This window comes from Phyllobates terribilis, unplaced genomic scaffold, assembly GCF_046119375.1.
Source record: "Phyllobates terribilis strain yellow unplaced genomic scaffold, ASM4611937v1 Scaffold_453__1_contigs__length_1468511, whole genome shotgun sequence".
Taxonomy (NCBI): Eukaryota; Metazoa; Chordata; class Amphibia; order Anura; family Dendrobatidae; genus Phyllobates; species Phyllobates terribilis.
Window position 1 is genome coordinate 869,915 of NW_027363213.1, and position 576,716 is coordinate 1,446,630.

A 576,716-nucleotide genomic window follows, 5' to 3' on the forward strand; every position below is an offset into this window, starting at 1 on the left:
AGCACTGAAGGGGTGTGTGCACGTGTGTTTGGCACACATGTACATGTCTCCAGAAATGTAGCACTGAAGGGCTGTGTGTGTGGCCCCAGCACTGAAAGTGTGTGTCTGTGTCTATTTGTGTGACCTCAGCACCAAAGGGATGTCTGTCTGTGATCCCAGAAATGAAGGGGTGTCTCTGTGACCCCATCAATAACGGGGTGGCTGTGTAATGGTTTGCGTGTCCCTGCACTAATGGGGTGTGTGCTTGTTTCCTAAACACTGCAGCACTGAAGGGGTGTGTGCACGCGTGTTTGGCACACGTGTACATATCCTCTGAAATGCAGCACTGAAGGGCTGTGTGTGTGGCTCCAGCACTGAAGGTGTGTGTCTGTGTCTGTTTGTGTGACCTCAGCACAAAAGAGATGTGTGTCTGTGACCCCAGCAATAAAGATGTGTGTCTATATGGCCCCATCAATAACGGGGAAGCTGTGTGATGGTTTGCGTGTCCCTGCACTAATGGGGTGTGTGCTTGTTTCCTCATCACTGCAACACTGAAGGGGTGTGTGCACGTGTGTTTGGCACACGTGTACTTGTTCCCTGAAATGAGGCACTGAAGGGCTGTGTGTGTGGGTCCAGCACTGAAGGTGTGTGTCTGTGTCTGTTTGTGTGACCTCAGCACCAAAGGGATGTGTGTCTGTGACCCCAGCAATGAAGGGGTGTGTCTCTATGGCCCCATCAATAAAAGGGGTGGTTGTGTGATGGTTTGTGTGTCCCTGCACTAATGGGGTGTGTGTTTGTGTCCTCATCACTGCAACACTGAAGGGGTGTGTGCACGTGTGTTTGGCACACGTCTACATGTCCCCTGAAATGCATCACTGAAGGGCTGTGTGTGTGGCTCCAGCACTGAAGGTGTGTGTCTGTGTCTGTTTGTGTGACCTCAGCACCAAAGGGATGTGTGTCTGTGACCCCAGCAATGAAGGGGTGTGTCTCTATGGCCCCATCAATAAAAGGGATGGTTGTGTGATGGTTTGTGTGTCCCTGCACTAATGGGGTGGGTGTTTGTGTCCTCAACACTGCAGCACTGAAGGGGTGTGTGCACGTGTGTTTGGCACAAGTGTACATGTCCCATGAAATGCAGCACTGAAGGGCTGTGTGTGTGGCCCCAGCACTGAAGGTGTGTGTCTGTGTCTGTTTGTGTGACCTCAGCACCAAAGGGATGTGTGTCTGTGACCCCAGCAATGAAGGGGTGTGTCTCTATGGCCCCATTAATAAAAGGGATGGTTGTGTGATGGTTTGTGTGTCCCTGCACTAATGGGGTGGGTGTTTGTGTCCTCAACACTGCAGCACTGAAGGGGTGTGTGCACGTGTGTTTGGCACAAGTGTACATGTCTCATGAAATGCAGCGCTGAAGGGCTGTGTGTGTGGCCCCAGCACTGAAGGTGTGTGTCTGTGTCTGTTTGTGTGACCTCAGCACCAAAGGGATGTGTGTCTGTGACCCCAGCAATAAAGATGTGTGTCTCTATGGCCCCATCAATTACGGGGAGGCTGTGTGATGGTTTGAGTGTCCCTGCACTAATGGGGTGTGTGCTTGTTTCCTCATCACTGCAACACTGAAGGGGTGTGTGCAAGTGTGTTTGGCACACGTGTACATATCCCCTGAAATGCAGCACTGAAGGGCTGTGTGTGTGGCCCCAGCACTGAAGGTGTGTGTCTGTGTCTGTTTGTGTGACCTCAGCACCAAAGGGATGTGTGTCTGTGACCCCAGCAATGAAGGGGTGTGTCTCTATGGCCCCATCAATAAAAGGGATGGTTGTGTGATGGTTTGTGTGTCCCTGCACTAATGGGGTGGGTGTTTGTGTCCTCAACACTGCAGCACTGAAGGGGTGTGTGCACGTGTGTTTGGCACAAGTGTACATGTCTCATGAAATGCAGCGCTGATGGGCTGTGTGTGTGGCCCCAGCACTGAAGGTGTGTGTCTGTCTCTGTTTGTGTGACCTCAGCACCAAAGGGATGTGTGTCTGTGATCCCAGAAATGAAGGGGTGTCTCTGTGACCCCATCAATCAAGGGGTGGATGTGTGATGGTTTGCGTGTCCCTGCACTAATGGGGTGTGTGCTTGTTTCCTCAACACTGCACCACAGAAGGGGTGTGTGAACGTGTGTTTGGCACACGTGTACATGTCCCATGAAATGCAGCACTGAAGGGCTGTGTGTGTGGCCCCAGCACTGAAGGTGTGTGTCTGTGTCTGTTTGTGTGACCTCAGCACCAAAGGGATGTGTGTCTGTGACCCCAGCAATGAAGGGGTGTGTCTCTATGGCCCCATCAATAAAAGGTATGGTTGTGTGATGGTTTATGTGTCCCTGCACTAATGGGGTGGGTGTTTGTGTCCTCAACACTGCAGCACTGAAGGGGTGTGTGCACGTGTGTTTGGCACAAGTGTACATGTCTCATGAAATGCAGCGCTGAAGGGCTGTGTGTGTGGCCCCAGCACTGAAGGTGTGTGTCTGTGTCTGTTTGTGTGACCTCAGCACCAAAGGGATGTGTGTCTGTGACCCCAGCAATAAAGATGTGTGTCTCTATGGCCCCATCAATTACGGGGAGGCTGTGTGATGGTTTGCGTGTCCCTGCACTAATGGGGTGTGTGCTTGTTTCCTCATCACTGCAACACTGAAGGGGTGTGTGCAAGTGTGTTTGGCACACGTGTACATATCCCCTGAAATGCAGCACTGAAGGGCTGTGTGTGTGGCCCCAGCACTGAAGGTGTGTGTCTGTGTCTGTTTGTGTGACCTCAGCACCAAAGGGATGTGTGTCTGTGACCCCAGCAATGAAGGGGTGTGTCTCTATGGCCCCATCAATAAAAGGGATGGTTGTGTGATGGTTTGTGTGTCCCTGCACTAATGGGGTGGGTGTTTGTGTCCTCAACACTGCAGCACTGAAGGGGTGTGTGCACGTGTGTTTGGCACAAGTGTACATGTCTCATGAAATGCAGCGCTGACGGGCTGTGTGTGTGGCCCCAGCACTGAAGGTGTGTGTCTGTCTCTGTTTGTGTGACCTCAGCACCAAAGGGATGTGTGTCTGTGATCCCAGAAATGAAGGGGTGTCTCTGTGACCATACCAATCAAGGGGTGGATGTGTGATGGTTTGCGTGTCCCTGCACTAATGGGGTGTGTGCTTGTTTCCTCAACACTGCACCACAGAAGGGGTGTGTGAACGTGTGTTTGGCTCACGTGTACATGTCCCATGAAATGCAGCACTGAAGGGCTGTGTGTGTGGCCCCAGCACTGAAGGTGTGTGTCTGTGTCTGTTTGTGTGACCTCAGCACCAAAGGGATGTGTGTCTGTGACCCCAGCAATGAAGGGGTGTGTCTCTATGGCCCCATCAATAAAAGGGATGGTTGTGTGATGGTTTGTGTGTCCCTGCACTAATGGGGTGGGTGTTTGTGTCCTCAACACTGCAGCACTGAAGGGGTGTGTGCACGTGTGTTTGGCACAAGTGTACATGTCTCATGAAATGCAGCGCTGAAGGGCTGTGTGTGTGGCCCCAGCACTGAAGGTGTGTGTCTGTGTCTGTTTGTGTGACCTCAGCACCAAAGGGATGTGTGTCTGTGACCCCAGCAATAAAGATGTGTGTCTCTATGGCCCCATCAATTACGGGGAGGCTGTGTGATGGTTTGCGTGTCCCTGCACTAATGGGGTGTGTGCTTGTTTCCTCATCACTGCAACACTGAAGGGGTGTGTGCACGTGTGTTTGGCACACGTCTACATGTCCCCTGAAATGCAGCACTGAAGGGCTGTTTGTGTGGCTCCAGCACTGAAGGTGTGTGTCTGTGTCTGTTTGTGTGACCTCAGCACCAAAGGGATGTGTGTCTGTGACCCCAGCAATGAAGGGGTGTGTCTCTATGGCCCCATCAATAAAAGGGATGGTTGTGTGATGGTTTGTGTGTCCCTGCACTAATGGGGTGGGTGTTTGTGTCCTCAACACTGCAGCACTGAAGGGGTGTGTGCACGTGTGTTTGGCACAAGTGTACATGTCTCATGAAATGCAGCGCTGAAGGGCTGTGTGTGTGGCCCCAGCACTGAAGGTGTGTGTCTGTGTCTGTTTGTGTGACCTCAGCACCAAAGGGATGTGTGTCTGTGATCCCAGAAATGAAGGGGTGTCTCTGTGACCCCATCAATAAAGGGGTGGATGTGTGATGGTTTGCGTGTCCCTGCACTAATGGGGTGTGTGCTTGTTTCCTCAACACTGCAGCACAGAAGGGGTGTGTGAACGTGAGTTTGGCACACGTGTACATGTCCCATGAAATGCAGCACTGAAGGGCTGTGTGTGTGGCCCCAGCACTGAAGGTGTGTGTCTGTTTCTGTTTGTGTGACCTCAGCACCAAAGGGATGTGTGTCTGTGACCCCAGGAATGAAGGGGTGTGTCTCTATGGCCCCATCAATAAAAGGGATGGTTGTGTGATGGTTTGTGTGTCCCTGCACTAATGGGGTGGGTGTTTGTGTCCTCAACACTGCAGCACTGAAGGGGTGTGTGCACGTGTGTTTGGCACAAGTGTACATGTCTCATGAAATGCAGCGCTGAAGGGCTGTGTGTGTGGCCCCAGCACTGAAGGTGTGTGTCTGTGTCTGTTTGTGTGACCTCAGCACCAAAGGGATGTGTGTCTGTGACCCCAGCAATAAAGATGTGTGTCTCTATGGCCCCATCAATTACGGGGAGGCTGTGTGATGGTTTGCGTGTCCCTGCACTAATGGGGTGTGTGCTTGTTTCCTCATCACTGCAACACTGAAGGGGTGTGTGCACGTGTGTTTGGCACACGTCTACATGTCCCCTGAAATGCAGCACTGAAGGGCTGTTTGTGTGGCTCCAGCACTGAAGGTGTGTGTCTGTGTCTGTTTGTGTGACCTCAGCACCAAAGGGATGTGTGTCTGTGACCTCAGCAATGAAGGGGTGTGTCTCTATGGCCCCATCAATAAAAGGGATGGTTGTGTGATGGTTTGTGTGTCCCTGCACTAATGGGGTGGGTGTTTGTGTCCTCAACACTGCAGCACTGAAGGGGTGTGTGCACGTGTGTTTGGCACAAGTGTACATGTCTCATGAAATGCAGCGCTGAAGGGCTGTGTGTGTGGACCCAGCACTGAAGGTGTGTGTCTGTGTCTGTTTGTGTGACCTCAGCACCAAAGGGATGTGTGTCTGTGACCCCAGCAATAAAGATGTGTGTCTCTATGGCCCCATCAATTACGGGGAGGCTGTGTGATGGTTTGCGTGTCCCTGCACTAATGGGGTGTGTGCTTGTTTGCTCATCACTGCAACACTGAAGGGGTGTGTGCACGTGTGTTTGGCACACGTATACATGTCCCCTGAAATGCAGCACTGAAGGGCTGTTTGTGTGGCTCCAGCACTGAAGGTGTGTGTCTGTGTCTGTTTGTGTGACCTCAGCACCAAAGGGATGTGTGTCTGTGACCCCAGCAATGATGGGGTGTGTCTCTATGGCCCCATCAATAAAAGGGGTGGTTGTGTGATGGTTTGTGTGTCCCTGCACTAATGGGGTGTGTGTTTGTGTCCTCACCACTGCAGCACTGAAGGGCTGTGTGTGTGGCCCCAGCACTGAAGGTGTGTGTCTGTGTCTGTTCGTGTGACCTCAGCACCAAAGGGATGTGTGTCTGTGACCCCAACAGTAAAGATGTGTGTCTCTATAGCCCCATCAATATCGGGGAGGCTGTGTGATGGTTTGCGTGTCCCTGCACTAATGGGGTGTGTGTTTGTGTCCTCAACACTGCAGCACTGAAGGGGTTTGTGCTCTCGTGTTTGGCACACGTGTACATGTCCCCTGAAATGCAGCACTGAAGGGCTGTGTGTGTGGCTCCAGCACTGAAGGTGAGTGTCTGTGTCTGTTTGTGTGACCTCAGCACCAAAGGGATGTGTGTCTGTGACCCCAGCAATGAAGGGCTGTGTCTCTATGGCCCCATCAATAAAGGGGTGGTTGTGTGATGGTTTGTGTGTCCCTGCACTAATGGGGTGTGTGTTTGTGTCCTCAACACTGGAGCACTGAAGGGGTGTGTGCACGTGTGTTTGGCACACGTGTATAAGTCCCCTGAAATGCAGCACTGAAGGGCTGTGTGTGTGGCCCCAGCACTGAAAGTGTGTGTCTGTGTCAGTTTGTGTGACCTCAGCACCAAAGGGATGTGTGTCTGTGACCCCAGCAATAAAGATGTGTGTCTCTATGGCCCCATCAATAACGGGGAGGCTGTGTGATGGTTTGCGTGTCCCTGCACTAATGGGGTGTGTGCTTGTTTCCTCATCACTGCAACACTGAAGGGGTGTGTGCACGTGTGTTTGGCACACGTGTACTTGTTCCCTGAAATGCAGCAATGAAGGGCTGTGTGTGTGGCTCCAGCACTGAAGGTGTGTGTCTGTGTCTGTTTGTGTGACCTCAGCACCAAAGGGATGTGTGTCTGTGACCCCAGCAATAAAGATGTGTGTCTCTATGGCCCCATCAATAACGGGGAGGCTGTGTGATGGTTTGCGTGTCCCTGCACTAATGGGGTGTGTGCTTGTTTCCTCATCACTGCAACACTGAAGGGGTGTGTGCACGTGTGTTTGGCACACGTGTACATGTCCCCTGAAATGCAGCACTGAAGGGCTGTGTGTGTGGCCCCAGCACTGAAGGTGTGTGTCTGTGTCTGTTTGTGTGACCTCAGCACCAAAGGGATGTGTGTCTGTGACCCCAGCACTGAAGATGTGTGTGTCTGTGACCCCATCAATAACGGGGTGGCTGTGTGATGGTTTGTGTGTCCCTGGTCTGTGTGTTTGTCTAACGAGCACTGCAGCATTGAAGGGGTGTGTGCACGTGTGTTTATTGTATGTGTATAGAGGTGAGTGTGTATTTGTGTCTGTGTGTGTATGTATGTGTGTGTTGAGGTGAGTGTGTATGTGTGTGAATGTTCATGGATGTATTAAAGGTAACCCATCACTTCATTTCAGGCCCCTAAACCACCACCATTGTGAAATACCACTGTGTAATGAGTTTATAAAGATGCCCCTGTATAAATCATTCATTTCTGCATTGTGTAGACAATGAGCTTATAATGAACCAACAGTTTATACAAGGACATATTTATTATTCTGTTGGTGCCTTGGTGGTGATTTCATTTCTAGTCCCCTTAAAGGGTTATTTGGGACTTAAGAATTGATGACCTATCTGTAAGATAGCTGATCAGTATGAGATCGGAGGGTGTGACACCTGGCACCCCCACGATCAGCTGAAATCTGCTCCGGCAGGTGCCAGACACATGATAAGCATACTTGATAGGACGCTGCTTCTGGTCTATAGGACGCACACAATACTGAGCAAGATTTTTTGTTGTTAAAAAGTGCGTCATATAGTCTAGAAAATACAGTTAATGACGGTCACTCTTTAACTAAGAAATGCATCTTAACTTATGAAGGACTATATCCGCCATAATTCTGCTCCCCGCATTTCTTGCAGGCTCACACGCCGAGTCTGCATCTTTCTCGGCAGATGATGGCTGTGTTATTCAGCAATCATATGCCTCTAACAGTCGCAGGTTGAGCGCAGCTCTGCCCACGACAGTTAGCCTATTAAATCTTGCTATCAGTCTGTGACAGCGGCATTTAATGTGCGCCAGCAGGGGGTGCACCATTCCATCTCTTCATTGGCGCACCCGTGACTTGATCACTGAAAATCCCTGTGTCTGTCATCACTGGATTCCTGTGACAGCAGCCTGTTGCTAGTGTTCATAGGAGACCGTGATTTCTGCTATATATAGCAATGCTGTATATAGCACAAGCAATCAGATGATCGCAGGTTCAATCCCCCTAAAGAGACGAACAAATACAGTGAAAAGTAAAAAAAAATGAAAAAAGTATAAAAGTTCAAATCATCCCAGTTTTCCCCCCATTAAAAATTAAGAAATATAAAACATTTAAAAAATACACATATTTGGTATCGCTGCGTTTGTAAAAGTCAGATCCATCAAAATATAAAATAAATGAATCCATTTAGTAAACGGCGTAACTAGAACATTACATAAAATGCCAGAATTACAGATTTACATTTGTTGCAACAAGAAAAAATATTATAACAGACAATCAAAACATTGTATATACCCCAAAATGATATCAATATAACCATCAGTTTGTGGTGCAAAAAACTAGTCCTCACGCAGCCCCATTCCCGAAACATGAAAACGCCGCGGCTTTCAGATCTCGGAAAGTGGCGACACAAGCAAATTATTTTTCATCACTTAAATATAAATCCTATAAATCGTCACTTAAGTAGAACAGATGAAGCTTTACTACCTCCTGCTCCAGCACTTCACCGCTGCCGCTGATCTTTAGTCACTGGCTTCAAGGGTGACATCATGACTGCAGCTCTGCAGCCAATCACTTGGCTCAGTGGGCCATGCTGACAGAGCTTCTAAGCTCAGTGATTGGCTGCAGCAATGATGTGTGCTGAAGTTGAGCCATCACCCCTGCAGCCAGTCACAATAGGGCACAGGAAGCGCTGAAGATCCAGAGCTGGAGCAGCAGGAGAAAGTAAAGCTCTGTGTGTTTTCTCTACCACTGGGAACCTCCTATATATTACATAAAAACATTCCTGAAAACCCCTTTAATCTGACTTTATAGAAAAAGTCTATATCCGGCTACTGTCCTCCCCTCATGAATCACAAAATATGCCAAGTGTGAACAACTCCTGTCCCCAAATGAGGACTTGCAGGCGATCAGTTGATAGTCGGGGGTCTGGCAGTGAACACCCTCAGCAATCAGCTGTGTTTTGCTGGACGTAGTGGCCTCTCCAGGACACATGTGGTATTACATGGTGCTCTTTCAGAATAATATGTAATATGTAATACATGATATCTTGAAGTCTTCCAGAAGAAGATATTGGCAGACAGGTAATGACTTATTACCTACCAGCCATTGTCTCTTTATCACTCGCTAGTTCTTATACACATTTGGATGATTTCACATCTTCGTTGGAAGCCGTATTAGGAACCTCCATCGCAGATTTTATCATACAGGACGAGTTCTCAGCCAACAGCTATTTGGCCATTGTTCACATGACGTAAGCCTATGTTATACACAGCAATATGCAGCAGGATACACGAGATCCAGGGAAATATCCGATCGCCAGAAAAGGGGTCAGGAAGGAATTTTTTTCCCCCCTGAATCAGAATTCTTTTGGGGGGGTTTCTTTGCCTTCTTCTGGATCTTTGGGTCCCAATGACTCTCAGGTGGTCCCCAATGACCGCAGCTCGTTTTGTGGTCTCCACCGGGGCCAATCTGAGAGTGACTGTGACCATAGTTTAATTTCTTAAAGGACCAGTAATATTTTCATTACAATGTTGCTTATTGCTATTTCAATAAAAAAATTTATTTTATATATATATACATATATTGTTTTGTGTCTTTTTTTTCCTGGATTTCACCTTACACAGTGAGAATGATAAGAGTAATCACAAAATATGGGGGCTCCATACACAGAGAGAACTCTGGTACCAAATTCCATGACAATTGTTCTGGGGTTCAGTCTGTGATGGAGCAGTAACATTGTATCCAGGACGTCGTACACACCATGCTACAGAAAGAAGACTGAAGAACGGGACGCAGCCGCAGAATACAGGAGACACAGGGTCTTGTGTAACAGTAAAAAACAGGAAAGATGCTCAACAAGTGGCCGGGGGGCTCCAGGACCAAACCAGGAGGGAGGCCTCAGTCATCAGTGGCCAATATTCCCATGATGTGGCCACATTTACCAACCGTTCTGCAGAGACTCGTTACCTTTGTCCAACACCTCCGTCGCTCCTTGCAGTTATTAGGCCACCACTGAAATGCTTTTCTGACTACACACAGACTCGTACATAGAAACCGTGCATGCCGCCATCACCGGACACAACCAGAGTCCAGGTCCAGACCAGTGGCCTTTCCAATTCAAGTCTACTTGGGTTTAAACAAGGGTCCTGTCTCTAAGAGAACCATGTGCTTGCCACTTGGAACAGCAGTAATACAGTAACACCAGCTTAATATTCTTCGGGCACAGAGATGCACAGACAGTGAACCCTCTTAAAAAGAAGAATTGGACTGACATTCCCTAAGCAATAAGTACCCACACAATTGGAGGGACAGATTGCTAGCCCTTGCTGCACCATGGTGTATGCCCAGTGGTGGCCACTCTTAGTCTAAGTTGGCTCTTCAGATTGCATGGTGATAAAGAACCTGAGGGCCATATACCTTCAAGAAAAAGATCTCATAAGGACACGTCGCCTTGAATTGTGAAGAACACAATAATGTTTTCCATACAATTCTATTGTGTTCTATTCAGGATATATTAAAAAAAGTCTGGTCCTTAGAAGTTATAAAATGAGGTCAATACAACCTCAGTTGAACAACAACACAACACAAATTACACCAGGTCATCGAATACTTACCAAATAATAGACTTAAATGCAGAAACAGTGTGTGACAAATTAAAGGGGTTGTCCAATGAAAACAAGCTCCAATCTACAGGAACCTTCATCCCCTTTAGATTGGAACGGTGGTCCGCATGCTAAAATGCTGCTCCATTCATTCTATATGAGGCGGCCATGAAGTGCGCCCGACTTTTTTGGACCGATGAGACAGAGTGGCCTTACAGAGAAGGGTCCTTGGATTGGACGCCGAGTTACGGACCCCAAAGCAGCACTGAATATGATGTACTAGTGGGAGTCACGAGTGCAACGGTTCAAGGGCGCCAGTAATGGAAGACATAGTGCGCGAAACCGAAGAACAAGTAAGCAGACCTGCTGATCAGCACTGCAGTGCCGAGGCCGAGTTATGGCGAAATAGGGAGCGACAGTGCGCCTCACCAGTCCTGGAGTATATTACAGAGGAAGGATACTGTGTGGAAAATGCTTCATACTGTAAAGGAAACGTACAGAACACTTTGTGCCCCCCGATATCCCTTGTATGCCGGGACGTTGCTAGGGTCCTAAAAGATCAGGGGCCAAAGCCCCAAAGTAGGTGTTTCCCCATACAACCTCCCCGCCACTTAAAAGAGGACCTATACATATATAATTACAGTACACCATTGATGCTAACCTAAAATACACAACTGAAAGACCAATATTCCCAAAATTACTTCTATACAAGGCAATAATAATCCCGCTACACAATGCCCTCTACCATCAACACTATACAGTGAGTACATAGTATTATGATATGACCATTGCCTCTACATAAAAAAGCACCCTGTACAAAGACCATCTGACTTCTCACATTTCCAGCACCGTCCCCATCTATTCCCACCCCGCACAACCTCCCCATGCTGCCTGCTCTTCCGACGTGGAATAGGAACCTCAATACTTCAAAAATTATGTCATTACTATGATTACCCTCCACCAATTAATGCTACAAAGACTGTGTGCCAGATAGAGGGGACCTATCAAAATAATAGCGTCCCATAGAAAGTAGTAAAGACCCCACTGTGCTACCTAGCAAGTAATAATGCCAGATATGCTCTTATGAAAGTTTCAATATCTGAAGTGTTCCCTCCAAGCAACAAATACCGTTGAGTATCCCCTTTAAGTAATAATGCCCCCTTAAAGCCACAATCAAACTACACCCAACTACAAAGTTCTTCTTCAAGTCTATGGACGATGATTTCGGGGTGGTGAAAGAAGAAATTTCTGATGATGCACCCATTTAAGAGAAATAATGTCCTGAGTGCCCCCATAGCACCCTGTATATTGTATGATAGTCCCACAGCTCACTACACACTGTATGATGGTCCCCACAGCTCCGTATGCACTGTATGATGGTCCCCACAGATCCCTATACACTACATGATGGTCCCCACAGCTCCCTAGACACTGTATGATGGTCCCCACAGCTCCCTATGCACTGTATGATGGTCCCCACAGCTATCTATGCTCTGCATGATGGAACCCACAGCTCCCTATGCACTGTATGATGGTCCCCACAGCTATCTACGCTCTGTTTGATAGTCCCCACAGCTCACTATGAACTGTATGATGGTCCCCACAGCTCCTTAGATACTGTATGATGGTCCTCATACTTCCCTATACACTGTATGATGGTCCCCACAGCTCCCTACACACTGTATGATGGTCCTCACAGCTCCTTAGATACTGTATGAGGGTCCCCACAGCTCCCTAGACACTGTATGATGGTCCCCACAGCTCCCTATGCTCTGTATGATGGTCCCCACAGCTCCCTATGCTCTGTATGATGGTCCCCACAGCTCCCTACGCTCTGCATGATGGTCCCCACAGTGCCCTATGCACTGTATGATGGTCTTCACAGCTCCCTATGCATTGTATGATGGTCTCCACAGCTCCCTATGCATTGTATGATGGTCCTCATAGCTCTCTACGCACTGTATGATGGTCCCTGCAGCTCCTTATGCACTGAATGATGGTCCCCACGGCTCCTTATACACTGTATGATGGTCCCCATGACTCCTTATGCACTGTATGATGGTCCAAGCAGCTCCCTACACTCGGTATGATGGTCCCCACAGCTCCCTATGCACTGCATAATGGTCCCCACAGCTCACTATGCCCTGTATGATGGTCCCCACATCTCCCTATGCACTGTATGATGGTCCCCACAGCTCCTTAGGCACTGTATGATGGTCTCCACAGCTCCCTATGCATTGTCTGATGGTCCCTACAGCTCCCTATGTCCTGTATGATGGTCCCCACATCTCCCTATGCACTGTATGATGGTCCCCACAGCTCCTTAGGCACTGTATGATGGTCTCCACAGCTCCCTATGTATTGTCGGATGGTCCCCACAGCTCTCTACGCACTGTATGATGGTCCCTGCAGCAGCTTATGCACTGTATGATGGTCCCCACGGCTCCTTATACACTGTATGATGGTCCCCACGGCTCCTTTTACACTGTATGATGGTCCCCACAGCTCCTTATGTACTGTATGATAGTCCCCACAGCTCCCTACGCTCTGTATGATGGTCCCCACAGCTCCCTATGCACTGCATAATGGTCCCCACAGCTTCCTATGCACTGCATAATGGTCCCCACAGCTCCCTATGCACTGCATAATGGTCCCCACAGCTCCCTATGCACTGCATAATGGTCCCCACAGCTCCCTATGCACTGCATAATGGTCCCCACAGCTCCCTATGCATTGTCTGATGGTCTCCGCAGCTCCCTATGCACTGTATGATGGTCTCTACAACTCCTTATAACTGGCATGATGGTCCCTACAACTCCCTATATCCTGTATAATGGCCCTCACAGCACCATATATACAGTACTATATGATGGCCCCCGCAGCCCAATATATACTGTATGATGGCCCCCACACCCACTTGTACACTATATTATGGCCCCTACAGCTTCCTTTATACTGTATGATGGCCCCCACAGCCCCTTATAAACTGTATTCTGGCACCCACTCCCCATTTTATATAATATGATGGTCCCACTGCCCCTTATATATAGCATGATGACTCCCATAGCCCCTTATAGTATGATGCACCCACACCCCTTATATATACAGGTGCATCTCACTAAATTAGAATATCATCAAAAAGTTTATTTATTTTAGTTCTTCAATGCTGAAAATGAAACTCATATATTATATAAAGTCATTACAATCAAAGTGATCTATTTCAAGTGTTTATTTCTATTAATGTTGATGATGATGGCCAGGGGCGCACATAGAAATCATGAGACCCCATAGCAGAAGCTCTAATTGGACCCCCCCCCACCAAAAAAATAAAGAAATATTTGTCTGTGTCACAGAAGAGCCGATCTCACAACTTTCCAGCCTTTACTTCGCTTTTCTAATTTTCCTCCTACTGAAGTCCTAGATCCCTCTTTCATTGCCCCCATGAAGTATGATGGCAATAAAAGTGCCCCCCAAACACAGTATGATACCCCCATGGTGCATTCCTCCACATTAGCCTCTACATGAACAGTATAATGACCTTATTGTACCCCACTTCAACTCCCAAGGCAAAGTATGGTGACCCTAACACTGTATGATTTCCCCAACTGTGACTCCCACACAGCCCTCCATACAGTATAATGGGCCTACATACAGTATAATGGCCCACACTAGCCCTCCAAACAGTATGATGGACCCCACACAAACCTTCACACCGTATAATTGCTTTCATACAGTATAACGGCCCCCCACATAGCCCTCAAAGTATCATAATGGCCCCACATAGACTTCCATATAGTATAATATGCCACCCATAATCCTCCATATAGTATAATGCACCCTCCAAAATCCTCCATATAGTATAATGCACCCCCCATAATCCTCCACATAGTATAATGAACTTCCCATGGTCCTCGATAGAATATAATGCACTCCCCATAGTCCTCCATACAGTATATTTCACACCTCAAAGGGTAAAATGCAGCCCCCATATAGCATAATGCACCACACAGTCCTGCAGTATTATGGGCACCACGTACTCACTGATTTTAAAACACCGTATGTTTTAAATAAGACGACCCGAGTATAAGCCGAGGCCCCTAATTTTACCACAAAAAAACTGGGAAAATGTGTTGAGTTGAGTATAAGCCTAGGGTGGGAAATGCAGCAGCTACTGGAAAATTTCACCATCCTGGTATGTATGGCTCCCTCATCACCAATCCTGGTATGCATAGCCCCCCCCTCATCCTCCAATCCTGGTATGTATGGCACTCCTCATCCCCCAATCCTGGTACATATGGCACCCCTCATCCCCCAATCCTGGTATGTGTGGCCCCCTCACTCCCCAATCCTGGTATGTGTGGCCCCATCGCTGCACACACAAAAAATAAACACTTATACTCGCCTTCCTTCCTCACCTCTGCTCCAGAGCTGCTGTGTTCTGTCTGCCAGCAGCTCATGCTGGTATCTGAGCAGCGCGCGCTCTCAGTTGCCGAGGTGAGCTGCTGCTGCTGCCGGCATATTCACTCCTCTCCACACCGGGACTATGAGCGTTGACAAGCGTGAATATGCGTTCTCTTTAGTAGCGGGAACTGTAAGCAGGAGCCACAGCTCAGCGCTCCTCCGTGCCCGCTACTAAAGAGAATGAATATTCCCTCTTCTCCACGCCCATGGAAGTGGAGAAGAGGGAATATTCATGTCCCTTTAGCAGCGGGCACACGTGGTAGCTACAGCAGCCGCTACTGCGTGTGCCCGCTCCTCCGCCGCCGCAACCTCCCACCCCCCAATACTCACCTATCCTCCTCGCTCCCCCGAGGCTCACGGGCCCCATAGCAGTGGTGTGGCCTGCCACCATTGGTGGTACGCCACTGATTATGGCTTACAGCCAATAAAATCACAAAAGTCATTATCTCAGTAAATTAAAATACTTTATAACATCAGCTTGAAAAATGTTTTTAAAATCCGAAATGTTGTCCTACTGAAATGTATGTTCAGTAAATGCCCTCAATACTTGGTCAGGGCTCCTTTTGCATCAATTACTGCATCAATGCGGCAATGTGGCATGGAGGCGATCAGCCTGTGGCACTGCTGAGGTGTTATGGAAGCCCAGGATGCTTTGATAGCAGCCTTCAGCTCGTCTGCTTTGTTGGGTTTGGTGTCTCTCATCTTCCTCTTGACAATACCCCATAGATTCTCTATAATAGATGCTCTATGGGGTTAAGGTCAGGTAAGTTTGCTGACCAATTAAGCAGAGTGATACTGTTGTTTTTAAACCAGGTATTGGTACTTTTGGCAGTGTGGACAGGTGTCAGCAGAAGGAAGCATGAAGTGCTGTAAAATGTCCTGGTAGACGACTGCGCTGACTTTCGTGTTGATAAAACACAGTGGACCTACACCAGCAGATGACAATCACTGATTGTGGAAACTTCACACTAAACCTCCAACAGCTTGGATTGTGGCCTCTTCACTCTTCCTCCAGACTCTGGGACCTTGATTTCCAAAGGAAAATTGGAACTCTGGGACCTTGTGGATGCTGTCAATGACTGCCTTCTTGGCATTTGTCAAGTCAGCAGTCTTCCCCATGATTGTGGAGCCTACTGAAACAGACTATGGAACATTTTTAAACACTTAGGAAGCCGTTGCAGTTGTTTTTTGTTAATTATTCTAATTTACTGAGAAAATGACTTTTGTGTTTTCATTGGCTGTAAGCCATAATTGTCAACATTAACAGAAATAAACACTTGAAATAGATCTCTCTGTCTGTAATGACTCTATATAATATAGGAGTTTCACTTTTCGTATTGAAGAACTGAAATCAATTAACTTTTTGATGATATTCTAATTTAGTGAGATGCACCTGCATATGATTACTGTTGCCCCCAGTGGAATATATGCGGTGTCTATTTTGGGATATTTTAGTACACCCATGATGATCCTATAGACAGCCATTATACCTGGAATGGCCCCTTCCTTGCGTGCCTTGGTTTTTTTGCTTACATGTCTAACAATCACATATGTGTTGTGTCCCTTCCCCCATCATCCTATTTTTCTATTGCTGAATAAATATGATAGATTTTATACTCCCTGGACTCCTTTGATGGTCTTTTACCCTGCGGGGTTTTCTTTCATATATGGACTCGCTGTGTGGTGGTGATGGTAGAGGACATTGTGTAGCAGGATCATTTTGGCCTTGTATAGTAGTAATTTTGGGAATATTGGTCTTTGTATAGTGTATTTCAGATTAGTAGCAGTGGTATACTGTAATTATATATGTATAAATCCTCTTTTAAGTGGCAGGGAGGTTATATGGGGAAACATGTACTTTGGGGCTGGGGTCCCTGATCTCTTAGGACCCCAGCAACGCTCCTGCACTGGGGAAAAGCAGGGTCTGGAGGCCACTTTAATATGATCATTTTATGGATATGACGTCAAAGAAACTAATGAAGTGCTTTGCAAAGTGCCATAATTTTCACAATTCTGAAAATAAATTGTAAGTTTAGTTCCACTATAAGTGATGTTAATTCTGTTATGAGAGCTAACCTTCTGAGACAGTTTATCAATGCGCTGTGTGAATTGTCACATTAAGCTTTGCTACATCTATACATAGTGAAGTTCAGGATGAAAATGCTGCAGGTCCCATCTCTTCTACAGAACAATCCCATGGAAATAAAGCTGATCATTTTATCAGATGGGATCATTAGAACTTACCTGGTTGGATCCTTTGTTTCTGGTGGTTTCTTTCCCAGGTCGTCATTAAGGCCCTTTACCATAAGCTCCAAAAACTCATCGGACTTTCTGAATCTTTCAAGCGTTTTCTCCATCACAGAAAGGACAGAAAGGAGGCGCTTATCCTGGCAGAAGAGAATCACAGATATATTGTTCTACATGTTCCAGATGTTTGGATTTATTTACAGACTAATGATTAATCTCGCATGAAGAATGATAATATTATAACAGATCACAATTTTGGGGTAAAATTATTCAATTTTTTAAAAATATATATATAGCAATTACATTATTCTGACAAGAGCAATTTTTTGTTTTTTTCCTCCCCTTTTTCCCAAAAAAATATAACTTTGTTTTTTCATTAACATAGATGGAGGGCTTGTGTTTTGTGGGACTAGTTGTTCTTTGGAATGACAACATTCAATTTAGCACATAAAGTATTGAAAAATGGGGGAAAAATCAAAGTAAGGTTATTTTTTTTGTTTGTTTTTTTTTTTAAGAACATTTAAAAAAAAATGTGGTTTGTGAGACCATTTTCATCTTGCGAAGACCTAATTTTATAAAATGATCCCATTGATGACTTTGTCGGCTTTTTCTTGTGGAGAGATCAGTAGTTACAAGTTTCTGATTGCATTTTTGGGAGGGAAGTAGAGTGACCCCAAAAACCACAACCACAACCCTGGCACTTTAATGTCCTTTACAGCATTGACCCGACGTGTAATATAGTTATATATAATGAAAGATTGTACTTATGTCACTGCAGCAGCAACAAATATTGTTATACGCTTTTTCTTTTTTATAGTTGGCCAGAAAACAGCAGAACCTTAAGCAGAAAATGACATGAATGAGACCATCTGCCCGGCTTGTACCGGATCCGGGGGTGTTACGTACAAGGCGAAGGTCCCAGAATAAGGATTTGCTTCATTTTGGTGCAGAGTTTCTAGTAGTTTCTGGTTACTACTGTTACAGGCAGATGCCGTCTGCATAATACAGCCAGCACCGCCTCAAGCCCTCCATGCATGTGGACCCCGGCACAAACACTCAGGTACATCTGTAGCACCCTGAGGATTCGGCTGCTACAGGGGTATTGCACCTCAACCCAGAGGTGTGATATTCCACTCCCGGGCAAGGATGGAGAGTGGAACTGAGCTCGGTAGGCTGCATGCACTACATACATCCCATTTCCGAGGAGCAGACCGACGGTACTCCCACTTAGAAATGTGCAGGTACAACCGAGTCTGTTCCTGGCTGGAGTGGGAGGGGGGTGGTACATCCCAAGTAGTGTAGGGGCAGATAGGGGGAGCAGCCTGGGTAAAGATAGGAGCTCATTGGGTGCTGGTCACCTGAGCTCACACATAGAGGGTGTATATAAGGTGGGCACCAACTAAGAACAGGGTCAGATGCAGAGAACAAGTCAGTTGGAGACAGCAAGACAGCTGCAGAGGAGCAGACAGCAAGCAGAGAGGAAGTCAGCCTGCAGCAAGAGAGAGACCCTGAGTGAGAGAGGAGCAGAGAAGGAGTACCCAGAGGGGAAAACAGAGAGGACCCAAGAACCCAAATTAAAGCACCGGGTGAGGAGTCGGCACAGGGTACCGGATCCCAAGCTGGTGGGGGCAGAAAACACACCCTAGCCAGAGACCGGAGATCGTGGGCAGCGTTTGCCACGGTCACCCATCACATCCACCCCGAAGGCACACCACATGAAGGGTCAGGGAACCCAAGGCCAAGGGTGTCCCAACAGAAGGCCCGAGGGAGCTGGACCTAGGTGGATCACTGGTGGGGACGGCCAGAGAACGGGACAGAAGGAGAGCTCAGGGCCACGCTCCGGACTTGTTTGGGGGTTGGCTGGATCCAGGACCTGGTGGACGCAGCACGGCTCGGGTGGTCACTCGCAGCTGGAGTGACCAGTACAACATCTGCAGTAAGTAAACACCCTTAACTGCACAACCCGACTCTGTCTTCATTGCCGTCTGCACTGCACCACCACAACCCCCATCCTCTGCACCTGTCCCCCCTGAGGCTATACCCCTCCCGTTGGGGGTTATCTCACCAAGCTGCGCACCCACCATCAGCCTCAGCGGACCCTGCTGCAGCGGCGGCCACAGTGACCGCATCACAACGGGTGGCGTAGTCGACACAAAAGAACTCTTAATAACATCTGTAGGACTGCCACATAACACTGAGCTTGACGCCCTGGGCACGGGCCGGGTCACAGCCGCTCGGAGACTACAACCCCCCCCCATCTGATCCGGTGCCGGGTATTCCCCTCAAAAAGGAATATGTCCCAGGGGGCGCGTCACATCCTTATATGCTAAGACAGGGCTCGACAAACCCAGGCGCCTGGTCGCCAGTGGCGCCTAGAAAATGTTGTCTGGCGCCTAGAAAATGTTGCCTGGTGCTTGAGGAGTTGAGAAGAAAAAAAAAATTACTCTCAATCCAATCCCACCTCCTGCACGGAGTCATCCAATCGGATGAAGCAGGGACAGTATCGCTCAGGCCGCCTTCTCCACTTTTCTCCGCCCCCCTTATGCTCCGGGACTGGACAGGGAGAGTTGGGTTACGGGGGAAGGATCGCTGTGGCCGGGGGCCCGTTCTCATCTCCCGCTACCTGTGTAAGTACATACAAAGGCCGTGCTCCCCGGGGAGACGCCGTGTGTGAGGGGGTCTATATGTACATACAGTGTGTGCCCCACCATCCCCCCTCCCCGGCCGCGTACAATGAGGCCGCAGTCGTGCAGCCGCGGCGCTGCACATTCGCTGCCCGTGGTATTGTGTGAGGAAATTCTCGTCTGCTGTGAGTGCGGCGATTGGAACCTGATGGCCGGGAGGGGGTAGCGCTGCACGGCTGCACAACCGCCTGCGGCCGCCAGGTGGCGCTCCGCCGAGTGCTGCGCACAAAGCAGCGCGAGGGGCAGCAAGACAAACATCAGCCTCTGTCCATGGTGATCGCCCACCGCTGACCCCTCCTCTGTGGCCGCTGAAGCTCTGCCCGGTGTGTAATGCTGCAGTGTCCCCAAAATCACATGGCCACACACTACATACGTTACCCAGCAACCCCCTCCAATGTGTGTGTTATTAAAAGGTCTTCATTTTACTTGCAATCATCAGCTGCAGTATATACTGGTGTATATACAGCACTGTATATACTGCAGTATATATGTATGTACATTGGTGTACATATGTATATCCACCAGTATATATGTATATCGTGCTGTATATACAGCAGTGTCTCTATGTATATACATCATTGTATATATGTATATACACCTGTGTATATATGTATATACCCCAGTCGCTATATCTATATACTATAAAAAATTCTGGCTCCTAAATTTTTTGGCTGGCTCCTAGATTCTGAACAACTTTGTCGACCCCTGTGCTAAGACATTAAAAATTCTACAATTATCACACACAACTTATATACAGAAACCCCCCAACCGTCCCCGATCCAATGGGACTGTCCGGCTGTCGCTGGAGGTCGGGGCTGTGTCCTGACGAGCTGTGTTCTGTCAGGACAGTCTGTGTAGTACAAGAATGTCTCATGCCGTGCTGCTGTGATCGCTCCTGGAGAGGGGCAGCATCCGCTCCGCACGCCACGTACACGCCCGGCTCTGCTCCGTACACCTCGTACACACGCGGCTCCACTCCGTACACCTCGTACACACGCGGCTCCACTCCGTACACCTCGTACACGCCCGACTCTGCTCCGCACGCCTCGTACACGCCCGGCTCGGCTCCGCACGCCTCGCACGCGCGCGGCTCCGCTCCGTACACCTCGCACGCGCGCGGCTCCGCTCCGTACACCTCGCACGCGCGCAGCTCCGCTCCGTACACCTCGCACGCGCGCGGCTCCGCTCCGTACACCTCGCACGCGCGCGGCTCCGCTCCGTACACCTCGCACGCGCGCGGCTCCGCTCCGTACACCTCGTACGCGCGCGGCTCCGTACACCTCGTACACGCGCGGCTCCGCTCCGTACGCCTCGTACACGCGCGGCTCCGCTCCGTACGCCTCGTACACGCGCGGCTCCGCTCCGTACGCCTCGTACACGCGCGGCTCCGCTCCGTACGCCTCGTACACGCGCGGCTCCGCTCCGTACGCCTCGTACACGCCCGGCTCCGCTCCGTACGCCTCGTACACGCGCGGCTCCGCTCCGTACACCTCGTACACACGCGGCTCCGCTCCGTACACCTCGTACACACGCGGCTCCGCTCCGTACACCTCGTACACACGCGGCTCTGCTCCGTACACCTCGTACACACGCGGCTCCGCTCAGTACACCTCGTACACACGCGGCTCCGCTCCGTACACCTCGTACACGCGCGGCTCCACTCAGTACACCTCGTACACACGCGGCTCCGCTCCGTACACCTCGTACACACGCGGCTCTGCTCCGTACACCTCGTACACACACGGCTCTGCTCCGTACACCTCGTACACACACGGCTCCGCTCCGTACAACTCGTACACACGCGGCTCCGCTCCCTACACCTCGTACACACGCGGCTCCGCTCCGTACTCCTCGTACACACGCGGCTCTGCTCCGTACACTTCGTACACACGCGGCTCTGCTACATCCACACTGTAAACCCCTCCTGACCCCACACATAAACTTCAGCTCATCCAGCACCATGACAACCAGCACAGCAGAGTCCTGCATCCACTGAGGCCCCTGATCATGTGACCCCTGACTCCTCCCCTCCTGTGACCTCATCACAGCTCCTGTGCGCACAGAGCAGCCATATATGTGGTGGCGGCTCTGCAGGTGGAGGTATGTGGAGACCCCATTACTGGGCACAGGGGGCATTAACCCCTTCAGCACGGAGACTCTTTGGGGGTCTTGTGTTGCCCCTTTATAAGAATCATAAGGTTTCTGTTCTGTTTCCTGTAATAGATACATACGACCCAACTATGGAGACAGGAAGGGAGGAAACGTATTGTTCTCATAGTACAGGACCCCTTTACTGGCCCCACAGTGTAATGCCCCCATTATGCCCCTTATGCAGGATGTATGATGCCCCCACACAGTGTAATGCCCCCATTATGCCCCTTATGCAGGATGTATGATGCCCCCACACAGTGTAATGCCCCCATTATGCCCCTTATACAGGATGTATGATGCCCCCACACAGTGTAATGCCCCCATTATGCCCCTTATACAGTATATATGATGCCCCCCACAGTGTAATGCCCCCATTTTGCCCCTTATGCAGGATGTATGATGCCCCCACACAGTGTAATGCCCCCATTATGCCCCTTATGCAGGATGTATGATGCCCCCACACAGTATAATGCCCCCCATTTTGCCCCTTATGCAGGATGTATGATGCCCCCACACAGTGTAATGCCCCCATTATGCCCCTTATACAGTATGTATGATGCCCCTCACAGTGTAATGCCCCCATTATTCCCCTTATGCAGTATGTGTGATGCCCCCACACAGTGTAATGCCCCCATTATGCCCCTTATGCAGTATGTGTGATGCCCCCACACAGTGTAATGCCCCCATTATGCCCCTTATACAGTATGTATGATGCCCCACACAGTGTAATGCCCCCATTATGCCCCTTATGCAGGATGTATGATGCCCCCACACAGTTTAATGCCCCCATTATGCCCCTTATGCAGGATGTATGATGCCCCCACACAGTATAATGCCCCCATTATGCCCCTTATGCAGTGTGTATGATGCTCCACACAGTGTAATTCCCCCAATATGCCCCTTATGCATTGTGTATGATGCCTCCACACAGTGTAATGCCACCATTATGCCCCTTATGCAGGATGTATGGTGCCCCCACACAGTGTAATGCCCCTTATGCAGGATGTACGATGCCCTCACACAGTGTAATGTACCCACAGTACCGCCTGAGGTCATACAGTTAGAATAAGTCCTGAGGTTTTACAGTTGGAATAATCCCTCTAGAATTGGTTTTACCTTTGCCTGCTCCCCTATATGTATACCCTCGAGCATGTATATGACGCGCCCCCTGGGTCGTGGGGTACTCGGTGCCCGGCCGGTCGTTGCTAGGGGAGATGTCACAGTGGCGGTGACCCGGTCCATGACCCAGGGCGGTCAATAAAAAGGTGATAATTTACAGGGGATTTATAGTTTTTATATAAATGTTCATGACGCCACCTGTGGTATGCGGCTAAAGGGAGCCGCCGCTGCGGAGCAGGTCCTCTGGAGCTGTTGTTAATGCAGCAGAGTTGGTTTAGCTCTCCACAGGTAGACCTTAGCTCCAGGGCTGTGCTGAGATGTTATAGATGTTGCAATTGTGGTGCGGTGTAGTGCAGGGGGTGATGGCGCAGCAATTATTTCTCAGAGACAGCGGGGTGCAGTCTTCAGGGTTTACTCACAGTTGTTAAGTTCCTCAGGTTACACTTTCCGGATTACAACCACCCACGTCGTGCTGATTTCACCGGACAGGGGTTCAGCAATCCCTCAGGTATTTCAAGAGTGCCTGACAGGACCCCGTTCTATATGTCCTTCTCAGCCGTCTTCCTGCGCTGGTGTGTGACCCACTACTCGGTAGCGTCAGCCCTCCCTGGGAAAAGGTGTACTCGGACAGCGGGCCAGTGTTTGTAGGGGTGGATGCAGTCGCGGCCTTGGCCCTGTCCGTGCCCAGGGCGCACACATTAAAAATATGGGCTTTAGTGGAAGAGTGGTTATTTGTCGACTACGCCACCTGTGGTTTCTGGTGAGGACCACCAGCGCTGCAGCAGTCCTCTAAGGCCGGTGTTTTGGCTGCCAGGATGTTATAGCTCCCCGCAGGTGGAGCTAGGCCTCAGGGCAGGGTAGAAGAAGTGCAGTGCAGAGGAATGGTGGTCGCGGTGCCGCGCAGAAATGATAGAGAAGAGGCGGTGTATGAAGTCATCCAAGTTTTTACTCACGGTAGACTTGTTTTCAGCCACAAAGCTTCTCTTTGTTTCTCACGGCATACTGCGGCCACCAGGATGGGGTTCAGCACACTCCGGGTAGCTCGGCTGCACCAGACAAAACCCCTGCACCGGAATGTTCCTCTCTCCTACCGTACTAGAACCGCCTCGTGCCCCATTAAAGTCCCGTACAGGTACTGCAATGTCCGTTGAAGGTGACTTCTAGCACCCGGACCGCCTAAGTCCTTTATTGGTGACTGGAGTGTAAACATGGCTCAAGGCTGGGGTCCCTCTGGATAGACGCAGATTAAAGGAATACAGGTGGTGACTCCCCTCCGTCCGTATTCCCCCTGGGATCCACTTCAGCCTCCGGACTTTTCTGACAGAGACATGGAGTACAAAGTCAGATAATCGGGGACTGGTACCCCCTTTTGCGGCGGGAGTCTCTCTGACCCAGTCAGAACAAGGGTAGCCGGTGGCGACTCCGCTCCGTCAGCACCCGTTGAGATCCTTTCGCCTGTGGAGCTCTTCTCCTCTGCTCCCCTCCTAGGCCCTCTTACTTGGACAGAGCTTGCTGTGACTCAATTCTGCCCAAGTCCCCTATCTCAAGGCCTGAGACCGGGCATCGCAGCCTCCTGAGGCATCTGCAGCTTGTACTGTCTGGCTCCTCCAGGGAACTGCGACCAAAGACCCTGTATTAAAGATGGGCTCCATATTTATATGGATCCATTGGTGTAACCGTAAAGTGCTTCCTCCATCCTCACTCACTAAGATTCCCCCTACTTTTGGTTCCCCCCATACTCCTCCATTCAGGACCGGGGCAGCACATTGTGCTCTAAACCCCCTTCAGAATGGGAGTGTGTAGTGTGGATGTGTGGTGGGGTCCGGTGTGGTGCTCCATCCTTACCTCGGAGAGGAAGTACCACACCTCTTTCCATGAGGTGCAGTACACCTGTGGTGACTGAACCCTCAGGGGTGCCACACTGGCGCTCACCCTCCTTGCCCTGAGCCTCGCCAAACAATGTCCCAAGCCGGTATCCTCGGATCTTTCTGGGCAACCTGGAGTTCCCTGGATCCTATGTGGTTACCTTTTTGGCGACTTGAGTGCGGATGTGGCAACTGCACCCTGAAAGTACAGAAGCCTCCGGTTTCTAGTTGAACTTTGTAATTGTCACTAGTTAGGGGCCGGTCCCCTCTGCGGCTCGATCCCTCCACCGCCTGGCAGATTCGGGCGTACGGGTGGCCTCCAGCACTGCCCGTACCCCTGGGATCCCTTCCTCGTTCCTGGAGCCTACCTCCTGCTCCTCTCCTCCTCAGTCTGTCCTGGGCCTCTCTCTAGGCCCTCCTCCTGAGCCGAGCACCTGCAGAGCTCCTGCTCCCAACTCTTCCTCTCAGACTGCTCTGACTGACTGACCTGTCCTTTCAAGATGGCTTCACTCTATATACTGTCCTAACAAGTGCTCATCTGAACTTCTTCCTCCACCCACACCCACTACATGGTTCCCCCTATTTTGGTCCCCCCCACTCCAGCCAGGGACAGGGCTCAGCAGGAAGCGCGACGCATCTTGCCCCTCCTGCTGGTCTGGAGTAGTGTAGTGTTGGATGCAAGTGTTTGGGTCCTGGGCAGCACTCTATCCTTACCTGAGAGTGAGATACCACACCTCTGGGTGAGATGCAGTACCTCTGTGGCGACTGAACTCGCAGGGACGCCACATATACATGCATGTAGGGGAGCAGGGCTTTCTAGATATCGAGGCTTTGTACACTAATATACCGCATGAGGATGGTATCAGAGGAGTAAGACATTTATTGAAATCGAGATCAATGGAGTGTAGCAGACATAATGACTTCATGGAGAATCTTCTAAAATTCACTCTTACTCATTACTTATTGCTTTTTGACAGGAAGTACTTCCACCAGCTCAGGGGTACTGCTAACCTATTCCTGGGCTGGTGGGAGGAATCCACAATATTCAAGGATGATCATAAGTGATGACATCCATATATTGGGGTATGATACAAATATATTGACTACATTTTTATCATCTGGTCAGGGACGAGTGAACAATGTTTTGAATTTGTCAGGGAACTCAATATCCATAGAGTGGGCCTGAGATTTATATCAGAGTTTAATTATTACCAGTTGCCGTTCTTGGATGTACTAATCAAGAAAGATTGGGATGGGACCCTAAGAACACACATCTACCATAAACCTTCAAGCACTAATAAACTATTGAAGTGGGATAACCACCAACCCATCTCCATAAAAAGAGGAATACCCAAGGGCCAATTTTTATGGTTGAGAGGGTACTGCTCTAATGTCACAGATTTTAATATACAGGCAATAGACCTGAACATCAGATTCAGGGAAAAAGGGTACTCATGGAACATTTTGGATTTCACATCGTTTGCAGAAAAATGGGAGAGCCAAACGCTCCTCCATACCAATCCATGAGACTAAGAAAAATATTGGACTACACGAGTAAGAAAAACTTATGACAGAGTGACTGTATCTTTCATATCCTCAGAAAACACTTTGATATACTTGTGACTATCCCGGACCTGAGGGTGCTGTGGGATCTATTCCTACAATAACTTTCAGAAAGGGTCGGTCCATTAGGGACCATTTAGTGCATAATTTCTATAAAAAACCTGCACCCAAGGGGACTTGGCTAGATAGAGGAATCTGCGGTTTCTTTAGATTTGAAGGACATTGTACATGTAATTGGATGAGACCATGTAAATGTTTCTTGAGCTCCTCCATGGTTGAAATCTTTTTTCCAGTGGGATTATTCGAACTGTAAAACCTCAGGACTAGTATATATGGTCACATGCACCTGCCCCCTAGATTATGTAGGCAAGATCAAGAGGGAGTCTAGGAGGAGGGTGGGGGGCATTTGGGTGATATATGCCATGGCTGGGAAACCCCATTAGCGAGAGACATGAACAGTGTACATTGCGGTGAAACCGGAGACATCTCCTTTTGTATCATTGTGGTTGTTAAACCCAATGTGAGAGGAGGAGATCACAATAGATGTATCCTCAAAAAAGAAAGTGAGTGGATTGTTAGGAGCCAGTGAATCCAGTCTAAGGGACTCAATGAGCAAATTTCCTATGCCTGTTTTGTGTGAATACAGACCCATTCTGGATTATATTTTTGGATTGTATACTCTACCCATTGCTACTTGGTTCCCTGTGAATGGGGTTTACATATTGTTGTACTTCATCAAGATATCTGAGCTTCTATATCTGAATTATTACTTATCAATTATATTCCACTTATACTATTTCATAATTAACAAGTGTGGTGATCCTTGTGTATCTCTAATTGTGCAATAGAGGGGAAATTTGACCATTTAGGAGTATACTGTGGGCCATCATCCCATATTTTTTGTAGTGATAAAGTAGACCTACATGCTTATTGCATGATGGGAGAATGTGCAATACTTGTTTTTAGTCTCCCATGACGCTGATCTCAGAGATAGAAAAATCCTATGTTGGCGGAATGCAATCCAAGACCATTATGCGCTCTGGTGTGGAACGCATGCTTCCGGACATGCGCATTCGCAGATAGGAGACCATGATGCACTCCGGCATGGAACGCACATGTCCGGGCACCTTTGTGCTTTCTGCCCGCCCCTCTCCGTTGTTTTGTGCTGAATTGTGGGGAGTACTTGAGAATTTATTTTTGTTCCATCTGTCTTTAGTTGATCCCACTGATGCATCAGATAAGTCCTCAGAGAATTTTAATTAGAGGAACCCATGGACACATTAGGATTTGTGAAGCTGACCTCCGCTCTCCTCTATTTCCTTTGAATTTATTGTGTGACCTGTATTTCAGAACAGTAGCTCTTGGTTTGTTTCATTTCCATGTGTAAATTGAATTTGACTCTTAGTCTTTGATATCTCTTTCAAACTTAGTTTTTTTGATGTCTGAGATCCATCCTCCAGACTTTGTAAATTCTTTTGCATATTTTGAGTTTTGTATCCAATAAGGCTTCTACACTTGGCGGAATACTTTCAACTAGTTATTTTCAAGAAACAAATATCAAACGCAATGTGACTTGGTTATCCTATAAGTTTTTTTTTTAAATGTGGACATTCATCCTGTAAAGCGTGCAACTATGTTTATAAAACCGACACATTTGAAGAAAACCTAATGGGACAGCAATTTGCAATACACAGTTTCATCAATTGTAACACTATAGGGGTCATCTATTTAATAGAGTGTATAGAGAGTTAACTACAATATGTGGGATGCACGTCAGGTCCGCAAAAAACTATATTAGCAGACAATTATCCGACACCATCAATCCCACAACATTAAACGTGTCTGTGGTTTCAAGACACTTTTCACAAAAACATAACGCGGGTGCTCGGGTTCAACATATTGCGGATCGGATAGACAGATTGCTGGGTGGAGCTGGGGAAAACCCACCGTTCATGGTACACATTGGTACTAATGACAAAGTTAGAGGGAGGTAGAAGGTCCTTAAAAATGAGTACAGGGAAGCTGAAGACCAGGACCTCAAAGGTGGTGTTTTCACAAATACTGCCGGTGCCACCTGCGTCTTTCTCCACCTGCGTCACTAGAAAGACGTCGGGAGCTTAGGGAGATAAATCAGTGGCTTAGAAATTAGTGCAGGATGGAAGGGTTTGGGCTCATGGAGAACTGCCGATTTCGCGGTTGGCTACAGGCTCTACGGTAGGGATGGGTTGCATCTCAATAGGGGAAGGTGCAGCTTTGCTGAGGGAAAAAAGGGTCAGACGGATGGGGGAGCTTTTAAACTAAGATCTGGGGGGAGGGTAGTCATGCTTATAAGGGGTTAGATAGACTAGACAGAGTGGGAGAGTAGGGGGGGGCTGGGATAAGCAAGGAAAGTAAGGAGTTGAGTAGGAGTAGGAAATTTGCTAATTGTATTAAATGTCTGCTAGCAAATGCAAGAAGTCTTGCAAACAAAATGGCTGAACTGGAGACTCTTATGTTGGTCAGAGAATACGATGTGGTGGGTATTACAGAAACCTGGCTGGATGAAAGCCATGACTGGGTGACAAATATAGAGGGATACACTACAGTCATGGCCAAAAGTTTTGAGAATGACGCCAAAATTATATTTTCACATGATCTGCTGGCCTCTGGTTTTTATTAGTGTTTGTCTGATGTTTATATCACATACAGAAATATAATTGCAATCATATTATGAGTACCAATAGGTTATATTGACAGTTAGAATGAGTTAATGCAGCAAGTCAATATTTGCTGTGTTGCCCCTTCTTCTTCAAGACCTCTGTAATTCTCCCTGGCATGCTCTCAATCAACTTTTGGACCAAATCCTGACTGATAGCAGTCCATTCTTGCATAATTAATGCTTGCATTTTGCCAGAATTTGTTGGTTTTTGTTTGTCCACCCATCTCTTGATGATTGACCACAAGTTCTCAAAGGGATTAAGATCTGGGGAGTTTCCAGGCCATGGACCCAAAATCTCTATGTTTTGTTCCATGAGCCATTTAGTTATCACCTTTGCTTTATGGCAAGGTGCTCCATCATGCTGGAAAAGGCATTGTTGGGCGCCAAACTGCTCTTGGACGGTTGGGAGAAGTTGCTCTTGGAGGACATTCTGGTACCATTCTTTATTTATGGCTGTGTTTTTAGGCAAGACTGTGAGTGATCCGATTCCCTTGGCTGAGAAGCAACCCCACACATGAATGGTTTCAGGATGCTTTACAGTTGGCATGAGACAAGACTGGTGGTAGCGCTCACCTCTTCTTCTCCGAATAAGCTGTTTTCCAGATGTCCCAAACAATCGAAAAGGGGATTCATCAGAGAAAATGACTTTGCCCCAGTCCTCAGCAGTCCACTCCCTGTACCTTTTGCAGAATATCAGTCGGTCCCTGGTGTTTTTTCTGGAGAGAAGTGGCTTCTTTGCTGCCCTCCTTGAAACCAGCCCTTGCTCAAAGAGTCTCCGCCTCACAGTGCGTGCAGAAGCACTCACACCAGCCTGCTGCCATTCCTGAGCAAGCTCAGCACTGCTGGTAGTCCGATCCCGCAGCTGAAACAGTTTTAAGATACGGTCCTGGCGCTTGCTTGTCTTTCTTGGGTGCCCTGGAGCCTTTTTGACAACAATGGAAGCTCTCTCCTTGAAGTTCTTGATGATGCGATAGATTGATGACTGAGGTGCAATCTTTGTAGCTGCGATACTCTTCCCTGTTAGGCCATTTTTGTGCAGTGCAATGATGGCTGCACGTGTTTCTTTAGAGATAACCATGGTTGACTGAAGAAAAACAATGATACCAAGAAGCAGCCTCCTTTTAAAGTGTCCAGTGATGTCATTCTTACTTAATCATGACTGATTGATCGCCAGCCCTGTCCTCATCAACACCCACACCTGTGTTAATGGATCAATCACTAAAACGATGTTAGCTGCTCCTTTTAAGGCAGGACTGCAATGATGTTGAAATGTGTTTTGGGGGTTAAAGTTCATTTTCTGGGCAAATATTGACTTTGCAAGTACAGTAATTGCTGTTAAGCTGATCACTCTTTGACATTCAGGAGTATATGCAAATTGCTATTACAAAAAATGAAGCAGTAAACTTTGGAAAAATTACTATTTGTCTCATTCTCAATACTTTTGGCTATGACTGTACATTTAGAAAGGACAGGAAAGAGAAAAAAGGTGGAGGGATGTGTATTTTCGTAAGATCCAACTTAAAATCTGTGCTCAATGACAACATTGGTGGGAGCTGCGACAATGTAGAGTCAATTTGTGTAAATGTACATGGGGATGGCAATAATGGAAAGCTGCTAAGAGGAGTTTGCTACAAGCCTCCTAATATAGCTGAACTTCTAGAGGACGAAATGTTGGAACAAATTAAAAATGCAGCAAATAATAATAGGGTCCTTATTATGGGGGATTTTAACTATCCAGATTTTCATTGGGACATAGAATCTTTTGTGCTAAAAGCTGCAAATTCTTATCCACAGTTCAGAACAATTACCTCTCTCAGTTGGTAGATGAACCAACCAGGAGAGGTAATCTGCTGGATCTGGTGCTGTCAAATAGACCAGATACAATTTCAGATCTAGAGGTCCGGGAGCATTTGGGAAACAGCGACCATAATATGATAAGTTTCAATGTAATATTTAATAAAACATTTCAAAACGAAAATGCTAAAACCTGGAACTTTAGGAAAGCTGATTTCAACAAATTAAGGGAAGAGCTTAATTGTGTAGACTGGGACCATATCATGGTAACTGGGAATACCAAATGTAAATGGGTCATGTTTAAGGAAATACTACTAGATTCCTGTAGAAAATTTATACCCTGGAATAAAAAGGAACCAGGAATAAAAAGAAACCATTATGGATAAATAAGACAAAAACAAAGGGCATTCAAAATCTTGAAGGCCGAGAATACTGAAATAGCATTTCAGTAGTATAAAGACCTAAATAAGAAATGTAAAAAAGAAATCAACCTAGCAAAATTATCTACAGAGAAATAAATTGACAGAGACATTAAATTCCCCAAAATGTTATGCATAAATCAATGCTAAAAAGAGTAAATCAGATGGTATTGGCCCCTTAAAAGACAATAATAACAAGATAATTATAGAGGACAAAGAAAAGGCTGAGATATTAAGCAGACACTTTTCATACGTGTTCACCAACAAACAGTCTGTTTCAGGGTTCTTTCAAGAGGGCAAAAATCAAAGTTCACCTCCTAATATAACTAGTTTAACACAAAAAGAAGTACGCCTGCATCTGAGCAAATTAAACATTGTCAAATCCCCTGGACCAGATGGTATTCATCCACGGATACTGAGGGAATTGAGCTCAGTAATTGACAAACCGCTGCATCTCGTATTCTTAGACACTCTTGTAACAGGGGTAGTGCCACAGGATTGGAGGATAGCAAATGTACCGATATTTAAGAAAGGTAAGAAGGTGGATCCAGGTAACTACCGTCCGGTAAGTCTGACATCAGTAGTGTGCATAGTTTTTGAGGGCATCATAAGAGATGACCTGCAGAGATATATTGCAGAGAATAATATAATAAATGATAATCAGCACGGATTCATGAAAAATAGGTTGTGTCTAACCAACATGTTGGGGTTCTATGAGGGGATAAGTGCAAATCTAGGTGTTGGTAATGTGGCTGATGTGATTTACCTGGACTTTGCAAAGGCATTTGATACTGTACCACATAGCAGCCTTATACTGAAGCTACAGAAGCAATGACTTGGGGGAACTATATGTAGATGGGTAAGGAATTGCCTAAATGATAGGAAACAAAGAGTCGTCATAAATGGTACATTCTCTAAATAGGACATAGTCAGCAGTGGGGGTGCTACAGGGATCTGTGCTAGGACCAATTCTTTTTCACCTCTTTATTAATGACCTTGGGAATGGAATTGTAAGTAAAGTGACAGTTTTTGCTGACGATACCAAACTATGTAGGATATTAAAATCTGATCTTGACATTACGATATTGCAGAACGATCTGGATAAGATGACTGAATGGGCAAACACTTGGCAGATTAAGTTTAATGTAGATAAATGTAGAGTAATGCACATAAGATGGAGTAATCCTATTGCTGCATATACATTAAGTGGGAGTATACTCAGGACTACAGAACAGGAGAAGGATTTTGGTATTCTAGTTACAAGTAAGCTGAGCAGCAGTACTCAATGTCAAGCAGCAGCCGCAAAAGCAAACAAGATTTTAGGGTGTATAAAAAGAGAAATAAAATCCTACAATCCCAACGTATTGTTACCCCTTTATAAATCACTGGTGAGGCCACATCTGGAATATGGGATCCAGTTTTGGGCTCCACATTTTAAAAAGGATATTCAGAAGTTAGAGTCAGTTCAAAGGCGGGCAACTAGATTATTATATAGAATGGTAGACCTCTCATATGATGAGCGGTTGAAAAAGTTGAGCTTGTTTAGCTTAGAAAAACGACGCCTCAGAGGGGATCTCATCTACATGTATAGATATATGTGTGGTCAATACAAAGGTCTAGCACATGACTTATTCCTTCCAAAGACTATACTAAGGACCAGGGGGCAATCATTATGGGTGAAAGAAAGGTGATTCCGGCACCTAAACAGGAAATGGTTCTTTGCAGTAAGAGCAGTTGGGCTGTGGAATGCCCTACTACAGTAGGTAGTAATGGCAGACACTATACCAGCTTTCAAAAAAGGGCTGAATGATTTCCTTGACACAGGTAACATTGTGGGTTACAGTTAAATTATACAAAATGTTACACCTATAGTAGTACATTTGATCCAGGGTTCTTGTACTGATCGCTTTTTCTCGGGGTCAAGAAGGATGCAAATTGTCTGAATGTGTCCTGGGGTTTTTGCCTTCTTCTGGATCAACAGATTTAAGTACAGGGATTTTAGTAATACCATATGAGTAATACAAAAAATAAAACTAATTAAAAAATTATAAACTGGTTCATTTGTAACTGTAATAGTGCAGTAATAATAAAAATGGTAATACATTTGTGAGGCCTGGTTCCAGTAAGTTAGTTTAGTGTTAGCGTAGGGAGTACAATTGGGGGAGAAAGGTTGAACTTGATGGACCTAGGTCTTTATTCAACCTACGTTACTATGTTACTATGTATAAAGGGGATATCATATCCTTCAGATTTTAGGAATAGAAAAGGCTTATAAACCATTAAAAGGCAGAGATATGAAAAGAAAAATGTTAAATAGAGAGTCACATTGGATTTTTAAATTACAAACTAGAGCCCCACAGGGAATGAACATCAGACAGGATTTAATATTACAGTGCAATTAATTGTATTTGTTTTTGATTTTCAGTGATTTTATTGAATATCTCATGCATGAGTTGTATTTGTGTATTATTGTGACGCTGAGTCACTTTTCACAGCCAAGCTGTGAGACGGAATAGCCGAGGAGTCCGGAGTTAAAAGCCAGTAGGGTACGTCATAAACAGAAGGAAGAGGCAAAGGCTTAGTCAGGTAACGTTACGTTGGTCAGAATACCAGGAGGATAGCGGATCAGAGCAGAAGGGGTTAAACAGACGGATGGTCAGAACAAGGTCCAAGGTCAGGCAACAGAATATCAATACACAGAACACTTAGGCACAGAGAAACAAACCTCACACTAGCTGAATGTACGTCTGGCAGAGGTCAGGGAGAAACAGCTAGTTATGTAGCCTGGCAGTCACCTGGAATGATGAACACCTGGAGATAGCGAGTGCCACCCAGTCTCAGATTGGACAGCCGAGCAGGCAATCATCACACTGACAGCTTCAGCACGCCCCTATACCAGATTGGACCACCGAGTTGTCAAAGTACCGACAGCTCCAGCATGCCCCTGTACAAGATTGGATGGCTGAGTTGTCAGTAACTGTATCCCAGACACAGTGAGGGGTGGAACCTTGATAGTACCCCCTCTTCTAAGGGAGGCCGCTGGACCCCAAGGCTTCCCAGTAAACTTTAGATGGAAGGCCCTGACTAACTGATCGGCCTTCACATCTCAAGCAGGGACCTAGGATCTCTCCTCTGGTCCTTATCCCCTCCAGTGGATGAGGTATTGGAGGGAATTTCGGACCCTACGAGAATCCACCACCCTCTGAACCTCATGCTCTAAGCCATCGTCGACTGACACTGGAGGAGGCGGGGATGAGAGAGATAATACCAAAGGGATAAACGCCTTTAATAGGGATTTATGGAAGACATCAGGGATGCGAAGGGATGGAGGAAGCTTTAATCTGAATGCCACTGGATTGACAACCTCAACGTTCTCATTTGGACCAATAAACTTTGGACCCAATTTTGCAGACGGCACTTGAAGTTTAAAGTTCCTGGATGACAACCAAACCTTATCCCCGATCTTAAAAACAGGACCCACTGAACGTCTTCTATCGGCCTTCTGTTTTTGGTGAGTCTAAGTGGTCCAATATTCTTCTGAACCTCCTTCCAGACATCTCCAAGTATTTGTACGGCGACTTCCACCCCAGGACATTTAGAACTAATCCTAGAAAATTCACCAAAATGGGGATTCAATCCATAATTACAGAAAAACGGAGAGGTTCCAGTAGACTGTACTCGACTGTTAAATGCAAATTCAGCAAGAGGTAAAAACGAAGACCAGTCCTCCTGCTGAGCTGCCACAAAGCACCTTAAAATTTGTTCCAAAGATTGATTTGTCCTCTGTCTGACCGTTGGTCTCAGGGTGGTAAGCAGATGAAAAGGACAAGTTAATCCTGACTTTATTACAAAAAGCTCTCCAGAACTTGAAGACAAATTGTACTCCCCTATCAGACAAAATGTTAAGAGGGATACCACGTAACTTACAATATGAGAAATAAACAACTTGGAGAGTGTCTCTGCATTAGGTAATCCTGACAAAGGAACAAAATGAGCTTGTTTGCTGAATCGGTCAACTACCACCCAGATAGCAATTTTCCCACCAGACAGAGGCAAATCCATGATGAAATCCATGGACAAATGAGTCCATGGCCTTTCTAGAATTGGCAGTGGAGCCAATTCCCCGGACAGCCGGATGTGACTGACTTTAGCGCGTGCGCAGGCATCACAAGCAGATACAAAATCTTTGATATCATGATGCATGGACAGCCACCAAAAAAGTCTGGTAATGACTTTCCATGTAGCAGTAACCCCAGGATGACCACTTAAGACGGAATCATGAAATTCTTGTAACACACACAATCTTAGGTACACAGGCACAAATGATTTAGATCCTGGAGTGTCGGGAGAAGCCAATGACTGGGCATTATGGATCTCCTTTTCCAATTCTGAGGTTACCATAGAAACCACAATACCCTGAGGAATAATGGAGGATGGAGATTCTGGAGGAGAAACTGAATCGAGACTACGAGATAATGCGTCAGCTTTCACATTCTTAGACCCCGGTCTGAATGTAATGCCTCTGTGGGAGTTTATCTTTTAGCTGATTCAATGTAAGCTAGATTCTTCTGATCAGTGACCACAGTAACTGGATGAACCGCTCCTCCAAAAAATGCCTCCATTCCTCAAAGGCTAATTTTACAGAAAGTAACTCACGATTCCCAACATCATAACTTCTTTCTGCCGAAAATTATTTAGACAAAAAAGCCCATGGACGCAAGTTAGTCAGAGTTTTGGACCCCTGCGACAAAACCGCCCCCACTCCGACCTCCGAAGCATCCACCTCTACAATGGATGGCTCTTTGAGATCTGGTTAGATCAGAATGGGAAGAGGCATGAAACACTCTTTTCATTTTTCAAAAGCCCTGATAGCACTCTGTGACCACACCTTGAGATTTGCCCCCTTACGTGTAAGGTCAGTAAGAGGTTATACAATCTGAGAAAACCTCTTGATAAATTTCCTATAATAGTTGGCGAATCCCACAAAATGCTCCAAAGGCTTGAGATCACTAAACTGAACCCAGTCAATTATGGCCTGTACCTTCCAAGGGTCCATCTTAAACCCTTCTGCTGACAAGATGAACCCCAAGATTGAAATTTCCTGAACAGAACAAACACATTTCTCTAATTTAGCACACAAAGAGTTCTCACTTAATCTTTGTAACACAACACGGACATGTGCATTTAATAACCCAAATGGCATGACAAGTAGTGTTGAGCGAATTTGTTTGGCATTTAAAATTCGTGTTTGCGTGCAGGGTTCCGACTTTTTCGCGCCAAAAAATCAGCTCCGAAATGCTGAACAAATTCGCTCAACGCTAATGACAAGGTTTTCAAACAGACCCTCAGACCTTAAAAACGCTGTTTTCCACTAATCACCCTCCCGGATGCGTATCAAATTGTAAGCCCCTCTAAGATCAAGTTTAGAGAACACCATGGCCCCCAGAAGCTGATTATATAGGTTGTGGATGAGTGAAAGTGGGTACGTATTTTTAACCATGATTTTGTCGAGTTCTCGGAAATCGAGGCAAGGATGGAGACCCCCATCTTTCTTTTTTTACGAAGAAAAAAACGGCAGCTACCGGAGAGGAGGAAGGACGGATATGACCCTTCTGTAAACTTTTGTTAGCATATTCTTGCCCATTCAGGCCCAGACAAATTGTAAAGGAGAGCTTTATGCAATTTGGCACAAGGAATAAGATCAATAGCACAATCATAAGGATGATGGGGAGGTAGTATCTCCGCCTCTTTCTCTGCGAACACATCTCCAAAGTCCTTCAGGTAGCCCGGCAGACCCTTCAGACTAGCGGAGCATATTTGTACAGTTTTTAGACATTTCTTGCAACAGTTAGGGCCCCATTTAACAATCTCCCTCTGACACCAATCAATAACAGGATTGTGAATCGGCAACCATGGAAGCCCTAGTACCAACCCAACAGGTAAATTATCCAACACAAAACATGAGAAGGATTCAAGGTGGAGTGCTCCCACTTGAAGCGTGAAATCCACTGTTACCTTCTTGATTAAATTCCTAGATAATGGTGTCTTGTCAAGGGCGAAGATTTGCATGGGTCTTTCTAAACGAACTGTCCCTAACCCTAACTTCAGAACCAGTCCCGAATCAATAAAGTTAGCAGCAGACCCACAGTCCATGAAAGCCAATGTTGATAACACCTGGTTCTCAAAGCATAACACTGTATTTATCAGTACTTTAGCAGAAAAAGGTACGTGGGAGTCTGAGTGACCTCCTTGGCCATCACCCAGACTCGGACGTTCTCCTGATGGTGTGCTAGCCTGAGGGCAAGTAGGGCAATTCTTGAGAAAATGTCCAGCGAGACCACAATACAGGCAGAGTCCGAGATCTTGTCTACGTCTACAACACGAAGACTGGCAACTTTAATCTCCAATGGCTCCACCTCTGGTAAATGGACCTGCTCCGGGAAAATATAATGGGCAGCTTGTTGTTCCTCACGTCTCTCATGGATTGTACAGTCCATTCATATGGCCTGGGTCATTGCCTCCGCCAGGGAACAAGGAGCTTCATGGAGGACCAGGGCATCCTTAAGGGTTTTGGAAAGGCCTTTGTAGAACTGGCACCTGAGAGCTGCATCGTTCCACAGAACTGCAGTGGACCACTGCCGGAACTCAGTACAGTAGTCCTCAGCTGTGCGATCCCCTTGAGCCAGGATCTTAGCCTCAGCGACCTGGATCCTGTTGGGTTCGTCATATATCAGTCCTAAACTGTCAAAGAAGGCGTCAACAGAAAACCGTTCTGGGGCTTGTGGGGACAAGGAAAATGCCAAGGTCTGAGGGCACCCTTGCCGAAGGGACATGATTATTCCCACCGGCTAGAACTCCTCCCCTGACGATCGGGGGCGCAGGGTAAAAAATAACCTACAGCTCTCCCTGAAGACCCTAAACTGGTCTTTCTCTCCAGAAAATTTATCATGGAGGTCTAATACAGATTCGGGAGAGACCAATTGTACATCAGAGGGTACTAACGTCACAGCCACTGCCGGCAGTGGAGGGTTATCCGAGATTTTCATTAGATTAGTTATCTGACCCTGCAACTGACATTGTGATGACTCCAGACTCTGGCATTTCTTAGCCAGATCCTGAGTCATCAGCTTCAAATTCGCCATATGGTAACAGAGCGTGTGAACAGTCTCCATACAGATGAAAAAGAAAAACGTATTGGCCAGACGTAATGTGACGCTGAGTCACTTTTCACTGCCAAGCTGTGAGACAGAATAGTCGAGGGGTCCAGAGTAAAAACACAGGAGGGTACCTCATAAACAGAGGGAAGAGGCAACGGCATAGTCGGGTAACTTTACGTTGGTCAGAATACCAGGATAGCGGATCAGAGCAGAAGGGGTTAAACAGATGGATGGGCAGAGCAAGGTCCAAGGTCAGGCAACAGCAGATCAATACACAGTACACTTAGGCACAGAGAAACAAACCTCACACTAGCTGAATGTACGTCTGGCAGAGGTCAGGGAGAAACAGCTGTTATGTAGCCTGGCAGTCACCTGGAATGATGAACACCTGGAAATAGCCAGTGCCTCCCAGTCTCAGATTGGACCACCGAGCTGTCAATCAAAGTACCGACAGCTCCAGCATGCCCCTGTACAAGATTGGACGGTTGAGCTATCAGTAACTGTATCCCAGACACAGTGAGGGGTGGAACTGTGACAATTATCTTTTCCTTCCATACAATACAGGGTCAAATTGTCTGAGAAGTGCTCAGTAATCAACGGACACCCAGGTGTTTGAAAGGGAAGGATATAAAAGTATCAGAGACTCGCATGTTGCAAACCATGAATAAGCATTGGTTTGGTATGTGGGCACTTGGTGGTATGACATCTCAACAGTTTTTATGAATTTACAATAAATGTGAGGTTTTAACAATATAGACAATGCTGGAGAATTAATCCCTCCTCCTTTCTCTACTTGAACCTTGAAATGTCCCTGACCAGGGCGGCTCCAGTGATCTTTAGACAAAGTGCATTGAATAAACAGTGAGCTGACCTCCCTCTCCATTTTCCCATTACATGCATGTTTTCCCTATAGTGACAAATATTTATTTTTGCTAAAACTGTGATATTTTCACTTAAACTTTTTTTTAAACCTTTTTTATAAACTTTTTTAAACAACTTTCATTAGTGCAATCATACAACATACAAACCTTTGATTGCTCAGATAATGCACTGTACTACTGTAGTGCCGTGTATTATCACTGCCTGTCAGTGCAATAGTAACGACCCCATACACAGGAGATAAGTATTGGTTGAATGGTCATTTGGAAGATGGCTATCTCTCCCGACTCCCCCATACACACAAATATTCCAGCTTTCCTGTGGTCTGTATGACTGACTGCATCTGTAGGGAGGCCCCCAAATACATTATATAGTTGACCAAAACCCCCAAAATCAGTGCTTTCATGCAACTTTAGTCTAATATTTAAGGGTGGCGTTAAAAGGTAACTTATTGGACCCTGCCTCTGGCCCGGCCTAATAGACTTTTGTACATTGCAGGCCCAGACACCATTATTAGGCATTTAAGTATTGTAGGAACTATACCATTGAGCATTTGGGGAAGAAGGGGCATTGGGCCAAACTCTGTCACACCTTCTTAGATACCATGTTTGCTTTTTGCAGGAGCAAGTGGTTAAGCTGCCAGGGATATTGTTGCAGCCGCACCTGTGTCATCCTTGCTGTGTACATCTATGTTCTGGTGCCCAAAAGAGTTCATATAAAAACAAAAACAAATGTTTAACATGTTAAAAAATAATATGTGTCTTCTGCTTTTTGCATGTTTTTTCTTTTTACAAGAATTGTTGGTGACCATTTTCTTTTGAAACATTTTAATATCTGCTTTTTTTCTGGGGTTTTTCTTGTAATATAGGAAAGCCTAAGGCCAGAAATAAAACCCATAATACACTATCCATGTAGACTTTAGTATCAAATAATTGCTGTCCGCGATGTTTGTGCAATCAAAACAGCTTTTATAAAAGCCTCAAACTTCTGTGTGTGAATCAGACATGAGCTGTAACTTGATAGAAGATTACAGTCCGGGGAAGACGGGGAACATTCATACAGACAGCCGGTGTTGATGTGTTTAGTGACGGTTTGTGGCTAAATATGTTTTTAGAGCCGTAGTAGAAGATGTTGCCTCATCATGTAGTTATTTCTCATGTCACGTGAAATTAATATCTCCTGCAGTACTGCTAATGCCAGTGTCGGAAAATGAGACGAGAATTAGCGGTATGGAAGATGAGTCTATGAGAAACGTATTCAGCTGCAGACTCCAAGGAAGAAATTGCTTGTTGTCTGTGGCCTAAAATATAAAGGTTTTATTACTAGATGTAAAGAAAATACTAAATACTGTAAAATCATAAATCTTATGTTTCCCCTCATTATGTCCAATAGTTGTATTATACCAACAGGATTTTTATGATGTTCCATCGGCTCATCATCTCCTCATTCAGGTCTCTACAACACCGGATCCTCTCAGTGGAGATCTTCTATATAAGAAAATTTTCCTGATTTATCCATCAAAGATGAATATGGACAGGGACATGATGGCGGAGAGGATATTACACCTCACCCTAGAGATCCTCTTCCGGCTTACTGGAGAGGTGAGAGATTCTGATGACATCACATTTAATCATTCTTATCTATGGGAATAACAGATGAACAGAACTGGAGAGGTGAGGACTCTGGAAATGTCTGTTGTGAGATTTATTAATGTGTCTTTCCATAACCAGGATTACACAGTAGTGAAGAAGACCTCTAGTGAGTGCTGTCAGGACCCTGTGTCTGAGGGATGGGGAAAACCCCTGAGACTAATCACGGGGCCTCCACCTCACCCCTTGATACATGAGGACATCAATGACCAGAAGATCCTAGAACTCACCTACAAGATGATTGAGCTTCTGATTGGAGAGGTGACATTACTGGGAATGCTGGGACATTATACAGTAACGCTATGAAGGGATTGTGGAGATGACGGTATCAATGTATGTGTCAGGTTCCTATACGGTGTCAGGATGTCGCCGTCTATTTCTCCATGGAGGAGTGGGAGTATTTAGAAGGACACAAAGATCTGTACAGGGACGTCATGATGAAGATTCCCCAGCCCCTCACATCACCAGGTAATAGACAGGACTAAATACACGCAGCTTACAATTATCTGTATGAAAATAATTAATTCAGTCCCTATATGTGTTTCCTCCAGATCGATCCAGTAAGAGGACAACACCAGAGAGATGTCCCCGTCCTCTTCTTCCACATGCCTGTAAACAAGAAGATCCCAATGTTCCTCAGGATCATCAGGTAGATGGAGAGAAGGTGTCCTGAGATCTCCCCTACAATGTGTAGACGGCTGTAAAGGTCTTGTGTTCAGTCTTGTTTTATCCACAAATATTTATATTTGTGTAATGAGAACGGTGGAGATGACAGGATTAGAGCTGATCATAGATGTGACTTCTCCATCTTACTTCTATAATATTTGTTCCAGAGTGAAGATCTGACCCATATTAATACTACAGAGACATATGTGATGGGTGATGAGCGGTGTAAAGAGGAGATTCCTACATATGACTACCCAGGTGAGTCGTAACCACTAAATGCAGTGAACTCACAGATTCTTCTCAGTCACCGGCTGTGGCTGCTTTATCGGTGGTGTAGTCCGGCCGTATCACAATCGTGGATCACCATTTTGCCGCTCGACCACAACATTCTCCTCTGTCCGAAAATGTTCAAATTACTTTGTGAAATTGTGAAAGACCTTTTCTATAGAACTTACAACCTGGTGGATCCACCTACTCCCTAGGATTAGAAGACACTGTCCGTTACCTGCCCAGATCTGTAAACTACAAAGCCAAATGACAGTGTACATAGAATGTGCTGACAAGTTAGAAAATCAGTTGAAGAAAAATATTATGATGGGCCTGTAAGAGAAAGTGGAGGGTAATGATGCTGTTGGCTTCCTAGATCCCTGATATCTTATTGGAAGAATCCACCTTCTCGCCCTTCTGTGCTGGTGTTTGTGCTCATATGGTCCTTACAAGACACTGTACAACAACAGCAGAGTTTCCCTTTATCTTGACTTCAATTTCTTTTCAACCAACTAACTTCAAACAGGATTGCGATAAACTACACTAAAAACATTACACCTGTGCCATGATATATCTCTAAGCTGTGCATGGCTGATGGCTGTAATATACATTTATTCACGCCTGCAGGAGATGTGGTGGCTCCAGCCCTGGTTTCATGGATTCACTCCACGTCATAAATTCCATTATGTTTTCAATCCTAAGGAATTCAGATTACTGCACAATCTCTCCTGAAATGGGGGCACTAATACTTTCTATACTCTGCTGGTCAGAATTCATAGTAGCTCCAATGGTCCACCATAAATGAGTGCAACTCCGGTTTTGTGTTGGATTTCTCCCCTCATACATACGTTGTTGTTGGGGATGTTACAAGTTTTTATATTCTTTTTTTTTTTTTTTTTTTTTACCAGTTCATTCAGTATGATAGCTTCATTGTAGTTGGATCGGCCTTCCTCACTTATCTGAATCTGTAACTCCCTAGTAGCCTTTCAAAAAGATCTCCATTGCCTCTTCCAAATGCCCAAGCTCTAAATGTAAGACACCTCATCTCTGCACTATTATAAAAAGTTCTCTTTGAATGTCTAATATTTCTTCTTGAAACTAATCTGCCAGAAAATATTGTCCCTTAAGATAGTTTAGATTGTCAAGAGCCACCGAGCCCCATACTCTAATTACTCCCATTACCAGCGCCGCCTGCAGAATGAGTAAGGCATCTCCTGGTGACAGAAGCCGATTCACAGGATCAGATCCCAGAGGAGATGGGACACACCATTTGCAGAAGCCCTAATATGACAAAATGTCAGAAAACCAGGGCAGTAGAATTCCCCATAAAGTGACTTCATTTTGGAAATTACAACTCTCAGTGAATTAATCTATAGGAGTATTGATTATTTTGACTACACAGGCATTTTCCGAAAATTAGCCCTGGATGTTGGAGAGTAAAATTTGCATATTGGCCATTTTATTACCCAACACATAGTGCTCAGATTGTGCTCCAGGAGACACAAACACCTTAAATTAAGTGGGTTCTTCTCATTATAGTAATGCCAAATACATGGATGCTAAATGTGGTTTGGGCACACTGCAAGGCTCAGAAGTGAGGGGGAGATCTGACTTCGGGAAAGAAGATATTGCTGGATTGGCTTATGGAAGCCATGTTGATTCTCAAGAGCCTTTGAGCCACTAATAAAGTGGAAACCTCTGTTTTTCCACTGACAGATGATGGACCTGAGTGGGGACTTGTTTTTTGTGGGATGAGTAGAAGTTTTTATTGGTATAATTTTTGCCTACATAACATTTTTTGATGGCTTCTTATTCCATATTTTGGAGGCAGAATGAACAGTTGGACACCACGCTCTACTGGTTCATCCTATGAGGTTTTCTATTAGACTGTGAACTGTCATTCTGTCAATAACTTCCCATTTCTACAGACATTTTAAGCACAATTAACACAAGAATCCCATAGAAAAATAAATAAAGATTGCATACCACTTCTAAATCAATCACATCCCTGGGCTACATGCTAGTCCAGGAAAATGAAGAAATATATGCTCAAGTTTAAAAATCAATTTTATTAGACACAAATCTAAAAAATAGGAATATTTAAATATTTCTCTATTTTTTAGATTTGTGTCTAATAAAATTGATTTTTAAACTTGAGCATATATTTCTTCATTTTCCTGGACTAGCATGTAGCCCAGGGATGTGTTTGTTTAGACATTTTAAGTAGAAATGTTCAAAAACATAAATTCCAAGGACATTTTATTCAAAATTAATAATTGTTTTTTTTTCTTGGCAGATGACTGTACCAGAAGATCAGAGAGACAGGAGATTTTTAAATCTGACGATCTTGAGATCCCACAGGATACAATTGAAGTGAATGCCATTACTCCAGATATACCATCATCCCTTCACAGCAAACATCAATCATCTGATCCTATGAAACAGGTCCTATCTTCTGATTCATTACCAACTACTAAGGAAAATGAAAATAAAATGAGCATTAAAAAACGAACTGCTCCTAAAGCAAAGAAATCATTTTTATGTTCAGAAAATGGAAATCGTTTTACCCTCGAAAAGTCTATTCTTAAACCTCAAAAAATACAAACAGCGGACAATAGATTTTTTTGTTCCAAATGTGGAAAATATTTTAACCAGAAATCAGTTTTTGTTGATCACCAGAGAACCCACACAGAGGAGAAGCCTTTTTCATGTTCAGAATGTGGGAAATGTTTTAATCGTAAAAAGTTTCTTCATAGACACGAGAGAACTCACACAGGGGAGAAGCCCTTTTCCTGTTTAGAATGTGGGAAATATTTTAACCAGAAAGACCATCTTGATAACCACCAGAGAACCCACACAGGGGAGAAGCCCTTTTCCTGTTCAGAATGTGGGAAATGTTTTAACCGGAAAGAGCATCTTGATAACCACCAGAGAACCCACACAGGCGAGAAGCCCTTTTCCTGTTCAGAATGTGGGAAATGTTTTAATCGTAAAATGATTCTTGATAGACACAAGAGCACCCACATAGGGGAGAAGCCCTTTTCCTGTTCAGAATGTGGGAAATGTTTTAACAAGAAATCAGGTTTGATTAAGCACCAGAGAACCCACACAGGGGAGAAGCCTTTTTCTTGTTCAGAATGTGGGAAATATTTTAACCATAAATCAGTTTTGGTTACGCACCAGAGAACCCACACAGGGGAGAAGCCCTTTTCATGTTCAGAATGTGGGAAATGTTTTAACCAGAAATCAGCTTTGGGTAAGCACCAGAGAACTCACACAGGGGAGAAGCCCTTTTCATGTTCAGAATGTGGGAAATGTTTTACCCATAAATCGGATTTGGTTAATCACCAGAGAACTCACACAGGGGAGAAGCCTTTTTCATGTTCAGATTGTGAGAAATGTTTTAACCAGAAATCCAATTTGATTAGGTACCAGAGAACCCACACAGGGTAGAAGCCTTTTTTCTAATCTTTTTTTTTTTAATCCAATACATTTTTATTGAGATTTATTCATTAGTTGTTTTTTTTGTTTTTTTATAAAACAAGAAACTAGTACATACAATAATAAAATAACATACCATAGGGATGACATACATGCATCTCTCCTATATATCCTTTCAGCTTGCCCATTACCGTCTGATAACTTGCAATTACTATATCTTACAATTAACATTCCACATTCTTGAAATCTCTTATATAACCATAATATTGTAATAAACATTATAATCCTATACACATATAGGTGTGCTATATTACCCATACCACATGTTAAGGAATTCCAATACAAATTACAATGAAACATTAGACCTCACCAATACCCCCCTCCCCCATAAGTCATTGTCTCTCCAACAATAACCCCCTTGATGACATTCCAGGTGTATCCAACCATAAGCCCTATATTTTCTTAAATGTATTCATTCAGTTTTGTTTTTTATATACCCCTTTTTCTAATCTGATAATATTATTTATCCTATTTTTGAGTTCACTCATTTCTGGAGGTGAGGGGTTAATCCATTTGGATGCAATATGTTTCCTAGCTTGAAATAAAATACGTGAAATCCCTATTGAAATTGGGTTAAATTCCATATCATCCTCTAATATACCTAATAGGCATTTTTTGGGTCTGGTTGAATATCTATTTTATATACCCTCTTTATAATAGACAGAACTCCTTTCCAGTATTTACCTGACTCCCGGCATTCCCATAGCGTATGTAATAGGCCCGCAGCATCCATGTTACATCCTGGACATTCAGCAGCAGTCCGGTATCCTATGTTACATAGGAATCTAGGCGTCTTATATTTCCTGTGTATTAATATGATCTGGGGAAATCTCTGCGCCTCATGTAAAGATAATTGGGGTACCAGTTCTAATACCGCTCTCCATTGATCCTCAGAAATTGGACCTATATCTCCATCCATTTTTGTCTAGCTGGAGAAGGAAATATTTTTCAATAATTATCAAGAAGGACTCAGTAAATATCAGAAATACGACCCTTAGGATTTCCCTTCTCTAATACCAACTTAACAAAAGTATTATTTTCTACCCAGAAGGGAGTCCATCTTGATTGTGCATTAAATGAATGCCGAAACTATAGATATTTATAGAATTGTTTATTTGTCACCTAAACTCCCCCTTTAATTGATCAAATGACTTAAGTATCCCTTCAGACGATATGTTTTATATCGTATATATTCCTTTATCCACCCGACTCTGAAATCCCTCTAATTTATAGACCTCTGCATATTTATTATTAAACCATATAGGTGTAGATTCATTGCAGTCTCCTATTTCCATTATATCTTTACCCCTATCCCAGACCTTGTAGAGTAGAGCAAGTGTAGGGTATATTGATTTCTTGTGTGCGAGGTCTTTCAGTTCCACTATATGAATAGGAATATTCCACCGTGTTCCTGAGGTAATTAACCCCTTAATACTATTTGGGTTTGCAGCGCTATGCTTCCCACCCAAATGTTGCAATATAATATATTAGTGCATTAGGGATCGCCTATCCACCAGATTCCTTGTCACTTTGTAGATATTCACATTTTATCCTAGCCGATTTCTTTTTCCATATAAGAGAATGAAACTTGCTATGAATTTTCTGAAAATGGGAATTATGGATCCAAATAGGGGCATTATGCAGAATGTATAAGAGTTGGGGCATCAATATCATTTTTAATAAGTTCCCTCTTCCTACAGCTGATAATGGTAATCTCCACCACGCATCGATTTTCTTTTTAAACTTTTCCAGAAGAAGATATAGATTCAGTACAATGTAATCCAGAGATCTTATCATTATACTTATACTCGGTATTAGAATTTCTCAACCCTTTGTATTCGTGTATGTTCTAATATGCTGGAATTAGGGATATCATCAAATGGTAGAATAACCGACTTATCCCAATTAATGGACAGGCCTGACCATTCACCAAACTCTCCAATAATGTTCAGAATAGGATCAATAGACTTCTGGATATCACCTACAGTAGAAACCAGAACTTTACATACACTATATAAAAAGACACATCTGCATGTTTTTTTCAATATCTGACATGAAATCAGAATAAACCTTTCCCGTTTTAGGTCAATTAGGATTACCATCATTTATAATATTTGCCAAATGCCAGAATAATGAGAGAGAGAATATTTTAAGGAATTTTTATAACTTACTGCAAAGTCAAAAGTTTACATACATTTCAATAGTATTTGGTACCATTGCCCTTAAACTGAAAGACTTGGATCAAACGTTTGGGATATCCTTCCATAAGCTTCTCACAATAGTTGGTCGGAATTTGGGCCCATTCCTCCTGACAAAACTGGTGTGACTGATCCAGGTTTGTAGGTCGCCTTGCTCGTCTCTGCCTTTTCAGCTTTGCCCATAAATTTTCAATAAGATTGAGATCAGGGCTTTATGATGGTCACTCTAAAACATTGACTTTGTTATCCTTAAGCCACTTTGTTACCATTTTGGCAGTATACTTCATGTCATTGTCCATTTGGAAGACCCATTTCCGCCCAAGCTTTAACTTCCTGGCTGATGTCTTGAGATGTTGCTTTAGTATTGCCACATAATCTTCTTTTACCAGTACGTCCATCATAACGGCACGACAGGAGTTAAGTCCTCTGTTCCTCTAGGGACAGGAAACACATGAGAGGTTAAAAGCCCCACCCCCCCATCACACCCTCAGTGTTTTTCTTGTCCCTAGCAGGACAGGACGCTATGGGAGGTTTCCGAAGATAAAGCGTTACCTGAGAGCCAGGGGGATTGGGGGGTCTCAGAACTCTCCCCTTCCTTCAGTCCAGAGGCTCCATGCTGATACCCCTTTGCGGGGTCCCTCAGCCAGAAGACCGCCGCTTACCGCTGTATCCCCCGGGGGCTCTGAGCGTTGCGCTGTGCCGGCGTGCGCTCCACGGAGGAGCGCGGTGTATGGCTTCCGGCGGGAGGCGGAGTCATCCAGGAACATCCGCTTTGGGGCTGGCGTGCGCTCCAGGGTGGAACGCACGCTGTGCGAGACTTCCGGTGGGCGGAGTCAGAAGAGCGGACGTCCGCTTTGGCCTTCTTGCGTTCCAGGGTGGAACGCACGCCACTTCTTCTCCTATATGAGAGGGGCTTCAACGCAGGTGCCCGGAGGCAGTGATGAACCTCCAGGGCATTGAGAAAGCCACGCCCCAGCGATAAGCCATCACCTGGATCAGGTAAGACCCTATTAAAGGGTGCACCTCTGCCACACACACACTGACACCATGGAAGCTAATCCTTCACAGTCAGAAGCCCCCTCAGAGTCCCTGGGCAGTGTGAATACAAGCTTAAAACCCTTCTCTGGATAGATCAGAGTATTCTAGGACAGGGTTTTATAGTAAATCTCCGGTGTCCTTTTATATGTTTTTATGGATTAGGAGAGGGGAACCCAGAGGTCTGGATCTTCTTCCAAAAAGTCAAGACGATGTGTAGACTGCAACACAAAGCTTCAGGACTCGTATAAAAAGCGGCTGTGTAAAAAATGTATAGCCGAGGTCCTAAAGGAAGAAAAAACTTATTTTTTGACGGATATAAAATCTATGATAAGTGAGGAGGTCCAGAGTACAGTCTCAACCCTCATGTCTTCCCATACACAACCGTCACCCCAGATAGTACAGCCTTCTCCTCGTCAGAAAAGACCTAGGTGGGAGATGGAAGAGGTGTCTGAGGAAGGAGAATATTCAGACTCAGCATCAGAGCACAGTTTAGAAGAGGATGAGGATCGCTTCTCTCAGTTACCCTCACAAGAGAGAGAGAAATATATCTTCTCTACAGAACATACGGACGAACTATTAAAGTCCGTCAGGCATACTATGAACTTGGAGGACACTCAGGTCTCCCATTCCAGACAAGATGAAATGTTCGCAGGTCTGAGAACTCGGAGAAATAGAGTGTTCCCTGTAAATGAGCATTTAAAATCAATGATTATGGAGGAATGGGAAGAAGTGGAGAAAAGACTCATTGTGCCAAGAGACTTTAAATCCCGTCTTCCTTTCAATCCGGAGGATATCAAACTCTGGGAGGAGATCCCTAAAGTAGATGTTCCAATAGCGAAAGTGGCTAAAAAAACATCCATTCCCTTTGAAGACTCGTCTTGCCTCAAGGACTCAATGGATAGGAAGGCTGAGAGTATGCTCAAGAGGAGCTGGGAAGCTTCAGCAGCCATAATTAAATCAAATATCGCAGCCACTTCAGTAGCAAGATCCATGTGCCTTTGGTTGGACGAGCTGTCAGATCAAATTAGGTCAGACTCCCCTGTAGAGATGCCATCAGACTCTCTTCCCATGTTAAAGCTGGCAACGCAATTCATGGCTGATGCCTCGGCCGAATCGGTCAGATTCGCAGCTAGATGTAGCGTATTATCTAATACAGCTAGACGGGCATTATGGCTAAAGACGTGGTCGGGGGATAGCCACTCAAAGAATAAATTGTGCTCAATTCCCTTTTCGGGTGCTCGGGTCTTTGGTCCAGTGTTGGACGAGATCCTAGAAAGAGCATCCGACAAGAAAAAAGGATTTCCCGAAGATAGGGTTAAAAGATACCGGCCCTTTCGTGGACCCCGTCGATCCCCTAAACGTGATTACAAGGGTAAGGGTAAGATGGGGAGATGGTCTTACAGGAAAGGAGGAAAGGACAGAGCAGATCAGGAGTAGGGGGCAGGCTTCTTTTCTTTCAGGACAAGTGGGCATCCGTTACAAAAAATCAATGGATCCTACGTTCCTTAGGGGAAGGTTTCAAAATAGACTTCTCCCATACTCCCCCTCGTCGTTTCCAAATCACTCGTCCTCGCTCCCCCGTAGATCTCAAGAGTCTATGGCAGGATATATTAGTCCTTCAATCCCTACACGTGGTGAGACAGATTCCCCCTTCAGAGCAAGGTTTAGGCCATTACTCCTCCCTCTTCTCGGTGTTAAAACCCTCGGGCAAACGCCGTACGGTTATAAACCTCAAGCCCTTAAACCAGTGGGTGGAATACAAAAGATTCAAAATGGAAACTATAAAAACCAGCATTCCATTGATAGAGAAGGGATCGGTAATGTGCACCCTAGACCTCAAGGATACATATTACCATGTTCCAATTCACCCAAGTCACCAGCAATACCTAAGGTTCGCTCTAGAACAGGAGGGCACAGTACACCACTTTCAATTCACTTGCCTACCCTTCGGTCTATCCTCGGCCCCTCGAATATTCACAAAGGTTATGACAGAAGTAGCGGCCTTCTTAAGAACACAGGGGATTATAATCATCCCTTACCTGGACGATATATTGTTGGTGGCAGAGTCAGAGTCTCCTCTTCTTATTCAACAAGAGCATACGATCGAAACCCTGGAATACTTGGGATGGAAAATCAATTGGGAAAAATCAAACCTCCATCCAAGTACTACAAAAGTATTTCTAGGGGTACTCTTAGACTCCAGTCTTCAGAAGTCCTCCTTGCCCCAGGAGAAAAGACAAAAAATAAAACTGGAAATTTACAGCTTCAAGAAACGGAATACCACCTCAATCAGATACGCCATGTGGGTCTGAGAACTGATGACCTCATGCATTCCAAGCGTGAAATGGGCACAGGCCCGTTCAAGGCCATTACAGAAGTCGATCCTGTCAGTTTGGAACAGACGACCATCGGGGTTAGACAAGAAAATGAGGCTGTCAAGAGAGCTAAAAAACTCCCTTTCCTGGTGGACAGACCTTTCAAACTTGGAAAACGCGGTAGACTGGATCCTTCTTCCTTCAATCCAGATACATACGGATGCCAGCCAAAGAGGCTGGTGAGCAAGCATAGGAAACAGATATCTACAAGGGACGTGGCCCAAAGAGATGCAACACAGGTCGTCAAATTTCAGAGAGCTAAAGGCGGTCTGGGAGACTCTCTTCAAAGATGTCAGCATTTGCTCAGAGGAAATCATCTAAGAATTTTCTCAGACAACAGCACCACCATCGCTTTTCTTCGTCGACAAGGAGGTCCAACAGGAAAATGGTTACAATCCTTGGCGGCAAGAATTTTCTACTGGGCGGAGAGAAATGTCCTTTCAATATCGGCTATTCATCTAAGGGGGTCCGAAAATGTGGTACCAGACTTTCTCAGCAGGGCAAGAGTTGGTCCCTCAGATTGGGAGCTGAATCCGGAGGTGTTTCATCAAATCATTCAACGATGGGGCACGCCATTTATAGACCTGTTCGCAACAAGGAAAAACAGAAAGCTGCAGCGCTTTTTTTCCTTGGACCCAGCCGACAGTCCAGAAGGAATAGATGCCCTTTCTCAGTCGTGGGGGACAAAACTGGTGTACGCCTTTCCTCCAGTCCCTCTCATCTCAAGAGTACTAAGGAAAATCCAACAGGAGAGGGGAGCTCTTATTCTGATAGCGCCCTACTGGCCCAAAAAGAGCTGGTTCCCTCTGCTATACCGGATGGCGGTGGATCTCCCATTCAGACTCCCAGCCAGGAGAGATCTTCTATTGCAGGGTCCCTTGTTACATCCGAACATCCAATTCCTCCAATTGACGGCATGGAACCTGAGAGGCGGATCCTAGCCTCTAAGGGCCTTTCCCATCGGGTAATTACGACTCTACAGGCCTGTAGGAAACCAGTAACGTCAGCCATCTATGCTAGGATTTGGAAACCGTTCTGTAACTTTGCAGGTCAGTCTGTGGGAAATTCGACTCACCCCAATATCCCAGCGATATTGGATTTCCTCCAAGAGGGATTTGATAAGGGTCTGAGGCCAAATACGTTAAAAGTTCATATCTCGGCCCTGAGTGCTTTTTTGGACTACTCCTTAATAGACCACCCATGGATATCAAGGTTCATAAAAGCAACCTCTCGTTTAAAACCCACGATAAGGAGTCTAGTACCGCCGTGGGATCTGAACCTTGTGTTGAGGGCTTTATGTAAGTCTCCCTTTGAACCTCTAGAAGAAACATCAATAGACCTGCTTTTTATGAAATCAGCCTTTCTTGTTGCAGTTACTACAGTGAAACGGGTAGGCGAGATCCAGGCTCTCTCAGTTCTGGACCCATACCTTAAGATTCTGGAAGACAGATTGGTTCTTAAACTGGACCCCTCCTTTCTCCCTAAGGTGGTGTCCAGCTCAAACCTGAATCAGGAGAATACTGCCGTCTTTCTGCCAGTCCCCCAAAAATGAAAAGGAAAAATCCTTCCATACCTTGGACGTCAGGAGGGCAATTGTTCGTTATATAGAAGTCACAGCCCCCTGGAGGAGAGACTCAAACCTTTTTTTGCAATTTTCGGGTGTGAATAAGGGCAAGAAAGCTTCTAAGCCGACTCTAGCAAGGTGGTTGACAAAGACTATCGCCCTCACATATGAATCTGAGGGGAAGGATCCACCAATTTCTCTTAAAGCTCATTCTACTCGGGCAATCTCCGCTTCTTGGGCAGAGAGAGCTGGAACGTCAGTGGGCCAAATTTGCCAGGCAGCAACCTGGGCCAATATATCCACATTTAGTAAACATTATAAATTGGATGTGTTGTCCGGTCAACATTTAGCCTATGGCCGTAAAGTCCTTCAGGCAGTGGTCCCGCCCTAAATGTTCCATTTCTTTGATTTGGTATGCCTCCTGTCGTGCCGTTATGATGGACGTACTGGTAAAATAGGAATTATTCCTACCGTTAATTACGTTTCCAGGAGTCCATCATAACGGCACCATATTTCCCGCCCCGCTCTTGACACTAATGTGAATGTAACATTGGTATATGTATATAATAAAATAGAGTTGCATCCATCCTGGTTTGGTGATTAGTACTAACACTGAGGGTGTGATGGGGGGTGGGGCTTTTAACCTCTCATGTGTTTCCTGTCCCTAGAGGAACAGAGGACTTAACTCCTGTCGTGCCGTTATGATGGACTCCTGGAAACGTAATTAACGGTAGAAATAATTCCTATTTTCTCATGATGCAGCAAAACAACACCACAACATGATGCTCCCACCCCGTGTTTCACAGTTGGGATGGTGTTCTTAGGCTTTCAAGCTTCTTCCTTTTTCTTCCAAGCATAATGATGGTCATTGTCAGAGACGTCAGTGACGACACCAGGGAGATCACTGTCACTTTGTCAGGATTGAGCAGGGATTCGCTCACACATGATCCCGATTACTCACTATGTAGCTATCGGCAATCGAGCAGAAAGCGTATGGCGTACACACCTCTGGATTCCAACGCATGGAATATGTGTATACACCCCCGTACGGTTACTGACAGCTTCACAATAGCCCAATTATTATTATTCGCTGCCACGCCGACCCAATTTGAAATATAATACAGGCCGGGTCGGACGCCTGCATTCTGGTAGCGTATGGCTTCGGGGAGGGAACGATTGATTACAGGGCAAAAGAAACGGAACTATTAAATTTTATATTTTTAATCCAAAAGGGAGGCAGTGTTTATGAAAACTATACAAAGATTTTACAAATGGACATTTACAGTACAGAATATACAGTTACAATGAATAAACAGGATTAAAGAAGACTTGCGTACTAGACAGATCACAGAGACGATTCAGTATAGCTGGAGGGGGGATGCTCCACTTGATTTGACCGTTATAGAATCTATACCCCTGGCAATGAACACTGACCCCCCCTTCGGCTGTGTATTTTATGCGGAAGGGGGAGTCATGCCCACACACCCCCTGTGATGACCTCACGTGGGCTGGGCTCCAGCCTTCATTTTTTTTATTATCATCTCTATCTTCTGGGCTAGCTTATCGTTGGTTGATCACAGAAGCTTGTAAGCGACGCCATATTTTCCATTATGAATTTACTTTTCTGTAGAGGCCACACATGGTGTAGCTGCAGTCCTTTATTCTGGTACTTTTGCACTACAGCTCCCCGGAGGAGCATACAGCTATGGAAAAGATGTGTATTGGTCCTTGGCTGACCCTGCCACTAAAACTATGGGCCCCATTATTATCGGACATATGGAACTGCAGATATTCCATATTTCATGTCGGTGCTGAAAATCCTGGAGATTGCAGCTGGGAATTGTCCTGGTTATTGTGAGTAGTGTTTGAACTTAACAAGCTGTGTCTTCCTCTTCCAGGTGTGAATTTATCTCAGGTCTGTCTCACTGGAAAACACACTCTCATGTTAATTGGGTTTGCCACCTCTCTTTTTACTGTCATCTGCCTCTTAGCCACTTCTCATGTGTGTGCTAATTTGCATAGAAGCTACTGGCCAAAGTGTCATCTCTTCTCCTTTGACAAATACTATAGGGGAGGGGAGGATGAAGAGGGGTCTGGGAGTGCGAAATTATTAATATTTTCTTAATATTTTTATGACAGTCATTATGACCCAAAAGTTAAATTTTAGTTTTATCAGACTACAGGACATGTCTCCAAAAATAAAGGTCTTTGTTCCTGTGTGCATTTGCAAACATTAATCTTACTTTTTATGTTTCTTTTGGAGTAATAGCTTCTTCCTGGCAGAGTGGCCTTTCAGCCCATGTTGATACAGTACTCGTTTCACTGTGGATATTGACACAATCTTACCAGCTTCCGCCATCATCTTCACAAGGTCTTTTGCGTTTGTCCTTGGGTTGATATGCACATGTTGGACCAAAGCACGTTCATCTCTGGGACACAGAACCCGTCTCCTTCCTGAGATACCGCTGGACATTCCCATCTTGTTTGTACTTGTGTATAAGTGTTTGTACAGATGAACGAGGTACCTTCAGGTATCTTGTAATTGTACCCAAGGATAAGCCACACTTGTGCAAGTCCACAATTCTCTTCCTGATATCTTGGCTGATTTCTTTAGACTTTCCCATGATGCTACACAAAGAATCAGTGTGTTTCAGGTGTACATGAAAATACATTTATAGGTGTGTCTCTAATTAACTGAAATGTTGTCAGACAATCAGAAACTTCCAAACACATGACATCATATGGGCAGTCCAGAATTTTTTAAAGTCATAGTAATCGTAGTGTATGTAAACTTTTGACTTTGCAGTAAGTAATAAAAATGCCTTAAAACATTCTCTATCTCTCATTATTCTGGCATTTGGTAAATATTAAAAATTATGGTAATCCTAATTGACTTGAAGCGGGAAAAGTTTATTTTGATTTCATGTCAGATACTGATGAGCGAGCTAACAAACAGGCAATCCCTGCATGTGTCACAGCTGTGTAACAGCCACGACACATGCAGCCGTGGTGGCTGAAACGGAAACGCCGAGCACGCCAAAACTACTCAGCAAGTACCCAAGCGTGCTCATTTAAAGGGTTAAACGAGCCCCCTCGCTCATCATTAATGTCAGATATTGAGAAAAACATGCATATGTGTCTTTTTATATAGTGTACGTAAACTTCTTTTTTTAACTGTATATATATCAGTAAATCGTCAGCATAGAGTGAAACTCGTTCATCTAAGATACCATATTTAAAGCCTACACTATCCGGACTAGCACTCAACATACAGGCCAAAGGTTCAATGGCCATCGCGGAAAGGAGGGGAGACGGGGCATCCCTGCCGTTTGCCCCTCCCCAACGTGATTGAAGCAGATAAGAGACTGTTCTTATTTTAGCCTGAGGTCCCGAGTACAAAACCTGTATGTATAATAGGAATTTGGGACCCACCCCAAACCTTTTAAGAACCTCCCACAGGTATTTCCATTCTACGCCATCGAATGCTTTAGCCGCATAGAGAGAGAAAGAAAGAATAGCTTTATGTCCTATTATTACATCTGATTTCTGAATATTCAAAAAAAGCCTTATAATAAATTCATTGCTGTGGACAAGTTTGGAATAAAGCCTGATTGATCCTGATGAATAATCTCTGTAATAATGTGAAATAATCTATTTGCCAGGGCCTTTGCAATAATTTTAGTGTCTACCGATAGAAGAAAAATGGGACGATATGACAGCATAGATTTTGGTGTGTGACCTGATTCCAATGCTTCATTAAAAGTATCTAATAGTTTAGGGATTAGGAGATCCTTATATTTTTAAAAAACTTCACATAGCAGTCGATCAGAGCCGGTGCCTTTTCATTAGTAGTGGACTGTAATGCATCCTCAAGTTCAGACATTGTCAGTGGATTTCCTAGGAGCTACTTTCCTCTTTAAACTTTAGGTAATTTTATATCATCAAGAAACAATCCAAGTTCGTCCTCATTACCTCTAAATCTTAATTCATAAATATTAGAATAGTAAGTATGAAAGGCATTTAGCACATTATTGTTTTCCGTTATGGTGTCTCCATTTTCTGTAATCAGCTGAGTGACATCAGATGGACCCTCTTTTATTTATTTTTATTTATTATTTATTTCTTGTGATTTATCTACGGTAGAAAGAAGATGCCCCACATTTCCCCCTGTTCAAACTATTTTTGCTTTGTAAAGAACTGCTTGTTTTCCGCCTTAGAGATAAGATGATCATGAAATAATCTCTGAGCGGTCTCTAACTCCCGGCCATTACCAGCTGACGGGTTTAGGATGTATTGCACCTCAGCCTGTTGCACCCCATTTTGGAGATCTTGTGTGAATTCTTTAGTTTTAGCTTTGTATCTAATAATATCTCTTATAAGTGTTCCTCTTACATAGGCCTCCATGGCCTCCCATAGTTTTATTATTATTTTTTTTTTTGCTATTGTTTTATTGGTTTTATTGTAAAGATAATACAAAACACATCCAAACATAAACACAAGAAATAATCAATCCAGATGGGTCTTGCTGTTGATTCTTGAGCTTTCAGCCATACCTTGTGACATAGACCAATCCTTCCTTTCTAATTTGTTCTTATTCTCCTCCTCCTTCCTTTCCCTGATCTACATGCTATTGATTATTAATCTTTGTCTAACCATTTCACACCTTTATGCAAGTTGGTTTCTCATTATGTGTTCTAATTAGGGTTGAGCGAGTATGTTCTGTCCGAGTATGCTCGGGCCGAGCTCCGAGTATTTATAGCTGCTCGGTGATATGGTTGAATCGCTCTCGTGTGCATGATTTGCAACTGTTTGACAGTTTTATTACATGTGAGGAATGTGTAAGAAATAGACATTCCTCACATGTAATAAAACTGTCAAACAGTCACAAATCATGCACACGGGAGCGATTCAACCATATCACCAAGCAGCTATAAATACTCGGAGCTCGGCCCGAGCGTACTCGGCGAAAGGGTTAATAGAACATACTCACTCAACACTAGTTCTAATATCTATTACTTTTCCCAATAGATTCTTATGTATCAAACAATATTTGCAGAATCATCTGTTGGGTCTTGTAGGAGTTTTCTTAGGGACCCTCTCAATCTCTCAGCATGACACCAAACAGAGTTAACACACGACGTTACAATATGTGATTTCTCCTTGATTACAGTGTTTTCCATTTAACAAAGTATTTGCTCATGAGTTTATTTTTTTCTGCTTCTATTCTTTCTAGATATAATAGATTTTTTAATTGTAAGATGAAATCCTGTAAAGTCGGGATTGAAGTTTCCAACCAGCAGCCTAGTAACATACGCTTTGCCAATAGAACCAAAACATAGAATAATGGGGGGATCTTAAACGAGGAACTTCCTTCTTTCGTTTTATCTCTAGGCCAGTAGTGAAACAATATCATCATAAGAGGGAGTTGTGTTTTAAAGTTCCACATTTCTTTAATGCAATCTAGAATAGCCCCCAGAAGATGCGTAGTTTTGGACACAGCCAAAGTCCATATAATAAGTCCGTAGAAGGGGTTTTACATTTAGGACAATAACTAATTCTATCAGGTTTAAGGGGCATTTTGGGGAGATCAAAGGCGTATCTTGCTTTATGAATGATCTTAAATTGGGTTTCCCTCCACATCTCATTAGTTATTGCTTTACGGTTTTTCCCCAACCTTCTCTTATCTTAACTCCAATGTCTTGATCATTAAATTGTTTCTCCCAGTGTTTGAAAAAAAATTCAGTATTTACTCCCAACATCACATCCCTCATTGCAGAAAGATAGATGATGACGTCCTCGTGGCCCTCACTAAGCAATCAAAGTCATTAGTAGTAATTTCTAGGGAGGTGTCTTTCAGGTGACTCATTATATAGTGTCTAATTTGTTACAATTGTAATGTCTGATTAGGGCTTAGAGGAAATTTCTCAATCAACTCATCATCTTGATTTTTGATGTTGATCCCTCGTTTATTTAAAAAAGTTCTATGAGATCCTATTTTAAAGAATTACCCACCAACATTAGCCAGTATGGATTCAATCGTCACGGGTATTTCATTGCCCCTTCTATTCCCCCTGTTCTCAATTGCGCACATATCAGAGAATGGTCTGAGATTCCCCTGGGTAAATATTTCACTTCATGAAATAACGGATTCAGAGATTCTGTTCCAATTGCCAAGTCAGTCCTTGACAAGGAATGGTGTGACATTGAGTAGCATGGATATTGTCTAATTGATTTCTCTGTCTCCAAATATCCACATACCCACATACCCAATTTCTGAAAATAATCTAGCCATCCCCGTAGAGGAGGCCGGGTCAGGTATGTTACCCGTATGCAGCCTATCCCAATGTGGGTAGAAATAATTATTGAAATCTCCAACCAACAAAACTGGAGTCGTAGGAGATTCCAATGTAAAGTATAATACGTTTTTAATAATTTATCCTTATATGGAGGAGGTTTATATAAAGCTTCTAAAATGATTTTAATTCCGTATATATAGCCTATTGTACCAATATACCGTCCTTCAGTATCCATGACAGTTTTAAGGCATTTAAATGGGATTGATTTATGAATCAAAACAGATACCGCTCTGGCATGAGAAGAAAATACTGAATGAAAAGCATAGCCTATCCACGACCTATGAATTTGTTTTGTTTCATGGGTCAAGTGTGTTTCCAACAAACAGACAATAGCTGGTTGGTATTGATGTAACCAGTATATACAGCCACCTCTTGGTTGGGTCTCTCATGCCCCGCACCTTCCACACTATAATATTTACAAGCTTAGCCATATGTGCGCAGGGAAACAGAATAACCAGTAGACCGTTTTGAGTTATTCCTCCACCCTCCCTTCTTTTTTGCATGTACCCCTTTTTAACACATAACATAAATAACTTCTAACATTGCTATACAACCAATCAAATATTACTGACATTTCTTACCGGAGAGGAGATTGGGAGCCTTTATAAGTCCAAAACCTGACCTAAAAAGAAAAGCTCTTCTTCAAAACCTTTTCAGAGATTCCCGCGGTCCATATCAAATGGCATTAAGGCCAAAGCGAAAGTGTTGATGTTTATGGAGGTCCGGATTTTTCCACTTTCAATTTAGCTTCGTTGATGTCCAGCCATTGTGTAGTTTCCCGGGGAGATTCATGGATGAGCACCTTTCCTGAGACAACGATCCTCAGGTGTGCCGGATACATCACAGAATATGGGAGTAGTAAGTCTCGCAGTCTTTTCTTTACCGGTGTAAATTGTGCTCTGCGTTTCTGCACTTCAGCAGAGAAGTCAGGAAAGATGGCCACCTTGGTCTTTTCAATGGATAAGTTAGGACAGTCACGTGCTTTGCGAAGGATTGTGTCTCTATAGTGCAGTAACTTCAATACAAAGGGCCTTGGCGGAGCTCCTGGTGGAGGGGGTCTGAAAGGCGCCCTATGACCACGCTCTATTGCCAACATGGGAGACAGAACCTCTCTTCCAAACACATCCCTGAGCCAGGTCGCCATATATTCAACTGGGTTTTTGCCTTCAGCTCTTTCTGGGACTCCTTATAGGAGTAGATTTTTTCTACAGGGTCTCTTCTCCAATCATCTGTTTTATTAAGCAGGGTAATCAGATTTTGCTTGTATGTTTTCATATCCTTTGCATAGGAGACAATTGATTCTCAATATTACTAATTCTGCCCTCTGTTTCTTTAATTCTTTCAAACGCCCTTTGCAGGGACTTGTTGGACATATTGACCACAGTTAGCACATCTCTCATGGTGGGTTCCTGGTCTGTGGTATGCTCTATGTTTACTGCCGGCACCAAGTAAATTCCTTCACTTTATGCCCTGGACAGTTGCTGCTGAATATTTTTGCTGCATCATTTGCTCTTTATCAGGAGCACACGGTTCTCCCTGCTCCTCCTGTTCCTCCCCCGGCTGACCTTAGGCTATGTGTCCACGATGCAGAAATGAAGCAGAAAATTTCTGCAGCATTTCTGCATCTCCCTGGCAGAAAAAACGCATGCAGATTGTGCATGTGTTTTTCCTGCAGAATACATGCGGATTCACATGCGTACCCACATGCGTTAACGCATGTGTTTCCGCATGCGGACTGACAAGCACTTTCCAGGCGATAGCATCACTGGGAAAGTGCTTGACAACTAGGTCACACTGTATAAATCCATGCAAACGGCATGGATTTATACAGTGTGACCGTAAAAATAAAAAAAATAAAGCTATACTTACCTCCAATGCCCCGCCGCGTGAGCTGTCACGCTCCTTCCTGGTTCCTTCCTGGCTTGCCGGCATCTCGCGAGACAGCCTGCGGTCACATGACCGCGACGTCATCTCAGGTCCTGGAAGGAGAAGCGCTGCAGGGGCCGCCGGACAGGTGAATATAAACTTTATTTATTATTTTGTTCTTTTTTTTACAGGTACAATGGTACCCAGGTCTGGATGAGAGTCTTCTCTCCTCCAGAGCTGGGTACCATCCGCACATAGAAACGCATATTATCCGCTTGTACAAATGTACAGACACGGATTCTATGCGTCTCGATGCAAGTCAATGGCGGCGCTTCCGCAAAATTAATGAACATGCTGCGGATTTATGAGCGCTGCAGAAACGCTGCGGAAAAATCCGCAGCATGTGCATTGACATTGTGGAAACGCATGAAAAACGCATCGTGTGCACGCAGCCTAAAAGAGAATCCTCTACGGCTGCCTTTGTCACACGGGCAAAGCATCTCAGATGAGATGCGGCCTCCGACATCTTATCTCCCCTGTTGTGCTTCTTTGGCCGGCGCCATGTTGGACTGGCTGTCCTCCTTGCCAGTGCGGCTCTTTTGACGGGTCAGTCTCCTCGGGGACCCCCGATATCAACTCCTCACAGGTAGCGGAGTGTGTTAGGAGGTAGGATTAGCGGTATAAATCTTTTAGTCGGTACAGGCTGGGATTACAGGATTATGAGCGGGAGCTCACATAAAGCCTCAGGCCACAGCCAGTACCTTGGTTTTTTAGTATTTTTTTTACGATGCTCACTGAAGGACAGTTTTATAGGTCGGGTCGTTCTAGACACGACGATACCAAATGTGTGTACTTTTTCTATATTTTTTTCTCATAAAAAATATTTATTTATGGGTACAATATACAGTACAGACCAAAAGTTTGGACATACCTTCTCATTTTAAGATTTTTCTGTATTTTCATGACTATGAAAATAGTACATTCACACTGAAGGCATCAAAACTATGAATTAACACATGTGGAATTATATACTTAACAAAAAAGTGTGAAACAACTGAAAATATGTCTTATATTCTAGGTTATTCAAAGTAGCCACCTTTTGCTTTGATGACTGCTTTGCACACTCTTGGCATTCTCCGTGCTTTACTGTAGGAATGGTGTTCCTATTCATCATAGGCCTTGTTGACCTCTCTCCAAATGTAACGTTTATGGTTGTGGCCAAAAAGTTCAATTTTGGTCTCATCACTCCAAATTACCTTGTCCCAGAAGTTTTGAGGCTTGTTTCTGTGCAGTTTGGCGTATTGTAGACGAGATACTTTGTGGCATTTGTGCAGTAATGGCTTTCTTCTGGCGACTCGACCATGCAGCCCATTTTTCTTCAAGTGCTTCCTTATTGTGCATCTTGAAACAGCCACACTGCTAGTTTTCAGCGACTCCTGAATTTCAGCTGATGTTATTTGTTGGTTTTTCTTTGCATCCCGAACAGTTTTCCTGGCAATTGTGGCTGAAATTTTTGTTGGTCTACCTGACTGTGGTTTGGTTTTTACAGAGCCCCTGATTTTCCATTTGTTAATCACAGTTTGAACGCTGCTGACTGGCATTATTAATTCCTTGGATATTTTTTTTGTATCCCTTTCCTGTGTTATACAGTTCAACTACCTTTTCCCATAGGGCGTGATCGCACCCCCACAGCCTCTATTCGATCGTGATCGCCATGTCGTAATAATACGTAGTCACTCTGACTTCATGGCGCCTGCGCACAAGATCCCTGCAGTACAGTAAACATAGATGGCAGGAAGAAGTGCACCTTGGGTGAAAGAAGAAGTGCGCAGGCGCTGGATTTGGTCGCGGCAACTGCACGTCAGAGGGCACGGACGTGCAGGGGGGGACATTGTAATTCACGCAGGAGAAAGGATTTCCTGCGGGCCCCGGGACGGGAACGCATCAGAAACTTGCTGTGAAATGTTTTTTTATTACTACAACAAGACCTCTAATATGAGGCATACAGGTAGGTATAGATTTACATTTCTATCACCTTTACACCATTTTAGAGGTCAGATAAGTCCCAGCGGGTGACAGATTCCCTGTAACTTATCTACTACAGCCTTAACTGATGACTAACACAGACTCTCGTCATATGGTATGAACTGTGTACCCACTTACAATTTCGACCTTTTTTCCACAATTTGTGATGTCAACAAATTCATCAGGAATATCCCTGTTAGAAAGCATTCTGACAATGATCGAATTAATGTACATTGTGGTGAATTGAATCCAGAAAACGCCTTCAGGTCTTTACGCTTTACGGAGCAACTTTCACTGTTCTGCTTGGAAAAAAGAAAATACTCATAACAGTACTGCTGATAATCTCAACAAGATGTCATTAGTGTACCAAATCCAAATTTATATCCAGTACAAAAACGCAAACCAGCTGTGGATCAATTACAAAATAAGAGAATCAGAGCTGAAGACGCTTTCTGAAAAATTCCAAGATGGATGAATTTATACCAGCAATATCCAACCCAGTTTACAGTGCGCCTTACAACAACTCAGAACCAAGAACAACTTATCAAAACCTCAGAGAGGAGGATCAGTGGTTGTCACGGATAAAAGGATTATGTGAACTGGGTTGAAGATATGCTGTTTGACAATAATGTGTACAGGCGTTTATCAGGTAATCCAACTTAGTCTGTTAAAACTAAACTTTTTACTTTGTTGGAACAAGGTTTCAGTTTAGGGTTTTTTTTAAAGAAAGAAATGGAGTATCTCAAAATAGAAAATCCTGTCATGCCAATATTGTATGCTCTGCCCAAAACCCACAAAGAAATAAATCCTTCCCCCATGAGACCAATCGTGTCTGGCATTGGCTCTCTGGGGAAGTGGGTTGACCGGCTCTTCCAGCCCCTCGTCCAGAGGGCACCTGGTTTCCTTCAGGATAGTAATGACATGTTGCAGGCCATGAGTGGAATCACACGGCAAACAAATTTTTCTTGGATAGTCTCAGATGTGGTCTCACTGTATACATCGATCCCCCACAAAATAGCTCTTCATGCTCTAAATTTTCACTTTTCACATGAAAAAACACAGTAATTTCTCAGCAGATTTACAATTATTTGTTTTGGATGTTGTACATTTGCTCATAAAAAAAAATATTTTTTGTTTAATGAAACATATTTCATGTAAATCAATGGAGTTTCAATGGGGGCAAAATACTCCCCCTATTTAGCAAACTTAGTTATGAGCTGGTGGGAGGAGGCGTATGTGTACAGCGTGGACAATCCATATAGAGACTATATATGGTGGTGCGGCAGATACATCGATGATGTGATCATCATATGGAATTCTGATGTATCTGCTGTACAAAATTTGATTATTTCAATTGCAACCCATTTAACTTAAGGTTTACTTTCCATCAAGAATGGACACACACAGATTTTTTAGATTTAAATCTGGTTGGCATTAAGAAATCTCAAATCGTTTCATCTCACCCTATTTTCCAAGCAGCTTTGTTCGCCTGGGAAAAGCTTTCTAATCTTAAAAGAAATAAAAATAATTCTAACAACTCTATGAACTTCCCTCTTTCGCTTATCGCAGCAATATATAAACACCCGTTCCCCCCACATTGGTCATCCATCGGTATAAACAAAATTAAAGACATTTATGACGGTACTAACTTTATCCCCTTCATAGAACTTAAATCTAAATTTAAATTGGCATCAAGTGATTTCCTTTATTACTCAATGACAAAAGATCTGATTATGCTATTTCTCTCTAATAAAAGATCATTATCAGAAGCTTCAACGAATCTACTCTGCAACATAAACCACAACATTTTTTGGAGTTTGAAGTACATTTATAGTTACTTCAACAAGGATGACCTGTCAACTAAAACTACATTTATGAAAAGGTGGGAAGCAGACCTCAGCGTATCTTTTACACTAGAAATGTGGGAAAATGCCCTATGCTCATCATACGCCTCAAATATTTGCATGGCGCTGCATGAGAGATTTTATAAAATCTTATCACGTTGGTATTATACTCCCTCAAGACTCTCACATATTGACCCTAACAACTCTCCTCTATGCTGGAGGAACTGTGGACAGCATGGAGATCTGCTTCATATTTTCTGGGAATGCCCAAAAATCAGGAAAATCTGGGCACAAACGTCAAAATTAATTAACAGTCTACACCCCAAAAAGCCCTTCTATCTCTAGAATTGGAATCTTTGACTTCACAAACCAGATTTCTCATCATTCATATTTGTTTGGTAATTAAAAACTCCATTGCATTTAATAGGAAAAAAACAGAACCCCTCCGTTTCTTTGAAATATTAGGCAGGATTTCACTTCACAAATCATACGAGATAAGATACGCATCAAGCATTAATGGTTCAACAAGGAATTCAAAAAAACGGTCCTTATGGTCTAAAAAATTCCCTGACTAAGAGAAGTTCACAGAAATCATATATTTCTTCATACTTAAAACCTTCCTGCAGAGGTTTCTTCTGTCTTTTTCAGAGTTTATGCTTTGTTATTGTTATAGAAAACACAAATTGACTTACATTCCTCCATTGTGTCATTGTAAGTTGTATCTTTCCTTTAATTTGTTTTGTTTTGGATAAATTGTGCTAAATCACTTGTTCACCATCCTTCCTCATTCCCATTCCCTTCCCCCTTTCCTCATCCCCGCCCCTTTACGAACCTTGTTTGCGTTCGTGTTCGTATTATGATAAAATTCAATAAAAATCATTGGAAAGTAAATCTGGTTGGCATTGCCTCTAAAACTATGATCACCTCAACTTTCAGAAAAAGTATAGCAGGTAATACAATCCTGCATGCAAAGAGTCATCACCCAAAACATACAACTAGAGGTATACCTGTAGGGGAGATGATCCGGGCAAAACGTAATTGTAGCATGGAAAGTGGCTATATAAGAGAAGAAATATCAGAAATAGGCAATCCAAGAGAGGTTATAGCAATTGGAGGCTAAATAGAGCCAAAAAAATAGTTGAGGTCAAAACCCGGTTCAAACACAAATCTAATCAATTCGATCAAAAGGACGTCCCCCTACACTTGTCCTGCAATACACTGTGTGCAGAATTATTAGGCAAGTTGTATTTTAGAGGATTATTTTTATTATTGATCAAAAACTATGTTCTCAATCGACCCAAAAGACTCATAAATATCCAAGCTTAATATTTTTGGAAGTTGGAGTGTTTTTTTTTTAGATTTGGCTATCTTAGGAGGATATCTGTTTGTGCAGGTAACTATTACTGTGCAGAATTATTAGGCAACTTAATAAAAACCATATATAATCCCATCTCACTTTTTTATTTTCACCAGGTAAACCAATATCAGTGCACAAAATTTAGAAATAAACATTTCTGACATGCAAAAACAAAAACCCAAAAAATTAGTGATCAATATAGCCACCTTTCTTTATGATGACACTCAGCAGCCTTCCATCCATAGATTCTGTCAGTTGCTTGATCTGTTTTCGATCAACATTGCGTACAGTAGCGACCACAGCCTCCCAGACACTGTTCCCAGAGGTGTACTGTTTTCTCTCCCTGTAGATCTCACATTTTATGATGGACCACAGGTTCTCTATGCGGTTCAGATCAGGTGAACAAGGGGGCCATGTCATTATTTTTTCTTCTTTTAGACCTTTACTGGCCAGCCACACTGTGGAGTAGTTGGATGCATGTGATGGAGCATTGTCCTGCATGAAAATCATGTTTTTCTTGAACGATACGATTCTTCCTGTATCACTGCTTGAAGAAGTTGTCTTCCAGAAACTGTCAGTAGGTCTGGGAGTTGAGCTTCCCTCCATCCTCAACCCGAAAAGGTCCCACAAGTTCATCTTTGATGATACCAGCCCATACCAGTACCCCACCTCCACCTTGCTGGCGTCTGAGTCGGAGTGGAGCTCTCTGCCCTTTACTGATCCAGCCTCTGGCCCATCAAGAGTCACTCTCATTTCATCAGTCCATAAAACCTTTGAAAAATCAGTCTTAAGATATTTCTTGGCCAATTCTTGACGTTTTATCTTATGTTTCTTGTTCAAAGGTGGTCATTTTTCAGCCTTCCTTACCTTGGCCATGTCCCTGAATATCGCACACCTTGTGCTTTTTGATACTCCAGTAACGTTGCAGCTCTGAAATATGGCAAAACTGGTGGCGAATGGCATCTTGGCAGCCTCACGCTTGATTTTCCTCAATTCATGGGCAGTTATTTTGCTCCTTTTTTGACCAACACGCTTCTTGCGACCCTGTTGGCTATTTTCCATGAAACGCTTGACAGTTCGGTGATCACGCTTCAAAAATTTGGAAATTTCAAGACTGCTGCATCCCTCTGCAAGACATCTCACAATTTTGGACTTTTCAGAGCCCGTCAAATCTCTCTTCTGACCCATTTTGCCAAAGGAAAGGAAGTTGCCTAATAATTAGGCACACCTTATATAGGGTTTTGATGTCATTAGTCAACACCCCTCCTCATTACAGAGATGCACATCACCAGATTTACTTAATTGGTAGTTGGCTCTCAAGCCTATGCAGCTTGGAGTAGGACGACATGTATAAAAAGTATCAAGTGATCAAAATACGCATTTGCCTAATAATTCTGCACACAGTGTACAGCAGTCAGTTTTCACAATTAAAAGAATCGATTATAATAATTTATCCATTTTGAAGGAGGACCCAGATATAGCTAAAATAATCAAAGGTGGGTGTAGTAGTATCCAGAAAAGCACCATCTTTGAATCGAGCCTCTCCCCTAGATTTTTGACAACTACACAAGCTGCTTCCTCTAGCTTTCTACACTTTAAGGGTTTTTTCAAGTGTGGAACAACATCCGGCAAAACATGCAAATACTCCCACAAATGTCAGAATTTTACTGACTCAAGTAACAAAAACGCCGATCAGATCAAAACGTTTCTTAATTATAACACGAGCAGTGTAATATACATGATGGATGCACGGCTTGCAATCCACAATATGTCGGCAGCACAAAACGCCCGTTACAGGCTGGAATCAGAGAACGTATTAATGATATCGAGAACAAAGGTGCAAATAGAAACATATCACAAATCTCCAAACATTTTATACAGGAACATCAAAGTCATCTCGGCACATTAATCATTTATGCAATTGATAAAACACATAAACCCCTTAGAGGTGGTGATACGGAGAAGATACTGAGAACCAGAGAGGCATGGTGGTCTGTCAGCGAAACACCGGGGTACCGCATGGTGTAAATCTGAGAAGGGACATCATGCTTTTCTATTACATCTCCATCTCCACCCTACTCTTCCTCTCACACTTCTTATCGGCATTTGCCGTTTCTCCATCTCTTGATCACCAGGATTAGAGCCTCCATTAGTCTCTCCACCTGCCTTGAAGCACTGCGGCCTCGGGTCTTGACATACGGAAAAACTCAGTTCTTTATGGGGGGCTGTATACAAGTTTACTGAAAAGCCAGCCCATAAATCCACGCTGTGACAAGTCTGTCTCTTCCCGAATGATCTGTTCTCCTTCCGCAGCATATGGCTGACGCCAACTTGCCTCCACCTTAGATACCCAGCGATTGCGGCTTCCACACGTTGTTCTAATAGGAGGTTTTTCTTATCTCGCTGATTTTGAATCATTGTATAAATCCCTGTTCTGTATGCATTGCAGTGTATTGTTAGATTACCGGTCTTGTGTATTTTGATGCCATATAGTGAGTAAATGTCATCACTAAGAATTCTTATAAAACACAAAAAAACAGAAAATATATAAAAATATACTATATTATCATAATTGTGCTTCTCTTTATGCCTGTACACACAGTCACTGAGTATTTCACTCAAATTTATGTAGCATGTATTAGAAATAATAAATCAATACCAAATTTGGCATTTAATTTAGCTGAAATTGAAATTATTTAAGCTAACGTACAATAATATGGAGTCACATATTTTACATAAGGGCTTATCATCTCTCCATAGCTAATATGAGATCACATATACTCACAATAGATTGGCAGCAGGTTTATACGTCTGTATTTATATTATCATTAGTTCTATGTATGGCTGCCTCACTTAAAGCGCACCTGTCAGCAGGATTGTGCAAACTAAAGTACATACACAATCAGGTGGGCGAGATTACACTGATTGACATGATACCTTTGCTGATGAACTCCATCCAGTGGTTCTTGTGTAATCTTTATATTCATTTCTGAGGTAATGATATGCTCGTGCTCTGGGGCGGGCATTTGGGGAGGGGCTTTATCTTGCTGCTCTGCTTGTGTATTCATTTGTCTGCTTTCTGATAGGTCACTGTGTGTTCAGTGACCTGCCCCCTATTTTAAATAATGCATATGCAATTGGGTATATGAAAGTCTGACATTTATATGCATCAAAATGGCGCCTACGCCTGCGCAATAGCGTCTTTCATTTGCCGATAGATGCTACTGCGCATGCGCAGCCGGTGGTGCCATATTGCAGGTCGTGGACAAAATGGAGCTTGTTGCAGACAGAGTGGGCGTTCCAGAGTGATCCAGAGAGAGGGAGCATGGGGGTGGCCATCAGGGGCACGGGTTTTATGTAGGAGAAGTTGCGGTAGCTGGCAGTTGGTTGGAAGTGATATGAGGGGGAATTGGTGGGAGTTGCAAGTTATGGGGGTCCAGGATTGGGAGATATGTCACTAGCAGTGAGGAGAAGCAAAGAGAGGGAGAGCAGGTGGGAGAAGTAGAGTGTCCGGCTTGTTTTGTGTTTTGGTAGGATAGATCTGAGGTTGAGGAGGATGTCTACGGATGAGGTCATGTGGGGAGGTAAGGGGGAAGGAGAGATGATTATTTGGTTAGAGGATGCTGGGGTTTAGGGATAGCGAAGGAGAGTAAGGCTTAGTGGTGCAAAGACAGTAAGGTTATATGTAAGCATAATGAAGGTTTAAGTGTGAATGAGAAGAAGAAACTAAGCACATTTAATAAATAGTTACTTGTACCTTCTGGTCACTTCTGGCCTCATTTCCGGCATATTTCCATCAGCTACTTTGGAAACTGCTACTTAGGATAACTACTCAGAGACCATGCATGGTCAGAGACCAGGCCCTCAAATTTATACCTCTTAGCTAATTACACATGAAAGAAACCAGATGTGAATAGAAGGGAGGAGGCACAGGGAGACAGGTAAGAATTATTATTATTATCCTATTGTAGTACAGAAAAACGCTGTAATTAAAATCATGATTAAAAACATATTAAAAACCTTAAAAACAATATCATTAAGTTACACTGCCTCCACCCTTACAAAAATTAACCAAAACCAAAACTTTCGTTTAACCCAGATGGTGCCGAGGTCTCTAGTCAAAAAATCCACTTCATTTTTACTTGGCCGGTATCCTCTTAATATTGCCCCCTCTCGAACCCAGATGTACCTGATCAATGACTTTAACTTTTAGTAAACTGGAATCCCCGTTATGACACATGCGGAAGTGTTTGGGTAATGTCTTTAAATTCTCAATGTCTTCTTCCATATTTGATTTTTCTATATCTCTTATATGCGCTCTGATACATGTTCGAAGTTCTCTCGTAGTGAGGCCTATAAAAAAATTTCCGCCGGGACAGAGAGCATGGTAGATTACCCCTTTAGAACTACATGTGAGATGGTACCAAATATTATACCCTAGTGCCATCTGCATTTTGGAATGGTTTAGTTTTAACCATATTTGGACAGGCTTTGCATCTGTCACAACGAAAAAAGCGTTTGGTTGCCAACCACGTCTCACTCTTTTTCCTCTGATCACTTTGAGGGGCCTTTATGACAGAAAATACCCAAAAGTGACACCATTCTAAAAACTGCACCCCTCAAGGTGCTCAAAACCACATTCAAGAAGTTTATTAACCCTTCAGGTGTTTCACAGGAATTTTTGGAACGTGGAAGAAAACAATGAACATTTAACTTTTTTTCACAAAAATGTTACTTTAGACCCAATTTTTTTATTTTCACAAGGGTAACAGGAAAAAATGGAATACACAATTTGTAGTGCAATTTCTCATGAGCGTGGTGATACCCCATATGTGAGGGAAAACCACTGTTTGGGCGCACTGCAGGGTTCGGAAGGGAAGGAGCGCCATTAGACTTTTTGAATGTAAAATTTGTTTGAATAATTAGCAGACGCCATGTTGCGTTTAGGCACATCAGGGGCTCTCCAAACAGTGGAAACCCCCCACAAGTGACACCATTTTGGAAACTAGACCCATTAGGGAACTTATCTAGATGTGTGGTGAGCACCTTGAACCCCTGAGGTGCTTCGCAGAAGTTTATAATATTGAGCTGTAAAAATAAAATTTTCACATTTTTCCCACAAAAACGTTTTTCATCCCTTAATTTTGCATTATCATAAGGGTAATAGGATAAATTGCACCATGAAATTTGTAGTGCAATTTCTCCTGAATACGCCGATACCCCATATGTGGAGGCAAACCACTGTTTGGGTGCACAGCAGGGTTTGAAAGGGAAGGTGCCCCATTTGACTTTTTGAATGTAAAATTTGCTTGAATAATTAGCGGACTCCATGTTGCATTTGAGGAGCCCCTGATGTGCCTAAACAGTGGAAACCCCCCACAAGTGACACCATTTTGGAAACTAGACCCCTTAGGGAACTTATCTAGATGTGTGGTGAGCACCTTGAACCCCAAGGTGCTTCACAGAAGTTTATAATATTGAGCTGCAAAAATACAATTTTCACATTTTTCCCACAAAAACGTTTTTCATCCCTTAATTTTGCATTATCATAAGGGTAATAGGATAAATTGCACCATGAAATTTGTTGTGCAATTTCTCCTGAGTACGCCGATACCCCATATGTGGGGGAAAACCACTGCTTTGGTGTACGGCAGGGTTCAGAAAAGAAAGGAGCGCTATGTTGGCTGGGATAGGTTGCAGACACCATGTCACATTTGAAGAGTCGCTGACATGCCGAAACAGCAGAAACCCCCACAAGTGACCCCATTTTGTAAACTACACCTCTCAAGGAATTCATCTAGGGAAGTAGTGAGTATTTTTTAATTTTTAAATTTATACCATTGGGCAGTGAAGAAAACATAATTATATTTTTACCACAAAAAAATGTTTTACCCTCAGATTTTACATTTTCACACAGGGTAATGGGTAAAAATGGTGCCGAAATGTGTCACACAATTTCTTCTAAAAGTGTCAATACCCCATATGTCTCTGTATCATACTGCTCAGCCATACGGCGAGATCTGGGGGGGACGGAGCGCTATTTGACAATTGGAGAACAAATTATTGTAGAATAGGCATTTGGATTTGGGAGAACAAAATTTTTTGAATTTCTTTTGGGGGGCAAGGGCCATTTTGTTTTTCCAGAGCCTTTCTGCTACCAGTAACTTGGAAGTCCCTTATATTTTTAACAGATGACGGACCTGAGTGGGGACTAGCTTTTTTTGAGGACTGAGTTGAAGCTTTTATTGGGAACATTTTACGTAACATTTATCCGGCGCTCTAGGCTGAGCACTTACATCGGGGTTTCCATCTAAATTTCCAAGTGATGTAATTCAGATGAAACCCCTGCGGGATCCATTTACTGTAATGAGGCAGCAGAGTTACTCTGGACTCCGTCTGGCCTCTGTTTAGCGGTGTCCTTTTTTTCAGAAGTGCACAAAACTGTGGCCAACCGCACTTTTATCTACGCCTAAAACAAATGACACCGTGGGATCCCAGGCTAGACGGCATCCACAGTGGCCTATATCTGCCTCATTACAGGGAATCTTCCGTCATGGGTTCCGGCTGAATCACGTATTTCAGAGATTTACACGGAAACTCTGGTGTAAGTGCTCAGCGCAGAGCGCAGGATAAATGTGAGCTGAGCCTTACTGCGATCTTTGGGAGACATAATAAATAAATCAGTAGCAGGTGAAGAATTGGTTTTATTTATTTTTTACGCCATTCCTCGTGTGATATAACTGATTAGATTACTTTATTCTTCGGGTCAGTGCGATTACAGAGATACCAGATTTATATCGGGTTTTTATGACTGACAGCTGTCACACACTAAGAGACTCCTTTTTTTGAAAAATCTAGTTTTTGCATCGCCATATTTTGAGAGCTATAATTTTTCCATATTTCGGCCGACAGAGTCATGTGGCGGCTTGTTTTCTGCGGGACATGTTAACATTTTTATTGGTACCATTTTTGGGTACATGACATTTTTTGATCGCTTTCTATTCCGTTTTTTGGAAGGTAAAATTAACAAAAACCAACAATTCAGGAATTGTTTTTTGAGGTTTTTTTTATGCCGTTCTGCGTGTGGTAAAAGTGATCAGGCAGCGTTATTCTTCGGGTCAGTATGTTTACAGCGATACTACACTTACTGTATATTTTTTTTATGTTTTGGCGCTTTTTCACAATAAAACAATTTTATAGAAAAAATATTTTTTTTCCATTGCTTTATTCTGAGCGCTATAACTCTTTTATTTTTCGGCTGATGGAGCTGTATGGTGGCTTTTTTTTTGCGGAACAAGATGAAGTTTTCAGCGGTACCATTTTTATTTCCATTTTGCTTTTTGATCGCATTTTTTTCCACTTTTTGTTTGGCGATATGATGAAAAAGCATATTTTTTTGCTCAGTTTTTATTTATTTTTATTACGGTGTGCACAGAAGGAGTTAATTAGTGTGACAGTTTTATAGATCGGGTTGTTTCGGACGCGGTGATACCAAATATGTGTACTTTTTTTGGTTTTGCATAAATATACGGATTTATTGGTTTAATATTTTATTTATTTTGTGATTTTTTTTTAACAGTTTAAAAACATTTTTTTTTTACTTTTTTTTTTACATTTTTACTGTCCCTGTATGGGACATTAATTTTTATTTTTCTGATCACTGATCTCATGTAATGTAATAGACATGTATTACATTACATGAGATCTTCGCTGACTGTTTCACAGTCAAAGTCTCCTGCCAGGCTTCAGCTGCAGGCTGAGCCAGGCAGGACACCATATATGGCAGATCTGGAGGCGGTCATGTGACCTCAAGCTGCCATAGCAACGCCAGGTCCTGGAAGGTATCAGGGGTCGTCGGAGAGGTAAGTAAGACGACCCCCTCTCCTCTGTCTATCTTCTATATGCCGCGATCACTATAGATCGCGGCATATAGAACATAGCAAAGGGTTAACATCATTGGGACCTGATCCAATCAGGTCCCGATGATGTCCCCTGTCAGAGCTAACGCTCTGCACCGGAATCGCGGCGCTTGCAGGACCCTGGGGGTCCTGAGCGCTGCGAGACCACCCACCGTTTTTAAATGTCGGCGCTGCACAGAGCCCAGCAAGTGCCGACGTTTATCTACAGTGGGCGGTCGGAACCGGTTAAATTCTCAGTGGGGTTTTTCCTAAAATTGGTCAGCTGTTGGACTCCTTGCATACCCTATAACTGTATAGCAGACTCTCTCCTTTCTAATGGGAACATGTCGTACCTTGTTACTGTGGCCCTGCTCTATGTGTCTTTAAATTCTTAGTGGGGTTTTTCCTAAAATTTGTCAGCCGTTGGACTCACTGCATACCCTATAACTGTATAGCAGACCCTCTCCTTTCTAATGGGAACATGTCATACTTGTTACTGTGGCCCTGCTCTATGTGTCTTTAATTTCTTAGTGGGGTTTTTCCTAAATTTAGTCAGTCGTTGGACTCACTGCATACCCTATAACTGTATAGCAGACCCTCTCCTTTCTAATGGGAACATGTCGTACCTTGTTACTGTGGCCCTGCTCTATGTGTCTTTAAATTCTTAGTGGGGTTTTTCCTAAATTTGGTCAGCCGTTGGACTCACTGCATACCCTATAACTGTATAGCCGACTCTCTCCTTTCTAATGGGAATTTGTCGTTACTGTGACCCTGTTCTATGTGTCTTTAATTTCTTAGTGGGGTTTTTCCTAAATTTGGTCAGCCGTGGGACTCACTGCATACCCTATAACTGTATAGCCGACTCTCTCCTTTCTAATGGGAATTTGTCGTACCTTGTTACTGTGGCCCTGCTCTATGTGTCTTTAAATTCTTAGTGGGGTTTTTCCTAAAATTCGTCAGCCGTTGGACTCACTGCATACCCTATAACTGTATAGCAGACCCTCTCCTTTCTAATGGTAACATGTCGTACTTGTTACTGTGGCCCTGCTCTGTGTGTCTTTAAATTCTTAGTGGGGTTTTTCCTAAAATTGGTCAGCCGTTGGACTCACTGCATACCCTATAACTCTATAGCAAACCCTCTCCTTTCTAATGGGAACATGTCATACTTGTTACTGTGGCCCTGCTCTATGTGTCTTTAAATTCTTAGTGGGGTTTTTCCCAAATTTTGGCAGCCCTTGCAGTCACAGCATGGGCATTACCACTATAGGAGACCCGCTCTTTATAATGGGAACATTTTTTTGCTGAGACCCTCCTCTATGTCTCTTCAAAGAGGTATTGGGTTGCGTCCATGGATGGATACGTGGATGGTGATTGTTGCAAGTCTGCAACGACAGGTGCATGGCGGGAGGCATATTCACATGCGCCAAGGATCACTTATGATGGGCACACTTTTAGGCAGTGACCTGGGAGTCAGAAATGCTTCCAGAGGTCTTCCCCATGCTGTTCCCATGTCTTTTCAGCACTGTATGCATGTGTCTGATGATGTGTCACACACCACATGGCCAGATAAGGTTGTAAAATGTTAAAATGACATTTCCCAGTGAATGCATTTGTCTTTGTTGAAAGCAATGCAAAAGTGCAAAAATGCATCAAAAACGCTACGTGTGAACATAGCCCAAGGTGTGGAGGAGTATTTTTGGTTTTGGTTATTTATTTTGCCTTATATACAAGTCATTACCCTGGAAAGGATGTTCCTTAATATATTTCCCAGGAAAATCCATTTTGGTTTTGTTTTTGTATGTTTTATTGTGAGTCCGTAAAAGTGGCGTAATACTCTGACAACGTTGTTGACAGCAGTGACCTGGGAGTCAGAAATGCTTCCAGGGGTCTTCCCCATGCTGTTCCCATGTAATTTGAGCACTGTTCCCATCAATTTGGGCAATTTTTAGGCCCTCTGCAGACCGCCGGGGGGAGCCGCCTGAAAAATGCTCGGGTTTCCCATAGACTTACATTGGGCTTGTCGCTCATGTCGAGCACCCGAGTATTCCAATTTGCTCGACCTGAGCAACGAGTACCCGAGCATTTTAGTGCTCGCTCTTCACTAGCGCTTATCTCCCCTTGCTCCCAGAATGCTCTGATGGACTTCGATCACAGCATTTCTGGGGTTAATGTGCCGACAGCGGTGCTTGAACGCTCCTGGCGCATAGCACTGGGTGTCAGCTGTGACAATCAGCTGACACCCGGCGGTGATCCCCCTGCACCGCTTGTGTGCATAGCATTACGTACCTAGTCCAATAGGCCCGGGTCAGTGTGATGTACTATTACTGACCACACCAGAAAGGGGTTAATCAGATTGGCACTAACAACGATGGACAGTAGAGGGCGGCACCAAGTATTAACCTTAGTTCTAAATTGGGCTAATAAGGGGTCCAGGTTAAGAGACTGGTATTCCATTGGTCTCACTCTAATAGTTATCCCCATGTATTTGAATTTGTCTGCCACGGGAATCTGCAATTGTAGGGTTATGAACTCCAGTAGAAGAGGCTCAACTGGCATCAGAGCGGACTTTGACCAATTTATTAAAAGCCAAGACCATTTCCCATACTCCTCCATTATATTCATGGCCGGTATTAAACAGACCTGAAGTTTTCCTATATATAGAAGAACCGTAGGTTGTCTGCATATAGGGATACTCTCTGCTCTATGTGACCACATTAATAGCCAGAGATTTCCCCGGAAGATCTAAGTAAGGCCGCCAGTGGCTCTATTACCATTGCAAATAGTAACAGGGAGAGAGGACACTCCTGCTGAGTGCGTCTTCTCACATTGAAAGGTTCAGAAATGCATCCATTAACTCTAATTCTTGCCTTTGGGAGAGCATACAGGAGCTTAACCCAACCTATAAATCTAGCTCCAAGTCCCATTTTGGTCAGAACAGCCCACAGAAAGTGTCATTCCACGTCAAAGGCCTTAGCGGCATCCAGTGACAGGATTGCTCTCCCCCCAAATCCTTCAAGATACACTGAAGACCCAAAAACAGACGTCTAATATTTATAGAAATGGATTTATGCGGGATAAATCCCATTTGATCTTCATGCACTACAGATGTTATCACCCGAGAGAGCCTATTTGCCAATTCTTTGGCAAACAATTTGACATCAACTGGAAGGAGAGAAATACAATTTTGGCCTCTCTCATGGACACAGGTAGTAATCCTTGTCTCTCTGCATCTTCAATTACATTTAACAAATGGGGTATCAGAAGTGAGGCATACATTTTAAAAAACTCTCCTGGCAATCCATCCACTCCAGGGGCATTTTCATTTTGCATTTGACTTAACGCCTCCTCCAGTTCCTCTAATAATATATCACCATCTAAGATCTTTCAATCTTCATCATTCAGTCTAGTAAGGGGTATACTCACAAGAAACTCTGTTATCTCCTCTATCCTGTGGTTAGATTTCAGAGTGTATAGTTTAGTATAGTAATTACATAGAGACCCATTATTTTGCTTAACCATCTCCCCACTGTCCAAAATCAGACTGGCGATTTGTGAGGTGCCCCCCTGAGCCGTAATGATTGTAGCTAAAATGTGCCCCGCACTTTCCCCCTCCACAAAGAATCTCTGTATAATAAAGAACCGTTTATTAGAGGCTATGGACATCAGATACTCTTTTAGTACTGTCTGTGCCCCCTCGAGGTCGACCTTTGCTTCTTTAGTAAGATATCAACAATTTACTCTCTGTGTCCGCAAGACTCTGTACCAAAGTGTCAGGTGTCAGGAACCTCCCTGGTTTTCATTTTCCTAGTACAGATTTCTCTAATATATAATCCGCAAACAAACGCCTTCATGGCATCCCAGACAATATGGTTAGGAGATGTATCATCATTTATATTAAAATATTCAAGAATATTCGCATGCAGGGAGCCACATAACAGCTGGATCCAGAAGGGGTTCAGACGCCAGGAAGTTCTAGCAAGATGATCCAAACTGCCCAACGAAAGGAGAGGTGAATGGTCCGACACATTGCGTCATAAATAGCTAGTCGAATGTATATATTGTAACATTAATGAATTCCCAATAGCTAAATCAATCCTAGATAAGGACTGATGAAAGCTACAGTAACATGAAAATTGACTTACTCCGGGGTTTTTATACTCCACACCACTACATAACTCATCTCTTCCATCAGTCAAGCAAGGGATGTGGGTAGGGCATTCTCGGGACTTGCGCCGGAGTGAAATTTATCCCAATAGGGGTGTAAGCAATTATTAAAATCTCCTATTATGAAAGTTGGGACTTCAGGGACAGAGCTAATAAAAGAAAATATTTTCTTAAGCGATGCACCTGAGTAGGATGGTGGAATATATATTGCAACCATATGATATAAATATTTCAAAGTATGCAAACATATTTACCATCTGGATCTATAATGGACTTAATGCATGAAAAAGGGACCATTCTGTGGACCAGAACACTCCTCTAGAATGGGTTGAGTACACCAGTACACCAAATTATATTCATAAGCAATGTGCATTTATGTGCATTAAATGAATTCTGTCCCTTACCATGTGAGTTTCAGAAATACAAAGTATAGCTGGGGGAAACCTTTTTAAATATATAAAAACCGCACATCTCGTAGTGGCGTATCCCATCCCTCGAGCATTCCATGCCACCACATCTAGCATTTGTGCCGTATTAGTATACTTGCATATACGGTATAAGGTCGTATCCTCAGTACACAGATATGTGCAAATATATTTCCATCTCTGACTGTGAGTTTAGGCAGTGGAGTAGTCAGGAAAAAAGAAGAGAAGGAACAATCGAAAGAACATTTAACAACCAACATAGCAGTCTAGCTATGCTAATAGCTAGCTAATGGCCACAACCCACATGAGGCAGAGACCAACCTGTCTCATATTTTGTATAACAAAGGTGCTTAGAAATATATTCCGCTTCATGTCCACTTTTGGGACATCCAACCAGGATAATGCAGAGGTAGGAGAGTCAAATAGATGTACATTTCCGTTAGCAACCACTCGTAATTTAGCGGAAAACATCATATAGCATGGTATCTGTAGACTCCTCAGGCGTTTTTAAATATCTTGAAATTGTGCTCTTTTTTCTGTACTTTCATAGAGAAGTCTGGAAAGATGGAGATCCTATTACCATCTATAGTGATGTCCTTAAGGTCTCTAGCCCTTGCAGGATAAAGTCTCTATCTTTAAAATGCAGCAAACGGATAATCATAGGGAATGGGGGTGCTCCAGTTGGGGGGGGTCGAGTAGGGACCCTATGTGCCCTTTCAATTGTCAAGAACCAGGAGAGCACATCTTTTCCCAGGATCTTTGGCAGCCATGTTTCAAAATAAGTCACAGGATTTTTTCCCTCTGACTTCTCATGGATCCCCACCAAGCGAAGGTTGTTTCCATATGACCTATTTTCTAGGTCATCAACTTTATTTATCAGCAGAGAAATATTATGCACCGCCTTTCCAAGATCTCGAGTCAATGGCAGTTTATCCTCTGTATGGCTTACTCTTTCCTCCAGTTCCCCCACTCTCTCATTAACTTCATGCAGATCTTGCTTAATACAGGATATGCCCGTTTTCAAGTCCCCATTTGTGTGCTTAACATGGTCAGAGTGGAGTTACCTGCCTTTTACAGCAGTTAGTATGTTCCCAATTGTGGGCTTCACCATCAATGAGTTGACACCTGCAGCACTTGCCTCCACAATTCCCTCCGTAGTAACCGCAAGGAACATCCAGACTGCATGAGGTAAGCGGCAGCCATCTTACTTGTGGCGTCTTCGAGTCCTAGGCCCCGTCTCGCCCTCCAAGCCCAGACCAAAACATTCCCCATCTTCAGTATCCAGGGAGATGGGAATCGCAAGAAGGCAATTGGGAGCAGCCTCATAAATGAGACCTTAAATAAAGCCCCTATAGCCATCAACATGTCAAGGTCAAAGAGAAGTCTAATTTTTATCCAACCCACCATAAAGGGACACATCTAGAAACTTTTCAACAGATTATATTGAAAGATATCCATGTTTTTCCCCACGTAAAAAAGAAAGATAATATGATGGTTCCAGAAAGACAAGCAATTTATATTCTTAGGAACAATAAAGAAATTATTATTAAAGGAGCCGATAAAGGTGGAAACCGTGGGTGTTACATTAAGGAAGGTATCCATCTACTTAGTGATGTTGATTACTATGAAACAGGACAATTCTGTTAACATCTTCATAGAATATAAAAAATTTATAAAGGTAGAAATTGATGAAGGGATTTTGGATAAGAAGAAAAATAAGTTTTTGAATATCCATTACTATCGGACTCCATACTTCTATTTCCCATCCAAGATCCATAAATGCACTAAAAAAAAAACAGGTCGTCCTATTATATCGGGGATAATAACAGCGAACCTATTGCACTATGTAGATTTGTTCCTACAAATTAATGTGATCACTTTAGAATCCCATCTAAGGGACTCCACCTCCACCCATTTGATTTTTATCTTGAAAGAAATAGATCCCCAGAAGGAATTTATATTCTTTACTCTTTATGTTAGTTCCCTCTATTCAAATATAACACACAAGTTGGGAATGGAGGCAACTGAATATTACTTATCAAAGGATGAACTTGTACCAGAGAAACAAAAAAAGTTTACTCTAGATAGCATTTACTTCATACTGTGTAACAATGTATTCGCATTTGAGGGGACTACATACAGGCAGACGAGGGGTTGCGCAATGGGGACGAGATTCACCCCAAGTTATGCCAATCTTTTCATGGGTACATTTGAAGCAGCAATTTTTATTTCGGAATTAAATAACAATCCCTGGGGTTTAACATTCTCGTCCACCATTTCAAGCACTAACATTCAGTTCCTAGATGTAATAATATATAGGAATGCGGAGGGAAAAATAGTTACATCAGCGCATTTCAAGGCGGTCGATTTAAATAGCTACCTTGCATTTGACAGCAACCACCTTCCAGGTTGGTTACGCAACATCCCGTACGGCCAATACTGGAGAATTAGAAAGAACTGTAATGAGGACACAGAATTTATTAAAGAATCAAGAATCTTGAAAAAGAGATTCAAAGAGAAAGGTTATCCTGAAAAATTACTAAATGATGCGTTTAAAAAGGCTAAAATGTTATCACAGGATGGAATGAGCAAAAAAGCGGAGACCTGGCATAAAACTGTTGATAATGGTAATGGTGCTACTAATAAGAGAATAGATGGAGACTATAGCCTCATCACGACATATAGTCATTCACGAGGGGCTCTAAATAAAATGTTAAACAAATATTGGTTTATCCTGTCCAGTGACCCAGTCCTTGGTTAGTGTTTACCTGGTAAACCAAGAATTATATACAGGAGAAGCCAAAATTTGAAGAATTTAGTGGCACCAAGTTCTACAGCATTAGTAAAAAAATATCAAGAGAAAGGATCATATATTGGTTGGCTTTTACAGATGCGAGGCATCAAAATGCTTTTGCTGTAGCACCATAAAAAATGAAACTAAAACATTCATTTCTCATATCACAGGCGAGACCTTCCAGATAAAATGCAGATCCGACTGTCACTCTTCTTACGTTATATATCTGATAGGGAGCACATGCGGCCTACAACATGTAGGCCGTACTATACAAACCACGCATGCAAGATTAAACAAGCATCGCCAGAATATCAAAAATGGATTTTTATTGCATAGTTTGTCAAAGCACTTTCACGTAGAGCACCAAAGAGATCCGAAGCAGCTTCAGCTAACAATTATTGACTATATAGAGGATACGGTGCAGGATAGGTTAAAAAGTCTGATAAATAGAGAGAACTATTGGATTTTCAAATTGGGTACCTTATCGCCTGAAGGCCTCAATCTAAGTTTGGAGAATATTATAAACTAGCCGTATGACAAATAGATATCATGATAGGTAAATTAATATTGGCACATGTATTGAACTATTTAAATATTTAATTTATTTAATTATTTATTTATTTAGTGTTCCTTATAAGGGGTTAAAAAATCTAAAATTAAAAACTACATATTGTTAAGCTTTTAAGATTTTTAGAGTAATTTTAAGGTTGTATACTGAGTTTTTTATGTTATAGATACATCCAATTATTAATATGTAAATTATACCTCTTTTTAACCAAATTATACAAATGTTTAATTGTGCTATTGTCTCTGTTATCAGCCAAGTGGTATAGCGTCCATTGTAAGGAATGTATGTTCAGGCATTTTCTCATAGACAATTGATAGTTCATTTTTCACCTATTATTTAATGGTTACTAATTGTATCAATTGTTTTTTAATGGTATAAGCCTTATAAGAAATGTCTACACCATTGTGGCTATCACCTGAGGAAGGCGGTGACCCGCCGAAACATGTTGTGAGTGCCACATTTGTCAGATAAAGAAGCACCACTAAAAGGATAACTGTGCCTGGTTGCTGGATTCATGCGCCACACTTAGGAGCCACGTTCATCCATTGTATCCCTCTGGGAGCGGCGAGAGCTGCAGCTCACAGCGCCGGAGCACAGAGAGTGAAGGACCTGCGGAGCCGTCACCCCCACAGGACCCGTCAGGCCTGAACGCCGCAGCATCGTCTGGGGTTTGACTATACACTGAAGGCCCACACTGTGGTTGTGCAACCACGAAAGGTGTTTTCACTACCTCCCTCCCCCCTCCCCCCAAAAAAAATCCCCATTAGACCACTAGGTACACACAAGGGCGCCTCTCTGTATGTTTTTATTTTCAAATTATTATTTGCTGACACCTTGGGTATAAGGATATAAATTCCTGGTTTACTGCAGAGATATGTACAAATGGTCCAGTAGAGTATTTCTGAAGCAATACTTGGGGTAATTAACCATTGTTCCCACAGGTGTATGGATTTCTTGAGAGCGTTCAATTAATATAAGCTCCACTTTCCAAGCATAGAGTGTTATTCATCCTGGATCTTAGTTCTGTTATCGTTGGGGGAGAATTGTCTATCCAATGTAGTGCCAACAACTTTCTGGCTTGGAATAATATTCGTGAGCGACCTATTGCCATATGGGAGTCTGGGTCTACGTCCTCTCCCAGGAGTCCTAGGATACAGATTTTAGGTTCCAACTGAAGTTGTATCCCAAATACAGATAGTACAAGAGCGATCACCACGTTCCATTAGTCGCCAATATTTACACATTCCCACATCATATGCATCAGGTTGGCATCAATTTGACCACATCTAGGACATGTGTATTTCAATTTTAAATAAAATACTTGGGGATCTATATACCCTATGAATGAGAAGAATTTGGGACAATCTTTGTGACTCTGACAATGAACGTTTCGGTGTCAAATCCAGTATTTCCCCTATTGAGGGCCAGTAACTGCCTATAAATAAGGGATATTAGACCGTTTGTATCCAACGATGTAGTAATGGTATCTATTGGGTGATGTCTATCAATCAGTATGGCGTTTATTCTAGTTATGTACAATACGCATGTCGTATTTGCAGATATTGACTAAACACCCTATGCAGAAGGTTAAAACCTGCCTTTATTTGTTCAAAGCTCTTGAATAATCCATCCCTCAAGAGTTGTAATACCAAACATATACCCCTATCCTCCCACTCACTAACATTTTTTAGTTTATGTAGCTCTGGTAAGTTATAGTTGTGCCATAAATGGGTATAGTTTGTGTACATTCCAATCCCCAGAATATTTTACCCCTATCCCACACTTTATATATTAATTTTAGTGTACGACATTTTAAGTCATTTTCTCGAGGAGGCCCCATATCTAGTACCGAGAATGGAAGCTTCCACTTAGTTCCTTCCATAAGTAGGTGCCCTGAAATTACACAATATTTGCAAGTACCCTTCTAGCGTTAAGCAGGTCTCCGTATACCTGGAGGGAAGCAGATCGTTTATGCTGTTTGTCAAGGAGATCAATCCACTCAAGCAAATGGGAGACTTTAGCTGTTCTCTCCTTTTTTTTAGCATTTATCTATGTTTTATTATTATCCCTCTGAGGACGCATGTGAGTGCTTCCCATTTAAATGGTAAGGCAGTTTCATCATGCTCATATATTTGAAGGAGTCTATAGTCTCAAGAAGGTCTGAGACACAGAGTGAGTCTTTCAGCAGATTATCATTTAGGTTCCAACATCTGAATCCTTGGTGGAGTCAGGTATAGTCAGATTACAATATACAGGAGCATGATCTGACCATACAGCAGTTCCTACCTGACATGTAGGTTGCCATGTAGGCAACTGATGACTAATTGAGAAAAGGACTATATGGCTATGCATATTGTGTAAAGGAGAATAATAGGTATAATCCTTTACGTCTGAATGTAGTATCCTCCATACATCGACTGTTTGAGACCAAAGCACAATTAGCAAAGCTTTTGTTTGTGTTTTAGATTGGTGACTCCAGCCCCGGGACGAGTCTAAAGAAGGATCCAAGACAAGATTAAAGTCACCTCCAATGATGATAAGGTCCTCCGCAAAATATTTTAGTTTAAGTAATGACGGCATGTCTTAATTTGGTCACAATTTGGTCACAAAGTCAAAATTTTGGAGTAGATGGAGATCTTAACAAACACATCCCTCCTCTCCTGGGACGCCAAGATGAATAATATCTATTAGTAAACTGAGGTACAGTATATGATCGCCTCTAAAGTGTGACCCCTGAAGAAAGAGAAAATGTACGTGCTGTTTATGCCTACGATAAAACACTTGAGCTCCTTTCTCTGGAACATTAAGTCCTCTGACATTTAATGAGCAAGTTTTGAGTTGTGCCATATTATATGAAAAAAAGGGGGAATGGAAGAGAGAAAGGTTAAGGGAAAAGATGAAGTGTAGACGGTAGATAGTAACGTCTACCGCTCAGTGTCTAAGAAGTATAGATTATGAATATATCAAAACAGTAGGAAATTGCGAAACAAGCAGATCCCAATGCAAGTCCCTAACTGGGGGTTGTCTTTACAGGCGCAAGTCAAACTTTCAGTTCTAGGATTCCTATTAGGTGGAACCATGGAATATATAGCGAGTAAAGTAATACAGCCTGATATTACAGTAGTATCACGTGAACTCAACTTATATGCCAGTCTAAGATCTTATATGAACTTAGACATTCTATATAGTGGAAGAGTGGCACCTAATGCTCTATTTAGATATATCTAATTACATGCTTAAAGAAATAAGTAAGCATCTGCAAACTGTCTCTCATCAGGGAAGACCAGATTAATTTCAGGAGCTCATATGATTGGCAGGTTCCTTTCCCATCTGGCTGCATCACCATCAAGTTCCTGATCCATTGAACGCCTTCTGTGACGTGCTGGAACTCTCTGTGGCAATGGTGGAGCAGGTGGGCAGTCAGGTATATGGAATGTCCAGGGCATCACAAATAGTTCTCATGTTGCTTGGATCTTTGAAAATATACAGCTGGAATGGGTACCCCCAGGAGTACATCAGGCCATTTTCCCGGATGGCATCAAGTAGTGGTTTCAATACCCTTCTTTTAGCAAGTGTCATTCAGGATAGATATGTGAGCAATTATATGCGTTTCCATTTAAATCACCAGGACCCAACTCCTCTGCTTTCCTCACAATGGCCTCTTTTACATTGAAAAAATGTACAGTACAGACCAAACATTTGGACACACCTTCTCACTTAAAGATTTTTCTGTATTTTCATGACTATGAAAATTGTACATTCACACTGAAGGCATCAAAACTATGAATTAACACATGTGGAATTATATACTTAACAAAAAAGTGTGAAACAACTGAAATATGTCTTACATTCTAGGTTCTTCAAAGTAGCCAGCTTTTGCTTTGATGACTGCATTGCACAATCTTGGCATTCTCTTGATGAGCTTCAAGAGGTAGTAACGTAGTAACTCTTACACTCCTGAAAAGCAAGATGGCAGCCCCCAGTAGCTGCAAAACAAATTAATAAAAAATAAACTATAAATACTGGGCACTTGAAAATATGTTATAACATTAAGGAATTTAACATTTTAATTTATTTTACATAATGTAAAAATGCGGCACCTTCCCTTTAAGAGTTGATTTCCATGTAAACCATTTCCCACATTAAGAACATGAAAATGGCTTCTCGTCTGTGTGAATACTTTGGTGACTAAGAAGTGATGATTTCTTCACAAAACATTTCCCACATTCTGAACAGGAAAAAGGCTTCTCCCCTGTGTGAGTTCTCTTGTGCTTAACCATATCTGATTTCTGGATGAAACATTTCCCACATTCTGAACAGGAAAAAGGCTTCTCCCCTGTGTGAGTTTTCTGGTGATTAACCAAATTTGATTTCTGGTTAAAACATTTCCCACATTCTAAACAGCAAAAAGGCTTTTCCCCTGTGTGAGTTCTCTGGTGATTAACCAAATATGATTTCTGGTTAAAATATTTCCCACATTCTGAACAAGAAAAAGGCTTCTCCCCTGTGTGAATTCCCTTGTGCTTAAGCAAACCTGAGTTTCGGCTAAAATATTTCCCACATTCTGAACAGGAAAAAGGCTTCTCCCCTGTGTGAGTTCTCTGATGTCTGATTAAAATTGATTTCTCTGCAAAACATTTTCCACATTCTGAACAAGAAAAAGGCTTCTCCCCTGTGTGACTTCTCTGGTGATTAACAAGATCCGATTTCTGGTTAAAAAATTTCCCACACTTGAAACAAAAAAATCTATTCTCCGCTGTGTGAATGCTTTGATGTTTAAAAAAAGACTTTTCGAGGGAAAAACTATTTCCATATTCTGAACATGAAAATGGCTTCTTTGCTTTAGGAACAATTTGTTTTTTAATGCTTATTTTGTGACTTTGACTTTCCTTAGTAGTCTGTAATGAATCAGATGACAGATCTTTGCTGTGAATGGATGATGGTATATCTGGAGTAATGTCATTCACTTCAATTGTATCTTGTGTGATCTCAAGATCATCTGATTTAAAAATTGAAGGTGTCAGCTGTCCCTCTGATCTCGTGGTACAGTCATCTGCCAAGAATAAAACCAATTATTAGTTATGAATAACAAAATTTATATTGTTGAACATTTTTACTTAAACTCTCCGTAAAAATGCACTTTATGTAAAGTATCATTATTTACCAAGAAAACATCACAGAAAAATCAGCCTTACCAACACCAAATCAGATAACAAATGCATTAGCATTTTAGTGTTGGTTGGGTGTACAGGGGTGTCTGTCCATGTGGGGTGCACTTATATAGTGCTAGGCAGCCCTCCTGATCTAATAGTATGGGCATCATTAGGCTAAGCCAGACACTGGGCATCACACCTACCTGTGTGACTGGCGTCCTATGCAAGCTTCATCTGTGTGCATCTTTAATACTAGGCAACCACCCCCTCCATGAATTGGTACGATTATGAGTGGTTGCTCCATCAGTATTTTGCACCTGCGCTGCCCCCCCCTTTATCGTGGGGGTCTGCGGCATCCTGCTAGTGCATTTGTTATATGATTTGATGTTAGTAAGGCTGTATCTTTTTCTGTGATTTTTTTTAAAGTTTGCCCTATGTTAGCCGTCATTATTCACCAAGACAATAACAGTTCACAGTCTACTAGAAAACCTCATAGGATGAACCAGTGGATCGTAGTGTTCAACTGTTTATTCATTCTGCCTCCCAAATATGGAATAAAAAGCCACCAAACAATGTTATGTAGGCAAAAATAATATCAATAAAAACTTCTACTCATCTCACAAAAAACAAGTCCCCACTCAGGTCCATCATCTGTCAATGGAAAACCAGAGGTTTCCACATTATTAGTGGCTCAAAGGCTCTTGAGAATCAACATGGCTTCCATAAACCAATCCAGCAATATCCGCTCTCCCAAAGTCAGATCTCCCCCTCGCTTCTGCGCCCAAACCACATTTAGCCTCCATGTATTCGGCATTACTATAGTGAGAAGAACCCACTTAATTTATGGTGTGTGTCTCCTGGATCACAATCTGGGCACTATGTGTTGGGTAATGTGTGTGCTAATTTCCGGAAAGTGCCTGTGGAGTCAAAATAGTCACTACTCCTATAGATTATTTCACTGAGGGTTATAATTTCCAAAATGGTGTCACTTTATGGGGATTTCTACTGCTCTTGTTTTCTGCAATTTGGTCACATTAGGGTTTGTGCAAATGGTGTGTCCCATCTCCTCTGGGATCTGCTCCTGCAACGTCTGCTTCTGTCACCAGGAGCCGCCTTATTCATTCTGCAGGAGGAGCTGGTGATGGAGGAGACGTCAGAACCAGAAGCTCTGGGTGGCACAGGCTCTGTCCAGCCACTAAGATTAGGGTGCCTGGGACCAGTAGTATTATCCAGTCTGGCAGTATGGTGTGTGTGCTGTCCAGCTGGAGTAATCTGCTCCCTGCTTCAGCCAACTGGAAAGCACCGCACCCTACTAAAGCTGGAAGCATATTGCCGGAAGCTGCCAGATACAGCCTTGTTCTCCTCTGGGTCAGTCCTCTGTGCTCAGCCCCCGGCTTGTGTATTTGTTTCCTGTTATGACCCCGGCCCGTTTACTGACTACTCGTGTGATTTTGTATTTTCTCTGACCTCCATGTTCTGATCTGGCTACCCCACTATTCTTCTTGCCATCTCACATCACAGAATAGCAGATAACACTGTGGCCCAAGATAAGTCCAAATCCATGTAGAGGGGTTAAAGTGTGATGAGCAAGGCAAACCCTGGGATCTGGAAAATGGAGTAGATAGCGCCAAGCCTGTTCGTGTTGGCTATCTTTTGAGCTGCCAGGTGACCACGAACAGCGCCCCCAATACATTGTGTCTGCAATCTATTAGCTAAGTGTCGCTCCTCCCCTTCTTAACCTGCCATGTGCCCAGACAGTAGTGTACAACCATATATAGGGTATCGTCGGATTCAAGAGAAGTTGGAATATAATTTGTAAGGTCCATTTGTTTCCTATTATCCTTTGTGAAGAATTCCAAAGTTATCACCACATAAAGTGGCACATGTCAGATTTGAAAAATGGGCCCTGATAGGAACACAAAACTGGCTGCAGGAAGGGGTTAAATCAGAGTATTTTGGGAACCAACTACTGTAGTCAAAACTGTGAGTATAGACAATAACATCTACTGAAATGATCAAACTCAACAGTCTCCATCAGTAAGTAGTGAGTAACTAGTGGTGAAACCTCCCTGTGGTAATTGGAGTATGGGGCTCGGTGGCTCTTGGCATCTAAACTATCGTAAGGGACAATATTTTCTGTCAGATGAGTTTCAAGAAGAAATATTAGACATTCAAAGAGAACTTATTATAATAGTGCAGAGATGAGGGTCTTAAATTTAGCTTAGAGATATATCATGGCACAGGTGTAATGTTTTTTTTTTGTTTAGTTTATCACAATCCTGTTTGAAGTTAATCGGTTTTAAAAGAAATTGAAAAGTCAGGATAAAGGGAAACTCTGTTGTTATTGTACAGAAATTCACACTTGGCCTCACTGCACATTTAATGTTGTAGATCATAAAAGTAAAGTTTGGCCAGAAAGACTGGACCTGGTCTTGTAGGGACCATATGAGCACATTCAGCAGCATAGAAGGGAGAGAAGGTAGATTCATCTAATAAGATATCAGGGTTCTAGGAAGCCAATAGCATCATTACCCTCCGCTTTCTCTTACAGACCCATCATTATATTTTTCTTCAAGTGATTTTCTAACTTGTCAGCACTTTCTATGTACGCTGTCATTAGGCTTTGTAGTTTACAGACCTGGGCAGGTCACGGTCAGCGTCTCCCAATTCCAGGGGGCAGGTGGATCCTCCAGGTTGTAAGTTATGTAGAAAAGGGCTTTCAAGGCCCAAAATCATTTGAACAGTTTTGGATGGAGAATGTTTTGGTCTAGTTGCAAAATGGTGATCACACGATTGTGATACGGCTGGACTACACCACTGAAAGCAGCCACAGCCGGTGACTGAGAAGAATCTGTGACTTCTCTGCATTTAGTGGTCACTACTCACCTGGGTAGTCATATGTAGGAATCTCCTCTTTACACCGCTCATCACCCCTCACATATGTCTCTGTAGTATTAATATGGGTCAGATCTTCACCCTGAAACAAATATTGTAAAAGTCACAAACAGATGAGACGTTATATCAAAGATCAGATTTAATCCTGCCATCTCCACCGTTCTCATTACACAAGTATAAAACATATAATACTGGTGGATAAATCACCACCGAACACAAGACCATCACAGCAGTCTACACATCATAGGTGAGATCTTATGACATCTTCTCTCCATCTACCTGATGATCCTGAGGAACATTGGGATCTTCTTCTTTACAGTCATGTGGAAGAAGAGGATGGGGACATCTCTCTGGTGTTGTCCTCTTACTGGATATATCTGGAGGAAACACATACAGGAACTGAATTCATTCTTTACATACAGATAATTATGGGCCGTGTGTATTTAGTCCTGTCTATTACCTGGTGATGTGAGGGGTTGGGGAACCTCCAACATGACGTCCCTGTACAGATCTTTGTGTCCTTCTAAATACTCCCACTCCTCCATGGAGAAATAGACAGCGACATCCTGACACCTTATAGGAACCTGACACATACAATGATACAGTCATCCCCCCGATCCTTTCATAGTGTTACTGTATAATGTCCCAGTATTCCCAGCAGTGTCACCTCTCCAGTCAGCAGCTCGATCATCTTGTAGGTGAGTTCTAGAATCTTCTGGTCATTGATGTCCTCATGTATCAGGGGGTGAGATGGAGGCCCTGTGATTGGGCTCAGGGGTCTTTCCCATCCCTCAGACACAGGGTCCTGACAGCGCTCACTAGAGGTCTTCTTTACTAATGTGTAATCCTGGTTATGGAGAGACACATTAATAAATCTCACTCCAGACATTTCCAGAGTCCTCACCTCTCCAGTTCTGTCCATCTGTTATTCCCATAGATAAGAATGATGTAATGTGACGTCATCAGAATATCTCACCTCTCCAGTAAGCCGGAAGAGGATCTCTAGGGTGAGGTGTAATATCCTCTCCGCCATCTTGTCTCTGTCCATATCCATCTTTGATGGGTCCATAAGGAAAATTCTCTTAAATAGAAGATCTTCACTGAGAGGATCTGATATTGTAAAGACCTGAATGAGAAGATGATGAGCCGATGTAACATCATAAAAATCCTGTGTAATAATACAATTACTGGAGATAATACATATGAGGATATATTATTTTACAGTATTTAGTTTTCTTCTTTACATATACTAATAAAACCTATATATTTTAAGCCACAGACAACAAGCAGTTTCTTTCTTGGAGTCTGTAGCTGAACACATTTCTCAAAGACTCATCTTCCATAAAGCTAATTCTCGCCTCATTTACCAACATTGCAATCGGCATTAGCAATACTGCAGGAGATATTCATTACATGTGACATGAGAAATAACTACTTCATGATGAGGAGGACATATTCATCTTCTACTACAGCACTAGAAACATATTTAGCCAGAGTGCTTCACTGACTACATCTCCGCCTGTCGTCTATATGAATGTTTCCCGTCTTTCCCGGACTGTAATTTTCTATCACGTTAGATCTCATGTCTGATTCACACACAGAAGTTTGAGGCAGACACATGGTAAGGTTTTTATTATACATAGCAGGGCTATCCCAAATGGGTTCACCTTGCCATGGTAGCTTTCATGCTATTTTTGATCAAAAACAGTGTTGCTAAGGACCCTATTTTATTTAAATGCACTTTTGCTTTTAATTTATTTATTTACAGCATGGTTTATGACCATTTTTCTTCTTATAGGTTTTTTTTCTGATTAATGGCCCTAGTAAACATGCATTTATGTGCTGCATGGATACCAACTAAAACCAAGCTCAAATTCTGTGTTTTTTCATGGACACCATAGTGGCTGTGTGAGCTGCTACTATGAATGGTACGCCTCTATCTATCCAACTATCATGTGTTAAAAATCTCATAGGTCCTGGATTCATTAGTATCTGCACGAAGAATGGGGCTAAGTGAGTATTTATTAAAGGGAATCCACTCTACCGACTACCCCATGGCTGATTAAAGGGAACCTGTCACCCGCTGGGACTTATCTAACCTCTAATATGGGGATACAGGTGATAGAAATGTGAATCTATACTTACCAGTATGCCTCATATTAGAGGTCTGTTTGCTGTGAAATGGCTTTTTATTCAGTGAAGATTCCGATGTTTGCGGGCCGGTGGATGGGAAGAAGTGCCCTGTGACGTGCAGTTACCATGTCCAGGTCCCGCGCACTTCACTTTTTACGGAAGGTGCAGCTGTACTGTGTACTATGCAGTCATAGTACTGCAGGGATCTTGTGCGCAGGTGCCGGTGAGTCACGGTGAATTCCCGGCGCCTTGGCTCAAGATCTCTGCATAGTGCACAGTACAAGTGGGTCACTATCGCAAAAAGCGCGCAGGCGCGGGATCTGGACATGGCGACTGCACGTCACAGGGCACTGTGACATGCAGGAAAGGGGGGAAATATTTTAATCAACACAGTAGGCGGGGATTTCTTCCCATCCCCTGGCCAGCAAGCATTGGAATCTTCACTGAATAAAAAGCCATTTTACAACAAACAGACCTCTAATATGAGGCATAGATGTATAGATTCACATTTCTATCACCTGTATGTCCATATTAGAGGTCAGATAAGTCCCAGGGGGTGATAGATTCCCTTTTATCAGCCGTGGGGAAGTCATAAAACCAGATGTGTATCAAGGTATTGTAAAGTGGCTAATGGTCGCGTAGTCGATGGGAGGTATGTGTCACAGAGATGTCTGGTCTCTGTGATGTAATCCGGAGTGTTTCTCTAGGGCAGATAAGCACTAAGAGGATCGTTTGGTGCACCTGGGAGCCGGGTTAAGGGTAGCTAGGAGAGAATGGGCGAGTCCAGCTACCCACATAACCACACCCAGAGGTGAGGTAACAGCCTATAAAATGGAGGCTGTTTGGAACATGATCTGCGTGTTTAGAGGGAGAAGACCTCCGGTGTATGTTTGTCTTCAGACCAAGCCAGGACAATGGACGCTACCACAGCTTGTGTGCCACACAAGCCTGGCTGAGCAGAGACCTGCTAAGGACATTTACTTTGTTTGCCTGATCTAAAGGCTATTTTCTTTTCTGTTTGGCTTCTGGGTTTATGAAGCAATAAACTCACATGAACTTTTAAAGGAACATGCCTCACATTTTCCTCCTGTCACACCCAAGTGAGTAAAACCTCTACAATTGGTGTTAGACGTGCGGGCAGCATTCCCAGCAGAGATGTGTGATTGCTACAGGAAAGATTGCATGTCCTGGGTGAAGTCTGTTGCAAGCCAGCAAGCATCGCCAATGTAGCAACAGCAGGAGACCAACAGGCTGTTGTTACAGCAGATCCAGCAGCACCAGCGGGAACAACGGCAGCAGATGCAGCTTCTGGCAACCGCCATCCAGGGCAGGAAGAATGCCCCAACCCCAGGTCCGGCTGATGACTCCCACGTCCCGAAGGCAGTAAGACGGGCTTTGCAGAAAATGACCCCTGGGGATGACATTGAAGGTCGTTGAGAGGGAGAAACTTCCGCCAGAGCAGTGGGCAGAGGTACTGGCGTCATACTTGACGGGAGAGCCCCAGAAGGTGTACTATGATTTAGCTTTGCAGGACGCCAAAGAGTATGGCAAGCTAAAAACTGAGATTCTCTTGCACTTAGGGGTGACAATGACTATCAGGGCACAGCGGGTTCAGTGCTGGGCGTATCACCGGGACAAACCACCTCGCTCCCAAATATTTGAACTGTTGCACCTGGTCCAGAAGTGGCTGCAGTCGGAGTCCTCTACGCCTGCGCAGATGGTAGAGCGGGTGGTGATTGACCGGTTTGTGCACTCCCTGCCGAGGTCCATACAGACTTTGGTTGCCCAGGGTGATTCCCAGAATGCGGATGAACTGGTCAGACAGGTCGAGAGATACCAGGGAGTTGAAGATTTCTTGGGAAGACAGCCCACTCCATACTGTGGGTCCAAAGTCCCTACGGGTGACGTTGTTTGCTGGAGGTGCAGCGCCCAGGCCATATAGCCGCCCGTTGTCCCCTGATCCCTGAGCCGATGGATTGCAGCATAGGATGCCGTTGTTCATATTATGCTTATCTGGCCTGCAGTGTAAACTGTTCACCCAGCGAGGGGCCACAAGCATATCACGTGAAGGTGAACGAACGGGAGTTAATGGCACTGCTAGATTCCGGGATTCTGGTGACCCTTATGAGGACCACCCTTCCTCACTAAATGATCCCGGGGAAAAAAGTTGGCATTCAGTGCATTCATGGTGAGGCTAAGGACTACCCCATGGCCAGAGTGGACATTGAAACAGCCCACAGTACTGAGTCCCATGAGGTCGGCGTCGTTCAGAACTTATTGCACCCTATTATTCTAGGCTGGGACTTTTGTTTGTTTTGGGATCTGTGGGGAAGGGTTCCAGGCTTTCTGGCTCAGATAAGAAACCAGTTAACCTTGATGAGGTATCACCACATCCAGAGTCTGACAGGTTTCCTTTTTGTGTCCTTGTGGAGGATAAGGAGGTAGCGCCCGCAGAGTCTGCCATTCTGGAGTTAGGAGTGACCAGCGAGAATTATGGCTCTGCCCAGCATAGGGACCTAACTCTGAAGGAAGCCTTTAATAATGTCACTGTTATAAATGGGGTTGCACAGGAGCCGGGGGCTGACACAAGATTTCCCCATTTTATGATAAGTGGGGAGTTGTTGTACCGGGTTAAGGAAGTGAGGGAGGAGCGTGTAGAGCAATTAATAGTGCCGGGCCCCTTTAGACGGAAGCTGTTGGACATGGCCCATTCACATGTCTTGGGGGGGGGACATCTGGAAGTGAAAAAAACACAGGAACGGATCATGCAGAGGTTCTATTGTCCCAGATGTCCCCGTGAAATATTTAAGTATTGCAGGTCTTGCCCTATGTGCCAGTTAACCACCACCACCACCGCTCACTTCCGAAGTCACCTCGTGCCATTTGCCCATTATTGAAGTGCCATTCGAGAGAATTGATATAGACTTGGTCGGTCCCCTGGTTGAATCTGCTCGTGGGCATAAATATATATTGGTTATCCTGGATTATGCCACACGCTATCCTGAAAAGATTCCACTGAGAAACTCCTCCGCAAAGAGTATAGCCTGCAAGTTGGTCCACGTGTTTTCCCAAACAGGCTTACCAAAGGGAGATACTCAGCGACCAGGTAACTCCCTTTATGAGTAAGGTGATGAGGGAGTTATGCAAAGTCCTGCAAATCTCCCAACTGAGGAATCAGTATACCATCCTCAGACAGATGGCCTTGTCGAACAGTTTAACAAGACTCTGAAGAGTATGCTGAGGAAGGTCATAGAAAGGTATGGTAGAAACTGGGACTGTCTCCTACCATACCTGTTCTCCATCCGAGAGGTTCCACAGGACTCTACGGGGTTCTCGCCATTCGAACTCCTGCATGGCCGACATCCGCGGGGTCTCCTGGATGTCACTAAGGAAACCTGGGACGCAGAGGTCACGCCCCACAGGAGCGTTATCGAGCACGTCGCTCTGATGTAGGAGATGATTGCGAAGGTGATGCCCATCATAAAAAAACATCTCCTCCAGGCACAAGAAGTTCATGCCAGAGTCTACAACTGGTCAGCCAGAGTGAGGCAACTCAATCCGGGAGACTAAGTCCTCGTGCTAATTCCTACGGTGGAAAGTAAGTTCTTGGCTAAGTGGCAAGGGCCATAAGAGGTGTTGGAAAAAGTGGGTGAAGTGAACTACAAGGTTCATCAACAGGGATGATGTAAGCCAAACCAGATATACCACATCAACCTCATCAAGCCGTGGCAAGACAGAGAAGCTGTGGAAGCTCCATGCTTGCTGGGCAAGCCAGAAGGTGACGCTGGCGCAATAGTGGAAACGCTAATGAAGGCTGAGAAACAGCAGTGTCGGGAGTTGCTGCAGAAGAACCAGGATCTGTTCTCGGAATTGTCGGGCTGCACAAGGTTCATAGAACACGAGATTCTGACGGAGCCACATGTGCGGGTGAACTTGAAGCCCTATCGGATACCGGAGGCGCAACGAGAGTTGATCTCCAAAAGAGGTGGCTCGTATACTGAAGCTCGGTATCATTGAAGAATCCAAGAGCGGTTGGTCGAGCCCTATCGTCTTGGTCCCAAAGCCCGATGGTGAGTGGAGATTCTGCAACGACTATCGGAAGTTGAAAGAGGGCTCCAAATTTGACGCATATCCCATGCCACGCGTCAATGAGCTGATCGAGAGGCTTGGGCCAGCAAGGTAAATAACCACCTTGGATCTGACGAAGGGATATTGGCAGATCCCCATGGCAAAGGAAGCCAAAGAGAAGACTGCGTTTTCTACGCCGGACGGATGCTTCCAGTATATCCAGATGCCGTTAGGACTGCAGGGGGCCACTGCAACCTTCCAGAGACCCATGGATCGCATCCTTGCATCCCATAAGAAATATGCCGCAGCATACCTGGACGATATTATTATCTTTAGACCAGACTGGGAGAGTCATCTGGAAGAAGTCCAGGCTGTGTTTGATGCTCTGAGGAAGGCAGGGTTTTCAATAAACCTGAAGAAATGTGCCATGGGGAAATAAGAAGCCAAGTACCTCGGATATGTAGTGGGTAGAGGCAAGATAAAACCCCAAATTACTAAAGTGGACCGCTGTAGAAAAAGCAAGTCAGAGCCTTCCTGGGAATTGTGGGATACTACAGAAAATTCATCCCAAACTTCACCATGATGGCCGCACCCCTGACTGACCTCCTTTAAAGGGACAAAATCAGCCATGGCCAAGTGGACTGCAGAGGCGGAGACGGCCTTTCAAGAGATGAAACTGGCTCTGTGTAGTCAACCGGTCCTGGTTGCCCCAGACTTCTAGAAGGAGTTTATACTCCAACAGATGCCTCAGATGTCGGTTTAGGAGCAGTCCTTTCCCAGGAGATACACAGGGAGGAGCACCCTCTCCTCTACCTGAGTAGAAAGCTGTCCTCCTGCGAGAAAAATTATTCAGTCATAGAGTAGGAGTGCTTGGCCATAAAGTGGGCAGTGGACACCTTACGGTACTATCTGTTAGGTCGAAAATTTAAATTAGTATCCAACTATGCCCCACTCAGATGGATAAGGGAAACAAAGGGAAAAATGCCAGGGTCACCCGCTGGTTTATACCCCTACAGGACTTCCACTTCCATGTAGAACATAGAGCAGGGAAGCTACATGGTAAAGCCGATGCCCTCTCCAGAATCCCTTGTCTGGTAGTAGAAGGTCCCAAGCCCCACGGCTTAAGGCAGAGGGAGGATGTATGTAACGTGGCTAATGGTCGCCTAGTCGATGGGAATTATCACAGAGATAACTGGTGTCTGTGATGTAACCCGGAGTGTTTCTCTAGGGCACATAAGCACTAAGAGGATCGTTTGGTGCACCTGGGAGCCGGGTTACGGGTAGCTAAAAGAGAATGGGAGGGTCCAGCTACCCACTTACCTCACCTCTGGGTGTCATTAACAGCCTATAAAATGGAGGCTGTTGTTTGGCACATGGTCTGTGTGTTTGGAGGGAGAAGGCCTCCTGTGTATGTTTGTCTTCAGACCAAGCCAGGACACTGAATGCTACCCCAGCTTGTGTGCCACACAGGCCTGGCTGAGCAGAGACCTGCTAAGGACATTTACTTTGTTTGCCTGATCTAAAGGCTATTTTCTTTTCTGTTTGGCTTCTGGGTTTATTAAGCAATAAACCCACATGAACTTTTAAAGGAACATGCCTCATGTTTTCCTCCTGTCTCACCCAAGTGAGTAAAACCCCTACAATATGTATAAAGGAAAGGGTATGGGGTACTCAGAGAATGTTTCAATAATCCGCCTCAACGCGTTTCCCCAACAGGTTCATTAGGAGGCTTGATAGAGGGATGATAATTCATGATGTTCAGCATAGTGTGCCTAATAGCCAGGTGTCCATGTTTAAATAGCCCAATTCATCCAAAACCCCTCCCCAGACTAGGAGGCCCATTCCCATTCCTAGAGGTGAATTGTCACAGGAAATACAGAATGGAGTCTGTCTACAATAATGTACTGCACCTACGCTACTTCTCATGAACTAGAGTTCCGATAATGTCCATCACCTAGTGTGCATGTCCGGAAGTGACGTGCTTTACACTGAAACGCCAGATAAACAGATTGCAGCCGCGCCACTCATACCCGTGACTGCGCGTGCCCATAGTTATCATTCCACGACAGAGCACATCTAGGATCATTGTCCACAAATGCACATGCCCAGATGTCTGCCCTCCACACCAGAGAGCATATGATATTGGATTTCATTCCACCAACAGAAAAATCCTCTCTCTGAGATCAGTATCATGGAAGACTAAAAACAAGTATTGCACATCCTCCCATCATGTAATAGGCATGTAAATCTACTTTATCACTACAAAAAATATGGGATGGTGGCCCACAGTATATTCCTAAATGGTCATATTTGACCCCTATTGCATAATTAGAGATTAACAAGTGTAGTGATCCTTGTGTATTACTAAATAGTATGTGGGATATAACTGATAAGAAATAATTCTGATATAGAAGCTCAGATATCTTGATGAAGTAAAATATGTGAACCTCATTCACAGGGAACTGAGTAGCAATGGGTAGAGTATAAAACCCAAAAATGTAATCCAGAATGGGGCTGTATTCACACAAAACAGGCATAGGAAATTTGCTCATTCAGTCCCTTAGGGGTTCCTGAATCCAGTTTGGAAATCCACTCACTTTCCTTTTTGAGGATACATCTATTGAGATCACCTCCTTTCACATTGGGATTAACCACCTGAATGATACAAAAGGAGATGTCTCCGGCTTCACCTCGATGTACACTGTTCATGTGTCTCACTAATGGGGTGTCCCAACCATGGCATATATCACCCAAATGCTCCCCTACCCTCCTCCTAGACTCCCTCTTGGTCGTGCATATATAATCTAGGAGGCAGGTGCATGTGGCCATATATACAAGTCCTGAGGTTTTACAGTTGGAATAATCCCTCTGGAAAAAGGTTTTACCGGTGGAGGAACAAGATTTACATGGTGTCAACCAATTACATGTACAACTTTCTCCACATCTAAAGAAACCGCAGACTCTGCTATCCAGCCAAGTCCCCTTGGGTGCAGGTTTTTGTAGAAACTATGCACTAAACGGTCCCTAATTGATCAACCCTTTCTGAAAGTTATTGTGGGAGCAGATCCCACAGCACCCTCAGGTCCAGGTCGGCCACAAGTACATACTAGTGTTTTCTGAGGATATTAAAGATAAGGTCACTCTGATTGTCACAAGTTCCTATTACTTGTGTTATCCCATATTTTTCTTGGTCTCTTGGTTAGGTATGTAGGAGTGTCTGTCTCTCCTGTTTTTCTGCAAACAATCGTGTGGAATCCAAAATGTACTGTGGGTACCCTTTTCCTTGAATCTGGTGTTCATGTTTATTGCCTGTATATTAGTATCTGTGACATTAGAGCAGTTTCTTCTCAACTGTAAAAATTGGCCCTTGGATATTGCTTTTTTTTTTTAGGAAGATGGGGTGGTGACTATCCTACTTCAATAGTTTATTAGTGCTTGTAGGTTTATGGTAGATGAGTTTCCCTAGGGTCCCATCTCGATCTTTCTTGATTGGTACATCCAGGAAAGGCAACTGGTAATAATTAAAATCCGATGTAAATCTCAGGCCCCACTCTATTGATATTGAGTTCCCTGACAAATTCAAGAAATTCTTCACTCGTCTCTGACCTGATGATAAAAATAGTGTCAATATATCTATATCATACCCCAATATATGGATGCCACCACTTATGATCATCCCTGAATATTGTGGTTTCCTCCCACCAACCCAGGAATAGGTTAGCATACAAGGAGGTACAGGGGCTCCCCATCGCAGTACCCCTGAACTGGTGGAAGTACTTCCTGTCAAAAGAAACAAGTTATGAGTAAGAGTGAATTTTAGAAGACCCTCCATGAAGTCATTATGTCTGCTACACTCTATTGATCTCGATTTCAAGAAATGTCTTACTCCTCTGATACCATCCTCATGCGGTATATTACTGTACAAAGCCTCGATATCAAGTAAGGCCTGTTCCCCTACATGCATGTATACATGCTCGAGGGTCTACATGTAGGGGAGGAGGCAAAGGGAAAAGCAACTCCAGAGGGATTATTCCAACTGCAGGACCTCAGGCGGTACTATGGGAACATTATACTGTGTGGGGGCATCATACATACTGCATAAGGGGCATGATGGGGGCATTACACTGTGTGGGGGCATCATACATACTGCATAAGGGGCATAATGGGGGCATTACACTGTGTGGGGGCATCATACATACTGCATAAGGGGCATAATGGGGGCATTACACTGTGTGGGGGCATCATACATACTGCATAAGGGGCATAATGGGGGCATTACACTGTGTGGGGGCATCATACATACTGCATAAGGGGCATAATGGGGTGATTACACTGTGTGGGGGCATCATACATACTGCATAAGGGGCATAATAGGGATATTACACTGTGTGGGGGCATCATACATACTGCATAAGGGGCATAATGAGGGCATTACACTATGTGGGGGCATCATACATACTGGATAAGGGGCATAAGGGGGCATTACACTGTGGGGGCATCATACATCCTACATAAGGGGCATAATGGGGGCATGACACTGTGTGGGGGCATCATGCATACTGGATAAGGGGCATAATGGGGGCATTACACTGTAAGGGGGCATCATACATACTACATAAGGGGCATAATGGGGTCATTACACTGTGAGGGGGCATCATACATCCTGCATAAGGGGCATAATGGGGGCATTACACTGTGTGGGGGCATCATACATCCTGCATAAGGGGCATAATGGGGGCATTACACTGTGTGGGGGCATCATACATCCTGCATAAGGGGCATAATGGGGGCATTACACTGTGTGGGGGCATCATACATACTGCATAAGGGGCATTACACTGTGGGGGGCATCATACATCCTGCATAAGGGGCATAATGCGGGCATTACACTGTGTGGGGGCATCATACATCCTGCATAAGGGGCATAATGGGGGCATTACACTGTGTGGGGACATCATACATACTACATAAGGGGCATAATGGGGGCATTACACTGTGGGGGCATCATACATACTGCATAAGGGGCATAATGGGGGCATGACACTGTGTGGGGGCATCATGCATACTGGATAAGGGGCATTACACTGTAAGGGGGCATCATACATACTACATAAGGGGCATAATGGGGTCATTACACTGTGTGGGGGCATCATACATCCTGCATAAGGGGCATAATGGGGGCATTACACTGTGTGGGGGCATCATACATCCTGCATAAGGGGCATAATGGGGGCATTACACTGTGTGGGGGCATCATACATACTGCATAAGGGGCATTACATTGTGTGGGGGCATCATACATCCTGCATAAGGGGCATAATGGGGGCATTACACTGTGTGGGGGCATCATACATACTACATAAGGGGCATAATGGGGGCATTACACTGTGGGGGGCATCATACATACTGCATAAGGGGCATAATGGGGGCATTACACTGTGGGGGGCATCATACATCCTGCATAAGGGGCATAATGGGGGCATTACACTGTGTGGGGGCATCATACATCCTGCATTAGGGGCATAATGGGGGCATTACACTGTGTAGGGGCATCATACATCCTGCATAAGGGGCATAATGGGGGCATTACACTGTGTGGGGGCATCATACATACTACATAAGGGGCATAATGGGGGCATTACACTGTGTGGGGGCATCATACATCCTGCATAAGGTGAATAATGGGGGCATCATACATACTGCATAAGGGCATAATGGGGGCATTACATTGTGTGGGGGCATCATACATACTGCATAAGGGCATAATGGGGGCATTACATTGTGTGGGGGCATCATACATCTTGCATTAGGGGCATAATGGGGGCATTACACTGTGTGGGGGCATCATACATCCTGCATAAGGGGCATAATGGGGGCATTACACTGTGTGGGGGCATCACACATCCTGCATAAGGGGCATAATGGGGGCATTACACTGTGTGGGGGCATCACACATCCTGCATAAGGGGCATAATGGGGGCATCATACATACTGCATAAGGGGCATAATGGGGGAATTACACTGTGTGGGGGCATCATACATCCTGCATAAGGGGCATAATGAGGGCATTACACTGTGTGGGGGCATCATACATACTGGATAAGGGGCATAATGGGGGCATTACACTGTGGGGGCATCATACATCCTACATAAGGGGCATAATGGGGGCATGACACTGTGTGGGGGCATCATGCATACTGGATAAGGGGCATAATGGGGGCATTACACTGTAAGGGGGCATCATACATACTACATAAGGGGCATAATGGGGTCATTACACTGTGTGGGGGCATCATACATCCTGCATAAGGGGCATAATGGGGGCATTACACTGTGTGGGGGCATCATACATCCTGCATAAGGGGCATAATGGGGGCATTACACTGTGTGGGGGCATCATACATACTGCATAAGGGGCATTAGACTGTGGGGGGCATCATACATCCTGCATAAGGGGCATAATGCGGGCATTACACTGTGTGGGGGCATCATACATCCTGCATAAGGGGCATAATGGGGGCATTACACTGTGTGGGGGCATCATACATACTACATAAGGGGCATAATGGGGGCATTACACTGTGGGGGGCATCATACATACTGCATAAGGGGCATAATGGGGGCATTACACTGTGGGGGGCATCATACATACTGCATAAGGGGCATAATGGGGGCATCATACATCCTGCATAAGGGGCATAATGGGGGCATTACACTGTGTGGGGGCATCATACATCCTGCATTAGGGGCATAATGGGGGCATTACACTGTGTAGGGGCATCATACATCCTGCATAAGGGGCATAATGGGGGAATTACACTGTGTGGGGGCATCATACATACTACATAAGGGGCATAATGGGGGCATTACACTGTGTGGGGGCATCATACATCCTGCATAAGGGGCATAATGGGGGCATCATACATACTGCATAAGGGCATAATGGGGGCATTACATTGTGTGGGGGCATCATACATCTTGCATTAGGGGCATAATGGGGGCATTACACTGTGTGGGGGCATCATACATCCTGCATAAGGGGCATAATGGGGGCATTACACTGTGTGGGGGCATCACACATCCTGCATAAGGGGCATAATGGGGGCATTACACTGTGTGGGGGCATCACACATCCTGCATAAGGGGCATAATGGGGGCATTACACTGTGTGGGGGCATCATACATACTGCATAAGGGGCATAATGGGGGAATTACACTGTGTGGGGGCATCATACATCCTGCATAAGGGGCATAATGAGGGCATTACACTGTGTGGGGGCATCATACATACTGGATAAGGGGCATAATGGGGCCATTACACTGTGGGGGCATCATACATCCTACATAAGGGGCATAATGGGGGCATGACACTGTGTGGGGACATCATGCATACTGGATAAGGGGCATAATGGGGGCATTACACTGTAAGGGGGCATCATACATACTACATAAGGGGCATAATGGGGTCATTACACTGTGTGGGGGCATCATACATCCTGCATAAGGGGCATAATGGGGGCATTACACTGTGTGGGGGCATCATACATCCTGCATAAGGGGCATTACACTGTGTGGGGGCATCATACATACTGCATAAGGGGCATTACACTGTGGAGGGCATCATACATACTACATAAGGGGCATTACACTGTGGAGGGCATCATACATACTACATAAGGGGCATAATGGGGTCATTACACTGTGTGGGGGCATCATACATCCTGTATAAGGGGCATAATGGGGGCATTACACTGTGTGGGGGCATCATACATACTACATAAGGGGCATAATGGGGGCATTACACTGTGTGGGGGCATCATACATCCTGCATAAGGGGCATAATGGGGGCATTACACTGTGTGGGGGCATCATACATCCTGCATAAGGGGTATAATGGGGGCATTACACTGTGGGGGGCATCATACATACTGCATAAGGGGCATAATGGGGGCATTACACTGTGGGGGGCATCATACATCCTGCATAAGGGGCATAATGGGGGCATTACACTGTGTGGGGGCATCATACATCCTGCATAAGGGGCATAATGGGGGCATTACACTGTGTGGGGCATCATACACACTGCATAAGGGGCATAATGGGGACATTACACTGTGTGGGGACATCATACATCCTGCATAAGGGGTATAATGGGGGCATTACACTGTGGGGGGCATCATACATACTGCATAAGGGGCATAATGGGGGCATTACACTGTGTGCGGGCATCATACATCCTGCATAAGGGGCATAATGGGGCCATTACACTGTGGGGGGCATCATACATACTGCATAAGGGGCATAATGGGGGCATCATACATCCTGCATAAGGGGCATAATGGGGGCATTACACTGTGTGGGGGGCATCATACATCCTGCATAAGGGGCATAATGGGGGCATCATACATCCTGCATAAGGGGCATAATGGGGGCATTACACATCCTGCATAAGGGGTATAATGGGGGCATTACACTGTGGGGGGCATCATACATACTGCATTAGGGGCATAATGGGGGCATTACACTGTGTGGGGGCATCATACATCCTGTATAAGGGGCATAATGGGGGCATTACACTGTGTGGGGGCATCATACATACTGCATTAGGGCCATAATGGGGGCATTACACTGTGTAGGGGCATCATACATCCTGCATAAGGGGCATAATAGGGGCATTACACTGTGTGGGGGCATCATACATACTACATAAGGGGCATAATGGGGGCATTACACTGTGTGGGGGCATCATACATCCTGCATAAGGGGCATAATGGGGGCATCATACATACTGCATAAGGGGCATAATGGGGGCATTACACTGTGTGGGGGCATCATACATCTTGCATTAGGGGCATAATGGGGGCATTACACTGTGTGGGGGCATCATACATCCTGCATAAGGGGCATAATGGGGCATTACACTGTGTGGGGGCATCACACATCCTGCATAAGGGGCAAAATGGGGGCATTACACTGTGTGGGGGCATCATACTTACTGCATAAGGGGCATAATGGGGGAATTACACTGTGTGGGGGCATCATACATACTGCATAAGGGGCATAATGGGGGCATTACACTGTGGGGGGCATCATACATCCGGCATAAGGGGCATAATGGGGGCATTACACATCCTGCATAAGGGGCATAATGGGGGCATTACACTGTGGGGGGCAGTAAAGGGGTCCTGTACTATGAGAACAATACGTTTCCTCCTTCCTGTCTCCATAGTTGGGTCGTATGTATCTATTACAGGAAACAGAACAAAAACCTTATGATTCTTATAAAGGGGCAACACAAGACCCCAAAAGAGTCTCCGTGCTGAAGGGGTTAATGCCCCCTGCGCCCAGTAATGGGGGTCTCCACATACCTCCACCTGCAGAGCCGCCACCACATATATGGCTGCTCTGTGCGCACAGGAGCTGTGATGAGGTCACAGGAGGGGAGGAGTCAGGGGTCACATGATCAGGGGCCTCAGTGGATGCAGGACTCTGCTGTGCTGGTTGTCATGGTGCTGGATGAGCTGAAGTTTATGTGTGGGGTCAGGAGGGGTTTACAGTGTGGATGTAGCAGAGCCGCGTGTGTACGAGGTGTACGGAGCGGAGCCGCGTGTGTACGAGGTGTACGGAGCGGAGCCGCGGGTGTACGAGGTGTACGGAGCGGAGCCGCGAGTGTACGAGGCGTACGGAGCGGAGCCGCGCGTGTACGAGGCGTACGGAGCGGAGCCGCGCGTGTACGAGGCGTACGGAGCGGAGCCGCGCGTGTACGAGGCGTACGGAGCGGAGCCGCGCGTGTACGAGGCGTACGGAGCGGAGCCGCGCGTGTACGAGGCCTACGGAGCGGAGCCGCGCGTGTACGAGGCCTACGGAGCGGAGCCGCGCGTGTACGAGGCGTACGGAGCGGAGCCGCGTGTGTACGAGGTGTACGGAGCGGAGCCGCGTGTGTACGAGGTGTATGGAGCGGAGCCGTGTGTGTACGAGGTGTATGGAGCGGAGCCGCGTGTGTACGAGGTGTACGGAGCGGAGCCGCGTGTGTACGAGGTGTACGGAGCGGAGCCGCGTGTGTACGAGGTGTACGGAGCGGAGCCGCGTGTGTACGAGGTGTACGGAGCGGAGCCGCGGGTGTACGAGGTGTACGGAGCGGAGCCGCGGGTGTACGAGGTGTACGGAGCGGAGCCGCGAGTGTACGAGGCGTACGGAGCGGAGCCGCGCGTGTACGAGGCGTACGGAGCGGAGCCGCGCGTGTACGAGGCGTACGGAGCGGAGCCGCGCGTGTACGAGGCGTACGGAGCGGAGCCGCGCGTGTACGAGGCGTACGGAGCGGAGCCGCGCGTGTACGAGGCCTACGGAGCGGAGCCGCGCGTGTACGAGGCCTACGGAGCGGAGCCGCGCGTGTACGAGGCGTACGGAGCGGAGCCGCGCGTGTACGAGGCGTACGGAGCGGAGCCGCGCGTGTACGAGGCGTACGGAGCGGAGCCGCGCGTGTACGAGGCGTACGGAGCGGAGCCGCGCGTGTACGAGGCGTACGGAGCGGAGCCGCGTGTGTACGAGGTGTACGGAGCGGAGCCGCGCGTGTACGAGGTGTACAGAGCGGAGCCGCGCGTGTACGAGGCGAGCGGAGCCGCGCGTGTACGAGGCGTACGGAGCGGAGCCGCGCGTGTACGAGGCGTACGGAGCGGAGCCGCGCGTGTACGAGGCGTACGGAGCGGAGCCGCGCGTGTACGAGGCGTACGGAGCGGAGCCGCGCGTGTACGAGGCGTACGGAGCGGAGCCGCGCGTGTACGAGGCGTACGAGGCGAGCGGAGCCGCGCGTGTACGAGGCGTACGGAGCGGAGCCGCGCGTGTACGAGGCGTACGGAGCGGAGCCGCGCGTGTACGAGGCGTACGGAGCGGAGCCGCGCGTGTACGAGGCGTACGGAGCGGAGCCGCGCGTGTACGAGGCGTACGGAGCGGAGCCGCGCGTGTACGAGGCGTACGGAGCGGAGCCGCGCGTGTACGAGGAGTACGGAGCAGAGCCGCGCGTGTACGAGGTGTACGGAGCTGAGCCGCGTGTGTACGGAGCGGAGCCGTGTGTGTACAGTGCCATGTGTGTACGCTGTATACAGCTGTATACCCCCAGGTTCGGTCGCAGACACCGCGGCTCTTTATCAGACTGTAGAAGAACTGACACTGGACACTCGGTAAAACTGCGCTCGGACGTCTCTTGTTTCTCGCACAGATATTGATAACATAAGATGGAGTCAGACAAACCCTCCTACAAAACCTGATAACAAAGTCATTACTACAGGACTGGATGAGAAAGGGATTTATTCTACAAGAAACGCTGGGGCCACAAATGAGAGAATCCGGGCTCCGTGGCTGGATACTCCGGACCCCCAGCGTGTTAGGACCAGACGGGGTCTTTGTCCCTGGAGCTTCTCTGCTCGGTATAATGAGACTCTGATCTTGTTCTTATAAAGAGGGTTGGAGTAAAATAGAAGCTGCCTGAATATGAGGACCTTGTCTGATCTCTATGTCCTTGTGTACAGAGCTATGGAGATAGCGCTATTCTCTGTATAATAGATGTGATGTCGCTGGAGCCCTAATATTCCTGTACATGGGTCTCTGTAGAGATAATCTTACCCCAGCATTATGGATTGGGAGAAGGGAAAAGGGATTGGGGACATTTTATTGTAATTTCCCTGTAATAAAAACTGTAATAAAATATAACGGATTAATAAAAAGTGTTTCGTTTTCCCACCATTTCGTCTGTAGGAGGTAAAGAGCCGAGGCTGAAGATGCTTTGTCTACAAAAGGTCACGGCCCCACTATCAGTATTTGGTCAGTATTTGTTCTCAGGAGTGGGTGATAAATGTAGAATTGGTGACTTATTTCTATTATACCTTTTCTCTGATTGTTCCTCACCTGGTTTTGGCTCCCACTCCTGAGAAAAAATACTGACCGATTACTGACCAAACACTGATAGTGGGGCCGAGGCCAAAGAGGGAGGATTGGAAACTCTGAATGTCCTTGTCTATTTGGGGATTGGGAGTTAGGAAAAGGGGCAGGAGAACATTTTGGGTTTTGTTTTGGGGGTAAGAGATGCAATATTTGTCCATATAGTGTAAATATATGAATTCAGTTCGGTCCAGAAATATTTGGACAGTGAATCTTCGTGATTTCAGCTCTGCAGGCCGCTAATCTGCATTTAAAATGAAACAACTGAGATGTAATTGAAGTGGAGACTTTCAGGTTTAATTAAAAGGATTAAACAAAAATCTGTGAAACGTTTAGGAATTACAACCATTTTTCTACGAAGCCTCCTCATTTCAGGGGCTGAAAAGTAATTGGAGAAATTAACTTTACCATAAATAAAATGCTCATTAATACTTTGTAGAGAATCCGTTGCAGAAATGACGGCCTGAAGTCTGGAAGCCATTGACGTCACCAAACGCCGGGTTTCCTCCTTTGTGAGGCTTTGCCGCCTTTCCTGCAGTGACTTCAGTTGTTGGTTGTTTGTGGGTCTTTCTCCCTTATATTTTGTCTTCAGCCTGTGAAATGCAGCTCGATGGGGTTGAGATCTCGTGACTGACGCGGCCATTGCAGAATATTTCACTACTTTACAGTAAAAAACTCCAGGGTTGCTGTCGCACTATGTTTTGGATCATTGTCCATCTGTATTGTGAAAAACTGATCATGTGACTGCTGTCCATGTGATCTTCTCTGCTCAGCCACATGACCGTGACTATAATGATGTGATCGTACATCACTTCCCATTCTGCCACCACATTATTCATTATCATGTGATTTTTTTTATGTGCCGAATCCGTCAGCACCTCCAGTATTGGCGCGTCACCGGTGAGATGACTGCTTCCTCTCACGTGTTGGTCGCATCACATGAAAACAGCACCATCAATCATGCGCACAGGCACCTAGTTTTCAGTGGGCGGACCATCTGAAGATAGTGTCTGAAGTCACTACCGCTTCTTGGATGATGTTCCATTCATTTTGTATGTGCAGGAATCCACATGCGTTACAACTTTTTTGATTGGGTCCTACATGTAAATAGCCTGGCTGTTCAGTCCACCATCTCCCCATGACGAAGCCAGGTGCAAAACGTGCGTCGGGTGTGTTTTTCCCTTTTGACTGGTGAGGTTACTTTATGCCACTGTGCATTTCTTACACTTTAATATTAATATAATATAATGATGGTCTGTTTCACCTCCATTGCGAGCTCTTTTCCGCGTTATGGGTTCACAGCAACAGTTTCCAAATACAAATGCCACACCTGGAATCAGCTCCAGACCTTTTACCTGCTTAATTGATGATGGATTAATGAGGGAAGAGCCCATGCAGTCAATGAAAGAGCTTTTGAGATAATTGTCCTATTACTTTGGTCCCATGAAAAAGATACTGCTCCATATTAAAGAGCTGTAATTCCTAAACCCTTCAATTAGGATGCGAATACCCTCAAATTAAGGCTATGGCCCCACTATCAGTTTTTGGTCAGTATTTTTTCTCAGGAATGGGAGCGAAAACCAGGTCACATGACCGTGAATCGCCAATGGGTTGGCATGACAACCTGGGGTCTGCAGGAGACCCCTGCGGTTGTCATTGCCAGGATGCTATGAACGCCGCCTAGCGGTCGGCGCTCATAGCCAGTGAGCATTTCTGCTACACACAGGTGCACCACGCGCACACTGTATATGCCGTATGCACTACTCACACACTGTATATGCCGTATGTACCACACACACACACACACTGTATACGCCGTATGCACCACACACTGTATACACCGTACGCAACACAGACACACTGTATACGCCGTAAACACCACAGACACACTGTATATGCCGTATGCACTACACACACACTGTATACGCCGTATGCACCACACACACTGTATACGTTGTATGCACCACACACACACTGTATATGCCGTATGCACCACGCACACACGCTGTATACGCCGTACGCACCACACACACACTGTATACGCACCACACACACTCTATACGCACCACACTGCATACGTACCACACACACACACTGTATACTCCGTACGCACCACACACTGTATACGCACCACACTGTATACGTACCACACACACACTGTATATGCCGTATGCACCACGCACACACTCTATACGCCGTACGCACCACACACACTGTATACGCCGTACGCACCACACACACTGTATACGCACCACACTGTATACGTACCACACACACACACACTGTATATGCCGTATGCACCACGCAAACACACTGTATACGCCGTACGCACCACACACACACTGTTCACGCCGTACGCACCACACACACTGTATACGCCGTACGCACCACGCACACACGCTGTACGCACCAAACACACACTGTATACGCCGTACGCACCAAACACACACTCTATACGCACCACACTGTATACGTACCACACACACACACACACTGTATATGCCGTACGCACCACACACACACTGTATATGCCGTATGCACCACACACTGTATACGCTGTACACACCACGCACACACACTGTATATGCCGTATGCACTACACACACACTGTATACGCCGTATGCACTACACACACACTGTATACGCCATATGCACCACGTACACACTGTATACGTTGTACGCACCACGCACACACTGTATACGCCGTACGCACCACACACACACTGCATATGCCGTATGCACTACACACACACTGTATATGCCGTATGCACCACGCACACACTGTATACGTTGTACGCACCACGCACACTGTATACGCCGTACGCGCCACACACACACACTGTATATGCCGTATGCACCACACACACACTGTATATGCCGTATGCACCACACACACACTGTATACGCCGTACGCACCACACACACACTCTTTACGCACCACATATGCACCACGCACACACTGTATACGCCGTATGCACCACGCACACACTGTATATGCCGTACGCACCACGCACACACACTGTATACGCCGTACACACCACACACACACTGTATACGCCGTATGCACAACACACACTGTATACGTCGTACGCACCACGCACACACTGTATATGCCGTACGCACCACACACACACTGTATACGCCGTACGCACCACGCACACACTGTATATGCCGTACGCACCACGCACACACACTGTATACGCCGTACGCACCACACACACACTGTATACGCACCACACACACTCTATACGCACCACACTGTATACGTACCACACACACACACTGTATAGGCTGTACGCACCACACACACACACACACACTGTATACGCCGTACGCACCACACACACACTGTACACGCCATACGCACCACACACACTGTATACGCCGTACGCACCACACACACTGTATACGCACCACACTGTATACGTACCACACACACACTGTATATGCCGTATGCACCACGCACACTGTATACGTTGTATGCACCACACACACACTGTATATGCCGTATGCACCACGCACACACTCTATACGCCGTATGCACCACACACACACTGTATACGCCGTACGCACCACACACACTGTATACGCACCACACTGTATACGTACCACACACGCACACACACTGTATATGCCGTATGCACCACGCAAACACACTGTATACGCCGTACGCACCACACACACTGTATACGCCGTATGCACTACACACACACTGTATACGCCGTATGCACCACACACACTGTATACGTTGTATGCACCACACACACACGCTGTATACGCCGTATGCACCACGCACACACTGTATACGCCGTAGGCACCACGCACACACGCTGTATACGCCGTACGCACCACACACACACTGTATACGCACCACACACACTCTATACGCACCACACTGCATACGTACCACACACACACACTGTATACTCCGTACGCACCACACACACTGTATACGCACCACACTGTATACGTACCACACACACACTGTATATGCCGTATGCACCACGCACACAGTCTATAAGCCGTACGCACCACACACACACTGTATACGCCGTACGCACCACACACACTGTATACGCACCACACTGTATACGTACCACACACACACACAAACACACACTGTATATGCCGTATGCACCACGCAAACACACTGTATACGCCGTACGCACCACACACACACTGTTCACGCCGTACGCACCACACACACTGTATACGCCGTACGCACCACGCACACACGCTGTATACGCCGTACGCACCAAACACACACTGTATACGCCGTACGCACCAAACACACACTCTATACGCACCACACTGTATACGTACCACACACACACACACACTGTATATGCCGTACGCACCACACACACACTGTATATGCCGTATGCACCACACACAAACTGTATACGCCGTATGCACTACACACACACTGTATACGCAGTATGCACTACGCACACACTGTATACGTTGTACGCACCACGCACACACTGTATACGCCGTACGCACCACACACACACTGTATATGCCGTATGCACTACACACACACTGTATACGCCGTATGCACCACGCACACACTGTATACATTGTACGCACCACGCACACTGTATACGCCGTACGCACCACACACACACACTGTATATGCCGTATGCACCAAACACACACTGTATATGCCGTATGCACCACGCACACACTGTATACGCCGTACGCACCACGAACACACGCTGTAAACACCGTACGCACCACACACACTGTATACGCCATACGCACCACACACACACTCTTTACGCACCACACTGTGTACGTACCACACACACACACACACTGTATACGCCATACGCACCACACACACACACTGTATACGCCGCACGCACCACACACACTGTATACGCCGTACGCACCACACACACTCTTTACGCACCACACTGTATACGTACCACACACACACACACACACTGTATATGCAGTATGCACCACGCACACACTGTATACGCCGTAAGCACCACACACACACACTGTATACGCCGTACGCACCACACACGCTGTATATGCCGTACGCACCACACACACACTCTTTACGCACCACACTGTATACGTACCACACACACACACTGTATATGCCGTATGCACCACGCACACACTGTATACGCCGTACGCACCACACACACACTGTATACGCCGCACGCACCACACACACTGTATACGCCGTACGCACCACACACACACACACTGTACACGCCGTACACACCAGACACACTGTATACGCCGTACGCACCACACACACTGTATACGCCGTACGCACCACACACACACACACTGTACACGCCGTACACACCAGACACACTGTATACGCCGTACGCACCACACACACTGTATACGCCGTACGCACCACACACACTGTATACACCGTACGCACCACACACACACTGTATACACCGTACGCACCACACACACACACTGTATATGCCATATGCACCACACACACATACTGTATACACCGTACGCACCACACACACACTGTATACGCCATACGCACCACACACACACTGTATACGCCGTACGCACAACACACTCACTGTATACGCCGTATGCACCACGCACACACTGTATACGCCGTATGCACCACGCACACACTGTATATGCCGTACGCACCACGCACACACACTGTATACGCCGTACACACCACACACACACTGTATACGCCGTATGCACAACACACACTGTATACGTCGTACGCACCACGCACACACTGTATATGCCGTACGCACCACACACACACTGTATACGCCGTACGCACCACGCACACACTGTATACGCTGTACGCACCACACACACACTGTATACGCACCACACACACTCTATACGCACCACACTGTATACGTACCACATACACACACTGTATACGCTGTATGCACCACACACACACACACTGTATACGCCGTACGCACCACACACACACTGTACACGCCATACGCACCACACACGCTGTATACGCACCACACTGTATACGTACCACACACACACTGTATATGCCGTATGCACCACGCACACTGTATACGTTGTATCCACCACACACACACTGTATATGCCGTATGCACCACGCACACATTCTATACGCCGTACGCACCACACACACACTGTATACGCCGTACGCACCACACACACTGTATACGCCGTACGCACCACGCACACACGCTGTATACGCCGTACGCACCAAACACCCACTGTATACGCCGTACGCACCAAACACACACTCTATACGCACCACACTGTATACGTACCACACACACACACACACTGTATATGCCGTACGCACCACACACACACTGTATATGCCGTACGCACCACACACACACTGTATATGCCGTATGCACCACACACTGTATACGCCGTACACACCACGCACACACACTGTATATGCCGTATGCACTACACACACACTGTATACGCCGTATGCACCACGCACACACTGTATACGTTGTACGCACCACGCACACACTGTATACGCCGTACGCACCACACACACACACTGTATATGCCGTATGCACCACACACACACTGTATATGCCGTATGCACCACGCACACACTGTATACGCCGTACGCACCACGCACACACGCTGTATACGCTGTACGCACCACACACACTGTATACGCCGTACGCACCACACACACACTCTTTACGCACCATACTGCATACGTACCACACACACACACACACTGTATATGCCGTACGCACCACGCACACACTGTATACGCCGTACGCACCACACACACTGTATACGCCGTACGCACCACACACACTGTATACGCCGTACGCACCACACACACACTCTTTATGCACCACACTGTATACGTACCACACACACACACACACTGTATATGCCGTATGCACCACGCACACACTGTATATGCCGTACGCACCACACACACACACTGTAAACGCCGTACGCACCACACACGCTGTATACGCCGTACGCACCACACACACACTCTTTATGCACCACACTGTATACGTACCACACACACACACACTGTATATGCCGTATGCACCAGACACACACTCTTTATGCACCACACTGTATACGTACCACACACACACACACACACACACTGTATATGCCGTATGCACCAAGCACACACTGTATATGCCGTACGCACCACACACACACACTGTATACGCCGTACGCACCACACACGCTGTATATGCCGTACGCACCACACACTGTATACGCCGTACGCACCACACACACACTGTATACGCCGTACGCACCACACACACACTCTTTACGCACCACACTGTATACGTACCACACACACACACACTGTATATGCCGTATGCACCACGCACACACTGTATACGCCGTACGCACCACACACACACACTGTATACGCCGTACGCACCACACACGCTGTATATGCCGTACGCACCACACACACTGTATACGCCGTACGCACCACACACGCACTATTTACGCACCACACTGTATACGTACCACACACACACACACACACACTGTATATGCCGTGTGCACCAAGCACACACTGTATACGCCATACGCACCACACACACACACACTGTATACGCCGTACGCACCACACACACACACTGTATACGCCGCAAGCACCACACACACTGTATACGCCGTACGCACCACACACACACACACTGTACACGCCGTACACACCAGACACACTGTATATGCCGTACGCACCACGCACACACACTGTATACACCGTACGCACCACACACACACTGTATACTCCGTACGCACCACACACACACTGTATACGCCGTACGCACAACACACACACTGTATACGCCGTATGCACCACGCACACACTGTATACGCCGTACGCACCACGCACACACTGTATATGCCGTACGCACCACGCACACACACTGTATACGACGTACACACCACACACACACTGTATACGCCGTATGCACAACACACACTGTATACGTCGTACGCACCAGGCACACACTGTATATGCCGTACGCACCACACACACACTGTATACGCCGTACGCACCACGCACACACTGTATACGCCGTACGCACCACGCACACACTGTATATGCCGTACGCACCACGCACACACTGTATACGCACCACACACACTCTTTACGCACCACACTGTATACGTACCACACACACACACTGTATACGCCGTACGCACCACACACACTGTATAGGCCGTACACACCACACACACACACACACTGTATATGCCGTACGCACCACACACACACTGTACACGCCGTACGCACCACACACACTGTATACGCCGTACGCACCACACACACTGTATACTCCGTACGCACCACACACACTATACGCACCACACTGTATATGCACCACACACACTGTATACGCCGTACGCACCACATACACACACTATATGCCGCACGCACCACATACACACACTGTATACGCCGTACGCACCACACACACACTGTATACGCCGTACGCACCACACACACACTGTATACGCCGTACGCATCACCACACACACACTGTATACGCCGTACGCACAACACACACACTGTATACGCCGCATGCACCACACGCACACTGTATACATTGTACGCACCACACACACACTGTATATGCCGTACGCACCACACACACACTGTATACACCGTACACACCACACACACACTGTATACGCCGTACGCACCACACATACACTGTATACGCCGTACGCACCACACACACACACACTGTATACGCCGTACGCACCACACACACACTGTACACGCCGTACGCACCACACTGTATACGTACCACACACACACACTGTATATGCCGTACGCACCACACACACTGTATAGGCCGTACACACCACACACACACACACACTGTATACGCCGTACGCACCACACACACACTGTACACGCCGTACGCACCACACACACTGTATACGCCGTACGCACCACACACACTGTATACTCCGTACGCACCACACACACTATACGCACCACACTGTATATGCACCACACACACTGTATACGCCGTACGCACCACATACACACACTATATGCCGCACGCACCACATACACACACTGTATACGCCGTACGCACCACACACACACTGTATACGCCGTACGCACCACACACACACTGTATACGCCGTACGCACCACCACACACACACTGTATACGCCGTACGCACAACACACACACTGTATACGCCGCATGCACCACACACACTGTATACATCGTACGCACCACACACACACTGTATATGCCGTACGCACCACACACACACTGTATACACCGTACACACCACACACACACTGTATACGCCGTATGCACCACACACACTGTATACGCCGTACGCACCACACATACACTGTATACGCCGTACGCACCACACACACTGTATACGTCGTACGCACCACGCACACACTGTATGTGCCGTACGCACCACGCACACACACTGTATACGCCGTACGCATCACACACACACTGTATACGCCGTACGCACCACACACACACTGTATACGCCGTACGCACAACACACACACTGTATACGCCGTATGCACCACGCACACAGTGTATACACCGTACACACTACAAACACACTGTATATGCCGTACGCACCATGCACACACACTGTATACGCCGTACACACCACACACACACTGTATACGCCGTATGCACAACACACACTGTATACGTCGTACGCACCACGCACACACTGTATACACCGTACACACCACACACACTGTATACACCGTATACACAACACACACACACTGTATACGTCGTACGCACAACACACACACTGTATACACCGTACGCACCACACACACTGTATACGTCGTACGCACCACGCACACACTGTATATGCCGTACGCACCACACACACACTGTATACGCCGTACACACCACACACACATTGTATACGTCGTACGCACAACACACACACACTGTATACACCGTACGCACCACACACACTGTATACGTCGTACGCACCACGCACACACTGTATATGCCGTATCCACCACGCACACACACTGTATACACCGTACGCACCACACACACACTGTATACGCCGTATGCACCACGCACACACTGTATACGCCGTATGCACCACACACACTGTATACGTCGTACACACCACGCACACACTGTATATGCCGTACGCACCACACACACACTGTATACGCTGTATGTACCACACACACACACACTGTATACGTCGTACGCACCACGCACTCACTGTATATGCCGTACGCACCACGAACACATACTGTATACGTCGTACGCACCACGCACACACTGTATATGCCGTACGCACCACACACACTGTATACGCTGTATGCACCACACACACACACTGTATACGTTGTACGCACCACGCACACACTGTATATGCCGTACGCACCACGCACACACACTGTATACGCCGTACGCACCACACACACACTGTATACGCCATACGCACCACACACACACTCTATACGCACCACACACACTCTATACACACCACACTGTGTACGTACCACATGTGACGGGGTATGCGGCAGAGCAAGAAGAGACCACCAGACTAAGAACGATCCAACGGGATTTATTAAGGCAGGCAGCATACCAAATCAAAAATCAATGTTATTCCTAAGGTTCATAATAAGTCCACAATCACCGACGGGCGTGAGGTCTTGCCGCAGCTAAGAGCCCCCACACTTCTTCCTCCAGAGATCTCCCAACACAACACTGGTCCTGCATAAATCCATTGTCTTGGGCTACCGGGAACAGCCCAAGGGTAGGGGAGGAGAGGTTCCCCCCCTCCTAGTCGATGGTTTAGTCCATGGCATGGCTCCGATGTGTCTATAAAGATGTGTACTGTGAGTTCTCCCCCTGCTTAAGACAACAATGGGGAGTCCTCTAGTGGTGTTGACACAAGCCCAAGTTAAATTATGGTTGAGGAACAAAGATCTGGGAAAGAGCATGGGTATTTACATCACATCATTACATTTTATACAGAAATTCAGGACAGGGAAAACGATGTACCATGACAATTCCTTCCCCTCCAATTTTGTGTACATACGAGGGACCTCTACAGGTCGCTTGTTAAGTACACACAGGCAGGGCTGACCGGACTCAGGGCTCCTCCTGCCTGGACAGTCCATCGGCATTTTGGTGTTGGCTGCCTCTTCTATACTGTACTGTAAAGTTATAGGGCTGCAGAGCCAGGCTCCATCGTAGTAAGCGTCCATTGTCCCCAGAGGCTCTGTTCAGCCAAGTGAGGGGATTGTGATCAGTAACCACAGTGAATTCTCGTCCATACAGATACGGCTTTAGTTTCCGGAGGGCCCACACTATAGCCAGACATTCTTTTTCTACAGTTGCATAGGCCACTTCTCGGTCCAGCAGTTTCCTGCTGAGGTAGGCGACTGGGTGCTCGTCCCCCACTGCATTCACCTGGCTGAGTACAGCTCCCAATCCATAAGCAGAGGCGTCCATCTGCACAATGAATCGCCTCTTGTAGTCCGGAGCAGCCAGAACAGGGTCACAGACCAGGGCGTCCTTCAGCCGGTTAAAAGCCTCCTCACAGGCTGGAGTCCAGATTACCAGCCTGGGCATCGTTTTCTTGGTCAGGTCGCTAAGAGGCTTGGCCACAGTGCTAAAATGAGAAACAAATTTTCGGTAGTAGCTAGCAGTGCCCAAAAAAGCCATAACTTGTTTCTTAGTTTGGGGTACAGGCCAGTCTCTAATAGCCTGGATTTTTGCAGGTTCTGGACGGAGCTTCCCTCCCCCTACTCTATGCCCTAGGTACTGGACTTCACCCATCCCCAACTGACATTTATCGGGTCGAATGGTTAGGCCGGCTGCAAGAATGAGGTCAAGAATAACAGCTACTTGATTCAGATGTTCCTCCCACGTCTGGCTGAAGACGGCGATATCATCTAAGTAGGCACAAGCAAAGTCCCCACATCCCCGGAGGATCTGATCTACCATTCTCTGGAAGGTTGCCGGGGCATTTTTCATTCCAAAAGGCATGCTTAGAAATTCATACAGACCAAAGGGGGTTATAAAAGCGGACCGTCCTCTCCCTTCCTCCGTCAGAGGAATTTGCCAGTATCCCTTACTGAGATCTAAGGTAGTGACATATCGGGATCCAGCCATTCGTTCTAGAAGTTCGTCAATACGGGGCATTGGGTAAGGATCACTGACAGTATGGTCATTAAGTCGTCTGTAGTCCACACAAAATCGAGTACTCCCATCCTTCTTTGGTACTAACACCACAGGAGAGGCCCAAGGGCTATGAGAGGCCTGGATTAACCCCAGCTGTAACATCTCCTCTAGTTCGAGCTGCATGGTGTTTCAAACTGATTCAGGTACCCGGTAAGGAGCCTGTTGTATGGGACGGATACCCTGAGTGTCTACATGATGTTGGGTGACGGTGGTTCGACCTGGTTGAGATGAGAAAGCAGCCCGTCTCTGTTGAAGCACTCCCAGCATCTGGTCTTTCTGTAAGGGGTCCAGGTGATCTCCCAGAGGAACCTGTTCCACAGTGGACGGGGCTCTCGTGGCTTCCACGAGATCCGGTAGGGAGTCCTCTTCCTCGGGACCGTCTTCTGAAGCTAGCCGACAGCTTGCTATCATTGGAAGGTTCCGGTCGTGGTATTCCTTAATCATATTCGCATGGACAGTCTTTTGTCTTAGTACCTGTGTCATGGTTGTGTCGCCACGAAGATCGTCACGATTGCACAGCCTGACTTCTCGCAGCTGAGTTTTTGGTGTTTTGTGCTTTTCGGCAGTGAGGGAGTTAACTCTCTCTCTCTGTGCTAGACAAGGTCCAGCCTCGCCCAGCTGCAATAAATTCTGCAGTAGTGAGATTCCTTCATATGTCTGCTGATCTGTTAGGGAAGTTGTCGGTGAAAGCATTTCATGCAGACTAACAGAGCGGATCGTGGTATTTGGAGTTTCAGAGCTAAGTGTATTTGGAGTGGTTTTTCCCTTCCTCGCTTTATCATTTATCTCCTTTCCCGTTGGTGTTCCCTCTGTTGTTGTTGTGTAGTTTTTGTATGCAAGGTGGTTTTGGTTTTACCCTTGTACTGTCTTGTTCGTCTAAGTACTGAGTGTTGGCATATTATTACCTGTCCCCTTTTGTTGTGATCGGGGTCCTTCTCAGGACTAGATTACTTAGGTGCAGGGATCCTCAGGAGGTAGGGGTTACGCTGGCGGCCTGGACCTCTGTACCTTTAACAGTACCTCCAGGTAGAGGGATTAGTCAGGGCCCCAGCTTAGGGTCAGCTTAGGCCCTCTACCTCCAGTACACAGAGACAGCGTGACATTCTGATCATCTAGAGCAAGAAGGTAATTGATGTCATTTAGTTTCTTGAGAACCCGGAAGGGACCCTCCCACATGGTCTGCAGTTTATTTTGCGGATGGGGAATAATCATTAAGGCCGGTTGTCCTTCTACAAACTCCCGATAGCATGCTTTACGGTCATACCAGGTCTTCTGTCGGGTTTGAGCCATATGCACATGACTCTGGGAGAAACTAGCAAGTTGAGCCAGGGTTTCTCGCAGCTTTAGGACATAAGGGACAACAGGGGCTCCTGTATCTTCAACTTGCCCCGCCCAGTATTCATTGAGCAGAGTTAAGGGTCCTCGGACCTTTCTTCCATTGAGGAGTTCAAAGGGGGAAAACCCGGTGGACTCCTGAGGAACTTCCCGATAGGCAAACAAGAGATGGGGCAGGTACTTCTCCCAGTCTGAATCTCTGTCCGTGAAGGCCCTCAGCATATTCTTCAGAGTGCCGTTAAATCGTTCACAAAGTCCATTTGTTTGTGGATGATACGGTGTTGTTCGAATTGCTCGGACTCCACAGGTGCGCCGCAGACACTGGACTAGTTCTGACATGAACTGGGAGCCTTGGTCCGACAAGATCTCACTGGGAAATCCTACTCTGGTGAAAATGGTAACCAGGGCCTCGGCCACCTTGGCTGCAGAAATACTGGACAAGGCCACAGCTTCCGGATATCGGGTGGCGTAGTCCACAACAGTGAGAATGTACTGCTTTCCTGATCTACTTGGCTTAGCTAGAGGCCCAATGATATCGACAGCTACTCTTTGAAATGGCTCTTCTATGATAGGGAGTGGTTGAAGAGGGGCCTTTGGGTGATCTCCGGGTCGCCCTCTACGCTGACATATATTGCAAGTTCAGCAGAAATGCGCCACTGCCTGAGAAATCCCTGGCCAATAGAAGGTTTGAGTCAATCGTCTCTCGGTGCGGGTTTTGCCTTGATGGCCAGCAGTAGGGATATCATGAGCAAGGTGTAGTAGGGGAATCCTGTATTTCTGAGGAACAATCATCTGTTTGTTACAAGTCCAGGGCTTATCTGGGGAAGCAGCATTGGTAACCCTATACAAAAGTCCATTTTCTCGGATAATCCTTTCCCTGTTCTCCCCTAACTGCCCTGTCTCAGCTCGTGCTCTAAAACTAGCTAGGGTGGGGTCAGTATCGACCTCTTGTCGAAACTGAACTCTATCCCAGGTATCACTCACATTGTCCCCACAAGAAGAATCACTCACCGGCAGTGTCGGCGGTTCTGGTGGCCTCATTTCCATGGATGAGTTGTATGCGTCCCCATCTGCTGCTCTCTTGTCTTGACTTCTGGTTACCGCACCGACGAAGTGGCAATGCAGATGTCCCACGTCATTTCCTAAAAGAACGTCTGCGGGGAAGCCACTCATTACACCGAAAGCCACAATCCAGGGTCACCCTCGCTCTTGGAATATATCTCTGGGTGCCTCCAGCCAATTCAATGGCAATTCCTGGTCCCTTTTGAATTGCTTCTGGCTGAAGTACGCGGGGATCGGCTATGGTGAGAAAAGCCCCAGTGTCACGGAAGCCAACAACCTTTTGGCCATCCAGCACGACCTCCTGTAGATGTTTGTGCTGACGGTCAGAAGAACAGGTGGCTGGGGCTCGCACCCCATAGACTCCTGGTATGGGAGCCAAGGTATCGGAGTCACTTGGCAAGTCATCAGGGACTGAATCCAGCTCTTCTCCTGGTGAGGGTGTCTGTAGATAATGAACCGGCAAAGGCGGTCTGTAGCTGTCCTGCCTCCGAACACCTGGACATTGGAATTGCAGATGACCAGGCTGCCCACATCTATAACATCTGCGCTCTGGGACTCTTCCTCCACATCTCTTCCTCCAGAGATCTCCCAACACAACACTGGTCCTGCATAAGTCCATTGTCTTGGGCTACCGCGAACAGCCCAAGGGTAGGGGAGGAGAGGTTCCCCCCCTCCTAGTCGATGGTTTAGTCCATGGCATGGCTCCGATGTGTCTATAAAGATGTGTACTGTGAGTTCACCCCCTGCTTAAGAGAACAATGGGGAGTCCTCTAGTGGTGTTGACACAAGCCCAAGTTAAATTATGGTTGAGGAACAAAGATCTGGGAAAGAGCATGGGTATTTACATCACATCATGACATTTTATACAGAAATGCAGGACAGGGAAAACGATGTACCATGACACCACACACACACACTGTATACGCCGTACGCACCACACACACTGTATAGGCCGTACGCACCACACACACACACTGTATAGGCCGTACGCACCACACACACACACTGTACACACTGTACACGCCGTACGCACCACACACACTGTATACGCCGTACGCACCACACACACTGTATACACCGTACGCACCACACACACTGTATACACGCACCACACTGTATATGCACCACACACACTGTATACGCCGTACACACCACACACACACTGTATACGCCGTACGCACCACATACACACACTATATGCCGTACGCACCACATACACACTGTATATGCCGCACGCACCACACACACTGTATACGCCGTACGCACCACACACACACTGTATACGCCGTACGCACCACACACACACTGTATACGCCGTACGCACCACCACACACACACTGTATACGCCGTACGCACCACACACACTATATACGCCGTACGCACCACACACACACTGTATACGCCATAAGCACCACACACACACACACTGTATACGCCGTACGCACCACACACACACACACACACTGTATACGCCGTACGCACAACACACACACACTGTATACGCCGTAAGCACCACACACACTCTACACGCACCAAACTGTATACGCACCACACACACTGTATGCGCTGTACGCACCACACACACACTGTATACGCTGTACGCACCACACACACACAGTATACGCCATACGCACCACCACACACACACTGTAAACGCACCACACACACACTCTATACACACCACACTGTATACGCACCACACACACACACTGTATACGCCGTACGCATCACACACACACTGTATACACCGTACGCACCACACACACTGTATACGCCGTACGCACCACACACAGACACTGTATACGCCGTATGCACCACACACACTGTATATGCCGTATGCACCACACACACTGTAAACCCACCACACACACACTGTATACGCACCACACACTGTATACGCCGTACGCACCACACACACACTGTAAACGCCATACGCACCACACACACACTGTATACGCACCACACACACAAACTGTATACGCCGTATGCACCACACACACACTGTATACGCCGAACGCACCACACACACACTGTATACGCCGTACGCACCACACGCACACACTGTATACGCCGTATGCACCACACACACACTGTATACGCCGTACGCACCACACGCACACACTGTATACGCCGTACGCACCACACACACACTGTATATGCCGTACGCACCACACACACACACTCTGTATACGCCGTACGCACCACCACACACACTCTGTATACGCCGTACGCACCACCACACACACACTCTGTATACGCCGTACGCACCACCACACACACTGTATACGCCGTAAGCACCACACACACACACACTGTATACGCCGTACGCACCACACACACACTGTATACGCCGTACGCACCACATACACACTGTATACGCTGTACTTTTACCCCTTAAGGACCCTGGGATTTTCCGTTTTTCATTTTCGTTTTTTGCTCCCCTTGTTCCCAGAGCCATAGCGTTTTTATTTTTTGGTCAATATGGTCGTGTGAGGGCTTATTTTTTGCGGGATGAGTTGTACTTTTGAACAACATTACTGGTTTTACCATATCGTGTACGGAAAGCGGGGAAAAAAATCCAAGTACGGTGAAATTGCAAAAAAAGTGCAATACCACAGATGTTTGTTTTTTTATTTTTTTTACCATGTTCACTGAAAGCTAAAACTGACCTGCCATTATTATAATCCAGGTCATTACGAGGTTGTAGATACCAAACATGTACAGGTTCTTTTATATTTAAGTGGTGAAAAAAAAATTTAAAAGTTTGCTAAAAAAAATAAATAAAATGGCGCCATTTTACAAGACCCGTAGCGTCTCCATTTTTCGGGATCTGGGGCCGGGTTTATTTTTTGCACGCCGAGCTGAAGTTTTTATTGATACCATTTTGGGGTAGATCCGATGTTTTGATCACCCGTTATTGCATTTTATTTCAATGTTGCGGTGAACAAAAAACGTAATTCTGGCGCTTAGAATTTTTTTCTCGTTACGCCGTTTACCGATCGGATTAATTCTTTTTTTATATTGATAGATCGGGCGATTCGGAACACGGCAATACCAAATATGTGTATGTGGGTGGTATTTTTAGAATTTTATTTTGAATGGTGCGAAAGGGGGGTGATTTAAACTTTTATATATATTTTTTTATATTTTTAAAAACATTTTTTTTTTTTACACTTTTTGCTTGCTTCTTTAGTCTCATTAGGAGGCTAGAAGCAGCAACTGTCTAATCACCTCTGCTACATACAGGGGATGAGCAGATCAGCTCTATGTAGCAGAAATGATCCTGTGCTATGAGCGCCGACCACTAGGTGGCGCTCATAGCGTCAGTACATGACAATCACTGGGGTCTGCTGCAGTCCCAGGGTTGTCATGCCCACCCATCAGTGACCCGCGATTACGTAACGGGGTCACCGATGGGCGGGGTAAGTGACGCGCTTCCGGCGCGGCGCTGTTAAATGCCGCTGTCAGAGATTGACAGCGGCATTTAACATGTTAACAGCCGAGGGTGGATTGCGATTCCACCCGCGGCTGACGGGGGCACATGTCAGCTGTATAAATCAGCTGACATGTGCCCGGTTCAGTGCGGGCTCAGCGCCGGAGCCCTCACTGAACCGGGGGTGATAGCCTAGTGCGTACTATTACGCCCCATGCTTTGAAGGGGTTAAATGGAGTATAATATTTGACAGCTCTCAAAAATTTCAGGATTTTTACGGCAGTGATATGGGATCACGTCTGATGACCACGGTTATAGGCACTGGCCTTGTAGTGTGGTATTGGTCTGCGACCAAGTGTGAATAGGTTCAACAAAACACAGCTGGCAGACTTTAAATTGTAGGGTAATATTTGGCACGCTCCACAAAATGTCACGATTATTAGGTAAGGTGTGTATAGGAAAATGTTATTTAAGGAAATAAAATGTACATTTTATTGGGGATTCCACCGCAGTGAGTGATTTTACTCCAGTGTTTTCCTGTAACTCACATAGCAGTAGAAGACAAAGACAGAAACACAATACACAAATCCCCTGCAGTAAATAAACCGCAACGGTAAAGTTTTAAATATTAGAGTTAGGACTGTCCCATAAGGGTCGCCGTGACGAGGCGGGGTGGCTTTCACATTATTTCGATCAAAATGATGTTAACTAAGTACGCTTTATTATTTTCATGCACTATTGCGATTTATTTATTTACTGCAGGGTGTTTGTGTATTGTATTTCTGTCTTAGTTTTTTTTCTGGTTAGTGGCCATGTGTGAACATGCTCTTACATGCTGCATGCACGACAATTTAAATTCCAGTTCAGGTCTCGAGGATTTTTCATATAGCAGTAGGTTATATGAATTAAAATAAAGGTTCATTTATATAGCTGTCATGAATTATAACATGGGGCTGTGGGATATTTGCAGTCTGTGACTTTTTTGTTTAGTAATTTATTTCCTGAAGTGTAAACTTGATACATAAAACAGCAGTGTCCGTTATGATGACATCACAAAGCACATGACAGCACCGAGAACATGACATCATAGACCTCACATGACATCATAACTGCTACAGAATGTACAAAGCTCTATTCCTGAGCCATCTTGTGTCACAGCTTGAAGAGGACCAGTCCAGGTAAGTAGCTCATCACTGAACGCTGGGGATCGGCTCACATCGGAAAGGGAGGAGGACTGGCTGCACAGCATTGTGTCACAGCACAAACAGCAGAGTAGGATCAGGAAGAGATCTGCAGTGTGTGCTGTATGGACTGTGTCCTCATCCCCATGATATTTCCAGATGATTATTAACTGCATTGTTTTCTTTCTTCCTGACCTTCCTCAAGGCTGTTCTGAGATCTGTGGAGTAACTATCATACGTCCGGCAATTATCAAGTGAGAAGACTTTTTGGGATTCAGCAAGAAGGTAGGTGTGCGTGCATGTGACTGTGAGTGTAGGCACAGCATTGAAGGTTTGTGTGACCCCAGATCTAAAGGGAAGTGTGTCTGTGACCCCAGCACTACAAGGATGTGTGTCTGTGACCCCACCAATAAAGGGATGTGTGTCTGTGACCCCACCAATAACGGGATGTGTGTCTGTGACCCCACCAATAAAGGGATGTGTGTCTGTGACCCCACCAATAAAGGGATGTGTGCCTGTGACCCCACCAATAAAGGGGTGGCTGTGTGATGGTTTGTGTGTCCCTGCACTAATGGGGTGTGTGTTTGTGTCCTCAACACTGCAGCACTGAAGGGGTGTGTGCATGTGTGTTTGGCACACGTGTACATGTCCCCTGAAATGCAGCACTGAAGGGCTGTGTGGCTCCAGCACTGAAGGTGTGTGTCTGTGTTTGTTTGTGTGACCTCAGCACCAAATGGATGTGTGTCTGTGACCCCAGCATTGAAGGGGTTGTGTCTCTATGGCCCCATCAATAAAGGGGTGGCTGTGTGATGGTTTATGTGTCCCGGCACTAATGGGTGTGTGTTTGTGTCCTCAGCACTGAAGGGGTGTGTGCACGTGTGTTTGGCACACGTGTACATGTCCCCTGAAATGCAGCACTGAAGGGCTGTGTGTGTGGCCCCAGCACTGAAGGTGTGTGTCTGTGTCTGTTTGTGTGACCTCAGCACCAAAGGGATGTGCGTCTGTGACCCCAGCAATAAAGATGTGTGTCTCTATGGCCCCATCAATAACGGGGAGGCTCTGTGATGCTTTGCGTATCCCTGCACTAATGGGGTGTGGGCTTGTTTCCTCAACACTGCAGCACTGAAGGGGTGTGTGCACGTGTGTTTGGCACACGTGTACATGTCCCCTGAAGTGCAGCACTCAAGGGCTGTGTGTGTGCCCCCAGCACTGAAGGTGTGTGTCTGTGTCTGTTTGTGTGACCTCAGCACCAAAGGGATGTGTGTCTGTGAACCCAGCAATGAAGGGGTTGTGTCTCTGTGGGGGTGGCTGTGTGATGGTTTGTGTGTCCCTGGACTAACGGTCTGTGTGTTTGTGTACCGAGCACTGCAGCACTGAAGGGGTGTGTGCACGTGTGTTGATTATATGTGTATAGAGGTGAGTGTGTATTTGTGTCTGTGTGTGTATGTATGTGTGTGTTGAGGTGAGTGTGTATGTGTGTGAATGTTCATGAATGTATTAAAGGTAACCCATCACTTCATTTCAGGCCCCTAAACCACCATCATTGTGAAATACCACTGTGTAATGAGTTTATAAAGATGCCCCTGTATAAATCATTCATTTCAGCATTGTGTAGACAATGAGCTTATAATGAACCAACAGTTTATACAAGGACATATTTATTATTCTGTTGGTGCCTTGGTGGTGATTTCATTCCCAGTCCCCTTAAAGGGTTATTTGGGACTTAAGAATTGATGACCTATCTGTAAGATAGCTCATCAGTATGAGATCGGAGGGTCTGACACCTGGCGCCCCCACGATCAGCTGAAATCTGCTCCGGCAGGTGCCAGACACATGATAAGCATACTTGATAGGACGCTGCTTCTGGTCTATAGGACGCACACAATACTGAGCAAGATTTTTTGTTGTTAAAAAGTGCGTCATATAGTCTAGAAAATACAGTTAATGACGGTCACTCTTTAACTAAGAAATGCATCTTAACTTATGAAGGACTATATCCGTCATAATTCTGCTCCCCGCATTTCTTGCAGGCTCACACGCCGAGTCTGCATCTTTCTCGGCAGATGATGGCTGTGTTATTCAGCAATCATATGCCTCTAACAGTCGCAGGTTGAGCGGAGCTCTGCCCACGACAGTTAGCCTATTAAATCTTGCTATCAGTGTGTGACAGCGGCATTTAATGTGCGCCAGCAGGGGGTGCACCATTCCATCTCTTCATTGGCGCACCCGTGACTTGATCACTGAAGATCCCTGTGTCTGTCATCACTGGATTCCTGTGACAGCCAGCCTGTTGCTAGTGTTCATAGGAGACCGTGATCTCTGCTATATATAGCAATGCTGTATATAGCACAAGCAATCAGATGATTGCAGGTTCAAGCCCCCTAAAGAGACGAACAAATACAGTGAAAAGTAAAAAAAAATGAAAAAAGTATAAAAGTTCAAATCATCCCAGTTTTCCCCCCATTAAAAATTAAGAAATATAAAACATTTAAAAAATACACATATTTGGTATCGCTGCGTTTGTAAAAGTCAGATCCATCAAAATATAAAATAAATGAATCCATTTAGTAAACGGCGAAACAAGAAAATTACATAAAATGCCAGAATTACAGATTTTCAGTCGCTGCAACAAGAAAAAAATATATAATAACAGACAATCAAAACATTGTATATACCCCAAAATGATATCAATATAACCATCAGTTTGTGGTGCAAAAAACTAGCCCTCACGCAGCCCCATTCCCGAAACATGGAAACGCCGCGGCTTTCGGATCTCGGAAAGTGGCGACACAAGCAAATTATTTTTAGTATTTTTTTTTTTATAAATTTCTGAATTTTTTTTTCATCACTTGAATATAAATCCTATAAATCGTCACTTAAGTAGAACAGATGAAGCTTTACTACCTCCTGCTCCAGCACCAGCACTTCACCGCTGCCACTGATCTTTAGTCACTGGCTTCAAGGGTGACATCATGACTGCAGCTCTGCAGCCAATCACTTGGCTCAGTGGCCCATGATGACAGAGCTTCTAAGCTCAGTGATTGGCTGCAGCAATGATGTGTGCTGAAGTTGAGCCATCACCCCTGCAGCCTGTCACAATAGAGCACAGGCAGCGCTGAAGATCCAGAGCTGGAGCAGCAGGAGAAAGTAAAGCTCTGTGTGTTTCCTCTACCACTGGGAACCTCCTATATATTACATAAAAACATTCCTGAAAACCCCTTTAATCTGACTTTATAGAAAAAGTCTATATCCGGCTACTGTCCTCCCCTCATGAATCACAAAATATGCCAAGTGTGAACAACTCCTGTCCCCAAATGAGGACTTGCAGGCGATCAGTTGATAGTCGGGGGTCCGGCAGTGAACACCCTCAGCAATCAGCTGTGTTTTTTGCTGGACGTAGCGGCCTCTTCAGGACACATGTGGTATTACATGGTGCTCTTTCAGAATAATATGTAATATGTAATACATGATATCTTGAAGTCTTCCAGAAGAAGATATTGGCAGACAGGTAATGACTTATTACTAGTGTTGAGCGATACCTTCCGATATCAGGAAATATCGTATCGGATTGGATCGGGCCGATACCCAAAAAGTATCGGATATCGCCGATTCCGATACCGGAAACCAATGCAAGTCAATGGGACACAAATATCGGAATGAAAATAAACCCTTTCTTTCCTTGTAGGTTAATTCTACATGAAGTAAAACAACTAAGAATAATGTAGAATGACATGAAAAGCCGGCAATTCATCAGCGGCATTCACCGGTACCCGACAATTTACAACAGAAAGAATAGAGCTTCACACATAGATTAGATAGATAGAAACATGTCAGTCACATATATATGAAGTACAGTGACAGTGTTGCTTACTGTACTTGTCATTTAGTGTAAAGGATTTATTAAAAAAAATATTAGTGTTTTCGTGCACCGTCTCTTTAAAAAAGCCGGCCGGCAATTCAGCATCTGTACCCGACAATTTATAACAGACAGAATAGAGCTTCACACATAGATTAGATAGATAGAAACATGTCAGTCACATATATAAGAAGTACAGTGACAGTGTTGCTTACAGAACTTGTCATTTAGTGTAAAGGATTTATTTAAAAAAATAATAGTGTTTTCATGCACCGTCTCTTTAAGAAAGCCGGCCGGCAATTCAGCATCTGTACCCGACAATTTAGAATAGAAGGAATAGAGAATCACACATAGATTAGATAGATAGAAACATGTCAGTCACATATATATGAAGTACAGTGACAGTGTTGCTTACTGTACTTGTCATTTAGTGTAAAGGATTTATTAAAAAAAATATTAGTGTTTTCGTGCACCATCTCTTTAAAAAAGCCGGCCGGCAATTCAGCATCTGTACCCGACAATTTATAACAGACAGAATAGAGCTTCACACATAGATTAGATAGATAGAAACATGTCAGTCACATATATAAGAAGTACAGTGACAGTGTTGCTTACAGAACTTGTCATTTAGTGTAAAGGATTTATTTAAAAAAATAATAGTGTTTTCATGCACCGTCTCTTTAAGAAAGCCGGCCGGCAATTCAGCATCTGTACCCGACAATTTAGAATAGAAGGAATAGAGAATCACACATAGATTAGATAGATAGAAACATGTCAGTCACATATATATGAAGTACAGTGACAGTGTTGATTACTGTACTTGTCATTTAGTGTTAAAATAAAGGATTTATTTAAAAAAAAATTGGCGTGGGGTTCCCCTTAATTTTAGGCTCTAGCGGAGGTTAAGCAGACAGCTGGGGCAAATGTTTGAAGCCTGGGAAGGGGGTAATACCCACGGAGCTTCCCAGGCTACTAATATCAGCCCCCAGCTGAATACCTAGCCTTTACTAGCTATTAAAATGGGGGACCCCCCCAAAAAAATGACGTGGGGTCCCCCCTAATTTAATAGCTAGCACAGGCTAGGCAGACAGCTGGGGGCTGATATTAATAGCCCAGGAAGGGTGCCATGAATATTGGCCCCCTCCCAGGCTAGAAACACCAGCCGTCAGCCGCCCCAGAAATGGCGCATCCATAGGATGCGCCAATTCTGGCACTTAGCCTCGCTCTTCCACGCTGCCCTGGTGCGGTGGCAGGGGGTAATAGGGTTGGGGTTGATGTCAGCTTATAATGCCAGCTGACATCAAGCCCAGGTTAGTAATGGAGAGGCGTCTATAAGACACCCCCATTACTAACCCCATAGTCAAAGTTAAAAGAAAACACAAACACCCAGAGTAAAGTCCTTTAATTGAAATAAAGACACAATTCTTTATTGTTCTAAATTAAACCATACTTACCATCACGCCCATTCCAGCTGAAGCCAACGATCTCCTGCAATAAAAGAAAAATAATAAAGCAACCTCATCCTTACCTTTCGATGGTTCCCAGGACAGCTCCAGCTCTGCTACATCGAGATGACAGGCTGGACCGCAGCAGAAAGCTGCCATCCAGCCTGTCATCCCGCAGACACTGAGAAGCGCAGGCATGCTTGCGCTCCTCAGTGTCTCTCTGTGACGTCATCCAGATGAGCCGAGTTCATGTCCAATGAACTCAGCTCACCTCATGCACGTCACTGACAGCGTGGGAAAATTCTCCTGCACTCAGCGCTTCAGCGTGAGAATTCTCCCACGCTGTCAGTGACATACATGAGGTGAGGTCATGTCCAATGAACTCAGCTCACCTCATGCACGTCACTGACAGCGTGGGAAAATTCTCACGCTGAAGTGCTGAGTGCAGGAGAATTTTCCCACGCTGTCAGTGACGTACATGAAGTGAGCGGAGTTCATTGGACATGACCTCGGCTCATCTGGATGCCGTCACAGCCAGACACTGAGGAGTGGAAGTATGCCTGCGCTTCTCAGTGTCTGCGGGATGACAGGATGGATGGCAGCGTTCTGCTGCGGTCCAGCCTGTCATCTCGATGTAGCAGAGCTGAAGCTGTCGTGGGAGCCATGGAAAGGTAAGGATGAGGTTGCTTTATTATTTTACTTTTATTGCAGGAGATCGTTGGCTTCAGCTGGAATGGGCGTGGTGGTAAGTATGGTTTAATTTAGAACAATAAAGAATTGTGTGTTTATTTCAATTAAAGGACTTTTTTCTGGGTGTTGTGTTTTTTTAAATACTTTACTAGAAATTCATGGTGGTCATGTCTAATATTGGCGTGACCCCATGAATTTTGGGCTTAGGGCCAGCTGATAATGCCAAGCTGGCCTTAACCCCTTTATTACCCAGTGAGCCACCGCACCAGGGCCCTGGATGAGTTGGGTACAGCGCCAGAAGATGGCGCTTCTATGAACGCGCCATTTTCTGGGGCGGCTGCGGACTGCAATTTGCAGCGGGGGTGGCCCAGAAAGCTTGGGTCTCCCTGCGCTGCGGATTCCAGCCCCCAGCTGCCTAGTTGTATCTGGCTGGGCACAAAAATAGGGCGAAGCCCCACGCATTTTTTTTTAAAATTATTTCATGAAATTCATGGAATAATTAAGAAAAAAAGGGCTTCCCTATATTGTTGTGTCCAACCAGGTACAAATAGGCAGCTGGTGGTTGGGGGCAGCCCATTCCTGCCTGCTGTACCTGGCTGGACACAAATATAGTGCGAAGCCCCACGTCAATTTTTTTTTAATTATTTCATGAAATAATTTTTTTAAAAAAGGGCTTCCCTATATTGTTGTGTCCGGCCAGGTACAAATAGGCAGCTGGTGGTTGGGGGCAGCCTGTTCCTGCCTGCTGTACCTGGCTGGACACAAATATAGGGCGAAGCCCCACGTCAATTTTTTTTAAAATAAGTCCTTTATTTTAACACTAAATGACATTTGAGGAGTTAATAAAGATGCAGTCCCTAAATTATTATTTATTTTTTAATTAATTTTTCCCAAAACTTTTGACGTGGGCTTCGCCATATTTTTGTATGCCAGCCAGGTACAGCATCCAGCTTCTATGAACGCGCCATTTTCCGGGGTGGCTGCGCACTGCAATTTTCAGCGGGGGGAGGGGGGGGGGCAGAAAGCTTGGGCCTCCCTGCGCTGCAGATTCCATCCCCCAGCTGCCTAGTTGTACCTGGCTGGACACAAAAATAGGGAGAAGCTTCACGTATTTTTTTTTTTTTTAATTATTTCAGGAAATTCATGAAATAATTTAAAAAAATTGATGTGGGGCTTCGCCCTATATTTGTGTCCAGTCAGGTACAGCAGGCAGGAACGGGCTGCCCCCAACCACCAGCAGCCTATTTGTACCTAGCCGGACACAACAATATAGGGAAGCCCTTTTTTTCTGAATTATTCCATGAATTTAAAAAAAAAAAAACGTGGAGCTTCGCCCTATTTTTGTGTCCAGCCAGGTACAACTAGGCAGCTGGGGGCTGGAATCTGCAGCGCAGGGAGGCCCAAGCTTTCTGGGCCCCACCCGCTGCAAATTGCAGTCCGCAGCCGCCCCGGAAAATGGCGCGTTCATAGAAGCGCCATCTTCTGGCGCTGTACCCAACTCATCCAGGGCCCTGATGCGGTGGCTCACTGGGTAATAAAGGGGTTAAGGCCAGCTTGGCATTATCAGCTGGCCCTAAGCCCGAAATTCATGGGGTCACGCCAATATTAGACATGACCACCATGAATTTCTAGTAAAGTATTTAAAAAAAACACAAACACCCAGAAAAAAGTCCTTTAATTGAAATAAACACACAATTCTTTATTGTTCTAAATTAAACCATACTTACCGCCACACCCATTCCAGCTGAAGCCAACGATCTCCTGCAATAAAAGTAAAATAATAAAGCAACCTCATCCTTACCTTTCCATGGTTCCCAGGACAGCTTCAGCTCTGCTACATCGAGATGACAGGCTGGACCGCAGCAGAACGCTGCCATCCAGCCTGTCATCCCGCAGACACTGAGAAGCGCAGGCATACTTCCACTCCTCAGTGTCTGGCTGTGACGGCATCCAGATGAGCCGACAATGAACTCGGCTCACCTCATGTACGTCACTGACAGCGTGGGAGAATTCTCCTGCACTCAGCGCTTCAGCGTGAGAATTTTCCCACGCTGTCAGTGACGTGCATGAGGTGAGGTCATGTCCCATGAACTCGGCGCACCTCATGCACGTCACTGACAGCGTGGGAGAATTCTCACGCTGAAGCGCTGAGTGCAGGAGAATTTTCCCACGCTGTCAGTGACGTGCATGAGGTGAGCTGAGTTCATTGGACATGACCTCGGCTCATCTGGATGACGTCACAGAAAGACACTGAGGAGCGCAAGCATGCCTGCGCTTCTCAGTGTCCGCGGGATGACAGGCTGGATGGCAGCGTTCTGCTGCGGTCCAGCCTGTCATCTCGATGTAGCAGAGCTGAAGCTGTCCTGGGAACCATGGAAAGGTAAGGATGAGGTTGCTTTATTATTTTACTTTTATTGCAGGAGATCGTTGGCTTCAGCTGGAATGGGTGTGGCGGTAAGTATGGTTTAATTTAGAACAATAAAGAATTGTGTCTTTATTTCAATTAAAGGACTTTTTTCTGGGTGTTTGTGTTTTTTTTAAATACTTTACTAGAAATTCATGGCGGTCATGTCTAATATTGGCGTGACCCCATGAATTTCGGGCTTAGGGCCAGCTGATAATGCCAAGCTGGCCTTAACCCCTTTATTACCCAGTGAGCCACCGCACCAGGGCCCTGGATGAGTTGGGTACAGCGCCAGAAGATGGCGCTTCTATGAACGCGCCATTTTCCGGGGCGGCTGCGGACTGCAATTTGCAGCGGGTGGGACCCAGAAAGCTTGGGTCTCCCTGCGCTGCAGATTCCAGCCCCCAGCTGCCTAGTTGTACCTGGCTGGACACAAAAATAGGGCGAAGCGCCACACATTTTTTTTTTTAATTATTTCATGAAATTCATGGAATAATTAAGAAAAAAAGGGCTTCCCTATATTGTTGTGTCCGGCTAGGTACAAATAGGCAGCTGGTGGTTGGGGGCAGCCCGTTCCTGCCTGCTGTACCTGGCTGGACACAATTATAGGGCGAAGCCCCACATAATTTTTTTTTAATTATTTCATGAATTTCCTGAAATAATTAAAAAAAAATTGACGTGGGGCTTCACACTATATTTGTGTCCAGCCAGGTACAGCAGGCAGGAACGGGCTGCCCCCAACCACCAGCTGCCTATTTGTACCTAGCCGGACACAACAATATAGGGAAGCCCTTTTTTTCTTAATTATTCCATGAATTTCATGAAATAATTAAAAAAAAAAAAACGTGGAGCTTCTCCCTATTTTTGTGTCCAGCCAGGTACAACTAGGCAGCTGGGGGATGGAATCTGCAGCGCAGGGAGGCCCAAGCTTTTTGCCCTCCCCCCCCCCGCTGAAAATTGCAGTCCGCGGCCGCCCCGGAAAATGGCGCGTTCATAGAAGCTGGATGCTGTACCTGGCTGGCATACAAAAATATGGCGAAGCCCACGTCAAAAGTTTTGGGAAAAATTTATTAAAAAATAAATAATAATTTAGGGACTGCATCTTTATTAAGTCCTCAAATGTCATTTAGTGTTAAAATAAAGGATTTATTTAAAAAAAAAATGGCGTGGGATCCCCCATAATTTTAGTCTCTAGCGGAGGTTAAGCAGACGGCTGGGGCAGATGTTTGAAGCCTGGGAAGGGGGTAAAACCCACGGAGCTTCCCAGGCTACTAATATCAGCCCCCAGCTGAATACCTAGCCTTTACTAGCTATTAAAATGGGGGACCCCCCAAAAAAAAATGACGTGGGGTCCCCTCTATTTTAATAGCTAGCAAAGGCTAGGCAGACAGCTGGGGGCTGATATTAATAGCTCAGGAAGGGTGCCATGAATATTGGCCCCCTCCCAGGCTAGAAACACCAGCCGTCAGCCGCCCCAGAAATGGCGCATCCATAGGATGCGCCAATTCTGGCACTTAGCCTCGCTCTTCCACGCTGCCCTGGTGCGGTGGCAGGGGGTAATAGTGGTGGGGTTCATGTCAGCGCCAGCTGCCATGAAGCCCAGGTTAGTAATGATGGCCGTCTATATGACACCCCCATTACTAACCTACAAAGTGTTAAAAAGAAAAAACACACTACACCCAGAAAAAAATAATTTATTTGAAATAAAACACCATTTTATTTAATTCTTAGTTTACTAAAAAAAAAATAGTTACCTGTCCACGTTCCTGCGCTGATCTCCCATGCACAGCTGTCACATCTGGAGATGGTGACAGCTGTGCATGGCTGCTGTAAGCTCACGCTGCCGGGAACACGTCCGCTCCCGGCAGCGGGAGCCACTGACTGAGGTCACCGGAGTGCATTCAGGCAGCGCAGCTCCGGAGACCTCCTTTACGGCAGTGCTGTACCGTGGGAATTTCTCACGATACAGCAGTGCCGTAAAGGAGCTAACCGGAGCAGCGCTGCCTGAACTCCGGTGAACCCTTACGGCCCCGTCATTCTAGCGGCGGCAGCGGTTCAGAGCGGTCACATTCTATGTGGCTGCTCTGAACTGGAGATCTTCGTGGGACACTCGTGGACTACTACGGAGGGGTAAGGATAAGGTTGTGGTTTATTATTTTATATTTTATTACAGGAGATCGATGGCTTCGGGGAATTAGGTGTCTAGGTGAGTATAGGTGTAGTTTTTTATTTTTTACTTTATTTTAGGTGGCGATCGGCGGGGACAGGTAATGTATAAACTAATTTCTTTTAGGTAACCACTGGCCACCAATGACATGTATTTAACATTTATTGGGGACACAGTAGGGCAATTTAAATAGCAGGATCAGGCTGATGGGAACTACTGCTCCCATCGAGCTGATCCTGCTGGCAGGAGTGGACGGGGGACAGACATAGGCCGATGGGAGTAGTAGTGTCACATCGGCCTATGTCTGCCCGCACACACACCCGCACACACACCCGCACACACACCCGCACACACACACCCCGCACACACACACACCCCGCACACACACACACCCCGCACACACACCCGCACACACACCCCGCACACACACCCCGCACACACTAATCATGACGGGTCCGGGAGGTGAGGCTGACCTGTGCGGCCGTGGGAAAGTTGATGTGAGTTCATGCAGTCAAGCATGAACTCACATGAACCCTCTGAGGGCACCGCGGCTACTTCAAATGAACAGCTGATCGGCATCACCTGATACCTCAGCTGTTCATTTGAAATAACCGGCGGGAAAGCGCAGCACAGAACGGGAAAGCCGGCGGTGAAGTCTTTTCACTGCCGGCTTCCCCGCCCGGGTCCTTCGCTCCTTGGTGCTGCGCTCCCCGCCCGGTCCTAATTTACGATCGGGATGGGAGGTGGCGAGGGGAGCGGAGGATCGGGGTGGGAGGCTGCGGGGAAGCAGTATGGGGCTGCGTGATTGTTTAAAAGCCGGCGGCTTTTTACCGCGCGCCGGCTTTTAAACAATCAGGAGAATTCTCCCCCGCTGGGATGGCATTCTGATGACAAGCTGGATCGCAGCTGAGCGCTGCCATCCAGCTTGTCATCCTTCAGAGACACTGCAGAGCGCAGGCATTATGGGAACTTCCGATTCCGGTATTCGATATTATAAAAGTATCGGAATTAAGTATCGGAATTCCGATACAGTGAATATCGGCCGATACCCGATATTTCAGTATCGGAATGCTCAACACTACTTATTACCTACCAGCCATTGTCTCCTTTATCACTCGCTAGTTCTTATACACATTTGGATGATGTCACATCTTCGTTGGAAGCCGTATTAGGAACCTCCATCGCAGATTTTATCATACAGGACGAGTTCTCAGCCAACAGCTATTTGGCCATTGTTCACATGACGTAAGCCTATGTTATATACAGCGATATGCAGCAGGATACACGAGATCCAGGGAAATATCCAATCGCCAAAAATGGGGTCAGGAAGGAATTTTTTTCCCCCTTGAATCAGAATTCTTTTGGGGGGGTTTCTTTGCCTTCTTCTGGATCTTTGGGTTCCAATGACTCTCAGGTGGTCCCCAATGACCGCAGCTCGTTTTGTGGTCTCCACCGGGGCCAATCTGAGAGTGACTGTGACCATAGTTTAATTTCTTAAAGGACCAGCAATATTTTCATTACAATGTTGCTTATTGCTATTTCAATAAAAAAATTAATTATATATATATATTGTTTTGTGTGGTTTTTTTCCTGGATTTCACCTTACACAGTGAGAATGATAAGAGTAATCACAAAATATGGGGGCTCCATACACAGAGAGAACTCTGGTACCAAATTCCATGACAATTGTTCTGGGGTTCAGTCTGTGATGGAGCAGTAACATTGTATCCAGGACGTCGTACACACCATGCTACAGAAAGAAGACTGAAGAACGGGACGCAGCCGCAGAATACAGGAGACACAGGGTCTTGTGTAACAGTAAAAAACAGGAAAGATGTTCAACAAGTGGCCGGGGGGCTCCAGGACCAAACCAGGAGGGAGGCCTCAGTCATCAGTGGCCAATATTCCCATGAAGTGGCCACATTTACCAACCGTTCTGCAGCCACTCGTTTACCTTTGTCCAACACCTCCGTCGGTCCTTGCAGTTATTAGGCCACCACTGAAATGCTTTTCTGACTACACACAGACACGTACATAGAAACCGTGCATGCCGCCATTACCGTCCACAACTAGAGTCCTGGTCCAGACCAGTGGCCTTTCCAATTCAAGTCTACTTGGGTTTAAACAAGGGTCCTGTCTCTAAGAGAACCATGTGCTTGCCACTTGGAACAGCAGTAATACAGTAACACCAGGTTAATATTCTTCGGGCACAGAGATGCACAGACAGTGAACCCTCTTAAAAAGAAGAATTGGACTGACATTCCCTAAGCAATAAGTACCCACACAATTGGAGGGACAGATTGCTAGCCCTTGCTGCACCATGGTGTATGCCCAGTGGTGGCCACTCTTAGTCTAAGTTGGCTCTTCAGATTGCATGGTGATAAAGAACCTGAGGGCCATATACCTTCAAGAAAAAGATCTCATAAGGACACGTCGCCTTGAATTGTGAAGAACACAATAATGTTTTCCATACAATTCTATTGTGTTCTATTCAGGATATATTAAAAAAAAGTCTGGTCCTTAGAAGTTATAAAATGAGGTCAATACAACCTCAGGTGAACAACAACACATCACAAATTACACCAGGTCACCGAATATTTACCAAAAAATAGACTTAAATGCAGAAACAGGGTGTGAAAAATTAAAGGGGTTGTCCAATGAAAACAAGCTCCAATCTACAGGAACCTTCATCCCCTTTAGATTGGAACGGTGGTCCGCATGCTAAAATGCTGCTCCATTCATTCTATATGAGGCGGCCATGAAGTGCGCCCGACTTTTTTGGACCGATGAGACAGAGTGGCCTTACAGAGAAGGGTCCTTGGATTGGACGCCGAGTTACGGACCCCAAAGCAGCATTGAATATGATGTACTAGTGGGAGTCACGTGTGCAAGGGTTCAAGGGCGCCAGTAGTGGAAGACATAGTGCGCGAAACCGAAGAACAAGTAAGCAGACCTGCTGATCAGCACTGCAGTGCCGAGGCCGAGTTATGGTGAAATAGGGAGCGACAGTGCGCCTCACCAGTCCTGGAGTATATTACAGAGGAAGGATACTGTGTGGAAAATGCTTCATACTGTAAAGGAAACGGCCAGAACACTTTGTGCCCCCCGATATCCCTTGTATGCCGGGACGTTGCTAGGGTCCTCAAAGATCAGGGGCCAAAGCCCCAAAGTAGGTGTTTCCCCATACAACCTCCCCGCCACTTAAAAGAGGACCTATACATATATAATTACAGTACACCATTGTTGCTAACCTAAAATACACAACTGAAAGACCAATATTCCCAAAATTACTTCTATACAAGGCAATAATAATGCCCTCTACCATCAACACTACACAGTGAGTACATAGTATTATGATATGACCATTGCCTCTACATAAAAAAACACCCTCTACAAAGACCATCTGACTTCTCACATTTCCAGCACCGTCCCCATCTATTCCCACCCTGCACAACCTCCCCATGCTGCCTGCTCTTCCCACGTGGAATAGGAACCTCAATACTTCAAAAATTATGTCATTACTATGATTACACTCCACCAATTAATGCTACAAAGACTGTGTGCCAGATAGAGGGGACCTATAAAAATAATAGCGTCCCATAGAAAGTAGTAAAGAGCCCACTGTGCTACCTAGCAAGTAATAATGCCAGATATGCTCTTATGAAAGTTTCAATATCTGAAGTGTTCCCTCCAAGCAACAAATACCGTTGAGTATCCCCTTTAAGTAATAATGCCCCCTTAAAGCCACAATCAAACTACACCCAACAACAAAGTTCTTCTTCAAGTCTATGGAAGATGATTTCGGGGTAGTGAAAGAAGAAATTTCTGATGATGCACCCATTTAAAAGAAATAATGTCCTGAGTGCCCCCATAGCACCCTGTACATTGTATGATAGTCCCACAGCTCCCTATACACTGTATGATGGTCCCCACAGCTCCCTATGCACTGTATGATGGTCCCCACAGATCCCTATACACTGTATGATGTTCCCCACAGCTCCCTACACACTGTATGATGGTCCCCACAGCTCCCTATACACTGCATGATGGTCCCCACAGCTCCCTAGACACTGTATGATGGTCCCCACAGCTCCCTACGCACTGTATGATGATCCCCATAGCTCCCTATACCCTGTATGATGGTCCCCACAGCTCCGTATGCACTGCATAATGGTCCCCACATCTCCCTATGCCCTGTATGATGGTCCCCACAGCTCCCTACGCACTGTATGATGATCCCAATAGCTCCCTATACCCTGTATGATGGTCCCCACAGCTCCGTATGCACTGCATAATGGTCCCCACAGCTCCCTATGCCCTGTATGATGGTCCCCACAGCTCCCTACGCACTGTATGATGATCCCCATAGCTCCCTATACCCTGTATGATGGTCCCCACAGCTCCCTATGCACTGTATGATGGTCTCCACAGCTCCCTATGCACTGTATCATGGTCCCCACATCTCCCTACGCTCTGTGTGATGGTCCCCACAGCTCCCTATGCACTGTATGATGGTCCCCACAGCTCCCTATGCACTGTATGATGGTACCCACAGCTCCATATGCACTGGTAACATGGTCCCCACAGCTCCCTACGCTCTGTATGATGGTCCCCACAGCTCCCTATACACTGTATGATGGTCCCCACAGCTCCCTACACACTGTATGATGGTCCCCACAGCTCCTTAGATACTGTACGATGGTCCCCACAGCTCCCTAGACACTATATGATGGTCCCCACAGCTTCATACACACTGTATGATTGTCCCCACAGCTCCTTAGATACTGGATGAGGGTCCCCACAGCTCCCTAGACACTGTATGATGATCCCCACAGCTCCCCCATGCACTGTATGATGGTCCCCACAGCTCACTATGCATTGCATAATGGTCCCCACAGCTCTCTATGCTCTGTATGATGGTCCCCATAGCTCCCTATGCCATGTATGATGGAACCCACAGCTCCCTATGCACTGTATGATGGTCCCCACAGCTATCTACGCTCTGTATGATGGAACCCACAGGTCTCTACGCTCCGTATGATGGAACCCACAGCTCACTATGCACTGTATGATGGTCCCCACAGCTCCCTACACACTGTATGATGGTCCCCACAGCTCCTTAGATACTGTATGAGGGTCCCCACAGCTCCCTAGACACTGTATGATGGTCCCCACAGCTCCCTATGCTCTGTATGATGGTCCCCACAGCTCCCTATGCTCTGTATGATGGTCCCCACAGCTCCCTACGCTCTGTATGATGGTCTTCACAGCTCCCTATGCATTGTATGATGGTCTCCACAGCTCCCTATGCATTGTATGATGGTCCTCATAGCTCTCTACGCACTGTATGAAGGTCCCTGCAGCTCCTTATGCACTGAATGATGGTCCCCACGGCTCCTTATACACTGTATGACGGTCTCCACGGCTCCTTATGTACTGTATGATGGTCCCCGCAGCTCCCTACGCTCGGTATGATGGTCCCCACAGCTCTCTACGCTCTGTGTGATAGTCCCCACGGCTCCTTATACACTGTATGATGGTCCCCACAGCTCCTTATACACGGTATGATGGTCCCCACAGCTCCTTATGTACTGTATGATAGTCCCCACAACTCCCTATGCACTGTATGATGGTCCCAACAACTCCCTATGCACTGCATAATGGTCCACACAGCTCCCTACGCACTGCATAATGGTCCCCACAGCTCCCTACGCACTGCATAATGGTCCCCACAGCTCCCTATGCATTGTCTGATGGTCCCCACATATCCCTATGCACTGTATGATGGTCCCCACATCTCCCTATGCACTGCATAATGGTCCCCACAGCTCCCTATGAACTGTATGATGGTCTCCACAGCTCCCTATGCATTGTCTGATGGTCCCTACAGCTCCCTATAACTGGCATGATGGTCCCTACAACTCCCTATATCCCGTATAATGGTCCTCACAGCTCCATATATACAGTACTGTATGATGGCCCCCGCAGCCCAATATATATTGTATGATGGCCCCCACACCCACTTGTACACTGTATTATGGCCCCTACACCTCCCTTTATACTGTATGATGGCCCCACAGCCCCTTATAAACTGTATTTTGGCACCCACTCCCCATTTTATATAATATGATGGCCCCACTGCCCCTTATATATAGCATGATGACTCCCATAGCCCCTTAAAGTATGATGGCACCCACACCCCTTATATATACAGGTGCATCTCACTAAATTAGAATATCATCAAAAAGTTTATTTATTTTAGTTCTTCAATGCTGAAAATGAAACTCATATATTATATAAAGTCATTACAATCAAAGTGATCTATTTCAAGTGTTTATTTCTGTTAATGTTGATGATTATGGCCAGGGGCGCACATAGAAATCATGAGGCCCCATAGCAGAAGCTCTAATTGGACCCCCCCCACCAAAAAAATAAAGAAATATTTGTCTGTGTCACAGAAGAGCCGATCTCACAACTTTCCAGCCTTTACTTCGCTTTTCTAATGTTCCTCCTACTGAAGTCCTAGATCCCTCTTTCATTGCCCCCATGAAGTATGATGCCAATAAAAGTGCCCCCCAAACACAGTATGATACCCCCATGGTGCATTCCTCCACATTAGCCTCTACATGAACAGTATAATGACCTTATTGTACCCCACTTCAACTCCCAAGGCAAAGTATGGTGACCCTAACACAGTATGATCCCCCAACTGTGACTCCCACACAGCCCTCCATACAGTATAATGGGCCTACATACAGTATAATGGCCCACACTAGCCCTCCAAACAGTATAATGGCCCCCACAGCCCTCCATACAGTATAATGGGCCTACATACAGTATAATGGCCCACACTAGCCCTCCAAACAGTATAATGGCCCCACACAGCCCTCCAAACAGTATGATGGACCCACACAAACCTTCACACCGTATAATTGCTTTCATACAGTATAACGGCCCCCCACATAGCCCTCAAAATATCATAATGGCCCCACATAGACTTCCATATAGTATAATATGCCACCCATAATCCTCCATATAGTATAATGCACCCTCCAAAATCCTCCATATAGTATAATGCACACCCCATAATCCTCCATATAGTATAATGTATCCCCCATAATCCTCCATATAGTATAATGAACTTCCCATGGTCCTCGATAGAATATAATGCACTCACCATAGTCCTCCATACAGTATATTTCACACCCCAAAGGGCAAAATGCAGCCCCCATATAGTATAATGCACCACACAGTCCTGCAGTATTATGGGCACCACGTACTCACTGATTTTAAAATACCGTATGTTTTAAATAAGACGACCCGAGTATAAGCCGAGGCCCCTAATTTTACCACAAAAAAACTGGGAAAATGTATTGAGTTGAGTATAAGCCTAGGGTGGGAAATGCAGCAGCTACTGGAAAATTTCACCATTCTGGTATGTATGGCACCCCTCATCACCAATCCTGGTATGTATGGCACCCCTCATCCCCCAATCCTGGTACATATGGCACCCCTCATCCCCCAATCCTGGTATGCGTGGCCCCCTCATCCCCCAATCCTGGTATGTGTGGCCTCCTCATCCCCCAATCCTGGTATGTGTGGCCCCATCACTGCACACTGTCTGTCATCACAGTATTCCTGTGACAGCCAGCCTGTTGCTAGTGTTCATAGGAGACCGTGATTTCTGCTATATATAGCAATGCTGTATATAGCACAAGCAATCAGATGATTGCAGGTCCAAACCCCCTAAAGAGACGAACAAATACAGTGAAAAGTAAAACAAAAAATCAAAAAAGTATAAAAGTTCAAATCATCCCAGTTTTCCCCCCATTAAAAATTAAGAATTATAAAACATTTTAAAAAATACACATATTTGGTATCGCTGCGTTTGTAAAAGTCAGATCCATCAAAATATAAAATAAATTAATCCATTTAGTAAACGGCGTAACTAGAACATTACATAAAATGCCAGAATTACAGATTTACAGTCGTTGCAACAAGAAAAAAATAAATAATAACAGACAATCAAAACATTGTATATACCCCAAAATGATATCAATATAACCATCAGTTTGTGGTGCAAAAAAACAGCCCTCACGCAGCCCCATTCCCGAAACATGAAAACGCCGCGGCTTTCAGATCTCGGAAAGTGGCGACACAAGCAAATTATTTTTATTATTTTTTTTACAAATTTCAGAATTTTTTTTCATCACTTAAATATAAATCGTATAAAACGTCACTTAAGTAGAAGAGATGAAGCTTGTCACTTAAGTAGAAGAGATGAAGCTTTACTACCTCCTGCTCCAGCTCCAGCACTTCACCGCTGCCGCTGATCTTTAGTCACAGGCTTCAAGGGTGACATCATGACTGCAGCTCTGCAGCCAATCACTTGGCTCAGTGGGCCACGCTGACAGAGCTTCTAAGCTCAGTGATTGGCTGCAGCAATGATGTGTGCTGAAGTTGAGCCATCACCCCTGCAGCCTGTCACAATAGAGCACAGGAAGCGCTGAAGATCCAGAGCTGGAGCAGCAGGAGAAAGTAAAGCTCTGTGTGTTTTCTCTACCACTGGGAACCTCCTATATATTACATAAAAACATTCCTGAAAACCCCTTTAATCTGACTTTATAGAAAAAGTCTATATCCGGCTACTGTCCTCCCCTCATGGATCACAAAATATGCCAAGTATGAACAACTCCTGTCCCCAAATGAGGACTTGCAGGCGATCAGTTGATAGTGGGGGTCTGGCAGTGAACCCCCTCAGCAATCAGCTGTGTTTTGCTGGACGTAGTGGCCTCTCCAGGACACATGTGGTATTACATGGTGCTCTTTCAAAATAATATGTAATATGTAATACATGATATCTTGAAGTCTTCCAGAAGAAGATATTGGCAGACAGGTAATGACTTATTACCTCCCAGCCATTGTCTCCTTTATCACTCGCTAGTTCTTATACACATTTAGATGATTTCACATCTTCGTTGGAAGCCGTATTAGGAACCTCCATCGCAGATTTTATCATATAGGACGAGTTCTCAACCAACAGCTATTTGGCCATTGTTCACATAAAGTAAACCAATGCTATATACAGCAATATGCAGCAGGATACATGAGATCCAGGGAAATATCCAATCACCAGAAATGGGGTCAGGAATGGTATGTGTGGCCCCCTCATCCCCCCAATCCTGGTATGCATGGCCCCCTCATCCCCCAATCCTGGTATGCATAGCGCCCTCATCCCCCAATCTTGGTATGTATGGCCTCCTCACTCCCCAATCCTGGTATGTGTGGCCCCATCACTGCACACACAAAAAATAAACACTTATACTCGCCTTCCTTCCTCACCTCTGCTCCAGAGCTGCTGTGTTCTGTCTGCCAGCAGCTCATGTTGGTATCTGAGCAGCGCGCGCTCTCAGTTGCCGAGGTGAGCTGCTGCTGCTGCCGGCATATTCACTCCTCTCCGCGCCGGGACTATGAGCGTTGACAAGCGTGAATATGCATTCTCTTTGGTAGCGGGCACTGTAAGCAGGAGTCACGGCTCAGCGCTCCTCCGTGCCCGCTACTAAAGAGAATGAATATTCCCTCTTCTCCACGCCTATGGAAGTGGAGAAGAGGGAATATTCATGTCCCTTTAGCAGCGGGCACACGTGGTAGCTACAGCAGCCGCTACTGCGTGTGCCCGCTCCTCCGCCGCCGCAACCTCCCACCCCCCCAATACTCACCTATCCTCCTCGCTCCCCCGAGGCTCACGGGCCCCATAGCAGTGGTGTGGCCTGCCACCATTGGCGGTACGCCACTCATTATGGCTTACAGCCAATGAAATCACAAAAGTCATTATCTCAGTAAATTAAAATACTTTATAACATCAGCTTGAAAAATGTTTTTAAAATCCGAAATGTTGGCCTACTGAAATGTATGTTCAGTAAATGCACTCAATACTTGGTCGGGGCTCCTTTTGCATCAATTACTGCATAGTGCGCCGTGGCATGGAGGCGATCAGCCTGTGGCACTGCTGAGGTGTTATGGAAGCCCAGGTGGCTTTGATAGCAGCCTTCAGCTCGACAGCATTGTTGGGTCTGGTGTCTCATCTTCCTCTTGACAATACCCCATAGTTTCTCTATGGGGTTAAGTTCAGGTGAATTTGCTGGCCAATTAAGCAGAGTGATGCTGTTGTCTTTAAACCAGGTATTGGTACTTTTAGCAGTGTGGACAGGGGCCAAGCCCTGCTGGAGAATGAAATTTCCATCTCCAAAAAGCTTGCCGGCAGAGGGAAGCATGAAGTGCTGTAAAATTTCCTGGTAGACGGCTGCGCTGACTTTGGTCTTGATAAAACACAGTGGACCTACACTAGCAGATGACATGGCTCCCCAAACCATTACTGATAGTGGAAACTTCACACTAGACCTCAAGCAGCTTGGACTGTGGCCTCTCCACTCTTCCTCCAGACTCTGGGACCTTGATTTCCAAAGGAAAATTGGAACTCTGGGACCTTGTGGATGGTGTCAATGACTGCCTTCTTGGCATTTGTAAAGTCAGCAGTCTTCCCCATGATTGTGGAGCCTACTGAAACAGACTATGGGACATTTTTAAAAACTTAGGAAGCCGTTGCAGGTGCTTTTTGTTAATTATTCTAATTTACTGAGATATTGACTTTAGTGTTTTCATTGGCTGTAAGCCATAATCGTCAACATTAACAGAAATAAACACTTGAAATAGATCTCTCTGTCTGTAATGACTCTATATAATATATGAGTTTCACTTTTTGTATTGAAGAACTCAAATAAATTAACTTTTTGATGATATTCTAATTTAGTGAGATGCACCTGCATATGATGACTGTTGCCCCCAGTGGAATATATGCGGTGTCTATTTTGGGATATTTTAGTACACCCATGATGATACTATAGACAGCCATTATACCTGGAATGGCCCCTTCCTTGCGTGCCTTGCTTTTTTTGCTTACACGTCTAAAAATCACATATGTGTTGTGTCCCTTCCCTCATCATCTTATTGTTCTATTGCTGAATAAATATGATAGATTTTATACTCCCTTGACTCCTTTGATGGTCTTTTACCCTGCGGGGTCTTCTTTCATATATGGACTCACTGTGTGGTGGTGATGGTAGAGGACATTGTGTAGCAGGATCATTTTGGCCTTGTATAGTAGTAATTTTGGGAATATTGGTCTTTGTATAGTGTATTTTAGATTAGTAACAGTGGTATACTGTAATTATATATGTATAAATCCTCTTTTAAGTGGCAGGGAGGTTATATGGGGAAACATGCACTTTGGGGCTGGGGTCCCTGATCTCTTAGGACCCCAGCAACGCTCCTGCACTGGGGAAAAGCAGGGTCTGGAGGCCACTTTAATATCATCATTTTATGGATATGACGCCAAAGAAACTAATGAAGTTCTTTGCAAAGTTCCATAATTAAAAAATAAAATGGAACCATTTTACAAGACCCGTAGCGTCTCCATTTTTCGGGATCTGGGGCCGGGTTTATTTTTTGCACACCGAGCTGAAGTTTTTATTGATACCATTTTGGGGTAGATCCGATGTTTTGATCGCCAGTTATTGCATTTTATTGCAATGTTGCGGCGACCAAAAAACGTAATTCTGGCGTTTAGAATTTTTTTCTCGTTACGCCGTTTACCGATTGGATTAATTATTTTTTTATATTGATAGATCGGGCGATTCTGAGCACGGCAAGAGCAAATATGTGTATGTGGGTGGTATTTTTAGAATTTTATTCTGAATGGGGCGAAAGGGGGGTGATTTAAACTTTTATATATTTTTAATTTTTTTTTATATTTTTAAAAACATTTTTTTTTTTTACACTTTTTGCTTGCTTCTATAGTCTCATTAGGAGGCTAGAAGCAGCAACTGTCCAATCACCTCTGCTGCATACAGGGGATGAGCAGATCAGCTCTATGTAGCAGAAATGCTCCTGTGCTATGAGCGCCGACCACTAGATGGCGCTCATAGAGTCAGTACATGACAATCACTGGGGTCTGCTGCAGACCCAGGGTTGTCATGCCCACCCATCAGTGACCCGCGATTACGTGACGGGGTCACAGATGGGCGGGGTAAGTGACGCGCTTCCGGCGCGGCGCTGTTAAATGCCGCTGTCAGAGATTGACAGTGTAACGGGTCTGGGAGGTGGAACCTCAGAGCAACTATACAAAGGGGCAGTCCTTGTAAGGAAGCGGGTGGCTCCCAGGGAAGGCGGGCAGGTAGTCACGGCAAGTGACAGGGACAGTCTCTGGGTAGAAGGGCAGGAGGTCATGGCAAGTGACGGGGACAGTCTCTTGACAGGCGGATGGTCACGGCAAGTGGCAGCAGGGTAAGAGTCTCTAGACAGGCAGGTGGTCACGGCAAGTGACAGCAGGATAAGAGTCTCTAGATAGGCTAGCAGGCAGGTAGCAGGTGAGCGCTCCCAGGTGAGCGGGCAAGAGTCTCTGGACAGGCAGGTGGTCACGGCAAGTGACGGCAGAGCCTCCAGGTAGGCTAGCAGGCAGGTAGCAGGTGAGCGTTCCCAGGTGAGCGGGCAGGAGTCTCTGGACAGGCAGGTGGTTACGGCAAGTGACGGCAGAGCCTCCAGATAGGCTAGCAGGCAGGTAGCAGGTGAGCGCTCCCAGGTGAGCGGGCAGGAGTCTCTGGACAGGCAGGTGGTCACGGCAAGTGACGGCAGAGCCTCCAGATACGCTAGCAGGCAGGTAGCAGGTGAGCGCTCCCAGGTGAGCGGGCGAGAGTCTCTGGACAGGCAGGTGGTCACGGCAAGTGACGGCAGAGCCTCCAGGTAAGCTAGCAGGCAGGTAGCAGGTGAGCGTTCCCAGGTGAGCGGGCAGGAGTCTCTGGACAGGCAGGTGGTCACGGCAAGTGACGGCAGAGCCTCCAGGTAGGCTAGCAGGCAGGTAGCAGGTGAGCGCTCCCAGGTGAGCGGGAAGGAGTCTCTGGACAGGCAGGTGGTCACGGCAAGTGACGGCAGAGCCTCCAGGTAGGCTAGCAGGCAGGTAGCAGGTGAGCGCTCCCAGGTGAGCGGGCGGGCAGATCCATAGACAGACTGACAGGTGTTGGAAGGCAGACTGTCGGACCGCAGGAATGCAAGCAGATAGACAGGAATCAGGTAGGTATCAAGCAGAGATCTGGCAGGTAACTGGCAGGTATCTGGTAACGGGACCTGAGGGTTGAGTTGAAAGGCTTTGCAACAACATTGCTCGGGCACCTCCATTTTGGAGGAGGTGCCTTATATATGGTGAGGTTCTCCGGCCATTGGCCGGGGACTCCTTAGGACGGTGCGCGCGGCCCCTTTAAGAGAGGGAGAGAGGCCGGGAAGCAGCGCGCGCTGCCAGCAGAGCGGGAGGAAGCTGCCGGGCACGGAGCGGAGAGGTGAGGGGAACGGCGTCCCTGCCTAGCAGGAGGCAGGGACGCCGACGCTACAGACAGCAGCATTTAACATGTTAACAGCCGCAAGTGGATCGCGATTCCACCCGCGGCTGTTGGGGGCACATGTCAGCTGTATAAATCACGGTTTTAGGCATTGGTCTTGTAGTGTGGTATTGGTCTGCGACCAAGTGTGAATAGGTTCAACAAAACACAGCTGGCAGACTTTAAATGGAGGGTAATATTTGGCACGCTCCACAAAATGTCACGATTATTAGGTAAGGTGTGTATAGGAAAATGTTATTTAAGGAAATAAAATGTACATTTTATTGGGGAATCCACCGCAGTCAGTGATTTTAGTCCAGTGTTTTCCTGTAACTCACATAGCAGTAGAAGACAAAGACGGAAACACAATACACAAATAACGGTAAAGTTTTAAATATTAGAGTTAGGACTGTCCCATAAGGGTCACCGTTACGAGGCAGGATGGCTTTCGCATTATTTAGACAAAAATTATGTTAACTAAGTACGCTTTATTATTTTCATGCACTATCGCGATTAATTTATTTACTGCAGGGTGTTTGAGTATTGTATTTCTGTCTTAGTTTTTTTCTGGTTAGTGGCCATGTGTGAACATGCTCTTACATTCTGCATGCACGACAATTTAAATTCCAGTTCATGTCTCGAGGTTTTTTTCATATAGCAGAAGGTTATATGGATTAAAATAAAGGTTCATTTAAATAGCTGTCATGAATTATAACATGGGGCTGTGGGATATTTGCAGTCTGTGACTTTTTTGTTTAGTAATTTATTTCCTGAAGTGTAAACTTGATACATAAAACAGCAGTGTCCATTATAATGACATCACAAAGCACATGACAGCACCGAGAACATGACATCATAGACCTCACATGACATCATAACTGCTACAGAATGTACAAAGTTCTATTCCTGAGCCATCTTGTGTCACAGCTTGAAGAGGACCAGTCCAGGTAAGTAGCTCATCACTGAACGCTGGGGGTCGGGTCACATCGGAAAGGGAGGAGGACTGGCTGCACAGCATTGTGTCACAGCACAAACAGCAGAGCAAGATCAGGAAGAGATCTGCAGTGTGTGCTGTATGGACTGTGTCCTCATCCCCATGATATTTCCAGATGATTATTAGCTGCATTGTTTTCTTTCTTCCTGACCTTCCTCAAGGCTGTTCTGAGATCTGTGGAGTAACTATCATACGTCCGGCAATTATCAACTGAGAAGACTTTTTGGGATTCAGCAAGAAGGTAGGTGTGCGTGCATGTGAGTGTGTGTGTAGGCACAGCATTGAAGGTTTGTGTGACCCCAGATCTAAAGGGAAGTGTGTCTGTGACCCCAGCACTACAAGGATGTGTGTCTGTGACCCCACCAATAAAGGGATGTGTGTCTGTGACCCCACCAATAAAGGGATGTGTGTCTGTGACCGCACCAATAAAGGGATGTGTGCCTGTGACCCCACCAATAAAGGGGTGGCTGTGTGATGGTTTGTGTGTCCCTGCACTAATGGGGTGTGTGTTTGTGTCCTCAACACTGCAGCACTGAAGGGGTGTGTGCACGTGTGTTTGGCACACATGTACATGTCTCCAGAAATGTAGCACTGAAGGGCTGTGTGTGTGGCCCCAGCACTGAAAGTGTGTGTCTGTGTCTATTTGTGTGACCTCAGCACCAAAGGGATGTCTGTCTGTGATCCCAGAAATGAAGGGGTGTCTCTGTGACCCCATCAATAACGGGGTGGCTGTGTAATGGTTTGCGTGTCCCTGCACTAATGGGGTGTGTGCTTGTTTCCTAAACACTGCAGCACTGAAGGGGTGTGTGCACGTGTGTTTGGCACACGTGTACATATCCTCTGAAATGCAGCACTGAAGGGCTGTGTGTGTGGCTCCAGCACTGAAGGTGTGTGTCTGTGTCTGTTTGTGTGACCTCAGCACAAAAGGTATGTGTGTCTGTGACCCCAGCAATAAAGATGTGTGTCTATATGGCCCCATCAATAACGGGGAAGCTGTGTGATGGTTTGCGTGTCCCTGCACTATGGGGTGTGTGCTTGTTTCCTCATCACTGCAACACTGAAGGGGTGTGTGCACGTGTGTTTGGCACACGTGTACATGTCCCCTGAAATGCAGCACTGAAGGGCTGTGTGTGTGGGTCCAGCACTGAAGGTGTGTGTCTGTGTCTGTTTGTGTGACCTCAGCACCAAAGGGATGTGTGTCTGTGACCCCAGCAATGAAGGGGTGTGTCTCTATGGCCCCATCAATAAAAGGGGTGGTTGTGTGATGGTTTGTGTGTCCCTGCACTAATGGGGAGTGTGTTTGTGTCTTCATCACTGCAACACTGAAGGGGTGTGTGCACGTGTGTTTGGCACACGTCTACATGTCCCCTGAAATGCAGCACTGAAGGGCTGTGTGTGTGGCTCCAGCACTGAAGGTGTGTGTCTGAGTCTGTTTGTGTGACCTCAGCACCAAAGGGATGTGTGTCTGTGATCCCAGAAATGAAGGGGTGTCTCTGTGACCCCATCAATAAAGGGGTGGATGTGTGATGGTTTGCGTGTCCCTGCACTAATGGGGTGTGTGCTTGTTTCCTCAACACTGCAGCACAGAAGGGGTGTGTGAACGTGTGTTTGGCACACGTGTACATGTCCCATGAAATGCAGCACTGAAGGGCTGTGTGTGTGGCCCCAGCACTGAAGGTGTGTGTCTGTGTCTGTTTGTGTGACCTCAGCACCAAAGGGATGTGTGTCTGTGACCCCAGCAATGAAGGGGTGTGTCTCTATGGCCCCATCAATAAAAGGGATGGTTGTGTGATGGTTTGTGTGTCCCTGCACTAATGGGGTGGGTGTTTGTGTCCTCAACACTGCAGCACTGAAGGGGTGTGTGCACGTGTGTTTGGCACAAGTGTACATGTCTCATGAAATGCAGCGCTGAAGGGCTGTGTGTGTGGCCCCAGCACTGAAGGTGTGTGTCTGTCTCTGTTTGTGTGACCTCAGCACCAAAGGGATGTGTGTCTGTGATCCCAGAAATGAAGGGGTGTCTCTGTGACCCCATCAATCAAGGGGTGGATGTGTGATGGTTTGCGTGTCCCTGCACTAATGGGGTGTGTGCTTGTTTCCTCAACACTGCACCACAGAAGGGGTGTGTGAACGTGTGTTTGGCACACGTGTACATGTCCCATGAAATGCAGCACTGAAGGGCTGTGTGTGTGGCCCCAGCACTGAAGGTGTGTGTCTGTGTCTGTTTGTGTGACCTCAGCACCAAAGGGATGTGTGTCTGTGACCCCAGCAATGAAGGGGTGTGTCTCTATGGCCCCATCAATAAAAGGGATGGTTGTGTGATGGTTTGTGTGTCCCTGCACTAATGGGGTGGGTGTTTGTGTCCTCAACACTGCAGCACTGAAGGGGTGTGTGCACGTGTGTTTGGCACAAGTGTACATGTCTCATGAAATGCAGCGCTGAAGGGCTGTGTGTGTGGCCCCAGCACTGAAGGTGTGTGTCTGTGTCTGTTTGTGTGACCTCAGCACCAAAGGGATGTGTGTCTGTGACCCCAGCAATAAAGATGTGTGTCTCTATGGCCCCATCAATTACGGGGAGGCTGTGTGATGGTTTGCGTGTCCCTGCACTAATGGGGTGTGTGCTTGTTTCCTCATCACTGCAACACTGAAGGGGTGTGTGCACGTGTGTTTGGCACACGTCTACATGTCCCCTGAAATGCAGCACTGAAGGGCTGTTTGTGTGGCTCCAGCACTGAAGGTGTGTGTCTGTGTCTGTTTGTGTGACCTCAGCACCAAAGGGATGTGTGTCTGTGACCTCAGCAATGAAGGGGTGTGTCTCTATGGCCCCATCAATAAAAGGGATGGTTGTGTGATGGTTTGTGTGTCCCTGCACTAATGGGGTGGGTGTTTGTGTCCTCACCACTGCAGCACTGAAGGGGTGTCTGCACGTGTGTTTGGCACAAGTGTACATGTCTCATGAAATGCAGCGCTGAAGGGCTGTGTGTGTGGCCCCAGCACTGAAGGTGTGTGTCTGTTTGTGTGACCTCAGCACCAAAGGGATGTGTGTCTGTGACCCCAGCAATAAAGATGTGTGTCTCTATGGCCCCATCAATTACGGGGAGGCTGTGTGATGGTTTGCGTGTCCCTGCACTAATGGGGTGTGTGCTTGTTTCCTCATCACTGCAACACTGAAGGGGTGTGTGCAAGTGTGTTTGGCACACGTCTACATGTCCCCTGAAATGCAGCACTGAAGGGCTGTGTGTGTGGCCCCAGCACTGAAGGTGTGTGTCTGTTTGTGTGACCTCAGCACCAAAGGGATGTGTGTCTGTGACCCCAGCAATGAAGGGGTGTGTCTCTATGGCCCCATCAATAAAAGGGATTGTTGTGTGATGGTTTGTGTGTCCCTGCACTAATGGGGTGGGTGTTTGTGTCCTCAACACTGCAGCACTGAAGGGGTGTGTGCACGTGTGTTTGGCACAAGTGTACATGTCTCATGAAATGCAGCGCTGAAGGGCTGTGTGTGTGGCCCCAGCACTGCAGGTGTGTGTCTGTGTCTGTTTGTGTGACCTCAGCACCAAAGGGATGTGTGTCTGTGATCCCAGAAATGAAGGAGTGTCTCTGTGACCCCATCAATAAAGGGGTGGATGTGTGTTGGTTTGCGTGTCCCTGCACTAATGGGGTGTGTGCTTGTTTCCTCAACACTGCAGCACAGAAGGGGTGTGTGAACGTGTGTTTGGCACACGTGTACATGTCCCATGAAATGCAGCACTGAAGGGCTGTGTGTGTGGCCCCAGCACTGAAGGTGTGTGTCTGTGTCTGTTTGTGTGACCTCAGCACCAAAGGGATGTGTGTCTGTGACCCCAGCAATGAAGGGGTGTGTCTCTATGGCCCCATCAATAAAAGGGATGGTTGTGTGATGGTTTGTGTGTCCCTGCACTAATGGGGTGGGTGTTTTTGTCCTCAACACTGCAGCACTGAAGGGGTGTGTGCACGTGTGTTTGGCACAAGTGTACATGTCTCATGAAATGCAGCGCTGAAGGGCTGTGTGTGTGGACCCAGCACTGAAGGTGTGTGTCTGTGTCTGTTTGTGTGACCTCAGCACCAAAGGGATGTGTGTCTGTGACCCCAGCAATAAAGATGTGTGTCTCTATGGCCCCATCAATTACGGGGACGCTGTGTGATGGTTTGCGTGTCCCTGCACTAATGGGGTGTGTGCTTGTTTCCTCATCACTGCAACACTGAAGGGGTGTGTGCACGTGTGTTTGGCACACTTCTACATGTCCCCTGAAATGCAGCACTGAAGGGCTGTTTGTGTGGCTCCAGCACTGAAGGTGTGTGTCTGTGTCTGTTTGTGTGACCTCAGCACCAAAGGGATGTGTGTCTGTGACCCCAGCAATAAAGATGTGTGTCTCTATGGCCCCATCAATTACGGGGACGCTGTGTGATGGTTTGCGTGTCCCTGCACTAATGGGGTGTGTGCTTGTTTCCTCATCACTGCAACACTGAAGGGGTGTGTGCACGTGTGTTTGGCACACGTCTACATGTCCCCTGAAATGCAGCACTGAAGGGCTGTTTGTGTGGCTCCAGCACTGAAGGTGTGTGTCTGTGTCTGTTTGTGTGACCTCAGCACCAAAGGGATGTGTGTCTGTGACCCCAGCAATGAAGGGGTGTGTCTCTATGGCCCCATCAATAAAAGGGGTGGTTGTGTGATGGTTTGTGTGTCCCTGCACTAATGGGGTGTGTGTTTGTGTCCTCAACACTGCAGCACTGAAGGGGTGTGTGCACGTGTGTTTGGCACAAGTGTACATATCCCCTGAATTGCAGCACTGAAGGGCTGTGTGTGTGGCCCCAACACTGAAGGTGTGTGTCTGTGTCTGTTTGTGTGACCTCAGCACCAAAGGGATGTGTCTGTGATCCCAGAAATGAAGGGGTGTCTCTGTGACCCCATCAATAAAGGGGTGGATGTGTGATGGTTTGCGTGTCCCTGCACTAATGGGGTGTGTGCTTGTTTCCTCACCACTGCAGCACAGAAGGGGTGTGTGAACGTGTGTTTGGCACACGTGTACATGTCCCATGAAATGCAGCACTGAAGGGCTGTGTGTGTGGCCCCAGCACTGAAGGTGTGTGTCTGTGTCTGTTTGTGTGACCTCAGCACCAAAGGGATGTGTGTCTGTGACCCCAGCAATGAAGGGGTGTGTTTCTATGGCCCCATCAATAAAAGGGGTGGTTGTGTGATGGATTGTGTGTCCCTGCACTAATGGGGTGGGTGTTTGTGTCCTCAACACTGCAGCACTGAAGGGGTGTGTGCACGTGTGTTTGGCACAAGTGTACATGTCTCATGAAATGCAGCGCTGAAGGGCTGTGTGTGTGGCCCCAGCACTGAAGGTGTGTGTCTGTGTCTGTTTGTGTGACCTCAGCACCAAAGGGATGTGTGTCTGTGACCCCAGCAATAAAGATGTGTGTCTCTATGGCCCCATCAGTAACGGGGAGGCTGTCTGATGGTCTGCGTGTCCCTGCACTAATGGGGTGTGTGCTTGTTTCCTCATTACTGCAACACTGAAGGGGTGTGTGCACGTGTGTTTGGCACACATGTACATGTGCCCCGAAATGCAGCACTGAAGGGCTGTGTGTGTGGCTCCAGCACTGAAGGCGTGTGTCTGTGTCTGTTTGTGTGACCTCAGCACCAAAGGGATGTGTGTCTGTGACCCCAGAAATGAAGGGGTGTCTATGTGACCCCATCAATAAAGGGGTGGATGTGTGATGGTTTGCGTGTCCCTGCACTAATGGGGTGTGTGTTTGTGTCCTCAACACTGCAGCACTGAAGGGGTGTGTGCACGTGTGTTTGGCACACGTGTACATGTCCCCTGAAATGCAGCACTGAAGGGGTGTGTGTGTGGCCCCAGCACTGAAGGTGTGTGTCTGTTTGTGTGACCTCAGCACCAAAGGGATGTGTGTCTGTGACCCCAGCAATGAAGGGGTGTGTCTCTATGGCCCCATCAATAAAGGGGTGGTTGTGTGATGGTTTGCGTGTCCCTGCACTAATGGGGTGTGTGTTTGTGTTCTCAACACTGCAGCACTGAAGGGGTATGTGTACGTGTGTTTGGCACAAGTGTATATGTCTCATGAAATGCAGCGCTGAAGGGCTGTGTGTGTGGCCCCAGCACTGAAGGTGTGTGTCTGTGTCTGTTTGTGTGACCTCAGCAACAAAGGGATGTGTGTCTGTGACCCCAGCAGTAAAGATGTGTGTCTCTATGGCCCCATCAATATCGGGGAGGCTGTGTGATGGTTTGCGTGTCCCTGCACTAATGGGGTGTGTGTTTGTGTCCTCAACACTGCAACACTGAAGAGGTGTGTACACGTGTGTTTGGTACACGTGTACATGTCCCCTGAAATGCAGCACTGAAGGGCTGTGTGTGTGGCCTCAGCACTGAAGGTGTGTGTCTGTGTCTGTTTGTGTGACCTCAGCACCAAAGGGATGCGTGTCTGTGACCCCAGCAATGAAGGGCTGTGTCTCTATGGCCCCATCAATAAAGGGGTGGCTGTGTGATGGTTTGTGTGTCCCTGCACTAATGGGGTGTGTGCTTGTGTCCTCAACACTGCAGCTCTGAAGGGGTGTGTGCACGTGTGTTTGGCACACATGTACATGTCTCCAGAAATGCAGCACTGAAGGGCTGTGTGTGTGGCCCCAGCACTGAAAGTGTGTGTCTGTGTCTGTTTGTGTGACCTCAGCACCAAAGGGATGTGTGTCTGTGACCCCAGAAATGAAAGGGTGTCTCTGTGACCACATCAATAAAGGGGTGGTTGTGTGATGGTTTGTGTGTCCCTGCACTAATGGGGTGTGTGTTTGTGTCCTCAACACTGCAGCACTGAAGGGGTGTGTGCACGTGTGTTTGGCACACGTGTACATTTCCCCTGAAATGCAGCACTGAAGGGCTGTGTGTGTGGCCCCAGCACTGAAGGCGTGTGTCTGTGTCTGTTCTTGTGACCTCAGCACCAAAGGGATGTGTGTCTGTGACCCCAGCAGTAAAGATGTGTGTCTCTATGGCCCCATCAATATCGGGGAGGCTGTGTGATGGTTTGCGTGTCCCTGCACTAATGGGGTATGTGTTTGTGTCCTCAACACTGCAGCACTGAAGGGGTTTGTGCTCTCGTGTTTGGCACACGTGTACATGTCCCCTGAAATGCAGCACTGAAGGGCTGTGTGTGTGGCTCCAGCACTGAAGGTGAGTGTCTCTGTCTGTTTGTGTGACCTCAGCACCAAAGGGATGTGTGTCTGTGACCCCAGCAATGAAGGGCTGTGTCTCTATGGCCCCATCAATAAAGGGGTGGTTGTGTGATGGTTTGTGTGTCCCTGCACTAATGGGGTGTGTGTTTGTGTCCTCAACACTGCAGCACTGAAGGGGTGTGTGCACGTGTGTTTGGCACACGTGTACATGTCCCCTGAAATGCAGCACTGAAGGGCTGTGTGTGTGGCCCCAGCACTGAAAGTGTGTGTCTGTGTCAGTTTGTGTGACCTCAGCACCAAAGGGATGTGTGTCTGTGACCCCAGCAATAAAGATGTGTGTCTCTATGGCCCCATCAATAACGGGGAGGCTGTGTGATGGTTTGCGTGTCCCTGCACTAATGGGGTGAGTGTTTGTTTCCTCATCACTGCAACACTGAAGGGGTGTGTGCACGTGTGTTTGGCACACGTGTACATGTCCCCTGAAATGCAGCACTGAAGGTCTGTGTGTGTGGCCCCAGCACTGAAGGTGTGTGTCTGTGTCTGTTTGTGTGACCTCAGCACCAAAGGGATGTGTGTCTGTGACCCCAGCACTGAAGATGTGTGTGTCTGTGACCCCATCAATAACAGGGTGGCTGTGTGATGGTTTGTGTGTCCCTGGTCTGTGTGTTTGTCTACCGAGCACTGCAGCACTGAAGGGGTGTGTGCACGTGTTTTTATTGTATGTGTATAGAGGTGAGTGTATATTTGTGTCTGTGTGTGTATGTATGTGTGTGTGTGTATGTGTGTGTGTGTATGTATGTGTGTGTGTATGTGTGTGTGTATAGAGGTGAGTGTGTATGTGTGTGTGTATGTATGTGTGTGTTGAGGTGAGTGTGTATGTGTGTGAATGTTCATGGATGTATTAAAGGTAACCCATCACTTCATTTCAGGCCCCTAAACCACCATCATTGTGAAATACCACTGTGTAATGAGTTTATAAAGATGCCTCTGTATAAATCATTCATTTCTGCATTGTGTAGACAATGAGCTTATAATGAACCAACAGTTTATACAAGGACATATTTATTATTCTGTTGGTGCCTTGGTGGTGATTTCATTCCCAGTCCCCTTAAAGGGTTATTTGGGACTTAAGAATTGATGACCTATCTGTAAGATAGCTGATCAGTATGAGATCGGAGGGTCTGACACCTGGCACCCCCACGATCAGCTGAAATCTGCTCCGGCAGGTGCCAGACACATGATAAGCATACTTGATAGGACGCTGCTTCTGGTCTATAGGACACACACAATAATCAGCAAGATTTTTTGTTGTTAAAAAGTGCGTCATATAGTCTAGAAAATACAGTTAATGACGGTCACTCTTTAACTAAGAAATGCATCTTAACTTATGAAGGACTATATCCGTCATAATTCTGCTCCCAGCATTTCTTGCAGGCTCACACGCCGAGTCTGCATCTTTCTCGGCAGATGATGGCTGTGTTATTCAGCAATCATATGCCTCTAAGGCTGTGTGCCCACGTAGCATTTTTCAAGCGTATATGCTGCGGAATTTCCGCAGCGTAAACGCTTGAAAAACGCAAGTATATCCGCACCCCATGGTCCCCAATGGGATTCCGCAAGTTCTATGCACATGCTGCGGATTTTTCCGCAGCGTTTATGCTACGTACAAAAATCCGCAGCATGTCATTTAATTTTGCGGAAGCGCAGCGGAACTCCCGCCATTGACTTGCATTGAGACGCATAGAAACCGCGACTGTACATTTGTACAAGCGGCTTCTATGCGTCTCTATGTGCGGATGGTACCCAGTTCTGGAGGAGAGGAGACTCTCATCCAGACCTGGGTACCATTGTACCTGTAAAAAAAGAATAAAATAACAAATAAAGTTTATACTCACCTGTCCGGCGTCTTCTCTCTGAATGCCGGCAGCGCTGAAGGACCTTCGGTGACGTCACAGTCATGTGACCGCAGGCCCTTCACCGCTCTGTCTCGCGATATGCCGGCAGCCGGGAACCAGCCAGGAAGCAGCGCTGCAGCCACGCCGGGCATCGGGGGTGAGTATAGCTTTATTTGTTTTATTTTTACGGTTCACACTGTATAAATCCATGCTGTTTGCATGGATTTATACAGTGTGACCTAGTTGTCAAGCACTTTCCAAGTGATGCTATCGCCTGGAAAGCGCTTGTCAATCTGCATGCGGAAACGCATGTGAATCCGCATGTATTCTGCAGGAAAAACGCATGCACAATCTGCATGCGGTTTTTTCTGCCAGGGAGATGCAGAAATGCTGCAGAAATTTTCTGCTTCATTTCTGCATCGTGGGCACATAAGCAAAAAAGAAGCAAGACAAAAATAAGCAAGACCCGGTCCTATTTGTCTACCCTTTTATATGCATTACTTCAACTTTGATATACAGTAAGGTTTTTAATATAGGCAGTATAGGTACCGTCCCAATTTAGGGTCACCTTGCCGCTGGTGGGACGGCTTGTATACTTTTTTTGATCAAAAATAGTTCACTAAGTACCCTATATTTATTATGCAATTTTGCTTTACATTTATATATAATTATAGTAGGGTATGAGATATATTTTTGTCTTGCTTCTTTTTTGCTAGTGTGAACATGCCTCTGTTTCTTGTATGTCTGCCATCTTAGACCTCAGTTCACATTGTCTGGTTTTTTGACTTGTTTGCATTCTGTGCAATTTAAGGGTGTGGCATGCCCTTTGTTGAGCTGATTGGTATATATGTAGCTTACCACGGGCCTAGGTGGTCTGGAGTTGGGACCCGGTCCTATTTGTCTACCCTTTTATATGCATTACTTCAACTTTGATATACAGTAAGGTTTTTAATATAGGCAGTATAGGTACCGTCCCAATTTAGGGTCACCTTGCCGCTGGTGGGACGGCTTGTATACTTTTTTTGATCAAAAATAGTTCACTAAGTACCCTATATTTATTATGCAATTTTGCTTTACATTTATATATAATTATAGTAGGGTATGAGATATATTTTTGTCTTGCTTCTTTTTTGCTAGTGTGAACATGCCTCTGTTTCTTGTATGTCTGCCATCTTAGACCTCAGTTCACATTGTCTGGTATCGTGGGCACATAGCCTAACAGTCGCAGGTTGAGCGGAGCTCTGCCCACGACAGTTAGCCTATTAAATCTTGCTATCAGTGTGTGACAGCGGCATTTAATGTGCACCAGCAGGGGGTGCACCATTCCATCTCTTCATTGGCGCACCCGTGACTTGATCACTGAAGATCCCTGTGTCTGTCATCACTGGATTCCTGTGACAGCCAGCCTGTTGCTAGTGTTCATAGGAGACCGTGATCTCTGCTATATATAGCAATGCTGTATATAGCACAAGCAATCAGATGACTGCAGGTTCAAGCCCCCTAAATAGACGAACAAATACAGTGAAAAGTAAAAAAAAAATGAAAAAAGTATAAAAGTTCAAATCATCCCAGTTTTCCCCCCATTAAAAATTAAGAAATATAAAACATTTAAAAAATACACATATTTGGTATCGCGGCGTTTGTAAAAGTCAGATCCATCAAAATATAAAATAAATTAATCCATTTGGTAAACGGCGTAACTAGAACATTAAATAAAATGCCAGAATTACAGATTTACAGTCGTTGCAACAAGAAAAAAATATATAATAACAGACAATCAAAACATTGTATATACCCCAAAATGATATCAATATAACCATCAGTCTGTGGTGCAAAAAACTAGCCCTCACGCAGCCCCATTCCCGAAACATGAAAACGCCGCGGCTTTCAGATCTCGGAAAGTGGCGACACAAGCAAATTATTTTTCATCACTTAAATATAAATCCTATAAATCGTCACTTACGTAGAACAGATGAAGCTTTACTACCTCCTGCTCCAGCTCCAGCACTTCACCGCTGCCGCTGATCTTTAGTCACTGGCTTCAAGGGTGACATCTTGACTGCAGCTCTGCAGCCAATCACTTGGCTCAGTGGGCCACGCTGACAGAGCTTCTAAGCTCAGTGATTGGCTGCAGCAATGATGTGTGCTGAAGTTGAGCCATCACCCCTGCAGCCTGTCACAATAGAGCACAGGAAGCGCTGAAGATCCAGAGCTGGAGCAGCAGGAGAAAGTAAAGCTCTGTGTGTTTTCTCCACCACTGGGAACCTCCTATATATTACATAACAACATTCCTGAAAACCCCTTTAATCTGACTTTATAGAAAAAGTCTATATCCGGCTACTGTCCTCCACTCATGAATCACAAAATATGCCAAGTGTGAACAACTCCTGTCCCCAAATGAGGACTTGCAGGCGATCAGTTGATAGTCGGGGGTCCGGCAGTGAACACCCTCAGCAATCAGCTGTGTTTTGCTGGACGTAGTGGCCTCTCCAGGACACATGTGGTATTACATGGTGCTCTTTCAGAATAATATGTAATATGTAATACATGATATCTTGAAGTCTTCCAGAAGAAGATATTGGCAGACAGGTAATGACTTATCACCTACCAGCCATTGTCTCCTTTATCACTCGCTAGTTCTTATACACATTTGGATGATGTCACATCTTCGTTGGAAGCCGTATTAGGAACCTCCATCGCAGATTTTATCATACAGGACGAGTTCTCAGCCAACAGCTATTTGGCCATTGTTCACATGACGTAAGCCTATGCTATACACAGCAATATGCAGCAGGATACACGAGATCCAGGGAAATATCCAATCGCCAGAAATGGGGTCAGGAAGGAATTTTTTTCCCCCCTGAATCAGAATTCTTTTGGGGGGGTTTCTTTGCCTTCTTCTGGATCTTTGGGTCCCAATGCCTCTCAGGTGGTCCCCAATGACCGCAGCTCGTTTTGTGGTTTCCACCGGAGCCAATCTGAGAGTGACTGTGACCATAGTTTAATTTCTTAAAGGACCAGTAATATTTTCATTACAATGTTGCTTATTGCTATTTCAATAAAAAAATTAATTATATATATATATATTGTTTTGTGTGTTTTTCTCCTGGATTTCACCTTACACAGTGAGAATGATAAGAGTAATCACAATATATGGGGGCTCCATACACAGAGAGAACTCTGGTACCAAATTCCATGACAATTGTTCTGGGGTTCAGTCTGTGATGGAGCAGTAACATTGTATCCAGGACGTCGTACACACCATGCTACAGAAAGAAGACTGAAGAACGGGACGCAGCCGCAGAATACAGGAGACACATGGGCTTGTGTAACAGTAAAAAACAGGAAAGATGTTCAACAAGTGGCCGGGGGGCTCCAGGACCAAACCAGGAGGGAGGCCTCAGTCATCAGTGGCCAATATTCCCATGAAGTGGCCACATTTACCAACCGTTCTGCAGCCACTCGTTTACCTTTCTCCAACACCTCCGTCGCTCCTTGCAGTTATTAGGCCACCTCTGAAATTCTTTTCTGACTACACACAGACACGTACATAGAAACCGTGCATGCCGCCATCACCGTCCACAACTAGAGTCCTGGTCCAGACCAGTGGCCTTTCCAATTCAAGTCTACTTGGGTTTAAACAAGGGTCCTGTCTCTAAGAGAACCATGTGCTTGCCACTTGGAACAGCAGTAATACAGTAACACCAGGTTAATATTCTTCAGGCACAGAGATGCACAGACAGTGAACCCTCTTAAAAAGAAGAATTGGACTGACATTCCCTAAGCAATAAGTACCCACACAATTGGAGGGACAGATTGCTAGCCCTTGCTGCACCATGGTGTATGCCCAGTGGTGGCCACTCTTAGTCTAAGTTGGCTCGTCAGATTGCATGGTGATAAAGAACCTGAGGGCCATATACCTTCAAGAAAAAGATCTCATAAGGACACGTTGCCTTGAATTGTGAAGAACACAATAATGTTTTCCATACAATTCTATTGTGTTCTATTCAGGATATATTAAAAAAAAGTCTGGTCCTTAGAAGTTATAAAATGAGGTCAATACAACCTCAGGTGAACAACGACACATCACAAATTACACCAGGTCACCGAATATTTACCAAAAAATAGACTGAAATGCAGAAACAGGGTGTGAAAAATTAAAGGGGCTGTCCAATGAAAACAAGCTCCAATCTACAGAAACCTTCATCCCGTTTAGATTGGAACGGTGGTCCGCATGCTCCATTCATTCTATATGAGGCGGCCATGAAGTGAGCCCGACTTTTTTGGACCGATGAGACAGAGTGTCCTTACAGAGAAGGGTCCTTGGATTGGACGCCGAGTTAATGACCCCAAAGCAGCACTGAATATGATGTACTAGTGGGAGTCACGAGTGCAAGGGTTCAAGGGCGCCAGTAGTGGAAGACATAGTGCGCGAAACCGAAGAACAAGTAAGCAGACCTGCTGATCAGCACTGCAGTGCCGAGGCCGAGTTATGGTGAAATAGGGAGCGACAGTGCGCCTCACCAGTCCTGGAGTATATTACAGAGGAAGGATACTGTGTGGAAAATGCTTCATACTGTAAAGGAAACGGCCAGAACACTTTGTGCCCCCCGATATCCCTTGTATGCCGGGACGTTGCTAGGGTCCTCAAAGATCAGGGGCCAAAGCCCCAAAGTAGGTGTTTCCCCATACAACCTCCCCGCCACTTAAAAGAGGACCTATACATATATAATTACAGTACACCTTTGTTGCTAACCTAAAATACACAACTGAAAGACCAATGTTCCCAAAATTACTTCTATACAAGGCAATAATAATCCCGCTACACAATGCCCTCTACCATCAACACTACACAGTGAGTACATAGTATTATGATATGACCATTGCCTCTACATAAAAAAACACCCTCTACAAAGACCATCTGACTTCTCACATTTCCAGCACCGTCCCCATCTATTCCCACCCTGCACAACCTCCCCATGCTGCCTGCTCTTCCCACGTGGAATAGGAACCTCAATACTTCAAAAATTATGTCATTACTATGATTACCCTCCACCAATTAATGCTACAAAGACTGTGTGCCAGATAGAGGGGACCTATCAAAATAATAGCGTCCCATAGAAAGTAGTAAAGACCCCACTGTGCTACCTAGCAAGTAATAATGCCAGATATGCTCTTATGAAAGTTTCAATATCTGAAGTGTTCCCTCCAAGCAACAAATACCGTTGAGAATCCCCTTTAAGTAATAATGCCCCCTTAAAGCCACAATCAAACTACACCCAACAACAAAGTTCTTCTTCAAGTCTATGGAAGATGATTTCGGGGTAGTGAAAGAAGAAATTTCTGATGATGCACCCATTTAAAAGAAATAATGTCCTGAGTGCCCCCATAGCACCCTGTATATGGTATGATAGTCCCACAGCTCACTACACACTGTATGATGGTCCCCACAGCTCCCTATACACTGCATGATGGTCCCCACAGCTCCCTAGACACTGTATGATGGTCCCCACAGCTCCCTACGCACTGTATGATGATCCCCATAGCTCCCTATACCCTGTATGATGGTCCCCACAGCTCCGTATGCACTGCATAATGGTCCCCACAGCTCCCTATGCCCTGTATGATGGTCCCCACAGCTCCCTACGCACTGTATGATGGTCCCCACAGCTCCCTATACCCTGTATGATGGTCCCCACAGCTCCCTATGCACTGTATGATGGTCTCCACAGCTCCCTATGCACTGTATCATGGTCCCCACATCTCCCTACGCTCTGTGTGATGGTCCCCACAGCTCCCTATGCACTGTATGATGGTCCCCACAGCTCCCTATGCACTGTATGATGGTACCCACAGCTCCATATGCACTGGTAACATGGTCCCCACAGCTCCCTACGCTCTGTATGATGGTCCCCACAGCTCCCTATACACTGTATGATGGTCCCCACAGCTCCCTACACACTGTATGATGGTCCCCACAGCTCCTTAGATACTGTACGATGGTCCCCACAGCTCCCTAGACACTATATGATGGTCCCCACAGCTTCATACACACTGTATGATTGTCCCCACAGCTCCTTAGATACTGGATGAGGGTCCCCACAGCTCCCTAGACACTGTATGATGATCCCCACAGCTCCCCCATGCACTGTATGATGGTCCCCACAGCTCACTATGCATTGCATAATGGTCCCCACAGCTCTCTATGCTCTGTATGATGGTCCCCATAGCTCCCTATGCCATGTATGATGGAACCCACAGCTCCCTATGCACTGTATGATGGTCCCCACAGCTATCTACGCTCTGTATGATGGAACCCACAGGTCTCTACGCTCCGTATGATGGAACCCACAGCTCACTATGCACTGTATGATGGTCCCCACAGCTCCCTACACACTGTATGATGGTCCCCACAGCTCCTTAGATACTGTATGAGGGTCCCCACAGCTCCGTAGACACTGTATGATGGTCCCCACAGCTCCCTATGCTCTGTATGATGGTCCCCACAGCTCCCTATGCTCTGTATGATGGTCCCCACAGCTCCCTACGCTCTGTATGATGGTCTTCACAGCTCCCTATGCATTGTATGATGGTCTCCACAGCCCCCTATGCATTGTATGATGGTCCTCATAGCTCTCTACGCACTGTATGAAGGTCCCTGCAGCTCCTTATGCACTGAATGATGGTCCCCACGGCTCCTTATACACTGTATGACGGTCCCCACGGCTCCTTATGTACTGTATGATGGTCCCCGCAGCTCCCTACGCTCGGTATGATGGTCTCCACAGCTCCCTATACACTGCATAATGGTCCCCACAGCTCCGTATGCACTGCATAATGGTCCCCACAGCTCCCTATGCCCTGTATGATGGTCCCCACAGCTCCCTACGCACTGTATGATGATCCCCATAGCTCCCTATACCCTGTATGATGGTCCCCACAGCTCCCTATGCACTGTATGATGGTCTCCACAGCTCCCTATGCACTGTATCATGGTCCCCACATCTCCCTACGCTCTGTGTGATGGTCCCCACAGCTCCCTATGCACTGTATGATGGTCCCCACAGCTCCCTATGCACTGTATGATGGTACCCACAGCTCCATATGCACTGGTAACATGGTCCCCACAGCTCCCTACGCTCTGTATGATGGTCCCCACAGCTCCCTATACACTGTATGATGGTCCCCACAGCTCCCTACACACTGTATGATGGTCCCCACAGCTCCTTAGATACTGTACGATGGTCCCCACAGCTCCCTAGACACTATATGATGGTCCCCACAGCTTCATACACACTGTATGATTGTCCCCACAGCTCCTTAGATACTGGATGAGGGTCCCCACAGCTCCCTAGACACTGTATGATGATCCCCACAGCTCCCCCATGCACTGTATGATGGTCCCCACAGCTCACTATGCATTGCATAATGGTCCCCACAGCTCTCTATGCTCTGTATGATGGTCCCCATAGCTCCCTATGCCATGTATGATGGAACCCACAGCTCCCTATGCACTGTATGATGGTCCCCACAGCTATCTACGCTCTGTATGATGGAACCCACAGGTCTCTACGCTCCGTATGATGGAACCCACAGCTCACTATGCACTGTATGATGGTCCCCACAGCTCCCTACACACTGTATGATGGTCCCCACAGCTCCTTAGATACTGTATGAGGGTCCCCACAGCTCCCTAGACACTGTATGATGGTCCCCACAGCTCCCTATGCTCTGTATGATGGTCCCCACAGCTCCCTATGCTCTGTATGATGGTCCCCACAGCTCCCTACGCTCTGTATGATGGTCTTCACAGCTCCCTATGCATTGTATGATGGTCTCCACAGCTCCCTATGCATTGTATGATGGTCCTCATAGCTCTCTACGCACTGTATGAAGGTCCCTGCAGCTCCTTATGCACTGAATGATGGTCCCCACGGCTCCTTATACACTGTATGACGGTCCCCACGGCTCCTTATGTACTGTATGATGGTCCCCGCAACTCCCTACGCTCGGTATGATGGTCTCCACAGCTCCCTATACACTGCATAATGGTCCCCACAGCTCCCTATGCCCTGTATGATGGTCCCCACATCTCCCTATGCACTGTATGATGGTCCCCACAGCTCTCTACGCTCTGTGTGATAGTCCCCACGGCTCCTTATACACTGTATGATGGTCCCCACAGCTCCTTATACACGGTATGATGGTCCCCACAGCTCCTTATGTACTGTATGATAGTCCCCACAACTCCCTATGCACTGTATGATGGTCCCCACAACTCCCTATGCACTGCATAATGGTCCCCACAGCTCCCTACGCACTGCATAATGGTCCCCACAGCTCCCTACGCACTGCATAATGGTCCCCACAGCTCCCTATGCATTGTCTGATGGTCCCCACATATCCCTATGCACTGTATGATGGTCCCCACAACTACCTATGCACGGCATAATGGTGCCCACAGCTCCCTATGCACTGCATAATGGTCCCCACAGCTCCCTATGAACTGTATGATGGTCTCCACAGCTCGCTATGCATTGTCTGATGGTCCCTACAGCTCCTTATGCACTGTATGATGGTCTCTACAACTCCTTATAACTGGCATGATGGTCCCTACAACTCCCTATATCCCGTATAATGGCCCTCACAGCTCCATATATACAGTACTGTATGATGGCCCCCGCAGCCCAATATATATTGTATGATGGCCCCCATACCCACTTGTACACTGTATTATGGCCCCTACAGCTCCATTTATACTGTATGATGGCCCCACAGCCCCTTATAAACTGTATTCTGGCACCCACTCCCCATTTTATATAATATGATGGCCCCACTGCCCCTTATATATAGCATGATGACTCCCATAGCCCCTTAAAGTATGATGGCACCCACACCCCTTATATATACAGGTGCATCTCACTAAATTAGAATATCATCAAAAAGTTTATTTATTTTAGTTCTTCAATGCTGAAAATGAAACTCATATATTATATAAAGTCATTACAATCAAAGTGATCTATTTCAAGTGTTTATTTCTGTTAATGTTGATGATTATGGCCAGGGGAGCACATAGAAATCATGAGGCCCCATAGCAGAAGCTCTAATTGGACCCCCCCCACCAAAAAAATAAAGAAATATTTGTCTGTGTCACAGAAGAGCCGATCTCACAACTTTCCAGCCTTTACTTCGCTTTTCTAATTTTCCTCCTACTGAAGTCCTAGATCCCTCTTTCATTGCCCCCATGAAGTATGGTGCCAATAAAAGTGCCCCCCAAACACAGTATGATACCCCCATGGTGCATTCCTCCACATTAGCCTCTACATGAACAGTAAAATGACCTTATTGTACCCCACTTCAACTCCCAAGGCAAAGTATGGTGACCCTAACACAGTATGATCCCCCAACTGTGACTCCCACACAGCCCTCCATACAGTATAATGGGCCTACATACAGTATAATGGCCCACACTAGCCCTCCAAACAGTATAATGGCCCCCACAGCCCTCCATACAGTATAATGGGCCTACATACAGTATAATGGCCCACACTAGCCCTCCAAACAGTATAATGGCCCCACACAGCCCTCCAAACAGTATGATGGACCCACACAAACCTTCACACCGTATAATTGCTTTCATACAGTATAACGGCCCCCCGCATAGCCCTCAAAATATCATAATGGCCCCACATAGACTTCCATATAGTATAATATGCCACCCATAATCCTCCATATAGTATAATGCACCCTCCAAAATCCTCCATATAGTATAATGCACACCCCATAATCCTCCATATAGTATAATGCATCCCCCATAATCCGCCATATAGTATAATGAACTTCCCATGGTCCTCGATAGAATATAATGCACTCACCATAGTCCTCCATACAGTATATTTCACACCCAAAAGGGCAAAATGCAGCCCCCATATAGTATAATGCACCACACAGTCCTGCAGTATTATGGGCACCACGTACTCACTGATTTTAAAATACCGTATGTTTTAAATAAGACGACCCGAGTATAAGCCGAGGCCCCTAATTTTACCACAAAAAAACTGGGAAAACGTATTGAGTTGAGTATAAGCCTAGGGTGGGAAATGCAGCAGCTACTGGAAAATTTCACCATCCTGGTATGTATGGCACCCCTCATCACCAATCCTGGTATGTATGGCACCCCTCATCCCCCAATCCTGGTACATATGGCACCCCTCATCCCCCAATACTGGTATGCGTGGCCCCCTCATCCCCCAATCCTGGTATGTGTGGCCTCCTCATCCCCCAATCCTGGTATGTGTGGCCCCATCACTGCACACTGTCTGTCATCACAGTATTCCTGTGACAGCCAGCCTGTTGCTAGTGTTCATAGGAGACCGTGATATCTGCTATATATAGCAATGCTGTATATAGCACAAGCAATCAGATGACTGCAGATTCAAGTTCCCTAAAGAGACGAGCAAATACAGTGAAAAGTAAAAAAAAATTGAAAAAAGTATAAAAGTTCAAATCATCCCAGTTTTCCCCCATTTAAAATTAAGAAATATAAAACATTTAAAAAATACACGTATTTGGTATCGCTGCGTTAGTAAAAGTCAGATCCATCAAAATATAAAATAAATTAATCCAGTTAGTAAACGGCGTAACTAGAACATTAAATAAAATGCCAGAATTACAGATTTTCAGTCGTTGCAACAAGAAAAAAATATATAATAACAGACAAAACATTGTATATACCCCAAAATGATATCAATATAACCATCAGTTTGTGGTGCAAAAAACGAGCCCTCACGCAGCCCCATTCCCGAAACATGAAAACGCCGCGGCTTTCAGATCTCGGAAAGTGGCGACACAAGCAAATTATTTTTATTATTTTTACAAATTTCTGAATTTTTTTTCATCACTTAAATATAAATCCTATAAATCGTCACTTAAGTAAAAGAGATGAAGCTTTACTACCTCCTGCTCCAGCTCCAGCACTTCACCGCTGCCGCTGATCTTTAGTCACTGGCTTCAAGGGTGACATCATGACTGCACCTCTGTAGCCAATCACTTGGCTCAGTGGGCCATGCTGACAGAGCTTCTAAGCTCAGTGATTGGCTGCAGCAATGATGTGTGCTGAAGTTGAGCCATCACCCCTGCAGCCTGTCACAATAGAGCACAGGAAGCGCTGAAGATCCAGAGCTGGAGCAGCAGGAGAAAGTAAAGCTCTGTGTGTTTTCTCTACCACTGGGAACCTCCTATATATTACATAAAAACATTCCTGAAAACCCCTTTAATCTGACTTTATAGAAAAAGTCTATATCCGGCTACTGTCCTCCCCTCATGAATCACAAAATATGCCAAGTGTGAACAACTCCTGTCCCCAAATGAGGACTTGCAGGCGATCAGTTGATAGTCGGGGGTCCGGCAGTGAACCCCCTCAGCAATCAGCTGTGTTTTGCTGGACGTAGTGGCCTCTCCAGGACACATGTGGTATTACATGGTGCTCTTTCAAACTAATATGTAATATGTAATACATGATATCTTGAAGTCTTCCAGAAGAAGATATTGGCAGACAGGTAATGACTTATTACCTACCAGCCATTGTCTCCTTTATCACTCGCTAGTTCTTATACACATTTAGATGATTTCACATCTTCGTTGGAAGCCGTATTAGGAACCTCCATCGCAGATTTTTTCATACAGGACGAGTTCTCAGCCAACAGCTATTTGACCTTTGTTCACATGACGTAAGCCTATGTTATATACAGCAATATGCAGCAGGATACACAAGATCCAGGGAAATATCCAATCGCCAGAAATGGGGTCAGGAGTGGTATGTGTGGCCTTCTCATCCCCCAATCCTGGTATGTGTGGCCCCCTCATCCCCCAATCCTGGTATGCATGGCCCCCTCATTCCCCAATCCTGGTATGTATGGCCTCCTCACCCCCCAATCCTGGTATGTGTGGCCCCATCACTGCACACACAAAAAATAAACACTTATACTCACCTTCCTTCCTCACCTCTGCTCCAGAGCTGCTGTGTTCTGTCTGCCAGCAGCTCATGTTGGTATCTGAGCAGCGCGCGCTCTCAGTTGTCGAGGTGAGCTGCTGCTGCTGCCGGCATATTCACTCCTCTCCACGCCGGGACTATGAGCGTTGACAAGCGTGAATATGCATTCTCTTTAGTAGCGGGCACTGTAAGCAGGAGCCACGGCTCAGCGCTCCTCCGTGCCCGCTACTAAAGAGAATGAATATTCCCTCTTCTCCACGCCCATGGAAGTGGAGAAGAGGGAATATTCATGTCCCTTTAGCAGCGGGCACACGTGGTAGCTACAGCAGCCGCTACTGCGTGTGCCCGCTCCTCCGCCGCCGCAACCTCCCACCCCCCCAATACTCACCTATCCTCCTCGCTCCCCCGAGGCTCACGGGCCCCATAGCAGTGGTGTGGCCTGCCACCATTGGCGGTACGCCACTCATTATGGCTTACAGCCAATGAAATCACAAAAGTCATTATCTCAGTAAATTAAAATACTTTATAACATTAGCTTGAAAAATGTTTTTAAAATCCAAAATGTTGTCCTACTGAAATGTATGTTCAGTAAATGCACTCAATACTTGGTCAGGGCTCCTTTTGTATCAATACTGCATCAATGCGGCAATGTGGCATGGAGGCGATCAGCCTGTGGAACTGCTGAGGTGTTATGGAAGCCCAGGTGGCTTTGATAGCAGCCTTCAGCTCGTCTGCTTTGTTGGGTCTGGGGTCTCTCATCTTCCTCTTGACAATACCCCATAGATTCTCTATAATAGATTCTCTATGGGGTTAAGGTCATGTGAGTTTGCTGACCAATTAAGCAGAGTGATACTGTTGTTTTTAAACCAGGTATTGGTACTTTTGGCAGTGTGGACAGGTGCCAAGTCCTGCTGGAGAATGAAATTTCCATCTCCAAAAAGCTTGTCGGCAGAGGGAAGCATGAAGTGCTGTAAAATTTCCTGGTAGACGGCTGCGCTGACTTTGGTGTTGATAAAACACAGTGGACCTACACTAGCAGATGACATGGCTCCCCAAACCATCACTGATTGTGGAAACTTCACACTAGACCTCAAGCAGCTTGGATTGTGGCCTCTCCACTCTTCCTCCAGACTCTGGGACCTTGATTTCCAAAGGAAAATTGGAACTCTGGGACCTTGTGGAGTGTGTCAATGACTGCGTTCTTGGCATTTGTCAAGTCAGCAGTCTTCCCCATGATTGTGGAGCCTACTGAAACAGACTATGGGACATTTTTAAACACTTAGGAAGCCGTTGCAGGTGCTTTTTGTTAATTATTCTAATTTACTGAGATATTGACTTTAGTGTTTTCATTGGCTGTAAGCCATAATCGTCAACATTAACAGAAATAAACACTAGAAATAGATCTCTCTGTCTGTAATGACTCTATATAATATAGGAGTTTCACTTTTTGTATTGAAGAACTCAAATAAATTAACTTTTTGATGATATTGTAATTTAGTGAGATGCACCTGCATATGATGACTGTTGCCCCCAGTGGAATATATGCGGTGTGTATTTTGGGATATTTTAGTATACCCATGATGATCCTATAGACAGCCATTATACCTAGAATGGCCCCTTCCTTGCGTGCCTTGCTTTTTTTCGCTTACATGTCTAACAATCACATATGTGTTGTGTCCCTTCCCCCATCATCCTATTTTTCTATTGCTGAATAAATATGATAGATTTTATACTCCCTGGACTCCTTTGATGGTCTTTTACCCTGTGGGGTTTTCTCTCATATATGGACTCACTGTGTGGTGGTGATGGTAGAGGACATTGTGTAGCAGGATCATTTTGGCCTTGTATAGTAGTAATTTTGGGAATATTGGTCTTTGTATAGTGTATTTTAGATTAGTAACAGTGGTATACTGTAATTATAGATGTATAAATCCTCTTTTAAGTGGCAGGGAGGTTATAGGGGAAACATGTACTTTGGGGCTGGGGTCCCTGATCTCTTAGGACCCTAGCAACGCTCCTGCACTGGGGAAAAGCAGGGTCTGGAGGCCACTTTAATATCATCATTTTATGGATATGACGCCAAAGAAACTAATGAAGTGCTTTGCAAAGTGCCAGAATTTTCACAATTCTGAAAACAAATTGTAAGCTTAGTTCCACTATAAGTGATGTTAATTCTGTTATGAGAGCTAACCTTCTGAGACAATGTATCACTGCGCTGTGTGAATTGTGACATTAAGCTTTGCTACATCTATACATAGTGAAGTTCAGGATCAAAATGCTGCAGGTCCCATCTCTTCTACAGAACAATCCCATGGAAATAAAGCTGATCATTTTATCAGATGGGATCATTAGAACTTACCTGGTTGGATCCTTTGTTTCTGGTGGTTTCTTTCCCAGGTCGTCATTAAGGCCCTTTACAATAAGCTCCAAAAACTCATCGGACTTTCTGAATCTTTCAAGCGTTTTCTCCATCACAGAAAGGACAGAAAGGAGGCGCTTATCCTGGCAGAAGAGAATCAGAGATATATTGTTCTACATCTTCCAGATGTTTGGATTTATCTACAGACTAATGATTAATCTCGCATGAAGAATGATAATATTATAACAGATCACAATTTTTGGGTAAAATTATTCAATTTAAAAAAATATATATAGCAATTACATTATTCTGACAAGCGCAATGTTTTGTTTTTTTTCCTCCCCTTTTTCCCAAAAAATATAACTTTGTTTTTTCATTCACATAGACGGAGGGCTTGTGTTTTGTGGGACTAGTTGTTGTTAGGAATGACAACATTCAATTTACCACATAAAGTATTGAAAAATGGGGAAAAAAATCAAAGTAAGGTTATTATTTTTGTTTGTTTGGGTTTTTTTATGAACATTTAAAAAAAAATGTGGTTTGTGAGACCATTTTCATCTTGCGAAGACCTAATTTTATAAAATGATCCCATTGATGGAGTTGTCGGCTTTTTCTTGTGGAGAGATCAGTAGTTACAAGTTTCTGATTGTATTTTTGGGAGGGAAGTAGAGTGACCCCAAAAACCACAACCACAACCACAACCCTGGCACTTTACTGTCCTTTACAGCATTGACCCGACGTGTAATAGATTTATATGTTATGAAAGATTGGACTTATGTCAATGCAGCAGAAACAAATATTGTTTTACGCTTTTTCTTTTTTATAGTTGGCCAGAAAACCGCAGAACCTTAAGCAGAAAGTGATAGGAATGAGAACATCTGCCCAGCTTGTACCGGATCCGGGGGTGTTACGTACAAGGCGAAGGTCCCAGAATAAGGATTTGCTTCATTTTGGTGCAGAGTTTCTAGTAGTTTCTGGTTACTACTGTTATAGGCAGATGCCGTCTGCATAATACAGCCAGCACCGCCTCAACCCCCTCCATGCATGTGGACCGCGGCACAAACACGCAGGTACATCCTTTTATGCTGAGACATTAATAATTCTACAATTATCACACACAACTTATATACAGAAACCTCCCAACCGTCCCCGATCCAATGGGACTGTCCGGCTGTCGCTGGAGGTCGGGGCTATGTCCTGACGAGCTGTGTTCTGTCAGGAGAGTCTGTGTAGTACAAGAACGTCTCATGCCGAGCTGCTGTGATCGCTCCTGGAGAGGGGAAGCATCTGCTCCGTATGCCTCGTACATGCCCGGCTCCGCACGCCTCGCACACACCCGGCTCCGCTCCATACACCTCGTACACGCCCAGCTCCGCTCCGCACGCCTCGTACACGCCCGGCTCCGCTCCGCACGCCTCGTACACACCCGGCTTCGCTCCGTACACCTCGTACATGCCCGGCTCCGCTCCGCACGGCCCGTACACGCCCAGCTCCGCTCCGTACACCTCGTACATGCCCGGCTCCGCTCCGCACGCCTCGTACACACGCGGCTCTGCTCCATACACACGCGGCTCTGCTCCATACACCTCGTACACACACGGCTCCGCTCCGTACACCTCGTACACACGCGGCTCTGCTCCGTACACCTCGTACACACGCGGCTCTGCTCCGTACACCTCGTACACACGCGGCTCTGCTCCGTACACCTCGTACACACGCGGCTCTGCTCCGTACACCTCGTACACACGCGGCTCTGCTCCGTACACCTCGTACACACGCGGCTCCGCTCCGTACACCTCGTACACACGCGGCTCCGCTCCGTACACCTCGTACACACGCGGCTCCGCTCCGTACACCTCGTACACACGCGGCTCCGCTCCGTACACCTCGTACACACGCGGCTCTGCTCCGTACACCTCGTACACACGCGGCTCGGCTCCGTACACCTCGTACACACGCGGCCCGGCTCCGTACACCTCGTACACACGCGGCTCGGCTCCGTACACCTCGTACACACGCGGCTCGGCTCCGTACACCTCGTACACACGCGGCTCTGCTCCGTACACCTCGTACACACGCGGCTCCGCTCCGTACACCTCGTACACACGCGGCTCGGCTCCGTACACCTCGTACACACGCGGCTCTGCTCCGTACACCTCGTACACGCGCGGCTCTGCTCCGTACACCTCGTACACGCGCGGCTCCGCTCCGTACACCTCGTACACACCCGGCTCCGCTCCGTACACCTCGTACACACGGCTCTGCTCCGTACACCTCGTACATACGCGGCTCTGCTCCGTACACCTCGTACACACGCGGCTCTGCTCCGTACACCTCGTACACACGCGGCTCTGCTCCGTACACCTCGTACACACCCGGCTCCGCTCCGTACACCTCGTACACACGGCTCTGCTCCGTATGCCTCGTACACACGCGGCTCTGCTCCGTACACCTCGTACACACACGGCTCTGCTCCGTACGCCTCGTACACGCGCGGCTCTGCTCCGTACGCCTCGTACACACGCGGCTCCGCTCCGTACACCTCGTACACACGCGGCTCCGCTCCGTACACCTCGTACACGCGCGGCTCTGCTCCATACACCTCGTACACACGCGGCTCTGCTACATCCACACTGTAAACCCCTCCTGACCCCACACATAAACTTCAGCTCATCCAGCACCATGACAACCAGCACAGCAGAGTCCTGCATCCACTGAGGCCCCTGATCATGTGACCCCTGACTCCTCCCCTCCTGTGACATCATCACAGCTCCTGTGCGCACAGAGCAGCCATATATGTGGTGGCGGCTCTGCAGGTGGAGGTATGTGGAGACCCCCATTACTGGGCGCAGGGGGCATTAACCCCTTCAGCACGGAGACTCTTCTGGGGTCTTGTGTTGCCCCTTTATAAGAATCATAAGGTTTTTGTTCTGTTTCCTGTAATAGATACATACGACCCAACTATAGAGACAGGAAGGGAGGAAACGTATTGTTCTCATAGTACAGGACCCCTTTACTGGCCCCACAGTGTAATGCCCCCATTATGCCCCTTATGCAGGATGTATGATGCCCTCCACACAGTGTAATGCCCCCATTATGCCCCTTATGCAGGATGTATGATGCCCCCACACAGTGTAATGCCCCCATTATGCCCCTTATGCAGTATGTATGATGCCCCCACAGTGTAATGCCCCCATTATGCCCCTTATGCTGTATGTATGATGCCCCCACACAGTGTTATGCCCCCATTATGCCCCTTAGGCAGTATGTATGATGCCCCCCACACAGTGTAATGCCCCCATTATGCCCCTTATGCAGGATGTATGATGCCCCCCACACAGTGTAATGCCCCCATTATGCCCCTTATACAGGATGTATGATGCCCCCCACACAGTATAATGCCCCCATTATGCCCCTTATGCAGTATGTATGATGCCCCCACACAGTATAATGCCCCCATTATGCCCCTTATGCAGTATGTATGATGCCCCCACACAGTATAATGTTCCCATAGTAGCGTCTGAGGTCCTGCAGTTGGAATAATCCCTCTGGAGTTGGTTTTCCCTTTGCCTGCTCCCCTACATGTAGACCCTCGAGCATGTATACATGCATGTAGGGGAGCAGCCGGCCTTACTAGATATCGAGGCTTTGTACAGTAATATACCGCATGACGATGATATCAGAGGAGTAAGACATTTCTTGAAATCGAGATCAGTAGAGTGTAGCAGACATAATGACTTCATGAAGGATCTTCTAAAATTCGCTATTACTCTTTTTGACAGGAAGTACTTCCACCAGCTCAGGGGTACTGCGATGGGGAGCCGCTGTGCCCCCTCATATGCTAACTTATCCCTGGACTGGTGGGAGGAATCCACAATATTCGGGGATGATGATAAGTGATGACATCCATATATTGGGGTATGGTACAAATATATTGACTACATTTTTATCATCTGGTCAGGGACGAGTGAACAATCTTTTGAATTTGTCAGGGAACTCAACATCAATAGAGTGGGGTTGAGATTTATATCAGAGTTTAATTATTACCAGTTGCCTTTCCTGGATGTACTAATCAAGAAGGATTACAATGGGACCCTAGGGACACTCATCTACCATCAACCTTCAAGCACTAATAAACTATTGAAGTGGGATAGCCACCACCCCATCCCCATAAAAAGAGGAATACCCAAGGGCCAGTTTTTACGGTTGGGTACTGCTCTAATGTCACAGATTTTAATATACAGGCAATAGACCTGAACATCAGATTCAGGGAAAAAGGGTACACCTGTTACATTTTGGATTCTGCATCATCGTTTGCAGAAAAATGGGAGAGACAGACACTTCTCCTTACCTAACCAAGAGACCAAGAAAAAGATTGGACAACACGAGTAAGAAAAACTTACAACCATCAGAGTGACTGTATCTTTCATATCCTCAGAAAACACTGGGATATACTTGTGGCTGAACCGGACCTGAGGGGTGCTGTAGGATCTACTCCCATGATAACTTTCAGAAAGGGTCGGTCAGTTAGGGACCATTTAGTGTATAGTTTCTGTCAGGAAAATATTGAGAAAGTATTAACAATTTCTCTCTATCCCTGAAACCCCTCTTCATCCCTCCCTTATCCACCATTTGTCACCAGAGGAGAGCTGACACTCCACGCAGCTGTTGGTATGCAAATACAAGTACAAGAAGCTCAGTAGACTATTCTACTTAACATACGAATGCATCTCCTCTTGGCACAGACCTGGGATAGATTGACACCTTCCAGCATAGGAGCAGAGATGGAAGGAAAGAGGAAATGGCTCGTTTAGGCTCAAAAGGGGTTTAACAAAGACTGCAGGATCTTCAGAGTCAAAGCGAAATATGGAATAACTAAAGTTTCATAATTCTGATAATGATGGGACCCATATTTTTAGTGACAGAGTCAGCTAGGGAACGATATGGATATTTTCCTGTCTCTGTAAGCCCCTTGGGGGGCTGTGGCGCAAAAGTCCCAAAATAACAGATCGCAGCTATACCGTGTGAGGTCTCTGGAGAAAGGTAAAATCATAACGGAAAAAATTGTATCACTTTCAGGTCTCTATGATCAACCGACGATAAGTTATCACAAAAATCAGATATCTAATAAAGATATGAAGGCTGGAGACCAGCCCCCGTGATGTCATCCAAGGGGTGTGTGGGCAGGTCTTTCCCTTCAGCAGCATAAAATAATCTGCTGAGGTTAGAGTAGTATTCATTGCGGGAGTATATATTTATTATAGCAACAGATTTTGCTGAGTGTCTCCCCTCCACCTATATTGAATCATCTCAGTGATAGATATAGTAAGTCTTCTTTAATCCTGTTTATTTTGTGTAACTGCTTATGTATTGTATTGTCCCCTTTTGTAAAATCTTGTATATTTTTCATAACACTGCCTCCCTTTTGGTTTAAATATAAAATGTAATAGTGCTGTTTCTTTTGTGCTGTAATTGTTCCCTTCCATGAAGCCATACGCTACCAGAACGCAGGCTTCCCCCCAGGCCTGTATTATATTTCAAATCTGGAGGGTGGTGGCAGCGAATAATATTAATTGGGCTATTGTGAAGCTGACAGTGACCGTACAGGGGCATATACACATATTCCATGCGTTGGAATCCGGAGATGTGATGCCATACGCTCACTGGTCGCTTGACGATACCTATGTAGTCCCCACTCCCTGACGAAATCCGGACAGAGTGACTGCAACGGTGAGATATTGTGTGATCTCCCTGGTGTCGTCGCTGCTGAACCCTGACAAATTGGTGGCAAGCGGTGGGATATTACAGAACATCAGTGGTTGGATTGAGCAATCATTCCTGTCACTGAAAACTTACACGGTTCTTGCGAGAATACTGTGCAGATTTTTAAGAAATAAGAGTCAGTGTTTTAATATTTTTTTATTTGGGACATTACTGTACGTATAGCAGTTGCATCCCCTCCCCTTCTCTTGTTTTTCTGTCCTATCTTTTATTTGGCAATGATGGCTACACGTGAAGAGCCCTGGTATCACCAGCAGTCAAAGGAGACTCTCACTGCTCTCTGTGAGCTGAGACAGATTGACCCCACAGGCAAAACCAGGCACCAAATGATTGCTGAACTGTTGCAAGGTGCTGCAGAGCTCGGATGATGGGGTGGCCAGCCAAGACCCGGATAGTGCTGCTGCAGGGTTCCCACCTGTGATTGCCAGCCAGACCCGCAGTCAGGGTAGTGTGGACCCCCACCTGCAGATGGCCTTGGAGCTGCTCACCGCAGACAATCGTGATGGACAACTGCAGCTGGTCCTGAAATTCCAGGAGCGAGCAGAGCAACGAGCCGAAGCTGACCGAGAGGCTGCTGAGCTACAGGCTGAGGCTGAGAAAGGTGAGCGACAGGCCCAAGCTGATCGAGACGCTGCTGAGCAACAGGCTGAGGCTGAGAGAGCTGAGCAACAGGCCCAAGCTGACCGAGAGGCTGCTGAGCAACAGGCCCAAGCTGACCGAGAGGCTGCTGAGCGACAGGCCCAAGCTGATCGAGAAGCTGTTGAGCGAAAGTGGCAAGATGAGCAGCGCTACCAGCTGGAGTTAGCCCGAATCCAGCTGCCGAAATCCACCGCATCGGGCAATGAGACCGGCAACACCAACTGCTTTAAACCCCGTCCGGAGCATTTTCCTGTAATGGAAAAGGACGGGGACTTGAACACATTTCTCTGAGGATTTGAAAAAGCCTGCAGACAGTACCAGCTGCCTGAAGCCCAGTGGGCCAGGTATTTAACCCCAGGGCGCCAAGGAAAAGCTCTGGAGGTGTTTGCTTCTCTAATTTGAAAACAAGATGGAGACTATGAGGCCGTCAAGCAGGCTGGGATAAAAAAGTACCAGCTGACTCCGGAGGTTTACTGGAAAAAGTTCAGAGCCCTCCAGCGTGGACCACATGACAGCTACAGTGACGTGGTGGATGGGCTCAGGACCAACTTTGAGCAGTGGGTCCAAGGACTGTCAGTTACCACCTTCGAGGACCTGAAGGATCTGATGACGAACGACCAGTTTGTTCGTCTTTGCCCAGTGCAAATTCGACAGTTTGTGCTTGACCGGGAGCCAAAGGAGGCTGCCAAAGCCGCCCAGATTGCAGATGCCTATAAGGCCAACCGCACACCAGAGGTGCGGAAGTCAGCCGCCGCCAGCTGGAAAGGGGGTAAGCCCTCAGCGGGTTCTGCCCCATCTTCCAGCACCTGGCCTGCATTTAACTCCCATAAGTGTTATGTTTGTGACCAAACGGGTCACACAAGCCTTGTCTGCCTGGAGAGGCAGAAGATGAGCACCACACCTGAGGCCCCAGGACCTACTGCAGCCATTCTTTTTGTGGGTGGGGCGGTTGGCAGGGCCCGGGAAAACTTACAACCTGTTACTGTGGACAACACCGTTACTGTTGACCTTAAAAACACTGGCGCAGAATGTACCATCATCCACCCTTAGTTCGTGTTACCAGAGGAACTCATTACTGGGAAGACCCTGACTGTCACCGGGTTTGGGGGTGTTTGCCGATAGCCCGAGTTTTTCTGGATTTGGGTGCGGGGAGGGGGTTAAGGGAAGTGGGGGTGTTGGAGATTCTCCCCACTAATGTGCTATTGGGAACTGATCTGGGACGGTTGATTGCCCGATACATCCCTGACCACCCTCCCAGATCTGATATGTCATGTAATGCCACTGTCAATAATGTCAATTGACGGTAATGACAATAATGTCAATTTCATGCATAATAAAAATGTATGTTGTGTTAATGGGAATTCAGCCACCTCACCCTGCTTGGTGATGCTGCTGAGGATCCCCTAAAGCGAGCCAGCATAAGTGCTATGGGCAAGGGGAGCAGGCACGGACACACCAGGAAGCAGGTTGTCCCGTGCGGGTGACCAGTGTCCCTCCAGATAGTGACATGGTCAATGGTAGCTGTCCCATGACTAGCACAGCTCCCGAGGTGATGAGCAGGGATGGGGAGAAACATGAGGATCATAGGGAAAGTGGTTCCGTGCCGGTGACCAGTGTCACGATGGACTGTGACATGGCCGGTCGTAGCTGCCCCCTAGTGAGCATGGCTCCCAAGGTAAAAATGATGGCAGGAAGGGTAGGCCCCACAACTGGGCAAGGTAAAAGAAAGGTGTGTCCCCCTGTCTGTCAGGAGTATGGGAGGAAGGTACCCATAGCCTGTTAGAGGAGTGGGGAAAATGTACCCCGAACCGGTCAGGGTGATCGGAAAGCTGGATCTCCATTCGGTCAGAGTGGAGGGCAAGTTGGGTCAACGGCATTTGGGCAGTATACGCCTTGGTTGGGACACCCCATTAGCGAGACACATGTACAGTATACATTGAGATCAAACCGGAGACATCTCCTTTTGTATCATTGAGATGGTTAAACCCAATGTGAGAGGAGGTGATCACAACAGATGTACCCTCAAAAAAGAAAGTCAGTGGATTTCCAAACTGGATTCACTGGCCCCTAAGGGACACAATGAGCAAATTTCCTCTGCCTATTTTGAGTGAATACAGCCCCATTCTGGATTACATTTTTGGATTGTATACTCTACCCATTGCTACTCAGTGCCCTGTGAATGAGGTTCACATATTGTTGTACTTCATCGAGATATCTGAGCTTCTATATCAGAATTATTTCTTATCAATTATTCCACGTATACTATTTTGTAATTAACAAGTGTGGTGATTCTTGTGTATCTCTAATTGTGCAATAGAGGTCAAATTTGACCATTTAGGAATATACTGTGGGCCATCATCCCATATCTTATGTAGTGATAAAGTATATCTACATGCTTATTGCATGATGGGATGCACAATACTTGTTTTTAGTCTCCCATGACGCTGATCTCAGAGACAGAAAAATCCTATGTTGGTGGAATGCAATCCAAAACCATTATGCGCTCCGGCGTGGAACGCATGCTTCCGGACATGCGCATTCGCAGATAGGAGACCGTGATGCACTCCGGCATGGACCGCACATGTCCGGGCACGTTTGTGCTTTCAGCCCGCCCGTTGTTTTGTGCTGAATTGTGGGGAATACTTGAGAATTTATTTTTGTTCTGTCTTTAGTTGATCCCACTGATACATCAGATAAGTCCTCAGAGAATTATAATTAGAGGAACCCATGGACACATTAGGATTTGTGAAGCTGACCTCCGCTCTCCTCTATTTCCTTTGAATTTATTGTGTGATCTGTATTTCAGAACAGTAGCTCTTGGTTTGTTTCATTTCCATGTGTAAATTGAATTTGACTCGTTGTCTTTGATATCTCTTTCAAACTTAGTTTTTTCGATGTCTGAGATCCATCCTCCAGACTTTGTAAATTCTTTTACATATTTTGTTTGAGTTTTGTATTCAAAAAGGCTTCTACACTTGGCGGAAAACTTTCACCGAGTTTTTTTAAGAAACAAATACCAAACACAATGTGACTTGGTTATCCTTGGTTAGGGTTTTTTTTTTAATTTAGATTGTGAGCCCCAATGAGGACAGCGATGATAATGTATGTAAAGCGCTGCGGAAAATGTTGGCACTATATAAAAATAAAGAATATATCTATAATATAATCGTACAAGCGTCCCTCTGTCTGAATCCTCTATAGACTGCGCAAGCGCGACACGCCTGCACAGTCTGGCTCCAGACAGAAGAACGCATGGAGCCATTACAGGTAAGAGGAGTGTGTAGGCACTGAACGCATACCGCCATCTCCGGCGTCATACTTGCATACTTACCTGACCGGGAGGAGCGTTGCCACAGCGCCTCTCTTCTCGCCGGAGACCGGGGCAGGAGTGAAGGCGTCGGAATCGGCGCATGTGCATAGCGCTATCAGGTGCCATTTTACTGAAGACACATTCGCAGTGTGTCTTCAGCAAAATGGCGCCGGACAGCGCGGTATGGGCACGTTTTTTACTCCGGCGCCACACTCCTCACCCGGCCTCTGGCAGAACAGAGCACCACAGCTCTGGAGCATAGGGAAGAAAGGTGAGTTTGTGTTTTTTTTTTTTTTTGTATGTGTGCAGCGTGAAAGGGATGAGGGAGCCACACATACCAGGATTGGGGGGTGGAGAGGCCACGCATACCAGGATTGGGGGGGCGAGGGGGCCACGCATACCAGGATTGGGGGGTGAGGAGGCCACTCATACCAGGATTGGGGGGTGAGGGGGCCACGCATACCAGGATTGGCGGGTGAGGGGGCCACGCATACCAGGTTTGGGAGGTGAGGGGGCCACGCATACCAGGTTTGGGAGGTGAGGGGACCACGCATACCAGGATTGGGAGGTGAGGGGACCACGCATACCAGGATTGGGAGGTGAGGGGACCACGCATACCAGGATTGGGAGGTGAGGGGACCACGCATACCAGGATTGGGAGGTGAGGGGACCACGCATACCAGGATTGGGAGGTGAGGGGACCACGCATACCAGGATTGGAAGGTGAGGGGACCACGCATACCAGGATTGGAAGGTGAGGGGACCACGCATACCAGGATTGGGGATGAGGGGTGCCACGCATACCAGGATTGGGGATGAGGGGTGCCACGCATACCAGGATTGGGGATGAGGGGTGCCATGCATACCAGGATTGGGGATGAGGGGTGCCATGCATACCAGGATGAGGGATGGGGAAGCCATGCATACCAGGATGAGAGATTGGGTGCCATACATACCAGGATTGGGATGAGGGGTGCCATACATACCAGGATTGGGATGAGGGGTGCCATGTATACCAGATTTAGAATGAGGGGTGCTATGCATACCAGGATTGGGATGAGGGGTGCCATGCATACCAGGATTGGGGGTGAGGGGGTGCCATGCATACCAGGATTGGGGGTGAGGGGTGCCATGCATACCCGGATTGGGAGTGAGGGGTGCCATGCATAGCCAGATTGGGGGTGAGGGGTGCCATGCACCAGGATTGGGGGTGAGGAGTCCCATGCATACCCGGATTGGGAGTGAGGGGTGCCATGCATAGCCAGATTGGGGGTGAGGGGTGCCATGCACCAGGATTGGGGGTGAGGGGTGCCATGCATACCAGGATACGGATGAGGGTAGCACAAATACCAGGATGGGGGAAGCAGAAATACCAGGATGGGGGGCAGCACCATACCAGCATGGGAGACCATATACCAATAAAAATGCTCGCCACCCGGGCGTAGAACGGGCTCAATGGCTAGTGTATATATATATAAATGTGGACATACATCCTGTAAAGCATGCGATTATGTTAATAAAACCGACACATTTGAAGAAAACCTAACGGGACAACAATTTGCAATACACAATTTCATCAATTGTGACACTATAGGGGTCATCTATTTAATAGAGTGTATAGAGAGTTAACAGCAATATGTGGGATGGACGTCAGATCCGCTATAAACATGTATTAGAAGACATTTATCTGACGCAATCAATCCCACAACATTAAACCTGTCTGTGGTTTCAAGACACTTTTCACAAAAACATAAAGGGGATATCAGATCCTTCAGATATTAGGAATAGAAAAGTCTTATAAACCATTAAGAGGTGGAGATGTGAAAAGAAAAATCTTAAATAGAAAGTCATACTGGATATTTATATTACACACTAGAGCCCCACAGGGAATGAGCATCAGACAGGATTAATATTACAGTACAATTAATTGTATTTGTTTTGGATTTCCAGTGATTTTATTGAATGTCTCATGCATGAGTTGTATTTGTGTATTCTCTTTTTCTTCCATACAATACAGGGTTAAATTGTCTGAGAAGTGCTCAGTAATCAATGGACACCCAGGAAAGGGAAGGATATAAAAGTATCACAGAGACTCACATGTTGTAAATCAGGAATAAGCATTGGTTTGGTCGGCACTTGGTGGTATGCCATCACAACAGTTTTATGAATTCACAATAAATGTGAGGTTTTAACAATATAGACAATGCTGGAGAATCCATCTCTCCTCCTTTCACTACTTGAACCTTGAAATGTCCCTGACCAGGGCGGCTCCATGCGGTGATCTTCAGACAAAGTGCATTGAATAAACAGTGAGCTGACCTCCCTCTCCATTTTCCCATTATATCCATGTTTTCTCTATAGTGATGAAAATTTATTTTTGCTAAAACTGTGATATTTTCATTTTAAAACTTTTTTAAACCTTTTTTATAAACGTTTTTAAACCACTCTCCTTAGTGCGATCACACAACATACAAGCCTATGATTGCTCCGGTGATGCACTGTACTACTGTAGTGCCATCTATCATCACTGCCTGTCAGTGTAATACTAACGGCCCGTACACATGAGATAAGTGTTGACTGAACGGTCATTTGGCAGACGGCTATCTCTCTCGACTCCCCCATACACACAAATATTCCAGCTTTCCTGTGATCTGTATGAGGGTCGCCTCCAGACTCCTCTATCGGAGGATTATCTACAGGAAGAACAAACATTTTAGCCTCTGAAATTCAGGATCCCAGATCCTTCTCTGCCCTGACATCATCTGTCGGGAGGCCTCCAAATACATTGTATAGTTTACCAAACCCCTCGAAATCAGTGCTATCATGCAACTTTAGTCTAATGTTTATGGGGGCGTTAAAAGGTAACTTATTGAATGCTGCCTCTGGCCTGGCCTAATAGACTTTCGTACATTGCAGGACCAGGCACCATTATTAGACATTAGTATTGTAGGAACTAGTCAGCCCCATACTATTGAGCACTTGGGGGAGGAGGGGCAATCAGTCGAACTCTGTCAAACCTTCTTAGATGCCATGTTTGCCTTTTGCAGGAGCAAGTGGTTTTATTGCAGCTGCAGCTCTGCCAGCCTTGCAGTGTACATTTATGTTCTGGTGCCCAAAAGAATTTGTATGAGAACAAAAACAAATGTTTAAAAGTGACAATGTGTCTTCTGCTTTTTGCATGTTTTTTTGTTTTTTTTTTTACAAGAATTGTTGGTGCCAATTTTCTTTTGAAACATTTTAATGTCTGCTTTTTTTTCTGGGTTTTTTCTTGTAATATAGGAAAGCCTAAGGCCAGAAGTAAACCCCATAATACACTGCACATGTAGACTTTAGTATCAAATCATTTCTGTCCGCGGTGTTTGTGCAAACAAAACAGCTTTTATAAAAGCCTCAAACTTCTGTGTGTGAATCAGACATGAGATCTGACTTGCTAAAAGATTAAAGTCTGAGGAAGACGGGAAACATTCATATAGACGGCCGGTGGTGATGTAGTCAGTGACGGACTCTGGCCAAATATGGTTTTAGAGCCGTAGTAGAAGATGTTGCCTCATCATGAAGTAGTTATTTCTCATGTCACTTGTGATGAATATCTCCTGCAGTATTGCGAATGCCAATTCCAGTGTCGGAAAATGAGACGAGAATTAGCGTTATGGAAGGTGAGTGTCAGGAACTCGCAAAGAGACGACACCGGGAAGATCACACAATCTCTCACCATTGCCGTCACTCTGTCGGGATATGTATATACGCCCCCGTACGGTCACTGTCAGCTTCACGATAACCCAATTATTATTATTCGCTGCCACCACCGTCCAGATTTGAAATATAATACAGGCCTGGTTTGACACCTGCGCTCTGGTAGCGTTTATGGCTTCGGGGGAGGGAACGATTACAGAGCAAGAGAAACAGGACTATTACATTTTATATTTAATCCAAAATGAAGGCAATGTTATGAAAAATATACAAGGACTTTACAAAGGGGACAATACAGTACAGAATATACAGGTACACAATATAAACAGGATTAAAGAAGACTTGCTTAATAAACATATCGCAGAGACAATTCCATTTAACTGGAGGGGGGCGCCCCACTTATTGATTTGACTGTTATCGAACAACATCTGTTTATTATAGTCTCCATACCCCCCTGGCAATGAATACTCCTCCATCCTCCGTGGATTCTTTTATGCCTAAGGGGAGACATGCCCACACAGATCCTAGGATGACATTACATGGGCTGTTCTCCAGCCTCCATATTTTTATTAGGATATCTGGCTTTTGCGATAACTTATTGTTGGTTGATCGCAGAAGCCCGGAAGTAATACCATTTTTTCAGTTATGAATTTACCTTCCTTTAGAGACCACATATGACGTAGTTGCAGTCTGTTATTTTGTTACTTTTGCACCCCGGAGGGGCTCACAACTACGAAAAAAATAAGCCTATTGTTCCTTGGCTGACCCTGCCACTAAAAATATGTGTCCCATTATTAGCAGAGTTATGGAACTTCCAATATTTCTTATTTCGTATCAGCTCCGGATATCCTGGAGTTTGTGTTAAACCCCTTTGAAGCCTAAATGAGTTTTCCTTCAATCTCTGCCCCTGCTGGAAAGTGTCAATCTATCCCAGGTCTGTGCTAAGAGGAGATGCATTCGTATGTTAAGTGGGTCAGTAGCACCTTTTGTGCTTCATTTGTCTACAAGTGACTTCTGCTGTGTGTGTGTTAAATTGCATGGAAACAGTTGGTCCAAATGGTGGATAAGGGAGGGGTGAGAGGGAAGAGGGGTTTGGGAGAAATTGTTAATATTTTCTCAATATTTCCCTGACAGTGAGTCTATGAGAAACTTATTCAGCTGCAGACTCCAAGGAAGAAATTGCTTGTTATCTATGGCCTAAGATATAGGTTTTATTAGTAGATGTAAAGACAAAAACTAAATACTGTAAAATAATAAATCTCCTCATATGTTTCCCCTTATTATTTCCAGTAATTGTATTATTACACAGGATTTCATCTTCTTCTCATTCAGGTCCCTAAAATATCGGATCCTCACAGTGAAGATCTATATAAGAGAATTTTCCTGATTTACCCATCAAAGATAGTTATGGACACAGACAAGATGGCGGAGAGGATATTACACCTCACCCTAGAGATCCTCTTCCGCCTTACTGGAGAGGTGAGAGATTCTGATGACGTCACATTACATCATTATTATCTATGGGAATAACAGATGGACAGAACTGGAGAGGTGAGGACTCTGGAAATGTCTGGAGTGAGATTTATTAATATGTCTCTCCATAACCAGGATTACACAGTAGTGAAGAAGACCTCTAGTGAGCGCTGTCAGGCCCCTGTGTCTGAGGGATGGGGAAGAAGCCTGAGCCCAATCACAGGGCTTCCACCTCACCCCCTGATACATGAGGACATCAATGACCAGAAGATCCTAGAACTCACCTACAAGATGATTGAGCTGCTGACTGGAGAGGTGACACTGCTGGGAATGCTGGGACATTATACAGTAACGCTATGAAGGGATCGGGGAGATGACGGTATCATTGTATGTGTCAGGTTCCTATAAGGTGTCAGGATGTCGCTGTTTATTTCTCCATGGAGGAGTGGGAGTATTTAGAAGGACACAAAGATCTGTACAAGGACGTCATGATGGAGGTTCCCCAGCCCCTCACATCACCAGGTAATAGACAGGACTGAATACACACGGCCCATAATTATCTGTATGTAAAGAATGAAATCAGTACCTGTATGTGTTTCCTCCAGATCTATCCTGTAAGAGGACAACACCAGACAGATGTCCCCGTCCTCTTCCACAGGACTGTAAACAAGAAGACTCCAATGTTCCTCAGGATCATCAGGTAGATGGAGAGAAGGTGTCATGAGATCTCCCCTATGATGTGTAGACGTTTGTGAAGGTCTTGTGCTCAGTCTTGTTTTATCCACCAGTATTATGTGTTTTATACTTGTGTAATGAGAACGGTGGAGATGGCAGGATTAGAGCTGATCATAGATGTGACTTCTCATCTGTCTGTGACTTTTATAATATTTGTTTCAGGGTGAAGATCTGACCCATATAAATACTATAGAGGCATATGTAAGGGGTGATGAGCGGTGTAAAGAGGAGATTCCTACATATGACTACCCAGGTGAGTAGTAACCACTAAATGCAGAGAAGTCACAGATTCTTCTCAGACACCGGCTGTGGCTTCTTTATCGGTGGTGTAGTCCGGCCGTATGACAATCGTGTGATCACCATTTTGCCGCTGGAGCATAACATTCTCCTCCATCCGAAAATGTTCAAGTTACTTTGAGAAATTGTGAAAAGCCCTTTTTTTTTATACAACTTACAACCTGGAGGATCCACCTGCCCCCTGGGATTAGAAGACGCTGACCGTTACCTGTCCAGATCTGTAAACTACAAAGCTAAATGACAGCGTACGTAGAATGTGCTGACAAGTGAGAAAATCACTTGAAGAAAAATATTCTGATGGGCCTGTAAGAAAAAGCTGAGGGTAATGATGCTGTTGGCTTCCTAGAACCCTGATATATTATTGGATGAATCTACCTCCTCTCCCTTCTGTGCTGCTGAATGTGCTCATATGGTCCCTACAAGACCAGGTCCAGTCTTTCTGGCCAAACTTCGCTTTTATGATCGACATTAAATGTGCAGTGAGGCCAAGTGTGAATTTCTGTACAATAACAGCAGAGTTTCCCTTTATCCTGACTTTTCAATTTCTTTTAAAACCAACTAACTTCAAACAGGATTGTGATAAACTATACAGAAAACATTACACCTGTGCCATGATATATCTCTAAGCTGTACGTGGCTGATGGCTGTAATATACATTTATTCACACCTGCAAGAGATGTGTTGGCTCCAGCCCTGGTTTAGATTGCCAAGAGCCCCCGAGCCCCATACTCTAATTACCCCAGAGAGGTTTCACCACTAGTTACTCCTTTTTCTCTGATGGAGACTGTTGAGTTTGATCATTTCAGTAGATGTGTTATTGTCTTTAGTCACAGTTTTTGACTTCAGTAATCCTCTGATTTAACCCCTTCCTGCAGCCAGTTTTCTGTTCCTAATCAGGCCCCATTTTTCAAATCTGACGTGTGTCACTTTATCTGGTGATAACTTTGGAATTCTTCACAAAGGATAATAGGAAACAAATGAACCTTACAAATTATTTTCCAACTTCTTTTGAATCTGACAATACCTTATATACGGTTGTACCCTACTGTCTGGGCACATGGCAGGTTAAGAAGGGGAGGAGCGCCATTTAGCTATTTGAATGCAGATTTTGCTGGGATAGTGTGCAGACACAATGTATTGGGGGCACTGTTCATGGTCACCTGGAAGATCAAAAAAATGGCTACCACGAACAGGCTTGGCACATCTACCCTGTTTACAGATTTCACAAATTACTTAGCTCATCACCGTTTAACCCACTGTTTCCCAAACCCCATCCTCACGGCCCCCCACAGGTCATGTTTTCAGGATCTCCTTAGTATTACACAGGTGATTGAAGTATCATCAAGGCATCAGGATTTCTCTCACCTGTGCAATACTATGGAGATCCTGAAAACATGACCTGTGGGGGGCCGTGAGGATGGGGTTTGGGAAACACTTGTTTAACCCCTCTACATGGATCTGGACTTACACAGAGACCCCTAGGCTTGGGCCATGGTGTTATCTGCTGTTCTGTGGAGTGAGATGGGAAGAAGAATAGTCAGGTAGCCGGGTCAGAACCAAGAAGATAGAGAAAATCCAAAATTAGAAGACACGAGTAGTCAGTAAACGGGCCGGGGTCACAACAGGAAACAAATACACAAGCCGGGAGCTGAGCACAGAGGACTGAACCAGAGGAGAACAAGGCTGTATCTGGCAGCTTCCGGCAATATGCTTCCAGCTTTAGTAGGGTGCGGTGCTTTCCAATTGGCTGAAGCAGGGAGCAGATTAATCCAACTGGACAGCACACACACCCATACTGCCAGACTGGATGGTACTACTGGTCCCAGCAATCCTAATCTTAGTGGCTGGACAGAGCCTGCACCGCCCAGAGCTTTTGGTTCTGACGTCTCCTCCATCACCAGCGCCGCCTGCAGAATGAATAAGGCGGCGCCTGGTGACAAAAGCAGACGTCACACAAGTCGAAGCAGGAGGAGAAGTAGACGTCCCAGACGAGATGGTATACACCTTTTGCAGAAGCCCTAATATAACAAAATGTCAGAAAACCAGAGCAGTAGAAATCCACATAAGTGACTCCATTTTGGAAATTATAACCCTCGGTGAATTAATCTATAGGAGTAGTGACTATTTTGACTCCACAGGCTCTTTCCAGAAATTAGCACGCAGTGGATGTTGGAGAGTGAAAATTGCTAATATGCCAATTTATTATCGAACACATAGTACCCAGATTGTGCTCCAGGAGACACACACCGTAAATTAAGTGGGTTCTTCTCATTATAGTAATGCCAAATACATGGAGGCTATATGTGATTTAGGCACATAAACTACTGCAAAGCTCATAAGCGAGGGGGAGATCTGACTTTGGGGGAGCGGATATTGCTGGATTGGTTTATGGAAGCCATGTTGCTTTTCAAGAGCCTTTGAGCCACTAATAATGTGGAAACCTCTGGTTTTCCATTGACAGATGATGGACCTGAGTGGGGACTTGTTTTTTGTGAGATGATTAGAAGTTTTTATTGGTATTATTTTCTCCTACATAACATTGGCGGCTTTTTATTCCATATTTTGGAGACAGAATGAACAAACAGTTGAACACTACGATCCACTGGTTCATCCTATGAGGTTTTCTATTAGACTGTGAACTGTTATTGTCCTGGTGAATAATTCAATTTTTTTTTATATAACTTGCCTTTTTTACAGACAGTATAAGTACAAATGTTCAAAAATATAAAATTCAAGGATTTTTTCTTAAAAAATAATAATTGGTTTTCTTCTTGGCAGATGACTGTACCAGGAGATCAGAGGGACAGCTGACACCTTCAATTTTCAAATCAGATGATTTTGAGATCTCACAGGATACAATTGAACGGAATGCCATTACTCCAGATAAACCATCATTCCTTCACAGCAAAGATCTGTCATCTGATCATTTGAAACAGATCCTGTCTTCTGATTCATTACCGACTACTAAGGAAAATCAAAGTCACAAAATAAGCATTAAAAAACAAATTGCTCCTAAAGCAAAGAAGCCATTTTCACATCCAGAATATACAAATAGTTTTCCCCTCAAAAAGTCTTTTCTTAAACATCAAAAAATTCACACAGCAGAGAATAGATTTTCTTGTTCCAAGTGTGGGAGATGTTTTAATCAGAAATCAGATCTTGTTAGGCACCAGAGAACTCACACAGGGGAGAAGCCATTTTCATGTTCAGATTGTGGGAAATGTTTTGTTCAGAAATCACAACTTAATATACATCAGAGAACTCACACAGGGGAGAAGCCATTTTCCTGTTCAGAATGTAGGAAATCTTTTACAAACAAATCAGCTCTTATCGCACATCAGAGGACTCACACAGGCGAGAAGCCTTTTTCATGTTCAGAATGTGGGAAATGTTTTACAGAGAAATCAACTCTTATCACACATCAGAGAACTCACACAGGAGAGAAGCCTTTTTCATGTTCAAAATGTGGGAAATGTTTTAACCAGAAAGCGTATCTTGATAGCCACTGGAGAACCCACATAGGGGAGAATGCCGCAACTACACCCAACTAGTCTATGTACCGACTTAAAAGGCACTAGCTGTACAACTAAAAATGCCACCACGGACCTAACTCCCTAATAGGCCGTTGAGTTTCTCGTACCTCCTGAGGAACCAGAGGGGAGGCCGCAACACACTGTCACCAAGGGGAAAGGAAAGTATGAAGTAAAATATGAAAACCCTGAATGAGAAACAAAAACACATTCATATAGGGCAAAGAAGGCAAGCTAAGGAGAACCAAAAATAAAAGGAACAAGTATAATCTCCCAGAAACCTAACATTGTTAGAATGAAAAGATACTGGGAGGGAAAGCAAACTGACTGGGAGGATAGTTTCACCTTTGTGGTGAAACTTACAGCATTCATCCTCACCAACTGTAACTGTAAAACCTGTCCATTTATAATGACCATGGACAAGATAAAGATTCCCAACTCACATCAGGACCACAAGATCCCAGGTACTTTCAGCTACATCAAATCTAATGTAGTGTACTTAATTATATGTACCAAATGTCCAACTGGGGGTCTGTATGTAGGGGAGACAGGGCAAAAACTTAGAACAAGGATGAATTCTCATCGCCACACAATAAAAGAAAAAAGAATAGATCTACTTGTGGCCAAACATTCATGGACATGAAATTACTTGTATTAAAAGGTAACTTCAAATCTCAGAGAGACAAAGTTATGACAACCTTTGACACACTCAGAGCAGGAATGAATGTGTCTCATGGATTTATGTCTTTACATCAACTAAGGAATGTGCTCCTCAGACCATTTGAGGGCATCACAATCATGGGCCCGACCTCAATCACAGGACAATAAAACTTTCATACTCCTGATATTTGAATTTTTCCAATATTTACGGCCACAACTGCTTCTCCGTTTCCGATACTGATAGTTCTGCTTCATGTCACTTGTCTCATCTATTGCATTATTCCTGTGCCCACTTGTGTATAAATATGTGACTCTTCAGATTTTGTGTTATACTATGACTGATGAACCGACTTGAGTAGTCTCGAAAGCTTGAAATTTCTTACCTTTTAATGGCTAACTGAAAAGATGGTATCAACCACTGATGACTCTCAAATTGTAATATTTTTCTCCAAACAGCAATTTTAAGATCTCTCCACAGGTGTTCAATGGGATTTAGATCCTGGCTCATTGAGGGTCAGAACTCTCCAGCACTTTGTTTCCATCCATTTCTGGGTGCTTCTTGAAGTATGTTTGGGGTCATTGTCATGCTGTAAGACTGATGACCTAGCACACAAACACTGCTTTCTGACACTAGGCACTACATTGTGACCCAAAATCCTTTGCTAATCTTCAGATTTCATGATGCCCTGCACATAGTCAAGGCACCTAGTGCCAGAGGCAGCAAACCAATTCCTAAACATCTTTGAACCTCCACCATATTTGACTGTATAGGTTGTAAATGTATTAATTATGTTGCACACCATGGACAAAGGAACATCTGGATCTCTGAAGATGGACCTTGAAATTGTTGATATTTTTCAACAATTTTGGTTCTTAACTGCTCAGACAGTTCTCTTCTTCTTTTTCTGTTTTCTCCATGCTTAGTGTGGCACACATATGCACACAATGCAAAGATTGAATCAACTTCTCCCTTTTTTATCTGGTTTTAGGTGTCATCTTCATATTGCCCACACCTGTTACTTGCCACAATTGCATTTGAAGAAGCTTCACATGCTTGAAACTAAGTTATTTACCCACAAGTTTGGCAAGGTGCCAACAATTGTGTCCGGCCTATTTTATGTGGTTTTGTGTGAAATTATGTTCAATTTGCCTTTTTTCTCTATTTTCTTGTGTTGTTCCAATACACACAAAGGAAATAAACAAGTATAACAAAATGTGTAATTGCAATAATTTTCTGGGAGAATTACTTCATTTCTGGAACAATTTCAAGGGATCCAACACTTTTGACCATGACTTGTTTTTGTTGCCTTTTTAATTTGTTGCAGCATATCATCCTCTTCATGTTCAGCTATATTAGGAGGCTTGTGGCAAACTCCAATTAGCAGCTTTCCATTATTGCCATTTCCATGTACATTACCCAGACTGACTCTCTACATCAGGGATATAAAACTCAAAACATGCAGAGGGCCAAAATGAAAAACGTGGACAAAGTCGTCGGACAACCAGTTTACAGGATAATGGGCCCTACATAGTCCTCCATACAGAATAATGGGCCCCACATAGTCCTCCATACAGTATAATAGGCCCCACAAAGCTTTCCATACAGTATAATGGGCCCCACAAAGTCCTCCATGCAGAATAATTGCCCCTCATAGGTGTGGTGGTTCTGGTGTCGCGGATTTTCCCTCTCTGCTTTCGTTGGTAAAGCACGCAGTGGATTCTGGGCTGTGACGTGCGGTGAAATCCTGTCCACAGCTCATCAATCAAGGGGGAGTGCGTCACTTGCTCACGCCCGACTGCAGCCGGAACTTGACGTGACATCAGCGGATGTCGGAGCCGGCTGCAGCTGGGGTTACGTGATGCCTGGTGATAGCGCCGCCTACAGGCAATAAAGAGCAAGCAATGTATTTACAAAAAGGCTTGTTGCCACTATATAAATCCATAGGGGCAATGTTAATAGTAGTGGACAACCTTTTTAATTAATTGGGAACAAAATCTGTCCTATTCTGGCATGGAGGACTGTAATCCTGAAAAATTCCCAAACACTGGATGAAAACTACCGCAGCTAAAAAAAAAAAAAGGCAAAATCCCGATAAACTTAGAGGAATGTTTATTTAGAGCACACTCGGTAAGGGGCAGAAATTCCACCCGGTCTTCCTGATTAGAGGAGACAAAACATCCCTAATACTGCTCTATTTCCTGGTTCATTCCGTTTGACCATTAGACTCGGCATGATAGACTGAGAGAAAAGACAATGGATAGGGAAGGAGGGAAGGTGGAGGCTTACCATGTTGAGAGAAGGAATGACTTCAGCTGGAGAAATCCTGAGGGCGCCGCACCCATCGGTGATTACAGACCATGAATGGAGAAAAAAAAAGTAGAACCGGCACATCCAACCAGGACTTATAAAAGTGAAAAAAATGATTTGAAGAAAAAAGTTAAATCATGGAAATAAATTCAGAAACCTCAGGAAATCCTGATGCGTTTCAGGTGCAGAACGCACCCTTAGTCATAGGATGTCAGAGGTAAGACATAAATGCTGCTATATATCTTAAAGAGCAATGTCCATTGACTGAATAATGAATTAATTAATCAATAATGAGGTATCAGGTGTTTGTATACACATAATGTGAGTACATGGCGTTATAAGCTGACATGAATGACAGATATATTAAATAAAAACAAAAAGACTACCGCAGGGAAACACAGCACCACCTAACACCAGCCCAAAAACCACACAACTGGATACCAAAGAAAAGCAAACACCCTGCCACACTCAAAAATGGACTAAAGAAACCAGCGATCTTAGGAAAGAAAAAGGGCAGATTGTATTAACATCAGAAGTATGGATCCTAGCTGACTAACTCACAACTACCAAGAGAAGCAGTGCGGCTCAAAGAGGCACATAGCACCACACACGAAACCACCGATATCCCGCCGGAGACACCAAGGACCAACATGTCCCAGCAATCCCGGAAAGCCATCTACAAATACGAGCACAGCAGACACGGCCAACACTGCAACACAAGTGCCAAACGCCATGTTACACCAAAGAATGAACTAGAAGAACCAGCAATCTTAGAAGAAAAGACTGCATTGTATTGACATCAGCGGTATAGATCAGGGTAACTAACTGGAAGCCAACGAGGAATAAAGTGCGGTTTATATGGGCGCATGATACTACATCCAAATACACCGACTCTGCTAAAGAAACACTAAAGGACAACATGTCCCAGCAAAACGTCCACCAATGCGGACACGGCGAGCATGGCCAGCGATGCAACTCAGATGCCACAACGTCACCACCAGTAAGTAAAATGATTATAGCAATATATACGGGCGGCCTGGATGCACTGATCTGCCGGCACCATACTGGAACCTCTGAGGAACAACTGGTCCCAGGAGTCCTGACTGACGAACCATTGCTACCAATGCAGCAGACATGGCTGACAATGCACCTGAATGCTGCAACCTGGCCGCAGGTGAGTGGAATGAATGTGAACCATTGTAAAACAACAAAAGCCAACGATCCAATGGAGCGGCCGTCTACACTACTGCGATAGACACAGATGGAAATATATACAAAGTCCATAAGGGAGTTTTATCGTCTCTTACTAAACGCATTGCCAGATAATTATTAGGAGAAAATACAAGTGCGAATGGTGAATCAGATAGTGATTCACAGGAAGCAGATACATCATTTACAAAAGAAAACTGAACGTGTGCACAGGGTGCGACTGGGAGATACATATAGTGAATCACAGCTGATCATTAGACATTATATAGATTAAATGTCCACAATCCTCAATAAGGAAACACAATATTTTGATGTAAAATTGAAATTAAATATACATCGCCAAGCCGAAAAATGGGGAAAATGTTCGTAGATGAAAACAAATCATTTTTGAAGTTCACGCCATGGTGGTACTTTGTGTTTAAAGTCAAGATCCAATACGCTTCCCTCAGGGCCGGCTGCTTTTTCCAGCTGCCACCACAGGCCACAAAATTGACCTTTTCGAGTCTGAAAAATGATGAACACGAGGAGCCCCCTTTATGTATTATGGTAAAATGTTTGGCCGCACCAGAATACCCCGAGTTGTTGTTGGTGATATTGTTGATGTGTTCGGCGATCCTCTTCTTCAGTTTACGTGTGGTATAGCCAATATACTGAAGGTGACGGCTACTGCAGAATATACCGTATACCACGTGACTGGTCTCACAATTTATAAAGGATTTGATTGGATAGGATAAATGAGATGAAGTGCGCATAGAGGGAAATTCCTGTTCTCTATTGTCAGTAAAGCCACATACGCTGCATCTATTTAATGCACAACCGGAAGCCGAGAGCCATGTAGAAGGTGTTCTGGTATTACGCAGCATACTGGGGGACAACATATTCCCAAGTGTTCTTCCTCTCTTAGCAACTACTTGACACCCCCCTTCCAAAGTAGTTGGATGACATTTTTCCTGGTTAATAACCGGCAAGTATTTCAGAATAATATTCTTTATAGTGTTAAACTGTCTACTGTTCGGAGTGGAAAATACAATATTCTGAGGAGAGGACCGTTTCCAAATTATTATTGGTGCCATACAATAAATCCCTGCGTGGAGTGTTCCTCACCTGTATGACGGATGTTAGATTTATCATCGCCTCTATCTAATAACCTGTCAGTTATGATTTTTCCTTTATTGATAAAAGTGTCATCATTGGAGCAGATTCTCCTGGCCCTGGTATATTCTCCTCTGGGGATTGCATTGGTCGTGTGCCTGAGTTGAGAACTGGATGCCAACAGAATGGTGTTACCGGCAGTGTCTTTATGGTGTAAAGAAGTATCAACCCTACCGGTGACTGTGTTACCATGCAATTCAATATCCAAAAACGAGACATGGATGGACAGCTGGCTAGAAGGAAAAAGGATGTTACAATTGTTTGAATTGATGTAAGAAACAAACTCAGAATATGTGGATGTGTCTCCCTGCCAGACAAGGAGTACATCATCCACATATCTGGAAAACCAAACCAAATGAGTAGAGAATGGATTATTAATAGAAAAAAAATTTAAATTTCTTCCCACCAGGCCATAAAAAGTATTGCTAAAGATGGGGAGAACTTGAGACCCATCGGTGCCCCCAATGTCTGTAAATAAAATTTAGTACCAAACATGAAAAAATTATGTTTTAACAGATAATCCAATGATAATAAAATAAAATGTTTGAGGGCTGGCGAATAGGCACTATACTTCTCCAAATGGTATGCAATAGCCACCATAGCTGTATTGTGAGGTATGGATGAGTATCAGTTGACCATATCACATGTAGCAAAAGAATAGTTAGGATGGCATTTGAAATGATCGAAAACCTTAAGGATAGCAGAAGTGTCCTTCAAAAAAACTGGAGATCTAATGAGTAGTTGGAGATGACCATCCACCCACTCACTAAGGTTCTCGTTCAGGGATCCAATACCAGAAATTATTGGTCTGAGCGGAGGGAGGAAAACCCCTTTGTAAGCCTTAGGGAGCCCGTGGAAAATAGGAATAATGGGGTATTCAGGAATCAACCGTTTTCGTAATTTAGGGTTCAAAATACCAAGTCTGCTATATCCAGACTGTCAGGAAATATTAAAAATCTCTCAAATCTCTCCCTCCAAAGTCTTCAGCCGTCCCCCCTCCCCTATCCTATTTGGAGTAACAGGACCTAGCAATCTAAAAAGCTGCTTCTATGCAAAATAGTAGTGTACAAAAGAAGTGACAAACTTAATTATCCAGGCTAATTACCATACGAAATGGATCTCCTGGTAAAGGAGACATATGTGACAAATAGACACCTTTGAACATATGGGCCAGAGACTGAATGAGTTGTGCACTTGATCAGAAATAACAAGTATGACACCTGAAAGAGATAGTAAACATCTTGTTAAGGCTTCAAAGGGAATCTATCACACTCCTTACAATAGCCGGGACAGTCCCAGCTGCACATGAGTTCGATCTCCAGACTCTGAGGCACCAAAATTAAATATGGAATAGCGTCATTTCTATATTTCCGATTGTGATAAGACATATATTTTTAGTGGCGGGGCTAAATAAGGAAGAGTATGCATATTTTTCCGTATCTGTGAGCCCTGTCTGTGAGCTGTAATGCAACAATGCAGAGATAACCAACAGCATCATGTTTGATCTCTAAGGAAAGGTAAAATCGCAAAAAAAATATGGCATCATTTGCTAACTTCTGCAATCATCGAGCGAGGAGATATCACAGAAATTAGAGATTTAACAAAACCATGAAGGGCGGCGACCAGGTCATCACAGGGGAGTGTGTGGGCAGGGCCCACTTTAGCATAAAAGATCAATATTGATCTGAGAGATACAAATTTTCATGTAAGCAGGGGTCACGTTCACTGAAACGGCCAAATCAATCGAAGTGCTCTCCTTCGGCTAAACTGAATCGTCTCTGTGATTGGTATAGTAAGTTCTTCTATTAATCCCTTTTATTTTGTGTAACTGTATATGCTGTATGGTTTTGTCCCTCTTTGTAAAATCTTTTATAGATTTTTTTCATAAACATTGCTTCCCTTTGGATTAAAGGGGTTGTCCACTACTTTCACATTGATGCCCTATCCTTAGAATAGGGCATCAATGTATGATAAGTCGGGGTCCCGCGCTCGGCACCCCCGCCAATTTGCTGTTTTCTGCGGCGGCCGACGGCAGGAAGTGCTTACCTGCGGTGCTTGACCGTCAAGGTGTAGTGGCCGGCACTTGTTACTGCACATCCGCCTCCTATTCAATTCAATGGGAGGCGGATGTGCAGTACCCTGCGGCGGGCACTACAGATGGACGGCCAAGCACCACAGGCAAGCACTTCTGGCCGACCGATAACAGCTGATCGGTGGAGGTGCGGGACCCCGGCCGATCCTACATTGATGCCCTATCCTATAGATAGGGCATCAATGCGAAAGTAGTGGACAACTTCTTTAAATATAAAATTGAATAGGAAGTAGATGAGAAAAACTCCAGCACCTTCTCCGTATCCATCACAAGAAATGTAAAGTTAAAACGTCCAGTTTATTAGTTCCATTAAAAAAGCGCCATATGTAAGGCAGACCTTACGCGTTTCGAACCAAACAGGGGTTCTTAATCATAGGATACATTGCTATGGTTAAAAGACATATATATATGTTACTGTAAAAGTCAGAAGGCCGGTAAAACCTAGGATTTACCGGTCAATCTGGACATTTACCGAGGCCGTCGGTAAAAGCTCAAAATGAAAAGTAAAATTGGACTTTTACCGGTGAAGTCTTGGTAAATCTTAACATTTCTCAACAGCGTTGGTAAAAGTCAGATGTATTCCATATAAACGAACGATTTTGGACTTTTACCTGGGCGAATTGGTAAATCTTTACATTTACCAGCATGTGTTGGTAAAAGTAACTACCAGCATGTGTTGGTAAAAGTAACTTTGAGTCACAGAATTCTGACTTACCAGCAGATGATGGTGGTAAAAGTTAACTAAACGCAATTTCCGACTCTGATGAAGGCCTTAATCGTTAGAAATATTTTTATTCTTCAAAATGCAAATGCAAATGAACAAATACAAATAGGAAAATGCAAATAGAAAACATTTATGTGGGAAAATACTTCTCAAAAATGACAAATTACCGCAAATACAAGAATAACGCAACTTCAAAACTATGTAATTCTGAATGCAAATAGGAAAATGCAAATAGAAAACATTTATGTAGGAAAATACGTCTCAAAAATGACAAATTACCGCAAATACAAGAATAACGCAACTTCAAAACTATGTAATTCTGAATTCAAATAGGAAACATTTATGAAGGAAAATACTTCTCAAAAATGACAAATTACCGCCTGTGTTTCAAGTCCTTCTCTTGCAGCTTTTCGAACTCTTCTGACCGCACCAATTCTTCTATTGATTATATGCGAAATCAAAACGTCAGGTTGCTGATCATCATGAAGTTCTCCATCTTTCTTAGAAGGCTTTGACTCGGCACTTTTTTCTTTTAGGTCTTCATTATTCTTGGGTGGCAAAATTGGTGGAGTTTCATATGCTGTTAAGGTGTGCGGACAGTTGGATAAGTCCAAAGCTTCTCCTTCCGTTGTGAACAGCTGATGACAGTTGGATTCATCCGAAGCTTCTGCTGCTGTCGGTGCTGACGTGTGATGAAAGTTAGATTCATCTGACCCTTCGGCTTCTGTTGGTGATGTCGGATCACTAGGTTCCTCTTGCAAGCCAACAAACATTTTTTCAAGATCTTCTTCTGAAGAGAGATTTCTGATCTCATCACTAGGAATTTTGGAGGTAGCTAGACCCATCTGCATTGGTACTCCGAACATAGCTTCATAGGGCGAGCATTTTATTCCCTCATGGTATGCTCTATTTTTCATTGCTTGTACAAAGCGAAGGCCCTCAGACCACTTGGGTGTCATATTTGTTTCCATCCACCTTGACAACATGTTTTCAATGTCTTGATTTGCTCTTTCCACGGAGCCTTGGGACTGGCTGTGTCTTGGTTTACCATGCACTATTTTCATATCAGGCCACATCGCGCACAAACTCTGTATGACCTTGTTACGAAATTCCCTCCCATTATCAGAATGCAGAATACACGGGGCACCAAAAGTGGAAAAAATGTCAAGGAGGTGGTACGCAACCTCTTCTGCTCTTTTAGTGCATAAAGCACGTAGAAGAACAAATTTAGTGACGTGGTCTTGATAGACGAATATGAACTTGAAATCATTATCACAATTGGATTGCATGTCAATGAGATCGACTTGAGCACAAGAATTCATTTCACTGTGTAGGATGGGTTTCACAACAAGGCCTTTTTTGGTAATCTTCTGTTTTTTTCTGGCATGGCTCGCAGAGTCGCAGATAAATAACTATTGACTCCGTTGTGACATTTTTGAACTTACGGTTCACCTCCTTTAGGATCCTGGTCCGCCCTCTGTGGCCGGTACTGATGTGCGCATTATGAATGACACTAAAGAGTTCTGCACACCGAACGTAATGCAACACGTTGTCTTTTTCACACGATATTGGTGCAATTAACTTTTCATCACTTCCGACGGTCATGATGTCGTACCTCTTCAAACGCCTGTAGTGAATACTCTGTTTAGGTACCGCCACCTTAGCCTCCTTCACTTCTTTCAATATATTCTCGTATTTATCGTCCGTGAGATAAAAATTATTATCTCGCTTTTTCTCCACCACTTCATTCAAGAGCTCCAAAAAATGATCTTTCATTTCCTCACTCATGATCTGACAATCAGCTAGTGCCTGTGCAGCTTTGACAGGCAGTCAGCTATGCAGCTTTGAGCAGTATGTGCAACTTGCAAAACACTCAGGCAGTCGTCCAGCATGAGGACAAAAACAGGAAGTACGCCCATTTACCCACACTGCTTGGCAAGAATCCCATGTTCTTTTGTAATAGGGTTACTTAGCATTGTGTGAAAGACTGTACAACAGCACCATCTACTGGTCTAACACTGCCATTGATGAGTTAGTGATTTTCTTCAGGCAGTGATTGGGCAGCAATCTAAGAAGAGAACCCCAGGAAACTAGGACTTGAGGCAGGAGCTATTTTAGGGAGAGTGAGTGTACTGGTGCTGTGCTGACTAGACTGAGCCCAGACAGGGCTGTTGCGCTGTTTCCTTCCAGCCTTTTCTCGGAATGCGATGTCTTCCGATTCCCCTGATCAGAGACTACGGTGCTCGGGTGGAACAGACCGTTCATGGCACCCAGCAACTCCCGCTCAGAGCTTATCTGCATATCTTCTGGTTCTACCACATTGGCGCGGCAACGGTAAATCGTGTGAGCGGTGTTAGCGTCCACCTTGCAAGGGGCCCTTGGAAAGACTTTGGACTCTGCGCTCTACAGGAAGCTAAGTACAGGACAATTTATACACTACTACACCGGCAGCGTGTGTACTTCTTGTAACTTTTTGTGAGAGGGTGCTGCGGAACACTGATACCCTAAGATTCATAGGACGTTCTCTTTTGCATATTTTAGTGTGGGGTTAGTGGTTGTATGTTAGCGGGAAGTGGGCACTTTTTGTATGATCGGAACAATAATCATAGGATAGTCAGGATTGACATCTGTATATATAGAACGTACATACATTACAGGGTAGCAGATACCTTACAGGGTAGCAGATTTTGTTCATTGTTATTACCATATTTTCCCCATTTACTCTTATTACATTTATAAAAACTTTGAACACTGTGTCCTCCATTTCCTCGCCGTATCTGCCTAATCAGACACCTTTCCCACTGTGTCCTCCATTTCCTTGCCGTATCTGCCTAATCAGACACCTTTCCCACTGTGTCCTCCATTTCCTTGCCGTATCTGCCTAATCAGACACCTTTCCCGCGGTGGCTTACACTTTTTATTACACCCTTCTCAGCTACATTTTAATGTGCACATTTACCAACTGCGCTTGGTTAAAGTCAGATGTTCCATCTTCACACCTGATATTTCTGACTTTTACCACGCTCGACGGTGAATGTTAACATTTACCAAGACTTCACAGGTAAAAGTCAAATTTTACTTTTCATTTTGAGCTTTTACCGACGGCCTCGGTAAATGTCCAGATTGACCGGTAAATCCTAGGTTTTACCGGTCTTCTGACTTTTACAGTAACATATATATATGGACTGAAAACAAAAGAGAAAATAGGGTGGAGACAACAAAGAACAGGAAGTTCATTAGTGAGTGAAAAACCTCCTGAGGATAATTGCTCAGTAATATGCATAAATTAAACTTATGTGCATGGTATGCTGGCAAATTAAGTACACCATTAGAAAAAAGTATCAAAAAATGTACATTAGATCATTGCGAAAATTGAGACCATTGGGAATGCGAGAGTTAAGTTTAAGAATCCATGAGGCTTCTCTGGCTAAGAGCAGCTTGTCTCTATCTCCTCCACCTATTTGTCTTTGCACCTTGTCTATATCAATAATCTTAAGTGTGGAAAGATCACCACAGTGAAAATCAGCAAAATGATTTGTTTTTCATCTACTAATATTTCTTTGTTTTTCGGCTCGGCGATGTATATTTAATTTCAATTTTACATCAAATCAATGTGTTTCCTTATTCAGGAATGTGGACATACAATTTACATAATGTTTAATGATCATTTGTGATTCACTATATATATTCCCCAGTTGGACCCTGTGCACACGTTCAGTTTTCTTTTGTAAATGATGTATCTGCTTCCTGTGAATCACTATCTGATTCACCATTCACACTTGTTTTTTCTCCTAATAATTATCTGGCAATGCGATAAAACTCCTTTATGAAAGCTTTATATATTTCTATCTGTGATCTTTGCAATTGTATATATTGCCATCTGTATCTATCGCAGTAGTGTAGACGGCCGGTCCATTGGATCGTTGGCTTTTGTTTTACAATAATTCCCATTCATTCCACTCACCTGCCATGTCTGCTGCATTGGTAGCAATGGTTCCTCAGCCGGGACTCCTGGGACCAGTTGATCCGCAGCAGTTCCAGTATGGTGCCGGCAGATCCGTTCATCCAGGCCGCCCGCATAGTTTGCTTTTTAGACAGATATAATCATTTTACTTACTTTTGGTGACGTTGTGATACTTGAGTTACATTGCTGGCCATGTTTTCCGTGTCCTCATTGGTGTATGTTTTTTGGGACTGCTGGGACATGTTGTCCTTTAGCAGAGTCGGTGTATTTACAGCTGACATCAGAAGTTTACATACACTATATAAAAAGACATGTTTTTCTCAATATCTGACATGAAATCAGAATAAACCTTTCCCGTTTTAGGTCAATTAGGATTATCATAATTACTAGTGTTGAACAAGCACTAAAATGCTCGGGTGCTCGAAGCTCGGGCCGAGCTCGCCGTGATACTCGGGTGCTCGACCCGAGCAACGAGTCCAATGTTAGTCTATGGGAGACTCGAGCATTTTTGCGGTGGCACCTCCGGCAGTCTTTTAAAAGCCTAACAAGTGCCCAAAACGATAGTGACAGTGCTCAAATGACATGGGGACAGCATGGGGATCGCGCCAGGAAGCATTTCTGACCCCCAGGTCACTGCTGTCAACAACGTGGTCAGAGGTATTAAGCCACTTTTACGGGCTCACAATAAAACGTTCAAAAACTAAAGTGAAACTTTTTTACTGTGAAATATGTTAAGGAACATCCTTTCCAGGGAAAAGACTTGTGCATAAGTTAAAATAAATGACCAAAAACAAAAATACTCCTCCACACCTTCGGCTATGTTCACAAGTAGAATTTTTTATGCGTTTTTGCACTTTTGTATTGCTTTCAACTATGACAAATGCATTCACCGTGAAATGTCATTTTAACATTTTACAACCTTATCTGGCCATGTGCTGTGTGACACATGCATAAAGTGCTGAAAAGACAAGGGAACAGCATGGGGAAGACCCCTGGAAGCATCTCTGACTCCCAGGTCACTGTCTAAAAGTGTGCCCATCATAAGTGATCCTTACCGCATCAGAAGATGCAGACTTGCAACTATCCCCATGCAAGTTCTAGTCCCAGTGCAGTGTTCAATTGTACCTCCCCCATTCCTTGCAATACAAGCTCAAGTATGCAGCCTGCCACCCACCCACCCCCAGGCTGCAATACCATACTGCTTGCTTGCTTGAACTTGAAATTGGGCCTTTTAGGCATGTGGCGGCGGAATCTGGCCACCACGTCATGGCTGTGTTGGCGGCCTGGAATCCATACTCAGTCCCCAGCCGCCCAGCGGCCGGGTGTCCATACTCTGTCCCCAGCTGCCCCGCGGCCGGGTGTCCACACACGGTCCCCAGCCACCTGGGGGCAGCCGGGTGTCCATAAACGGTCCCCAGCCGCCCCTATTTCTCCTTGGAACACCCCCCCACACACTTTTCTTAGCCCGGCCTGCTTTAGGCAGCATTGGACGAGCCCACCAGAGAACCAGACTCCTCCGGTGGGCCCTGACTTCTCCATCGGTGGAGTTGAGAGTGCCAAGGTGAGGAGCATGATGATGATGACAGAAGTTAGCATCTGCTATGTTTTCTTTTAATGCAAGTCTAATTGTGCAGCCTGCCACCCACCCACCCCCAGACTGCAATTCCATACTGCTAGCTTGCACTTGAAATGGGGCCTTTTAGTTTGGAGGAGGCCGAAGCTGGCCACTACCTCATGGCTGCTTCGGCAGCGAGGTATCCATACTCAGTCCCCAGCCGCCCATATTTGTCCTGGTGTGCCTTATACATAAGATTAAGCGCGTATACCAAAACATTACCTGTGCCCTCCCCAGTGCATTTAGTGGGAAGGAGAGCCTATTCCGCTGTAGTGTGTGCATGCCAAACCCCTGTTCATGGTACATGCGAAGATGCCTCCCACCTTGCACCTGTCGTTGCAGACTTGCAACTATCCCCATTCAAGTCCTTGTTCCAGGGCAGTGTTCAATTGTACCTCTTCCATTCCTTACAATGCAAGCGCAAGTATGCAGCCTGCCACCCACCCACCCCCAGGCTGCAATACCATACTGCTTGCTTGCTTGCACTTTAAATTGGGCCTTTTAGGCATGTGGAGGCGGAATCTGGCCACCACGCCATGGCTGTGTCGGCGGCCTGGTATCCATACTCAGTCCCCAGCCGCCTGGTGTCCCCGCTTGCTCCCCAGCCACCAGGGGGTGGCCGGGTGTCCATACTCGGTCCCCAGCCACCCCTATTTGTCCCGGTAACCTTTCCCACACTTTTCTTAGCCTGGCCTGCTTTAGGGCAGCATTGGCCGAGCCCACCGGACTATCAGACTCCTCCGGTGGACCCTGGCTTCTCCATCAGGGGAGTTGAGAGTGCCAAGGTGAGGAGCATGATGAGGATGATAGAAGTTAGCATCTGCTTTGTTTTGTTGTAATGCAAGCGCATGTATGTAGTAGCGGCTAGGCCTGAGGTGGTCAGTGTTTTGGCGCATATCCTACCTCCTCCGAGGATTGCTGGATGTTTTCCTGCTACTATCCAAGTTCTATGACTCCCGTTAAAACAAAGCTTCAGGTGATAAATGATGGATGAGGTAGTGGCAAAGGAGAAAGAGCAGGAGGAACAGGGACCATTCACATCAATATCAGACCAGTCAACCAGATATGTCTTGTAGGATATGTTTCTGTAACAAAAGGAGCGGTTCGGCTACACAGTTATAGGGCATACAGTGAGTGCAATGCCTACCAAAAATTTTGAGCCACTCCAATGCCCCTTGGAAATGACATGGAGGTCAGAGGGCGTTAACTAAACCTTTTTTTCCATTTATAGCAACTGGGTCTCCCGTGCACTGTTGGCCTAAGCAGTGAATGGAAGGCTTTCCAAAAATTATGAGGAACTGCAATGCCCCTTACAAGAGCCATGTGTGGCACCCCAGGGGTCTAGTCACCACAGTAATAGAGATATTACGTCGGAGAGCAAGTGGGAGGTTTCCTGGTCAGGATCCCTTAAACATGCAACATCCTCCTGCTCCAGTCCTGGGAGGGGAGAATTCCGCCCTTATAAACTGGATCTGGGGCGGGGTTGAGTGAGTCAGAGAACAGTCAGAGTGAGAGCAAGGGAAAGTAACAGCAAGGAGCTCTGTAGGAGCTAGGAGCTAAAGACCAGGGGCTGGAAGCTGAGCAGAGCTCGCCCTGACAGAAGACAATAGGAACCAGACACAGGAGTCCGAAGCTGTGAGGACTTATATATCCAGCAGCAGAAACCAGCCGACAGGGGATTTCAGGTCCTCTGGCCATAGAAGCCCGGAGGCTCAGGCACAAGCAAGGGACCAGCACCGCCGTCGTGGAGCGGAGGCTAACAGAAGGCCCCAAGTCACCAGCCATACGGGTGAGCACTACACGGTACACTCAGGGACGTGGGCTACTTCTACCCGCTTACAGCAAGGTAGCCAGGAAGAGTGCAGACAGACGGGGAGGCCTACAACTCCACCTGGCCAGGGGAACTCCTGCTTGCTCACAGACTGACCAGGCCTCTTATGCTAGCCAGTACTCCCGGGAGGGTCTACCTTATAATCATCAGTAAAGACCCTGAACTGCACTGCAAAGACTCTGAGTCGTTCCTGCTGTGCTCGTGCACCATCACCCCGATCATCCACACTCACTGCCCTGAGGCTATACTCCTCCCGAGGGGAGTTATCCCATTCTATGCTGCGCACACAACACCAGCCTCAGCGGTGGTACTCCCTGACCGCAATCCATGGGTGGCGCAGTCGGACAATTAACCTCAAAACCTAAGAAAGACTGCCACTGGTTTGACCAGCCTGAGCCACGGGACCGGGTCACTGCCATGGAGACTACAGACCCCAGAGACCCGGCACCGGGTATCCCACACACGTGTACACACGGCCCAGGGGGAGCGTCACATGCAGTACAGCATATTACAAACATAAGTCCCATTATTGGGGAGTGGGTCTCCCATAGTATTTGCTTATGCCTTGCAAGCAAAAGCTGCCAAAAATTAGGAAGGAGCAACTTGCAATGCCCCTTAAAAGAGCCATGCAGTACAGCATATTACAAACATAAGTCCCATTATTGGGGAGTGGGTGTCCCATAGTATTTGCTTATGCTTTCCCAGCAAAAGCTGCCAAAAATTAGGACGGAGCAACTTGCAATGCCCCTTCCAAGAGCCATGCAGTACAGCATATTACAAACATAAGTCCCATTATTGGGGAGTGGGTGTCCCATAGTATTTGCTTATGCCTTGCAAGCAAAAGCTGCCAAAAATTAGGACGAAGCAACTTGCAATGCCCCTTACAAGAGCCATGCAGTACAGCATATTACAAACATAAGTCCCATTATTGGGGAGTGGGTGTCCCATGGTATTTGCTTATGCTTTCCAAGCAAAAGCTGCCAAAAATTAGGACGGAGCAACTTGCAATGCCCCTTACAAGAGCCATGCAGTACAGCATATTACAAACATAAGTCCCATTATTGAGGAGTGGGTGTCCCATAGTATTTGCTTATGCTTTCCCAGCAAAAGCTGCCAAAAATTAGGATGGAGCAACTTGCAATGCCCCTTACAAGAGCCATGCAGTACAGCATATTACAAACATAAGTCACATTATTGGGGAGTGGGTGTCCCATGGTATTTGCTTATGCTTTCCAAGCAAAAGCTGCCAAAAATTAGAACGGAGCAACTTGCAATGCCCCTTACAAGAGCCATGCAGTACAGCATATTACAAACATAAGTCCCATTATTGGGGAGTGGGTGTCCCATAGTATTTGCTTATGCTTTCCCAGCAAAAGCTGCCAAAAATTAGGACGGAGCAACTTGCAATGCCCCTTACAAAAGCCATGCAGTACAGCATATTACAAACATAAATCCCATTATTGGGGAGTGGGTGTCCCATAGTATTTGCTTATGCTTTCCCAGCAAAAGCTGCCAAAAATTAGGACGGAGCAACTTGCAATGCCCCTTACAAGAGCCATGCAGTACAGCATATTACAAACATAAGTCCCATTATTGGGGAGTGGGTGTCCCATAGTATTTGCTTATGCCTTGCAAGCAAAAGCTGCCAAAAATAAGGACGGAGGAACTTGCAATGCTGGCACCCTGGTGGTATAGTGGTGGCGGAGGCTGAGGATAAGGAGAAGAAGATAAAACAGCCGAAACGAGGAAGCATATACCCATGTGTGGGTGTGAAGCGGTGCATGTGAATACACCTCCCGAAATAACACAGTGGATTTGACTTTATGTTACTCTGCTGTCATTTGGTGGTGATGAGAAGTCTGGCCCAATCCAGCCCTTGTTCATTTTGATAAGGGTCAGCTTGTCAGCATTGTCAGTTGACAGGCGAGTGCGCTTATCAGTTATAATTCCCCCAGCGGCACTAAAAACACGCTCCGATAACACGCTAGCGGCAGGGCAGGCCAGGACCTCCAAGGCGTACAGAGCGAGTTCATTCCAAGTGTCCAGCTTGGATACCCAATAATTAAAAGGCACAGAGGAATCACGGAGGACGCTGGTACGATCGGCAAGGTACTCCCTCACCATCTTTTGAAACTTTCCACTCCTTGTGAGAGTACCCGCGCCTCAGGGCCTGTAAGCTGGGCGGGTGTCAGAAAACTGTCCCAGAACGTTGACAGTGTTCCCCTGCCTCTGCTGGATTGGAGTTGCATCTCTCTCGCCTCTACGCCTTGGTTGGACAACGAACTGTGACCTCTGCCGCTAGCGTGTTCAGATGGGAATTTTTTTAAGAGTTCTGCAGCAAGGGCCTTCTGGTACTGCCCCATTTTTGTAGACCTCTCCACCTCAGGAATAAGAGAGTGAAAGTTCTCCTTGTAGCGGGGGTCTACAAGTGTCACCAACCAGCAATTACTGTCACCCAACATTTTGACAATGCGAGGGTCACGGTTAAGGCAGCGTAACATAAAGTCAGCCATGCGTGCCAGACTGGTAACGGGCAAGATTTCCGTGTCCTCACCAAGATGACGACTGACCATGCTCTCCTCCTCCTCTTCCTCCTCCCCCCTGTCCTCAGGCCACCGACGCTGAACCGACGGTATGACACTTGTACAGGTACTACCGTCTACAACGCATGATAGCAGCTCCTGTTCTTCCTCCTCCTCCTCCTCTTCCTCATTGTCCCCCAATGCACGTTGGGATGAGATGAGGCTGGGCTGTGTGTAATCACCCGCTATGGCTTCTTGATCCATCTCATCATACTCTGGCTGCAATGCCTCCTCTTTAATTCTCTGCAGAGAGCGTTGCAAAAGACAGACAAGTGGGATGCTGACACTAATGATGGCGTCATCGCCACTCACCATCTTGGTGGCCTCCTCAAAGTTTGTCATGATGGTACATATGTCAGACATCCAGGTCCACTCCTGAGGTCTTATGTGTGGAGTCTGACCTGAATATCGACGGCCTTGTTGCAGCTGGTACTCCACAACTGCTCTCTTCTGCTCACAAATCCTTTGCAACATGTGGAGGGTAGAGTTCCAACGTGTGGGGACATCACACACCAGTCGGTGTACCGGAAGCTGCAAACGCTGCTGTAACACAGCAAGGGCGGCGGAAGCTGTAGCCGACTTGTGAAAATGAGCTGACAGGTGGCGTACTTTCACGAGCAGATCTGGCAACTCGGGGTACGATTTAAGAAACCGCTGAACCACGAGGTTAAGCACATGAGCCAGGCATGGTACGTGTGTGATCTCACCTCGCCTCAGAGCCGCCACCAGGTTACGGCCATTGTCACACACGACCATGCCGGGATGTAGGTTCAGCGGTCTCAGCCACAGATCTGCCTGCTCTTTCACAGCTGTCCAAAACTCACAAGCAGTGTGAGGTTTATCACCTAAGCTTATGAGTTTCAGCACAGCCTGTTGCCGCTTGGCGGAGGCAGTACTGCAATGCTTCCAGCTTGTAACTGATGTGGTATCTGAGATGGAGGCTGAACATGAGGAGGAGGAGGAGGATGTGCAGGAGCTGTACACTGTGGGGGCAACTCTGACTGACATAGGGCCCGCAATCCTCGGTGTGGGGAGGATGTGTTCCGTCCCAAGGTCCGACTGGGTCCCGGCTTCCACTATGTTTACCCAGTGTACCGTCAGAGAGATGTACCGTCCCTGGCCACAAGCACTTGTCCACGTGTCCGTTGTCAGGTGGACTCTCCCAGTAACTGCGTTGTTGAGGGCATGGCAGATGCTTTGGGACACGTGCTTGTGTAGTGCGGGGATGGCACACCGGGCAAAATAGTGTCGGCTGGGGACCGAGTACCGAGGGACGGCCACCGCCATAAGATTGCGGAAGGATTCCGTCTCCACCAGCCTAAAAGGCAGCATTTCCAATGCAAGCAGTCATGAAATGTGCGAATTTAGGACTGTGGCCTGTGGGGCGTTAGCTGCGAATTTCTGCTTTCGTTCAAAGGTCTGGGATATGGACAATTGAACGCTGCGGTGGGACGTGGACGTTGATGCTGTTTCTTGAGAAACTGCCATAACAAGTGAAGACTGAGAGGAGGGGGCATCTTTACATGCAGTATGGACAGGGGATTGCCTTGCACACACAACAGGGGGTTCTATTGCACGCACAACAGTGGAAGAAGCAGTGGTGACACCCGCTGACACTGGTCGTGGACCCTGGGTTTTGCCCCACAAAGTCGGGTGCTTTGCTGCCATGTGCCTGATCATGCTGGTGGTGGTCAGGCTGGTAGTTTTGTCACCCCTGCTGATGCTGCCATTGCAGGTGGAACATATGGCCTTTTTGGGGTTATCAGCAGAGTCTTTAAAAAAATTCCAGACTCTGGAAGACCTACCGCTTGTACTGGCAACGTCCCTCGTGTTGGTGTTACGGGGAACGGTTGCCTGCCTTCTGTCTGCGGCCACCACACTGCTTCTTCCTGCCTGTTGGGGTACTCTGCCTCCCTCCCCCTGTGTGCTGCTGGCCTCACTCTGCATGTTCTCCTTCCACGTTGGGTCAGTTACTAGATCATCCACCACCTCCTCCTCTTCCACTTGCGCACCACGATCCTCCTCCTCACTTCCTGGCAATTGTGTCTCGTCATCGTCCACCTCTTGTGACAGATTGCCAACGTCGACTTCCTGTGGCCGTGGCTGTTCAAATATTTGGGCATCGCAACATGGGATCTCCTCTTCCACCACTTCAAGCGTATCAGGCGAGGGGCCCAAATATGGAAATGGACCAGTGAACAGCTCTTCAGAGTGTCCAAGTGTGGGATCACTTGCTGTCTGACGACACTCGGCATGGTGGAAGGAAGGAGCATCAGGGTGAGGAGTATGCGGTCGAGACTCACGGCTACTAAGAGTTGACCGTGTGGAAGACAGACCGGAGGTGGTGGTGCCCAGGTAACTGGAAGTATTATCTGCTATCCAATTAATAACCTGTTCACACTGATCAGTTCTCAATACTGGTGTTGTTCTGTGCTTCCCTAGTAATTCGGTCAAGAAGTGGGAGCGAGAAGATGTGGCTGTTGGTTGTGGCACATTTTCACCTTGGCCACGGCCCCGTCCTCTGCACGAACCATCACCAGAACGTCCACTTCCCCGTCCCTTGCCACGCGCCTTGCCCATTGTAAATGAAGTAAAATAGCTTACACTTGCACTATCAATGGAAAAAGGGTAATAAAGAGTAGATTAGAACCGTGGAAGAGGAAAACCACAGTTATTGTTTACTGGGGTATACCACACTTTTTTAAATAGAGATATTTGCGGCTGAACAGTGAGCGACACACTCAAACTGCTTTTTTTTTTTAGATACCAAAGGCCCAAAACTGGATAGTACAGCGATTTGACCCGTGGAACTGCGAAACCACACTGGGATGTCGGGCCTACACAAGACTATTTTCAACAGATATATTTTTGTGTCACAACAGTCAGGAGACACTACTGTTTTTCTTTACGGAAAAAACTACCAAAAGCTGAATAATAGAGATTTTTTACCGTGGGATGGCAAAACCACAGTTATTGTTTACTGGGGTATACCACACTTTTTTAAATAGAGATATTTGCGGCTGAACAGTGAGCGACACACTCAAACTGCTTTTGTTTTAGATACCAAAGGCCCAAAACTGGATAGTACAGCGATTTGACCCGTGGAACTGCGAAACCACACTGGGATGTCGGGCCTACACAAGACTATTTTGAACAGATATATTTTTGTGTCACAACAGTCAGGAGACACTACTGTTTTTCTTTACGGAAAAAACTACCAAAAGCTGAATAATAGAGATTTTTTACCGTGGGATGGCAAAACCACAGTTATTGTTTACTGGGGTATACCACACTTTTTTAAATAGAGATATTTCCGGCTGAACAGTGAGCGACACACTCAAACTGCTTTTTTTTAGATACAAATGGCCCAAAATGGATAATACAGAGGTTTGAACCGTGGAAGTGCAAAACAACACTTCTGTTTCTCTAGCCTACACCAGACTATTTTCAACAGTTATATTTGTGTCTGAAAAATCAGAGACACGCTTTTTTTTGGGGGGGGGACACACCAAAAGGTTAATAAGACGGGTATTTGTACAGTGTGAAGGAGGAAAAAAAAGGAGGATTTAGATGAAAAAAAAAGGATTTTTCCTGGCCCCCGACACCTGGTGCTAAGTCCAGCAATTTCAGCAACAGGAGCACACAGGACTGTAATGCAGCGTTTGCTGGTATAACCACTGTGTCTCCTATACAGCCTGCCTGCCTGGTATCTGGGATGGATATTAGTCCTGAAAAGGACTGTTTGTTTGTTCTGCCAGCCTTTACAGACCCTACACTAACTATTTTGCAGTTTATATCTCTCCCTAAATCAGCAGCGCTGTCCCTGCACTGTCTAATGTGTCCAAGATGGCGGCGCCCTGTTTTAAATACTCGAGGTGACGCTGTGCGGCCAGCCAATCACTGTAATGCCCACAACCAACATGGCTGCAGCATTACAGTGACTGGCTGGCAATCCCTGCATGTTCATTGGCTCTGTAAAGAGCGCCAAACATGCAGGGCGGAGACCCGAGCTCCCGCCCGAGTAACCCGGAAATGCTCGGTGCTCGCCGAACATCCCGAGTAGCGTGATGCTCGGGCGAGTACCGAGCAGTGTCGAGCATGTTCGCTCAACACTAATAATTACCATAGTTTTTAATATTTGCCAAATGCCAGAATAATGAGAGCGAGAGAATGTTTTAAGGCATTTTTATTACTTACTGCAAAGTCAAAAGTTTACATACACTAAGATTACTATGCCTTTAAACAATTCTGGACTGCCTATATGATGATGTCATGTGTTTAGAAGCTTCTGAGACACACCTGTGGATGTATTTTATTGCACATCTGAAACACACTGCTTCTTTGTACAGCATCATGAGAAAGTCTAAAGAAATCAGCCAAGATATCAGAAAGAGAATTGTGGACTTGCACAAGTCTGGCTCATCCTTGGGTACAATTTCAAGATACCTGAAGGTGCCTCGTTCATCTGTACAAATAATTATACACAAGTACAAACAAGATGGGAATGTCCTGCCATCATACCACTCAGGAAGGAGACGGGTTCTGTGTCCCAGAGATGAACGTGCTTTGGTCCGACATGTGCATATCAACCCAAGAACAAAAGCAAAAGACCTTGTGAAGATGATGGCAGAAGCTGGTAAGATTGTGTCAATTATCACTGTGAAATGAGTACTATATCAACATGAGCTGAAAGGCCACTCTGCCAGGAAGAAGCCATTACTCCAAAAGAAACATAAAAAAGCCAGTTTACTGTTTGCAAATGCACACAGGAACAAAGACCTTAATTTTTGGAGACGTTCTGTGGTCTGATGAAACTAAAATTAAACTTTTTGGGCATAATGACTATTGTTACGTTGGGAGGAAAAAGGGAGAAGCTTGGAAGCCTAAGAACTAGTGTTGAGCGAGTATGTTCTGTCCGAGTATGCTCGGGCCGAGCTCCGAGTATTTATAGCTGCTCGGTGATATGGTTGAATCGCTCCCGTGTGCATGATTTGCAACTGTTTGACAGTTTTATTACATGTGAGGAATGTGTAAGAAATAGACATTCCTCACATGTAATAAAACTGTCAAACAGTTGCAAATCATGCACACGGGAGCGATTAAACCATATCACCGAGCAGCTATAAATACTCGGAGCTCGGCCCGAGCATACTCGGCGAAAGGGTTAATAGAACATACTCGCTCAACACTACTAAGAACACCATCCCAACTGTGAAACATAGGGGCGGCAGCATCATGTTGTGGGGTTGTTTTGCTGCAGGGGGGACTGGTGCACTTCACAAAATAGACGGCTTCATTAGCAAACAAGATTATGTGGCAATACTGAAGCAACATCTCAAGACATCAGCCAAGAAGTTAAAGCTTGGGTGGAAATGGGTCTTCCAAAAGGACAATGACCCGAAGCATACTGCCAAAATGGTAACAAAGTGGCTTAAGGATAACAAGTCAATGTTTTGGAGTGGCCATCACAAAGCCCTGATCTCAATCCTATTGAAAATTTATGGGCAATGCTGAAAAGGCAGGTGCGAGCAAGGCGACCTACAAACCTGGATCAGTTACATCAGTTTTGTCAGCAGGAATGGGCCCAAATTCCGACCAGCTATTGTGAGAATCTTGTGGAAGGATGTACCAAATGTTTGACCCAAGTCATTCAGTTTAAGGGCAGTGGTACCAAATACTAATGAAATGTATGTAAACTTTTGACTTTGCAGTAAGTAATAAAAATGCCTTAAAACATTATCTCATTATTCTGGCATTTGGCAAATATAAAAAATGATGGTAATTCTAATGTACCTAAAACGGGAAAGTTTTATTTTGATTTCATGTCAGATATTGAGAAAAACATGCAGATGTGTCTTTTTATATATAGTGTATGTAAACTTCTGGTTTCAACTGTATGTATTGTATCATCTGCCCCCAAAAATCTGCACTTTATTCCTCGTTGGTTTTGAGTTAGTTACTCAAATCTATACCCCTGATGTCAATACAATGCAGTTTTTTATTCTAAGGCCCCGGTCCCACTATCAGTATTCGGTCAGTATTTTTTTCTCAGGAATGGGGGATAAATGCAGAATTGGTGACTTGTTTCCATTATACCTTTTCTCTGATTGTTCCTCACCTGGTTTTGGCTCCAACTCCTGAGAAAAAATACTGACCGAATACTGATAGTTGGGCCGTGGCCTAAGATCGCTAGTGTTTCTAGTTAGGTAAGGATGAGGTTGCTTTATTATTTAACTTTCATTGCAGGGGACATTGGCTTCAGCTGGAATGGGCGTTATGGTAAGTAGGGTTTAATTTAGAACAATAAAAGGTCTCTGTGTTTATTTCAAATAAAATATTTTATTCATGGTGTTGTTGTAGTTATTTCACATTTCACTTTCACTATGGTGTTAGTAATGGGGGCGTCTTATAGACGCCTCTCCATTACTAACCTGGGCTTGTTGTCAGCTGGCCTTATAAGCTGACATCAACCCCAACCCTATAACCCCACTGCCACCGCTACAGGGCAGTGGGCAGAGCGGAGGCTAAGTGCCAGAATTGGTGCATCCTATGGATGCGCCACTTCTGGGGCGGCTGATTGCTGCTGTTTCTAGCCTCGGAGGGGGCCATTATTTATGGCCCCTTTCTAGGCTATTAATATCAGTCCCCAACTGTCTGTATAGCCTTTGCTAGCTGTTAAAATAGGGGACCCCAAGTCATTTTTTGGGGGTCCCCCATTTTAATAGCCTGTAAAGGCTAAGTATTCAGCTGGGGGGCTGATATTAGTAGCCTGGGAAGCTCTGTGGGTATTACCCCCTTCCCAGGCTTCAAAAATCTGCCCCAGCCGTCTGCTTAACCTCTGCTAGACAATAAAATTACGGGGGACCCCACACCAAATTTTTTAAATAAATCCTTTAATTTAACAATAAATGACAAGTACAGTAACCAGCACTGTCATTGTACTAATTATATACATGACTGACACCTTTCTATCTATTCTATGTGTATAGCTATTCTTTCTATTTTCATATTGTCGGGTACCGATGTATTGTAACTGTATGCGGCTGATGAATTGCCGGCTTTTAAAGAGACGGGGGCGTGAAAATCGGACGGCACTCGCATGGTCCGAGTGATGTGCGATTTTTTTCACACACCCATTGACTTGCATTGGCTAGTCTCGCCGCCCGAGATACGTGGCAAATCGCAGCATGCTGTGAATTTTTTCTCAGCCTGATTTCAGCTGAGAAAAAAAAAAAATCGCAGATGAGATGTCACTCATTCATTAACATTGGTCCGAGTGCAATTTGATTTTTCATTGCTCTTTCCCAACCAAAGCAGAGAGGGAAAGCGCGCGGTGGATGCTGGGCTGTGATGTGCGATGCAACCCCAACCACAGCCCATCAATCAAGGGGGAGTGCGTCACGTGCTCACGCCCGACTGCAGCCGGAACTTGACGTGACATCAGCAGATGTCGGAGTCGGCTGCAGCCGGGGTCACGTGATGCCTGGTGAGAGGCCAGCAATAACGCCGCTCACAGGCAATAAAGAACAAGCAAGGCATTTACAAAAAGACTTGTTGGCACAATTTAATTCCATGGGGACTGTAATATCCCAGGCAGCATGCTGGCATGGCTTACCATCTTCCACCATGCAAGACCGCCAACTTACCTATCAGTCCAGGCTGCACACTTTGCTTCAGTACTTGCTGTGTGCATGTCTCTTTTCTAATTGCTTAGGGAGGCGGCGCCGTTACTGCCTGATTCTTAAAGTTACAGTGTGCGCACTCCTAATGCGTCCCCAGCCTATTGCTGTGAGTCACTGGATACTTAAACCCCCTCCACCCAGTAGGAGGTGCCTGAGCAACACTTTCTTTCAGTGTGTTCTGTGCAACGGAGTTGCCAAGTCTTGTCCTGTATCTTGTCTGTTTCCGCCACCCTGGGGGCTGAGTTCCCAGGCTCGTTCCTGTATCTTGTTCCAGGTTCAGTTCATGTATGAACTGTGTCCTAGCCCATTATCTGTTTGTCTCTATGTCCGTACCTGCCCTTTTCCTGCAGTGTCTGAACCTGCACCTAACTCCAACTCATGGTCTCTGTACTTCTGTTTGTGAGTTTTGTGTCCACTCGCTACTTCATTGTAAGTACCTTAGGTGTATCTGGTTCTGTTTGTCCCATCTCCCTGCCTCCGTCTCTACCTCCTGTGTTCTAACTATCTTCCTGTGTTTCCCAGTCTGTTGCATGTGAACAGAGCCCTATCCTGTCTGCCTGCACCCTCTGCCATGCGGTTTCGCTCTGCTCTGCGTCTTGTCCACCGCACCTGCTGTTTTGCTCTGCTTGTCCACTGCACCTGCGGTTTTGCTCTGCTCTGCTTGTCCACCGCACCTGCGATTTCACTCTGCTCCACTTGTCCACCGCACCTGCGGTTCTGCTCCGCTTGTCCACCACACCTGCGGCTCTGTTCCTGTATCCCAGTCTGTACTGGTCCCTATCCAGCCTGCGTTCCTACCTGCCAGTACCCGCCTGTCTGCATACCAGCCATGCCTGCCAGTACCCGCCAGTCTGCATACCAGCCGCGCCTGCCAGTACCCGCCTGTCTGCATACCAGCCGCGCCTGCCAGTACCCGCCTGTCTGCATACCAGCTGTGCCTGCCAGTACCCGCCTGTCTGCATACCAGCTGTGCCTGCCCGTTTCTGCATTCCCCGGTGTGGGTCAACAGCTGTGTCCGGGGTGTGACCTGGAGTAGCACCTGGGCCACCTCCCACGTCCCTCCTCAGACCACAGAGTCGATTAAGCCGCAGTGTGTTCGTGGTCGGATATGGCGAGGCCCCTAGTCACGCCCCTCCAGGCACTCCTCGGTTCATGGCCCAGTGGGACCACTAACCACCCTCACACCAGTCAGTCCGGGCGTGAGCATAACAGGGCCATTGTTAATAGTAGTGGACAACCTCTTTAAGGTCTGGAAGGATGTCGATAGGTATCTTTTGGCAGATAGTGACTGGACCAAAAGAGTTGCTAACCGCAGACGTAGGAAGAAGGCTCCTGTCTTTAGGGTGGGGGATTTTGTGTGGTTGTCCTAAAAAAATCTGCGCTTAAAGATAATATCTAGAGAGTTTGCATCTAAATTTGTAGGTCCTTATAAAATTATTAAAATTTTAAATCCTGTGACAGTTAAGTTGCAGCTTCCTATTGCCTGGAAAATCAATAATTCTTTCCATTCTTCTCTTTTAAAAAAATTTGAGGGGACCTCAAGACATAATTGAGGTGGATTTGGAAGGGTATCGGGAGTATGAAGTAAGGTGAATTCTTGGTTCCAGGTGGGTCAGGTACTTTTTTGCATTATCTCGTCAAGTGGAAAGATTATGGTCCTTAAGATAATTCCTAAGTTAATTTGGGGTGTTATAGATAAATATACTGTATGTATGATTATGGAAGTTATATGAAAATGGAACTCCATACTTTTATGTATTAAGAATTACAGACAATCCAAAATGCCCTCCTCCTGCCCATACCACATTGTACCAATAACCTTATAATGATCAAAGATCCACATACTACGTAGAACATGGAATTATGGAAAATCCCTAATGATTATTGACTAACATATTAATCTGATAATAAGAGCTTGCTAATGATCTTTATTACTTTTAGGGAAATTACAGAATAATAAAAGATAAGTGATTGACCTTTGAACCTTACATGCAAGACGGACTTAATTGATTTAATTGAGTCAGCTTGACTTAATTGTTTACATATTAAAATAATGACCCATTAGCGACAGATGTCAGCCATAATTATGAGATAAGGCAATGAGGTAATGTGTGGAAAGGTTCCTGATTTTTCCTATAAAAAGCCTATTTGAGACACTACTCAGTGTTCATTTGTGATTTCTCCGACCGTATAGATCCTATATACAATTTGGCGACAGACAACTAAGACGAGAACACACACATTTTGTGTGCCCCTCATGCGATCAGATAGACAGATTATTGGGTGGGGCTGGGGAAAACCCAGCAGTCATGGTACACGTTGGTACCAATGACAAAGTTAGAGGGAGGTGAAAGGTCTTTAAAAATGATTACAAGGAATTAGGAGAGAAGCTGAAGTACAGGTGGTGTTTTCAGAAATACTGCTGATTCCACTACGTCACTAGAAAGTCAGCGGGAACTTAAGGAGATAATTGTCAGGAAGAAAGGGTTTGGGTTCATGGAGAACTGGGCTGACTTCTCTGTCGGCTACAGGCTGCACCTCAATGGGGAGAATGCAGATGTGCTGAGGAAAAAAATGGTCAGATGGATGGAGGAGCTTTCAAACTAGAATCTGGGGGAGGGAGGGTAGCCGTGCAAATAAGGGGATAGAGTAGACAGAGTGAGACATTCAAGAAAAGTAAGGAAGCGAGTAGAAGTAATAAATGTGCTAATAGTATTAAATGTCTGCAGGCAAATGCAAGAAGTCTTCAAAACAAAATGAATGAATCAGAGACTCTTAGGTCAGCCACAGATTACGATGTGGTGGGCATTACAGAAACCTGACTGGATGAAAGCCATGACTGGGTGACAAACATAGAGGGTTAAACTACATTCAAACGGATAGGAAAGAAAAATAGGTAGAGGGGTGGGTATTTTCGTTAAAACCAACTTAAGACCTCAAGCTCAATGATGACATGGGGGGGAGCTTCGACAATGTACAGCACACATGCCCAACTCTTGGTGATTACATTTGACCCACGACACCAGAACCACCACATCTATGTGGGGCCATTATTCCGCATGGAGGACTTTGTGGGGTCCATTATACTGAATGGAAAGTTATGCGGGGCCAATCATACTGTATGGAGGACTATGTGGGGCCCATTATTCTGTATGGAGGACTATGTGGGGCCCATTATACTGTATACTGGTTGGTCCACGACTTTGTCCAAGTTTTTCATTTTGGCCCTCTGCATGTAAAATCAGTATGGGTAATGTACATGGAAATGGCAATAATGGAAAGCTGCTAACTGGACTTTGCTACAAGTCTCCTAACATAGCGGAACATGAAGCGGATGATATGCTGCAACAAATTAAAAAGGCGACAAAAACAAGTCATGGTCAAAAGTGTTGGCTCCCTTGAAATTGTTACAGAAAATGTAAAAAGTAATTCTCCCAGAAAATTATTGCAGGTACATGTTTTGTTCTACACGTTTATTTCCTTTGCATGTATTGGAAAAACACAAGAAAACAGAGAAAAAAAGGCAAATTTAACATAATTTCACACAAAACCACATAAAATAGGTCGGGCAAAATGATTGACACCTTGCCAAAATTGTGGGTAAACAACTTTGTTTCAAGCATGTGAAGCTTGTTCAAACACAATTGTGGCAAGTAACAGGTGTGGGCAATATGAAAATCACAACTAAAACCAGATAAAAAAGGGAGAAGTTGATTCAATCTTTGCATTGTGTGCATATGTGTGGCACACTAAGAATGGAGAAAACATAAAAAGGAGAAGAGAACTGTCTGAGGACTTGAGAACCAAAATTGTTGAAAAATATCAATAATTTCAAGGTTATAAATCCATCTTTAGAGATCCGGATGTTCCTCTGTCCAAGCTGCGCAACATAATCAATAAATTTACAACACATACAGTCAAATATGATGGAGCTTCAAAGATGTTTTGGGGTTGTTTTGCTGCCTCTGGTCAGGTACCTTGACTGTGTGCAAGGCATCATGAAATCTGAAGATTAGCAAAGGATTTTGGGGCACAATGTAGTGCCTAGTGTCAGAAAGCTGGGTCTTGGGTCTTCCAGCATGACAATGACCCCAAACATACTTCAAGAAGCACCCAGAAAATGGATGGAAACAAAGTGCTGGACAGTTCTGACCAGCAATGAATCCGGATCTAAATCCCATTGAACACCTGTGGAGAGATCTTAAAATTGCTGTTTGGAGAAAAACATTAAAATTTGAAAGTCCTCAGTGGTTGATACCATCTTTTCAGTTAGCCATTAGTCAGTAAGCTTTCGAGACTACTCTGGTCTCTTCATCAGACATGGTATAACACAAAATGTGAAGAGTCACATATTTATACACAACAGGGCACAGGAATAATGCAATAGATAAGATAAGAGACTTGAAGCAGAACTATCAACATGGGAGAGGGAGAAGCAGTTGTGGCCGTAGAAATGTTTGGCCACAAGTGAATCTATTCTGTTTTTCTTTTATTGTGTGGCGATGAGAATTCATCCTTGTTTTAAGTTTTTGCCCTGTCTCCCCTACATACAGACCCCCAGTTGGACAATCGGTACATATAATTAAGTTCATTGTGATGCAGCTGAAAGTACCAGGGATCTTGTGGTCCTGATGTGAGTTGGGAATCTTTATCTTGTCCGTGGTCATTATAAATGTACAGGTTTACATTTCCAGTTGGTGAGGATGAATTTTATAAGTTTCACCACAAAGGTGAAACTATCCTCCCGGTCAGTTTGCTTTCCCTCCAAGTACCTTTTTATTCTAACAATGTTAGGTTTCTGGGAGATTATACTCGTTCCCTTTATTTGTGGTTCTCCTTAGCTTGCCTTCTTTGCCCTTTATGAATGCATTTTTGTTTCTCACTCAGAGTTTTTGTATTTTACTTCATACTTTCCTTTCTCCTTGTTGAGAGTGTGTTGCAGCCTCCCCTCTGGTTCCACAGGAGGTATGAGAAACTCCTCAATGGCTTATTAGTTAGTTAGGTGTGTGGTGGTCTTTTTAGTTGTGCAGCTAGGGCCTTTCTAGTCTCTACAGAGACTAGTTGGGTGTAGTTGCGACATTCTCCCCTGTGTGGGTTCTCTGGTGCTTATCAAGATCCGATTTCTGGTTAAAACATTTCCCACATTCTGAACATGAAAAAGGCTTCTCCCCTGTGTGAGTTCTGTGGTGAATAATAAGATTCCATTTATTTTTAAAATATTTCCCACATTCTGAACAGGAAAAAGGCTTCTTCCCTATGTGAGTTTTGTGATGTTTGGTAAGAGTTGATTTCTCTGTAAAACATTTCCCACATTCTGAACAGGAAAATGGCTTTTCTCCTGTGTGAGTTCTCTGATGGTTGATAAGAGTTGATTTCTCTGTAAAATATTTCCCACATTCTGAACATGAAAAAAGATTCTCCCCTGTGTGAGTTCTCTGATGTTTATTAAGATATGATTTGTGTCCAAAACATTTTCCACAATCTGAACATGAAAAAGGCTTTTCCCCTGTGTGAGTTCTCTGATGTTTGATAAGATTTGATTTTGTTGCAAAAGATTTCCCACATTCTGAACAGGAAAATGGCTTCTCTCCCGTGTGAGTTCTCTGATGTACAATAAGATTTGATTTCTCTGTAAAACATTTCCCACATTCTGAACAGGAAAATGGCTTCTCTCCTGTGTGAGTTCTCTGATGTGTGATAAGAGTTGATTTCTCTGTAAAACGTTTCCCACATTCTGAACAGGAAAATGGCTTCTCTCCTGTGTGAGTTCTCTGGTGCCTAAAAAGATCTGATTTCTGATTAAAACATCTTCCACACTTTGAACAAGAAAATCTATTCTCTGCTGTGTGAATTTTTTGAGGTTTAAGAAAAGACTTTTTGAGAGGAAAACTATTTCTATATTCTGAACGTGAAAATGGCTTCTTTGCTTTAGGAGCAGTTTGTTTTTTAATGCTTATTTTGTGACTTTGATTTTCCTTAGTAGTCGGTAATGAATCAGAAGACAGGACCTGTTTCAAAGGATCAGATGACAGATCTTTGCTGTGAAGGAATGATGGTATATCTGGAGTAATGTCATTCATTTCAATTGTATCCTGTTGGATCTGAAAATTATCTGATTTAAAAATTGAAGATATCAGCTGTCCCTCTAATCTCCTGGTACAGACATCTGCCAAGAATAAAACCAATTATTATTTTTAATAAAAAATCTTTGAATTTTATATTTTTTAACATTTCTACTTAAATTGTCCGTAAAAAGGCAAGTTATATAAAAAAAATTCACTTATTCACCAGAACAATGACTGTCTAATAGAAAACCTCATAGGCTGGATCAGTAAAGCGTGGTGTTCAACTGTTTTTTCATTCTGCCTCCCAAATATGGAATAAAAAGCCACCAAATGATGTTATGTAGGCAAAAAGAATACCAATAAAAACTTCTACTTATCTGACAAAAAACAAGTCTCCACTCAGATCCATCATCTGTCAGTGGAAAAACAGAGGTTTCCACATTATTAGTGGCTTAAAGGCTCTTGAAAAGCAACATGGCTTCCATAACCCAATCCAGCAATATCTGCTCTTCCAAAGTCAGATATCCTTCTCGCTTCTGAGCTTTGCAGTAGTTTATGTGCCTAAATCTCATTTATTATCCATGTATTTGACATTACTATAATGAGAAGAACCCACTTAATTGATGGTGTGTGTCTCCTGGAGCACAATCTGGGCACTATGTGTTGGGTAATGAAATTATATATTTGCAGTTTTCACTCTCCAACATCCACTGCGTGCTAATTTCCGGAAAGTGCCTGTGGAGTCAAAATAGTCACTTCTCCTATAGATTAATTCACTGAGGGTTATAATTTCCAAAATGGAGTCACTTTATGAGGATTTCTACTGCTCTGGTTTTCTGCCATTTTGTTATATTAGGGCTTCTGCAAAAGGTGTATCCCATCTCCTCTGGGACATCTACTTCTCCTCCTGCTTCGACTTGTGTGACGTCTGCTTTTGTCACCAGGCACCGTCTTATTCATTCTGCAGGCGGCGCTGGTGATGGAAGAGACGTCAGAACCAGAAGCTCTGGGCGGCGAAGGCTCTGTTAAGCCACTAAGATTAGGATTACTGGGACCAATAGTACCATCCAGTCTGGCAGTATGGGTGTATGTGCTGTCCAGCTGGAGTAATCTGCTCCCTGCTTCAGCCATTTGGAGAGAACCACACCCTACTAAAGCTGAAGGCATATTGCCGGAAGCTGCCAGATACAGCCTTGTTCTCCTCTGGTTCAGTCCTCTGTGCTCAGCTCCCGGCTTGTGTATTTGTTTCCTGTTGTGACCCCGGCCCATTTACTGACTACTCGTGTCTTCTGAGTTTGTATTTTCTCTATCCTTTTGGTTCTGACCCGGCTACCTGACTATTCTTCTTCCGATCTCACTCCACAGAACAGCAGGTAACACCGTGGCCCAAGCCTAGGGATCTCTGTGTTAGTCCAGATCCATGTAGAGGGGTTAAAGGATGATGAGCAAAGTAATTTGTGTTTATGACGTAAATTTATGAAGTAATTTATGTCCTCCCTCTGTCTAAAACTGAATCTGTCAAAAACTGAACTACTCGTCTTTCCTCCCTCCACTAACCTACCTATGCCCGATATTGCCATTTCCGCTTATGGCTCAACCATTACTCCCCAGCAACAAGCCCGCTATCTTGGGGTCATTTTTGACTCCGACCTTTCCTTCACTCCTCACATCAAATTACTCGCTCGTTCATGTCATCTACACCTCAAAAACATCTCAAGAATCAGGACTTTTCTAACCTTTGACTTGGCAAAAACTCTTACTGTAGCTCTTATACATTCTCGTCTGGACTACTGCAACTCCCTCTTATTAAACTCTCCCCTCTCCAATCCGTCCTTAACGCAGCAGCCAGGATCATATTCCTCGCCAACCGCTACACCGATGCCTCTTCCCTGTGCCAGTCATTGCATTGGTTACCCATCCAATATAGAGTTCAATTTAAAATTACCACGCTTACCCACAAAGCGCTCCATGCTTCAGTACCCCCCTACATCTCCTCCCTTGTCTCAGTCTACCACCCTACACGTGGCCTCCGTTCTGCCAGTGACTTAAAACTAAAATCCTCCATAATCCGAACTTCCCACTCGTGTCTCCAAGATTTCTCGCGTGCTGCGCCAATTCTTTGAAATGCACTACCCAGGACAGTTCGATTAATTCACAATACCCACAGTTTCAAGTGGACCCTAAAAACTCATTTGTTTAGACTGGCGTATCGCCTCCACACACTATCTGTCCATCCCAGTTGTCCGTCCCAGTTTTCCCCCAAATTAAAATCTTCCTCAAGTTCAGGTTCATACCAACCATGCACATAATAGCCTCGGTCAGGGCTGCACACATACTGGCAGGCGACCAGTCCATGTATTATTTATCCTATTTAGTATATCAAGGCTGCATTATACAATATATGTACATTCTACCTTTTGTGTCTCCCCCAGTTCCTCATAGACTATAAGCTTGCGAGCAGGGCCCTAACTCCTTTCAATATGAGATATGCTTATTCTGTATTGTTTGTATAATTTCCCCCTAAAATTTGTAAAGTGCTGCGGAATATGTTGGCGCTATAAAAATAAAAAAAATTATTATTATTATTATTAATTTGTGCAATCTGTAAACGGGTTAGATAAGGCAAGCCTATTCGTGGTGGCCATCTTTTGAGCTTCCAGGTGACCATGAACAGCGTCCCCAATACATTGTGTCTGCGAACTATTCCAGCAAGATCTGCATTCAAATAGCTAAATGGCGCTCCTGCCCTTCTTAACCTGCCATGTGCCCAGACAGTAGTGTACAACCGTATATAGGGGATTGTCAGATTCAAAAGAAGTTGGAAAATAATTTGTAAGGTCCATTTGTTTCTTATTATCCTTTATGAAGAATTCCAAAGTTATCACCACATAAAGTGATTTGAAAAATGGGGCCTGATTAGAAACACAAAACTGGCTGCAGGAAGGGGTTAAATCAGAGGATTACAAAGTCAAAAACTGTGACTATAGACAATAAAACATCTACTGAAATGATCAAACTCAACAGTCTTCATCAGAGAAAAATGAGTAACTAGTGGTGAAACCTCTCCGTGGTAATTGGAGTATGGGGCTCGGTGGCTCTTGGCAATCTAAACTATCGTAAGGGACAATATTTTCTGTCAGATGAGTTTCAAGAAGAAATATTAGACATTTAAAGTGAACTTTTTATAATAGTGCAGAGCTGAGGCGTCTTAAATTTAGATCTCGGGCATTTGGAAGAGGCAATGGAGACCTTTTTGAAAGACTACCAGGGAGTTACAGACTCACATAAGTGAGGCCGGCCGATCCCACCACAATGAACCTGTAAAAAAAGAAAGAATATAAAAACACTAAACCGGAGTCACACTCATTTATGGCGGACCATTGGAGCTACTATGAGTTCTGACCAGGAGAGTAGAGAATGTATTAGTGCCCCCATTTCAGGAGAGATTGTGCAGTAATCTGAATTTATTAGGATTGAAAACATAATGGAATTTATGACGTGGAGTGAATCCATGAAACCAGGGCTGGAGCCAACACATCTCCTGCAGGCGTGAATAAATGTATATTACAGCCATCAGCCACGCACAGCTTAGAGATATATCATGGCACAGGTGTAATGTTTTCTGTATAGTTTATCACAATCCTGTTTGAAGTTAGTTGGTTTTAAAAGAAATTGAACAGTCAGGATAAAGGGAAACTCTGTTGTTATTGTACAGAAATTCACACGTGTCCCTCACTGCACATTTAATGTTGTTGATCAAAAAAGTGAAGTTTGGCCAGAAAGACTGGACCAGGTCTTGTAGGGACCATATGAGCACATTCAGCAGCACAGAAGAGGGAGAAGGTAGATTCATCCAATAAGATATCAGGGATCTAGGAAGCCAACAGCATCATTACCCTCCGCTTTCTCTTAGAGGCCCATCATAATATTTTTCTTCAAGTGATTTTCTAATTTGTCAGCACATTCTACGTACGCTGTCATTTAGCTTTGTAGTTTACAGACCTGGGCAGGTAACGGTCAGCATCATCTAATCTCAGGGGGTAGGTGGATCTTCCAGGTTGTAAGTGCTATACAAAAGGGCTTTCACAATTTTCGCAAGTAATTTGAACATTTTCGGATGGAGGAGAATGCTGTCGTCTAGCGGCAAAATGGTGATCACACGATTGTGATACGGCCGGACTACACCACCGATAAAGCAGCCACAGACAGGGACTGAGAAGAATTTGTGACGACTTCTCTGTATTTAGTGGTTACTACTCACCTGGGCGGTCATATGTAGGAATCTCCTCTTTACACTGCTCATCACCCCTCACATATATCTCTGTAATATTAATATGGGTCAGATCTTCACACTGAAACAAATATTGTAAAAGTCACAAACAGACAGAGAAGCCACATCTATGATCAGCTCTAATCCTGCCATCTCCACCGTTCTCATTACACAAATATAAAACAAGACTGAACACAAGACCTTCACAGCCGTCTACACATCATAGGGGAGATCTCATGACACCTTCTCTTCAACTACCTGATGATCCTGAGGAACATTGGGATCTTCTTGTTTACAGTCATGTGGAAGAAGAGGACGGGGACATCTCTCTGGCGTTGTCAACTTACTGGATAGATCTGGAGAAAACACATGCAAGGACTGAATTCATTCTTTACATACAGATAATTATAGGCCGCGTGTATTTAGTCCTGTCTATTACCTGGTGATGTGAGGGGCTGGGGAACCTCCATCATGACGTCCTTGTACAGATCTTTGCGCCCTTCTAAATATTCCCACTCCTCCATGGAAAAATAGACGGCGACATCCTGACACCTTATAGGAACCTGACACATACAATGATACAGTCATCTCCCCGATCCCTTCATAGTGTTACTGTTTAATGTCCCAGCATTCCCAGCAGTGTCACCTCTCCAGTCAGCAGCTCAATCATCTTGTAGGTGAGTTCTAGGATCTTCTGGTCATTGATGTCCTCATGTATCAGGGGGTGAGGTGGAGGCCCCGTGATTAATCTCTGGTTATGGAGAGACACATTAATAAAACTCACTCCAGACATTTCCAGAGCCCTCGCCTCTCCAGTTCTGTCCATCTGTAATTCCCATATATAAGAATGATGTAATGTGACGTCATCAGAATCTCTCACCTCTCCAGTAAGCCGAAAGAGGATCTCTAGGGTGAGGTGTAATAACCTCTCCGCCATCTTGTCTCTGCCCATATCCATCTGTGATAGGTAAATCAGGAAAATTCTCTTATATAGAATATCTCCACTGAGAGGATCGGAAACTGCAGAGAGAAGATGATGAGCAGATGTAACATCATAAAAATCCTGTGTAATAATACAACTATTGGAGATAATGAGGGGAAACATATAAGGAGATTTATTATTTTACAGAATTTCGTTTTTTTTCCTTTACATCTAGTAATAAAACCTTTATATTTTAGGCCACAGACAACAAGCAGTTTCTTCCTCGGAGACTGCAGCTGAATACGTTTCTCATAGACTCATCTTCCATAACGCTAATTCTCGTCTAATTTTCTGACACTGGAATTGACATTGAGAATAACCTCGGCACTCAATGGTTCTTATAGAAAACATTTTTTTTAATGCAGTCCAAAAACAAAAGTAAACGTTTCGGTTGACCTGAGGACATTGCTGCATTGACGACAATGGAGACATGGGAATGTGCCCATTTTGGGATTCTGCAAGAACCATTGTTTAGGACCTTGGTGCGCTGTGCCCAAATCGGCACATACCAGAGAGTCTGTAATATTGATTGCTCTCTTAAAACACGGTAGGAAGGGTTGTTGGAACGCAGGGATCGTGGGATAGCCAGTTTGTAAGATGTTCCTGTGTTTCCTAATGGTTTTATGTAAGATGTAGGTGAAGGGGTGGAACGTGTGAACAAAGGGGATTCTGTCCTTAGTGTTTGGACGATCAGTTCTGGAATACAACGCCTGGGGATGCAAGAAGCTAGGTGGATAGCCTCGTTCAGTGAATTTGGTTATCATTTCTTGTAACCTCTGATTGCGGATAGTTTCACTGGACACTATCTGTTTGACCCTCTGAAATTGTGATGTAGGTATAGATTTATTCATCGACATTGGATGATTGCTAGAAAAGTGTAATAGGCCATAGCGATCGGTGGGCTTGGAATAGAGGTCAGTTGTTAGGTGGCCCTGTGTATCCTTGATCCTTGGAAACTAACACTGCTTGAATCATATGTCATGGTGAAGCTCAAATCTGGCCATGCGGAGTTCAGTGTGGAGAAAAACCTCTAAAGATTCTAAGGGACCCCCCCATATGCAAAAGATGTCGTCTATGAAACGTTTCCAGAGAATGGAATGTTCTTGAAAAAGTGGATTAGAGTAGACCACCTGACTCTCGAAAGCTGACAAGAAGCAATTTGCATATTGGGGGGGCCACATTGGTGCCCATCACTGTGCCCTTCACCGAAAAGCCTTAATAGGGAGTATGACCTACTGGCCTTTATATAAGGTTTTTTTATGCTTGGAGTTTGGTTCTCATTGAACAATTGGTATAAAGAAACTTGTCACCCAGGGATCTTATGTGACCCTATGTTAAAATGTATTTTACATTTGGAAATGTGGTCTTCAATTTGAATAGGTCAATAATATACATGTTTTGATCTCCATATCCTACTCAAATATTGTCTCCTTTATTGCAGATTATTCCTCTCTGACACATTCTTGTCCACTCTCCTGGATTCTTCTCCACTCCATCAAAGGCTCTGGCTCATGCCCATGGGGTCTTATGCTCTATACTGGTGGAATGCACGTTCTCTCACTGGCACTCAAACTTCCGGCTCACTGGAAAGCATTTACACCGGCTTGTGGAACGCACAGCTTCCTGGGAGAAGCGCGTCACTTCCCGTGACATCACACGTGCACTTCCGGAGTTCACACTATACAGCCCTGTAGGATTGGCAGCGATAGGTCAGCCGCCCTCACTAATCCCGCCCCCCACCTTTAGATATCATCCTGCCCCTAACAACGCACACAGCACCAGGAACTAGCGGTGGACACCGCATTCCTCTAAACCACTACGTGCAGCACCACTTTACAGTGGGTACGGAAAGTATTCAGACCCCTTTAAATTGTTCACTCTGTTTCATTGCAGCCATTTGGTAAATTCTAAAAAGTTCATTTTTTTCTCATTAATGTACACTTTGCACCCCATCTTGACTGAAAAAAAACAAATGTAGATTTTTTTTTAAATTTATTAAAAAAGAAAAACTGAAATATCACAAGGTCATAAGTATTCAGACCCTTTGCTCAGACACTCATATTTAAATCACATGCTGTCCATTTCCTTGTGATCCTTCTTGAAATGGTTCTACTCCTTCATAGGAGTCCAACTGTGTTTAATTAACCTGATAGGACTTCATTTGGAAAGGCACACACCTGTCTATATAAGACCTCACAGATCACATCAGACCAAATGAGAATCATGAGCTCAAAGGAACTGCCCAAGGAGCTCAGAGACAGAATTGTGGCAAGGCACAGATCTAGCCAAGGTTACAAAAGAATTTCTGCATTACTCAAGGTTCACAGTGGCCTCCATAATCCTTAAATGGAAGAGGTTTGGGACCATCAGAAGCCTTCCTAGACCTGGCCGTTCAGCCAAACTGACCAAACGTGGGAGAAGAGCCTCGGTGAGAGAGGTAAAGAATAACCCCAAAATCACTGTGGCTCAGCTCCAGAGATGCAGTAGGGAGATGGGAGAAATTTCCACAAAGTCTGGGGTGCAGAGTGTACTTTAATGAGAAACAAAATGAACTGTTTAGAATTTACCAAATGGCTGCAATGAAACAAAGAGTGAGAAAAATTTAAAGGGGTCTGAATACTTTCCGTACCCACTGTATATAGAATGGAGCCGGTCTACAATAATGTACTGCGTCTGCGCTACTTCTCATGAGCTAGAAGTCCGATAATGTCCATCCCCTAGTGTGCATGTGTTTACACTGAAACGCCAGATAAACTGATTCCCACCGTGCCAGTAGTACCCGGGACTGCGTATGCCCGTAGTTGTGTTACACGCTGAAGCACATCTAGAATCATTCTGAGACTGCGCATGTCCATAAGCATGAGTTCCACGCTGAAGCGCATAATGGATTTGGATTGCATTTCACCAATATAGAAAAGTCCTGTCTCTGAGGTCAGCGTCATGGGAGACTAAAAACAAGTACTGCACATCCTCCCATCATGCAATAGGCATGTAGATCTACTTTATCACTACATAAAATATGGGATGATGGCCAAAGTATATTCCTAAATGGTCAAATTTGACCCCTATTACACAATTAGAAATACACAAGGAACCCACACTTGTTAGTTACTTAATAGTATAAGTGGGATATAACTGATAAGAAATAATTCTGATATAGAAACTCAGATATCTCGATGAAGTACAACAATATGTGAACCCCATTCACAGGGAACAATGAATGAACAATGACAGTAGCAATGAATAGAGTATAAAATCCAAAAATGTAACCCAGAATGGGGCTGTATTCACACAAAACAGGCATAGGAAATTTGCTCATTCAGTCCCTTAGGGTCTAGTGAATCCAATCTGGAAATCCACTCACTTTCCTTTTTGAGGATACATCTATTGAGATCACCCCCTCTCACATTGGGTTTAAACTCAATGATACAAAAGGAGATGTCTCCGGTTTCAACTCGATGTACACTGTTCATGTGTCTCGCTAATGGGGTGTCCCGACCTTGGCATATATCGCCCAGATGCTACCCCACCTTACTCCTAGATTCCCTCTTGACCTTGCCTACATAATCTAGGGGCAGGTGCATGTGGCCATATATACAAGTCCCGAGGTTTTACAGTTGGAATAATCCCTCTGAACAATGGTTTTACCAGTAGAGGAACAAGATTTACATGGTCTCATCCAATTACACGTGCAACATTCTCCACATCTAAAGAAACCGCAGACTCTTCTATCTAGCCAAGTCCCTTTGGTTTTTTATAGACACTATGCACTAAATGGTCCCTAACTGACTGACCAATTCTGAAAGTTATTGTGGGAGTAGATCACACAGCACCCTCAGGTCCGCGTCGGCCACAAGTACATCCTAGTGTTTTCTGAGGATATTAAAGATACCGTTACTCAGTTCCTATTACCCTTGTTATCCCATCTTTTTCTTGCTCTCTTGGTTAGGTATGGAGGACTGTCTGTCTCTCCTGTTTTTCTGCAAACAATCGTGCGGAATCTAAACTGTACTGTGGGTACCTTTTTCCATGAATCTGGTGTTAATGTCTATTGTCTGTATATTAAAATCTGTGACATTAGAACAGTTCCTTCTCAACTGTAAAAATTGGCCCTTGGGTATTCTCTTTTTCAGTGGGATGGGGTGGTGGCTATCCCATTTCAATAGTTTATTAGTGCTTGTAGGTTTATGGTAGATGAGTGTCCCTAGGGTCCCATCCCGTTATTTCTAGATTAGTACATCCAGGAAAGGCAACTGGTAATAATTAAACTCAGATGTAAATCTAAGGCCATCGCTATTGATATTGAGTTCCCTGACAAATGCAAGAAACTGTTCACTCTTCCTTGACCAGATGATAAAAATGTGGTCAATATATCTATACTGTACCCCAATATATGGATGTCATCACTTATGATCATCCCTGAATATTGTGGTTTCCTCCCACCAGCCCAGGAAGAGGTTATCATACGAGGGGGCACAGGGGCTCCCCATCGCAGTACCGCTGAGCTCGGGGGAAGTACTTCCTGTCAAAAAGAAAGAAGTTAAGAGTAAGAGTGAATTTTAGAAGATCCTCCATGAAGTCATTATGTCTGCTACACTCTATTGATCTCGATTTCAAGAAATGTCTTACTCCTCTGATATCATCCTCGTGCGGTATATTACTGTACAAAGCCTCGATATCTAGTAAGGCCTGCTCCCCTACATGCATGTATACATGCTCGAGGGTCTACATGTAGGGGAGCAGGCAGAAGGAAACCCATTTTCCAGAAGAATCATTCCAAGTGCAGGACCTCAGGCGATACTGGGGGAACATTATACTGTGTGGGGGCATCATACATACTGCATAAGGGGCATAATGGGGGCATCATACATCCTGCATAAGGGGCATAATGGGGGCATTACACTGTGTGGGGGCATCATACATCCTGTATAAGGGGCATAATGGGGGCATTACACTGTGTGGGGGCATCATACATCCTGCATAAGGGGCATAATGGGGGCATTACACTGTGTGGGGGCATCATACATCCTGTATAAGGGGCATAATGGGGGAATTACACTGTGTGGGGGCATCATACAGCCTGTATAAGGGGCATTACACTGTGTGGGGGCATCATACATACTGCATAAGGGGCATAATGGGGGCATTACACTGTGTGGGGGCATCATACATACTGCATAAGGGGCATAATGGGGGCATTACACTGTGTGGCGGCATCATACATCCTGCATAAGGGGCATAATGGGGGCATTACACTGTGTGGGGGGCATCATACATCCTGCATAAGGGGCATAATGGGGCATTACACTGTGGGGGGATCATACATCCTGCATAAGGGGCATAATGGGGGCATTACACTGTGGGGGCATCATACATACTGTATAAGGGGCATAATGGGGGCATTACACTGTGTGGGGGCATCATACATCCTGTATAAGGGGCATAATGGGGGCATTACACTGTGTGGGGGGCATCATACATCCTGCATAAGGGGCATAATGGGGGCATTACACTGTGTGGGGGCATCATACATCCTGTATAAGGGGCATAATGGGGGCATTACACTGTGTGGGGGGCATCATACATCCTGCATAAGGGGCATAATGGGGGCATTACACTGTGTGGGGGGCATCATACATCCTGCATAAGGGGCATAATGGGGGCATTACACTGTGTGGGGCATCATACATACTGTATAAGGGGCATAATGGGGACATTACACTGTGGGGCCAGTAAAGGGGTCCTGTACTATGAGAACAATACGTTTCCTCCCTTCCTGTCTCCATAGTTGGGTCGTATGCATCTATTACAGGAAACAGAACAAAAACCTTATGATTCTTATAAAGGGGCAACACAAGACCCCAAAAGAGTCTCCGTGCTGAAGGGGTTAATGCCCCCTGCGCCCAGTAATGGGGTCTCCACATACCTCCACCTGCAGAGCCGCCACCACATATATGGCTGCTCTGTGCGCACAGGAGCTGTGATGAGGTCACAGGAGGGGAGGAGTCAGGGGTCACATGATCAGGGGCCTCAGTGGATGCAGGACTCTGCTGTGCTGGTTGTCATGGTGCTGGATGAGCTGCAGTTTATGTGTGGGGTCAGGAGGGGTTTACAGTGTGGATGTAGCAGAGCCGTGTGTGTACGAGGTGTACGGAGCAGAGCCGCGTGTGTACGAGGTGTACGGAGCGGAGCCGCGTGTGTACGAGGTGTACGGAGCGGAGCCGCGTGTGTACGAGGTGTACGGAGCAGAGCCGCGTGTGTACGAGGTGTACGGAGCAGAGCCGCGTGTGTACGAGGTGTACGGAGCAGAGCCGCGTGTGTACGAGGTGTACGGAGCAGAGCCGCGTGTGTACGAGGTGTACGGAGCGGAGCAGCGCGTGTACGAGGTGTAGGGAGCGGAGCCGCGCGTGTACGAGGTGTACGGAGCGGAGCCGCGCGTGTACGAGGTGTACGGAGCAGAGCCGCGTGTGTACGAGGTGTACGGAGCAGAGCCGCGTGTGTACGAGGAGTACGGAGCAGAGCCGCGTGTGTACGAGGTGTACGGAGCAGAGCCGCGTGTGTACGAGGTGTACGGAGCAGAGCCGCGTGTGTACGAGGTGTACGGAGCAGAGCCGCGTGTGTACGAGGTGTACGGAGCAGAGCCGCGTGTGTACGAGGTGTACGGAGCAGAGCCGTGTGTGTACGAGGAGTGCGGAGCCGCGTGTGTACGAGGTGTACGGAGCGGAGCCGCGCGTGTACGAGGCGTGCGGGGCGGAGCCGCGCGTGTACGAGGCGTGCGGGGCGGAGCCGCGCGTGTACGGGGCGGAGCCGTGCGTGTACGAGGTGTGCGGAGCCATGTGTTTGAGGTGTATGGAGCCGAGCCGTGTGTACGGAGCGGAGCCATGTGTGTACGAGGTGTACGGAGCGGAGCCGCGTGTGTACGAAGTGTATGGAGCGGAGCCGCGTGTGTACGAGGTGTACGGATCGGAGCCATGTGTGTATGAGGTGTACGGAGCGGAGGCGCGCATGTACGAGGTGTGCGGAGCCATGTATTTGAGGTGTATGGAGCAGAGCCGTGTGTACGGAGCAGAGCCGTGTGTACGAGGTGTGAGGAGCCATGTGTTTGAGGTGTACGGAGCGGAGCCGTGTGTGTACAAGGTGTACGGAGCAGAGCCGTGTGTGTACGAGGTGTACGGAGCGGAGGCACTCATGTACGAGGTGTGCGGAGCCATGTGTTTGAGGTGTATTGAGCAGAGCCGTGTGTACGGAGCAGAGCCGTGTGTACGAGGTGTGAGGAGCCATGTGTTTGAGGTGTACGGAGCGGAGCCGTGTGTGTACAAGGTGTACGGAGCAGAGCCGTGTGTGTACGAGGTGTACGGAGCGGAGGCACTCATGTACGAGGTGTGCGGAGCCATGTGTTTGAGGTGTATTGAGCAGAGCCGTGTGTACGGAGCGGAGCCGCGTGTGTACGAGGTGTACAGAGCGGAGGCGTATGTGTATGAGGTGTGCGGAGCCTTGTGTTTGAGGTGTATGGAGCGGAGCTTCGTGTGTGCGAGGTGTCCGGAGCGGAGCCGCGTGTGTACAAGGTGTATGGAGCGGAGCCGCGTGTGTACGAGGTGTGAGGAGTGGAGCCGCGTGTGTACGAGGTGTATGGAGCGGAGGCACGCATGTACGAGGTGTGCGGAGCCATGTGTTTGAGGTGTATTGAACAGAGCCGTGTGTACGGAGCGGAGCTGCGTGTGTACGACGTGTACGGGGAGGAGCTGCCCACTTACTAAAGACTATGATACTTTTCCATCACTGTTACAAATATAACGCTTACATTGGAGTAAGAGTACAGTGAGGATAGGAAGGAAAGCAATATTGAATTGTGTGGATAAAACAAAATCTTGTTTAAAGTTCATTCAAAAGTGGTTACAAAAATACGGAAAAAATAGTTCATAGCACAGAAAGAAGTATTAGGTTATAAGAGAGGAAACAACATTCATAAGTTCTTAAGTATACAGCATGAGATGGTCCGTGGTGGAGATTCTCAAGGTATGAGACATCTGCCCATTCATGTCTGCCTCTGCTTATATACCATCTCGCCTCATAGACATACATTGGAGATTATTTTTACAGTTTCATGACCCAATATCGCGACTTTCTGGTATATTAGTAACTTCTACCATGTTAGAACAAAACTAGTAACTCATGGAATATGCCTTTTGACTACGTGCACATTTACCTTGTGTTGGTATATTTTAAACATATGGCTAGTGACCTTTAAAGGATCATTAGTTATCTCCAAATAACCCATATAGACCAGAGTCCTATAGGTTTGACGTACAGAACAGGTGTCTCTGCCAAGGTTCCCAGAATAACTGCAATCTTTCTCTAGAATATTTGAAACTAAGCAAGGCTCGAACCAGAACTTTAAAGCTTATGTATATACTTTTATCATTAGAGAGTAATATTTTACAGTCCCCCCCTGATTATGATTTAAGAAATATCATAATCAATCCTAAACTCAGACTGTGGGGACCCCCAACCAAACCCAGACGCTCAGCCCCCCTACCGCCACCCCTTCCTTAACACTACAATAATGTAACTCTTACAACTGGATGGGTGAGGATCGGTAACAGCTTTATTAACACTTTAACTCGTTCCATTAGGAAGGCATTTTATTTCCAAAAATAATTCCGCTTGTTGCCGCATGCCCTGTGTCTCCACACCGGCAAGTTGGCCAACAAGAATAACTTTCCAACATGTCCTTTCTATTTCAGGCCACGGAGGATCCTGCATACTCGTAGGCAGGACTCCGACCCCCACCCATTTGTTCCACTCCGTCCTGGAGTCCTGACAGGAATATATCCAGTCCAATATCCATTAAATGAACACCATCGAGCCTTAGCAGGCCTGTTTTATCTCCTTCCAGCTCTCGGTGTCTTATCACTACACCACCTCTTTCATTTACAAATTTTGCCAATCCGAATATTTATTAGCCTCCTTGTCCGTTCGATGGCCATGATGTCTCTCGCACCTCTCCATACAGCTCTCGGCACAATCTCCGACCATACTATCGTTAGTTTACTAAAAAATGCTCTGAAGCGCTCAGTGTCTAGCTTCATTATTGCCATTAGTTATGCGCTCTTGTAATGACCGAGGTCGTTTCCCCCGGCGTGTATAACTAACATGACCGGACCTGTCGATTCTCTTCCTATGTCGATTATTAGTACCTGTGGCCTCTAATACCTCTCCAGTTGAAATATGTGTTATGAAACTCTATATTCCTCCCGCCCGGGCGGACTTTCGCCTTTTTTTCTGCCCAATATATATACGAGTGGCCTATCACCCACACTGTTGGCTTATCGTCACCTGTAAAAGAAACAAACTACGTTAGGATAACAAGTCCGGTCTTATGTATCTTGCAAAACACGAGGATCGCCATCTCCCTATCCTCTGAACTTCCGTCTGTGACAATCCTGCTTTAGCTGCTTCCGTGGCTGCGCCTATGCGGAATGAGTGTGTCCCGTAATCTTTGGGGTGGTACCCTGCTGATGTTAGGCATTTATTAAATATAGCTTGGAACTGGTATCTTGATAATGGAGTTCCGTCAATGTGTGATAGGAAGAAATTACTTTGCGGCCTGATGGCTGTATATGTTTTTACTATTGTTACCGGACACAGTATACCGTTAGTGGGTTGTAAAAGCATCCAAGTGCCCCTGCCCGCTGGGTCCATTTTGGATTTGCGTATGCGTAGGCGTATTGCATTATTGGCTATGACTACGTCCTGGTGTAATAAGCCTCCACTGGTGGTGATTTTGGATCGAGGGACTAATTCGCTTTTGCGTAGTGCCCCGAAGAAGGCGATTGCAAATGCAGTAGACACTAGTGTTGCTTCAAATTGTGAGTGGCATGTTAATGGTGTTAGGGATACAATTTTTGAGAGCAGATTTAGTGACACGGGACATCTGCACTCCTGACTTGGCTGACCCCTTTTCCACCCTTTTAAGGCTTGCCTGATTATGAATCTTTTTGTCACATCTTCCCAATTCAGTAATTGAAAGTAAAATGCCACTCCGGTTAGCCACCGCTGCGCTGACGCCCCTGATATGCCCCTCATCATTACTTGGTGAAGAAATTCTATGGTTACATCTAGTCTGGCTTGTTCACATAGGTCGACCCGTCTGCCTGCTACTAATCGTGTCCAGTCTTCCCATGCCTTACCGTATGCCTTCCACGTTGACGGGGCGACTGATGCTCTGATTAATGGCATCAGCTGTTCGCCACTATATCCCATAGGGAGGGTGGGCAACTGGTGCCCGACGGGTGGGCGTTGGGGAGGAGCTCTCTGAAAACCTGCCAATTGAATTGTGATAAAGCGTTAGCAGCAGCATTAGACTCTTCAATATTGTAGCTCGCGCGAACCCATATATTGTGTTTTAGGCACAGGAATGCTAGCCGGCGTAGTAGGCCTAGCACTGGGAGAGACGATGATGCCATCTTATTAATGCAGTGCACTAGGCTGGTGTTATTTGTTATGAAGCGTATATTTTTGTTAGCTAGGTACGTGCTCCATATTTCTATGGCTACCACTATTGGGAAGAGTTCCAGGAGTGTCTGGTTTTTTGTTAATCCTTGTTCAGACCAATATGGAGGCCATAAGCCTGTGCACCACTGGTTATCTAGTATCACTGCATATCCGCCCGCTTCTGCTGCCCCGGTGAATAATCTTAGTTCAATGTTGGATTGTTCTGCTGATATAAATAACGTGTGACCATTGAATGATTATAAGAAGGTTTTCCACACCTCTAAGTCCGCCCGAAGCTGCCTGGTGATTCTGATTCTATGACTCGGTTGTAATGCACGTTTTGTTGCAAGGGATAAACGATGAGAAAAAACCCTTCCGGCTGGCATCACCCGGCTCACAAACACGAGGAGGCCGAGTAACACTTGCATCTGCTGTAAAGTTACTTTCCGTACCGCGCAAAATCCCTTGATCTGGTGTAATGTTTTTTTATTTTTCCGTTGGGAGGCGGAACAACCCTGCTGTGGTGTCGATTTTGATGCCTAAAAACGATAGCTTTGTTGTGGGGCCTATGGTTTTTGTAGGGCATAATGGGACTCCGAACCGTCGAGCGATGTTTGTGAATTCGTTAAGTAATGATTGGCATTGATTTGAGTCTTTTGGTCCGACGAATAGGAAGTCATCTAGATAATGTGTGACGGACCTACTGCTGGTTTCATACCTCAACACCCATTCTAGGAAGGAACTGAATAGTTCAAAGTAATAACAAGAAATTGAACAACCCATTGGGAGGCAAGTGTCGTAGAAGTATTCATTGTCCACTTGGCATCCCAGCAGGTGGTAGCAATCTGGGTGCACCGGTAGTAGGCGAAAGGCGGATTCTATGTCGGATTTAGCGAGCATCGCCCCGGGCCCCGCATCGCGTACTAACATTACTGCTCTGTCGAACGACGCGTAGGAGACCGAGGCGTCTTCAGATGTAATACCGTCATTTACAGACTCTCCTTTTGGGTAAGATAAATGATGGATAAGCCGGAATGAACCCGGCTCTTTTTTTGGTATTATTCCTAGAGGGGAAACTCTTAGGTTACTGAATGGTGGTGTTGGGAAAGGACCCGCCACTCTGCCTAGAGATACTTCTTTTTGTATTTTTTGCCTAAGTATTTCTGGGTGTTCTTTTGCAGATTTAAGGTTATTTGCAAAGGTGGGTGATTTATTCAGTTTGAAAGGGATGAAAAAAACGTATGTGAAACCAAAACGTAACTGCCCCGCTGCGTCTTTCCTAGGATATTGGTCTAGCCAGGGGCCCATCGCGTTTACGCTCACCGGGGTCCTTGGATTCTGACTGTAGGAGTTTAATTGATAATTTGCTTGCAGAACAAGAACATCTCGCTGCAGGGTGGGCTCCTCCACAGGCTGAACATTCATGTTTGTATCTGCATAAGGCGTAGAAACGACAGTGTCCCTCATTGTACTGCCAGCAGGCCCCTGGTCTATGTACGACCACTGAATTTTGGCCTGCTGTTGCCGGTTGTCCAGTAGCCGTTGTTGAAAAGGGATGGTGTTTCTGTGACAGCATTAGTCTCAACCATACGTCTGTAGCTTTTACCCCCCAGCCTAGCTGTGGTTGCAGGGCCAACCGCCTCCGGAACTCTTCATCGTAGCGCCACCATGCTGAACCGCCGTGGGCTTTGTACGAGTTATACACTGTATCCTGGTATATGAATAGTTCCGAGCAGCGTTCCGGATGTTTTTGGCCCATGATGCAACCCAGCACAGAAAACGCCTGTAACCAGTTACTCATTGTCTTTGCGACCTTTTGTCTGTTTCTGTCGAATGGTCGGTCGGCTACACTTCTCTCTTTGTCTATAGTATGTTGGTCAGCGGTTACTAGTGACCAAATGTCGATATAGTCATTATTCCATATTTTTATTCTGGTTTCTTCGTCTATGTGTGAGCCTAATGGGCTAATCCCGCAAAAGAATGCGTCCTTGTGTACGCTGGCTAATGGTGGAGTTGTTTTGGTAGGATTATGTATTGCGCCTAGTGGCGCGGATAGTTTTTCGACTATGGCCTTAAGGGCCGCTATTAAGTTGCTGTTATTATTTCCCATTTCAGTGATACTTAGATTGCACTCACCCATTTCTGCGGCTGGAGGAGGGACTCCGATGTTTGGAGACACCAGTCTCGCTTGGGGTGAGCGGCGTGCCTCTGCTTGTAGACCTACGTGAACTCGCTTCATCGTGCAGGCTGTAAGCTCTGGAGGGTGCCCTTGTATCCTCTCTGCCCCCTGAAGGACGGGATCAGTGCTAGCGGCTGTGGTTTGACGATGCGCCCGACATCTCTGATGCGGAGGATGGTGAGCGCCACCTTGAGGACCGCGACCTATGACCCCTCCTGTGGGATGCCGATCTCTGCTTTGCTTGCGACGACCTCTTCCTTCGCCGGTGACTCGTGTGCGATGATGTAGATCTGTCGGCGGAGGAACTACAGCGAGTTCGTCTGGAGCGAGTACGCCTGGAGTCTCTGTGTCCCTGACGGTGTATGTGGGGTTCTGCGCAGTATACATGTGTGCTGTCGGGATGAGGCGGTGCAATTTGTGTCCAGCTAGAGGGCTATGCTATAGCGGTGTCAGGCGCGTGAGTCGCAGCGCTATCAAAGGGGTATATGGTATTGATCATTTGACTGGGCGCTGGCTGGGCTGTGGTGATTACAGGGGCAGCCATGTCCCCTGGATGTGTAGGGTCACGTGTGCTGTTTTGGGAACTTTTTCTTTTATTTTTAATAGGGGTTTTTCTGCGGGGGGTGTTTGGGGGGTTGGCAGAGCACAGTCCCCGGCAGAGGATTCCTGTCCCAGAGCTGTGCTCCGCCACAGCCCCTGCTATGTGTTGAGGGGGAGGTGATGGATAAATGTATGACCCGCAACTTTTTTTCTGTGGCAATGGGGTGCTGTGCCTAAAGCGCTCTGGAGGGCGGGAGTGCCTGCTGGACCTTCGCTCTCCAAGGATGCGGAACGGGAGTGTTTAGGGGTTTGGGGTTAGATGTGCTCGGTGCTGTCTCCAGCACCGGCGGCAGGCAGAAGACCTGAATCCCTGCTGTGCCCGCAGCTGACACAGAAGACAACCCACAATCGTAGACTAGTGCAGCAGAGCCCTGCGCCTGCTGTGAGTGCGGCGCAGGATCCTCTGCTGCACCAGCTGCCGCTTCCTGTTTCATCGCGCGGCATTCTGGACTGGGGGGCGCGGCCTGCGCTTCCTGAACATTAGCTCCGCCTCCCCCAGCATGCCTCTGCGGCCTAGTTACATCGCGTGCCCGCCTCCCTGCTCCAGTGCGCGACCGCCAAGAGGAAACCCCCCGAAACCCAACGCCGGCGCGAACACACCGCCCCGCTCCGGACCCCCGCTTCCTCGCTCCGGCAAGAACACGAAGAGGCTCCGCAGCCGATCGCCGTCCAATGCCGGGGGGCGCCTGCCAAACCGCCCCACATGATAGCTCTGCCGCGACGTCGCGTGGCCACCGAGGTGCGACAGCTACCCGAACCTCTGAGACAGAGGGTGAGCCACGATGAGTGGCCTGCAGCTGTGCATCTGCGGCGGCCGTGCGAGAATGGAGGACAGGGCCAGACAGCGGCAGAACTGCAGCCCCTCGTCCCAAAGGATTCGGCTGCAGCACGTTGAGTGGTGAGTGAGTGGGCCCAAGGGGTGAGGGGATTGGGGGATGTGATGTACCCTTAAGGGGTTGAGGGCCAGGGGAAGGGTTATCCGGAGAATTAGAGCTCGGGCCAGGGGGATGATCGCTGAGCCCCGACATGAGGGCCTGTAACCAGCGCTCGCCCCCCTGTGCAAACCCAGCCCGGAGGGCCTCAGCAATCTGACCTGATCCTGAATTCTCCATGACGTTCCACTCTGGGATCAGCAAAGAAAGGAAGTACCGTGGGATGTCCTGGTGTTTATGTATCCATGGGACGGCTTGTAGCGTCCCCTTTCGCTTCATTGGATCCTTCCGGGGGCTTCAGGATCACTGGTCAGTAAGGGGCAGCGAAGGGGGGTCACCAATCGCCACGGCCCGGGAAGGGGCCACCACAGTCAGTGACTCCTTCCTTATTTAGTATGGAGTCTTCCATTCTCTCACCATTCGTATCACATTCATTCTTTATTCTGAAAACCTTGTATCAACACCTGTATTGAATGTCATCTGAGTTCCCAAAAGCTTCTAAATTAAAAATAAAAATTCACTCAAAAGGTTATATATTTTTTTAATATTTCTTTTAAAATAAATATGATTATGATTGGATTTGTTAATACATTTCCTGCTGCCATTTTTGCTGAAGACTGTGACCAACTAGTGATGAGCGAGCACTAAAATGCTCGGGTACTCGTTGCTCGGGTCGAGCAAATTGGAATACTCGGGTGGTTGACCCGAGCAATGAGCCCAATGTAAGTCTATGGGAAACTCGAGCATTTTTCAGGCGGTTCCCCCCAGCTGTCTGCAGAGGGCCTAAAAATTGCCCAAATCGATGGGAACAGTGCTCAAATGACATGGGAACAGCATGGGGAACACCCCTGGAAGCATTTCTGACTCCCAGGTCACTGCTGTCAGCAACGTGGTCAGAGTATTACGCTACTTTTATGGACTCACAATAAAACATACAAAAACGAAACCAAAATGGATTTTCCTGGGAAATATGTTAAGGAACATCCTTTCCAGGGTAATCACTTGTATATAAGGCAAAATAAATAACCAAAAACAGAAATACTCCTCCACAACTTGGGCTATGTTCACACGAAGCGTTTTTGATTCGTTTTTGCACTTTTGCATTGCTTTCAACCAAGACAAATGCATTCACCAGGAAATGTAATTTTAACATTTTACAACCTTATCTGGCCATGTGGTGTGTGACACATCATCAGACACATGCATACAGTGCTGAAAAGACATGGGAACAGCATGGGGAAGACCTCTGGAAGCATCTCTGACTCCCAAGTCACTGCCTAAAAGTGTGCCCATCATAAGTGATCCTTGGCGCATGCGAAGATGCCTCCCGCCATGCACCTGTCATTGCAGACTTGCAACAATCACCGTCCACGTCTTTGTCCCAATGCAGTGTTCAGTTGTCCTTAACGCATTCCTTGGAATGCAAGCGCAAGTATGCAGCCAGACACCCACCCACAGGCTGCAATACTATACTGCCAAAATTTTGACAGCTGCTTGCACTTGAAATGTGGCCTTTTAGGCTCATGGAGATGGAAGCTGTCCACAATCTTATGGCGGCAGCGACCGGGTATCCATACTCAGTCCCCAGCCGCCACTATTTTTCCCGGTATCGTCTCTGCGTTCCACAAGCACGGGTCCCACAACATTACCCGTGCCCTCCCCAGTGCACTTACTGGGAAGGACCGCCTACCCACAAACACGTGGACAAGTGAATGTTGCCAGGGACGGTACGAAGCCAGTCCACAGCTTTTTTTGCTGAGATTTGTATTTAGCTCGGTGAAAGGACTAGCATAGAGGGAAACCGTATCTACTCTGGGTGTCATTTCTCCCAGGAAGTCCTCTAATGCAGCTTGTTGCAGAAGCAATGGCAGCCCGTCCAACATCAACTCGCACTTGTCGGTGGTGCTTTGACACACACACATCTTTCTTTGTGCATTTAATTTCATGACTACAGAGTGGGCCTGATCTGCAATGCGATTTGAGAGATAACATGCATAAGCACATCTGATCTGCATTAAAAAAAGCAGCCATAGAGTGTCCGGGAACCTTCCCCCACACTTTTCTTAGCCAGGACTGCTTCTCGGCAGGGTTTTACGGTCCCACCAGAGAATCCTCTGGTGTGCCTTGGCTTCTACCTCAGGAGAGTTCATGATAGCGCTAACTATGGGGCTCTTGAGCGGGGGAGAAAGGTGAGCCCTCAGAATCAAATCCTCTGGTGGGCACAATGTTTTTCAATCTGAAACAGCTTCTCAGTGGAAGTTGTATTTCACCACAGTCATATCCTTTAGCTCGGTGAAAGGACAGGCATAGAGGGAAACTGTATCTACTCCGGCTATCATTTCTCCGTCACCAGGTTCCACCCATTGTCACACACGACCATGCCTGGCTGTATGTTCAGCGGTGAGAGCCACAGATCAGGCTGCTGTGTTGCAGCTTTCAACAACTCTGCAGCGCTGGCCGGTTTGTCACGTAAGCATTAAGCATGTTATCTTCACCACAGCCTGTCAGCTTGTCACTGATGTGGTCATTTCGGAGATGGAGGAGGAGGTGCAGGAGCTGAACAATGTGATTACATTGAGGTTAAATTGGTGACGCTGTTTTTTATACTAAAGAAAGATCCTATTGTTTTGTTTTTTTTAAGTTATTTTTTTTAAGACAAATGCATTCACCGGGAAATGTAATTGTAACATTTTACAACATTATCTGGCAATGTGCTGTGTGACACATCATCAGACACATCCTGTTTTATTTATGATGGAGGGACTCTGAAAGTCATAAAGCCTATTTTTATAGGGCTATCAGACGGCCCTTACAATTCTTAAAAGGCCAGCAGTCGGCCCTCGCTATTGTTGGAGAGCCATCAGCCGGCTATGCTTTGTTGTTTCCATTATTAAGAAGTGGGTCTCCTATACTGTTATTGCGTATCCAGTGACTGCAAGGGCTGCCAAAAATTTGGACGCAACCCAATACCCCTTTGAAGAGACATAGAGGAGGGTCTCAGTAAAAAAAAATTTCCCATTATAAAGGAACGGGTCTCCTATAGTGGTAATGCCCATACTGTGACTGCAAGGGCTGCCAAAATTTGGGAAAAACCCCACTAAGAATTTAAAGACTCATAGAGCAGGGCCACAGTAATGACAAATTCCCATTAGAAAGGAGAGAGTCTGCTATACAGTTATAGGGTATGCAGTGAGTCCAACGGCTGACCAATTTTAGGAAAAACAGCACTAAAAATTTAAAGACACATAGAGCAGGGCCACAATAACAAGTACGACATGTTCCCATTAGAAAGGAGAGGGTCTGCTATACAGTTATAGGGTATGCAGTGAGCCCAACTGCTGACCAATTTTAGGAAAAAACCCACTATATAGGTACTATACACATGATCAGTTTTTAAATACATCAGTTAGAGACTGCTCTGATGTGGGTTACATTGACATTGGTAGAGCGGCTTAGTATACATTTTTTTTACAAAAAACGTGTCAACCAAATACCCTGTTTTTTATCACCAACAGAGTATTTCTATATGTTTGTTTTACTTTGTCCTTGTGTGTTACAGTTATAGGGTATGCAGTGAGTCCAATGGCTGACCAATTTTAGTAAAAACCCCACTAAGAATTTAAAGACACATAGAGCAGGGCCACAGTAACAAGTATGACATGTTCCCATTAGAAAGGAGAGGGTTTGCTATACAGTTATAGGGTATGTAGTGAGTCCAACAGCTGACCAATTTTAGGAAAAACCCCACTAAGAATTTAAAGACACATAGAGCAGGGCCACAGTAACAAGTATGACATGTTCCCATTAGAAAGGAGAGGGTTTGCTATACAGTTATAGGGTATGCAGTGAGTCCAACGGCTGGCCAATTTTAGGAAAAACCCCACTAAGAATTTAAAGACACATAGAGCAGGGCCACAGTAACGACAAATTCCCATTAGAAAGGAGAGAGCCTGCTATACAGTTATGGGGATTGCAGTGAGTCCAACGGCTGACCAATTGTAGGAAAAACCCCACTAAGAATTTAAAGACACATAGAGCAGGGCCACAGAAACAAGTACGACATGCTCCCATTAGAAAAGAGAGGGTCTGCTATACAGTTATAGGGTATGCAGTGAGTCCAATGGCTGACCAATTTTAGGAAAAACCCCACTAAGAATTTAAAGACACATAGAGCAGGGCCACAGTAACAAGGTACAACATGTTCCCATTAGAAAGGAGAAGGAGAGGGTCTGCTATACAGTTATAGGGTATGCAGTGAGTCCAATGGCTGACCAATTTTAGGAAAACCCCCACTAAGAATTTAAAGACACATAGAGCAGGGCCACAGTAACGACAAATTCCCATTAGAAAGGAGAGAGTCTGCTATACAGTTATATGGTATGCAGTGAGTCCAACGGCTGACCAATTATAGGTCACATAGAGCAGGGCCACAGTAACGACAAATTATCATTAGAAAGGAGAGGGTCTCCCATAGTGTTGGCCTATGCAGTGAATGCAAGGGCTGCCAAAAATTGGGAGGCACTCCAATGCCCTTGGAAGAGACTTAGAGGGCCTCATAAAAAAATGTTTCCATTAGAAAGGAGCGGGTCTCCTATACTTGGAATGCCCATGCACTAAATGTATGGGCTGACAAATATTTACACCTGGGGGGTATACATACTGTATAATTATTTTTTTTACGGGCATCATAAACACCCTTTAAAAAAATTATGTGGGTGTTGCATCACGGACCACGGTCACCATGGTGATATGGTAGTGGAGGATGAGGATGAGGAAGACAAGAGCAAATAGCCAAAATCAGGAAGCGTATACCCATGGGTGGGTGTGAAGAGGTGCATAGGAATACACCTCCCAAAAAAAGACACTGGATTTGAGTTTATGTTACGCTGCTAGAATTCGGTGGTGTTGAGAAGTCTGGCCCAATCCAGCCCTTGTTCATTATTATAAGAGTCAGCCTGACAGCATTTTCAGTTGACAGGCGGATGCACTTATCAGTTATAATTCCACCAGCGGCACTAAAAACCCGCTCTGATAAAATGCTAGCGGCAGGGCAGCCAGGACCTCCAAGGCGTAGAGAGCCTGTTCATTCCACTTATCCAGCTTGGATACCCAATAATTAAAAGGCACAGAGGAATCACGGAGGACGTTGGTATGGTTGGCAAGGTACTCTCTCAGCATCTTCCCAAACTTTGCACTCCTTGTGAGAATACCCCACGCCTCAGGGCCTGTGCGATGGGAGGGTCTGAGAAAACTGTCCCAAAACTTTGACAGTGTTCCCCTGCCTCTGCTGGATTGCATTTGTGTCTCTCTTGCCTGTACTCCTTGGTTGTCCAACGAACTGTGACCTCTGCCGCCAGCGTTTTCAGATGGGAATTTTTTAATAGTTCCGCAACAAGGGCCTTCTGGTACTGCCCCATTTTTGTACACCTGTCCGCCTAAGGAATAAAAGATATAAAGTTCTCCTTGTAGTGTGGGTCTAGAAGTGTCACCAACCAGTAATCACTGTCACCCAAAATGTTGAGAACGCGAGGGTCATGGGAAAGGCAGCGTAACATAAACTCAGCTATGTGTGCCAGACTGCTAACAGGCAAGACTTCCGTGTTCTCACCAAGAGGATGACTGACCATGCTCTCCATCTCCTCCTCCTCTCTGTCCTCTGGCCATCCACGCTGAACAAACGGTATGACAGTTGTGCAGGTAGTACCGTCTATAGCACATGAAACTAGTTCCTGTTCTTCCTCCTCCTCCTCCTCATTGTCACCCAATCCACATTGGGATGAGATGAGGCTGGGCTGTGTGTAATCACCCTGTATAGTTCCTTGCTCCATCTCATCGTGCTCCGCCTGCAATGCATCCTCTTTAATTGTGAGCAGAGAGCATTTCAGAAGACAGAGAAGCGGGATGGTGACGCTAATTATGGCCTTCATTTTTCAAAGTGGCATTAGTCTAGATACAATATTTCTTATATTTTCATGTATGGAGTGCCGAAGTTCTTTTTGCAATTGAGATTACTCTTTTCTTCAGAGCACCCGAATAGACCAGTGAGCGACCCCTCTCTTTTTTCTATTAATCATTTTTGGGATCCCGCTCCTGGAGCATTGCAGCAGGTACGTGTTCACACTATTAGAAGTTTGACAGCCTTTTTTCTGACCATGTGTCCCTCCCATTCAGTCACAGGTGGTTTTAACTAGCTCTACCAGCCCATACATTGTAGGTTAAAAGCCCAAGCAGAGACATATTGTCCATACAGTCTTACAGCCCAAGAGTGGCATATCCAGTGGTAGTGTAGTTTCCCATCATACGAAGGTGACCTTGTCGTGGTTGATGGGCAAACATAAATTGGCCAAATTATGCGCAAAAAACCTTCATTTTTCAAAGTGACATTAGTCTAGATACAATATTTCTTATATTTTCATGTATGGAGTGCCGAAGTTCTTTTTGCAATTGCTAATTATGGCGTCATCGCCGCTCACCATCTTAGTGGAGTCCTCAAAGTTTTGGAGGATGCTACATATGTCTGACATCCATGTCCACTCCTGAGGTCTTATGTGTGGCGTCTGAACTGAATACCGATGGCCTTGTTGATATTGGTACTCAACAACTGCCCTGTTCTGCTCACAAATCCTTCCCAACATCTGCTGTGTAGAGTTCCAACGCGTGGGGACATCACATACCAGTCTGTGAGCCGGAAGCTGCAAACGCTGCTGAAACATGGCAAGGGCGACGGAAGCTGGAGGTGAGTTTCTAAAATGGGCACACAGGCGGCGTACTTTAACAAGCAGATCCGTCAGCTCCGGGTTGGATTTGAGAAACCGCTAAATCACGAGGTTAAGCACATGGGCCAGGCATGGTACGTGTGTGAGCTCGCCTCGCCTCAGAGCCGCCAGCAGGTTTCGCCCATTGTCACACATGACCATGCCTGGCTGTAGGTTCAGCGGTGTGAGCCACAGATCTGCCTGCTCTTTCAGAACGGTCCACAACTCAGCATTGTGCGGTTTGTCACCTAAGCATATTATCTTCAGCACAGCCTGTTGCCGCTTGGCCGAGGCAGTGCTGCAGTGCTTCCAGCTTGTGACTGATGTGGTCATTTCGGAGATGGAGGCTGAAGAGGAGGAGGAGGCTGAAGAGGATGATATGCAGGAGCTGTAGACTGTGGGGGCAACCCTGATTGACCTAGGGCCCGCAATCCTCGGCGTCGAGAAGATGTGTTCCATCCCAAGGTTCGACTGGGTCCCGGCTTCCACTGTTAACCCAGTGTGCCATCAACGAGATGTACCATCCGTGCCCACAAGCACTTGTCCACGTGTCCGTGGTTAGGTGGACTTTCCCGGTAACTGTGTTGTTGAGGGCACGGCTAATGTTTTGGGACACGTGTTTGTGTAATGCAGGGACGGCACACTGGGAGAAATAGTGGCGGCTGGGGACCGAGTACCGAGGGACAGCCGCAGCCATCAGGTTGCGGAATGCTTCCATCTCCAAGAGCCTTAAAGGCAACATTTCGAGTGCAAGCAGTCGTGAAATGTGGGAATTTAGTACTGTGGCCTGTGGGGCGTTGGCTGAGTATTTGCGCTTGCGTTCCAAGGACTGGGGTATGGACAACTGAACGCTGCACTGGGACAGGGATGTGGACATGCTCAAGCTACTACTTGAGAGTATGCAACGACAGGTGCAGGGCAGGAGGCATCTTCGCATGCACCATGGACAGGGGATTGGCTTGCATGCACAACAGCAGAAGAAGCAATGGTGCCAGCCGCAGACACTGTTCCTGGGCCCTGGGGTTCGGCCCACAAAGTCAGGTTCTTTGCTGCCATGTGCCTGATCATGCTGGTGGGTGGTGGTCAGGCTGATCATTTTGCAACCCCCGCTGATGCTGGCCTGGCAGGTGGTGCAAATGGCCTTTTTGGGGTTATCGGCAGAGTCTTTAAAAAACAACCAGACTCGGGAAGACCTAACAGTTGTACTGGCAACTTCCTTCGTGTTGGTGTTACAGGGAACGGTTGCCTGCCTTCTTTCTGAGGCCACCACTCTGCTTCCTGCCTGTTGGGGTGCTCTGCCTCCTTCCCCCTGTGTGCTGCTGTCCTCGCTCTGCATGTCCTCCTGCCAGGTTGGGTCAGTTACTATATCATCCACCACCTCGTCTTCCACTTCTGCACTCTGGTCCTCCTCCTGACTTTCTGGCAATTGTGTCTCATCATCGTCCACCTCTTGGGACACTTTCCCACAGTCGCCTTGGTGTGACCGTGGCTGCTCAAATATTTGGGCATCGCTACATGCGATCTCCACTTGCCCCGCTTCTAGTGGACCGGGCGAGAGGCCCGCATCTATAAATGGGAAAGTAAACAGCTCTTTGGAGTGTCCAAGTATGGGATCAGTTGTCTCTGAGCACTCGGCGTAGTGGGAGGAAGGAGGTTCAGGGTGAGAAATATGCAGTCCAGACTCACAGCTACTGAGACTTGACCGTGTGGAAGACAAGGTGGTGGTGGTGGCTAAGTGACTGGAAGCATTATCTGCTATTCAACCAACAACCTTTTGACACTGCTCTGTGTTCAATAGTGTTGTTCTGCGGTCCCCTATTAATTGGGACAGGAAGGTCGAGCGAGAAGATGTGGGTGTTTGTTTTGGCAGAATTTCAGCTTGCCCACAGCCTCGGCATGCACCATCATCACCATCAGGTCCAGTTCCTCGTCCCTTGCCATGTGCCTTGCCCATTTTAAATGGAGGACAATATCTTCCACGCTCAAAACAAATGACTGAATTTGGAGCGAACTTATATGTGATCCGTGTGACGGACAAACCAGTTTTAAATACCTGGCCTGTAGGTAACTATTTTGAACATCAATCTGGTGTCAATTACTTCACTGACACACTGAAACAAATTTTTAATGAAGATCCTAAATGGCAGTATTTTCTGAAAACGTATATGTGATCCGTGTGACGGAGAAAACACAGTTTTAAATAGCTGGATTTTTAGCGCTGTAATATGGAAAGGACCTGGCTGTATTCTGCATTGCCTACAAGCAAATGGTGCAGAAAAACGGTGTTCTCTGTATTGCTTTTTAAGCAAATAATAAGGATTAAGATCCAAAAAAATATATTCCTGGCCCCTGAGACCTGGGCCTTTGTCTAGAAATATCTAACAGCAGCTGAAGGCAGAACTGGAATGGAGCCTCTTGTGCTATATGCACTGCAGTCTGCTATATACACTGTCTGCCTGATATCTCTGCAGATGGATTAGTCTTCAGAAGGACTGTTTGTTGAGGTGGACATGTGTCTCTAATATAGTCTGTACACCTACACTAACTAGACACAAGCGAATCTCTCCCTAACTCAGCAGCAGCTCTCCCTACACTGTCTGATTCCGGATTGACTGTGACGAGCATGGCGGCCAGATGGCGCTGTGCGGCCAGCCAATCACTGTAATGCCACAACCAACATGGCTACGGCATTACAGTGAGTGGCAGGCAATCCCTGCATGCTCATTGGCTCTCTAAAGAGCGCCAAACATGCAGGGAGGAGACCCGAGCTCCCGCCGAGCAACCCCGAGCATGTCGAGCAATGAGATGCTCGGGCGAGCACCGAGCAGTAGCAAACATGCTCACTCATCACTAATCCTAACCACTTATTTACCCACAAATCTGTATGATTTAGCTCAAAATTATATTCTGTAGGCAAATTTCTCATTATTCCTAAAGGTGTAATTCCACTTTGTAATGCCTGTGCATTTGTGCAATCATTTTCAGATTGGTGGAATATTCAATCTAAATTTCTAGACATGCTCTGGCCACTTGGGATTCCTGCTCACTTTCTATTAGAGCTAAAGTAGCATCTTGTAGATGTGACACTGAAGATCCCAGTATAGCAGCAGTGTTGAAAACAATCTTTTCAAGAAGTTGATTCAAACTTTTCTGAATTTTTACTCCTTTGCCTCTATACCCAATATTTTCCAAATCTGATTTAAGTGTATGAATGTCCATAGTATTAAACTTCCCACTGTTCCTAATCCCCCCAAAATATCTTCTAATATCCCCTCTTACTTCTAACCTGTGTTGAAGTTCTTTTCATTCTTTGTAATGTAACATCAATAATGGTAAAGACTTATGGACAAACCACCTGACAAAGGCGCTTGCCGAAACGCGCGTCGAGGTGGACGTAGCCCGGGATTGAGAGCCTTTAGATTGTAAGTCTTTACCATTATCTATGTTACATGCCAATGATGTGGTCTAGTTCCTAATGATTGCTTTACCATAATAATTATTTGACTAAATTTGCTGCTGCATTTGGCCTCTACAAAGCCTTTTCTACACATGCTGTATTTTTTGCATATCTTGGGAAGTGTATATGCACTAGCACTTTACATACTTCTCTATTGCATTTACCCTGCTTGAGACTCTATTGTGTCTGTATTATTAATATTGATATGCCTATAGATATATATTGATGGACTCATATCTATATAATATGTAATTGCAGCAGCATTTATCATTTATTATATATCATCTATTACACAATTTTAGTATTTATTTAGTTTTCTTGCTCCACTTGCATGGTTTTGGCATACAATACATATGTATACTGTATTTTATTATTTATTATTTTTTGCATATGTGACGTTTATATCTTGCTATTTATTGTTTGTGAGATTGGCTGTTCCCATCATGATTTCTATATACTTCCTGGACATGCGCCCCTGTTTTTAGTGTATTTATTTTATATTTTTTTGCGATTGTTTTGTTATCCATTGTTGTCACCTGTAATAAATAAACTTATTTTGATTTCCACTGCACATGACGCTTTGGGACTTTATGGTCGGACTGCTCTCATTTTTCCTTCCTTCATTTTTCCGACTGTTCTCTGGTTTACATTAGTCTGGATTTCTGATTAGAGAATATTATATACCACCAGGGTATGAACTTTCTTATAATAACCGTTCTCAGGAATCTAATCTTTCGTTCACCCTTGTTTTGCTGTTTTATTATCTATTAGATTTTGTATACTTGATCCTCTTGGTTTCCGTGAATGTAAAGTTCCTTTGATATGTCCATCCACTTCACTAGGATTTGTTCCATGATATAAAATGTCTTCTGCGTAGATCACAATTGAAATAGTACAAAGTAGCAGAAATGTAGTTCCATCAGATAGTAGCTTTTCCTGGGAAACTTTTTCTTTTCTTGAAGGATTGGTGTTGAATCCCTTCCATCAAGGACATGGTATTCCGTATTCCAGCTCTTATTGGAATCCATTTCTTCCTAAAAGAAATGCAGTATCATTATTTTGCAATATACAATTTGCATTGATTGACATGTACCCACAAATTTTGCTGTCTGCTGGTATTTTTAACCACATTGGATGCTTGTTGCACTGGGATCATAACTTGTCCCATGGTGTCGATTATTTCAAAGGGACCTTGCCAGTTACTTTCCCAAGGTCCACTCTTCCTGAAAGTTTTAATCATGACTAGAGCCCCTTTTTTGAATTTTGATTCATATGGTGGCTCCATCCTCTGCATTCTTGATGCAGCATGTGGAAGAATGGTTTTCAAGTTTTCCTGCAACAATTGCAACCATTTGGACCTTGGAACAGCATCTTTTTGAGATGTGGACAAAAATGGTTCATGTAGGAAAATCAATGGCATTTTCCTTCCTGTCATTAGTTCAAAAGGAGTAAACTGAGTTGTGGAGGAAGTTGTTCCTCTAACACTCAACAGTACAAAAGGTACTGCATCCACCCAAGTATTACCTTTGTCCAATAACATTTTGGCAAATCTGGATTTTATTGTTCTATTCATCCTTTCCACAATACCAGCAGACTGTGGATGGGAAGGTACATGAAACTGTTGTTGTACTCCTAGAATAGTACAAACTGCTCGCATGATTTTTCCTGTGAAGTGACTTCCTCGATCAGAGGTAATCATTCTTGGGATCCCCCAAGTACAAAAGACACGATTAACTAACGCTCTAGCTGTAGACAAAGCATCATCTTTCCTGACAGGTAAAATTTCAACCCATTTAGAAAAAACATCTACTACAACCAATGCATACCTGAGACCATTTTTACCTGATGGTAATGGACCAATGTACTCGATTTGTAACCATGGACCATCTGCTGGTGCGGTTCGCAGTAGTGGTGGTTTCTGTCCTTTTGGTCTTGGATTAATTTGGGCACAAATGAGGCATAATTGAACAATACTTTGTACAGTCTTTTCCATCTGTTCCCAGTAAAATCTCTCTTTGAGAATGCCTAACAATTCCTGTTGGCCCAAATGACCCAAGCTTTCATGATTATATCTCGTGAACTCATCCTGTAGATGTTTTGGTACAACAGGATGCAAGTCCCCATTTAAGTCATGACACAAAAGCCCGTTTTCACAAACAAAGGGAGGTTTTGGATCAACCCGGGAAGCAACAAGATATGTATCTTTTTCTTGTTCTTCCGCAAAAGAAGGGATATGCGTGTCTGTTCTTTGAACTGCTGAAACCTTCGAGAGGTTCAGGTTCAAACACTTCTTCTCCTGTCAGGGCAGCCTCTTTGGCTAACATATCTGCGGTTGCATTTCCAACAGATCAGACTTCATCAGACTTTTTATGGGCAGGAACTTTGACAATAGCAAAACCATTAGGGGTTTTTGAAGCTATCTCAAAAATTGTTTTCAGTGTGTCACTAGGTACAAGAGTCTTGTTAGAAGAATCTACATAGCCTCTTTTTTCCCAAACTGGCAGATAATCTGTCAGTGATCTCACAACATAGGAGCTAACACTGCAGATTACAATGGGACACTGATCGTCAGCCTCATTCAGCTGTAGCACCATTTTTACTGCTTCTAGTTCTGCCCTCTGGGCTGAAAAATGATTCGGTAACTTGTGTTTTACCACCTTTCCTCTTGTGGGATAAAAAATGTCATATCCTGTATAATAGTGCCCATCTGAATAGAATCTGGAACCATCTACAAAGACTGCTTCATCTGTTACCTCTGCCTTCCGTCTGAAAAGTGATGGAATCGGATCCTGAAAAGACTGGAGACAATCATGAGTTTTCCCTTCATATTGCATTAACTGAGGAAGAACTTTGGCCTTATGATCTACCTCAATTTGATTGGGAGACAATGACAGTAACCAATGGGCAAATCTCTGATGTGACACATCTGGGATATTTTTCTCAAAGAGAAGTTTTAGTGTAGAATGAGGAGTTTGCAGAATGATTTTGTTGAAACCAACAATGTGCTCAGTTGCTTTGACTGCAAAGTAGACGCCTACCAAATGTCTGGCACAAGTTTCAAAACCTCTTTCAACTGGTGAGAGAAGCTTAGAAAAATAGCCCAAAATTCTCCACTCTTCTCCCTGCAATTGTAACAGAACAGCAGACACCACTGTCTCTGATGGGTGAACTTGCAAAACAAATAGAGCTGAAGAATCTACTGTGGACAAAGCAGGTGCATTCTGTAAATTCATTTTCATTTGTTCAAATGAGGTTTGTTGTTCACCATCCCAAAGACCAAAATAATCATTATTTCACCTTTCAAAAGATCATACAAAAGGCCTGGCCTTATCAGCAAAACCCTCAATGAAATCCCTTGAATAGTTTACAAGACCTAAAAAATGTCGCAATGCCTTGTGTGTGGTTGGGATTGGGAGAGAAGCGATCGCCTCTATTCTTTCCTGCAATGGCGGTCTTTTTCCTGGACTCAACAACACTCCCAAAAATCTCACCTCGGTCTTCATCAATTTGACCTTTTTAATGTTCAATTTCAACCCTGCATCATACAACAGTTCAAATAATTCTGCCAAAAGAGAAACATGTGACTCCTTATCCTCAGCAGACAACAGAATATCATCCACATATTGCAGTATGCAATCAGGCCTAGAAAATCTGGATAATACCTTTACCAACGCCCGATGAAAAACACTAGGTGACAAATGTGCTCCTAGAGGTAACCTGCAAAACAGATATTGTTCATCCAAGAAAGTAAATGCAAACTTGTACTGACAGCTCTTTTCAATAGGTATACTGAAAAAAACATTACTGATGTCTAGTACAGAGCAATATTTTGCCTTTGCATTTAGCCTTGCCATCATGTCATGAGTATCGGCAACAATGGATGTAACATTGGGAGTATGTTTATTAAACATCCGCAAATCCAATATCATTCGATATGTACCATCAGATTTCAATACACACCATAAAGGATTGTTACTTACAGAGTTAGCCTTAGGTATGACACCTTGAGCTAGCAATTCCTGTACGATCTTAGACATAGAACCAATTGAATCTGGAGGCAATTTATACTGACGCTGTGGAGGAGGATCACATCCTTCTACATTCACAACACCATCCTTCATTGTACCCACCTCATTCCTGAACTGAGCCCAAAGAGAAGGGAAGCATTGTACAATTTCAGTCAGTACCTCATCACCGCCAGTTTCAGGCCATAAATTATCTGATGACACAACATCATTCAAGCTAATACTTCCAACATGGCTATATTCACTAGGGTCAATGACTACAGGTTTACGTCCATTAGAATCTTTCCAGATCACTTGATTCCCTAGATCAATTACCCATCCTAATCTCTGCATAAAATCTGTGCCAAGTATATTCTCAGAATCACGACAATACCAAATGTCAATTCCTGTTTTGAAAGAACCTGGTATTTCCAACATAACATTGGGAACGAGCTTTGCGTTTGTTTTTCCTTTTCTGCTGAATCCGATAATATTACAACTTGGAGATTCTGGTTTTACCATCAATTCAAAGTTAGTAACACTTAATTGTGCCCCTGAATCAATGAGAAGTACAGCACTTTGTTCTGCCAAAATCACATTGAGAAATGATCTTCCACAGTCATCCAATATAACTCGAGTCAAAAGTTCCAATGAAAGGGGTGTGGGAGCATTTTTTGCTAGTCAGAAAGATGGAGGAGATGGGAGCAGACCAGTGTCTCTGGAATCTGACTCTTTCACTGTCATCTCTCTGAACTGTCTGATTAATGGAGCATATGGTGACTGTGTTTGTGTACTGTCAGTGTATGTGAGAGAATTGAATGGAGGGGCGGAAGGTTTGATGGATGATTTTGGATAAGTCAGTTTTCCCTTCCAAGCTTACCTGTTCCTGGTGTACCTGCCTCTGATTCTGCTTTAAAAAAATTTCTGCATTGCCAATTTAAATGTCCAGGTATACCACAAAAATAACAATGGATATTGTTCCTTTGTGTGATATTTTTACCTCTATGTTCAGTGTAATCTCTGTTCCTAGATGTTAATGTGGGTTTAGGTTTTGGTTGAGTTTTCTCTGATGTCAGTTGTCTATCTTTTTCCTCATGAACTACAGCTATTTTTGCCTTCACCTGCTTCCGCTTCATGGATTTCCTAATTTTGTCGATAAAAGGTGTTGCCTCCTGCAATGATGTCAGAGCACTCGTCAATTGCACTGAAACAGGATCTAGGTACTTGAATTTTGTTACATACAATTTGATCATGGATGTTGGTTCCTCATTAGGCCCAACAGGCATCACCATTCTATAGGCCTGTTCAAATTTGACCAAAAGAGCAAACAGGTCATCATGGATACTCGCACTCAATTGATGCAAAATGTCAAGAGAGGGCGAGTCTCCTGTGGTACATAATAGCAATTGTCTAAAGGCCCCGTCACACATAACGAGATCGCTAGCGAGATCGTTGATGCGTCACGGCTTTCGTGACGCAATAGCGATCTCGCTAGTGATCTCGTTATGTCTGACAGGTAGCAACGATCAGGCCCCTGCTGCGAGATCGCTGATCGTTAGAAAGCTTCCTGGACCATTCCTGGGTCATTGCGTTCCCGCTGGGCAGTGTGCATCGCTGTATTTGACACCTTACTAACGATCTCGTTAGCGATTCAGAACTGAGACACGTAGGCGTGCATAAATTGGACTTTTCCGCGCCCCTCGTCCCCGATTACTGGTCGCTAATGCGTCCTTGTTTTCGGATCCCACCAGCGTTCTCCAGCTGTGACTCCACTTTGAAGAAATCAGACATCTTTAGCGAGGTAGATATTGTTTGGGGTCTCAAATGAGTTTCCATTTTTAATTCATTTATAGGACATCTACCAATTATCTGCTATCATTGCTCTTCAGGGAGGGAGGGCTTGGCTTCTATCTGTATATATATGCTTTTGCATGGGCAGATATTTTAGGGGTCTCGTGCACACACACCCACACAGCATGTTTTCTGACACGCTGTCCTGGACAACCGCTTCAGAGTTTTTCACACGCCAATTAACATGAAGCTTAAATCAATAGGCTCTGTTGTTTTGGCCTGTTGCACGCTTCACAACTTTCTTCGTCGACGTGATGCAATTACGTACTGTCCGCCTGGCTTCGTGGACTCTGTGGGCCTAGCCAATGGGGAAGTGGAGCTCGGTGAATGGCGTGCAAACGATCCTGCAATTGCAGACCTTCAACCAGTGGGACATGGCAGAAACACCCATGATGCGAAGACCTGCCGCGACAACTACTGCCAGTATTTTAACGGTCCTGGTGCTGTTCCTTGGCAGCATCAGAACCTATAGTGGGCAACTACTCATGTTTCTACAGTACTGACATTTCTGTACTGATGTGTCTAATAAACTGTGTGTTCTACTATGCAAAAGCTTTGTTTCTCATTCTTTCAGTAGTAGCAGTAGTCACCGCAGTAAGCAGTCCATATTATATATATATATATACATACACACACACACACACACACACACACACACACATATACATATACATACATATGTATACACATGCGTATACAGATACATACATACATACACACACGCATATACATTCGTATACTCGTATGTAAACAGATTCATCCATGTACTCATACATATTTTTAAGTACATAAATATATACACACACTCATATACACATACGTATACAGATAACTATATATACACATACATACTCTCAAACATACAGATATGCATACACATAAATGGCCATTTACATCTCTATATATATATATATTCATATAAATATATGGACATCCATACATCTGTACAGGAACAATGCACACACCAGTGTTCCCGTCTGACCGAAGACACAGTAGCGATGTTAAATCAAGGCCGCCCAATCAGAACGCAGTAGCGTCCACCAATCGAAGATGAGGGGGCGCGGAAAAGTGATTTTATGCACGCCTTTGTGACACAGTACAGTCCCTATCAAGGTGTGGACCGTTGAAATAGCTGCTGTGTGAAAGCGCCCCAACGACCAACGAGATCGTTAGTTAGATCGCTGGGGCGGCCGAAATCGTTGGTAAGTTCTGCATGTTTGACAGCTCCCCAGCGATCACGAAACAACTCTCCAGCGATCCCAAAACCGTGACATAATAACGATCTCGCTAGCGATCTCGTTATGTGTGACGGGGCCTTAAGTCTGTCTTCTTTTGTACTATGTGTCAGTTCATTATCATTATTTAGTCTGGGTGCGATCTGTAATCTTTTTACCATATGTGAGGGTAACCATACTCTGAATGTCTTGTTTTTTTGTTCGTTATTAAGATGGAATTCATCTGTATTGGATTAAAAAATATCTGCATTATAAAAAGCATCCATCTTATCATTGTACTTTGGAATGTCTTTTACAATTTTCATTAATTGATCGTGTATTTTAAGATTGATTCGTGCTGCTCTGTCATGTAATTTTTTCCTTTCTAATTCATTTCCCTGTAAAGCGTCTCCTGAAACATCTGGATCTTGTGTGTCAGGTACAAATGATGTGGAGGCACTATCTTCACTTTCACTATTGGATCTTGTATGAACAGAAACCTTTTTTATGTCTTGGTGTAATTTGGACAATAACTCTGTCCTGGTATCAATTTGATCCTCCAATTGTTCAATATGTTCTGCCAAAATCAAACAATTTGGACAATCAAAGTAATCCCCATCAGCGTCTTGTGTCTCAGTATGACTGGTCTCTTGTGTGACCACCTGTTTGTCAGTATGACTGATGTCTTGTGTGATAATCCATGCTTGGTGTGTGTCAGTTTCTTCAAAGACTAAATTATTGTACACACGGACCATATGCATCACATTTTGAAGGTTTCTCTGTAACTTTTTTACAGAGTAAAACATTTTATCAATACTAAGATTCTCTGCTTCACATTGGCTATACAAATAGACCATAATTGTACCTCTGTATGGCTATGAACAAACTTAAACTGTATGTTACTTTTCTTAGAATAGTCATGAATAAAATCCATTTCTCAGCTATGGAATGGCTTTTCCTCTCCGGGATTGATCCAATTGTCAATGGATGGTCCTTTGTGGCTTTTCTGTGTTCCGCAGACCTCCACGTGGTTGTATGCTTGGAGACAAACTCCTCACCGTCCTGTAGATTCCGTCTGATCCTTGTGAATATGTGGAATTCCTGAGACTTGGACAACAGGTTTGTTTTTTTTTGCCTGACCCTGCTCTGTCCACTTCTATGGAAGCAGTGGTGTAATGTCTGACCCCGCTCTGTCCACTTCTATGGAAGCAGTGGTGTAATGTCTGACCCCGCTCCGTCCACTTCTATAGAAGCAGTGGTGTAATGTTTGACCCCGCTCTGTTCACTTCTATGGAAGCAGTGGTGTAATGTCTGACCCCGCTCTGTCCACTTCTATGGGAGCAGTGGTATAATGTCTGACCCCACTTCGTCCACTTCTATGGGAGCAGTGGTGTAATGTCTGACCCTGCTGTGTCCACTTCTATGGGAGCAGTGGTGTAATGTGTGACCGCGCTCAGTCCACTTCTATGGGAGCAGTGGTGTAATGTGTGACCCCTCTCCGTCCACTTCTATAGGAGCAGTGGTGTAAGGTGTGACCCTGCTCCATACATTAGAAACTGTGTATGTAATTCCATCCTGTGTGATACACTCTGCTGAGCTCAATATTTAATCCCATAATGTCATACAGTACACTTAGTCCTGTATCTAATTGCAGCATTTGTTACTCTAAGCGTATCTAATCGCGCATGTGATACAGTCCACATATCTAACCCCAGTTTATGATACAGCGAGCAGCACCATCTATCAGGATCAGCTCTGCTGGCCATCCTCAGTGACACTGTGCTTGTCAGTATCGCTGGCGGTCACCAACAAAATGTGCGATACTCCCCAGACCAGTGTATCTAATCCCATCATCGTGTGCGATACGCCCTGGACTGGACAGATGTATCTAATCCCATCATCGTGTGCAATACGCCCCGGACTGGTGCATCTAATCCCATCATGTGATACACTACACTGAGCCCTGTGTCTAGATATGTGTAGTGTATCATGTGCTGTGAATAATCCCAGTGTGTGTAACACTCCGCATATTGTTATGGTAATTATTTATACTTTGCTTTGATTATTATGTTAGACAATTAAATCTACCTATATATTTTTTATAATTTTATATTTTAATATTAGCCTTATAAGTGTTACTCATAAAAGCGATAACACGGCATTGTATGAAATATAGAGCTGTCTTCGTGTTAAGCTTTCCTTAGTTTTTAAAAGTATAGTAAATTAGACGGAGCTGCTTTCAAGGACGACTGTTATTTCCAATTAAAATACTTTCTTTCTTAGGTAATGTTAGCCACCCCTGTCTTCTGGGGGTGTAATAAAGTACTTGTTGCTTGGGTTCTGAGGGCAGACAAGAATTGTACACACACACTGGCTGTCTGTTATTTTCTTTCTCAATCTCAATTATCTCAATCTAAATTCTTGGAAGGGCTACCAGGACAGTATCTAACCCCAGCTTATGATACAGAGAGCAGCACTAACAGAAGTGGCGCTGCCGGCCATCCTTGGTGACACTGTACTTGTCAGTATCACTGCCAGTCACCAACAAAATGGCTCCACACTGTGATCCTAAACTTCATCCTCTCTTATCCTGTTACAAACACCCAGAAGGGAGGAGAGGAGCGACATCACACACAGGAGAGCAGATCCAGCCCCAATTTACTGCAGTCGTAATGTGAGCCAGTTGTACACTAGGTTTTCATGGCAAATTTCAGCAGCTGCTCCCCCCAGTGTTTAAAAGTGGAAATACCAAACCTTGTTAAATTATTTTTCATATTTTACTTCATTAACCCTCCGTCACATACAATAGGCCTGACAGGCACATCTCTTTTATTTGGCGGGAGTTTTGAAATGTTTGTATTTCAGAGTTATTAGTTTTATGTTAAGTAAATGTTTTTTTTTTTTGCACCTGATTATGTGTAGTCTCTTTTATTACATCCCTATGAAGGTCACTGATCACTTTTAGAACACTGAAATTGCAAACATTAGATATTATAGCTATTTTTCTAGCCTGCGCCTGACAGTCACATTGTATGTGAACTCGTTAGAACCGATATTGTATGTGACGGAGGGTTAAAAACAAATGACATTTAAAAAAAAAATCAAAACATTAATACTTTACATTTTTTTAATTATTTACATTTTTTTATGGCACATTCCCTTTAATCATCTAGTTGCTGTAGTTACTATTGACAGCAGAATCTAAGGAGTTAAACGGTCATGGTCGGTTCCAACACTGATTGTGGCCAATGCAGCAAGTTGTCAGCTATAGTGTACAGCTGGATTGTCACCTGTTGGAGGACGCTAGTCTCTTATACCTCAGATCAGTAAAGACATATTGGTGGTCATTAAGGGGTTAATTATGTTATACGTTTTTGTACAATTTGTCAATAACATATATAGTTTCTCCCCATCGGAGTTATTTTTGATGGTCAACAAAATTTGATTTTCCAGTAATTAATTTTTCATTTTTCACACTCTTGGTATGAGAATGACTTCTCCCGCTGTGGGAATTTTGATGTTTAAAGGAGTTGTACAAGTAGTGGACAAACATTCCACATGTTTGACCCTAAAATAAAAATAATTATTGACAGGAATATTTCACTTTCTAGCAAGTGAGATAGGAGATCATCCTGAATTCCGCAGTAAAAATCTGTTTATTTTGTTTAACAAGGAGACAAGTGAGATACTCAGCAGGCTGTCTGACTCTAATTCATTCCGATCAAGCTTATACAGGCAATGCAAAATATACACAATCAGATATGACAGGCAGCTAACACTAATACTTGCTGCCGACTATAGATAATATTCTAAGCATACTGTGATTCAAAAGATACGGTTACGGCTTCTACACATACAGTGGTGTGAAAATGTTTGCCCCTTCCTGATTTCCTATTCTTTTGCATGTTTGTCAAACTTAAATGTTTCAGATCACCAAACAAATTGAAATGTTAGACAAAGATAACACAAGTAACCACAAAATGCAGTTTTTAAATTAAGGTCTTTATTATTTAGGGGCCCTGTGTGTAAAAGTGATTGCCCCCTAAACAAATATCTGGTTGGGCCACCCTTCGCAGCAACAACTGGAATCAAGCGTTTGCAGTTTGGCAATGAGTCTTTTACAACGCTCTGGGGGAATTTTGGCCACTCATTTTTGCTAAATTTTTGTAATTCAGCCACATTGGAGGGTTTCCGAGCATGAACCGCCTATTTAAGGTCATGCCACAGCATCTAAATCAGATTAAAGTCAGGACTTTGACTACGCCACTCCAAAGTCTTAATTTTGTTTTTCTTAAGCCATTCAGAGGTAGGTGGATTTGCTGGTGTGTTTCGGATCATTGTCCTGTTGAATAACCCAAATGTGCTTCAGCTTGAGGTCATGAACAGCTGGCCGGACATTCTCCATCAGGATTTTTTGGTAGACAGCATAATTCATGGTTCCATTTTAACACAGCGAGTCTTCCAGGTCCTGAAGCAGCAAAACAGCCCCAGATCATCACACTACCACTATCATATTTTACTGAGGGTATGATGTTCCTTTTCTGAAATGCTGTGTTACTTCCACGCCAGATGTAATGGCACATTCACCTTTCAAAAAGTTAAACTTTTGTCCCGTCAGTCCACAGTGTATTCTCCCAAAAGTCTTGGGGGATCATCAAGATGTTTTCTGACAAAACTGAGAAGAGCATTCATGTTCTTATTGCTTAGCAATGGTTTTAGTCTTGGAACTATGCCATGCAGGTTATTTTTGCCCAGTCTCTTTCTTATGGTGGAGTCTTGAACACTGACCTTAACTGAGGTAAGCGAGGCCTGCAGTTCTTTGGATGTTCTTGCGGAGTCTTTTGTGACCTCTTGGATGAGTCGCCGCTGCGTTCTTTGGGTAATTTAGGTCGGCCGGCCACAACTGGGAAGGTTGACCACTATTCCATGCTTTTGCCATTTGTGGATAATGGCTCTCACTGTGGAGTACTAAAGCTTTAGAAATGGCTTTATAACCTTTTCCAGATTGATCGATCTCAATTACTTTTTTTCTCATTTGTTCTTGAATTTATTTGGATTGCGGCATGATGTCTAGCTTTTGAGGATCTTTTGGTCTACCTCACTTCGTCAAGCAATTCCTATTAAAGTATTTTCTTGATTGAGAACAGGTATGGGAGCAATCAGGCCTGAGTGTGGCTAGGGAAATTTAACTCAGAATCCCAAAGATGTGATAAACCACAGTTAATTTATGTTTTAAGTGGGGTGTGTGTGTGTGTGTGTGGGGTGGGGGAGGAATAGGATTTTTTCACACAGGGCCCTGGAGCTTTGGATTTCTTTTTCCCTTAATAATAAAATACCTTAATTTAAAAACTGCATTTTGTGTTTACTTGTGTTATCTTTGTCTAATATTTACATCTGATGATCTGAAACATTTAGGTGTGACAAATATGCAAAAGAATAAGAAATCAGGACGGGGCAAACACTTTGTTTTACACCACTGTATCTCAGAATGTTAGATGCTTCTGACCGCAAAGAGCATGACTGAAAAGTAGACCTGTTATGATCTTTTGATAAACCTATATTTCTATAACGAAGGATTCACATCTCTATTAATGAACACACTGAATATATACATAATGGATAAATGATATACTTATTTCAAAACATGATTATAAGAATTATACAAACCTCCAATACTTGTGCCGTTCCATCGGTGTCAGCACTTGTGTTCCCGGGGCTCAGGTCAGGTTGTTACGCCATGTGAGCCCTGAGCCCCATCAGCGCTGGCGTCACATTTAACGAGGCCAAACATGAGGAATGACAAAGCATTGTCCAAGTAGAGGACAACCCCTTTAAGAATCGAGAGCAGAAAAAAATCCAGCTTCAATGATCCTCTAAAAACATTGCTTTATTAAGTAAATATAAAAAACCTGAGATAACAGCATGGATGTTACTACTCTAGAGGGGGAAATATTTTCTAGCAGACACGTTTCAGACAGTAAGGTCTTTAGTCATTGAAGCTGGATTTTTTTCTGCTCTCGATTCGTATTCCTGCTGCACTGCTGTTTTCCTGAGCTTTGGATTCCTCAATGGTTGAGCTGAATTATTATTATTTTTTTTTTTCTTAGTAACCCCTTTAAGAAGATACAATTTTCGGTTAAAACATTTCCAAAATTCTGAACATGAAAAGGCTTTTCCCCTCTGTGGCTTCTCTGATGTGGCTTCCGTGTAAAACATTTCCCACATTAAGAACATGAAAAAGGCTTCTCCTCTGTGTGACTTCTTTGGTGACTCAAAAGAGATAATTTCTTCACAAAACATTTCCCACATTCTGAACAGGAAAAAGGCTTCTCCCCTGTGTGGGCTCTCTGATGACTATAAAGCGCCGATTCCTGTTTAAAACATTTTCCACATTCTGAACAGGAAAACGGCTTCTCTCCTGTGTGGGTTCTTTGGTGGCTATCAAGATGCGCTTTCCGGTTAAAACATTTCCCACATTCTGAACAGGAAAAAGGCTTCTCCCCTGTGTGGGTTCTCTGATGTGTATAAAGCCCCGCTTTCTGGTTAAAACATTTTTCACATTCTGAACAGGAAAAAGGCTTCTCCCCTGTGTGAATTCTCTGATGTGTATAAAGCGCCGATTCCTGTTTAAAACATTTTCCACATTCTGAACAGGAAAAAGGCTTCTCCCCTGTGTGGGTTCTCTGGTGAATAACCAAACCTGATTTTAGGTTAAAACATTTTCCACATTCTGAACAAGAAAAAGGCTTCTCCCCTGTGTGGGTTCTCTGATGTTTAACAAGCTCTGATTTGTAGTTAAAACCTTTCCCACATTCTGAACAAGAAAAAGGATTCTCCCCTGTGTGGGTTCTCTGATGTATAACAAGCTCTGATTTGTAGTTAAAACCATTACCACATTCTGAACAGAAAAAAGGCTTCTCCCCTGTGTGGGTTCTCTGGTGCATAACTAAAGCTGATTTTTGGTTAAAACATTTCCCACATTCTGAACAGGAAAAAGGCTTCTCCCCTGTGTGAGTTCTCTGGTGACTAATCAATACTGATTTATGGTTAAAACATTTCCCACATTCCGAACATGAAAAAGGCTTCTCCCCTGTGTGGGTTCTCTGATGTATAACAAGCTCTGATTTGTAGCTAAAACCATTCCCACATTCTGAACAAGAAAAAGGCTTCTCCCCTGTGTGGGTTCTCTGGTGCATAACTAAAGCTGATTTTTGGTTAAAACATTTCCCACATTCTGAACAGGAAAAAGGCTTCTCCCCTGTGTGAGTTCTCTGGTGATTAATCAAAACTGATTTATAGTTAAAACATTTCCCACATTCCGAACATGAAAAAGGCTTCTCTCCTGTGTGGGTTCTCTGGTGCATAACTAAAGCTGATTTTTGGTTAAAACATTTCCCACATTCCAAACATGAAAAAGGCTTTTCCCCTGTGTGGGTTCTCTGATGTATAACAAGCTCTGATTTGTAGTTAAAACCATTCCCACATTCTGAACAGGAAAAAGGCTTCTCCCCTGTGTGAGTTCTCTGGTGCCTCACAAGATCTGATTTGTGAATTTTTTCTTGTTTAAGAAGAGTATTTCTATATTCTGAACGTGAAAATGTCTTCTTTGCTTTAGGAGCAATTTGTTTTTTAATGCTTATTTTGTAACTTTGATTTTCCTTAGTAGTCGCTAATGTATCAGAAGACGGAACCTGTTTCAAAGGATTAGATGACAGATCTTTGCTGTGAAAGGATGATGGTATATCTGGAGTAATGGCATTCACTTCATTTGTATCCTGTGGGATCTCAACCTCATGTGATTTAAAAATTGAAGATGTCAGTTGTCCTTCTGATCTCCTGGTACAGTCATCTGCAAAGAATAAAATTAAGTATTATTTTTGAATAAAATATTCTTACATTTTTTAACATTTTTACTTAGTGTCTGTAAAAATGGCAAGTTACGTAAAAAAAAAACAATTATTCACCAAGTGAATGACAGTTCACAGTCTAAAAGACTGTGCCCAAACCACATTTAGCATTACTATAGTGAGAAGAAACCACTTAATTAATCTGGGCACTGTGCGTTGGGTAATAAAAGGGCATGTTTGCAATTTTCACTCTCCAACATCCACTGCGTGCTAATTTCCGGAAAGTGCCTGTGGAGTCAAGATAGTCCCTACTCCTATAGATTAATTCCCTGAAGGTTATAATTTCCAAGATGGAGTAACTTTATGGGGATTTCTACAGCTATGGTTTTCTTTCATTTTGTCATATCAAGGTTTCTACAAATGGTGTGTCCCATTTTCTCTGAGATCTGATCCTGCAACGTCTAATTCTGTCACCACGAGCCTTATTCATTCTGAAGGTGCACTGGTGATGGAGGAGACATCGGAACCAGAAGCTCTTGCGGCGCAGGCTCTGTCCAGCCATTAAGATTAGGGTTGCTGGGACCAGTAGTATCATCCAGTCTGGCAGTATGGGTGTGTGTGCTGTCCAGCTGGAGTAATCAGCTCCCTCCTTCAGAGAACTGGAAAGCACCACACCCTACTAAAGCTGGAAGCATATTGCCGGAAGCTGCCAGTTACAGCCTTGTTCTCCTCTGGTTCAGACCTCTGTGCTCAGCTCCCGGTTTGTCTATTTGTTTCTTATTGTGACCCCGGCCCGTTTACGGACTACTCGTTTCTTCTGATTTTGTATTTTCTCTGCCCTCCTGGTTCTGACCCGAATACCTGACTATTCTTCCCATCTGACACAACAGAACAGCAGGTAACACAGTGGCCCAAGCTAGGGGTCTCTGTGTAAGTCCAGATCCATGTAGAGGGGTTAAAGAGAATCTACTACCCCCTGGGAGATTTCGGACCTATAATATGGGCATACAGGTTATAGAAAAGTAGATCTATACATGCCTGTATGGCCCATAGTAGAGGTCTGCTTGCAGTGAAATGGAGTTTTATAAAATCCGTTATCACATGCTTGGCGTCCCCCGGATATCAAGAAGTCCCCGCCTATCTGCTTATTTAGCATGTTCCCCACCTCCCCTGCACGTCACAGGGACCTGTGACGTGCACTGGTCTAACTCATTTCCCGCGCATGTGACGCGCCCCCTGGGCCATGTTCAGGGGAAACCCGGAGCCGGATCTGGGTAGGGGTAGTAGTCCTTGTGGCGGTGACCCGGTCCGTGCCCAGGGTGTCAAACTAAGTGGCAGTCTATGGCAGTAGATGTTAACTTGATCGACTACGCCACCCGTTGAGTGCGGCTTTGAAGCCGCCGCTGCAGAACAGTCCACTGAGGCCAGGTGTATAAGGATGTGCAGCGTGGTGGTATAACCCCCAACGGGAGGGGTATGGCCTCAGGGCAGCAGGTGAAGATGAGGGGGGTTGTGACGGTGCAGTAAGAAGAGTCAGAGTCAGGAGATGCAGTTTCAGGGGTTTTACTCACAAGTGTTCTCTCAGTCACTCTGGCCTTGAGTGACCACCCGAGCCGTGCTGCGTCCACCAGGTCCTGGACTCGGCTAACCCCCAGGCAGTTCTGGAGCGTGGTCCTGAGCTCCCTTCTCCCTCTCTGTCTCTGGCCATTCCCACCAGGGATCCACCTTTGGCCGGCTCCCTCGGGTCTCTTAGTGGTCAAACCTCCTCTGGGTTCCCTGACCCTATGCTTGGTGTGCCTTTCTGGTGGATTTGGTGAGGGTCGTGGCAAATCTTGACCACGACCTCCGGTTCCTGGCTGAGGATAAGTGGCCTCCACCAGTTCGGGTTCCGGTACCCGTGTCCGCCAACCCTTCACCCTTTTTGGTCTGATTCTGGGTTCTTAGGGTTCCCTCTGGTCTTCCACTCTGGGCCTTTCTTTCTCCTCTCTCCTCTGCAGGCTTGGCTCTGGAGCTGGGCCCAGCCGGAGCCACAGCTCCCTGTCAGCCCTCCTGGCTGAGCTCCTCTGCTCTGCTCCTCCTCAGACTGACTGACCCTGTCCTAAGATGGTGCCCACCTTATATACTCCCTCTATGTGTGAGCCCAGGTGACTAGCACCCAATGAGCTCCTAGCTTTACCCAGAGTACTCCCCCTATCTGCCCCTACACTACTGGGATGTTCCACCCCCCTCCCACTCCAGCCAGGGACAGACGCTGTTGTACCTGCACATATACTTGGTGGGAGTACCGTAATTCTGTCCCCCGGAAATGGGATGTATGTAGTGCATGCAGCCTACTGAGCTCAGTCCCACACTCCATCCTTACCCGGGAGTGGAATACCACACCTCTGGAGTGAGGTGCAATACCCCTGTAGCAGCCGAGTCCTCAGGGTGCTACATTCCCCCCTGGTAAATCACAGCACGTCCTCGGGCTGTAAAAGAATAAAATATCCAAAAACATACAATTTTTTTTTTTTTTCAAAACATCCATAACCATATAAAACATTAAACATTATCAGATTTAAACAAGATAAACTTTTTCTTTCATATAAAACTCTTTTATAATAATGTTCTTTGAGTTACTGGCCACTGTGCGCTTGTGACCAGGTAAAAGTGCAACAGTCAGTTTAAGAAAAAAAAACAGTTTTCCTATAAAACCAGTAGGGGGCGCCTTAGAAAGCGCAACTATATACAAGGGGAGGTGGCCGCTCTCAGTCCTCGGCCAGTGGGGATAAGGGATGGCTGCTCACAGTCCTCAGCCTGGTAAGGGATAGGGACACACGGGTAACAGTTCGCTGGTCCCAACGGGGACTATATTTTAACTAGCAGCAGTACTTATAACAGTTCTCATACCCCGACGGGTAACTATATACAGTTCTTTTTTTACCATACTCTAATAACGGCGTCCTCCTGATGCTTCCTCCCTGTATCCTTCAGACCCGTCCGGGTCCTCTTGAGTGAACCCGATGAGGTCTCCTCCAGTGGGGTCCCACGCAAACTGCGCTTCCTCCAGCGAGAGTGGGGTGATCTTGGCGGGCGCCGGAGCCGGGATCAGGGGCTCATCCAGGGGTCTTTCTTTCCGGAGTCGGGGATGGTAGTACTCCGGTGGCCACTCAAAGGGCTGCCCATCCGGGCAAGTATGTTGGGCGAACAAGTCTTCACCCAGGGGTAGGACTTTGTGGGTTGAGGGCGCGGTGGTGGTAGCGGCGCCCGGGTTCACCAGGCCTTGCGACCAGGCCTGGGGCACCCTGAAGGTGAAGGGCACCGTGAAGACGGCGGCGCCCGGGTGTACTTGACTTTGCGACCAGGCCGGTGGCGTCTCCTGCTTGGCCGCGCTCAGGGTTGAGGCGCGTGACGTCACAAGAGGCGTGGCCGCGGCTCCTGCTTGAGGCCTAGTCTGGAGCGGTAGCGGTGCGGCAACGGGCACGATCAGTGGGATTTCGGGCTCTGCGACGGGGAGCGGGGGTAGGCTTACGGTGGCTGGGCTTGGGGTAGTGACGTCCCCTTTACTTGCCTCCGTCTCTTCAGCTCCCTCTGCGGCGTCGTCTCCGGCCTCCGTCCCTTCTGCATCCTCTTCAGGGGCAGGCGTGCTCCTCGTTGCGGGTGGTGTGCTTCGCTGGCGGGTTCCAGCCTGCTGGGCCATCTCCCTGCTCCATTCCGTCAGCGTTTCTCGCTGCACCTGGGCCATCCTCCATGCGAGGCCCTCCAGCGCGGTCTGTGCACGCTCCCGGTCTCGGGGGAGCTGTGCCAGGATCTCCACCAGGTCTTGTGGAGTGGTGGCTTGCATCAGGCTCCTGACCACAGGGTCGGTGCTGCCTGCCTCTCCCTCCATCTCCGGGTACGGCTCCTCCAGACTCCTCCAGGCTGCACCCATCTTCTCTGTTTTGTTCTGTATCCGCCCCCATTGAGGGCGGTCCTGGGGCAACTTGGTGATTGTCAGTTCCAGGGGCAGACCCCCCACGCTGATGGACATCTCAATCATTGCAGTCTCTGCTGGTGGGGGCGGTCTTCGTTTTTGGCGCCATTCTTGGTCCTGGCCCACGATGGGAGGTGGCCTCTTGCCACCCTCTGGCACGCCCATAATGGCGTCCGCTCTGCCAGGGCGGGAAATCTTCCCAGATGGCGGGAATCATCTCCCAGTGGCGGGAAACTCTGTGGATGGCGGGAAAAAGCTGCAGATGACGGGCAACCGGCGGGAAACGACCCGTGATGGCGTCCGATGGCGGGGACCCTCCGGAATTGGCGGGAGACTTCTTTTTACGGTACAGATAAACTTTTCTTCAGGCACGCAGTACCCGGTGGTTGCGGGCACGTTATCCTGCCGACTACGCCAAAGTTGACGCGCCCCCTGGGCCATGTTCAGGGGAAACCCGGAGCCGGATCTGGGTAGGGGTAGTAGTCCTTGTGGCGGTGACCCGGTCCGTGCCCAGGGTGTCAAACTAAGTGGCAGTCTATGGCAGTAGATGTTAACTTGATCGACTACGCCACCCGTTGAGTGCGGCTTTGAAGCCGCCGCTGCAGAACAGTCCACTGAGGCCAGGTGTATAAGGATGTGCAGCGTGGTGGTATAACCCCCAACGGGAGGGGTATGGCCTCAGGGCAGCAGGTGAAGATGAGGGGGGTTGTGACGGTGCAGTAAGAAGAGTCAGAGTCAGGAGATGCAGTTTCAGGGGTTTTACTCACAAGTGTTCTCTCAGTCACTCTGGCCTTGAGTGACCACCCGAGCCGTGCTGCGTCCACCAGGTCCTGGACTCGGCTAACCCCCAGGCAGTTCTGGAGCGTGGTCCTGAGCTCCCTTCTCCCTCTCTGTCTCTGGCCATTCCCACCAGGGATCCACCTTTGGCCGGCTCCCTCGGGTCTCTTAGTGGTCAAACCTCCTCTGGGTTCCCTGACCCTATGCTTGGTGTGCCTTTCTGGTGGATTTGGTGAGGGTCGTGGCAAATCTTGACCACGACCTCCGGTTCCTGGCTGAGGATAAGTGGCCTCCACCAGTTCGGGTTCCGGTACCCGTGTCCGCCAACCCTTCACCCTTTTTGGTCTGATTCTGGGTTCTTAGGGTTCCCTCTGGTCTTCCACTCTGGGCCTTTCTTTCTCCTCTCTCCTCTGCAGGCTTGGCTCTGGAGCTGGGCCCAGCCGGAGCCACAGCTCCCTGTCAGCCCTCCTGGCTGAGCTCCTCTGCTCTGCTCCTCCTCAGACTGACTGACCCTGTCCTAAGATGGTGCCCACCTTATATACTCCCTCTATGTGTGAGCCCAGGTGACTAGCACCCAATGAGCTCCTAGCTTTACCCAGAGTACTCCCCCTATCTGCCCCTACACTACTGGGATGTTCCACCCCCCTCCCACTCCAGCCAGGGACAGACGCTGTCGTACCTGCACATATACTTGGTGGGAGTACCGTAATTCTGTCCCCCGGAAATGGGATGTATGTAGTGCATGCAGCCTACTGAGCTCAGTCCCACACTCCATCCTTACCCGGGAGTGGAATACCACACCTCTGGAGTGAGGTGCAATACCCCTGTAGCAGCCGAGTCCTCAGGGTGCTACACATGCGCAATGCGACGCTCACATCAGGAGAGCTTTGTTTCCTCCCGGCCCGTTTGTCTCTCCACTGCTCCGCAGTGTTCTGGTGCGCAGGCTCCCCAATGCAGCCTCCCCGGTGCACCAGAACACTGCGGAACAGTGCAGAGACAAACGGGCCGGGAGGAAACAAAGCGCTCCTGATGTGAGCGTCGCAACGCGCATGTGCAGGAAGTGAGTGACAAGAGCGCACGTCACAGGTCCCTGTGACGTGCAGGGGAGGGGGGGGGACATGCTAAATAAGCAGATAGGTGGGGATTTCTGGGCTAACTAAAGAGATAGGCGGGGATTTCTTGGTGTCCGGGGGACGCCAAGCATGTGAAGACAGATTTTATAAAACTCAATTTCACTGCAAGCAGACCTCTACTATGGACCATACAGGTATGTATAGATTTACTTTTCTATAACCTGTATGCCCATATTAGAGGTCTCAAATCGCCCAGGGGGTGACAGATTCCCTTTAAAGAAGTTAAAGGGGTGATGGGCAAAACTGTGACTATAGACCATAACACATCTACTGAAGAACTGAAGAAATCAAGCTGAACAGGCTTCTTTAGTAAAAAAATGAGTAAATAGTGGTGAAACCTCTCTGGAGTAATTAGAGTATGGGGCTCGGTGGTTCTTGGCAATCTAAACTATCATAAGGGACAATATTTTCAGATCAGATGAGTTTCAAGAAGAAATATTAGACATTTTAAATGAACTTTTTATAATAGTGCAGAGCTGAGGTGTCTTAAATTTAGACCTCGGGCATTGGGAAGACGTAATGGAGACCTTTTTTAAAGACTACCAGGGAGTTACAGATTCACATAAGTGAGGCCGGCCGATCCCACCACAATCAAACTATCATACAGAATGAACCTGGAAAAAAAAGACATAAAAAATGTTACATCCACAACAAGAACATATGTATGAGGGGAGAACTCCAACATTAACTTACACTTATTTATGGTGGACCATTGGAGCTACAATAACCTGACCAGAAGAGTGGAGAAAGTATTAGCGCCCCCCATTTCAGGAGAGATTGTGCAGTAATCTGAATTCCTTAGGATTGAAAACATAATGTAATTTATGACGTGAAGTGAATCCAACATACCAGGGCTCGAGTCATACCAACACATCTCCTGCAGGTGAAAATATTACAGTATATTACAGCTATCAGCCTCGCATAGCTTAGAGATATAAGTGCTTCTCAATAAATTAGAATATCATCAAAAAGTTAATTTATTTCAGTTCTTCAATACAAAAAGTGAAACTCATATATTATATAGAGTCATTACAAACAGAGTGATCTATTTCAAGTGTTTATTTCTGTTAATGTTGATGATTATGGCTTACAGCCAATGAAAACACAAACGTCATTATCTCAGTAAATTAGAATAATTAACAAAAAACACCTGCAAAGGCTTCCTATGCGTTTAAAAAGGTCCCTTAGTCTGTTTCAGTAGGCTCCACAATCATGGGGAAGACTGCTGACTTGACAGATGTCTAGAAGGCAGTCACTTACACACTCCACAAGGAGGGAAAGCCACAAAAGGTCATTGCTACAGAAGCTGGCTGTTCACAGAGTGCTGTATCCAAGCATATTAATGGAAAGTTGAGTGGAAGGAAAAAGTGTGGTAGAAAAAGGTGCACAAGCAACCGGGATAACTGCTGCCTTGAAAGGATTGTTAAGAAAAGGCCATTCAAAAATTTGGGGGAGATTCACAAGGAGTGGACTGCTGCTCGAGTCATTGCTTCAAGAGCCACCACACACAGACGTATCCAGGACATGTGTTACAAGTGTCGCATTCCTTGTGTCAAGCCACTCATGACCAACAGACAACGCCAGAAGCGTCTTACCTGGGCCAAGGAGAAAAAGACCTGGACTGTTGCTCAGTGGTCCAAGCTGTTGTTTTCAGGTGAAAGTAAATTTTGCATTTCATTTGGAAAGCAAGGTCCTAGAGTCTGGAGGAAGAGTGGAGAGGCCACAATCCAAGCTGCTGAAGATCTAGTGTGAAGTTTCCACAATCCGTGATGGTTTGGGGAGCCATGTCATCTGGTGGTGTAGGTCCACTATGTTTTATCAAGACCAAAGTCAGCGCAGCCGTCTACCATGAAATTTTAGAGCACTTCATGCTTCCTTCTGCCGACAAGTTTTTTGGAGATGGAAATTTCATTCTGCAGCAGGACTTGTCACCTGTCCACACTGCCAAAAGTACCAATACCTGGTTTAAAAACAACAGTATCAATGTCCAGCAACTCGCCTGACCTTAACCCCATAGAGAATCTATGGGGTATTGTCAAGAGGAAGATGAGAGACACCAGACCCAATAATGCAGACGAGCTGAAGGCTGTTATCAAAGCCACCTGGGCTTCCATAACACCTCAGCAGTGCCACAGGCTGATCCCCTCCATGCCACATTGCAGTAATTGATGCACAAGGAGCCCGACCAAGTATTGAGGGCATTTACTAAACATACATTTCGGTAGGCCAACATTTCGGATTTTAAAAACATTTTTCAAGCTGATGTTATAAAGTATTCTAATTTACTGAGATAATGACTTTCGTGTTTTCATTGGCTAGAAGCCATAATCATCAACATTAACAGAAATAAACACTTGAAATAGATCACTCTGTTTGTAATGACTAGATATACTATATGAGTTTCACTTTTTTGAAGAACTGAAATAAATTAACTTTTTGATGATATTCTAATTTATTGAGAAGCACCTGTATATCATGGCACAGGTGTAATGTTTTCTGTATAGTGTATCACAATCCTGTTTGAAGTTAGTCGGTTTTAAAAGAAATTGAAAAGTCAGGATAAAGGGAAACTCTGGTGTTATTGTACAGAAATTCACACTTGGCCCTCACTGCACATTTAATGTTGACGATCATAAAAGTGAAGTTTGGTCAGAAAGACTGGACCTGGTCTTGTAGGGACCATATGAGGACATTCAGCAGCACAGAAGGGAGAGAAGGTAGATTCATCCAATAAGATATCAGGGATCTAGGAAGCCAACACCATCATTACCCTCCACTTTCTCTTATAGGTTCATCATATTTTCTTCAAGTGATTTTCTAACTTGTCAGCACATTCTTCATACGCTGTCATTTGGCTTTGTAGTTTACAGATCTGAGGAGGTAAGGGTCAGCGTCTTCTGATTTCAGTTGGTAGGTAGATCCTCCAGGTTATAAGTTCTATAGAAAAGGGCTTTCAATGGCCAAAATCATTTGAACAGTTTTGGGTGGAGGAGAAAGTTGTAGTCTAGAGGCAAAATGGTGATCATACAATAGTGATACGGCTGGACTACACCACCGATAAAGCGGCCACAGCCAGTGACTGAGAAGAATCTGTGACTTCTCTGCATTTAGTGGTTACTACTAGTGTTGAGCGAGCATGCTCGACACTGCTCGGTACTCGCCCGAGCATCTCGCTACTCGGGATGTTCGGCGAGCACTGAGCATTTCCGGGTTACTCGGGCAGGAGCTCGGGTCTCCGCCCTACATGTTTGGCGCTCTTTACAGAGCCAATGAACATGCAGGGATTGCCAGCCAGTCACTGTAATGCCGCTGCCATGTTGGTTGTGGGCATTAAATTGATTGGCTGGCCGCACAGCGTCACCTCGAGTATTTAAAACCGGGTGCCGCCATCTTGGACACAGTCGCCCGGGATCAGACAGTGTAGGGAAAGTGCTGCTGAGCTAGGGAGAGAATTATAGTGCGAAATAGGTAGTGTAGGGTCTCTAAAGCCTGCCAAATCAAACAAACAGTCCTTCTCAGGACTAATATCCATCCCAGATATCAGGCAGGCAGGCTGTATAGGAGACGCAGTGGTTATACCAACAAACACTGCATTACAGTCCTGTGTGCTCCTGCTGCTCAAATTGCTAGACTTAGTCCCAGGTCTCGGGGGCCAGGAAAAATCCTTTTTTTTTCATCTAAATCCTCTTTTTTTTTTTCCCTCCGTCAGACTGTACAAATACCCGTCTTATTAACCTTTTGGTGTCCCCCCCCCAAAAAAAAGAGTGTGTCTGTGAGTGTTCAGACACAAATATATCTGTTTAAAAGATTCTGGTGTAGGCCAGATAACTATAACTGTGGTTTTGCAGTTTCACGGTTCAAATCTCTGTATTATCCTGCTTTTTGCCTTTTTTCCGTAAAAAAAACAGTAATAGTGTCTTGCTGACTGTTCAGACACAAATATATCTGTTTAAAACATTCTGGTGTAGGCCAGAGAAATAGAACTGTGGTTTTCCTCTTCCATGGTTCTATTCTCCTTTTTATTACCCTATTTCCATTGATAGTGCGAGTGTAAGCTATTTTACTTCATTTACAATGGGCAAGGCGCGTAGCAAGGGACGTGGAACTGGACGTTCTGGTGATGGTGCGTGTAGAGGACTGGGCCATGACCAAGATGAAAATGTGCCACAACCAACAGCCACATCTTCTCGCTCCCACTTCTTGACCGAATTACCAGGGAAGCACACAACACCAGTATTGTGAACTGATGAGTGTGAACAGGTTATTAATTGGATAGCAGATAATACTTCCAGTTACTTGGGCACCACCACCTCCGGTCTGTCTTCCATACGGTCAAGTTTTAGTGAGTCTTGACCGCATACTCCTCCTCACCCTGGTGCTCCTTCCTCCCACCATGCCGAGTGTCATCAGACAGCAACTGATCCCACAGTTGGACACTCTGAAGAGCTGTTCACTGGTCCATTTCCATATTTGTGCCCCTCGCCTGCTCCGCTTCAAGTGGTGGAAGAATCATAGAATCATAGAATCATAGAATGGTAGAGTTGGAAGGGACCTCCTGGGTCATCTGGTCCAACCCCCTGCTCAAAGCAGGATTCACTAGATCATCTCAGACAGATGTCTGTCCAGCCTCTGTTTGAAGACGTCCATTGAAGGGGAACTCACCACCTCTCGTGGCAGCCTGTTCCACTCATTAATCACCCTAACTGTCAAAAAGTTTTTTCTAATATCTAATCTGTGTCTCCTCCCATTTAGTTTCATCCCATTGCTTCTAGTCTTTCCTTGTGCAAATGAGAATAAAGATGATCCTTCTACAATGTGACAGCCCTTGACATATTTGTAGACAGCTATTAAGTCTCCTCTCAGTCTTCTTTTTTGCAAGCTAAACATTCCCAAATCCTGCAACCGTTCCTCATAGGACATGGTTTGCAGACCAGTCACCATTCTGGTCGCTCTTCTCTGAACTTGCTCCAGTTTGTCTATGTCTTTTTTAAAATGTGGTGCCCAAAACTGTACACAGTATTCCAGATGAGGTCTGACCAAAGAGGAGTAAAGACCGATAATGACTTCACGTGATCTAGACTGTATGCTTCTGTTAATACATCCCAGAATTGTATTTGCCTTTTTTGCTGCTGCATCACACTGTTGACTCATGTTCAGTCTATGATCTATTAGTATACCTAAGTCTTTTTCACATGTACTGTTGCTTAGCTCTATTCCTCCCATTCTGTATATGCTTTTTTCATTTTTATTGCCCAGATGTAGTACTTTGCATTTTTCCCTGTTAAAAACCATTCTGTTGGTTGCTGCCCACTGCTCCAGTTTATTTAGGTCTTTTTGAATCCTCTCTCTCTCTTCTCTAGTATTAGCTATCCCTCCTAGCTTTGTGTCATCAGCAAATTTAATCAGTTTACCCTCAATTCCTTCATCTAAATCATTGATAAAGATGTTGAACAATACAGGTCCCAGGACGGAGCCCTGTGGTACCCCACTTGAGACATTCATCCAGCTGGATGTGAAGCCATTTACAACCACCCTTTGAGTCCGATCACTAAGCCAGTTATGAATCCACCTAACAGTTGCCTGGTCCATTGCATACTTGGTCATTTTTTCAATAAGGATGATGTGAGATACTTTGTCAAATGCTTTGCTGAAGTCAAGATATACTATATCTACAGCATTTCCCTGATCCACCCAGTCAGTGATTCTGTCATAGAAGGAAATTAAGTTAGTCTGACATGACTTGTTAGTTACAAACCCATGCTGACTCTGGTTAATCACTTCATTCTTATCCATGTACTTACATACATGTTGTTTAATAATTTGTTCAAAGATCTTTCCTGGTATAGAAGTCAGACTCACCGGCCTATAGTTCCCTGGGTCCACCTTCTTCCCCTTTTTGAAGATAGGAACAACATTTGCTCTTCTCCAGTCTTCTGGGACTTCTCCTGTTCTCCAAGAACTTTCAAAGATTATGGAGAGTGGTTCTAAAATTTCTTCTACAATCTCCTTCAGTACTCTGGGGTGTAATTCATCTGGACCTGGAGACTTGAACTCATTTATGTTAGCTAAAAATTCCCTCACAATCTTTCTGTTTACTGATAACTTGGATTCCTCTATTCCTTTAAAAGGACAGTGAAGATCAGTTGATGTTACATTTTCTTTCTGAGAGAAAACAGATGCAAAATAGGAATTAAAAAGTTCGGCCTTCTCAACATCCTCTCTTACCATTTCTCCATTTTCATCCTGTAAAAATCCTATAGCATCTTTGACTTTTCTTTTGACATACCCCCAAAATCCTTTTTTATTGCTTTTGACATCTCTTGCAAGCCTTAATTCATTGTCAGCTTTAGCTAACCTGATACGTGCCCTGCAGGATCTGCAGACTGCATTATAATCTTCTTTAGATATGCCTCCCTCTTTCCATTTAATAAACATTTTTCTTTCTTTTTAGCATGTGTTTAAGTTCTGTGTTCATCCATCCTGGTTTCCTTAAATGCTTCCCATTCTTCCTACTTTTCGGGATTGTTAACGATTGTGCTTTGAGAATCTCATTTTTAAAAATTTCCCATCCTTCCTGGACATTTTTGTCCTTAAGGACATCCAGCCATTGGATCCCTCCTATTCTCTTTCTGAGTCTCTTAAAATCTGCCTTTCTAAAATCTAACCTTGAAGTTTGAGTCTTCACATGTCTTCCTCCTCTAGTTATCCAAAATTCTATAATAGCATGATCGCTGCCTCCTAGGGTCCCAGCCACCTTTACCTCCTCAACCATTTCCTCCCTGTTTATAAGGATTAGATCCAAAGTAGCAGATCCCCTTGTTTTCTCCCCTACCTTTTGGAAGATAAAGTTGTCAGCAAGAGAGGATAAGAATTTGCTTGACCTGTTAGTTTTACTTGAGAGAGATTCCCAACAAATGTCTGGATAGTTGAAATCTCCCATGACCACTACGTCATATTTTTTGGAGAACTTGGTCATTTGATACATAAAGAGCTCATCCATATCTTCAGCTTGCCCATGTGGCCTGTAGTAAATGCCTACAATGGTGTCCTTTCCGTTGTTCTCTCCTTGTATTCTTACCCAAACAGTTTCCACAGAACTCCCAGTCTCTGAAGCTTCAATCTCTGTGCAGATATACGCTTTTCTAATATACAATGCAACACCTCCTCCTCGTTTATCAAGTCTGTTTCTTGCAAATAAGTTGTATCCTTTTAGCCTTTTATTCCAATCATGTGTATCGTCCCACCAAGTTTCAGTGATTCCAATGACATCATATTCCTTTTCCTGCATTAGTAGTTCCAATTCTCCTTGTTTGTTGCCCATGCTTTGTGCATTTGTATAAAAACATTTTAGTTTGTGATTGGTTTCTCTTCCTCCCATATTTTTATTATTTAGATTTTTTTGTCTTTGTTCTTCTTTTCCACTTCCAGTAGCAGAGATCTCAATAGTATTTGTCAGCTGTATGGCTTTTTCTGGCCTTTTGCTTCCCTTCCCACATTGTTCTAGTTTAAAGCTCTTCTGATGAGTGTAGCAAGGCGACTTCCAAATACATGTTTTCCAGTCTTCGTAAGGTGCACCCCATCTCTAGCAAGTAGTCCATCGTATAGGTAATTCATTCCGTGATCCAGAAATCCAAATCCTTGTTGACGGCACCATCGAGGTAGCCAGTTGTTCACCTGTAGAATCTTATTCCACCTCATTGTTCCATGGCCATCCACTGGGAGGATGGATGAGAAGACCACCTGCGCTCCCAATTCTTTCACTTTCTTGCCTAAGTCTTCAAAGTCACTGCAGATGGTTTCCAGGTCCTTTCTTGCGGTGTCATTTGTCCCCACATGTATTAGCAGGAATGGGTAGTGATCTGTAGGTCTGAAGAGTCTTGATATCCTGTCAGACACATCTTTAATTTTTGCTCCTGGAAGACAGCACATTTCTCTTGAGGTTATGTCTGGTCTGCAGATAGCGGCCTCTGTTCCTCTTAGCAGGGAATCCCCCATGACCACCACTCTCCGTTTTTTCTTCACAACATTCTTCTTTCTCCATCCAGGAGGATTCTGAGGGCTTACAAGGTTATTCATTGCTGGCAAAGTCTTATCTTGCTGTATTTCTTCATGGTTCTCCTGTGTGAGAGCCTGGTACTGGTTCCTGAGCAGTATGGGTGCTGACTGCCTCTCGATCCTCCTGCTTCTGTGGGTCACATGCTTCCATTCCTCTGTTTCGTCAGGTGCAGTTCGAATTTCTTCTCTTTCTGAATCATGAAGAGATAATTCTGCTCTGTCTAAGAACTCTTCACCTTCCTTAATGATTTTCAAGGTAGTTAACCTCTCTTCTAGATTTCGCAACTTTTCCTCCAACAGGGACACAAGCTTGCATTTCTGGCATGTGAAGTCTGGCTTTTCCACTGGCAAGTCTGTGAACATGTAGCAGGATATGCAGCTCACCAAATGGCTCCTGGACTCTTCCATGTTCTTATTGTTAATGTTCTGAAAACAGTGAAAAAAGCTTAAAAAAAAAGCTTCAAAGCTTTACCGATGTCCACTTTTCAGCTCCAACAGCCAAAATCCAGTGTTCTTTGAGCTCGCGGAGACTCTTCACTTACCCCAAAATGCAGTGGGAATATGCAAATTATCTCCTCAGGACCCCTCCCCTGGTTTACCGATGTCCTCTTTTCAGCTCCAACAGCCAAAATCCAGTGTTCTGGAGATCTCATGTCTCATGTTATCTCCTCAGGACCCCTCCCCTGGTTTACCGATGTCCTCTTTTCAGCTCCAACAGCCAAAATCCAGTGTTCTGGAGATCTCATGTAGCGATGCCCAAATATTTGAACAGCCACGGCCACAGAAAGGCGACGCTGGCAATTTGTCACAAGAGGTGGACGATGACGAGACACAATTGCCACGAAGGGAGGAGGAGAATCGTGGTGCGCAAGTGGAAGAGGAGGAGGTGGTGGATGATGTAGTAACTGACCCAACGTGGCAGGAGGACACGCAGAGCGAGGCCAGCAGCACAAGGGGGAGGGAGGCAGAGTACCCCAATAGGCAGGAAGAAGCAGTGTGGTGGCCACACACAGAAGGCGGGCAACCGTTCCCCGTAACACCAACACGAGGGACGTTGCCAGTACAACCGGTAGGTCTTCCACAGTCTGGAAGTTTTTTAAAGACTCTGCTGATAACCCCAAAAAGGCCATTTGTACCACCTGCCATGCCAGCATCAGCAGGGGTAACAAAAGTACCAGCCTGACCACCACCAGCATGATCAGGCACATGTCAGCAAAGCACCCCCAGGGTCCACGACCAGTGTCAGCGGGTGTCACCACTGCTTTTTCCGCTGTTGTGCGTGTAAGAGAACCCCCTGTTGTGCGTGCAAGGCAATCCCCTGTCCACACTGCATGCAAAGATGCCCCCTCCTTTCAGTCTTCACTTGTTATGTTAGTTTCGCAAGAAACAGCATCAACGTCCACATCCCACCGCAGCGTTCAATTGTCCATATCCCAAACCTTTGAACGAAAGAACAAATTCGCAGCCAACGCCCCACAGGCCATGGTCCTAAATTCACACATTTCACGACTGCTTGCACTGTAAATGCTGCCTTTTAGGCTGGTAGAGACGGAATCCTTCCGCAACCTTATGGCGGTGGCCGTCCCTCGGTACTCGATCCCCAGCCGACACTATTTTGCCCGGTGTGCCATCCCCGCACTACACAAGCACATGTCCCAAAACATCTGCCGTGCCCTCAACAACGGAGTTACTGGGAGAGTCCACCTGACAACGGACACGTGGACAAGTGCTTGCGGCCAGGGATGGTACATCTCCCTGACGGCACACTGGGTAAACATAGTGGAAGCCGGGACCCAGTTGGACCTTGGGACGGAACACATCCTCCCCACACCGAGGATTGTGGGCCCAATGTCAGTCAGAGTTGCCACCACAGTGTACATCTCCTGCGTATCATCCTCCTCCTCATGTTCAGCCTCCATCTAAGATATAACCACATCAGTTACAAGCTGGAAGCACTGCAGTACTGCCTCTGCCAAGCGGCAACAGGCTGTGCTGAAACTCATAAGCTTAAGTGATAAACCTCACACTGCTTGTGAGTTCTGGACAGCTGTGAAAGAGCAGGCAGATCTGTGGCTGAGACCGCTGAACCTACATCCAGGCATGGTCGTGTGTGACAATGGCCGTAACCTGGTGGCGGCTCTGAGGAGAGGCGAGATCACACACGTACCATGCCTGGCTCATGTGCTTAACCTCGTGGTTCAGCGGTTTCTTAAATCGTACCCCTAGTTGCCAGATCTGCTCGTCAAAGTACGCCTCCTGTCAGCTCATTTTCGGAAGTTGGCTACAGCTTCCCTGTGTTGCAGCAGCGTTTGGTGTGTGATGTCCCCACACGTTGGAACTCCATCCTCCACATGTTGCAAAGGATTTGTGAGCACAACAGAGCAGTTGTGGAGTACCAGCCACAACAAGGCCTTCGATTTTCAGGTCAGACTCCACACATAAGACCTCAGGAGTGGACCTGGATGTCTGACATATGTACCATCCTGACAAACTTTGAGGAGTCCACCAAGATGGTAAGTGGGGATGACACCATCATTAGCGTCAGCATCCCACTTGTCTGTCTTTTGCAACGCTCTCTGCAGAGAATTAAAGAGGAGGCATTGCAGCCAGAGTATGATGAGATGGATCAAGAAGCCGTAGCCGTCGATTACACACAGCCCAGCCTCATCTCATCCCAACGTGCATTGGGGGACAATGAGGGAGAGGAGGAGGAGGAGGAAGAGGAGGAAGAACAGGAGCCAACTGTCATACCGTCGGTTCAGGGTGGGTGGCCTGAGGACAGGGGGGAGGAGGAGGAGAGCATGGTCAGTCGTCATCTTGGTGAGGACACGGGAGTCTTGCCTGTTAGCAGTCTGGCACGCATGGCTGACTTTATGTTACGCTGCCTTAACCGTGACCCTCGCGTTGTCAAAATGTTGGGTGACAGTCATTACAGGTTGGTGACACTTGTAGACCCCCACTACAAGGAGAACTTTCACTCTCTTATTCCTGAGGTGGAGAGGTCTACAAAAATGGGGCAGTACCAGAAGGCCCTTGCTGCAGAACTATTAAAAAAAATTCCCATCTGAACACGCTAGCGGCAGAGGTCACAGTTCGTTGCCCAACCAAGGTGTACAGGCGAGAGAGACGCAACTCCAATCCAGCAGAGGCAGGGGAACACTGTCAACGTTCTGGAACAGTTTTCTGAGACCTGTCCAGCTTACAGGCCCTGAGGCGCAGGGGGACTCTGACAAGGAGTGGAAAGTTTCAAAAGATGGTGAGGGAGTACCTTGCCGACCGCACCAGCATCCTCCGTGATTCCTCTGTGCCTTTTAATTATTGGGTATCCAAGCTGGACACTTGGAATGAACTCGCTCTGTATGCCTTGGAGGTCCTGGCCTGCCCTGCCGCTAGCGTGTTATAGGAGAGTGTTTTAAGTGCCGCTGGGGGAATTATAACTGATAAGTGCACTTGCCTGTCAACTAACAATGCTGAAAAGCTGACCCTTATCAAAATGAACAAGGGCTGGATTGGGCCAGACTTCTCATCACCACCAAATGACAGCAGAGTAACAAAGTCAAATCCACTGTGTTATTTCGGGAGGTGTATTCCCATGCACCGCTTCACACCCACACATGGGTATATGCTTCCTCATTTCGGCTGTTTTTTGATCTTCTCCTTATCCTCAGCCTCCACCACCACTGTACCACCAGAGTGACCGTGGTGCGTGTTGCCAGCATTGCAAGTTCATCCGTCCTAATTTTTGTCAGCTTTTGCTTGGAAGGCATAGGCAAAGACTATGGGAGACCCACTCCCCAATAATGGGAATAATCTTTTTCATATGCTGTACTGCATGGCTCTTGTTTGCCAGCATTGCAAGTTCCTCCGTCCTAATTTTTGGCAGCTTTTGCTTGGAAGGCATAGGCAAAGACTATGGGAGACCCACTCCCCAATAATGGGAATGTTTTTAATATGCTGTACTGCATGGCTCTTGTTTGCCAGCATTGAAAGTTCCTCCGTCCTAATTTTTGGCAGCTTTTGCTTGGAAGGCATAGGCAAAAACTATGGGAGACCCACTCCCCAATAATGGGAATAATGTTTTTAATATGCTGTACTGCATGGCTCTTGTAAGGGGGCATTGCAAGTTCCTCCGTCCTAATTTTTGGCAGCTTTTGCTTGGAAGGCATAGGCAAAGACTATGGGAGACCCACTACCCAATAATGGTAATATTTTTCATATGCTGTACTGCATGGCACTTGTAAGGGGCATTAAAACCGTCTTGTTAAGCTACTGTGACATCCACGTCTCTTCCAAGGGGCATTGATGTTGTCTTTTTATTCCACTGCGACGTCCACCACTCTTCCAAGGGGCATTAAAACCGTACTGTTAAGCTACTGCGACCTCCACCACTTTTCCAAGGGGCATTAAAACCGTCCTGTTAAGCTACTGCGACCTCCACGTCTCTTCCGAGGGGAATTAAAAGCATCTTGTTAAGCTACTGTGATCTCCACAGCTCTTCCAAGGGGCATTGATATTGTCTTTTTATTCCTCTGCGACCTCCACCACTCTCCCAAGGGGCATTAAAACCGTCTTGTTAAACCACTCTGAACTCCATAGCTCTTGAAAGGGCATTAAAACCGTCTTGTTAAACCACTCTGAACTCCACAGCTCTTCCAAGAGGCATTGAAATGTTGTTTTTAATTACCTCTAATCTCCACGACTCTTCCAACGGGCATTGCATTTCCTCCTAATTTTAGTCAGCTTTTGCTTTTCAATGCATAGGCGAAAACTAAGGGAGACCCACTCCCCAATAATGGGTAGAAGGTTTTTAGTACGCTGTAATCCACGTCTGTTTCAAGGGGCATTGAAGTTCCTCATAATTTTTGGAAATCCTTCCATTCACTGCTTAGGACAACAGTGTACAGGAGACCCAGTTGCTATAAATGGAAGAAACGGTTTAGTTAAAGCCCTCTAACCTCCATGTTACTTCCAAGGGGCATTGGAGTGTCTCAAAATATTTGGTAGGCATTGCACTCACTGTATGGGCTATAACTGTGTAGCCGAACCGCTCCTTTTTGTACAGAAACATATCCTATAAGACATGTGTGGTTGACTGGCCTGATATTGATGTGAATGGTCCCTGTTCCTCCTGCTCTTTCTCCTTTGCCACCACCTCATCCATCATTCATCACCTGAAGCTTTGTTTTAATGGGAGTCATAGAATTGGGATAGTAGCAGGAAAACATCCAGCAATCCTCGGAGGAGGTAGGATATGCACCAAAATGCTGACCACCTCAGGCCTAGCCGCTACTACATACATGCGCTTGCATTCCAAGGAACAGAAAGCTAAGGAGATGGATGGCCTCATGATCATGAATGATTTACTCGTGGCGTAGGAGGCCGACCACTGCTGCTGTCTACCTTCTGAACTTTGTGTTGAAGCCTGATTGACCCAGGACCCGCAATCCTCTATATCTGGAGGACGTGTTGCATCCCAGTGTCCAACTGTGTCCTGGCTTCCACAATATTAACCCAGTGTGAAGGCTTCAGTGAGTTGGACCATCCCTGGCCACATTCACTTGTCCACGTGTTTGGGGTTAGGCTGTCCTTCCCACTAAATGCACTTTGGAGGGCACAGGTAATGTTTTGGCATGCGCGCTTGTGTATAAGGAGCACCAGGACAAATAGGGGTGGCTGGGGACCGTTTATGGACACACGGCCGCCCCCAGGGGGTGGGGGACCGTGTGTGGGCACCCGGCCGCGGGGCGGCGGGGGACCGAGTATGGACACCCGGCTGCGGGGCGGCTGGGGACCGAGTATGGACACATACGGCTGCGGGGCGGCTGGGGACAGAGTATGGACGCCCGGCCACCCCCTGGCGGCTGGGGACCAAGCGTGGACACCCGGCCGCAGGGCGGCTGGGGACTGAGTATGGATACCAGGCCGCCGACGCAGCCGTGACGTGGTGGCCAGATTCCACCTCCACATGCCTAAAAGGCCCAATTTGAAGTGCAAGCAAGCAAGCAGTATGGTATTGCAGCCTGGGGCTGGGTGGGTGGCAGGCTGCATACTTGTGCTTGCATTGCAAGGAATGGGGGAGGTACAATGGAACACTACCCTGGGACAAGGACTTGCACGGGGATAGTTGCAAGTCTGCATCTTCTGATGCGGCAAGGATCACTTCTGATGGGCACACTTTTAGGCAGTGACCTGGGTGTCAGAGATGCCTCCAGGGGTCTTCCCCATGCTGTTCCCATGTCTTTTCAGCACTGTATGCATGTGTCACACAGCACATGGCCAGATAAGGTTGTAAAATGTTAAAATGACATTTCCCGGTGAATGCATTTGTCATGGTTGAAAGCAATACAAAAGTGCAAAAATGCATAAAAAATGCTACTTGTGAACATAGCCCAAGGTGTGGAGGAATATTTTTGGTTTTGGTTATTTATTTTACCTTATACACAAGTCTTTACCCTGGAAAGGAAGTTCCTTAACATATTTCACAGGAAAACCGTTTCAGTTTCGTTTTTGAACGTTTTATTGTGAGCCCGTAAAAGTGGCTTAATACCTCTGACCACGTTGTTGACACCACTGACCTGGGGGTCAGAAATGCTTCCTGGGGCGATCCCCATGCTGTCCCCATGTCATTTGAGCACTGTCACTATCGTTTTGGGCACTTTTTAGGTTTTCTACAGACTGCCGCGGGTGCCGCCGCAAAAATGCTCGGGTCTCCCATAGACTAACATTCGGCTCGTTGCTCAGGTTGAGCACCCGAGTATCACGGTGAGCTCTGCCTGAGCTTCGAGCACCCGAGCATTTTAGTGATCGCTCAACACTAGTTACTACTCACCTGGGAGGTTATCTGTAGAAATCATCTCTTTACACCACTCATCACCCCTCACATATGTCTCTGTAGTATTAATATGGGTCAGATCTTCACCCTGAAACAAATTTTGTAAAAGTCACAGACAGTTAGAGAAGTCACATCTATGATCAGCTCTAATCCTGTCATCTCTACCGTTCTCATTACACAAGTATAAAACATATAATACTGGTGGATAAAACAAGACTGAACACAAGACCTACACATCATAGGGGAGATCTCATGACACCTTCTCTCCATCTACCTGATGATCCTGAGGAACATTGGGATCTTCTTGTTTACAGTCCTGTGGAAGAAGAGGATGGGGACATCTCTCTGGTGTTGTCCTCTTACTGGATAGATCTGGAGGAAACACATACAGGGACTGAATTCATTCTTTACATCCAGATAATTATAGGCCGTGTGTATTTAGTCCTGTCTATTACCTGGTGATGTGAGGGGTTGGGGAACCTCCATCATGGCGTCCTTGTACAGATCTTTGTGTCCTTCTAAATATTCCCACTCCTCCATGGAGAAATAGACAGCGACATCCTGACACCTTATAGGAACCTGACACATACAATGATACAGTCATTCCCCCGATCCCTTCATAGTGTTACTGTATAATGTCCCAGCATTCCCAGCAGTGTCACCTCTCCAGTCAGCAGCTCAATCATCTTGTAGGTGAGTTCTAGGATCTTCTGGCGATTGATGTTCTCATGCATCATGGGGTGAGGTGGAGGCCCTGTGATTGAGCTCAGGGGTCTTCCCCATCCCTCAGACACAGGGTCCTGACAGCGCTCACTAGAGGTCTTCTTCACTACTGTGTAATCCTGGTTATGGAGAGACACATTAATAAATCTCCCTCCAGACATTTCCAGAGTCCTCACCTCTCCAGTTCTGTCCATCTGTTATTCCCATAGATAAGAATGATGTAATGTGACGTCATCAGAATCTCTCACCTCTCCAGTAAGCCGGAAGAGGATCTCTAGGGTGAGATTTAATATCCTCTCTGCCATCTTGTCTCTGTCCATTTTCATCTTTGATGGGTCAATAAGGAAAATTCTCTTATATAGAAGATCTTCACTGAGAGGATCCGATATTGTAGAGACCTGAACGAGAAGACAATGAACCTATGTAACATCATAAAAATCCTGTGTAATAATACAAGTACTGGAGATAATCAGGGAAAACATGAGGAGATTTATTATTTTACAGTATTTAGTTTTCTTCTTTACATCTAGTAATAAAACCTATATACACTGTTCAAAAAAAATAAAGGGAACACTCAAATAACACATCCTAGATCTGAATGAATGAAATATTTTTATTGAATACTTTGTTCTGTACAAAGTTGAATGTGCTGACAGCAAAATCACACAAAAATCATCAATGGAAATCAAATTTATTACACAATGGAGGCCTGGATTTGGAGTCACCACCAAAATTAAAGAGGAAAAACACACTACAGGCTGATCCAACTTTGATGTAATGTCCTTAAAACAAGTCAAAATGAGGCTCAGTATTGTGTGTGGCCTCCACGTGCCTGTATGAAATCCCTACAACGCCTGGGCATGCTCCTGATGAGGTTGTGGATGGTCTCCTGTGGGATCTCCTCTCAGACCTGGACTAAAGCATCCGCCAACTTCTGGACAGTCTGTGGTGCAACTTGACCTTGGTGGATGGAGCGAGACATGATGTCCCAGATGTGTTCAATCAGATTCAGGTCTGATATACAGTACAGACCAAACGTTTGGACACACCTTCTCATTTAATGATTTTTCTGTATTTTCATGACTTTGAAAATTGTACATTCACACTCAAGGCATCAAAACTATGAATTAACACATGTGGAATTATATACTTAACAAAAAAGTGTGAAACAACTGAAAATATGTCTTATATTCTTGCTTCTTCAAAGTAGCCACCTTTTGCTTTGATGATTGCTTTGCACACTCTTGGCATTCTTTTGATGAGCTTCAAGAGGTAGTCACCGGAAATGGTCTTCCAACAATCTTGAAGGAGTTCCCAGAGATGCTTAGCACTTGTTGGCCCCTTTGCTTTTACTCTGCGGTCCAGTTCACCCCAAACCATCTCGATTGGGTTCAGCTCTGTTGACTGTGGAGGCCAGGTCATCTGGTCATCTTACAACTCCGGTGTAAGCGTTTAGCGCAGAATAAACGTGAGCCGCTCCATACTGCGTTGTTTTGGGAAGCAGAATGAACAAATTAGCAGCAGATGAAGAATTGTTTTTATTTATTTTTTACGCCATTCCTCGTGCGGTATAAGTGATTAGACAACTTTATTCTTTGGGTCAGTGCGATTACAGTGATACCAGATTTATATAGTTTTTTTATGATTGACAGCAGTCATACACTAAAAGACGCTTTGTTTTGCAAAATCTAGTTTTTGCATCGCCACATTTTGAGAGCTATAATTTTTCCATATTGTGGCCGACAGAGTCATGTGACAGCTTGTTTTTTGCGGGACGAGTTGACGTTATTATTGGTACCAATTTTGGGTATGTGACATTTTTTGATCGCTTTCTATTCTGGTTTTTGGGAGGTAGAATGAACAAAAACTAGCAATTCAGGATTTGTTTTCTGAGTTTTTTTTTAATATCGTTCTGCAAGTGTTAAAATTGATAAGGCAGTTTTATTCTTCGGGTCAGTACGTTTACAGCGATACCACACATAGTTTTTTTATGTTTTGGCGCTTTTACACAATAAAAACTATTTTATAGATAAAAGAATTGTTTTTGCATCGCTTTGTTCTGAGAGCTATAACTGTTTTATATTTTGGCTGATGGAGCTGTATGGCGGCTTTTTTTTTTGCAGGACAAGATGACGTTTTTAGCGGTACCATTTTTATTTCCATTTAGCTTTTTGATCGAATTGTATTCCACTTTTTGTTTGACGGTATGATGAAAAAGCATAGCTTTTTGCTCAGTTTTTTTATTTTTTACGGTGTTTACAGAAGGGGTTAATTAGTGTGACAGTTTTATAGATCGGGTTGTTCCGGACACGGCGATACCAAATATATGTACTTTTTTTTATTTGTATAAATATATTGATTTATTGGTTTATTTATTTATTTTATTTTGTGATTTTTTTTAACAGTTTGAAAACATTTTTATACTTTTTTTTTTTTTTACATTTTTACTTAGTCCCTGTATGGAACTTCAATTTTTATTTTTCTGATCACTGGTCTCATGCAATGCAATAGACATGTATTGCATTGCATCAGAGCAGACAGTTTTACACAGTCAGATCTCCTGCTAGACTCAGCTGCTGGCTGATTCTAGCAGGATACCGTGCATGGCAGACCGGCAAGTCATAATATGACCTCCTGCTGCCAAGACAACACCAGGTCCTATCACGGGGGCCGTCGGAAAGGCGAGTGGACGACCCCCTCTCCTCTTACTATCTCCTAAATGCCGCGATCGCTATGGATCGTGGCATCTAGAACAGGGTTCCCCAACTCCAGTCCTCAAGGCCCACCAACAGGTCATGTTTTCAGGATTTCCTTAGTATTGCACAGGTGATGTAACTATTGCCTGTGCTGATGATGGAATTATCACCTGTGCAATACTAAGGAAATCCTGAAAACATGACCTGTTGGTGGGCCTTGAGGACTGGAGTTGGGGAACCCTGATCTAGAAGATAGCAAAGGGTTAACATCATTGGGACCTGATCCAATCAGGTCCTGATGATGTTACCTGTCAGAGCTGTTGCCCTGCACCGCAACCGCAGCACTTGCAGGACCCTGGGGTTCCTGAGCGCTGCGAGGCCGCCGACTGTTCATAAACGTCGGCGCTGCACAGAGACCAGCCAGCACCGACGTTTATGTACAGTGTGTGAGGTAGTGATGGGGATCGTATACAAGGGACGGCATATATATATGTGTATAGAGACCTATTAAAACTATTGAAGTGCATTGCAGTCACAGACACTCCTGCGGCTGCAATGCAGGAATGAAGGTGAGCATTGACCTGGTCAGGCTATCTGGCTAAGGCAGATTCATTTCTTGGAGGAGGCTACAGGAAGGCAGTGGGGTGGCCTCCTCACTCCAACCCGAGTTTTCCAGTGGCTCTTGCCATGGTTCCTTTAAAAACCCTGCATTAAGGATTAGTGTTGTTCAGTGTTGGGACCAGCTAGGAGGATAGCAGGAAATCTCGGCGGGCCTGTGTGTAGCTGAACCTACGCCTGGGAAGGTTCTGCACCCGTCAGGCTCTGAGCAGCCCGGAGCGGCCGTTGCCCATGGCAACCGTTATTTATGAATTTATGTTAGCCCGGCTGCGAACCGGAGGACTTTCTGTTTTACCCGTGAGTGCTGAATAAAAGCTGCCTATGTTGGACTTGCTTGGGTCACTGCCTCAGTTACTGCACGGTGTGAACAATGCCGCCTTACAAGTGGGAGGTCGGGAAGCAGTTAATGGAAGCAGAGATGTATGATTTACAAATGCTGTCAGATAATACAACATATAAAAAAGTCCTAAATAATCCCTTATCAAAGCTAGTTATAGATACCCATTCTATTATTCAAGCGGGTTTTGCTCTAGAGGTTATAACTGAATAAGAAAGAGATTATTTAATTGTGGAGCAACCAATGTTGCCAGGTTTATATGGTCTGCCAAAAATACATAAAAATATAATTCCTCCCCCGATGAGTCTCATAGTATCGGGTATAAACTCAGTTACTGAATTAATAGGGGATTGGAAGGATCATTTGTTGCAGCCATTAGTTCAAAGAACTGCAGGATTTTTAAAGGACTCCAGGGATGTCTTAAATCAGGTATCTAAAATGGAATGGCAGCCTAACTACACGTGGCTTAGCTGCGATGTAGTGTCATTGTATACTTGCATTCCCTATAATATTGTTATCCAAACGCTAAAGTATCATCTAATTAAATTCAGCGCTTATTCTTCTGATCTATGTGAATATATTGTCTTGTTGGTGCAATTTTTAATAACTAATAATTTTTTGATGTACAAGCAGGTTTTTTTCCTTCAGTGCAAGGGGGTCTCCATGGGAGCTAAATACTCCCCGTCGCTCATAAAACTTAATAATGTCCTTCGGGGAGCATAAATGTTTGTATACTTCTGCGAATCCTTATGTGAATTGTCTGTTCTGGTATGTCAGATACATCGATGATTTGATCTTCATATGGAGGGGCAATATATCTGCCATACTGGAATTTGTACAGTATCTTAATGATTTTAATTTGTCATTCACATACAATACTCACCCCACTGTAATTCCATTCTTGGACCTCAGACTGGAGGGGGGAAATGGAAGTATAGCTACTTCAACATTTTCTAAACCCCGCTCAGGAAATACGATACTGCATGCTGCAAGCCGTCAACCGTGTCACACCATTAAAGCCATCCCAGTGGGAGAGTATACCAGGATAAAGCGTAACTGCAGTAAAGCTGACAACTAGAAAGTGAAATCACTACTTGTGGGATAAACTAATTAGGAGAGGTTACCCACCCTGGACTCTGGACAGAGCTTCAAGGATCGTAGCTACAAGAGACAGAGAAAAACTAACTGATGTTTCTGAGTAAAACTGATGAAAAAAAGATAATGAAATCAGATTAAAAAAATAATAAATATTTGCCCATATTGCATGATGACAGTGTCATATCTGAGATTCTGAAGTCAGGGTGTTCAATTGTGGCAAAGAGAAATTTTATCCCCAAAGAGATCTAATACTGTGAGACAAAGACATGCATGGCTAAATTACAAAAGATTTTTTAAATGTGGACAGAATGGCTGTGGCATGAGTAATTTAGTTCAGGTCTCAAAAAATTTCTCCAATAAGGAGAATACGCATCAGTTTAACGTTCACAGCTGCATAAATATTGCAACAGTAATCATGTTGTATATATAACTGAATGCAAAGCGTGCAGTAAATTGTACGTGGGGTGTACTGTAAGAAAATTGAAAAAACGCAGAGCAGAACATATAGCTGATATATTCAATGTGAATGAATCTAATAGAAATGTTTCTTATGCTTCCAGACACTTTATTCAGATCCATAGCAAAGATATCTCTCAGCTTTATGTATGGTATTGAAAAACTCTTTCCCAATCCCAGAGGAGGTGATTTGAAGAACGCCTACTAGATAGTGCGGCATATTGGATGTTCCACCTAAATACATGCCATCCAAATGGACTAAACATGCGAAGAGAAAGAATGTTCCATTATTAAAGGATAATTTACTCTGTCCTAAAAACATTGTATTGAAAGAGTTTTTTAATATACGTTGTATGTTTTTTGTATAAATAATCATATATGTAAATTGCCTCGGATCATGTGACATTTTTTTTAATAATTCTGTATGTAAATTGTTCCGGGTCATGTGATATTTTTATGAAATGTTATTGGTGATTATCTGTATAAAAAGATGGTGAGCACATTTGTATGTAGCTTTAAAAAAAGAACCCAGATTGGAGAGTATAAATATCTCGGGATGTGGCTGGTCTATCACTGAGATCGTCGTGGGACCCTCGCTATATGGACTGTGGCAGACAGGGGAGATTGAGGTTGGTTTATTATTTTACCTTTATTGCAGGTGATGATGGGCTTCGAGAATTATCTGTAAAGAGAGTATATGGTGTTTTTTTATTTTTTACAGGGGACGAGAACATCGGGGTCAAGGTGCAGGTAAGTGATAGGTGAGTATATGTGTTTAGAATTTTTATTTAAATAATTTTAACTTTTTTTAATTTTACTTTCACTTTCACAGCGCAAGCGCGCTGATGAGATGTTACTTTTCCTATCAGCGGCGCTCGTCTACAATGACAGAAGGCGCCGGATGATGGGGGTAGTAGCTGATCGGGAGCAGGAACATTTTTTTAATGTTACGGGTTTATTCGCCGAACCCGAACATCAAAACAATCGCTCATCTCTAGTAATTAATAATCTATCAATCTTGTCATATCAATTTCATATCGAAATATAGCACAAGAGTACTTTATAGGTGGCATCTTTGTTGTATCGTTTATTTATTATTTTTAATGATATGCTCAATTGATATCTATTTGATGCACTAGTCACTTTAGAAATTTTCATAAATAATCTCCTTTATTATTTGATATAGTATAATTCTGATTATCAACTCTACCAAACTTGATGGCATAATAATGAACCTTTGATCATTTAGATAATCGTATATAATTTGTGGAATTGGGTGCAATTTCGTAGTCATCTCCAACCTGATGCAAAACAAACTTGTCTTGCACGATATGTATGTACAATTCTAATATGATCAATAAAAATATGTAAAAAAATATATATACATACACAGTACAGACCAAAAGTTTGGACACACCTTCTCATTTAAAGATTTTTCTGTATTTTCAGGACTATGAAAATTGTACATTCACACTGAAGGCAACAAAACTATGAAATAACACATGTGGAATTATATACTTAACAAAAAGGTGTGAAACAACTGAAAATATGTCTTATATTCTAGGTTCTTCAAAGTAGCCACCTTTTGCTTTGATGACAGCTTTGCACACTCTTGGCATTCTCTTGATGAGCTTCAAGAGGTAGTCATCGGAAATGGTTTTCGCTTCACAGGTGTGCCCTGTAAGGTTTAGAAAGTGGGATTTCCTGCCTTATAAATAGGGTTGGGAACATCAGTTGTGTTGTGCAGAAGTCTGGTGAATACACAGCTGATAGTCCTACTGAATAGACTGTTAGAATTTGTATTATAGCAAGAAGAAAGCAGCTAAGTAAAGAAAAACGAGTGGCCATCATTACTTTAAAAAATGAAGGTCAGTCGGTGCGAAAAATTGGGCAAACTTTGAAAGTGTCCCCAAGTGCAGTAAAAAAAACATCAAGCACTACAAAGAAACTGGCTCACATGAGGACCGCCCCAGGAAAGAAAGACCAAGAGTCACCTCTGCTTCTGAGGATAAGTTTATCAGAGTCACCAGCCTCAGAAATCGCATGTTAACAGCAGCTCAGATTAGAGACCAGGTCAATGTCACACAGAGTTCTAGCAGCAGACACATCTCTTCAACAACTGTTAAGAGGAGACTTTGTGCAGCAGGCCTTCATGGTAAAATAGCTGCTAGGAAACCACGGCTAAGGACAGGCAACAAGCAGAAGAGACTTGTTTGGGCTAAAGAACACAAGGAATGGACATTAGACCAGTGGAAATCTGTGCTTTGGTCTGATGAGTCCAAATTTGAGATCTTTGGTTTCAACCACCGTGTCTTTGTGCGACGCAGAAAAGGTGAACGGATGGACTCTACATGCCGGGTTCCCACCGTGAATCATGGAGGAGGAGGTGTGGGGGTGCTTTGCTTGTGACCGTGTTGGGGATTTATTCAAAATTGAAGGCATACTGAACCAGCATGGCTACCACAGCATCTTGCAGCAGCATGCTATTCCATCCGGTTTGCGTTTAGTTGGACTATCATTTATTTTTCAACAGGAAAATGACCCCAAACACACCTCCAGGCTGTGTAAGGGCTATTTGACCAAGAAGGAGAGTGATGGGGTGCTATGCCAGATGACCTGGCCTCCACAGTCACCAGACCTGAACCCGATCGAGATGGTTTGGGGTGAGCTGGACCGCAGAGTGAAGGCAAAAGGGCCAACAAGTGCCAAGCATCTCTGGGAACTCCTTCAAGATTGTTGGAAGACCATTTCCGGTGACTACCTCTTGAAGCTCATCAAGAGAATGCCAAGAGTGTGCAAAGCAGGTATCAAAGCAAAAGGTGGCTACATTGAAGAACCTAGAATATAAGACATATTTTCAGTTGTTTCACACTTTTTTGTTAAGTATATAATTCCAAATGTGTTAATTCATAGTTTTGATGCCTTCAGTGTGAATGTACAATTTTCATAGTCATGAAAATACAGAAAAATCTTTAATTGAGAAGGTGTGTCCAAACTTTTGGTCGGTACTGTACCAGCGCCTGGGAATCAGCGGTGAGCGGTGTCCTGTCACTCACTGAGCTCAGCGCTGGAGCGAGTCATTCTCCTCTGCTCCTCAACGTGTGTGGTCGCTTTAAGCCACCGCAGATGCACAATTGTCAGTCAGATGGATTACAGTGTGGGACAGTATAAGTATTTTTATGTTATTCTTATTTTTACACTTACAGAAGACGGCGAGGGTTGAATACAGCTGTTAACATTGTAACCTGCTGGCGCTTACCGTAGCATAAGCAGGGTATAATGGTGACAGATGCCTTCAGCACCCGACGCCTGGGAACTGTGAAAACAGTACCACTGATTCCCAGGTGCTGGTACGTGTCACACTGATGACACACGGATGTCACGTCAGCTTGTTTTGCCCACGGACACACGGTCCACGAAAACACACTGACCTGTGCAGACCCATTCATTTTAATGGGTCTACGTGTGCAAGTGTCTCCGGGAAGTGTAGAAACTGTCACCACACGTGCCGGAGACACTGAAGAGTGAAAGAGGCCAAACAGTGAGCCGACTATTAAGGAAAATGAATATTCACTGCTCTCCACTCTCATGGGTGTGGGGAGCAGTGAATATTAATTTTCTTTAACAGCAGGCACAGTGTTAGCGGAAGCTGGCGGCTCCTGCCTCCTGTGACCCCCTCCCCCGCCCATGGTGCTCTCCCCCATCCCACCATCCACACCCGGACTATAAAACACACCCTTTACTTTCCTCCAAAACATTGGAGAAAAAAAGTGCGTCTTATAGTCTGAAAAATACAGTATATCAAAAAATACACTGATATCCTATTTAATGTATGTCTCAAGGTATATATGTATATAAAGGAAAGGGTATGATACTCATCAGAGAATGTTTCAATAATCGGCCTTGATGCATTTCCCCAACAGCTTCATCAGGAGGCTTGATACAGGGATGATAATTGATGATGTTCAGCATAGTGTGCCTAATAGTCAGGTGTCCATGTATAAATATCCCACATCATCCAAAACCCCTCCCAGACTAGGAGACCCATTCCCTTTCCTAGAGGTGAATTGTCATAGGATATGTCATTGCATATTCACACTGCATTTTGGGGTAAGTGAAGAGTCTCCGCGAGCTCAAAGAACACTGGATTTTGGCTGTTGGAGCTGAAAAGAGGACATCGGTAAACCAGGGGAGGAGTCCTGAGGAGATAATTTGCATATTCACACTGCATTTTGGGGTAAGTGAAGAGTCTCCACGAGCTCAAAGAACACTGGATTTTGGCTGTTGGAGCTGAAAAGAGGACATCGGTAAACTTTTTTTAAAGCTTTTTTCACTGTTTTCAGAACATTAACAGTAAGAACATGGAAGAGTCCAGGAGCCATTTGGTGAGCTGCATATCCTGCTACATGTTCACAGACTTGCCAGTGGAAAAGCCAAACTTCACATGCCAGAAATGCAAGCTTGTGTCCCTGTTGGAGGAAAAGTTGCGAAATCTAGAAGAGAGGTTAACTACCTTGAAAATCATTAAGGAAGGTGAAGAGTTCTTAGACAGAGCAGAATTATCTCTTCATGATTCAGAAAGAGAAGAAATTCGAACTGCACCTGACGAAACAGAGGAATGGAAGCATGTGACCCAGAGAAGCAGGAGGATCGAGAGGCAGTCAGCACCCATACTGCTCAGGAACCAGTACCAGGCTCTCACGCAGGAGAACCATGAAGAAATACAGCAAAATAAGACTTTGCCAGCAATGAATAACCTTGTAAGCCCTCAGAATCCTCCTGGATGGAGAAAGAAGAATGTTGTGAAGAAAAAACGGAGAGTGGTGGTCATGGGGGATTCCCTGTTAAGAGGAACAGAGGCCGCTATCTGCAGACCAGACATAACCTCAAGAGAAATGTGCTGTCTTCCAGGAGCAAAAATTAAAGATGTGTCTGACAGGATATCAAGACTCTTCAGACCTACAGATCACTACCCATTCCTGCTAATACATGTGGGGACAAATGACACCGCAAGAAAGGACCTGGAAACCATCTGCAGTGACTTTGAAGACTTAGGCAAGAAAGTGAAAGAATTGGGAGCGCAGGTGGTCTTCTCATCCATCATCCCAGTGGATGGCCATGGAACAATGAGGTGGAATAAGATTCTACAGGTGAACAACTGGCTACGTCGATGGTGCCGTCAACAAGGATTTGGATTTCTGGATCACGGAATGAATTACCTATACGATGGACTACTTGCTAGAGATGGGGTGCACCTTACGAAGACTGGAAAACATGTATTTGGAAGTCGCCTTGCTACACTCATCAGGAGAGCTTTAAACTAGAACAATGTGGGAAGGGAAGCAAAAGGCCAGAAAAAGCCATACAGCTGACAAATACTACTGAGATCTCTGCTACTGGAAGTGGAAAGGAAGAACAAAGACAAAACAATTTAAATAATAAAAATATGGGAGGAAGAGAAACCAATCACAAACTAAAATGTTTTTATACAAATGCACAAAGCATGGGCAACAAACAAGGAGAATTGGAACTACTAACGCAGGAAAAGGAATATGATGTTATTGGAATCACTGAAACTTGGTGGGACGATACACATGATTGGAATAAAAGGCTAAAAGGATACAACTTATTTGCAAGAAACAGACTTGATAAACGAGGAGGAGGTGTCGCATTGTATGTTAGAAAAGCGTATATCTGCACAGAGATTGAAGCTTCAGAGACTGGGAGTTCTGTGGAAACTGTTTGGGTAAGAATACAAGGAGAGAACAACGGAAAGGACACCATTGTAGGCATTTACTACAGGCCACCTGGGCAAGCTGAAGATATGGATGAACTCTTTATGTATCAAATGACCAAGTTCTCCAAAAAATATGACGTAGTAGTCATGGGAGATTTCAACTATCCAGACATTTGTTGGGAATCTCTCTCAAGTAAAACTAGCAGGTCAAGCAAATTCTTATCCTCTCTTGCTGACAACTTTATCTTCCAAAAGGTAGGGGAGAAAACAAGGGGATCTGCTACTTTGGATCTAATCCTTATAAACAGGGAGGAAATGGTTGAGGAGGTAAAGGTGGCTGGGACGCTAGGAGGCAGCGATCATGCTATTATAGAATTTTGGATAACTAGAGGAGGAAGACATGTGAAGACTCAGACTTCAAGGTTAGATTTTAGAAAGGCAGATTTTAAGAGACTCAGAAAGAGAATAGGAGGGATCCAATGGCTGGATGTCCTTAAGGACAAAAATGTCCAGGAAGGATGGGAAATTTTTAAAAATGAGATTCTCAAAGCACAATCGTTAACAATCCCGAAAAGTAGGAAGAATGGGAAGCATTTAAGGAAACCAGGATGGATGAACACAGAACTTAAACACATGCTAAAAAGAAAGAAAGAAATGTTTATTAAATGGAAAGAGGGAGGCATATCTAAAGAAGATTATAATGCAGTCTGCAGATCCTGTAGGGCACGTATCAGGTTAGCTAAAGCTGACAATGAATTAAGGCTTGCAAGAGATGTCAAAAGCAATAAAAAAGGATTTTGGGGGTATGTCAAAAGTAAAAGAAAAGTCAAAGATGCTATAGGATTTTTACAGGATGAAAATGGAGAAATGGTAAGAGAGGATGTTGAGAAGGCCGAACTTTTTAATTCCTATTTTGCATCTGTTTTCTCTCAGAAAGAAAATGTAACATCAACTGATCTTCACTGTCCTTTTAGAGGAATAGAGGAATCCAAGTTATCTGTAAACAGAAAGATTGTGAGGGAATATTTAGCTAACATAAATGAGTTCAAGTCTCCAGGTCCAGATGAATTACACCCCAGAGTACTGAAGGAGATCATAGAAGAAATTTTAGAACCACTCTCCATAATCTTTGAAAATTCTTGGAGAACAGGAGAAGTCCCAGAAGACTGGAGAAGAGCAAATGTTGTTCCTATCTTCAAAAAGGGGAAGAAGGTGGACCCAGGGAACTATAGGCCGGTGAGTCTGACTTCTATACCAGGAAAGATCTTTGAACAAATTATTAAACAACATGTATGTAAGTACATGGATAAGAATGAAGTGATTAACCAGAGTCAGCATGGGTTTGTAACTAACAAGTCATGTCAGACTAACTTAATTTCCTTCTATGACAGAATCACTGACTGGGTGGATCAGGGAAATGCTGTAGATATAGTATATCTTGACTTCAGCAAAGCATTTGACAAAGTATCTCACACCATCCTTATTGAAAAAATGACCAAGTATGCAATGGACCAGGCAACTGTTAGGTGGATTCATAACTGGCTTAGTGATCGGACTCAAAGGGTGGTTGTAAATGGCTTCACATCCAGCTGGATGAATGTCTCAAGTGGGGTACCACAGGGCTCCGTCCTGGGACCTGTATTGTTCAACATCTTTATCAATGATTTAGATGAAGGAATTGAGGGTAAACTGATTAAATTTGCTGATGACACAAAGCTAGGAGGGATAGCTAATACTAGAGAAGAGAGAGAGAGGATTCAAAAAGACCTAAATAAACTGGAGCAGTGGGCAGCAACCAACAGAATGGTTTTTAACAGGGAAAAATGCAAAGTACTACATCTGGGCAATAAAAATGAAAAAAGCATATACAGAATGGGAGGAATAGAGCTAAGCAACAGTACATGTGAAAAAGACTTAGGTATACTAATAGATCATAGACTGAACATGAGCCAACAGTGTGATGCAGCAGCAAAAAAGGCAAATACAATTCTGGGATGTATTAACAGAAGCATACAGTCTAGATCACGTGAAGTCATTATCGGTCTTTACTCCTCTTTGGTCAGACCTCATCTGGAATACTGTGTACAGTTTTGGGCACCACATTTTAAAAAAGACATAGACAAACTGGAGCAAGTTCAGAGAAGAGCGACCAGAATGGTGACTGGTCTGCAAACCATGTCCTATGGGGAACGGTTGCAGGATTTGGGAATGTTTAGCTTGCAAAAAAGAAGACTGAGAGGAGACTTAATAGCTGTCTACAAATATGTCAAGGGCTGTCACATTGTAGAAGGATCATCTTTATTCTCATTTGCACAAGGAAAGACTAGAAGCAATGGGATGAAACTAAATGGGAGGAGACACAGATTAGATATTAGAAAAAACTTTTTGACAGTTAGGGTGATTAATGAGTGGAACAGGCTGCCACGAGAGGTGGTGAGTTCCCCTTCAATGGACGTCTTCAAACAGAGGCTGGACAGACATCTGTCTGAGATGATTTAGTGAATCCTGCTTTGAGCAGGGGGTTGGACCAGATGACCCAGGAGGTCCCTTCCAACTCTACCATTCTATGATTCTATGATTCTATGTCCATCCCCTAGTGTGCATGTCCGGAAGTGACATGCTTTAAACTGAAACGTCAGATAAACTGATGGCCTATGCGCCACTTGTACCCGTGACTGCGCATGCCCGTAGTTCAGAGATCGGAGTAGCAATGGGTAGAGTATATAATGTAATCCAGAACGGGGCTGTAGTATTTATACAAAACAGGCATAGGAAATTTGCTCACTGAGTCCCTCACTTTCCTTTTGGAGGATACATCTATTGTGATCACCTCCTCTCACATTGGGTTTAACCACCTCCGGTTTCACCTCGATGTACACTGTTCATGTGTCTCGCTAAAGTGGTGTCCGACCAAGGTGTATATCGCCCAAATGCTCCCCCCACCCTCCTCCTAGACTCCCTCTTGATCTTGCCTACATAATCTAGGATTCATATATTCCACCGTGCTTTTCCTCAGTGTTATCCAGTCTATTCATTAGTTTATTTAGACCTGGATACTAATCTTAAAATGAAATAATGCACTTTAATTAGCAGCATAATCATCTGCTGAATACTATTTTTAAACCACCTCATCTATTCTGATGTAGTCATATACTATTGCACTTTGCCCTGTATTGTTCCAATTCATAGGTTGCTTTGGCACATATCTATTAGGACTTTCATCTAAATCACTCACTCCTCACACAGATAGTGCAGGATCTCCTTCAACAAAGTATTGAGGTTAATAAAATTAGTATAATTCATTTAGAAGCAAGTAAAATATAATATTACCTGATTGAGATAAAAGGAATGGTTTGGTTCTAAGCAAATTGTTGATTAATTGTCCCCAATCTAAAAGGAAATGACAGATCAGCAGCCCTGGTGGCCAAGTGGGAGAAGGAGGCCACGGAAAGTTCTCTCAGATTCATTTCTCTATTACTGGAAGAGGAACAAAAAATCTTGGAACAGAGTGGCAAGAACCTGAAAGAAACCATTGAACAAACAAAAAGTTTCTGTGCGGTTGCGGAATTTGACAAAAAAGAGAGCCTTACAACTGAGTATAGAAAAATTCTCTTTCTTTATAAAAGAGAGAAAACATCATCAGTTTCTGAGGGATCTGGCAGATTTTAAAGAAAATAGGGCATACCATCCCCAAAATCTAGTAGGTGGAAGTGATATTGATCTCATCCTCAGTGTACGATACCTCTGCTAGTGAGAAAACTCAACCCAACATTGGTAGGGGAAATCGGTGATGGCGAAGGAATAAGGGAAGAAGAAATACTGAAATACTGGACCACCTCTGGAATCCAGTGTTCCTTTCAAGTAAAGGAAAGAAGTGGGAGGCCAATTGGGAACATCTGAAGGTGAAGTCAGGCAGTCTATTGAAACTAAAGGATTGGTTTTGGAAGATAAGATCAATAAAGCTAGTGGAGAAATCCCTAAAAGACGAATAATAAACAATACCTCTTTGTGTGATGATTCTGGACACTATACCCATAAACTAGATAGTTACTATGGCAGTGAATTTCATGTTGAAGATCAGATGAATATACTAAAAAGAACGAAAGGGAATGTAGAATCACTGAGACCTATTGGATCTGAAAATATAACTAAAGATCAGAGACGGGATGATCTTAAAATAATCAATCTTTCCAAGAAGGCCTTGTCAGCTCATGAATTGAGTTTATTTTCTAAGAGGCTATCATTTGTCCCTACAGCTAGGTATGATGATTTCGAGTGAACTAAAGATATAGCTTTGTTTACATGAAAACTAAGGTGGGCTAAGTTTATTAGGCAAAATGAACAAAGTAAATGTAGAGATATGGGAATCTTAGACTCTTAGAAGATCTTTGGCGAGACGGACAAGGAGGATTGGGAGATGGTCCCTTCACAACATTAAGAGCAAAAAGTACTAAAGCGCCTCCTTCAAAAATGACCAAACGATCATAGTGAAACCTTCGGATAAAGGAGGAAACACTGATTATGGATCGGTCCAACTATAGAAAGATGTGTCTTGATCTATTGTCAGATACAAAAGGCTATGAGGTTTTGAAGTGTGATCCAACTAAAAGGTACTTGGAAGAACTGGAGAGGATATTGTGTAGAGCAGTATTGGGGTTCTCAGTTAATGAATTGTACATAATCTGGGGGGCATCTGCATGTGGCCACATATAATAGTCCTGAGGTTTTACAGTTGGAATAATCCCTCTAGAAAAAGGTTTTAATTGTGAAGGAACTCGAGAAACATTTATGTGGTCTCATCCAATTACATGTCCAACCTTCTCCACATCTAAAGAAACCACAGATTCTTTTATCTAGCCAAGTCCCATTGGGTGCAGGTTTTTATATAAACTATGCACTAAATGGTCCCTAATTTACTGAACTTTCTGAAAGTTATTGTGGGAGTAGATCCCACAGCAGCACTCAGAAACAAGTATATCCCAGTGTTTTCTGAGGCTATTAAAGATACGGTCACTCTGATTGTCGTTAGTTTCTATTACTCGTGTTAGCACATCTTTTTCTATGTCCCTTGGTTTGGTATGGAATAGTGCCTGTCTCTGCTGTTTTTCTGCAAAAGATTGCGCGGAATCCAAAATGTACTGTGGGTACCCTTTTTCTCTGACTCTGGTGCTCATGTCTATTGCCTGTATATTAAAATTTGTTACATTACAACACTTCCTTCTCAACTGTAAATATTGGCTCGTGGGTTTTCCTTTTTTAAGGGGATGGGGTGGTGGCTATCCCACGGTCATGGGTGTGTCAATTGTGAAAAACAGTCCCTTGCAGTTGGTTGCAGTAGATCTCTTCGTTTGGCATTACAGACACCTTTTTAGATGTGTCTCACTCTAAGACGCAGTGGCTACCTCCCTCTTGCTGATTAACACCCTGGCCTGGGTGTTTAAATACTGTTATGCACACGCCCGGACTGACTGGCGTGTGCGTGATTAGTGATCCCACTGTACCATGAACCGGGGAGTGCCTGGAGGGGCATAACTAAGTATCAACCCGATCCGACCAAGGTCTCACAGCGGCTCAGTCGACTCCGTGCACCAGGGAGGAACCGAGCAGAGGGACCAGGTGCTACTCCTAGGTCAGACCCCGGACACGGCTGTTGACCCACACCGGGGAATGCAGGAAGAGGTAGGTTAGGCTGGCTTACAGACAGGTGGGTATTGGCAGGCACGACTGGTATGCAGACAGGTGGGTACTGGTAAGCACGGCTGGTATGCAGACAGGGGGTACTGGCAAGCACGGCTGGAGTGCAGACAGGGAGGTACTGGCAGGCACGGCTGGCGTGCAGACAGGGAGGTACCGGCAGGTTGGAGCGCAGGCTGGATAGGGTCCAGTACAGACTGGGATTCAGGAACAGAACCGCAGACGCGGTAGACAAGCAGAGCAGAGCGAAACCGCAGGTGCGGTGGCCAAGGCAGAGCAGAGCGAAACTGCTGGAGAGGCGGACAAGGCAGAGCAGAGAGGAACCGCTGGAGCGGTGGGCAAGGCAGAACCGCTGGTGCGGTTTCGCTCTGCTTGCTCACCGCAGGTGCGGTGAACAAGGCAGAGCAGAGAGGAACCGCCGGAGCGGTGGACAAGGCAGACCAGAGAGGAACCGCAGGAGCGGTGGACAAGGCAGACCAGAGAGGAACCGCAGGAGCGGTGGACAAGGCAGAGCAGAGAGGAACCGCAGGAGCGGTGGACAAGGCAGAGCAGAGAGGAACCGCAGTAGCAGTGGGCAAGGCAGAGCAGAGAGGTACCGCTGGAGTGGTGAGCAAGGCAGAGCAGGGTGAAACCGCAGGTGCGGTGAACAAGGCAGAGCAGAGCGAAACCGCCGGTGCGGTGGACAAAGCAGAGCAGAGAGGAACCGCCGGAGCGGTGAGCAAGGCAGAGAGGACAGGGCTCTGTTCACATGGAACAGACTGGAACATACAGGAAGATGGTTAGAACACAGGATGTACATATGGAGGAAGGGACAAACAGAACCAGATACACACAAGGTACTTACAATGAAGTAGCGAGTGGACTCTAAACTCTCAAACAGAAGTACAGAGACAATAAGTTGGAGTTAGGTGCAGGTTCAGATACTGCAGGAAAAGGGAAGGTACGGACAAAGAGACAACCAGGTAACAGGCTAGGAGACAGTTCAGACAGGAACTGACACTGCAACGAGATACAGGAACGAGCCTGGGTATACAGCCCCCAGAAAGGGTGGAAACAGACAAGAAGTCACAGATAACAGGTCTGGGTATACAGCCCCCAGAAATGGCAGAAACAAGAAGTCACAGATAACAGGTCTGGGTATACAGCCCCCAGAGATGGCAGAAACAGACAAGAAGTCACAGATAACAGATCTGGGTATACAGCCCCCAGAGATGGCGGAAACAAGCAAGAAGTCACAGATAACAGGTCTGGGTATACAGCCCCCAGAGATGGCGGAAACAAGCAAGAAGTCACAGATAACAGGTCTGGGTATACAGCTCCCAGAGATGGCGGAAACGGACAAGAAGCAGAACTGGACCTGGCAACTTCAGAGTCAAGGAGCACACTGAATGTTAGTGTTGCTCAGGCACCTCCTTCAGGGTGGAGTGGGTTTAAATATCCAGTGACTCACAGCAATAGGCTGGGGACGCATTAGGGGTGTGACCACAGCAGCTATAAGAATCAGGAAGTAACCGGGCCGCCGCCCTAAGCAGTCAGACCAGAGGCATGCACACAGCATGAACAGGAGCAAGGTTTGCAGACTGGACTGAAGGGTAAGATTGCGATCTTGCATAGTGGGAGGTGGTGCACTATGCAAGCATGCCGCCAGGGATGTTACAAATACTTTCAATTTGCAATAGGAAAGAGCCGGTGATATTCACATGACCCCTTGTGAAGGCTTGGAGCTGTTGCAGTCTGATTACTTCCTTCTGGTGCTGAGAGGATGTGCCGTAATCTCTCTGAAGTCAGCTCAAGCTAAGTTGATTTCCCCTGTTTTGTCCCCCTTGCTGTATTTATTTGCTAGTGGGGACTGACCAGTGCTCATTCCCCACCTTCCCTATTCAGGGCCTAGCTCTAGGGAAATACAGGGTATTAGGTTCCCGTTCGGCGATTGGTGAGGAACCAATATAAAAACGATAAGGAGACAGGGTGATATCAGATCAGCCTAGGTTTCCACTCCCCCTTCCCCTAGTATCTGGGCTTCCGTCCCCTCATCCATTCGTGTTGTACTCAGTCTTTCCTACACCTAGCATGACATTATCACCAGCCGTGCACATTTAGAAAAAAACAAAAACAAAAAAACTGAAAGTTGAGTTCAATAGTGTTTTTTTTTCCTTTCTCCTTGGTATGGGTTCAGTTGCAGAACTCGCAGAGTGGCTGCGTGGTCTGTCTCTGAAGGCGAATGACCTCTGCAGGGGGATTCAGTAACAGCATTAGCGTTTACAGGTTGTTAATCTGGGGGTCTCTGCAGGTAGGCCTGTCCAGCCTGAACCTAAGGTTGCCCTCCCGGACAGGTTTTCAGGAGGTAGGGACAAGTTTTTTTGTTTTCAAGGAGGTCTGCAAACTGTATTTTAAACTTTGTACTTACTCCTCTGGAAATGAGGAGCAAAGAGTGGGAATTGTTATTTTTCTGTTGCAGGGAGATCCACAATCCTGGGCTTTTTCTTTATTTCAGGATTTGGTTTGTATCCAGTCTGTAGAGGGGTGTTTTGGGGCCCTCGCCCTCATCTATGATGACCCTGACAGAGTCGCCTTGGCTGAGTCTAGGCTACGTCGCATTCAGAAGGGGAATCGGTCAGTGGAGAAACACAGTTCTGAATTCCCTAAATGGGCAACAAATTCTAAATGGAATGACTCAGCCCTTAGAGGCCAAGTTTGTGAGGGGCTTACTGAAAGGTTGAAAGATGCTTTGGCAGTATATGAAACCCCTCAGTCCTTGGAGGCTGCCATGTCGTTGGCCATACGTCTTGATAGACGCCTTGGGGATAGGCGAATGAGACCACCTTCTCCGGGGCCTTATTGTCAAGGTTGTGTATCTCTGCCAGGGGAGTGGTCTGGCAGTGAACCAGTGCTGGGGGAGGAGAAACCCATGCAGTTAAGGGGTGCTTTTACATCATAATTTTCAGGGGAGATTTGCAAGAAAAAAGGCATTTTTTTTTGTGGGAAAAAGAGACACTTTATTGGGACCTGTCCTTCAATTCCAAAGCAAAACGAGACTCGATTGAATCTTGGTAGTCTGGAGTTGGATAAGCAAGGGGTGCATTTGTCACCAACCTGCAGTTTCCGGTTTGTCCTGACAGCAGAGGTAGTGCTATAGAGCAAAATGTAGGTTTGTTGAAAGTGGAGCCGGAGTCAGCATGGCTGATGCTGAGTTTGTTAACACCCATGGTCTTGCTTGCTGTAGTTTAGCTAAGCTTATTCCCATCTTCACCATCAACTCAGTGCCACTTGCACAGAAAGCATTTACTCAGATTGAACATAATGTAAAACTGAAGGTGGGGTCGGGTCATTGTGAAATAATCCCTTGCTATGTCCTGGACAGTCTTCCCACTCCTTTGGGTATTCCCTGGCTGGTGAAACATAATCCGTTGGTGTATTGGCAAGCCGGGAAGATTATTGAATGAGGAGATTACTGCCATGAAAACTGTTTAGATATTTCCCTTGCTACTGTCTCTACGGAAATATTACCTTTTTTCCTGTCTGTTTTTGAGGATGTTTTTTCTGAGAGGGGGTGTCAGGATTCGCTTCCTCCTCATGCATAAGACTGTTCTATTAACCTCACCCCTCATAGCTAAACTACTGAAGTCCAGACTTATAATCTTTCTGGCCCTGAGAGACAAGTCATGAAGTATTTCATTGTGGAAAGTTGAGAAGGGACACATTAGGCCCTCATCTTCGCCTGTGGCAGCGGGGTTCTTCTTTGTGAAGAAAAAAGATGGCGGTATGCGTCCCTGTTTAGATTTACGGCAATTAAATCAAATTACCATCTGAGATCCATACCCTCTTCCTCGGATTCCAGATTTGTTTAGCCAGGTTGTAGGTGCTAAAAGATTCTCCAAGTTAGATTTAAGGCGAGAATAAAATCTGGTTAGAATCAGAGAAGGGGACGAATGGAAAACAACGTTCAATACCCCTGAAGGGCATTTTGAGAGTCAGGTTATGCCTTTCAGTTTGACCAATGTACCTGCGGTGTACCAGCATTTCAAAAATTATATTTTCCATCATTTGGTGGGGAAGTTTGTGGTGGTCTGGACAATATTTTGGTTTACTCACCTGATTTTGAGACACATCGGGGGCATGTTAAGCTGGTGCTCCAGATATTAAGGGATAACAAACTTTATGCCAAACTAGAAAAATGTGTTTTCGTCGTACAGGAGGTTTTTGGGATACTTGTTGTTATCTTCAGGCTTTCGGATGGATCCAGAGAAGATCCGTGCAGTCCTTGATTGGAACCGTTCCGAGAACCTGAAGGCTCTACAATAGTGATGGGCGAGCACTAAAATGCTTGGGTGCTCGTGGCTCGGGTCGAGCAAATTGGAATGCTCGGGTGCTCGACCCGAGCAACGAGCCCAATGTAAGTCAATGGGAAACTTGAGCATTTTTCTGGTGGCCCCCCCGGTGGTCTGCAGAAGCACTAGAAATTGCAGAAATCGTTGCGAACAGTGCTCAAATGACATGGGAACAGCATGGGGAAGACCCCTGGAAGCAATTCTGACTCCCAGGTCACTGCTGTAAACAATGTTGTCAGAGTCTTACGCCACTTTTACAGACTCACAACAAAACGTACAAAAACAAAACCAAAATGGATTTTCCTGGGAAATAGGTTAAGGAACATCCATTCCAGGGTAATAACTTGTATATAAGGCAAAATAAATAACCAAAAACAAAAATGCTCCTCCACACCTTGGGCTATGTTCACACTTAGCATTTTTGATGCGTTTTTGCACTTCTGCATTGCTTTCAACCAAGACAAATGCATTCACTGGGAAATGTCATTCATTATAACATTTTACTATCTTATCTGGCCATGTGGTGTGTGACACATCATCAGACACATCCTGTTTCATTTATGAAGGAGGGACTCAAAGTCACAAAGCCTATTTTTATAGGACCATCAGGCGGCCTTTACTATTCTTAAAGGGCCAGCAATCGGCCTTCACTATTCTTAGAGAGACATAATCTGGCTATGCTTTGTTGTTCCCATTATTAAACAGTGGGTCTCCTATACTGTTATTGCGTATGCAGTGAGTGGACGCACTGGACGCACCCCAATACCCCTTTGAAGAGATGTAGAGGAGGGCCTCCTGAAAACAATGTTCCCATTATTAGGAAGTGGGTCTCCCATTGTGTTGGCCTATGCAGTGAATGCAAAGGCTTCCAAAAATTGGGAGGCACTCCAATGCCCCTTGGAAGAGACGTAGAGGGCCTCATGAAAAAATGTTCCCATTATTAGGAAGTGGGTCTCCTATAGTGTTGGCCTATGCAGTGAATGCAAGGGCTGCCAAAAATTGGGAGGCACTCCAATGCCCCTTGGATTAGACGTGGAGGAGGGCCTCATAAAAAAATGTTCCTCTTAGAAAGGAGCGGGTCTCCTATACTTGTAATGCCATTGCACTAAGTGTATGGGCTGACAAACATTTACCCTTGGGGGGTATACATGAACATAATGTAGAACAATTTTTTTATGGGCATCATAAATACCCTTTAAAAAAAATTATGTGGGTGTTGCATCATGGACCACGGTCACCCTGGTGATATGGTGGCGGAGGATGAGGATGAAGAGAAGGAGGACAAGAGCAAATAGCCAAAATCAGGAAGCGTATACCCATGTGTGGGTGTGAAGAGATGCATGGGAATACACCTCCCAAACAAAGACACAAGATTTGAGTTTATGCTACGCTGCTATCATTCGGTGGTATTGAGAAGTCTGGCTCAATCCAGCCCTTGTTCATTTTTATAAGAGTCAGCCTGTCAGCATTCTCAGTTGACAGGCGGATGCGCTTATCAGTTATAGTTCCACCAGCAGCACTAAAAACCCGGTCTGACCAAACGCTAGCGGAAGGGCAGACCAGGACCTCCAAGGCGTAGAGAGCCAGTTCATGCCACGTGTCCAGCTTGGATACCCAATAATTATAAGGCACAGAAGAATCACGGAGGACGTTGGTACGGTCGGCAAGGTACTCCCTCAGTATCTTCCCAAACTTTGCACTCCTTGTGACAGTACCCCGTGCCTCAGGGCATGTGTGATGGGAGGGGCTGAGAAAATTCTCCCAGAACTTTGACAGTGTTCCCCTGCCTCTGCTGGATTTCAGTTGTGTCTCTCTCGCCTGTATTCCTTGGTTGTCCAACGAACTGTGACCTCTGCCGCCAGAGTTATCAGATGGGAATTTTTTTAATAGTTCCGCAACAAGTACCTTCTGGTACTGCCCCATTTTTGAAGACCTGTCCTCCTCAGGAATTAGGGATATAAAGTTCTCCTTGTAGCGTGGGTCTAGAAGTGTCACCAACCAGTAATGACTGTCACCCAAAATTTTGAGAACGCGAGGGTCATAGGAAAGGCAGCATAACATAAACTCAGCCATGCGTGCCAGACTGCTAACAGGCAAGACTTCCGTGTCCTCACCAAGAGGATGACTGGCCATGCTCTCCTCCTCCCCTCTGTCCTCAGGCCATCCAAGCTGAACAGACGGAATGACAGCTGTGCAGGTAGTACCCTCTATAGCGCATGAAACAAGCTCCTGTTCTTCCTCCTCATCCTCATTGTCACCCAATCCACATTGGGATGAGATGAGGCTGGGCTGTGTGTAATCACCCTGTATGGTTCCTTGCTCCATCTCATTGTGCTCTGCCTGCAATGCATCCTCTTTGATTGTGAGCAGAGAGCGTTTCAGAAGACAGATAAGCGGGATGGTGACTCTAGCTATGACGCCGTTGCCACTCACCATCTTGGTGGAGTCCTCAAAGTTTTGAAGGATGGTACAGATGAACCACGAGGTTAAGCACATGGGCCAGGCATGGTACGTGTGTGAGATCACCTCAGAGACGCCACGAGGTTCCGGCCATTTTCACACACGACCATGCCTGGCTATAGGTTCAGCGGTGTCAGCCACAGATCTGCCGGCTCTTTCAGAGCTGTCCACAACTCTTCAGCATTGTGCGGTTTGTCACCTAAGCATATTAGCTTCAATACAGCCTGTTGCCGCTTGGCCGAGGCAGTGCTTCCAGCTTGGGACTGATGTGGTCATTTTGTTGATGGAGGTTAAAGAGGAAGAGGAGGCTGAGGAGGATGAGGTACAGGAGCTGTAGAATGTGGGGGCAACCCTGATTGACCTAGGGCCCGCAATACTTGGCGTCCGGAGGACGTGTTCTGTCCCACGGTCCGACTGGGTCCCGGCTTCCACTATGTTAACCCAGTGTGCCGTCAGACAGATGTACCGTCCCTGCCCACAAGCACTTGTCCACGTGTCCGTGATTAGGTGGACTTTCCCGGTAACTGCATTGTTGAGGGCACGGCTAATGTTTTGGGACACAAGCTTGTGTAATGCAGGGACGGCACACCAGGAGAAATGGTGGCAGTTGGGGACCGAGTACCACGGGACGGCCGCCGCCATAAGGTTGCGGAAAGCATCCATTTCCATGAGCCTAAAAGGCAACATTTTGAGCGCAAACAGTCGCGAGATTTGGGAATTTAGTAGTGTGGCCTGTGGGCTGCGTATTTGCGCTTGCGTTCCAAGGACTGGGGTATGGACAACTGAATGCTGTGCTGGGACAAGGATGTGGAGGTGCTTCCTGATGCTGCCACTTGAGAGTGTGCAATGACAGGTGCAGGGCATGAGGCATGATCGCATGCACTATGGACAGGGAATTGGCTTGTACGCACAACAGCAGAAGAAGCAGTGGTGTCACCCGCAGACACTGTGCCTGATCGTGCTGGTGGTGGTAAGGCTGCTAGTTTTGCTACCCCTGCTGATGCTGGCCTGGCAGGTGGTGCAAATGGCCTTTTTGTGGTTATCGGCAGCGTCTTTAAAAAACAACCAGACTCGGGAAGACCTAACAGTTCTATTGGCAACTTCCTTCTGTCTGCTGCCACCACAATGCTTCTTCATGACTGTTGGGGTGCTACGCCTCCTTCCCCCTGTGTGCTGCTGTCCTCGCTCTGCAAGTCCTCCTGCCAGGTTGGATCAGTTACTATATCACCCACCACCTCGTCTTCCACTTCCGCATCCTGGTCCTCCTCCTGACTTTCTGGTAATTGTGTCTCATCAACGTCCACCTCTTTTGACACTTTCCCACCGTCGCCTTCGTGTGACCGTGGCTGCTCAAATATTTGGGCATCGCTACATACGATCTCCTCTTGCCCCGCTTCAAGTGGACTGGGCGAGAGGCCCGAATCTATAAATGGAAAAGTGAACAGCTCTTCGGAGTGTCCAAGTGTGGGATCAGTTGTCTCCAGGCACTCGGCGTGGTGGGAGGAAGGAGGATCAAAGTGAGGAACATGCGGTCCAGACTCATGGCTACTGAGACTTGACCATGTGGAAGACAGGGTGGTGGTGGTAAAGTGACTGGAAGCATTATCCGCTATCCAACCAACAACCTTTTGACACTGCTCTGGGTTCAATAGTGGTGTGCTGCGGTCACCTTAGAATTGGGACAGGAAGGTCACGCGAGAAGATGTGGGTGTTTGTTGTGGCACAATTTCTGCATGCACCATCACGTCCAATTCCCTGTCCCTTGCCAGGCGCCTTGCCCATTTTAAGTGGAGGACAATATTTTCCACGCTCACTACAAATGGCTGAATTTGGAACGAACTCATGTGATCCGTGTGACGGATAAACCACAGTGTTAAAATACCAGGCCTGTAGGTAACTATTTTGAACAGCAAACTGGTGTCAATAACTTTGCTGATACGCCGAAACAAATTTTTAATGGAGGCGAGAAATGCCAGAATTTTCAGCAAACTTATATGTGATCCATGTGACGGACAAAACACAGTTTTAAATAGCTGTATTTTTAGCGCTGTAATATGGAACGGACCTGGCTGTATTCTGCAGTGCCAACAAGCAAATGGCGCAGAAAAGCTGTGTTCTCTGGATTACTTTTTAAGCAAATAATCAGGATTAAGATCCAAAAAAAAGATTATTCCTGGCCCCTGATACCTGGGGCTATGTCTAGAAATGTCTAACAGCAGCAGCAGACAGAACTGGAGCTCTTTTATTATAAAAGTACAAAAACACATATACAAAACACAAAAACCAAACCACAGATACAATTATACAACAAACAAACAACTAACAACCAACAAAACCCCAGCAAGACATAACCTAAAATCTGAAATTATATAGAGTCCAACAAAGAAATATATGACGACACAAAGTTCAAGTCCTCCAGCAGACTCTCTAGGAGACCCCCCAGTAAGGGAAGACCCTACCATACCTCCAGGGTCCGCCCTAAAACGCACCCGACCCCCAGCATACACAACATCCATACCTGCACATTCATACCTAACCCCCTAACAAAAAAGGAAAACTAAATAACTGGCCCATCGCCAAAAATAAAGAAATAGGCCACCTGGCCGAAAATTTAATGCACAGCAACCCTATTTTTTTTTTTTTTTTTATATATATTTTTTTTTTTTTTCTCCCCACCACCATTTTTTAAAACACCCAAGGTCCCACGAAAGTTTGTGGCCTTATCACAGCAAGCGACGAAAGTTTGTGGCCATCAAAATCACAAATAACGGGTCCTTTTTCCAGCATCCCGTAGGACGTCCATTTTCCCAAAACCCCTCCCCCCTCCCCCCCTGAAACCCCCCACCCAACCTACACTAAACCCCCCGTGCGCAAATTACACATACATACAATACACAAAACTATACATGTATATACAGTACTCAACATAACCAAAGCAAACACAACATAACAATAGCACAATATAAACAAATGACCATAACCTTGAACCAAAAGTCAGACCCAAGTTCAGTGCTTGCAAGCCCTATATTCGGGTTTCCAATGCCGTAAAACAAAAAACTATAATGTGAGGGGAGCAGCCCACCACCAGGAAACCGGAGACTACCGAGGCTCTCACCCTAATCTAACACACAAACAGCCTGTCCCTCCCTATTAAAGAAAAAGAAAAACCTGTCCCTACCGCCCTACCAATCTTTCCCTACCTGTCCCTCTCTGACCCTCACTACCAACCTAATGCTAACTACCTATCCCTAAAGACTGTCCCTGTCTGTCCCTCCCTGACCCTACACATCCATCTGACCCTACAAATAAATATAAAATATAGAAAGGGACTAAACTAACCCCATCACAGACACACATACCCTAACTCTCCCTAGGGCACATTAAATGAGAACCCCCTCCATAGAAGGGAAGCCCTCCCTGCACCCAGCCTCTCATACTCCAGTGAGCGCACTTTTGCCAGGTCACCCAGGATGTTCCTAATCACTTCTTCCCGGGGGAGGACTTTCTGCTGGGTGGACACTAAACACCGTGCGTTCCACATGTAAAACCTAGTCACTAAGCTAACTAAGAAAACAGTGCCCCGATCTCGGCCACCAAGGGATCTGAATGCCCCATAGGCCCACTCCGCATAGGAAAGGCCTGCCAGCCTGGGCCAGCCAATGGAAGCACCCACCCTTTTGTAGACCTCTGTATTAAAAGGACACCGAAGCAGGAAGTGCTCCATGCTTTCAAGCATGTCGCCACACTCCTCGCGGGGACAATCCCGGTCATCAGAGTTCCTGTACTTCAGGTTGTCCCTCACATACAGTCTCCCATGGAAGCAGCGCCAAGCCAAGTCCCAAAACTTCAAGGGGATCCGCTTAGAGTTTAATAACCCGAGCCCCACCTCCAGATCCCGGCTTGGGCAATCCTTGAGGGCCAGGGGCTTCTGGAAGTGGGTCAACAGAACCCTATTGTCAAGTAACCTCCTTGACAAGGTCCTGATCTCCCACACTCCCAGACCCCACCGGCGGATCACCTTCACAACCAGGGTAGCATAAGCCGGAAGATGCCCATGAGGCGTGCGAAGGTCCTTCACCCGCCCTCCTGTCTCCCATTGCTGGAAGAAAGGCCGAAACCACCCCCTACAGGAGAATACCCACGGAGGAGCCCTCTCTAACCAGAGGTTGGCGATGTTTGCCTTAAGAAAGGTGTTTACTAGAAACACCACTGGGTTGACCATACCCAACCCTCCTAGTCTCCTCGTGCGATACGTGACCTCCCTCTTTATTAGGTTCAGCCTATTCCCCCATAATAGTTGGAAGAACAGGCTGTAGACCCGTGTCCAAAGAGGTTCTGGCAAGATGCAGACGCTGCCCAGGTATATTAATAAAGGGAGCAAATACCCCTTGGCCAGGTTAACCCTTTCCCTCAGGGTCAAGGACCAACCCTTCCACTGATCCACCTTCTGGGCGGCAATCTTTAGTCTGCCCTCCCAGTTTTGCTGGGGATAGTCCCCCGGGCCGAAACTGATGCCTAAAATTTTTGCTGTGGCCTGAGGCCCTGGAAGGGTGTCCGGGAGATCAAAACTAGGATCTCCCCCTCCCAGCCAGAGACTCTCACACTTATCCCGGTTGATCATGGACCCAGATGCCACAGAGTAGCGCTCAACCTCAGACATGACCCAGTCTGCCTCCTCTCTCGAGGATACAAAAAGGGAAACGTCGTCGGCGTACGCCACTACCCTCAATGTGGTCTCTGGCTCTGCCCGGTCCATCCCGACTCCCACCAACGGTCCGCGTTCCACTCTCCTTAAAAAGGGGTTGATTGCGAACACGTATAACAGTGGGCTCAGAGGACAGCCCTGGCGGACACCAGACCTCACCTCAAAAGGGGGTCCGACCCAACCGGAAAAGTCTCTGCCCCATTGTATAATACTCTCAACCAATCAACAAACCTCCCGGGCAAACCGTACCTCAGAAGGACGGACCAGAGGTACTCATGGTTAACCCGGTCAAAGGCCTTCGCCTGGTCTAAGGACAGCAAGTACCCCTTCCAGTGACCTGCCCTGCCCTGCTCCACTGCCTCCCGGACACCAAGCACAGCACTAAAAGTACTGCGGCCTGGAACAGAGCAGTGCTGGGCCCCTGAAAGGAGCCGGGGTGCAAACTTCACCAACCGATTGAAAAGCACCTTTGCCAGAACCTTTCGGTCCGTATTGAGAAGCGCTATGGGACGCCAATTCTCAATACGGGACGAGTCTTTACCCTTTGACAGGATAATCAGGGCGGACTTCCTCATTGAACCGGGAAGAATGTCCGAGGAGAGACATTCATTAAAAACCTCAGTCATGAGGGGGACCAAAGAGTCCCTAAGAGTCCTGTAAAACTCGGATGTTAAGCCATCCGGACCGGGCGATTTTTTGGGCCGGAGCCCATCAATGGCCCGTCTCACTTCCTCTTCCCTGATTGCTTCTGCCAAACCATGAAGAGAGGGGTCATCCCCTGGTTCAGGGATGGTTTCAGCCAGGAAAGCCGACATCTCATCCCGATCTGGATCCCTCCTTCCCAAGAGATGCGAGTAGAAGGATCTGACCACCTCCAGGATCCCTGATTTGGATCTGTTCAGGGAACCCGTACTGTCGATCAGTCCTGTTACCATCTTGCAACTCACTGACATCCTGCAGTTCCTGTAGGGGTCGGGCGAGCGGTACCTCCCGAAATCCCTCTCAAAAACTAAGGATGTGTGCCTATCATACTGGCACCCCTTGAGCAAGGCCTTCACCCTGGAGATTTCCTCACGGTCCCCTCCAGTCGAGACGAGCTGCTCGAGTTTCCTCCCCAGCTCCCGATACAGGCGGTACCTGTTCAGGCCTCTGAGGCTCGAAAGCTGACGGAAGAACCCCGCAACCCTTGTTTTGAAGATCTCCCACCACTCAGACTTACTGCTACAGAGACCCAAGAGAGGTACCTGGCTCTGAAGAAATTCCTCAAAGGATTGTCTCACATCCGCTTCTTCCAACAGGGACGAATTCAGCTTCCATAGGCCTCTCCCTATCCGGGGAGTCTCTGCAACATTCAAGGAAAAGGAAATGAAACAGTGATCGGAGAATTCCACCTCAACAGCGGACACTGCAGAAGAGACGGCTTCCTCCTTTAAAAAAAACCTATCTATCCTAGACCTACAACTACCCCTATGAAAGGTGAAACCCCCGTGACCTGGGGTGTGCCGGATGTGGACATCCACCAGGCGAGCTTCGCTTGCTATGCTGTTAAGGGTATTACTATCAAAAGCCAGCCTTCGGTCTCCGGGGCCTCCCCTATCACGGGATCTAGTTATAGTATTAAAGTCCCCACCGAAGACCACCTGCCGGCTGGTAAAAAGATAGGGCTTGATCTTCAGGAAGAGACATTTACGGTCCCACTTTGACTGTGGACCATAGATGTTAATGAGCCGGAGCTCCTGTCCCCCCATGAAGACGTCAAGGACCAAGCACCTCCCCATTTCTACCTCGATCACCCGTCTGCATTCCACCGAAGCGGCCTTAAAAAGGACCGCTACCCCGCTATACGGCTCGGCCGCAAGAGACCAGTATGAGGGCCCGCACCTCCACTCCCTCCTTGCTTTGTAAATGGCCCCCATGTCCGTTAGTCTGGTCTCCTGCAAAAATAAAATGTCAGCCTCAACTCGGTTGAAAAAATCAAAGGCCATAAATCTGGCCGCATCTGACTTTATACTGGCGACATTAATCGACGCCAGAGTCAACGGGGTAGGTTCCGCCATCATGGGTGATTGAGTTAGACGGCCTTCTTTTTCACCGCACCCCTCGATTTACCTTTTTCACCCTCAGAGGAGGAGCCAGACTCTCCCCTCCTCTTTAGTGACACCGAGGTGTCCATAGCACCCGTCACCACCTTCCCAGTCTTACCGGGTTCCTCACCCCTAGACCCCAGGGCAGTCCCCCCCCCAGAGGAAAGTGAGCCCTCCGGAGGACGGACCCCGCCGCTCCCTGAAGGCACCTCAGATGTTACCGCCGGTCCCTCACCCCCGACCTCCGACACAGCAGAGTCATCGAGGGCATGGAACCGGTTGGAGAGGGGGATCAGAGGGGAGCCGGTGAGCCCTTCCGTAGGCACCTTAGTGGCCAGGGGGGGGGCCTTAGATGTTTTTGCCCCTTTTCGGTTCCTCCTCCGACTCTTACTGGTCTTACTGTCACCTTTTGTTTTAGGCTGCTCCACCACCTCCTCGTCCAGACTTTCATACTGGGAGGAGTCATCAGAAGCAGCCACCTCCTCCCTCTCCATCCTCCTGATCTCCTCGCTCACCGCCTCCTCCCCCAGGGCCTCAGGGGCACCGGCTGCCGCTTCCGAGGAGGGTACAGACATCACCCCAGTCGCCTGGGGCTTATCCTGCCCCCTACCCCCACGGCGCCTCACCTGATGCCACTGGTGGGCAGATGTACTGGCCACGCCTTCCTTCACCGGCCCCTCAGCTCCTCTCCCGCCCCCACCTCCGGCTCCAGCAGAGGATGCACCGCTGGGGACCCCCCCATGGCTCTCCCCCGCCTGACCAGAGATGGTGTTAGAAAAGGAGCGGGGGCAGCGGCTGTACGGGTGACCTAGGTCACCACACAGGTGACACCTAATGTCACCACAGGCCGCGGCAAGATGACCTACCCCGCCACACAAGGCACATTTCTGCACCTTGCAGCCCGCGCTGAAGTGGCGGGGATCACCGCACCTGTGGCAGACCTTTGGTTGCCCCTGGTAGAAGATCAGGATCCTGTCCCTCCCCAGGAATGCTGAGGAGGGGATGTGGGTGACAGTACCGCCTGAGACCTTCAACCTCATCATGAAGGTCCAGCCCCCTGACCAGATGCCAAACTCGTCCCTGTTCTTTTTTGGGACGTCCGTGACCTCCCCATAGCGGGAAAGCCACGTCATAATATCGACCCCAGAGAGCGACTCGTTATTAGTTAGAACGGTCACTCTCTTTACTCCATTTTGGCGAGACACCGCCTGCACGGCAAAGTCTCGCCAGCCGGGCTCCCCCTTCACCAGTTCAAAATTCGACCAAAAAAGCTCTAGGCCCTCCGGCCGAACAAAACTGATGTCGAAGATGGGGGTACCAAAAGGATGGATCAGGGCAAAGATGTCAGTCGCCCTGAAGTTCATCTTCAGGAGGAGCTCCACGACCCTTGCTCTTGGCGGGCACGCTTCACTGCCCCTCCACCGAAGACGAACTACATTCCTCCTGGCCACCCCCTGCCCGGCTGTCGGGAGGGACCACGCTGTCTCCCCCTCCTTTTTATCTTGGAAGGCGGCCAGGCCATGTCTATCAAGCCAAAAGGCCAGGTCCACCTCTCTTCCCTCTACCTGGATCGTCCGTTCTCCCTTCTTGAGGGCCTCCAGGAAACGGCGTCGCAAGTCACCGTCCCTGAGGTCCAGAGGTGAGGAAGCCCCCCGAGAAGACCCCGAGGCCCCGGCTACTACCCCCGCAAAACTCCGGGGACCAGCAGCCGGGGGGGCAGATGGACCAGCCCCACCCCCACTCCCCCCACTAGCAACAGACACACCAGCACTTGCTTCCTCCACCACAGACACATCCATACCGACAGTCACCCCACTTGCCCCACTCCCACTCACATGCACACTGGGGTCACAGTTGTTTTTTTTCTCCACACACTTTCTGCCAGCAGGTTTTCCAACAGCATTACTACTGCTGCCACCTGCTGGCAGCACCTTCCCTGCCGGGGGGTTTTGGGAGCCTGGTGCTGCAGCTATTTTTGCCGGCGCCCCTGCCCCAGATAAGCCCGTGGGCACAGAGGACACTGGCAGGCAGGCACCACCTCCATTTTTAGCCACAGCTGTGGCACTACTGCTCCCAGCAGCTTCCGGCGCTAAGCCCCGCCCCTTTTCGGGTGAAGCCACGCCCACTTGTGCGGGATTTACCCGCGAGGACACACCCCCTGCACCAGGCAGCACAGTGGGGGCCCCAGAGGCCACTCCCACTGGTGCCGTGGGTGACAGGGAGGCCACGCCCCCCGCACCAGGCAGCACAGTGGGGGCCCCAGAGGCCACTCCCACCGGTGCCGTGGATGACAGGGAGGCCACGCCCCCCACACCAGGCAGCACGGTGGGGGCCCCGGAGGCCACTCCCACCGGTGCCGTGGGTGACAGGGAGGCCACGCCCCCCGCACCAGGCAGCACAGTGGGGGCCCCAGAGGCCACTCCCACCGGTGCCGTGGATGACAGGGAGGCCACGCCCCCCACACCAGGCAGCACGGCGGGGGCCCCAGAGGCCACTCCCACCGGTGCCTTTGGTGACAGGGAGGCCACGCCCCCCGCACCAGGTAGCACGGTGGGGGCCCCAGAGGCCACTCCCACTGGCGCCGTGGACGGCTGGGAGGCCACACCCCCCGAAGCTGGCCGCGCAGGGACCCCCAAAGCTGACCCGGAGCCGGGTCTACTCACAGGGGCCCCTGGACCAGCGGCATCAGCTCTCAGGGGCATAGCACCCCCTACCGTCACACCCGTTGCCACAAAAAGCCTGGCCACCCCAGCTCCGGCGGCCGGCCCCAGGCTAGGCCACTCCCCCTCGGCACCCAGCGGCGGTGGAGCCCCCCGCGCTGACCCATTACTGGGCCCCTGCGCAGGGGGCCCCGACCTCGCCATGGATTTTGCCAGGGGAGCAAGCCCCACCTTTCCTTTATGAGCCGGCTCTGCCGGAGCGGCAGGCCCCGCGCCCTTCACCTTACCAGGTCTCTGGGTCCCTGAATGTGATCCAGATTTAGTGGATCCGCGCGTGAGGGACCCAGAAACCCCAGCACACGCCGCCGGAGATGCGGCCCCGGCTGTCGGTGCGCCGCCAGCAGAGCAGGAGGCAGCGGCAGATGTACAAGCCGCCCCCTGCACGCCAGCAGGCGCACCAGGTGCCAGGCCAGACCTCCCTTTTACAGGGGATCCAGCCTGAGCACCACCATAGATCACACCCACCGTCGGGCCGCCCTCCGTGCCATGCTCCATATCAGACACCTCCGCCCCACTGCCTCCATTACCACAAACAGAGACAGCGCTCCGCATGCCATGGCCTATATTCTCCCCGCTCCCTCGCTGTGGACCCACAACAGAGTCCAAGCCGGGGTGGGTAGCGGGTGCCGCACAACGGGACAGGGGGGCCCCAGAGAGGGGGACATACACAAATTTGTGCGCAACAGTTGTTTTTCTCTTTTTTTTTGCTTTTCTCCTCATCCCCCTCACGGGTGCCTCATCCTCGCAGATCTCATCCCCGAACGTAAGCTGACCAAAACGTACCGGGGACTCGATCTGCTGGATCTGCTGCATGATAAGGCAGCCCCCCTCACTGCTACTGCTCCCATCCTCCTCATCCTCCCCCTCGCTCCCGCTGCCCTCTGAAGGGCTAGAATCCGACGGGAGAGCCATCTGCTCAGGGGCTATCCCGCTATGCGATGCCTGGAGATCACTTACCAGGCGGTGGGTAGGGTGCAGCCTCCTCCACGCATACCTCTTCCTCCTCCACCACCGCCTGGCTGGGGCCCTGCGACTCCTCCAGAGCCCCACCGGTCATGGCTCTGAACCGGCTATCATTCTGCAACTTTTCCTTAAAGGGTCCGCTGCCCGCCATGATGGTGCTCCTGCGGTCCTCCAGGTCTTGTATGGCCCGCTTGATCTTCCGGACCGCGGCGGATAGCTCAGGCTTCTTACTGCCAGAGGCCCTCTCGGACCTCTCCTGAGCCACCCTCAACTCCCCCCAGAGGGAACTTAGCTTTTTTGTAGCGTCCTCATATTCACAGAGGTGCGCATGTATACGGGAGGCATAGGTGACGGTTGCCTCCCTCGCCGCCTTGGTACCCCAATCAGGGGGCACCGCTGCAGCACCTCCGCTGGTACTCGACCTACCTCCGGAGGGAGGAGCCGCCGCGGTCGCAGCCTCGGGGGTCCTCCGGGTCCTCATGCTGGAACCCCTGCTGTCTTGGCCAGATCTTGTCGCCTTAGCCGGCTTGGCGTTCCTCCCACCCCCCGCCAGCTTGGACCGGGAGGTGGGAGCCGGGGGCCCAGCCCCGGAGGACAGTCCCACTATGAGCCTTTTTTCCTGGGAAGGGGGCAGACAAAAAGTCCCAGATGACAAGAAAAAAAACCTCCCTTCCCAGGAGCTCTCTCCACAGCAGCCAAACAGTCCAGGAAGCACACTCAGCACAGCTCGCTGCAGGCTCCACCTCCACCACTTCCTGAAAGAAGCTGCAGCAGGCTGAACTGGAGCTCTTTTATTATAAAAATATAAAACAAACCATAAAAACACACACTACACAAAGAACCAAGACACAAACCCCAACGAAACACAAACAAGTCCAAAATTATAATGTCCAGTATAAATTATAAAGCAAAGCAAAAATGTCCTACAATGTTCATAGAACATAAAGTCCATTTCCCAAAATCCCCCCAGCAAGGGAAGACCTTAACCCTTTTTTTCCAAAAATATCCCCTTCCAACATTCACTCCACATTCATACCTAAACCCCCAAAACAAAACAACAAACTGGCCCACTGCCAAAAACAAAGAAATAGGCCACCTGGCCGAAACAAAACTTAATACACAGCAAACCTTTTTTTTGTAGTTTTTTATATTTTTTTTTTTTTTTTTCTTTTCTCCCCACCACCATTTTTTAAAACACCCAAGGTCCCACGAAAGTTTGTGGCCTTAACACAGCAAGCCACGAAAGTTTGTGGCCATCAAAATCACAAATAACGGGTCCTTTTTCCCGCATCCCGTAGGACGTCCATTTTCCCAAAACCCCTCCCCCCTCCCCCCCTGAAACCCCCCACCCAACCTACACTAAACCCCCCACCCATACAATACACAAAACTATACACGTATATACATTACACAACATAACCAAAGCAAACACAACATAACAATAGCACAATATTAACAACTGACCATAAACATGAACCAAAAGTCAGTCCCAAGTTCAGTGCTTGCAAGCCCTATATTCGGGTTTCCAATGCCATAAAACAAAAAACTATAATGTGAGGGGAGCAGCCCACCACCAGGAAACTGGAGACTACAGAGGCTCTCACCCTAATCTAACACACAAACAGCCTGTCCCTCCCTATTAAAGAAAAAGAAAAACCTGTCCCTACCGCCCTACCAATCTTTCCCTACCTGTCCCTACCTGTCCCTCTCTGACCCTCACTACCAACCTAATGCTAACTACCTATCCCTAAAGACTGTCCCTACCTGTCCCTCCCTGACCCTACACATCCACCTGACCCTACAAATAAATATAAAATATAGAAAGGACTAAACTAACCCTATCACAGACACACATACCCTAACTCTCCCTAGGGCACATTAAATGAGAACCCCCTCCATAGAAGGGAAGCCCTCCCTGCACCCAGCCTCTCATACTCCAGCGAGCGCACTTTTGCCAGGTCACCCAGGATGTTCCTAATCACCTCTTCCCGGGGGAGGACTTTATGCTGGGTGGACACTAAACACCGTGCATTCCACGTGTAAAACCTAGTCACTAAACTAACTAAGAAGACAGTGCCCCGATCTCGGCCACCAAGGGACCTGAATGCCCCATAGGCCCACTCCGCATAGGAAAGGCCTGCCAGCCTAGGCCAGCCAATGGAAGCACCCACCCTACTGTAGACCTCTGTATTAAAGGGACATTGAAGCAGGAAGTGCTCCATGCTTTCAAGCATGCCGCCACACTCCTCGCGGGGACAATCCCGGTCATCAGAGTTCCTGTACTTCAGGTTGCCCCTCACATACAGTCTCCCATGGAAGCAGCGCCAAGTCAAGTCCCAAAACTTCAAGGGGATCCGCTTAGAGTTTAATAACCCGAGCCCCACCTCCAGATCCCGGCTTGGGCAATCCTTGAGGGCCAGGGGCTTCTGGAAGTGGGTCAACAGAACCCTATTGTCAAGTAACCTCCTTGACAAGGTCCTGATCTCCCACACTCCCAGACCCCACCGGCGGATCGCCTTCACAACCAGGGTAGCATAAGCCGGAAGATGCCCATGAGGCGTGCGAAGGTCCTTCACCCGCCCTCCTGTCTCCCATTCCTGGAAGAAAGGCCGAAACCACCCCCTACAGGAGAATACCCACGGAGGAGCCCTCTCTAACCAGAGGTTGGCGATGTTTGCCTTAAGAAAGGTGTTTACTAGAAACACCACCGGGTTGACCATACCCAACCCTCCTAGTCTCCTCGTGCGGTACGTGACCTCCCTCTTGATCAGGTTCAGCCTATTCCCCCATAATAGTTGGAAGAACAGGCTGTAGACCCGTGTCCAAAGAGGTTCTGGCAAGATGCAGACGCTGCCCAGGTATATTAATAAAGGGAGCAAATACCCCTTGGCCAGGTTAACCCTTTCCCTCAGGGTCAAGGACCAACCCTTCCACTGATCCACCTTCTGGGCGGCAATCTTAAGTCTGCCCTCCCAGTTTTGCTGGGGATAGTCCCCCGGGCCGAAACTGATGCCTAAAATTTTTGCTGTGGCCTGAGGCCCTGGAAGGGTGTCCGGGAGATCGAAACTTGGATCTCCCCCTCCCAGCCAGAGACTCTCACACTTATCCCGGTTGATCATGGACCCAGAAGCCACCGAGTAGCGCTCAACTTCAGACATGACCCAGTCCGCCTCCTCTCTCGAGGATACAAAGAGGGAAACGTCGTCGGCGTACGCCACTACCCTCAAGGTGGCCTCTGGCTCCGCCCGGTCCATCCCGACTCCCACCAACGGTCCGCGTTCCACTCTCCTTAAAAAGGGGTCGATCGCGAACACGTATAACAGTGGGCTCAGAGGACAGCCCTGGCGGACACCAGACCTCACCTCAAAAGGGGGTCCGACCCAACCGTTCACAAGCGGAAAAGTCTCTGCCCCATTGTATAATACTCTCAACCAATCAACAAACCTCCCGGGCAGACCGTACCTCAGGAGGACGGACCAGAGGTACTCATGGTTAACCCGGTCAAAGGCCTTCGCCTGGTCTAAGGACAGCAAGTACCCCTTCCAGAGACCTGCCCTGCCCTGCTCCACTGCCTCTCGGACACCGAGCACAGCACTAAAAGTACTGCGGCCTGGAACAGAGCAGTGCTGGGCCCCCGAAAGGAGCCGGGGTGCAAACTTCACCAATCGATTGAAAAGCACCTTTGCCAGAACCTTTCGGTCCGTATTGAGAAGCGCTATGGGACGCCAATTCTCAATACGGGACGAGTCTTTACCCTTTGACAGGATAATCAGGGCGGACTTCCTCATTGAACCGGGAAGAATGTCCGAGGAGAGACATTCATTAAAAACCTCAGTCATGAGGGGGACCAAAGAGTCCCTAAAAGTCCTGTAAAACTCGGATGTTAAGCCATCCGGACCGGGCGATTTTTTGGGCCGGAGCCCATCAATGGCCCGTCTCACTTCCTCTTCCCTGATTGCTTCTGCCAAACCATGAAGAGAGGGGTCATCCCCTGGTTCAGGGATGGTTTCAGCCAGGAAAGCCGACATCTCATCCCGATCTGGATCCCTCCTTCCCAAGAGATGCGAGTAGAAGGATCTGACCACCTCCAGGATCCCTGATTTGGATCTGTTCAGGGAACCTGTACTGTCGATCAGTCCTGTTACCATCTTGCAACTCACTGACATCCTGCAGTTCCTGTAGGGGTCGGGCGAGCGGTACCTCCCGAAATCCCTCTCAAAAACTAAGGATGTGTGCCTATCATACTGGCACCCCTTGAGCAAGGCCTTCACCCTGGAGATTTCCTCACGGTCCCCTCCAGTCGAGACGAGCTGCTCGAGTTTCCTCCCCAGCTCCCGATACAGGCGGTACCTGTTCAGGCCTCTGAGGCTCGAAAGCTGACGGAAGAACCCCGCAACCCTTGCTTTGAAGATCTCCCACCACTCAGACTTACTGCTACAGAGACCCAAGAGAGGTACCTGGCTCTGAAGAAATTCCTCAAAGGATTGTCTTACATCCGCTTCTTCCAACAGGGATGAATTCAGCTTCCATAGGCCTCTCCCTATCCGGGGAGTCTCTGCAACATTCAAAGAAAAGGAAATGAAACAGTGATCGGAGAATTCCACCTCAACAGCGGACACTGCAGAAGAGACGGCTTCCTCCTTTAAAAAAAACCTATCTATCCTAGACCTACAACTACCCCTATGAAAGGTGAAACCCCCGTGACCTGGGGTATGCCGGATGTGGACATCCACCAGGCGAGCTTCGCTTGCTATGCTGTTAAGGGTATTACTATCAAAAGCCAGCCTTCGGTCTCCGGGGCCTCCCCTATCACGGGGTCTAGTTATAGTATTAAAGTCCCCACCGAAGACCACCTGCCGGCTGGTAAAAAGATAGGGCTTGATCTTCAGGAAGAGACATTTACGGTCCCACTCTGACTGTGGACCATAGATGTTAATGAGCCGGAGCTCCTGTCCCCCCATGAAGACGTCAAGGACCAAGCACCTCCCCATTTCTACCTCGATCACCCGTCTGCATTCCACCGAAGCGGCCTTAAAAAGGACCGCTACCCCGCTATACGGCTCGGCCGCAAGAGACCAGTATGAGGGCCCGCACCTCCACTCCCTCCTTGCTTTGTAAATGGCCCCCATGTCCGTTAGTCTGGTCTCCTGCAAAAATAAAATGTCAGCCTCAACTCGGTTGAAAAAATCAAAGGCCATAAATCTGGCCGCATCTGACTTTATACTGGCGACATTAATCGACGCCAGAGTCAACGGGGTAGGTTCCGCCATCATGGGTGATTGAGTTAGACGGCCTTCTTTTTGACCGTACCCCCAGATTTTTTGTGCTCACCTTCAGAGGAGGAGCCAGACTCTCCCCTCCTCTTTAGTGACACCGAGGTGTCCATAGCACCCGTCACCACCTTCCCAGTACCGGGTTCCTCACCCCTGGACCCCAGAGCAGTCCCCCCCCCCAGAGGAAAGTGAGCCCTCCGGAGGACGGACCCCGCCGCTCCCTGAAGGCACCTCAGATGTTACCGCCGGTCCCTCACCCCCGACCTCCGACACAGCAGAGTCATCGAGGGCATGGAACCGGTTGGAGAGGGGGATCAGAGGGGAGCCGGTGAGCCCTTCCGTAGGCACCTTAGTGGACAGGGGGGGGGCCTTAGATGTTTTTGCCCCCTTTCGGTTCCTCCTCCGACTCTTACTGGTCTTACTGTCACCTTTTGTTTTAGGCTGCTCCACCACCTCCTCGTCCAGACTTTCATACTGGGAGGAGTCATCAGAAGCAGCCACCTCCTCCCTCTCCATCCTCCTGATCTCCTCGTTCACCGCCTCCTCCCCCAGGGCCTCAGGGGCACCGGCTGCCGCTTCCGAGGAGGGTACAGACATCACCCCAGTCGCCTGGGGCTTATCCTGCCCCCTACCCCCACGGCGCCTCACCTGATGCCACTGGCGGGCAGATGTATTGGCCACGCCTTCCTTCACTGGCCCCCCAGCCCCTCTCCCGCCCCCACCTCCAGCATCAGCAGAAGATGAACCGCCAGGGACTCCCCCATGGCTCACCCCTGCCTGACCAGAGATGGCGTTAGAAAAGGAGCGGGGGCAGCGGCTGTACGGGTGACCTAGGTCACCACACAGGTGACACCTAATGTCACCACAGGCCGCGGCAAGATGACCTACCCCGCCACACAAGGCACATTTCTGTACCTTGCAGCCCGCGCTGAAGTGGCGGGGATCACCGCACCTGTGGCAGACCTTCGGCTGCCCCTGGTAAAAGATCCTGTCCCTCCCCAGAAATGCTGAGGAGGGGATGTGGGTGACAGTACCGCCTGAGACCTTCAACCTCATCATGAAGGTCCAGCCCCCTGACCAAATGCCAAACTCGTCCCTGTTCTTTTTTGGGACGTCCGTGACCTCCCCATAGCGGGAAAGCCACGTCATAATATCGACCCCAGAGAGTGACTCGTTATTTGTCAAAACGGTCACCCTCTTTACGCCATTTTGGCGAGACACCGCCTGCACGGCAAAGTCTCGCCAGCCGGGCTCCCCCTTCACCAGTTCAAAATTCGACCAGAAAAGCTCTAGGCCCTCCGGTCGAACAAAACTGATGTCAAAGATGGGGGTACCAAAAGGATGGATCAGGGCAAAGATGTCAGTCGCCCTGAAGCTCATCTTCAGGAGGAGCTCCACGACCCTCGATCTTGGCGGGCACGCTTCACTGCCCCTCCACCGAAGACGGACCACATTCCTCCTGGCCACCCCCTGCCCGGCTGTCGGGAGGGACCACACTGTCTCCCCCTCCCTTTTATCTTGGAAGGCGGCCAGGCCATGTCTATCCAGCCAAAAGGCCAAGTCTACCGCTCTTCCCTCTACCTCGATCGTCCGTTCTCCCTTTTTGAGGGCCTCGAGGAAACGGCGCCGCAAGTCACCATCCCTGAGGTCCAGAGGTGAGGAAGCCCGCCATGAAGATCCCGAGCCCCCAGCTACTACCCCCGCAAAACTCCGGGGACCAGCAACCGGGGGGGCAGATGGACCAGCCCCACCCCCACTACCAACAGACACACCATTCTTACTCCCTTCCACAGACACCTCAACACTTGTATCTTCAATCACAGCCACATCCATACCCACGCTATCCCCATCCACGTCAGTAGTCACACCCCTCGCCCCACTCTCACTCACATGCACACTGGGGTCACAGTTTTTTTTTTTCTGCAAGCAGTTTTTCCCTGCAGCAGCACTGCCGCCACCTGCTGGCAGCACCTTCCCTGCCGGGGGGTTTTGGGAACCTGGTGCTGCTGCCATTTTTGCCGGCGCCCCTGCCCCAGATAAGCCCGTGGGCACAGAGGACACCGACAGGCAGGCACCTCCTCCGTTGTCTGCCGCAGCCGTGGCACCACTGCTCCCAGCAGTAGCAGCTGCCGGCGCTAAGCCCCGCCCCTTTTCGGGTGGAGCCACGCCCACTTGGGGTGGGGTTTCCCCGCGAGGCCACGCCCCCCGCGCCAGGCAGCACGGTGGGGGCCCCAGAGGCCACACCCACCGGTGCCGTGGGTGACAGGGAGACCAAGCCCCCCGCACCAGGCAGCACAGTGGGGGCCTCAGAGGCCACTCCCACCGGTGCCTTGGGTGACAGGGAGGCCACGCCCCCCGCACCAGGCAGCACAGTGGGGGCCCCAGAGGCCACTCCCACCGGTGCCGTGGATGACAGGGAGGCCACACCCCCCACACCAGGCAGCACGGTGGGGGCCCCGGAGGCCACTCCCACTGGTGCCGTGGACGGCTGGGAGGCCACGCCCCCCGAAGCCGGCCACGCCGGGACCCCCGAAGCCGACCCGGAACTGGGTCTACTCACAGGGGCCCCTCGACCAGCGGCACCAGCTCTCAGGGGCATAGCACCCCCTACCGTCACACCCTTTACGACAAACAGCCTGGCCACCCCAGCTCCGGTGGCCGGCCCCAGGCTAGGCCACTCCCCCTCGGCACCCAGCGGCGGTGGAGCCCCCCGCGCTGACCCATTACTGGGCCCCTGCGCAGGGGGCCCCGACCTCGCCACGGATTTTGCCAGGGGAGCAAGCCCCACCTTTCCTTTATGAGCCGGCTCTGCCGGAGCCGCAGGCCCCGCGCCCTTCACCTTACCAGGTCTCTGGGTCCCTGAAAGTGATCCAGATTTAGTGGATCCGTGCGTGAGGGACCCAGACACCCCAGCACACGCCGCCGGAGATGCGGCCCCGGCTGTCGGTGCGCCGCCAGCAGAGCAGGAGGCAGCGGCAGATGTACAAGCCGCCCCCTGCACGCCAGCAGGCGCACCAGGTGCCAGGCCAGACCTCCCTTTTACAGGGGATCCAGCCTGAGCACCACCACAGATCACACCCACCGTCGGGCCGCCCTCCGCGCCATGCTCCATATCAGACACCTTGGACCCACTGCCTCCATTACCACAAACAGAGGCAGCGCTCTGCGTGCCATGGCCTATGTTCTCCCCGCTCCCTCGCTGTGGACCCACAACAGAGTCCAAGCCGGGGTGGGTGGCGGGTGCCGCACAACGGGACAGGGGGGCCCCAGAGAGGGGGACATACACAAACTTGTGCGCAACAGTTGTTTTTCTCTTTTTTTTTGCTTTTCTCTTCGTCCCCCTCCCGGGTGCCTCATCCTCGCAGATCTCATCCCCGAACGTAAGCTGACCAAAACGTACCGGGGACTCGATCTGCTGGATCTGCTGCATGATAAGGCAGCCCCCCTCACTGCTGCTACTCCCATCCTCCTCATCCTCCCCCTCGCTCCCGCTGCCCTCTGAAGGGCTAGAATCAGACGGGAGAGCCATCTGCTCAGGGGCTATCCCGCTATGCGATGCCTGGAGATCACTTACCAGGCCACCAGGCGGTGGGTAGGGTGCGACCTCCTCCACGCATACCTCTTCTTCCTCCTCCTCCACCGCCTGGCTGGGGCCCTGCGACCCCTCCAGAGCCCCACCGGTCATGGCTCTGAACCGGTCATCATTAAGCAGCTTCTCCATGAAGGGTCCGCTCCCCGCCATGATGGTGCTCCTGCGGTCCTCCAGGTCTTGTATGGCCCGCTTGATCTTCCGGACCGCGGCGGATAGCTCAGGCTTCTTACTGCCAGAGGCCCTCACGGACCTCTCCTGAGCCACCCTCAACTCCCCCCAGAGGGAACTTAGCTTCTTTGTGGCGTCCTCATACTCGCAGAGGTGCGCATGTATACGGGAGGCATAGGTGACGGTTGCCTCCCTCGACGCCTTGGTACCCCAATCAGGGGGCACCGCTGCAGCACCTCCGCTCGTACTCGACCTACCTCCGGAGGGAGGAGCCGCCGCGGTCGCAGCCTCGGGGGTCCTCCGGGTCCTCATGCTGGAACCCCTGCTGTCTTGGCCAGATCTTGTCGCCTTAGCCGGCTTGGTGTTCCTCCCACCCCCCGCCAGCTTGGACCGCGAGGTGGGAGCCGGGGGCCCAGCCCCGGAGGACAGTCCCACTATGAGCCTTTTTTCCTGGGAAGGGGGCAGACAAAAAGTCCCAGATGACAAGAAAAAAAACCTCCCTTCCCAGGAGCTCTCTCCACAGCAGCCAAACAGTCCAGGAAGCACACTCAGCACAGCTCGCTGCAGGCTCCACCTCCACCACTTCCTGAAAGAAGCTGCAGCAGGCTGAACTGGAGCTCTTTTATTATAAAAATATAAAACAAACCATAAAAACACACACTACACAAAGAACCAAGACACAAACCCCAACGAAACACAAACAAGTCCAAAATTATAATGTCCAGTATAAATTATAAAGCAAAGCAAAAATGTCCTACAATGTTCATAGAACATAAAGTCCATTTCCCAAAATCCCCCCAGCAAGGGAAGACCTTAACCCTTTTTTTCCAAAAATATCCCCTTCCAACATTCACTCCACATTCATACCTAAACCCCCAAAACAAAACAACAAACTGGCCCACTGCCAAAAACAAAGAAATAGGCCACCTGGCCGAAACAAAACTTAATACACAGCAAACCTTTTTTTTGTAGTTTTTTATATATATTTTTTTTTTTTTTCCTTTTCTCCCCACCACCATTTTTTAAAACACCCAAGGTCCCACGAAAGTTTGTGGCCATCAAAATCACAAATAACGGGTCCCTTTTCCCGCATCCCGTAGGACGTCCATTTTCCCAAAACCCCTCCCCCCTCCCCCCCTGAAACCCCCCACCCAACCTACACTAAACCCCCCACCCATACAATACACAAAACTATACACGTATATACATTACACAACATAACCAAAGCAAACACAACATAACAATAGCACAATATTAACAACTGACCATAAACATGAACCAAAAGTCAGACCCAAGTTCAGTGCTTGCAAGCCCTATATTCGGGTTTCCAATGCCGTAAAACAAAAAACTATAATGTGAGGGGAGCAGCCCACCACCAGGAAACTGGAGACTACCGAGGCTCTCACCCTAATCTAACACACAAACAGCCTGTCCCTCCCTATTAAAGAAAAAGAAAAACCTGTCCCTACCGCCCTACCAATCTTTCCCTACCTGTCCCTACCTGTCCCTCTCTGACCCTCACTACCAACCTAATGCTAACTACCTATCCCTAAAGACTGTCCCTACCTGTCCCTCCCTGACCCTACAAATAAATATAAAATATAGAAAGGACTAAACTAACCCTATCACAGACACACATACCCTAACTCTCCCTAGGGCACATTAAATGAGAACCCCCTCCATAGAAGGGAAGCCCTCCCTGCACCCAGCCTCTCATACTCCAGCGAGCGCACTTTTGCCAGGTCACCCAGGATGTTCCTAATCACCTCTTCCCGGGGGAGGACTTTATGCTGGGTGGACACTAAACACCGTGCATTCCACGTGTAAAACCTAGTCACTAAACTAACTAAGAAGACAGTGCCCCGATCTCGGCCACCAAGGGACCTGAATGCCCCATAGGCCCACTCCGCATAGGAAAGGCCTGCCAGCCTAGGCCAGCCAATGGAAGCACCCACCCTACTGTAGACCTCTGTATTAAAGGGACATTGAAGCAGGAAGTGCTCCATGCTTTCAAGCATGCCGCCACACTCCTCGCGGGGACAATCCCGGTCATCAGAGTTCCTGTACTTCAGGTTGCCCCTCACATACAGTCTCCCATGGAAGCAGCGCCAAGTCAAGTCCCAAAACTTCAAGGGGATCCGCTTAGAGTTTAATAACCCGAGCCCCACCTCCAGATCCCGGCTTGGGCAATCCTTGAGGGCCAGGGGCTTCTGGAAGTGGGTCAACAGAACCCTATTGTCAAGTAACCTCCTTGACAAGGTCCTGATCTCCCACACTCCCAGACCCCACCGGCGGATCGCCTTCACAACCAGGGTAGCATAAGCCGGAAGATGCCCATGAGGCGTGCGAAGGTCCTTCACCCGCCCTCCTGTCTCCCATTCCTGGAAGAAAGGCCGAAACCACCCCCTACAGGAGAATACCCACGGAGGAGCCCTCTCTAACCAGAGGTTGGCGATGTTTGCCTTAAGAAAGGTGTTTACTAGAAACACCACCGGGTTGACCATACCCAACCCTCCTAGTCTCCTCGTGCGGTACGTGACCTCCCTCTTGATCAGGTTCAGCCTATTCCCCCATAATAGTTGGAAGAACAGGCTGTAGACCCGTGTCCAAAGAGGTTCTGGCAAGATGCAGACGCTGCCCAGGTATATTAATAAAGGGAGCAAATACCCCTTGGCCAGGTTAACCCTTTCCCTCAGGGTCAAGGACCAACCCTTCCACTGATCCACCTTCTGGGCGGCAATCTTAAGTCTGCCCTCCCAGTTTTGCTGGGGATAGTCCCCCGGGCCGAAACTGATGCCTAAAATTTTTGCTGTGGCCTGAGGCCCTGGAAGGGTGTCCGGGAGATCGAAACTTGGATCTCCCCCTCCCAGCCAGAGACTCTCACACTTATCCCGGTTGATCATGGACCCAGAAGCCACCGAGTAGCGCTCAACTTCAGACATGACCCAGTCCGCCTCCTCTCTCGAGGATACAAAGAGGGAAACGTCGTCGGCGTACGCCACTACCCTCAAGGTGGCCTCTGGCTCCGCCCGGTCCATCCCGACTCCCACCAACGGTCCGCGTTCCACTCTCCTTAAAAAGGGGTCGATCGCGAACACGTATAACAGTGGGCTCAGAGGACAGCCCTGGCGGACACCAGACCTCACCTCAAAAGGGGGTCCGACCCAACCGTTCACAAGCGGAAAAGTCTCTGCCCCATTGTATAATACTCTCAACCAATCAACAAACCTCCCAGGCAGACCGTACCTCAGAAGGACGGACCAGAGGTACTCATGGTTAACCCGGTCAAAGGCCTTCGCCTGGTCTAAGGACAGCAAGTACCCCTTCCAGAGACCTGCCCTGCCCTGCTCCACTGCCTCTCGGACACCGAGCACAGCACTAAAAGTACTGTGGCCTGGAACAGAGCAGTGCTGGGCCCCCGAAAGGAGCCGGGGTGCAAACTTCACCAACCGATTGAAAAGCACCTTTGCCAGAACCTTTCGGTCCGTATTGAGAAGCGCTATGGGACGCCAATTCTCAATACGGGACGAGTCTTTACCCTTTGACAGGATAATCAGGGCGGACTTCCTCATTGAACCGGGAAGAATGTCCGAGGAGAGACATTCATTAAAAACCTCAGTCATGAGGGGGACCAAAGAGTCCCTAAGAGTCCTGTAAAACTCGGATGTTAAGCCATCCGGACCGGGCGATTTTTTGGGCCGGAGCCCATCAATGGCCCGTCTCACTTCCTCTTCCCTGATTGCTTCTGCCAAACCATGAAGAGAGGGGTCATCCCCTGGTTCAGGGATGGTTTCAGCCAGGAAAGCCGACATCTCATCCCGATCTGGATCCCTCCTTCCCAAGAGATGCGAGTAGAAGGATCTGACCACCTCCAGGATCCCTGATTTGGATCTGTTCAGGGAACCTGTACTGTCGATCAGTCCTGTTACCATCTTGCAACTCACTGACATCCTGCAGTTCCTGTAGGGGTCGGGCGAGCGGTACCTCCCGAAATCCCTCTCAAAAACTAAGGATGTGTGCCTATCATACTGGCACCCCTTGAGCAAGGCCTTCACCCTGGAGATTTCCTCACGGTCCCCTCCAGTCGAGACGAGCTGCTCGAGTTTCCTCCCCAGCTCCCGATACAGGCGGTACCTGTTCAGGCCTCTGAGGCTCGAAAGCTGACGGAAGAACCCCGCAACCCTTGTTTTGAAGATCTCCCACCACTCAGACTTACTGCTACAGAGACCCAAGAGAGGTACCTGGCTCTGAAGAAATTCCTCAAAGGATTGTCTTACATCCGCTTCTTCCAACAGGGACGAATTCAGCTTCCATAGGCCTCTCCCTATCCGGGGAGTCTCTGCAACATTCAAAGAAAAGGAAATGAAACAGTGATCGGAGAATTCCACCTCAACAGCGGACACTGCAGAAGAGACGGCTTCCTCCTTTAAAAAAAACCTATCTATCCTAGACCTACAACTACCCCTATGAAAGGTGAAACCCCCGTGACCTGGGGTATGCCGGATGTGGACATCCACCAGGCGAGCTTCGCTTGCTATGCTGTTAAGGGTATTACTATCAAAAGCCAGCCTTCGGTCTCCGGGGCCTCCCCTATCACGGGGTCTAGTTATAGTATTAAAGTCCCCACCGAAGACCACCTGCCGGCTGGTAAAAAGATAGGGCTTGATCTTCAGGAAGAGACATTTACGGTCCCACTCTGACTGTGGACCATAGATGTTAATGAGCCGGAGCTCCTGTCCCCCCATGAAGACGTCAAGGACCAAGCACCTCCCCATTTCTACCTCGATCACCCGTCTGCATTCCACCGAAGCGGCCTTAAAAAGGACCGCTACCCCGCTATACGGCTCGGCCGCAAGAGACCAGTATGAGGGCCCGCACCTCCACTCCCTCCTTGCTTTGTAAATGGCCCCCATGTCCGTTAGTCTGGTCTCCTGCAAAAATAAAATGTCAGCCTCAACTCGGTTGAAAAAATCAAAGGCCATAAATCTGGCCGCATCTGACTTTATACTGGCGACATTAATCGACGCCAGAGTCAACGGGGTAGGTTCCGCCATCATGGGTGATTGAGTTAGACGGCCTTCTTTTTAACCGCACCCCTCAATTTATCTTTTTCACCCTCAGAGGAGGAGCCAGACTCTCCCCTCCTCTTTAGTGACACCGAGGTGTCCATAGCACCCGTCACCACCTTCCCAGTCTTACCGGGTTCCTCACCCCTGGACCCCAGGGCAGTCCCCCCCCCAGAGGAAAGTGAGCCCTCCGGAGGACGGACCCCGCCGCTCCCTGAAGGCACCTCAGATGTTACCGCCGGTCCCTCACCCCCGACCTCCGACACAGCAGAGTCATCGAGGGCATGGAACCGGTTGGAGAGGGGGATCAGAGGGGAGCCGGTGAGCCCTTCCGTAGGCACCTTAGTGGCCAGGGGGGGGGGCTTAGATGTTTTTGCCCCTTTTCGGTTCCTCCTCCGACTCTTACTGGTCTTATTGTCACCTTTTGTTTTAGGCTGCTCCACCACCTCCTCGTCCAGACTTTCATACTGGGAGGAGTCATCAGAAGCAGCCACCTCCTCCCTCTCCATCCTCCTGATCTCCTCGCTCACCGCCTCCTCCCCCAGGGCCTCAGGGGCACCGGCTGCCGCTTCCGAGGAGGGTACAGACATCACCCCGGTCGCCTGGGGCTTATCCTGCCCCCTACCCCCACGGCGCCTCACCTGATGCCACTGGTGGGCAGATGTACTGGCCACGCCTTCCTTCACCGGCCCCTCAGCTCCTCTCCCGCCCCCACCTCCGGCTCCAGCAGAGGATGCACCGCTGGGGACCCCCCCATGGCTCTCCCCCGCCTGACCAGAGATGGTGTTAGAAAAGGAGCGGGGGCAGCGGCTGTACGGGTGACCTAGGTCACCACACAGGTGACACCTAATGTCACCACAGGCCGCGGCAAGATGACCTACCCCGCCACACAAGGCACATTTCTGCACCTTGCAGCCCGCGCTGAAGTGGCGGGGATCACCGCACCTGTGGCAGACCTTTGGTTGCCCCTGGTAGAAGATCAGGATCCTGTCCCTCCCCAGGAATGCTGAGGAGGGGATGTGGGTGACAGTACCGCCTGAGACCTTCAACCTCATCATGAAGGTCCAGCCCCCTGACCAGATGCCAAACTCGTCCCTGTTCTTTTTTGGGACGTCCGTGACCTCCCCATAGCGGGAAAGCCACGTCATAATATCGACCCCAGAGAGCGACTCGTTATTAGTTAGAACGGTCACTCTCTTTACTCCATTTTGGCGAGACACCGCCTGCACGGCAAAGTCTCGCCAGCCGGGCTCCCCCTTCACCAGTTCAAAATTCGACCAAAAAAGCTCTAGGCCCTCCGGCCGAACAAAACTGATGTCGAAGATGGGGGTACCAAAAGGATGGATCAGGGCAAATATGTCAGTCGCCCTGAAGTTCATCTTCAGGAGGAGCTCCACGACCCTTGCTCTTGGCGGGCACGCTTCACTGCCCCTCCACCGAAGACGAACTACATTCCTCCTGGCCACCCCCTGCCCGGCTGTCGGGAGGGACCACGCTGTCTCCCCCTCCTTTTTATCTTGGAAGGCGGCCAGGCCATGTCTATCTAGCCAAAAGGCCAGGTCCACCTCTCTTCCCTCTACCTGGATCGTCCGTTCTCCCTTCTTGAGGGCCTCCAGGAAACGGCGTCGCAAGTCACCGTCCCTGAGGTCCAGAGGTGAGGAAGCCCCCCGAGAAGACCCCGAGGCCCCGGCTACTACCCCCGCAAAACTCCGGGGACCAGCAGCCGGGGGGGCAGATGGACCAGCCCCACCCCCACTCCCCCCACTAGCAACAGACACACCAGCACTCGCTTCCTCCACCACAGACACATCCATACCGACAGTCACCCCACTTGCCCCACTCCCACTCACATGCACACTGGGGTCACAGTTGTTTTTCTTCTCCACACACTTTCTGCCAGCAGGTTTTTCAACAGCATTACTACTGCTGCCACCTGCTGGCAGCACCTTCCCTGCCGGGGGGTTTTGGGAGCCTGGTGCTGCAGCTATTTTTGCCGGCGCCCCTGCCCCAGATAAGCCCGTGGGCACAGAGGACACCGGCAGGCAGGCACCACCTCCATTTTTAGCCACAGCTGTGGCACTACTGCTCCCAGCAGCTGCCGGCGCTAAGCCCCGCCCATTTTCGGGTGAAGCCACGCCCACTTGTGCGGGATTTACCCGTGAGGACACGCCCCCTGCACCAGGCAGCACAGTGGGGGCCCCAGAGGTCACTCCCACTGGTGCCGTGGGTGACAGGGAGGCCACGCCCCCCGCACCAGGCAGCACAGTGGGGGCCCCAGAGGCCACTCCCACCGGTGCCGTGGATGACAGGGAGGCCACGCCCCCCACACCAGGCAGCACAGTGGGGGCCCCGGAGGCCACTCCCACCGGTGCCGTGGGTGACAGGGAGGCCACGCCCCCCGCACCAGGCAGCACAGTGGGGGCCCCAGAGGCCACTCCCACCGGTGCCGTGGATGACAGGGAGGCCACGCCCCCCACACCAGGCAGCACGGTGGGGGCCCCAGAGGCCACTCCTACTGGCGCCGTGGACAGCTGGGAGGCCACACCCCCCGAAGCTGGCCGCGCAGGGACCCCCGAAGCCGACCCGGAACTGGGTCTACTCACAGGGGCCCCTGGACCAGCGGCACCAGCTCTCAGGGGCATAGCACCCCCTACCGTCACACCCTTTACGACAAACAGCCTGGCCACCCCAGCTCCGGCGGCCGGCCCCAGGCTAGGCCACTCCCCCTCGGCACCCAGCGGCGGTGGAGCCCCCCGCGCTGACCCATTACTAGGCCCCTGCGCAGGGGGCCCCGACCTCGCCACGGATTTTGCCAGGGGAGCAAGCCCCACCTTTCCTTTATGAGCCGGCTCTGCCGGAGCCGCAGGCCCCGCGCCCTTCACCTTACCAGGTCTCTGGGTCCCTGAAAGTGATCCAGATTTAGTGGATCCGTGCGTGAGGGACCCAGACACCCCAGCACACGCCGCCGGAGATGCGGCCCCGGCTGTCGGTGCGCCGCCAGCAGAGCAGGAGGCAGCGGCAGATGTACAAGCCGCCCCCTGCACGCCAGCAGGCGCACCAGGTGCCAGGCCAGACCTCCCTTTTACAGGGGATCCAGCCTGAGCACCACCACAGATCACACCCACCGTCGGGCCGCCCTCCGCGCCATGCTCCATATCAGACACCTTGGACCCACTGCCTCCATTACCACAAACAGAGGCAGCGCTCTGCGTGCCATGGCCTATGTTCTCCCCGCTCCCTCGCTGTGGACCCACAACAGAGTCCAAGCCGGGGTGGGTGGCGGGTGCCGCACAACGGGACAGGGGGGCCCCAGAGAGGGGGACATACACAAACTTGTGCGCAACAGTTGTTTTTCTCTTTTTTTTTGCTTTTCTCTTCGTCCCCCTCCCGGGTGCCTCATCCTCGCAGATCTCATCCCCGAACGTAAGCTGACCAAAACGTACCGGGGACTCGATCTGCTGGATCTGCTGCATGATAAGGCAGCCCCCCTCACTGCTGCTACTCCCATCCTCCTCATCCTCCCCCTCGCTCCCGCTGCCCTCTGAAGGGCTAGAATCAGACGGGAGAGCCATCTGCTCAGGGGCTATCCCGCTATGCGATGCCTGGAGATCACTTACCAGGCCACCAGGCGGTGGGTAGGGTGCGACCTCCTCCACGCATACCTCTTCTTCCTCCTCCTCCACCGCCTGGCTGGGGCCCTGCGACCCCTCCAGAGCCCCACCGGTCATGGCTCTGAACCGGTCATCATTAAGCAGCTTCTCCATGAAGGGTCCACTTCCTGCCAGTATGGTGCTCCTGCGGTCTTCCAGGTCTTGAATGGCCCGCTTGATCTTCCGGACCGCGGCGGATAGCTCAGGCTTCTTACTGCCAGAGGCCCTCACGGACCTCTCCTGAGCCACCCTCAACTCCCCCCAGAGGGAACTTAGCTTCTTTGTGGCGTCCTCATACTCGCAGAGGTGCGCATGTATACAGGAGGCATAGGTGACGGTTGCCTCCCTCGACGCCTTGGTACCCCAAACAGGGGGCACCGCTGCAGCACCTCCGCTCGTACTCGACCTACCTCCGGAGGGAGGAGCCGCCGCGGTCGTAGCCTCGGGGGTCCTCCGGGTCCTCATGCTGGAACCCCTGCTGTCTTGGCCAGATCTTGCAGCCTTAGCCGGCTTGGTGTTCCTCCCACCCCCCGCCAGCTTGGACCGGGAGGTGGGAGCCTGGGGCCCAGCCCCGGAGGCCAGTCCCACTCTGAGCCTTTTTTCCTGGGAAGGGGGCAGACAAAAAGTCCCAGATGGAAGAAAAAAAACCTCCCTTCCCAGGAGCTCTCTCCACAGCAGCCAAACAGTCCAGGAAGCACACTCAGCACAGCTCGCTGCAGGCTCCACCTCCACCACTTCCTGAAAGAAGCTGCAGCAGGCTGAACTGGAGCTCTTTTATTATAAAAGTACAAAAACACATATACAAAACACAAAAACCAAACCACAGATACAATTATACAACAAACAAACAACTAACAACCAACAAAACCCCAGCAAGACATAACCTAAAATCTGAAATTATATAGAGTCCAACAAAGAAATATAAGACGACACAAAGTTCAAGTCCTCCAGCAGACTCTGTAGGAGACCCCCCAGCAAGGGAAGACCCTACCATAACTCCAGGGTGCGCCCTAAAACGCACCCGACCCCCAGCATACACAACATCCATACCTGCACATTCATACCTAACCCCCTAACAAAAAAGGAAAACTAAATAACTGGCCCACTGCCAAAAACAAAGAAATAGGCCACCTGGCCGAAACAAAACTTAATGCACAGCAAACCTTTTTTTTGTAGTTTTTTATATATTTTTTTTTTTTTTTTTTTTTTTTTTTTTTTTTTTTTTTTCCCCCACCACCATTTTTTAACACCCAAGGTCCCACGAGAGTCTGTGGCCTTATCACAACAAGCCCCACTAAAGTTTGTGGCCATTTCACACACAAAAAGGTCCCTTTGCCTCTTCCGGCATCCCGCAGGACGTCCACATTTTTCACAAAACCACCGCAAACCCCTCCCCCCTCCCCCCTAAAGCCCCCCACCCAACCTAAACTAACCCCCCCACACACACAATACACATACATTATTTATATACAACACAACATAACGATGTAACAACAACTAACCAAATCATCATGACATAACAACTTAACCGTAAGACTACTAAACATGAACCAAAGGATCAGACCCAAGTTCAGTGCTTGCAAGCCCTATATTCAGATTCTGAACCGTAAAACAAAAAACTACAAATGTGAGGGGAGCAGCCCACCACCAGGAAACTGGAGACTACAGAGGCTCTCACCCTGCTCTAACACACAAACAGCCTGTCCCTCCCTATTAAAGAAAAAGAAAAACCTGTCCCTACCGCCCTACCAATCTTTCCCTACCTGTCCCTACCTGTCCCTCTCTGACCCTCACTACCAACCTAATGCTAACTACCTATCCCTAAAGACTGTCCCTACCTGTCCCTCCCTGACCCTACACATCCATCTGACCCTACAAATAAATATAAAATATAGAAAGGACTAAACTAACCCTATCACAGACACACATACCCTAACTCTCCCTAGGGCACATTAAATGAGAACCCCCTCCATAGAAGGGAAGCCCTCCCTGCACCCAGCCTCTCATACTCCAGCGAGCGCACTTTTGCCAGGTCACCCAGGATGTTCCTAATCACCTCTTCCCGGGGGAGGACTTTATGCTGGGTGGACACTAAACACCGTGCGTTCCACGTGTAAAACCTAGTCACTAAACTAACTAAGAAGACAGTGCCCCGATCTCGGCCACCAAGGGATCTGAATGCCCCATAGGCCCACTCCGCATAGGAAAGGCCTGCCAGCCTAGGCCAGCCAATGGAAGCACCCACCCTACTGTAGACCTCTGTATTAAAGGGACATTGAAGCAGGAAGTGCTCCATGCTTTCAAGCATGCCGCCACACTCCTCGCGGGGACAATCCCGGTCATCAGAGTTCCTGTACTTCAGGTTGCCCCTCACATACAGTCTCCCATGGAAGCAGCGCCAAGTCAAGTCCCAAAACTTCAAGGGGATCCGCTTAGAGTTTAATAACCCGAGCCCCACCTCCAGATCCCGGCTTGGGCAATCCTTGAGGGCCAGGGGCTTCTGGAAGTGGGTCAACAGAACCCTATTGTCAAGTAACCTCCTTGACAAGGTCCTGATCTCCCACACTCCCAGACCCCACCGGCGGATCGCCTTCACAACCAGGGTAGCATAAGCCGGAAGATGCCCATGAGGCGTGCGAAGGTCCTTCACCCGCCCTCCTGTCTCCCATTCCTGGAAGAAAGGCCGAAACCACCCCCTACAGGAGAATACCCACGGAGGAGCCCTCTCTAACCAGAGGCTGGCGATGTTTGCCTTAAGAAAGGTGTTTACTAGAAACACCACCGGGTTGACCATACCCAACCCTCCTAGTCTCCTCGTGCGGTACGTGACCTCCCTCTTGATCAGGTTCAGCCTATTCCCCCATAATAGTTGGAAGAACAGGCTGTAGACCCGTGTCCAAAGAGGTTCTGGCAAGATGCAGACGCTGCCCAGGTATATTAATAAAGGGAGCAAATACCCCTTGGCCAGGTTAACCCTTTCCCTCAGGGTCAAGGACCAACCCTTCCACTGATCCACCTTCTGGGCGGCAATCTTAAGTCTGCCCTCCCAGTTTTGCTGGGGATAGTCCCCCGGGCCGAAACTGATGCCTAAAATTTTTGCTGTGGCCTGAGGCCCTGGAAGGGTGTCCGGGAGATCGAAACTTGGATCTCCCCCTCCCAGCCAGAGACTCTCACACTTATCCCGGTTGATCATGGACCCAGAAGCCACCGAGTAGCGCTCAACTTCAGACATGACCCAGTCCGCCTCCTCTCTCGAGGATACAAAGAGGGAAACGTCGTCGGCGTACGCCACTACCCTCAAGGTGGCCTCTGGCTCCGCCCGGTCCATCCCGACTCCCACCAACGGTCCGCGTTCCACTCTCCTTAAAAAGGGGTCGATCGCGAACACGTATAACAGTGGGCTCAGAGGACAGCCCTGGCGGACACCAGACCTCACCTCAAAAGGGGGTCCGACCCAACCGTTCACAAGCGGAAAAGTCTCTGCCCCATTGTATAATACTCTCAACCAATCAACAAACCTCCCGGGCAGACCGTACCTCAGAAGGACGGACCAGAGGTACTCATGGTTAACCCGGTCAAAGGCCTTCGCTTGGTCTAAGGACAGCAAGTACCCCTTCCAGAGACCTGCCCTGCCCTGCTCCACTGCCTCCCGGACACCGAGCACAGCACTAAAAGTACTGCGGCCTGGAACAGAGCAGTGCTGGGCCCCCGAAAGGAGCCGGGGTGCAAACTTCACCAACCGATTGAAAAGCACCTTTGCCAGAACCTTTCGGTCCGTATTGAGAAGCGCTATGGGACGCCAATTCTCAATACGGGACGAGTCTTTACCCTTTGACAGGATAATCAGGGCGGACTTCCTCATTGAACCGGGAAGAATGTCCGAGGAAAGACATTCATTAAAAACCTCAGTCATGAGGGGGACCAAAGAGTCCCTAAAAGTCCTGTAAAACTCGGATGTTAAGCCATCCGGACCGGGCGATTTTTTGGGCCGGAGCCCATCAATGGCCCGTCTCACTTCCTCTTCCCTGATTGCTTCTGCCAAACCATGAAGAGAGGGGTCATCCCCTGGTTCAGGGATGGTTTCAGCCAGGAAAGCCGACATCTCATCCCGATCTGGATCCCTCCTTCCCAAGAGATGCGAGTAGAAGGATCTGACCACCTCCAGGATCCCTGATTTGGATCTGTTCAGGGAACCCGTACTGTCGATCAGTCCTGTTACCATCTTGCAACTCACTGACATCCTGCAGTTCCTGTAGGGGTCGGGCGAGCGGTACCTCCCGAAATCCCTCTCAAAAACTAAGGATGTGTGCCTATCATACTGGCACCCCTTGAGCAAGGCCTTCACCCTGGAGATTTCCTCACGGTCCCCTCCAGTCGAGACGAGCTGCTCGAGTTTCCTCCCCAGCTCCCGATACAGGCGGTACCTGTTCAGGCCTCTGAGGCTCGAAAGCTGACGGAAGAACCCCGCAACCCTTGTTTTGAAGATCTCCCACCACTCAGACTTACTGCTACAGAGACCCAAGAGAGGCACCTGGCTCTGAAAAAATTCCTCAAAGGATTGTCTCACATCCGCTTCTTCCAACAGGGACGAATTCAGCTTCCATAGGCCTCTCCCTATCCGGGGAGTCTCTGCAACATTCAAAGAAAAGGAAATGAAACAGTGATCGGAGAATTCCACCTCAACAGCGGACACTGCAGAAGAGACGGCTTCCTCCTTTAAAAAAAACCTATCTATCCTAGACCTACAATTACCCCTATGAAAGGTGAAACCCCCGTGACCTGGGGTGTGCCGGATGTGGACATCCACCAGGCGAGCTTCGCTTGCTATGCTGTTGAGGGTATTACTATCAAAAGCCAGCCTTCGGTCTCCGGGGCCTCCCCTATCACGGGGTCTAGTTATAGTATTAAAGTCCCCACCGAAGACCACCTGCCGGCTGGTAAAAAGATAGGGCTTGATCTTCAGGAAGAGACATTTACGGTCCCACTCTGACTGTGGACCATAGATGTTAATGAGCCGGAGCTCCTGTCCCCCCATGAAGACGTCAAGGACCAAGCACCTCCCCATTTCTACCTCGATCACCCGTCTGCATTCCACCGAAGCAGCCTTAAAAAGGACCGCTACCCCGCTATACGGCTCGGCCGCAAGAGACCAGTATGAGGGCCCGCACCTCCACTCCCTCCTTGCTTTGTAAATGGCCCCCATGTCTGTTAGTCTGGTCTCCTGCAAAAATAAAATGTCAGCCTCAACTCGGTTGAAAAAATCAAAGGCCATAAATCTGGCCGCATCTGACTTTATACTGGCGACATTAATCGACGCCAGAGTCAACGGGGTAGGTTCCGCCATCATGGGTGATTGAGTTAGACGGCCTTCTTTTTAACCGCACCCCTCAATTTACCTTTTTCACCCTCAGAGGAGGAGCCAGACTCTCCCCTCCTCTTTAGTGACACCGAGGTGTCCATAGCACCCGTCACCACCCTCCCAGTACCGGGTTCCTCACCCCTGGACCCCAGGGCAGTCCCCCCCCCAGAGGAAAGTGAGCCCTCCGGAGGACGGACCCCGCCGCTCCCTGAAGGCACCTCAGATGTTACTGCCGGTCCCTCACCCCCGACCTCCGACACAGCAGAGTCATCGAGGGCATGGAACCGGTTGGAGAGGGGGATCAGAGGGGAGCCGGTGAGCCCTTCCGTAGGCACCTTAGTGGCCAGGGGGGGGGCCTTAGATGTTTTTGCCCCTTTTCGTTTCCTCCTCCGACTCTTACTGGTCTTATTGTCACCTTTTGTTTTAGGCTGCTCCACCACCTCCTCGTCCAGACTTTCATACTGGGAGGAGTCATCAGAAGCAGCCACCTCCTCCCTCTCCATCCTCCTGATCTCCTCGCTCACCGCCTCCTCCCCCAGGGCCTCAGGGGCACCGGCTGCCGCTTCCAAGGAGGGTACAGACATCACCCCAGTCGCCTGGGGCTTATCCTGCCCCCTACCCCCACGGCGCCTCACCTGATGCCACTGGTGGGCAGATGTACTGGCCACGCCTTCCTTCACCGACCCCTCAGCTCCTCTCCCGCCCCCACCTCCGGCTCCAGCAGAGGATGCACCGCTGGGGACCCCCCCATGGCTCTCCCCCGCCTGACCAGAGATGGTGTTAGAAAAGGAGCGGGGGCAGCGGCTGTACGGGTGACCTAGGTCACCACACAGGTGACACCTAATGTCACCACAGGCCGCGGCAAGATGACCTACCCCGCCACACAAGGCACATTTCTGCACCTTGCAGCCCGCGCTGAAGTGGCGGGGATCACCGCACCTGTGGCAGACCTTTGGTTGCCCCTGGTAGAAGATCAGGATCCTGTCCCTCCCCAGGAATGCTGAGGAGGGGATGTGGGTGACAGTACCGCCTGAGACCTTCAACCTCATCATGAAGGTCCAGCCCCCTGACCAGATGCCAAACTCGTCCCTGTTCTTTTTTGGGACGTCCGTGACCTCCCCATAGCGGGAAAGCCACGTCATAATATCGACCCCAGAGAGTGACTCGTTATTAGTTAGAACGGTCACTCTCTTTACTCCATTTTGGCGAGACACCGCCTGCACGGCAAAGTCTCGCCAGCCGGGCTCCCCCTTCACCAGTTCAAAATTCGACCAAAAAAGCTCTAGGCCCTCCGGCCGAACAAAACTGATGTCGAAGATGGGGGTACCAAAAGGATGGATCAGGGCAAAGATGTCAGTCGCCCTGAAATTCATCTTCAGGAGGAGCTCCACGACCCTTGCTCTTGGCGGGCACGCTTCACTGCCCCTCCACCGAAGACGAACTACATTCCTCCTGGCCACCCCCTGCCCGGCTGTCGGGAGGGACCACGCTGTCTCCCCCTCCTTTTTATCTTGGAAGGCGGCCAGGCCATGCCTATCTAGCCAAAAGGCCAGGTCCACCTCTCTTCCCTCTACCTGGATCGTCCGTTCTCCCTTCTTGAGGGCCTCCAGGAAACGGCGTCGCAAGTCACCATCCCTGAGGTCCAGAGGTGAGGAAGCCCCCCGAGAAGACCCCGAGGCCCCGGCTACTACCCCCGCAAAACTCCGGGGACCAGCAGCCGGGGGGGCAGATGGACCAGCCCCACCCCCACTCCCCCCACTAGCAACAGACACACCAGCACTCGCTTCCTCCACCACAGACACATCCATACCGACAGTGACCCCACTTGCCCCACTCCCACTCACATGCACACTGGGGTCACAGTTATTTCTTTTCTCCACACACTTTCTGCCAGCAGGTTTTCCACCAGCATTACTACTGCTGCCACCTGCTGGCAGCACCTTCCCTGCCGGGGGGTTTTGGGAGCCTGGTGCTGCAGCTATTTTTGCCGGCGCCCCTGCCCCAGATAAGCCCGTGGGCACAGAGGACACCGGCAGGCAGGCACCACCTCCATTTTTAGCCACAACTGTGGCACCACTGCTCCCAGCAGCTGCCGGCGCTAAGCCCCGCCCCTTTTCGGGTGAAGCCACGCCCACTTGTGCGGGATTTACCCGCGAGGCCACGCCCCCCGCACCAGGCAGCACAGTGGGGGCCCCAGAGGCCACTCCCACCGGTGCCGTGGATGACAGGGAGGCCACGCCCCCCACACCAGGCAGCACGGTGGGGGCCCCGGAGGCCACTCCCACCGGTGCCGTGGATGACAGGGAGGCCACGCCCCCCACACCAGGCAGCACAGTGGGGGCCCCAGAGGCCACTCCCACCGGTGCCTTTGGTGACAGGGAGGCCACGCCCCCCGCACCAGGCAGCACGGTGGGGGCCCCAGAGGCCACTCCCACTGGCGCTGTGGACGGCTGGGAGGCCACACCCCCCGAAGCCGGCCGCGCAGGGACCCCCGAAGCTGACCCGGAGCCGGGTCTACTCACAGGGGCCCCTGGACCAGCGGCACCAGCTCTCAGGGGCATAGCACCCCCTACCGTCACACCCGTTGCCACAAAAAGCCTGGCCACCCCAGCTCCGGTGGCCGGCCCCAGGCTAGGCCACTCCCCCTCGGCACCCAGCGGCGGTGGAGCCCCCCGCGCTGACCCATTACTGGACCCCTGCGCAGGGGGCCCCGACCTCGCCACGGATTTTGCCAGGGGAGCAAGCCCCACCTTTCGTTTATGAGCCGGCTCTGCCGGAGCCGCAGGCCCCGCGCCCTTCACCTTACCAGGTCTCTGGGTCCCTGAAAGTGATCCAGATTTAGTGGATCCGTGCGTGAGGGACCCAGACACCCCAGCACACGCCGCCGGAGATGCGGCCCCGGCTGTCGGTGCACCGCCGGCAGCGCAGGAGGCAGCGGCGGATGTACACGCCGCCCCCCGCACGCCAGCAGGCGCACCAGGTGCCAGGCCAGACCCCCCTTTTACAGGGGATCCAGCCCGAGCACCTCCACTGATGACTCCCACCATCGGGCCGCCCTCCGCGCCATGCTCCATATCAGACACCTTGGACCCACTGCCTCCATTACCACAAACAGAGGCAGCGCTCTGCGTGCCATGGCCTATGTTCTCCCCGCTCCCTCGCTGTGGACCCACAACAGAGTCCAAGCCGGGGTGGGTAGCGGGTGCCGCACAACGGGACAGGGGGGCCCCAGAGAGGGGGACATACACAAATTTGTGTGCAACAGTTGTTTTTCTCTTTTTTTTTGCTTTTCTCTTCATCCCCCTCACGGGTGCCTCATCCTCGCAGATCTCATCCCCGAACGTAAGCTGACCAAAACGTATCGGGGACTCGATCTGCTGGATCTGCTGCATGATAAGGCAGCCCCCCTCACTGCTACTGCTCCCATCCTCCTCATCCTCCCCCTCGCTCCCGCTGCCCTCTGAAGGGCTAGAATCCGACGGGAGAGCCATCTGCTCAGGGGCTATCCCGCTATACGATGCCTGGAGATCACTTACCAGGCCACCAGGCGGTGGGTAGGGTGCGACCTCCTCCACGCATACCTCTTCTTCCTCCTCCTCCACCGCCTGGCCGGGGCCCTGCGACCCCTCCAGAGCCCCACCGGTCATGGCTCTGAACCGGCTATCATTCTGCAGCTTTTCCTTAAATGGTCCGCTGCCCGCCATGATGGTGTTCCTGCGGTCCTCCAGGTCCTGTATGGCCCGCTTGATCTTCCGGACCGCGGCGGATAGCTCAGGCTTCTTACTGCCAGAGGCCCTCACGGACCTCTCCTGAGCCACCCTCAACTCCCCCCAGAGGGAACTCAGCTTCTTTGTGGCGTCCTCATACTCGCAGAGGTGTGCATGTATACGGGAGGCATAGGTGACGGTTGCCTCCCTCGACGCCTTGGTACCCCAATCAGGGGGCACCGCTGCAGCACCTCCGCTCATACTCGACCCACCTCCGGAGGGAGGAGCCGCCGCGGTCATAGCCTCGGGGGTCCTCCGGGTCCTCATGCCGGACCCCTTGCTGTCTTGGCCAGATCTTGTTGCCTTAGCCGGCTTGGTGTTTCTCCCACCCCCCGCCAGCTTGGACCGGGAGGTGGGAGCCGGGGACCCGGCCCCGGAGGCCAGTCCCACCACAAGCTTTCCTTCCTGGGAAGGGGGCAGACAAAAAGTCCCAGATGGAAAAAAAAACCTCCCTTCCCAGGAGCTCTCTCCAAACGCAGCCACACAGTCCAGGAAGCACACTGCACACAGCTCACTGCAGGCTCCACCTCCACCACTTCCTGAAAGAAGCTGCAGCAGGCTGAACTGGAATGGAGCCTCTTGTTATATGCACTGCAGTCTGCTATATACACTGCCTCCTGCCTAACACTGATATCTCTGCAGCTGGATTAGTCCTCAGGACTGTTAATTGAGATTGGTATGTAGAGAATCTTGTGGAATACCTACACTAACTAAAAAACAACCAAATCTATCCCCAGCTCAGCAGCACCTCTCCCTACATTGTCTGATTGAGGAGTAGACTGTGATGAGCACAGCAGCGCCAGGTCTGATATAGACCTGATGACGCTGTGCGGCCAGCCAATCACTGTAATGCCACAACCAACATGGCTGCGGCATTACAGTGTGTGGCAGACAATCCCTGCATGTTGATTGGCTCTCTAAAGAGCGCCAAACATGCAGGGAGGGGACCCAAGAATCCACCAGAGCATCTCGGAAGTACTCGGCGAGCTCCGAGCATCTCGAGTACTGAGATGCTCGGGCGAGTACTTGCGAGTATGCTCGCTCATCAGTACTCTACAACGTTTTTGATTTTTCCAAATGGTCAGATGCCTCCCTCCAAGCTTTTTCTTCTTCTTTAAAGAATTATTTTGCTACTGCACGATTACTCAGTCAACCCGATGTTTCCCAACCCATTATTGATGAGTCGGATGTGGGTGTTGGGGCTGTGTTGTCTCAGGTTCCATCTCCTAGTAAATGGCGCCCATGCAATTTCTTTTCTAAAAACTTGTCTTCGGCTGAGAGAAATTATGACGTGGGTAATAGGGAACTTTTGGCCATCAAAATGGCATTCGAAGAATGGTGACATTGGTTGGAGGGCGCTGTCCATCCTATTACTGTTATTACTGACCATAAGAACCTGTCATATCTCCAGTCAGCTAAACGTCTCAATCCTAGGCAAGCCAGATGGTCGCTGTTTTTTACTAGGTTAAATTTTGTTGTCAGTTTTCGTCCAGGGGTCAAAAATGTCAAGGCTTATGCTTTGTCCCGGAGCTTCCTTGGTGGTGGTAACTATGAGAACCCAGCCTTTATATTACAGAAGGGGGTAGTCATTTCAGCATTATATCCTGAACTGGAGGGCGAGGTGTTGGAGGCTCAAGGGGGAAGTCCATGTCTCCAACAGTTCAGGAAAGTTATTTGTACCATCTAATCTGCGCCGCAAAGTAATTAAGGAACATCATAATTCTGTGCTTGCTGGTCATCCAGGTGGTAAGGCAACCGCGGACCTCCTCACTTGTCGTTTTTGGTAGCCGGGGTTGCATCGGGATGTGATTGAACACGTATCTGTTTGTAGTATTTGCGCACGTTCTAAGGTTTCGCATACCCGTCCGTCTGGTATAATTCTTCCACTACCTATCCTTAGCAGGCCATGTATACACATGTCCATGGATTTTATTACTGACCTACTGGTTTCTGCAGGCTAAGTGGTGGTTTTGGTGGTAGTAGATAGGTTCAGTAAAATGGTTCACTTCGTCGCATTACCTGCATTTCCAAATGCCAAGACACTTGCTCAGGTATTTATAAATGAAATTGTGAAGCTGCACGGGTTTCCCTCCGATGTGGTGTCAAATTGGGGGACCCAGTTTGTTTCCAAGTTCTGGAAAGCATTCTGTTCTTAAGAGGGGATGCAGCTGTCCTTTTCCTCTGCCTTCCACGCTCAGTCAAATGGACAGACTGAGTGCGTCAATCAGAATTTGCAGACCTATCTCAGGTGTTTAGTCTCCGAAAATCAGGAGGATTTGGCATCCTACTTACCGCTGGTAGAATTTGCCATCAATAATCATTGCCAAGAATCCACTGGCAGTTCACCGTTCTTTGGTGAATACGTTTACCATCCACAGTTTGGTACCATTAGTTGGGGAGGAGCTTCGGGAGTTCCTGAGGAGGAACGTGTTGCTTCGTCGCTCTCCTTGCTGTGGGGTTCTGAGTAATTTAAAGATCAAGGGAGACAGGTATAAACGCATGACCGACAGAGAACGCTTGCCAGGTCCAGACCTGAATGTGAATGACTTTGTGTGGTTGTCTACCAGAAATATTAGGTTGAAAGTCCCTTCTTTCAAGCTGGGGCCTAGGTTTATTGGTCCCTATAAAATAACCGCTGTCATTAACCCAGCAGCGTTTCGTCTTGAGCTTCCCAGGCCCTTAAGGTCCACAATGTTTTCCACAGGTCATTACTCAAGAAATATGTGGAACCTCTTGAGCCCTCACCCATACCACCACCCCTAATAATGGTTGATGGTAATCTGGAGTATCAGAATTCGAGGATTGTAGATTCTCGTCTCCAGTGTCGTTCCTTACAATACTTGGTGCACTGGAAGGGTTATGGTCCAGAAGAGAAGATGTGGGTTTCAGCATCAGAGGTGGGCGCTCCCAGGTAGGTTCATTCATTTCACACCTCTTATCCTGAGAAACCTGGTCCTCAGTGTCCGGAGGCCACTTGTAGAGGAGAGGGTACTGTCACGGGTGATATCAGATCAGCCTAGGAGGTCTCCACTCCCCCTTCCCCTCATCCCTTCTGTTGCACGCAGTCTTTCCTACACCTTGCGTGACACCCACTTCAATAGTTTATTAGCGCTTGTAGGTTTAGGATAGAGGAGTGTACCTTGGGTCCCATCTAGTTCTTTCTTGATTAGTACATGCAGGAAAGGCAACTAGTAATAATGAAACTCCCATGTAAATCTAAGGCCCACTCTATTGACGTTGAATTCCCTGAAATTCAAGAAAGTGTTCACTCGTCCCTGACCAGATGATAAAAATGTCGTCAATATATCTATACCATACTCTAATATATGGATACCACCACTTATGATCATCCCTGAATATTGTGGTTTTCTCCCACCAGCCCAGGAATAGGTTAGCATATGAGGGGGCACAGGGGCTCCCCATTGCAGTAACCTTGAGTTGGTGGAAGTACTTCCTGTCAAAAGAAAGAAGTTATGAGTAAGAGTGAGTTTTAGAAGATCCTCCATGAAGTCATTTTGTCTGCTACACTCTACTGATCTCGATGTCTTACCCCTCAGATACCATCCTCATGCATTATATTACTGTACAAAGCCTCGATATCTAGTGAGGCCTGCTCCCCTACATGCTTGTATACATGCTCGAAGGTATACATGTAGGGGAGCAGAAAAAGGTAAAACCATTTTCCAGAGGAATTATTTCAACTGTAAAGAGTCAAGACTTATTCCAACTGCAGGACCTCAGGCGGTACTGTGGGAACATTATGGCCTCCTGACGAAGCAATACGCGAAACGGGTGTTGAGGTACTAGGCAGTGTGGTTTCTGCTACTATGGCACTCGGTGTCTATTGAAACATATTATGGTTAAGGTTATGACTGCCTTATGTGCAACTAATTTCTGTGTACACAGCTGTGTGGTTCTGATACCAAAATTTATATTTCGGCATTATTATAACATGATGCTGGTATGACTGGAGAGCACGTCACTGGGTCACGCCTGGCTGCAGCCGGAACTTGACGTGGCATCAGCGGATGCCAGAGCCAGCTGCAGCCGAGGGTCACGTTATGCCTGGTGAGCGGTCAGCAATAGTGCCACTCACAGGCAAGATTGACAGTGCAAGATATTTACAAAAAGTCTTATTTCCTTCCACTGTTTACATCGATGGGGACATTCTCTATAGTAGTGAACAACCTCTTTAGATATGACACTATTGGGTTCCCCCATTATCTATAAGTAAATATGGAAAACTACAATGGGTCTATATGTCCAAATCTATATACTAACTGTGGAAACATTATACTGTGTGTGTGGGGGCATCATACATACTGCATAAGGGGCATAATGGGGGTATTACACTGTGGGGGGCATCATACATACTACTGTTATAGCAGAAGATGAGGCCCCTTAAGTTTAAGGACCCCATCTATGCTATATAAGTCTGAAAGTTACTTTAGGTCAAAAAACACCAGCTATGAATGTTCCTTCTTGAATCAATAATGCGTCCTTGCCTGTCATCAGAATGTATCTGATTTAATGTGTCTAATTTAATGTGTCCGAATGAATGTTTCAACACAAGCACGAGAATAGAAATCAGTCTTTGTGTGCTAAAATTGTATAATCAAACCATATATGGTAAATCCGTTTCCCGCCTTCAGGGTGAATATAAAACCCTATGCTTTGTAATAAAGTTTAGAGCTTGTTTGACACACATCCTGTCCTGTGTCTCACTCTCTCTCCGATATCGTAATCTAAAGGATAGAAGACTCAGAAAGCTGTGACCACACTACATAAGGGGCATAATGGGGGCATTACACTGTGTGGGGGCATCATACATACTGCATAAGGGGCATAATGGGGGCATTACACTGTGTGGGGGCATCATACATACTGCATAAGGGGCATAATGGGGGCCTTGCACTGTGTGGGGGCATCATACATACTGCATAAGGGGCATAATGGGGGGCATTACACTGTGTGGGGGCATCATACATTCTGCATAAGGGGCATAATGGGGGCATTACACTGTGGGACATCATACATACTGCATAAGGGGCATAATGGGGGCATTACACTATGTGGGGGCATCATACATCCTACATAAGGGGCATAATGGGGGCATTACACTGTGGCGCATCATACATCCTACATAAGGGGCATAATGGGGGCTTTACACTGTGGCGCATCATACATACTGCATAAGGGGCATAATGGGGGCATTACACTGTGTGAGTGCATCATACATACTGCATAAGAGGCATAATGGGGGCATTACACTGTGTGGGTGCATCATACATACTGCATAAGAGGCATAATGGGGGCATTACACTGTGTGGGGGGCATCATACATACTGCATAAGGGGCATAATGGGGGCATTACACTGTGTGGGGGCATCATACATCCTGCATAAGGGGCATAATGGGGGCATTACACTGTGTGGGGGCATCATACATACTGCATAAGGGGCATAATGGGGGCATTACACTGTGGGGGGGCATCATACATCCTGCATAAGGGGCATAATGGGGGCATTACACTGTGGGGCATCATACATACTGCATAAGGGGCATAATGGGGCATTACACTGTGTGGGGGCATCATACATCCTGCATAAGGGGCATAATGGGGCATTACACTGTGTGGGGGCAAGAAAGGGGCCCTGTACTATGAGAACAATACATTATTACAGGAAACAGAACAAAAACCTTATGATTCTTATAAAGGGGCAACACAAGACCCCAAAAGAGTCTCCGTGCTGAAGGGGTTAATGCCCCCTGCGCCCAGTAATGGGGGTCTCCACATACCTCCACCTGCAGAGCCGCCACCACATATATGGCTGCTCTGTGCGCACAGGAGCTGTGATGAGGTCACAGGAGGGGAGGAGTCAGGGGTCACATGATCAGGGGCCTCAGTGGATGCAGGACTCTGCTGTGCTGGTTGTCATGGTGCTGGATGAGCTGAAGTTTATGTGTGGGGTCAGGAGGGGTTTACAGTGTGGATGTAGCAGAGCCGCGTGTGTACGAGGTGTACGGAGCAGAGCCGCGTGTGTACGAGGTGTACGGAGCAGAGCCGCGTGTGTACGAGGTGTACGGAGCGGAGCCGCGTGTGTACGAGGTGTACGGAGCAGTGCCGCGCGTGTACGAGGTGTACGGAGCAGAGCCGCGTGTGTACGAGGTGTACGGAGCAGAGCCGCGCGTGTACGAGGTGTACGGAGCGGAGCCGCGTGTGTACGAGGTGTACGGAGCGGAGCCGCGTGTGTACGAGGTGTACGGAGCGGAGCCACGTGTGTACGAGGCGTACGGAGCGGAGCCGCGTGTGTACGAGGCGTACGGAGCGGAGCCGCACGTGTACGAGGTGTATGGAGCGGAGCCGCGTGTGTACGAGGCGTACGGAGCGGAGCCGCTCGTGTACAAGGTGTGCGGAGCGGAGCCGTGTGTACGAGGTGTATGGAGCAGAGCCGCGTGTGTACGAGGTGTATGGAGCAGAGCCGCGTGTGTACGAGGTGTACGGAGCGGAGCCGCGTGTGTACGAGGTGTACGGAGCAGTGCCGTGCGTGTACGAGGTGTACGGAGCAGAGCCGCGTGTGTACGAGGTGTACGGAGCAGAGCCGCGTGTGTACGAGGTGTACGGAGCAGAGCCGCGCGTGTACGAGGTGTACGGAGCGGAGCCGCGTGTGTACGAGGTGTACGGAGCGGAGCCGCGTGTGTACGAGGTGTACGGAGCGGAGCCACGTGTGTACGAGGCGTACGGAGCGGAGCCGTGTGTGTACGAGGTGTACGGAGCAGAGCCGCGTGTGTACGAGGTGTACGGAGCGGAGCCGTGTGTGTACGAGGTGTACGGAGCGGAGCCGCGTGTGTACGAGGCTTACGAAGCGGAGCCGCTCGTGTACGAGGCGTACAGAGTGGAGCCGCATATACGAGGTGTACGGAGCGGAGCCGTGTGTGTACGAGATGTGCGGAGCGGAGCCGCGTGTGTACGGAGCGGAGCCGCTCGTGTACAAGGTGTGCGGAGCGGAGCCGTGTGTACGAGGTGTACGGAGCGGAGCCGCTCGTGTACGAGGCGTACAGAGTGGAGCCGCATATACGAGGTGTATGGAGCGGAGCCGCGTGTGTACGAGATGTGTGGAGCGGAGCCGCATATACGAGGTGTACGGAGCGGAGCCGTGTGTGTACGAGATGTGCGGAGCGGAGCCGCGCGTGTACGAGGCGTACGGAGGCAACACAAGTTTTTTCTACAGACAGTTCTTCCTCTTCACAAGGGAGTTTGAATAGCTTCTTTGGTAATATCTACAGGACTTACAAGCAGCAGATAAGGACATGGTGGGAAATTGCGAGTTTTGAAACTTATTTTCAGAGGAGAATCGTATATGGGGGTCTGAGAATCCCAGTCCTTCCCGATGCACATAGAGATGATGAGGCGTTTATGAAAGGTTGGGAAGATGTCCTGACAGCTCCTTACGGATGATTAGTCACCTTCTCGAATATGAGAAGAACCTGTTACTGATGAATCAAAAATTAGAGAAAGAGATAAGAGAAATTCAACAGTTTGCTTCACAGCCTGATTTCTTGAATTTGGAGTTAAAATTACAAAAACATCTTGAAATATTTAAAAGGGACATCAAAGAAAGGAAGCATCGGGAGTTTATATGAGATCTGAAAGACTTCGAGACAGGAGAGGTATAGAAAAATAAATGTAGTGGGCAAAGAGCAACAAGACCCAGGTTTACTGACCTTTCGCGTACTGATCTATCGGAGTCTGATAGCTCTGTCAGTGGGCAGGGAGATTTTAGGTTAGGAATGAAGAGAAAGAGCGAATATAAAAGGAATCGGAGACAAAGGAAATTGTCCTTCTCTAAATCATTGGGGGGACAATTTGTGGAACAATTCAAAATTGTTTTCCAGAACCCCCCTCTCCTGCTTATTTTCATCTCCATTAACCACTATGAGAACAGAACCAGTAACTGAGGGAGTGGAAAGCTCAGCCCACTATACCTGCTGTGTTTAGAAATATGATGTCAATGGGAACACAAATTGTCCCCCAAATGTCAGTAGCGGCAGCTTTACCTGCAACCCCCATGACTATGACAACAGCAATGCCATCAATAGGCGCCACAGGACAGACTTTCCCTTTTTTAAGGAACAAATAATAGACATAGAAAGTAATAATAGGTCTCTCTGTAATGATGATAATTTACAGATTTTCACTTAGTGACATACAGATAGGACTTCTAAGGAAAGGGCTGTCATTTACTCCAACCCCAAGGTTTGATCTCTTTGTATGGACGAAGGATGTCAACTTATTCGCCCGTAAACTGGCCTTGCATAAATATCATGCAATTAACCCCTTGATGAACGGAGCAGTTTGCATTTTTGATTTTTGCTCCCCTTGTTCCCAGAGGCATAGCGTTTTTATTTTTCTGTCAATATGGTCGCGTGAGGGCTTATTTTTTGTGGGACAAGTTGTACTTTTGCACGCCATCACTGGTTTTATCATATCAAGTACTGGAAAACGGGGAAAAAATCCAATTACGGTGAAATTGCAAAAAAAAGTGCAATACCACAGTTGTTTGGTTTTTTTACCGTGTTCGCTGAATGCTAAAACTGACCTGCCATTATTATTCTCCAGGTCATTACGAGTTCGTAGACACCAAACATGTATAGGTTCTTTTTTATTTACGTGGTGAAAAAAAATCCAAAGTTTGCTAAAAAAAAAGTCTCCATTTTCTGAGACCCGTAACGTCTCCATTTTTCGTGATCTGGGACCGTATCTACCATTTTGGGGTAGATCCGATGTTTTGATCGCTTGTTATTGCATTTTATTGCAATGTTGCGGCAACCAAAAAAACTTAATTTTGGAGTTTAGAATTTTTTTCTCGTTACGCCATTTACCGATCAAATTAATTCTTATTTTAGATTGATAGATCGGGCTATTCTGAATGCGACTATACCAAATATGTGTATGTGTTTTTTTTTTATTGTTTTATATTTAATGGGGCGAAAGGGGGGTGATTTAAACTTTTATATTTTTTTTATTTTTTTAATATTTTTAAAAACATTTTTTTTTATTTTTTGCATGCTTCAATAGTCCATGGGAGACTAGAGGCAGCACTTGCCTGATCGACTCTGCTTCATACAGGCGATGAGCAGATCATCTGTATGTAGCAGAAATGCTCACTGGCTATGAGCGCTGACCACTGGGCGGCACTCATAGTAATCTTGACATGACAACCACAGGGGTCTGCTGCAGACCCCAGGTTGTCATGCCAACCCATTGGTGACCCGCGATCATGTGACGGCATCACTGATGGGCGGGGCTAATGCCGCACTTCCAGCGCGGCGATGTTAAATGCTGCTGTCAGAGATTGACAGCGGCATTTAACTGGTTAACAGCCGCAGGTGACATGTTGCGGGCACATTTCAGCTGTATAGATCAGCTGACATGTGCCCGGTTCAGGCGCTGAGCCCGCACTAAACCGGGGTTACTGACATGGTGCATATTAGTTCGTACCACGTCGGTAAGGGGTTAAATCATTAGAACCCATATTGATGAAGGAGAAGGAGGAAAAGGCAATACATTAGAAGACCTGGGAGCTTACTCAATGACTTCTGACTCACCCAGTCCTCCTTTTTCAAATTTAAGATCTAAGAGCAAAAATATCCCACCTGTTGCACAATATCACTACATAGATACAGTACAGACCAAAAGTTTGGACACACCTTCTGATTTAAAGATTTTTCTATATTTTCATGACTATGAAAATTGTACATTCACACTGAAGGAATCAAAACTATGAATTAACACATGTGAAATTATATACTTAACAAAAAAGTGTGAAACAACTGAAAATATGTCTTATATTCTATGTTCTTCAAAGTAGCCACCTTTTGCTTTGATGACTGCTTTGCACACTCTTGGCATTCTCTTGATGAGCTTCAAGAGGTAGTCATCGGAAATGGTTTTCACTTCACAGGTGTGCCCTGTCAGGTTTAATAAGTGGGATTTCTTGCCTTATAAATGGGGTTGGGACCATCAGTTGTGTTGTGCAGAAGTCTGGTGGATACACAGCTGATAGTCCTACTGAATAGACTGTTAGAATTTGTATTATGGCAAGAAAAAAGCAGCTAAGTAAAGAAAGACGAGTGGCCATCATTACTTTAAGAAATGAAGGTCAGTCAGTCTGAAAAATTGGGAGAACTTTGAAAGTGTCCCCAAGTGCAGTTGCAAAATCCATCAAGTGCTACAAAGAAACTGGCTCACATGAGGACCGCCCCAGGAAAGGAAGACCAAGAGTCGCCTCTGCTTCTGAGGATAAGTTTATCCGAGTCACCAGCCTCAGAAATCGCAGGTTAACAGCAGATCAGATTAGAGACCAGATCAATGCCACACAGAGTTCTAGCAGCAGACACATCTCTTCAACAACTGTTAAGAGGAGACTTTGTGTAGCAGGCCTTCATAGTAAAATAGCTGCTAGGAAACCACTGCTAAGGACAGGCAACAAGCAGAAGAGACTTATTTGGGCTAAAGAACACAAGGAATGGACATTAGACCAGTGGAAATCTGTGCTTTGGTCTGATGAGTCCAAATTTGAGATCTTTGGTTACAACCACCGTGTCTTTGTGCGACGCAGAAAAGGTGAACGGATGGACTCTACATGCCTGGTTCCCACCGTGAAGCATGGAGGAGGAGGTGTGATGGTGTGGGGGTGCTTTGCTGGTGACACTGTTGGGGATTTATTCAAAATTGAAGGCACACTGAACCACAGCATCTTGCATCGGCATGCTATTCCATCCGGTTTGTGTTTAGTTGGACCATCATTTATTTTTCAACAGGACAATGACCCCAAACGCACCTCCAGGCTGTGTAAGGGCTATTTGACCAAGAAGGAGAGTGATGGGGTGCTACGCCAGATGACCTGGCCTCCACAGTCACCAGACCTGAACTAAATCGAGATGGTTTGGGGTGAGCTGGACCACAGAGTGAAGGCAAAAGGGCCAACAAGTGCTAAGCATCTCTGGGAACTCCTTCAAGATTGTTGGAAGACCATTTCCGGTGACTACTTCTTGAAGCTCATCAAGAGAATGCAAAGAGTGTGCAAAGCAGTCATCAAAGCAAAAGGTGGCTACTTTGAAGAACCTAGAATATAAGACATATTTTCAGTTGTTTCACACTTTTTTGTTAAGTATATAATTCCACATGTGTTAATTCATAGTTTTGATGCCTTCAGTGTGAATGTACAATTTTCATAGTTATGAAAATACAGAAAAATCTTTAAATGAGAAGGTGTGTCCAAACTTTTGGTCTGTACTATACGTTTGTGAATATGGTCAAGAATGACCTTAAAAATTGAAACCCACCAATAAGAGTAATCGAAATAGAGATGAACAGCGAGTTTGGGGTGAGCTGGACCGCAGAGCGAAGGCAAAAGGGCCAACAAGTGCTAAGCATCTCCGGGAACTCCTTCAAGATTGTTGGAAGACCATTTCCGGTGACTACCTCTTGAAGCTCATCAAGAGAATGCCAAGAGTGTGCAAAGCAGTCATCAAAGTAAAAGGTGGCTACTTTGAAGAACCTAGAATATAAGACATATTTTCAGTTGTTTCACACTTTTTTGTTAAGTATATAATTCCACATGTGGTAATTCATAGTTTTGATGCCTTCAGTGTGAATGTACAATTTTCATAGTTATGAAAATACAGAAAAATCTTTAAATGAGAAGGTGTGTCCAAACTTTTGGTCTGTACTGTATATGATAGATAATAGATAGATAAATGATAAATAGATAACAGATAGATGATAGATAATAGATAGATATATGGTTAGATGATAGATAAATGGATAGATGATACGAGGGTCAGTCAATAAGTAATGCCTCCTATTTTTTTTCTCCTTAAATAAGGTAGTTATGTTAAATATTCGAATTTGGCACAATTCCTCAAACCTTCTTCTCCAATCCACAGCAATTGCAACTTCCTGCACCAACAGGTGGCAGGACTGTATCCGTTTGCAAAATGGCTGACATCGATGTTCGTATTAGACAACGTTCTGTGATTGAATTCTTGCATGCAGAAGGTGAAACACCCATTCGAATTCATGAGAGACTGAAAAATGTGTACAGTGATGCAACAGTGGATGTCAGTACTGTTAGACGATGGGTTCTTCGCTGTAACAGAGCAGAAGGGCCATCACCGTTGGCTGACAAAATGCGGAGTGGCAGGCCAGTAACCGCAGTGACTCCAAGCAACATTCAGCGAGTCGATGACATCATTCGTGGTGACCGCCGGGTGACTGCAGATGAATTGTGTGCCATTATCTGCCTCAGTAACGGCAGTGTGATGAAAATTATTGGACAACTGGGATACAGAAAAGTTTGTGCACGGTGGGTCCCAAGAATGCTTTTTACCATGCTGGAATACATGCCCTTGTTAAACCAAGACTGTGGAAGTGGATGCAGATTATATTGAAAAGTGACAAATTAATCGTTAATGTTGTGGTTTTCAACCTATGTAATTGCATTTGAAATTCTTGCCAATTAAAAGGAGAAAAAAAATAGGAGGCATTACTTATTGACTGACCCTCGTAGATAGATAATAGATAGACGATAGATAATAGATAGATAATAGATATATAATATATAGATAATAGATAATAAATATATGATAAATACATAGTTGATAGAGAGATAATAGATCGATGATAGGTAATAGATAGATGACAGATAGATGATAGGTAATAGATGATAAATAGATGATAAGTAATAGATAGATGATAAATAGATATAGATAATAGCTGATAGGTAATAGATGATAAATAGATAGATGATAGATAGATAATAGAGAAATGATAAATAGATGATAGATTATAGATAGATATATGGATAGATATATGATAGATAATAGATGATAAATAGATAGATGATAGATAAATAATAGATAGATAATTGATAGATAAATGATAGATAGATAGATAATAGATAGATGATAGATAGATAATAGATGATTGATAGATTATAGATGATAGATAGATGATAGATAATAGATAGATGATAGATAGATAATAGCTAGATAATAGATGATAGATAGATAAGATAGATAATAGATAGATAATAGATGATAGATAATAGGTAGATAGATAATAGATAGATAATAGATAGATGATAGATAGATAATAGATAGATAGATGATAGATAATAGATAGATGATAGATAGATAATAGATCATAGATAGATAATAGATAGGGTACTCCGGTCTCTTCCTCATGGACTGGTGACACCTAAGATGTCTGACAGCAGCTCGCTGGTGACATCATTATTTCTCTTCGTTAGCCATTAAAGACATCAGACCTCCAGGACCATCTTGTTTCCCACTGAGAACAATCTGTAATTATCTGCAAACTGGGGGCATACAGACCCCACCCATAATCCAGCAAAGCAGAGTCCTGCACCCCCTGACCCCTGATCATGTGACCCCTGACTCCTCCCCTCCTGTGATCTCATCACAGGTCCTGTGCGCACAGAGCAGCCATATATGTGGTGGCGGCTCTGCAGGTGGAGGTATGTGGAGATTCCCCATTACTCTTTATCGGGATATTCCTCTCCCTTCTATATCGCCTCCATACTCTGCAGCGCTGTACACACATTATTATCACCGTTGATCTTGAGGAAGCGAGAGGAGAAGGAGGAGGATATGGCTGATGGACACTCCGGGACTCTGGACAGCAGAGAGGTGACGTCTGGGCCAGAGAGGTAGATCTGGGTGTCATCAGCGTACAGATGGTGCTGGAAGCCATGGGGATTTATGAGCTGTCCCAAGCAAAGGGTATAGATGGAGAAGAGTAGGGGTCCTAGGACAGAGCCTTGTGGGTCTCCATCAGAGAGGGGGTGGGATGAGGAGGTAGTGTGGGAGATGCTGAATGTGCGGCTGGAAAGGTATGAGGAGATCCAGGATGGGGCGAGGTCTTTTGACACTAACGGAAGAGAGGATCTGTAATAGGAAGCAGTGGTCAACTGTGTCAAAGGCAGAGGACAGACTAGAAGGAGGAGTATGGAGAATTGTCTGTTAGCTTTGGCTGTAAGTCATTAGTAATTTTGGTCAGGGCAGTTTCAGTGGAATGATGGGGGCTGAAGCCGGATTGTAGGTTGTCGAAGAGCAAGTTAGATGAGAGATGGGAAGAAAGTTTAGTGTGTACATGTTGCTGAAGGAGTTTGGAAGCGAATGGTAGCAGCGATAGTTTGACATAGCGGGCGGGTCGAGGGATGTTTTTTTGAGGACAGTTGTGATTGTGGCATGTTTGAAAGCAGAAAGGAAGGTACCAGAATATTGATAGGTAGAAGAGGTGGGTTAGGGCCGGGATAAGCGGGGTAGTGAGGTTGGGGAGGAGGTGGGATGGGGTCGAGTGCACAAGTGGTGAGGTGTGATTTCTAGAGGAGGCGAGTAAGCTCTCCTTCAGTGATGTTGGAGAGGGAGGTAATAGGAAAAGGGAATTGGTCTGGTACACAAACGGGTTGTGGTGGTGGGAAAATAAAGACTTGCCTTAATTGGTAGATCTTTTTTTTGAAGTGTGTGGCAAAGCCCTAAGCATGATGTGGCCATCTCATCATTATTCCTGTCTGTCCTCAGGCTAAGGCTCATTAAAACTTTGAACATCACAATGTGCCCTGGACTAACAGCAGATAGGAGTATCATAGAAGAGGATTCCCCTTTCAGTGTTCTGTACACAGTCTACGAGCCTGTGTAACAAATACTACAATCAGCATTACTCACCTTCCCCCTGCTCCACTGCCAGCTCTGCTGCTGCTCGGGTCTTCTTTATAGACTGCAGTGGTGATGTCATGTCTTTAGCGTGTGTGACAACTGCAGCCAGTCACTGAGCTCAACAGTTCATACTGAATAAATTGGCATCAGTTCTGAGATCAGTGGTTGACTGCAGCGGTCTAATGCTCTACAGGTGTGATGTCACCTGGGCTGAAAATTTAGTATCTAACAATTTTTTCGTGTCGCCATTTTCTGAGACCTGTAACTATTTTCATTCTTCCATCGATGGACCGGTTTCAATGATTATTTCTTGTTTTCTTTGTTTTTGCTGATACAATTTTGGAGGAAATATGACATTTTAATAGCTTTTTATTACATTTTTATGTGGAATTGAAGTGATCAAAAAACATTATTCTTAGTGTTTCAATTTATACCACATGGGAAAAAATATTTCAAAATGTTATTAATTCAGGCAGTTACATGCATGGCAATACCGAATAATTTTTTCAATGTATTACATTTTGCTATTTACTTTGGGGGGAGGGGAATGATATAAACATTTATTGTTTGTGTGTTTTTTAATATTTTGTCTTTTTCATATATATATTTTTCATTACTCTCCTTAGTTGTCCTGCCCATTTGTCCCCACTTCCACATAGTGCTATAACCATCTATAGTGCCCTACAAAGTAATAGCCCCCCTCTCATTGCCATATGCAGTAATGAACTCATCTTTGTTACCCCCATAGTTTTAGTGCCCCACAGCCCACACCACTAATAGGGTTCTTCTCCTCTTTTGCTGTTATCTACAGGATATGGCTGTAATCATTTATTTATTGTAACACCTCAGCATGCACTGCACCCTGCTAGTTGCCACCATGCCAGTGTTTCTTTTTGTATTACCATAAAAAAAACAGTGCACCCCTAATACACATTAACATAACTGAGAGATTTAAACTTGCTTATAACATATCATAATCACAATGGAGACAAGTGTCAGATTATTGCCCAACTATTTTCACTTTTTGGCTTTGTCAGGGGTGAGATGTGGAATCCACGTTCTATGGATTGAGGGATGATTCCTGAACATTGCTCCCATAGCTTGTAGCAGTTGAGAATAAAAAATAGTTTTCTTGATCACTTTGAAACATACACTGTGCGTGCAATTATTAGGCCAGTGAATATTTTGACCATATGATCATTTTTATGCAAATTTTACAAATGCAAGCTATATAAACATTTGTTATTGGATGAAGTACTGTATTTTTCAGACTATAAGACGCACCTTTTTTCCTCCAAAATTTTGGAGATAAGTCGGAGGTGCATCTTAAAGTCCGATATACATAAATACTGTAGCTGTGAGGGAAGCGACAGTGACAGTGGCGAAGTAGTGGGGCATAGGAGGCAGCAGCCGCCTGCTGCAGCCTACACTGTGCCCGCTACTAAAGAAAATGAATATTCACTGCTCCCCACACCCAGTGAATATCCCATGGGTGTGGTGAATATTAATGGACTTTGATAGCGGGCATGTTGACAGCCGAAAACAGCAGGAGCCGTGCTACGGCTACAGCGTGCGCGCTATTAGGGAGAATGAAGGTCACTGCTCCCCATGCACGCAGTCCCAGCGTGGGGAGCAGTGACTATTCCGGCACAGAGCGGAACACAGCGCTGGAGGAGAGAGGAGGTGAGTATAATTGTTTATTTTTTTCTGTGCGGCGTGATGGAGATCAAGGGGTGCCAAGCATACCAGGATGAGGGGGCCATACATACAGGGATGAAGGGGGCCATGCATGCAAGGATAAAGGGGGCCATGCATACAGGGATGAGGCATAAGGGGGGCCATGCATACAGGGATGAGGCATGAGCGGGGCCATACATACAGAGATGAAGAGGTCCATACATACAGGGATGAAGGCGGCCATACACACAGGGATGAAGAGTGCCATACATACCAGGAAGAGGAATGAAGGTACCATACATACGAAGAAGAGGGATGAAGGTGCCATACATGCCAGGATGGGTGTGAGGGAGGCCATACATACCAGAATGAAGGGTGCCATACATACCAGGAAGAGGGAAGAGGGGGCCATGCATATCAGGATGGGGATGAGGGCCACATATAACAGGGAAAAGGGGGCCATATATACCAGGATGGGGCATATTAACAGAATTGGGGGACAATACCCCTATAACAGTGTCAGCAGTAGACCCCCTCCCCCTTAACAGGGCATCATGACCACATTTTTGGCTTAAATTTTTTTTTCTATTTTCCTCCTCTAAAACCTAGGTGCATCTTATGGTCCGGTGCGTTTTACAGTCCGAAAAATAAAGTAGATCAGGTGATGTGTATTTGTGTAATGAGGGGTGTGTGGCCTATGGATATTGACACCCTTTATCAGGGGGGGGGGGGTATTAGACAGCTTCTTGTTCTCAGACAAAATGGGCCAAAAAGAGTTTTAACTGACTCTAAAAAGTCAAAAATGGTTAAAAGTCTTACAGAGGGATGCAGCACTCCTTAAATTGCTCAGATATTGGGGAGTGACCACGGAAGCTTCAAAAGTCTACAGGGTTGCAAAAAATATATACAGCATAACATTAACTGCAAAAGATTTCAGAAGACTCAAACGTGAAGCGACCAGGAAGATATTATCCTCCAGTACTGTCGTATTCCAGAATTGCAGCCTCCTTGGAGGCCCAGAAGAACTAGGTGTTCAGTGCTCAGAGACAAGGCCGAGGCTGAATATCAATCACCACCAACAAGACACAAGTGCATGCAAACATCAAGACTTAACCAAAAGAAAGCTGAAGACAGATTTTTTTTAAAAGGTTTTATGGACTGATGAGAGTGACTCTCGATAGAGCAGATGGATGGCTCGTGGCTGAATCATTAATGGGCACAGACCTAGACTTCAACTCAGACGCCAGCGAGATGGAGTTGGGCAATGCTATGGGCTAGTATTACTACAGATGAGCTAGTTGGACTTTTTTTTAATTGAATGTGGACTCAAAATCAAATCCCAAACCTACTGCCAGTTTTTAGATGATGCTTTCTTTAAACAGAGGTACAGAAAAAATCTGCATCTTTAAAAAAAGAAACAACAGGATTGTTCTGTGGGAGAATGCTCAATCGCAGCATCGAAGTCTTCACTGCTCAGTACCTGGAAAGGCCTTAATGAAAGACTAATGACATGACTTTTTCCTCACTGGATCTAAACCTTCCTGAGAACTTTTGAGCTTTTCTTAAACTCGAGATTTATGGTGAAGGAGAACAGTCCCCTCTCTGAGAAGTGTTGGGGGCTGTGCCTGGTGCTGCCCACAAAGATGATCGTCAACAGATTAAGAAACTAATGGACTCCATGGATGGATGGCTTATCACTGGTATTGAGAAGAATGGTGGCTATATTGGTCACTGATAAATTTTTATTAAATGTCAGAAATGTATTTTTGGACATTGAGATGTTTGGTTCTTATTCTCAATATACCAGATGAAAATAAACAATTAAGATGGAAAATTTACATTTTTCATATAGTTGCATAATAATTCTGGACACAGAGATATTCTCCTAAGATAACACCTCACTTTTACTTTCTTAAATATTCAGGTTTATTACCCTTTGGATTGACCAACAGCACTGGAGATGTTAAATAATAAAAGTAATCATCAAAAATACAAATTGCCTAATAATTGTGCACACAGTGTAGAGTAGGTGGTGAAGATAGAAGACGTCTTCTTTCTAGAACTTATTGTGGAGTGGTGAGATGTATACAAATAAACCATTAACATATTTTATTGGCTGTACAAAGACTGTTGCATTCTTTATATTGTTATATTACTGAATTATTTTATAACTTCCATAATCCCAACTGATAGCACATAGGTATCTCTGTCTGACCTGAAGATGTATGAAGTGCTCTACCACATTATTGCTTTATACCGGCATCACAATGCTATTAATTTTTTTATTACACAGAATTTTATATATTTTACACCAACTCGTCTTCAATCCACTCAGATTCCCACAATATGAGATACTAATAATTTATCTATATAATTTTCCTATAGAAGAATGGATAGAGACAGAAAGAAGATGGCGGAGAGGATATTACACCTCACCCTAGAGATCCTCTTCCGGCTTACTGGAGAGGTGAGAGATTCTGATGACGTCACATTACATCATTCTTATCTATGGGAATAACAGATGGACAGAACTGGAGAGGTGAGGACTCTGGAAATGTCTGGAGTGAGATTTATTAATGTGTCTCTCCATAACCAGGATTACACAGTAGTGAAGAAGACCTCTAGTGAGCGCTGTCAGGACCCTGTGTCTGAGGAATGGGGAAAACCCCTGAGCCCAATCACAGGACCTCCACCTCACCCCCTGATACATGAGGACATCAATGACCAGAAGATCCTAGAACTCACCTACAAGATGATTGAGCTGCTGACTGGAGAGGTGACACTGCTGGGAATGCTGGGACATTATACAGTAACGCTATGGAGGGATTGGGGGGATGACGGTATCATTGTATGTGTCAGGTTCCTATAAGGTGTCAGGATGTCGCTGTCTATTTATCCATGGAGGAGTGGGAATATTTAGAAGGACACAAAGATCTGTACAAGGACGTCATGATGGAGGTTCCCCAGCCCCTCACATCACCAGGTAATAGACAGGACTAAATACACACGGCCTATAATTATCTGTATGTAAAGAATGAATTCAGTCTCTGTATGTGTTTCCTCCAGATCTATCCAGTAAGAGGACAACACCAGAGAGATGTCCCCGTCCTCTTCTTCCACAGGATTGTAAACAAGAAGATCCCAATGTTCCTCAGGATCATCAGGTAGATGGAGATAAGGTGTCATGAGATCTCCCCTATGATGTATAGACGGCTGTGAAGGTCTTGTGTTCAGTCTTGTTTTATCCACCAGTATTATATGTTTTATACTTGTGCACTGAGGACGGTGGAGATGACAGACTTTGTGAGGCAGTGACTGGGATCGTATACGAGGGACGTTATATATCCCCCAGAATGTGTACAGAGACCTATTAAACCCGTTGGTGTGCATTGCAGTCACAGACACCGCTATGGCTGCAATGCAGGAATGAAGGTGAGCATTGACCTGGTCAGGCTATCTCTCTAAGGCAGATTAAGTAAAACACGGCAGGGCCTTCATTTCTTGGAGGTGGCTACAGGAAGGCAGTGGGGCTGCCTCCTCCCTCCAACCCGGGTTTTCCAATGGCTCTTGCCACAGGTCCTTTAAAACCCCTGCATTAAGGATTAGTGTTGTTCAGTGTTGGGACCTTCTAGGAGCATAGCAGGAAAGCTCGGAGGACCTGTGAGTAGCTGAACCCACGCCTGGGAAGGCTCTGCACCCGTCAGGCTCTGAGCGGCTGGGCGCGGCCGTTGCCCCCGGCAACCATTGTTATGGACTTGCATTAACCCTGCTGCATACTGGAGGACTTTTCTGTTTACCCGTGAGTCTGCTGAATAAAAGCTGCTTATGTTGGACTTACTTGGGTCACTGCCTCAGTTACTGCACTGCCGCCCTACAACTTAGAGATGATCATAGATGTGACTTCTCTATCTGTCTGTGACTTTTACAATATTTATTTCAGGGTGAAGACTTGACCAATATTAATACTATACAGACATATGTGAGGGGTGATGAGCAGTGTAAAGAGGAGATTCATACATATGACTACCCAGGTGAGTAGTAACCACTAAATGCAGAGAAGTCACATTGGATGAATCTACCTTCTGTGCTGCTGAATGTGCTCATATGGTCCCTACATGACCAGGTCCAGTCTTTCTGGCCAAAGTTCACTTTTATGATCGACAAAATTAAATGTGCAGTGAGGGACAAGTGTGAATTTCTGTACAATAACAACAGAGTTTCCCTTTAATAGACAAACTACGGCCCACATAATTTTATAGTTAGCCAGGGAGGTCGGTCAAAGACCAACAACAACTAGCCCAACACACAACAATTGCATACTCAAAAAGGTATGAAAGGAAGGAGAAAATATGAGTATCGTGGCATAAAAAAATAATTTTTATAAAATAATCTTAAAATACATGATTCAATAAATCCAATATATATAATTAACATGGCGTGCAATAGATCGAAACACCATGCCACCGTGCGGTGCAAAGGGAGCTCAATGTTATATTCCAAAAAGCATGAGATGGTAGTAAGGGAGATAAGTAAGTACATAATTCATATCATTATAGGCACATTACATTCAAGGTTCCCATGTGAACCAAAGAGAATGTCAAATTTAAAAGTACATGTGTCCTTAAACTCACCAAATCACTAAGCTCCAAAGCAGATGCTGGGTGTCACAGAGGGGTGTGCGGAGGTGATAGCACGCCTCAACGCGCATTTTGGCCATTAGAAATGAGGCTTTTTCAAGAGGCGGATTTTTTCAAAATTAAAGAAAAAAAAAAATGGTGACGATATGGCGACCAGTGTTGAGCGCAAGTGCTCGCTGCTTGAGTTTCCATCGGGTGCTCGTGTATGCACTGAGTATCGTGGGTGTCAAGTGACATGCTCAAGTCCCTGCCCCATATGCTTCGCGGCCAAAAAAACGTTGCTGGGATCGCCTGCAATGCACGAGCAATTCCCGCATGTTTTTTTTTGGGTGTCTAACAACCATGAAACATGCGGGGCAGAGACTCGACCATGTCACTCGAGCACCCGTGATACATGGTGCATAACTGAGTACCCGATGCAAACTCAAGTAGCGAGCACTTGCGCTCAAGACTAATGACAACTTATTCAATATGATGACCTAATGTTATCAAATTTTGTCGTACCTCTGGGTTCAAAATGTACACTATACCCCTTGATAAAATCATTGAGGGGTATAGTTTCCAAAATGGAGTCAATTGTGGGGGTTTCCACTATTTAGGCACATCAGGGGCTCCCGAAATGTGACATGGCATCCGCTCTTGATTCCAGCCAATTTTGTGTTCAAAAAGTCACACAGTGGCCCTTCCCTTCTGAACCCTGACGTGGGCCCAAACAGTGTATTTTCCCCACATATGGGGTATTGGCGTACTGAGGAGAAATTGCACAACAGTTTTTAGGTTCATTTTTCTCCTCTTATCCTTGTGAAACTAAAAAATTTGGGGCTAAAAGATAATTTTCGTGGAAAAAGTTAGATTTTTTTATTTTCACGGCTTCATGTTCTAAACTTCTGTGAAGCACCCAGGGGTTAAGGGTGCTCACCATACATCTAGATAAGTTCCTTGAGGGGTCTGGTTTCCAAAATGGTGTCACTTGTGGGGGGTTTCCACTTTTTAGGCACATTAGGGGCTCTCCAAACACAACATGGCGTCCACTAATTATTCAAGCAAATTTTACATTCAAAAAGTCAAATGGCGCTCCTTCCCTTCCGAACCCTGCCGTTCGCCCAATCAGTGGTTTTCCCCCTCATATGGGGTATCAGCTTACTCAGGAGAGATTGCACAACAAGTTGCATGGTGCAATTTCTCCTGTTACCCTTATGAAAATGCAAAACTGGGGTCTGAAAAACATTTTTGTGGGAAAAATGTGAAAATTTTATTTTCACTGCACCATGTTAGAAACTTCTGTGAAGCACCTGGGGGTTCAAGGTGCTCACCATACATGTAGATAAGTTCCTTGAGGGGTCTGGTTTCCAAAATGGTGTCACTTGTGGGGGGTTTCCACTTTTTAGGCACATTAGGGGCTCTCAAAACGCAACATGGCGTCCGCTGTTTGTGCCGAAACAGTGTTTTTTCCCCACTTATGGGGTGTCTACGTGCTCAGGGGAAATTGCACAACAAATTTTGGGGTCTATTTTTTCCTGTTACCCCTGTAAAAATAAAAAAAATGGGGTCTAAAGTAACATTTTTGTGAAAAAAGTTAAATGTTCATTTTTTTCTTCCCAAAGATTCCAAAAAATCCTGTGACGCACGTGAAGGGTTAATAAAGTTCTTGAATGTGGTTTTGAGCACCTTGAGGGGTGCAGTTTTTAGAATCGTGTCACTTTTGGGTATTTTCTGTCATAAAGGCCCCTCAAAGTCACTTCAAATGTGATGTGGTCCCTAAAAAAATGGTTTTGCAAATTTTGTTGTAAAAATGAGAAATCGCTGGTCAACTTTTAACCCTTATAGCTCCCTAATAAAAAAATTTTGGTTCCAAAATTAAGCTGATGTAAAGTAGACATGTGGGAAATGTTATTTATTAACTATTTTGTGTGATTTATCTCTCTGATTTAAGGGCATAAAAATTCAAATTTTGAAAATTGCGAAATTTTCAAAATTTTCGCCAAATTTCCAATTTTTTTCACAAATAAACGCAAGTGATATTGAAGAAATGTTACCACTATCATGAAGTACAATATGTAATGAAAAACAGTCTCGGAATCAGCAGGATCCGTTGAAGCGTTCCAGAGGTATTTCCTCATAAAGTGACAGTGGTCAGATTTGTAAAAATTGGCCTGGTCATTAATGTGCAGACCACCCACGGGGGTAAAGAGGTTAAGGTTATTTAATAAAAATAAAAATTTTATGCCACGATACTCATATTTTCTCCTTCCTTACAGAGTTTCCCTTTATCCTGACTTTTCAATTTCTTTTAAAACCAACTAACTTCAAACAGGATTGTGATAAACTATACAGAAAACATTACACCTGTGCCATGATATATCTCTAAGCTGTGTGTGGCTGATGGCTGTAATATTCATTTATTCACGTCTGCAGGAGATGTGTTGGCTCGAGCCCTGGTTTCATGGATTCACTCCATGTCATAAATTCTATTATGTTTTCAAGCCTAAGGAATTCAGATTACTGCACAATCTGTCCTGAAATGGGACAACTAATACTTTACTCTTCTGGTCAGGACTCATAGTAGCTCCAGTGGTCCACGATAAATGACTGCAACTCCGGTTTAGTGTTGGAGCTCTCCCCTCATACATATGTTGTTGTTGGGGATGTAACATAGCTTTTATTCCGTCTTTTTTTACAGGTTCATTTTGTATGATACCTTTATTGTGGTGGGATTGGCCTGACTCACTTATGTGTCTATGTAACTCTCTGGTTGTCTTTAAAAGGTCTCCATTACATCTTCCCAATGCCCGAGTTCTAAATTTAAGACACCTCAGCTCTGCACTATTATAAAAAGTTCTCTTTCAATGTCTAATATTTCTTCTTGAAACGCATTTGACAGAAAATATTGTCCCTTATGACAGTTTAGATTGCCAAGAGCCACCGAGCCCCATACTCTAATTACCCCAGAGAGGTTTCATCACTAGTTACTCATTTATTACTGATGGAGACTGTTGAGTTTGATCATATCAGTAGATGTTTTATTGTCTATAGTCAGTTTTTGACTATAGTAGTTAGTTCTCAAAATACTCTGATTTAACCACTTCCCACAGCCAGCGGCATTTTTAAATCTGACGTGTGTCACTTTATGTGGTGATATCTTTGGAATTCTTCACAAAGGATAATAGGAAACAAATGGACCTTACAAATTATTTTCCAACTTCTCTTGAATCCGACAATTCCCTATATACGGTTGTACACTACAGTCTGGGCACATTTACTACATTTTCCAGATCCCAGGATTATCTTGCTCATCATCATTTAACCCCTCTACATGGATCTGGACTTACACAGAGACCCCTAGGCTTGGGCCATGGTGTTACCTGCTGTTCTGTGGACTGAGATGGAAAGAAGAATAGTCAGGTAACCGGGTCAGAACCTGGAGGGCAGAGAAAATACAAAATCAGAAGACACGAGTAGTCAGTAAACGGGCCGAGGTCACAACAGGAAACAAATACACAAGCCGGGAGCTGAGCACAGAGGACTGAACCAGAGGAGAACAAGGCTGCATCTGGCAGCTTCCGGCAATATGCTTCCAGCTTTAGTAGGGTGCGGTGCTTTCCAGATGGCTGAAGCAGGAAGCAGATTACTCCAGCTGGACAGCACACACCATACTGCCAGACTGGATAGTACTACAGGTCCCAGCAACCCTAATCTTACTGGCTGCACAGAGCCTGCACCGCCCAGAGCTTCTGGTTCTGACGTCTCCTCCATCACAGCGCCTCCTGCAGGATGAATAAGGCGGCTCCTGGTGAGAGAAGCAAACGTTGCAGGAACAGATCCCAGAGGAGATGGGACCCACCATTTGCAGAAGCCCTAATATGACAAAATGTCAGAAAACCAGGGCAATAGAAATCCCCATAAAGTGACTTACTATTGCTAATTATAACCCTCAGTGAATTAATCTATAGGAGCAGTGTCTATTTTGACTCCACAGGCACTTTCCAGAAATTAGCACACAATGGATGTTGGTGCTTAAAAATTGCACATTGCCCATTTTTTTACCCAACACATAGTGCCCAGACTGTGCTCCAGGAGACACACACCATCAATTAAATGGGTTCTTCTCACTATAGTAATGCCAAATACATGGATGCTAAATGTGGTTTTGGCGCACTGCAAGGCTCAGAAGTGAGGGGGGGATTTGACTTCAGGAAAGCGGATATTGCTTGATTAGTTTATAGAAGCCATGTTGATTCTCAACAGCCTTTGAGCCACTAATAAAGTGGAAACCTCTGTTTTTCCACTGACAGATGATGGCTCTGAGTGGGGGCTTCTTTTTGTGGGATGAGTAGAAGATTTTATTTGTATCATTTTTCCCTACATAACATTGTTTGATGGCTTCTTATTCCATATTTTGGAGGCAGAATGAACAAACAGTTGGACACCACGCTCCACTGGTTCATCCTATGAGGTTTTCTATTAGACTGTGAACTGTCATTCTGTCAATAACTTGCCATTTCTACAGACATTTTAAGTATAATTAACACAAGAATCCCATAGAAAAATAAATAAAGATTGCATACCACTTCTAAATCAATCTAAACAAACACATCTCTGGGCTACATGTGTGACACCCCAGGGGTCTGGTTGTCACAGTGATAGAGATATTACGTCTGAGAGCAGGTGGGAGGTCCTTTGGTCAGGGATCCTGTGCATGCCACACCTCCTGCCCAGCCTTGGGAGGGGAAGAACTTCCCCTGTATAAACCCGGGGCTGAGGCAGAGTTAGTGAGTCCAGGAAGAGGAGAGACAAGAGCAGCATAGGAAGCAGCAGAGTCACAAGGAGTCAGGGGCTGTCAGCTAAAGAGCTCGCCCTGACTAAGAAGATTCTTTACCGGACCCGGAGTCCGAGGCTGTGGGGACTAACTTCTACCCAGCAGCAGAATCCGTCAGGCAGGGGATTTCAGGTCCCCTGGCCCAGAAGCCCGAAGGCCCGGTCACACGCGTGGGACCAGCACCGCCATCGTGGAGCGGAAGCCATTAGAAGGCCCCGAGTCACCGGCCATACGGGTGAGCACCACACGGTACACTCAGGGACGTGGGCTACTTACATCCGCTTCTAGCAAGGTAGCCAGAAGAGTACAGTCAGCTTGGGAGGCCTACAACTACGCCTGGCCAGGGGAGATCCCATCTGCTCAAGGACTGACCAGGCCCCGTTCGCTAGCAAGTACTCCGGGAGGGTCTATCGTTGTTACCAGTAAAGACCCTGAACGCTACCATACCGTCTCTGAGTGGTTCCTGCTACCCCCATCATCCACGTCGGCTGCCCTGAGGCCATACCCCTCCCGTTGGGGGTTATACTATCACGCTGCACCATCCTTCCACCGGCCTCAGCGGTCTGCCCTGCAGCAGCAGCCCCCTGGCTGCATTCAACGGGTGGCGTAGTCATCAACCATTTTCTACCGCTAACAGACTGCCGTCCAGTTTGACTCCCTGGGCACGGACCGGGTCACCGCCACGAGACTACAACCCTAAACAGATCCGGCTCCGGGTAAGCTCCCGCGTGCGCAACGCAGCGCGACACAGGCCCAGGGGCGCGTCAACTTTGGCGTAGTCGGCAGGATCACGTGCCCGCAACCACCGGGTACTGCGTGCCTGAAAAGCAAAGACTGTTCAAACTTACCAGTGGTGAAGATTCCCGCCATCGGTGAAGATTCCCGCCATCCGGCGCCATCTTCAGCCTTCTTCCCGCCATCGGTGAAGTTTCCCGCCATCCGGCGCCATCTTCAGCCTTCTTCCCGCCATCCGTGGAGTTTTCCCGCCATTGGACGCCATCTTGAGGACGCCGCGCGGGAAGAAGAGGGGCGTGGACTCCGAAAGCGCGCGAGAACTGAAGCCCCGCCTCACGTCCGGACGTTGCGTAAGGTCCTGGAAGGAGCCCAGCAGACGCCGACGTCACAGGAGCGCGACGGAAGGTCCTCAACCCTGACGATCCACTGCGGAGCCGCGGCCTACGGAAGAGGATCATCGCAAGGTAGGCCACGGTCCACTAGGGGGGAGGAAGATGTCGGATACGGAGGAGAGCTTCACTGCCCCAAACCCCGCCAGCGCTACCGCTGCTGCAGTTATGCCCTTCACAATGCCCTATATCCCGGGAGCAGCTTGGCTACCCCAGTACTCAGGGGAGTCACATACCCTGCATGACTTTAGAGAAAAGCTGGATAGCCTCTTCCAGGTGTACCCCCTCACAGAAGAGCAAAAAGTGAGCATCCTGGTGGCCCAACTAACCGGGGCAGCCAAAAGGGAAGTAAAATCCTGGCCACCTGGGAGGAAGACTGTCGCAGAGATACTAACCCGGCTGAGGGACACCTTTGATACCCGCACCTCAGCCGAGATTAAGCTTAGATTCTACGGGTGCAAGCAGCGAGCGCATGAGAGTATAAGGGACTATGCACTAAACCTACAAGAGGCCCTGAGGGCCATAAAGCAGACCGACCCTGATGGGGTGGGAAACGAGGACAGGCTGTTGACTGAACAATTTATAGAGGGTTTATATTGCAATGCCCACCGAACCCAGTTGCGGGCAATGGCCTTACAGGATCCCCATCTGGACTTTGCACAGTTCAAGGATAGAGCTATCCGGGTGCTCCGAGAACCAGCACCGGGTGGCGTTGTGACCCACAGGCGCCCAGCTATTACTTACCACCAGGAGGCGGCGCCCTTGTCGGCAGGGCCTGTGGGAGCTGATGCGCAGGCTTTGGACAATGACCCGGCTCCAGACCTACACCATCAGGTCCAAGAGCTAGTTAAGAGCGTTGCTGCGCTAACCCGAACTGTGCAGTCTTTACAGGTTTCCACTCCAGGGAAGATCCAGCTGGCATCCGGACCGGAGGACATCCCGTGGCGTCGACCAAGGAGGACCCCACCGGCCAGAGGAAGACCCAGTGACCGATACAGTGAGGACGGACGACCCATCTGCCGCCGCTGCAATCAACCCGGACATATGGAAAGGTACTGTTCTTTAAACGGGCACAACCTGGGGTAGAGGGCCAACCCCCAGGAAAAAGATCACCAGGCCCATCGAACTGGCGCGACAGATATGTGGGAGGACGTCCAGTCTTGCCTGTGGTACTGGATGGCATTCCCATGAGTGCCCTACTGGATACCGGGTCACAGGTCACCACCATCCCGTACGTGCTCTTCAAGCAGTACTGGAATGACTCGGATATTACCCACTACCCTGACGACGACTTGAGTATCATCGCCAGCAATGGCCAGCCCGTGCCACAGATCGGATTTAAAGAGGTGGCCCTTAAAATCGGTAGAGTCGAACTGGCCGCACAGGGACTGATCATTGTAGATATTGATAAACATGAGAGTCACCCAAAAATAACTCTAGGAACTAACGTAATTGAAAATTGTCTTGCAGAGGTGATTTTCCTTTTACAGCAGGTTGCCAAGAACGCCAGCTCCGGCGAGCAGCGAGTGCTCCAAAAAGAGATCCGGGCACTGATGCAACGGCAACAAGTGGAACTCTCCGGCGGTGAGATTGGTAGCGTAAGAATGTGTGACCCTTTTCCTATTGCCATGCCCCCAAAAAGTGAAATGATGATTTGGTGCCGGGCAGCTATTGGTCTGAGAGGTAGAGATTACCAGGCAATGGTAGAACCAGTTTACTCAGACAGTAGGCCCACCATTTTGACAGCACGGGGGGTGGTCAATGTACGCCATGGGAGGGTGCCCGTTCGCATAATAAATATCGGGGAGAGGGAAGTGTACCTGCCCCGGTATGCCACGCTAGCCAAATTATATACCACTAATCAAAATTCTATACAATCTGTGGAACCCTTGCCTCCATCTCACCCGGAGGAAGGTAACGGCTCTAAGAAAGACATGGAGGACTGGTGTCAGCAACTACATCTGGGTACTGACTCCACTCCCTCACACCAGAAACAAGGAGTCTATCGGGTGGTTCAAGAGTATGAGAGAGTGTTTAGTAAACACCTGTTAGACTTCGGGCGAGTCAAGGGGGTAGAACACCGCATCCCCACGGGAGATCATCCTCCCATAAAAGAGAGGTATCGACCCGTACCCCCTGCACATTACCAACACGCCAAGGGGATGCTTAGAGACATGAAGGAGGCTGGGGTAATCCGGGATAGCTGTAGCCCCTGGGCAGCCCCACTAGTTTTAGTCAAAAAGAAAGACAACACCATGAGGATGTGTGTAGATTACCGGAAAATCAACCGTATCACACACAAGGATGCGTACCCCTTACCAAGGATAGAGGAGTCATTGGCTGCTTTAAGATCTGCTAACTTCTTCTCTACCTTGGATCTCACTAGCGGGTACTGGCAGGTTCCTGTAGCAGAGGCAGACCGGGAGAAGACTGCATTCACCACCCCGATGGGACTTAGTGAGTTCACCTGTATGCCGTTCGGACTCTGCAACGCCCCAGGAACCTTCCAACGATTAATGGAGTGCTGTCTGGGCCACAGAAACTTCGAGACGGTCCTGTTGTACCTGGACGATGTCATCGTATACTCCAAAACTTATGAGGACCACCTGAAACACCTGGCGGAGGTGTTCGAAGCTCTGGCGAGTTATGGCCTAAAGGTGAAACCCTCCAAGTGTCACCTCCTGAAACCAAAGGTGCAATACCTGGGACACGTGGTGAGCGCTGACGGAGTGGCTCCCGACCCCGATAAGATCACCGCAATTAAGGGATGGCCAAGCCCCTCCAGCGTAAAAGAAGTGCGGCAGTTCCTAGGGTTGGTAGGCTACTACCGAAGGTTTATTCCCGGTTTCACCAAAAAGGCAGCGCCTATGCAGGACCTCCTGATAGGCCAGTCCCGGAAGGCCAAGAACCAGAAGCCGCCCTTCAAATGGGAAGAGCTAGAAGAAGAGTCCTTCCGCCAGCTGAAGATGGCCCTCACGGGGGATGAAATCTTGGCGTACCCAGACTATAGCCAGCCCTTCATCCTCTACACCGACGCCAGTAACATCGGGCTAGGAGCCGTACTATCCCAGATTCAGCAGGGGAGAGAACGAGTGATCTCCTATGCCAGCCGAAAACTGCGACCCACCGAAAGGAACCCCGAGAATTACAGCTCATTTAAGCTAGAGTTCCTGGCCGTGGTATGGGCAGTCACCGAGCGCTTTAGGCATTACCTCGCTTCTTCCCGGTTCACCGTATACACGGATAACAACCCGTTGATACACCTGGACACGGCAAGACTCGGTGCCCTGGAGCAGAGGTGGATGGCCCGTCTGTCCAACTACGAGTTCACAATTAAATACCGGGCAGGGCGCTCCAATACCAACGCGGACGCCCTGTCCAGGATGCCCAACCTGCCGGACGGAGGAGAAGATCCGGAGGGACTGGAAGAAGTTGAACTCCCTGCGTTCCACCGTCATGGGACTATCCAGTATTCCCACCGGGTAAGGAGTAAGCAGGCTGCTACGTTGAACCCCTTACCTCACTACAACTGGGCGGAAACGCAAGACAGCGACCCTGCCGTCCGACTGGTGAAGGAGATGCTGACTCGCCCGGAGGCTAGCCTGGAATCAGACGCTCCAGAGGAAGCCAAACAACTATGGGCAGAGAAGAGTCGACTGTTCCTTTACAAGGGGAAGTTGTGCCGCAGAATGGTTAACTCCAGGACGCATGAACTACTCTGGCAAGTAGTGGTGCCACGAAGAGACGCAGCCATGGTGATGGAGGCATACCACGACGGAGCTGGACACTTCGGGTGGAAAAAGCTGGAGTTCCTGCTGCGCGAGCGGTTCCACTGGGTAGGCATGAGGGGAACCATCGAGAAGTGGTGCAGAGACTGTGGCCCGTGCAATCTGAGAAGGAAGGACCGGGCCAGCCAGAAGACTCCCCTGCAGTCCATCGTCACCCGGCAACCGTTGGAACTGGTAGCCTTGGATCATGTAAAACTGACCCCCAGCAGAAGTGGCTACGTCTACGCGTTAACCATCGTGGATCATTACTCCCGGTTTCTGGTTGTCGTCCCCGTCAAGGACTTAACGGCTCGAACAGCAGCTAGAGCCTTCCAGCAGCACTTTTGCCGCCCACACGGGTACCCGGACCAAGTGCTGACGGACCAGGGACCTGCCTTTGAAGCGGAGGTCTTCCAGGAATTCTGCAATCTGTATGGCTGCCGGAAGATAAGGACGACACCCTACCATCCGCAAACTAATGGACTTTGTGAGAAAATGAACCAGGTGGTAATGGATCTTCTAAAAACGTTGCCCCTGGAAGAACGCAGTCTGTGGCCTGAGAAGTTGCCCGATCTGGTGGACCTATACAACCACATCCCGGTAGGTTCCACCAACTGTACCCCGGCTTACCTAATGAGGGCAAGACCTGGTAAGTTACCTGTTGACCTGGAAATGGGAGTCCTGACGCCCGAGGACACTTCACCAGAAACAGACTGGGACACAGAGAGGCAGCAGCAGTACCGGAAAGTACAGGAGAGCGTGGAGCGAAGTCTTTGTCAGGCTAGGGAAAGACAAGAGAAGACTTACAACCAGTATGCTCCCGCTGTTCCCCTGGTACCCGGAGAGCAGGTCTTGAAGAGGAAGAGACGGCTCCACAAGTTGGACGACCAGTGGGAGAAGGACCCGTACACCGTACTGCCCTCAAGCCACGAGAACCCGAAGGTCTGTACCATCAGTAAAGACGGAGGGGAAACCACAGCCATTGTATCCCGGGACCACCTGAAGAAGTGCCCCGAACAACTGAGGAACCCTGAGGAGGAACAGGAAGACCATCGACCCGTGGAAGAAAGGGAAGATATGGTTAGTACCGTGCTCGGGGACTTCCCTCGGTCTTGGACTCAAGTCAATGGTGCAGTTGTGGTACCCGTACTCACCTTCCTCCAACCATCATCCCAAGAACCTACGGAGCAACGGGTAGAGCTGGAAGAGCAGCCGGTCCAGGAGGCAGAAGACTCTACCCAAGCAGAACAGGAGAATCCACCCTCTGCTTATAGTGAGCCTGCCGTACCCCTAGTGAGACAAAGAGCCGGTAGACAGCTGCCCAGTTTACCCTTGACAGCTCCTACACCCTGTAGTTCAGGGCCAGACAGTCAGCTCCGTAGGTCCACTAGGGCCACTAGAGGCCAGTTACCCGCACGTTGGAGGATCTAAATGTTTAAGTTGTTTTACAATGTTTACCTGTTTATTGTTGCTTGTGTGTAATTTTGTGTTTCTAGTTGTTTTTAGGAGTCTTCGGTGGATTTACCGGGAATCCTTTGTATATAGTTGGAGCGTAACCCAGGATGGACTAGAGACTGTTAAGGACTCGGGGTAGGACAGACCCCTACCTGGTTACGTCTCCCTGTGTTGGTGAAATGGACACCTTTGCTTTTCTTCAAAGACTGCACCCGGTTGCGGACATCCGTGACCATCTTATTGTGTTTCCTTATTGTATTTTATTGTTCTTTGATATACCTTGTTATATTTTTCTAAAAAGTGTTTAGTCCCGGAGTACTAAATTTCACTAGGGGGGAGTGTGACACCCCAGGGGTCTGGTTGTCACAGTGATAGAGATATTACGTCTGAGAGCAGGTGGGAGGTCCTTTGGTCAGGGATCCTGTGCATGCCACACCTCCTGCCCAGCCTTGGGAGGGGAAGAACTTTCCCTGTATAAACCCGGGGCTGAGGCAGAGTTAGTGAGTCCAGGAAGAGGAGAGACAAGAGCAGCATAGGAAGCAGCAGAGTCACAAGGAGTCAGGGGCTGTCAGCTAAAGAGCTCGCCCTGACTAAGAAGATTCTTTACCGGACCCGGAGTCCGAGGCTGTGGGGACTAACTTCTACCCAGCAGCAGAATCCGTCAGGCAGGGGATTTCAGGTCCCCTGGCCCAGAAGCCCGAAGGCCCGGTCACACGCGTGGGACCAGCACCGCCATCGTGGAGCGGAAGCCATTAGAAGGCCCCGAGTCACCGGCCATACGGGTGAGCACCACACGGTACACTCAGGGACGTGGGCTACTTACATCCGCTTCTAGCAAGGTAGCCAGAAGAGTACAGTCAGCTTGGGAGGCCTACAACTACGCCTGGCCAGGGGAGATCCCATCTGCTCAAGGACTGACCAGGCCCCGTTCGCTAGCAAGTACTCCGGGAGGGTCTATCGTTGTTACCAGTAAAGACCCTGAACGCTACCATACCGTCTCTGAGTGGTTCCTGCTACCCCCATCATCCACGTCGGCTGCCCTGAGGCCATACCCCTCCCGTTGGGGGTTATACTATCACGCTGCACCATCCTTCCACCGGCCTCAGCGGTCTGCCCTGCAGCAGCAGCCCCCTGGCTGCATTCAACGGGTGGCGTAGTCATCAACCATTTTCTACCGCTAACAGACTGCCGTCCAGTTTGACTCCCTGGGCACGGACCGGGTCACCGCCACGAGACTACAACCCTAAACAGATCCGGCTCCGGGTAAGCTCCCGCGTGCGCAACGCAGCGCGACACAGGCCCAGGGGCGCGTCACATGCTAGTCCAGGAAAATGAAGAGATAAATGCTCAAGTTTAAAAATCTATTTTATTAGACACAAATCTAAAAAATAACAGGAATATTTTAAATATTTTTAATCCTCTATTTTTTAGATTTGTGTCTCATAAAATAGATTTTTAAACTTGAGCATTTATCTCTTCATTTTCCTGGACTAGCATGTAACACAGGGATGTGTTTGTTTAGACATTTTAAGTAGAAATGTTCAAAAATATAAATTTCATTGACATTTTATTCAAAATTAATAATTGTGTTTTTTTTCTTGGCAGATGATTGTACCAGAAGATCAGATGGACAGGAGATTTTTAAATCTGACGATCTTGAGATCCCACAGGATACAATTGAAGTGAATGCCATTACTCCAGATATACCATCATCCTTCCACAGCAAACATCAATCATCTGATCCTATGAAACAGGTCCTGTCTGCTGATTCATTACCGACTACTAAGGAAAATCAAAATGAAATAAGCATTAAAAAACGAACTGCTCCTAAAGCAAAGAAATCATTTTCACGTTCAGAAAATGGTAATAGTTTTACTCTCGAAAAGTCTATTCTTAAACATCAAAAAATACACACAGCGGACAATAGATTTTTTTGTTCCAAATGTGGAAAATGTTTTAACCAGAAATCAGTTTTTGTTAATCACCAGAGAACCCACTCAGGGGAGAAGCCTTTTTCATGTTCAGAATGTGGGAAATGTTTTAAACGGAAAGCGCATCTTCATAACCACCAGAGAACCCACACAGGGGAGAAGCCCTTTTCCTGTTCAGAATGTGGGAAATGTTTTAACCAGAAATCAGTTTTTGTTAATCACCAGAGAACCCACACAGAGGAGAAGCCTTTTTCATGTTCAGAATGTTCGAAATGTTTTAACCAGAAAGTGCATCTTGGTATCCATCAGAGAACTCACACAGGGGAGAAGCCTTTTTCATGTTCAGAATGTGGGAAATGTTTTAACAGGAAAGCGCATCTTCATAACCACCAGAGAACCCACACAGGGGAGAAGCCCTTTTCCTGTTCAGAATGTGGGAAATGTTTTAACCAGAAATCAGTTTTTGTTAATCACCAGAGAACCCACACAGAGGAGAAGCCTTTTTCATGTTCAGAATGTTCGAAATGTTTTAATCAGAAAGTGCATCTTGGTATCCATCAGAGAACTCACACAGGGGAGAAGCCTTTTTCATGTTCAGAATGTGGAAAATGTTTTAACCGGAAAGCGCATCTTCATAACCACCAGAGAACCCACACAGGGGAGAAGCCCTTTTCCTGTTCAGAATGTGGGAAATGTTTTAACCACAAATCAGTTTTTGTTAACCACCAGAGAACCCACACAGGGGAGAAGCTTTTTTCATGTTCAGAATGTGAGAAATGTTTTAACCGGAAAGGACATCTTGATAGCCACCAGAGAACCCACACAGGGGAGAAACCTTTTTCCTGTTCAGAATGTGGGAAATGTTTTAACCAGAAATCAGCTTTGGTTAAGCACCACAAAACCCACACAGGGAAGAAGCCTTTTTCATGTTCAGAATGTGGGAAATGTTTTAACCAGAAAGCGTTTCTAAGTAACCACCAGAGAACCCACATAGGGGAGAAGCCTTTTTCATGTTCAGAATGTGGGAAATGTTTTAACCGGAAAGCGCATCTTGATAGCCACCAGAGAACCCACACAGGGGAGAAGCCCTTTTCCTGTTCAGAATGTGGGAAATGTTTTAATCGTAAAATGATTCTTGATCGTCACAAGAGAATTCACACAGGGGAGAAGCCTTTTTCTTGTTCAGAATGTGGGAAATGTTTTAATCGTAAAATGATTCTTAATAGTCACAAGAGAATTCACACAGGGGAGAAGCCTTTTTCTTGTTCAGAATGTGGGAAATGTTTTAATCGTAAAATGATTCTTGATATTCACAAGAGAACCCACACAGGGGAGAAACCCTTTTCCTGTTCAGAATGTGGGAAATGTTTTAACCAGAAATCAGGCTTGATTAAGCACCAGAGAACCCACACAGGGGAGAAGCCCTTTTCCTGTTCAGAATGTGGGAAATGTTTTAATCGTAAAATGATTCTTGATCGTCACAAGAGAACCCACACAGGGGAGAAGCCCTTTTCCTGTTCAGAATGTGGGAAATGTTTTAACCAAAAATCAGTTTTGATTAAGCACCAGAGAACTCACACAGGGGAGAAGCCTTTTTCCTATTCTATTTTTTTTTAATCCAATAAATTTTTATTGAGATTTTTTTCATTATTTTTTTTACAAAACAAGAAACCAGTACATACAATAATAAAATAACATACCATAGGGATGACATACATACATATCTCCTGTATATCCTTTCAGCTTGCCCGTTACCGTCTGATAACTTGCAGTTACTATATCTTACAATTAACATTTCACATTTTTGAAAAATCTTATATAACCATAATATTGTAATAAACATTATAATCCTATACACATATAGGTGTGCTATATTACCCATACCACTTGTTAAGGAATTCCAATACACATTGCAATGAAACATTAGACCTCGCCAATCCCATAAGTCATTGTCTCTCCAACAATAACCCCCTTGATGGCATTCCAGGTGTATCCAACCATAAGCCCCATATTTTCTCTAATGTATTAAATTGAATTTCGTTTTTTATATACCCCTTTTTCTAATCTGATAATATTATTTATCCTTTTTTTGAGTTCACTAATTTCTGGAGGTAAGGGGTTAATCCTTTTGGATGCAATATGTTTCCTAGCTTGAAATAAAATATGTGAAATCCCTATGGAAATTGGGTCAAATTCCATATCATCTTCTAATATACCTAATAGGCATTTTTTTGGTGTCTGGTTATCTATTTTATATACCCTCTTTATAATAGACAGAACTCCTTTCCAGTATTTACCTAACTCCCGGCATTCCCATAGCGTATGTAATAGGCCCGCAGCATCCATGTTACATCTTGGACATTCAGCAGCAGTCCGGTATCCTATGTTACATAGGAATCTAGGCGTCTTATATTTCCTATGTATTAATATGATCTGGGAAAATCTCTGAGCCTCATATAAAGATAATTGGGGAACCAGTTCTAATACCGCTCTCCATTGATCCTCAGAAATTGGACCTATATCTCCATCCATTTTTGTCTAGCTGGAGAAGGAAATATTTTTAAATAATTATCAAGAAGGACCCAGTAAATATCAGAAATACGACCCTTAGTATTTCCCTTCTCTAATACCAACTTAACAAAAGTATTATTTTCTACCCAAAAGGGCGTCCATCTTGATTGTGCATTAAATGAATGCCGAAACTGTAGAGATTTATACAATTGTTTATTTGTCAACCCAAATTCTCCCTTTAATTGATCAAAGGACTTAAGTTTCCCTTCAGAGAATTTTTTATATCGTATATATTCCTTTATCCATCCAACTCCGGAATCCCTCTAATTTATAGAACACTGCATATTTATTATTAAACCATATAGATGTAGATTCATTGCAGTCTCCTATTTCCATTATATCTTTACCCCTATCCCAGACCTTGTAGAGTAGAGCCAGTGTAGGGTATAGTGATTTCTTGTGTGCGAGGTCATTCAGTTGCACTATATGAATAGGAATATTCCACGGTGTTCCTGAGGTAATTAACCCCTTAATACTATTTGGGTTTGCAGCGCTTTGCCACCCACCCAAATGTTGCAATTGCGCTGTCATATAATACAATGGGGAAAAAAGTATTTACCGTATTTTTCGGAATATAAGACACACCGGACCATAAGACGCACCCCAAATTTTGGGGTGGAAAATAGAAAAATATTTTTTTTTATAAGATGGGGGTCCATCTTATAGTCTGAATAGGTACGGCATTTTACCTGGGGGGCAGTGGAGTGAGGGTCACAGGAGGCAGGGTCCCTCAGGAAGTCGGAGGCTGCTGCAGAAGAGGTCAGATGCTGTGGAGCCTGTGCCTGGCTGAGGCCCTTAGCCTGGCTGGTTCCTGTGCTTAAGCCTCTGGCTGGGACTGAGGCCGTGGCCTCCGGCTGGGACTGAGGCAGGGGCCTCTGGATGAGGCCGGGGTCTCGGGCTGGGGCCAGTACCGGATTGCGGTCGGTGCAGGCTGCAAAGCAGTGCGGCCTGCACAGGTTGCCGGTGTGTGCGGCCATCTTCCTAGAGCTGTGATCTACAGGAAAATGGCCGCTGGAACTACCTGTCCACGCATGCGCCGGCTCGGGCGGCCTTTTTCCTGTAGATCACAGCTCTAGGAAGATGGCTGCGCACACCGGAATCCTGCGCAGGCTGCACGCTGCTCACAGCCCGACATCGGCGCCAGCCCCAGTACCAGCCAGGCACAGTGGCTGGCCCCAGCTGCTCACCTCTGCTGCCACTGATGACGACGCCACCGCCGCTACTACCACCGCATTCCTGGAGGGCCCTGCGATGCCACTTTACCACCACCGCAGGTAACGTTCGGACCATAAGACGCACCCCCCATTTTCCTCCCAAATATTGGGGAAAAAAAGTGCGTCTTATGGTCCGAAAAATACGGTAATCAGCCACGAATTGTGCAAGTTCTCCCACTTAAAAAGATGAGAGGCCTGTAATTGACATCATAGGTAGACCTCATCATAGACCTCAACTATGAGAGACAAAATGAGGAAACAAATCCAGAAAATCACATTGTCTGATTTGGAAAGAATTTTTTTTCAAATTTGGGTGGAAAATAAGTATTTTGTCAATTACAAAAGTTCATCTCCATACTTTGTTATATATCTTTTGTTGGCAATGCCAGAGGTCAAACGTTTTCTGTAAGTCTTCACAATTTTGGCACACACTGTTGATAGTATGTTGGCCCATTCCTCCATGTAGATCTTCTCTAAAGCAGTGATGTTTTGGGGCTGTCGCTGGGCAACACAGACTTTCAGCTCCCTCCAAAGCTTTTTATAAGGTTTAGATCTGGAGACTGGCTACGCCACTGCCGGACCTTGAAATGCTTCTTACGAAGCCACTCTTTCGTTGCCCTGGCAGTGTGCTTGGGATTATTGTCATGCTGAAAGACCCAGCCTCGATTCATCTTCAATGCCCTTGCTGATGGAAGGAGGTTTGGACTCAAAATCTCACGATACATGGCCCCATTCATTCTTTCATGTACACGGCCCCAAAGCATGATGTTGCCACCGCCATGCTCACAGTAGGTATGGTGTTCTTTGGATGCAACTCACCATTCTTCTCCTCCAAATACGACGAGTTGTGTTTCTACCAAACAGTTCTACTTTGGTTTCATCAGACCATATGACATTCTCCCAATACTCTTCTGGATCATCCAAATGCTCTCTAGCTAACTTCAGACGGGCCCGGACATGTAATGGCTTAAGGAGGGGGACACATCTGGCAGCGTAGTGTGTTACTTATGGTAGCATGTGTAACGTTGGTCCCAGCTCTCTGCAGGTCATTCACTAGGTCCCCCCCGTGTGGTTCTGGGATTTTTGCTCACCATTCTTGAGATCATTTTGATCCCACGGGGTGAAATCTTGTGTGAAGCCCCAGATCGAGGGAGATTATCAGTGGTTTTGTATGTCTTCCATTTTCTAATTATCGCTCCCACAGTTGATTTCTTCACACCAAGCTTCTTACCTATCGCAGATTCAGTCTTCCCAGCCTGGTGCAGGGCTACAATTTTGTTTCTGGTGTTCTTCGACAGCTCTTTGGTCTTCACCATAGTGGAGTTTGGCTGTTTGAGGTTGCGGACAGGTGTCTTTTATACTGATAACAAATTCAAACAGGTGCCAGTACTACAGGTAATGAGTGGAGGACAGAGGTGCCTCTTAAAGAAGAAGTTACAGGTCTGTGAGAGCCAGAAATCTTGCTTGTTTGTAATTGACCAAATACTTATTTTCCACCAAAATTTGAAAAAAATTTCTTTCCAAATCAGACAATGTGATTTTCAGGATTTGTTTTCTCATTTTGTCTCTCATAGTTGAGGTCGACCTATGATGTCAATTACAGGCCTCGCTCATATTTTAAAGTGGGAGAACTTGCACAATTGGTGGCTGACTAAATACTTTTTTCCCCACTGTATATTAGTGCATTAGGAATCACCAAAACACCAGATTCCTCGTCACTTTGTAGATATTCACATTTTATCCTAGCCGATTTCTTTTTCCATATAAGAGAACGAAACTTGCTATGAATTTTCTGAAAATGGGAATTATGGATTCAAATAGGGGCATTATGCAGAATGTATAAGAGTTTGGGCATCAATAGTAGTGATGCAGTGCTATCTTTCATCAAACTCAATTTGACAGGTGCCACGCCCCCTATCAAAGTGTATCAAAGTGTGTAGCTGCACCCCTCCTCCTCCTCCCCTATCAGGCCCTGTGTTGTATCTTATTCAGCATTTTATATAACTTTTATATGAGTTTGATGATGCTATCAGATTATTTACTCTTATTTGATAGTGTATGAGTTTATATGAATTTTCATAGTTCCTGCAGAGTATTTACTCTAATTTGATAGTGTGATTCTTAGGTCATATATTTTATACATTTGTAAAAACCAACACTGCTAATCACCAAGCACTGATCACATTTCACTGATGAAGATTCTCATTTTATATGAGTTTATAGCCTCAACATTTTATTCTCATTTTATATGAGTTTTATAGCCCAAGACTTTATTCTTATTTGATAGGCTGATACTTATTGCTTGGGCATATTATGTATATGGCCAAGTTACAATTATCATTTTATATGAGTTTTATATCCCCATACTGTTTATTTGATAGTGTGGATCTTATTGCTTGGGCATATTATCTATATGGCCAAGTTACAACTACCCCCAAGTATATAAAGTGTGTGTTTTATACGGATGTAAAAAGCAAAGACACAGTAAAAGTATTAAAAGATTTTATTGTTCTAAAAATAAATACATCTCAAAGACATTTCAATAATATAAAAATCCTTACAGAATAGTATAAAAAGTATCACAAGTACAATTAATATACATCATTACAATTCTTACAACATAATATAAAAAGTGTTACCTCACATGTACCAAATTGCATGTAATAATAATAATATACATCATTACATTTCTTGCAGATTAATATAGAGTGTTATAATTCAGTCAGATCATTTATCCAATACATCACTTACATCGTGAGCCACATGGATTGTAGAATTGGTAGAGACCTTTTTTTAGGCAGCGAAGTTCCTTGTGTGATACCTAATGATGGAGAGTGTAAAGATTGAATAGCGCGGGTCGGTGTGGATGGCGTCCGGGGTGTAGATACATCGCTACCTTCACTGATGGAGATTTTTAATCCATCTAAAAGCTGTCTAGTAGCGGGATTGCCCACAACTGTAGATGGAATATTTAGCTCGGCCATTGCCTGCATAAATGAATCCCAACCCCGAGGCAGATTCCTGCTGGTCAGGGCATGGCTCTGTGTTGTACTACGTACCAAATCCAGCAAGTTAGATCCTGGTATTACAGTTCCTTTGAAAATAAATTCGCTTTTATCATTCCAGGATGTAACATTTTTATTCTGCAGTAGCCTGTTTAGTAAAAATTCAGCATTCTTTTTCTATCGTTGGTTTACATGGCTTACAATTTCAGTGACCTCTTGATTTTTATCAGGGCCTGTATTTGGCAATTGTTGCTGATCAGATTCAGGAGTGCTAACAAGATTTAAAGTTGTTACTTCTTTTGAGCTGTGCCTCGCATGTACCAAGTATCGTTGTAGCATGGAACTATATATTTTAATTTTCACATCATCGGGTATGTCACGACGTTGTAAAACCGCGCTAATTTCATCATCAAGGCCACGAATAACACTCTCTCGTATGTTATCTGTATTAGGGGGTCTTAGTTTGACTAGATCCTGTTTGGGGACTAGATAAATTTTCTCTGTATGCCCCATTATTTGCCTGTGAGCAGACTTGTTATTATCGGTAGTGCGAAACCTAACAGAGGACCTATAAACCCACCAGTCTGCTTTAGTAGGTATTTCTTTTCCTTTATGGGCTGCGATCTATCACTCAGGGTTCTTATAGCTTTACGCCACTTCTTTAGTATATTTTTTTGTCGCTCTTCCAGGGGTATTCGGCCTTTTATAATGTTTAAAGCAATTTCGCCTATGGCTGTAATTAAATCTCTGCTTGCATTGCGCAAAATAGATTTTCTGACAGCAGGAGTCTGCTGTTAGGGGGACGGTTGCAAACAACTTTATTATAATGGAACGCAACCGACCCCGGGGTCCGCAATGCAGCCTGGTGGACTGTGGCCGAACACCTCCCGGGTGAGAAGGAAAACAACCAACTTAAATATTAAACCCTTCCATGTTACTGCACACTGGAATGGGTATAGCGGTTCACTCTATCTCCGTTAACTGCACGGGAGATGTGCGACCGGGGGAGTAGCTGTAGCCCTGTTAACCTCACAGGGACTACACAGTTGGCGCTAGGATGCGTGTGACTCACGCCGGGTATACGTGCTCTCAGCCGACGTGCTACCGGACTGAGGAGAACCGCTCCACGTGGCTCACAGGCGGTACCGGGAATATGGCGTCTACAGACTGGTCGGGGTGTATGGCGACCCCCTTGTCAGAGCCAGACTGTGAGGCGAAACTACCTGCTATTTCCACTAACCTGCCTATTTCCACTAAAGCTGCCTATTTCAACTATAGCACACGTGGAGCTCAAACGCCCAAGCGTCCACACAACACCATCACTTGCTCAAAAGATCAGAGCGCGCCGCCATGTTTGTAGGTGGGCTCTTTAAAGACTAAGCCCTGCCCACTGTCGCACCATTGGTGACGTCAACCGCGACCAATCAGGCGGTGCCAGGTCACCGGATCAGCTGGCCTCCAAACCACCAATCACGGTCCGCCAAGTCACGGGCATGCTCAGTGCGGTATATCTTGGACTTAGGCTGCCGCAGCCCTGTCTCCCTTCGCAGCCGATGCTTCATGTTGCTAGGCACAGAAATCCAAGAGACAACCTGTACGTCTCGTAGACCAGCTAGGCGTTGGGACTGATGAAGATGCTGAGCAGCATCAGCCCTGGCTGGACTGGAATGGGGGACCACAGAAGGTTCTGGACCCATTTCGAATCCAGCACACGCCTAACACATGCTTCTCGGTCAGTCATACTGCATTATGCATTAGTCTTATCAATATGCTTTTTATTTGTTTTCACTTCTGCTTCCTCACAACTCACCTGCCCTTTAACACATTCTGTGCACTCTCTCTATATTCACCCCTCCCCTCTCCCCTCTCCCATGTATAACTCTGAGGCTCTACTGACATTTCTCATCCACTACCTCCATACAGCACTCAAAACGTTCATACAAATCATTGCACCACCTGCTCTTTATCTTTTTTCTCCTTTTACTAGTCACAGGCGACATCTCCCCTAACCCTGGGCCCCATCCACTAGCATGCACTACTCTCCTCCAGCTGCATATAGAAACCCTGCTAATCTTATTAACGTTCAGTGCATGCCCTCTCCTATCGCTTTCCATTGTGCTCTCTGGAACGCACGGTCTGTGTGTAACAAACTAACTTACATTCACGATTGTTTCCTCTCTAATTCCCTTAACCTTCTGGCTATCACAGAAACCTGGATTCATCAGCCAGACACCACCGCTGCTGCTACTCTCTCGTTTGGTGGGCTGAATTTTTCACACACCGCCAGACTTGGCAACAGACAGGGTGGAGGTGTTGGTTTGCTCCTTTCCTTACAATGTGCTTTCCAGGTCATACCCCCGTTTCCCTCACTCATGTTTCCTCCTTTGAAGTGCACACCATCAGACTCTTTAAACCCTTCTCCCTGCGAGTGGCGGTCGTGTATTGCCCTCCAAGCTCCTCCCGCTAGTTCTTGGATCACTTTGCCACCTGGCTTCCTCACTTTCTATCCTGTGACATCCCCACCCTCATCATGGGCGACTTTAACATTCCCATCGATGATCCCCTCTCCCAATCTGCCTCTCATCTACTTTCTCTAACCTCTTCATTCCGTCTCTCACAGTTTACTAATTCTCCTACCCATGAAGATGGGAATACTCTGGACCTGTTTTCTTCCAGTCTCTGCTCGCTGGATGACTTTACCAACTCCCCTCTCCCGCTCTCGGACCACAACCTTCTTTCCTTCTCTGTCAAGAATTGTCTCCTCGCCCGGGACACCCCCACTTACCACACTTATAGGAATACACGTACCATTAATACCCAGCAGCTTATGGACAATCTGCACACATCTTTAGCCCCCATCTCCTTCTTCTCCTGTCCAGACATAGCATTGTCACACTACAATAATACACTGAAGAGTGCCCTAGATGAAGCAGCACCTTCTACATGCAGAAAGACCCAACACAGACAACGGCAGCCCTGGCACACGATGTGAACACGTTTTCTTCAAAGTTGCTCAAGGTGTGCTGAGCGGCACTGGAGAAAATCTCTTTTAGCAGAGGATTTCATCCACTATAAATTCATGCTCAAAACCTATAACTCTGCCCTTCATCTGGCCAAACAATCCTACTTCACCACCCTCATCACTTCAATGTCCAACAATCCAAAACGACTTTTCGAAACCTTAAACTCCCTCCTGAAACCTCAAGCACAGGCCCCCATCACCAACCTCAGCAGTGAGGATCTGGCCACTTTTTTCCTTGAAAAAATCAACCACATCCATCAGGACATCTCAGCTCAATCTCCTCAGCGCCTGGATCCCCTTCCCTGCCGCACTTCAAGCTCACTTGCCATCTTTCAGCCTGTTACAGAGGAAGAAGTTACCCAGCTCCTCGCTTCTTCTCGGCCTACAACCTGCAACAGTGACCCCATTCCTTCACATCTCCTGCAGTCTCTCTCACCGGTGGTCACCGCTCACCTGACTAAAATATTTAACCTCTCTCTTTCTTCAGGTATCTTTCCCTCCTCATTTAAACATGCCATCATAACCCCTTTATTGAAAAAATCATCCCTGGACCAGAACTGCACTGCTAACTACAGACTTGTCTCTAATCTTCCTTTTATCTCTAAACTCCTGGAACGGTTGGTCCACTCCCGTCTAATCTGGTTTCCGCTCTTTACACTCCACTGAAACTGCCCTCACTAAAGTCTCTAATGATCTACTAACAGCTAAATCCAAAGGTCACTGCTCCCTGCTGATTCTCCTGGATCTCTCTGCAGCATTTGACACTGTGGATCACCAGCTCCTCCTCACTATGCTCCGCTCTATAGGCCTCAAGGAAACCGTTCTCTCCTGGTTCTCCTCCTACCTCTCTGACCGCTCCTTCACTGTATCTTTTGCTGGCTCCTCTTCCTCTCCTCGTCCCCTTACTATCGGAGTTCTGCAGGGCTCAGTTCTAGGCCCCCTTCTCTTCTCTCTATACACTGCCCCTATTGGACAAACTATCAGCAGATTTGGGTTCCAGTATCATCTCTATGCTGACGAAACCCAATTATACACTTCTTCCCCTGACATCAATCCTACCCTAACACAAAATACCAAGGATTGTTTGTCTGCTGTCTCTAACATCATGTCCTCCCTCTATCTTAAACTGAATCTCTCCAAAACTGAACTTCTTGTGCTTCCCCCCTCTACTAACCTAACATCGAAATTACCTTGGAGGGTTCAACCATAACTCCTTGGGGTCATATTCGACACTAACCTTTCCTTTACTCCCTATATCCGATCACTCACTTGCTCTTGTCACCTGCATCTTTAAAACATCTCCAGAATCCGATCTTTTCTCACCTTTGAAACTTCTAAAATTCTGACTGTCGCTCTTATTCACTCTCGTCTGGACTTGCCATGGTTGTGTCGCCACGAAGATCATCACGATTGCACAGCCTGACTTCTCGCAGCTGAGTTTTTGGTGTTTTGTGCTTTTTGGCAGTGAGAGAGTTAACTCTCTCTCTGTGCTAGACAAGGTCCAGCCTCGCCCAGCTGCAATCAATTCTGCAGTAGTGAGATTCCTTCATATGTCTGCTGCTCTGTTAGGGAAGTTGTCGGTGAAAGCATTTCATGCAGATTAACAGAGCGGATCGTGGTATTTGGAGTTTCAGAGCTAAGTGTATTTGGAGTGATTTTTCCCTTCCTCGCTTTATCATTTATCTCCTTTCCCGTTGGTGTTCCCTCTGTTGTAGTTGTGTAGTTTTTGTATGCAAGGTGGTTTTGGTTTTACCCTTGTACTGTCTCGTTTGTCTAAGTACTGAGTGTTGGCATATTATTACCTGTCCCCTTTTGTTGTGATCGGGGTCCTTCTCAGGACTAGATTACTTAGGTGCAGGGATCCTCAGGAGGTAGGGGTTACGCTGGCGGCCTGGACCTCTGTACCTTTAACAGTACCTCCAGGTAGAGGGATTAGTCAGGGCCCCAGCTTAGGGTCAGCTTAGGCCCCCTACCTCCAGTACACAGAGACAGCGTGACAGGACTACTGCAACTCTCTTCTGATCGGGCTCCCTCTTACCAAAATTTCCCCTCTCCAATCCGTTCTGAATGCGGCAGCCAGGGTCATATTTCTGTCCAGCCGCTTCACCGATGCCTCCACCTTGTGCCAGTCATTACACTGGTTACCCATTCGCTACAGCATCCAATATAAACTCATTGCTCTCACCCACAAAGCTCTCCACAGTTCTGCACCACCTTATATCTCCTCTCTCTTCTCGGTCTATCGTCCTACACATGCCCTCCGTTCCACAAACGACCTAAGACTAACATCCTCCATAATCTGAACCTCGCACCTCCGTCTCCAAGACTTCTCTCGTGCTGCGGCAATTCTCTGGAATGCTCTACCCCAGACGATCCGATTGATGCCTAGCCCCCATATCTTCAAGCACGCTTTAAAAACCCATCTCTTTAAACAGGCCTACCACCTCAAATACTCAGTAAACTAACTTTCCCCTATTCCCTCCTAAATACTATTCAGAATCTGCTCCCTACTGTTTCTGTCTCTACACCCTCCATGCACACGATAACTGCACTCGATACTTGATTATTGCACTTAAACATATGGGTTGATGACCTGATCATGCAGCTTTATATGAAAATCCCGATTTACTATAATTGCCAGATCTGAAAGAACAAGCACTTTTCACCTATTGTGTCCCCCTTTTCCTTGTAGATTGTAAGCTTGCGAGCAGGGACCTCACTCCTGATGTAACTGTTTTAACTGTCTCACCTTGTATTGAATTTATTGTCTGTACATATCCCCGCTTAATTGTGAAGCGCTGCGGAATATGTTGGCGCTATATAAATAAAAATTATTATTATAATTATTAGTATTAAAAAGCACCATGTACTTTGTGCAGTTTTTCTTACCCTGACAAAATATGTTTTGTATCAGGTAGAAAATGCCAAGATTTCTGTGGTGAACATACTTGGTAAATGCTTTTTCTATCTCACAGTTTTCGTTAGCGCTCTCCATGAGATCATCAACAATAGTCAAATTTACCTTGTCAGGAGGGAATAAACCATCATCTACGAATGTATGCGGCAGACCCTCCACAAATCTGATGTGGGGAAAAGAGAGAGAGATTTCATCATATAGTTTTTGCCAGCACGAATAAAACCAAACAATATTATCGGGTTTGTGAGAAAAATGAGATTCAATATTATGTAACAGCTATTTTACAAAATGGCTCTTTCCAGAATTAGACGGGCCGGCTAGAATGCATGAGAATTGAAGTTGTAGCCGTGGATCCATCACAATCCCCAACTAATAGCCAAATGGCAGGGTTGTGAAATCGTCTAATAGGCGCCGCTTTGTGTAAACGCACTCTTGTGTTTTGCGCAATGGTCTTGTTTCAATGTCCCAGTACTTTTTATTTTTCACAATGCCGGGCTGTTCTACGACAATATGCTTCTGTGTTTCTGTGTCAGAATTACGCGGGTAGTCCAGAATTAAATCTTTCAGACTGCTAAAATTAATAGATTGAGTGTTACCGACATTTAGTGTTATGCCCTTAACTTTTAAGACTGTTTTACCAGTGTTGAGTTTGTATCCGTAAGTTTTGGGACCCGCAGATACAAACTCTGTGATGTGAGTGTCATCGAGTATCTCACTGTTCAGTTCCCCCAGGTAATCGCCTAAAGTCGGCTGCCACTCACCTTCCCTCTGCACAAAAATAACTGAATCTGTGTCGTTATAAAGGCACCTCTCCTGCAGCCGGTCCAGCAGAGAATAGAGCTCTAGCCGGGCATACGCGGTTGTAAAACACGCAATAAAAATGGTTGTGTTTTTGTTGACAGTGTGATGGCCTTTTGCATATTTCCAGTTAATGGTCGCAGTTTCATCATCAATGTAATGTAACATTGAAATGTCGTAGTAAGGTAGAAACACATACTTAAAAAGCTCATCGGGGTCACTAACAATGCTGGTACATGATAAATTAGATCGCTGACCAAACTTTCCCCATAAAGAATTTAAGAAAAGTTTAGAGACCTGTCTCTTAGCTGGATTCACACCTATATTTTCAGGCCGTAATTGTACACCTTCTTTTTCAAGAAAGGCGTCAATGTACTGCTTTTTCTTGACTTCATCAGTGCACCAGCTAGGATAACCTGAGGCCTCCTGCTTATCACAAAGATGTAATTTAATGTAGAGAGCAAACAGATCATCAGTTGTGTTAGGAAAATGCCATATTTCATAGATGTGGGCAATCCTGTACCCCTTTTCTACAGCCATCTCAAGTTCTATAGTGCACCATGTACGGGTCAGGGCGCGTTCTTCATCACTATGAGTGCAAACCTCGGTCTGCGAACTTACAGCGCATGTGTAGCAAAGGAGAAACATTAATTTTTTGTTGAGTTTTACAGGCAGCACAAGGAAAAACAGGGTAGACCTTGACTTTAGCAAAACCAAAGTATTTTTTAATGAAGCCGAAATTGTCATAGATGATATCTGGGTGGCCTACAGGGTATGTTTTAGTTTTGTTTATAAAGGGATACAGACTTGTGAAATCGTAGTAATGCAATGTCTCTCCATCCTCCAAGCGGTGATAGAGTTTAGTGGCGTTGGTTCGGCCGCCATAAAGAGCATCTCGTGGGTCTAAAGGTGTTGGGAATTCCATTTGGAGAAGAAATGTTTGAAGGTTAGAATCTTTTTCAACCATTTCTTTCCAGTCATGCTCCCACATCACTCTTACTGTGTACCCGCAGCACTGTAAGTAACGCTTTTTAGCTAAAAATGCAGAATATAACTGCCCATAGGAAGTATTTGTTACCTTATTTGTGTCATTTTCATTATAACACACGGGGCAGCCGTGGTAAAAACACCCCTGAAATTCAAATGCTACGTGTTGTTTGTTAACATAGGCGTACCCGTCTAGAAAATATTTCCCGACTTGTTTTTCGCCACCTCTCAAAGCATGCCGAATGACAATGTTCTCGGAGAGTGCTACATACATGAGCCACTGTATAGCGGGTGATGAGTAGCGCTTTTTGTCTTGTGATAATTATCACCGGGTAAAATGGTGATGGTCTTTTTTGGAAGAAATTTAAACCGGTACATTAACAGGTGGATATGGCAGAAGAAAGGTGTATAGATATCCGCGCTTCTCCGTATGAAAAGATGATCTGGTGATCAGAGGGTTAATGGAAATATTTTTTATTAATTAACTACATTCATACGCATTTCACGGACGTCCTGTCCACTTCCTCAGTGAGTAGCTGATGGCCGGAAGACCTCCCATTTAAAGGGCACCTCCTCCAAAATGGAGGTGCCCGTGCAAGGTTGTTGCTTTGTGTGCTAAACTTTGCTTCAGCCCTCAGGTACTCCTACCAGTCCAGTCCGCCAGCCTGACTACCAGTCCAGTCCACCAGCCTGACTACCAGTCCTGTCCACCAGCCTACCAGTCCTGTCCACCAGCCTACCAGTCCAGTCCGCCAGCCTGAACACTAGTCCAGCCCGACAGTCTGCTTGCTGCCCAGTCCGCAGTCTGTCTATGGACCTGGCCCATCCACTAATCCGGAGCCTCTACCTGCTACTTGTCTCTGCCAGCCAGTATACTCTCCAGCCTGACGGTCTGCCTACGGTCTTCCCCGCCTGTAACCTGCCTGTTAACTGCCGTGCTTACCAGACAACCTACCTGGAGGCTCCTGTATGTCACCTGCCAGCTACCCGTGGTGTCTGCCAGTCCGTCTACCTGGATCACCCGTCAGCCTGCCTGCCATGCTCATCTGCTGTACCAGTCAGTCCCTGCCATCTGACCCGTGGGAGTCACCTGCTCTCATACAAGGTCGGTCCCAGAGTGGCACCTGGTCCCTCTGCTCGGTCCTTCCCTGGTTCACTGAGTCGATTGAGCCGCCGTGCGACCTTGGTCGGCCCGAGTTGATATTTAGTTACGCCCCTCTGGCCCCTCCTTGCTTGCACTGCAGCACAGAGGTTCCACCACCCGGATCCGTAACAGTTTGCACGGGCCATGGAACCAGGTGGCCCCCAGGCTCCTTTGCTTGCCGACCTGTACCAGGAGGTTTCTCGTCAGAGATCCCAACAGGAAACCATCCTGACCTACCTGCGGAATGTCAACCCCCGCCTGGACTCGCTGTCCATCCCCCCTGTGTCCGCTTCAAGCCAAGCGGCACCCGCTCAGGCGGCATCTCAGCCTACCAGTGCCATGGCATCCAGCTCTGGACCCTGGCTCTCTGCACCTCCTCATTTCGGGGGTGACTCCGTTTTATGTCAGGGTTTTCTGAACCAGTGCACACTGCACTTTGAACTTTTGGTGCATCAGTTTCCCTCCGACCGGGCCAAGGTGGCGTTTATCATGTCTCACCTCACCGGGGAAGCATTGGAATGGCTAAACCCTCCTCATTGCTCCGTCTCCGCCAAGGGAGTCTCACCGTGGGCCACTATGCCATACAGTTCCGTACCATCGCCTCTGAGCTCGCCTGCAACGACGAGGCCCTGGTGTCCACCTTCTGGGAGGGTCTTTCCGGACGAATCAAGGACGAGCTAGCCGACCGGGACATTCCTACCTCCCTGGATGACCTGGTGTCACTAGCTACCCAGATTGACATCCGTTTCCTGGAATGAATTAAGGAGACTAGGAGACTACCCGGGAGAAAAGATTTCCTCGTCTTGCTCCCATTTTCCAGAAACCGGCCTTCCAACCAGCAACTCCCTGGGCATGCTCGCCCGAACCCATGCAGATTGACCTGACCAAGATGGTTAAGTCTCGCCAAGAGACACGCCGAGCCGAGGGGAGCTGTTTCTACTGTGGTAGTAAGGAGCACATGATCCGCTCCTGTCCGGTGAAGCCAGGAAACTCCAGTGTCTAGGACCGCTTGGAGGGGTCGTCCTAGACAAGAGTAAAACCTCTCCGTCATTGACTCTATCTGTTTGTATATTTCCAGTGGCAAGACATGCTTCTTTGAGACAGCCTTCCTGGATTCTGGATCCGCCGGGAATCTCGTCTCACAGGCGGTAGTGGAGCAGTATCAGATTCCTACTATACGTGTGGCTGAAACATTGTTCGTCGCCGCTGTGGACGGGAGACTTCTTCCAGTAAACATCCTACTCGTCACAGAGCCGGTAATCCTTCAGGTGGGAATGCTGCACTCGGAGAAGATCTCCTTTCACGTGCTGTCCAGTCTCTCTCACGCTCTCCTGCTCGGTCTGCCCTGGCTTCAGAAACATGGGCCCATCCTGAATTGGAGATCCGGTGAAGTGCTTCGTTGGGGTCAGAAATGCCATGAGTCCTGCCTGGTTCCGGTTCGTCCAGCTCTACTTCCGTCTACCCCGGCTAATGTACCTGGTCTACTGTCACCTTACTGGTCCTATGCAGATATCTTCGACAAGAAGGAAGCAGAGACACTGCCACCTCATAGACCATATGACTGCCCTATCGACCTGGTACCTGGCGCCTCTCCACCCTTGTCGCTGGTCAAAACTCGGGCCATGTCGGAGTACATCGAAGAAAATCTTGCTAGAGGATTCATCCAGAAATCTACCTTCCCAGCTGGAGGAGGATTTTTCTTCGTAAAGAAAAAGGATGGCTCTCTGAGTCCCTGTATTGATTATAGGGGACTCAACCAGATTACCATCAAAAATAAGTACCCCCTGCCGCTCATCTCTGAACTGTTCGATCACCTTAAAGGCGCGAAGATCTTCATTAAGCTCAATCTTCGCAGGGAGTACAACTTGGTTCGGAACCGCCAGGGAGACGAGTGGAAGACGGCATTCAATACCCGGGACGGCCACTACGAGTACCGTGTGATGCCCTTCGGTCTCGGTAACGCTCCAGCTGTCTTCCAAGAACTAGTTAATGACATCTTTCGTGATCTCTTATACTCATGCGTGGTGGTATACCTGGACGACATCTTGGTCTTCTCTCCGGACCTATCCACACACCGGAGGGATGTTCGTCAGGTTCTGCTTAGGCTCAGGCAGAACCACTTATACGCAAAATTTGAAAAATGCCTCTTCGAGCAAACCTCTCTTACGTTCCTGGGCTATATTACCCCTAAGACTGGTCTACGGATGGACCCCGAGAAGGTCTCTGCCGTCTTAAAGTGGCCCCGACCGGAGGGGTTGAAGGCGATTCAGCGATTCCTGGGCTTCACTAACTATTACCGCCTCTTCATCCCACATTTCTCTTCCTGGACTGCTCCCATCTCAGCGCTCACCCATAAGGGAGCAAATCCTAAGGAATGGACGTCCGAAGCGGAGGAGGCCTTCCTCTCTTTAAAACAAGCCTTCTCTTCTGCCCCAGTGCTGCACCGTCCGAATTGCAACAAAGTTCTTTCTAGAGGTTGATGCTTCCTCTTCCGGAGCAGGAGCGGTGCTCACCCAGAAGTCTCCATCCGGGAGAATGGTAACCTGCGGCTTCTTCTCCAAGCTCTTCTCCTCGTCCGAGCACAACTACTGCATAGGAGACCGAGAACAGCTGGCCATCAAATTGGCACTGGAGGAGTGGCGTCACCTGCTAGAGGGAGCTCTGCACCCGGTGGTCATCTACACTGACCACAAAAACCTGGCATATCTACAAAATGCGCAGACTCAATCCACGTCAGGCTCGATGGTCTTTGTGCTTTGCCCGTTTCAACTTCACTCGACATTACCGCCCTGCTGACAAGAACATTAAAGCCGATGCTTTGTCCCGATCCTTCCTGTCCTCCAACCAAGAGGAGAAGCATATGCATATCATCGATCCCTCCAAAGTGATGAATGTGGCTCCGTTGGACCTGTCTCGTCTCCCACCCAAATTATTTGGAACTTTTTTAAATGGTCCAACAAATGTTATACATAGAGGTCAATCCAGGAACGTGAGATGGTTGGATAAGAATTTAGTTTTTTCTCTAGATAATCCATCCGCTAAGGATTCTGGACTTTATCAATGTTGCGTTTTAACTAAAAATAATTACAAACAATGCAAAGATGTAAATGTAAATGTTTGGTCAGCAGTAGATAATGTATGTACACAGACAAGGTTTCAACCATCTACTCCTTAACAATTCAATCAATTCCAATCTAAATCTCTATTGAGAGATGGAGTATTTATGACTATGATATGGACTTTCAATATGACTAATTGGAAAATATCTTCCAGATATCCCCAATGTCAATCACATCTCATTAACATGGAGATGGGAATAGAACAATGGTTTGGAAAAAGAATTTCAACACAGGTTAGAAGTAAGAGGGGGATATTAGAAGGTATTTTGGGGGGATTAGGACCAGTGAGAAGTTTCATTAATACTATGGACATTCATACACTTAAATCAGATTTGGAAAATATTGGGTATATTGGAGGTAAAGGGGTAAAAGTTCAGAAAAGTTTGAATCAACTCCTTGAGAAGATGGTTTTGAACACTGCTGCTGTGCTGGGATCTTCAGTGTCACATCTACAAGATGCTTCTTTAGCTCTAATAGAAAGTGAACAGGAATCCCAAGTGGCCAGAGCATGTCTAGAAATTCAGATTGAATACTCCACCAATCTGAAAATGATTGCACAGGCATTGCAAAGTGGAATTACACCTTTAGGAATAATGAGAAATTTGCCTGCAGAATATAATTTTGCGTTAAATCACACAGATTTGTGGGTAAATAAGTGGTTAGGATGTGAACAGAACATTTGTATAGGAACATCACTAATCCCAATATCGGGAAAAGAAGAAACCATGGTTCCTATAACTGTTCTGGGCATTCCTGTTAGTAATACACAATTGCTGTATTATCTATTACAGGACACAGATTTAGCATTTGATGGTACAAACACTGAACAATTAGACATTTCTTCATGCTTACATTTCGTTTCTAAGGTAATGTGTCTACCTGGACAGGATAAAGTCATTTATAACTCGTGTTTCCATAATCATACCTCATATCATGCCAGAGTTGAGAATATGCACACGATACATGACTTGGTGACTCCAATAGGATCAAACAAAATTTGTTTACTAGTTATGTCCGAAAAAGAAGTTGTTTCTGCATTCTTCTCATCTTGTGTACATGCTGAAAATCTGACCATAGGTTTATATTATATCGAGGGAAATGTGAAAAATATCTACAAGAAGGAAGGAAGTATTAATATTACGTCAATAGGGACAAGAAATCAGAAAATCCTTCCGATACAGTTCAGTTTGTCACAAATATATAATTCCCCTTGGAATATGTGGACAAATGAGATAAAGAAAGACAAAGGTTTGTTAAATGTATTAACAAAACAACTAAAAGAAGCTGAAATTGTATTCAGACATGAACAAGGTAACAAATTATGTTGAACATGAATGGACAAGTATGTCAGGCTCATCTTGGTGGAGAAATCTAGGAAGATCAGTAACTAGTTGGTCACAGTCTTCAGCAAAAATGGCTGCAGAAAATGTATTAACAAATCCAATTGTAATCATATTTATTTTGGTCTTGCTGTGTATTATTCAGATTTTTATCATGTGTAAAATTAAGAAAATATGCAAAAAGATATAGAAATAAAAAACGAGGATGATATTTTAAGAGAAATGTTAAAAAGAAAAAGTATAACTCTTTGAGTGAATTTTTAATTAGAAGATTTTGGGAACTCAGATGACATTCAATACAGGTTTTGATACCAGGTTTTCAGAATAAAGAATTAATGTGATATGAATGGTGAGAGAATGAGTTTAGGATTGATTATGATATTTTTTAACTCATAATTGGGGGGACTGTAAAATAAATTTCTTATGATAGAAAGATACATGCATAAGCTTTAACATGCTTGGGCTGTAACCATGCTTAGATTCAAATATAGAGAAAGACTGGGGTTATTCTGGGACCTTGGTAGAAACCTGTTCAGTTTGTCAATATGGGTTATTTGGAGATAACTAGCGATCCTTAAAGGTCACTAGCCATATGTTTAAAATATACCAACATGAGGTGATGTGCACGTAGCCAAAATGCATATGTCACGAGTTACTAGTTTCGTTCTAATATGGTAGAAGCTACTAATATATCAGCAAGTCGCCATATTGGGTTATGAAACTAAAAATATTCTCCAATGTATGTCTATGAGGCGAGATGGTATATAAGGAGAGCCAGAATTGAATGGGGGAGATCACTCATTCCTCGAGTATCTCCAACACGGATCATGCTTCTATACTGGATATGTAAGAACCTATAATTGTTTCCTTTCTCTCTTCTAACCTGATTCTTCTTTTTATGTGCTATGAAATATTTTCTTCATTTTTGTAACCACCTTTGAATGAACATTAAATAAGCTTTTGTTTTATCCACACAATTCAAGATTGTTTTCGTCTCTATTCTCACCGTACCCTTACCTAAAGTAAGGAAGTGTTAGTTTTTCTAACACCAACCAACAACCTTTTCACACTGCTCTGGCTTCAAGAGTGGTATTACACGGCCCCCTAGAAATTGGGACAGGAAGGTAGTTCGACATGATGTGGGTGCCTGTTTTGCTCCCTCAGAAGGCAGTTTCATGTTGCCCACGGCATTGGCGTGCATGTCCACTTCCCCCTCCCTTGTCACGCGCCTTGCCCATTTTAAATGGCGTTTAATATTTGTCACGTTGCCAAAAATGTCTGTATTATTACCGCAGTAATATAGGATCACGTCTGATGACTATGGTTTTACGCAGTGACCTGGGAGTCAGAGATGCTTCCAGAGGTCTTCCCCATGCTGTACCCATGTCTTTTCAGCACTGTATGCATGTGTCTGATGATGTGTCACACACCACATGGCCAGATAAGGTTGTAAAATGTTAAAATTATATTTCCCAGTGAATGCATTTGTCTTTGTTGAAAGCAATGCAAAAGTGCAAAAACGCATCAAAAACGCTACATGTGAACATAGCCCAAGGTGTGGAGGAGTATTTTTGTTTTTGCTTATTTATTTTGCCTTATATACAAGTCTTTACCCTGGAAAGGATGTTCCTTAACATATTTCCCAGGAAAATCCATTTTGGTTTCATTTTTGTATGTTTTATTGTGAGTCCGTAAAAGTGGTGTAATACCTTTGACAACGATGTTGACAGCAGTGACCTGGGAGTCAGAAATTCTTCCAGGGGTCTTCCCCATGCTGTTCCCATGTCATTTGAGCACTGTTCCCATCGATTTGGGCAATTTTTAGGCCCCCTGCAGACCGCCGGAGGCAGCCGCCTGAAAAATGCTCTAGTTTCCCATAGACTTACATTGGGCTCATAGCTTGGGTCCAGCATAAAAGCACTGCAATTTGCTCGACCCGAGCAACGAGCATCCGAGCATTTTAGTGCTTGCTCATCACTATTGTTTCACTTTAAATCCAGATTAGCGGCCTGCAGAGCTGAAAACACAAAGATTCACTGTCCAAATATTTCTGGATCTAACTGTAGTCATATATTTACACTATACGGACAAATATTGCATCTCTTGCCCCCACCCACCAAAACAAATCCCAAAATGTCCTCCTGCCTCTTTTCCTAACTCCCAATCCCAAACTAGACAAGGACATTTGGAGTTGCCAATCCTCCCTCTTTTGTAGACTTCTGGAGATAAAGCTTCTTCAGCTTCGGCTCTTTACTTCTCCTACAGACAACATGGTGGGAAAACGAAACACTTTCTATAATCAGTTATTTTTTTATTACATTTTTTTAAAGGGAAATTACAATAAAATGTCCCCAATCCCTTTTTCCCTTCTCCCAATCCATAATGCTGGGGTAAGATTATCTCTACAGAGACCCCTGTACAGGAATATTAGGGCTCCAGCGACATCACATCTATTATACAGAGAATAGCGCTATCTCCATAGCTCTGTACACAAGGACATAGAGATCAGACAAGGTCCTCATATTCAGGCAGCTTCTATTCTACTCCAACCCTCTTTATAAGAACAAGATCAGAGTCTCATTATACCGAGCAGAGAAGCTCCAGGGACAAAGACCCCGTCTGCTCCTAACACGCCGGGGGTCTGGAGTATCCAGCCACGGGGCCCGGATTCTCTCATTTGTGGCCCCAGCGCTTCTTATAGAATAAATCCCTTTCTCATCCAGTCCTGTAGTAATGACTTTGTTATCAGGTTTTGTAGGAGGGTTAGTCTGACTCCATCTTATGTTATCAATATCTGTGCGAGAAACAAGAGACGTCCGACCGCAGTTTTACCGATTGTCCAGTGTCAGTTCTTCTACAGTCTGATAAAGAGCCGCGGTGTCTCGACCGAACCTGGGGGGTATACAGCTGTATACAGCATACACACAGGGCTCCATATATACACTGCTCTGCACGCCTCGCACACACGCGGCTCTGCTACATCCACACTGTAAACCCCTCCTGACCCCACACATAAACTTCAGCTCATCCAGCACCATGACAACCAGCACAGCAGAGTCCTGCATCCACTGAGGTCCCTGATCATGTGACCCCTGACTCCTCCCCTCCTGTGACCTCATCACAGCTCCTGTGCGCACAGAGCAGCCATATATGTGGTGGCGGCTCTGCAGGTGGAGGTATGTGGAGATCCCCCATTACTGGGCGCAGGGGGCATTAACCCCTTCAGCACGGAGACTCTTTTGGGGTCTTGTGTTGCCCCTTTATAAGAATCATAAGGTTTTTGTTCTGTTTCCTGTAATAGATACATACGACCCAACTATGGAGACAGGAAGGGAGGAAACGTATTGTTCTCATAGTACAGGACCCCTTTACTGCCCCCACAGTGTAATGCCCCCATTATGTCCCTTATGCAGGATGTATGATGCCCCCCAAAGTGTAATGCCCCCATTATGCCCCTTATGCAGGATGTATGATGCCCCCCACAGTGTAATGCCCCCATTATGCCCCTTATGCAGGATGTATGATGCCCCCCACAGTGTAATGCCCCCATTATGCCCCTTATGCAGGATGTATGATGCCCCCCACAGTGTAATGCCCCCATTATGCCCCTTATGCAGTATGTATGATGCCCTCACAGTGTAATGCCCCCATTATGCCCCTTATGCAGGATGTATGATGCCCCACACAGTGTAAAGCCCCCATTATGCCCCTTATGCAGGATGTATGATGCCCCCACACAGTGTAATGCCCCCATTATGCCCCTTATGCAGGATGTATGATGCCCCCACACAGTGTAATGCCCCCATTATGCCCCTTATGCAGTACCTCTTGAAGCTCATCAAGAGAATGCCAAGAGTGTGCAAAGCAGTCATCAAAGCAAAAGGTGGCTACTTTGAAGAACCTAGAATATAAGACATATTTTCAGTTGTTTCACACTTTTTTGTTAAGTATATAATTCCACATGTGTTAATTCATAGTCTTGATGCCTTCAGTGTGAATGTACAATTTTCATAGTCATGAAAATACAGAAAAATCTTTAAATGAGGTGTGTCCAAACTTTTGGTCTGTACTGTGATATATATATATATATATATATATATATATATTATGATTTTTTGCTCTTTTGAGGTTGGGGGCCTCAAGAACAGCTATTCCTGTGGGACCTGTGATTTCTATCTACGTTGCTGTGTATAGGATAATAGCGTATAATAAGGTTGTTATGGATGTGACTTAACTAACATTGTGCAGTCAGCTCATTAACAACATTATGACAGCTGACACCCTGCAGTATCGTCCCCGGACGTTTTTGCGACCGATTGGGGCCGATGAACCCCTTAAATGCCGCTGTCAATCGCGACAGCAGTATTTAAATTGTTACAAGGGAGTCACAAGACCCCCTTTGTAACCATCGGACCCCTGCGATGAGAATAGCTGGTCCCGATGGATACCATGGTACCCTGACTTCATGTGATGACCCCAGAGTAAAGTGGTTTGTGAGATCTAGCTATAAGCTGACTATTCTCATGCACTGCAGTTTATGAGAGCAGTGATAAAAAATAAAATTATACATGTCCCACAGTGAAATTAAGTATGTAAAAAACACAAAAAAACGCACACATCACGAAAAGCCGTTTCGCCATTTAAAACGCAGCGATTGTGATAAAACAAAAATAAACAACAAAAAAAAGTACACACAGTTGGTATCGCTGCGTCCGGAATGACCCGCTCTATAAAACTGGCATGTTATTTATTCTGTTTCGTGGACACTGTAAAAAAAATAAATAAATGCACACCAAAACATCGCTTATTCATCATACTGACTAGCGATCAAAAAGTTATGTAAAAAAAATGGTAAAAATGAAACCACCAAACCGCAAAAAACAAGCCCTAATATAACTAATAGTCCTAATATAGCTCATTCGGCAAAAAAAATAAAAAAGTTTCAACTCTCAGAAAATGGCGATGCCAAAACAAGTTCATTTTTGTAAAATATTATTTTTAGTCTGTAAAAATAGCAAAGCACAAAAAATATAAATCTGGTATTGCTGTAATCGCACCGACCCGACGAACAAATCGGTCTGATCACTTTTACTGCACAGCGAATGGCGCAAAAAATATAGAAAAAAATTACAGTATTGCTGGTTTTTGTTCATTTTAGGTCTGAAAAATCTGCATAAAAAGCGATCTAAAAATATGTGCAAAATGGTACCAAAAAAAATCTGCCACTCGACCCGCAAACAATAATCGATCTTACAGCTGTTTGCCCAAAAAAAAAAAAGTTACGTGTGTTTTAGTCTAATGTGTATGGAGGCATTAAAAAGTAACATATTGGATGTTGCCTCTGGCGCAGCCTAATAGACTTTCATACATTGCAGGCCCAGACACCATTATTAGGCATTTAAGTATCGTAGTAACTAGGCAGCCCCATACTATCGAGTACTTGGGGAAGAGGGGCATTGAGCCAAACTCTGTCAAACCTTATTAGATGCCATGTTTGCATTTGACAGCAGTAAATGGTTAGACTGCCAGGGTTGGTGTAGCAGCCGTACCTGTGCCATCCCTGCGGTGTACATCTGTTCTGGTGCTCAAAAGACTTAATTTCTTTTAAAACAAATGTTTAACTTGTTAAAAAGTAACAAAATGTGTCTTGTGCTTTTTGCAGGTTTTTTTCTTATTACAAGGATTGTTGGTGGCAGTTTTCTTTTGAAACATTTTAATATCTGAGAAAAAAAAGGTCAGTAAAGTCCACTCACCTTTGGGGTGTGGTGCAGTATCAGCCTCGCGCGGATCCAGCCAGAGCAGCCTGGTTCATGAATCAGAAAATAGGAGGAATGATCCAGCATATCAGGCTATAAACTTGAATAAAACATAGCTTTTATGGAGCCATTAAAAAATGCTGCTACCACCATAATAAGTCTTAGTGCACACAAGGATCACAGCTGTCTCGACCTGCGCTTTTCGACGTGCAGTCTTAATCATGGTCTGTCTGAACTGTGGACTAGTGAGCATATAAGGCTATGTGCCCACGTTGCAGAAATGAAGCAGAAAATTTCTGCTTCATTTCTGCAAGTCCTCTCCCGGAAAAACGCATGCGGAATTCCGCACGCGTTTATCACGCTTTTTTCTCGCGTTTATCGCGCGTTTTCCACATGCGGAATTGCCTTGCTTTTTTTATGCATTGGACAAAGGCAATTCCGCTTGCGGAAACGCAGAATTAATTGACATGCTGCGGATTTTTGAACGCAGCATAAACGCTGCGGAAAAATCCGCAGCATGTGCATAGAACTTGCGGAATCCCATTGGGGACCATGGGGTGCGGATTACCAAGCGTTTTACAAGCGTTTCCGCTGCGGAAATTCCGCATCAAAAACGCTTGTAATCCGCAACGTGGGCACGCAGCCTAAAGGTAGGTTGTAATTAAAGATAATAGTCATCATGTGCTCACTAGTCTCTGAGGTCAGTATGATTAGCATAGACAAAAGTGAAATAAAAACATTAGTGACACATATTATTACCCTCTAAAATTAATATCATTAACTTGTAGAAAAAATAAAAATATTTGATACAAATATAGAATAAATATAAAAACTAGCGATATACCATGTCCAAGGTGTGAACAAAACTGTCACTAATATTGTAGCATTAGATCCTGCCTGAGATTTAAAAATCACAAGAATTAAAAATCTGCTGGGATTTTACAACTCTGGAAATGTATGTGAAAAAGGAGATGATACCAAGGGGATTAAGGCTAAAATAAGTGGCCTCAGCCCTGTATGATGAGACATTTCACACAGAGTGGAACTGCATCCTTAGCGATTGTTCATTGAAGTTGATGGGTTAATCCTGAAATATGAGGAGCTAGAATTTACAAAAACTAAAACAGAAATAAAAAGTATCCAATCCTCATTGGAAACATTTGTGCACAACAAGGATTTCACTAGCCATAATGACAAACTGAAAGCTAATTTAGCGATGATAGAAGATTTTATTATCAACATTAAAAAAACAAAATTCAAACATGATAGTGAGGATTACTCACAGAACAAAGTGTATGATTGGAATAAAGGTCCATTTTCTATTCTAAAAAAACGTCCCTACAAACATACAACAAAACCTGCCAAAGTCAGTTTCAAGGGTATGGATGTTTCTACAGATTTTTCTTCTACCTTTCCTACATCAGATCAGATGAACATTCAGATTCCTCAGTAAGCTCGGCAAGTGAAAATCAGCAATTTATGACCAGCAGAAGTATCCAGCAAAATACATCTACTAGCATGCCAAAAAACGGAGGAAAGGGGGGCCGCAAACACAAGCGGAAACAGATATACCACCCGGAACAGAAACCACCGCTATTAGAGCTAGCGATTTGGAATTTGTCCAGTTTTGTGTTATCAGAGGAACAATTATCACTTTTAGTGAAAGGCCTAAGTTTTGCCCGTACCAATGAGTTTGATGTATTTAGAGCAATTTTGGCTGGTAATAGACTGGCGCGGAACCTTACTGTGAAATGTCATTTTGATAGCTCTGATAATGATGTTGAAAATATTACTGATGTTGCAACAGTTAATTCTGATATTACTCCTAACAAATCTTTTTCAGAACAAAAGGTGTTATTATAATTGAAATCATTGGAGAGGGAATCTATGGAATCTGATACCTCTCTGAATAATCTGTTTCATAGGGGAAATCCATCCTTTAATCCACTTCAATCACGTTCCATGGTTTTAGACCAGTTCAGGATCTTATTGAAAAGGATTTGGGTTCTCTAAAATAATTAAATCACTCATAAGGGAAATAAAAATAACAATCTAACTAGAAAAGAAAAAATTGCCCTGAGGGAACTCAAAATTAATATGAGTTTGACAGTGCGACAAGCAGACGAGTGGGGCACAATAGTGGTATTAAATTCTATTTAGCTCAAGCTCAATTTGATTAATTTAAGAAACAAAAAACACTGATGTGTATTTGGAACTAACCAGAGACCCCACCAATGATTTCAATATGGAATTTATATTGCTACAAGAAGGTTTGAGTACAGGAGCCTTGGATAAAAAAACTGGCGGAACAGCTCTATGTGGAACAACCTTTCATACCTATATATCATTAATTTCCTAAGAACCACAAAAACATATTTCCACCACCACCCAGACCAATAGTAGCGGGCTTAGATTCTATGGGAGAGAGACTGAGTGTGTAGATAGATTTCTATCTTCAACCACTAGTGCAAGAAATTCCCAGCTACATTAGTGACTCTAAATTTGTGGCTACTGTATTTAAAGATTTTTCTATAGCAAGAAAATTATCACTGGCTATTATGCGTTATTATACACACGTGGTCAAAATTGTTGGTACCCCTCGTTTAATGAAAGAAAAACCCACAATGGTCACAGAAATAACTTGAATTTGACAAAAGTAATAATAAATTAAAAACCTATGAAAATGACAAATGAAAGTCAGACATTACTTTTCAACCCTGCTTCCACAGAATTTTGAAAAAAAATAAACTCATGAAATAGGCCTGGACAGAAAATATGGTACCCCTGAAAATAATGTGACAAAAGGGACATGTTAAATCAAGTTGTGTCCACTAATTAGCATCACAGGTGTCTACAATCTTGTAATCAGTCAGCGGGCCTGTATATAGGGCTACAGATACTCACTGTGCTGTTTGCTGACATGGTGTGTACCACACTCAACATGGACTAGAGGAAGCAAAGGAAAAAGTAGTCTCAGGAGATTAGAAAATTATAGACAAGCATGTTAAAGGTAAAGGTTATAAGATCATCTCCAAGCAGCTTGATGTTCCTGTGACTACAGGTGCACATATTATTCAGAAATTTAAGATCCATGGGACTGTAGCCAACCTCCCTGGACGTGGCCGCAGGAGGAAAATTGATGACAAATCAAAGAGACGGATCATACGAATGGTAACAAAAAAGAGCCCAGGATAACTTCTAAAGAGATTAAAGGTGAACTTAAAGCTCAAGGAACATCAGTGTCAGATCGCACCATCCGTCGTTTGATCCAAAGTTGACTTCATGGGAGAGGACCAAGGAGAGCACCATTGTTGAAAAAAAATCATAAAAAAGCCAGACTGGAATTTGCCAAGCTACATGTTGACAAACGACAAAGCTTCTGGGAGAATGTCCTATGGACAGATGAGACAAAAATGAAAGTTTTTGGCAATGCACATCAACTCTATGTTCACAGACTGAAAAATGAAGCATATCAAGAAAAGAACACTGTCCCTACTGTGAAACATGGTTGAGGCTCTGTTATGTTCTGGGGCTGCTTTGCTGCATCTGGCACAGGGTGTCTTGAATCTGTGCAGGGTACAATGAAATCTCAAGACTATCAAGGGATTCTAGAGAGAAATGTGCTGCCCAGTGTCAGAAAGCTTGGTCTCAGTCGCAGGTCATGGGTCTTGCAACAGGATAATGACCCAAAACACACAGCTAAAAACACCCAAGAATGGCTAAGAGGAAAACATTGGACTATTCTGAAGTGGCTTCTATGAGCCCTGACCTAAATCCTATTGAGCATCCTTGGAAAGAGCTGAAACATGCCGTCTGGAAAAGGCAACCTTCAAACGCGAGACAACTGGAGCAGTTTGCTCATGAGGAGAGGCCAAAATACCTTTCGAGACGTGCAGGCGTCTCATTGACAGTTACAGGAATCGTTTGATTGCAGTGATTGCCTCAAAAGGTTGTTCAACAAAATATTAAGTTAAGAGTACCATCATTTTTGTCCAGGCCTATTTCATGAGTTTAATTTTTTTTTAAATTCTGTGGAAGCAGGGTTGAGATGCAATGTCTGACTTTCATTTGTTCATTTTCTAATATTTTTAATTTATTATTACTTTTGTCAGAGTCAAGGTATTTCTGCGACCATTGTGAGTTTTTCTTTAATTAAACGAGGGGTACCAACAATTTTGACCACGTGTGTAGCTCTATATCCATCCATACCACAGAGTGTAGCATTAACTAGCCTGAACTATCACTTGGATACCTATAGCACCTATACAGTCGAAATAAAAGATTTCATTATCGTGTCAAATTTCTTCTGGATCATAATTATTTCTGCTTTGACAATCCAATTTTTTTTTTTTTTTACAAAGGAGAGGAGTAAGAATGGGTAGCAAATTTTCGCCGTCATTGGATTAATGTCCAAATGGGAGGAGCAACACATTTCCAATGAGAGCAATATTTACAGCCCAAAAATCATATGGTACGGTCGATTTATCGACGACCTCCTCCTGATGTGGGGATGCACACAGGAGGAGGTGTTGAAATTTGCAGAAAATCTCAACAACAATGATTTCAATTTGAGATTCACACATTGTTTTGATTCTAGAGAAATAAATTTTTTGGATCTTAAATTGAACGGTGACAAATATCTCAATACTGTAAAAATAACACCATATGAAAAGAGATTGCCAGTAACAGTATTCTGCAGGCCAATTCTTACCATCCGCTGCATATCAAGCGCAATATTCCATATAGGGCGTTAATTAGGGCGAAACTAAATTGTACGGATAATACTGCGTTTGATATGGAAGCCAGTGAAGTTTATGACAGATTGGCAAACAGAGGTTATCCTGATTGGAATCTTATAAAATCATACAAAATGGTATCGAGCCTAGAACGTAAGGATCTTCTAAAAAATAAGGAGCGGAAAAAAGGTTTGGGATGTGAAACTTCTCTACAACTTATAGTCCGCAGTATAACAAAGTGGTGTCCATTATAAAGAAATACATACCAATGTTACCCCAGGATCCGGGGCTTAATACAATTCCTATCAATGATATTCGGTTTGTGGCTGTGGTACCACCCTGTCCCCCAGTCTTTTCCTGAGTGAGGAGCATAGGCATTCTGAATCTACTACCTGGTTAAACCTTAGCGTTTTTTTCAAATGCGGAGCGAGCCGCTGTAAAGCGTGTTCACACACAGTGACAAAGGATACTTTTACCTCACTGCATAATAATCGTATACACAAAATACATGACTTTATTAATTGCAGCACACCCTGGGTTATATACCTTGTTGAATGTATTACCTGTAAGATCCAATACATTGGTTGTACTACCGGCCCTTTAATACTACGGATTAGAGGACACATATCTGATGCGGTTAATCCTTTGGCCACAAATATTTCAGCAGCGTCAACACATTTCCGAACGTTCCATAAATGGGAAGTTTCAGCACTGAAATTTGAAGGCATAGAAAGAGTGTATAGACCTATCCGGGGGGGGAGACCATAGACGCAAACTGCTAAATAGGGAACCATATTGGATTTTTATGTTAGAAACCCGAGTACCCTTTGGATTGAATCTCAGGCAGGATCTAATGCTACAATATTAATGACAGTTTTGTTTACACCTTGGACATGGTATATCGCTAGTTTTTATATTTATTCTATATTTGAATCACAAATATTTTTATTTTTTCTACATGTCAATGATATTAATTTTAGAGGGTAATATGTGTCACTAACATTTTTATTTCACTTTTGTCTATGCTAATCATACTGACCACAGAGACTAGTGAGCACATGATAACTATTATCTTTAATTACAACCTACCTTTATATGCTCACTAGTCCACAGTTCAGACAGACCATGATTAAGACTGCGCGTCAAAACGCATAGGTCGAGACAGCTGTGATCCTTGTGTGCACTAAGACTTATTATGGTGGTAGCAGCATTTTTTAATGGCTCAATAAAAGCTTTGTTTTATTCAAGTTTATAGCCTGATACACTGGGTCATTCCTCCTTTTTTCTGATTTTAATATCTGCTTTTTTTATGGAGTTTTTCTTGTATTATAGGAAAACCTAAGGCCAGAAATAAACCCTATAAAACACTGTACATGGAAACTTTGGTATCAAATAACTCCTGTCTTTGTGTTCTTACAAACAAGCTTTTATTAATGCCTCAAACTTCTGAGTGTGAATCAGACCTGAGATCTAACATGATAGAAGATTACAGTCCGGGGAAGACTGGAAACATTCATATAGACGGCCGGTGGAGATGTAGTCAGTGACGGACTCTGGCCAAATATGTTTCTACAGCCGTAGTAGACGATGAAGATTTCGTCCTCATCATAAAGTAGTTATTTCTCATGTCACGTGTAATGAATATCTCCTGCAGTATAGATAATGCCGATTCCAGTGTCGGTAAATGAGATGAGAATTAGCTTTATGGAAGGTGGGTCTATGAGAAAGGTATTCACTTGCAGATTCTGAGGAAGAAACTGCTTGTTGTCTGTGGCCTAAAATATATAGGTTTTATTAGTAGATGTAAAGAAGAAAACTAGATACTGTAAAATAATAAATCTCCTCAAATGTTTCCCTTATTATCTCCAATAATTGTATTATTACACAGGATTTTTATGACGTTACATCTGCTCAACTTCTCATTCAGGTCTCTACAATATCAGATCCTCTCAGTGAAGATCTTCTATATAAGAGAACTTTCCTGATTTACCCATCAAAGATGGATATGGACAGAGACAAAATGACAGAGAGGATACTACACCTCACCCTAGAGATCCTCTTCCGGCTTACTGGAGAGGTGAGAGATTCTGATGACGTCACATTACATCATTCTTATCTATGGGAATAACAAATGGACAGAACTGGAGAGGTGAGGACTCTGGAAATGTCTGTAGTGAGATTTATTAATGTGTCTCTCCATAACCAGGATTACACAGTAGTGAAGAAGACCTCTAGTGAGCGCTGCCAGGCCCCTGTGTCTGACAGATGGAGAAGACCCCTGAGCCCAATCACGGGGCCTCCACCTCATCACTTGGTACATGAGAACATCAATGACCAGAAGATCCTAGAACTCGCCTACAAGATGATTGTGCTGCTGACTGGAGAGGTGACACTGCTGGGAATGCTGGGACATTATACAGTAACGCTATGAAGGGATTGGGGGATGACTGTATCATTGTATGTGTCAGGTTCCTAAAAGATGTCAGGGTGTCGCTGTCTATTTTTCCATGGAGGAGTGGGAGTATTTAGAAGGACACAAAGATCTGTACAAGGATGTCATGATGGAGGTTCCCCAGCCCCTCACATCTCCAGGTAATAGACAGGACTAAATACACACGGCCTATAATTATCTGTATGTAGAGAATGAATTCCGTCCCTGTATGTGTTTCCTCCAGATCTATCCAGTAAGAGGACAACACCAGAGAGATGTCCACGTCCTCTTCTTCCACAGGACTGTAAACAAGAAGATCCCAATATTCCTCAGGATTATCAGGTACATTCTCCCGTGATGTGTATACGGCTGTGAAGGTCTTGTGTTCGGTCTTGTTTTATCCACCAGAATTATATGGTTTATACTTTTGTAATGAGAATGGTGGAGATGGCAGGATTAGAGCTGATCATTAGTGATGAGCGAGTGTATTTGTTACTATTTGTACGGATAGTACGGTATTCGGGTTACTCGTTATTCTGCAAGTATTTGTGTAATCGCCTCGCTATATTCGAATGTCCCACCCTGTAGTTTTGGCGCCTCCTTTGCAGCCACTAAACATGCTGGGCTTCATAACCAATCACAGTAATGCCGCAGACATCTTGGTTGTGCCATTACTGTGATTGGCTGGCCGCCCAGCGTCATAGGGTCTATTTAAACCATGCTGCCGCCATTTTGTGCACATTGCGTCTGGAGCCTGCATTCTATAAGCATAGGGAGAGATTGCTCAGCAGCTAGGGAGAGTGTTTAGGCCTCTTGATAAAACAAAAGCCCTTTTAAGGGCTACCTGCAGTGTATACTAGTTCTGTGTTTAAAGGAGCCGCTCACTAGCTCCATAATACCATCAAAAAATAGCTCTTTTCAGAGCTGAAGGCACACAACAAAGTCAGAGTACAAGGAGGGAGAGATTGTGTATTAGGTAGGGAGTGTATTAGGTAGTGTTCTTCCAGTGTCCATATTAAAACAGCTCTTGTAAGAGGCAAAGCAATGTTTTTCCAGCACACACAGAAGTAGCATTTTGTGCTGCCTTTTTTTTTAGAACCGGTCTATTTTCCCGGCTGTTTTAGGGGTCAGTGCCTGCCTTCTGTCCATATTAGTCCACTTAAAAAAGCGTTTTGTGCCTTACACAAAGCAGTAGTCCAAACATTTCCTACTGCCTGCTACAAAGCATGCACCAGGCCATTTTAACCACTATTTTGGCTGTGACAGCTATCTTGGCTTGTGCCATCAACATCTGAAAATCTGTCAACAAAACCCAAAATGCCAAAAAAGCCTGTTGTTAAGGGACGTGGACGTGGTGTTTTCAGTGGTGCGCGAGAAGGCACTCTGTGTCAGGTTAGAAGAAGCTTGATGCATTCACTATGTTCCTGGAAAAATTTCCCGGTCTGGAACGTAAACGTGTGTGGAAGCCAGAAGAGTGAGAGCAGATTCTGTCGGGGATAGCAGACAAGGCCTCTACGCATTTATCAAGAAGCAACAAATCTTCCACGACCACACAGTCTACTGTGGATACACAGAAGACTGGCCCATCCAATCCTGAAGCTGGTTCTCCTTCCTCCAGCCATTATCAGTCACAGGAGACATATGACCCCAAGCTTGGCCACTCCGAGGATCTGTTTGGTACGTATCCTTTGGATGGCTCTGGACTATCACTGTGCAGCATTGAAGAGGGACAAGAGAAGGTGGCATGGGTTCATGCTCAAATATTTGAGGACCTACGGCCAGAAGAAAGCCACTTGGCGGAACGTCATTTTTTGTCTCCAGAGGTGGAGGCTAATGATGAGACACAGTTGCTATCAAGTCAGCCTACAATGTCAACTGGGAAGGAGGATTAGATGGAAGACGAGGTGGTTGATGATGTGTCTACTGATCCGACCTGGACCGTTGACATGCATAGCCATGACAGCAACACAGAGGAAGATGGATATGTAGCACCAACACAGGCACCAAGCGGTCATGGTTTGCCCAGAGTGAGAACTGGGTCAACTGTTCCCAAGAGCACCCTCGCTGTGCGCCAAGTCGGGGCAAGGGGGCGTTCAGCTGCTGTGTGGAATTTTCTTCCTGAAAGTCCTTCAGAGAAAAACATTGTAGTCTGTATCATCTGCCATACCAAGTTGAGCAGAGGCCAGGGCAAAGGCAACCTACATACTCACCATCCAAGGCTCAAGTTCGATGCTTGAAAACCTTCTATTCAGGAGACATAAATACAAAACAAAAATCTAGGGTGGGAAGACATCAGCCCACCACCAGGATATAGGAGTACTACCGGACTAAGGCACCCTGAAGGAAAAGCCCCTCCAGAGACGGGCCTCCCTCCGGGCACCCAGTCTTTTATACTCCAGAGAACTTACATTCACCAGGTCACCTAGGATGTTCCTCCAAACTTCATCTAAACTGAGGATTTTACTCTGCATCGAAACTAAAACTTGTGCATTCCACGTGAAATACCTGACCACTGAAATGGTTCGGTCCCTTCTCCCAAGGTCTCCGAACGCTCCATAGGCCCGCCCGGCATAGGACAGAGTAACCAATGGAAACTCCCACCCTGTTGTACACCTCTGTATTAAAGGGACAATAAAGCAAGAAGTGCTTCATGCTTTCCAGCATGTTAGCACAAGCCTCACGGGGGCAGCGCCAAGTCAAGTCCCAGTACTTCCTGGGGATCCTGCTAGTATTTAACAAACTCAACCCAACCTTCAGATCCCGACTTGGGCAGTCCTTGAGGACCAATGAACTCTGAAAATGAGAAAGCAAGACCCTCCTATCGAGGAGTTTCCTCGGGAGGGACCTCACCTCCGACATTCCCAGACCCCACCGGTGGATCTGGATCATTTTCAGAACCGGGGTAACATAAGCCTGGAGATGCCCATGCGGTGTGCGAAGATCCATCAATCTTCCCCCTGTCTCCCATTCCTGGAAGAAAGGCTGAAACCATCCCTTGCAGGATAATACCCACAGAGGAGCCCTCTCCATCTAGAGGTTTGCCATGTTAACGTTCAAGAAGGTGTTCACTAGGAACACCACGGAGCTCACCATATCCAACCAGCCTAGTCTCCTCGTGCGGTAATTGACCTCCCGCTTGACTAGGTTCAGTCTATTCCCCCATAACATCTGAAAGAACAGACTGTAGACCCGTGTACAAAGAGGCTCTGACAAGACAAAGATGCTGCCCAGGTAGATTAGCAAGGGGAGCAGGAAAGCTTTGCACAGGCCAACCCTTTCCCTCAGGGTCAAAGACCAACCCTTCCATTGGTCCACTCTTTGGGCGACACCTTTGATTCTGCCTTCCCAGTTTTTCATGAGGTAATCACCCTGGCTGAATTCGGTGCCCAGAACTTTGGCGTGTTCTTGGGGTTCAGGGAGGGTGTCCGGAAGATCAAACCCCGCTTCTCCGCCTCCCAGCCAGAGACTTTCACACTTATCCTGGTTGATCTTGGACCCGGATGTCTCCGAGTAGCGCTCCACTTCTGACATCACCACTATTGCCTCCTCTTGCGAAGAAACAAAGACTGTGACATCGTCCGCGTAGGCCACTACCCTCCGGATAGCCTCCGGCGCCGTCCTGCCCATCCGCACCCCTGCCAACGATCCACAATCGATCCTTCTGAGAAAGGAATCAACTGCAAAGGCGTAAAGCAAAGGGCTAAGAGGACAGCCCTGACGGACACCAGATCCTACCCTGAAAGGTTGTCCTATCCACCCATTTACCAGAGGGAAAGTCTCAGCCACTGCATACAAGGTCTTAAGCCAGTCCACAAACCCTCCAGGCAGACCATACCTCAAGAGTGGACCAGAGGTACTCATGGTTAACCCTATCAAATGCTTTTGCCTGATCCATGGTCAGCAAGAACCCCTTCCAAAGGCCTGCCCTGCCTTGCTCCATGGCCTCTCGGACAAAAAGAACAACAGTAAAAGTGCTACAGCCAGGAACGCAACAGTGCTGAGCCTTCTAAAGGAGCCGGGGTGCAAACTTCACCAGCCTGTTGAAAAGTATCTTAGCCAAAATCTTCCTGCTCACATTGAGAGGTGCTATGGGACGCCAATTCTCAATGCATGACGGATCCTTACCCTTCGACAAAATGATCAAAGCTGACCTCCTTAATGATCTCGGCAGAGTGCCCAAGGAGAGACACTCATTAAACACCTGAGTCAAGAGAGGGACTAAAGAGTCCCTTAAGGTCCTAAAGAACTCGGATGTTAAGCCATCCAGACCTGGCGACTTTTTGGGTCTAAGCCCATCGATTGCCAGTCTCGCTTCCTCTTCAACTTTGAGTACTGCACACACCTCGTGAGCGGTGATCAGGCTATTATCAGTATAACCATCCCGCTGCTGTGTCTCTTGAAACAATCACTGCATAATCTCAAAGAGGAAGTTTTGAGTGCCCAGCATGTTGGTATGGAGCCAGATTTCCCAATGGGTGTTACTACCCAGCCCACTCAATATTCTGAGGCAACAATGGGTGATGAGGAGGAAGATGAGGAGGGAGAGGACTTGTTTTTCTGTGCTACCGAGGGGGCTCGTAATGCTACAGAGGGGACACTCAACCCAAACTTCATGTCTGTCCAGGCTGGATGAGCTGGAGAGGAGGTGGAGGTGGAGGAGGAGGCGAGTCAGCGTGAGGAGAGGATGGGTACTTTTTCTACTGTTGGGGACACGGAACATTTGCCTTTTTGCAGCTTGGCCCATGTTATGGGTCCGGGTGGTGGAACCTCTGTGCCGAGGTGCAAGGAGGGACCCAGAGGGGCGTGACTAAGTATCCACCCGAACCGACCCTGGTAGTACCGCAGCTAACAACACTGTGACCAGGGAGGATCCGGGCTGAGGGACCAGGTGCTACTCTGGGGACAACCTTGTAAGAGAGCAGGTGGCTCCCACGGGTCAGATGGCTGGGAATGACCGGTATGGCGGATGGACACGGCAAGCAGGCGGAAGTCTCTGGTAGCAGACAGGTGGTCACAGTTCGAGAAAGCAGAGCAAGTAGCAGTCTTTAGGTTTACCAGGAAGGTGGTCAGAGCAAGTGACGGCAGGGTCTCCAGGCAGGCTGGCAGGAAACAGGCAGGTGCTCCCAGGTGAGCGGGCAGACAGACGAGGCGGGTAACTGGCAGGTAACTGGTGGGTGCTCCCAGGTGAGCCGGCAGACAGATGAGGCAGGTAACCGGCAGGTAACAGGTGGGCGCTCCCAGGTGAGCGGGCAGACAGACGAGGCAGGTAATTGGCAGGTAACTGGTGGGCGCTCCCAGGTGAGCGGTCTGACAGACAAGGCAGGCGGATGCTCCCAGGTGAGCGGAGAGATAGCCAAGGCAGGTCCTGGCGCCTTTAAGGCGATCAAATAACTCAGAGATGAGCGGAAAGGGGTATTTATTTTTAACCGTGATCTGATTGAGTCCTCTATAGTCAATACAGGGGCGTAGCGAGCCATCCTTTTTTTTGACAAAGAAGAATCCGGCTCCAGCCAGGGAAGTAGACTTCCGGATGAATCCCCTGGCCAGATTCTCCTCTATATACTCAGACATGGCCCGGGTTTCAGCCGCAGACCACGGATAAATACGCCCACGGGGTGGAGTGGCGCCAGGTACCAGGTCGATCTGGCAATCATATGGCCTATGAGGTGGCAATGTCTCTGCTTCCTTTTTACCGAAGACTCCAGCATAGGGCCAGTAAGGAGCCGGAAGACCGGGTAAATTAGCTGGGGTAGGTGGAGGACGAACCGGAACCAGGCAGGTCTTATGGCAGAGCGGCCCCCACCGGAGTACTTCACCGGAATGCCAGTTCAACACGGGTTCATGTGTCTGGAGCCAAGGTAGACCTAGCAATAGGGAGTGGGAGAGTCCGGGCAACACATGGAAGGAGATTACCTCAGAGTTCAGCATTCCCACCTGCAGGGTTATGGGTTCCGTGACGAGCAGGATGGTCACCGGAAGGAGTCTTCCTTCCACGGAAGCGACTGACAAAGGTTCAGCCAGAGACTTGGTGGGAATACGGTATTTCTCAACCAGGGATTGGGAGATGAGGTTTCCAGCGGATCCAGAATCCAGGTGGGCGAGTTCAAAGTGACGGTTCTCTCCCCAGGAGATAGATACAGACAAAGTCAGGGTTGGAGAGGACTTACTTTTGTCTAGGGCGACCTCTCCGAGCGGTCCTAGACACTGGAGTTTCTCGGCCTCTCCGGGCAGGAACGGATCAGGTGCTCCTTACTGCCACAATAGAAACAGCTCCCCTCGGCTCGGCGTGAGTCTTGGCGAGATTTGACCATCTTGGTCTGGTCGATCTGCATGGGCTCGGGTGAGTGAGCCCGGGGAGTGACAGAAGAGGAGACAGGTCTCTAGAAAGTAGGAGCTAGGCGGGGAAACCTTCTCTCACGGGTGGTCTCTTTGGTGTGTTTTTGAAACCGGATATCAATCCGGGTAGCCAGCGACACCAGGTCATCCAGGGTGGTAGGAATGTTCCGACCGGAAAGACCCTCCCAGAAGACGGACACCAAGGCTTCGTTATCCCAAGCAAGCTCAGAAGCGAGGGTGCGGAACCATATGGCATATTGGCCCACGGTGAGACTCCCTTGGCGGAGACGTAGCAGAGCGGAGGCAGATGAGGTCTTTCATCCCGGTTCATCGAAGACTCTCCGGAAAGCAGTGAGGAAAGACGACAGGTCGGACACCAGGGGGTCCCCTCTCTCCCACAGGGGATTAAGCCATGCCAGTGCCTCCCCAGTGAGATGGGACATGATGAATGCCACTTTGGCCCGGTCGGAGATAAACTGGTGAGCCAAGAGTTCAAAGTGCAGGGTGCACTGGTTTATGAAGCCCCGAGCTTGAGCGGGGTCGCCTCCGAAACGAGGAGGTGCAGAAAGCCGGGGTCCGGGGCAGGATGCCATGGTATTGGTGGGCAGCGGCGCTGCCGGGGTGCGAGTCGTGCGACTTGCGGTGGTTGCAGGTGGAGCAGTCAGTGTGTCCAGGCGGGAGTTGACATTCCGCAGGTGGTTCAGGATGGACTCCTGCTGGGATCTCTGACGGGAGACTTCCTGGTATAGGTCAGAGAGCGAGGGAGCTTGGGTGCCACTGGGTTCCATGGCCCGAGCAAACCGTTACGGGTCCGGGTGGTGGAACCTCTGTGCCGAGGTGCAAGGAGGGACCCAGAGGGGCGTGACTAAGTATCCACCCGAACCGACCCTGGTCGTACGGCAGCTAACGACACCGTGACCAGGGTGGATCCGGGCTGAGGGACCAGGTGCTACTCTGGGGACGACCTTGTAAGAGAGCAGGTGGCTCCCATGGGTCAGATGGCTGGGACTGACCGGTATGGCGGATGGACACGGCAAGCAGGCGGAAGTCTCTGGTAGCAGACAGGTGGTCACAGTTCGAGAAAGCAGAGCAAGTAGCAGTCTTTAGGTTTACCAGGAAGGTGGTCAGAGCAAGTGACGGCAGGGTCTCCAGGCAGGCTGGCAGGAAACAGGCAGGTGCTCCCAGGTGAGCGGGCAGACAGACGAGGCGGGTAACTGGCAGGTAACTGGTGGGTGCTCCCAGGTGAGCCGGCAGACAGACGAGGCAGGTAACCGGCAGGTAACAGGTGGGCGCTCCCAGGTGAGCGGGCAGACAGACGAGGCAGGTAATTGGCAGGTAACTGGTGGGCGCTCCCAGGTGAGCGGTCTGACAGACAAGGCAGGCGGATGCTCCCAGGTGAGCGGAGAGATAGCCAAGGCAGGTAACCGGCAGGTAACAGGTGAGCGCTCCAGGTGAGCAGGCTGACATGTCACGGGCAGATAATAGGCTGGCAGGCAGGACGAGAAGTCAGGCTAGCAGCGGGACTTGAGGGCTGAAGCACAGATCAGACACAGTGCAAACAACTTTGCTCAGGCACCTCCATTTTGGAGGAGGTGCCTTATATATGGGAGGTCCTCCGGCAATTGGCCGGGGACTCCTTAGGACGGCGAGCGCGGTCCCTTTAAGAGAGGGGGAGCGCGCGCGCGCCCTAAGCACACAGCCAGGGAAGGAGCGCGTGCCGGAAGCAGCGGGGAGAGAAGTGCTAGAGGACGCCGCTCCAGGAGCGGGGAGGTTAGAGAGACGGCGTCTCTGCCTAGCTAGGGGCAGAGACGCCGATGCTACAGCCCACATGGCACAGTTGATGTGTAAGTGTCTGTGGCAAGACCCTATTGTGATACATATTTTATCCAACAACCTATACTGCTTGGCCACCTTTCTCGATCCACGGTACAAGGAGAAATTTCCTTCTCTCCTTTTGGAGTCACCAAAGAGTTTTACAATGGAATCGTTTAAGAGGGCCGTTGTAGATCAGTTGCTGAAAACACCACCCTCAGACAATGCTGGTGGCAGAGGTACCAGCTCTTTTCTACACCAAGGGATAATGGGGAGAGAGACTAACACCAGCTCCAATGGAGGTGGAGGAAAATGTGCCCAAATTGGGCTATTTTCAGTAAACCAGCACAACAGCAAGGGCTATCTGTGCCTGTAACAATGCCAAGGAGGGATAAGTTGCAGAACATGGTCAAGGGTTACTTAAGTGACCATACGTGCGTCCTTTCAGTTCCCATTAATTATTAGGTGTCTAAACTGAACACTTGAACCGACCTTACCTTATATGCCTTGGAGATGCTGGCCTGCCCGGCTGCTAGTGTGGTGTCTGAGCGTGTTTTCAGTTCCGCTGGGGTAATCATCACTGATAGGCGCACACGCCTCTCCACGAAAAATGCAGAGAGACTTACTCTGATTAAATTCAACAAGGACTGGATATCTCCACAGTTTGTAATCCCTCCAGATGACAGCAAGCCAACCTACCTTCACCAAAAATGCAGATTCATGCTACTGCTGTTAACGTCACCCCCTTCCCATAAAAAACAGATTCCTTCCTTCGTCAACCATGACTCAGCCCATAGGGCTAATTTTTACAAACCCTATGCAGATTGTGCAGTGGACAAATCAGGACAGTATTCCTACTCCAGCCTAACTACTATTTGTGATTGGAGGCCCTTGGGATGGTGGTTCCTGCGTCAACCATGACTCAGCCCATAGGGCTAATTTTTACAAACCCTATGCACATTGTGCAGTGAACAAATCTGGAATGTACAGTGGTCTAACCAAACTAATATTTGTCATTGGAGGCCCTTGTCACAGGTTGTGCCACATTGTGACTGAGATAGGGGATACATATTCAATAGAAATTTACACTGACTTGTTGATGACCGACTGATGGCCCTCTGAAAACATGAATTGAGGGCCAAAACTACTACAGTACTCCATCGTAGATAATGTTTGACAAGGGAGGACCTTGTCAAGGAATCTCCCTGCACCTATAACACAGCCCCCAGGAGTAATTTTTGGAAATACGATGCACATTCTGCACTGGACCAAGTAGTACAGTATCAAGAAGTCTTCTCTTCTCATATAATCTTGGGAATATTGACAATCAAAATCTCTGAGCCATTTGGAGAAGCTTCTCCAACCCATTCTTGTGAGGGGGCACCTACTGGTGCGTTCTAGCTGTGCTTGTAAAGTGCTGGAGAATATCGAACTAACAATGATGTATGACAGAGGGACCTACAAAATGTATAAGTCAGGGCCCTCCCAATTGTAAAAGGCGGAAAAAGCCACAACAGTATGTGTGAACAAAGGCTAAAAGGGATATTTTTTTGTCTTATCAGGTTTATTAGCCTTATATACAAGTGATTGTGCAGGAAAAACTGTTTCTTAACCTTTTTGGCCTGTTAAATGTAATTTAGGTTAGGTTTGGTTGTTCTTCTTGTGTGTCTGTAAAAGTGACGTAATACTGCAACAAACTTATTCCCAGAAACCATTTGTGAGTCAGAAATGCATGCAGGCATATTCTCCAGGCTCTTCCCATTCTGTTTCATCACTTTCCCATCCATGTCAGCCTTTTCCTCAGGTCCCCAGGCCCCTTTGTGTAGGGTCCAGCAGAAAATTACTCGCATTTCCCAATTGCTAATATTCTGTTAATATGTCCCTGACATTAATATTTCCCTGACAAACACCATTCCTACTGTAAAGCACGGAGGTGGATCGCTGATGTTTTGGGGATGTGTGAGCTACAAAGGCACAAGAAACTTGGTAAAAGTTGAAGGAAAGATGAATGCAGCACGTCATCAGCAAATACTGGAGGCAAATTTTCACTCATCTCACTGGAAGCTGCGCATGGGACGTACTTGGATGTTCCAACATGACAACATTCCAAAACACAAGGCCAAGTTGACCTGTCATTGGCTACAGCAGAACAAAGTGAAGATTCTGGAGTGGCCATCTCAGTCTCCTGACCTCAATATCATTGAGCCACTCTGGGGAGATCTCAGGCACGCAGTTCATGCTAGACAGCCCAGGAATTTACAGGAACTGGAGGCTTTTTGCCAAGAAGAATGGGCAGCTTTACCATCTGAGAAAATAAAGAACCTCATCCACAACTACCACAAAAGACTTCAAGCTGTCAATGATGTTAGAGGGGGCAATACACAGTATTAAGAAATGGGGTATGTGAGCTTTTGATCAGAGTCATTTGGATGTTTTTGGTTGTCATTTAAGATTTGAAAAGAGAAAACACAGTAGTTTGACAATAAATTGTTTCAACCAACCAATATCCATTCTGAGCACAACTGTAATTATATATATATATATAGATATATATATATATATATATATATATATATATATATATATAATATTATATTAATATATATATTATTATAATATATATTTTTTGCTCTTTTGAGGTTGGGGGCCCAAGTACAGCTATTCCTGTGGGACCTGTGATTTCTATCTACGTCGATGTATATAGGATAATGGCGTATAATAAAGTTGTTATGGACGTGACTGAACTAACACTGTGCAGTCAGCTCATTAACAGCATTATGACAGCTGACACCCTGCAGTATCGTCCCCGGACGTTATTGGGACCGTTGAACCCCTTAAATAACGCTGTCAATCGCGACAGCAGTATTTAAATTGTTACAAGGGAGTCACAAGACCCCCTTTGTAACCATCAGACCCCCGCAATGAGAATTACTGGTCCCGATTGTTACCATGGTACCCTGACTTCATGAGATGACCCCAGGGTACAGTGGCCTGTGAGATCTAGCTATAACCTAAGTATTCTCATGCACTGCAGTGTGTGAGACCAGTGATAAAAAATAAAAATTATACATGTTCCACAGTGAAAAACAGTGAAATTAAATATGTAAAAAAACACGAAAAAAACGCACACAAATCACGAAAAGCCGCTTCACCATTTAAAACGCAGCAATTGTCATACAACAAAAATAAACAAAAAAAAGTACACACAATTGTTATTGCTGCGTCCGGAATGACCCGCTCTATAAAACTGGCATGTTATTTATTTTGTTTCGCGGACACCGTAAAAAAAAATATAAATTCACACCAAAACATCGCTTATTGATCATACTGACTAGCGATCAAAAAGTTATGTAAAAAAAATTGTAAAACTGAAAACACCAAACTGTAAAAAAACAAGCCCTAATATAGCTAATAGCCCTAATATAGCTCATTCGGCAAAAAAAATAAAGTTTCATCTCTCAGAATATGGCGATGCCAAAACAAATTCATTTTTGCAAAATATTATTTTTAGTCTGTAAAAATAACAAAGCACAAAAAACATAAATCTGGTATTGCTGTAATCGTACCGAACAAATCAGTCTAATCACTTTTACTGCACAGCGAATGGTGCAAAAAATAAAGAAAAAATTACTGTATTGCTGTTTTTTGTTCATTTTATGTCTGAGAAATCTGCATAAAAAGCGATCAAAAAATATGTGCAAAATGGTACCAGAAAAAATCTGAAACTCGTCCCACAAACAATAAGCCGTTATACAGCTCTGTTTGCCAAAAAATAAAAAAGTTACAGTTCTCAGAATATGGCAACAAAAAAAAAATTGTTTTTATAAAAATGCATTTTTACTGTGTGATAGCAGCAAAACCTTGAAAAAAAAAAAATATATAAATCTGGTGTTGCTGTAATTGCACCGACCAGAAGAATAAATCCACCTAATCACTTATACCAAACGGAAAACGGTGCAAAAATAAAAATATGAACTATTCTTGTACTACTGTCTTTGTTCATTCTACCTTACAAAAATCAGAATAAGGCTCAACTCATATTTATCCTGTGCTCTCCACTGAGACCTTATGTCGAGATTTCCATGCAAATTACCCAAAACCGAGATTCAGACAAAACCCCGGACGGAACCACTCACTTATGAGACCGATGGAGTCACTTTGGACTGGTCTCTGTACCAGTGGTCTCCCATTATTTTAGGCATCTTTTTAGCACACAAGTGTGGGCGACCACAGATCTGTGCACGCCTAAAAAGATGGATACCACCGGAGCAAATGCCAAACGGAGTGCAAAGTGTCTCCATCTGCCTCGTTATGGTGGGTGGGTCTATTAAGGGTTTCGTCTGAATCACATTTGTGGAATTTACACGGAGATCCCACGGTAAGTGCTCAGCGTTGAGCACAAGTTTGTGATCCCAGCCTTATTCTGGAAGCGATCAAAAAATATATGATGTGTCCCAAAATGTTACCAATAAAAACCTCTAATTTATCCCGCACAAATCCAGCCCCACTGAGGTCCATCATCTGTCACTGGAACTAATAGGGGGTTCCCACGTTACTTGTAGAAGAAACTCTGAAAAGTGACATGACTCTCTTCCCCCTCGATTAAAATCCATTGGATTCTGCTCTCCCAAATCCAAATGCCCCTCCTTCAGGTGCCACTCTGGGACCGACCGTGTATGAGAGCAGGTGACTCCCACGGGTCAGAAGGCAGGAACTGACTGGTACAGTGGATGAACTTCGCCTGGCAGGCTGACGGGTGGTGCGGGTAGACAAGCAGGCTGATTAGGCAGATAGGCGAGTGTTCCGGGTAGGCAAGCTGGCGGCACAACAGGTAGCTGGCTGGTACTTCCAGGTAAGCGGGCAGGCACGGCAGGTAACAGGCAGGTGCTTCCAGGTAAGCGGGCTGGCAGGCACGGAAAGTAACAGGCAGATGCTTCCAGGTAAGCAGGCGGGCAGAGCCCATAGACAGGTGGACTGGACTGTAGACAGACTGTCGGGCAGAAGAGAAGTCAGGCTAGCGGACTGAGCAGAAGATCAGACTGGCAGACAGGACTGACTTGCAGAGGACCTGGGGGCTGAAGCAAAGTAAGAATCACAAAGCAACAACCTTGCATGGGCACATCCATATTGGAGGAGGTGCCTCTTATAGGGAAAGCACTCCGGTGATTGGCCGGGGACTTTTTAGGACTGCGCGCGGCCCCTTTAAGAGGGAGGGAGCGCGCGCGCGCCCTAAGCACAGAGCCAGGGAAGCTGCGTGCACCAGCTGCAGCTGCAGGGAGACCAGAAGACGCTGGAGCAGGACCGTGGCGGTAAGGGGGATGGCGTCTCTGCCTGGCAGGGGGCAGAGATGCCTATGCTACATGAGGGCGCTACAATATATGGGGGCACTACACTGTATGGGGGCACAATGTGTGGGCATTAAACTGGCAGATTTGCAGTTCTCCAGAAAAAGCCTGACATGGATGTTACAAAATAGTCACTGCAGCCGTAGATGAATTCATTGAGAGGTGCATTTTCTACAATGGGGTTACTTTTGTTGTTTTTTTGCTGTTCTGACACATTCAGAGCTAAGCAAATGTCGCCCGCAAACTATTCTAGCAAAATCTGTGCTACAAATGCCGAAAAGTGCTCCTTCCTTCTCAGCTCTGACGTGTGGCCTAAAAGCAATTTCTGATGAAATATGGGGCTCACCGTGTTCGGAAGAAATTGTGCGATAAATTATGGGGTCCATTTTCACCTATTAACCCTTGTGTACCTGAAAATTTGCAGCAAATACAATAATTCTATTTTTACCACTAAAATGTCATTTCCATGTTTCAGTGTTATAAAATTCTGTGAGGCACCTATGAGTTCAAAACACTCACTACACCCCTAGATTAATTCCTTAGGCAGTAAATTTTCAAATATGGGGTCACCTCAGGGGGGTTTCTGCTATTTTTGCATGTCAGGGGCTCTCCAAATGCGACTTGGCATTCTCAATTTATTCCAGATAAATAGCACTCTTTCCTTTCCTAGCCCTGCCATGTGCCCAAACAGAAGTTTTTGACCACATATGCGCTATCATCGCATTCGGAATAAATTATGTAACAAATTTTGGGATCCATTTTCAACTATTATCCATCATGAAAATTACAGATTTGGGGCTAAAACAATATTTTCGTGAAAAAAATTTAAATTTTCCATATGATGACCTAATGTTATCAAATTATGTGTAGTATCTGTGTGTTCAAAATGCTCACTGTACCCATGGATAAAATCATTGAGGGGTGTAGTTTCCAAAATGGGGTCACTTTTTGGGCTTTTCCACTGTTTAGGCACATCAGGGGCTCTCCAAATGCGAAATGACACCCGCAGACCATTCCATCAAAGTCTGCGTTCCAAAACGTCACTCCTTCCTTTCTGAGCCCTGCCATGCGCCCAAACAATAGTTTTCCTCTATATGCGGGATATCAGCGTACTCGAGAGATTGAACAACAAATTTTGGGCTTCAATTTCTTCTGTTACCTTTGTGAAAACAAAGAAATTTGGGGCTAAAATTAAATGTTTCTTGAAAAAGTTGAATTTTTTATCTTCACTGCTCTACGCTCTAAACTTCTGTGAAGCAGCTGGGGGTTCAATGTGATCACCACATATCTAGATACATTCCATGAGGGGTGTAGTTTCCAAAATGGGGGGACTTATGGGGGGGGGTTTCCACTCTTTAGTCACATCAAGGGCTCTTCAAACGCAACATGGTGTCCGGTCTTATTTACAGCCATTTTTGCTTTCAAAAAGTCAAACAATGCTCCTTCCCTTCCGAACCTTGCGGTGCGCCTAAACAGTGGTTTTCCCCCACATATGGGATATCGGCATGCTCAGCAGAAATTGCACAACACATTTTGTGGTCCATTTTTTATTATTAGCCTTGTGAAAATAAAATAAATTTGGGTCTGAAGTAAAATTTATGTGAAAAAAGTTAAATGTTTACTTTTTCCTTCCACGTTGCTTCTGTTCCTGTGAAGCATGTGACATAACTCTGATTTAAGGGCATAAGAATTCAAAGTTTGAAAATTGCTTAATTTTCACCAAATTTCCATTTTTTTTTACAAATAAATGTAAGTCATATCGAAAAATTTTTACCACTATCGTGAAGTACAATATGTCACTAAAAACAATCTTTGAATTAGTAAGATCCGTTGAAGCGTTCCAGAGATATTGCCTCATAAAGTGACACTGGTCAGAATTGTAAAATTTGGCTTGGGTCAATAAGGTCAAAATTGGCTCTAAAGGGTTAAACAACTCTCTTTAGTGCGATCATACAACATACAAGCCTCTGCTTGCTCAGATGATGCACTGTACTACTGTAGTGCTGTGTACTATCACTGTTGTCATGTAATACTAACGGCCCCATACACATGAGAAAAGTGTTGGCTGAGCGATCATTTGGCAGACGGCTATCTCTCCTGACTCCCCCATACACACAAATATTCCAGCTTTCTTGTGATCTGTAAGAGGGTCGCCTCCAGACTACTCTAGCGGTGGATTATCTACAGGAAGAACAAACGGATTAGCCTCTGAAATTCAGGATGCCAGATCCTACTCTGCCCTGACATTATCTGTCGGGAGACCCCCAAATACATTATATAGTCAACCAAACCCCCGAAATCAGTGCTTTCATTCAACCTCAGTCTAATGTGCTTATATTTGACCACATACATTAAATGGGTACTGCCAAATTACATAGACATCCAAAAAGACAGAGCGTATATAAACCCAATAGAGTAAAACGTAAATTTTTTTTAATAGAACTTTACAAAGACAAAAATATATTAACCCCTTAATAACATCTGACGTACTAATACGCGTCTGTGCCCTGGGACTTAAGAGCCAGACCCGTATTAGTACGTCATCGCGATCGCGCGCGCACACAGGCTGTGCGGGCGCGATCGCCGCCGGGTGTCAGCTGATAGTACAGGGTGTCAGCTGTGACAATGTGCAGGGAGCGGTCCTGCACCGCTCCCAGCACATTAACCCCCGAGATGCTGCGATCGAAGTCGATCAAAGTCGATCGCGGCATTGCGGGGGCAAGGGGAGGTGATCGGCGATACTCACCTCCTCTTCCGGCTTCCAGCGCAGTCTGCAAAGGCTTCCCGGGTGTTGCCATGACGACCCGATGTCGTCATGACAACCTCCGGGTCACCAGATTGCAGGAAGATTGCTTGGACATGCGCAGTGCATCTCCAAGCAATCTTCACACTGTGCACTTCTGACAGCCTTCATGGCATAGGGATGGTGCTCCATTCCTGTGCCATGCAGGCGATCAGAAAAAAAAAAGTGAAAGTCCCAGAGTGGGACAAAGTAATAAAGTGTATAAACTGTGTGAAAGTGGGAAAAAAAAAAAAAATGTGCAAAAATATTATAAAAAAATAAAAAAAATAATACACCAAAAATAAAAATATAATGTACCCATCAATAAATATTATTATAAAAAAAATAAAAAAAAAACAATAAAAGTACACATATTTGGTATCGCCGCGTCCGGAACAACCTGACCTATAAAACTGTCCCACTAGTTAACCCCTTCAGTGAACACGGTAAAAAAAAAAAAAAAAAACGAAGCAAAAAACAATGCTTTATCACCATACCGCCAAACAAAAAGTGGAATAACACGCGATCAAAAAGACGCATATAAATAAAAATGATACCGCTGAAAACGTCATCTCGTCCCGCAAAAAACAAGCCGCCATACAGCTCCATCAGCCGAAAAATAAAAAAGTTATAGCTCTCAGAATAAAGCGATACTAAAAAATATTTTTTTCTATAAAATAGCTTTTATTGTGTATAAGCGCCAAAACATAGAAAAATGATACAAATGTGGTACCGCTGTAAACGTACTGACCCGAAGAATAAAGCTACCTCATCAATTTTACCACACGCGGAACGGAATAAAAAAAAAAAAAAAAACAATTCCTGAATTGTTGGTTTTTGTTTATTCTGCCTCCCAAAAATCGGAATAGAAAGCGATCAAAAAATGTCACGTGCCTGAAAATGGCACCAATAACAACGTCAAGTCATCCCGCAAAAAACGAGCCGTCACATGACTGTCTGCCAAAATCTGGAAAAATTATAGCTCTCAAAATATGGCGATGCAAAAACTAGATTTTACAAAAAATGCGTCTTTTAGTGTGTGACAGCTGTCAGTCATAAAAACCCCATATGATTCTGGCATTGCTGTAATCACACCGACCCGAAGAATAAAGTTGTCTAATCACTTATACCGCACAAGGAACGGCGTCAAAAATAAACTCTTGGGTTAGGATTGGGCTAGGGTTAGGGCTGGGTTTGGGGCTAGGGTTGTGCTGGGGCTAGGGTTGTGCTAGGGTTAGGGCTGGGGTTGGGATTTTTTTCAAAAGTAAGAGAAAAAGATGACGATATGGCGACTAGTGTTGAGAGCAAGTGCTCGCTACTTGAGTTTGCATCGGGTGCTCTGGTATGCATTGAGTATCGTGGGTATTTGAGTGACATGCTCGAGTCTCTGCCCCATATGCTTTGCGGCCAAAAAACTTTACGGGGATTGCCTGCCATGCACGAGCGATCCCCGCATGTTTTTTTTTGGGTGTCTAATAACCGTGAAACATGCGGAGCAGGGACTCGAGCATGTCACTCGAGCACACGCTGTACATGGTGCATACCTGAGTACCCGATGCAAACTCAAGTAGCGAGCACTTGCGCTCAAGAATAATGACAACTTATTCAATATGATGACCTAATGTAAACAAATAATGTGCCGTACCTCTGGGTTCAAAATGTTCACTATACACCTTAATAAAATCCTTGAGGGGTATAGTTTCCAAAATGGGGAAACTTGTGGGGGAGCTCCACTGTTTAGGCACATCACGGGCTCTCCAAACGCGACATGGTGTCCGCTAACAAATTGAATGGAAAATCGGATCAAATTGTTAGCGGACGCCATGTTGCGTTTGGAGAGCCCCTGTGTGCCCAAACATTGGAGCTCCCCCACAAGTGACCCCATTTTGGAAACTAGACCCCCCAAGGCACCTATCTAGATGCATAGTGAGCACTTGGAACCCCCAGGTGCTTCACAAATTGATTCGTAAAAATGAAAAAGTGGAAAAAAAAACACTTTTTCATTTTTATGAATCAATTTGTGAAGCACCTGGGGTTCCAAGTGCTCACTATGAATCTAGATAGGTGCCTTGGGGGGTCTAGTTTCCAAAATGGGGTCACTTGTGGGGGAGCTCCAATGTTTGGGCACACAGGGACTCTCTAAATGCAACATGGTATCCGCTAACAAATTGAATGGAAAATCGGCTCAAATTGTTAGCGGACACCACATTGCGTTTGGAGAGCCCCTCTGTGCCCAAACTTTGGAGCTCCCCAACAAGTGACCCCATTTTGGAAACTAGACCCCCCAAGGCACCTTTCTAGATGCATAGTGAGCACTTGGAACCCCCAGGTGCTTCACAAATTGATTCATAAAAATGAAAAAGTGAAAAAAAAAACACTTTTTCATTTTTATGAATCAATTTGTGAAGCACCTGGGGTTCCAAGTGCTCACTATGAATCTAGATAGGTGCCTTGGGGGGTCTAGTTTCCAAAATGGGGTCACTTGTGGGGGAGCTCCAAAGTTTGGGCACAGAGGGGCTCTCCAAACGCAATGTGGCGTCCGCTAACAATTTGAGCCGATTTTCCATTCAATTTGTTAGCGGATACCATGTTGCATTTAGAGAGTCCCAGTGTGCCCAAACATTGGAGCTCCCCCACAAGTGACCCCATTTTGGAAACTAGACCCCCAAGGCACCTATCTAGATGCATAGTGAGCACTTGGAACCCCTAGGTGCTTCACAAATTGATTCGTAAAAATGAAAAAGTGTTTTTTTTTTCACTTTTTCATTATTACGAATCAATTTGTGAAGCACCTGGGGGTTCCAAGTGCTCACTATGCATCTAGAAAGGTGCCTTGGGGGGTCTAGTTTCCAAAATGGGGTCACTTGTGGGGGAGCTCCAAAGTTTGGGCACAGAGGGGCTCTCCAAACGCAATGTGGTGTCCGCTAACAATTTGAGCCGATTTTCCATTCAATTTGTTAGCGGATACCATGTTGCATTTAGAGAGTCCCTGTGTGCCCAAACATTGGAGCTCCCCCACAAGTGACCCCATTTTGGAAACTAGACCCCCCAAGGCACCTATCTAGATGCATAGTGAGCAGTTGGAACCCCCAGGTGCTTCACAAATTGATTCATAAAAATGAAAGTGTTTTTTTTTTCATTGTTACGAATCAATTTGTGAAGCACCTGGGGGTTCCAAGTGCTCACTATGCATCTAGATAGGTGCCTTGGGGGGTCTAGTTTCCAAAATGGGGTCACTTGTGGGGGAGCTCCAATGTTTGGGCACACAGCGGCTCTCCAAACGCAACATGGTGTCGCTAACAATTTGAGCCAATTTTGCGTTAAATTTGTTAGCGGACACCATGTTGCATTTAGAGAGCCGCTGTGTGCCCAAATATTGGAGCTCCCCCACAAGTGACCCCATTTTGGAAACTAGACCCCCCAAGGCACCTATCTAGATGCATAGTGAGCAGTTGGAACCCCCAGGTGCTTCACAAATTGATTCATAAAAATGAAAAAGTGTTTTTTTTTTCACTTTTTCATTGTTACGAATCAATTTGTGAAGCACCTGGGGGTTCCAAGTGCTCACTATGCATCTAGATAGGTGCCTTGGGGGGTCTAGTTTCCAAAATGGGGTCACTTGTGGGGGAGCTCCAATGTTTGGGCACACAGGGACTCTCTAAATGCAACATGGTGTCCTCTAACAAATTTAACGGAAAATCTGCTCAAATTGTTAGCGACACCATGTTGCGTTTGGAGAGCCGCTGTGTGCCCAAACATTGGAGCTCCCCCACAAGTGACCCCATTTTGGAAACTAGACCCCCCAAGGCACCTATCTAGATGCATTGTGAGCACTTGGAACCCTCAGGTGCTTCACAAATTGATTCATAAAAATGAAAAAGTGTCTTTTTTTTCACTTTTTCATTGTTACGAATCAATTTGTGAAGCACCTGGGGGTTCCAAGTGCTTACTATGCATCTAGAAAGGTGCCTTGGGGGGTCTAGTTTCCAAAATGGGGTCACTTGTGGGGGAGCTCCAAAGTTTGGGCACACATGGGCTCTCCAAACACAACATGGCGTCCGCTAATTATTCAAGCAAATTTTACAATCAAAAAGTCAAATGGCGCTCCTTCCCTTCCGAGCCCTGCCGTGCGCCCAAACAGTGTTTTTTCCCCAAATATTGGGTATCTGCGTGCCCAGGGGAAATTGCACAACAAATTTTGGGGTCCATTTTTTCTTGTTACCCCTGTGAAAATAAAAAAAATTGGGTCTAAAGTAACATTTTTGTGAAAAAAGTTAAATGTTCATTTTTTTCTTCCACATTCAAAAAATTCCTGTGAAGCACCTGAAGGGTTAATAAAGTTCTTGAATGTGGTTTTGAGCACCTTGAGGGGTGCAGTTTTTAGAATGGTGTCACTTTTGGGTATTTTCTGTCATAAAGACCCCTCAAAGTGACTTCAAATGTGATGTGCTCCCTAAAAAAATGTTTTTGTAAATTTTGTTGGAAAAATGAGAAATCGCTGGTCAACTTTTAACCCTTATAGCTCCCTAACAAAAAAAATTTTGGTTCCAAAATTGTGCTGATGTAAAGTATACATGTGGGAAATGTTATTTATTAACTCTTTTGTGTGACATATCGCTCTGATTTCAGGGCTTAAAAATTCAAATTTTGAAAATTGCAAAATTTTCAAAATTTTCGCCAAATTTCCGTTTTTTTCACAAATAAACGCAAGTGATATCGAAGAAATTTTTCCACAATCATGAAGTACAGTATGTCACGAAAAAACAATCTCAGAATCAGGGGGATCTGTTGAAGCGTTCCAGAGTAATTACCTCATAAAGTGACAGTGGTCAGAATTGTAAAAATTGGCCCGGTCATTAACGTGCAAACCACCCGCGGGGCTTAAGGGGTTAAAATTCAAGAGGACGGGATACAAGACAGAGTGACACCTCACCCAGTATAAATTAGAAATGGTACCCCTGTGTATGTCACAATTACAAAAATTCATGTGACATAAAAATAATAAATAATTATATTGTAGCCACCAAGTGGATAGTATACAACATGTGGTTCTATTACAACATATATATATATATATACATATGTATATATTAATAAGTAAATGCTTATAGTACAGCGTATAAATAAATGCATAAAGTGCCTTGCGTGCAATAGACGTACCAGCTAAAAAGCTGAAGGGGTTAAAAGAACTACCATATAAAAATATAAGAGCATAGATACATGTATAGGATTAGTACCTAGGATAGTCGCAGCCACTTTGTAGGCGGAAGCCCCGACGCGCGTTTTGCACCTGCTTCTTCCTGGGGGCGTTTGTTTTAGTCTGTGTTTGGAGGCGTTAAAAAGTAACTTATTGGACGATGCTTCTGGCCCGGCCTAATAGACTTCCATGCATTGCAGGCCCAGGCACCATTATTAGCCATTTAAGTATCGTAGTAACTAGGCAGCCCTATACTATTGAGTACTTGAAGAGGAGGGGCAATGAGCCGAACTCTGTCAAACATTCTTAGATGCCATGTTTGCATTTGACAGCAGCAAGTGGTAAACTGCCAGGGTTGGTGTAGCAGCCGCACCTGTGCCATCCCTGCGGTGTACATCTGTTCTGGTGCTCAAAAGACTTAATTTCTTTTAAAACAAATGTTTAACATGTGTCTTGTGCTTTTTGCATGTTTTTTTCTTGTTACAAGAATTGGAAATGTATGTGAAAAAGGAGATGATACAGAGGGGATTAAGGCTAAAAAAAATGGCCACAGCCCTGTATGATGAGACATTTCAAACTCAGTAGAACTGCATCCTTAGCGATTGTTCATTGAAGTTGATGGGTTAATCCTGAAATATGAGGAGCTGGAACTTACTTTTTATTCCTGTTTTAGTTTTTGTATCCAATCCTCATTGGAAACATTTGTGCACAACAAGGATTTCACTAGCAATAATTACAAACTGAAAGCTAATTTAGCGAAGATGGAAGATTTTATTCTGAAAATCCACAAAATACATCTACTAGCATGGCAAAAAATGGAGGAAGGGGGGCCACAAACACAAGTGGAAACAGATATACCACTCAGAACAGAAACCGCCGCTATTAGAGCTACCGATTTGGAATTTGTCCGGTTTTGTGTTATCAGAGGAACAATTATCACTTTTAGCGAAAGGCCTAAGTTTTGCCCCTACCAATGAGTTTGCTGTATTTAGAGCAATTTTGGCTGTTAATAGACTGGCGCGGACCCTTACTGTGAAATGTCATTTTGATAGCTCTGATAATGATGCTGAAAATATTACTGATGTTGCAACAGTTAATTCTGATATTACTCCTAACAAATCTTTTTCAGAACAAAAGGTGTTATTACAATTGAAATCATTGGAGAGGGAATCTATGAAGTCTGATACCTCTCTGAATAGTCTGTTTCATAGGGGAAATCCATCCTTTAATCCACTTCAGTCACGTTCCTTGGTTTTAGATCAGTTTCAGGATCTTATTAAAAAGGATTTGGTTTCTCTAAACAAATGAAATCACTCATAAAGGAATTAAAAATAACAATCTAACTAGAAAAGAAAAAATTGCCCTGAGGGAACTCAAAACTAATATGGATTTGACAGCAGACAAGTGGGGCACAATAGTGGTATTAAATTCTATTTAGCTCAAGCTCAATTTGATTGATTTAAGAAACACGAAACCCTGATGTGTATTTGGAACTAATCAGAGACCTCAATATGGAATTATATATATTGCTACAAGAAGGTTTGAGTACAGGAGCCTTGGATAAAAAAAAACTGGTGGAACAGCTCTATGTGGAACAACCTTTCATACCTATATATCATTAATTTCCTAAGATCCACAAAAACATATTTCCACCACCACTCAGACCAATAGTAGCGGGCTTAGGTTCCATGGGACAGAGACTGGGTGTGTGGATAGATTTCTATCTTCAACCACTAGTGCATGAAATTCCCAGCTACATTAGGGACTCTAAATTTGTGGCTACTGTATTTGAAGATTTTACTATAGCAAGAAAATTATCACTGGCTATCATGCGATGTTATACACACGAGGTCAAAATTGTTGGTGCCCCTCGTTTAATGAAAGAAAAACCCACAATGGTCACAGAAATAACTTGAATTTGACAAAAGTAATAATAAATTAAAAATCTATGAAAATGAAGCCTGGACAGAAATGATGGTACCCCTGAAAATTATGTGACAAAAGGGACATGTTAAATCAAGTTGTGTCCACTAATTAGCATCACTGGTATCTACAATCTTGTAATCAGTCAGTGGGCCTGTATATAGGGCTACAGATACTCATTGTGCTGTTTGGTGACATGGTGTGCACCACACTCAACATTGACCAGAGGAAGCAAAGGAAAGAGTTGACAAGCAAAGGAAAATTGATGATAAATCAAAGAGACGGATAATACAAATGGTAACAAAAGACAGCCGGTGGTGATGTAGTCAGTGACGGACTCTGGCCAAATACGTTTACAGAGCCGTAGTGGAAGATGAAGATTTCGTCTTCATCATGAAGTAGTTATTTCTCATGTCACGTGTAATGAATATCTCCTGCAGTATTGCTAATGCCGATTCCAGTGTTAGTAAATGAGACGAGAATTCGCAATAAGGAAAATGAGTCTATGAGAAAGGTATTCACTTGCAGATTCTGAGGAAGCAACTGCTTGTTGTCTGTGGCCTAAAATATATAGGTTTTATTAGTAGATGTAAAGAAGGAAACTAGATACTGTAAAACATAAATCTCCTCAAATGTTTCCCTTGTTATCTCCAATAATTGTATTATTACACAGGGTTTTTATGACGTTACATCTGCTCAACTTCTCATTCAGGTCTCTATAATATCGGATCCTCTCAGTGAAGATCTTCTATATAAGAGAATTTTCCTGAATTACGCATCAAAGATGAATGTGGACACAGACAAGATGGTGGAGAGGATATTACACCTCACCCTAGAGATCCTCTTCCGGCTTACTGGAGAGGTGAGAGATTCTGATGACGTCACATTACATCATTCTTATCTATGGGAATAACAGATGGACAGAACTGGAGAGGTGAGGACTCTGGAAATGTCTGGAGTGAGATTTATTAATGTGTCTCTCCATAACCAGGATTACACAGTAGTGAAGAAGACCTCTAGTGAGCGCTGTCAGGACCCTGTGTCTGAGGGATGGGGAAGACCCCTGAGCCCAATCGCGGGGCCTCCACCTCACCCCCTGATATATGAGGACATCAGTGACCAGAAGATCCTATATCTCACCTACAAGATGATTGAGCTGCTGACTGGAGAGGTGACACTGCTAGGAATGAGGAATGCTGGGACATTTTATAGTAAAGCTATGAAGGGTTTGGGGAGATAACTCTATCATTGTATGTGTCAGGTTCCTATAAGATGTCAGGATGTCGCTGTCTATTTCTCCATGGAGGAGTGGGAGTATTTAGAAGGACTCAAAGATCTGTACAGGAACATCATGATGGAGGTTCCTCAGCCCCTCACATCACCAGGTAATAGACAGGACTAAACACACACACGGCCTATAATTATCTGTATGTAAAGAATGAATTCAGTCCCTGTATGTGTTTCCTCTAGATCTATCCAGTAAGAGGACAACACCAGAGAGATGTCCCCGTCCTCTTCTTCCACAGGACTGTAAAGAAGATCCCAATGTTCCTCAGGATCATCAGGTAGATGGAGAGAAGGTGTCATGAGATCTCTCCTATGATGTGTAGACGGCTGTGAAGGTCTTGTGTTCGGTCTTATTTTATCCACCAGAATTATATGGTTTATACTTGTATAATGAGAATGGTGGAGATGGCTGGATTAGAGTTGATCATTAGTGATGAGTGAGTGTATTCGTTACTATTCGCACGAATAGTACGGTATTCGGGTTACTTATTATATTGCGAGTATTTGTGTACTCGCCTTGCTATATTCGAATGTCCCGCCCTGCAGTTTTGGCGCCTCCTTTGCAGCCACTGCTGGGCTTCATAACCAATCACAGTAATGCTTCAGACATCTTGATTGTGGCATTACTGTGATTGGCTGGCCATCGAACTTCATAGGGTCTATTTAAGCCCTGTCGTCGCCATTTTGTGCACATTGCGTCTGGAGCCTGCATTCTATAAGCATAGGGAGAGATCGCTGAGCTGCTAGGGAGAGTGTTTAGGCCTCTTGATAAAACAAAAGCCCTTTTAAGGGCTACCTGCAATGTATACTAGTTCTGTGTTTAAAGGAGCCGCTCACTAGCTCCATAATACCATCAAAAAATAGCTCTTTTCAGAGCTGAAGACACACAACAAAGTCAGAGTACAAGGAGGGAGAGATTGTGTATTAGGTAGGGAGTGTATTAGGTAGTGTTCTTCCAGTGTCCATATTAAAACAGCTCTTGTCAGAGGCACAGCAATATTTTGCCAGCACACACAGAAGTAGCATTTTGTTCTGCCTTTTTTTTTTTTTTTTTTTTTTTTTTTTTTTTTAGCACCGGTCTATTTTCCCTGCTGTTTTAGGGGTCAGAGCCTACCTTCTGTCCATGTTAGTCCACTTAAAAAATCATTGAATCATTGAGTGCCCTACACTAAGCAGTAGTCCAAACATTTCCTACTGCCTGCTACAAAGCACGCACCAGGCCATTTTAACCACTATTTTGGCTGTGACAGCTAGCTTGACTTGTGCCATCAATATCTGAAAATGTGTCAACAAAACCCAAAATGCCAAAAAAGACTGTTGTTAAGGGACGTGTCAGTGGTACGCAAGAAGGCACTCAGTCTGTGTCAGGTCAGAAGAAGCTTGATGCATCCAGTATCTTCCTGGAAAAATTTCCCGGTCTGGAACGTAAACGTGTGTGGAAGCCAGAAGAGCGAGAGCAGATTCTGTCTTGGATAGCAGACAAGGCCACTACGCATTTGTCAAGCAGCAACAAATCTTCCACGACCACACAGTCTACTGTGGATACACAGAAGGTTGGCCCATCCAATCCTGAAGCTGGTTCTCCTTCCTCCAACAATTTTCAGTCACAGGAGACATATGACCCCAAGCTTGGCCACTCCGAGGATCTGTTTGGTACGTATACTTTGGTTGGCTCTGGACTATCACTGTGCAGCATTGAAGAGGGACAAGAGGAGGTGGCTTGCATTGATGCTTATCTATTTGAGGACCTATGGCCAGAAGAAAGACACTTGGCGGAACATCATTTTTTTTTCTCCAGAGGTGGAGGCTGATGATGATGAGACACAGTTGCTATCAGGTCAGCCTACAATGTCAACTGGGAAGGAGGATGACATGGAAGATGAGGTAGTCGATTATGAGTCCACTGATCCGATCTGAACCGTTGGCATGCATAGCCATGACAGCAACACAGAGGAAGATGGATATGTAGCACCAAAACAGGCACCACGGAGTTGTGGTTTGCCCAGAGTGAGAACTGGGTCAACTGTTCCCAAGAGCACTCCCGCTGTGCGCCAAGTCAGGGCAAGGGGGCGTTCAGCTGCTGTGTGGAATTTTTTTTTCTGAAAGTCCTTCAGAGAAAAACATTGTAGTCTGTAGCATCTGCCATACCAAGTTAAGCAGAGGCCAGGGCAAAGGCAACCTACATGCTCACCATCCAAGGCTCAAGTTCGATGCTTGCAAACCTATTCAGGAGATATAAATACAAAACAAAAGACATCAGCCCACCACCTGGATATAGGAGTACTACCAGACTAAGGCACCCTGAAGGAAAAGCCCCTCCAGAAGCGGGCCACCCTCCGGTCAGCCAGTCTTTCATACTCCAGAGAACGTGCCTTCACCAGGTCACCTAGGATGTTCCTACAAACTTCATTTGCACTTAGGATTTTACTCTGCTTTGAAACTAAAACTCGTGCGTTCCACGTGAAATACCTGACCACTACACTTAGTATGAATAAAGTGGTTCGGTCCCTTCTCCCAATGTCTCCGAATGCTCCATAGGCCCACCTGGCATAGGATAGAGTAGCCAGCCATGGCCAACCAATGGAAGCTCCCACCCTGTTGTACACCTCTGTATTAAAGGGACAATGAAGAAGGAAGTGCTCCATGCTTTCCAGCATGTTAGCACAAGCCTCACCGGGGCAATTCCTGTCCTCGGAGCTCCTGTACTTCAAATTGCCCCTTACACACAGCTTACCTTGGAAGCAGCGCCAAGTCAAGTCCCAGTACTTCTTGGGGATCCTGCTAGAATTTAACAAACTCCCCCCAACCTTTAGATCCCGACTTGGGCAGTTCTTGAGGACCAATGGACTATGAAAATGAGAAAGCAAGACCCTCCAATCGAGGAGTTTCCTCAGGAGGGACCTCACCTCCCACATTCCCAGATCCCACCGGTGGATCATTTTCAGAACCGGGGTAACATAAGCCGGGAGATGCCCATGCAGTGTGTGAAGATCTTTCAATCTTCCCCCTGAAGAATGATGGCTGAAACCATCCCTTGCAGGATAATACCCATGGAGGAGCCCTCTCCTTCCAGAGGTTTGCCACGTTAACTTTCAAGAAGGTGTTCACTAGGAACACGACGGGGTTCACCATATCCAACCACCCTAGTCTCCTCGTGCGGTAAGTGACCTCCCGCTTGACTAGGTTCAGTCTATTCCCCCATAACATCTGGAAGAACAGACTGTAGACCCGTGTCCAGAGATGCTCTGGCAAGACACAGACGCTGCCCAGGTAGATTAGCAAGGGGAGCAGGAAAGCTTTGCACAGGCCAACCCTTTCCCTCAGGCTCAAAGACCAACCCTTCCATTGGTCCACTCTTTGGGCGACACCTTTGATTCTGCCTTCCCAGTTTTTCATGGGGTAATTACCGTGGCCGAATTCAGTGCCCAAGACTTTGGCGTGGTGTTGGGGTTCGGGGAGGGTGTCCGGAAGATCAAACCCGGGATCTCCGCCTCCCAGCCAGAGACTTTCACACTTATCCTGGTTGATCTTGGACCCGGATGCCTCCGAGTAGCGCTCCTCTTGTGACCTCACCACCATTGCCTCATCTTGCGAAGAAATAAAGACGGTGACATCGTCCGCGTAGGCCACTATCCTCAAGATAGGAAGGGATCAATTGCAAAGGCATAAAGCAAAGGGCTAAGAGGACAGCCCTGACGGACACCAGATCCTACCCTGAAAGGTTGTCAATTGAAACAAATGGGTGGATTGGACATCTCTCATGTTGGAGCCATGATTCATGTCAGTTCACTTGGTGCAACAGCTCTCCAAGGTGTGATCACTCCTTTTTAGATGCAGACTAACGAGCAGATCTAATTTGATGCAGGTGTTAGTTTTGGAAATGAAAGTTTACAGGGTGATTCCATATTTTTTTCCTCAGAATTGAGTGATTCCATAATTTTTTCCCTCTGCTTGGTCTGAAAAAAATTACTCTTACTGGGTACCACATTTTTTATCTTGATTTCTTTTAGTGTTTCTTAAAGCCCTAAAGTTGCCATTTGAAATTACTTTAGTTTTGTGCCATGTCTGTGATCTGCTTTTTTTCAACAACATTAAACAACTGAATGAACATCCTCCGAGCCCGGTGATTCCATAATTTTTGCCAGGGGTTGTACAATGGAATAGTTTAAGAGGGCCTTGTAGATCAGTTGCTGAAAACATCACCCTCAGATAATGCTGGTGGCAGAGGTACCAGCTCTTTTCAACACCAAAGGATAATGGGGAGAGACACGAACAACAGTTCCAACGGAGGAGGGGGGAAAATGTGCCCAAATTGGGCAATTTTCAATAAACCAGCAAAACAGCAAAGGCTATCTGCCTATAAAAATGCCTAGGAGGGATAAGTTGCATAACATGGTCAAGGGTTACTTTAAGTGACCATACATGTGACCTTTCTGACGCTTCAGTTCCCTTTAATTATTGGGTGTCTAAGCTGAACACTTGGCCCGACCTCTCTTTATATGCCTTGGAGGTGCTGGCCTGCCCGGTTGCTAGTGTGGTGTCTCAGCATGTTTTCAGTTCCGCTGGGGCACTCATCACTGATAGGCTCAGACGCCTCTCCACGGAAAATGCAGACAGACTTACTCTGATTAAATTCAACAAGGACTGGATGTATCCACAGTTTGTAATCCCTCTAGATGACAGCAAGCCAACCTAAATTCATCAAAAATGCAGATTCATGCTACTGCTGTTAACGTCACCCCCTTCCCATAAAACAAGATTCCTTCCATCGTCAATCATGACTGAGCCCATAGGGCTAATTTTTACAAACTATGCACATTGTGCAGTGGAAAAACCAGGACAGTATTCCTACTCCAGCCTAACTACTATTTGTGATTGGAGACCCTTGGGATGGTGGCTTCCTGTGTCAACCATGACTCAGCCTATTGGGCTAATTTTTACGAACCCCTATGTGTAGCGTCGGCGTCCCTGCCTCCTGCTAGGCAGGGACGCCGTTCCCCTCACCTCTCCGCTCCGTGCCCGGCGTCTTCCTCCCGCTCTGCTGGCAACGCGCGCTGCTTCCCGGCCTCTGTGCTTAGGGCGCGCGCGCGCTTCCCCTCTCTTAAAGGAGTCGCGCGCGCCGTCCTAAGGAGTCCCCGGCCAATGGCCGGAGGACCTTACCATATATAAGGCACCTCCTCCAAAATGGAGGTGCCCGAGCAATGTTGTTGCAAAGCCTTTCAACTCTGCTTCAGCCCTCAGGTCCCGTTACCAGTTACCTGCCAGTCACCTGCTAGATTCCTGCTTGATACCTGCCTGATACCTGCCTGATATCTGCTTACCTGCTTGCTATCCTGTGGTCCGACAGTCTGCCTACCAGCACCTGCCAGTCTGTCTATGGATCAGTCCGCCTGCGGACCAGGAAGTACCTGCCAGATACCTGCCTGATACCTGCCTGCCTGTCCAGAGACTCTTACTCGCTCACCTGGGAGCGTTCACCTGCTACCTGCCTGCTAGCCTACCTGGAGGCTTAGCCGTCACTTGCTGTGACCACCTGCCTGTCCAGAGACTCTTGCCCGCTCACCTGCTACCTGCCTGCTAGCCTACCTGGAGGCTCTGCCGTCACTTGCCGTGACCACCTGCCTGTCCAGAGACTCTTGCCCGCTCACCTGGGAGCGCTCACCTGCTACCTGCTTGCTAGCCTACCTAGAGGCTCTGCCATCACTTGCCGTGACCACCTGCCTGGCCAGAGACTCTTGCCCGCTCATCTGGGAGCGCTCACCTGCTACCTGCCTGCTAGCCTATCTAGAGACTCTTTCCCTGCTGTCACTTGCCGTGACCACCTGCCCGTCTAGAGACTCTTTCCCTGCTGTCACTTGCCGTGACCACCTGCCCGTCTAGAGACTCTTACCCTGCTGTCACTTGCCGTGACCATCCGCCTGTCAAGAGACTGTCCCTGTCACTTGCCGTGACTACCTGCCCGCCTTCCCTGGGAGCCACCCGCTTCCTTACAAGGACTGCCCCTTTGTATAGTTGCTCAGAGGTTCCACCTCCCAGACCCGTTACACTATGCACATTGTGCAGTGGACAAATCTGTAATGTACAGTGGTCCTACCAAACTAATATTTGTCATTGGAGGTTGGAGGCCCTTGTCACAGGTTGTGCCACATTGTGACTGAGATAGGGAATACATATTCAATAGAAATGTACTGTCAGTCAACCTATTTGGCAAGAAACATGCCTGGCTTGTGCCACATTGTGACTGAGATTGTGTAAATTTCTATTGAATATGTATCCCCTGACTGTTGATGACCGACTGATGGCCCTCTGAAAATATGAATTGAGGGCCACAACTACTACAGTACTCCATCGTAGATAATGTTTGACAAGGGGAGGCCCTTGTCAAGGAATCTCCCTGCACTTATGACACAGTCCCCAGGAGTAATTTTTGGAAATACGATGCACATTCTGCACTGGTCCAAGTAGTACAATATCAAGAAGTCTTCTCTGCCTATATAATCTGGGAATATTGACAATCAAAATCTCGGAGCCATTTGGAGAAGCTTCTCCAACCCATCCTGGAGTTGGGGCACCATATATCCTTTGTCCATTGACTTGCACAAGTGATATATTTGAGCTCGTCATCCAGTTGACTAGTGCAGCTTTATTTTTCCGGTTCACTGAGTTCAGCCATACCTGAGGATCGCAGGCCGCACTTACTGCTACCTTCTAGTACTCCATGTCTCTTGGCTTTTTCTCTGTAGTCTCTGCCCCTAAATGAGTTAAATAATAGAGTTGAGGGCCCTACAGTATGAGTAAGTGAGGGCACTCTCAGATGTACACGAGGGACCTCCAAAATCTCTACAGGAGGGCACTTCAAAATGTATGTTACAGGGCCACACGAGGGCTCTCACAAAACTCAGCTTTCCTGCCTACTGCAGGGCCTCTGAACATTTGAATTTAGGGCCGCAGTATCGCGTGGTGTTGGAGGAGAAGGAGGATCAAGCCCAACGCTACAATGGGCACATTTTAAACTGCTATTGTATATGTATTCCACTATCTGAGTGTCAATGATGGAGGGACCGCCCAAATGTCTAAGGAACAGCTGTCCCTCCAAGTCGCATGTTATAGAGCCACCTGAGGCCTCTCAGGTCAAAGATCAACATACCTACTAGTACGTTCTAGCTGTGCTTGTAAAGTGCTGGGGAATAGCGAACTAAAAATGATGTTTGACAGAGGGACCTACAAAATGTATCCGGACCCTCCCAATTGTAAAAGGTGAAAAAAAGCTGCAGCAGTATGTGTGAACAAAGGCTAAAAGGGATATTTTTTGGTTTCTCTGGTTTATTTAGCCTTATATACAAGTGATTGTGCAGGAAAAACTGTTTCTTAACCTTTTTGGCATGTTAAATGCAATTTAGGTAAGGTTTGGTAGTTGTTCTTGTGTGTCTGTAAAAGTGGCGTAACACTGCGACAAACTTATTCCCAGAAACCATATGTGAGTCAGAAATGCATGCAGGCACATTCTCCATGCTCTTCTCATTCTGTTTCATCACTTTCCCATCCATCAGCCTTTTCCTCAGGCCCCAAGACCCCTTTTTAGGGTCTAGCAGAAAATTACTCGCATTTCCCATTGACTTACATTGTATTCGCTATTCGGAACGAATACGCGATTATTACAAAGTACTCGTAACGATTATAGCGATTACGAATATTACGGTACTCGCTCTTCACTACTGATCATAGATGTGACTTCTCCATCTGTCTGTGACTTGTACAATATTTCTTTCAGGGTGAAGATCTGACCCATATTAATACTATAGAGACATATGTGAGGGGGGATGAGCGGTGTAAAGAGGAGATTCCTACATATGACTACCCAGGTGAGTAGTAACCACTAAATGTAGAGAAGTCACTGATTCTTCTCAGTCACCGGCTGTGGCTGATTTACCGGTCATGTAGTCCAGCTGGATCACAATTGTGTAATCACCATTTTGCATCTAGACCAAAACATTGTCCTCCACCAAAAACTGTTCAAATGACTTTGGACATTGAAACTCCTCAAATGACTTTGGATATTAAAACTCCTTTTCTATAGAACTTACAACCTGGAGGATCCACCTACCAACTGAAATTAGAAGATCCTGACTCTTACCTGCCCAGATTTGTAAACTACCAATCCAAATGACAGTGTACGTAGAATGTGCTGACAAGTTACAAAAATCATTTGAAGAAAAATATTATGATGGGCCTGTAAGAGAAAGCGGAGGATAATGATGGTGTTGGCTTCCTAGATCCCTGATATCTTATTGGATGAATCTACCTTCTCTCCCTTCTGTGCTGCTGAATGTGCTCATATGGTCCCTACAAGACCAGATCCAGTCTTTATGACCAAACCTCACTTTTATGATCGACAACATTAAACGTGCAGTGAGGGCCAAGTGTGAATTTCTGTATAATAACAGAGTTTCCCTTTATCCTGACTTTTCAATTTCTTTTTAAACCAAATTACTTCAAATAGATAAAGTATACAAAAAACATTACACCTGTGCCATGATATATACAGTATCTAAGCTGTGAGTGGCTGATGGCTGTAATATACATATATTCACGCCTGCAGGAGATGTGTTGGCATGACTCGAGCCCTGGTTTCATGGATTCACTCCACGTCATAAATAATATTATCAATCCTAAAGAATTTAGATACAATTTATCCTAAAATGGGGGCACTAATACTTTCTCTACTCTTCTGGTCAGGACTCATAGTAGCTCCAACGGTCTACCATAAATAAGTGTAACTTCGGTTTAGTGTTGGAGTCCCCCCCAAACATGCATTCTTGTTGGGGATGTAATGTGTTTTTTTTTATTCTGAATTTTTTTTTACAGGTTCATTATGTATGATAGTTTGATTGTGGTGGGATTGGCCTGCCTCACCTAACTCTGTAATTCCCTGGTAGTCTTTCAAAAAAGGTCTCCATTGTCTCTTCCAAATGCCAGAGTTCTAAATTTAAGGCACCTCAGCTCTGCACTATTATGAAAAGTTCTCATTAAATGTATATTTCTTTTTGAGACTCATTTGACATAAAATATTGGCCCTTACTATAGTTTAAATAGCCAGGAGCTATCAAGATGCATACTCTAATTATCCCGGAGAGGTTTCACCACTAGTTACTCTTTTTTTTTCTTTGATCTTTTCATCAGATGTGTTATTGTCTATAGTCAAAGTTTTGCCCATCACCCTTTAACCCCTCTACATGGATCTGTACTTAAACAAAGACCCCTAGGCTTGGACTTAGTGTTGCCTGCTGTTCTGTGGTGTGAGATGACAAGAAGAATAGTCAGGTGGCCGGATCAGAACCAGGAGGGCAGAGAAAATACAAAATCAGAAGACACAATAGTAGTCAGTAAACGGGCTGGAATCACAAGAAGAAACTAAGAAGAAAATACACAACACGGGAGCTGAACACACAAGACTTAACCAGCGGAGAACAAGGCTGTATCAGGCACCTTCCGGCATTATGCATGAGCTTTAGTAGGATGTGGTGCTTTCCATTTGAGTGAAGTAGGAAGCATATTTGACTTTGGAAGAGCGGATTTTGCTGGATTGGTTTATGGAAGCCATGTTGCTTTTCAAGAGTTTTTGAGCCACTAATGATGTGGATACCTCTGTTTTTCCGTTGACAGATGATGGACCTGAGTGGAGGCTTGTTTTTTGTGATACGAGTAGAAATTTTTATTGGTATAATTTTTGCATATTTGATATTTGGGAGGCAGAATGAAGAAACAGTTGAACACCAAACTCTACTGGTTCATGCTATGAGGTTTTCTACTAGACTGTGAACTATCATTGTCTTGGTGAATAATTCAATATTTTTACATAACTTGCCATTTGTACCAACAGTTTAGAAATGTTCAAAAATATAAATTTCAAGAATATTTTATTCAAATATATTTTTTTTACTTGGCAGATGACTGTACTAGGAGATCAGAGGGACAGCTGACATCTTCAATTTTCAAATCAGATGAGCTGGAGATCTCACAGGATACAATTGAAGGGAATGCTATTACTCCAAATATACCATCATCCCTTTACAGCAAAGATATGTCATCTGATCCTTTGAAACAGGTCCTATCTTCTGATTCATTACCGACTACTAAGGAAAATCAAAGTCACAAACTAAGCATTAAAAAACTAACTGCTCCTAAAGCTAAGAAGCCATTTGCACGGTCAGAGTATGGAAATAGTTTTCCCCTCAAAAAGCTTTTTCTTAAACATCAAAAAATTCACACAGCAAAGAATAGATTTTCTTGTTTCAAGTGTATGAAATGTTTTAACATGAAAGCAAGTCTTCTTAGTCACCAGAGAACTCACACAGGGGAGAAGCCTTTTTCATGTTCAGAATGTGGGAAATGTTTTTTCTCAAAAGCACATCTTGATAGACATCAGAGAATTCACACAGGGGAGAAGGCTTTTTCCTGTTCAGAATGTGGGAAATGTTTTAACAAGAAATCACATCTTGTTACACATCAGAGAACTCACACAGGGGAGAAGCCGTTTTCCTGTTCAGAATGTGGGAAATGTTTTAACCAGAAATCAGATCTTGTTAAGCACCAGAGAACTCACACAGGAGAGAAGCCTTTTTCCTGTTCAGAATGTGGGAAATGTTTTTTCCAGAAAGCGACACTTGATATACATCAGAGAACTCACACAGGGAAGATGCCTTTTTCATGTTCAGAATGTGGGAAATGTTTTAACAAGAAATCACATCTTGTTACACATCAGAGAACTCACACAGGGGAGAAGCCTTTTTCCTGTTCAGAATGTGGGAAATGTTTTAACCAGAAATCAGATCTTGTTAAGCACCAGAGAACTCACACAGGAGAGAAGCCTTTTTCATGTTCAGAATGTGGGAAATATTTTACAGAGAAATCAAGTCTTATCAAACATCAGAGAATTCACACAGGGGAGAAGCCTTTTTCATGTTCAGAATGTGGGAAATGTTTTAACCAGAAATTAGTTCTTGTTACACATCAAAGAACTCACACAGGGGAAAAACCTTTTTCATGTTCAGAATGTGGGAAATGTTTTACAGGGAAATCAAGTCTTGTTAAGCACCAGAGAACTCACACAGGAGAGAAGCCTTTTTCCTGTTCAGAATGTGGGAAATGTTTTAACCAGAAATCAGCTCTTGTTACACATCAGAGAACTCACACAGGTGAGAAGCCTTTTTCATGTTCAGAATGTGGGAAATGTTTTACAGTGAAATCACATCTTGTTACACATCAGAAAACTCACACAGGGGAGAAGCCTTTTTCATGTTCAGAATGTTGGAAATGTTTTAACCAGAAATTAGATTTTGTTACACATCAAAGAACTCACAGAGGGGAAAAACCTTTTTCATGTTCAGAATGTTGGAAATGTTTTACAAGGAAATCAAGTCTTGTTAAGCACCAGAGAATTCACACAGGGGAGAAGCCTTTTTCCTATTCAGAATGTGGGAAATTTTTTCACCGGAAAGCTCATCTTGATAGACATCAGAGAAGTCACATCGGGGAGAAGCCTTTTTTATATCCTTAATGTGGAAAATGTTTTACTTGAAAAGACACACTTTTAGCAAGAAAAAATTGTGCTAATAAGTGAGTGTGTCCTATAGACTGAAGGTAGCTTCCTGTGACTGAGAACAATGAGACAGTGTCCTTCCTGATCAGTGAGAGAACTGCTCTCTTCTCAAGCCCCACACTTATCTAACTGATTGGTGCAGAAGAGGAGAGGAAGGTACTGGGACCTGTACAGAGGCTGGACGTCCTGACTGAGCAGCTGAAGAACCTAGCTTATGGACCTTTCAGATCATGTAAAACTGTTTTACATATTTTTAAAAGTTGTCAGGTTCCGTTATGAACTGAGCCATTTCTTAATGAGTTTGACCTCCTGAATTCAAATTGGACAATGAGTTTTCCTTTTACTGCTACATATAATTTAATTCCAGCACTTTGAAACATTATTATTTTTGTAAATATACAGATGCAGAATATTTTGTTATGCCAATTTTCTGATATTTATTTAGAGAAAACTTAGAAACAATTCAAATAACTAAAACCTGTCTAAACCCTATTGCGAATTTTAAACAGTTACAGAAATTGCACTACAAAATTAGTCCTCATTCAGTGATAACTGTTTTTTTTGCTTGTTTCTTGTACTCCTGTATTGGATCATCTCTTAAAATTATGCAACAGTAATCTGCAAGCATTGATGGATTTATTTTCCTTTATATCTTTTCTCCATAGCTGCAATATCTTGGTTACATTTCTCACCATCCTCGTCTCTCACTACTCCACAGTTTGGTAGAAGAAATGTCTAGAATATAAGAAATTAGTCATTAAGGACATGTTAAAGCCAAGATCCTTACATCTTTTGAGTAGAAATAACACCAACTCTTCATAGTTACTGTATCTGCTCTTGAGTTTCCCAAAAAGTTAGTTACCACAAATGCAAATGTAAACCTTACAGCCTTTTCCTTGCCCTGGAACAAATGAAGAAACTCCTCATCTTGAAGAAGCTTACGAATCTGAAGTCCAATAAAGACTCCTTCTTTTATATTTGCTTCACTTAACCTTGGAAAGTTATCAATCAGATGCATGAATGCTTTTACATTTTTATCCATAGCCTTTACAAAGTTCTTCATTAGGCCCAACTTGATAAGATTTTGTTACCACCATTGCCTAGGTGGATCCTCAACTTCTGGATGCAGGACAGTTTACTGCCTTGCTGAAGTGAATGTTGGAGAGGCCAGTCCCTTTTTTTGTAGCAATATTTTCTTGCACAACTATCCCACTCACACCGAAAGCAGCAGTACTTTTGGGCAACAACCCTGACGACATATGTGAACAAGCATATGTAGGAGCTCCTGCCGAGCATCTAGCTATTTATCCAATATAAGACCTGACGACCATCCTGAAAATCGGCATACATCTACTAGTTAACTGTCTGAGTGTGGAAGTACTTTGCTCCAGGGGAAAAAAATGACCAGGAAAAGCCACATAAAGACTTCGGGAGAAGCAGTCTCTCAGCTCCAAGATGACACCATGGTTGTCACGCTGGAGACAGATTGAGCAGGGGAGACTAGGAGGAGGGAAGTGGTGGCCAGGCTGTAGCAATTTGCCTGCACAGAAACACAGGTGTCAGCAGGTGACAGTGGCCTTCTTATAACAGCTACCCCACACCTGTGCATGGGTTCCAAGTGAAGGAGTTGGGTGTGCAGTAGATGGGAGAGGCAGCCGCTTTGAAGGGGATGAAAAGACCACAAAATTGCATGTGGCACAATACTCACTGCCCCACGGCCTAATCTGCGCCAATGGGACATACAGGTACCTAAGGAACCTACTTTAAAAGATGTTTTCATTGCAGTGGTACATTGTAAATTCTCTCTCTGCTTTCAATGTACATTTTGGTGGTCTTAAAGATGAGATAGCAGGTATATGACACAAACTGCAGAAAATAGAGCAGGGGCAGTGGAAGGCTAAGTCGGTGCCATTGAGGACCAGATAGCTGATGCAAGCAATGAGAACAGGCTTGCAGAACAGAAAATATCAGCACTGCTGGCAGAAACAGATGATCTTGAAAATAGGTCAAGGCTCAATGATATACCACTTAGTGGTGTGACTGAAAAAAATAGAAGGCTCCTTTCCTACTGAATTCTTTGAAAACTGGCTGAAATTAATAATCAGGCTTGAAGCCTTAACCCTCCTATAAGCTGTAGAACGAGCTCATAGGGTGCTCATCTTCCTCCTGGGCTTCCACAAAGACCTGTGCTGGCTAAAGTTTTACACTACCGGGACAAAGATATTATCCTGCGACAGGCAAGGCATCACCCAGATGTAACAAACAATGGGTCCAAAATCTAGATCTTTCCAGATTATTCTATAGAAGTGCAGAAACATAGAGCCAGATTCATTGATATCAAAAACATCTGAGAGATCTGCACGTTCCATATTCAATAATTATATTTAATAAACCTTTCTGAATTGACGTCTTCAATAAACCGGCAGCATTGTAATTATCCACAAATTTCTCTATCATCAAGGGAATGGCTCATGTTACAAATTATTAGACAAACAGGAGGATCCATTATGGACATGGACAGTTCTACAAACATTTCCTAATGACAGTATGTTTACACTTGAATGGGACTCTAATTTAAATAATTGTCTGCACATTATGTTAACATGTTTACATAAAAAGAGAACACAATTGTATGAAACTGCAAGTGAAAAGGTTTTATATTTTTAGCTAAGGACTGAAGACCTGTGGTCTTCCGTTGGCATAATACTACTCAGACAACACAGTGTGAGGGTAAAGCAGTGTGGCAATATTTTATTGAACCACCAAACGGACATTAAACAGAACTGTCACAGCAAATACCCAAGGTGGTACAACATTACACAGTCTTTCCTTCCGCTGACCCGTCATGGATAGAACTGTAATTTTGAGACTTCCAGGGTCAACTACCTCAACCAGTGGCCCCCACTTTTGGCGGGCGCCCACAGAGAGGAGGTAGCAGCAAGCCTAGGAAGCTGACAGTCCATTGAGGTACAAGGCCAGGAGACCCCAGAGTCCCACCCTGACCTCTCCGAGAGTTTCCATGGGTTCCAGGCGACCAGAAGGTCCCACCTGGCAACCCCAAATAACATATCAATGGGGCCAGGTGACTTCATCGTCCCAAATTGGTCTCCCCAAATGTATCCATGGCTTCTCTGATGGTCAATGGAGCAGATCCGTATCCTTCCAGTCAGGGCTGTACATTCGTAGGCCGGAATCATGTAGAATCCAAATCTGTGTCTCTCTGGATTGAGCCATGCTACCAAGCTGATGCCCAGAAGACTGTGACTGATTTTTGATTCTCTCTTTCAATTCTCACTGCTACAGAGGCATATGTCCCCTAAATAGTTACAGTTGTCCTTTCACGCACGCATCCACAGGTCAAGGATTAGGGAGGGTATTATTCCACAGGGCTCATGTCTCATTGTTTGAGCATTTAATCAATTTATATAGTTGGTATAGCAGGGGGCTCTTGTAGATCAACATCTAGATGGCTTTAGTATAATATGCAATTAGCATAGTAACAAACATCATTGTTTAAAAAACAAGAGACGGCAACATTCAGCTTTATACTAATAATCGTATGACATACATTCACAAGTCAACACAAACAGAATAGTGGATTTTTCTTGGCTTAACAAATGTAGACTTCTGGCTGATTAAGGTAAAAAGCTGTTTTGTCACAAGGACCTATTAAGGTTTGAATCTCATCCAGAATATAAAAAAAATTCTAACACTATCACATCCATATTACAATTGGAACATGAGACAATAATGAATAAATCGAAAAATAAATAAATCTACCTATACAACTAAAGGACAAGGCTAATGAATGTATTGATACAAATAAAAAAAAATGAAAATAATAAGATCGAACCGAAGATAACAAATAGCAAAATAATTGAGAAAGGCCTACCAAATAGAATTGAACCTCTATCAATTGCAACAGTTGAATCTACAAAAAGTGCTATGAGCAGGAGAACAAATTTGACAAACTCTCCTCCTATATAAAATTCAAATACAATACTTCCATCTTCTGAATGGAAAACCTCTACCTTCATTTTGGTTCTTAATGCAAAAAATCATCTAGACAACATTAGACTACAAATAGAATAAATGAAGAAGGGCAATAAATTAAATAAAAGTCTAATTCCACCTAATGAAATTGAATCTCTTGCTCTAATCGAATTCTCAGATCCCATTTCTACTCCACTTCCGGACCTCTCAATACATTGTTTCCTCTACTAAAAAAACAAGCAATATTATTATAGTAGACAATACCACAACTGGGACTAAAGGTCTGGTACCTTTTTTACCCCGGGCTGTGTCTCCCAAGAAAGGGCAATTAACCAATACTTCTCCCCCAAACCAGGGGAAAGAAAAAAACCTACTAGAGGAACTCGAGGAGGTAGAAAAGAGGGAAAATAAACCTACCCCAAGCCCCAAACAATAATACCCACAAATATTTTTAATCTGTCGGACTACCTTTTATCAAATGATGTTATCAAAATAACTTTCCTTTTATCCCACAAACAAACCCAAAGACTTTGATCTTTTTTTAAAACTTCAGGTATTTATGAGGAAAATGACTGATTCAAAAAACATTTTGCTATAAATAAAGTGAGAGAACAGCCTGTTTTATCTTCATTACAAACTGATTTATAATTTCATGTGAATGTAAAAACAAAATCCTATTTTTATCCGATCGAGAGTAAGGGACATCACATTAGCACCTTCCATGATATAGTTCTGAATAAATTAAAAGAACTTACAATTAAAGGAGGCCCACCACAAAAAAATATGAATAATCTTTCAATATCTGAGAAAAAAGCCCTATAATCCTTATGTAATAATGAAAACTTAGTCATTAGAGCTGCTGATAAAGGTGGGATTTAGTAATACAAAACTGCACAGATTATTGCAGAGAAGCATACAGGATAATGTCAGATGTGGATGTGGACAATTCCTTCAGACCCTTTACCTGAAGTGATGCCAATATATAATAGTTTGATCAACAGAGCAATGGAGGAAAATATATTAAATCTAAAAGAAAAAAAGTTTCTCTTAATAAAAACTCCCACTACTCCCTTCTTTTATCACCTTCCAAAAATCCATTAGAGTCTTACCAATCCCCCTGGAAGACCTATAATATCAGGCATTGGATCTCTGACGAGCAATCTGTCAGAATATATTGACAAAATAATGCAGGATCATGTGTCAAAATTATCTAATGATCTAAAAGATTCTACACATCTAATTCAACTTCTACAAGAGATACAATGGGAGCCGAATTATGGTTTTCTCACATTAGATGTATCATCTTTATATTCAAATATATTAAATGATATCCGATTGACATGTTTCAAAAATATTTGACCGATGTCAGATTGTCCAGTAGACAAATCCTTCATCTACACAGGGCTATCCTTTATTTAAAAAAATAATTATTTTACGTTTGAAGGTGAACATTACCATCAGACGCGAGGCACTGCGATGGGTTCAAAGGTCGCACCAACCTACGCAAATCTATTCATAGGGGTATTTGAGGAGATTTTTATTCAAAATAATAAATGGAAAAAGTATATAACTTTATATAAAAGCTTCATTGATGACCCTTTCTTTATATGGGACAATTGTAACAATAACATGCAATCCTTTATTAGGGACATAAATTCTAATAATTGGGGTATTTCCTTCTCACCCCTATATGATTTTGTAAATATTAATTTTTTGGATATAAATGTGTTTATTAAGGAATATTCCATATATACGAAAACCTTTTTTTAAAAAGTTGACACAAACAGTTATATCCATTATAAAAGCGGACATTATGTGAAGTGGCTGTGAATTGTAGGGTTGATATTGATTTTATCCATACACTAACAAAATCTGTTCAGAGGTCAGCTTAGGGTTTACTGAATACACACACAGATTGCCAAAGGCCAATAGAGATCCCGAATATAGACCTAAAAATAAAACAGAACTTTTATTTCACTTACTAGATATAACGGAAGGATACACACACTAAAAACACACAGTGCTGGATAGTGGAATTCTTTCAGCGAAGGGTTAAATAACCCATAACTACTAAAGTGCTTGTGCTTCTATATTTATGGTTGTGTATCAATTATTTATTATAATTCTTGGGGACCAGTCCTCAGTCCAATCTTATTCCGTGCGTTCTGATCATTCAGTATTGAGATTTTTATTTGTCCTAGACTAGGATATAGGGAATTATGCAGTACATAACTAGGATATAGGGACTAGGATATAGGGAATAATGCTGTACATAACTAGGATATAGGGACTAGGATATAGGGAATTATGCTGTACATAACTGGGATATAGGGACTAGGATATAGGGAATTATGCTGTACATAACTGGGATATAGGGACTAGGATATAGGGAATTATGCTGTACATAACTGGGATATAGGGACTAGGATATAGGGAATTATGCTGTACATAACTGGGATATAGGGACTAGGATATAGGGAATTATGCTGTACATAACTGGGATATAGGGACTAGGATATAGGGAATTATGCTGTACATAACTGGGATATAGGGACTAGGATATAGGGAATTATGTTGTACATAACTGTGATATAGGGACTAGGATATAGGGAATTATGCTGTACATAACTGTGATATAGGGACTAGGATATAGGGAATTATGCTGTACATAACTGGGATATAGGGAATTATGCTGTACATAACTGGGATATAGGGACTAGGATATAGGGAATTATGCAGTACATAACTAGGATATAGGGACTAGGATATAGCGAATTATGCTGTACATAACTAGGATATAGGGACTAGGATATAGGGAATTATGCTGTACATAACTGGGATATAGGGAATTATGCTGTACATAACTGGGATATAGGGACTAGGATATAGGGAATTATGCTGTACATAACTGGGATATAGGGAATTATGCTGTATATAACTGGGATATAGGGACTAGGATATAGGGAATTATGCAGTACATAACTGGGATATAGAGACTAGGATATAGGGAATTATGCTGTACATAACTGGGATATAGGGAATTATGCTGTACATAACTGGGATATAGGGACTAGGATATAGGGAATTATGCAGTACATAACTGGGATATAGTGACTAGGATATAGGGAATTATGCTGTACATAACTAGGATATAGGGAATTATGCAGTACATAACTGGGATATAGGGAATTATGCTGTACATAACTGGGATATAGGGACTAGGATATAGGGAATTATGCAGTACATAACTGGGATATAGAGACTAGGATATAGGGAATTATGCTGTACATAACTGGGATATAGGGAATTATGCAGTACATAACTGGGATATAGAGACTAGGATATAGGGAATTATGCTGTACATAACTGGGATATAGGGAATTATGCTGTACATAACTGGGATATAGGGACTAGGATATAGGGAATTATGCTGTACATAACTGGGATATAGTGACTAGGATATAGGGAATTATGCTGTACATAACTAGGATATAGGGACTAGGATATAGGGCATTATGCTGTACATAACTGAGATATAGGGACTAGGATATAGGGCATTATGCTGTACATAACTGGGATATAGGGAATAATGCTGTACATAACTGGGATATAGGGACTAGGATATAGGGAATTATGCAGTACATAACTAGGATATAGGGGCTAGGATAAAGGGAATTATGCTGTACATAACTGGGATATAGGGACTAGGATATAGGGAATTATGCTGTACATAACTGGGATATAGGGACTAGGATATAGGGAATTATGCTGTACATAACTAGGATATAGGGACTAGGATATAGGGATTAGAATATAGGGAATTATGCTGTACATAACTGGGATATAGGGACTAGGATATAGGGAATTATGCTGTACATAACTGTGATATAGGGACTAGGATATAGGGAATTATGCTGTACATAACTGGGATATAGGGAATTATGCTGTATATAACTGGGATATAGGGACTAGGATATAGGGAATTATGCAGTACATAACTGGGATATAGAGACTAGGATATAGGGAATTATGCTGTACATAACTGGGATATAGGGAATTATGCTGTACATAACTGGGATATAGGGACTAGGATATAGGGAATTATGCAGTCCATAACTGGGATATAGGGACTAGGATATAGGGAATTATGCTGTACATAACTGGGATATAGGGACTAGGATATAGGGAATTATGCTGTACATAACTGGGATATAGGGACTAGGATATAGGGAATTATGCTGTACATAACTGGGATATAGGGAATTATGCTGTATATAACTGGGATATAGGGACTAGGATATAGGGAATTATGCAGTACATAACTGGGATATAGAGACTAGGATATAGGGAATTATGCTGTACATAACTGGGATATAGGGAATTATGCTGTACATAACTGGGATATAGGGACTAGGATATAGGGAATTATGCAGTCCATAACTGGGATATAGGGACTAGGATATAGGGAATTATGCTGTACATAACTGGGATATAGGGACTAGGATATAGGGAATTATGCAGTCCATAACTGGGATATAGGGACTAGGATATAGGGAATTATGCTGTACATAACTAGGATATAGGGACTAGGATATAGCGAATTATGCTGTACATAACTAGGATATAGGGACTAGGATATAGGGAATTATGCTGTACATAACTGGGATATAGGGAATTATGCTGTACATAACTGGGATATAGGGACTAGGATATAGGGAATTATGCTGTACATAACTGGGATATAGGGAATTATGCTGTATATAACTGGGATATAGGGACTAGGATATAGGGAATTATGCAGTACATAACTGGGATATAGAGACTAGGATATAGGGAATTATGCTGTACATAACTGGGATATAGGGAATTATGCTGTACATAACTGGGATATAGGGACTAGGATATAGGGAATTATGCAGTATATAACTAGGATATAGGGACTAGGATATAGGGAATTATGCAGTACATAACTGGGATATAGGGACTAGGATATAGGGAATTATGCAGTACATAACTGGGATATAGGGACTAGGATATAGGGAATTATGCAGTACATAACTGGGATATAGGGAATTATGCAGTACATAACTGGGATATAGAGACTAGGATATAGGGAATTATGCTGTACATAACTGGGATATAGGGAATTATGCTGTACATAACTGGGATATAGGGACTAGGATATAGTGAATTATGCTGTACATAACTAGGATATAGGGACTAGGATATAGGGAATTATGCAGTACATAACTGGGATATAGGGACTAGGATATAGGGAATTATGCAGTACATAACTGGGATATAGGGACTAGGATATAGGGAATTATGCTGTACATAACTGGGATATAGGGACTAGGATATAGAGAATTATGCAGTACATAACTGGGATATAGGGACTAGGATATAGGGAATTATGCAGTATATAACTGGGATATAGGGACTAGGATATAGAGAATTATGCAGTACATAACTGGGATATAGGGACTAGGATATAGGGAATTATGCAGTACATAACTGGGATATAGGGACTATGATATAGGGAATTATGCTGTACATAACTGGGATATAGGGACTAGGATATAGAGAATTATGCAGTACATAACTGGGATATAGGGACTAGGATATAGAGAATTATGCTGTACATAACTGGGATATAGGGACTAGGATATAGGGAATTATGCAGTATATAACTAGGATATAGGGACTAGGATATAGGGAATTATGCAGTACATAACTGGGATATAGGGACTAGGATATAGGGAATTATGCTGTACATAACTGGGATATAGGGACTAGGATATAGGGAATTATGCTGTACATAACTGGGATATAGGGACTAGGATATAGGGAATTATGCTGTACATAACTGGGATATAGGGACTAGGATATAGGGAATTATGCTGTACATAACTGGGATATAGGGAATTATGCTGTATATAACTGGGATATAGGGACTAGGATATAGGGAATTATGCTGTACATAACTGGGATATAGGGACTAGGATATAGGGAATTATGCTGTACATAACTGTGATATAGGGACTAGGATATAGGGAATTATGCTGTACATAACTGGGATATAGGGAATTATGCTGTATATAACTGAGATATAGGGACTAGGATACAGGGAATTATGCAGTACATAACTGGGATATAGAGACTAGGATATAGGGAATTATGCTGTACATAACTGGGATATAGGGAATTATGCTGTACATAACTGGGATATAGGGACTAGGATATAGGGAATTATGCAGTACATAACTAGGATATAGGGACTAGGATATAGGGAATTATGCTGTACATAACTAGGATATAGGGACTAGGATATAGGGAATTATGCTGAACATAACTGGGATATAGGGAATTATGCTGTACATAACTGGGATATAGGGACTAGGATATAGGGATTAGAATATAGGGAATTATGCTGTACATAACTGGGATATAGGGACTAGGATATAGGGAATTATGCAGTATATAACTAGGATATAGGGACTAGGATATAGGGAATTATGCAGTACATAACTGGGATATAGGGACTAGGATATAGGGAATTATGCAGTACATAACTGGGATATAGGGACTAGGATATAGGGAATTATGCTGTACATAACTGGGATATAGGGACTAGGATATAGAGAATTATGCAGTACATAACTGGGATATAGGGACTAGGATATAGGGAATTATGCAGTATATAACTGGGATATAGGGACTAGGATATAGAGAATTATGCAGTACATAACTGGGATATAGGGACTAGGATATAGGGAATTATGCAGTACATAACTGGGATATAGGGACTAGGATATAGGGAATTATGCTGTACATAACTGGGATATAGGGACTAGGATATAGAGAATTATGCAGTACATAACTGGGATATAGGGACTAGGATATAGAGAATTATGCTGTACATAACTGGGATATAGGGACTAGGATATAGGGAATTATGCAGTATATAACTAGGATATAGGGACTAGGATATAGGGAATTATGCAGTACATAACTGGGATATAGGGACTAGGATATAGGGAATTATGCTGTACATAACTGGGATATAGGGACTAGGATATAGGGAATTATGCTGTACATAACTGGGATATAGGGAATTATGCTGTATATAACTGGGATATAGGGACTAGGATATAGGGAATTATGCTGTACATAACTGGGATATAGGGACTAGGATATAGGGAATTATGCAGTACATGACTGGGATATAGGGACTATGATATAGGGAATTATGCTGTACATAACTGGGATATAGGGAATTATGCTGTACATAACTGGGATATAGGGACTAGGATATAGGGAATTATGCTGTACATAACTGGGATATAGGGACTAGGATATAGGGAATTATGCTGTACATAACTGGGATATAGGGAATTATGCTGTACATAACTGGGATATAGGGACTAGGATATAGGGAATTATGCAGTACATAACTAGGATATAGGGACTAGGGAATTATGCAGTACATAACTGGGATATAGGGACTAGGATATAGGGAATTATGCTGTACATAACTTGGATATAGGGACTAGGGAATTATGCAGTACATAACTAGGATATAGGAACTAGGATATAGGGAATTATGCTTTACATAACTGGGATATAGGGACTAGGATATAGGGAATTATGCTGTACATAACTGGGATATAGGGACTAGGATATAGGGAATTATGCTGCACATAACTGGGATATAGGGACTAGGATATAGGGAATTATGCTGTACATAACTAGGATATAGGGAATTATGCTGTACATAACTGGGATATAGGGACTAGGATATAGGGAATTATGCTGTACATAACTGGGATATAGGGACTAGGATATAGGGAATTATGCTGTACATAACTGGGATATAGGGACTAGGATATAGGGAATTATGCAGTACATAACTGGGATATAGGGACTAGGATATAGGGAATTATGCAGTACATAACTAGGATATAGGGACTAGGGAATTATGCAGTACATAACTGGGATATAGGGACTAGGATATAGGGAATTATGCTGTACATAACTGGGATATAGGGACTAGGATATAGGGAATTATGCTGTACATAACTGGGATATAGGGACTAGGATATAGGGAATTATGCTGTACATAACTGGGATATAGGGACTAGGATATAGGGAATTATGCTGTACATAACTAGGATATAGGGACTAGGATATAGGGAATTATGCTGTACATAACTGGGATATAGGGACTAGGATATAGGGAATTATGCTGTACATAACTGGGATATAGGGACTAGGATATAGGGAATTATGCTGTACATAACTAGGATATAGGGACTAGGATATAGGGAATTATGCTGTACATAACTGGGATATAGGGACTAGGATATAGGGAATTATGCTGTACATAACTAGGATATAGGGACTAGGATATAGGGAATTATGCTGTACATAACTGGGACATAGGGACTAGGATATAGGGAATTATGCAATACATAACTAGGATATAGGGACTAGGATATAGAGAATTATGCTGTACATAACTGGGATATAGGGACTAGGATATAGGGAATTATGCTGTACATAACTAGGATATAGGGACTAGGATATAGGGAATTATGCTGTACATAACTAGGATATAGGGACTAGGATATAGGGAATTATGCTGTACATAACTGGGATATAGGGACTAAGATATAGGGAATTATGCTGTACATAACTAGGATATAGGGACTAGGATATAGGGAATTATGCAGTACATAACTGGGATATAGGGACTAGGATATAGGGAATTATGCTGTACATAACTAGGATATAGGGACTAGGATATAGGGAATTATGCTGTACATAACTAGGATATAGGGACTAGGATATAGGGAATTATGCTGTACATAACTAGGATATAGGGACTAGGATATAGGGAATTATGCTGTACATAACTGGGATATAGGGACTAGGATATAGGGAATTATGCTGTACATAACTGGGATATAGGGACTAAGATATAGGGAATTATGCTGTACATAACTAGGATATAGGGACTATGATATAGGGAATTATGCTGTACATAACTGGGATATAGGGACTAGGATATAGGGAATTATGCTGTACATAACGAGGATATAGGGACTATGACATAGGGAATTATGCTGTACATAACTGGGATATAGGGACTAGGATATAGGGAATTATGCTGTACATAACTGGGATATAGGGACTAGGATATAGGGAATTATGCTGTACATAACTAGGATATAGGGACTAGGATATAGGGAATTATGCTGTACATAACTAGGATATAGGGACTAGGATATAGGGAATTATGCTGTACATAACTGGGATATAGGGACTAGGATATAGGGAATTATGCTGTACATAACTGGGATATAGGGACTAGGATATAGGGAATTATGCTGTACATAACTGGGATATAGGGACTAGGATATAGGGAATTATGCTGTACATAACTGAGATATAGGGGCTAGGATAAAGGGAATTATGCTGTACATAACTGGGATATAGGGACTAGGATATAGGGAATTATGCTGTACATAACTGGGATATAGGGACTAGGATATAGGGAATTATGCTGTACATAACTAGGATATAGGGACTAGGATATAGGGAATTATGCTGTACATAACTGAGATATAGGGGCTAGGATAAAGGGAATTATGCTGTACATAACTAGGATATAGTGAATTATGCTGTACATAACTAGGATATAGGGACTAGGATGTAGGGAATTATGCAGTACATAATTAGGATATAGGGAATTATGCTGTACATAACTGGGATATAGGGACTAGGATATAGGGAATTATGCAGTACATAACTAGGATATAGGGACTAGGATATAGGGAATTATGCTGTACATAACTGGGATATAGGGACTAGGATATAGGGAATTATGCAGTACATAACTAGGATATATGGACTAGGATATAGAGAATTATGCTGTACATAACTGGGATATAGGGACTAGGATGTAGGGAATTATGCTGTACATAACTGGGATATAGGGACTAGGATATAGGGAATTATGCTGTACATAACTGGGATATAGGGACTAGGATATAGGGAATTATGCTGTACATAACTGGGATATAGGGACTAGGATATAGGGAATTATGCTGTACATAACTGGGATATAGGGACTAGGATGTAGGGAATTATGCTGTACATAACTGGGATATAGGGACTAGGATATAGGGAATTATGCTGTACATAACTGGGATATAGGGACTAGGATATAGGGAATTATGCAGTACATAACTAGGATATATGGACTAGGATATAGAGAATTATGCTGTACATAACTGGGATATAGGGACTAGGATATAGGGAATTATGCAGTACATAACTGGGATATAGGGACTAGGATATAGGGAATTATGCTGTACATAACTGGGATATAGGGACTAGGATATAGGGAATTATGCAGTACATAACTGGGATATAGGGACTAGGATATAGAGAATTATGCTGTACATACCTAGGATATAGGGACTAGGATATAGGGAATTATGCTGTACATAACTAGGATATAGGGAATAGGATATAGGGAATTATGCTGTACATAACTGGGATATAGGGACTAGGATATAGGGAATTATGCAGTACATAACTGGGATATAGGGACTAGGATATAGAGAATTATGCTGTACATAACTGGGATATAGGGACTATGATATAGGGAATTATGCAGTACATAACTGGGATATAGGGACTAGGATATAGAGAATTATGCAGTACATAACTGGGATATAGGGACTAGGATATAGGGAATTATGCTGTACATAACTAGGATATAGGGACTAGGATATAGAGAATTATGCTGTACATAACTGGGATATAGGGACTAGGATATAGGGAATTATGCAGTACATAACTGGGATATAGGGAATTATGCAGTACATAACTGGGATATAGGGACTATGATATAGGGAATTATGCAGTACATAACTGGGATATAGGGACTAGGATATAGGGAATTATGCAGTACATAACTGGGATATAGGGACTAGGATATAGAGAATTATGCTGTACATAACTGGGATATAGGGACTATGATATAGGGAATTATGCAGTACATAACTGGGATATAGGGACTAGGATATAGAGAATTATGCAGTACATAACTGGGATATAGGGACTAGGATATAGAGAATTATGCTGTACATAACTGGGATATAGGGACTAGGATATAGGGAATTATGCAGTATATAACTAGGATATAGGGACTAGGATATAGGGAATTATGCAGTACATAACTGGGATATAGGGACTAGGATATAGGGAATTATGCTGTACATAACTGGGATATAGGGACTAGGATATAGGGAATTATGCTGTACATAACTGGGATATAGGGACTAGGATATAGGGAATTATGCTGTACATAACTGGGATATAGGGAATTATGCTGTATATAACTGGGATATAGGGACTAGGATATAGGGAATTATGCTGTACATAACTGGGATATAGGGACTAGGATATAGGGAATTATGCTGTACATAACTGTGATATAGGGACTAGGATATAGGGAATTATGCTGTACATAACTGGGATATAGGGAATTATGCTATATATAACTGGGATATAGGGACTAGGATATAGGGAATTATGCTGTACATAACTGGGATATAGAGACTAGGATATAGGGAATTATGCTGTACATAACTGGGATATAGGGAATTATGCTGTACATAACTGGGATAGAGGGACTAGGATATAGGGAATTATGCAGTACATAACTAGGATATAGGGAATAGGATATAGGGAATTATGCTGTACATAACTAGGATATAGGGACTAGGATATAGGGAATTATGCTGTACATAACTGGGATATAGGGAATTATGCTGTACATAACTGGGATATAGGGACTAGGATATAGGGATTAGAATATAGGGAATTATGCTGTACATAACTGGGATATAGGGACTAGGATATAGGGAATTATGCAGTATATAACTAGGATATAGGGACTAGGATATAGGGAATTATGCAGTACATAACTGGGATATAGGGACTAGGATATAGGGAATTATGCAGTACATAACTAGGATATAGGGACTAGGATATAGGGAATTATGCAGTACATAACTGGGATATAGGGACTAGGATATAGAGAATTATGCTGTACATACCTAGGATATAGGGACTAGGATATAGGGAATTATGCTGTACATAACTAGGATATAGGGAATAGGATATAGGGAATTATGCTGTACATAACTGGGATATAGGGACTAGGATATAGGGAATTATGCAGTACATAACTGGGATATAGGGACTAGGATATAGAGAATTATGCTGTACATAACTGGGATATAGGGACTATGATATAGGGAATTATGCAGTACATAACTGGGATATAGGGACTAGGATATAGAGAATTATGCAGTACATAACTGGGATATAGGGACTAGGATATAGGGAATTATGCTGTACATAACTAGGATATAGGGACTAGGATATAGAGAATTATGCTGTACATAACTGGGATATAGGGACTAGGATATAGGGAATTATGCAGTACATAACTGGGATATAGGGAATTATGCAGTACATAACTGGGATATAGGGACTATGATATAGGGAATTATGCAGTACATAACTGGGATATAGGGACTAGGATATAGGGAATTATGCAGTACATAACTGGGATATAGGGACTAGGATATAGAGAATTATGCTGTACATAACTGGGATATAGGGACTATGATATAGGGAATTATGCAGTACATAACTGGGATATAGGGACTAGGATATAGAGAATTATGCAGTACATAACTGGGATATAGGGACTAGGATATAGAGAATTATGCTGTACATAACTGGGATATAGGGACTAGGATATAGGGAATTATGCAGTATATAACTAGGATATAGGGACTAGGATATAGGGAATTATGCTGTACATAACTGGGATATAGGGACTAGGATATAGGGAATTATGCTGTACATAACTGGGATATAGGGAATTATGCTGTATATAACTGGGATATAGGGACTAGGATATAGGGAATTATGCTGTACATAACTGGGATATAGGGACTAGGATATAGGGAATTATGCTGTACATAACTGTGATATAGGGACTAGGATATAGGGAATTATGCTGTACATAACTGGGATATAGGGAATTATGCTATATATAACTGGGATATAGGGACTAGGATATAGGGAATTATGCTGTGCATAACTGGGATATAGAGACTAGGATATAGGGAATTATGCTGTACATAACTGGGATATAGGGAATTATGCTGTACATAACTGGGATAGAGGGACTAGGATATAGGGAATTATGCAGTACATAACTAGGATATAGGGACTAGGATATAGGGAATTATGCTGTACATAACTAGGATATAGGGACTAGGATATAGGGAATTATGCTGTACATAACTGGGATATAGGGAATTATGCTGTACATAACTGGGATATAGGGACTAGGATATAGGGATTAGAATATAGGGAATTATGCTGTACATAACTGGGATATAGGGACTAGGATATAGGGAATTATGCAGTATATAACTAGGATATAGGGACTAGGATATAGGGAATTATGCAGTACATAACTGGGATATAGGGACTAGGATATAGGGAATTATGCAGTACATAACTGGGATATAGGGACTAGGATATAGGGAATTATGCTGTACATAACTGGGATATAGGGACTAGGATATAGAGAATTATGCAGTACATAACTGGGATATAGGGACTAGGATATAGGGAATTATGCAGTATATAACTGGGATATAGGGACTAGGATATAGAGAATTATGCAGTACATAACTGGGATATAGGGACTAGGATATAGGGAATTATGCTGTACATAACTGGGATATAGGGACTAGGATATAGGGAATTATGCTGTACATAACTGGGATATAGGGACTAGGATATAGAGAATTATGCAGTACATAACTAGGATATAGGGACTAGGATATAGAGAATTATGCAGTACATAACTAGGATATAGGGACTAGGATATAGAGAATTATGCTGTACATAACTGGGATATAGGGACTAGGATATAGGGAATTATGCAGTATATAACTAGGATATAGGGACTAGGATATAGGGAATTATGCAGTACATAACTGGGATATAGGGACTAGGATATAGGGAATTATGCTGTACATAACTGTGATATAGGGACTAGGATATAGGGAATTATGCTGTACATAACTGGGATATAGGGACTAGGATATAGGGAATTATGCTGTACATAACTGGGATATAGGGAATTATGCTGTATATAACTAGGATATAGGGACTAGGATATAGGGAATTATGCAGTACATAACTGGGATATAGGGACTAGGATATAGGGAATTATGCAGTACATAACTGGGATATAGGGACTAGGATATAGGGAATTATGCTGTACATAACTGGGATATAGGGACTAGGATATAGGGAATTATGCTGTACATAACTGGGATATAGGGGCTAGGATATAGGGAATTATGCTGTACATAACTGGGATATAGGGAATTATGCTGTATATAACTAGGATATAGGGACTAGGATATAGGGAATTATGCAGTACATAACTGGGATATAGGGACTAGGATATAGGGAATTATGCAGTACATAACTGGGATATAGGGACTAGGATATAGGGAATTATGCTGTACATAACTGGGATATAGGGACTAGGATATAGGGAATTATGCTGTACAATACTGGGATATAGGGGCTAGGATATAGGGAATTATGCAGTACATAACTGGGATATAGGGACTAGGATATAGGGAATTATGCTGTACATAACTGGGATATAGGGAATTATGCTGTATATAACTAGGATATAGGGACTAGGATATAGGGAATTATGCAGTACATAACTGGGATATAGGGACTAGGATATAGGGAATTATGCAGTACATAACTGGGATATAGGGACTAGGATATAGGGAATTATGCTGTACATAACTGGGATATAGGGACTAGGATATAGGGAATTATGCTGTACATAACTGGGATATAGGGACTAGGATATAGGGAATTATGCTGTACATAACTGGGATATAGGGACTAGGATATAGGGAATTATGCAGTACATAACTGGGATATAGGGACTAGGATATAGGGAATTATGCAGTACATAACTAGGATATAGGGACTAGGATATAGGGAATTATGCTGTACATAACTGGGATATAGGGACTAGGATATAGGGAATTATGCTGTACATAACTGGGATATAGGGGCTAGGATATAGGGAATTATGCTGTACATAACTGGGATATAGGGACTAGGATATAGGGAATTATGCTGTACATAACTGGGATATAAGGACTAGGATATAGGGAATTATGCAGTACATAACTAGGATATAGGGACTAGGATATAGGGAATTATGCTGTACATAACTGGGATATAGGGGCTAGGATATAGGGAATTATGCTGTACATAACTGGGATATAGGGAATTATGCTGTACATAACTGGGATATAGGGACTAGGATATAGGGAATTATGCTGTACATAACTGGGATATAGGGACTAGGATATAGGGAATTATGCAGTACATAACTAGGATATAGGGACTAGGGAATTATGCAGTACATAACTGGGATATAGGGACTAGGATATAGGGAATTATGCTGTACATAACTAGGATATAGGGACTAGGGAATTATGCAGTACATAACTAGGATATAGGAACTAGGATATAGGGAATTATGCTGTACATAACTGGGATATAGGGACTAGGATATAGGGAATTATGCTGTACATAACTGGGATATAGGGACTAGGATATAGGGAATTATGCTGCACATAACTGGGATATAGGGACTAGGATATAGGGAATTATGCTGTACATAACTAGGATATAGGGAATTATGCTGTACATAACTGGGATATAGGGACTAGGATATAGGGAATTATGCAGTACATAACTAGGATATAGGGACTAGGGAATTATGCAGTACATAACTGGGATATAGGGACTAGGATATAGGGAATTATGCTGTACATAACTGGGATATAGGGACTAGGATATAGGGAATTATGCTGTACATAACTGGGATATAGGGACTAGGATATAGGGAATTATGCTGTACATAACTGGGATATAGGGACTAGGATATAGGGAATTATGCTGTACATAACTAGGATATAGGGACTAGGATATAGGGAATTATGCTGTACATAACTGGGATATAGGGACTAGGATGTAGGGAATTATGCAGTGCATAACTAGGATATAGGGACTAGGGAATTATGCAGTACATAACTGGGATATAGGGACTAGGATATAGGGAATTATGCAATACATAACTAGGATATAGGGACTAGGATATAGAGAATTATGCTGTACATAACTGGGATATAGGGACTAGGATATAGGGAATTATGCTGTACATAACTAGGATATAGGGACTAGGATATAGGGAATTATGCTGTACATAACTAGGATATAGGGACTAGGATATAGGGAATTATGCTGTACATAACTGGGATATAGGGACTAGGATATAGGGAATTATGCTGTACATAACTAGGATATAGGGACTAGGATATAGGGAATTATGCAGTACATAACTGGTATATAGGGACTAGGCTATAGGGAATTATGCAGTACATAACTGGGATATAGGGACTAGGATATAGGGAATTATGCTGTACATAACTGGGATATAGGGACTAGGATATAGGGAATTATGCTGTACATAACTAGGATATAGGGATTAGGATATAGGGAATTATGCTGTACATAACTGGGATATAGGGACTAGGATATAGGGAATTATGTAGTACATAACTGGGATATAGGGACTAGGATATAGGGAATTATGCTGTACATAACTGGGATATAGGGACTAGGATATAGGGAATTATGCTGTACATAACTAGGATATAGGGACTAGGATATAGGGAATTATGCTGTACATAACTGGGATATAGGGACTAGGATATAGGGAATTATGTAGTACATAACTGGGATATAGGGACTAGGATATAGGGAATTATGCTGCACATAACTAGGATATAGGGACTAGGATATAGGGAATTATGTTGTACATAACTGGGATATAGGGACTAGGATATAGGGAATTATACTGTACATAACTGGGATATAGGGACTAGGATATAGGGAATTATGCTGCACATAACTAGGATATAGGGACTAGGATATAGGGAATTATGCTGTACATAACTGGGATATAGGGACTAGGATATAGGGAATTATGCTGTACATAACTGGGATATAGGGACTAGGATATAGGGAATTATACTGTACATAACTAGGATATAGGGACTAGGATATAGGGAATTATGCTGTACATAACTAGGATATAGGGACTAGGATATAGGGAATTATGCTGTACATAACTGGGATATAGGGACTAGGATATAGGAAATTATGTAGTACATAACTTGGATATAGGGACTAGGATATAGGGAATTATGCTGTACATAACTGGGATATAGGGACTAGGATATAGGGAATTATGCTGTACATAACTGGGATATAGGGACTAGGATATAGGGAATTATGTAGTACATAACTGGGATATAGGGACTAGGATATAGGGAATTATGCTGTACATAACTGGGATATAGGGACTAGGATATAGGGAATTATGCTGTGCATAACTAGGATATAGGGACTAGGATATAGGGAATTATGCTGTACATAACTGTGATATAGGGACTAGGATATAAGGAATTATGCTGTACATAACTAGGATATAGTGACTAGCATATAGGGAATTATGCTGTACATAACTGGGATATAGGGACTAGGATATAAGGAATTATGCTGTACATAACTGGGATATAGGGACTAGGATATAGGGACTAGGATATAGGGACTAGGATATAGGGAATTATGCTGTGCATAACTAGGATATAGGGACTAGGATATAGGGAATTATGCTGTGCATAACTAGGATATAGGGACTAGGATATAGGGACTAGGATATAGGGACTAGGATATAGGGAATTATGCTGTGCATAACTAGGATATAGGGACTAGGATATAGGGAATTATGCTGTACATAACTAGGATATAGGGAATTATGCTGTACATAACTGGGATATAGGGACTAGGATATAGGGAATTATGCAGTACATAACTGGTATATAGGGACTAGGCTATAGGGAATTATGCAGTACATAACTGGGATATAGGGACTAGGATATAGGGAATTATGCTGTACATAACTGGGATATAGGGACTAGGATATAGGGAATTATGCTGTACATAACTAGGATATAGGGACTAGGATATAGGGAATTATGCTGTACATAACTGGGATATAGGGATTAGGATATAGGGAATTATGCTGTACATAACTGGGATATAGGGACTAGGATATAGGGAATTATGCTGTACATAACTAGGATATAGGGACTAGGATATAGGGAATTATGCTGTACATAACTGGGATATAGGGATTAGGATATAGGGAATTATGCTGTACATAACTGGGATATAGGGACTAGGATATAGGGAATTATGCTGTACATAACTGGGATATAGGGACTAGGATATAGGGAATTATGCTGTGCATAACTAGGATATAGGGACTAGGATATAGGGAATTATGCTGTGCATAACTGGGATATAGGGACTAGGATATAGGGAATTATGCTGTACATAACTGGGATATAGGGACTAGGATATAGGGAATTATGCTGTACATAACTAGGATATTGGGACTAGGATATAGGGAATTATGCTGTACATAACTAGGATATTGGGACTAGGATATAGTTACATAGTTAATAAAGCCGAATAAAGACTTGCGTCCATCAAGTTCGACCTGTTAGTTCTGTAATTGCTAAAGTTGATCCAGAGGAGGGCAAAAACCCCAAATGATTTGGCCAATTTTCACCTGAGGAAAAATTCCCTCCCGACTCTGAAACCAGCAGTCAGAATAAATCCCTGTATCAACCTACTATTTTATTTTATTTTTAAGTATATGCAGAAATCAGCCTGGTATCTAGAAATGCATCCAGTCCCCGCTTGAACTGGTTTAGTGAATCCGACATTACCGTCTCCTCACTCAGTGAATTCCATATTCTCACTGCTCTTACCGTAAAGAACCCCTTCCTATGCTGGTGCTGAAACCTTTTCTCTTCCAGTCTTAGTGAATGCCCTCTTGTTACCGTAATATCCCTCCTTTTGAACAAATCCCAGGCAAGGTCTCTATACTGTCCCCTAACATATTTGTACACATTTATTATGTCCCCCCTCAACCTTCTCTTTTCCAGGCTGAATAGTCCTAGTTTTGCCAACCTCTCTGGGTATTGCAGTCCCTCCATTCCCCTTATTAATTTTGTTGCCCTCCTTTGTACCTTTTCAAGCTCATTTATATCCTTTCTATATATTGGGGCCCATAACTGAGCACAGTATTCCAAGTGTGGTCTGACCAGTGCTTTGTACAGTGGAAGAACAATGTTCTCATCCTTTGCAGCTATACCTCTTCTGATACATCCCATTACCCTGTTTGCCCTTACAGCAGTGGCCTGACTTTGGGCACTTCAATTTAGTTTGCTATCAATCAAGATGCCCAAGTCCTTCTCCATCTCTGAATTCCCCAATGATTTCCCATTCAGTGAGTACTGGTGACTTCCATTTTTCCTTCCCATATGTATGACCTAACATTTCTCCTCGTTAAACCTCATTTGCCATTTAATGCTCCACCTACCCAGCTTATCCAAATCCCTCTGTAGGTCTTCACTATCCTCTTTTGTATTAATTGTTTTACATAACTTTGTGTCATCTGCAAATATTGATATTTTACTATTTATCCCGTTGACTATGTCGTTAATAGTGTTGAGCGATACCTTCCGATATCGGGAAATATCGGATCGGATTGGATCGGACCGATACCGAAAAAGTATCGGATATCGCCGATTCCGATACCGGAAACCAATGCAAGTCAATGGGACAGAAATATCGGAATGAAAATAAACCCTTTCTTTCCTTGTAGGTTAATTCTACATGAAGGAAAACCACTAAGAATAATGTAGAATGTATTGGGGGAGGTGGGGGAGACAATAAAGGCATAGAGGTTTAGCCCAATCAAATGGAATAGCAGGAATTAATATTTTTTTTTAAGACGTTCTGAGTTACGGAAATATTGACTATGTTAAGTATTTTTAGATTTTGTCAGATATTTATGTTTCACTACTTCCATGCTCTTCACCTTCTTTTTTACTTCTCCCACACTTTCTCCTTCATCATCCTCAGCATCTTTTTCATCCTCTTCTTCTTCACCTTCTTCATCTTCTTCTTCTTCACCTTCTTTGTATTATTCTTTTTTTTTACATTCTTCATATTCTACTTCTTCATCTTCTTCATCTTCTTCTTCTTCATCATATTCTTATTTGTGGCAGGCATTCCTGTAGTTGTTATCTATAAAAGGTTGGACATTACACCTTTCGTTCTGCCCGTCACAAAAGATTTACAACAGGATTTGTCCGCGTTCAGTTTGGCCTGCAGCAGCAGGTCTTTTCCAGGGGCACCACGAGGAGGAACGGACTCACCCCCATACACTGCTTAGTCATCTTCTGCTTATAATTTAGATATTATCTTTTGCTCTGATTTTTAGTCTTATGCTTAATGTTTTTCCGCTTTTTGTTCTGCAGCTTCTTGTATTTCTGCTTCTTGGTTTTCTGTCTCTTGTTCTTCTGCATCTTGGTGCTTGTCTTCTCTTCTTTGTCCTCTTGGTCAACTTCTTCAGGGTCATCTTCTTGGTCTTCTTCGGGGTGGTCTTCAGGGTCGTCGTCTTCGGGGGTCCTTGTCTTCGGGGTCCTCGTCTTCTTCGGGTTGGTCTTCTGGGTCCTCGTCTTCGGGGTCCTCGTCTTCTTCGGGGTGGTCTTCAGGGTCCTCGTCTTCTTCAGGGTGGTCTTCAGGGTCCTCGTCTTCTTCGGGGTGGTCTTCAGGGTCCTCATCTTCAGGGTCGTCGTCTTCGGGGTCCTCGTCTTCTTAGGGTTGGTCTTCAGGGTCCTCGTCTTCAGGGTCCTCGTCAGGGAGATCTAGAGTGATTACCAAGAACCATTTCAAAAAGCTTGAACTTGGAAATGTAGCAGAAGGTACAAGAAAGCTGAGGAACTACCGAGGACCAGCTGACGGTACTGGAACCCGGATGGGTAGCAGAAGGTACAAGAGCCAATGGAACTGCCGAAGACCAGCTGACGGTACTGGAACTCGGTTACTAAGCAGGAGGTACCTGTGCCAGAAAGCACTACCAAGGACAAGCAGACGTTGGTGGAACTTGGATACCGAGAAGGAGGCACCTAATCCAAAGGCACTGCCGAGAACCAGCTGACGGTACTGGAACCCGGATGGGTAGCAGAAGGTACCCATGTAAAAAAAAGTTCAAGGCCGCGAGCCGGCCGCAGTTACCAAAACCCACAGTCCTACAGGGGATGCTTGTCCTATTGGCACTATGGAACCAGCCTTCATTGCCAGATCCCGCAGCCCACATAGGAGTCACCTAAACTGCAGGCACCATAGAGTCGGCTAACCCGACCGCAACACGACAGGACAACACATTGGAGGCAAAGTGACGTTGACACTACCCGGAAACAACTGGCGTGCTGGAACCAGGCTGGGCAGGAGGGAGTACCCGTGCCAAAGTCACTGCCGAGAACCATCTGACGGTACTGGAACCCGGATGGGTAGCAGAAGGTACAAGAGCCAATGGAACTGCCGAAGACCAGCTGACTGTACTGGAACTCGGTTACTAAGCAGGAGGTACCTGTGCCAGAAAGCACTACCAAGGACCAGCAGACGTTGGTGGAACTTGGATACCGAGAAGAAGGCACCTAATCCAAAGGCACTGCCGAGAACCAGCTGACGGTACTGGAACCCGGATGGGTAGCAGAAGGTACCCATGTAAAAAAAAGTTCAAGGCCGCGAGCCGGCCGCAGTTACCAAAACCCACAGTCCTACAGGGGGTGCTTGTCCTATTGGCACTATGGAACCAGCCTTCATTGCCAGATCCCGCAGCCCACATAGGAGTCACCTAAACTGCAGGCACCATAGAGTCGGCTAACCCGACCGCAACACGACAGGACAACGCATTGGAGGCAAAGTGACGTTGACACTACCCGGAAACAGCTGGCGTGCTGGAACCAGGCTGGGCAGGAGGGAGTAGCCGTGCCAAAGTCACTGCCGAGAACCAGCTGACGGTACTGGAACCCGGATGGGTAGCAGAAGGTACAAGAGCCAATGGAACTGCCGAGAACCAGCTGGCGGTGCTGGAACCCAGGGTAAATACTAAAAACAGAGTGGAGCCAGAGGTGTAATTGGAGCAAGTTTTAAATCCATAGTACAGTGGATGTGGACAAAGCAGGAGAATTTGCCGGACACACAGCTGGGGATCAGCTGACGTTACTGAACCCCAATAACACTGGAGCAAGCGTTGACTGTGCAGACGGCACTTCTGAGCAGCAACTAGTGGTATTGGAGCCCAGGGTAAATACTAAAAACGGAGGAGCCAGAGGTGTATTTGGAGGAGGTTTTAAATCCGTAGTACAGTGGATGTGGATAAAGCAGGAGAATTTGCCGGACACACAGCTGGGGATCAGCTGACGTTACTGAACCCCAATAACACTGGAGCAAGCGTTGACTGTGCAGACGGCACTTCTGAGCAGCAACTAGCGGTATTGGAGCCCAGGGTAAATACTGAAAACAGAGGAGCCAGAGATGTAATTGGAGAAACTTTCAAATCTGTAGTAGTGAGAATGTGGACAGAGCAGGAGAAATTGCAGTCCGCACAGCTGGGGAACAGCTGACGTTACTGAACCCCAATAACACGGCAGCAAGTGTTGACTGTGCAGACGGCACTTCCGACCGCCAACTGGCGGTGTTGTAGCTCAGGGATAATACTGAAAACAGAGGAACAAGAGGTGTAATTGGAGAAACTTTCAAATCTGTAGTAGTGAGAATGTGGACAGAGCAGGAGAAATTGCCGTCCGCACAGCAGGGGAACAGCTGACGTTACTGAACCCCAATAACACGGCAGCAAGTGTTGACTGTGCAGACGGCACTTCCGAGCGCTAACTGGCGGTGTTGTAGCTCAGGGATAATACTGAAAACAGAGGAGCCAGAGATGTAATAGGAGAAACTTTCAAATCTGCAGTAGTGAGAATGTGGACAGAGCAGGAGAAATTGCCGTCCGCACAGCAGGGGAACAGCTGACGTTACTGAACCCCAATAACACGGCAGCAAGTGTTGACTGTGCAGACGGCACTTCCGAGCGCCAACTGGCGGTGTTGTAGCTCAGGGATAATACTGAAAACAGAGGAGCCAGAGGTGTAATTGGAGAAACTTTCAAATCTGTAGTAGTGAGAATGTGGACAGAGCAGGAGAAATTGCCATCCACACAGCAGGGGAACAGCTGACGTTACTGAACCCCAATAACACGGCAGCAAGTGTTGACTGTGCAGACTGCACTTCCGAGCGCCAACTGGCGGTGTTGGAGCTCAGGGATAATACTGAAAACAGAGGAGCCAGAGGTGTAATTGGAGAAACTTTCAAATCTGTAGTAGTGAGAATGTGGACAGAGCAGGAGAAATTGCCGTCCGCACAGCAGGGGAACAGCTGACGTTACTGAACCCCAATAACACGGCAGCAAGTGTTGACTGTGCAGACGGCACTTCCGAGCGCCAACTGGCGGTGTTGTAGCTCAGGGATAATACTGAAAACAGAGGAGCCAGAGGTGTAATTGGAGAAACTTTCAAATCTGTAGTAGTGAGAATGTGGACAGAGCAGGAGAAATTGCCGTCCGCACAGCAGGGGAACAGCTGACGTTACTGAACCCCAATAACACGGCAGCAAGTGTTGACTGTGCAGACGGCACTTCCGAGCGCCAACTGGCGGTGTTGTAGCTCAGGGATAATACTGAAAACAGAGGAGCCAGAGATGTAATTGGAGAAACTTTCAAATCTGTAGTAGTGAGAATGTGGACAGAGCAGGAGAAATTGCCGTCCGCACAGCAGGGGAACAGCTGACGTTACTGAACCCCAATAACACGGCAGCAAGTGTTGACTGTGCAGACGGCACTTCCGAGCGCCTACTGGCGGTGTTGGAGCTCAGGGATAATACTGAAAACAGAGGAGCCAGAGGTGTAATTGGAGAAACTTTCAAATCTGTAGTAGTGAGAATGTGGACAGAGCAGGAGAAATTGCAGTCCGCACAGCAGGGGAACAGCTGACGTTACTGAACCCCAATAACACGGCAGCAAGTGTTGACTGTGCAGACGGCACTTCCGACCGCCAACTGGCGGTGTTGTAGCTCAGGGATAATACTGAAAACAGAGGAGCCAGAGGTGTAATTGGAGAAACTTTCAAATCTGTAGTAGTGAGAATGTGGACAGAGCAGGAGAAATTGCCGTCCGCACAGCAGGGGAACAGCTGACGTTACTGAACCCCAATAACACGGCAGCAAGTGTTGACTGTGCAGACGGCACTTCCGAGCGCCAACTGGCGGTGTTGTAGCTCAGGGATAATACTGAAAACAGAGGAGCCAGAGATGTAATTGGAGAAACTTTCAAATCTGTAGTAGTGAGAATGTGGACAGAGCAGGAGAAATTGCCGTCCGCACAGCAGGGGAACAGCTGACGTTACTGAACCCCAATAACACGGCAGCAAGTGTTGACTGTGCAGACGGCACTTCCGAGCGCCTACTGGCGGTGTTGGAGCTCAGGGATAATACTGAAAACAGAGGAGCCAGAGGTGTAATTGTAGAAACTTTCAAATCTGTAGTAGTGAGAATGTGGACAGAGCAGGAGAAATTGCAGTCCGCACAGCAGGGGAACAGCTGACGTTACTGAACCCCAATAACACGGCAGCAAGTGTTGACTGTGCAGACGGCACTTCCGACCGCCAACTGGCGGTGTTGTAGCTCAGGGATAATACTGAAAACAGAGGAGCCAGAGATGTAATTGGAGAAACTTTCAAATCTGTAGTAGTGAGAATGTGGACAGAGCAGGAGAAATTGCCGTCCGCACAGCAGGGGAACAGCTGACGTTACTGAACCCCAATAACACGGCAGCAAGTGTTGACTGTGCAGATGGCACTTCCGAGCGCCAACTGGCGGTGTTGTAGCTCAGGGATAATACTGAAAACAGAGGAGCCAGAGGTGTAATTGGAGAAACTTTCAAATCTGTAGTAGCGAGAATGTGGACAGAGCAGGAGAAATTACCGTCCGCACAGCAGGGGAACAGCTGACGTTACTGAACCCCAATAACACGGCAGCAAGTGTTGACTGTGCAGACGGCACTTCCGAGCTCCAACTGGCGGTGTTGTAGCTCAGGGATAATACTGAAAACAGAGGAGCCAGAGGTGTAATTGGAGAAACTTTCAAATCTGTAGTAGTGAGAATGTGGACAGAGCAGAAGAAATTGCCGTCCGCACAGCAGGGGAACAGCTGACGTTACTGAACCCCAATAACACGGCAGCAAGTGTTGACTGTGCAGAGGGCACTTCCGAGCGCCAACTGGCGGTGTTGTAGCTCAGGGATAATACTGAAAACAGAGGAGCCAGAGGTGTAATTGGAGAAACTTTCAAATCTGAAGTAGTGAGAATGTGGACAGAGCAGGAGAAATTGCCGTCCGCACAGCAGGGGAACAGCTGACGTTACTGAACCCCAATAACACGGCAGCAAGTGTTGACTGTGCAGACGGCACTTCCGAGCTCCAACTGGCGGTGTTGTAGCTCAGGGATAATACTGAAAACAGAGGAGCCAGAGGTGTAATTGGAGAAACTTTCAAATCTGAAGTAGTGAGAATGTGGACAGAGCAGGAGAAATTGCCGTCCGCACAGCAGGGGAACAGCTGACGTTACTGAACCCCAATAACACGGCAGCAAGTGTTGACTGTGCAGACGGCACTTCCGAGCGCCAACTGGCGGTGTTGTAGCTCAGGGATAATACTGAAAACAGAGGAGCCAGAGGTGTAATTGGAGAAACTTTCAAATCTGTAGTAGTGAGAATGTGGACAGAGCAGGAGAAATTGCCGTCCGCACAGCAGGGGAACAGCTGACGTTACTGAACCCCAATAACACGGCAGCAAGTGTTGACTGTGCAGACGGCACTTCCGAGCGCCAACTGGCGGTGTTGGAGCTCAGGGATTACAGTTCAGGTGGTAGAAACATGAACAGAACAGGAGACCTGGATACTGTTGCCAACCAATTATTTATTCTGGAAGAGGACTGGCAAATTCATGAGAGATCCAGGCCTTGTTCATTTTGAGAAAAGTAAGCCGGTCAACGTTATCGGAGGATAGTCGCATGCGACGGTCTGTTAGTACACCACCTGCGGCACTAAAGACGCGTTCCGATAATACACTAGCAGCAGGGCAAGCTAGCACCTCCAATGCATACTGACTAAGCTCTGGCCATGTATCCAGCTTACAGACCCAAAACTTGAAGGGAGAAGAGCCGTCTGGGAGTACACTAAGAGGGCAAGACATGTAGTCTGTCACCATCTGACGGAAACGTTGCCTCCTGCTGACTGGAGCCATCTGTGATGGTGTAGACATTTGTGGCGGCGGGGACACAAAACTTTGCCACATTTCGGCCATACTGGTCTTGCCTTGTGCTGAGGCGCTGCTTCTGCTCCCTCTTTGTGCAGAGCTTCCTCCACTGCCTCGACACACTGAGCTGCTTTGTAAAGCACTAGCAGCACTGCTCTCGGTCTGAATGGAGAACATGATGGAATGCACCAGTGCGTCTTGGTACTCCCGCATTTTACGCTCCCGGTTCAACGGTGTTATGAGGCTTTGTAAGTTGTCCCGGTAGCGAGGATCTAGGAGGGTGGACACCCAATAATCAGCCGTGTTGAGAATGTGGGCGATGCGGCGGTCATTTCTCAGGCACTGCAGCATGAAATCAACCATGTGCTGCAGACTGCCAACTGGCCAAGAAACACTGTCCCCTGCTTGAGGCGTGATCTCTGCCTGCTCTGCATCACCCCACCCTCGCTCTAGATACTGACTACTAGAGCATTGTGTACCTCCCTCCTCTGGACAGATGTCTTCCTCATCCATTGACTCCTCCTCATCCTCCTCACAAAAATGTCCCCTGCCTAGGCCTTTGTGAGGAACCACGTTGCGCAGACTGTAGAGAAGCAGATGGCATTTGTGACTCCTCATCCTCCACCTCTTCCAAAACCTCGTCCCTTAGTGCTTGCAGTGTTTTTTCAAGCAGGCAGATAAGGGGGATAGTCATGCTGACTAGTGCATCATCTGCACTCGCCATCCGCGTGGAATAATCGAAGGCACGCAAAGCATGGCAAATGTCCTTCATAGAGGCCCACTCAGTGGTGGTGAAGTGTGAACGGCGCGCACTGCGACTTGTTTGCGCCTGCTGCAGCTGGTACTCCATTACTGCTGCCTGCTGCTCACACAACCTCTCCAACATATGTAACGTTGAATTCCACCTGGTGGGTAGGTCACATATGATGCGATGTTCCGGAAGACGTAATCGGCGCTGCAGAGCTGCAATGCGTGATCTTGCATTGCTGGAACGCCGCAAGTGAGCGCACTCTATGCGGACCTTGTGAAGCAGTGCATCAAGATCCGGATAGTCCCTCAAAAAACTCTGCACGACCAAGTTGAGCACATGTGCCAGACATGGGATGTGATTGAGGTTGCCTAGGCCCAGAGCTGCCACCAGATTTCGGCCATTGTCACACACTACCATGCCTGGCTGGAGATTCGCTGGCACAAACCACACGTCGCTCTGCTGCTTGATGGCATTCCAGAGCTCCTGCACTGTGTGGCTTCGATTCCCCAAAGAAATTAATTTTAATACGGCCTGTTGACGTTTGGCCACGGCTGTGCTCATATCGGTCATCATAACAGGTAAACGTTCACGGGTCGATGTGGAGGTAGACCGTGACGGCTCCTGCAGCGCTGATTCAGAGGAACTGGAGTATGAGGAGGAGTCAATGTGTACAGACTGGATTCCTGCAATCCTTGGAGTTGGCAGAACACGTACAGCGCCACTCTCAAGATTTGTACCCGGCTCCACAACATTTACCCAATGGGCAGTGAGGGAAAGGTATCGTCCCTGTCCATGCTTACTGGTCCACGCATCGGTGGTCAGGTGGACCTTGCTACTGACGGCGTTTTGTAGCGCATGTTTAATTTTTCCCTCCACATGATGTTGCAGGGCAGGGACGGCTTGCCTGCTGAAATAAAAGCGGCTGGGCACGTTGTATTGTGGGACTGCCAATGCCATAAAGTTACGGAATGTGTCAGTCTCCACCAGCCTGAATGATAGCATTTCAAGGGCCAGTAGTTTAGCAATGCCAGCATTCAGAGCCTGTGCTCGGGGGTGGTTTGCCGAGTATGGGCGCCTTTTCTCCCATGCCTGTGCTAACGATGGCTGTAGACTGGCCTGGGAGTGTGAGGATGACTGGGAAAGTGGTGCTGTGGGTGGAATTACACTGTGTCTCTGTACAACAGTGCCAGAGATTCTTCCATGGCGATCCTGTGAGGAAGCCGAACCAGCTGTGTGTGAGCTGGAGGAAGAGGCTACAACACGAGCTGAAGAGGTGGTAGGTGGCGCTGTAGGTTGGCCTAGGTCTTCAGTGTGTTTTTGTAACTCCACCACGTGCTTGGTCCGCACATGTTTCCACATATTTGTGGTATTGAGGTTGCTGACACTTTTCCCTCTTTTCACCTTCTGATTACACAGCTTGCATTTGACAAAGCAAATGTCATCTGCAACTGTGTCAAAAAAGGACCAGGCACTGCAAGTCTTGGGAGCGCCCGCTTTGGATTTTGGAAGAGCCATGCTCCTAATGGGTGCCGAAGTGGAGGCTACAGGCAACCAAGTCTGCCCCCTCCCTCTCCCTCCTTTTTGGGCCGTTCGGGGAATCTCTTCCTCAGAGCTGCTCCCACCACCTTCCTGTCCCTCACGCCATGATGGGTCAAGGACCTCATCATCTACACCACCCTCTTCAAACAACTGCTTCTCCTGGGTAGTCTCGACAGCACAGTACGCACCAGAAAGTGGCACCTGAGTCTCATCATCAGATGCGTACTGAGGTGTGCTGCTGACCATAGGCACTGGCCCACCCGCCTCTTCAGATTCAGAGAGACAAAACGGTTGCGCATCACTGCATACTACCTCTTCTTCAAATTCTAGAATTCTGCTTGGCTGGCCCCCTCTTTCCAAGCCAAGAGATTCAGAGAACAGAAGTAGAGATGGCTCCTGTCCAGGGCTCTCTGACTGCCTGGGCAATTTGGCAGGTGGTGAAAAGACAGATGGGTGCTCTTCAGTGCTCAGGACCTGAGAGGATCTGGAACTAATTGAAGTCGATGCGTTAGCTGCCATCCATCCGACAACGGCTTCAATTTGGTCCTCGCGCAGCAGTGGGGTACGACTAGCTCCTACAAAGCTGCGCATAAAGGACTGTTCCCTGGTAAAACTGTGGGATGCTGAGTCACTGGTGCCCGCAGCAGGCACAGAATCCCCACGTCCTCTCCCTGCAGGCACAGAATCCTCACGTCCTCTCCCTGCAGAAACTCCACGCCCACGCCCACAACCACATGCCTTACTCCCTGCCTTCTTCATTTTGGTAGACTGATAAAGATAGGCAGAAAAGTACTAAGGGCTTAGTGTGCTTATTCCTGAACAGCTGCTAACAGGTATAAGAAACACTAATTTTATAAAGTGTGGACTAGACTTTAATATGAGCTAATGTGGCCTACACAACTGTAAAGTGGAGTGTTTGGTGAACTTTATTTAGGTTTTTTTTGTCACAAAAAGACACTGGATGTGCCTAAAGATGTAATAACGATAGTATCACAAACTTTTTGTAGCTATTACAATGTAGGAAGGTAACCTACAATGCAATAGATGAAAAACCAAGCAATGTGAACTGAGGTCTAAGATGGTAGACATGCAAGAATTAGGAGCATGTTCACACTAGCAAAAAGAAGCAAAACCTACAAAAGACAAAAGACAAAAATATATCTCATACCCTACCATCATTATATATAAATGTAAAGCAAAGTTGCATAATAAATATAGGGTACTTAGTGAACTATTTTTGATCAAAAAAAGTATACAAGCCGTCTCACCAGCGGCAAGGTGACCCTAAATTGGGACGGTACCTATACTGCCTATATTAAAAACCTTACTGTATATCAAAGTTGAAGTAATGCATATAAAAGGGTAGACAAATAGGACCGGGTCCCAACTCCAGACCACCCAGGCCCGTGGTAAGCTACATATATACCAGTCAGCTCAACAAAGGGGATGCCACACCCTTAAATTGCACAGAATGCAAACAAGATAAAAAACCAAGCAATGTGAACTGAGGTCTAAGATGGTAGACATGCAAGAATTAGGAGCATGTTCACACTAGCAAAAAGAATCAAAAGCTACAAAAGACAAAAGACAAAAGACAAAAATATATCTCATACCCTACCATCATTATATATAAATGTAAAGCAAAGTTGCATAATAAATATAGGGTACTTAGTGAACTATTTTTGATCAAAAAAAGTATACAAGCCGTCCCACCAGCGGCAAGGTGACCCTAAATTGGGACGGTACCTATACTGCCTATATTAAAAACCTTACTGTATATCAAAGTTGAAGTAATGCATATAAAAGGGTAGACAAATAGGACCGGGTCCCAACTCCAGACCACAATTTAAGGGTGTGGCATCCCCTTTGTTGAGCTGACTGGTATATATGTAGCTTACCACGGGCCTGGGTGGTCTGGAGTTGGGACCCGGTCCTATTTGTCTACCCTTTTATATGCATTACTTCAACTTTGATATACAGTAAGGTTTTTAATATAGGCAGTATAGGTACCGTCCCAATTTAGGGTCACCTTGCCGCTGGTGGGACGGCTTGTATACTTTTTTTGATCAAAAATAGTTCACTAAGTACCCTATATTTATTATGCAACTTTGCTTTACATTTATATATAATGATGGTAGGGTATGAGATATATTTTTGTCTTTTGTCTTTTGTAGGTTTTGCTTCTTTTTGCTAGTGTGAACATGCTCCTAATTCTTGCATGTCTACCATCTTAGACCTCAGTTCACATTGCTTGGTTTTTTATCTTGTTTGCATTCTGTGCAATTTAAGGGTGTGGCATCCCCTTTGTTGAGCTGACTGGTATATATGTAGCTTACCACGGGCCTGGGTGGTCTGGAGTTGGGACCCGGTCCTATTTGTCTACCCTTTTATATGCATTACTTCAACTTTGATATACAGTAAGGTTTTTAATATAGGCAGTATAGGTACCGTCCCAATTTAGGGTCACCTTGCCGCTGGTGGGACGGCTTGTATACTTTTTTTGATCAAAAATAGTTCACTAAGTACCCTATATTTATTATGCAACTTTGCTTTACATTTATATATAATGATGGTAGGGTATGAGATATATTTTTGTCTTTTGTCTTTTGTAGGTTTTGCTTCTTTTTGCTAGTGTGAACATGCTCCTAATTCTTGCATGTCTACCATCTTAGACCTCAGTTCACATTGCTTGGTTTTTTATCTTGTTTGCATTCTGTGCAATTTAAGGGTGTGGCATCCCCTTTGTTGAGCTGACTGGTATATATGTAGCTTACCACGGGCCTGGGTGGTCTGGAGTTGGGACCCGGTCCTATTTGTCTACCCTTTTATATGCATTACTTCAACTTTGATATACAGTAAGGTTTTTAATATAGGCAGTATAGGTACCGTCCCAATTTAGGGTCACCTTGCCGCTGGTGGGACGGCTTGTATACTTTTTTTGATCAAAAATAGTTCACTAAGTACCCTATATTTATTATGCAACTTTGCTTTACATTTATATATAATGATGGTAGGGTATGAGATATATTTTTGTCTTTTGTCTTTTGTAGGTTTTGCTTCTTTTTGCTAGTGTGAACATGCTCCTAATTCTTGCATGTCTACCATCTTAGACCTCAGTTCACATTGCTTGGTTTTTTATCTTGTTTGCATTCTGTGCAATTTAAGGGTGTGGCATCCCCTTTGTTGAGCTGACTGGTATATATGTAGCTTACCACGGGCCTGGGTGGTCTGGAGTTGGGACCCGGTCCTATTTGTCTACCCTTTTATATGCATTACTTCAACTTTGATATACAGTAAGGTTTTTAATATAGGCAGTATAGGTACCGTCCCAATTTAGGGTCACCTTGCCGCTGGTGGGACGGCTTGTATACTTTTTTCAATGCAATAGATGAGGCTGCAAAAAATCGGCTAATACTAATTTGGCTGGGGCTGCAGGGCCCAATGCTGCAGAAAGGCTCCTCTATCTACTCCTATATAGTGTGTTTGGAACCAATTTAGCTGAATACGGATGGAACCACCACACTAATAGGAGATATCAGGAAAAATTATGAATTGGCAAAAAAGGACAATGTATGAGGCAGTGACACACACTGAGTGCACTACAACCAGACGTGGTTGAAGCACACACTACAGGGTGAGCTGCACTCACACACCAGACCTTGCAGACAGCGGTGAACAGCACAGAGAACTGTGCACTAGCGCTGCAAGGCACAGCGATTTATAAAGTAGCTTGGGTAAAGCAGAATAGACCAAATAGGTAGCTAAAACTGTCCCTCAGAACAACAGCGTCCTATCCCTAACTGAATTCACAGCAGAGTGAGCTCAAAATGGCGGCGGCGGCTTTTATAGCGCATCATGACATCATTTCAGCAGCCAATCACAGCCATGCCATTAGTTAAGATGCCTACATGCCTAACAGGATGTGCCCACACGTCTTAGGATCCTCATTGGCTGAATAAAATGAAAATGGCTCATTGCATTATGGGAACTTCCGATTCCGGTATACGATATTGCAAAAGTATCGGAATTAAGTATCGGAATTCCGATACCACGAATATCGGCCGATACCCGATATTTCCGTATCGGAATGCTCAACACTACTCCCGAGTCTTTGTTAACATGGACCAGAAACAAATTATTTTTGGGAAGTTTTTCAAATGGTCCAACAAATGTTATACATAGAAGTCAATATGGGAATGTGAGATGGTTGGATAAGAATTTTGTTTTTTCTCTAGATAATCCATTTCCTAAGGATTCTAGACTTTACCAATGTTGCGTTTTAACTAAAAATAATTAAAAACAATGCAAAGATGTAAATGTAAATGTTTGGTCAGCAGTAGATAATGTATGTACACAGACAAGGTTTCAACCATCTACTCCTTTCCAAATCAATCAATTCCAATCTAAACCTCTATTAAGGGATGGAGTGTTGATGACTATAGTCTGGACTTTTGATATGTCTAACTTGAAAATCTCATCCAGATATCCCAAATGTCAATCACATCTCATCAACATGGAGATGGAAATAGAACAATGGTTTGGGAAAAGATCTTCAACACATGTTAGAAGTAAGAGGGGGATATTAGAAGGTATTTTGGGGGGGATTAGGAACAGTGGGAAGTTTAATTAATACTATGGACATTCATACACTTAAATCAGATTTGGAAAATATTGGGTATATTGGAGGTAAAGGGGTAAAAATTAAGAAAAGTTTGAATCAACTCCTTGAAAAGATGGTTTTGAACACTGCTGCTGTGTTGGGATCTTCAGTGTCACATCTACAAGATGCTACTTTAGCTCTAATAGAAAGTGAACAGGAATCCCAAGTGGCCAGAGCATGTCTAGAAATTCAGATTGAATACTCCACCAATCTGAAAATGATTGCACAAGCATTGCAAAGTGGAATTACACCTTTAGGAATAATGAGAAATTTGCCTACAGAATATAATTTTGCATTAAATCATACAGATTTGTGGGTAAATACGTGGTTAGGATGTGAACAGAACATTTGTATGGGAACATCACTAATCCCAATATCGGGAAGAGAAGAAACCATGGTTCCTATAACTGTTCTGGGCATTCCTGTTAGTAATACACAATTACTATATTATCTATTACAGTACACAGATTTTGCATTTGATGGTACAAACACTGAACAATTAGACATTTTTTCATGGTTATAGTGGGTACAGAAAGTATTCAGACCCCTTTATATTTTTCACTCTTTGTTTCATTGCAGCCATTTGGTAAATTCTAAAAAGTTCATTTTTTTCTCATTAAAGTCCACTCTGCACCCCATCTTGACTGAAAAAAAAACAGACATGTAGAAATTTTTGCAAATTTATTAGAGTTTGCTCAAAAACACATGAAGGACTCCCAGACTATGAGGAAAAAGATTCTCTGGTCTGATGAGATGAAGATAAAACTTTTTGGTGATAATTCTAAGCGGTATGTGTGGAGAAAACCAGGCACTGCTCATCACCTGCCTAATACAATCCCAACAGTGAAACATGGTGGTGACAGCATCATGCTATGGGGGTGTTTTTCAGCTGTAGGGACAGGATGACTGGTTGCAATCGAAGGAAACATGAATGCGGCCAAGTACAGAGATATCCTGGATGAAAATCTCTTCTAGAGTGCTCTGGAACTCAGACTTGGCCGAAGGTTCACCTTCCAACAAGACAATGACCCTAAGCACACAGCTAAAATAACAAAGGAGTGGCTTCAGAACAACTCTGTGACCATTCTTGACTGGCCCAGCCAGAGCCCTGACCTAAACCCAATTGAGCATCTTTGGAGAGACCTGAAAATGGCTGTCCACCAACGTTTACCATTCATCCTGATGGAACTGGAGAGGATCTGCAAGGAAAAATGGCAGAGGATCCCAAAATGCAGGTGTGAAAAACTTGTTGCATCTTTTCCAAGAAGACTCATGGCTGTACTAGCTGAAAAGGGTGCTTCTACTCAATACTGCGCAAAGGGTCTGAATACTTATGAACATGTGATATTTCATTTTTTCTTTTTTAATAAATTTGCAAAACTGTCTGTATTTCTGTTTTTTTTTCAGTCAAGATGGGGTGCAGAGTGTACTTTAAAAAAATTAACTTTTTAGAATTCTCCAAATGGCTGCAATGAAACAAAGAATTAAAAATGTAAAAGGGTCTGAATACTTTCCGTACCCACTGTACATTTTGTTTCTAAGGTAATGTGTCTACCTGGACAGGATAAAGTCATTTATAACTCATGTTTCCATAATCATACCTCATGTCATGCCAGAGTTGAGAATGTGCACACGATACATGACTTGGTGACCCCAATAAGCTTGAACAAAATTTGTTTCCAAGTTATATCAGAAAATGAAGTTGTTTCTGCATTCTTCTCCTCTTGTGTACATGCTGAAAATCTGACAATAGGTTTATATTGTATTCAGGGAAATGTGAAAAATATCTCCAAGTAGGTAGGAAGTATTAATATTACATCAATAGGGACAAGAAATCTGAAAATCCTTTCAATACAGTTCAATTTGTGCCAAATAAATAATTTTCCTTGGAATATGTGGACAAATGAGATAAAGAAAGACAAAGGTTTGTTAACAAAACAACTAAAAGAAGCTGAAATTGTATTCAGACATCAACAAGGTCATTTAGATGATATTGAACATGAATGGACAAGTATCTCAGGCTCATCTTGGTGGAAAAATCTAGGAAGATCAGTAACTAGTTGGTCACAGTCTTCAGCGAAAATGGCTGCAGGAAATGTATTAACAAATCCGATCATAATCATATTTATTTGGATCTTGCTGTGTATTGTTAATCAGATTTTTATCATGTGTAAAATTAAGAAAATATACAAAAAAATAAAGACAGAAATGAAAAAGGAAGATGATATTTTAAGAGAAATGTTAAAAAGAAAAAATATAACTTTTTGAGTGAATTTTTATTTTTAATTTAGAAGATTTTTGGGAACTCAGATGACATTCAATACAGGTGTCGATACAAGGTTTTCAGAATAAAGAATGAATGTGATACGAATGGTGAGAGAATGAGTTTAGGATTGATTATGATATTTTTTAAATCATAATCGGGGGGACTGTAAAATATTAATTTCTTATGATAGAAAAATATATATACATAAGCTTTAACATGCTTAGGCTCTAACCATGCTTAGATTCAAATATAGACAAAGACTGCAGTTATTCTGGGACCTTGGTAGAAACACCTGTTCAGTTTGTCAAACCTATAGGACTCTTGTCTATATGGGTTATTTGGGTATAACTAATGATCCTTAAAGGTCACTAGCCATATGTTTAAAATATACCAACATGAGGTGATGTGCACGTAGCCAAAATGCGTATGTCACAAGCTACTAGTTTTGTTCTAATATGATAGAAGCTACTAATATATCAGCAAGTCGCCATATTGGGTTATGAAACTGTAAAAATATTCTCCAATGTATGTCTATGAGGCGAGATGGTATATAAGGAGAGCCGGACATGAATGGGGGAGATCACTCATTCCTCGAGTATCTCCAACACGGATCATGCTTCTATACTGGATACGTAAGAACCTATAATTGTTTCCTTTCTCTCTTCTAACCTGATTCTTCTTTTTGCGTGCTATGAACTATATTTCTTCATTTTTGTAATCACTTTTGAATGAACATTAAATAAGCTTTTGTTTTATCCACACAATTCAAGATTGTTTTCCTCTCTATTCTCACCGTACTCTTACCTAAAGTAAGGAAGTGTTAGTTTTCCTAACACCAACCAACAACCTTTTCACACTGCTCTGGCTTCAAGAGTGGTATTACGCGGCCCCCTAGAAATTGGGACAGGAAGGTAGTTTGACATGATGTGGGTGCCTGTTGTGCTCCCTCAGCAGGCTCAGTTTCATGTTGCCCACGGCCTCGGCGTGCATGTCCACTTCCCCCTCCCTTGTCACGCGCCTTGCCCATTTTAAATGGAGTTTAATATTTGTCACGTTGCCAAAAATGTCTGTATTATTACCGCTGTAATATAGGATCACGTCTGACCTGGGAGTCAGAGATGCTTCCAGTGGTCTTCCCCATGCTGTTCCCAAGTCTTTTCAGCACTGTATGGATGTGTCTGATCATATCTCACACACCACATGGCCAGATAAGGTTGTAAAATGTTATTTACTGGTGAATGTATTTTTCACAGTTGAAAGCAATGCAAAAGTGCAAAAATGCATCAAAAACGCTGTGTGTGAACATAGCTGAAGGTGTGGAGGAGTATTTTTGTTTTTGGTTATTTATTTTGCCTTATATACAAGCCATTAACCTGGAAAGGATGTTCCTTAACATATTTCCCAGGAAAATCCATTTTGGTTTCATTTTTGTATGTTTTATTGTGAGTCCGTAAAAGTGGCGTAATACTCTGACAACGTTGTTGACAGCAGTGAGCGGCTCTGCTACATCCACACTGTAAACCCCTCCTGACCCCACACATAAATTTCAGCTCATCCAGCACCATGACAACCAGCACAGCAGAGTCCTGCATCCACTGAGGCCCCTGATCATGTGACCCCTGACTCCTCCCCTCCTGTGACCTCATCACAGGTCCTGTGCGCACAGAACAGCCATATATTTGGTGGCGGCTCTGCAGGTGGAGGTATGTGGAGATCCCCCATTACTGGGCGCAGGGGGCATTAACCCCTTCAGCACGGAGACTCTTTTGGGGTCTTGTGTTGCCCCTTTATAAGAATCATAAGGTTTTGTTCTGTTTCCTGTAATAGATACATACGACCCAACTATGGAGACAGGAAGGGAGGAAACATATTGTTCTCATAGTACAGGACCCCGTTACTGGCCCCACAGTGTAATGCCCCCATTATTCCCCTTATGCAGGATGTATGATGCCCCCCACAGTGTAATGCTCCCATTATGCCCCTTATGCAGTATGTATGATGCCCCCACACAGTGTAATGCCCCCATTATGCCCCTTATGCAGTATGTATGATGCCCCCACACAGTGTAATGCCCCCATTATGCCCCTTATGCAGGATGTATGATGCCCCCACACAGTGTAATGCCCCCATTATGCCCCTTATGCAGGATGTATGATGCCCCCACACAGTGTAATGCCCCCATTATGCCCCTTATGCAGGATGTATGATGCCCCCACACAGTGTAATGCCCCCATTATGCCCCTTATGCAGTATATATGATGCCCCCACATAGTATAATGTTCCCACAGTACCGCCTGAGGTAATGCAGTTGGAATAAGTCCTCTGGAATTTGTTTTCCCTCTGCCTGCTCCCCTCCATGTATACCCTCGAGCATGTATACATGCATGTAGGGGAGCAGGCTTTACTAGATATCGAGGCTTTGTACAGTAATATACCGCATGAGGATGATATCAGAGGAGTAAGACATTTCTTGAAATCGAGATCAATAGAGTGTAGCAGAAATAATGACTTCATGGAGAATCTTCTTAAATACACTCTTGTTCATAAGTTCTTTCTTTTTGACAGGAAGTTCTTCACCAGCTCAGGGGTACTGCGATGGGGAGCCCCTGTGCCCCATCATATGCTAATCTAGGTTTGAGCTGATGGGAGGAAACCACAATATTCAGGGATGATTATAAGTGGTGGCATCCATATATTGGGGTATGGTATAGATATATTCAGGACAATTTTATCTTCTGGTCAGAGACGAGTGAACAATTTCTTGAATTTGTCAGGGAAATCAACATCAATAGAGTGGGCCTTAGATTTACATCAGAGGTTAATTATAACCAGTTGCCTTTCCTGGATGTACTAATCAAGAAATAACGGGATGGGACCCTAGGGACACTCATCTACCCTAAACCTACAAGCACTAATAAACTATTGAAGTGGGATAGTCACCACCCCATCCCCCAAAAAAAGGAATACCCAAGGGACAATTTTTACAGTTGAGAAGGAACTGTTCTAATGTCACAGATTTTAATATACAGGCAATAGACATGAACACCAAATTCAAGGAAAAAGGTATCCACAATACATTTTGAATTTCACACAGTTGTTTGCAGAAAAACGGGAGAGACAGACACTCCTCCATACCTAACCAAGAGAGCAAGAAAAAGATGGGATAACACAAGTAATAGGAACTTGTGACAATCAGAGTGACCGTATCTTTAATATCCTCAGAAAACACTGGGATATACTTGTGGTGGACCCGGACCTGAGGGTGCTGTGTGATCTACTCTCACAATAACTTTCAGAAAGGGTCGTTCAATTAGGGACCGTTTAGTGCATAGTTTCTATAAAAAACCTGCACCCAAGGGGACTTGCTTAGATAGAAGAGTTTGCGGTTTCTTTATATGTGGAGAACGTTGTACATGTAATTGGATGAGACCATGCAAATCTTTCTCGAGTTCCTCCTTTTTCTAGAAGGACTATTCCAACTGTAAAACCTCAGGACTTGCATATATGGCCACTTGCACCTGCCCCCTAGATTATGTATGCACGACCAAGAGTTAGTTAGTTAGGAGGGTGGGGGAGAGGGGCATTTGCGCGATACACGCCATGGTCAGGACATCCCATTAGCGAGACTCATGAACAGTGTACATAGATGTGAAACCGGAGACATCTCCTTTTGTATCATTGAGATGGTTAATCCCAACGTGAGAGGAGGTGATCACAATAGATGTATCCTCAAAAAGGAAAGTGAGTGGATTTTTAGACATTATTCACTAGCCACTAAGTGACTCAATGAGCAAATTTCCTATGCCTCTTTTGTGTGAATACAGCCCCATTCTGGATTACATTTTTGGATTTTATACTCTACCCATTGCTACTCAGTTCCCTGTGAATGAGGTTCACATATTGTTTTACTTCATCGAGATATCTGAGCTTCTATATCAGAATTATTTCTTATCAGTTATATCCCATGTAACGGGTCTGGGAGGTGGAACCACAGAGCAACTATACAAAGGGGCAGTCCTTGTAAGGAAGCGGGTGACACCCAGGGAAGGCGGGCAGGTAGTCACGGCAAGTGACAGGGACAGTCTCTGGGTAGAAGGGCAGGTAGTCACGGCAAGTGACAGGGACAGTCTCTGGGTAGAAGGACAGCAGGCAGGTGGCTGGTGAGCGCTTCCAGGTGAGCGGGCGAGAGTCTCTGGACAGGCAGGTGGTCACGGCAAGTGACGGCAGAACCTCCAGGTAGACTAGCAGACAGGTAGCAGGTGGATGCTCCCAGGTGAGCGGGCAAGAGTCTCTGGACAGGCAGGTGGTCACGGCAAGTGACGGCAGAGCCTCCAGGTAGACTAGCAGACAGGTAGCAGGTGGACGCTCCCAGGTGAGCGGGCAAGAGTCTCTGGACAGGCAGGTGGTCACGGCAAGTGACGGCAGAACCTCCAGGTAGGCTAGCAGGCAGGTAGCAGGTGAGCGCTCCCAGGTGAGCGGGCAAGAGTCTCTGGACAGGCAGGTGGTCACGGCAAGTGACGGCAGAGCCTCCAGGTAGGCTAGCAGGCAGGTAGCAGGTGAGCGCTCCCAGGTGAGCGGGCAAGAGTCTCTGGACAGGCAGGTGGTCACGGCAAGTGACGGCGGAGCCTCCAGGTAGGCTAACAGGCAGGTAGCAGGTGAGCGCTCCCAGGTGAGCGGACAGGCTGGTCCATAGACAGACTGACAGGTGTCGGAACGCAGACCGTCGGACCGCAGGCTTGCAAGCAGGTAAGCGGATATCAGACAGGTATCAAGCAGGTATCTGGCAGGTGACTGGCAGGTAACAGGCAGGAATCTGGCAGGTGACTGGCAGGTAACAAGCAGGAATCTGGCAGGTGACTGGCAGGTAACTGGTAACGGGACCTGAGGGCTGAAGCAGAGTGAAGGCTTTGCAACAACATTGCTCGGGCACCTCCATCTTGGAGGAGGTGCCTTATATATGGAGAGGTCCTCCGGCCATTGGCCGGGGACTCCTTAGAGCGGCGCGCGCGGCCCCTTTAAGAGAGGGGGAGCGCGCACACGCGCCCTAAGCACAGTGACCAGGGGAGGAGCGCGCGCTGCCAGCAGAGCGGGAGGAAGACGCCGGGCACGGAGCAGAGAGGTGAGAGGAACAGCGTCCCTGCCTAGCAGGAGGCAGGGACGCCGACGCTACAGTACCCCCCCCTTTAGGCCCCCCCTTTTTTAGGCCAGACAGAAATTTACCAAGGATGAGAGGGGCATGTATGTTCTCCCGGGGCTCCCATGTTCTCTCCTCAGGACCAAACCCCTTCCAATCTACTAGAAAAAAGGTCTTTCCTCTTACCCTTTTGGTGGCCAGAATGTTCTCTACCTCAAACTCGTTTTCAGCGGAAACCGGAGCAGGAGGCGTACCTGTAGACTTGGAAAAAGAGTTAAGTACCACGGGTTTGAGGAGAGATACATGGAAGGAGTTAGGGATCCGCAAGTTGGCCGGAAGTTTCAATTTATAGGCCACCGGGTTGATCTGTTTGATAACCTCCAGTGGGCCGATGAACCGAGGCCCTAACTTGTAGGAAGGAATCTTGAGCCGGACATACTTGGACGAGAGCCAGACTTTATCTCAGGATGGAATTGTGGAGGATCCAGGCGTTTTTTGTCAGCGTGTTTTTTCATCCGCTCGGATGACTGAAGGAGTGCGGATCAGGTACTCTGCCAAATGGAGGAAAATTTGCTAACGAGAGATTCCGCAGCCGGATTGTCCACCGAGGTGGAGACGGGAAATGGGATCCGAGGATGCTGACCGAAGACTACAAAAAACGGGGATTTGGAGGAAGATTCGCTCTCGTGATTATTGTAAGAGAATTCGGCCCATGGTAGGAGATCCACCCAGTCTGAATGGTGGGCATTAACGAAGTGCCGGAGGTAACTGGTCAGGATCTGATTGATCCGCTCCACTTGACCATTGGACTGTGGGTGGTAAGCGGAGGAGAAGTCCAGGGTGACGTCTAGCAGCTTACATGTGGCTCTCCAGAAGCGTGAGGTGAACTGAACCCCACGATCCGACACGATGTGGAGGGGCAGGCCATGGAGACGGAAGATGTGGCGGATAAAGTCTTTAGCCAGCTCGGGTGCAGACGGGAAGCCTGGCAGGGGAATGAAATGAGCCATTTTGGAAAAGCGGTCAGCGACCACCCAAATGACCGTACAACCGGCAGAGACAGGGAGATCTGTTATGAAGTCCATAGCTATATGCTGCCAGGGGGCAGCAGTTACTGGAAGAGGAAGAAGGCGACCAGCTGGCAGGTGTCTCGGAACCTTGTTGCGGGCGCAGGACACACAGGCAGAAACAAAGTCTATTACGTCCTTGTGCAGGGTAGGCCACCAGTAGAGCCGGGTAATAAGCTGGAGGGTCTTTTTCTGACCGGCGTGGCCAGCTAGCTTAGACGAGTGACCCCAGTGTAGGATCTTCTCCCGATCAGGTACCGTTACGAACGTCTTACCGGGAGGGAGACGATTTAGACTCACGGGGGCCACCTGCATTACTCTGGCGGGATCGATGATGTGTTTAGGCTCCTCCTCAAGATCAGACACCAGGAAGGATCGGGACAAGACGTCAGCTTTGATGTTTTTGTCAGCCGGGCGAAAATGAAGAACGAAATCAAAGCGGGCAAAAAACAAGGACCACCGGGCTTGGCGCGGGTTAAGTCTCTGGGCGTTCTGGAGATAGGCCAAGTTCTTGTGGTCTGTGTAAATTATTACCGGGTGAAGAGCCCCCTCGAGCAGGTAATGCCACTCCTCCAGTGCCAGCTTAATGGCCAATAATTCTCGGTCTCCTATAGAATAATTGCGCTCAGAAGAGGAGAAGAGTTTGGAGAAAAAGCCGCAGGTTACCATTCTTACGGAAGATGATTTTTGGGTAAGTACCGCCCCGGCTCCGGAGGAGGAAGCGTCAACTTCTAGGAAGAATTGTTTGTTGCCGTCCGGACGATGCAGCACCGGGGCGGAGGAGAAAGCCTGTTTTAAGGAAAGAAAGGCTTCCTCTGCTTCGGGCGGCCATTCTCTGGGATTAGTACCCTTACGGGTGAGCGCAGAGATAGGGGCAGTCCGGGAAGAGTAGTGCGGTATGAAGAGGCGGTAATAGTTGGCGAAGCCCAGGAACCGCTGAATAGCCTTCAACCCCTCTGGTCGGGGCCACTTCTGGATGGCAGACAGTTTCTCAGGATCCATTTGTAGGCCGGTCTGAGAGATTATGTAGCCCAGAAATGGAAGAGAGGTCTGCTCAAAGATGCACTTCTCATATTTAGCGTAGAGGTGGTTCTGCCTGAGCCTGAGCAGGGCCTGACGAACATCCCTCGGGTGAGTAGGAAGGTCCGGAGAGAAGACCAAGATGTCGTCCAGGTACACAACCACGCAGGAGTAGAGAAGGTCACGGAAGATGTCATTGACCAACTCTTGAAAGATGGCAGGAGCGTTACAGAGACCGAAGGGCATTACAAGGTACTCATAGTGGCCGTCCCGGGTGTTGAATGCCGTCTTCCACTCATCCCCCTGACGGATACGGACCAGGTTATACGCCCCACGGAGATCCAGTTTGGTGAAGATTCTAGCCCCCCTCAGACGGTCAAATAATTCAGCAATGAGCGGGAGGGGGTATTTATTCTTCACTGCAATCTGGTTAAGGCCTCTATAATCTATACATGGACGGAGTGAGCCGTCCTTCTTTTTGACGAAGAAGAAGCCTGCTCCCGCCGGGGAGGTAGATTTCCGAATAAATCCCCGGGCCAGATTCTCCTCAATATATTCTGACATGGACGGGGTCTCTGCAGCGGACAAAGGGTAGATACGCCCACGGGGAGGAGTAGAGCCGGGTATCAAGTCGATCGGGCAGTCGTATGGTCTATGAGGGGGTAATGTCTCTGCTTCTTTTTTATTGAAGACATCCGCATAAGACCAATAGGGAACCGGTAGACCGGGTAGATTGACTGGGGTAGGAGAAGGACGAGCAGGATGAACGGGAACTAGACAAGTCTTATGGCAGTCCTGTCCCCAGCGAAGGACTTCTCCGGTCTGCCATTCAAGCACGGGTGCATGTTTCTGGAGCCAAGGTAGGCCTAGCAAGAGTGCGTGAGAGAGTCCAGGCAGAACATGAAAGGAGATGCTCTCAGAATGCAGCATTCCCACCTGTAGAGTTAGAGATTCGGTGATGAGTTGGATGGGATGTGGTAAGAGGCCCCCATCCACGGCGGCCACAGATAAAGGTACGGCCAGAGGTTTGGTGGGAATACGGTATTTTTCTACCAGGGATTGAGAGATGAGATTTCCAGCAGCTCCTGAGTCAAGTTGAGCCAGTTCAAAATAGCGGTTCTCTCCGCAGATGATAGAGACTGACAGCATCAGGGATGGAGAGGGTTTACTTTTCTCTAGGGCGACCTCTCTGAGCGATCCTAGACACAGGCGTTTCCCGACCTCTCTGGGCAGGAACGGAACCGGTGCTCCTTACTGCCACAGTAGAAGCAGCTCCCCTCGGCACGGCGTAAGTCTTGACGGGTTTTGACCATCTTGGTCTGGTCGACCTGCATAGGTTCAGGTGAGTGTGCCTGGGGAGTAACGGAGGGAGTGACGGGTTTCTGGAAGGTAGGGGCTAGACGTGGAAACCTCCTCTCACGGGTGACCTCTTTGGCGCGCTCCTGGAACCGGATGTCAAGTGTTATTAAGTCGTCGAGAGTGGTAGGAATGTCCCGACCGGCGAGTTCATCTTTAATACGGCCGGACAGACCCTCCCAGAAGACAGACACCAGGGCGTCATTATCCCAGGCCAGCTCCGAAGCAAGGGTACGGAACCGTATGGCATATTGACCCACAGTGAGATTTCCTTGATGGAGGCGTAGCAGAGATGATGCGGATGAGGTCTTCCGTCCGGGTTCGTCGAAGACTTTCCGGAAAGCCGTGAGAAAGGCTGGCAGGTCGGACACCAGGGGTCTCCTCTCTCCCATAGAGGATTTAGCCAAGCCAGTGCCTCCCCCGTGAGATGGGACATAAAGAAGGCTACTTTGGCCCGGTCGGAGATAAACTGGTGGGACAGGAGTTCAAAGTGCAGGGTGCACTGGTTTATGAAGCCCCGAGCTTGAGCGGGATCGCCTCCAAAGCGAGGAGGTGCAGAAAGCCGGGGTCCGGGGCAGGATACCATGGTATTGGTGGGCAGCGGCGCTGCCGGGTTGCGAGTCATGACACTAGCGGTGGTTGCTGGTGGAGCAGTCAGAGTGTCCAGGCGAGAGTTGACATTCCGCAGGTGACTCAGGATGGACTCCTGTTGGGACCTCTGCTGGGACAGTTCATGACATAGGTCCGAGAGCGAGGGAGCTTGGGTGCCACCGGGTTCCATGGCCCGAGCAAACTGTAACGGGTCTGGGAGGTGGAACCACAGAGCAACTATACAAAGGGGCAGTCCTTGTAAGGAAGCGGGTGACACCCAGGGAAGGCGGGCAGGTAGTCACGGCAAGTGACAGGGACAGTCTCTGGGTAGAAGGGCAGGTAGTCACGGCAAGTGACAGGGACAGTCTCTGGGTAGAAGTACAGCAGGCAGGTGGCTGGTGAGCGCTCCCAGGTGAGCGGGCAGGAGTCTCTGGACAGGCAGGTAGTCACGGCAAGTGACGGCAGAACCTCCAGGTAGACTAGCAGACAGGTAGCAGGTGGATGCTCCCAGGTGAGTGGGCAAGAGTCTCTGGACAGGCAGGTGGTCACGGCAAGTGACGGCAGCGCCTCCAGGTAGACTAGCAGACAGGTAGCAGGTGGACGCTCCCAGGTGAGCGGGCAAGAGTCTCTAGACAGGCAGGTGGTCACGGCAAGTGACGGCAGAACCTCCAGGTAGGCTAGCAGGCAGGTAGCAGGTGGACGCTCCCAGGTGAGCGGGCAAGAGTCTCTGGACAGGCAGGTGGTCACTGCAAGTGACGGCAGAGCCTCCAGGTAGGCTAGCAGGCAGGTAGCAGGTGTGCGCTCCCAGGTGAGCAGGCAAGAGTCTCTGGACAGGCAGGTGGTCACGGCAAGTGACGGCAGAGCCTCCAGGTAGGCTAGTAGGCAGGTAGCAGGTGAGCGCTCCCAGGTGAGCGGACAGGCTGGTCCATAGACAGACTGACAGGTGTCGGAACGCAGACCGTCGGACCGCAGGCTTGCAAGCAGGTAAGCGGATATCAGGCAGGTATCAAGCAGGTATCTGGCAGGTGACTGGCAGGTAACAGGCAGGAATCTGGCAGGTGACTGGCAGGTAACAAGCAGGAATCTGGCAGGTAACTGGTAACGGGACCTGAGGGCTGAAGCAGAGTGAAGGCTTTGCAACAACATTGCTCGGGCACCTCCATCTTGGAGGAGGTGCCTTATATATGGAGAGGTCCTCCGGCCATTGGCCGGGGACTCCTTAGAGCGGCGTGCGCGGCCTCTTTAAGAGAGGGGGAGCGCGCGCGCGCCCTAAGCACGGTGACCGGGGAGGAGCGCGCGCTGCCAGCAGAGCGGGAGGAAGACGCCGGGCACGGAGCGGAGAGGTGAGGGGAACAGCGTCCCTGCCTAGCAGGAGGCAGGGACGCCGACGCTACATCCCACTTATACTATTTAGTAACTAACAAGTGTGGTGTTCCTCGTGTATCTCTAATTATGCAATAGGGGTGAAATTTGGCCATTTAGGAATATTTTGTGGGCCACCATCCCATATTTTATGAAGTGATAAAGTAGATCTACATGCCTATTGCATGATGGGAGGATGTGAAATACTTGTTTTTAGTCTCCCTTGACGCTGATCTCAGATAGAGGACTTTTCTATATTGCTGGAACGCAACCCAAATTCATTATGTGCTCCGGAGTGGAACGCATGCACAGTCGTACATAGGAGACTGTAATGCTCTCCGGCATAGAATACACACATCCAGGTGTGCACAATCGCTGACAATGACCCTAGATGCGCTCTGGCATGGAGTGCATAACTACAGGCATGCGCAGTCACGGGTATGAGTGGCGCGGCGGCAATCAGTTTATCTGGCGTTTCAGTGTAAAGTGCGTCACTTCCAGACATGCACACTAGGTGATGGACATTATAGGACCTCTAGCTCATGAGAAGTAGCACAGACGCTGTACATTATTGTAGACAGACTCCATTCTATATGTCCTGTGACAATTCACCTCTAGGAATGGGAATGGGTCTCCTAGTCTGGGGAGGGGTTTTGGATGAAGTGGGATATTTATACATGGACACCTGGCTATTAGGCACACTATGTTGAACATCATGAATTATCATCCCTGTATCAAGCCTCTTGATGAACCTGTTGGATAAACGCATTGAGGCAGATTATTGAAACATTCTCTGATGACTATCATACCCTTTCCTTTATATATACCTTGAGACATATCTGATCCTATTTAATGTATCAGTGTATTTTTTTGATATATATATCAGAGTTAACCAGGGCATCTGACGGACAGCCATCAGTGAGCAGAGGTGCCATTGTTGTTCCTTAGAGTGCCAACCTGCGCGGTTGGGCAGTATCAGCTTTGTTTAGGTACAGGATAGGGTAAGGTAGTGACTGTATCAATTATTCAGCAGCATCATTGCTTACATCTGTTTATATACATCCACAACAAGCCATCGGGTTCCCTCTCCTTCCCCATCATCACAATTTCAGCGACATCCACATTCCCATGACGGTGATACCATTGAATAGAATAGTGAATCAGGAGTTGAAAGCTCCCTGATCCACCATTCAGCCTTCGCCTGTGAGTCTGAGACTCCGTGCACAGCAGGCACAAAGACGTCACTACATCACGGCTGTATTGTGGAGACTCAGTTTGACCAAGGTTTCTGACCTTAATTAGCCGCTGTGATTTTGCTGCCAAGAGATGCAGAAACGTTGCCGAAATTTCTGCAGCAAATACTCAATGTGCGCACATACCTTAGGGTTATGGCTTGTTCACTATCATCATAAGGAAAGGCCAGGTGATGCAAATTTCCCAGATTTATAAAAACCTCCTCTAACCTTGTGCCATTAAAACGCAGCCTTGGGTTCTTCTAAACAGCTGCCTAGCACTCTGAAAATGAAAATGGTGGAGGCCACAAAGCAGGAGAAGGCTATAAGAAGATAGCAAAGCGTTTTCAATTTACCCTTTGTTACAGGGCGGTATTCCGTATATTAATCATTAATGCCAGCCTTGACCATCAGTAACCAATATCCGGCTAATACCTCACATGTTACGTACTCTGATTCCCTTGCTATAAACTATACTGAACGGCGACTAACTGAGATGAAGCCGTGTATCAATGAAAGATATTTATTACACACAAGTCTTCAGTTATTATACTACTAATTACCGCACTAACACAGTACACAATAATAATATATAATTAGCCCCACAATAACCTAATTATACTTCCCACCCACTTACCTAAAAAAATACATACATTAATAAGAGTCCACCGCCCATCACTAACTATCCCTACGGAGAACAAGGGGTTAATAGCAGCGATATTTAGCAGAGTCCAGGTGCTGTGAGGCTGAAGATCCTGCTTGAGGGTGACCACAGTTGCTTGATGGTAGGAGAGGGGGTGCTGCAGCCATAAGGAACGCTGGGGTCGTGTGGGGTGAAGAGAGGCAGAAGATCAGGTCAGAAGGTGAGCAGCAGAGTGTGACAGGCTGCCCACTGCGGCACATAGGGAGGACATGGAGAGAGGAGGAGGGGGCCATGGATGAAGGGGCTGCTGTGGAGTACAGTGCAGGACGGGAGCAGGGCTGAGGCTGGAGAGCAGAGGAGATGAAGGGACTGCGGGCAAAGGATGACACAGAGAGGAGGAGGGGGCAGGGCCGGCGTCAGCACCCGGCGTACCCGGGCAAGTGCCGGGGCCCTGGAAAATCAGAGGGGCCCACCGCCCACTCACTGTCGGGGCCCTGGCCGCTTCCTCGGCACCTGTTCAGGGACGCAGGCGCTGCTTGATTGCCGGCACTCCCCCCAGACACGGCCGCGCGCTGTCCGGCTGTGTCTGCTAGTAATGACGCGGCAGGGTCGACGGCACTGCACCTTTAATTGTGCTTGTGTGTCGCCCCTGCCGCGTCATTACTAGCAGACACAGCCGGACAGCGCGCGGCCATGTCGGGGGGAGTGCCAGCAATCAAACACCGTCGGAGCGGAGGTCCTGCACAGATGGGCGGGAGGGGCCCGGACCCGACCGCAAGTGGGCCCCTCTGATGTTCCAGGGCCATGAAGTCTGTGACACGCCGGGGGCCCTACACTGCCCCATACCTGAGGAGCTGCTGGACAGGACACTGGACCGGGGACAGGTGAGTGAGGCTTCCCCAATCCCCATATTAAAAATATTTGCAATGGGTCTGTGTGAGTGCATCTATGTGAATGTCAGTGTGTATGACTGTGTATATATATTTGTCTGTTTTATATATGTCTTTAAGAATTTTTGTAAAAATGTGTGTATGTCTGTATGTGTACATATCTGTGTACCGTGTGTGTGTGCGTGCATGTGTCTGCGTACCGTGTGTGCGTGCATGTGTCTGCGTACCGTGTGTGCGTGCATGTGTCTGCGTACCGTGTGTGCGTGCATGTGTCTGCGTACCGTGTGTGCGTGCATATGTCTGCGTACCGTGTGTGCGTGCATATGTCTGCGTACCGTGTGTGCATGCATATGTCTGTGTACCGTGTGTGCGTGCATATGTCTGTGTACCGTGTGTGCGTGCATATGTCTGTGTACCGTGTGTGCGTGCATATGTCTGTGTACCGTGTGTGCGTGCATATGTCTGTGTACCGTGTGTGCGTGCATATGTCTGTGTACCGTGTGTGCGTGCATATGTCTGCGTACCGTGTGTGCGTGCATATGTCTGCGTACCGTGTGTGCGTGCATATGTCTGCGTACCGTTTGTGCGTGGATATGTCTGCGTACCGTGTGTGCGTGCATATGTCTGCGTACCGTGTGTGCGTGCATATGTCTGCGTACCGTGTGTGCGCGTGTCTGCATATGTGAAGGATGAGGGGGCAGGCTGGGCCCTGTGTACTATATATATATATATATATATATTTCTCCGCCGTATCTCTGCATCATGAATCGTGGTATGTGTTAAAAGGGCCCACTGAGACTCTTTCGCCCGGGGCCCAGAAAAACCTGGAGCCGGCCCTGGGAGGGGGCCATGGATGAAGGGGCTGCTGCGGAGTACAATGCAGGACGGGAGCAGGGCTGAGGCTGGAGAGCAGAGGAGATGAAGGGACTGCGGGCAAAGGATGACACAGAGAGGAGGAGAGGGCCATGGATGAAGGGGCTGCTGCGGAGTACAATGCAGGATGGGAGCAGGGCTGAGGCTGGAGAGCAGAGGAAATGAAGGGACTGCGGGCAGAGGATGACACAGAGAGGAGGAGTGGGCCATGGATGAAGGGGCTGCTACTTAGTACAGTGCACGATGGGTGCAGGGCTGAGGCTGGAGAGCAGAGGAGATGAAGGGACTGCGGGCAGAGGATGACACAGAGAGGAGGAGGGGGCCATGGATGAAGGGGCTGCTGCGGAGTACAGTGCAGGACAGGAGCAGGGCTGAGGCTGGAGAGCAGAGGAGATGAAGGGACTGTGGGCAAAGGATGACACAGAGAGGAGGAGCGGAACATGGATGAAGGGGCTGCTGCGGAGTACAGTGCAGGACGGGAGCAGGGCTGAAGCTGGAGAGCAGAGGAGATGAAGGGACTGCGTGCAAAGGATGACACAGAGAGGAGGAGGAGGCCATGGATGAAGGGGCTGCTGCGGAGTACAGTGCAGGACGGGAGCAGGGCTGAGGCTGGAGAGCAGAGGAGATGAAGGGACTGCGGACAAAGGATGACACAGAGAGGAGGAGGAGGCCATGGATGAAGGGGCTGCTGCGGAGTACAGTGCAGGACGGGAGCAGGGCTGAGGCTGGAGAGCAGAGGAGATGAAGGGACTGCAGGCAGAGGATGACACAGAGAGGAGGAGCGGAACATGGATGAAGGGGCTGCTGCGGAGTACAGTGCAGGACGGGAGCAGGGCTGAGGCTGGAGAGCAGAGGAGATGAAGGGACTGCGGGCAAAGGATGACACGTGGAGCTAGAGAGGAACAGAAGCAGGTCAGGTGGAGGCCGGCAGGGAAGTAGAAGAGTAGAGCGTGCAAGCACTGCAGTTCTGCCATAACCTCTGCCCTCCTCCTGGCGTGCATGTGACGCGCCCCCTGGGCCAGTGCTGTAGGGGATACCCGGAGCCGGATCTCGATGGGGGTAGTAGTCCTTGTGGCGGTGACCCGGTCCGTGCCCAGGGTGTCAAACTAAGTGGCAGTCTATGGCAGTAGATGTTAACTTGATTGTCGACTACGCCACCCGTTGAGTGCGGCTTTGAAGCCGCCGCTGCAGAGCAGTCCGCTGAGGCCGGTGGTATATGTGCAGCAGGGATGGTATAACCCCCAACGGGAGGGGTATGGCCTCAGGGCAGCAGGTGTAGATGGTGGGGGTTGTGACGGTGCAGTAAGAAGACTCTGAGTCGGGAGATGCAGTTCAGGGTTTTTACTTACTGGTGTTCTTTTAGTCACTCTGGCCTTGAGTGACCACCCGAGCCGTGCTGCGTCGACCAGGTCCTGGACTCGGCCAACCCCCAGGCAATTCCGGAGCGTGATTCTGAGCTCCTTTCTGACTCTCCCTTCCTCTGGCCGTTCCCACCAGGGATCCACTTTTGGCCGGCTCCCTCGGGTCTCTTGGTGGTCAACCCTCCTCTGGGCTCCCTGACCCTATACTTGGTGTGCCTTTCTAGTGGATTTGGTGAGGGTCGTGGCAGATCCTGACCACGACCTCCGGTTCCTGGCTAAGGTTTGTTTTGGCCTCTGCCAGCTTGGGATCCGGTACCCTTGTCCGCCAACCCTTCACCCTTCTGTCCTTATTCTGGGATCTTGGGGTTCTCTTCTTGTTTCCTCTCTGGGTCCTTCCTACTCCTCTCTCTCTCTCTGCAGGCTCTGTTCTGGAGCTGGGCCCAGCCGGAGCCACGGCTCCCTGTCAGCCCTCCTGGCCGAGCTCCTCTGCTCTGCTCAGGCTCTCCTAGACTCTTCTTCTCCCAGACTCTTCTTCTCCCTGCAACTAGATGGTGCCCACCTTATATATTCCCTCTATGTGTGAGCTCAGGTGACCAGCACCCAATGAGCTCCTATCTTTACCCAGACTACTCCCCCTATCTGCCCCTACACTACTGGGATGTTCCACCCCCCTCCCACTCCAGCCAGGGACAGACGCTGTCGTACCTGCACATATACTGGTGGGAGTACCGTCGTTCTGTCCCCCGGAAATGGGATGTATGTAGTGCATGCAGCCTACTAGCTCAGTTCCACACTCCATCCTTACCCGGGAGTGGAATACCACACCTCTGGCTTGAGGTGTAATACCCCTGTAGCAGCCGAGTCCTCAGGGTGCTACATTCCCCCCTGGTAAACCACAGCACGTCCTCGGGCTGTAAAGGAATAAAAACATCCACAAACATACAAATTTTTTTTCAAAAACATCATAAACATACAAAACACTATATATATCATCAGCATAAAACTTTTCATATAAAACTTTTCATAGTAAACATTCTTGTTCCTCCGGCCACGGTGCAACTTGCGACCGGGTAAAGTGCAACAGTCTCTTCAAGAAAAACACAGCTTTCCTATAAAACCAGTAGGGGGCGCCTTAGAAAGCGCAACTATATACAAGGGGAGGTATGGCCGCTCTCAGTCCTCGACCAGTGGGATTAAGGAAGGAATGACCGCTCTCAGTCCTCGGTCAGTGGGAAGAAGGAACATACGGGTAACAGTTTAATTTGCTGGTCCCAACGGGGACTATAATGGTAACAGTTCCTGTACCCCGACGGGTAACTATGCACAGTTCTTTTTACCGTACTCTAGTAACGGCGTCCTCCTGATGCTTCCTCCCTGTACTCCTCAGACCCGTCCGGGTCCTCTTGCTCCTCCTGACACCTCAGCTCTTCCTCTGTCAAACGGTGTACATGAAGGGCATAGGGTCCTTTGGCACATTGGTGCCGGGTGAATGTGACCTCGTCACCCAGGTATAGGTCACGACCTCTGTGTCCCTCCGGTAGGTGGGACTCGACATCTCTTCTGGTCACGAAGACGTCGCCGGGGGTGTGATGATCTCTGATGAAGCCCCAACCGTGCTGCAACTGGAATTTAATTACAGTCCCGGTGGCACGGGGACCGTGGGCTGCACGGGGGTTCCTTCGGGTCCGGCTCTTTTGTTCTGCACTTTTTATTTGCAGCCGCTGCTCACGGACCCGCCTCTCTCTTCGTTCTCGGTCAAAGACGTCCAACTGCTGGCGGCAGCACTCCGCACGCTCAGCTGCGTCCGCCCGGGTCTCCTGAGTGAACCCGATGAGGTCTCCTCCTGCGGGGTCCCACTCGAACTGCGCCTCCTCTATCGAGAGCGGGGTCATCTTGACGGGCGCCGGAGCCGGGATCAGGGGCTCATCCAGGGGTCTTTCTTTCCGGAGTCGGGGCTGGTGGTACTCCGGTGGCCACACAAAGGGCTGCCCATCCGGGCAAGTGTGCTGGGCAAATAGGTCTTCACCCAGGTGTGGCGCTGTGGACGTTGAGAGCGCGGTGGTGGTGGCGGCGCCCGGGTTCACCAGGCCTTGCGACCAGGCTTGGGGCACCCTGAATGTAAAGGGCACCGTGAAGACGGCGGCGCCCGGGGTTACTTGGCCCAGCGACCAGGCCGGTGGCTCAGTGGGGGTGGAGGGCGCTGTTGGCACTGTGGCGCCCGGGGGCACTCGGCCTTGCGACCAGGCCGGTGGCGTCTCCTGCTTGGCCGCGCTCAGGGTTGAGGCGCGTAACGTCACAGGGGGCGTGGCCGCGGCTTCTGTTTGAGGCCTAGTCGGGAGCGGTGACGGTGCAACGACGGGCACGGCAGGGGAAATTTCGGGCTCTGCGACGGGGAGCTGGGGCAGGCTCACGGCTTCTCGGCTCGGGGTAGTGACGTCCCCTTTACCTGCCTCCGTTTCTTTAGCTCCTTCCTCGGCGTCGTCTCCGGCCTTGATTCCTCCTGCACCATCCTCAGAGGCGGTCTGACTCCTCATCTCGGGTGGCGTGCTCCGCTGGCGGGTTCCAGCCTGCAGGGCCATCTCTCTGCTCCACTCCGTCAGCGTTTCTCGCTGCACCTGGGCCATCCTCCGTGCGAGGCGCTCCAGCTCGGTCTGCGCACACTCCCGGTCTCGGGGGAGCTGTGCCAGGATCTCCACCAGGCCTAGTGGGGTTGTCGCTTGCAGCAGGCTCCTGACCACAGGGTCGGTGCTGCCTGACTCTCCCTCCATCTCCGGGTGCGACTTCTCCGGACTCCTCTCCAGACTCCTCCAGGCGGCTCCCATCTTCTCTGTTTTGTTCTGTATCCGCCCACATTGAGGGTGGTCCCGGGGCAACTTGGTGATTGTCAGTTCCAGGGGCAGTCCCCCCACGCTGATGGACATCTCTAACATCACAGTCTCTGCCGGTGGGGGCGGTTTCCGCTTTTGGCGCCATTCCTTGACCTGGCCCACGATGGGAGGTGGCCTCTTGCCACCCTCTGGCACGCCCATAATGGCGTCCGCTCTGCCAGGGCGGGAAATCTTCTGAAATGGCGGGAATCGTCTCCCAGTGGCGGGAAACTCCGTGGATGGCGGGAAAAAGCTGCAGATGGCGCCGGATGGCGGGAAAACTCCACCGATGGCAGGAAGGAAGCGGAAGATGGCGCCGGATGGCGGGAATCTTCACCACAGGTAAGTTTGAACAGTCTTTTTCAGGCACGCAGTACCCGGTGGTTGCGGGCACGATATCCTGCCGACTACGCCAAAAGTTGACGCGCCCCCTGGGCCAGTGCTGTAGGGGATACCCGGAGCCGGATCTCGATGGGGGTAGTAGTCCTTGTGGCGGTGACCCGGTCCGTGCCCAGGGTGTCAAACTAAGTGGCAGTCTATGGCAGTAGATGTTAACTTGATTGTCGACTACGCCACCCGTTGAGTGCGGCTTTGAAGCCGCCGCTGCAGAGCAGTCCGCTGAGGCCGGTGGTATATGTGCAGCAGGGATGGTATAACCCCCAACGGGAGGGGTATGGCCTCAGGGCAGCAGGTGTAGATGGTGGGGGTTGTGACAGTGCAGTAAGAAGACTCAGAGTCGGGAGATGCAGTTCAGGGTTTTTACTTACTGGTGTTCTTTTAGTCACTCTGGCCTTGAGTGACCACCCGAGCCGTGCTGCGTCGACCAGGTCCTGGACTCGGCCAACCCCCAGGCAATTCCGGAGCGTGGTTCTGAGCTCCTTTCTGACTCTCCCTTCCTCTGGCCGTTCCCACCAGGGATCCACTTTTGGCCGGCTCCCTCGGGTCTCTTGGTGGTCAACCCTCCTCTGGGCTCCCTGACCCTATACTTGGTGTGCCTTTCTAGTGGATTTGGTGAGGGTCGTGGCAGATCCTGACCACGACCTCCGGTTCCTGGCTAAGGTTTGTTTTGGCCTCTGCCAGCTTGGGATCCGGTACCCTTGTCCGCCAACCCTTCACCCTTCTGTCCTTATTCTGGGATCTTGGGGTTCTCTTCTTGTTTCCTCTCTGGGTCCTTCCTACTCCTCTCTCTCTCTCTGCAGGCTCTGTTCTGGAGCTGGGCCCAGCCGGAGCCACGGCTCCCTGTCAGCCCTCCTGGCCGAGCTCCTCTGCTCTGCTCAGGCTCTCCTAGACTCTTCTTCTCCCAGACTCTTCTTCTCCCTGCAACTAGATGGTGCCCACCTTATATATTCCCTCTATGTGTGAGCTCAGGTGACCAGCACCCAATGAGCTCCTATCTTTACCCAGACTACTCCCCCTATCTGCCCCTACACTACTGGGATGTTCCACCCCCCTCCCACTCCAGCCAGGGACAGACGCTGTCGTACCTGCACATATACTGGTGGGAATACCGTCGTTCTGTCCCCCGGAAATGGGATGTATGTAGTGCATGCAGCCTACTAGCTCAGTTCCACACTCCATCCTTACCCGGGAGTGGAATACCACACCTCTGGCTTGAGGTGTAATACCCCTGTAGCAGCCGAGTCCTCAGGGTGCTACACATGCAGGACGCGAGTGCCAACATGGCGTTATAATGACACTGCATGCACAGGCATCCCTGTATGCACCTGTGCGCACCCAGTGGCAGGGTTCTTTGAAGTTCTGGGCGCCCACACTGATATGATTATATCAGTGCTGGCGTCTGGACCCCTGCAGGCACTGGCTATTGCCAGGACAAAGATCTCTTTGATCCTTTTGTCCTAGCAGTGTGACTCTCTACTAACATGGTAATTAACCATGTCAGCATATAGTCAAAGGCAATAGATGGACATCTGTCCATCTTCTTTTGACATGCCCAGACTTTTCTTGTCCTGGGCATATCTGAAAAGTAGGGGGATTATTATAAGGGGGCCAACTATATATGTGTGGAGGCACAATTATATTTATGTGCATGTGGACATATATATGTGTAGGGACACATGGGGACATAGGCACATAAGGCAATATATCCACATGCATATACAGGTACTTCTCACTAAATTAGAATATCATCAAAAAGTTAATTTATTTCAGTTCTTAAATACAAAAAGTGAAACTCGTATATAGAGTCATTACAAACAGAGGGATCTATTTCAAGTATTTATTTCTGTTAATGTTGATGATTATGGCTTACAGTCAATGAAAACACAAAAGTCATTATCTCAGTAAATTAGAATACTTTATAACAACAGCTTGAAAAATGTTTTTTATAATCCGAAATGTTATCCTACTGAAATGTCTGTTCAGTAAATGCACTCAGTACTTGGTCGGGCTCCTTTTGCATCAATTACTGCATCAATGCGGCAATGTGGCATGGAGGCGATCAGCCTGTGGCACTGCTGACGTGTTATGGAAGCCCAGGTGGCTTTGATAGCAGCCTTCAGCTCGTCTGTATTGTTGCGTCTGGGGTCTCTCGTCTTCCTCTTGACAATACCCCATAGATTCTCTATAATAGATTCTCTATGGGGTTAAGGTCAGGCAAGTTTGCTGCCAATCAAGCACAGTCTTACTGTTGTTTGTGAACCAGGTATTGGTACTTTTGGCAGTGTGGACAGGGGCCAAGTCCTGCTGGAGAATGAAATTTCCATCTCAAAAAAGCTTGTCGTCAGAGGGAAGCATGAAGTGCTCTAAAATGTCCTGGTAGACGGCTGCGCTGACTTTGGTCTTGATAAAACACAGTGGACCTACACCAGCAGATGACATGGCTCCCCAAACCATCACTGATGGTGGAAACTTCACCCTAGACCTCCAGCAGCTTGGATTGTGGCCTCTCCACTCTTCCTCCAGACTCTGGGACCTTGATTTCCAAATGAAATGCAAAATTTACTTTCATCTGAACACAACACCTTGGACCACTGAGCAAAAGTCCAGGTCTTTTTCTCCTTGGCCCAGGTAAGACGCTTCTGGCGTTGTCTATTGGTCATGAGGGGCTTGACACAAGGAATGCAACACTTGTAGCCCATGTCCTGGATACGTCTGTGTGTGGTGGCTCTTGTAACAATGACTCTAGCAGCAGTCCACTTCTTGTGAATCTCCCCCACATTTTTCAATGGCCTTTTCTTAACAATCCTTTCAAGGCTGCGGTTATCCCGGTTGCTTGTGCACCCTTTTCTACCACACTTTTTCCTTAAACTCAACTTTCCATTAATATGCTTGAATACAGCACTCTGTGAACAGCCAGCTTCTTTAGCCATGGCCTTTTGTGGCTTACCCTTCTTGTGGGGTGTGTCAATGACTGCCTTCTGGACATCTGTCAAGTCAGCAGTTTTCCCCATGATTGTGGAGCCTACTGAAACAGACTAAGGGACCTTTTTAAATGCTTAGGAAGCCTTTGCAGGTGTTTTTGTTAATTATTCTAATTTTCTGAGATAATGACTTTTTTGTGCTTTCATAGCCTTTAAGCCATAATCATCCACATTAACAGAAATAAACAATTGAAATAGATCACCCTGTTTGTAATGACTCTATATAATATGAGTTTCCTTTTTTTTATTGAAGAACTGAAATAAATTGACTTTTTGATGATATTCTAATTTAGTGAGATGCACCTGTGTATATATATATATGCATTCGCATACATGGTAGTATGAAAAAACATATATATATATATATATATATATATATATATATATATATACAGTACAGACCAAAAGTTTGGACACACCTTCTCATTTAAAGATTTTTCTGTATTTTCATGACTATGATGACTATGAAAACTGTACATTCACACTGAAGGCATCAAAACTATGAATTAACACATGTGAACTTAACAAAAAAGTGTGAAACAACTGAAAATATGTCTTATATTCTAGGTTCTTCAAAGTAGCCACCTTTTGCTTTGATGACTGCTTTGCACACTCTTGGCATTCTCTTGATGAGCTTCAAGAGGTAGTCACCGGAAATGGTTTTCACTTCACAGGTGTGCCCTGTCAGGTTTAATAAGTGGGATTTCTTGCCTTATAAATGGGGTTGGGACCATCAGTTGTGTTGTGCAGAACTCTGGTGGATACACAGCTGATAGTCCTCCTGAATAGACTGTTAGAATTTGTATTATGGCAAGAAAAAAGCAGCTAAGTAAAGAAAAACGTGTGGCCATCACTACTTTAAGAAATGAAGGTCAGTCAGTCCGAAAAATTGGGAAAACTTTGAAAGTGTCCCCAAGTGCAGTTGCAAAAAACATCAATCGCTACAAAGAAACTGGCTCACATGAGGAAAGCAAGACCAAGAGTCACCTCTGCTTCTGAGGATAAGTTTATCCAAGTCACCAGCCTCAGAAATCGCAGGTTAACAGCAGCTCAGATTAGAGACCAGGTCAATGCCACACAGAGTTCTAGCAGCAGACTCATCTCTTCAAAAACTATTAAAAGGAGACTTTGTGCAGCAGGCCTTCATGGTAAAATAGCTGTTAGGAAACCACGGCTAAGGACAGGCAACAAGCAGAAGAGACTTGTTTGGGCTAAAGAACACAAGAAATGGACATTAGACAAGTGGAAATCTGTGCTTTGGTCTGATGAGTCCAAATTTGAGATCTTTGGTTCCAACCACCGTGTCTTTGTGCGACGCAGAAAAGGTGAACGGATGGACTCTACATGCCTGGTTCCCACCATGAAGCATGGAGGAGGAGGTGTGATGGTGTGGGGTGCTTTGCTGGTGACACTGTTGGGGATTTATTCAAAATTGAAGGCATACTGAACCAGCATGGCTACCACAGCATCTTGCAGCGGCATGCTATTCCATCCGGTTTGCGTTTAGTTGGACCATCATTTATTTTTCAACAGGACAATGACCCCAAACACACCTCCAGGCTGTGTAAGGGCTATTTGACCAAGAGGGAGAGTGATGGGGTGCTACGCCAGATGACCTGGCCTCCACAGTCACCAGACCTGAACCCAATCGAGATGGTTTGGGGTGAGCTGGACCACAGAGTGAAGGCAAAAGACCAACAAGTGCTAAGCATCTCTGGGAACTCCTTCAAGATTGTTGGAAGACCATTTCCGGTGATTACCTCTTGAAGCTCATCAAGAGAATGCCAAGAGTGTACAAAGCAGTCATCAAAGCAAAAGGTGGCTACTTTGAAGAACCTAGAATATAAGACATATTTTCAGTTGTTTCACACTTTTTTGTTAAGTATATAATTCCACATGTGTTAATTCATAGTTTTGATGCCTTCAGTGTGAATGTACAATTTCCATAGTCAAGAAAATACAGAAAAATCTTTAAATGAGAAGGTGTGTCCAAACTTTTGGTCTGTACTGTATATGCATGCATATTTTAGGACACTTCCCTTTACACTCTTTCCTCAGTTCGAAATGTAATTAAGAAATGGCAGTCAGCAGCAAGGAAGACCAAGCTAAATTTCAGTGAGAGCTGCTCGTAGGATTGCTGGAGAGGCAAATCAGAAACCCCCCTTGACTGCAACAGACCTTCAGAAAGATTTAGAAGACTCTTTAGTTGTTGCACATTTTTCTACTGTTCGGAGACACCTGCACAAATATGGCCTTCATGAAAGAGTCATCAGAAGAAAACCTCTCCTGCGTCCTCACCATAAAATTTTGTGTCAGAAGTATGCAAAAGAACATCTAAACAAGCCTGATGCATTTTGGAAACATGTTCTGTGGACTGATGAGGTTAAAATAAAACTCTTTGGCCACAATGATCAAAGGTATGTGTGGAGAAAAAGGGGCACAGAATTTCAAGAAAAGAACATCTTGCAAACCATTAAGCATGGAGGTGGATCAATCATGCTTTAGGGTTGTTTTGCAGCCAATGGCACGGGATCATTTCACGGGTAGAGGGAAGAATGGATTCAATGAAGTTTCAACAAATTCTTGACGCAAATCTGTAAAAGTTGAAAAGAGGATGGCTTCTTCAAATGGATAATGGATCCTAAGCACACTTCAAAATCCACAATAGACAACCTTAAAGGCACAAGATGAAGGTTTTACAATGGCCCTCACAGTCCTCTGATCTGAACATCATTGAAAATCTGTGGCTAGACCTCAAAATAGCAGTGCATGCAAGACGACCCAGGAATCTCACAGAACTGGAAGAATTTTCCAAGGAAGAATGGATGAAAATCCCTCAAACAATAATTTAAAAACTCTTGTTTGGCTACAAAAAGCGTTTACAAGCTGTGATACTTGCAAAAGGTGGTGCTACTAGGTACTAACCATGCAGGGTGTCCAAACTTTTGCATCGGCCCATTTTCTGTTTTGTAATTTTGACCATGGGTGTTTAAACTTTTACATGCCACTGTGAGTAAAGGAAATTAAGTTAAGGAAGGATTCCTTATCTTAGACAAACAGGATTTAAACAAACAGTTGTCTATACTAGAGAGGAAGCTACAGTGTCGCATAACTGGGACATCCATTCTCCTAAGGAGAGCTGAAGATGCAGTGCCACAGCAATGAGTGTGTGGCCCTCATTGAATGGACTTTGAAAGTACTAGTGAGGAGTCGTACCGATGCACCTCAGCCAGTGAGGTCCTCACAAATCAACTTTGAGCACTGAGTTGCCCTGAGGGGCTGTAACGACACATCTCAACCTGTATGGTCCCCACAGGGATGATGGACCTTCCCATAATGGCTTGCTGGACTGTGATAACTTTTGTTAAAAGCTACATGTACCGCCACATGTAACCATAAAGTTCTTGACTCAGCATAATGCAGGAGAAACATTCATAAAGTGTTGTACCTGCTATCTGATATATATATACTTGTCATCAAGTTCTTGTTAAGTAAAGTAAAGTTTATTTTTGTACTTTGGTCTGCTTCATTTATCTCCATACCATCTGGACTGGGCTTGCCAAGTACAGTGGCAGCATACGGCCTTCAGAGTCGGGAAATATGACTCCGCCAAATTAAAGTCTGTGATGCAACGTGGCATTGGTGGATGGAACAAGACATGATGTCCCAGATGTGCTCGATTGGATTCAGGTCTGGGGAATGGACAGGCCATTCCAAAGCATCAATGCCTTCATCATGCAGGAACTGCTGACACACTTCAGCCACATGAGGCCTAGCATTGTCATGTATCAGAAGGAACACAGGGCCCATTGCACCAGCATACGGTTTCACAATGGATCTGAGGATCTCATCCCAGTACCTAATAGCAGTCTGGGTACCTCTGGCTAGCACATGGGGGGCTGTGCGGCCCTCCAAATAAATGCCTCCCCACACCATTACTGACCCACTGCTAAACTGGTCATGCTGGAGGATGTTGCAGGCAGCAGAACGTTCTCCACGGCGTCTCCAGACTCTGTCCGTCTGTCACATGTGCTCAGTGTGAACCTGCTCTCATCCGTGAAGAACACAGGACTCCAATGTGGAATCTGCCAATCTTGGTGTTCTCTGGCAAATGCCAATGACCCTGCACTGTGTTGGGCTGTAAGCGCAACACCCACTTGTGGACGTCGAGCCTTCATACCACCCTCATGGAGTCTGTTTCTGACAGTTTGAGCTGAGAAATGGATGTTAGTGGCCTGTTAGAGGTTATTTTGCAGGGCTCTTGCACTGCTCTTCCTGTTCCTCCTTGCACAAAGGAAGAGGTAGCAGTCCTGCTGCTGGGTTGTTGCCCTCCTACGGCCCCCTCCACATCTCCTGGTGTACTGACCTGTCTCCTGGTAGAGTATATGCTCCATGCTTTGGACACTGTGCTGACACACAGTTACCCTTCTTGCCACAGCTCTCATTGATGTGCCATCCTGGATGAGCTGCACTACATGAGCAACTTCTGTGGGTTGTAGACACCGCCTCATGCTACTGTACGTCTAGGGGTGAGAGCAATGACAAAATGCAAGTGACCAAAACAGCCAAAAAGGATGAGAACAGAGAAATGTTCTGTGGTCACCACCTGCAAAACCACTCTTTTATAGGGGGTATCTTGCTAATTGACTATAATTTCTATCTGTCGTTTCTTCCATTTACACAACAGAAAGAGAAATTTATTCACAACAGTGTTACTTCATAACTGGACAGGTTGATTTCACAGAAGTGTGATTGACTTAGAGTTACATTGTGTTGTTTAAGTGTTCCCTTTATATTTTTGAGTAGTGTACTTAACAGCCCCATACACGAGATACATGTTGGCTGAACGGTCATTTGGCAGATGGCTATTTTTCCCGACTCCCCCATACACACAAATATTCCAGCTTTCTTGTGGTCTGTATGAGAGAGTCGCCTCCAGACTCCTCTAGTGGAGGATTATCTACAGAAAAAATAAATGGATTAGCCTCTAAAATTCAGGATGCCAGATCCTTCTCTGCCCTGACATCATCTGTCGGGAGGCCCCCAAATACATTTTATAGTCAGCCACCCCCCCCCCCCCCAATTCATTACTTCCATGCAACTTTAGTCTAATGTGTATGGGGGCTTTAAAATGTAACTCATTGGACGCTGCCTCTGGCCCGGCCTAATAGACTTTCGTACATTGCAGGTCCAGACACCATTATTAGGTACTTAAGTATCATAGTAACTAGGCAGCCCCATACTATCGAGTACTTGGGGGAGGAGGGGCATTCAGCCGAACTCTGTCACACCTTCTGAGATGCCATGTTTGCTTTTGACAGCAGCAATTGGTTAAACTGCCAGGGTTTATGTAGCAGCCGCACCTGTGCCATCCCTGCCATGAACATCTATGTTTAACATGTTAGAAAATAACAAAATGTGTCTTATGCTGTTTGCATGTTGTTTTATTTTTATAAGAATTGTTGGTGCCAATTTTCTTTTGAAACATTTTAATTTCTGCTTTTTTTCTGGTGTTTTTCTTGTAATATAGTAAAGCCTAAGGCCAGAAATAAACCCCATAAAACACTGTACATGGAGACTTTGCTATCAAATAATTTCTGCCCGCAATATTTGTGCCAACAAAAAAGGTTTTATAAAAGCATCAAACTTCTGTGTGTGAATCAGACATGAGATCTAACATGATGGAAGATTACAGTCCGGGGAAGACGGGAAACATTCATATAGACGACCGGTGATGATATAGTCAGTGACGGACTGTGGCCAAATATGTTTCTAGAGCCGTAGTAGAAGATGAAGATGTCGTCCTCATTATGAAGTAGTTATTTCTCATGTCACAGGTAATGAATATCTCCTGCAGTATTACTAATGCCGATTCCAGTGTCCGTAAATGAGATGACAACTAGCATCATGGAAGATGAGTCTATGAGAAAACATATTCAGCTGCAGACTGCGAGGAAGAAACTACTTGTTGGCTGTGTTCTAAAATATATTTGTTTTATTAGCAGATGTAAAGAAAAAAACTAAATAGTGTAAAATAATAAATCTCCTCATATTTTTCTCTAATTATCTCCAGTAATTGTATTATTACACAGGATTTTTATGATGTTACATCTACTTATTTTCTTCTCATTCAGGTCTCTACAGTATTCGATCCGCTCAGTAAAATCTTCTATATAAGAGAGTTTTCCTGATTTATCCATCACAACAGGATATGGACAAGGACAAGATGGCAGAGAAGATATTACACCTTACCCTAGAGATCCTCTTTCGACTTACTGGAGAGGTGAGAGATTCTGATGACGTCACATTACATCATTCTTATCTATAGGAATAACAGATGGACAGAACTGGAGAGGTGAGGACCCTGGAAATGTCTGTAGTGAGATTTATTAATGTGTCTCTCCATAACCAGGATTACACAGTAGTGAAGAAGACCTCTAGTGAGCGCTGTCAGGCCCCTGTGTCTGAGGGATGGGGAAGACCCCTGAGCCCAATCACTGGGCCTCCACCTCACCCCCTGATACATGAGGACATCAATAACCAGAAGATCCTAGAACTCACCTACAAGATGATTGAGCTGCTGACTGGAGAGGTGACACTGCTGGGAATGCTGGGACATTATACAGTAACACTATGAAGGGATCGGGGGGGTGACTGTATCATTATGTGTATCAGGTTCCTATAAGGTGTCAGGATGTCGCTGTCTATTTCTCCATGGAGGAGTGGGAGTATTTAGAGGAACACAAAGATCTGTACAAAGACGTCATGATGGAGGTTCCCCAGCCCCTCACATCACCAGGTAATAAACAGGACTAAATACACACGGCCTATAATTATCTGTATGTAAAGAATGAATTCAGTCCCTGTATGTGTTCCCTCCAGATCTATCCAGTAAGAGGACAACACCAGAGAGAAGTCCCCGTCCTCTTCTTCCACAGGACTGTAAGCAAGAAGATCCCAATGTTCCTCAGGATCATCAGGTAGATGGAGAGAAGGTGTCATGAGATCTCCCCTATGATGTGTAGACGGCTGTGAAGGTCTTGTGCTCAGCAAGGCTGTGGTGTCGGAGTTGGAGCCCATTTTGGTGGATTTGGAGTGGTATCAAATGGACCGACTCCTAAAATATATAATAAATTGGGTACAGTAGTTCAATGCAGTTTTTGGGGAATATTTTTTCATAAGAATTTGGGAAAGTTATGAAATGTCCTATAAATGTCTGTCCTATTCCTGATCTAAGGGTCTGGACTTTTAGCTGAGATGAATCTGTGCTACAGTAAATTTATCACTTAAACATGAGCCATGTATGAGGGAGTCGTGGAGTCGGTGTCATGGAAATTGAGGAGTCGGGAGTCGGAGGTTTGGCTTACCGACTCCACAGCCCTGGTGCTCAGTCTTGTTTTATCCACCAGTATTATATGTTTTATACTTGTGTAATGAGAATGGTGGAGATGGCAGGATTAGAGCTGATCATAGATGGGACTTCTCCATCTGTCTGTGACTTTTACAATATTTGTTTCAGGGTGAAGATCTGACCCATATTAATACTACAGAGACATATGTGAGGGGTGATGAGCGGTGTAAAGAGGAGATTCCTACATATGACTACCCAGGTGAGTAGTAACCACTAAATGCAGAGAAGTTACAGATTATTCTCAGTCACCGGCTGTGGCTGCTTTATCGGTGGTGTAGTCCGGCCATATCACAATCGTGTGATCACCATTCTCCTCTAGATCACAACATTCTCCCCTACACAAAACTGTTAACCCCTTTCTGACGTTGTAAGTAAAAATACATCCCTGTTCCCTGGACTGTATGGACTAGGTACATATTATTACGACATGGCGATCGCACCCGCACACAGGCTGTACTAGCGCAATCGCCGCCCAGGTCAGCTGATTCTGACATCTGACACCCGGCACGCAGTGCCCGCACCTCTCCCGGCAGCACTTAGTGAGTGCGCAGAGGGACAGCAGCGGGGTCCCGATCGTTGCCATGGTGACCCGATGTCGTCATGATAACATCCGGGTCACCAGCCCCAGCAAGTTAAGCTTGATCATGCGCAGTGCATGATCAAAGTAACTTGTGTCTGCAGAGCTGACAGTTTAAAAGTTATAGCAGTGATCCTGCTCTGCTATACCTTATAACTGCGATCAGCCTGTTGTAAAAATATATTAAAAAATATATATTTTTACAAGATATATTAAAAATAATATATGGAAAAAAAATAAACAATAAAAGCACACATATATGGTATTGCCGTGTCCGGAACAACCTGACCTATAAAATAAAGCTGTCCCACTAGTTAACCCCTTTAGTGAACACAGTAAAAGAAAAAAAAACTAAGCAAATAACGGTGCTTAATCATCATATTTCCAAACAAAAAGTGGAATAAAACGCGATAAAAAAGATGAATGTAAATAAAAATGGTACCGCTGAAAACGTCATCTTGTCCCGCAAAAAAGAAGCCGCCATACAGCTCCATCACACGAAAAATAAAAAAGTTACAGCTCTCAGAATAAAGTGATGCAAAAAAAAATAGTTTTTATTGTGTAACAGCGCCAAAACCTAAAAAAACAATATAAATGTAGTACGGCTGTAATTGTACTGACCCGAATAATAAAGCGGCCTTATACATTTTTCCACACGCAGAACGGCATAAAAAGAATGCCAAAAAAACAATTCCTGAATTGTTGGTTTTTGTTTATTCCACCTCCCAAAAATCTGAGTAGAAAGCGATAAAAAAAAGTCACTTGCCCAAAATTAGTACCAATAAAAACGTCAACTTGTCCCGCAAAAAACAAGCCGTCACATGACTGTCGGCCGAACTATGGAAAAATTATAGCTCTCAAAATATGGCGATGCAAAAACTTTCTGTGCTGCTGAATGTCCTCATATGGTCCCTACAAGACCAGGTCCAATCTTTCTGGCCAAACTTCACTTTTATGATCGATAACATTAAATGTGCAGTCAGGGCCAAGTGTGAATTTCTGTACAATAACAACAGAGTTTCCCTTTATCCTGACTTTTCAATTTCTTTTAAAACCGACTAACTTCAAACAGGATTGTGATAAACTATACAGAAAACATTACACCTGTGCCATGATATATCTCTAAGCTGTGCGTGGCTGATGGCTGTAATATACATTTATTCCCGCCTGCAGGAGATGTGTTGGCTCCAGCCCTGGTTTCATGGATTCACTCCACGTCATAAATTCCATTATGTTTTCAATCCTAAGGAATTCAGATTACTGCACAATCTCTCCTGAAATGGGGGCGCTAATACTTTCTCTACTCTTCTGGTCAGGTTATTGTAGCTCCAATGGTCCACCATAAATGAGTGCAACTCCAGTTTAGTGTTGGATTTCTCCCTTCATACATATATTGTTGTTGAGGATGTAACATAGAATAAAAAAATGTCTTTTTTTATAGCTTTATTTTGTATGATAGTTTGATTGTGGTCGGATCGGCCTGCCTCACTTATGTGAGTCTGTAACTCCCTGGTAGTCTTTAAAAAAAGATCTCCATTGCCTCTTCCAAATGCCCGAGATCTAAATTTAAGACACCTCAGCTCTGCACTATTAGAAAAAGTTCTCTTTGAATGTCTAATATTTCTTCTTGAAACTCATCTGACAGAAAATATTGGCCCTTATGATAGTTTAGATTCCCAAGAGCCACCGAGCCCCATACTCTAATTACCCCAGAGAGGTTTCACCACTAGTTACTCACTACTTACTGATGAAGACTGTTGAGTTTGATCATTTCAGTAGATGTTATTGTCTGTAGTCAGTTTTTGACTACAGTAGTTACTGCCCAAATTTCTCTGATTTAACCCCTTCCTGCAGCCAGTTTTGTGATCCTAATCAGGCCCCATTTTTCAAATCTGATGTGTGTCACTTTATGTGGTGATAACTTTGAAATTCTTCTTAAAGGATAATAGGAAACAAATGGACCTTACAAATTATTTTCCTTGAATCCTACAATATCCTATATACGGTTGTACACTACTGTCTGGGCACATGGCAGGTTAAGAAGGGAAGGAGCGACATTTAGCTATTTGAATATAGATCTTGCTGAAATAGTTTGCAGACACAATGTCGCATGGTCACCTGCCAGCTCAAAAGATGACCACCACAAACAGGCTTGGTGCCATCTACTTCATTTTCCAGATCCCACGAATTGTCTTGTTCATCACCCTTTAACCCCTCTACATGGATCTGGACACAGAGACCCCCTAGGCTTGGGCCACGGTGTTACCTGCTGTTCTGTGGTGTGAGATGGCAAGAAGAATAATCAGGTAGTCGGGTCAGAACCAGGAGGGCAGAGAACATACAAAATCAGAAGACACAAGAGTAGTCAGTAAACGGGCCGAGGTCACAACAGGAAACAAATCCACAAGCCGGGAGCTGAGCACAGAGGACTGACCCAGAGGAGAACAAGGCTGTATCTGGCGGCTTCCAGCAATATGCTTCCAGCTTTAGTAGGGTGCGGTGATTTCTAATTGGCTGAAGCAGGGAGCAGATTACTCCAGCTGGACAGAACACACACCCATACTGCCAGACTGGATGGTACTAAAGGTCCCTGGCACCCTAATCTTACTGGCTGGAAAGAGCCTGCGCCGCCCAGAGCTTCTGGTTCTGACGTCTCCTCCATCACCAGCGCCGCCTGCAGGATGAATAAGGCGGCTCCTGGTGACAGAAGCAGACGTCGCAGGAGCAGATCCCGGAGGAGATGGGACCCACCATTTACAGAAGTCCTAATGTGACCAAATTACAGAAAACCAGAGCAGTAGAAATCACCATAAATTGACTCCATTTTGGAAATTATAACCCTCAGTGAATTAATCTATAGGAGTAGGGAATATTTTGATTCCACATGCAAAAAAAGAAGAAAAGAGAGGCGCTCCTGTGTATACCCGGTGATCTTTGAGGGGAGGAAAATGGAAATAGAAATGTACTAACCTTGTGTGGTTGCGCACCCCTGCACAACCACGGATTAAGGCTCCGGTGTGAACCGCACACCGCACGGGTCTCAGGCTGACCGGCTGAGAGAATCACATGGGGTGTGACATCACCGCGGGTCCTTGTAAACGGTTAATAAGCTGATATCTGCAGCCCCAAACCACCCACCCAAGAGGGAATCAAGAATACAAAGTACAAAGTCGCTGCGGTTTTCAATGGGGTAAGGTGACAGCAGGCCGGGGTATTTGTTACTCCATCATTTTCTTTATTAATCACATGGCTTCACAACATGTTTCGGCTAATACCGCCATCATCAGGTGATGGCCAATATTACCACACAAGCACTTTATATAGAAGTTTAACCAATTAACCAGCAGGTGCCAACAATTAACCAGTTAACCCTCAAATCTCCATTACCATATATACAGGTTCCCATTCTAAGGGCCAACCTGACTTGGCCGATAACAGAGACAAAACATCAACACTAACATAAGACTACATGAAAAAACTATATATACATATAAAAGAAGAATATAAAAAGAGTAAAAGCTGCATATATTCATAATTACACTCATATTAAAAACCTAATAAAAATAAATATCCACTATATTTTTCAAATCCACATAAATTATATTACTTAGTTAATAATATTTTCAAGTGAGAGATTCAGACCTTCCGGGGATAAAGTTCCCAACTTATAGATCCAATAATTTTCCCGGTTTACCAACCTTTTCTATCTATCATGCACCGTGTCAGATATATGATCAATAATCGTAAGGTGCAGATATTTTGGATCTTTCTGATCTTCTAAGAAGAAGTGCTTTGGCAACTATGTAACAAATCTCCATTTCTAATATTCTGCCAATGTTTATTTAGCCTGGCGCGCATTGGTTGTATGGTGCGACCTACATACTGTAGACCACATGTACACTCCAACAGATATATCACATATGACGGCAGTCTGTCCGGCATCTAATCTGAAAAGTCTCCCCCGTGGTGAGCAAGCTAAAAGTTTTTGTTCCGTTATTAATGATCCCACAACAGAGACATTTTGATGTTCTACATCTAAAGCACCCATCCCCCCTTCCTTGGTTTATATTTTTATACTTTATATAACTCTTAGTCAATGATGTGGAGCTAGGCGCTAACACATTTTTCAGATTCTGACACCTCCTATATATAATCCTTGGTTTGGCCGGCAGTTGCTTGCCCAAAATGGGATCACTGGATAAAATGAACCAATACGTCTTCAATAGGTTATTAAGAGTAACTCTAGATTGGCTAAATGTTGTAATGAGACTATACTCGGCACTCAATGGGTTAATAGTGTAATTTTTTTTTACCACATTGGTAGGTCCGGCCAGATTCCCCTTATTGTTTATCATTTCCAAGCATTTTTCTTGGGATAAACATTTGGCTTTCTTATATGCATCACTTAATAATTTGTCAGGATATCCCTTTTCCCTGAATCTCATCTTTAAAATCCTAGATTCATTAATAAAATCCACATCTCTACTACAATTTTTCCTAATTCTCCAATACAGTCCATAGGGAATATTACGCACCCAGACTGGAAGATGGCTGCTATCATATGCTAGGTAACTATTCACATCCACCTCTTTGAAATGCGTGGAGGTGATTATCTTTCCTTCTGGGTTTTTTTTTAATCAGGAGGTCAAGGAATTGAATACTTAAACTGGATATATTAGATGAAAAACTAAGACCCCAGGTTTTATTATTTAATTCAGATACAAATATAGATGCTTCCTCATGGGTACCAGCCCTGACAAAGAAAAGATCATCTATAAATCTCCTATAGAGACATATATGTCTAGTATATAGATGGGACTGTACGATGAAGACAGACTCAAACCTCCCCATAAATAAATTAGCATAGCTAGGGGCGAATCTCGTCCCCATCGCACAACCTCTCATCTATGTCTAGTATATAGATGGGACTGTACGATGAAGACGGACTCAAACCTCCCCATAAATAAATTAGCATAGCTAGGGGCGAGTCTTGTCCCCATCGCACAACCACTCATCTGTTTATATGTGGTCTCTTCAAATAAATTTTTTTATTGTTTAAGATAAACTCAATACTTTCTAATAAGAACCTTTTCTGTTCCAAAAATATAGAGGTATCTGAACACAAATAATGATCAATAGCCTCTAAACCTAAAATATGTGTAATGTTGGAGTATAAGGAACTCACATCTAAGGTACAAAAAACATAATAATAATAATCTTTTTATTTATTTAGCGCCAACATATTCTGCAGCGCTTTACAATTCAGACAATTTACAGACATTATTGGCACTGTCCCCATTGGGGCTCACAATCTACATTCTCTATCAGTATGTCTTTGGAGTGTGGGAGGAAGCTGGAGAACCCGGAGGAATCCCACACAAACACGGGAGAACATACAAACTCCTCGCAGATGTTGTCCTCGGTGGGATTTTAACCCAGGACCCCAGCGCTGCAAGGCTGCAGTGCTAACCACTGAGCCACCATGCCGCCCTCCTCCTAGGGAGGTAAATCCCTCATCAAGCTAATAAAATGTGAAGAATCTTTTAAATAACATTCAAGCCTAATCACATATTTTGTAAAAACAAATCGACATAATGTGATAAATTAGCTGTTATAGATTTTATCCCCGAAATGATGGGGCGACCAGGGGGATTGGTAGTACTTTTATGGATCTTGGGTCGGAAATAAAAATAAGGGGTCTGAAAAAATTATATATCCAAAAATCTTTTCTCTCTCACATCCAAGATCCCCTCCCTAAGGGCCCCCTTAGTTAAGCTTTTATATTCATAGAATCATAGAATCATAGAATGGTAGAGTTGGAAGGGACCTCCTGGGTCATCTGGTCCAACCCCCTGCTCAAAGCAGGATTCACTAGATCATCTCAGACAGATGTCTGTCCAGCCTCTGTTTGAAGACGTCCATTGAAGGGGAACTCACCACCTCTCGTGGCAGCCTGTTCCACTCATTAATCACCCTAACTGTCAAAAAGTTTTTTCTAATATCTAATCTGTGTCTCCTCCCATTTAGTTTCATCCCATTGCTTCTAGTCTTCCCTTGTGCAAATGAGAATAAAGATGATCCTTCTACAATGTGACAGCCCTTGACATATTTGTAGACAGCTATTAAGTCTCCTCTCAGTCTTCTTTTTTGCAAGCTAAACATTCCCAAATCCTGCAACCGTTCCTCATAGGACATGGTTTGCAGACCAGTCACCATTCTGGTCGCTCTTCTCTGAACTTGCTCCAGTTTGTCTATGTCTTTTTTAAAATGTGGTGCCCAAAACTGTACACAGTATTCCAGATGAGGTCTGACCAAAGAGGAGTAAAGACCGATAATGACTTCACGTGATCTAGACTGTATGCTTCTGTTAATACATCCCAGAATTGTATTTGCCTTTTTTGCTGCTGCATCACACTGTTGACTCATGTTCAGTCTATGATCTATTAGTATACCTAAGTCTTTTTCACATGTACTGTTGCTTAGCTCTATTCCTCCCATTCTGTATATGCTTTTTTCATTTTTATTGCCCAGATGTAGTACTTTGCATTTTTCCCTGTTAAAAACCATTCTGTTGGTTGCTGCCCACTGCTCCAGTTTATTTAGGTCTTTTTGAATCCTCTCTCTCTCTTCTCTAGTATTAGCTATCCCTCCTAGCTTTGTGTCATCAGCAAATTTAATCAGTTTACCCTCAATTCCTTCATCTAAATCATTGATAAAGATGTTGAACAATACAGGTCCCAGGACAGAGCCCTGTGGTACCCCACTTGAGACATTCATCCAGCTGGATGTGAAGCCATTTACAACCACCCTTTGAGTCCGATCACTAAGCCAGTTATGAATCCACCTAACAGTTGCCTGGTCCATTGCATACTTGGTCATTTTTTCAATAAGGATGGTGTGAGATACTTTGTCAAATGCTTTGCTGAAGTCAAGATATACTATATCTACAGCATTTCCCTGATCCACCCAGTCAGTGATTCTGTCATAGAAGGAAATTAAGTTACTCTGACATGACTTGTTAGTTACAAACCCATGCTGACTCTGGTTAATCACTTCATTCTTATCCATGTACTTACATACATGTTGTTTAATAATTTGTTCAAATATCTTTCCTGGTATAGAAGTCAGACTCACCGGCCTATAGTTCCCTGGGTCCACCTTCTTCCCCTTTTTGAAGATAGGAACAACATTTGCTCTTCTCCAGTCTTCTGGGACTTCTCCTGTTCTCCAAGAATTTTCAAAGATTATGGAGAGTGGTTCTAAAATTTCTTCTACGATCTCCTTCAGTACTCTGGGGTGTAATTCATCTGGACCTGGAGACTTGAACTCATTTATGTTAGCTAAATATTCCCTCACAATCTTTCTGTTTACAGATAACTTGGATTCCTCTATTCCTTTAAAAGGACAGTGAAGATCAGTTGATGTTACATTTTCTTTCTGAGAGAAAACAGATGCAAAATAGGAATTAAAAAGTTCGGCCTTAGATGGTGATAATTCTGTCACCATCCATAAAGATGGTGACAGAATTATCACAATCTAATTTATTATAATAATCAGTATCGCCCAGTATCCGCAAACCTTCTCCAGTGTACCAACCCTGATTCATCACCACAATACCACCGCCTTATCAGCTTCCTTAATAATTATTCCTTTATTCTTCCGTAAACTAGAGATGGCTTGTCTTTCTGGAGCCGTCAGGTTATCCCTCTTTTTAATATGAGTAAAAGTGCGAATGTCTTTTAAAATCAGTTGCTGAAAAGTCTCGAGATGAGTTCCCTTATGGTGAGTAGGATAAAAATGAGATTTACCACCTAGTGGAACATGGTGGAAACCCATAGCGGGCACGTGATTTTCGACTCCATTATTAGCAAGGGGTATACTGGCGTTTATTGATTTACGTTTTTCTTCAATAATAAAGTGATGTTTTAACGTCAATTTCCTAAAGTACTCATTCAAATCTACATATAAATTGAAAACATTCAAACTTGAAACAGGTCAAAAAGAGAGTCCTCTACTCAATCGTGAGATCTCAGCCTCAGACAAGGTGTGGTCAGACAGGGTAAAAATGCCTACCATTTTCTGTTTCTCATCTTTTTCGCTTTCCTCAATATTTACCCTAATGGCTTTGTCTTTTTAATTAGCAAATCCTACAGGGCTGCTATTTTTTGGGATGGCTCTACCTCGCCCCCTACATCCCCGATATTTCTTTTTGGTTGGCGAACTTGGGCCGGCTGAAAAAACGGTGGGATTTTTGTATCATAAAGGAGCGGTGTGTTTTTTTACCATTGAGAGGCGGTGCAGTTTCATTAGTTAATATTACAGCTGGTGATAACAATTCTATTGAAGAAGTTATATTTTGTGGAGGTGGTAGCTTCACTGATTTATCAGTGGAACCTTCCTCTAATGATGTATGCCCTACACTTAATGACTGAGATATTATTGGTAAGGAATTTTGGGAATCAGGATGGATAGTTAAAATAGAAAAATCCAATGCACTAACACTCTGCGTTGAGGTTGCACCAATTAATTCATTTAACCCAAAATGAATTAGTGATGATTGCTCTGTATCATTGGAAACACCACTATCCTTATTCACCACTGGTAAGATAGAATTAATAGCTCCACCAGTGTTTGCTTGATTCTCCCCAATAGGAGAAGGACACAAAGTAACTATTGCACTGTTAGTTTCCATATCCATAGTTTGATTCGACAGGCACTTTCTGCACTGTGGATGTTGGAGAGTGAAAATTGCAAATATTCCATTTTATTACCCAACACATTGTCTCCTGGATCACAATCTGGGCACTTACATACCATAAATTAAGTGGGTTCTTCTCACTATAGTAATGCCAAGTACATGGATGATAAATGTGGTTTGGACACACTGCAAGGCTCAGAAGAGAGGAAGAGATATGACTTCGGGAGAGAGCGGATATTGCTGGATTGGTTTATGGAAGCCATGTTGCTTTTCTAGAACCTTTGAGCCACTAATAATGTGGAAACCTCTGTTATTACACTGACAGATGATGGACCTGAGTTGGGGACTTGTTTTTTGTGAGATGAGTAGCAGTTTTTATTGATATTCTTTTCACCTACAATGGTGAAAATAATATTTGATACACTGCTGATTTTTCAAGTTTTCCCACCTACAAAGAATGGAGAAATCTGTAATTTTTATCGTAGGTACACTTCACCTGTGAGAGACATAATCTAAAAAAAAATCCAGAAAATCACATTGCATGAATTTTTACTTAATATTTGGTACAGAAACCTTTGTTTGAAATTACAGAGGTCAGAAGTTTCCTGTAGTTCTTGGCCAGCTTTGCACACACTGCAGGAGGGATCTTGGCCCACTCCCCCATACAAATCTTTTCCAAATCTTTGAGGTTTTGGGGCTGTCGCTGGGCAACATGGAGTTTCAGCTCACTCCAAAGATTTTCTATTGGGTTCAGGTCTGGAGACTGGCTAGGCCACTTCGGGACATTGAAATGCTTCTTATGGAACCACTTCTTAGTTGGCCTGGCTGGGTGTTTCGAGTCATTGTCATGCTGGAAGACCCAGCCACGACCCATGTTCAATGCTCTTACTGAGGGAAGAAGGTTGTTGGCCAAAATCTTGCGATACGTGACCCCATCCATCCTCCCTTCAATACGGTACAGTCGTCATGTTTGGGATGGTGTTCTTGGGTTTGTACTCATCCTTATTCTTCCTCCAAACACGGCGAGCGGAGTTGATACCAAAAAGTTCTATTTTGGCCTCATCTGACCACATGACCTTCTCCCATGCCTCCTCTGGATCACCCAGATGGTCATTGGAGAAGTTCAAACGGGCCTGGACATGTGCTTGTGTGAGCAGGGGGACCTTTAATGCCCTGCAGGATTTTAATCCATGACAGCGTAGTGTGTTACTAACGGTAATGTTTTAGACTGTGGTTCCAGCTCTCTTCAGGTCATTGTCCAGGACCTCCCGTGTAGTTCTGGGCTGATTCCTGACCTGTCTCAGAATCATTCTTACCCCACGAGGAGAGATCTTGCATGGAGCCCCAGACTGAGGAAGATTCAAAGTCATCTTGTGTTTCTTCCATTTCTTAATAATTGTGTCAATAGTTTTTCCATTCTTGCCAAGCTGCTTACCTATTGTCCCGTAGCCCATCCCAGCCTTGGGCAGATCTACAATTTTGTCCTTGGTTTCTTTAGACAGCTATTTGGTCTTGGCCATGGTGGAGGTTGGAGTGTCTTTGATTGAGTGTGTGGAAAGGTGTCTTTTATACAGGTAACAAGTTCTAACAGGTGCAATTAATACAGGTAATGAGTGCAGAGTAGGAGGGCTTCTTAAAGAAAAACTTAACATGTCTGTGAGAGCCAGAATTCTTGCTGGTTGGTAGGTGATCAAATACTTATTTCATACAATGAAATACAAATTAATTATTTTAAAATCATACAATGCGATTTTCTGTTTTTTATTTTTAGATTCTGTCTCTCACAGTTGAAGTGTACCGACGATAAAAATTACAGTCCTCTCCCTTCTTTGTAGATGGGAAAAATTGCAAAATCACTAGAGTATCAAATACTTATTTTCCCCACTGTACATAACATTGTTTGGCTTTTTATTCCATATTTTGGAGGCAGAATGAACAAACAGTTGAACACCACACTTTACTGGTTCACGCTATGAGGTTTTCTATTAGACTGTGAACTGTCATTGTCTTGGTGAATAATTCAATATTTTTACATAACTTGCCATTTTTACAGACAGTTTAAGTAGAAATGTTCAAAACTATAAAATTCAAGGATATTTAATTCAAAAATAATAATTGATTTTCTTCTTGGCAGATGACTGTACCAGAAGATCAGAGGGACAGCCGACATCTTCAATTTTTAAATCAGATGATCTTGAGATCCCTCAGGCTACAATTGAAGTGAATTCCATTACTCCAGATCTACCATCATCCCTTCACAGCAAAGATTTATCATCTAGTCTTATGAAACAGGTCCTGTCTTCTGATTCATTACTGACTATTAAGGAAAATCAAAGTCCCAAAATAAGCATTAAAAAACGAGTTGCTCCTAAAGCAAAGAAGCCATTTTCACATTCTGAATATGGAAATAGTTTTCCTCTCAAAATGTCTCTTCTTAAACATCAAAAAATTCACACAGCAGAGAATATATTTTCTTGTTCCAAGTGTGGGAAATGTTTTAACCAGAAATCAAATCTTGTTAGTCACCAAAGAACTCACACAGGGGAGAAGCCATTTTCATGTTCAGATTGTGGGAAATGTTTTACAGAGAAATCGAGTCTTATGAAACATCAGAGAACTCACACAGGGGAGAAGCCATTTTCATGTTCAGAATGTGGGAAATGTTTTGCAGAGCAATCAAGTGTTATCAAACATCAGAGAACTCACACAGGGGAGAAGCCTTTTTCCTGTTCAGAATGTGGGAAATGTTTTAACCAGAAATCAAATCTTGTTAGTCACCAAAGAACTCACACAGGGGAGAAGCCTTTTTCATGTTCAGAATGTGGAAAATGTTTTACAATGAAATCAATTTTTGTTAAGCACCAAAGAACTCACACAGGGGTGAAGCCTTTTTCATGTTCAGAATGTGGGCAATGTTTTAGTCATAAATCCGATGTTGTTATACACCAGAGAACCCACACAGGGGAGAAGCCTTTATCATGTTCAGAATGTGGGAAATGTTTTACACAGAAATCACATCTTGTTAGTCACCAGAGAATTCACACAGGGGAGAAGCCATTTTCATGTTTAGAATGTGGGAAATGTTTTACACAGATATCAAGTCTGATCAGACATCAAAGAACCCACACAGGGGAGAAGCCTTTTTCATGTTCAGAATGTGGGAAATGTTTTAACCGGAAATCAGATGTTGTTATACACCAGAGAACCCACACAGGGGAGAAGCCTTTTTCATGTTCAGAATGTGGAAAATGTTTTAACCGGAAATCAGATGTTGTTATACACCAGAGAACTCACACAGGGATGAAGCCTTTTTCATGTTCAGAATGTGGAAAATGTTTTACACAGAAATCAAATTTTGTTATACACCAGAGAACTCACACAGGGGAGAAGCCTTTTTCATGTACAGAATGTGGGAAATGTTTTAACCGGAAAGCAGATGTTGTTATACACCAGAGAACCCACACAGGGAAGAAGCCTTATTTATGTTCAGAATGTGGGAAATGTTTTACCGAGAAATCAACTCTTGTTACACATCAGAGAACTCACACAGGATAGAAGCCATTTTAAAGGAAAATGTTTTGCGAATAAATCATCTCTTCTTAGTCACCAGAGCAGTCACAAGGAAGAAGCCTTTTTTTTTTTCTTAATATGGGAAATGTTTAACTTGGAAAAACAAACTTATTAGCAAGAAAAAATCTTTCTAATAAGTGAGTGTGTCTTATAGACTTTAGGCAGCTTCCTGTTACTGAGGAAAACATTGAAACAGTGTCCTTCCTGATCAATCAGAAAATTGCTCTCTCCTCCACTCCACTTATCTAACTGATTGGTGCAAAGTAGGAGAAGAAACTACAGGAACCTGCACAGAGGCTGCATGTCCTGAATGAGCAGCTGAAGACTTCCTCAAGGACCTTTCAGATCATTTATGAAATGAGCCATTTTTAATGATTTTGACCATGTGAATTCAAATTGCACAATAAAATTTTTAGTTGCCTCTTGTTTCTGTGATATCAGAGTTTTCCTTTTACTGCTACATATAATTGATGAAAAAACACAGCAAAAAAGGGCAGCAGGGACCTGCCCAGATCTTCAGAACTAAATGCACTACCAGGGTGCAGCAAACCCACATAAAGATGGCGGCTACACAGGTGCAAAATACTGATGAGACAATCACTCACAACCTACCATTTCATGGAGGGGGTGACTGCACAAAATGGCTTGTATGGGGTGCTGTTCACACTAGGGTAGTGCACAGTATCCGGCTTACAGTCTACTAGTTAAGCCCATACTATTAGATTAGGCGGGCTGCCCAGTATTATCCAAGTGCACCCCATAGGAACAGACACCCCAGTTTACAATGCCGGAACTGATGGGCCTGGCTGCACCCTGGAATTAAAAAGTGCAAAAATACATATATATAATATATGAGATATTAGTTGATATGTTGGCCAAAATATGTAAGCTCGGAACCCGCGACAAGGGTTCTCATGCTTACGAGCCCTACTCTAAACACAAAAAGCAAAGCCACACCAAGAAGAATTAAAATTCCCCCTAGTGTGAACAGCACCCTATACAAGCCTTTTTGTGTGCAATTCAAATACTAAGCAGTCACCCCCTCCATGAAATGGTAGGTTAATTATTCTTGGTGTGTCTTTGCTTTTTGTGTGTACATATAATTGATGCATAAAAGTTTCAGTACTTTGAAACATTATTTTTGCAAATATAAAGATGCAAATATTTTGTTATGCCAATTTTCTGATATTTATTTAGAGGAAACTTAACAACAGTTCAAATAACTAAAACCTGTCTAAACACTATTGCGAAATATAAACAGTTACAGAAATTGCGATACAAAATTTGGTCCTCATTCAGGGACAACTCTTTTTTGCTTGCTTCTTGTACTCCTGCATTGAATCATTTCTTACAATTGTTCAATCATTATCTGCAAGCATTTTCATTGATATCTTTTCTCCATATCCGCAATATCTTGGTGAAATCTCTCAGCATGCTTGTTGCTCACAGCTCTGCTGTCACAGCTTCCCTGTCCCTAACGCTAGGGGTGCCCTAGCTGGCCCTGTTCCCTGGATTACTTCTGAAGGTGAAGATGCTGGGGCGATGTACCTTGTCTGAGCTCCTCAATCCACCTGCTCCCTTCCCCCACCCGGGGAAGAGAGGAGTAGTAGTGTATCGCAATACACCAACCAGACTAACACGGTAATACAAACAGGGATAAAGGAAATACCAATCATACAAATATATGCACACAAACAACAGAGGATAACACTGGGGAGTTGAAGAATGGGGTAAAACCAAAGTAGAAGAAGAGGATTATACACACAACCAAAACCATGCAACAGTCTTAGCTAAATCCACAAACGCCTTCTCAAACAACAGCTAGCTCTGGTAATGACTGCTAGCTAGAATCCAGTATATATAGGAACGGGGAGTGGCTAATAGTGAATAGCTGTGAACACTAAGGCAGGAAAGCTTCAAGGAGCTCTCAACTGAGCAGATTAACTCCTGTACTGTTAGAAGAAATCTGCACCATTTAATATGAAGGTGAAAGGCTTCTAATGAGTGCAGGATTAGGAGGAATCAGACTCTGCAGTGTTCTGGCTCCTCTCTGTCGCAGTAAACCCATGACAGTAACCCCTTCTACGAGGGACCTCTGGAACCTCATAGCTGGGTTTATCAGGGTGTACCGCATAAAAAGACCAGATCAACCTGGCTGCATGGACGTCAGATGCTGGTAACCACATCCTCTCCTCAGGACCATAACTCTTCCAGTGTACCAGTTACTGAAGTGACAGATGAACTAAGCAAGAATCAACGATCTTACCTATTTGGAATTCCAAATGTCCATCCACAATGACCAGAGATGGCAGTAGCGCTGATGATACAAAGGACGCAACGTATTTTTTGGGTAGAGACTAATGGAACATTATGGATCCTAAAGGTGGGCGGCAAATCAAGGTGGAATGCTACGGGATTGACGACGGCCACAATCTTATAAGAACCAGTGAACCTGGGACCCAGTTTCTAAGATGGAACCTTCAACTTAATGCTCCTTGAAGACAACCACACCAAGTCATCACACAGGTCCAGACCCACCACACGTCTCCAATCAGCCACACTCTTATATTTGGACCCCATCTTCCTCAAGCAATCAAGAACCCTTTGCCACACAGACGTAATTGAAGATGGAAAACGTTCTTCAGGTATTCCTGTTAAATGGGGACTTACCAGTGGATTCATGACAATGATTATTCACTACAAATTCAGCAAGAGGTAAGTCAGTAACCCCATCCTCCTGATTCTCAGACATAAAACACCTAAGATAAGTCTCAAGATTCTGGTTAACATGTTCAGTTTGCCCTTTAGACTGCGGAAGACTGCTGAAGAGAACAACAGATGGATCCTCAAAAGATTGCAAGATGCCCATCAAAATTTGGAAATAAACTACATCCCCCAATCAGAAAAAATATCAGTAGGGTTCCCATGTAATTTTACCATCTCTCTGATGAAAATCTGCATCAAAGTCTTGGTGTTAGGTAATGCGGGTTGCACAATGAAATGTGACATCTTACTGAATCTGTCCACCACCACCAAAATTACAGTATTACCTACCGACACGGGTAGATTAGTATTAGTGATAAAATCGAACGATAAATGAATCCACAGTCTACTGGGAATCGCCAATGGATGGAGAGACCAAGATGAACAAGTATGAGAGATCTTAGAACATGCTCAGACACGGCAGGCGGCTACATACTCGTGAACATCCTGATGAACTCCTGACCACCAAAAACGCAGAGTAAGGAGATCTGTAGTGTCTTTATAACAGGGATGTCTGTCCAAGACCCAATCATGATGTTCACTGAGAACTCTAAGATGGAGATTCACATGTACAAACAGTTTACCTAATAAACAGGCAGCAGGTGCGTCCCCCTGAGCCTCAACAACCTCCTTCTCAAGATCGGAGCATATAGATGCAATAACCACCCCATTTTGCAGTATAGAAACTGGTTCACAATTATCTCCACCGCTGGAAAAGGCATCCACCTTAATGTTCTTGTTCCCTGGCCTATATGTAACGAAAAAGTTAAATCTGGTGAAGAATAACGGCCATCCCACCTGTCTAGGCGTTAGACGTTTCGTAGACTCTAGATATACCAGATTCTTATGGTCCGTGATTACCATAATCGGATGATCTGCCCCCTCCAGAAAATGATGCCACTCTCCAAAAGCCCACTTGGTTGCCAAGAGTTCCCTGTTACCAATGTCATAATTTCTCTCAGCGAGTGACAGTTTTTTAGAAAAGTATGCACATGGATGCCATTTACTAGGAGATGCACCCTGCGACAAAACAGCCCCCACACACACTTCTGACATGTCAACTTCAGCAATGAATGGCTGAGTGACGTCAGGCTGCATGAGAATCGGCACAAATACAAAACACTCCTTAAGGTATTGAATGCCTCCCTGGCCGGACTGTACCATTTAGAAAAGTCAGTCCATTTTCTGGTCATATCCGCCAGAGGTTTGGCCACTACCGAAAAGTTTTTATGAACTTGCGGTAGTAGTTGGCGAAACCCAAATACCTTTGTAACGCCTTTAAATCCTCAGGACAATCCCAATCCTGTTCCGCCCAGACTTTTGCTGGATCCATGTGAAAACCGGTGGATGATAAAATCTAGCCTATAAAAGGGATCTCCTCAAGAGAACATACACTTCTCTGGTTTAACAAATACTTCATTGACTCTGAGTATCTGTAAGACCTACCTGACATGTACCTGATATGACTCAAGGTCAGGCGCAAAAATTAATGTAATCAAGATAGATCACAACAAATATACCTGCCGGGTGACTAAACATGACATTTACAAAATGCTGAAAGACGGCGGGAGCATCACTCAACCCAAATAGCATGACAAAGGTTCTCATAGTGTCCCTCAGGCATATTGAAAGCTGTTTTTCACTCATCCCCCTCTTTAATACGAATGAGATTATATGCCCCCCTGAGAACCAGTTTAGAAAACCATTTTGCTGCCACGATCTGATTAAATAAGTCCGGGGTGAGAGGGATCAGATACGGTTCCCAGACCGTGATTGGATTTAGTTTGCGGAAATCTAGGTAGGGGCGTAACCCCCCGTCTTTCTTTACAAGGAAAACCCCTTCAGCAATGGGGGATGACGATGATGTGATATGATCCTTTTTTTTAACTTTCCGTGATATAGTCCTTCATGGCCCGCTTCTATGGACCAGAGATTTTACAAAGTCTGCTCTTAGGCAGCTTGGCCCCAGAAACAAGATTAATGGCACAGTCATAAGGTTGATGGGAAGGGAGATTTTGACACCCCTGCTCCGAGAACACATCCTCAAAGTCAGACAGGTATTTAGGCACAGACTGGGTATCCACACTAGCCAGCCAGGTGCCCAGTGTCCTTGACAATACTTGATCCAATTTGCTACCTCCTGAGTCTGCCAATCTACCACAGGGTTGTGCAGTGTGAGCAAAGGTAGTCTCAGAACCACAAGAGAGGGCAGACCCTCTAGCACATAAAACTCAATACATTCTGAGTGTATGGCCTACCTGTAGATGTAACCCTCGGATGACTTGAGTAAAACACCCCTGGCTCAAGGATGCAGAGTTGATGCTGATTATGGGTATGTGTCTGGACAGTGTATATGGTTTGAGGCCCCGGACCTGGACGAACCTAACGTTTATCAAATTAAACCCGCCCCACTGTCCAGAAAGGCCGAAATGATCACCTTATTTTTGTCCAGATGGATTCCATACTCCCCCTTTACGCTGAACTCGAGTTTGATACACAGAACGAGTCACCACACCCAACTGCATAGGCTCCTCAGATGACTCAGACCAGGGTTCCCTTGGCGCTGGACCTCTCGCATATTGGGGTGTTTCTTTATGTCTCTGGCGAAGACTGTGATCCACCTGGATAGCCAGAGACATGGCTGCTTCAAGAGAAACTGGAGTCTCCTATACGACAAGGGCATACCGATAGCCCTTGACAAAACTGGCTACGTCGTGCGGGGTCATTCCTCTTAGTGTCAGTGTATCACCTCCGAAACTCAGAGCAATACACCTCCGCTGGCCGATCTCCCTGCTGAAGCTGACATAGCATGGACTCAGCCAGGGAGATGCGGTCAGGGTCGTTGTATATATGACCCAGGACTAAAAGAAATTCCTCCACCGTCCGGAGCAATTGGGAGTCTGGCGGGAGAGAAAATGCCCATACTTGGGGGTCACCCTGAAGGAGCGAGATTAGTATCACCACCCATTGCTCCTCGGTTCCTGAGGAGATAGGACATAACCTGAAGTACAGCTTACAGGCCTCCCTGAAGAAAACAAACATGTCACGCCCCCCCAAAGAAGCTGTTAGGCAAAGCAATCTTGGGCTCCACAGGGGGTTGCCTGGGAGTCATGGTCCCAGGACCTGACGTGTTAGGGAGCTGCAACATGACAGTGCATAGATCTGCAACCTCTAGGCTAAGTTGCTGCAGTTGCCCTGTGAGAGCTGTGATAGGATCCATGATGGATCAGAAAACAGTTTCAGCCAGAGTTAATGTCATGACTCTGTTGTCGGGTATCCCAGGACCAGGGGCTCCTTCCCTGTCCCTAACGCTAGGGACGTCCTAGCTTGCCCATGTTCCTCGAATTACTTCTGAAGGTGAAAATGCCGGGACCACGTACCTTGTCTGAACTCCTCAATCTGCCTGTTCTCTTCCTCCACCAAGGGAAGAGAGGAGTAATAGTGTAAGGCAATACACCAACCAGAGTAACAAGGTAATGCAAACAGGGATAAAGGAAAATACCAATCATACAAATATATGCACACAAACAACAGAGGATAACAGTGGTGAGTGGAGGATGGGAAAAACCAAAGTAGGAGAAAGAGAGGATTAATACACAACCAAAACCATGCAACAGTCTTAGATAAATCCACCAAACGCCTTCTCAAACAACAACAAACCACCAAACTCCTAACCATGCAGCATGAGGCTCTCTCTAGCAATGACTGCTAACTAGAGTCCAGTATATACAGTTGTGCTCAAAAGTTTACATACCCCGTCAGAATTTTTGCTTTCTTTGCCTTGTTTCAGAGAATATGAATGATAACAAAAAAAAATTTGGTTGGGTGAAGCCATTTATTGTCAAACTACTGTGTTTTCTCTTTTTAAATCTTAATGACAACCAAAAACATCCAAATAACCCTGATCAAAAGTTCACATACCCCAGTTCTTAATACCGTGTATTGCCCCCTCTAACATCAATGACAGCTTGAAGTCTTTTGTGGTAGTTGTGGATGAGGTTGTTAATTTTATTATTCCACTGTATAGGAGGCTGAGGTGACCAAACTGCATAGGGGGGCTGTGGGGGATATAATACTGGGTCTATGGTGACCATACTGTATTCGAGGCTGTTGGGGACCTTGGATTGAGACTGGAGAAGAGGGAAATCTGCAGAGTCTAGCTCTGCCTGTGATGGGTGTGTATGTGACTAGCAAAGTTATAGATGTGGATGTGGGGTAGATATGCCAAGTACGAGTCAAATGAAAATATTTTGAAAGCAGAAAAAAAGGGGGAGAGAAGGTAATGAATTTATTTCTCTGCGAGGCACTGTAGGACTAGAGAAAGAAAAACTACTATAAAAACTACTATATACCAACTATCCTTGTGTTTTTTCCTGGTCTTTTAAAAAATACACACACTTTTTTATGTTGTGCACTTGTCACTGTGACGTAGCATCATATGATCTCAGGGGTCCGTTACTGCTCGCCTTTCTTTTAAATGTATTGTCCATATATTCCAGTACTTTTGAATTGTAATCCTTACTGTGGTTTTGTCCTGATGAAGAGGTTTGTAGACCTTGAAACGCGTTGACGCAATAAACTGCAATCATACCACATCTGCGTCTATGATCACACTTTGGATACTTGGCAGCGTGTTTTTTGAATCAACAGATTCCATATTCTATTGCATCAAACCCCATTGGTGATCCTGCAGCAGCCTTCACATGCTTCACACAGGGATTGTGACTGTCACAACCCCATCAGGTGAGCTTATTTCTTAACTCCCTACACCCTTTTCTGACAAGATAAGACCCTATCTTGTATTTCTTGTCTTTCCAGTTTTTCAATTTTTATTTACCAAAAGGACCTGGAAAGAGATCTCCAAATGGCAGAAGAGACCGAGTACTTAGCTAAAATGGAATCATGTATTTCATTAAGAAGATCTACACTTAAAGAAGGTGGAACATAAAGTTTATTTATAGGTAAACCTTCCGGCACACTGAATGCGCTGCCTGATATCTACCCCCAAAGCACTAAACACCACCCCCTCAATAAGAATCTTGACTGGATTTTCGTCCATCAACTCTGCGACTAGACTAAGGGACAAAGAGTCAGCCTTGACATTCTTGGATTTGGGGAGATAAGTAATGGCAAAATCAAACCAGGCAACATGGTCCCACCAAGCCTGTCTGGTGCTTAAGCACTTAGCAGCGTCACTATACAACAGGTTCTTATGATCGGTAGAGACAGATCTGTCTCTACCGATCATAAGAACCTCATGTCTTGCCCACCTCATGTCTTGCCCACTCCAACCAATTTCTCCATTCCTCAAAGGCTCTTTTAACTGCCAGAAGCTCTCGGTCACCTATATCATGAATAGACTCTGCTTGAGTGAACTTCTGGGAAAGAAAAGCACAAGGATGTAGATACCCTATTTTTTTCTGTGAAAGAACAGCTCACATACTAATAGCAGAAGCTTCTACCACGACAAAGAAAAGCAGATTGACCTCAGGTTGGCTCAGAACAGGAGCCCTAGAGAAAGCTGTTTGAGAGGATGAAAAGCATTTACTGCCTCAGCTGACCAAGAAGAAAAACCTATTCCCTTCTTAGTTGTGCCTGTAAAATACTTGAGAAGGTAGAGCACTTACTGACTGCTCTACTGACTCAGCTAGCCAGGGGGGAAAGCAGTGTCAAGTAAGGTGGACAGCAAGATACATGGGAGGAGAAATCAGCAATGGAAGAGATGAGGGAGGCCGACCAGTGGGAGGAGAGAAGGAGATGAATTAGTAAAGCCATCAGTAAGTTCTTTCTCTTCTCTGTCAAATTATTTTTATTGTGTTTTTTTAGAAGGGGAGGATATACATTACACACAAAAGGATCTAAATACTATACTAACAGCCTGAAGAAAATAGAGGAAAGGGAACAGGGGAAAGAATAAAGAATAATAAAGAACAAAGTATACATACTTACACGTCCTCTACTGTCTGGTTATCTAGTACGTCTTTTGCGCAAGATGAGACATCGGTGTATTCATCGGGACTTTTTGATACAAATTTAAGGATTTCATCCTTTATTTTTTTATCAGGATCTGAGGAAGTGTCTTCAGAATTATCGCTTTCTTCATCCACAGGCAAATGACAGTAAATGTTATTGGAGTAAAATTCACTATATGATTATCAGGTTATATGGATTCCTTCATCATAAATAGCAGTGTAGGACTCCTCGTACACTGGTCCTCTGTATTGCACTCACAGATATTTTAATCATATGTGTTACACGCACGCAGCCTAAGTTCAGATAGGGGCGAGACCGGTTACATGAAATCGTTGGAATCCTGGGGGAACCATTATTCCAGGCAACCATAGGCTGCAGCTTCTCTCAGGCACAGGACAGATTCAATTGCTGACCAGACACATTTGACAAGAGTCCTCATAAACGGTAGAACAGTAACATTTAATGAGGCATGGCCAGTGCAATATAAATGTCTCTTTAAGCAACAGGCTCCAGTAATAACAGTACAGTCTCCTTTGCAGCACAGCAGTACACAGTCTATTATCTGGTAGCACAGTACAGCACGGTTTTAATGGATACACAACCACAGGTTTTTCCTTCACAAGGACTCAATTGTACACAGCGTTCTTCATCCTGCATGGAGATGGAGGGGAGGAGGGTTTGATGAGGAAGATGATCTCTGTGACACAATTCCTTCCAGTCATTATCTTCCTGCATGATGATAGACTTCCTGAACTAACAGTGCAGGGTATCTGACCTGTGTTGAGCTTCACCCTGGACTTGAATCCTGTTGTCTTTCCTGCACTTTTGTGAGATACAGATCACACACACCACTTCTCCTTTAAGCTGCAGCCAGAATAGTAAACAAGTTCCCCACAATCCCCCTGGGGCTCTGCTAACCACTCCCTGTCTGTGACTGTGTTAACCCCTCCAGTTCCTGGATGCTTTTGAAGCAACAGCACTACCCCTGCAGGCCACATATGATTGATTATAAGGTGATATGGATTCCTTCATCATAAATGGCAGTGTAGGACTCCTCGTATACTGGTCCTCTGTATTGCACTCACAGATATTGTAATCCTGTGTCTGCGGTCACTATTACTGGATGAGACTGTTTAGGGGACATAGATGTAAAGTTGTTTCTTATTGTTACTGTGTCCCTGAGAGAGGTGTTGTCCTCTGCCTGTGTTCACATTCTGCACTTTGCCCAGCCCTGGCTTTACATGTGGCTTATGAATATTCACGTCACTCATTGACTGCATGGAAGGTCTGAGACTTACTTGTGCTGGAGCCAGAATTGCTGGTGACCTGTCCTGTATGTCTGTGGGAGGACAATGTCTGAGGTCTGTGCGTTCCTCCATGTATTATCAGGATTAGAGCCAACACTCAGCTGTTTTCCAGCAGCCGCCATCAATAGAAAACACCTGACGGAGTGAGGACAGCAGAGGAGCAGGGACTTCACAGCGGCTGTTAGTCAACTGGATGAGATCCGGCAGGCTGACGGGCGGAGGGATCCAACCTGCATGGGGGAGGGAACCGCGCATGCTCGGCCTCTAGAGAGGGCTAGAAGGACGGACATACATACCAGTAATGCTATCACTAGGGGGCGCCATGCTGACCATCAGAGGAACATATGTTTGTGGGCTACGTTGTGGCAGATGGGCTTTGGTGACAAATTTATATAATGTGTGCAATTGCTTTATTCTGTGCCAAAGGCCAAAATAAGAGCGAATGGCTCTATATCTAATCAATTCTTGTTGCACAGAGGTACAAGACAAGGGGCCCCCTGTCTCCCTTATTGTTTGCAATAGCAATTGAACGTCTTGTGGCAGTAATTAGTAAAATGTCTGAGATAAATGGATTTAAATATGGGACCAATATAGAGAAGTGAAGAAAACTGGAAAAGATAAAAAGCGCAAATAGGGTCTTATCTGGGTTAGAATTGTAGAGAGAACATGCGCAGTGGTGCTCACCTGGTTTGTTGTGTGCACACAACCACTGATAGAGATAAAGGCTGCTGCAGACCCACGAGGAGATTCAGAAGATAAAAACTGGAAACAAAGGGGTTAATCTGCTCTGCCTTTGAAGAAGAGTGAAGAGATGTAGAATCCAATGTAAGCGGTTTAATTGTCAACGCGTTTCAACGGTTTACAACTTCTTCATCAGGACAAACCACGATATAGTCACAATCAGCAGAAGCAGGAATATATAGACAAGGCGTCAAATAAAGGCGCTAAAAATGGGGCCAACAAGATCATATGACCACGACGTCACATTTATCCTGCAGGTCAAGAGTTGCCATTTACATGTTTATATAATATTGTAAAAATGATGACAAAACACATTGTTACAGATGGTAGTAAATATGAGACAAACAACTAATGAAGTGAAGAAAGAAATATATAATAAAAATAAAATAAATGGAATTGAACTTGTCTTGAAGCTTTCTTTGACAATGAGGAGATATATGAATGGTCATGTGAAGCCACGCAAGTGTTTGGAATTTCTATTCGTACAAAAAACAATAAAAGAACATATAGAAATGTATTTATATAATGAGCATGATAATTATAGTTATAAATTAGGTATATATGAATATACATGAAAAACTGGAGAGAACGCGCCTATAATCATAGTATAAATAAATATAGTCGATGGAGAAGCGAAGAACTAGGATATTCACACACAAAAGCATGTGGTAACACTCCTAGCTGTATGTTCTGTACCATTAGTTCAGTATAAATACACTGCTCAAAAAAATAAAGGGAACACTCAAATAACACATCCTAGATCTGAATGAATGAAATATTCTCATTGAATACTTTGTTCTGTACAAAGTTGAATGTGCTGACAACAAAATCACACAAAAATCATCAATGGAAATCAAATTTATTAACCAATGGAGGCCTGGATTTGGAGTCACCCCCAAAATTAAAGTGGAAAAACACACTACAGGCTGATCCAACTTTGATGTAATGTCCTTAAAACAAGTCAAAATGAGGCTGAGTATTGTGTGTGGCCTCCACGTGCCTGTATGACCTCCCTACAACGCCTGAGCATACTACTGATGAGGTTGCGGATGGTCTCCTGTGGGATCTCCTCCCAGACCTGGACTAAAGCATCCGCCAACTCCTGGACAGTCTGTGGTGCAACGTGACGTTGGTGGATGGAGTGAGACATGATGTCCCAGATGTGCTCAATCGGATTCAGGTTTGGTGAACTGGCGGGCCAGTCCATAGCTTCAATGCCTCCATCTTGCAGGAACTACATTGGAGGGCTGTGCGGCCCTTCAAAGAAAAGCCACCCCACACCATTACTGACCAACTGCCAAACCGGTCATGCTGAAGGATGTTGCAGGCAGCATATCGCTCTCCACGGCGTCTCCAGACTCTGTCACGTCTGTCACATGTGCTCAGTGTGAACCTGCTTTCATCTGTGACGAGCACAGGGCGCCAGTGGCGACTTTGCCAATTCTGGTGTTCTGTGGCAAATGCCAAGCGTCCTGCACGGTGTTGGGCTGTGAGTTATATTCTGTTGTTTAAGTGTTCCCTTTATGTTTTTGAGCAGTGTATATTTGTAAAATGACAATTGATGGGACGCACAAGTCAGTGGAGTACAGGAACCCCGGCTACTAGAGGATGATTAACAGCAGAGAGATGCTCGTGTAGAGGAGGTGAGATATAATGGAGGCTATGGTGGGAAAAATAATTCCCCCGGTCATCAGAGATCACTAGCGTGAGAAATCATACATGAGTGATTTTTATGATTTACTCCAAATAAATCCACAAGTTTTAACCTATTGTGTTTCACTCAACCCCTGATCGCACGAAACATCTGAACTTTTACCAATGATTTGGGAACTCGCCATCCAACGGGAGCGCCTCTAGGAACCATTTGCCATTTTAGACCCAAACTGCTGGAATTGATCCAGGTAATAAAGTTATGTACATCAGTACTAGAGTTATCCCAGATGATGAACAGGTCATTGATATAGCGTTTATAGAAAATATTATTATTAAAATTAGTATAATTAAAAATATTCTCAAAAATCCCCATAAATAAATTAGCTTAAGTTGGTGCTACTTACGAGCCCATCACTGTACCATGAATCTGATTATATGTTTTTTCTAGGAAAGTAAAATAATTTTTTTCTGGATAAAAGAAAGCCCCATAAGAAAGTCAGGAGTGGGTGAAAAATTCTGAAGTAGTGCACGTGTTTCTATTATACTTTTCTTCTGACTGTTCCACTCCTTGGCTTGGCTTACAAATACCGAGGTAAAAAACTCACCAAGTACTCAACATGTGCACGTGGCCTTAGAGGCGAACTCAGTAAGAAGTAAGAATGAAGACCAGTCCTCCTGCTGAGCCGCAACAAAACACCTTAAAGTTTGTTCCAAAGATTGACTTGTCCTTTCTGTCTGACCGGTTTCAGGGTGGTAGGCACAGGAAAATGACAAGTCAATCTCCAGTTTTTTACAAAAAGCTCTCCAGAATTTGGAAACAAATTGCACTCTACTATCAGACAATATGTTAGGAGCAATTCCATGCAATCTCACAACATGCCAAACAACCTGAGTGTCTCGGCATTAGGTAACCCTGACAAGGGAACAAAATGAGCCTGTTTACTGAATCAGCCAACCACCATCCAAATAACCATGTTCCCACCAGAAAGAGGCAAATCCGTGATGAAATTCAAGGACAGATGAGTCCACTGTCTTTCTGGAATTGGCAATGGAGCCAATTTCCCGGCCGGCCGATTATGATAGACTTTAGCGTGTGCACAAACTTCACAGGCGGATACAAAATCTTCAAGATCATTATTCATAAATGGCCACCAAAAAACCTAGTAATAGCATTCCACATAGCTGTGACCTCAGGATGACCACTCAAGATGCAATAATGCAACTCCTGAAACAGATCCAATATTAGGTACACAGCTACAAATAATTTGGACCCAGAAGTGGTGGAAGGAGCCAACGATTGGACTTTAAGGATCTCAGCTTCCAAATCCGAGGATACAGCAGAAACCACAATATCCTTAGGAATAATGGAGGATGAAAGAGAAACTGAACTAAAACTGCGATATAGTATGTCAGCCTTCACATTCTTAGATCCTGGCCTAAAAGTGATAGAGAAGTTGAATCTAGTGAAAAATAAGGACCCTCTGGCCTGTCTAGGAGTTAGCTGTTTAGCTGAATATACGATCAATAAATGTTAAATTCTTCTGGTCAGTGACCACAGTGACTTTATGAACTGCCCCCTCGAGAAAATGTCTCCATTCCTTAAAGGCTAATTTAACAGAGAGTAACTCACAATTCCCAACAGCATACGGAAATGTTCTCGAGAAAAAAGCACATGGCCGCAAATTAGTCAGAGTTTGGCAACACCTGAGATAAAACAGCCCCGACCTCCGAATCATCCACCTCCAGAATGAATGGTTCTTGGAGATGGGGTTGGATTAGAACAGGAGCAGACATAAAACACTCTTTCAATTTTTCAAAAGCCCCAATAGCATCCGGTGGCAAAACCTTTAAATCCGCCCCCTTCTTCATTCGTTCTCAAAAGTCTTCCCCACTTTCTCTGGTCAGATCATGCTCGATGTAGCATAGTGTTCGGGTGTTGGCAGTCACATACTGTTACTTTACATGATGTGTCCCTCTCACATCTCCAGCCTTTGCTTTAGTCAAAGCTTCTAAATCTCTCCAGGTACAGTTATAGGTCACTCGTATCTCCTGTAGGGATCTGACAAATGCTGCCAGACTCTTTTCAGGGTTTGTGAGCTGTTTTAGCATGGAAAGCTGGACCCCTGGGCTCCATGTACGGTATTCAGTCACCCTAACCTCCCTTGTGTCACCCCTATCCCACACCAGTTTCAGTGTCTCAAAAGATGTCGAGGTCTCGCCCTACATCGTCTCCTGTATGTCCTGTCTGATCCAGGGTAGTAATTTTTGCAGCAGTGGTGGAGGAAGCGTCTAGTCCACGCTGTGGGGAATCTGTTTTTATGACACGGGTCTGGGTGTACAGTGGGTACATGTGGACAGTACGTCCAATATTTGTCGGGTATTCACCTTTTGCTGTCTTATGTCGAGGAGCACCACAGGCACAGCAAGTGTCTCTACAGTCTGGTTTCTGTTGTCCACAGTTCCAACATGTCCATCCTACAGGTCCATTGAACGAAGGAGGCACCTGAGGAGTAGCTCTGGCAACAAGACTACTCAGAGTGGTAGTCGGCTGAATTGTTTGGGGGTCATACACATGATAACAATACTTATTGCCTGTCTTAACTTCTTTGCAACCACCAATCAGCACATCCTTTGAAACTATCAACTAATTCTTGGCGGTGCCCTCCAAACCGTGATCTTTCAACCAACCACTATTATTCTCTATAAACCTTTCCCATTTAACTTCACTTATAACACCACTTGAAGGCATTCTGCTCCGTACACCTCGTACACACATGGCTCCGCTCCGTACACCTCGTACACACACGGCTTCGCTCCATACACGCACGGCTCCGCTCCGTACACCTCGTACACACCCGGCTCTGCTCCGTACACCTCGTACACGCGCGGCTCTGCTCCGTACACCTCGTACACGCGCTGCTCTGCTCCGTACACCTCGTACATGCGCGGCTCTGCTCCGTACACCTCGTACACACACGGCTCCGCTGCGTACACCTCGTACACACACGGCTCTGCTCCGTACGCCTCAGACACACACGGCTTTGCTCCCTACAGCTCGTACACACACGGCTCCGCTTCATACACACGCGGCTCCGCTCTGTACACCTCGTACACACACGGCTCCGCTCCGTACACCTCGTACACGTGCGGCTCCGCTCCGTACACACACGGCTCTGCTCTGTACACCTCGCACACACCCGGCTCTGCTTCGTACACCTCGTACACACGCGGCTCTGCTCCGTACGCCTCGTACACACGCGGCTCCGCTCCGTACGCCTCGTACACACGCGGCTCCGCTCCGTACGCCTCGTACACACGCGGCTCCGCTCCGTACGCCTCGTACACACGCGGCTCCGCTCCGTACGCCTCGTACACACGCGGCTCCGCTCCGTACACCTCGTACATACGCGGCTCCGCTCCGTACACCTCGTACACACGCGGCTCCGCTCCATACACCTCGTACACACACGGCTCCGCTCCGTACACCTCGTACACGCGGCTCCGCTCCGTACACCTCGTACACACACGGCTCCGCTCCGTACACCTCGTACACGTGGCTCCGCTCTGTACACCTCGTACACGCGCGGCTCCGCTCTGTACACGCACGGCTCCGCTCCGTACGCCTCATACACACGCGGCTCTGCTCCGTACACCTCGTACACACGCGGCTCGGCTCCGTACACCTCGTACACACGCGGCTCGGCTCCGTACGCCTCGTACACACGCGGCTCGGCTCCGTACGCCTCGTACACACGCGGCTCGGCTCCGTACGCCTCGTACACACGCGGCTCGGTTCCGTACGCCTCGTACACACGCGGCTCGGCTCCGTACGCCTCGTACACACGCGGCTCGGCTCCGTACGCCTCGTACACACGCGGCTCGGCTCCGTACGCCTCGTACACACGCGGCTCGGCTCCGTACGCCTCGTACACACGCGGCTCGGCTCCGTACGCCTCGTACACACGCGGCTCGGCTCCGTACGCCTCGTACACACGCGGCTCAGCTCCGTACGCCTCGTACACACGCGGCTCTGCTCCGTACACCTCGTACACACGCGGCTCTGCTCCGTACACCTCGTACACACGCGGCTCTGCTCCATACACCTCGTACACACGCGGCTCTGCTCCATACACCTCGTACACACGCGGCTCCGCTCCGTACGCCTCCTACACGCTCGGCTCCGCTCCGTACGCCTCGTACACACGCGGCTCCGCTCCGTACACCTCGTACACACGCGGCTCTGCTCCGTACACCTCGTACACACGCGGCTCTGCTCCGTACACCTCGTACACACGCGGCTCTGCTCCGTACACCTCGTACACACGCGGCTCTGCTCCGTACACCTCGTACACACGCGGCTCTGCTCCGTACACCTCGTACACACGCGGCTCCGCTCCGTACACCTCGTACACACGCGGCTCCGCTCCGTACACCTCGTACACGCGCGGTTCCGCTCCGTACACCTCGTACACGCGCGGCTCCGCTCCGTACACCTCGTACACACACGGCTCTGCTCCGTACACCTCGTACACACACGGCTCCGCTCCGTACACCTCGTACACGCGCGGCTCCGCTCCGTACACCTCGTACACGCGCGGCTCCGCTCCGTACACCTCGTACACGCGCGGCTCCGCTCCGTACACCTCGTACACACACGGCTCTGCTCCGTACACCTCGTACACACGCGGCTCCGCTCCGTACACCTCGTACACACGCGGCTCCGCTCCGTGCGCCTCGTACACACGCGGCTCTGCTCCGTACGCCTCGTACACACACGGCTCCGCTCCGTACACCTCGTACACACACGGCTCTGCTACATCCACACTGTAAACCCCTCCTGACCCCACACATAAACTTCAGCTCATCCAGCACCATGACAACCAGCACAGCAGAGTCCTGCATCCACTGAGGCCCCTGATCATGTGACCCCTGACTCCTCCCCTCCTGTGACCTCATCACAGCTCCTGTGCGCACAGAGCAGCCATATATGTGGTGGCGGCTCTGCAGGTGGAGGTATGTGGAGACCCCATTACGTATTGTTCTCATTAGTGATGAGCGAGCGTGTATTGTTAACCCTTCGGTGAGCACGCTCGGGTGCTCGGCATCTATGTTAGTGCCGCTGAGGCTGCATGTGTCAGGGTTGTTAGACAGCTGTGACACATGCAGGGATTTCCTAACAAACAGACAATTCATCAGACATGGTTCCATTAACAGACACCTTGGCTGAGGGTATTGTATAAAGGGCTCTAATGAAGTGAATAATTGGACCCAGAAACCCAAACCTATTTAACATCGAGAAGACAAACGACCAATTGAGTTGGTCAAACACCTTCTCAGCGTCAATTAAATGACATTTTATTGCATGAAATAAGTAATTGATCACCTACCAACCCGCAAGAATTCTGCCTCTCACAGACCTGTTAGTTTTTCTTTAGGAAGCCCTCCTACTCTGCACTCATTGTCTGTATTAATTGCATCTTGTTACATGTATAGAAGACATCTGTCCACACACTCAATCAATCACACTCCAACCTCTCCACCATGGCCAAGTCCAAAGAGCTGTGTAAGGACATCAGGGACAAAATTGTAGACCTGCACAAGGCTGGGATGGTGTCATGGGTGTGTCAGATGTGACAGTCACCCTGCAGGTGGTTGCAGGAGATATATTAATTTAGCATTACATACACCTTCTTAGATCTGTCTCACTCTAGGACCCAGCGGCTACCTCCCTCTTGCTAATTAACACCCTGGCCTGGGTGTTTAAATACTTTCAGTCTGCAATAGGGAGGCGCCGGTGATATTCACATGTTTCCTTGTGAAAGCTTGGAGCAGGTGCAGTCTGCTTACTTCCTCTCTGGAGCAAAGAGGACATGTGTGTTATCTCTCTGAAGTCGGCTCAAGCCAAGTTATTTTCCCCCATATCTGTCTACCTTGTTGTCTTTAGTGTTTAGTGGGGACTGACTAGTGCTCACCCCCCCCCCCCCCATTCCCTAGCCAGGGCCAAGCGCTAGGTAAATACAGGGGTAGATTCCTGTGCGGCGATTGGCGAACAACCAATATAGGGACAGTAGGGGAGACAGGGTGATGTCAGATCAGTCTAGGAGGTCTCCACTCCCCCCTTCCCCTAATCCCTTCGTGTTGTATTTAGTCTTTCCCTCACCTTGCGTGATATTATCACTGGCTGTGCACATTTAGAGACAAAAAATAACAACTGACATTTGGGTTTAATTGTGTGTTGTTTTTTTTCGTGTGTGGGTTTTTTTCCTTTCTCCTTAGTATGGGTTCTGTTGCAGAGCTCACAGAGTGGCTGCACGGTCTGTCTCTGGAGGTGAATGACCTCCGTTGTGAGGTTCAGCAACAGCATCAGCGGCTACAGGTCGCTAATGTGGGGGTCTCTTCAGGTAGGCCTGTCCAGCCTGAACCCAAGGTTGCCCTCTTGGACAGGTTTTCAAGAGGTAGGGACAAGTTTTTTTGTATTCAAGGAGGCCTGGAAACTGTATTTTATACTTCGTCCTTACTCCTCCGGAAGTGAGGAGCAACGAGTAGGAATTGTGATCTCACTGTTGCAGGTCCACGATCCTGGGCTTTTTCTTTACCGCAGGATTCGGTTTGTCTCCAGTCTGTGGAGGTTTTTTTTGGGGCCCTGGCCCTCATCTGTGATGACCCTGACTGAGTCGCCTTTGCTGAGTCTAGGCTACGTCGCCTTTAGCAGGGCAATCGGTCAGTGGAGATGTTTAGTTCTGAATTCCGTAGATGGGCAACGGATTCTAAATGGAATGACTCAGCCCTTAGAAGCCAATTTTGTGAAGGTCTTACTGAAAGATTGAAAGATGCCTTGGCAGTATATGAAACCCCTCAGTCCTTGGAGGCTACCATGTCATTGGCCATACTTCTTGATAGATGCCTTCGGGATAGATGGGTGAGACCACCTTCTTTTTTTTGTGGGAAAAAGGGACATTTTATTGGGACCTGTCCTTCAATTCCTAAACAAAAGGACATCTCACAGCAGAGAGGATTCTCTTAAAACATAACCTTTACTTATAAAACTTTATATCCTATATAGTCATTACTGACTCAACATAATCCCTTTTAAACTCGGGACACAAAAAGACTTGTTACAGATATTTACAGGATACAGTCTCCTGATGAATATATCCAGTCCTGACTGTTAAATAACATTAATCATAATCTAAAGTGCTATTGTGCAATATAGAAAGAAAATGTGTGGATCTCACCCATTTTGCATGTAGACTCCATCCGGGATTTTCTATCTGTCTCAGTTGATCTTTTTCTGAGGACTGATGCTGCCCCGTCGTGCCCGTGGTGTTAGCTCACGCCCTAACAAGGGCAGTACCCAAGTGCACCTTCTAACATATCCCACAAAAATCCCTCCCGACACATTTCTTTTTTCTTACAGAGAGTTCATCAGAGGAGTATGTTTAGAATTTTGGGGAAGGCACAAATAATGCAAAGAGAGAAGGTGATTCTGTGCCAATAAAGTGTCAAAGTGAGTAAAACAAAAAATTCAATGAGCCTCACAATGGTGAGTGTTCATTACAGTGGTGCAGAGTGCTGCCACCACTATTGTTCCAAAAAATGTATGGGGAGATAATCCCACACACTCACTTCCTGTATGTAAATAGGTTTACTTTCCCTCCTTTCCAGGGAGTCCTATGTCACTTCCTGGGCGGGCTTATATCTCTTTTATATTTTGGTTGCTATAATTCCAGGGTTTTTCTATATAAAACCCATTGCTTTTTCAAATACATTATCCCATAATAGTGCTCTCATCAGACTCATTCCATTTTGTCCACCTTATATGTATTCCCACTCTTTCAAAACATGTAATTTCCTGCAGCGCGGAGTCTCGCAATCACATGACACGGCTGGGTCACATGACAAAATCCCCACGATCACAGGCTGTGACTCACCCGATCGAATAATTTCCACCGATTGGCAAGCCGCGGCCACATCTGGCCTCGCAAAGATGCCATCCACCCCCTAGACCTTTGTTGCCTGCTGCCCACAGCTTCTGGGACCCGAGGAGCCCGACAAAGAAAGCTGCAGAAGCCTTACCGCTCGCCCCAGGTGGGTTTGCATTGTGACCCCCCCCACCGCCCCTCGCCATCTTGACCTGGCGTGCACGCAGACTTGCTCCCTGAGAGGAGCGCGGCCTGGACGACACATCCGCGTCTGCCTCCGGCTCCAACAACCGGCTGATCGCGCGGCTCGCTCGGCGGGAGTGACGGAGAGACGGGAGGGGCGACGCCATTGAAGAGCGGTGAGAGCTCCGGAGATCACGGAGGCCTGAGATTCCCTTCAGCCCCGTCGCCAGAGCAAAGGGAACCAGACTGGGGGCGTGGGACTTAAGCAGTGCTGGGGAGAAGTGGAGACTCCTGCGACTGAGGCTGCAGCTCTTCTATTAAAATTAGCACTACAGACTCTGGCCAAATCTGAGCAGGGCTGAAGAATAATTAAGGACACAGAGGCTGAGGCTGCTACTTTTATATATAAAACAATACAGCAGGCCCCAGTGTCACCTGGACACCCACTGATATTCTATCACCAGCCCACTGTTCTAGCCCCAATTGAGCCTGCAAGCTATGTCCTGGGACTGATGTCTTGTGCATCTTAGAGGCAATAGAGAGGCTGTGCATAGAGCTTTATTGCACACTAATATAATCTCTCACCCTAGTGGATTGTACAGCTTTTTATTCTCTATTTCTGGTGTACTACAACTCCCACCAGTAGGATCTACCAGTAATATATTCGGATTCTGACCATATAACACTGCCTGATAAGATATGTCGTATTAAACACCCCTAAACCAGCAGGTGGAGCCATCGCACCATAACTTGACAATATTCTCCTCTACAGAGCTTTCCAGTAACACTATGGGGAAGTCCAGTGTTAAGCCCCCTAAAAATGCATCTAAAGCTGTGAAATCCGTCACCCAAGCTGATGTTGACCAATTCTTAAGGAAACAGGGCACTACAACAGAATCAACAAAGACCGCCAAGTTCTTAGTTATGACAAACATAGACGATTCTGACTCTGAGGTGGAAAGTGACTCGGATGGAGAATGCTCAGATAAGGATTCCACGGTTACTCACTCTTTCATAAAGCGAATATTGGCTAAAACCCTTGAACCAATTAGTCGAGAATTGGCAGAGATAAAAAATGACCTTACCCAACAGGGCCACAGGATGGAGACGCTTGAACAATCCCAAACTGCACTCTCACAACAAGCCAATGCGCTGCTTGACAACTTAAATGCTCATGAACGACAACTACATCTGATCCATAATACCCTGGAAGATCACGAGAATCAGGAGCGACGCAGCAATATTAGAATTAAAGGCCTTCCCGAATCTGTGGCATTTGAAGCTCTGGGCAAAGCTGCAGTAGAGATCTTCAGGGGCATACTTGCTGATGATGACCCCCGAGAAATCGAACTAATCCGGGTCCATAGGGCCCTCCGACCCAAACCGCCCCAAGGAGAGGCACCCCAAAATGTATTATGTCGCTTTTTGGATTACCGAGTTAAAGATCTGATCCTCCGCAGAGCAAGGGAACAACAGGAGATCTCCTATGAAGACACACGGATCCAGCTCTTTCAAGATCTGTCGGCTATCACTTTGAAAAAACGAAGGTTGTTGAAACCTTTCACGGATGCTATACTGCAGAGGGGTCACCGTTTCCGTTGGTTATTCCCCTTCGGAGTCCACATGACAGCAAGAGACATGAAGATCGTCGCCAGATCATCTGCCGATGTTAAAGCTGCCTGCAAAACCCTTGACATAACTCTTGCATCCTACCGTGATCTGGAGACATTTCATTCTGCGACGCTGATTCAACCCTTTCCGAGCCCAATCCCTTGGCAACAAGCGACCCCGAAAACACAACGCGCGAGGAGAAAGTCAGCTAAATCTCCGACTCCTAAAAGGCCTGATGATATCACCTGAGCGGTTTTGACACTCGCTGCTGTCCCATCTCTTCGTCGGTCCTTTTCGGGACAATTGAGAAAGAGTAAACTGTTTTGTTTCTTTCTCCTGGACTCTGTTGGTCTCGGTCAAGGAATTCGGAAACAGGCTTCGACCTCTCCCCTTTTTTGAATTCCTAAGTATGTGGTTTGACTCATCATACCATTCCCCCCTTCAGGTCTTGGCCTCGCTATTTGTTACTCCACGTAACTCTTGTTATGCCATGCTCTACAAGGATGTTTTCGTTGAATATAAATTTGTAAGTTGGGCATGCTCCCCTAAACTGGCTACTAATGCCAATCATTATATATGTGGTTTGAATTTGAATCTGGAATTGTTATATATTGTTTTCAATCAACTAAACTAATACTTACCTTTTTCCATTTCTCTTTGATCTCTAGTCTTTCCTCCCCTCCTTCCCCTCTTCCTATTCCCTTCCATCTCCTAATCCCTATAGGCACAAATAGCTTCTTTCCACGGGAAGCGCCACCTGAGAAAGACCTATACCACCATGACAGACGCCGATAAGGTAATTACTTTTGCATCCTTAAACGCCCATGGTCTAAACTCGCCGAGCTCCAGACACCCAACACTGCATAGACTTAAAAAACAAAACGCGGATGTGCTATTCATCCAAGAGACCCATTTTAAACCCAACAGATTGCCAAACTTTGAGCGTTCACTCTATGACACATGGTACCATGCCACATCAACTCAATCTGGCTCGAGAGGAGTCTCCATTGCTATGCTGCGGGGAGTCCCATTCCAGTTCAGAGAATCCCTCGTAGATCCTCAAGGGCGCTACATATGTGTTAAGGGGTTACTCAGTGGGTCATTGGTAACCCTATGTAGCCTGTACACACCCAACAAAAAATTGGTTAAATGGTTAATATCGATTCTAAAAAAGATAGAGAGCTTTAGAGAGGGTGTTCTCTTGATTGGAGGAGACCTCAACATTGCTCTGGAACCTATGCTGGACACTTCCAAACAAAAAAGCGCCATCTCTTCTAGAGATCTAGTGAGACTGCGTACCACTCTTAATTCTATGCAGCTAATTGACTCATGGAGATACTTAAATCCCTCCGTACGAGATTACACTTTCTATTCCAATCCTCATAAATCCTACCACCGTATAGATTACATTTTTGTACCAAGATCGCTCCTGCCTAGACTTTCTACTTCAAATATAACCCCGAACGTTTATTCAGACCACGCCACTGTATTACTTTCAATAATTACAGCCGGAATGCGCTCAGGTCCCAGATCTTGGCAGATAAATGAAGCACTACTGGGCTTACCTGCTATCCAGGCGCGACTGAGTAATAAACTTCACCAATACTTCCAACAAAACGAAATAGAGGGGACCTCCCCCCAGACCCTTTGGGAAGCACATACAACTGTGCTAAGAGGCGAACTTATCTCCATTGCATCTTATTATAACAAAAGGAGACATCAAGAAGTCCAAAACTTATACGACGATATAGCATAGCTGGAGCTGAACCACAAAAAAACCAATGACAATATAACTTTGGCCACCATCACTAGTAAGAGACAAAAATTGAAAGATATTCTTAATGTCAGTTCGGTGAAAATGTATGCGTTGTGGAAAAACAGGACGTTTGTACATGGAGATAAGTCCTCCAAATTTATTTTATCCCGGCTCCGCAAAAGACAAGCCCGCACCCACATCCACTCCATTGTGAACTCCAGCGGTGTTACAGCACAGAACCCCACTCACATTGAGACGGCCTTTCTGGAATACTATTCACAGCTATATAATCTTCGCCCAAATGACACAGAAGCTCATGAGATACAGAGAAAGTCAGATACTGCTCACTTTCTGCGAACACTGAATCTCCCTGTATTAACAACATCTAAACAAAACAAACTATCTAAACCCTTCACACTAGAGGAACTTCAGTCCACCCTGTCGAGGTGCCCGAAAGGCAAAGCCCCTGGTCCAGATGGGTTCTCTGCGCAATACTACAAAACTTTCGCCCCTCTCCTCTTGCCCCATCTTCTGAAGATTTTTAATGAAACATTAGAGGGTCAACCCTTTCCACAAGAAATGCTCGAAGCCAAAATATCATTAATACATAAAGATGGCAAGGACCCGACCCTATGTGGCAGCTACTGACCTATATCCCTATTGAATGTTGACCTGAAACTGCTGGCCAGTATGTTTGCACGTAGAATTGCCGAGTTCTTGCCAAATCTTAATTCATTGAATCAAACTGGATTTGTGGACAGGAGAGAGGGAAAGGACAATACTCACAAAATTTTGCACCTTCTTCAATATGCCAAAGCCCACAAGATCCCTTTGGTACTACTGGGTACAGATGCTGAGAAAGCCTTCCACACGATGAACTGGATCTACTTGGAGGAGACACTTCTACGCTTCAGCTTACCACCTGCACTGGTTACTGCCATTATGGCTATGTATCATAACCCGACTGCACGCATCAAAATCAACGATTCCTTGTCAAACACATTCACCATACGCAATGGGACCAGACAAGGCTGCCCGTTGTCTCCACTGTTGTTTGTCTTGGCAATGGAACCTTTATTGATCTCAATACAAGAAAATCAGGGGATAGAGGGCATCAGAATACACAACTCACATTTTAAAACAGCAGCTTTTGCTGATGACCTTCTGGTCCTCTTAACCAATCCTCTAAAGGGTCTCCCTGCCTTGATGGCGCTGGTGGAGCATTATGGCAGTCTCTCTAATTTCAAAATAAACCTCTCCAAATCGGAAGCTCTGGACTTTCATGTCCCCACACACTCCCTAGCAAAACTGGAAAACTTATACCCATTCACTTGGCCTAAGACCCATATCACATACCTTGGGGTGAAGATAGGCAGAAGGGAGATTTATTTAAATTGAACTTTCCCCCTCTGCTTGACTCCACAGTAAATCTCATTAAGCAGTGGAGAGACTCTTATCTATCGTGGATGGGGAGGAAAATTATATATATATTGATTGATATATATCCCACAGGACACCATCCGCAACCTCATCAGGAGCATGCCCAGGCGTTGTAGGGAGTTCATACAGGCACGGGGAGGCAACACACAATGCTGATCCTCATTTTGACTTGTTTTAAGGACTTTACATCAAAGTTTGATCAGCCTGTAGTGTGTTTTTCCACTTTAATTTTGGGGGTGACTCACTAAAAAAACACACTACAGGCTGATCCAACTTTGATGTAATGTCCTTAAAACAAGTCAAAATGAGGCTCAGTATTGTGTGTGGCCTCCACGTGCCTGTATGGCCTCCCTACAATGCCTGGGCATGTTCCTGATGAGGTTGCGGATGGTCTCCTGTGGGATCACCTCCCAGACCTGGACTAAAGCATCCGCCATCTCCTGGACAGTCTGTGGTGCAACGTGACGTTTGTGGATGGAGCGAGACATGATGTACCAGATGTGCTCAATCGGATTCAGGTCTGGGGAACGGGCGGGCCAGTCCATAGCTTCAATGCCTTCATCTTGCAGCAACTGCTGACACACTCCAGCCACATGAGGTCTGGCATTGTCCTGCATTAGGAGGAACCCAGGGCCAACCGCACCAGCATCAGGTCTCACAAGGGGTCTGAGGATCTCATTTCGGTACCTAATGGCAGTCGGGCTACCTCTGGCGAGCACATGGAGGGCTGTGCGGCCCTCCAAAGAAATGCCACCCCACACCGTTACTGACCCACTGCCAAACGGGTCATGCTGAAGGATGTTGCAGGCAGCAGATCGCTCTCCACGGCGTCTCCAGACTCTGTCACGTCTGTCACATGTGCTCAGTGAACCTGCTTTCATCTGTGAAGAGCACAGGGCGCGAGTGGCGACTTTGCCAATCCTGGTGTTCTGTGGCAAATGCAAAGCGTCTTGCATGGTGTTGGGCTGTGAGCACAACCCCCATCTGTGGACGTCGGGCCCTCATACCACCCTCATGGAGTCGGTTTCTAACCGTTTGTGCGGACACATGCACATTTGTGGCCTGCTGGAGGTCATTTTGCAGGGCTCTGGCAGTGCTCCTCCTGTTCCTCCTTGAACAAAGGCAGAGGTAGCGGTCCTGCTGCTGGGTTGTTGCCCTCCTACGGCCCCCTCCATGTCTCCTGGTTTACTGGCCTGTCTCCTGGTAGCGCCTCCAGCCTTTGGACACTACGCTGACAGACACAGCAAACCTTCTTGCCACACCTCGCATTGATGTGCCATCCCGGATGAGCTGCACTACCTGAGCAACTTCTGTGGGTTGTAGAGTCCGTCTCATGCTACCACGAGTGTGAAAGCACAACCAACATTCAAAAGTGACCAAAACATCAGCCAGAAAGCATTGGTACTGAGATGTGGTCTGTGGTCCCCACCTGCAGAACCACTCCTTTATTGAGGGTGTCCTTATAATTGCCAATAATTTCCATCTATTGTCTATTCCATTTGCACAACAGCATGTGAAATTGATTGTCAATCAGTGTTGCTTCCTAAGTGGACAGTTTGATTTCACAGAAATCTGATTTACTAGGAGTTATATTCTGTTGTTTAGGTGTTCCCTTTATGTTTTTGAGCAGTGTATATTTTTTCGAGGGGCTCAATTTCAGCTATTGCTGTTGGATCTGTGATTTCTATCTACGTCACAGTGTATATGATGTGTATAGGATAACTGAGTATAAGAAAGTTGTTATGGACGTGACTTAACTAACATTGTGCAGTGAGTCTGGTCTCCGTATAGTGACAGATATTTCTTGTTGCAAAATCTGTGATATTTTTTCACTTTAAATCTTTTTTTAAACAACTCTCCTTCGTGCGATCATACAACTTACAAGCCTCTGATTGCTCAGTTGATACACCTCCGTACAGAAGAACAGTGCATCATCACTGCCTGTCAGTATAATACTAACGGCCCCATACACATGAGATAATTGTTGACTGATCAGTCATTTGGCAGACGGTTATCTCTTCCGACTCCCCCATGCACACAAATATTCCAGCTTCCCTGTGGTCTGGATGAGCGAGTCGACAGGATTATCTACAGGAAGAACAAAAGGATTCGTTTCTGAAGTTCAGGATACCAGATCCTTCTCTGCCCTGACATCATCTGTCGATCGGCCCCAAAATACTTCATATAGTCGACCAAGCCCCCCGAAATCAGTGCTTTCATGCAACTTTAGTCTGGGTATGTGGGCGTTAAAATGTAACTTATTGGGTGCTGACTCCGGCCTAATAGACTTTCATACATTGCAGGCCCAGACACCATTATTAGTCATTTAAGTATCGTAGTAACTAGGCAGCCACATAATATCAAGTACTTGGGGGAGGAGGGGCACAGAGCCGGACTCTGTCACACCTTCTTAGATGCCATATTTGCTTTTGTCAGCAGCAAGTGGTTAAACTGCCAGGATTTTGTTGCAGCCGAACCTGTGCCATCTCTGCGGTGAACATCTATGTTCTGGTGCCTAAAAGTTGTTTGTTTGTTTTTTAAACAAATTAAAGTGTTAAAAAATAGCAATGTGTCTTACGCTTTTTGTATGGCTTCTTTTTACCAGAATTGTTGGTGCCAATTTTCTTTTGAAACATTTTAATATCTGCTTTTTTCTTGTAATATTGGAAAGCCTAATGCCAGAAATAAACCCCATAAAACACTGCACATGGAGACCTTGGTATCAAATAAGAACTGTCTGCGGTGTTTGTGCAAACAAAAAAGCTTTTATAAAAGCCTCAAACATCTGTGTCTTAATCAGACATGAGATCTAACGTGATAGAAGATTACAGTCCGGGGAAGACGGGAAACATTTATATAGACGGCCGGTGGTGATGTAGTCAGTCACTCTCTGGCCAAATATGTTTCTAGAGCCATAGTAGAAGATGAAGAAGTCGTCCTCCTCATGAAGTAGTTATTTCTCATGTCACGTGTAATGAATATCTCGTGCAGTATTACCAATGCCGATTCCAGTGTCGGTAAATGAGACAAGAATTAGCGTCACCAAAGATGAGTCTATGAGAAAACATATTCAGCTGCAGACTCTGAGGAAGAAACTACTTGTTGTCTGTGGTCTAAAATATGTAGATTTTATTACTAGATGTAAAGAATAAAACTAAGCACTGCAAAATAATAAATCTCATATTTTTTCCCTTATTATCTCCAGTAATTGTATTATTACACAGGATTTTTATTATGTTACATTGGCTCATCATCTTCTCATTCAGATCTCTACAATATTATATTCTCTCAGTGAAGATCTTCAATACAAGAGAATTTTCCTTATTGATCCATCAAAGATGGATATGGACAGAGACAAGATGGCGGAGAGGATATTACACCTCACCCTAGAGATCCTCTTCCGGCTTACTGGAGAGGTGAGAGATTCTGATGACGTCACATTACATCATTCTTATCTATGGGAATAACAGATGGACAGAACTGGAGAGGTGAGGACTCTGGAAATGTCTGGAGGGAGATTTATTAATATGTCTCTCCATAACCAGGATTACATAGTAGTGAAGGAGACCTCTAGTGAGCGCTGTCAGGACCCTGTGTCTGAGGGATGGAGAAAACCCCTGAGCCCAATCACAGGACCTTCATCTCACCCCCTGATACATGAGGACATCAATGACCTGAAGATCCTAGAACTCACCTACAAGATGATTGAGCTGCTGACTGGAGAGGTGACACTGCTGGGAATGCTGGGACATTATACAGTAACACTATTAAGGATTGGGGGATGACGCCATCATTGTATGTGTCAGGTTCCTATAAGGTGTCAGGATGTCACTGTCTATTTCTCCATGGAGGAGTGGGAGTATTTAGAAGGACACAAAGATCTGTACAAGGACGTCATGATGGAGGTTCCCCAGCCCCTCACATCACCAGGTAATAGACAGGACTAAATACACATGGCCTATAATTATCTGTATGTAAAGAATGAATTCAGTCCCTGTATGTGTTTCCTCCAGATCTATCCAGTAAGAGGACAACACCAGAGAGATGTCCCCGTCCTCTTCTTCCACAGGACTGTAAACAAGAAGATCCCAATGTTCCTCAGGATCATCAGGTACATGGAGATAAGGTGTCATGAGATCTCCCCTATGATGTGTAGACGGCTGTGAAGGTCTTGTGTTCAGTCTTGTTTTATCCACCAGTATTATATGTTTTATATTTGTGTAATGAGGACGGTGGAGATGGCAGGATTAGAGCTGATCATAGATGTGACTTCTCCATCTGTCTGTGACTTTTATAATATTTGTTTCAGGGTGAAGATCTGACCCATATTAATACTACAGAGATATATGTGAGGGGTGATGAGCAGTGTAAAGAGGAGATTCCTACATATGACTACCCAGGTGAGTAGTAACCACTAAATACAGAGAAGTCACAGATTTTTCTCTGTCACCGGCTGTGGCTGTTTTTTCGGTAGTGTAGTCCGGCTGTATCACAATCTTTTGCCTCTAGACCACAACATTCTCCTCCACCCAAAACTGTTCAAATGAATTTGGACATTGAAAACCCTTTTCTAGAGACCTTTAAAACCTGGAGGATCCACCTACCCCCTGGGATTAGTCTCTTACCTGCTGACTCTTACCTGCCCATATCTGTAAATTACAAATTACAAAGCTAAATGACAGCGTACGTAGAATGTGCTGACAAGTTAGAAAAAAGTAGAAAATTACTTGAAGAAAAATATTATTGGACGTCTTAGAGAAAGCGGAGGGTAATGATGGTGTTGGCTTCCTAGAACCCTGATATCTTATTGGATGAATCCACCTTCTCTTCCTTCTGTGCTGCTGAATGTGCTCATATGGTCCCTACAAGACCAGGTCCAGTCTTTCTGGCCAAATTTTGCATTTAGGATCGACAATATTCAATGTGCAGTGAGGGCCAAGTGTTAATTTCTGTACAATAAGAACAGTCTCCTTTTTTTCTGACTTTTCAATTTCTCTTAAAAACCGACTAACTTCAAACAGGATTGCAATAAGCTATACAAAAAACATTACACCTGTGCCATGATATCTCTCTAAGCTGTGCGTGGCTGATGGCTGTAATATACATTTATTCACACCTGCAGGAGATGTGTTGGCTCCAGCCCTGGTTTCATGGATTCACTCCACGTCATAAATTCCATTATGTTTTCGATCCTAAGGAATTCAGATTACTGCACAATCTCTCCTGAAATGGGGGCGCTAATATTTTCTCTACTTTTCTGGTCAGCACTCATCATAGCTCCACTGGTCCACCATAAATGAGTGCAACTCCGGTTTAGTGTTGTACATACGTTGGTGTTTGGGATGTAACATATATTTTTATTCTTGTATTTTATTTACATGTTCATTCTGTATGATAGTTCATTTGTGGCGGGATTGGCCTAAATTATGTGAGTCTGTAACTACCTGGTAGTTACAGACTGAAGTTTTTTTTTTTATGGAAGAATACTGTTCAGCTTGATCATTTCAGTCGGTGTTATTATCTATAGTCACAGTTTTGCCCATTACCCTTTAACCCCTCCTAATGGATCTGGAGTTACACAGAGACCCCTAGGCTTGGGCCATAGTGTTACTTGCTGTTCTGTTGAGTGAGATGGGAATAATAGTCAGGTAACCGGGTCAGAACCAGGAGGTCAGAGAAAATACAAAATCAGAAGACACAAGAGTAGTCAGTAAACGGGCCGGGATCACAACAGAAAACAAATACACAAGCCGAGAGCTGAGCACAGAGGACTGAACCAGAGGAGAACAAGGCTGTATCTGGCAGCTTCCGGCAATATGCTTCCAGCTTTAGTAGGGTCCGGTGCTTTCCAAATGGCTGAAGCAGGGAGCAGATTACTCCAGCTGGACAGCACACACACCCATACTGCCAGACTGGATGGTACTACAGGTCCCAGGCACCCTTATCTTAGTGTCAGGACAGCGCCTGCACCGCGCAAAGTGAAAATTACAAATATGCCATTTTATTACCCAACACATAGTGCCCAGATTGTGCTCCAGGAGACCCACACCGTAAATTAAATGGGTTCTTCTCACTATAGTAATGCCAAATACATGGATGCTAAATGTGGTTTGGGCGCACTGCAAGGCTCAGAAGCGAAGGGGGGATTTGACTTTGGGAGAGTGGATACTGCTGGATTGGTTTATGGAAGCCATGTTACCTTTCAAGAGCCTTTCAGCCACTAATAATGTGGAAACCTCTGTTTTTCCACTGACAGATGATGGACCTGAGTGGGGACTTGTTTTTTGTGAGATGAGTAGAAGTTTTTATTGGTATTATTTTTGCCTACATAACATTGTTTGGTGGCTTCTTATTCCATATTTGGGAGGGAGAATGAACAATCAGTTGGACACCACACTCCACTGGTTCATCCTATGAGGTTTTCTATTAGACTGTGAACGGTCATTTTGTTGGTGAATAATTCAATATTTTACATAAATTGCTATTTTTACATTTTGAGTAGAAATGTTAAAAAATATATAATTCGAGGATATTTTATTCAAAAATAATAATTGATTTTCTTCTTGGCAGATGACTGTACCAGGAGATCAGAGGGACAGCTGACATCTTCAATTTCTAAATCTAATGATCTTGAGATCCCACAGAATACAATTGAAGTGAATGCCATTACTCCAGATATACCGTCATCCCTTCACAGCAAAGATCTGTCATCTGATCCTTTGAAACACGTCCTGTCTTCTGATACATTGCAGACTACTAAGGAAAATCAAAGTCACAAAATAAGCATTAAAAAACAAACTACTCCTAATTCAAAGAAGCCATTTTCACATTCAGAATATGGAAATGGTTTTCCCCTCGAAAAGTCTTTTCTTAAACATCAAAACGTTCACACAGCAGAGAATAGATTTTCTTGTTCCAAGTGTGGGAAATGTTTTAACCAGAAATCAAATCTTGTTAATCACCAGAGAAGTCACACAGGGGAGAAGCCATTTTCTTGTTCAGAATGTGGAAGATGCTTTACAGAGAAATCAGGTTTTATCGCACACCAGAGAACTCACTCAGGGGAGAAGCCTTTTCCATGCTCAGAATGTGGGAAATGTTTTCAACAGAAAGTGCATCTTGATAACCACCAGACAACCCACACAGGCGAGAAGCCATTTTCTTGTTCAAAATGTGGAAAATGTTTTACATTTAAATCAAGTTTTATCAGACATCAGAGAATTCACACAGGGGAGAAGCCTTTTTCCTGTTCTGAATGTGGGAAATGTTTTAACCAGACATCAGTTTTGATCAATCACCAGAGAACTCACACAGGGGAGAAGCCTTTTTCCTGTTCTGAATGTGGGAAATGTTTTAACCAGACATCAGTTTTGGTCAATCACCAGAGAACTCACACAAGGGAGAAGCCTTTTTCTTGTTCAGAATGTGGGAAATGTTTTACCCGTAAAGCGATTCTTGATAGCCATCAGAGAACCCACACAGGGGAGAAGCCTTTTTCCTGTTCAAAATGTGGGAAATGTTTTAACCAGAAATCAAATTTGGTCAATCACCAGAGAACTCACACAGGGGAGAAGCCTTTTTCCTGTTCAGAATGTGGAAAATGTTTTAACCAGAAATCAGATCTGGTTAAGCACCAGAGAGCTCACACAGGGTTGAAGCCTTTTTCTTGTTCAGAATGTGGGAAATGTTTTACCCGTAAATCAGATGTTGTTATACACCAGAGAACCCACACAGGGGAGAAGCCTTTTTTTTGTTCAGAATGTGGGAAATGTTTTACCCGTAAAGCGATTCTTGATGGCCACCAGAGAATCCACACAGGGGAGAAGCCTTTTTCATGTTCAAAATGTGGGAAATGTTTTAACCAGAAATCAAATTTGGTCAATCACCAGAGAACTCACACAGGGAAGAAACCTTTTTCCTGTTCAGAATGTGGAAAATGTTTTAATCAGAAATCAGATCTGGTTAAGCACCAGAGAACTCACACAGGGTTGAAGCCTTTTTCCTGTTCAGAATGTGGAAAATGTTTTGTGAACAAATTCTCACTTCTTCGTCACCAAAGTGCTCACACAAGTGAGAAGTAGTGATGAGCGAGCATGCTTTCCACTGCTCGGTACTCGCCCGAGCATCTCAGTAACGAGATGCTCGGAGCTCGCCGAGTACTTGCGCGATGCTCGGACGGATGCTCGGGTCCCCGTCCTGCATGTTTGGCGCTATTTAGAGTGCCAAACAACATGCAGGGAATGCCTGCCACTAACTGTAATGCCGCAGCCATGTTGGTTTGGGCATTACAGTGATTGCCCAAATCGATAGGAACAGTGCTCACAGTGAAACATGAAAAGCCGGCAATTCATCAGCGGCAGATATCGGTACCCGACAATTTAGAACAGAAAGAATAAAGCATCACTCATTGATTAGATAGATAGAAACATGTCAGTCACATATATATGAAGTACAGTGACAGTGTTGGTTACTGTATTTGTCATTTAGTTTTAAAATAAAGGATTTATAAAAAAAAAATTGTTGTGGGGTCCCCCGTAATTCTAGTCTCTAGCGGAGGTTAAGCAGATGGCTGGGGCAGATGTTTGAAGCCTGGGAAGGGGGTAATACCCACGGAGCTTCCCAGGCTACTAATATCAGCTCCCAGCTGAATACTTAGCCTTTACTGGCTATTAAAATGGGGGACCGAAAAAAAAATGACGTGGGGTCCCCCTATTTTAATAGTTAGCAAAGGCTAGGCAGACAGCTGGGGCTGATATTAATAGCCCAGGAACAGTGCCATAAATATTGGCCCCCTCCCAGCCTAGAAACACCAGCCCTCAGCCGCCCCAGAAATGGCGCATCCATACGATGTGCCAATTCTGGCACTTAGCCTCGCTCTTCCCACTGCCCTGTAGTGGTGGCAGTGGGGTAGTAATAGGGCTGGGGTTGATGTCAGCTTATAATGTTAGCTGACATCAAGCCCAGGTTAGTAATGGGGAGGCGTCTATAAGGCAAATGTAAGGCAAATGTAAAATAAAAACACCAACACCCAGAATAAAATCTTTTAATTGAAATAAACACACAATACTTTAATATTCTAAATTAAACTCTACTTACCATCGCACACATTCCAGCTGAATCCCATGTCTCCTGCAATAAAAGTAAAATAATAAACCAACCTCATCCTTACCTTTCCATGGTTCCCACGACGGCTCCAGCTCTGCTACATTCACATGACAGGCTGGATCGCAGCCGAACGCTGCTATCCAGCTTGTCATCCTTCAGAGACACTGCAGAGCGGAGGCATGCTTGCGCTCCACAGTGTCTCGCTGCGACGGCATCCAGATGAGCTGAGTTCATGTCCAATGAACTCGGCTCACCTCATGCACGTCACTGACAGCGTGGGAGAATTCTCCTGCACATGCGGTGCCAGCAAATGACATCATCCTATGGATGCGCCATTTCTGGGGCGGCTGAGGGCTGGTGTTTCTAGCCTGGGAGGGGGCCAATATTTATGGCACCCTTCCTGGGCTATTAATATCAGCCCCCAGCTGTCTGCCTAGCCTTTGCTAGCTATTAAAATAGGGGGACCCCATGTCATTTTTTTGGGGGGTCCCCCATTTTAATAGCCAGTAAAGGCTAGGTATTCAGCTGGGGGCTGATATTAGTAGCCTGGGAAGCTCCGTGGGTATTACCCCCTTTCCAGGCTTCAAACATCTGCCCCAGTCATCTGCTTAACCTCCGCTAGAGACTAGAATTACGGGGGACCCCACGCTAATTTTTTTTTATAAATCCTTTATTTTAAAACTAAATGACAAGTACAGTAACCAACACTATCACTGTACTCATTATATATATATGACTGACATGTTTCTTTCTATCTAATCTATGTGTGATGCTCTATTCTTTCTGTTCTAAATTGTCAGGTACCGATGTTATAACTGTATGCAGCTGCTGAATTGCCGGCTTTTTTAAAGAGAAGGGTGCGTGAAAATTGGAGGGCGCTAGTGTGTTCCGAGTGCCCTGCTATGTTTTTCATGCACCCTCCTATATACCCTGCCTGCCTGTCTGCCTATATATTCTGCCTGCCTGCCTGACATGTTTCATTGAGCACTGTTCCCATCAATTTTGGCAATTTTTTACCTTCTGCAGACCGCAGGGGGAACTGCCAGAAAAATGCTCGAGTTTCCCATAGACTTATATTGGGCTCGTTGCTCGGGTCGAGCACCCGAGTATCGCGATGTGCTCGGCCCGAGCTTCAAGCATCCGAGCATTTTAGTGCTCGCTCATCACTAGCGAGAAGCCATTTTCATGTTCTTAATGTGGGAAATGTTTTACACGGAAATCAACTCTTAATAAACTTCACAAAAGTCACATAGAGGGGAGAAGCCTTTTTCATTTTTAACCGAAAATTGTATCTTTTTAAAAAGGTTTTCCACTACTAGGACAGCTCCTTCTCATTCTTCATGTTTGGCCTTGTTAAAATAAAAACACTTATACGCACCTCCCGTTCTGGCTCCATTCCATTGGTGTCACAACTCACTTTCCTGGGGCTCACATAAGGTTGTTACATCACACAATCCTGTCCCCAATCAACACCACCTTTGGATGTATTGAACATCAACAGGAAGGACATGGCCTGGACATAGCACCGAGAGAAGGCACACACTGAAAGCACTCTCTTCAGACCGTGTTCCTGGGGGAATTATAAGCAATTTACAGCCTCAAACATGACGTCTGATATGAGAAAGAAACACGAGATTAGAGGTCATCTGAGGTCCTCCACCTCCGTCAGCATGTCTGGTATGCAGCGTTTCTTATGGAAGGTCTTATCATCCTGCTCCGGAGCCATTACTGCCTCACCTCAGCGTGGAAAAAGAAGCAGTCTTAACCCTCATGATGCCAGACAGCTCCAGCCTGTAAGTCCTGCTCCAACTTCTCTCTTAGGCTGAGTTCTCACGATGCGTTTTTCATGCGTTTCCGCGGCGTTTTTGCAGTTGCGTAAACGCCGCGGAAACGCATGAAAAACGCATGGTAGAAGGGCAGCAATGTTCCCCAATGGAAATCCGCATGTGCTGTGCCCATGATGCGGATTTTTCCGCAGCGTAAACGCTGCGGTCAAAAATCCGCAGCATGTCAATTAATTTTGCGGAAACGCTGCTCTTTTGCCGCCATTGACTTGCATTAGACCGCATGGAATCCGCATCACTGTATATGTTGATGCGCTTTTCATGCGGTCTAATGTGCGGATGGTACCCGGGTGTGGATGAGAGGACTCTCATCCAGACCCAGGTACCATTAAAAAAAAAAAGAAGAAAATAAAAAATATATATATTCTCACCTTCTGACGGCCCGCGCTGCGTCCTGCCGGCTTCCCGCGCACTTCGCGGTTGAATGAAGGACCTTCGCTGACGTCAGAGTCATGTGATGGGTCACGTGACGCTGACGTCGGAAGGTCCTACAGTCTTCACTGCCGGCAGCCGGGACCGATGAAGCAGGACACCGGGGGCCATCAGATGGTAACGTATAGATTTATTTTTTATTTTTTGACATCACACACTATATAAATCCATGCCGGTTGCATGGATTTATATAGTGTGAAGTTGACAAGCACTTTCCAAGTGATGCTAAAATCGCTTGGGAAGCGCTTGTCAACCCGCATGCGGAAATGAAAGTGAAGACCGCTTCATTTCCGCATGTCCCTGGCAGGAAACCGCATGTACAATCCGCATGTACAATCCGCATGCGTTTTTTCCTGCCAGAGAGATGCAGAAACGCTCAGGAAAAAATCCTGAGCATTTCTGCATCGTGTGCACATACCCTTAATGTAGACTTCACAAGAAAACATCTCCACAAATCTCCCTGTACTCTCACCAAAGCCCCCATGCTGAGCAGTGCTTGCTTCACAGGGACATTTACCCCCCAGCCACAGGTTATTCTGATATGGGGAACAACATAACATATTAGGCAATCATGGCTCAGATCTGTCATTTACATCTTTTTCAATGTAAAAGAGGCCATTGTGATGAAAGCAGAGGAGTTGGATCCTGGTGATTTCAATGGAAAACGTATACAATTGCTCATAGACCTATCCTGAATGACACTTGCTAAAAGAAGGGTATTGAAACCACTACTTGATGCTCTATTGTAAAATGGCCTGATATACTCCTGTAGTACCC

The 576,716-nt window shown here is 45.8% G+C and overlaps 9 protein-coding genes and 1 pseudogene across 9 annotated transcripts; 7 read left to right on the forward strand and 3 right to left on the reverse strand.

Moving 5' to 3' along the window:
• The first annotated feature begins 21,842 nt into the window (after positions 1–21,842).
• LOC141229024 (uncharacterized) lies at positions 21,843–48,543 on the forward strand. The gene is made up of 7 exons (XM_073667391.1): positions 21,843–21,903; positions 40,900–41,049; positions 41,179–41,358; positions 41,442–41,565; positions 41,649–41,746; positions 41,931–42,021; positions 44,327–48,543. The coding sequence occupies exons 2-7, from the start codon at positions 40,972–40,974 to the stop codon at positions 45,481–45,483; spliced, it is 1,728 nt and encodes a 575-aa protein (XP_073523492.1). The 5' UTR covers positions 21,843–21,903; positions 40,900–40,971; the 3' UTR covers positions 45,484–48,543.
• Positions 48,544–81,054: 32,511 nt separating this feature from the next.
• LOC141229035 (gastrula zinc finger protein XlCGF53.1-like) lies at positions 81,055–105,702 on the reverse strand. The gene is made up of 7 exons (XM_073667401.1): positions 105,621–105,702; positions 91,028–91,177; positions 90,719–90,898; positions 90,512–90,635; positions 90,331–90,428; positions 90,043–90,133; positions 81,055–81,098 (listed from the first exon to the last, which is right to left on the reverse strand). Exons 2-7 carry the CDS (start codon positions 91,118–91,120, stop codon positions 81,055–81,057), a joined length of 630 nt encoding a protein of 209 aa, XP_073523502.1. The 5' UTR covers positions 91,121–91,177; positions 105,621–105,702.
• A 72,883-nt stretch (positions 105,703–178,585) lies between these two features.
• LOC141229036 (oocyte zinc finger protein XlCOF29-like) lies at positions 178,586–421,181 on the forward strand. Its single transcript, XM_073667402.1, has 3 exons — positions 178,586–178,644; positions 420,678–420,827; positions 420,957–421,181. Exons 2-3 carry the CDS (start codon positions 420,750–420,752, stop codon positions 421,179–421,181), a joined length of 303 nt encoding a protein of 100 aa, XP_073523503.1. The 5' UTR covers positions 178,586–178,644; positions 420,678–420,749.
• Positions 182,849–197,114, forward strand: LOC141229023 (uncharacterized). The gene is made up of 7 exons (XM_073667390.1): positions 182,849–182,977; positions 190,575–190,721; positions 190,851–191,030; positions 191,114–191,237; positions 191,321–191,415; positions 191,613–191,703; positions 194,526–197,114. The coding sequence occupies exons 1-7, from the start codon at positions 182,849–182,851 to the stop codon at positions 195,296–195,298; spliced, it is 1,539 nt and encodes a 512-aa protein (XP_073523491.1). The 3' UTR covers positions 195,299–197,114.
• LOC141229040 (uncharacterized) lies at positions 224,555–293,648 on the reverse strand (annotated as a pseudogene).
• On the reverse strand, positions 231,415–238,407 carry LOC141229028 (gastrula zinc finger protein XlCGF66.1-like). Its single transcript, XM_073667396.1, has 6 exons — positions 238,340–238,407; positions 232,312–232,451; positions 232,078–232,182; positions 231,871–231,994; positions 231,690–231,787; positions 231,415–231,513 (listed from the first exon to the last, which is right to left on the reverse strand). The coding sequence occupies exons 2-6, from the start codon at positions 232,387–232,389 to the stop codon at positions 231,415–231,417; spliced, it is 504 nt and encodes a 167-aa protein (XP_073523497.1). The 5' UTR covers positions 232,390–232,451; positions 238,340–238,407.
• Positions 372,800–373,249, forward strand: LOC141229029 (oocyte zinc finger protein XlCOF29-like). Its single transcript, XM_073667397.1, has 3 exons — positions 372,800–372,878; positions 373,008–373,187; positions 373,235–373,249. The coding sequence occupies exons 1-3, from the start codon at positions 372,801–372,803 to the stop codon at positions 373,247–373,249; spliced, it is 273 nt and encodes a 90-aa protein (XP_073523498.1). The 5' UTR covers position 372,800.
• LOC141229026 (uncharacterized) lies at positions 373,179–390,143 on the forward strand. Its single transcript, XM_073667392.1, has 4 exons — positions 373,179–373,394; positions 373,478–373,575; positions 374,352–374,442; positions 387,816–390,143. The coding sequence occupies exons 1-4, from the start codon at positions 373,262–373,264 to the stop codon at positions 389,756–389,758; spliced, it is 2,265 nt and encodes a 754-aa protein (XP_073523493.1). The 5' UTR covers positions 373,179–373,261; the 3' UTR covers positions 389,759–390,143.
• A 45-nt stretch (positions 421,182–421,226) lies between the features above and the next one.
• On the forward strand, positions 421,227–457,969 carry LOC141229039 (uncharacterized). Its single transcript, XM_073667405.1, has 4 exons — positions 421,227–421,342; positions 421,426–421,523; positions 453,635–453,725; positions 455,811–457,969. The coding sequence occupies exons 1-4, from the start codon at positions 421,258–421,260 to the stop codon at positions 457,418–457,420; spliced, it is 1,884 nt and encodes a 627-aa protein (XP_073523506.1). The 5' UTR covers positions 421,227–421,257; the 3' UTR covers positions 457,421–457,969.
• A 40,826-nt stretch (positions 457,970–498,795) lies between these two features.
• On the forward strand, positions 498,796–572,943 carry LOC141229037 (uncharacterized). The gene is made up of 13 exons (XM_073667403.1): positions 498,796–498,880; positions 525,088–525,236; positions 525,366–525,545; positions 525,629–525,752; positions 525,836–525,933; positions 526,473–526,563; positions 530,286–530,288; positions 537,774–539,192; positions 559,676–559,734; positions 560,481–561,419; positions 561,808–561,888; positions 562,087–562,158; positions 571,134–572,943. The coding sequence occupies exons 2-13, from the start codon at positions 525,165–525,167 to the stop codon at positions 572,637–572,639; spliced, it is 4,644 nt and encodes a 1,547-aa protein (XP_073523504.1). The 5' UTR covers positions 498,796–498,880; positions 525,088–525,164; the 3' UTR covers positions 572,640–572,943.
• Positions 572,944–576,716: the final 3,773 nt, after the last annotated feature.

Coding starts and splice junctions, on each gene's coding strand:
- LOC141229037 (XM_073667403.1), top strand. CDS start 525,165: ATGGACAAGGACAAGATGGCAGAGAAGATATTACACCTTACCCTAGAG. Junction 525,934..526,472: donor ATGTTCCTCAGGATCATCAG/GTAGATGGAGAG, acceptor TATTTGTTTCAG/GGTGAAGATCTGACCCATAT. Junction 562,159..571,133: donor CCATGACAGACGCCGATAAG/GTAATTACTTTT, acceptor TTGGCAGATGAC/TGTACCAGGAGATCAGAGGG.
- LOC141229023 (XM_073667390.1), top strand. CDS start 182,849: ATGACGAACGACCAGTTTGTTCGTCTTTGCCCAGTGCAAATTCGACAG. Junction 190,722..190,850: donor TCTTCCGCCTTACTGGAGAG/GTGAGAGATTCT, acceptor CTCCATAACCAG/GATTACACAGTAGTGAAGAA. Junction 191,238..191,320: donor CCAGCCCCTCACATCACCAG/GTAATAGACAGG, acceptor TGTTTCCTCCAG/ATCTATCCTGTAAGAGGACA.
- LOC141229036 (XM_073667402.1), top strand. CDS start 420,750: ATGGATATGGACAGAGACAAAATGACAGAGAGGATACTACACCTCACC. Junction 420,828..420,956: donor TCTTCCGGCTTACTGGAGAG/GTGAGAGATTCT, acceptor CTCCATAACCAG/GATTACACAGTAGTGAAGAA.
- LOC141229035 (XM_073667401.1), bottom strand. CDS start 91,120: ATGGACCCATCAAAGATGGATATGGACAGAGACAAGATGGCGGAGAGG. Junction 90,899..91,027: donor TCTTCCGGCTTACTGGAGAG/GTGAGATATTCT, acceptor CTCCATAACCAG/GATTACACATTAGTAAAGAA. Junction 81,099..90,042: donor TCCTACATATGACTACCCAG/GTGAGTAGTGAC, acceptor TCCTCATTACAG/TTCTTTCTAATTCTCCAGTA.
- LOC141229024 (XM_073667391.1), top strand. CDS start 40,972: ATGAATATGGACAGGGACATGATGGCGGAGAGGATATTACACCTCACC. Junction 41,359..41,441: donor TTGAGCTTCTGATTGGAGAG/GTGACATTACTG, acceptor TGTATGTGTCAG/GTTCCTATACGGTGTCAGGA. Junction 42,022..44,326: donor TCCTACATATGACTACCCAG/GTGAGTCGTAAC, acceptor TTTTCTTGGCAG/ATGACTGTACCAGAAGATCA.
- LOC141229026 (XM_073667392.1), top strand. CDS start 373,262: ATGTGTCAGGTTCCTATAAGGTGTCAGGATGTCGCTGTCTATTTATCC. Junction 373,395..373,477: donor CCAGCCCCTCACATCACCAG/GTAATAGACAGG, acceptor TGTTTCCTCCAG/ATCTATCCAGTAAGAGGACA. Junction 374,443..387,815: donor TCATACATATGACTACCCAG/GTGAGTAGTAAC, acceptor TTTTCTTGGCAG/ATGATTGTACCAGAAGATCA.
- LOC141229039 (XM_073667405.1), top strand. CDS start 421,258: ATGGAGGAGTGGGAGTATTTAGAAGGACACAAAGATCTGTACAAGGAT. Junction 421,524..453,634: donor ATATTCCTCAGGATTATCAG/GTACATTCTCCC, acceptor TATTTCTTTCAG/GGTGAAGATCTGACCCATAT. Junction 453,726..455,810: donor TCCTACATATGACTACCCAG/GTGAGTAGTAAC, acceptor TTTACTTGGCAG/ATGACTGTACTAGGAGATCA.
- LOC141229028 (XM_073667396.1), bottom strand. CDS start 232,389: ATGGATATGGGCAGAGACAAGATGGCGGAGAGGTTATTACACCTCACC. Junction 231,995..232,077: donor TTGAGCTGCTGACTGGAGAG/GTGACACTGCTG, acceptor TGTATGTGTCAG/GTTCCTATAAGGTGTCAGGA. Junction 231,514..231,689: donor ATGTTCCTCAGGATCATCAG/GTAGTTGAAGAG, acceptor TATTTGTTTCAG/TGTGAAGATCTGACCCATAT.
- LOC141229029 (XM_073667397.1), top strand. CDS start 372,801: ATGGATAGAGACAGAAAGAAGATGGCGGAGAGGATATTACACCTCACC. Junction 372,879..373,007: donor TCTTCCGGCTTACTGGAGAG/GTGAGAGATTCT, acceptor CTCCATAACCAG/GATTACACAGTAGTGAAGAA.